This window comes from Ochotona curzoniae, unplaced genomic scaffold, assembly GCF_017591425.1.
Source record: "Ochotona curzoniae isolate NIBS_2020 unplaced genomic scaffold, NIBS_Ocur_1.0 scaffold_461, whole genome shotgun sequence".
NCBI classification, from domain to species: domain Eukaryota; kingdom Metazoa; phylum Chordata; class Mammalia; order Lagomorpha; family Ochotonidae; genus Ochotona; species Ochotona curzoniae.
The window spans coordinates 2,563,872-3,140,587 of record NW_024467120.1 but is presented as its reverse complement, the minus strand read 5'-3'; the positions used below and the strand labels follow the sequence as shown (position 1 = coordinate 3,140,587).

General features: G+C 46.1%; 4 protein-coding genes across 6 annotated transcripts; 3 read left to right on the top strand and 1 right to left on the bottom strand.

Annotated features, from left to right (window-relative positions):
* The first annotated feature begins 46,272 nt into the window (after window positions 1-46,272).
* Window positions 46,273-46,597, top strand: LOC121147791 (non-histone chromosomal protein HMG-17-like). Its single transcript, XM_040967693.1, has one exon. The coding sequence runs from the start codon at window positions 46,352-46,354 to the stop codon at window positions 46,595-46,597; it is 246 nt and encodes an 81-aa protein (XP_040823627.1). The 5' UTR covers window positions 46,273-46,351.
* A 134,645-nt stretch (window positions 46,598-181,242) lies between these two features.
* LOC121147741 (cytochrome c-like) lies at window positions 181,243-189,155 on the top strand. The gene is made up of 2 exons (XM_040967647.1): window positions 181,243-181,272; window positions 188,841-189,155. The coding sequence occupies exons 1-2, from the start codon at window positions 181,243-181,245 to the stop codon at window positions 189,153-189,155; spliced, it is 345 nt and encodes a 114-aa protein (XP_040823581.1).
* A 37,723-nt stretch (window positions 189,156-226,878) lies between these two features.
* DTNBP1 (dystrobrevin binding protein 1) lies at window positions 226,879-348,375 on the top strand. 3 transcript variants are annotated; one of them, XM_040967726.1, is made up of 10 exons: window positions 226,879-226,982; window positions 237,686-237,739; window positions 238,929-238,979; window positions 245,862-245,922; window positions 259,436-259,568; window positions 273,075-273,207; window positions 300,553-300,575; window positions 340,432-340,587; window positions 347,084-347,227; window positions 347,986-348,375. In XM_040967726.1, the coding sequence occupies exons 1-10, from the start codon at window positions 226,927-226,929 to the stop codon at window positions 348,219-348,221; spliced, it is 1,047 nt and encodes a 348-aa protein (XP_040823660.1). In that variant the 5' UTR covers window positions 226,879-226,926; the 3' UTR covers window positions 348,222-348,375. The 3 variants fall into 3 exon arrangements, with proteins under 3 accessions (XP_040823660.1, XP_040823662.1, XP_040823663.1); XM_040967728.1 differs by having other exon boundaries at window positions 226,893-226,982; window positions 347,084-347,245; window positions 347,995-348,375; XM_040967729.1 differs by lacking the exons at window positions 237,686-237,739; window positions 238,929-238,979 and having other exon boundaries at window positions 226,893-226,982.
* A 526-nt stretch (window positions 348,376-348,901) lies between these two features.
* On the bottom strand, window positions 348,902-563,303 carry JARID2 (jumonji and AT-rich interaction domain containing 2). Its single transcript, XM_040967725.1, has 18 exons — window positions 562,778-563,303; window positions 470,216-470,351; window positions 432,776-432,917; window positions 401,989-402,158; window positions 388,524-388,700; window positions 372,546-372,781; window positions 365,960-367,013; window positions 363,071-363,579; window positions 359,952-360,044; window positions 357,238-357,356; window positions 357,080-357,150; window positions 356,087-356,201; window positions 354,451-354,556; window positions 353,750-353,932; window positions 353,290-353,420; window positions 352,586-352,769; window positions 351,700-351,807; window positions 348,902-350,814 (listed from the first exon to the last, which is right to left on the bottom strand). Exons 1-18 carry the CDS (start codon window positions 562,820-562,822, stop codon window positions 350,632-350,634), a joined length of 3,762 nt encoding a protein of 1,253 aa, XP_040823659.1. The 5' UTR covers window positions 562,823-563,303; the 3' UTR covers window positions 348,902-350,631.
* Between the last annotated feature and the right edge of the window lie 13,413 nt (window positions 563,304-576,716).

Genomic DNA, 576,716 nt, shown 5'->3' with positions numbered 1-576,716 from the left:
GTCAAGGACAGCCCAAAGCCTTGGAATCGTGCACCCGTATGGGAGACCTGGAGGTTCCTGGTTCCTAGCGTCGGATCAGCACAGCTCCGGTCGTTGCAGTCACTTGGGGAATGAATCAACGGATGGACCATCTCCCTCTCTGTCTCCACTCCTCTCTGTATATCTGCCTTTTCAATAAAAAAAAAAAAAATCAGCTTCCTTTTCTCAGTTCATTAGAGTACATTATTCTGATCTCTAGAAACAAAAAGAAAGCCAACAGAAGTTTATAAAATAAGTCGTGGTTTTGTCATTTGTCAAGCTAGAGGTCCTTGCCCAGTGTCTGAATTGTAGGTTAACCGGTGACCTCCAAACTTCTCCAATCTTAAGACTTCCCTGATTTTGGTCAATTTATAGAATTTCAGGACTTCCCTAAAATCCTTAAATGAAACACCCCAGGGGCAGATTCTGGGAATAGATTGTGAGCTCACGGTGATTCATACAAACTAGGAAGTTTGGGGAACACGGCTAGAAAGAATCCAGAGCCCTGGGGTTGAGGGATGGCGTGGGAGGCACACAGGTGAATAGAGGTCCGAAAGGCTTAGCTGGAAAACGAGGGCAATGGGAACAGGAACTAGACTGAAGGCACGAGTGTGGTCCAAAGATGTCAGTGTCCCCAAGTGCCCAGTTGGTCTCAGAAGAAAGTGCTTCTGGGACATAAGACTGGGACAGCTCTTGGTCAACTCTTTGGTTACAGAACCTTATGCACCTATTCCTAAACTTCACATGACCCCAGAATTCCAAATCTCCATCTACTTTTCTTTCCCAATACAATCTAGCTTCTTGGGAGTATCAAAAGGAAAGTGTTACTGAATCAACTACTGCATATTAAATTATGCATGACTGACAGCTCTGCTGGCCTCCCAGAGGCATTTGCATATATTAAAAAGAGGAACTGCAATTTGTTTTGCTTCTTGCATTTTTCCTTTGCAGCTGAAATTACTTTTCTGAATGTTTTCAGACATCAGCATTATAACCCATAGCTGCAGTTCAGAAAATAAACACAGACATCTCACTTGCCATTTAAGTGCGCTAAGGAAAATGAAAATTCCACTTCTCTCTCAAAACTGTACTTGCAACTAGTCATACCTTACATTCAATATCTTCCTGTATTTTCAAAGTCACTTTCATTTCTGTTTGATTTTCTGAAATCAGGTGCTATGACTTTAAGAAAAAAATACTTTCCTCATCTATCTGAAGCTATTTGCTCAGAGATTGTTGAGACAAATTAGAAAAGCAAGACGGATAATGAAACTAAGCATTGGATGTGGAGTTCATCCAAATTTCAGAGCAGTGGGCTTTACCAAAAGTCATGACACAGAGCATAAACACAGTAGTGATGGAGTGTCTCAAACTTTAGACTTGACATTTCTGGGGAGTTTGCCTCACATCAGGTGGGAAAGGAGACAGGCCAAGCCGTGACTTTGCCCGAAAACCATGCAGGCCAAAGGAGAGATGAGCAAATAAGCTGACTTTTGGGCAGGGTCCTTGGCTCTGGAAGGAATGTTTCCATCTTCTTTGGCAGTAGAGTACACTGCCAAAGCTCAGGGCAGGCAGGGTTCAAGAGGATGTTGATGGCAGCTACTCCACCTTGGTGCTGCCTGGCTCAAACCCCAGGCCTGCTACCCATTAGCTATGGGTGGCACTTGGGACAAATTACTCAACCTCTGCCTGCCCAAGATAAAAAAACCAACCACCGCCCCTCCTTTCCAACGTTGTCACTAGGATAATTCATGCCCAAGTTTCTCGAGCAGGTACTTGGAACTGCGCCTCCCACTTCATCGGTGTTGGGTAAGGGTTTACTTCTCTTTAGGATAATGATGGCCAGTTCCTGTCTGCCTTGAACACACTGAGGGATGTCTGACAGGCATCGCGACAGACGCTGTCAGCAGGGACAAATGCAGTCCGCCAACGCGTTCTGCCTGAACTAATTGTCAACATTTCTTAAATTGAAAATATCACATCAAAATCCACATTTCCAGCTGTTCTCAAAAAACAGAAAAACAGGGGCACACTAGGACACGTGCATGGCATGGCTTCCACCTGCTGGAGCTAAGTGGGACCAGCTGTGCCATGCTACGTGCACTCCCTGATCCAGTGGACTCTGCACATGGCCTGCTTCCTTCTAGGTGCCTGTATTGGCAACACAGACTTTAAGTCAGGTGTCAACATCACATGGTTTCGTAGGCAAAGTTTCAGGATGCCATGGCAGTGTTCAGAAGTCACAACAGGAAACAGATGGCCCGCAAAACCTAAAGTATTCATACTGTACGGCTGCTTTGAAAATAAAGTGGCTATCAACCCATGTTTCTAAGGCATTGTCTTTCATGAGGGGGTTTGCTTAAAGATGACTTAATTTTGTCTTTTGTATGTATGTATTTTAAAAAATATATAGTTGACTTAAAATTTCAAAATTGTTCAGAGGGAGAGTTGAGTGCTTGAATCACAGACAAGTCAGAGCGCCCTTACCCTGAATCACAGGGAAACCGGAGCCCTTAGGAGCTGGTAACCGAGCTGCCTCCAAGGCCTCACAGCGCCTTATAATCCCTAGCGGTTGTATGGCTGAATTGCAGGCAAAAATTTTATCAGACAAAAAAAAAAGTGCAATTTTCACAACACCATCTTTAAGAATGAACATTAATAAAATGTTGTTGACTATAGAATTATTTTTCTCAGACAACCAACTTAAATAGCTACTTCCTCTTGCTCCACATTAAATAGTTTGAATTTGCTTCTTCACTATGAAAATACAACTTAGAAGATGTGTAACAATCAGTTTGTATAGATTAAAATCATTAGGAAAATACATGGTCATTATAAGAGAAATGGATAACCATTTTTCGTCCCTCTAGAAAGTTTGTTTTCATACATAAAATATCATGATTTTACTCAGTTTGATATGAGAAAACTGTTTTACACATTAGTTATATTTAGATCTGTGTTATGCTTTAATTCTTTTATAAACTCCTAAAGTCCTCAGCAGCCCTCAAGTGTGCTCTTGTGTTTGCTGATCTTCCCTTTATACATGGAATACCCATGTTGTCCTTGTACAATAAGGTAACTCTCATTGTTACTTAGGAAATCTACCAAACCAAACCTCCAGGGTCCAGTGATGGTATCTATTGACAATTCCTTTTTCGTTGAGTCCTGGGGCAATTGATGCCTTCATGATGACATGGCTTAGTTCTTGTAATTTTTTCTCCAGCAAGTGGTTTTTCAAAAAGCATTAATTTATTTTTATCTGAAAGGAGAGTCACGGAGTGAGGAAGAGTCAGAGAGATTCTTCACCTGCTAGCTCTCTCCCCAAACGGCTATAACAATCAGAGCTGGGTCAGTTTGAAGCCAGGAATTAAGCTTCTTCCAAGTCTCCCATGTAGGTTGCAGGGGTCCAAGGGCTTGGGTCATCTTCCAGTGCTTTCCAAAACATACAGCAGGTAGCTGGATAGGAAGTGGAGCAGCCAGGACCGAATCCGGGCCTACTTAGAACAGTAACATCAGAAGCAGGGGCTTAACTGACTTTACCACAGTATGGTCCCCAATCTAGCCAATAATTTGACATGAAACTCTACATTTTTTCCCAACAGAGACTCAAGTAAATAGCAATATTAATACTAGCAAATTAATACAAACATACTTCTAGTTATTTTTCATCCCTGACATCTTTTATATCATAAACATAATGTCCAATCTGCAATGAAGGATTTTCAGATTTCAGGTCCATCTAACATTTGGTTGACTCAACATCAAGGATCCTGGCAAAATCCTCCCTACCAGCTATCTCCCCTTAAGATAACAGAGTCCTCTGCTTTGGGTAGCTAGACTGTCATAAGCAAGAATCTCTGTAAGGAGGAAGGCGCTCCCCTTCTCCAAATGTCCGCAGGGAGATGGAATTTTAGAATCCTAAGCATGTCCGTTGCCAGGTGATGCAGAAGTGTGTTGCTTGCTTGGTTTGTGAGCTCACTACGTGGTAGATGCTGGAATGCGCCTCCCAGGTCCCTCTGCAAGGAAGGAATTGTTACTCCAGCGGCTAGGATTGCCTTCAACACTTGACTTTGCCGATTAGCTTTGCTAAACTATAAGTTGTGTCTCAAGTATTTATCTATACATTTATTTGTTTATTTATGACAAAAGGATATATTTCATGAAATCATTGGCAATTTTCTACTGTCATCCCCTAGCAGGGAGTGCCTCATAGGAGAGCTGCTTTGGCCAAGAAGTGCTTGATAAAACATAACTACTATTATTGTTATTGCTTGTCTGTTCCTGAGATCCAGAATTCACTCTGCAATTTCACTAAGATCTATTCTTCCCGGAGAGGGCTAAGCTCCAAAAGCCTTCCAAGTTCTATTCCATCTTAGCATCTCCTCTGTTTTTCATAGTTCCTCTGGGTGATCAAACAACCTGAGCTTTAGTTCTTAACCACTCTTAGTACTTAGCTATCATCCATGTATCTACACAAGTGGTTTGTGAAGCAGGTTCTCCTCTACAAAATATTCATGTTGTCTATCCCTGAAACCTCATTTTATAGGCCGGCTCTTCAGTGTCTTTCTTGTAGCCTTGCTTTGCAGGATGCAATAAAAATTTCAACTCTTCGATGTCCAGCACTATGCATGAACTAAACTTATTTGTGCATGATTCAACCACTTTTACTAGAAACACTTGTTCACCAATTACGTTGGTTAAACTATAAACCACATCTCAAGTATTGTCTTTCTTTATATTTTTATGTATTTATTCTTGAAAAAAAGGAAATAATTCAGAAAATCGTGGGCAATTTTAAAGGAAGTCAGCCCCTAGATGCTCTTCTTAGTCCCACATCTGCTCTGTGCCTTAAGATTCTTACCAGGATCTTCAGCTTTCCACCTTGCTGCATGTTTCAATCATTTGGAGAATCAGTCATGACTAGTTACATTCCCAGGATCTGATTTGATGGGAAACTGTCTGGACACTGAAACTTTTAAAGTTGCGTTAAGCATTTTAATGCCAAGGAAGGCTGAGAATCAGTGATCTACATTGCATTGTTAGTAAACATGATTGCTTAGTTGATTTTAGGCTCAATAGTTAATGTAAACTTAAAGACAGGTGGGTCTCCAAATACTTGTTAAGTACTTCATAAGTGTTAACAGCTGCAGGACCTCTTAAACACCAGGTTGTGCACAGGTAACAGGCCTTTCCAGTCGTGCCATCCTCTGATAGATTTTAGAGTATTGTGTAATCATTCAACTTAGCAATGGGTGCAGGAATGTTTTATTAGACTGTAACAGGAGTTCCAGGATGAAAAAAAAAAAAAAGGAGTTCAAAATCACAGAAATAAATTAAACAGTTCTGTTACTATGGCGTTTCTCAGAAACTTTGGTGTGTTAATAATCTTCAGGAGCATTTCCTAAGCTCATTTGATCTCAGAACCTCGTCACTAACTTTACTATCCCTTGCCTCTTGACATCTTCTCGAACATTTTACTAGATATCTTAAGAAACACTAACTCAAAGGTCTTGTGTCTGGCAAAAGTCAGAGGATGAAGTGTAGAACCCAGAACTAGTATCCTCCAGGACCTGACACCACACTGGGCGCCAGGGTGCTGATTGGTGGGAGGCTGGCCTTGGAAGCTGATGGGTCTCGTTTGCTGCCAATGAGCAAGCGGGGAAAATCACTGGGCTCTTCTGCTCTGCTTGAAACCGCATGGGCAATGTCTTTGCATCCGTCAAAGAAGAGTATTCATGAAGGCAAACTGAGGGTGTGTGCCAGGTGCAGAGAGGAAGGCAGAGTGAGGTAAAGAAGTAAATCCTGACCATCTCAAGGGCTATTCAATTGATCTCTGTACATTCTGGCAGCATGAGTGTGGACCAGGTTTCTGATCTATAAAATGGGGCCAGATTGTATGTAAGTGTTCTCATTTACGCATGAGCAAAAAGACTGTGTGAACTCTAAAACCCTTGGCTAATACTGGAAATTACTTTTATTATAGTGATTATTACTATCAATGCAATCAGTTCACTGAGCTTATGTGAATAGCCACCAAGAAAAATGTAATTTGAGAATCTATACAAAGCATTTTTGCTAGATTTTCATAAATGTTGCTAAAGAGGGAGAGAGACAGAGATTGACTCGGCAATGTGGAGCTCCTAAAGTTTTAAAAGAAGAAAAATGTTCTCTTTTAAATGTTTTCCTTGGGTAAATGTTATAGTGTAGTTGGTTAAGCCACTGTTTTGGATGCCAGTATCATATACCTGTTCCTGAGTTTGAGTCCTGCTTCTGATCTAGCTTTCTGCTAATGCACTGTGGAGGCAGGAGGCGATGGCACAAATGCCTGGGCCCATCCCGCCCATCTGGGAGACCTTAATGAAATTTCTGGATCTTGACTTTGGCTCGACTCAGCCCAATGCCTGCTAAAGGCATTTGGGAAATGAACCAGTTGATGGAAGAGCATGCTTTCTCTCTCTCTCTCTCTCTTTCTCTTATTCTGCCTTTCAAATAAATACAAACTTTAAGAAAGAAATCTAACTGTTCTCTTCGAAAACCTTGTTAAGTGAGCTGAGAATTCCCATTACTCCACTGTTTAATAGTCCATGGTCTCCTGCCAACCTTCCAACTGCATCTTAGTGACAGATGGTCCCATGGGGTAGGGCACCTTGCTGACTAGTGGAGTAGAAAGCACGTTCTTCTCTCTGCAGGTCCACGCTTGGTTATGGAGGCTCAACTGACGCAGCACGTGATGCGTCGACAGAACGTGATCACAACAGATTTCCCTTCAGGTTGTTCTCGGCACCCCAGTGTTTTTATTGCAGATAAGACTCCAACATGACTGGGGGGGTCATTTCCATCCACCTTGACCACCAGTCTTTTGGGTTCCCATTGGCTTCTCTGAAGCAGGAGTTTAACTATCTTTGGAGTCATGTTTCTTTCCAGGGTGAAGCCCTCTTGATCCAGCTTTCTTTTCCTGTTCCATTTGCTTCTTTATCAGAATATGCACTTGCCTTATTCCCCACCAGGCCATGCGAAGCCTCTTCATTGTGTAAATTCACACTATGTGTTTGTTTTGTTTCCAACTAAGTGGCTTCCCTCCGTCCCTCCCCACCCTTCCTGGGTAAAAATTCACCCTTTCTTCCTCTGGCACTGCTTGTAGTCACTTTATGCCTGTCCCTGGACAAGCAGCTGTCTTTGATGCGCTTCCCTCACAGAATGAACTCCTTGGAATTTCTTCCTCTCTGGTTTTTGGTTAGACATACAGATGGGTAGAAACGCAGACATACTTTCCTTGTCGTTGACTGCTTAGTGCATAAGAGAACCAGACCTTGCCGCCCAATACATGCAACCATCCTGCATGCCCTGCTGTGCTGTGTGAGATTTGTCTTCCCACCTCCTAGAGATGTTAAAGCCCCAAGGTCCCAAGTTCAAGGTCCTAGAGAGGATAGACTTGAATCACTAATGGTTTTAGAGCATTAGACTTCTGGGAAATGACGGACTTGGATTAAGTTGTTGGAATGAGACTCATGATTGGACCCTGGTGGCTTTGCAAGGAGAAATCGTACAGACACAGGAGAGGCGTGTACCCCACGGCTTTAGCTCACCAAGTGGTCCATCCTCTCTACTCATTTTATCATCACCACCGTTATCAGATGCTGGACCCACAGGGCCATGCCATCTTGCACTGTGACTCTCTAAGATTGTGAATGAAAACAAACCTTCTTCTTTATAAGTTCACCTCTCTCAGGTGTTTTAGTTGTAGTCATTAAAAGCCTCAGGCTTCTACACTTGTAACAATAACCAAAACAACAATAAACTTTGATACAAGTCCATGTACTTGGGTTTTGTAGGTTTCATATCATGAAGTCTCTTGTCTCAACTCTGTTGAGTGGTTGAGCAAACTCTTTACCGTTCAAAGTTAACAGCAGAAGGCAAGGGCGCACCTTGCCATGGGAAGCCTTGATGTAAGCAGGACTTGGCTCAAATGTGCCCTACAAAATGGAGGAATCTCTACAATGTTAGTGCAACATGAAAGCTTGGCCCCGTAGTCCTCTCTTCCCCCACCCCCATATCTCTCTTGATTCTCTCTCTTCCTCAGTTTAAACTGCATCTTATCAGAGAAATGTGTCCATTCCCACCCATTTACCTTGCTTTAGTTTCCCTCTAGCACTGGTTACTACAGTGCACTCTTTTATAGTAAGTACATTCATGTATAAAGTAGGGATGATTGTAATTCAGAAAGCAATACCAGTGGTTTTTCAAAATGATGAATCAGGGTAAATTTAAAAACAAGATAAGAAATGTACTTTCAAAAGCCTGTGCACTTCTTGAGTTAGACGCCAGCCTACAGCACAGTGTAATGGAGGAAAGAACTGGGTTTGTGGAGAGAAAGAACCAGATCCAAATCTGCTTCTGTCACATTGAAGTTTAGTGGCACTAAGTGAGTCCCTTACCCCTTAAACTTCCACATCTTCCTTTGTAAATAAAAATAGTCATTCCTGCCTTTGCAGGACTACAGATCATCAGTGAAGTCTATGGCTCCTGGCACATGGCTTCCCCCCATTAAATTAGAGCTACTATTATTATCTTGATCTAAATTCCATGAGTGATATGCTTCCTCGTTTAATTCAAGGAGGTAGTCACTTTTCATTTGTAAAACCAGAGTTAAGAATTCATTTCTGGATTTGGACAATAACTAAATCTTCTTGTTACCGTGCAAGAATGAAGAGTTTGCTTATTTTGCAATTATGATATGAAGATACATTGTTGATAACCCAGGAAGTGATCAGTTTTATTGCTGAAAATTAAAATAAAGAATAACCACAAGGAAACGAGAGAAAGAAAACAAATCTATCCAAACAGCCTAGTCTCACCAAAGAAGGCAGGCAAGGAATCTTCAGCTATACAAACTGAGGCCTGGTCTTAAAAAAAACTGACCCAAAACACAGAGCAAGTTGGAGGTACTTAATGATTGACCTGTTCTCTGGAAGGATGGTTGTACTTTTCCCTAAGTACTCTCCTTTCTGGTTATTGTTAAACTCAGCTTAAAAACGTTAAGTACCTGTAATCCATCAGACTGTTCTTGGTCCCGAGATATCGCTATGCACAACAAATCAGACTCAGGCCTGTCTCACTGAGATTCCAGTGGGAAACCGAGACACGGACAGAGAATGCCACTTCCCAGTGTGATTAGAATGGTGATCAACCTGAAAGCAGCACAGGTTACAGTATTTGACAGACAACTGGTTCTTGGTTTGGGTTGGTAGACAAATAGGTATTTGCTTTTATGATCATGCTTTGTAACTTCTACGCATGTTGCACATGTATGGTATTTTGTGTCCTCAAATGTGGCACCATTGAAAGGTAAAGCATGGGGGCTGTGGATACAGCTAGTGGAGGCCCCCTTTATAATTCATCTTAGTGGAAACCAGAATGATAAATATAAGCCAGCCAGCCAGAGGGTCTTCAGGCAGAAGGAACTCAGGGGAGAGGTCTGAAGGAGATGAGGGACAGTAGGATCAGTCAGGTGAAGGCAGAGGAGTCTGAAAAGTGGAGTTCAAGGCAGGAAGCAGTGAGGAATCATACCTTGTGCATGTGGGGAAGTAATTTTCCTAAAGGTTTTCCAGGGGTTGGAATTCAGCCCATCCACTCTGTCTCTTCTCATTCCTCCAGCCTATTTATAAAAATCTCTTCATCTATAACTTGATGTTTACTTCCAAATACTCCAGGGAACTTCTGCTCCATCTTGCAGCCTCCAACACTCTGAATAATTGATTTTAAAAGTAGCTTATGGCGTATTTGCTCTATGGGGGATGAGGGCAGGGAAGAGATGTTCTTTCAAGGCTGCTTAAGTGGACAGAATGACAGGTGGCAGTCTTTTTTCTTGTGCCCTAAAAACCTCAAGCAAATAGGAATGTATATGCAACAGCCAATGATGAGCCAGCAGATTCGACTGCGCATCAAATGAGATTCAGCTCAGGAGGAGAATAAAACAAGAGGCAGCGTATTATAGCAGTATTTATTTACTTGGGGACTTAAACAGCCCCTTTAAAAGGTGTTTCTGAGCGAGAGAATGCTCGCAACTACTAATTCACTCCCTAAATGCCCACAACAGTTCAGTACTCCCCACATGAGTCGCAGCAACCCATCTGCTTGAGCCATCACCTGCTATTTCACAGGGTTTACATTAGCAGAATACGAAGACGAGGAACCAGAGCTAGACATTGAACCTGGTTGCTCCATGGTGGATGTGGCATCTTAACTAGTAGGCCAAATGCCCACTTGAGTAACTCCTCTTTAAAGGAAAAAGCAAACACGAAAACAAAACCGAGGTATTGCAAACTTCGATCAAAGGAAATTAATTTAAATGACATCTTGATACAAAATTGTGTATGCATTGCAAAACAAAATTGTGTAAACACAGCAAAAACACAAGTTTTGATCTTATAACTGGAAACAAACACATCCTTAGTTTCAAAAATACCAGTGTAACTTTAATTGCCAGCTAACTGCACCTTTACTTGGGTGCCCATGTCTATGTTTTACTACAACTCTGCTGTTTTTCTACAACTCTGCTGTTTTTCAGCAAGTTGCATTCATTCATTCATTGGAAAAGCAGGGCAACAGAAAGAGAAAGGAGAGAGAGGTCTTCCATCCACTGGTTCCCTCTCCAAATGGTTGCAGTGGCCGGAGCTTCAGCCAGGTTAAAGCCAAGAGCCAGGAATACCAAGCTGGTCTCCCACGCGAACATCAGGGACACAAGCATTTGGACCAGCATCTACTGCCTTCCCAGGTGCATAAGCAAGAATCTGGGTTGGAAACAGAGCAGTTAGGATTCGAACCACCACTCTTACATAGGATGTTGGTCACAGGTGGTAACTTAGCCCCATGCCATGATGCAGGTCCCTGTGCTTTTGTTTTTAATAGACACTTTACTACTATTTAATCCCCTGAAAAGGGTGAGGCCCAGAGGAAGTGGAGTGAAAGATGAACAGAGCATGAGCAAACAGGACAAAAAGAGAGACACGATGGTGGAGTCCTGGGCTGTGAGGGCTGCTTTAGCAAGGGACCCAAAGCAGAGACTTCAGACAGCAGAAACTTATTGTCTAACAGTTCCAAAGACTCAAAGTCCAAAATCAAGACAGCATCCACGCTCTCTCTGGCTAGGGGAAAACCCTTCCTTGTCTTTCCCAACTTCAGTTGTTTCTTGTATGTCTTGGCCTACAGATGTCTCACCTGCCATCTTGCTGTGTCCGCACAGCCTCCTCCCTCTGTGCCATGACCTTTACCTATTGTCCTCATCCAACTAGGACACCAGGCATACTGACCCTAATGACTTCAAATTAACTTCCTCCAATCCGCAAAACCCACCTCTCCAAATAAGGTCATGTTCTGAGATCCTGAAGGTTCAATCTTCCGTGAATCCAGCCTGTAACAAGAAGGGGCTGCCGAACCCTCACTACATGGGGGAAGGGGCATGACCCCAACCCACAAGAAGGAATGGCGAGCTTGTCAAGCGGAACCTATACAACCACTTTCCAGTGATGCAGAGTAGCCAGCCCAGGCCCATCCCACCAGAATGGAAAATGATACATGACTTTATGTAGCATGCAGCCCAAAGGCAGATGTGGCTCCAGCACACAGTGCAGGTAAGAAAGACTGTCATCGCAAGGACTCCTTGAGAAGTGCCACTCTTGCTGTGATGACATGTCCTCATAGGATGGATGGCTTGCCATGGTCTGGCAACTGGCCAGGAAAAGCATACTTAACAACCCCAGGAAGGATGCCCTGGGTGGGCAATACTTACAATAAAGCCTAGCCGCTTGTAAAGAAGTTTCTGCTGTGATTATTTGGCTGGGCAAATTGATGATTTTGTTGAGGTGAGGAGAGCAACAGGGGGTGGGGAAGGGTGACATTGAAGGAAGGGATATTTTTGTCTGTGTCAAAACAGGAAGTTATGAGTTTGTCAGTCAGAACGGTTGTGATTTAAGTCAGAAAACCATTCTGGCTTAAGTGGGACTCCAACTTTCAAGCCTTATAATCCTGTAACATTGGAAGTTAAAGCTCACAGGCCTTCGGGACACACGTGGCTTAAAAGACGAGGTGAAGGACTAGCACGTAGTTGCAGGTCCCTCCTCTGCCCTCCTTCAGGCTGAGGGTTTGCTTGGCTCAGTCCCACGAACACCACACTTGACATTCCACTGCTTAAGGGCCCACTCACAAAGATGGTGATTGGCACCTCACTTTTCAAAGTCCCAGAGCGCCATCCCCGGGTAAGCATTTGGCGTAGTGTTGATACTGTGGTCCCACATCAGTAGGGCCCCTGAATTCCCTACCCAGCTCTGCTTCTGAGTGCAGATTCCTGCTAATGAAGACCCGAGAAGGTGACAGGTGATGGCTCGTATGGTGGGGATCCTGCCACCCACATGGGAGATGCGGATTGAGGTCCTGTCTGCTGGAGTCATCCTATTCCACGGGCCAACCCAGAGGCAGGCGAGACCCTGGCAGGAAGAAAAACCCCAATGTACGGTGGATTGCTGAGCACCAGTGAATGGTGGGAACTACAGTGGGACTGAAGAGGCAGGATAAATCTCATCTAGAATCAGAATGCATGGTATTTCAACTGTTGGGTAAAATAAAACAGATTTTCAAGGAATTTCATAATGACATGTAATTACGTTATTGATAAATAATATTTCTCCCCAGTAGTCACCATTATACCAAATTTAGTTTCCAAAACAAAACTCAGAACTTCAGTGACTGGGAGTGAGGATAGAGAGTAGGAACTTTGGTACTGGGAGTGGTTGGAAACAAAAATAAACTCTCAGATTGGATTCCTTCTGAATTCCTGTTGGAGCTCGCAAAAACACTTCTCTCTCCACTCCTTTCCTGAGGACTGCTCCTTTGTCCAGCTGCCTCCTTGTCTGTGCTCCCTGGACAATGCTCAACTTGGTCTAGGCTTGCTGGTACTCATAGTGAATTCATCTGAAAATTACCGACGAACCACCATCTCCCCTAATACGCTAACAGTTCTCTCTTGGTTGCAGTTAGTATCTTTGACATCTAAAGTTTTTCCCAATGGATTTTCTCAGTCTCCCCCAACTCTCGTGGTGAGAAATGAATGAGAGCCCTTCAAAATAAATGTTATCTGGGGCCTGCAATGCCAGCATCCTATCTGAACACTGATTTGAGACCTGGTTGCTCTGTGTTGCACCCAGTTCCCTGCTAACCTTGCACTTGAGAAAGCAGCAGAAGGTGGTCCAGATACCTGTGCCCCGTCACTGATGGGAGAGACCCAAATGGAGTTCCACATGTCTGACTTAGCTTTGGCCTTTCTCTGGCCATTGTGGCCACTTGTGGAAGTGAACCGGCAGTTGGAAGATCTTTTTTTCTTTCTCTTCCTTTCTTTCACTGTAACCCTTTCAAATAAATAAATATATTTTAAAGATGCTATTTAAAGTATTGAATGTTTTAATTCTATATTTAAATACAGAATTCAATATATTTTAAGTATTTTACATATTGAAAATATTGCCTTGGTAAGACTGAGACAAAGATTCTCAAGAAGAAATTCTGAAGAAAAGCATCTCCAATGGAAGTGTAAGTTTAGCTTGCTGACAGAGAGACAGAATAGAACAGAAAATCAGATGAAAGTTCCCTGTTTTGCAAAGACTAGATCATGATAATGAGCACTTGTTTGTTTTTCCCATCCAGGGAGATTTTTTTTTCCCAAGATTTAAATAAAACCATGAAAAGCCAGGAGTTAAGGAGAAGTGTCATCTTGCTAATTAATCGACTGGTCCAGGAGTTTCAGAAAAATGAGGCACAACTAAATTTTAATTGTTCTTATGCTCATTGTAATTGCTTCTATGTCATCAAACAACTCTAGAGATGCGTCTCTTTCTCTCTCTTTTTTTTTTTTTCACAATTTCTCCTCTCTTCTTTGTCTTTTAGAATCTTTCTGGGTCATCAGAGCTTGGCTGGCAGTCCCTACCTAATGAGAAAATTTCCCTAACCTTCTCAGGCTGTACATAGCTCCTTCTTCTGTTACTGCCATAGTTGTGCCACATACATGCCACTGCAACTTCCATAAACATACATTGTCCCTGCCGTCCACCTTACACATGCTTAGATTTTATCTCCCCAGTTTTGTGGTAGGTGTCTCTAAAATTGTTAAATATATCTTGACAACAGAATGCCGGACTCTACCATTGTCTGTATCTACAACATCATGGTACACTTAAATAAAAGAATGATGGACCTGATTGTTGCTTAAGCACTATCATATTATAATTACTTATGGGAAATCAGCGAAGAGGGAGGAAATGGGTAGGGTGGTAGCGGACATCCACGAGCCTACTGAACTGCAGCATGAAAAATAAAAATGTTTAAAACCCCTCGTTTAGTTATATTCTTATTCATATCACCTCACACATTGATTTACTTAACCTAATGCATGATGGGGAGCAGAGACACAAAGATAGTATATGTGCCTGAGGTTTTGAGGAACTAACAGCTTAGTGGGATCACAAAGAAATGATTTTGATGAGTTCAGAACTAATCTAGGTAACAATGAGTCAACCAAGCAGTTGGGCAGGGAGAATAAGGACAGAGAAGAGGAAAGGATTGGCAATCATTGCTTAGAACGGGCTTGACTGCTAAAACGCACAGGATGACAACACAACAGAGTCGCTCCGTCAAGTCACATTCTAACGGGGTCAGTGCAGAGTTCTGCTTCATTCAATCATTCAGAGATCCAGGCTGTTGCCCACTGAGGCTCTGTTCCTAAGTCGCCTAGGAGGTGATTGGGACAGACACACCTGCAGCAGACACGTCTCTCTTCTGTGAGAGGGGTCAGACTGGGGGAGATCAGTGCCATGGTACTCCATGGATGCCAAAGGATGGGAAATGTGGCCTGAGTGTGGACACCTGAAAACGAAAACTTAATGTTAGCTGTTTTCTTTCCTGGGAGATAAGAACGAGGAAAAAAAAAAAAAAAGGAAAGGACTAACAAACGCAGCCTTATACACAAAATGTGCCTTCTTCATTCCCTCCAAGAGATGGACACTCGTGTCAAAGTTCCTCCAACACCACCCCCACACACCTGTTTGTAGAAAGATCATGAAGTACATGAGTTGAGGAAGAGCCATGCCTCCTCCTCCTCTGCCCTGTGCTTAATTAGCCATCGGGAGGAAGTGAAACAGATCAGGAGCACAGTTATTTGAACCACGTAAATATTTGTCTCATTTGAACCATTCTGTAAAAATATCTAGGTACTTTTCTGTTGGGGTACTCAAAGGAATTGATCACTGATGGGATTTCCCTAGTCCATGTGCATGAGGCGTGCTTGTGCATGAGACGCTGAAGTTTACCCACCTCACTGCAATTCTTCTGACTATTCTTCAAATAGCTTGATGATGTGTGGTCATCCTGTAAGGTGGGAGCTTCTGAGACCATGGAGAAAGCAAACGCAGGAATGCAGTTGGCTCTCTGGATATGTGCACTCTACATCTGTGGATTCAGTCAACTGTAGATTGAGAGTATTTGAAAACAATTGCATCTGTACTGCACAGATGTTTATGCTTATTATCGGGTCCTATGCAATATGGCATACCACTTGTTTACACAGCATTTACAATGTGTTAGAAATTGCAAGTTACTTGGAGATCATTGAAAATACATGGGAGGATGTGACTAGGTTACCTATCGATGCCGTGCTGTTTTACAGGACTCTCAGGGGCTTGCACATTGCAGATTTTGATACCCGAGAGCGATCCTAGAACCAATCACCGAAGGGTGATGATACTCTGTTCAGCTGAGACTACCAGGCACCCATAACGTCAAGCAAACCAACGCCAAAGCACCCCAGATGGGAATCCAGTGTGAGACCGCTGCCCATGACACCAGCATCCCATGTGAGTGCTAGCATGTGTCCCAGTTACTCTACTTCTGACCAAGCTCCCTGCTAATGTACCTGAGAGAGCAGCAGAAAAAGGCCCAAGTGCTTAGGTCCCGGCATTCATGTGGGATACCTGCATGAAAGTCTGGGTTCTTGGCTTTAGCCTGGTACAGCCCTGGCCATGACAACCACTTGCAGGATGAACCAGCAGATGGATGCGCACGTACTCTCTCTCTCTTTATAATCTGCCTTTCAAATAAATAAATCTTTAAAAAAAAAAAACACCCAGTTGAAAGCATCAGTGGGGAGACATTTGGGAAAAGGCAGAATTCTATGAAGCTCTTCAGAGGAAGCAAGTGGATATTCCTATCTTTGCTCTTTTCTGAACCTCAATTATCCAAGGTTCCTAAAAGTTCCAGGAGTGTGGCAAGTCTAAGGGAAGCCAGCTAAGCAGGAGGAAGTCTCAGATGCTTCCTCTACTTTTCCTCTTCCTGCTGCCTCCAGACACTCTGTCCTCTGATGTCTTCCAGCAGCTCAGAGGCACCACTCCCCCCTTCTCCCGCGCAAGGGACAGGAGTTCTGCTAACTCAGTCTAACCTGTGAGTGACTGGCAACTGGATTGGCTCTTACTGCTGCGCTGACTCTCTCAGTGTATTTGCGTTTTAAAAAGAAAGCTTCTAAAGGCAAACCAAACAACTTACTAAAAGCAGGCTCAGAGGGCCAGAGGTGGAAATATTGCATCAGTTGCTGTCAGGCTGGCATTCTACCAGCTGTGCAGTACAAACTGAAATAATTGATCCAGTAAATCTAGTAACCATTTCGTTTGCTCAGAGACATAACTTGTTCTTAATATCACAAATTGAGATTTAATTCAATTGAGGGATTAGTGTTGGATTTTTTTTTTTTTAAGAACAGGCTGTCACACATTTTAATTTCTACCCAGTTTGAACTTAGAATAATACTTATGGGTCATTGTTTTAGTTTTTTCTTCCTTTACCGTAATTTTGACCTATGACGTGAATAGTTCTTTCCAAAATACCACATGACTCACAAAGTGAGGACAGATTAAATATACAATGTTTACAGGTATGTTTTGGGGACAAAAAAAAAAAAAAACCCTGCAGATAAAATGAAAAGCTCTTTGAAGGACTTGTATTTACAGCTGTTCTCATCAAATTGATCTTACATATTTCTGCATTTTAGGCTTGTGACTTAATAGATTTTCCTTTAGTTCACCATTCTTCTGAGTCAGGGACTTGGAAAGGCCTTGGTGACACAGCCCATCTCTGCACCAGGTGCATCACTGAGGATGGCTCCACTTGTGCTGGCGAATCCACTCCCACAGGACTTATGGATAGGGCTGGCAAGCAGGGGTTGGCTGGAGGGGCACCTGAGCTACAACCCCCAGCCAGAGGCCTTGGTTCCTCTCCACGTTGGCCTCCCCCAAGGCCACCCGGGTATTCTCACAGCACAGAGGCTGGGATCCAAGTGTGAGTGTTCCAAGAGGCCAAGGTTGAAAGGCAAAAGGCAACTTCTGATTGAGATATGAAAGGCATGTGTGGCCACTTGCTCTCTGTTCTGTTAACAGAATAGGCAAGTCATTATAAGATTCATAAGGTGGAGAATTAGATCTTGTTAGTCAATGCAAAATGCAGCAAGAATTTGTGGCCACCTTTAACCTTCTACAGATCTTCTCTGCTAACAGTCATCACAAAGGGTCTTAAAATGTTACTTGCTGTGTTATTAAAACCACCACAAAGGAACTGTCTTCTGAAGTTAAAGTTCATCCATCTTCCAAAATGCAACCTTCTTATTCACCAGCCATTATGCTACTAACAAATGGTCTCATCACTTGTACATTACTTAGTTTCTAGGTAGGAAGGCTGTCTGGGTGCTCCTCTGGGCCCGTGTTCCCATAGCTGGAAGGGATTGGTCATTTACTTTCTCTACAATCCATTTGATGTGACAGGTAAGTTTCAGCATTTTAATCTCTTACAAGCAATTTGGCTTTGGGAAACAGAAATAATTCTCTAGATACTGAGTGATTCATCAAATTCTTTTCAATTTTTTTCATTTACTCTATTTATTGGAAAGGCTGGGGGAGAGAGGTTTTCTATCTACTGGTTCATTCTCTACATTCCCACAAACGCTAGGGCTGCATCAGGCCAGGAGCCAGGAACTCTGTCTCACATTCAGCAGGAGGCTGAAATTGGGAGCAAATCAAGCACTTGCAACCAGGCACCCTGAGATGAGATCATGGTTATCCCAAGTGGCATCTCAACCAAATGATCATCCCAACAAACACTTGCAAAATGTCTGCTATGTCCATTATATCGTATTCTGGAACCTGGAAGGAGGGAGAGAGAGAAGTTGAATAAGTCCTATTGCTGTCCTTCAAGAAACCTCTGGTCTCATGGAGAGTCAGATGTAGCAACAATAAAGGAAAGAAAGTCTTGTGATGCTGAGCGTAGAAGGAGGAAGGAAGGAGCCATCTTATTTGTCAGTCTTAAGGCCAACGCTGGCTTGTCCAAGGTAAGACAGAAGGCAGGATCATAGGACTTCCAGTTGAGCAGAGGCAAAGGGAGCAGTCATGCTGCCCAGTGGTTACAGTCAGCCTATGCTATACTGAATCCCTGCCCTAGTAGCTGCATGTCTGCAGGTGAGCGCCTTACTTGTAAGAAATGGACACTGATTGCATCTGACAATAGGATGGCGAAATGAACTCATGAGTCAACAACTATAAAGCTCTTGGAACAGTACCTGATTGACAATTGTTACTGTAGGATACTTACTAACTATATTTAGCTGTCAGTGAGTGCTATCCATTATCTTACTGTGTCCTGGATCTGGACGTGCCGGGTATCACTTTCAAGTGTTATTGACAGACAGTGTTTTTACTCATCCACAATGGTGGAGTTCATTCTTCGCCTAAAGGAAAACTGTAAGATGGGAGAAAAAAAAACCAACCAAATGTACCCGGAAGTGCAGATGCAGAAGCATAATCTATCAGCCTGTCACATCTGTTTATTCTGTATTGTTGCATTCTGTATCATGAATTCAACCAACTGCAGATCAAAAATACTGAGAAGAGAGACTGATTCAGGGCTGAATATGTACACACTTTCTTGTCATTATTCCCTAGATGATACAACATCTATTTAAAGGACATAATGGTATTGGGGATTAGCAGTAACCTGAAAGTCATCTAAAGTGGGTAAGGACAGGCTATGTGGAAATATTGTACCATTAGATATAAGGGATTGAGCATGCAAATGTTTTGACATTCCAGGGAATCCTGGAATTAATCCTTTGTGGATGTCAAGAGGTGATGCTGGATTTGTTGTAGACATACATTCGATAGTGTTGAATGAATAAGGCTGTGCTGATTGTTTCTTTTCCTTCCAAAAGGGCTTTGGTGTTTGGGTAGAAACCGAATGCGAATGCGCTTCTTCTTAAGGATTTATTTATTTTTATTCAAAAGGCAGATCAGATTTACAGGAAGAACAAGAGGAGAGACAGAAAGATCTTCCATCTGCTGTTTCACTCCCCAAATGGCTACAATGGCTGGAGCTGAGTCCATTTGAAGCCAGGAGCCAAAAGCTTCTTTTAGGTCTCCCACAGGGTCCGAAGGCTTTGGGTCATCTTCAACTGCTTTCCCCAGACCATAAGCACAAAGCTAGATGGGATGTGGAGCTGTCAGGACTTGAACTGCCACTCGTATGGGATCCTAGCACTTGCAATGTGAGGATTTAGTGATTGATTCATTGTGTTGATCCCCAATCAGTGTCACTTGACCAGCAGACATGCAGAATGCCTGAGACTTCCACAGCCATGGCAATGAGCGCTATGACTGAGACTTAAGTACACCTCTGTGAGCCAAAGAGTAAACTCCAGTTTACATCCTGGGTAGTGAGAGGAAAGAGAATGGCATGTCAGATAGGGCACAGCCTCCAGCAGGGGAAAAGCACAGGGAGAGGAGTGAGCAAGGCTTAGGTGTTCAGGGACCAGGGGAGATAAAATGGACCAGAGCAGGTGTTCCTAAGTGGTGCAGCCCAAGGGGCGTGAGTGGAAAGACAGTTGCTTTCCCAGAGAAGGGATCAAACAAACTGACCCTTGCCAGGTTTTATTTATCCCCTAGTGGCCCTACAAATGGGTTGTATCTGGCGCATGGCTAATTGATATTTCAGTAAGGACAAGGCAGGTCAGGCAGTGAAAGCAGCAAGAGCTTAGGTTTCATGTAACTTTCTGATTTCAAAGGCTGTCAGAGCATCTTAACCAGGCCCAGAGAATGTAACCAATTCCACTTTCTTGGCAAAAATTGAAGAATAAAACAGCTCCAGGTTTGAGGAGTAAGTAAAGAAAGAAAATAATGTTCCAAAAAATGAAGCCTTGAACAACGAGCAGCATCGTTCCTTTCCAGGACTCTCTCTCACAGGCCTATGGAATGTCATGCCTTTATTCAAAACTTTCCTGGATTGGAGGGAATTTATGATTCTGAATGTAATGACTGCAGGGTTACCCCATCTCCCCAGAGGTTCAAGGCTCACAGCATCCCTGACAGGCAAGAGCTGCACGATCTTGTGGGATGGGTGGAACACCAACCAATCCCAAGCGTCAGATTCTGGGATACAACCTGATAGATGAGATAAATGCCTAAGGAAGACACTTCCCTGAGTCAAGCCCCTCGAGACGCAAAGTTTTTCAAAGTCAACTGATGCTTCCAAATTGGAGATCTGATGAAGTTGTCAGTTACTCTGACACTTTAGTCAACTGGATTAAAAATGGGACTGGAAAGCAGTTGGAAAACAAAGCAGAAGAAGGAAGAGAATGAAACATAACAGGAAAGGTGAGTAATCCCAGCCTCACCCAGTGACAAGCCAGAGGCTGCTTGATGCTTGACTCCAGGTCTGCTGATGAGCCCACCTCGCACCAAGCCTCCGAGGCCATCTACGGGCCAGGCTCCCCAGGAGCTCTTCCAAGAAGCAATGCTTCTTCAGGCCTTCCTGCAGAAAACTCTTTGAGGGCTTAGGATGCAGCCCCCTCACTCTTCTTACTTTATGAACTGGAGTGCAAATCACTCATTTAAAAAATCCACCTGAGAGATTTCTAACTCAATCTTGTGCCCAAATCCAGGGTGGAAGATAGAATCACAGTCCTTCAACATGTGAGATACACAGGTAGGCTTCTTGCTGCCTTTTCTGAATCTTACAAGAATTAATTAACCACTTCTTTGGCCATCCATCCTCCTTGAGGGACCTGTAGCCTGACAACCAAGTCAAGCATTTAGGTCATATTCCGACATCCCAAGTGGCATCAGAAGTTTTACTGGAGTTTTATGTGTAGCTGTTGGGAAAATGTTATCCAGCCACCTTGGGAGCTTTTTTGTCAACTCAATCCATTTTCATTTAGAAGTTATTCACTCACATACCATATCAATGACACTTTGGAGACTATCTTTTTAATATCAGCCCCCAGGAACTTGTGATCTAATTGAACTCTTAAGACATGTGCAGGTGGAAAATAAAATAACAGTTAAAGGTAGCCCAGAGTTCAGTCACCTGGATAACATGGATAACTGATACATGATCTAACAAGGAAGAACTCATGCCAGGTTCATGTGGCCCTACCAAGTGAAACTGACATTGGATTCAAAATATGAGTCGAATCTGTCCAGGCAGAAAGGACGACCGGACACTCCTGGCAGGAACACGGGCTTAGAGATGACAACAGCAAGGTGATGGGTCTACCTACAAAGCCTGTTCTACCTGCCTTCCATATGAATGCTGAACTAGGTCTCAGCTGATCCGCTTCTGATCCGGCTCCTTGGTGATGCACCTGGGAAAGCCGCAGAAGATGAGCAAAGCGCTTAGGCCCTTGTTGCCCACATGGGAAACTTGGGAGAAGCTCTGGATTCCTGGTTTCAGCCTGGCCCAGCGCCAGCCATTTGGAGAGTTAACATGTAGATGAAATGTCTCTTCTCTCTGTGTCTGTGTCTCCCTCTGTCTCTGTAATTCTGCCTTTCAAATAAGAAAGCAATCTGTAAAAGAAAATGAAAATTGCCATCATCACTTTATGTGACAATCCTTATAATCACCTTAAAAAGCTGGAGGGACTTTGAAAAGCCCTGAAGTTTAATTCACCTGCAATATTACGTTGGGTGATTCCGTTTCTGCATCCTGTTGTTTTGAACCATCCCAGCATCTTCCACTACAGCTACCTGAAAACACCATAAATGTACAAATCCAGAATTCTTGGCACTGAATCTATCGGAGACTTTTGCTTTGTAAGCCAAGGCATTTTCCTGCTAGGCAAAAAAGGAGAGAGAGAGAAAGAGACAGTGAGGCCAACGGATGAGAGAATTTATTTTCTTTTCTAAGGGAACAATGAAGAGAAACTGAATCATGGTTTGTTCTAATTGTGGCAGAACTAAACACAGCTATTGCACAAAGCTTGTAAACTTTTGGATGCCTTGTCTAGAACTGTATTTTCGTTTTTATGTATTTGCGATGTTTGTCCAAGCTGTTCTGTGCAGCAGGCATAGAACTATATTTTTAAAAGAGGAACTACAGTGATCACATATATTTTCAGTAAGGTATGCAGACCTGGGCCAAAAGTTTATTCTGAGAGCAAGAGCTGAAGGTCCCTTCTATGGGCCAACGTCCGACTCAGCTCCAGCACTTCTGCTTTTATTGCTCCCCATTCATTCTTCCAGTAGTTTGAGTTCATGGTATTTTTACATGCCTGATTTTATTTGATGCTCATCATAACTGTAGATGTTAACCTCATTGTTACAGCTATCAAGAAAGTGAAGTTCAGAGAGCAAATCAATCCCTGCTCAGACTTTCCACATACAATTTTCAAACAAAACTCTCAGCATTTTCATAGTGATGTGATTCAAGATTTTTTGATGTTAATCTAATAGGTAGGGTATTTTTAATAGCCTATGGAAAGATAGAAAAATACTTCATTTGGTGAAAAAGGACTTTTGAAATCCATGCATACGCATTTTCATGATTTTTTTTTAGGACCTCTCATGTGTAAGGATTTTCTAAATCTTTTTTGCATCAAAAACAAGCTTTTCCTTTCCTTCCAGTTTCCATAATCTTCTTGATGTACTTTTGAATGCACAAAGAATGTGTGATGAGACCATCAGCTGGTATTCATAATGCTGATAATCATAAAAAAAAACCATATTGGTTACAATATGAGAAAGAACAATTCAGAATACAAAAAAATAAATAAATAAAAATAAAGCCATACCTGTTAGGACCACAATAATGGATGCAAAAGTGTCACCAATAATACTGATGTAGCTGTGTTAAAGTGAAAATCTTACAGTTGGGAATTCGCCCAACCATATTCAAGATAAAGAAGAGGCGCGGCATTAGGGAGCACTGGGTCAGCACTAGCTTGGTATGTCCGCATCCCATCTCAAAGTGCCAGTTTGAGGCTCTTCCGCTGCTGATGCAGCACCTGCTAATGTATCCTGGGAGGCAGCAGATGATGGCTGAAGTGTTGGGCCCCTGTCACCCATGTGGGAGACCTGAATAGAAGTCCTGGCTTGGGCCTGGCCCAGTCCTGGCTACCGTGGGCATTTGTGTAGTGGAGCAGCAGATCAAAGATCTCTTTCCCTTGTTCTCTCTCTCTCTCCAACTTCAAATGAATGCAAAATAAAGAAATAATAAATAATTAAGAGTAAGTGAGAATCTCCACGATTATTCTCTGGCCATCTATAATTTGTCTATGATACAGAAATATGGAAACACTGTGTTCATGTTCAATTTGCAAATTATCTATCTCCCAAATATCAATGGCTCAGTGCTGTTGTGCAGTGGATAAAGCTGCTGCTGTACACATGGGTCTTGAGTGCCATGTCCCAGCACCTCGGCTTCCTGCTAATGTGTCTGAGGGCAGCAGATGATGGCCAAGCATTTGAATCCCTGACATCCACATGGGAGACCTGGTGGAGTTCCAGTTTCCTGGTTTAGCCTGGCCTGGCCCTGGCTGTTGCAGGGGAGTGAGCCAGCGGATGGAAGATTCTCATTCTCTCTCTCTCTTTCTCTAATGCTCTTGTGGCAGTTAGATGAACTAATAGATAATTAGTGTCAAGTCCTATTGGAATGAGGAAAGAGGGAGTCTCTTTAAAAGCATACAAGATACGTGCTTCTCCCCTAGAAACTTGGTAGGGTATAACGGCAACATACCAGCCCCGCTACTGAGTTTCTGATTTTCTCATGAGAACCGCAAGGAGGCAGTGTGTGCACCCTTCTGAGTGCTGAGATTAGAAAGACGCTACCAACCACTTCTTCTGATGACTTTTTGATTTGAGCAAGCTAGACAGGTTTACAGTTCCGGCCCTTTGGATTTTGCCCCATCTTCTGGTTGTTGGTCTCTGTTGTATTTATATTCATAACAAACCAAAAAACAGTGCTTGAAAGACTCCAAACTGACCAGATTCTTGGGTCCTTCTCAAAGTACTGCTCCCACCGCTGACTGCTTTGCTCACTGATGTGTCTGCATGGAAATTCTTCTTTCATGCGAGACAACGTTCCAGGTTATGTCCCTTGCGCTGTTTTTCTTGTAACACTCTGACTTCCGAATAAATAAATAATATTTTTTAAAGATTTATTTATTTATTTATTTTTAAACATTTTATTTTTATTGGAAAGGCAGATATACAAAGAGGGGAGACAGAGAGGAAGATCTTCCGTCCGATGATTCACTCCCCAAGTGAGCGCAACCGCCGGTGCTATGCCGATCCGAAGCCAGGAGCCTCTTCCATGTCTCCCACGCGGATGCAGGGTCCCAAAGCTTTGGGCCGTCCTCGACTGCTTTCCCAGGCCACAGGCAGGGAGCTGGATGGGAAGCGGGGCTGCCGGGATTAGAACCGGCACCCATATGGGATCCCGGGCATGCAAGGCAAGGACCCCAACCACTGCGCCACCGCGCCGGGCCCAAATAAATAATTGTTTTTAATGCATAGAATTGTTGGAGCATTTCTGTTGGTTTAGTGGATGGTTACTAAATGAAATACATGTATAAGGACACATTCTTTGTATACACTTGAAGACTATTTAAAATTTATCAATTACACACCCCAAGACTGTACATGGAGTCCAGCTAAATTCATCATCTATAACTAATGCTCTTCATAAAATCCACGGGAAATTGCTTTCAAAGATAAGTTTATTGTGGCGCAAAAATGTTTTAAATCCATGCATATGAAGGACTTTCAGAAATGGATACTATGAAAAAGTGCGAATTGATATAAAAACTTTTGTTCTAAAATAAACTTTTAATTCTATTTTTATATTAACTTTTTTTCCCCCAAACAGAATGCCCATCTGCTGACTTAATTCACAAATTCCCGAAACATTCTGGGCTCGGTCAGCGCTAAAGCCAGGCACTAGGAACACTCTTCAGATGTTACACATGAGTGACAGGGACCCACTCACTGGAGTCATCCCTCTGTCTTTCAGGGTTTGCAGCAGCAGCAGCAGCAGCAGCAGGAAGCAGCAGGCAGGGTCCAGAATCAGGATTCGAACCCATGTCGTGTGAGTTGGGGAGGATTTCAGGCAGGGGGCAAATGTTCATTCCCTCTAGGAACTTGTGGAAGATCTTTGTAGTAGTTCAAGTCTGGCCCTTGTTAAGACCCTGTCCTTTTCATCTTGATGCTAAATGTAAATATTGCAAATCCTTGTTATTTTCATTGTCATAGACTTGGTTAACATCAGTGCTATGGGTAGAATTGGAGTTGTCGTCCCAAAGCTCACACAGGTGTTTCAACTCTGGCGTCTCATTGTCAGTGGCTGATGGGCCTAAGGGTGGAGACTTGATTTCATTACGCCCTCTGAGAGTTGGGTCTGGTGAAAGATCTGTAGGCTCTCAGAGGCTGTTCATGTGACAGGCTTGATTATCTGAGCTCAAGTTCTGCTTAACTGTTCTCTTTTTCCCTCCCTTGCCAGGCTTCTGTGGGCTTGTCCAGTCCTGAACTGCAACCTCCACATCACGAGCTGAAATGGTCATTTCTGTCCTAAGGAGCAACAGTAAAGCATTTCAGTTAGAGTAACGAAAGGCTGACAGGTGCAGTCACAGAGCTGCAATTATATGGAAATCATTGCTCACTTTACAGTCCAATCCCTGGAGCCGGAAATGCCTCCTCTAGTCCAGCTGTCCCCTTCCCTAAACCAGACTCTCCCTGCTGCCCCTTTGGCCACTGCTTTCAGGAGGGGAGCAGTGGAAGGACTAGAGACTCCAAAAGAGAATGCGCATCCTCCCTAATCTAGTCATTAATCATTAATTGCTCTAATGGCTTAAAATTTTTGCAAGTATAATTCAGCCATAATTATTGGCTGTTATGTTTATTTTCATAACAAACAAAAAAAAACAGTATTATATCCATATTGTATCCATGGGCAGATGAAATATCAGACAGTTTTCCACAACTTTTCAGAGCAAGGTGAAAGACAATTTTCTAGCCATTTTTTTTTCCACAGGGGCTATTCACAGATAGATTTCCTTTCTGGAGGGAAACAGCTTCAGCCCTTCCCCAGAGTTTTAAGAACTCCTAGAACAACTCCAAAGGACATTGGAGGCAGTAGGGATGGACACATTTATTCTGCTAAGTCATTTCCTATTCAGTAGTCAATTTTGTCAAATGTTGATATTCTTCATGAAGCTTGCCTAACAGCTACCAACAGCAAAACATTCATCAAAACTGTTGCTTTTGATTTTGATTTTTCATTTTTGAAGAATATTTATTTTTATTTGAAATGCAGATTTATTATCAAAATGGCCATAATGGCTAGAGCAAACATAGTCTGAAACCAGGATTACATGAATACTAGGGCCCAAGGACTTAACCAGTCATCTGTTGCTTTCCCAGGGCATATGCAGGGAACTGGACTGGAAACAGAGCAGCCAGGACATGAATCAGCACTGCAGGCTGAAGGTTAGCTTGCTGTGTGACCATACTGGCCCCAGAGCTATTGCTTCCAAGGCTACCATATCAATTGTATCTAGCTATATAATACACTATATTAAAATTCTCAGAAGTCAAAAAAGTTTAAACCTTGTTTGAACTGTGATCCATTGCTACTTTAGGGTTGTAAGGAGGTCAGAAAAACAAAATCAATAGAATTTCTTAATAGTTGGGCATGATTGCCATAAGGAATTCACTTTAAAAACCACGTTTGCCTGTTTTTAGTACCCGTAGCTATTCCTTTTTTAATTTAAATTTTAGTTGATTTGAAAGAGAGAGATAGAGCTTTCATCTGTGGGTTCACTCTGCAAATGGCCACAACAGCCAAGGTTGGACCAGGCTGGACAGGAGCCCAGAACTCCATCTAACTCTCCTGCAGAGGTGACAGGGATTCACAGAAGCGAGCCCTCACCCACTGCCTCCCAGGGTCTACATAATGGAAGTCGGTGCTGGAAGCAAGGCCAGGACCTAAAGCCACTTAACCTGTGTGCCAAACACCTACCCCACAGAGCTGCTCCTTGTTCGCCCTAAAGTGAAACCACAAGAACTCTGAAACCGACTTATTCCCTCCCCTGTACAACTTCAAAGGATTTTCAACTCCATCTCTTAACTGCCCTTCTGAACCTGGTGGCTCAGCCTTGCCTGATCTCCTGGTAGGTCATTGGTTCCTGGGAGTATCCCTGTCTCTTTGCCTTCTTGGCTGCACCTGCTGTTGTAGATGGTCCGTATTCCCAAGTTGGCCCCACCTAAGACCCTAAAACTGCATCCCTTTGGGGGGGGTCTCTCCTCACAGTCGGCCTGGTCTCAAAAAACTTGTCCTAGATGAGGTCAGCAAAACAAGGGCTCCGAGTGGATTTACTGCACCAAATGGAAACACCTTTCACTCTGCGTGTTAATACTGCAAATAACATTATGGAATCCTGGAACAACAGACCTTGAAGAGACATGAGATAGCTGCTGATCCAATCCCTTGACTATTCCTACCATCTCCCCAAACCTTGACTCTTTTTAAAAAATTGCTTCTAAAGAATAATTCAACAGATTCTGAAGATTCAGTAAACATTTTTCTGCTCCCTGATAGGAAATTTGTTAAATAACTTATATCTCATTTTACTTTGCATTTTTAAAAAAATTTATTGATTTAATTCAGTTGAAAGGCAGAGAGAAACAAATATGCAGAGAGACCCTCCATCTTCCAAATGAGTCAAATGTCCATGGCAAATAAGGCCAAAGCCAGGAGCTAGAAAGCCTATTTGTCTCCCCAATGTGGCTGGCAGGTACCCAGCCACCTGGGATCTCACGTGCTGCCTTCCAGAGGGTGCAGGAAGCTGGAATTAAGAGCAGAGCTGGGACTCCTGCCCCAGCTTAGGTTTCAAAATTATTTTGAAAGTTAAGAACAGGGGCAACATTTGGCACAGTCATTAGATCACTGCTTGAGACAACTGCATCCTGACGTTTGCCAAGTACCTGGTTCAGATCTCAGCCACTCTGCTTTCAATTCAGCTTCCTGCTAATGCGCAACATGAGAGGCCACAGCTGGTGTTGTCATTCCTTGGCTCTTCATCTCCCACGTGGGAGACCTGGATGAAGTTCTGGGCTCCTGGCTTTGACCTGGCCCAGCCCCAGCTATTGTACATGTTTGGAGAGTTAATCAACCAATTGAAGATCTCTCTGTGTTCTTTCTGTATCTCTGTGTGTATGTGCGTGTGTGTGTGTACGCCCTTCAAATAAATTGAAGATGAATGAATATTAATTTTTGAAGAATGGAGAACAAATCTTTTGCATATCCTTGGAGACTCATTGTTAAGTTTGCATGTAATGAAAACTGAACCAAGTGCAACATTAAAATCATAATGCCAGCTACCTGACAAAAATAAAATCGTAGTGGATTCATAACTTCAAGCATCTGCTCTGCGGAGTGGAGAATTGGTGCGAGTTCCCTTTGAGGCTTGTTCTGGAATGTTAGATGGAATCTCCATAGAAAATGTCTGGCACAACCTGTACTGCAGAAGCATTGCAGCTAGTGCACTGTGCTCAGCATGGCTGCAGGTGGCAGTGTGACTGGGGCCAGGGTTGACCACTGTGGCCATAGGTATCAAATCACTTTTATCCAGGTTGCTGTAAAATCACCAGCTGGTACAGGAGTGAGTATCTCCAGATGCAACCCAGCCTAGCATTATCTATCTCCAGGATGTGGCTTCCTGTCATGGCCCCTTAGGCCACTAGCTCTCGTTTCTTTACATAGAAACAAGCTAAGAATGAACAGGTGCTTTTACACGTCTCCATTCTCTCTCCAACCCACGAGACCTGAAACAAAATACATTGAACTTCAATTTTCCAGGAACAATTTTGATGACATTTCGACAGGGCATGCTGACTCTTTGAAGCAAGGCAGTCTGTTGTTTCCTCAGCACCTCTTTTAGAAATATGGCCACATCTTCTTGAGCCTTGAGACCTGATCAAGTGTCTGCCGTATTGTTATTCTATGTCTGTTTCGTTTAACTTTGATTTATAAGCAGCTTTCTAGGCATTCGCATTAAGCATTTTTATGACATTGTATAGAGTCTATTACTAATACTTAGCAAGCAAAGAAGACGATTTTCACTTACACAGTGAAATACACCACTCTTTCTCCATCAAGTCTCAGGATTCTATTTTTTTAAAAAAGTTTTTATTTTCAAAAGCCAAAACCTGGGAGGGAACTAGGTAGCTCTGAGTCACGTGGTGAGATGGAAAAACACTGGCATATGTAGTCACCAGTTTCCCATCCAAGCTGTAACACGCGTGAGTGTGGTGACTGTGGGCATAGAAGGCCTTTGACCTTTCCAAGTTTTTCTTGGTCCAGGAAATGGACATGACAGTTGCTGCTTTTCACCTCCTCATAGGGATGTCATGGCCCACACCAACGACAACGGCCACTTGCAGCTGCCCCTCTGTCCCCACGGTCAGCTCTGCTGGCTTCTCTGAGTCCCCCAGTGCATGTTTCTCATCTCAGAAGAGAAAAACCCAGGACTTTCATGGAATTACCACTTGTGCTTATTCATTGGTGATTCATCTGAGCGACCCTACAGGGCTTACTAAACTCTGAAAATAGAACAAGCTTCAAAGGCTTCTGCGTGCAATTATCCTCTTACACTAAGTTTGTTTATGAAGAACTCCCACGTTCACACTTAGTCCCGCAGTTAGGTCATCTGTTATTGCACAGAACATCACTGGAAAGTCATTTTACAGGACGTCATTCACACACACAGACACACCTGCACACACGCAGATACACCTGAACACACAGGCACTCACACACACACCTCTTTTCATTCTGTTGGCCACTAGTAACAGTTAAACAATGAATTCCTTTAAAAGGCCTGGCGCGGTAGCCAAATGTTATAGTCCTCGCTTTGCGTGTGTTTGGATCCCATATGGGCACTGGTTTGTGTTCCAGCTGCTCCATTTCACTACCAGCTCCTCCTGCAGCCTGAGAAAGCAGAAGAGGATGGCCCAAAGCCTTGGGACCCTGCAGCCACATGGGAGACCCAGAAGAAGCTTCTGGCTCCTGGCTTTGGATCAGCTCAGCTCTGGCTATTGTGGCCACTTGGGGAGTGAACCAGCAGATACAGGATTTTTGTCTCTGCTTTTCTCTGTAAATTTGACTTTCCAATAAAAATAAGTAAGTCTTTTTTAAAAATCGCTTTAAAAATTCTTTGTACAAGACAACATCTGGGAAAGCCAAATTTTAGTCATCTAAATGAGCAGGAATTCATTCTGATTAGTTTTATATTGTAAGGCTTCAGGAAGAACCAGGAACTATTTGGATAATCTGAGCCAACTGAAGTATAGATAATATATCAAAGCATGTGTGCATGTAAATAGGTTGATCTATATCTATCTATGTATCTATGTATCTATGTATCTATGTATCTATCTATCTATATACACATGCATACCCATAGGGTAATGTTGAAATTTGAAAGGATTCCCTTAGGTTGATTACATTAAGCAGAAGTTACAATTCCCTACTGTGGTTTAAAGATACAACCAACTCATTGTTTTTACTGGGATCAGTCACGTCTACAAATATTTTGGAATGGCCCAGGCGTCGTGGCACAGACAGCAAAGCCATGGCTTGAAACACCAGCTTCCCATATCACAGTGACTGTTGGAGTCCAGTTGCTCCACTTTCAATCAGCTTCCTGCTCCTGTTCTTGGGAAGGGAACAGAAGATAGCCCATGCGCTTGGGTCTCTGCCACATGGCAGACCAGGGTGCGGCCCTGCCTGCGGGCTTCTGTCCAACCCAGACTTGACTGTTGCAGCCATCTGGAGAGTCAGCCAGTGGAAAAAGAGCTCTCTTTCTCTCTTTTCCCTTTTTCTATCACTCTGCATTTCAGATAAACAAATAAATCTTTTATAAAGAAATATTTTGGTGGTGAACTTTACTGCCTGCAAAATTGAAAAGATGCAGGGTCCAGCACAATGGCTCAGTGGCTAAATCCTCATCCTGAATGCGATGGGATTCCATATGGGCACAAGTTCATGTCCCTGCTGACCCATTTCCCATCCAGCTCCCTGCTTGTAGCCTGGGAAAGCAGTAGAGGGTGGCTCAAGGCCTTGGGACCCTGCACTATAGGGGAGATCCAGAAAAATTTCCTGGCTCCTGGCTTTGGATCAACTCAGCTCCAGCTGTTACAGCCATTTGGGAGGTGAACCAGTGGATGGAAAATCTTTCTCTCTGTATCTCCTTCTCTCTGTAAATCTGCCTTTCCAAAATAAATAAATAAATAAATAAATCTTTCCAAAAAATTGAAAAGATTCATGCTCACTAGGCATGCTGTCTTCTGGTAAGTATGTCATGGCCGTTAAGAGCCATGAAGGATTGTTTTCCTGCTCCAGCCAATGGCAAGAACATTGCTGCTACATCAACTCCATTTTCCATGTACTCTTCTCTTTATCAACACCCATGGTAGCTTTTTAAATTTCCTTGAATTTAAAAAGAAATGCATTTCAAATTTAGGGTACAGCTTGATGGTGCAAGAACATGAAGCTTCACATTCTTCTGGGAACAGAGTTTCTGGAGACAGACTCTACACACAAGAGGTATGTGGGTGGGGTGGGGAGGGGAAGGGAGTCCAGCAATTCCTAAGAAACAGGAAGACCCAGGTCTGTGCTCCCCGGCCTCCTTGCTCCCTTTTCTCTAGCACCGCTCTCTGGGTGAGGTTGGCCTAAGTCAAGCATTGGCGGGGCGGGGGGAGTTGCAAGGGTTCCATCAGTCAGTGAGTGGCCTCTCTCTCGTGATAAGAGAAACAGGATGAAGCTTCACAAGGTAATATTTTTGAGATTTAGATCCTTTTTAGCTCCTATTGCCAGAATTGCCTCTCCTCCCCACGGCCTTACAAACCTCCCAAAGTACAGGGACCCATTTAACAGTTCCAACTGATGGATTTTCCATCAGTGCCTGTGAACTGCTGGCCCCCAACAACCAAACTCGCCTAGCTGACTTGGTTTTTGTTTTTTGGCGTTGGCAAAAATACATGATGAACTCTAGTCATTTATGTTGTGAGAGTTAATTGTTGGGTGAGCAGTTAGTTAAATACATAGATTGGCCGCACAATTTTGCCCATGCAGAAAATCTTGTTATTATTGAGCGTTTTATCACCCGTCTAGACCAGAATTCTGGAAATCCTGGAATTTGCATATCAGTGCAAAAACCAAATCACTTTGATCTCTGAATGGCAAACCTTTCCTCAATGGTGTTAGAAGATGCTTCTTATCTCCGTAAGTGAGCAACTTAGCAAAGTGCTATTCCTCAGATCCACAGTCACCCTTCAGTACCTGCTCTGCGGTAGATCAGATTGGGAAGCATTTGTCCTTTCCAGTGGACCATGACATAAGCTTTGTCCACAGATGGTGCTGCAGAGGCCTTGAAGAAGAAGGCTTCTCCTCCTGCTTCTGATGGCTGCATTTGTTTGTTTTTTCTTTTGTTCCTACCACTAGGTCTGTGTGCAGGACATCCAGTGATGTTCTCTCAGCTGCACACCTGCAATCTCATAGTGACATTTCTGTCCCCCTCCCCTCCTCTGAACTGGGTGACCACCTTCCCAGGACCCTGTAATATGGATATTAACCTTTCTGTGCTGCATGGCCATCACAGAATCCCAACATCCTGTGCACCTGCTTGTCTTTCTCTGTTCACCTGCATCTTAGAGGGAGCGCCAACTTCTGCTTGCCCACCACTTATTGATGCTAGAACTGGCTGCTAGAACTGAAATTCCCTGCTACTGTTTGGGCTGCAGCCACACCTTCTTCATTGAGATGAGAACCTCAGACCTGGGCCTCTGCCAAATTTGTATTTCTTTGGATATTATTCTTTTTTGGTTCTATGATGTTCTTTAGCATTAAATTTACATCATTGAAGCCACATTTTTATCATAACCTGGTCATTCTTAAACTTCCCCTGCTTAACTTGCTGTCTGCTTCCTATATTCCAGTTGGACCTCAGCCTCTTCCCACTCAGGAGTAACTTGGACAGTCAGTTGCCTTCCACTGGCCATTAGTTTTACCCACACTCCAAATCTCACTTTCTTTCCTGGTCTCATTGTATAGTTCCAAATCTCTAGTGAATTAGCTAGATTGGCAGTTTTGAAAACTTTTACTCAAAGATACCCACTTTTGGCATTTTTGTTCCAAGTAAAGTTGATAAAAATGTTGGTTAACAACGAGAGCCTTCCTTCTTAAAGAGACATTGGTACGGCCCCTAAAGAGTTCCTACTCATCCGGAAGGATGTGAAGAGCCAGCCTGGGTGTGGCTTTTGCCATACGGTCACACAAGTGCCCCCAGTCTACAGTGACAGGATGATCAGGGTGCTCCTTTAGGGAGGAGGGTTTGGAGAGCATCAGGTAGGTAACTGGTTTCCATCAGCTGGAAACACCCCAGGTACAGCTGCTAAGAGATGATAGGAGAACTGTGTCACGCTCACTGCGAGCCTTTCTACATACTGGTTATAAATGTCATTGATTATCACATATTCAAGGATGGAACCTCAGAAGGTGGTGACAGCTTTCTCCAAAGCAACGCCTCACAGAGGGATCCATTTTCCTTTTGTAATGCTGATAACGCTCATTTCTCAGACCGGTTTCTTGCCTAATGGAAGAGAGACTAAAGTTGTATTTTTTTAAAATAATGAGCTTTAATTAGAAGAAACGTTGAAAGGAAATGAGTGGTAAGAGTTTTTTTTTTTTTACAGAAAGAAAAAACACAGGCTGAGCATAACATGTTCCCATCCTGCCTTGTTGTGAATGACGTGTTGCTATTGGGAACAGAGTAAGATCTATTCGTGGTAAAATCACCCTGGGGTTGCCAAGGACTCTTCAGTAACAACATTCCGATGACAGCCATTGTCTTGGAAGACACAGAGTCAATGGGAATTTCTGCCTTGTAAAATGGATGGCTTTTCCACAACTGTGAAAATTATAGGGAATATGTTTATTAGGTTAAGGCTTTGAATCTCACCCTAGAAATGTAGATTAATGGTGAATGACATCAGTGACAACTTGAGTAGATGACAAAGTGCCACACACACAAAAACACCTCCCTCTATACCCTTCTGTCACTGTGGGCAAATCCTTCCATTGGAAACAGAACTGACTCAGCGATTGCAACCACCAGCATATGCATGAGCTGATTGGGGCGACGGACTGTGCCAGACTCTGTATTGGCATGCACACACAAGAATCAGGTCTGGGACCACCTTAGATGAAGTTTCTTAGAAGATCCCTCCAACTGAACTGCTGATCTCAGAATCCTAACCGTGAAGAGACTATGTCAGCCAGGAGATTCTGAAGAGAGTTCATTGTGCTTGAAACAGCAAGATTGGCAGCAAGTCAGAACTGTTGAACTATCAAAATTGCATGAGCAGGACCCTCGGAACATGCCCCACATCGGGAACCTGGGATGGGTGGGAGGCTGGGTGGGGCTTTTCCCTTTATCTCTTCCCTTACCCTGGATACAGAAAAATATATATATATTAATGTGGAAACAATGGTCTTACCCACTTTCCTGTAGCCCTTGACCCTTTGTGCCCTAATCAACTATGTAAAGATTACCAAAATAAAAGAATTTTTTAAAAGACAAAAAAAGAAATTATTATGGGCTTGGTGCTGTAGCCTAGTGGATAAAATTCTTTCCTTGTATGCCCAGGACCCCATATGAGTGCCAGTTCATAGTCTGGCTGCTCTGCTTCCCTTCTAGCTCCCTGCTTAATGCCTGAGAAAGCAGTCAAGAATGGCCCAAAGCCTTTAGACTCTGTACCCACATGGGAGAGTTGGAAAAAAAAAAATCTCCTGGCACCTGGCTTCAGTTCGACTCAGCTTGTGGCTACTTGGGGAGTGAACCAGTGAATGGAAGATCTTTCTCTCTGTCTCTTCTTCACTCTGTAAATCTAAGTTTCCAATTAAAAAAAATAAATAAATGTTAAAAAAATAGTATTATGTAAATGGCCCTTTCAGCAGTTGGGCTCTTTGAGTTGCTTTATAAATGCAGCTACTCTTCACAGGAACAACCCTGTAAATATTTGTGAACTAATTTTATCACTGCTGAATCTATCTAGTTGCCTTGTAGGATTCCTGACTGTGGATGGCACCACAGGATTCCAGGCACGGTCTCTAGCATGCTGTCCTGTGTAGACCCCTTGTCGTAGGTTCTCTTGTTTAGCCCACAGAGAATGGTTTGAAACACACACAGTACATAGGTCCACCCAAATGGGCAAGCCAGATGGCCAGGAGCCAAGACACCTAGACACATATCTGAATGGCTTCCACGGGGTTTGCTGTTGTTAATGTCAGTTCTGTACAACACTATAAATTTCGACTGAATAAGCAGCCCTCTGAAACTCACCATGGCGATTATTGCAAGATTGTTATCAAAAATGTAGGCTATCGCCATGTAGACTTTTTTTTTCATTTTTTATTTTATTTTTGACAATCTTTACATAGTTAATTAGAAAAAAAAGGTTCAAGGGTTGTAGGACAGTGGGTAAGACTATTAGTTCCATATTGTTTCCTTCATGTATCTGAGGTAAAGGGGGGATATTGAGGGAGAAGCCACACCCAGTTTCCCATCTACCCCAGGTCCCGGATGTGGGGTATGCTCTGAGATACTTGCTAAAAGTGGTCTCGATAGTTCACCAGTTATGAATCACTGCCAATCTCACCACTCCAAGCACGATGAGGTCGCTGAGGAATCCACTGATTGACACAGTCCCTCATAGAGTCTCCGTTTGCCCTGCATTTCGCTGCCAACACATAGCTGAAGTGGTTGATTGACTTGTTCTGTCTTCCGTCATTTCATGGTTAGGGTTCTGAGTCCAGCATTTCGATTGGGGAGATCACCAAAGAAACTTTGTCTGAGGTGTTCCCAGACCAGATTCTTGTATGTTCTAGCAAGTACAGCATCCGGTTCAGTCCATTGCCCCGACCAGCTGGTGGTTGCAATTGCTGGGTTGGTTCTGTTTTCAGCCCCAACTTCCACTGGAACCAAATTGATAAGATTATTAACGTATTGGAAAGGCAGAGTTGCAGAGAGGGATGGACAGAGAAAGGGAAATCTTCCATTGATGAGTCCGCTCCCCAGATGGCTGAAAGGCCAGAGCTGGAGCAGGTTGAAGTTAGTAGCCAGGATCTCCCACGTGCATGATCGGGGCCCAAGGGCCTGGGTCAGCTTTTGCTGCTTTCTTGGGAACATGAGCAAGGAGCAGGATCTAATGCAGAACAGCTGGGGCTCGTGCTAGCACTTTCTTGGGGACATTGCAGACAGGAGTTTAATCCACTGTACTGAACCACTGGCCTCCACCTATTGCCTTCTTTACTGCTCAGGCCCCTTGGTGGTCCTCTGGGACTCTGGTTGCTTTCATATTACAGACACTATAAATTGTTTACAGATTTTTTTTTCTTGCTGCTGTCTGCTCTAAATATCACAATAGATCCTGTATCCTTCTCATAGTTTCCTTCTTGTGTTTTTACTGTATTCTTCTAGCTTCATTGCCCTTTCATCCTTTATGAGTATTTTGAATTTGTATTCTCTTGACATACTTCTTGTGCCCATGCGTATGTATGATTGTGTGTGAGTGTTTAAAAGAACCTTTTTTGGGAGGCCAGTGCCATGGTGTAGTAGGCTAACCTTCAGCTTTTGGCATTGGCATTTCACTTAGGCACTGGTTCGAAGTCTGGCAGCTTCACTTCTGATCCATTTCCTTGTTTATGGGAAAGCAGCAGAAGATGACTCAAGTCCGTGGGCCCCTGTCCCCTCCTTGTGGTAGATTTGAAAGAAGCTCTTGGCTTCTGATTGGCTCATCTGTGGACACTGTGCCCATTTAAGGCGTGGGCTAGCAGATGGAAGACCTCTTTTTCCCTCTGTATCCCCGTCTCTCTCTGTAACTGTACCTTCCAACTAAAAATAAAATAAGTCGTTTAAAAAGAGATCTTTATGTATAAAGCTGCTTTAAATACTTTCTAGAACAATGTCTAAGAATATACATAACTGGTTTCATTTAACTTGCACCATAATACTATGAGAGGGACATAGTTTTCCAATTTTGCAAACAAATACTCTAAACAAAATTTCTTACCAAAGTCACAAAACCAAGAACTTGTCTGAAACCTAGCTTCTTTTCTGTTTTTTAACTTCGAAACCCCTGTTTTTCCTTCCAGTTGAATACAAAAAGCTTACTAAAGAGGATAATAAAAAGTCACACTTTTCCCCCAGAAAGAGCCATTTCCCATTTCTGCTATACAAACAGACTGCTGTAATGACTGAAATTAAACTGCCTTGCACTTAGAACAAAGCATTTTAAAATCAGGCATCCAAGTGGGTGCCATTTTTATCTGGTCCAGTAAGCATGGGGTGGCCACTTGGGTGGTCTGTCTGAACTCAGGAGATCCCAGCTTTACCAGCCATTCAGGGAACCTCCCTCGGTGTGTGCTAACAAGTTAGTTTTGTAATCTCTCCTTTACACCAGCAGGCAGAGGCTAGGGAATTGCCTTTCTGTATGTTGAAGTTGATTAGTTGACATGACCTCTTTCTTTTCAACAAATAAAACATGAAACTTCAATCACCAGAGCTCTTTGCACATTTATTTTTAATGAGTAACGTTCCCTGATCAGAAAATCAAATCACAAGGTCATCCAGAGAAGCCTGGAATCGGAACTAGATGCCAAATAAAACTATTAGGGAACAAAATAGCCTGGATGAGTTGTGAAGTTCAGCTAAAGGTACTTTCTTCAGAAAGACACCTGTACATGAAGGCTGCCAATCACATCTCCTAGTTCATCTTTCATCTCTGTGAAGATGGGGAGTTGTGGCAGGGAATGAGAGAAGTTGATTTAAAAAAAAATGGTTTTGGCCTTATAATTTCTTGGCCCTTCTTTTCAAGGTTCATCAATACCCATATGCGAGATACCTAATTAATGGGATAGCCTAAGTTAATAGTTCAGGCTATTAACTTGTGACAAAATTACTGGCAGGGGGTAATGAATAAAATTAAGAATACCACTCAATCCAATAAAGGGGGTTGTGCCCTGATTTCCCACTGGAAGAGGATTAAACCTAGATCATATCCTGAGCTGGATGTAAAGTGTATCTGGTCCAAATGTTCTGAAGAACACCCTCCAATTACTCTCCTTCATTCTACTTGAGCATCTCCATTGCAGATCTGGCTACTTCCTGAAGACCCTGCACCATTCTTTGTTAAAACTTATGTATTTGAGGAGAGCACTGACAATGAGAGAAAGAGATGGTGAGAAAGGGGGAGAATCTTTCATCTGCTGGTTCATTCCCCCAGACAACTGTAGTAGCCAGGGCTGATTCCAGATTGAAGCCAGGAGCCTGGAGCTCTAGCCAGTTCTCCCCTGTGGGTCCAAGAACTTGAGCCATCATCACCAGCTGCCAGGACTCAAACCAGGGCTCTGACATGGGATGCCAGCATGGCAGGCGGTGGCTTAGCTCTCTTCTCCACAAATCCGACCCCATCTGACTCTATTTTGAAGGCATTTTGACTGCCCAGTGACTTCTTCTTCAAAATGCAAGTGGATCTATATATTAAATCTAAACACTTGGAGGCAGAGCACACTCACCCATAATCAGAACATACAAAGGACCTTCCTATCTCTTCTCTAAAGTGTCGTTGGACAAGTTACATGTTATGAGAGACGAATGCCAAGACTGGATGGATGCCCTCAAAGAGAGGAGTTGATAACTCAGTGGCTTTTGGGGTCTGGAGGATCCACCTCGGGATGGAAGCTCTGTGAAGCCCAGGACGTGGTCTGTCTTGGTCAGCTTTTCACGATCAGAAATGCAGAGGCAACAACCTCTACAAAGAGAAGAGGCCTATTTTGCTTTGCTTTCTGCGGGTTGAAAAGCTCTCACCTCTGCTACCTGGCAGCTGCACTACCACATGGTGAGGATGGCAGCACCGGGAGCACCTGCCAGAGCAAGGACTTCTATTTCAAACCAGGAACAGGATGCACAAGAGGTGGTGCCAGAGCCGCTTACCAAAAGCACCCATAATGACCTAACCGTCTCCCATTAGGCCTGCCTCCTGGTAATCCTACCACCTCCCCCAGTTATACCACACTGGGGGAATCCCAACACATGACCTTTGGGGAGAAACACATTTAAACAATATCCAAGCCACAGCATGATCCCTTACATACCTGTGTGGTTTTTAAAAATAACATCACTGATATCCATCTCTGGCAAACAGGGGCTGCAGCCTCGCTTGGACTATCCCACCAACAGCTTAGCAGCCCCCTCTTCCTAAGGCTAGACTTCCCACTGTGTGTTGGGGTGCACTAAATTAAATTGCTCACCATCCTTGTCTCATAACACATTCTTACCATTGATTCAAATACAGTTCTCCTTCAAATTTAAAAAAATGTATTTATTTACTTATCAATAATATAACACTACAATAAACATCCACGAGACTATAATCCAGTCAAGATCTACAGCATTTACATGACCATATTGATGTAAGTTGCCTACGTGTCTATCATTTAGCTCATCTCCCAGTCTCCCTACATCCATACCTGTCGTTCTATCTACTTGTTTTTAGTTTCATCACATAAATCTGCACTCCCAGGGCCCGGCACGATAGCTTAGTGGTTAAAGTCCTTGCCTTGCACGCCCAGGATCTCATATGGACGCCAGTTCTAATCCCGGCAGCTTCACTTCCCATCCAGCTCCCTGCTTGTGGCCTGGGAAAGAAGTCAAGGACAACCCAAAGCCTTGGGACCCTGCAACCGCATGGGAAACCCAGAAGAGCTCCTGGCTCCTGGCTTTGGATCGGCTCAGCACCAGCCGTTGCGCTCACTTGTTCCATCAGATGGAACAACTTTCTATCTCTCCTCCTCTCTGTATCTCTGACTTTCCAATAAGAAATAAATAAATATATAAAAAAAATCTGCACTCTCAAAATATGTTTAACTTAATTTTTAATTTTACAAAGAATATCACACTGTAATTAAGATTCTAAGATGTCCTCATCTCACTGGATGTTAAATAGCTCAGATTCATCCTATCATTGTGCTTGGTTCATTTGCTTCCATTATTAGGCAGTATTCCATTGTGTGTTTCCCATCTCTTGTTTGTTCTCCCCTCAGTGGACACTTAGGTTATTTCCAGGGTTTTGCTATTATGTACAATGCTTCTGTGTTTCTTCTTAAACAAATGCTGGAGAATGTTTATCAGTAGCATTGCTGCTCAATAGCAGGCAATAACTATTATTTCTCTCTCTAAGATTTATTTATTTTTATTGGAAAGTCATATCCACAGAGAGAAGGAGAGACAAAGAGAACGATCCTCCTATTGGTCCACTCCCTAGGTGGCCGCAAAGGCCAAAGCTGAATTGATCTGAAGCAGGGAGCCAGGAGCTTTCTCTGGGTCTCCTGTGTAGGTGCAGGGTCCCAGGTTTTGGGTTGTCCTCCACTGCTAATCCAGGCCACAAGCAGGGAGCTGGAAGAGAAGTGGAGCAGCCAGGACATGAACTGGTGTCCATAGGGATCCTGGCATGTGCAAGGTGAAGATTTTAGCCACTGAGCCATTACCCCAGTCCCATTGTCTCTCTCCTTTCATATAACTTAAAAAACAAAACAAAACAAAGCACCACCCACATTTCCCAAATAGGCCTTAGGATGAAAACTGAGGCTTCAGACAGTGGACTTGGACAGCGGATCACGTAGCATCTGCAGGTACCATTGCCATTGACATTTCCCAAAGCTCTCTCCTACCTGCAGGCCTTTCTCCTTCCTGTCTCCATTACCAGTGGTCCCATGGAGCCCGTAGAAGCCTCTTGCCTGATTCCTCCAAATAGTCCAAGCTGCAAAATAATTTTCTTTCCTGTATGAAAACCTCATCACACAAAAATAACAGCCATCAAATCTTCCAATGTGTATCTTTGTTTTTTCTTGTGTAAACAAATATACTTTTATTTCAAGAATGAAACGTAGTACTCATTTGTGCCTTGGCGTCATTCATTCCTCAGCAACAAGTCAGAAGCATTTGTGGCGTGTCTGTCCTTAAGCACTCCAGACCATTTTCTTTAGTGGCTACCCTGCGTTCTGTTACAGGAATGCTCTGTAATTCATTTAAGTAATTCCCTATTGCTGGACTTGGGTTGTTTTCCAATTCTATGTCTTAACAAAATGTTGCAATAATTACCCTCTAGATAAACTGTGCCATATATTCATATTTATTTCCTTAGTATAAATTCCTGGGAGTGAAATAAAGGAGTCGTGGTTTAAAGGCCTTGGGTACATATTTCCTAACAGCACTCCACTTTAACTCTACAGCTAGTGGTGTTTGAAAAACGATTCCTTTCCCGTACCTTCAATACAACTAAGTGTTACTATAAAAAGTCAAATATTTTCCAATCTGATTGGAAGTAAGGGGCTATCCTTTTCAGTGGCACTTATATTTCATTTGTTTTCTTTACCTATCAATAATGTTAATCTGCCTAATACAAGTTATTTGTAGGTCAAGGGTGTCTTATATCTGTAGGCACTTTCTTCCCCACCTCCTCTCTCCCTGTCCCCCAACTGACCTTTCTGAGTTTTCCTCCTTGATTATTCATTAAGAAGAGACCATTGTCTTCCATCTACACTGCAACTTACATCGCTTTTAAAGATTTATTTATTTTTATTGGAAAGGCAGATTAGGTTTACAGAGAGGAGAGACAGAGAGAAAGATATTCCATCCAGTGCTTCACTCTGCAAATAGCTGCAATGGCCAGAACTGAGCCCACCTGAAGCTAGGAGCCAGAAGTGTCTTTTGGGTCTCGCACAGGGGAATAGGGTCCCAAGGCTTTGGGTCATCCTCCACTGCTTTCCCAGGACATAAGCAGGGAGCAGGATGGGAAGTGGAACAGCTGGAACACAAACCACTTAGCCATAGCACCAGGCCCAGCTTAAACCACTTTTTTTTTTTAAAGATCTATTTTTTTATTGTTTTTTTATTGGAAAGGCGGATATACAGAGAGGAGAGACAGAGAGGAAGATCTTCCATCCGATGATTCACTCCCCAAGTGAGTGCAACGGCCGATGCTATGCCGATCCGAAGCCAGGAGCCAGGAGCCTCTTCCGGGTCTCCCACGCGGGTGCAGGGTCCCAAAGCTTTGGGCCGTCCCCAACTGCTTTTCCAGGCCACAGGCAGGGAGCTGGAAGGGAAGCGGGGCTGCCGAGATTAGAACCGGCGGCCATATGGGATCCCAGGCGTGCAAGGCGAGGACCTTAACCACTTGCGCCACGGCGCCGGGCCCTTAAACCACTTTTAAAGAAGCGATCAATACCTCCGCATCTGCACCAATGACTCACTAATGAAATTTGAGGCCATCAAATAAAGTGATACGAAATTTTCCATGAAACGAAAAACAGAGAAGTGCGTCTCTGAGTCCCTGTAAGGTCCCCATGCAGGTAACAAGAACAAGTAAGAGGGAAGATCTTGCTCAGGGGCATGATCCGTGTGGTCATGCCCCTCGGGGAGGCCGGAACTTCAAAGTAGCCGATTTGACGGGTCCCACGGTGATGCTTGCTGCGGTTGTCAATGTGACAAAAGCCACGGGACTTTCTTGTCTCTTAAAAACCGGTGTCGTATCAATTAGTATGTTTAGTATGTCACCAGGGACCGGGGAAGAAACAGAACTTCCTCTTGAGATAAACATTTTCATTTAGAACTCATTAATAAAAACGTAGCTGGGAAAGTTGTAATCATGATTTAAATCACAAAGACACACTCCCAGGTCAGTGCTCTTGGGAGCGAGTTCATGTTTGTCGTCTGTTAAGGACCTTATTAGGGCTTGAAGACACATTTCAAATCTTGGCCTCAGCACGACTTCCAAGCTCGTTTCAACTCCCAGCATGCTGTTAGAGCTGACATTGACTCGCCCGTGCTTAATGTGTATTTCCCACAAGAAGGAAGCCAATGCATCACACTTTGTCAGCGAGTCCTCTGGGAAGCAAAGAACAGTAACAGGAGAGGGAGGGTGACCCCCCTGGGGGTGGAATATGAGGGTCTCCATGCAAAATGTGTGTTATGAGAAAGCTTTGCATGGATTTCGAAAAGAAAAGTATGTACACCAAAAGAAACTCTTTTAGTTCTATTGTCCCGCGAACTTTCTGAAGTCACCCTTAACAGTGTCCTACCCTCTTTATGCAAGTGTTTGTCCCAAGATTTCCAGAGGATGCCTGAATCCAGGGGTTGTACTGATTCCTGCTTGCACTATCTCTATACGTACAGACCTACACTAATTTGTGGACGAGATACAGCAATAGATTAGCAACAACTGATAAATAATAAGATGGAATCAGCATAATAGCACACTGCAGTCACAGTGACGGAGATGTGGTCCATCTCTGGAAACGTGTGTCCTAGTGCATTGTGCCCTCTCTTCTTCCTCGCGCATGAACACGCACCACTGGAGTTGTTATCAAATCTGGGAAAGTGAAAGAAGCTGGGCAGCTTCCTGGTGTTTTCAGATTCTGAGATGCAAATATTTTCATGTTCTGGACCTCTGTTGCCCAACCCTGGCACTTCCTTTGAATGGGGGTACACGAAGACATGAACTTTAACCTTCTGTGTGCTCTTCTCCCTCTTCCACTCAATTTCAAACCAGAAGGCGGGGGGGAAGGGACTAGTTAAAGGAGGTGATTGGAAACTGGCTGCTGAATCCTGGGTGATGGAGTCCCCGCTCTCATTCCCTTAGCCTTTTGTGCTTGTCAGAGTAATTAATGAAGTCTCATCGGCTTCATCAGCGGTAGGTTAATACTTCTCTGACGTCACAGTCCATTGCAAGTCAGGCAGCACTTTCTGGAGGCTCCTCCATAGCCAGTAGCTCAGGGCCCCAAGCTGCCAGCTTCCGAAGGACAGGATGCTGTGGGACTGGGAAGCAGACTGTAGGGGATGATGCTGATGGTTACGGCCACTGTCTATTACCCAGTGGCATGGCACCAACCTAAAAGCAAAGGACACTGGGAAGTATTATCATCATGTGCCCAGAAAGAAGAAAATTAAATGTGGTGATTACACAACACCGTCTCTACCATCTTTACCCACGTGACTGACTGATCAGCGAAACAGTTCTCCATGTTTATACCCCTCAGTGTTTCATGACACGTGGCCTATGAAACCATAGAGGATGGACAGATCCATATACCTTTTCTTCCAGATTTGATTGAATGGTTTGAAAGAGGATCAAGTACCTATTGTGAAAAGATTCATTTTCTGAAAAATAACTCCCCAATATTCTTTTCTCTTTCAATTATTCTCAGCTTCCTGGGGAGGCTGACATGGTCACTGACTGCCTTAAGCACATCACTCAGGGGCCTGTGTCCAGCTGAGAGAAACCCACATACACTGGACGCAAGCCTGCCACCTCGGTGCTGGCAGTCACCAGCAGTACAAAGGAGGTGATGCTTACCAAATCCTCCCTGAACAGCCCCATCTTGATGCTCTTTTTTGCAAATCCTGAATGTGCAGGGAACAAAGGGAAATTAAACCTTCAGCTCCACCATTACTGCCTTGGGAAAACTGGGACCCTTGGTAAATGCATGCCATTAAAATAAACGCCATTTGCACTTGCTGGCTCAGCCGTCATTTAGATCCTAAGAAGTCTTTGGGGAGAATCCAAAAGGAGGCTCGAGAATGTTCCATGGGGAACAGGTGAAGCTATTACTCTGAAGCGAGGTGGGTCAAGGACGGATGCTAGCAGTTAGGGACCAACAGAGACTCCTAGATTCCACACAATTCCCCCTTCCTAAGGGATGGGAAGGGTCTTTTAATTCAGCTTTGCCTCTGCCCCCCATGGCTAAGTCCCAAGCTCTGTGCATCACAGCTCTTGACACTGCTCTTCAGAAGTCCCTCCTTGACACCACCCTCCACATAGCTTGATGTGCCCAAGACTAAAAAGGGGGCGGCAGCAGGGGTAGGGGTCTCTTGTTTTGTAAAACTTGCGGTAGTGAAATTAGCAACATTCCAGGCAAGCTGGCATGAGTTGGCCACTCTATATTCCTGGGCAGCTGGGCACCTTCTCAGTCTGCTTCTTGCCTATAAAAAATTAGAAAACCAATAAATTCTCTAACATAAATAGTCACATCCCTTTTTAAACCAGCCTAAGTTGCTTTGGGGGAAAAAAAAAGCCTCATTCAAAATCTTTATTGATTTTTTTTTGTAGTTGAATCAAGACTACTCTATGTGCCAAAAGTCATACCCCCCAATTCACCCAATTTGTTCTGAGACGTTCAAACTACTTAGGAACACTTACTTTGGTGTATCAGGTTTCTATGAGTCTGTTTTCCACCAGGAGAAAAAAAAAAATCTTTTAGGCACCACTTTAATCCTTCCAAAGATCTATTAAACATTTGATTCAGTTTTCCCCAGGAGGTTGATTCTTAGGAAGCCTTTAAATTTGAAAAATCTCTCAATTTTGTATTTTACCAATTGGAGATGAAAAACAGCATAAGTTTTTCAGCTCTGAAACTTCTATAAATTCTTCATTTCCTCTCTGGCTTTCAAATCACCAGTTCTTTTTTGGACTCATCCTTTTGTGTTTTTTTTTTTAACATTTATTTATTTGAAAGACAAAAGAGAGAGGATGACATGAGAGCTCTTCCATTCTCTGGTTCACCCATGCTCACGACAGATGAAGCTGGGTCATGGCACTGGGGAGTGAGGAACTTGACCCTGTCTTTTGTGTGGGTGGGTCACTGGGGCCTCATACTTGAGTCAGCACCTGCTGATTAGAAGCAGAGCAGGGACTTAAGCCCAGGCACCCCAATATGGGACATGGGCACCCCAAGCAGGATCTCAACTTCTGTGTCAAAAGCCCACCCTTGAGCAGTGTGAAGAAGACTCGAGGGCGACCCCAGGACCGACCCAAGCCCGTGCTCCGCTGCATCCCAGCACCCACATCCCACCACCGCCACCACCACTACCACCATGCCCAAGAGAAAGGCCGAAGCGGATGCTAAAGGAGATGAGGTGAAGGTGAAGGGCAAACCACAGAGAAGATCGGCCAGATTGTCTGCTACACCAGCTCCTGCAAAGCCAGAACACGAGCCTAAAAAGGGAGTGAAGGTACCCAAAGGGAACAAGGGAAAAGCTGATGCTGGCAAGGACGGGAATAACCCTGCAGAAAATGGAGATGCCAAAACAGACCAGGCACTTGAAAGCCAAAGGTGCTGAAGATGCCAAGTGAAGTGGGTGCATTTCTGATAACTGTGTACTTCTGGTGACTATACAGTTTGCAATATTATTTTTTATGAAGTTTTATAAAAATGCAGAATTTTGTTTTACTTTTTTAAAAGCTATGTTGTTAGCATACAGAACACCTCATTGTTGTTTGGGGGAAGGGGCATAGGTCACTAATGGAAGGTGCCCGAAGCTAGGTTGGTGTGGGCGGAAACGCCTCCCCCTTGTAGCTTGGAGTGGCTTCCTCCTGGCTTGCAAGGGGGGTTCCCTGCTTTTGGCACATGGCCACCAGGGCACACAACCTGTGGCTTGGAAAATCTAAATTGGGTTTTATGTCTTCATCCTTCTCCTTGTCTGCCTTCAGCATAGACTTAACTCCCTTATACCCAGAGACCTGTTGGGACCTAACCCCTCCAAATTTGTTACCAGCGTGACAAGCAGTCCGGACTTGAAGGAGATCCCACCCAGTTGGTGTCCCTCAAAAGCGCAACGGTTCCTTTTCTAGATTGTGAATCTTCAGATTGAGCATAATGCCATTTGCATTTCCTGAAAGTCAGGGTCGTCTTGTGACAAGTTATTAAACAACATGCTCAATGTGAAATGTCAACCCTCACTCCAAACGACCCCTTTTCAGAGCATCAGATGAAGACTTCATTGGGTTTTATCATGGCTTTCTGATTTTGGTAGTCCATTGAGGAGGAAGTTGAAGGTGGTTGTGTACTGTTCATGACTGCCTGCCCATGTCCTGCCTGAAATACAATTATCATTATGAAAAGAATCTTTAATAAATCTAGATACAGTTTGGCTTGGGAAAAAAAAAAGTCCATTCTTCATCTTGCTTTAGTCTTTTTTTTTTTTTAAGATTTAATTTTTATTGGAAAGGCGGACATACAGAGAGGAGGAGAGACAGAGAGGAAGATCTTCCCTCCGATGATTCATTCCCCAAGTGGCTGCTACGGTTTGAGCTGAGCCAATCCGAAGCCAGGAGACAGGAACTTCTTTCCAGATTTCCCACATGGGTGCAGGGTACTAAGGCTCTGGGCCGTCCTCGACTGCTTTCCCAGGCCACAAGCAGGGAGCTGGATGGAAGTAGGTCTGCTGGGATTAGAACCAGCGCCCATATGGGATCCCCGCACGTTCAAGGCAAGGACTTCAGCCACTATGCTATAACACCAGGCCCAAAATTATATTTAACTCTTAAATTTAGTGGAACGATATTCTGAGCACTTTACGTGTAATAATATAACCTGCAAAGGCACTTGTTATGGACAAAGAATGGTTGCACAGCATGACGAAGTACCTTTCCCAAGTTCATGCTTCTAGTAACAGAGCAGAGATTGAGCCAAGCTACTCTGACATAAGACATGAAGGTCACCATTGGAGGAGCTAGTCATTTGCTTGGTGAGTCTATCAGCCAAGAGGAAATAGTTTTAAGGGGAGGGAATTCTAGAAATGGCCAGTAATGGCCTCCCTGGGAAAGAAGAGGCTCACAGTAAAAGGTTATACCGTGGTGGAATGATGGCTATTTGATGGGCGTGCTTTGTGAAAGCAAGAAATGTGGAATGAAAAGAGGCAAATTAAAGACACACTATCAAATGATAGATGTAGGGCCATGTGGGCGCCGGTTCTATCCCGGCAGCCCTGCTTTCCTTCCAGTTCCCTGCCTGTGGCCCGGGAAAGCAGTTGGGGACGGCCCAGAGCTTTGGGACCCTGCACCCGCGTGGGAGACCCAGAAGAGCTGTATCCTGGCTTTGGATCGGCATAGCATCGGCCTTTGCGGTCACTTAGGGAGTGAATCATTGGACGGAAGATCTTCCTCTCTGTCTCTCCTCTCTGTATATCCACCTTTCCAATAAAAATAAAATAATTCTTTTAAAAAAAAAATGATAGGGCCCGGCGCGGTGGCGCAAGTGGTTAAAGGTCCTCGCCTTGCACGCCCGGGATCCCATATGGGCGCCGGTTCTAATCCCGGCAGCCCCGCTTCCCTTCCAGCTCCCTGCCTGTGGCCTGGGAAAGCAGTCGAGGACGGCCCAAAGCTTTGGGAACCTGCACCCGCGTGGGAGACCCGGAAGAGGCTCCTGGCTCCTGGCTTCGGATCGGCATAGCATCGGCCGTTGCACTCACTTGGGGAGTGAATCATCGGATGGAGGATCTTCCTCTCTGTCTCTCCTCTCTGTATATCCGCCTTTCCAATGAAAAAATAATAAAAATAAATCTTTAAAAAAAATTAAAAAAAAATGATAGATGTGGCTTGGCCTAGCCCAGTCATAGGCCCAGTTTTTCCCACTGTTTTGAATTTTTAGGTTTGTAACTAGACATTCTCGGTAAAATCCACCTCTAGCAAATCAACATTCATGTTGGTAACACAGATAAATGTCCCCTGGTAACATAACCAACACCAGCAAATTCACAGCATGCAGCTGTTCTAGTCTGGATTTAATAGCAGGTGAAAAGCTATTATGGAAACCTGCTGTGCTAATGCCAATTACTACCTCAGTCTCACTTCACTCCCAAAGGGCTTGGAATGACTTCTTTCCTTGTGCTGTTGCTAAATGAGTCAATAGGTGTGAAAGGCATTGCAGAAATTTATATTTGTGATGATTTTATGGATGTCACCAACACAATAGCTTTGATTGCAGACACTACTCTGATTGAAGATGGAATGAGGCTGAAATGAGTCAGAAAACCAGCATTAGCCAGGCACGCACCCAAATCATACCAAGGGTAGACCCAGGACAAGTGCTTGGAGTTGCAGTGTCAGAAAAGACACAGCATCACGGCCATTCCACAAGTACTAATTGAGCACCTCTATACCAGGCTCCGTCTACACCTTGAAACCCTGAAGTTGAACGTGTTGGAGAAGATCCTGGTCCCAAAGCCAGGAGCCCCATAATGAACTGCTTGGGTTTTACCATTAACAAGAATTTTCTGCTTCTAGATTTCTTCACCAAATTAAAAAATATATGTGTGTGAGATGATTATGAGGATTAAGTGAGTGAACACTGCCAAAGCACGTAGAACACTGTGAAGTCCTCCTCACAACATCAATGCTTATTAAATAAATGGAACTCTGCTTAGTGAAGCAACGCAGATGTTGGTGATGGAACACTTAGCACAGTGGTTAAGACACCTCTTGGGAATGTGCATATTCCACATCAGAGTATGTGGGTTTGGCTTCTTGCTCTGGTTCCCAATTGAATTTCCTGCTAATACACACCGTGGAAGCAGAAGGAGGTGTTGGTTCAGTTAGTTTAATCCCTGCCACCTGGATCAGAGACCTGGACTAATTTCCCAGCTTCTGTCTCAGCCCTGACTATCGCTGGAATTTGGAGAATGAACCAGAAGATAGAAAATCTCTCTCTTGTCTGCCTTTCTAAGTAAATAGACACATGGCATTTTTATAAAACTAGATGTTAAGCCTGTAGAGTGTGGGTGCCAAGATGGGGTGAAATGAAACAAGTCTGAGTCTTATTCCAACTGAGCGCTCAGAGAGAGATGTCTTCAAACATCCAGAGGGTAAGAAGAGTTGGGACCGCGGTGCTTCAGGTCATGAAAGACCATAGAATAGGAGCGACCTTAGCAGCTTCCAGTAATGGAAAGTCAAGCATAGCTCTGGCCATTGAGCAGGTGAGAGATGACAGGAGAACTAGGAAAGTGTTGCCATGGAACTGTGCACATTGGCATTTGGAATGAAGATGTTAGAGTTCAGAGGTTCTGGGCAGAAAGAAAGTCTGTGGTGCTTTTAGATAGTGACTTGGCTGTTGTGTGGAGGAGAGATATGATGGGACCCTAAGAGTAGAAGATGGTGGCCAGGTGGACAGCTGTTGCCACACCGAGCTGACAGGAGATGCAATCATGGACAGGGGTATGTGCAGTGGATGTAGACAGAATGAAACATATTGGATATGGTTTGAAAGCAGAAGGAGGGCACGTATTTGCTCAGTGGTTCAGATGACACTTGCGTCATTTATATTCCATTATCAGAGTGCCTGGCTTTAAGTCTTAGCTCTGCTGCTAACTGCAGCTTCCTGGAACGTATGCCCTAGATGCTAACCCACATTACTTGGCAGCAGGTGATGATGGTTAAAGAACTTGGGTTTCTGACATCTGCGTGGGTGATCCAGATTGGGTTCCAGGGTTCCTGGCGTCAGCTTGGCCCAACCCTGGCTGTTGCAGAAGTTTAGGAAGTGAGCCAGCAGCTGAGAGATCTCCCAGTGGGGTCTCTCACCACCCTTCTTGGCTTTCAAACAGAGACAATAAACAGATTTATTTTTTAAAGTGGAAGAGCAGAACATGATGATACAAAGCCTTCGAGACATGATGGAAATAATGTCCAGAGTCAGCTCTCCATCAGTCTGACGGGTAGATGTGAGTGGGTCAGCTGGTGAGTTGGGAAGGACACTGCATGTGATAGTGGACAAACACTGGCAACTTGGGCCCCGGACCCAGCTCTGCCTCTTCCTAGTGTTGTAGCTTTGAGCAGTGGTTCCGATCTCATTCTTGCTTCCTCAATCATTGCAATGAGATGGAAACTATCTCCCCCAATTCTTTCTCAGGACTTTTGTAAATGAAAAGCTTTGAAAAATCCAAGCCACCCTCCATGAATATGGTTGCTATAATCACCAGCACAGTAGGGGCTCAAACATTCAATCATTGTAGCCTGTGTTTGAGAGGATTTCACTAAGACATCCAGCAAGGCATGCGGAGATACTGCCCTGCAATGCTGGAATAGAGGGAAGCTGGATCCCAGCCTCGCTCTGTGTCAAGCACACCAGCGACATGCTAACCATGAACCCAGTGATGCTCTTCCGGATGAAATGCACTCAGTTCAAAGGAAATGTGTATTGGGTTTTTAAGTGGGAAGAAATTTCATCACGTCTAGATGTTGCTTCCATAGTCAGTGAGCCCAATCAGAAAGAACTCTAGAGAGCAGAGAAAAATCAATCCTTTTTGGCTTCCACGGACTAATGGTCCATAACTGACAACCAGGCTAAGGGCATCCTAACAGTTTAGTAAATTTGCAGAGAAACCAAACCCCTGAATTTCATTACGTGCAACAATGCTGTCTTTGTCACAAGCTGATTTTTTCTCATTATAGCATTATTCATTTTATCAAAGGAATGGGAATGACCTAAGAGTGCAGGAAGAGAAGCTTGGATAAATTATAAATATATGCCTATGATGAATGCATTTGCTGCTAGAGACAATTCTGTTGATTGTATATATGAATATGTTGAATGCCCTCATCCGTTTTCTGTTGCTACGACAAAATACACACAAAGAAAAGAAGTCCATTTGACTCAAGGCTTCTGAGGCTGAGAGGTTCAAGGGCATGGCAGAGGTGTTTGAAGAACGCTTTTGTTCTGGAGAGCAAGCAAGCAAACCCCTAAGCAAGAGACACAGCCTGAGAGTGGTCCTGCCTCACAACCACCCACCCAAAGCACAGAAAATCCTGTCCATCAAGAAGGAGATCTCGCTGTCACAGCAATTGACACAGCTCTACCAGAGCAGCACCCAACCTGTCTGACTCAAAGCCTGTGAAAAATTCCACCACGTTCAACCTCTGGCCTAGCAGTTACAGTACCCACATTCCACACTGGAGCGTCCAGATTTCTGGATCACTCCAGATTTCTGCCACTGAAGATCTTGGAAGACTTCAGGTGACAGCTTAAATGCCTGGGTCCCTGGCACCCACATGGGAGAACTGGCTCCCAGCTTCAGCTTGGCCTACTCCAAGGCATTGTGGATATTTGGGGAATAAACCAGCAGATGGAGGCTCTCTTTGTTTGTCTCCATGTCTTTCCAGTTCTCTCTCTCTCTCTCTCTCTCTCTCTCTCTCTCTCTCTCTATTTCTGTGTGTGTGTGTGGTGGGGAATAGCACTGTCCATTTTTTTAAAAAGCCCCACCACCTGTCAACACTGATACATCAGGCACCAAACTTCAGTGTAAATTTTGGAGCGGCAAACTACACCTAAACCACAGTGACTATGCACATCACACACTGCTAAATACATCAGGTTTAGGTTTGTATAATATGACACACATCCATTTGTGTTTTTAAAATATGCAGTTATGCATATATTATAAGTACGTGCTTCTTTTGAAATTGCCTTTTGAATTTTTGAACCATGCTACCTACATCTCATGGGCTTTGATATTTTTGTTTTTATTCTCATTTCTTCAAAAACCTTTTTATTTTCTTATTAATTTCTTCAGTGACAAATAGGTCATACAATAGCATCATTTTCTTCAGGAAGATTTTTTTATTTTCTTCAGCGACACACTGGTCATTCACGACCATGTTATTAAACTTTATGGTATTGTAATTTTCTGTTTTCCTTCCTGCTTTTGATTTTGTTTTGTCACTTTTCATTTAAGGGGATATATAGTAACTGTGTAACAGAGATTACCATATCCAGATGTGAAGATGGAATACAGTGTGCATCCCTATTTCCAAATCAGATGGACTCCCAATGAAACTATGAAACATCTCTGGACAATAGGATGCTGGGCTCTCTGCCATAATCTATACCTACAATGTCAGGACACACTTAAATAGCAGAATGATGGACTTACGGCTGTTTATGAAGAACTTAACTATTGCAATAGTATAGGGGAAATCAATGGGTGGGGAGGGAATTTGAATAGGAGGGAGGGGAAATCCCAGAGCCTATGAAATTATATCATAAAATATTTTTTAAGTTTTTAAAATAGAAATAATTCTAAATATATAGAAAAACTACCAATTATCTTTTTTTTAAAGGCCTATTTCCCAGAGTTGTTTGAGAGCAAGGGAATGATAGGAGTGAGGGGCTTCCAGTAGCCATCCTGAAAGCTTGCCTCAGTCGTTGGGTCACTAGAAGCGTGGGAAGGCAAGTGACTGTTGTGACAATGGCCTGCTCTGGATGGGGTAGAAGCAGAGCCTGCAGAAAGCAGTTGGGGCCAGATGTCCGCAGGAATGCCTGCACTAGCAGAAGACAAGAACCAAGGGTGCTCAGGAGCTATCAGCTGGGGGAAGCAAGGTCCACATCAAGGGAAACAGAAGGGATGTGACTCCTTCACACCCAGAAACCTGACATGCCACAGTCCTACCCTCAGTAAACAGGAACGCTCCTGGCCCCAACTTCTTCCTTCCATGACCAACAGTCCTGGAGAAGCCAGGTGCTACCTGGTGAGCTGAGGATGAGAAAGGAAAGAACAGAACAGGGAAGTGGAGCATCTGGTCCTGCCCAGTCCCCCAGCTGCCACTCCAAGACACACCATGAACCAGATCCCAGCAGGAGTAGATTCAGCTGGAAGAGTCTTTGCATAGAACGGGCTTACTTCCTGAACCAGTGGACTACATGTCCTTAGGAAAGTAATCAGGAAAACTATGAGACCCACCCAAGATTGTATCTGCAGAGAAAAACAAATTGACAGGACCAGTTTGAGGAGGTGGGGATAGAAAATCACTCAGCTTTTCTGTTTGTTGTTTGTTTGTAGCCTGGTGATCTGGTGACCTTGTCTGATAAATGGAACAACATACAAGATTGTATATAATCTGAGTGGGAAGCCTATTTCTAAATATGAGAAGTATTCTGCTCATTTTTAGTGGACCATTGTGTGTGTGTGTGTGTGTGTGTGTGTGTGTGTTTCCTACTATGATCTGTTGGTAATTTTCCAGTTCTCACAAATCAGCGCCATGACTCTCTGCCACATTTCCCTTAGTCCTGTGACCCACTGCTACATTTGCCTTTTACTTGTTAAATTTGGGTGTTTTGTGATGTAAGTGGCAAAACAACCTTAATACTTTCCACTTCTTTAAATATGCAAGTGTTAATCTATGGTAATTCTTTAACATACTTCCAAGGAAAACATAGCTTGTACATAAGCCCCGTATACCCTATTGACACTGGAGACAGTGAATGAGGCTTAGAAAAAGGACATGGGGATGACCTCACGGCACAGTAGGTTGAGATATGTCACTGGTTCAAGCCCCAGCTGTTCCACTTCTGATATACCTTCCTGTTGATCACATCCTGGAAAGGCAGCAGATAATGGCTCAAGTTCTTGATCACCTGCTACGCATGTGGGAGACCAGGATAGAGTTCCTAGGTTGCTGGCTTTGCCTCTCCTGGCCCTAGCTGTTGAATTTATTCAGAGAGTGAGCCAATACAGAGAGGATCTCTGTCTTTCCCTCTCTCTCATTACCACTCTTTCATATAAACAAATAAGTAAATCCTTAAAATAAGGAAGTATATTTCTGCAATGCCTATCAACGTCAAATTAGCAATAATAAACACCCTGGACATTCATTTAAATGATGATAATCTGAATTATAAAGACCTCAAATGCCAAATAATAGTTTTTAAATTTACAATCCTACAGGTGATGTGTTACTTTAATTTTACACACATTTCTGCGCCATTTTTCCGATTGTTGTTTTATCAGTTGATCTTATCCTCCTGGTTGTCCTAGAAACAATACAAGAATTGTTCATTTTCAGAAGACATTTTGTTGCTTATATACCAAGTTCCTGCTGTTATTTTGGGAAATTAATGAGTTACACATTCTTTGAAGATAAAATATGTTGAAGCACAATCAAAACCGTTTTAAGAAACTTACAAAACCCAAGTTTCCAACAAGAAAACCAAGAACCAGTTGATTTTGATGCCCAAGAACCAGTTGAATTTGATGCCCACATGGGTTTGACATTCACCTCTGGAAGACTTGTGGTGTTGCTGAGTTATCTTTGCTTTTATGACTCAATATTTAGACAGTTGCAGGGGTCCAGAAACCCATTAATTAGTGGATACACCTAGACGGCAGTTAGGAGTCCACAGGGTTCAGGGAGATGCTGGCCAAAGAGGCGAGGAGGACATCACTCAGAACTGAAGCAATGGCTTTCCTTAAGTAGCCAGACAAATGTGCGAAAAGACAGCCTTCACCCAGGAAACCAAGAAGCAAATATGGATCTAAACCTCCATTACTCTCTCTAATTCCTTCTGCTATCAAATGAGAAGCATAGGCCCCTGCCTGCCATGCACGCCATCCCATGAAGAGAGAGCTGAAGCCATCAGCCAGATAACTATCTCAATGCCACCACAACTAGACTATCTCCTGGACTGGAGCCAATGAGCAGGTTTAGGCTGCCTCCATCCCTTCTTCAGGATATGACACCATTCCAAAGAATTCCTGCAAAGGAACCGCTTGTCTCCAAGTGCTCCTTTATTCAATCCTTCCGTTTCATAAGGTCACCTGTTGGTTTTCCATATGCCCAAACCCTACCTCTTGATTTTTAAAAAAATGTAGATAACCATGTCAATTTGGCACCTATAGGATCACTAAAATCAACCACGTCTGCACTTTGGAACATTGTCGGATAGAGGTCCGAAGGGAAAGCGACTCCCACGGCCTCTGAAGTCTCGTGGAAACTGACCGACAGCAGAGGCACGAATAGGAGACATGCAAATTAATTGAGGTGCGCATGAGTGTCTGCAGAACACGAGTGTCCAAATAACGAGGTTCAGGTGTGTATGCACCCCTCTTTCAGAAAGCGGTTGGGGGAGGCATGCAATTGCTGAAAGGTCAAAAGAGACGATTAGGTCCCAGAGATCAGACAATAACTTGTTTATGTAATGGTCTTTGGAAACTGAGTGGGTCCAAGTAGCAGAGTGTAACTTGTGATAGACTCTATCCAGGTGGGGAGAACCAGCTCAGTCCTTCTTGCAATGTGTATTTCATTATTGAAGCCTCGGGGCTGGAGGCAACGGGAGCAGAGGCTGCTAGGAGAAGATTAAACCCAAGCTTCTTCCCAAACCTGCTGATCACTGAGAGCTTTTGACACCTGGCAATGCCTGGGCATTGCCTGGACTTCTTTGTAGCCATTACTGCTGCTGACTCTGAGAGATGGCAAAAGCTGAGAGCTTTGCCTAGCTGTGTCCATGAGCAGCTCTGTGCTTTGGAGAAGTCGCTTAACTCTGTGGCTTAAGGGACTGAAAAAAAAAAAAAACTATGAGAGCTTTCCTGTCTTTCAGGTACAGCGACTAGAGACTTCAGCAAACGCATAACCAAAACAACAGATTTTTAAAGGATCAGGGAAATGACTAGGTATAACAACCACAATTAATCTAAAACAAGAGGACGTTTCTATAAAATTTGAAGCAATGACAGTGATGGTGGCTGCTACTTTAGCATGTGGAAAAAACTGTTATTTTGCTGTTTAGCTTTTGCATGGAAAGATTTTTGCCTTCTCCAACTCCATAGCACCTCGATGAGGTCCTATGCTCCTTTAAGGCAGCCAGCATCTTCTCCTCTCCCGCCCCCAACACACAGAGTGCTCAGGATCAGTGGAAAAATCCAGGGGCAGCATCAGCAAGAGCCACCCGGGCTCCCTGCAAATTTGGGGGGTTAGTTTTTTAAATTGAGCAGTATCACATGCACCTTGGGAACAAGGAAAATAAAATGGAATTGCTGGCTTGGTTTTACAATAAAATTACTAAACAGACAAAAAAGGGGGGATATACAATCCCAGAAAAACATAATGATTGCAGTGAAGTTGACCAAATAATGTTACGCCCACATAGGGGTTACAGTGTTTAAGTCATCTAAGGAAAAGACGGACAGCAGGTGGGGGAGAGTTCTGACGGGAAGGCATGAGTGAGGGGGCAGCAGTCAGAAGCACCTGACCTGTGCGTGCTTCTTCCTAATGCCACAGCTACTTACTCGCACCTGCTCAATAGATCCTCCTTGGGTAAGTGGATTCCTTGCATCAGCTTGATTGGGCTATGGAATACCAGACATTTGGTTGAACATGATTCCAGGTGTTTCTGAGAGGATGTTATGGGCCAGAGTATCGCCATCTTTACTGCAGGTTCTCACAGCCACAAAGCTGTGTTCAAACCAGCAGCACCCATATGTAGTGTACAAGTGAACTGGGGGTATTTAAAAGACAAAGCGATGGGCAGCATCGTGGCACAGGGGGTTAAGCTCCCACCTGCAACATCAACAGTCTATTTGTGGCATCAGTTCAAAGCTCAGCTCCACTTTGGCTCTAGCTTCCTGTTAATGTGCCTGGGAATGGGAAATTTGGGTGAAGTTCCCAGTTCCTCAGCTTGGCCATTGCGACCATTTTGGGGAGTGAAACAAAGGATAGAAAATCTATCTATCTATCTATCTATCTATCTATCTATCTATCTATCTATCTATCAACTAAATATCTATCTAAATTTCTGTAACTCTGGCTTCCAAATAAATAAAATAGCATTTTAGAGCCCTGCGTATTGGCCTAGCAGCTAAAGTCCTCGCATTGCACATGCTGGGATCCCATATTGGTGCCGGTTCTGGTCCCGACAGCCCCACTTCCCATCCAGCTCCCTGCTTGTGGCCTGGAAAAGCAGTCAAGGACAACCCAAAGCCTTGGGACCCTGCACCCGTGTGGGAGATCTGGAGGAAGTTCCTGACTCCTGGCTTCAGATCAGTGGAGCACCGGCCGTTGCGGTCACTTGGGGAGTGACTCATCGGACGGAAGATCTTCCTCTCTGTCTCTCCTCCTTTCTGTATCTGATTGTGCAATAAAATAAAATAAATCTTTAAAAAAATAAAATAACTTTTTAAAATAAGTAAATCAATAGGTAAGAGACAAACAATGTTCATTCACATTAAATATAGAACACTCCACATGGAAAGAATTATCTGTTGTGAGTGTACTGTACATGCCTTGGAAAAAGGAGAGGGGAGAGAAAGCCAGAGAGGAATCCCAAGAATGATCAGAGCAAAAACGGTTCCTCTCTCCCATTATCAGTCTCTTTTATCAGGTATGGGGTAGTGCCTTAGTAAAACAAACTGGGCAGGGTCTTAGCGTGCATGAAGCGTGATTTCAACGTGGTCATCATGACATCTCCTTGCTGGCCCTGGCTGAAACACGGGTGCATCCCGGGAAGACACATGCATCAAGCTGACAGGTGAAGGGATACAACTGTAACACAAAAGTTCGCAAAAATCCCAGTTCACCCATTTCTGTAGAACTTGGTATTTTCTGGATAAGAGTAACAGGTTAGTTCATAGATGGAGTAACACAGGACTGTCCGTGAAAAGCTTGAAGACACAAAACAAAAGGGTTGAGGAAGCGAGAACTCCTTTCTGAATGCTTTCAACTGGGACCTCTTTTTTTATCCTGCCTTTGGCCTTTCAGGAAACATAAGCTTTTCCTAGGTGGGAAGTCCGCAGCCGTGCAGTCTGCAGCTCCCATCACGTGTTCCCCAGGACCTCCAGCTTGCCAACGTCAGACACAGACCTTCTCTGCCTTCGTAGTCAGATGAACCTGTGTGGCAATGCCTTTAGCACAAGTATCTTTACTGATATGTATGATATTATGAAATGCATATTTGGTCTTTGTCCCAATTTCCTGATAGATAGCTCCTAAAATCATTGGAATCTCAGGAGTGATCATAGTCTTTTGTATGCTAATGAAATTTCTGGTGTCTGGGGACCTCCAGAGAGAGAGAGAGAGAGAGAGTTTTAAGCTCTCACACCTACTCCCATCTTCTCCCGGAGGGGACAGGGGCTGAAAGTTGAGCTGATCACCAATAGCCAAAAATTTAATCAATCATACCTGCATAATGAATTCTCCATAAAAACACAAAATAATTGAGTCTAGGGACCTCCAAGTGGGTGAAGAAGAACATACCCGTGCTCTGGGAGAAAGGCACGCCCAGCTCCAGCATGTGAGACCCTTCTGCGTCTCACCCACGGTGTCTCTTCATCCGACCATTCATTTGTCTCCTGTAAGACATCCTTTGTAATAAATGGGAAACGTGAGTAATGCAGTTCTCTAAGTTCTGTGAACCACGGTTGATCACTCAGAAGTCCTGGGAGTGCAGGCTCTTCACCCTAAACTCAAAGTGAGTGGGAATCTTAACAGAACTGAGCTTTCCACCTGTGGCGTCCGCCTCCAGGTAACTAGAGTCAGAACAGAGTTGAATGAAAGGACACCCAGCTGGTGTCTGATTGCAGCACCATTCCCTCGTGTTCTTCACGTATGTGTGTGTGTGTGTCTGTTGACATCCATCATCTCTATCCATTGTTTATCCCATTGGCTCTGTTTCTCTGAAGAAGCATCTCCAGATATAAGATCATCTACCCATCCCCTACCGGAAATAGCATATTGATGCACTGCACAGCAAATAACATCCTGTGCCCATGTAGCATAGAGGCACAAGTTGGTCTAGGATTTTTTTTCACATTTTCCATTGTTTGGATATTATTTTGAGTGCCCCCCGAAATTCCACTGTGCATTAAAATATTCATCCCAAAATCTTAAGGGGGGTGGAAATTTGATCCAATCATGGTCAAGTTTTGGAATTGATTGGATTGGGTTAGCTTATGGAGTTAGAAGACGCATGGTCAAACCATGAGGGCTATATGATGAGAGACAGACTTAGACACTGCCTTCTGCCAGATGATGCTCTGGGCCAGAAAGAATACCAGCAGCACATGTCCAGCCAATGCGGTCACTGATCTTTCACTGTTAACCTTCAGGATCAAGAGCCCAAAGTGAACTTTTTCCCTTCAGTTAGCTTCTCTCAGGCGTTTTATCGCAATAACAAAAGACTGACAGAATGCTCAAAACTTGTCTGAATAGAGAGGTAGGAGTAAGACTCAGAGGACCCCTGGATATCAACACTAGTCATGGGACGCAGCTGTGTGAAGGGCAGTGGGATGCTCTGGGTAGTTGACGGAGGAGAGAATGCAGGAAACTGGAACCACATCTCATTGTGCGCCTTTTGCTACCAGGCAAGCCCAGGTCCCTATGCACAAACCTACACAAATCTTGTGAGTTTAGTGCTGAATTTTTTATATCTTCAAGCCTTAGTGATTCACATTTTATTTCTTAATAAAATCAAATGTAGAAAGTGCTTATTTTTCAAGTCTTCATGAATCCCACTGATGTCAGAGAAAATAAGAAGTCAGGAAAATAAGATAAAGAGAAATGAGAGGATAAGAAAATAAATTGAATTTAGTCTTGAGGTTCATTCACAAAATGCAAATCATGAAGTTTTGTACACAAGCAGAAAGAGAGGACCGAGTTGTCTCATTGTGTCCTAGCATCTAATACATACAGGAAAGCAAGAGGGAGAGTGTGATGTGATGTGTTCAGAGGACAACTGAAAGGCAAACAAAGCTCCTGGGAAGGGAGCAAGACAGACATTGCTTCCCAGCATCTTTGGAGAGCCCAGGGGGATGTTATGAGCCAGAGCACTTGCACAGAACTTTTAACAAGCTACTTCAGAGGGCTGTAATAAGTGAACTGTCCAACACTATGCCTAGTCCATGAAGCAAGGGCAGCTCCTACTTAGTTTAGTTTGGAATTTCACCCAGAGGTATGTATCATTCCACATTCAACACATCTCTACCAAGCCACTGCAGGTGCAGCACGTGACTGCTGCTTTCTGTCTCGCACGGAGGCTGCCCTGAGCATTCACCGCTCCTGGTGGAGCACACGGCACTGTGCTATTATCACAGATTGAGCATCGCTTATCCAGAAGTGTTTGGGGCTTCAGAATTTTTTCATATTTGGGGATACATGTACATTCAAATTGAGGATAGGTCACAGGTCTAAACGCAAAATTCATGTGTGTTTCCCACGCCTGAAGGTGTGTAGCCTGAAGGTGATTGATAAAATGTCTCTAGTTTTGATTGTTTTAACTGCAGCCTATCCTATGAAGTCAGATGCAGAATTGCTCACTTGTGGCATCGTGTCTGCATTCAAAAGCTTGTGAATTTGGGAATCTTTAAAGTCTGACATTTTTGAGACCTGGGACCTAAATATGCTATATATGCTTGCTTTATAGTCCTCTATTCACCTTGTTCCCTGAATGTCTTCTTTATATTCTAGTGAGAGTATTATTTCCTGGTATGGGAAGACAAGTAATGAATGAAATGAATTCATTTTAGAATAGTAGAAAGAGTCATTAGAAAGCTTTGTTAAAAGGATAGTCTGATAGAAGAGGAAATTGTTTGGCAGAAAGACAGACCCAGCATGCATCTTTTAATAAGCATGGCTTTCCCCAGCTAAGCTTTGGACAGACACCGAATGACAGCCTCATGAAGGAACCAGCTACCAGGAGTCAGCACAGAAACCTAAGCCTTCCAGTGGGCCTGCCCTTAGCACAGGCCAAGATCTCCATTCTCCTATGTTGATGTTTCAAATAGCAAAGTTAACCAAGACCAGGAGGATCAACGATGACTTTGTCTGTGTCAGTGTCCTTCCCAAACTGTTCCTATCGCAGGCCTCAAAGCGATTCTGCTTCCCTTGGCTCCCAACTGCTTTCTGAGCTTAGTCTGCAGTTTTCCCATTGATTTGAGCATATCTCAATATTCTTGCTCAAAGTATATATGACAACAAGTGATTTCTCAGGCAGGAGGAGAATAGGTGAAGGAAAGCCTGTAATTAACGAACACCAAGGCTTTCTCAGCCTTCAACATGAACAAGATCGATAGGGAACTGTGGAAAGGAGAGCATGAGAAAGCTGCCAAGAGCAGGATCAATGCGAGGCAATTTCAGAGACAGAATAGGTAACGAGAACCAAAAAGAAGCTTACAGAGAATGTTGACAGAGGAGGGCAAGCTGCATTGACAGAGGGAAACCAATGTGCACCAGCAAAGCCAGAAAGCGAGAACTGTTCCAGGGGCAATGTGAAACCGTACCAACATATGCCAACCAGTGGGAAACAAACCTCAAACTTGGTAAAGCGAGACCTTCCAAAGGAGGGAGACCAATTTCTCTCAGATGTGTTTGTAAAAAAAGAAGGAAAATGGGAATATTAAGATGCCATCTCAGGCTTTTTTTTTTTTTCAAACAGACTTGTATTTTAGAAACTTATTTCCACCAAAATATAATATCGGAGTAGAGAGAACTGAAGGAAAATGACACATCCTCCTAGAAAAGCTTAATATAACCCTAGCAGCATGTCAGCACATGTGTGTTCTTCTCTTTTGCTTAAGATTGTTTTTAGGATGGAAATTAATTTTTTAATTTACTAGTATTACAAAGGCTGGTTTCTCTGCTGGTTCAACACCTTAGTATGGCTCTGACTGGCTCCTAAATCTATAAGGATGATAACTTAGGTTTCCTTAATTTCAAGGGGGCATATGTGGCACTTATTATGCACCTGTTCTGTCATTAAGACTCAACACGCATTAGTCTTTGAATTCTAATGTGTGATGCTTCAGGGAAGCACAATGGGCATACCCTGAAGAACAAGTTAAAAGCAAGTCTGGAGGCAGATTTAAGTTTGCCTGATTATCTCTCTCTCTCTCTCTATCTCTCTCACAGACACAGACACACACACACACACACACACACACACACACACACACACACCTACAAAAAGCGGCTGTCAAAAATTTTGTTGCCTTCATTGGAATCAATATCTTTATGTTGGTAGATTTTTCCTTGGATTTGGATTGATTCCTTGAAAGTCAGATGACTAACTGGTAAAAGTAGCTTTGCATCTCAATACATGCTTCCAAATGGGTTTCCAAAAGGCGGGATGTCATTTATAGTTTTCTCAATCATGGGGGAGAGAATCTCCGTTGTACTCTCCCTAGTATTGAGCATGCTCGTTTCTTCCCAACAGTAAACATTTTTTTAGCTTATGACAAGTTTTTGATATAATTGTATAAGGAGAAAGAAACAATGTAAAGATCCTTACCTTTTCGTTTTAGAAATGAGGTTGGTGAGATAACGTATCAAGAGGTCTAATCATTGCCCCTTCTTTTTTGCCACCACAACCCCAGTGTTCTGCAGGACTCCACATTCCCTCACCAGATCTCTGGGAAGGCTGGTCCCACCTCTGCTCTGGAGAGGAATCCTCATTAGCTTAAAGCAGGCATGGTTTCTCCCTTCCCTTGCTAGCAGTGCACTTACAAAGGACACAGGACCCCACTTGCGATAACAAGGAGGAGTGAATTCCTGGAAAGGATGTCATTACTGTTTTTATTCACGATGAAAGAATTGTTCTGTTTCTGCCCCCATTGACTTTGGCAAATTTGAGGATGGATGGCCATCTGATAACCGTAAATAAAATTAAGTGATATCGTGAGGTTGTCAAAAACAGGAGAGGAGTGTGTCATGACATCATGTAGGCACCTGCCCATCATCAGAATGCCTCTTACTCCACACCTGCTGATTTATTTCCCAATAAGTTCTTTATTGTTTAAGTAGCTGAGTTTGGGTTTTCAGTCTTGGTCCCCTGCAACAGATGATATTCATTGATAGAGTCATGAATCAGTAACTATCCTCTTTTATTCCGTGGGGTCTCATGCTTGATTGCTGGTCCTGTCATAAGGACTGGGGTGTGAACCGGTGGAGTGACACAAGAGGCCCAACATGGCAGCGAAAAGAGGGACAACAGGCAGTGAATTTATTTCCTTACCTTACAAAGTTAGGACAAAAGTCACCTACCCAGGAAATCGAGTCAGAAGAACACTTTAAAAAACAAGACTAGGAGTGACTTCTTTCTGTTAAAACATGTAAATTCATGGCCTGCACCCAAGATACCATTTCTGTGACTGTTGAAAAAGGAATGAAATATGACGACATGGCAAAGGGTCACACAGTGAATAAGGAGAGACCAGGAAATGAAGCTGACATAGAGTCAGCTGGTTCTGGAGGCCCAAGTATCAGCTTGGGAACCACTTCTCTTTCTTGGAGTTTTAGTGTTTGTAGCTCTAAAGGCAGAAGGCTGGATTAAGGGATGGTTCAGGTTATGTTATTTCCAAGATTAAGTACCTAATTTTGCCAATTTTAAGAGTGATAAAACAGATGACCATGCAGTATTTACCTGTATCTCTGACTCCTGTTTCTATTATAGTTATGCATATGAGAAATGCAAGGTGCAGGGGCAGAGTGGGCACTCTGAATATCACACAAGTTCAGATTTGAGTACCACTCTAGAAGTGTGCTGTTGAGTGAGTCACTTCACCTCCCTAAACTTGGCTTCCTTTCCTGTTATGTGAAGATAATAGTAACAACTCCCTGAAAGAGATGTCGTGAGTAGTAAATGCACTTTAAAATCTTAACCTCTAGCAAGCACTCAAGACACTGCTGTAATAACTTAATGTATTTTTATAGCACTTACGCTTTATGAAGTTAAGATTTAGACAAGGTCCCTAACTCTCATTTTTTTTTTGCATTTCTAAAAACTCATCATTTAGTCTCAGAGATGAAAGCAAAATATCAACTCCTAAAGTAGAGAAAAAATAAGATGAAACACACATTAGAGTGAACTGTGTTGTAGCAACCGTGCAACATACTCTAATAATAGCTATGCTATCAACAGTGAGTCTTATTCTCCAAGGCTACCTATGTATGCCACTCTGTTAGCTCAGGTGATGCCCCATCCTGAAGGACCTGGAATCATTAATGGTTTCCATTCTTCAACAAGATTGGCTCTGCCAAAACACAGGTCTGTTTTCTTCCACTTATGCGAAACGGTGATAAGGAGACTTAAGAGGACCATGGCACAGTCTGAGGTCACCCTGGTCATTTGGTGATGTCAGCTCACTTATCTGTAGGAAGGGAAGCAAAGCGTGGTACCTGCACCCAAAATACAGTGACCTCAGGAATTAAAATTCAGTTTTCAGATGTATAAAGTTCTCTGTGTAGGAACAAATGCAAGGCATACATTTAAAAATATTTTTAAAAAAATACATATCATTACAAGTCTGGTGGTATAGTCAGGGTGAAAGGGCAGCGAAACAAGGAAGACGAAGCACAGGAAGTAGGGCAGCCCTCATCTCCGTGGAGCAGACAAGATTTTCTATTTCTTTTAGAAAAGAAATCCATGCTGTGCCTAGCCTCACAATCACAGCCAGACCTTCTCAGTTGAGTTTGGATTTTTTTGTTGTCCATTTTTTACAGAACATTGGCCAATAGACCATAGTGATACATTGAAGTTACAGTTTAGATAAAGAAAGTAGGCAAAGATTTCTTGGACTTGCTTTGCACTTGTTATCTGGTCCTTTAGAAACGAACTAGACCATAGAAACAGCCTGGGAATATAGGGGTCCAAATAGTCCTCTCGTATTAAAAGAGATTTTAAAAGGTGGGATGGGCAGAGGTACCAAGACTTACACGTCACACACGTGAGGCCAGTTCAGCCCAGCCCCTGTCTCCCTCCTATCACAAACAGCTATTTTATCACTTACAAACTCAAGCCAAGTACCCCCTTCTCCCATCTTCCACAGTATCTTCAGGATAAAGACAAGGCTCTATTTGTCTTCTTCAGTCCGACGCTAATTTGGAAGGCTTAGTGTGAAGCCTTGTACTTGGGACACAATAAATATTGGTATCATGGCTTAGTCTATTTTCTATTGCCATCCCCAAATTTTTGGCTGGGTGCTTTACCAGGGAGAGGTTAATCTAGCCCTCAGTTGTGCAGATTCAAAGGCCCAGCACCAGCATCTGTTTGGCTCTGGTGAGGGCTTCTGGCTACATCATAACATGCCAGATGGTGTCATGGCACGAGCATGGTGACAGCGTGGTCAGACGTGAACTAAAGCATTAAAAGGGCCAAACTTACTCTTTTTCTAATGACATGCTTTTATGAAAATTAACTAGGGTCCCACAAAAAAAAAACTCCATTAACCTCTTCTAACGTCTTCCTACCAGGCTTCACCTCTTAAAGGTTTCACCACGTTAGTAGCTCCACACTGGAAACTAAGAATCCAGCACATGAATCCTTGAGGTCATACTCATCCCATCTTTAGATCACAACTTAAGTTGAGCTAATGAATACCAAGCAGTTAGATGACAGGGTAGATACACACCTCATAGGAAAGCCCCCAGCATGCCCCAGGAGGAAGCATGCTCAGAGGAAGTCTGTGTCGTCTTGATGATGAGGTTGATGGAAGTTCTGAAAGCTCTCCTTGGCAACTCTCTATACTGTGCCAGGTTTGGCTAGACACCTGCTCGCTAGTGACTGGCTCTTATGATTCTTCATTTACTTACCCAAATTTCCTCTTGGTATCTGTGACAAAATACTTAATAAATGGCCAGGCTCACCCAGGCCGGGTGGATGATGATGATAGTGATGATGCTAGTGGATTTTCCCCCTTTTTAGGAGAAGGAAAGTCCCAACTACCTCAAACAGTGCCTAGCACGTAGTAGATGCTTCATAGATAAGCCGTTGTTAGTTTTTTTTTAGTTCCCTGGTTCCATTTTCTTCTGATTTGACCTTTTATGCCATTTACCAATCTCCTCACCTAACAGTGCTGTATTGTGCAAAAATAGATATCTACTGCTGGTCAGATGGATTGCCTGAGCTGGATGCCTTTCAAGGAGCCTCACAATGTATTAGGGACAAATTTCATATAGAGATGTTTCTGTATTTTTGTATCAGAAAGGAAATCAACATCCTGGGCCAGTATTGATACCTGAGATTTGCTTCAATAGCCAGCAGTCCTTCCCATGTCTCCCCTATTCACCTGCTCCCCCTTTGCAGCAGATGCACCCAGGAATGAGATAAGTCTCCGGCCTTCACATTTCTTACTCCATCTCTCTGGCCTCCTGGCCTAGCTGGACTGTGATCCAACATAACCCACTGATCTTGTAACCCATGCCATGGTTCCAGTACAGAGTGGCTGTACTCAGCCAACCATGTTCTCCCTCAAGAACAAGAACTAAAATGAAGTGAAACAAGGAAGCTGAGGTTGAGAGAATGTCCTTGGGTGGAGATGAGACCAAAAGCACCCAATACAGGGCATAGTTGCTATGGATAAAGAACTGTAAGAGACAGCAGGAATGTAGAATGAGGGAAGCTGGGGGAGATGAAGCACATGGAAGGGAGGCACAGACACGCCTAGAGGAGGCTGGTCAGGCCAGGGGACATCATTTGTGTTGCTGAGGCTTCCAGAGCTGCCGTAGGCTTCTGGGTGGACTTCTGGCACAGGTTTCCTTCAAGGAAGCGTGTGAGTGCCAGAGACACACTGGAGGATTCTTCCCTCCAAGACAGCCTAATTAAAGCATGTTCTCACTGGGGGAGTGCATTATTGGTCTGTTGTTGCCGTGACAGATGATCACAGACCTAACGCCCTGTCACAGTTCAGATTGGGGAACTTACAGTTTCAGCCGTCAGAGTTCTGAAACAGGATTCACCCGGCCCACAATCAAGATGTCAGAAGGACCACACTGCTTCTGGAGGCGCTAGGGAAGGATTTGCTACCTCCCTTTTCTGTTTCTAGGCAGTGATTGGATTGCTTAGCACGGAGATGCTAGCCCCCTGTTACGTCACTGCAGCCTGTTTCTGTCACTGCTTCCCTGACTCTCCTGCCTCCTGTCTGTTTCACAAAGACCTTGCCATTACACTGGACCTATTCCAATACTTTGGAATGATGTCTTCATCTCAAAGCCCTCAACCTCCATTGCATTTGTAATGCAAGGAAGGGCATGGACACCTATGAGGAGTTGTTTTCCTGCCTTCCACAGGGACCAAGGGGTAATCCCTCAACATAGCAAAGCAGATGGAACTGTCACATACACCCACAAAATCACACATCAGCCTGTAGAGGGCTGCTCCCCTTTTAAATGCTTTATTGCAGAGAGCAATGTGGATGCCACGCGGGCCTCTCATCAGCATCTGACCAAGGAAAGAGCCTCTCCTGAATTATCAATGCTGGGTTCCAGATCTTACAGAAACACACAGTTTCCTGGAAATAGAGGCTTAAATCGAAAGGTCAGAGGAGAATCTGATCCCATTGGAATGAAGTCTTCTTAGCATCACGAGGACTAAGCAAACAGTCTCGCAAAAACCAGGCAGACCAGAACTGTGGGCACACTGTAGACACACCTCTGATTGTAGTCTATCCTATTTAGACATGCATTTTAGCTACATCTCACGAAGAAGGGCCTGTGACAGTTTGGATGCACACCGCTGGGTAATTACAAGGCTCTCAGAAATGACAAGCTGGGGAGACAGGAATGAGATGATAAAAAAAAAAATGCTGGCAGCAGCTTTGACAGCGCAGAGCCAGGTCGTTATACCTGTGTACAGTGGGGAAGGAAAAAGAAGGAAATTACGTGCTTCCTGCTCACCATCTCCTTCCAAGCACTTGTTAAAACTTCTCATCTGTTGGAGCAGGAACCTCAGGGGCCTTTTTGAATGTTTATGGGTAAGGAGCCCAAGAGACCTGGAGTTTATGGAAACTGGAAATTAGTAAGTTTAAGAAGCTGAGGTGCTTCAAAGAAAGCAATCATTTTGTTGCATTTCATTTCTCAAACCACATAGACTCTGCTGTTTTTTTTTTCTTTCTGAATGTTTGTGTTGTGTTCCTCCAACTTTTCTGTTTTTGAGAGGCAAGAGAGACAGAGCTCCCATCTCCTCGTTCACTCCTCAAATGCCTGCAATTGCCAAGGCTGAGTCAGAGCGGGAGCCAGGAGAAGGAACTGCAATCCAAGTCTTCCACATGAATGGCCAACACCCAATTGGCTGAGCCATCACTTGCTGCTGAATAGGACCTTAACTGGCAGAGAGCTGGCAAGAGAGACAGAGATGGGAATTCAAGCCAGCACTCCAAGGTGGGAAGGCAGGCATCCTCAGCTGTATTTTGAGCACCGCTCCCTCTCCTCAATGGATGTGTCAGAATCCTTCCTGTGCTTGGGAACGAGTTAGGAGAGAGGCAGGACCTGCGAGGAATGGAGAATTAGTCAAGGCTACACAGGTGCATCCCTCCCGAAGGATGAGAGCCCCCAAAATCATGATACAGCTTGTTGCTCCCCCCTACCCTCTGCTCCTCACCATGTGCAGACACAAGAAGGCAACCATTAGCAACCAAAAGGACAGCCGCACCAGACCTTCAACATGCTGGCCCCCTGATCTTAGACTGCCGGCCTCCGTAACTGTGACAAATGCATTTCTGTTTCTTCAAAGCCACTAGTCTGTGGTGTTTTGTTACAGAAGCCTGAACTGATGTCAGACCCCAAGGAGCTGAGCATAGCATCTTCAGAAGTCAGGAACTGATTATTTATCTAGGAGTAGTCACCCCCCCCCACCTCCCCGCCCCATGCCTTGCTTCCAGAAACCCCAGACAGAGCACATTGCAAAATCCCAGACAGGTTCAAAAAGAAAATTAAAATCAGCAGCATTCAAACATGTTTGTTCTTTTCCATGACTCTGGGCCATGTTTTATACATCACCTGAAAGCTGTAGGATTTCCTATAACACCTTCAGTCTCAAATGGCTAAATACATTTGGCTAAATATAGATCACTTAAGAGGAAGATTTTTTATGCTGAGTAGTGAGATCAGAGTTCATTAAATTTTGTATTTGGTTATCTAATGTTCCTGGACTTGGATGCTTGGAACCAAGCCAGTCAAAAACAGAAAAATAACTTGCATCTTTGATGTTTCCTACAGACTAATAATCTAAAGAGTCTGTGAGTAGGAGGCCAATAGTACACAATTTCATTCTGCTTTCAGTTCTTGGGCCTCCTCAGGTGGGTTTTCTCTTTTCCCGTAATGATTTGTTCAAATTATGGACCAGAGAGAAAGCACCTTGTGCAACAAGCAAGTTTAGAAAGAAATAATGGGAAGGGAATTAAACACAACCACTCCCTATCTGTTAAAATTACCTACAGTAATTTGTAATACAGAGGACATCTTGTCAGGGGGCAGGGAATGGGCTAATTTCATCATGGCATGTGGCTTCCACCAAGCCATACGAAAGTGAGCTGTAGGGAGCAAGTCCTCTCTCTGCTCTCAGATGGAGCTAATTGGGCTAAAGAGGAATGAATGTATGTAGTGCAAGCCTTAAACAGCAGTGCAATGGAAGGGCGCATCTGTAACAGGCAGCAAGACACATTGGTGCTTAGGAGCAGAGAGACTTAGAAAGTCTGCAAAGAGATACTTGCACTCTTGGATCTGATTCCAAGTGCTGTATCTTCAGCAAAAACCCAGAGACAGAGTTCTTTCAAGCCCAGAGGGAGATGAATGCAATGACCTCCAGAACAATAAAGAAGGGATCTTTTGAGACCAGAAGTATTCTAAACACTATGTCACAGCTGCAGTACATATGAATATAGATGAGAGAAAGAGAACTGTTTTTTTCTATCTGCTATGCTAGACTATATATATATATATATATATATATGCCTTCCTGACATGTCTATATTCTATTCCCCAGAACTAGGGAATGTGTTAGGCTATATCACAAAGGGCAGTTAAAGTCACAGATGGAACTAAGAATGCCAGTCAGGTGACCTTGAGGTGGAGACTCGTCCTGGATTAGGTGGGTGGGTCCCAATTAATCATATGAGTTGTAAAGAGTGTGTCTGAAGGGGCTTGGCAGCATGGCCTAGCGACTAAAATCCTCACCTTGAATGTGCCGGGATCCCATAAGGGTGCTAGTTCTAATCCCGGCAGCTCCACTTCCCATCCAGCTCCCTGCTTGTGGCCTGGGAAAGCAGTCAAGGACAGCCCAAGGCCTCTTTCCCTGCATCCGTGTGGGAGACCTGGAGTAGGCTCCTGGTTCCTGGCTTCAGATCAACTCAGCACTGGCCGTTGTGGTCAGTTGGGGAGTGAATCATCAGATGGAAGTCTTCCTCTCTGTCTCTCCTCCTCTATGTTTATCTGACTTTCCAGTAAAAAAAGAGTGGAACTGGAAAGCAAAAGAGAAGGCCCATGTGGTGTGATGTGATGATGTGATGATGTCATAGATATAATGATGGCATGTGATATGATGAGTAGCTGTGAGCTCAGGAATATAGGCAGCCTCTAGGAAGCAAACAAGTCTCCCCAAGGAACACAGTCCAGTGGGAACCTCAATGGTATCCCAGAGAGAACCATTTTAACTGGATTTCTGATCTCCCGGATTATAAGGTAATACATTTGTGCAGTTTGAATACTTCTGTGGTACATTCATTTGGCAGCAATAGGAAATTGACACATTTGCCATGTGATTGAAACACTCTTAGCATCTGACTTGGCCCCACAGAGGAAATAGGCAGTCCTTGTGAAATTCCAAGCAGTCATTAGAAGGAAAGGAAGTGTTTTCAAACTCAATGACTCTGACACTTCTGACAGTCCAAGTGGGGGAGTCTGAGCTATGCAGCTGAAGAACAAACCCCCAGTGAAGTATGGGCTCCTAGACAAAAGACTGTTCACAAGCAAGAGTCCCCTGACAAAAACAGCCTACTCCAAAGATCTAACATCATGCTACACTTTTGTTTTAAGACTTGAGTTTCATATGTCATGATGGAGCAGACACTATCGGTTTAAAACAGAGAAAGGCCATCCTCCCATATTTCCTTACTCAGATACTACTCCTCCCCGCCACCTCCCGCCTAAGACTCAGGGCCAAAAGGGGACTGTTCTAAACCAATCACAGGTGCCAACTCCACTTGGTGGTGTTGGTGGTGTTACATGAAAGTGATACAGTTCCAGCCAATGAGATATCAAGAGGTGTCAGCTTGAGGGATTCTAGAGAAGTTTTCCCCAAATATGTAGAGACTCAGAGAAGAAGGGGCTCATTTTGCTTTGGATATCACTGCAATGAGAGATGAATGATAGAGTTATGAGCAGCTGTATTCGTTTGTCTTGTGTTGCTATAACAAAATGCCTGACACTGAGGTGATGAATGAAGAGAAGAGATTTAATTGGCTCGTGGCAACTAGGACGTCCACGCAACATAACCCAGGTGTCCTCCAGGATTCCTCAGCTGTGTCATAACATGGCAAATAGCATCATGTAGTAAGACTGCATGCAAGAGTGGCAGTAAAATCGCAACAGTGAGAGATCAAGCAAAAAAAAAAATGAGTTGAGCAAGCCATGCCATGCTCAACTATAACAACTTGCTATCATGGGAGCTAATCTGGTGCCCCACAACTGGACTGACTTCCAACAGAAAGCATCAATCCATTCATGAAGGTGGATTCCCCATGATGGAATTACCGCCCAGGATTCTTACCTCTTAAAGGTTCCAGTCGCAACGCTGTCACCCTGCAGACCAAACTTCCAACCCATGAACCTTTGTGGTACAAATCACATTTAAATACACCATCTCCAGTTCATGACGGCATAGGGCTGAAAGTAAGACCCTAAGTCAAAGATAAGAGAGTAGAATAAAACAAAAAAATGTTGGTTACTGCCATTATGCTGATGAATTAACCAGCTCCAGATGCCCAATACTTGGGTCCTTTTATTTATGAGATTATAAATTCCTTTCGTTTTCTCTTGGTTGAAAACAAAGGTGTCCTACCTGATGAACAGATGGCTCATTAACATCCTTAAAACATAAAAGTTAATGAGAAAAAGATTGCTATTTCAGGATTTTAAAAATCAAGCAAAGAGCAGAAAAATCTCAAATGAAGAAAAAAATACAAATAATATTTTAAAAATCATTCAAATATAGTAATAACTAAGCCAGCATAAATAAAATAGCAGATATTATTTTTACCTCTAAATGGACAAAGCCCTTGTTTTAATGATATTGGATGTTGTTTGTGGCTTAGGAAAGTGTACATTTTCTATTGGAAAGGCAAACGGGCACAACCTTTCCCAAGGACAATTTAGTCAGATATTATTGAGAAGTTTTGCTGACCACAGAAATGGGAAAATGCTAGGCAATGCCCTGCTCCTCTTACAGCAACTGACTTGATGGAGGGGGATCAAGCCATCTCAGAACAGCCACAACTACACCCTCATCTGAAGTTCAGATATGCTTGGTAAACTTGGGACCACTGAAAGCATTGTTTTAGAAGGAACCATAGAACCCATGGCAGGAAGCGATCCCCGGGGTGGAGGCAGACAGACTCTTTGAGCGAGCAAATGTCCATATAGAGACATAGTAGTTCTAAATATATCAGCAAGTTCAAGGGCACTTGCACCTACACAGACCCAGCCACCTGTCGGGTCAGCAAGAGCTGTATTTGAAACCAGAGAGCCATTAGTACAGTCATGCATCACTTCACAGCAGGTTGTTTGCTCAGAACTACCATGTGAGCTTCAAGACGTACGTTCCACAAAGACAGCTGTGATGTTGCTAGTTAGTGTAATCCCAGCAGATTACCATTATATCTACAGTCTGTTGTTCACCAAAGCATTCACGGAAAATGGAAAACATAAAAAAATTATGCACAGATTTCAAAACTTTTTGGCATGAAAACAAACTTAGCTTTTAACACCATTTTTTGCACAAACCTTCTTAAGTACTTTTGGAAAGGCTACACTGGCTCACAGCCCAAGAATCAGAGTTATGGTGCTACTCCATTTCTGATTCACTTTCTTCTTAAGTGTCTGAGGAGGCAGAGGATAATGCCTCAAGTACCTGGGTTCCTGGCACCCACGTGGCAGACCAAATGAAGCTCCTGGCTTCCTGGCTTCAGCCTGACCCAGACCTGGTGGTTGTGGCTACCAAGAGAGTGAACCAACAGATGGAAGATTTCTCTCCCTCCATCTTCTGTATTGCTCTGCCCTTCAAATCAATCAATCAGTCCATAAAAAGGAGGAAGATGGGCACCAGCAGGGAGGCGAGGCTGTAGCAGCTCAGCAGGAGTTGCTTACGGAGTCAGTGGGTCTCCTGACCCTACAAATCTCTGGCTTCCCTGGGAAGACACCCGGTGCACTCTGTTTGATTGAAGCCCATAAAATGCAGCTGAGAGCAGCAGAAAGCAGTCCCCTGCCCTCCTAAATCTGCCGTCCACTGGGCCCTGCCATACCCATGCATTGACTATTGGCCAGAAGGCACTGAATGAAGCAAGTGTGCTTGGATGCTTGCAAATAAATGTCTAGCGCCTGCTTGCTTCAAAGGCATTCATGTTGCCAAGTCCTGAAGTCTTGTTTCACTTCTCTCCTGCTCACTCTGTCTGCACTGGCATTCACACACACACACACACACACACACACACACACACACACACACACACACACACACACCAGTGTGTGCCCACCACTGATGAGTGAAAGCAACGTTCTCTTATTTTACATCTTAATTATCTTGGTTCTCGCCTTCCAGTTCTGTTTCTCTTCTTGTTGAGTATGAAGTCCCATCTTTTCAAATATCAGAGAAATGTCCACAGAATAATGTTTATATCTTGATTGTCCACTGCCTGAGAACATACAGGTACAAATGAGGATTCTTCAAATCTTTCACACTTCTCAGTCCCATCCTCCCCTAGGGTCAAAGGCTGGGTCCTCTGCTAACACCAGGATGAGGCAATTCTGCTCCATACTGAAATGAGCAGACCTGAACCCTGGGTCCCCAGTACACCAGGGCTAACCGGGGCCATGTGCTGATAATGGGACCATCTCTCTTGTTCTCACTGGTCTCCTCCACTTCATGGCCACATCCAACTCCTTACACTCCAAAGTGTGGTTCATGGCTTTGTTGCAAAAGGGTCAATGCCTAGGACTTCAGCCTGTCCACTACCAGACGTCACATGTCATCAATAGCCTCAGATGCTAGTAGCTCTCAAGCCACACCCAGCAGGATGTGACAACTTCCAGCACCTAGCCCACCTCCTGCTCAAAACCAAGAAAGTCCTATGAATTTTCAGTTGCCTGAGTGACTTCCAAAGTGGCTGCACTAGTCTACAGTCCCACCAGCAGTGGAGTGGGGTGCCTTTTCCCCCCACATTCTTGCCAACAGGTGTTGTTGGTAGTTTTCTATGTGTGTGCTATTCTCACTGGGGCTGAATGGAACCTCAGTAGGGTTTTCATTTCAATTTCCCTTATTGCTCAGTAGCTTGAACATTTTTCCATATGTCTGTTAGCCATTTGGATTTCTTCCTTTGAAAAATGTCTGCTCATTTCTTTCACCCATTTCTTAACTTGTTTGTTTTGCTGCTGTTGTGTTTCTGGAGTTCTTTGTATATCCTGGATATTAGCTATCTGTTGTGGTGTAGTATACATTGATTTCCTCCCACTCTGTTGGTTGCTTCTTTACTTAGTTGATTGTTTCCTTTGCTGTGTGGAAACTTCTTAGTAGTTCCATTTGTTTATTTTGGCCTTGACTGTCTGTGCTATTGATGATTTTTTTCTAGGAATTATTTGCCCATGCCTATATCTCATAGAGTATTTCCTACATTTTCTTCTAGTAGCTTAATGGTTTCTGGGTATGGGTTTAGATCCTTTAATTAGATTTGAATCTTTGTGTGTGGTGAAAGGTGAAGGTCTTGTTATAATGGAACATGCATCCCTGGGTTCACAAGGAAACCACTGGACACATGTAGACAATGGGATGCTGGACTGTGTGACATTGTCTGTACCAACAATGTCGGGGTACACTTAAATAAGAGACTGATAGAATTATGATTCCTTAAGTAGGTCTACACCATTGTAGTAAAATGGGGAAAATCTGTAGAGGGGTGGGAGTTTGGGGGGGGAGATCTCAGCCTATACGAAATTGTACCACATAATTCAAAATTTAAAATAAAAATATATTTTAAAAAAGAAAGGTGAGGGTCTTGTTTCTTACTTCTGCAGGCTGTTATCCAGCATTTGTTGAAAAGACCATCTTTTTCCCGTGGGTTGTTTTCTCTTCTCCTGACAAAGATTAGATGGTTGTACATGTGTGGGCTCTCTTCTGGTGTTTCTATTCTGCTCCATTGATCTTCCTCTCTGTTTCTGTACCAGCACCAGGCTGTTCTGGTTACTACTATCCTATAATATTGTGATCTCTCCAGATATATTCCTATTCTTCAAATAGTTTTGCCTATCCATGGTCTCTTGCATTTCCAGATGAAATTTTACATCCAGCTCTGGGTTGTTTTTTTTTTTCTTAATTCTCCTACTAATTTCTTCAGTGACACATAGGTCAGACAGTAGCATCGCTTTCCTTGGGAAGGTTTTTGATTCTCTTTTCCATTTCTTCAGCGACATATTGGTCTTTCAGTAGCATGTTATTTAACTTGATGATGTTGTAAATTTTTTTATTGTTGTTCCTGTTGTTGATTTTGGTTTATGAGTTTTCATTTAAGGGTATGTATAGGAACTGTGTAATAGAAACTATCATAACCAGTTGTGAAGATACATTGCAGTATGCCTCTCTACTTCCAAACCAAAGATGAACTCTCAAAGAAACTGCTAAATATGTCTTGGCAATAGGATGCTGGACTCTGCCATTGTCCGTAGCTACAATGAAGGATTACACTTAAACAGTGGAATGATGAGCATGTGACTGTTTATGTAGGACTGTACTATTGTAATACTATGGAGGAAATCAGTAATAGAAGGGGACTTGGGGAGGGGAAACAGGAAATCCCCGAGTCTGTGGAGCCACTTTGTAAAATAATAATAATAATAAATGTAGTTAAAGGGGAAGAAAATAATAAAGTACATTAGCACAGCCAAAAAACCAAGAAAGTCCTATGGCAGCTGGGTTCATGCCTCCAATCTCTGCCCATTCCCAGTTCATCTCATGGAATGGAAACAAGGGGGAGTGGTTCTTGAGTCAGAAACATGTTGATTCCAAGGCTCACCAGCAGTACAATCGGAGACAGAGCCTCATCTAAGAAATGAAACAGCACCTGTTTGATAGGAAGGATTAAAGCATTGCGTGAGAATAGGAACTTTGACACATGGCAGGCCACTGAGAAATGGTCACCACTGTTATTATTCAGTCTTGCTCTTCTCAAGCCGTTAGTCCCTTGCCTTGTAGACACAGGAAACGGATGACAACCACAGATAGCCCATACTTGAAGGTTATTGCAAACTGCCGAGCTGCCGGTCAGCCTCCGAGACAAACTCAGGTTTATAACTCTGTCCCTGCTCTTTCTCAGCTTGAACCCCTGTTTGTCATGCCACCCCCTGATACCTTTAACTACTCGCCCTCAGACAGTGGCAAGCTGGAGCCAGTTTGTACCGGCTAATCAGAACCTGCTGCTACAATTTCATGCATTTTTTGGTCAGTTGAAATAAAGTCATGGCAAGAGCATTTTTTTAAAGACTTGTTTGTTTGGTAATTTATTTATTTATTTGAAAGGCAGTGTCACAGAGAGAGAGAGAGAGAGAGATTTTCCACTCACTGATTCATTCGTCAAATGCCCACTGCAGCCAGCTCTGGGCCAGGTCAAAGCCAGGAACAAGGAACTCCCTCCTGATCTCATATATGGATTGCAGGGACCCAAGTACTTGGGCCACCCTCTGTTGCTTTCTCAGGTGCATTAGCAGGAAGCTGGATTGGCAACAGGGCACCCGAGACTCAAACCAGCCAGTGTTGCAAGTGGCAGGTTAGTCCACTGTGCCACAATGCCAGCCCTATGGCAAGAGTAAACCTTGGAAATCAGCAGGGGTTATGGAAATACAGCAACAGATGTGTGTGTGTGTGTGGCCAGGGTTTTGATTCATGCACCTACCTGCTCCACCTTCCCCAACACACCAAGAAAGTTGGTAGATTAACCTACCAGTGGACAGATTGCTCCTGAGTGATGTCTGAGCCATACTCCCCTGTTACATTCTCCTCTCCCCACAACCCACTGCCTGTTACTGAGTCCTCACCACCATAGGTACCACTATAGGGCTGTACATATTTGCTCCTCTGTGTTGCACAGGGAGAACCCCAGATCTGGTGCCAACTGATAGAACAAACACAGAGGCTCTCTCCTCTGTTCACCACCAAATGCCTGTGTATCCAATGCAGCTCCTGTCAAAATGAGGGCAATAGACCATTTCATACATTCATTGTCTCAGACCGCAAGTCTAATGGAAAGATGGCAGGGACTCTGCTTATGAATAAACAAGTCCTGTGAGTGTACTACAGAAAAGACTCTGGGAAGATGCAAGTCTGCTTGACAGTCTCCCAGATGTATTTTAATTGGAATGATGCCATGTGACAGAACAAATTTTATCCACGGCTTTCCAGAAGCTTCTGTGTGACCTTTCCCCTTGTTTCTTGACAGATTCTTCTTGCTGAGCATCTTGTGCAGAATGCAGAAACCATTCTTTTTTTTTTTCTATCAACCTGAAATTTAAATCTCATGAATTTATTTTCCTTAAAATAACAGTTGTTGCATATTCTGATCACTTCTCGCTTCATTATATTTGGCCCTGGCTCTGCTAAACAGTGTCATGCGTTTTGCTTTGCCTCCTCTGTGATCTTAGTTCCTTCCCGAGGGATGATTGCTTTGACTGTTAAGTTGACCAGGGTCAGGGAAGTACTAAAGGAATGAAAAATCCCTTCCATAGCCATCAATATGCAGTAAACTATTCTATTGTTGAAGAGTTTGGTTATTTCATGTGGAATAAGCTAGTTTGATACTTGGCTGAAGAAATGATGGAGGGGGGCCATGGTGTATGCGACAGCAGAAGGATCACAGCCTGGGGAGGCTGGTGGCAATGCAGGTGATTCTTCTCTTTGACCCAACTTGCCCCTGTGCCTTACCTGTTGTCTTCAAACCCCACACAAGACCTGAAGAGCCCCACACAGCACCTGCCTCAGCACATTTTCTTTCTTCTGTCAGTTATAACCCCTGCCAAACCCATTCAGAACATGAACCAAATCATGATGATGATTTTTTTCTACCTGCCATCCTTGAAAGCCTCATCACCCTCAGCAGGCCATTGGTAACAACAGGTGCCTCCACCTGCAGAGATGGAGACAAAGAAGCACTACATCTTGAACAAAAATCTTCCCAATCACCTCACCCCTGTTTGCGGATAAGCCTGGTGGCTTCGGGACTATTTTCTCTGCGTCTCATATGTGCTGTCTGCAAAGCCAGCACCAGAGAGAGGGCTTAGCCCCCAGCCTGCTGCTAAGCACTGCCTCCCCTGTTCTTTATCATCTTAATTGCATCTTGCACACCCATTGTTACTGCTCCGGGAGCTCTCAGTATTAATCACTTTCAAGACACTTTGGGTAATACTGAATGCTTTATCTTTCACTGTCACTGACATAGGGCTACAGAAGGCCGCAGGCAGGCAAATGGCTCCCTCCTCCGTTACAACCTTCCTAAAATCAGTGTCATTCCTCACTGTCGTGACTTTCCTTCAAGGCCAAACTCGTCAGTGCTCTTTGTAAAATTACCAAATATTTAATGTTTTATCAACCGTTACAAGACCTCCTTCCACAGGTGAATGAGAGCGGAGACGGAGCTGCAGCTCACCCAATCGGTGATACCAAGGCAGACGTGCAAGCCCCGGGGGGGCCAACTGAAGACTCGGGCTCTGCAGGGTAGGACCAAGCATCGCTGGCTTTTCGGATTCTGCCTCTAAGGCCTGAGAGCTGCAACCCAAGTGCTGCAAATGACTAAGGAGTGTGCTTACGACTCCCAGGATTCATACACTGCATGCCTTTGGTTGGCACCACATGTCACGTGAAAGTGAGGACAGCTGACTGGGTCAGCTCTACAAACCCTTCCAGAACCACAATTCTAAGAAGGTATGTGAAGGAGATGGAGCGAGTCTGTGGGAGAAGATGCTGATAGTGATGATAATGATGTTGATGATGATGGCAGTGATTATTAATATTTCCTGAGGGCTTCCTATGAGTGTAGACAAGTGTTCTTAAGACCCACAAGGTGCACATCCCTTGAAAGGGGGTGTCTTAGTCCTTTGGTGCTTCTGTAGCAGAGCGCTGGAGTCTAGGCGATTTATAAAGAGTTCAGTTCCATCACCTCCTGCGTCTATGGGCTCAGGGATTCCACAGTGTGGTCCCAGCCTCTGGCCAGGGCCTTCTGCTGTGTTATGCCATGGTGGAAGGCAGAACATGAGAACACACTTACACTCCAAGCACTGTCATAATCAGCATTCATCATCCATCCGTGATGATAGAACCTTGTTGACCTGAATGCCTACCATCATGCCCACCTCCCAATACGATTGCGCCGGGGCTTACGTGTCCAACATCTCTGCTTTTTGGCAGACACAGTCACTTCACAGCAATTGCAGAATATCAAATTATTGTAGTGTTCCTGGGGGTTTGGCTTAGGATTTCCTGACTCACCCTCCAGAGCAGAAATATGCTAAAAGCTGGGAAACATGCTCTATCACTCTCCCTGCATCACTGGACGGCATGCTATTGTTGTGCTGGATTTTGATATCCCCAGATAATCATCAAGTCTGAAGTTGGTGCTAAGGCATAAAGGTGGTTTATTCAGGTTAACCTAGGTCTTCTCCCTGCCATCAGGCTGGAAGGGGAGGGGCCCCTGCAGCTGAGGCTGCTGCAGGAACAGAAGGGAAGGAAAAAGAGAGTGAGAGCCCCCCGGTTGAATAGCACAGGGTTCTTATACATTAATTAGACAGTCATGATTGAGCAGGCTTCTATTGGTGGGTTTGAAGCAAGCAACTTTCAAAAAGTACAAACTGATGATCTATAGGGCGGTGAATCTTTTTGATTCACCTCCTTTCTGAGAAGTGCTCTGCCTATGTGACCTGCCAGGTGTCCTGCCGGGCGTCACGTAGACTGTCAGGCCTGGAGTTCACACAGCCCCTAGCCCAGCCATTAAGACAGAAATCACAAAAGGCAGGGAACATCTAGGTTCTTCACTATTAGCCCCTGTCCTGGCTTCTCTCACTAACTGTGAGCTCATGGAGGGGAAGGACACATTAGCATTCCAGTATCCGGCCATACACCTGGAACTCAATGAATGAGTGACTTGAGGATGAATAAAGTATGGTCCTACCAATAATCTTAACTCTGCTCAGAAACTCCCCAGCATTGACAGGTCCTGAAGTGCTTCCCCACCTGCTCAGGAACATTAAACACTCCTTGTCTTTACGACTGCATCCTGAAAACTCTGGAAGGTGACCTCTGATGGTACATATGTCCCATTGCTTGGAAGGGCCCAGATTCCACGTCTTACTTGGCTCAGCCTTTCTCCATCAGACAAAGAATTCATTAGGTATTTCCTTTTAACAAAATGTATTTTAAACATTCTTGGAGAGAGGCATTGTGTTCTTGAGTTTGGGGTTGGGTTTTTTGTTTGTTTTTGAAAAGCAGAGAAAGGTCTCCCATCTGTTGGCTTTCTCCCCAGATGCCTGTAACAGCAAGGAGCCAAGAATTTAATTTGGGTCTCCCACATAGGTGGCAAGAACCCGTGCACTTGAGCCATCACCAGCTGCCTCCCAAGGTGCCTATTAGCAGGAAGCTAGAATTGGAAGCGGAGCCATGACTGGGTGCCAGTCACCCTGATACAGGATGCCAGCATCCTAGGCAGTGTCCTAACAATGGTACAATGGTGCCAAACACCCATGCCATGTCCTTGTCTCCACTTGTGGTATACAATAGCTGATTGGAAAGATTGAAGAGACTCCCAAAAGTCCATATAAAATGGAATTAAAATGTGTTATTTTAGTGCAAAAATATTTTAAAATCCATGTTGTTTTTACTAATACACATTTTCTATGAACTTTTGTGAAGATCCTTCTTTCAATATTTTCTATAGTGAATGTAATTTATATTTTTATTTGATATATTTCATAATTTTTTGTATTTTCATACTTTATACAGTTAATATAATAAATAAAGTCTATAATAAAATACTTCATAAGATTCTTCTTTCTTTCTTTGAAATGCAAATAGAGATCACCTATCTTTTGGGTCACTGCCTAAATAGCTCTAACAATCAGGGTTGGGTCAGGCTGAAGCCAGGAGCCAGGAACTCCATCCTGGCATCCCAGATGAGTGGTTAGGGTTCCAGGTCCTTGGACCATTCTCTCTCAGCCTTCCTGGGTACATTAGCAGGAAAGTGGATCAAAAGCGCAGCATCGAGGACTCTAGCCAGCCTGCTAACATAGGAAGCTGATGTCGTGCGTGGCACTGTAACCCACTCTGTCACAATAAGGCCCCCGGTGAAGCTATTTTTAGCAATATTTTCCTACACTGACCTTCTTCCAAGGCAAATCACAGATTGCCCCCACAGTGAATGAGGAAAGTTCAGCCTCAGGTAGCCATCCATAAAACAAATATGTGGGCCTGGTGCAGTGGCGCAAGTGGTTAAGGTCCTCGCCTTGCCTTACACGCCTGGGATCCCATATGGGCGCCGGTTCTATCCCGGCAGCCCCGCTTCCCTCCCAGCTCCCTGCCTGTGGCCCGGGAAAGCAGTCGAGGACGGCCCAAAGCTTTGGGAACCTGCACCCGCGTGGGAGACCCGGAAGAGGCTCCTGGCTTCGGATCGGCATAGCATCAGCCGTTGCACTCACTTGGGGAGTGAATCATGGGACGGAAGATCTTCCTCTCTGTCTTTCCTCTCTGTATATCCGCCTTTCCAATAAAAAAAATTTAAAAAAATAAATCTTTAAAAAAATTAAAATAAAATAAAATAAAATAAACAAATACGCAGGTGTGAAGGCTTGTATACCCAGTCTGAGCTTAACTTCACACACCAAGCATGGAAGTGACACAGAAGGGCCAAGAAGGCAGGCCCAGAAGTGGCTGAGTTATTAGTCTCATGCACAATTCATACCCACTAGGATCTTTCAGGGAACTTTGCCCCCAAATCGCCCCATCTTCTGGTTGGCATGTACCTTCCTTCAATAGTTTGACCGTACATGGAGGTTTTGTCAATGTAATTAAGATTGCCTATCTTTGTGCCTGGAGACGGGGAGATTACCTTTGGTGGGCCTGACTTAATCAGGTGAGCCCTTAAAAGAGAGAACGCTATCCTTAGCCAGAGGACACTGCTTCCTGAGGGGACTCTTTCATTCCTAACTTCGGAGATGAAAGGGACATAGGGGATCGCCTGCTGCTACCGACCAGCAAGCAGAGTCGAAATCCTGTGACAGCATGGAACTGAATTCTGCCAGCAAGCCGAAAGAGCTTCAGAACTGGATCTATCCTCGGTCCGTCCTCTAGATGGGACCCCAGTATGGCCAACTCCTCAATTTCAGCCTTGCCCAACTCTGCATGGATGACTCTGTAAGCTAGTACGTGAGTGTTGTTTTAAGCTACGACACGTGCAGTCATTTGTCAGGCATCAATAAAAGATGAACATGGTGCTAACGGCTACCTCCCTCTACCTCGACCCTAAAAGGCACAAATACGGCTTCGCATGCAGGTGCTGCACATACTCCATCCTTGCCCTTCACCCTCACTGCCATTTTTTTTTACCTCACCAGTGAAACTTCCAGGCATGTGAAAACACTTCCATTATAAAGAAGGCAAAGAGGTGCCAGGAGAAGGCCAGGCTGTTATGCCCCTGAGTGTGACTATCAGATGCTTTTTGCCAACAAGCCATTGTTTCTTATGCCTCTCATTATCTAGCCCATGACCTCTCACCCTCACTCCAAGCTGGTCCATGCCCAGGGCCCTGAGCAATCACTGGTGGTGCTCACTGTCTGCAAATTGCACAGCTCCCGGGCTGTCTGCTTCATTTTCTCGGCTGTAATCAATAGCCTGGCCTTGCTATACCATGAGATCAAGACAGGCCCAATTCTTCAAAGTCGCCCGTCTGCATGCTGAGGAGGAGGGAGAGTCATTGATGGCCTCTGCTGCTGCACTGTCTGTAAATGGCAAGGCTGAATTTATAGGCTGAGCTTTATACAGGAAGTTCAAGCTCAAGGCTGAAGAATTTCCCTGCAGGGGCGATTACAGGGGAAGTGAGGGCAATGCCTTTTTTTTCTTGCAGGGGGGAGGGGTGTCTGCTTAGCATTGAATGTGCTGTGTCCTATGAGTCCCTGAGGAGCGTGTCCCTCCCTTCATGCACCAGCTGGGTAAAATGAACACAACTGTTCCACCAATCTAAATAACAGAAGAACAAATAGAACCACAATAATACATCTTCTCCATTTCATCCTGTCTTGTAATAGCTCATGAGCCTATAGGGTAGGGATGAGAACGTGTAACACAAAGGGTAACCCACCTCTGCAGCCGGGGGAATCCCAGCCTCCCAACTCTGGGTGGCTTCCCCTGGGGAGGCTCGGTCCATGTACTCTAGGGGAGAGCATCCCTTTAGCACATCCCAATGCATTGCTAAGCACTTACCTGTGAGAGCCATCAGCTGGGTCTCCTTAGGCAATGTACCTGCCTGGCTTCCACTCCACACACTGATTTAATTTGTCTTGCATGGAACTTGGTTATGGAGAGATTTAAAAGCTTCCTGGGAGGCAAGGAGGATTGATCTAATAATTAAGACTCATGTATAGTTGGACCTGGCATTGTGGTATTTAGCACGTTTAAATACCTCCTGTGGTACTAGCCTCCCACTTGGGCCAATTTGAGTCCCAGCTGCTCCACTTTCAATCCAGCTCCCTGCTAATGGCCTGGGAAAGTAGCAGAAGATGGCCCAAATGTTTGGGCTCCAGCACACATGTCGGAAACCCAAAAGAAATTCTTAGCTCCCGGCTTTAGACTGGTCCAGTTCTGGCCATTGCAGACGTTTGGCGAATGAACCAGGAGATGGAAGATCTCTTCCCAGCGCTCTCTGTAACTCCACTTTCACATAAATATTTAAAAAAAACAGACTGTTTGGGATGCTTGCACCCCCCATCGGACCACGTGGGTAAGTCCAGGCTCCACTCGTGACCCCAACCTCTGGCTAACGCACCACCGAGCAGACAGCAGCCAGCAGGTGCTGGCACAAGTGAATGGATCCCTGCTACTGACATGGGTGATCCAAACTGGACTCCTAGCTCCTGGCTTTAACCTTGCTGAGACCCAGTGCTGTCAGCATTAGGAGCTGGAGCCAGCAGATAGGATGGAGTTCTAACTGATTCTGTCTCTCATATAAACAAAAGCAAATACTTTCTTTAAGAAAACTATCCAGGAGGTCTTCCATCCATGTTTATGAGCCACTGACCTAATGGGTGAGATAGGCACTTTGTATCAGCTGGACAACCTTAAGCAAGTCATTGATTTTTTTCAATACCCCCATTTCACCAACTGACAAATGGAGATAATAATAGCACTTAGATATTATTAAATGAAATAATGCATGCCAATGGTTTTCCTCAGAGCTTAAGACACAGTGAGCAGTGTGAGTTAATTATTGATACTCTAATTATTGTCACCATTATTCTTTCTCCTGACCTTCATTAGAAGTCACAGAGCTAAGAATTTTATATTTTGTATTGGTAGGGACTTGAGGGCTCCATACATTCAGGAACCAGGACTCTTCAAAAGTCCCCAACAGGCTACCTCATTAGCATAAAACCCTAGCCCACTCTCCATCCTAACAATATGTTCTTCTCCCTCACTTGGGAAATGCCAAGCATTGGGGACAGAGGCACTGGCTAGAGGTCCATGTCAATGCTAGACCTCTCAGTGTTCCACAGAGGTGATGCCCTCTGCTTTCCCGAGAGCTTCCTTGCCGAGCTCCTTCACCTACCCTCAAGCCTGCAGGTAACCGGGATGCTGATGACCCAAACCTTTATCATCAACCCAGTAGCTGCTGTGAATGCCAGAATACAGCTTCAACTCCACCCCACAGGTGTAAATGAACCTCAACCTGGGCATCTCTGTCAACAGATGTGTCCTCCCCATCCCTGGTAGTCTTTTCCTGGGAAAACAGTTCCTCCCAGGAAATCCAAGCCTCTCTGAACCCTCAATCCCTCCCCATCTCAGGTGTTCTGATCACTGAGTGCTCTGGCCTGCACTGCTGTGGGGAAGAGTTCATTGCTTGGACACTCCAAGACTCATCAAAGGGCTTGGCAAGGTGCAGCCTGGGACTATTGGCAAATCTGCCTAGACCTGCAGTTATTTGTCCCTACTCTAAGACACAACCTTCAGTTGTCCATTTTGGTCCGTCTCTATTCCTTCTTTTTTTTTTTCCTTGAGATTTATGCTCTGTTCTTCATTCAAGTCCATTTTAAAGAGTGAAGAAACAGACAGGAGAGAAAGAGCTCTCCTATCCACCAGTTCACTCCCCAAATGGCAGCAATGGCTCAGGCTGGGCCATGCTGAAGCCACGAACCTAAAACTCCCTCTAGGTCTCCCCCATGGGTGGCAGGGACCCAAATTCTTGGGCCATCTTCTAATGCTTTCCTAAATGCATTAGCAGGAAACTGGATCAGAAGCAGAGCAGGACTCGAGCCAACACACCAGTATGAGCTGTCAACATTGCAAAAGGAAGCTTGACCTGCTATACCACAATACCATCCCATCTATTAATTTTATTTTTTCGGGTGGAGAAGGAGTTCCACCTTCTTAAGGCCCCCATCAATATTCTAGCAGAACTCTTGATTTTCATCCTTAAACACCATCTCCAAATCCATCTAAATAAATGACTTGTCTTCCAGTTACTAATTCATTGTTCTCTCTCTTTCCTTATCTCTCTCTCTCTCTCTCTCTCAACATATACATCCTGAGCCTGGCTACTTCATTAAAAGTTTTATTTTATTTTTATTTGAAAGGCAGCTCTTTACACAGAGAGAAGGAGAGAGAGAGAATGAGAATGAATATTCCATCTGCTGGCTCACTCTCCAAATGGCCCCAGTGACTGAACAGAAGCCAGGAACTTCCTCGGTGTATCCTAGGTGGATGAAAGGGCCCAAGAACTCAAGCTATCCTCCTCTGCTTTTCCAGTGCATAAGCAAGAGCTGGATCTGAAGTACAGCAGCCAGGAAATTAACTGATGCCCATATGGGATGCTAGCATGTGCAGGGAGCCCCCAGAGTGATTGATTTAAAAAAAAGAAGAAATGGAGTTTCATATCACTGCATCACCCTAACCTTCCCAGGACTTCCCGTCACACTCCGAGCCCCAAGTCACTCCACTCTGCCCGGCTCCTATCCCTCTCCCTCTTCATCACCCACCACTTGGCCCTATTGGGGTCTCATGTACTCGATCACAGGCACCCCTGGGTGACTGTACCTCCAGGTCCATCTGCCTGAAGCTGTGCTCTGACATGCATACATCAAGTTTTCCCAAATGCTGCCGTCACAGTGTGTTGAGATTTCTTTCTACAGAGCTGCACCAACCCTAGCACCTTCTGTTCTCTCATCCAATTCAGTCTTCTTTCAAGTCACTTTTACTTCTCTTCATCTCTACTCCTCCCAGGGGCCACATCAGTCTCCCCAGGCTGCCACGGCAGAGCAGCACGCAAGAGGCAACTTAACCCACAGACATCTGTTTTCTTACAACTCTGTAGTATACAAAGCCATAATCAGGGTGCTGGCGGAGCTAATTTCTGGAGATGGACACCGCCTCATGTATCCTCACATGAGTGTCACTCTGTGCACTCATGGAAAGACAGCAGGAGGTCTCCTGACCCCAGTGCATCACATTATATCCAACCTTTATGACTTACTCTTTATTTTTCCCCTTAAAGACCCTCATGCTCCAATGTAACTACATTGGGAGTTAGGACCTCAACATAAGAATTTTGGGGAGGGACCAGTGCAATGATTCAGTGGCTAAATCCACATCTTGCATGCTCTAGGATCCCACATGGACACCAGTTCATGTTCCAGCTGCCCCACTTCCCATCCAGCTCCCTCTTTGTGGCCTGGGAAAGCAGCCAAGGATGGCTCAAAAAGTTTGGCCCAAAGCACTGGGACCCTGTACCCATGTGGGAGACCTGGAGGCTCCTGAACTGACCTAGGATCAGTTCAGCTATGGTTGTTGCACCTGGTTGGGAAGTGAACCAGTGGACAGAAGACCTTTCTCTCTGTGTCTCCTTTCTGTAAATCTGCCTTTTCAATAAAAATAAATCAATCTTAGAATCAACGTGGTGTAATAGGGTAAGGACACGTTTAAACAGACGGAGAAACATTAACCAGTATGAAGTAGAGAGAACACATTCCAGGAAATAGGAGAGGACAGAACAACAGCAGAGGGGTACCTGGAGACTGACAGACACAGGAAAGCAGCAAAAACAACGGTGTGGTGTTGCAGTGACTGATAATCCAGCGAATTCAGCTAACAGCAGTCTCAACTCCACTAGCAACCAGGTGGGAAGGGTCATTTATCAGGAGCTCAGGAGGTGAACCCAGACAAAGAACTGCCCAACCTGCTGGTCTGTTTGATTTGATCAGGAGCAGAGACAGAGAGGCAGGTCCCAGACAGGCAGTGCGGGAACAGGGTGGATTTCACAGCCTCGTGTGCCTTCTTGAGCGCTATGTTTAAGGAGGCAAGGGCAAGGGAAAGGACTGAGCATACACTGAGCTGGGAGTGAACTCATTTCTGGCTCAGCGAACTGCAACAATGTGGCATCCTACAGGTTCCACCCAAGACAGACCTGACAGCCAGCTGATCAGGAACTCTAGTAGTGGCATGTAAGGTACCATTTTGTACAGTGTGGAAAAACTTTAAGACTGCAGGGACAACAGTAAGTTGTGCCTGCAGTGATCTAGACAAGAACTTACTGAGCTCAGTGCATTACACTAGTCCCACAGAAAAATAATACTGACTATGGCATTGTTCTGGTCAAAATAGGCCTGTGTGGTCCTCAGATCTAACAGCCAACAGGTTTCAGCAAGATCACCACCAAAAACAATCTAGCTATATAGGACACTTGATATCTCCCTAATTCTGGGACCTGCTCCAACCGGAAGTGGGAGAAAGGTTGTACAGACAATGGTATAGGCTCAGCACAGTGTCACAGGAGGTAGAGAGTGGTGAGCCAAGAGCTGGGGCTACAGACCATGGCGGAAATCTAACATAACAACCCAGAGCTGGAACAACGGAGTGGCACAACTGACTGCAAACAAAGAGCTGTGTATCAACAGCAATAAATAAAATCAAACTGTAGACCTGTGGGTGACACCACTTAGAAACCTTCCCCAAGGAGAAGATTCTGATAACCAGACGTACAACAACCAAGGGCAAAAGAAGAGACAGAGGCACAAGGAGTATTACTGAAAAATCCCCTGCAAAGGAGCAAAACCCTATACCAACTTCAAAGTTCACTGAGAAAGACATCGAGAAAATGGAAGATACAGAATTCAAAACATTTGTTATAAAACTTATCAACAATGAGAAGCACGTAAAGCAGGTGTGTTCAAGGAATTTAAGGAATATGTCACACTGGAAATGAATCAAATGAAAGCTGATACATTAGAAATGAAGAATACAGTGGAGCAAATTAAAAGTACAATGGAGAGTCTCCAAAATAGAATGAAGGAGGCAGAAGAAACATTAGAAGATATTTCCTATCACCAGGAGGAAACAAACAAAAAGCTGGAAGCAGAGCTGGATCAGGTCAAAAAAAATATTCAAGAACTGAAAGGCCTAACACAACAGTTATGGGATCCCAGAAGGTGCAGAAAGAGAAACTGGGATTAGTGATGTATTCAATGAAAAAATAAGAGAAACTGTCCCTAATCTAGAGAAATAATTGGCAAACAACATCCAGGAAGGTCACAGAACTCCCAACAGGGTTGGTCAAAAGCGATCTTCACTATGACACATGACAATCAAACTCTCTTCAACCGAACATAAGGAAAAGACCCTTACATGTATACTTGGAAAAAAATCAATTGACATATAAAGGAATGCCAATTAAACTCACAGGAGACCTCTCACAGGAAACTCTACATGTAAGAACAAAATGAAACAACATATTCCAGATTCTAAAAGAAAAATTGTCAGCCAAGGATAACATATCCAGAAAAGCTTTCTTTTGTCTTTGAAAATGAAATAAAATTCTTGCACAGTAAAGAAAAGTTAAAAGAATTTGCCTCAATAGTTAAGATGGCTGACATAGGAAGAAGGCTGTGAGGGAAAGCGCAGTGAGAGAGGGATAGAACGCTACAGAAACAGCAAAGAGGAACAGCAAAGAGCTGCAGGGAGAGGTGCGTGAAGTTCCCTGGACAATGTGGTACCAAAAAGACCCACACAACTCGGAAGAACAACTAGAACAAAACAAAACAAAACAAAAGACAGGGAAGACAGTGTCCTGCTCCAGACCTGCTGAGTCACCTTTAAGGGCAGCCGACAGGAGACGCAGCCGACCCAGAGACAAGGAAGCCCGGAGGGATCGTCACTGGCAAAGGTCTTCAACAGCAGCAGAGGCAGACTGCAGGTGTTCAGGTGAGCGGGGGAGGAACAGCAGTGGGTTAGCAGCTTCTGGAGCCCGCCCTCCAGGGGCAGGCACAAAGCCCGAGCCTCTTGGGTGCTCCTCTCACCACCCCTTCCCACGAAGGTTCCAGCTTCTCAGAACACAGGGCAAATGACTTAAAACTGCTGAAACTGTGTCTTGGAGGTGGCGCACAGTGGTCCTATGTGCTGAGGAGGCACAAAGAAAGCACCCCGAATATTCCCGCGCTGTGCGGGCCAGTGCATCTCAGTGTGCAGAAGCTACCAGAGAGTGTCTGGAACGAGCCCCCTCCCACACCCTGATATCCTGTGGATGGGCGACACACCAGGAGGGCCCTGAACACCTCCGTGCCAGGCTGTGCGAACCCACCACACAGAAGTCACTTTCACAGTGCATCTGGGTCACTCCTTCTCCACAGTCCTCTGTGAGGGAGTCACACCAGGAGGGCTCTGAACACCCCCACTCAGCATGTGGTGGAACCGCTGCACAGGAGCCACGCCCAGAAAGTGCCTGGATCACCCCTCGCCCACAGTCCCATGTGTGGACGACACACCAGGTGGGCTCTGAAAAATCCCGCCCCACGCAAGAACCCTCCAGGCCCTGCAGTTCCTGGCACTGAGAACACACCAAGAAAGCACATAAAATCTTCCACGTTCTGTGGATTCCCATGCAGAGGGCGCACCCAGAGAGTGCCTTCATCCCTCCACACCCTGGGGTGCCGCACCTGTAGAGGAGGTGCTCAGAGTGTTCCTGGAATCCATGGGGCCTTGGAGGTGGTGCCCTACAGTCCTGTGCACTGAGGACACACCAAAAGTGCCTTGAAAATTCCCACGCCCTGCAACTCCACACCTGCTGGCTCCAATCTCTCTCTTTTTTTTTTTTATTTACCTTTTTTTTTTTATTTTATTTTGACAATCCTTACAAATTTAATTGGGGTAAAAAAGGTTCAAGGCCTAAAGGGGGATATAGAGGAAGAAGCCCCACCCAGTTTCCCGCCCACCCTAAGTCCCGGATGTGGGGCATGCTCTGAGATACTCGATCAAGTGGTTCCAATAGTTCACTATTCATGGGTCGCTGCCAGTCTCGCCACTCCAAGCACGATGTGATCATTGAAGAGTCCATTGATTGACACAGTCCCTTCTAGAGTCTCCATTTGCCCAGTTTTTTCTGCCAACAGATAGCTGAGGTTGTTGCTTGACTTGTCCTGTCTTTCCTTGGTTAGGACTCTGAGTCCGGTGTCTCGGATGGGGAGATCCTCGAAGAAATTTTGAGGTATTCCCAGTCCAGATTCCTGCATGTTCTAGTAGCATAGGGCCCGGCACAGTCCATTGCCCCGATCAGCTGGTGGTTGCAGTTGCTGGGTCAGTTCTGTCTCCACCCGTGTCCTCTTGCAGTCCCGCCTGGTTCCGCCCTGGACGCACTTGTCCCTCGCACGTACCAGTAGGAGTTGCAGCCCAGTCAGGGCGGCCCACAGTAACCTCAACCAGGCCCACCCCTACCCTGGCTTGCCAGTATATATGGCATACTAGCCCAGTCTGTCCCAAATACCCTTCTGTTCATATACTTGCCAACAGGTGTTGCAACCTACTTCCATCCAACCATCTCCTCTTACCGTCCCTAACAGATATTGTTGGGTGTCTGTCTAGCCACCCCAGCCCCTGTCCTAGTTCCCATGCCCTCCCGTGGAAGGTGATGACCCACGAGGGAGGAGCCCACTATTTCCCTCCAAGGTCACTCCCATTCCAGTTGTGCCCTCTCCAGTTGGCCCTGTGGTTCAACTCAACGTGTCTAACCCTTTGTACCAGCTTCCGCCAGCTGGTGCTACAACTAAGCCCCAACAACCCTCACCAACTCTGATTGTATCTTGCACCAGTGGGAATAGTCAGCCCAGCCTGGTTTTCACCCAATCTGGTCCACATGAGGTGCACAGGCGCTGTGTCCCTGCCTGGTCTGGTGCTGGTTCCAATCTCTACAGGAAAGTGCTTTAAGACCCCTCAACACACGGATGCCTTGGCCTCTCCAAAGATACATCAGCACAATGGGAAGAACTATCAGAAAAAGTTATGCTCCAGATGAAAGAGCCAGCACCCCACCAAATAAGGGCCAAAAGCCATTATCAATATCGGAGATGTGAGATGAAGACATGGGAGATTTACCAGACAAGGAATTTTTAAAAATAATGCTAAAATTCATCAGAGACAATGAGAAGAAGTGGAAAGACTTCAAGAACCACATAGTCACAGATATACAACAAGTCAAAACCAAAATTGCTGACCTGGAATTCAAAATTTAAAGTTTCACCAACAGAATAAATACAGCAGAGGAAAGGATCTCTAAAACGGAAGACATACAAAATGAAGATACCCAGCTAGTTAAACAGCTGAAGACAAGCCTCAGCAAAGCTAATAAAATGATACAAGAAGTGAAAGATCACCTTAGAAAATTCGGATCACGGGCCTTCCCGAAGGAGTACAAAGAGAATCCGGAATGCAAATGGTGCTCGACGAAATTATGCAGGAAAACTTCCAAAACACTTGGAACATGAATCCAGCCCACATACAGGATGGACAGAGAACTCCCAACAGACATGACCCAAAGAGATCTTCACCCAGACACATGGTGTTCAAGTTCTACTCCAATGAAGACAAAGAAAGAATCCTGAGACAAGTACAAAGCAGAGAAAAGATCACATACAGGGGAAAACCAATCAGAATCACTGCTGACTTCTTCGAAGAGACCCTACAAGCAAGGAGAGAATGGACAAAGATCTTCCAAGTCCTGAAACAAAACAACTGTCAACCAAGAATAATGTACCCAGCAAAGATCTCATTTGTATATGAAAACAAAATCAGATACTTCCATAGCAAAGAAAAACTAGAATATGTCAACACAAAACCAGCTCTGCAAAATCCCCTTAGAAATGCGCTATTCCCAGAAAAAAAGGAGGCAAACCATAAACAAAGATGGCAAACAAGAGGGTCTCCAAACTAAAGCCCACATAGAGAAGGGCAATTACACAGATAACAACACACACAAAACACAATCACATGGCAGGGTAAAATCGCAACCTCTCAATTTTAACTCTTAATACAAATGGCCTAAATTCACCAATCAAAAGACAGAGATTAATGGGATGGATCATCAAACAAGACCCAACTATCTGTTGCCTACAAGAAAGACATCTAACCAGGAAAGATGCAAAGAAACTGAAAATGAAGGGATGGAAAAAGATATTTCATGCCAATAGATGAGAAAAAAGCTGGGGTAGCTGTCCTAATTTCAGATGAGATAAACTTCAATCTAACTAACGTCAAAAGGGACAGGGAAGACCATTTTATACTAGTGAAAGGAATGATCCATCAAGAAGCAATCACCATCGTTAATGTTTATGCACCAAATTCCAATGTGCCTAGTTACGTGAAGCAATTACTTGCAGACTGGGAGACATAGATATGCACACAATATTTGTAGGTGATCTCAACACACCTTTAACACCAATGGACAGGTCTAAGAAACAAAAACTCAACAAAGAAACAACAGAGCTCACACAAACAATAGAACAACTGGACTTAGTAGACATATATAGAATTTTTTATCCTAAGGCCACAGACTATACATTTTTCTCAGCGGTGCATGGCACCTTCTCCAGAATCGACCATATGATAGGACACAAAGCAAATCTAAATAACTTCCAAAAGATTAGAATCATACCATGTACCCTCTCAGAAAACCATGGAATGAAACTGGAAATCAACAACTCAAAACTCCCCAGGAAATATAGACACTCTTGGAAGTTGAACAATATGCTATTAAACGAACAATGGGTCAGAGAAGAAATTAAAGATGAGATAAAAAATTTATGGAAACCAATGAAAACTCCGATATAATATTCCAAAACTTGTGGGACACTGCCAAAGCAGTGCTATGGGATAAACTCACCGCAATCAGAGCCCATGTCAAGGCCCAAGAAAGACGCCAATTACAGGAACTATCCACACACCTCTAGGAACTGGGAAAACAACAGCACAAGAGCCCCACACACAATAGGAAACAAGAAATCATCAAAACAAGGGAGGAGATAAACCAAATAGAAATAAAAAAAAAAACTGTACATAAAATCCACAAATCAAAAAGTTGGTTTTTTGAGAAAATAAACAAAATAGACACTCCACTGGCCCGACTGACCAAAAAACAAGAGAAAGCAAGAATCAACAGCATTAAAGACGAAAAAGGCAACATAACAACAGACACTGCAACCATTAAGAAAATAATTAGAAATTACTACAAAGAACTGTACTCCAATAAATTTGAGGACCACCAAGAAATGGAAAAGTTCTTAGACTCCCACCACTTACCAAAACTTAGTCTAGAGGCAACAGAAGAATTAAATACACCCATAACCAAAGCAGAGATTGAAGCAGTCAACAAGGATCTCCCAACAAAGAAAAGCCCAGGCCCAGACGGTTTCACTACAGAATTCTACAAAACATTCAGAACAGAACTAACCCCAATCCTCTACAAACTCTTCAAAACAGTGGAGAAGGAAGCAACCCTTCCAAACTCATTCTATGAAGCCAACATCACCTTAATTCCCTAAATGGACAGAGAACCATCAGAGAAGGAAAACTATAGACCTATCTCTGTGATGAACATTGAGGCTAAAATTCTCAACAAAATCCTAGCCAATAGAATTCAAAAAATCATCAGACAGATCATTCATCCGGATCAAGTAGGATTCATCCCTGGAAAGCAAGGATGGTTCAACATTCGGAAATCTACAAATGTGATACACCACATCCAAAAACTGAAAAACAAGAACCACATAATAGTATCAATAGATGCAGAAAAAGCTTTTGACAAAATCCAACACCTCTTCATGCTAAAAACTCTAAACAAGGTAGGCATAGAAGGAAAAATCCACAACATAATCAAAGCAATTTATGAAAAACCCAATGCCAGTATCATACTGAATGGAGAAAAGCTAGAACCCTTCCCACTGTGATCTGGAACAAGACAAGAATGTCCGCTATCTCCACTGCTATTCAACATAGTCCTAGAGGTACTTGCAGAGACCATAAGACAAGAAAAAGAAATCAAAGGCATACGAATGGGAAACGAAGAGGTCAAGATTTCACTATATGCAGATGACATAATCCTGTACATAGAAAAACCAGGAGACTCAATACAGAAACTGCTAGAATTTATATGAGAGTTTGGCAGAGTGGCAGGGTACAAAATTAATGAACAAAAATCAACAGCCATAGTGTACACAAACAGCCCCAAGATGGAAAAAGATCTATCCAGCAAGATACCATTCAAAATAAGAGAAAAGTATGAAGTATCTGGGAATAAATCTAACCAAAAGTGTAGGAGACCTATTCGAAGAAAACTACAAACTACTCAAAAAAGAAATTGAACAAGACCTCAAAAGATGGAATAACATCCCATGCTCCTGGATAGGCAAAATCAATATCATTAAAATGTATATACTACCAAAAGCAATATATATTTTCAATGCAATTCCAATCAAATTGCCCAAAACATTCTTCATAGAACTGGATACAATGATTCAAAAGTTCATCTGGAAGCACAAAAAACCATGAATAGCTAGAACCATCCTAAAGAACAAGAAGTTAGCAGGGGGAATCACAGTTCCGGACCTCTGGACATACTATAGAACAGTGGTTATCAAAACATCCTGGTACTGGCACAAAGATAGAAAGGAAGATCAATGGAACAGAATAGAAGCACCAAAAGGGAACCCACACAGAAAGACCAACGACAGTCCAAGCAAATGGGAAGGCCTCTTCAGTAAATGTTGTTGGGACAACTGGCTGATAACCTGCACAAACAAAAAGATAGACCCACATCTATCACCATACACTAAGATCCAATCTACATGGATAAAAGACCTAAACCTACATCCAGAAACCTTCAAACTCTTGCAAGAAAATGTAGGAAATACCCTGCAAGGCCTAGGAGTAGGACCTGACTTTCTAAGAAGGACGCCAAAAGCAATAGCAGTTGAGAACAGAATAAACAAATGAGACCTCATCAAACCAAGAAGCTTCTGTACAGCAAGGGAAACAATCAGAGAAGTAAAAAAAGCAACCCACAGAGTGAGAGAAGATCTTTGCACACTACATAGGTGATAGAGGGCTAATCTCCAGGATATACAAAGAACTTCAAAACAACCAAAACACCAAAACAAACAAGCCACTCAAGAAATGGGCTCTGGAAATGGGCAAACATTTCACAAAGGAACAAGCCCAAATGGCAAACAAACATATGAAAAAATGTTCCAGTTTCCTGGCAATAAGGGAAATCCAAATTAAGACATCGATGAGGTACCATCTAACACCAGTAAGATTGGCCCACATAAACAAGAACACCAATGACACTTGTTGGCGAGGATATGGGGAAAAGGGAACCCTACTCCATTGCTGGTGGGGCTGCAGGTTAGTACAGCCTTTATGGAAATCAGTCTGGAGAACACTCAAACAACTCAAAATCTGCATACCATATGATCCAGCAATAGCACTCCTAGGAATATATCCAAAACACCTGTTTTACGACAAACCAACATGCACCCCTATGTTCATAGCAGCACAATCAGTAATTGCCAAAACATGGAAGCAACCGAAATGCCCATCAGCAGAAGATTGGATAAGAAAGCTTTGGTTCATCTACTCCATGGAATACTACTCAGCTATTAAAAAAAGCAAAATGCAGTTCTTTGTGGCTAAATGGGCCCAACTGGAAACTATAATGCTAAGGGAAATGAGCGAATCCCAAAAGGTTAGATACCACATGTTTGCCTTAATTTTTTCTGTAATTTTTTTTTACTGTCATTGATACTGTCTCAACACATGTGTTTCGAAAAATTGAACTTGCATTATTTTTAACATATTGTTTACTCAATACTATGTCAATCAATTCCATAACACTATATATTGTTGCTGATGTTTTGTTGGGGCTTTTAACTGACCGGGATTTTACTCTGTTAGCTCTGCCTTCAGACCAGGGAAGGTCTCCCCAAGAAGCCATTAAAGTTATCAGGAAAATAAGATGCTGGACTCAATGCTGGGTATGTGCTTGCAATGAAGGAATCTGAACTGAACTTGAACTGTAGTTATGCACCATGTGGAGAGTGTTGTGGGAGGAGCGAGGGAAATCCAAGCACCTATAAAACTGTATCTCATAATACAATGTTATTAACAATAATGAAAAGTAAAATAAAATAATAAAAAAAAGAATTTGCCTCTTCCAAGCCTTCCCTACAAAGAATACTTAAAGATGTTCTCTTGACAGAGCAATAGCACCCACCAAAACCAAAAGCAAATGTGAAGAACATCCCAGTAAAATGATAACAGAAGACTAAATCAATTAACAACCCATTGTTAAGATGACAGGACCAAACTACCACCCATGCATATTAACCCTGAATGTAAATGGTTTAAGCTCAATCAAATGTCATAGATTAGTAGACTGGATTAAAAATAATAATAAAAAAAGAATGCAGAATATTGAAACTACAGAAGTTGAAAATATGAAACATTAAAAAAAAAACCATTACAATAAAGTGTTGTATTGAGGGGGAAAAAAACAAAACCCATGTATTTGTTGCCTACAGGAGACACGTTTCACCAACAAAAATCAGCGGAAACTGTATCTCATGGATTTTGATTTTTTTGTTGTTAGTTTCAACTCTTCAAGACACTTTCTTTTGATTAAATTCTTCGACTCATAGGTCATACAGTAGCATCATTTTCTTCAAGAAGGTTCCAATTTTCCTTTACATTTCTTCAGCAACACATCATTCATTCAATAGCATGTTATTTAACTTCATGACTTTGCTAATTTCTTTTTCTTTCTTCCTGTAGGTGATTTTGTGGCTTTTCGTTTAAGGGGATGTACAGTAACTGTGAGATGGAGACTAACATTTCCAGATGTGAGGATACAATGCAGTACGCATCTCTACTTCCAAACTAAAGATGAACTCCCAATGAGACTGTTTACTGTATGACAAGATGCCATATTGTCTTTGCCAATGTCCATCCCAACAGTAATGGACAAATGACTATGTATGAGAAACTATACTTTAGTAATGATATAGGAGAACTCAGTGGGGGAGGGGAGCTTGGGGAAGGGATAAGGGAAATCCCAGGGGCCTACAGACTCTATCATGAAATGATATAATAATAATAAAAAATAAAAGATTTGGTAGAAATCAATATTTAAAAAAGAAGAATTTAGAGGAGCCACAATTTTCATCCACACAGGTGTAAGTTCCATGAAAGAAGTTTGTAACTATTCCTTGACATGTTCTCCTGCTGCTTGGCGTGTAGCAGGCACACAGAAATGTTGAAAAAACAAAACACAAAGATCAACAGGATCAGCTTAGGAAAGCATGTGGTGTGGACTCCTGGCGCGACTCTGTGCCTTCATAGTGCGTGACTTCCGGCTATTCCCAGGCCCCTTAGGCTGAGGACGAGGCTGCTCATCCATAGCGCTGGAATAGCAATGATCTGGCACTAATTGAATAAGAAAATGTGTTCAGGCTCCTTACACAGTGAGTAGTAAAAATTAGGAAAGTAGCATGTGGCCAGTGCAGTGGCTCAGCAAGCTAATCTTCTGCCCTATGGTGCCAGCATCTCATGCGGGTGCCAGTTCATGTCCCAGCTGCTCCACTTTCAATCCAGCTCTCTATTTTATGGCCTGAGGAGGCCTCAAGTTCTTGGGACCCTGTAACCTTTTGAAAGATCTAGAAGAAGTTCCTGGCTCCTTGTTTCAGGTCAGCTTAGCTTTGATGATTGCAGCCATACAGGGAGTGAACCAGTGAATGGAAGATCTCTCTGACCTATACTCTCTCTCTCTGTCTCTTTCTCTCTCTCTATCTCTCTCCCTCTCTGCAAAAATCTGCCTTCAAAATAAGTAAATAAACCTTTTTTTAAAAGAAAGTAGTATGTGGCAATTGCAAATCATGTCATCATCCATGCATGTTTATCCTGGTCTCACATATGCTCAACTGTACCACAGAGGTGCCTGCCCCATAGCCATATCATCATCTCCTCTGTACTGACAAAACTTCTGCGTTCCCAGATAAAATGGCTGCATTTCTTGGCATGCCTTGCAGGCCAGGGCACATAGCTCTGATAAATGCAAGAAAAACAGAACTACTAAATATGGTATTGCCAGATTAAAGTGAACTCCAAGACCCCTAGCTACACTTTGAAATAAACAATAAATAGATTTTTAGTGTAAACATATCCCAAATGTTGAATGAGGCATTCTTACACTAAGAAATTATTTCCACTTCATTGGTAATTCTGATTTCATGGAACATCCTGGATTTTATCTGAGAATACTTTCTGCGTTGGACTTTTGAGAAATTTCTTTAGAAGATGTATACTAATATACATAGAAATATTTCTCCATAGAAATAGATCCAAAAAGATGGAGGGAAATAGATTGATTGCTGAAACGATAAGGAAATTTATTGAAACAATTTAGTTCAAGCAACTATGGAAGCCAACATGCCCTGAGCTCTGTAGCCAACAAGTTGGAAAGCCTCATTGTAAATTCCAGTCCAAAGGTCCACCAGAACCAGGGAAAGCTGATGTTTCCGTTCATGTTCAAAGGCAGAGAAAAGCCATTCTCTCAGTTTGAAGGCCAAAGGGCAGGAGCAATACTGTCCTACTTAAGGGAAGTTTAAATATTGTGTTCTTCAACTAGCAGGAAAAAGCATACCTGCCTTTAGGTAGGCAATGAATGTTAATAAAGTCTGTGTTCTGAAAAATTGTATCCAAAAACCCTCATAGAAGCATCCAATGTGTTTAGCTAAATACCTGTGCACCCTGTTGTCAGGTCAAGTTGCTACATAAAATCAGCCATCACAGAGGGAAAGGCACAATCAGCTGACAAGTGCTCCCTGGCTTTAGCTTTTCCTTCATCCCGCATCTTGAGCTTCTGCAACAATTACGTAAGCCTGACGACCAAGGTCCTGAGAATAGTAGGACTGGTTCTAGAAAGAATTGGGTTTTGATGATGACTCCTAGAGTCTTCCTCTACCTACTTACAGATTTTACATTAAAGAGACAAAAATATGCACTAACCTAACTGTTGTACATGTTCTTTTTTTTTTTTATTTATTTACATTGCATCATGAGACACAGTTTTACAGGCACTGGGATTCCCCCCTCCCCTCCCCAAAACCCGCTTCCCCTCCCCCCCATGGTGGATTCTTCCATCTTGTCGCATCACCACAGATCAAATTCAGTTGAGATTTTTTCCCTTGCAAGCATCTACAAAGCATAGAGTCCAGCATCTTATTGTGCAGATAAGTTCAACAGTTTCATGGGGAGACAGTCTCTGGTCTGAAGGTACAGCCAAAAGAGTATCATCCCAATCAGTTGAAAGCCCCGACATTACATCAGTAACAATTTAAACTTAATGGAATTAGTTGATATGATATTGTGTAACCAGCATGTTCAAAGAGAGAGAGAGAAAACAACAACAACAAAAAAAGAGTACAAGTTCTGAATCACATCCTATGACTTCTACATTGACATTACAATTATTAGTTTATATACAGCTGGGTTCTATACACCTTAAAATGGCTATAGATTACTATTCAGCTGTCTCATGTCTATTTTAATTTTAGTATCTAGCAGTTCATAGTGTTGAAGCCTGATTTTGCAGAACCTGGCTGTTTTTCGGATAGTCTAGCTCTATAACTGTAACAAGACATATGTTGTACATGTTCTTAATTTTTCTGCTGCATGCATGCAGCTAAATATTCTTCATATAGAGACAGTTATAGACTTTAGGGGTTCCTCACTGTGACTTTGTGTCTTTCCCTTATACCACTCATGCTTAGGCTCCACTTGATAAGCCAGCATGCATCTTTCCCTCAATGGCCAATGCAGCTACCAAACCCAGGATTAGATCAGCAGTCAACCCAGCAGACAGCTAACACTCATTGCATCAGTACTTCTTTTCATCTCTTCCCAAATATCTGTACAACTGTCCATCATGATCAGCCACTGCCACAGACAAAACTGAGATGCCATCCAGGGCTCAATAGGTAGACCCAAATGCCTTGGACACAAAAGAAACAGGGGAAAAGACTTGTGACTCGCACATTGTGGGAAGCCATGCAGTTGGGTCGGATGGCATGGGTGTGTGATGAGCACTGCTCCTCGGTTAGCAAAGCTATAGGAAGGCCCGGCAGCATGTCTCTGTTCACCTCATTGCTGCCTCACCCCATTGTGTGGACACTCAATCACCTCTCTAATGTTTCATAGAATTCTCCTGAGGGTGTTGTTTTTCTGCAAATGTGAGATGATTCCTGTAACTGGTATAACACCTCAAACTGATCAACCATGTTATGATAAAAATATCTTTAGCGAGGTAAGGCAATGACATACAGCTGAAAGCATACAATAGTACAATTGACCCAACAATGTCTCCAAACATCCTGTTATGTGCCCACCTTTGTCCTGAAGCCTGTCCTAATATAAGTAATGTTTTCCTTAAGAAACAGTTTGATAATATCTTGGAACAGATGGCAATCGTGGAGGTACAAAGAATTTGTTTACCATGCGCCTCGAACTGTTACAACACATGAAATGAAGCATTTTGGTTTCTTACTATAGATAACAGAAAGTATATGGGGTATCTTCTAAAAGAAACAAAACATGGTGAACCACCACCCGCCCCTCCCCACCATGGCTAAAATTTCTACCTTATATTGGTGTGAGAGGAGTTAGACTGGGTAGTAGGCAGTTAGTGTATTCTGGGTCCCCAAGTCAATTTTTCTCAAATATTTCTCAAATATTTCCCCCACCATGTCTTGGATTCACCAGAGTACATCTCTCCCAACACAAGTGCATATTTTAACATATCAGGAACATGCTTCCTCAAGAGACAAGGGCGACATGTCTGCACAAAAATTCTTCTTTCCTATGAGACAAAAATTGAGGTTGCTCCCATACTCGGGGGTCAAAAACCCTACAACATTGGCACTTATATTTAGGGAAAGAAAGCAGTTTATAAAGATAAAAAGAAGTTTCTTTTTTTTTTTTTTTTAAAGATTTATTTTTACATTGGAAAGGCAGATATACAGAGAGGAGAGACAGAGAGGAAGATCTTCCATCCGATGATTCACTCCCCAAGTGAGCGCAACGGGCCGATACTATGCCGATCCGAAGCCAGGAGCCTCTTCCGGGTCTCCCACAGGGTGCAGGTTCCCAAAGCTTTGGGCCGTCCTCCACTGCTTTCCTGGACCACAGGCAGGGAGCTGGAAGGGAAGCGGAGCTGCCGGGATTAGAACCGGCGCCCATATGGGATCCCGGGCGTGCAAGGCGAGGACCTTTAACCACTTGCGCCACTGCGCCGGGCCCAAAAGAAGTTTCTTGTAAAGGCCCTCTGTTTGTAGAATGGCTGAGTTGCCATGATCCCTTTCACTGCCCTTTATGAAAGAACAACAACAATTGAATTAGTACTAGATGAAGGTGATGATATTAATGCATGATAGATTATAAGATTTAATAAAGAATCTATAGTATATGCCTTTATAAATTCCTTTCGTTTATGAGCTTTCCTTTTAATTCTGTACTCTTGATAATTAAAGCAATGTTAGTTTGTGGTTAGCGAAAATGGATTTTGGATATAAATAAACCACTTGTCATTACGTAACCACATGTGCTGTCAACCATGGAGTTCCCGTCTTCAGCCAGGTCACTGCCGGTTTGAATGAGTAATAGCTTGCTGAAAATATTTTCTCTGAAGTAAAATAATAACATTTTTAGGATTGTTTTTGTAATCATTATCTTATAATGAAGTAAAAATGAAACAACTGGATGTTGTGCAAAAGCTTGTGATGATTGTGTATAAATAAATGAGTTGTCCATATGAGCATCATGCCATAATGGTCCACGCCTCCTCTGCCTCTTCTTGTCTTCTCGCCAATCCACAAATCCTTTGCAAGCTCTTGAGACAGCCGGAGCAGGTCTCCAGTAGCACCCTAAGTCATAGCTACATTATTTTGGAATTTATCAAGAAACATTAACTGTGGAACTGCCAAAGCTACAAAGCTATGAATTTGCCCAGCTGTCCAGAGATGCTTGAAGACAAAGCTAAGCCATTTAATGCCTGTGTGTGGCTACAATTTGACATTTCTGCCCCTCTAGCTGAGAGGCTGAATCAGAACTAAAAGTATGGTCTGACCTTAACTGTGACATGTACATAGCTGGTTTAGTGCCTATGTCCTGGTCTCTGATGGATTTATCCAGATGGGAAAATATTTAAGAGTGGGAACTTGACACCACCATCTTTAATCTCTCTGCTTTCCTGCTCTTGTAGGGTTTTTGACCCCGAGCATGGCAGCAACCTCAATTCTTGTCTCACAGGAAAGAAGAATTTTTGTGCGGACACAGTTTAGTTTTAAAAGCAAGATTTATTAGAAGAAGTTGAGAAAGGAGACTCCAGTCCTAGTGACAGGAGGGGGCTCTGAGATAGAAAGGACCATTACCCCCTGCCAGAGTGGCAGGAGGAGAAGTGGAAAAAGAGACCCCAGTCTTCTGCCATAGTGGCAAGGGGAAAAGAAAGAAGACCTGTATCAATGGTGGGGAAAGCATCTTATAAAGGTTTACCTCAAAGATGGTTCTCCATAAGCAAAGAAAATTCCTGGTTTCCATGGTACCTGGCCTTGGGACAAAGGCCAGAAAGGTGTCACTGGCCAACTTCCTTGGTCCCTTTCTAATGATAAAGAGGCCAGTTTGAAGCCCTCTCCCTTGGCAATGGCCAGAGACAGACAGAATCAGGCTGAGGCTTCAGGTGGGGAATTGATATGTTAATGTCGTCCTTGTCTCTTAGGGAAGCATGTTCCTGATACGTTAAAATATGCACTTGTCATGGGAGAGACATGCTCTGGTGAATCCAAGACATGGTGGGGGAAAAATATCCCTTTATATTTGAGAAAAAACTGACTTGGGCACCCAGAATGCACTGTCTACTACCCAGTCTAACTCCTCTCTCACTGCTGCCCATCCTCATTTATAATTAGCGCTCCATAAACATGGAGGTTCACTGGCACATGCTACTGAAAAGCCAATGTACGGAAGGGAGCTTGATGCTGCAAGGATGAAGGTAATATCCTGTTTAATAACATAGAGTTAGGTTATAAGTTATGGCAAGGAAGTTCATAACACAGAAAAGAATTTTCTAGAAAAGCTTTTAATTTATAACATGAAAAGAAGAAATATCACAAATATTTTAAATATCAGGGAAAAAAAAAAAAAAGCCCAGGTGCCTTGCGCTTGCTGTAAAACTGTTCTGCTGATTCGAGCACAGGCCCTATTCTCCCAGCTGCGGTGACAGTGCAGCTGCAGCCAGCCTGGGAGCTTGAACCAGGAAGATGACCCAAAGGTGGACAGTGCTGCAGAAGGGCGGACTCCTTCAGGCTGTGTTGTGAGATGTCTCCAGGAACCATTTGTGAACAGCTGCTTACAGAGTAGAGCTGTTATTTATTTAAAACAGTGGTTGAGTTCTAGTTCTTAGGATATTATGATATTTTACATGCAGTTAATTCCCACAACCTGGTTCTTTACCGTGAGCTAAAAACACCAGATGCAACGAGGTATCTTAGGAGGTTTAATTCCAGCAGGATAGGAATGGAGTGGAGGTAGTGGAGATCAGAAAAGGGCAGAAGGAAGCACCTGGGGCCCTTTTATGCAGGTAGGTCCACAAGGTGTGGAGGCGGGGATTGGGAGGGTTTGAGGGCAGGCCCCAGGGGATTAGTGTCTGGGGATGATTGGTGAGTGGGTGGGGTTGGGGAAGGGGCTGGGAGATTGGGGGTGGAATTCTTCGGGGCAATGCCAGGTTACATCTGATTGGTGGATGGCTGGACTGGTGCGAATTTCGTGAGCTGTGAGGAAGAAGGAATGGCACTGGGTCCAGGGTGGGATATTGGAATAACTCCTTACAAGAGCTCTTTCATCCCAAAGGCAGTGGGTCCTCCTTGCCCACAAGTTCCTTGGGGCTCCTCATGTTTCCTTATGTCTGCATGATTCTTTCCTTTCCCTGAAATCAGGCTTTCCGTGCCCAGCCAAGTATCCCCACCACACTTGCCCTATAGGAGCTACTGTCACAGACAGAATTATGATTCACTGCGACTTCCTATGCCTAAGCCCTACTCCGGCCTTGCACCTCCGAATGTAACTCTCTTTGGAGGCAGGATCTTCACAAAGCAAAGTAAGTTAAGCTGAGGCTGTTAAGATGTGTCCTAATTGGATAGGACTGGGGTCCCCATAAAAAGAAAAAGAGAGACCAGGGATGGACACTCACAGAGAAAAAGCCAGGTGAGGACACGGTGAGAAGGGCCATCTACAAGCCAAAGAGGAGTCTCAGGAGAAACCCTGCCAGCACCTGACCTTGGACCGAGACCGTGAGGAAATACATTTCTACTATTAAAGCCAGAAACCAGCTGCTCCCAGGGGATGCCAGTGCTGCAAGGTGTTTAACCCACTGTGCCACAGTGCTAGCTTCTAATGCTAGTTCTTAAAATAGCTTGGGCAGATTGGCCTGGCTTAGTCAGATCCACCCAGGAGCCTATTAGGACACAGGACTGAAAATGTTGAGTGAAAGTGCTGCCTTTCACACCACAGTTTGTCTCTACTCATCCTTGCTGATTTATTCAGAGTTCAGTAAGACATTGGACTACCATGATAACCATAACACACACACACACACACACACACATACACACACATACACACACAAGAAGTTGTCATAGAGATTTGAACTCACAACATTGCAGGCACTGGTGAAAACGCCTTTCAGGGCTTTTTCCTTTGCATCTAAGATTGGAAGTTGAAATTTACAAAATAAATGCTATGGACTGAATTTTGTGTCCACTCCTAACAAATTCTTACATGGCAACATAACCTTGTAGGTGATGGCATTTGGAGGTAGGTTGTTCAGGGGTGATGAGATCACAAGGATAGAGCTCTCATGAACAGGACTGTTGACTTATGAGACACAAGAGATGTTCACACTGTACAAAACCAAGATGACAGTCCTCACCAAGAGCTCAGCTGAGCTAGCACCTTGAGCGCAAGCTTCCAGCCTCCCAAACCAAGGGAAGCAAGAGCTATTGTTTAAACCAACAAAGCTGACTGAGACCAGCAGAACAAGGAAGATAAGCCAGACCCAAGGACAGTTGAACCCTACCTATTCTCTCACTGCCTGGAGCAGTAAGGCTCCCACAGGACGCAGATCATGGAGCAAAATAGCCATCTGGCTCAAGAATGGGAAAAGCTGAGAGAGAATTCAAAGAAAAATGGAGGCACTACAGGCCAGCTGCTATCCCCACACTGGCACAGGCTGGCTCAATGATAGCATGCACAGCTGCCACGACCTCAACTTACTGAAGGCAACAATAGCCATGTGGATACCGTTTGGCCCCCTCTTCCAGGCTTACTCCCGAGGGATGATACAGGGGAGGGAATTCTGGGAAACACAGTTCAGCCTAGCTAAGGTGACATATGGTAACGTCACAACATTGTTAAGAGGAACACCCTGCAAAACAGTGTGTGAGCCTTCATCAGAGGAAATGACCCCTGCCCTGGAGTCTCCATTTTCCACTCTCTTCTTGCCTGCTTTCCTCATTTCCTCGTCTGCATTTCCCACCAGTATCTGTGAAAGCCAAAACATCAAATGATTGGCAGCATTTTAGAAACTGCTAAATGAAGATAGGCCCAGAAGAGCACTGCAGACACCCAGCTCAGCTGTGTAAACCACTTTGGCAGGGAAGAGAAGATTCAGGGAACAGAACCCCAGCCCAAGATACTAGAATTCTCAGTAACAGCCGGAAATGGACATGGACTGATTTGGGGGTCTACTCAGTGGGACCCAGATTGTGAAAATGAAATAGTTTAAAATTGTAATTTACTTTCTCATATTTGGGGACCTATCTACCTAGTGTTATAAGTATTCTTGTTTCAAAAGACTTGTTTATTACTTACTTATTTTTATTCAAAAGGCAGATTTTGACAGAGAGAAGAAGAGAAAGAGAGATTGAGAGATCATCCATCCACTGGTTCAACTCCCCAAATGGTCACAGCAGCCAAAGCTAAGCAACTCTCAAGCCAGGAGCCAGGAACTTCTTCCAGCTCTCCCACATGGGTTCAGAGTCCTCAGGTGCTTTCCTAGGCCACAAGCAGAGAGCTGGATCAAAAGTACAACTGGTACACAAACCAGAGCCCTATGGGATGTTAGCACCACAGAGCAGATTTGCCTCTATGCCAGCCCAAGCAGTATACCTGGGATTTGCTATTTCTTTACCCAGCTCATTCCCAGCAGGGGACAAGGCTCTTACTGTAAAATTAAACCCAGAGAGAAAGTATGGTAGCATGCCTTAGGAAGAGCCTGAACCGAGATCCTCTCCACATATCCCATGGATGTAAATCTCAATCACTCACAGCCCTTCCTTGATCAAAATCGAGAGAGGAGACACATCTTCAAAGAGATGGTTGATCCTCAACTAGAAATACCTGTTTCTATGGTGACAAGCCAGTAAGTAGCGATTTGGAACAGAGATGAGAAAGCGGTTTACTAGAGGTTTAGAATTTTAAATCTGTATGCTCAATTGGAGAGTTGGGGGGAGGGCACTTCCAGAAGAGCTTTATGTGTGAGGAAGGATGAGTCACCAATCATTTCAAAGGGCTGTTCCTCACCCAGGGAGCTAGCTTTACACCAGGCTTACCAGGAGGGCTTGGGAAGATAGACACAAGTTTGTAATAATGACCCTGTGAACTGGGGAAGCAGATCCTTGCTGGTCCAACCACCTCAAATCTCTGAATCTTAATTTAGGAGCTAGTCATTCAACATGCGGATTCTCCCTGGGGATCAGTTAAATGGCCCCTTGCAACAATAGTCAACACCTGTGACTATAAATCAAAATAAGCTGCAGAGCCACTTAAAAATATATCAACGACAGGCAAGATTTGTTCACTTCCCAAGATTCTTTAATTTGGACAAGGATTCAGAGGATAGTATTTTTTAAAAAGCTCTCCAGATGAATTTAAGGTGCTTCCACCTTAGATTTTCTTTTCAATGTCATTGTCTTGTTGGAAGATGGTTCTTTGCTGCTCATAGTTGTAGTTACTGAGCACTTATTTGGGGACACTTATTATCTCCTTTGTCTGTTATCAACCCCCTGGGGTAGAGGCTATTACAACCTCTAATTTGTAAAACCTAAACTGAAGTGTACCAAGTTTACACATCTGCCCAAGAGATAGAATAGAATGAATTGGATTCAAACTCCCATATGAATGACCTCAAGCCCATTCTCTTACCCTTTGTTGTAGTAGCCTATCATTGGTAGCCCATGGGCAAATGCCCAATGAAGGGAAAACAAGTGTGCTTCATTGGCAAGACTCCAGAGCTGCTGTTAAACATCGTAAAATCTTAGCGCTATCAGAGACCTTCAAAAGCATCTGATGAAACCACTTTGCTTTCTTTTCTCCAATTTGTTATTATTTTATGATGCAGTTTCATAGGCTCTAGGATTTCCCTTACCGCTTCCCCAAGTCTCCCTCCTTACCACCTCCCTCCATCAATTTCCCCTATATTGTTAGAATAGTATAGTTCTTCATAAACAACTGTAACTCCATCATCACAAGCACAGACAATGGCAGAGAGGCCAGCACCCTATTGTCAAGATATATTTAACAGTTTCATTGGGAATCTATCTTCGATCTGCAAGTAGAGATGCATACTGCATATCTGAATAAGATAGTCTCCATTGCAGTTACTCTACATCCCCTTAAATGAAAAGCCACAAAACAAAATCAGCAACAGGAAGAAAAAATAGAAATTTACAATGCCATGAAGTTAAATAGCATGCAAGCGAGTGACTAATGTGTCGCTGAAGAAATGAAAAAAAAAAAACAAATCAAGAACCTTCTTGAAGAAAATGATGTAACTGACCTATGACTCAGTGAAGATGTAATATGAGAAAAAAACTGTTTTGAAGAAATGAAACTAAAAACAAAAACATCAAAATCCATGAGATATGGTTTCCGCTGATCTTTGTTGGCGAGATGTGTCTCCTGTAAGCAACACATAAATGGGTTTTGCTTTTGTAATCTAGGTCTACTAATCTATGACATTTGATTGATGAATTTAAGCCATTTACATTCAGGGTTAATATAAACTGGTGGTAATTTGGTCCTGTCATTTTTAGCAATGGGCTGTTCATTGTTTGATTTAGTTGATTTACTGGGATGATCTTCATATTTGCCTTTGGTTTTGGTGGATGCTACTACTTTTCTCTGTCAAGAGAACAACTTTAAGTATCCTCTGTAGGGCAGGTTTCGAAGAGGTTTATTCTTTGAGCTATTCTTTGCTGTGCAAGAATTTTATTTCATTTTGACAAAGGAGAGCTTTGCTGGGTATATTATTCTGGAATGATTTTTTTTTTCCTTTTAGATTATGGAATATGTCATCATTCCATTCTGTTTTGACCTGTAGAGTTTCCTCTGAGAGATCAGCCATGAGTCCAAATGCCATTCCTCTATATGTCAATTGATTTTTTTTTCACATGCGCATTTAAGAATCTTTTCCTTACATTCACCTGAAAAGAGCTTGATTATCATGTCATGGTAAAGATTGCTTTTGTTCAACCCTGTTTTGAGTTCTGTGCCCCTCCTGTATTCTGTTCCCAATTCTTTTTTTCCAGATTAGGGAAGTTTTCTTTTATTATCTCATTAAATACATTTTTAAACCCAGCTTCTGCACCTTCTGAAACTCTCATAACTCTTATATTAGGCCTTGTAATAGTGCCCCTTAATTCTTGAATAAGTTTCTCAGTTTTACTCAGTTCTTCTTCCAGATCTTTGATTGTTTCGACATTGTGACAAGAAATATCTTCCAATCTGAGATTCTTTCTTCTGCCTCATTCATTCTATTGTTTAGGTGCTCCACTGAATTTTTTATTTGTTCCATTATGCCCTTCATTTCCATTAATTTGGCTTGATTTTGTTTCAGTGTTGCTATTTACTATGTGACATATACCTAAAATTCCCATAAAAATTCTTGATAAAAAGCTTTTTTAAAAAACCAAGGTTTTGGTTTGGGCCTTGGGGTTGGGGGCAAAAGCAGCTCCCGACAGTGTGGCGGCTGTGGGGGTTGCCTTTGCTGGGCCAGACCCAATGCTGGGGACTCAGGCCAAAGCCACTGCCAAAAGGCAGTGACTGAGTCCTTGGCTTTCTCCAGGCCCAAGAGAGCTCTTCCCTCAGGGTAAGTACACCACGAGGGAAACTTGGGAACTGGATTAAAGTCCTAGCATGGCGATGCCGCTAACATCTTGCAGCAGGACAAGTTTGGGAGAGGTTCTGGCCTTGGGGTTGGGGGTGGATTGCGGTTCCCAACAGTGTGGCAGCTGTGGGGGGTGTCCCTGCCGGACCAGACCCAATGCTGGAGACTCAGGCCAAAGCCACTGCCGAAAGGTCTTTGGCCTTGGGCGGCCAATGCACCAAATGGTGCCAGGCTCTGCCTGCTGGCTGCCCAGTGGTGAACTCTGGAGTTTTGAAAATATTTAATTACTGCCTAAGGACACCCATGAATAAGGACAGTGTTAGTGTAGGTGAGAGATGAATTCTAGGTGATTCCCTGTAATGGGGTCATGAAACTTTCTGGCAAGCGTGGAGACTGAGATCTGAGGGTTTGGAAGGGAGTATCCATAAGAAAGAAGTGAAGAGCTGTTGTCTCCAAGCAACACAGCTGCCGGCATCATAGCAGGGAGAGGGTGTTCTCTGCCCTGCCCCACTTACTGTCCATTGGTGGACTCTGAGGAAGCTGGAGACCAAGGCAGCCGAGGGGTGCAGTTCTTGGGGGACAGGCTTCCCCTGTCTAAAGCAAGGTAGAGAAGGGAAGAGATTGGCAATTGGAGAGGAACCCGCAGACTGGAAAGATCCAGATCCCATTCAAGTGGCCCAATTAAAAGCAAAAGTGCTTGCTTGGCCTTGAGTCTGCCAGATCCCCTGCTCTTTTGTGTGTGCCAACAAGTGGTAGGCCAAGATTCTGCCTGAGGAGGAAGGAGCTCCCAGCCCACTAGCTTCTTCTTCTCCAGTGTTTTTGCCATCTTGGGTGTTGCTTTGCTTTGTAAAACTTGCAGCTGTAGGAGCATGAACCTTCTGGGTCATAGCAAGCCGTGGCCTTTACACCTGCATTTTTGTATACCTGAACTTGGATTATGGAATCTGTGAGAGTATTTTTGCTCCCTTTTAGGTGTGAGAGGCAGCTTGGAAGGTGTGCTTACCAGGCAAGTTGAGGGGTGACCAGATACTTGAGGGACTTTTTGTTTTGTAAGTTTTCAATTTAGAATGTAACAGGATATGTCAAAGTTTTGTGGAAAATGAAATTTTAAAAGGTAAACTTACTTTGATGCAAAGGATTTTGGAATCTGTGCACAGCTTTTCAGGACCTTCATTTCTGTGCACTTTTTGAAATTCATGCATGTATAGCTTTAGAAACAAAGTGACACTGTGGTTTAAGAATAGAATGTGTGCTAATGTACCTAGAAAAGCAATGGAAGATGGCCCAAGTACTTGGGTCTTGAATCCACATGGGAGATCTGGAAGAAACTCCTGGTTCCTGACTTCAGGCTGCCCTAGCCCCAGCCATGTAGGGAATGAAGCAATGAGTGCAAAAGTGATTCTCTGTCCTTCTTGCTCTCGTCCTAACTCTGCATGTGAAATAAATAAAATATCTCCTTAAAAAAAAGAAAGAAAGAAAAAAGAATAATGAATGCGGAATCATGGAACCAAACTAATTAACATATTCACTACCTCAAATACTTCTCACTTTTTTAGCGAGAACATTTAAAATTAACTCTCTTAGCGATTTGATATTTAAAACACACTGTTCCATGTATTCTATGCTGTGCAATAGATTTCTACCCACTCTGCCAGGAAAATGCATGTTCCTTCTACCTAAGACTCCACAGCCTTTGACTGTCTTTTCGCCATTCCTCCTACCACCTCCCTCTGCCTCCAGGAACTACCATTTCGCTCTATGCTTCTATGAGTTCTGTTGTTTTAGACTTTATATGTGAGTGAGAACATGTGGTATTTGTCTTTCTGGCTTATTTCATTAGCATACGGTTCCCTAATTTTCTCATGTTGTTGCCAATGACAGAATTTCCTTCTTTTTAAAGATGGAAAAGTATTCTGTTGTGCATGCAGGCTACATTTTTTTTTATATGTTTTTCTGTTCTTGCACACCTAGATTGATTCCATAATGTGGCTATTGTGAGGAATACCACTACAAGCACAGGAATGGTGGCAACTCTTCAACAAGCTGAATTTCAACCTTTTGGGCAAGTGCCTAGAAGTGGGTATTTGATTTTTTTTCCTCTGGAGTAGAAAATAAAACAAAATCATTGCATCACTCATTGGTCCTTTTGCCACAGCAAACCCCAGAAAATTCCACATGTATAGTTTTTTTGGAGCAGAAGAAAGGAAAGTCAAAAGCCATGAAAGGTTAGGTAAGACCCTTAAAGATGAGATGATGTATGACAAACTGTGGGAAGTGTTAAGATTTGTTTTCACACTCGCAGAGGGCCATGCCTTCCTTCCACAGCCTCCCTCATCTCTACCGAACCCTGGAGACCAGTACATTCCTGAAGACCCCCAACCCTCAGTGAATCTGACAATCCTTGCAGACCTGCTCCTCGCCCTCATTTGAAGGGGGGTCACGATTCTATTAAATCAGACTAAAAGTAGATTTTAGAAGAAAAGTAGATTTTAGAAGAAGAAAAAGGTGCATTACTACATAATACGTACACATCAATTTTCAGGAATTTAAGGCTAGGAAAAAAATTTTGCATAAAACTTCAAACTGTCCAACCTCCAGCATGCCAGTAAGAGGTCATTACCTTGATTATAGTCAATCTCACGAAAGTGCCAATGGGTCTTAATTCACTCGGGGAGGAATTTTCTTTTTGAAATAATAACCTGTAGAGAAGAGCTTTTTGGGTGTTTTTTTTTTTATTCCAGAAAAACATTTTTCATCCCATGCCCACACAGGACTGCCTCCAGACCCTCAGAGGGATTCCCAGCCTCATCCTGGATTTCCAACTTCTGGGGCACAGTTGAAAAAGATAGCCATCAGTCCCTTGTCACAACCCAACCCTTGTCAGCACAATAACTCCCGCAATGACACGTACGTTTAAATCCCAGAGTCGGGATATAGCAGGTCTGAGAGGCTGGACACTTGACCCATTTGTAGTTTTTAAGAGGTTGTTTCATGGGAAATAATTTTCTCTAGAAGGTTTTTGATGCCAGCCTGTCATGATGCCAGTCTCCCATAGCTTCCTGGCCCACCTTCCTCGGCACAGGTTCTGCCACTGCCACCCTCCACTCTCATCAGACACCAAACCAATATGGCTGCCCAACCTTGGACTTGAACCTCCAAAGTAGTGAACGAGTTAAATCTTTTCCTTTTAGAAAGTTAGTGTCCTCGAGTGCTTCATTATAGTGATGAAAATGGACACAATGAGCAAGGCTTCCTAACGTTGCCATTTGCAGAAAGCACCCATGCTTTTGGGAATGTTGATAACAATGAGCTGTGATGTTTTGTTAAAAATCAAATTAAAAGTTGACTCTTACATCTAAAACCAGATGAAGGAAGGCTTATATGTGACCAACACTAAGACAGAGAAAGAAAAGCATCCCATGCAGGACAAGCAATCGAGACGTATGTGTTGAATGTTTGGGAGCACCCAAAATTCATGTGTTTAAGTCCTTTTTAAAAAAAGATTTATTTATTTTTATTGGAAAGTAGATTTACAAAGAGAAGGAAAGACAGAGAGAAAGATCTTCCATCTGCTGGTTCACTCCCCAAGTGACCGCAACGGCTAGAGCTCAGCTGATCTGAAGTCAAGAGCCTCCTCCTGGTCTCACACACAGGCACAGGGTACCAAGGCTTTGGATCATCCTCCACTGCTTTTCCAGGCCACAAGCAGGGAGCTGGATGGAAGTGTAGCAGCCAGGACACAAACCAGTGCTCATATGGGGTCCTGCTGTGTACAAAGTGAAGATTTAGCTACAGAGCCTTTATGTCAGGCCCATGTGTTGACGTTCTAATCCCTAGTGTGATCAGAGCTTGGGTCATTACAGAGGCGATTAGGTTATGACGGGGGTGCCTCGTGAATGGGATTAGGGATTTATGAAGAAGACAGGTCAGAGGATGAGCCAGATGACAGTCTCTTTTGTTGTGTCTCAGAGAAACACTAGCAGAGAGACACAAGAAAAGGTTGATGTTACGTGATAGTATTTGCAGACAGGTTTACCTTACAAGGTGATGTGGCTGCATTTTTGAGAAGGTACATGGAGGCAGGACTCGTGTGTGTAACAGAAACCATCGATCATAGCGGACAAGTCAAAGTTAGTGGTAGTATAAGCCAGAATGGAAACAAGGCCTGATTTGAGAGATGCATATTTAGGAGGAGAAGTTGTTGGCCTTGATGATGGGTTAGAGAAGGAAGCACAGCACTTTTGTTTCCAGTTTGTGTAGCTGATGGGCCTGTTTGCCAAGCAGGGAAACACTGGGGGAAAGCCAGGTTAGAGGCAGAAGCAGCTGAGTTCGAGTTGGACACACCGTGTCCTGAGTGTTCTTGGGAAATCTAAAAAGGAGCCACTATCCACAAGGAAGTGGGAAAACAGGTTAGTGATGGGAACTGGAACATAAATGGAAACCTGGAAATTATTTGCATAGAGTTAGGTGAAGCCATGGGCACAAGTAGAGAATGCACAGAGTTAATAGAGAAAATGCGATTTGATGGAGTGGAATATTCCTCAGACAGAGACAGCAGCATAGTCAGAGAGGTAGAAAGACCTTGTTGAGGTCAACGGGTGCTCTCAGAAAGCCAGTCAAGGGCATCTCAAGGGAGAGTGTGGTCCACAGTAACAGAACAACCAAGAGGCCAAGAAGGTTACCATCCAAAAATAGCCCCTTTGCATTGGATGACACAGAAACCGTGGAGACCTTGGCAAGAAATGAGAGGATGCACAAACAGTTCTTGGAACCAAAACTCTTTTCAGAGAAAAAAAATATATGTAACCTAAAAACATTTTCACTTTTCCTGAATGCTGTTATAAACAAAAGCAGCGTGTGCTTTAGTGCTCTGAAGTCACTGGTGGCAGGCAGGTAGGTATCTCTTCTATGTGGACAAGAGGGGAGACAAGTGGAGTCAGACTGGACGAGAGAGGGTCTAAGGCACAGGCTGGCAGGTCCCTGCAGCTTCTTATCCTCTGTAATGGATCCTGGCTATTATCATAACCAAACTGGATGAGTTCAAATGAGCCAGATCTTCTATCCTCTGATTCACTCCCAGGATGGCTGGAGTTGCCAGGGCTGGGTGAGACTGCAATCAGGAGCCAAACATCTGGGTCTACCACGTGACTGGCAGGGACCAAATGCTTGGACCATCTTCTATTGATTTTTTCAGCTTATTAACAGAGTTGGATTAGAAGAGGAGCAGTTGGGACATAAGCCAGCACCCATATGGGATGCCAGCCTCACATTGCTAGCCTTGACCGCTTAGGTCTAACCCATTCTGTGTTGAGGACTTCAGGTGTCTCTAGGAAACATGAATATTGATTAAACCACAGTTTAATCCAGGTAGTTTCCGAAGTTCAAAATCCATCTGCTTACCAGAGACCATTTTTACATTCTCCCATATCACCTATCATATTTGTCCTTTTTCTGCTGCTGTAAAAAAAAATAATAAGCAAGGCAGGATCATTTATAAAACAGAGACTCATTTAACTCATGGAATTAGAGGTCAAAAATCCAAGATCAAGCAGCTGCAGGGGTGCTTGGCACTTCGTGAGGGCCTCACAGCAGATGGCATCATGGCGGAGAACACACAGATAAAGAGGAGACCAGAAAGAAACCAGGGCTCTCCTTAGAACTAACCAGGCTCCCATGAGAACATTCTTCCCTGGGCAAAGCTGACTTTCCACTGGGGTCTGCCTCTCAGAGTCCTGCCTTCCCGCCTCACTCACCCCCTACCGGCTATTGGCTTCCTTAGTCACAAACATCAGCAGGTAATTCCACCAGTGTCTGCCTCAGTCAAACTGACCAAGTGCCATCTCAATACCCAGTTGGAACAACTAGTGCATGGAGGCTGACACCCATGTGAACTTGGGCAAACCCATTCTCTTTCCACGGGCCCAAGTCTCAATTTGCTCATCAGTGCAATGGACCTGAGTCAGGAAATGGTTGCATAGAAGGGTTGTCAAAAGAATCCAATTGAGAGTGTCTCAAATGCTGGCTTGTATTCAACAGGTGCCAATTCTCCTTTCTCCTCCCTAGAGGGTCCACGTTTCTGTTACATGGATTTGTGGAACATCTGGTTCTTCTTGCTATGATAAAGACATGCTAAATCATTCTGCGTGAGTGTACGTGTTTGTGTGTGTGTGTGTGTGTACGTGCACATGTGCCTTTGGGTTAGAATTTGCATTTTATCATTTTAATTATTTGATTCTCATAGGTTAGCTAAAGAGAGCCATTAACTATAGTTCCTGCTTAAATAACATTCTGTGGCCTCTTATTTGTTCTTAACCAACACAAGCATCTAGGAAGGCAGTGGCTGGGTTGCCAATCAACACCCCAATTCAGAGTCTCAGTCCATGATAAATTGCTTCCATTTTTCAAGACATGTTTGTGGCATTGCCTTCCCAACTAGAGGTCATGAGGCTTCTCCATGCATCTGAGTCCTGTTGCCTGAAAGGCCCCGAATCTTGTGTGTTCAATACACACACAGTAGGTTATTTTAAACACACTGTTCAAATTTGATGAAAGATAGTCAGAGGCAATGGTGCAATGGCTCGGTGGCTAAATGCTTATCTTGCATATGCTGGGATTCCATACGGGTGCCAGTTCATGTCCAACCTGCTCCATTTCCCATCCAGCTCCCTGTTTGTGCCCTGAAAAAATAGTGGAGGATGGCCCAAGGCCTTGGGACCCTGTACACATGTGGGAGACATGGAAGAAGCTCTTGGCTTTTGATTGGCTTCTGATCTGCTCAGCTCCAGCTATTGTATACCAGCTGGTGTAAGATCCTTCTCTCTGTATCTCCTCCTCTCTGTACATCTGCCTTTCTAGTAAAAATAACTAAATCTTAAAATGTATTTATTTCTGTGGTATAGAGAATTGAAGGTGTGTCCCCTGATTACAGAAACTCAAAGCTGAATAAACTGTAGGGTAAGCAAGCAGTTTGCCTGGCGCCTGGCAAGTTGGGAAAATTAGCAGGAAAGGCATGGGTTAAAGACATCTCCATCCACTCCTGACAACACCAGTTGCTCATCCACGCCACGCCCACTGTTAGAACTAACCCCGGAGAGATCTCCTTGTGCTGTGAAGAAACTGGTAAGATAGGTCTGGGTTGGTATCCAGGGGTTGGGGAAAATGTGTAAGACTGGACCCCATGGTGAGAGGAGAAGAAACAAATGTTTATTCTAGTAGAAAACAGACAAGTACCTAGGAAAGAGAGGGGTTGGTGGAGAGAGTTGGAGGTGCTGCAAGTTACGGTCTAGGGGCGCTTGTATGCCTGTAATGGCATCGTCTCCAAGGAGCAAGCAGAGTGGCTATATGTTAGCTGTTGTAAAAGCAGTGACAGTTAATTATTTTTTTTTTGGCCCATATTTTTTATTTATTTGAGAAGTAGAGCCACAGACAAAAGGGAAAGACAAAGATCTTCCAACTGCTGGTTCACTCCCTAGATGGCCAAAATGGCCAGGGTTGTGCCAGGTCAAAACCAGGAATCAGGAACCAGGAGCTTCTTCTGGGTCTCTCATGTGGGTTCAAGGGCCCAAGATCTTGGGCCATTAGCAGGGATCTGGATCAGAAGTGTAACCCGAAGGACTCGAATTGTTGCCTGTATGGTATGTCAGCAGCTTAACTTGCTATGCCACAATATTGGCCCCCAACACTGAAACTTCTAACATATTTTTGTTGAACCCTAGATCTTGCAGTCTGTGGAAAAATATTGCTACAACTCAGTGTGCCTATGCTGGCAGCAAATGGTCATGGATACATGTTGGCAGGGAACTGTGAGATGACATTAGAAGTGTGATCTAACATGGAGTTTGGCCTGTTTCTGGTCCCTGGCTCTCTCATTCGGCCCTGTCTCATGTGTAACTACACATGTTGTGCTGGACTCATGATTGAGGCTACATCCGGGCTCCTTGAACAGTAGCAACTGTTGGCAGCTAGCAAACAGAGCAGCTGGGACTTCCCACTCCAGTGCCCAGGATCTGTTCAGAATGATCTTTGAGTCAGTTGGGATGCACAGGGCCAACCTTGGGCTGCTGCCAGACTCATCCTCCTCACCTCTACTTTGGCAATCTATGTTTTTTAAAAGTTCAGTGTTAGAACCCTGGAGGCCACAGGCATGTGCTCCCCAAAAGGCACTGAAGTCCTGACAGTTCTTCGCCCAGTCTTTATGTCCACAATGAGGCATGTATTTGGGCATGTGTGATAACACCAGGAAAATATACCATCGTGAGTTTAGGCTCCAGCTCTCACTGTTGTCACTGCAGAACACTGGAGCTAGGCGGAAAAAATCCAAAATCTACATTTCTCTTGACCAGAATGACCCATGAATCTCTGAGTTTTAAGAAAAATCCAGATTTTCCAATGCAGCCCTTGGATAGCCTAGGAAATTGATGTCCAGGGTAGATGCATAGCTGACATGGCTGCTGGACAGCAGTTCTAAAATTCCATCTTGTAACTTGGAGTGTTCTGATAGACTCAGTCCTCCATCACATTGCCTCCCAACCCTTGCTCAAGGGTTTGGTCTCTGGCACGGCAGTGAATTGGGAGAGCAACAGTGGAAGCCATGAGAAGACAGTACACGTAGCTGATGTTGGTTGAGAGAGTATGTAAACTGCTTTGCTAGAAAAATGCATCACGGATGAATGCCAGTGGAGGAGAGACAAGATTCGCTCAGCAGCAAGAAGGCAGCTAACTTTCCCCAACCAGCCGACTTCAGGCTGACCGAGCCTAATTGCTTGATGAGACAGATCAATATTTGTTATTTCCTTAAAAAATGAGCAAAATCCCAGTTACCAAGAAGCAGGGCTTCTTGACTGAAAATTATAAAAACAGTATCCACTTAATAAAATGGGGTGCTGGTGCTAGCTTCTCCAAGCTCCCCAATGAGCATGTTCGGTATCTAGGGCGTGGGTAATAGTAGGCTCACCCTGTATGATTATGCTGAAATTGGGTCGTCCTTCTGCTTACACACCTCTGTAATTTAGGCTTGGGTCTTAGCATGGCTCTCCCCTTGATAAATCACACTGGTAATGGGAAAGCACTTTGTACACTGGGGAGGAACTGAATGTGTAATTGAAAAGCTGTACCCAATTTGCTCAGCCCTAGAATCTGACAGTTCGAAAGGTAAAAAGACACTTCTGGTCGAAGATGGATTGTGAACTGGATTAGGAAATCAGGACCGTGGTTGCTGTGGCGACGTAGCAGCCCGGGAATGCCCCTGATGGCTGCAGTGGGACCCATCTAACAGGGTACTGTGACACCATTCCAAGTGATTTTTCACTGCATTTCCCCCCTCTCAACTGTAGATAAGAAGCAGAATTCAGAGTTAATTCCCTTCTTATTATTAATCTGTGAAGAAAAAACGAGGCTGTTTATCAGGTTCTCAGAAAGTTAAAGATTTGGCTAGATTTAGTAAGACCCTGTGACAGAGACAAAGTATTTCTAAGAATAATAGAAGCAGTATATAATGTGGTCTTCTATAAGAGTGTCCAATTATACGTTAGATTAAAAATGGAAAATAAATTACAGGTGGAATTACACAAAACAAAAACAATTTCCAAGCTCCACCCTGACCCGTGTTAACAGCCATACTCAAAAGGTCAGAACTCCGTTCTACTAAATGGCGCTGTTGATCTCTAATGTCAAAATGGGTTTGATGCATCCTTAGTAACATGATAATGTTAGCTAATGTAAATGCTTATCCCGTGCCAAGGACAAAGCTAAGCACTTCTACGTATCTTATACCGAGCACAAAAGTCAGCATTCATGATTTAATATGAGTTATAAATTAGAAACAGGTTGATATAAAGGGTATGTAAAAATGTTTGATGAAATGTATGTTTTGGTGGTTTAGTGCAAAATGTAAGATAGGTATGGGGTTATATGTTTGTTGTTTGTTTATGGGGTGTGTTTGTGGTATATGGGTATTAGAAGGGGTGGAAAAAAATAATGGGGGGGGGGGGGGGGGGGGGGGGGGGAAAGTGTTGAAATAAAAATTGGGGAAAGAATAATGGGGATGGTGGTATGATTTGGATGGGTGTGGAGGATGGATTGATGTGTAATTGAATTGTGGAATGGTGTATTTGGGGAATTTTATGGATATGGGGAGGAGGGGTAATGAAGGAGGTTGGGTTAGGGATTTTGTTATGGTATGTAGGTTGGGGATGATTGATAAGATAGGATGGTAGGTATGTTGTAGGGGTTTGTAGGGGTGGGAGTAGTAAATGTTGGTTGGTTTTTGTGGAAGATGGTGTGATGATTGTGAAGGGGTATATTGAGGAAGGGGTTTTGGAAGTATGTTTTGAGGGGTATAAGGGGGATATTAAGTGAGGATATGGGTTGTTAGGGGGGTGTGGGGTAGTTGTTATATAGGGGTGGTTGGGTATAGAGGTGGGAGAAATGGTTGTAGGTAGTTTTGGGTGGATTTGTGTTTGGTATTTTGTTGTGGGGTTGGGGGGTTTATTGGGATTGTGGAAGATGGATGGATATATTGGTGGTATGGATAGTGTTGGTAGTGGAGAAGTATTGGGGGGTGTATGAAAAGGGGATGATTGTGGGTAGGGGGTTTTGTATATAGTATTCCCATTGTGACACTGGAGGGGAGAACAGAGTGGGAGGGGAGGGAACATGGGGAAGAGGAAGGGAAAACCCAGTGTCTATTAAACTGTACCATAAAACCAAACAAAGCAATATATATGCATATGTGTGTGTATATATATATATGTGTGTGTGTATATATATACATATATAAAGATTTATTTATTTTATTGGAAAGGCAGATTTACAGAGAAGCACAGACACAGAGAGAAAGCTCATCCGGCTGCTGCTTCACTCCCCAAATGGCCACAACAGCCATTGCGGAGCTGATCTGAGCCAGGAGCTTCTTATGGGTCTCTGGTGTGGATGCGGGGTCCCATGGCTTTGGGCCATCCTCTACTGCTTTCCCAGGCCACAGGCAGGGAGCTGGATGGGAAGTGAGCATCTGGGACACAAAAATGGTCCCCATGTGGGGTGTTGGCACTTGCAGGTGGAGAAATTAGCCAGTTGAATCATCACGCTACCCCCAGGACTTTTTTTTTTTAAGATTTATATATTTATTTATTTGAGAGATACAGAGAGAGATCTTCCATTCACTGATTCACTCCTCAACAGGCTGCAACTGCCTCAGCCAGGCAAAACGAAAACCAGAAGCCAGGAGCTGGGAAGTCTCCCATAGGAGTGGCAGGTGCCCAAGCATTTGGGCCATCTTCCACTGCTTTCCCAGTCTCAGAAGCAGGAAGGTGGATCACACGTGGGGCAGTCAAGACTCAAACTGTGTTCAGATGTGAAATGCTGACATCTGAAGTGGTGGCTTAACACACACTGTAGAACAACCCAGACCTCTCAACACACTTCCATCTGATTTGGGAGCACTTGGTTCATACACAGATGTTCCCAGGCCTTCTTGCTGCTGATGTTGCCATTTTCATGTTGTCTTCATGTGTGTCACTAAAGCAATTGCACAACTGAATTCTGGCATTACAATTAACAGCATAGTCTTAGGACCCAATACAGTTACTTATCAATTGATGCCCCTTTGTAAGTTCCTGAGCCTCTCAATATGTGAATTTTCTCAGCTGTGAAATAGGATAACAGCTCTGTCATAGGGTGAGCGAAAGAAAAAAACACTCAGTGAAGTCAGCGTTACCTGTTATTATCTCTAAATACATCTGCTTGTAAATAGCCTTTCTATGACAAAGTTGCCTAGGGAGTGTTTGATAGGAGTTGTAGTAATATCCAAAGGACATGTTTTGAATTTGGAAAGTTGCCAGCCTCCCAGCCAATAGGTATTAATTCTAGAAGCTTGAGCATGTCCCAGCCTGTGAACAATGGCTGTAGAGGTTTAATGATATCAAGAACTCCTTGCCTCTGGGATCTGTAGACATGGATAAACACGTGTAAAGAGGACTTAAATGGCCAATGCCACTTTTAATGCTGAGCATGTGCAAAGCTGTCATTTCAGCTACATCACAGCTAATACTTGCAGAGTCACCAGCTCAGTCTGCCGCTAGTTAACAAGGGTGTAAGTCGGAGGGTAAGAGACAAACCAGGCAAGTTCTCCTTCCAGAAGCATTAACCCCCACCTCAATCATTCTTCTGACATCACAGCTTTATCTAAAAGGCCCTCCCCCCAGAGTCTACTGAAAGGGTACCCCCAGATGGCCCACGCCCCTGGATGGCCACTTTGACGGGCTTATCAGCTGACATCTTATGCAAACACATGGATGAAAAGTAGGAATGCTTTCCCTGGATTGGAGCCATTAGGGTGAGAGAACAGGTGTTTAAAATTGAGTAGAGTTTGTCTCTCCAAAACTCATGCAAGCTGTTTGAACTCTGATGTCTACTTGATTCGGTGTGGGGACATGATGTCATGCTGACCTCTTAGAAGTGGAGTCAGCAGGAGGTCCTTGGTTCACTGGAGGCATGCTGACAGAAGGTAGTTCTTGAGAGGGGTGCTGCGAGTTCTAGTTCTCTTCCAAGTTCACCAGATGAACACTGAGACTGCACCTGCCATAACCATCCTCCATCAGAAGCCAAAACATGGGACCACTGATCCTGTAACTTCCGCTGTAAGTGAACTAGACTTCCACTCTTCCAAAGATGTTACTCTAAGATATTTTAGTGAAAGGAAAGGAATGCAGGCAAGGGAAACAATCCAGGGGCCCTGATGTGGTGTAGGTCTCCAACCCCCATTCCCAAGGTATTGATCCCACTTGGTCTTGCCTATAAGACATTCATGGAATTGAATTAATGATGCCTTTGTCTATAATTCCATACTGGAAATTTCTTTTTTTTTAAGATTTATTTATTTTTATTGCAAAGTCAGATATACAGAGAGGAGGAGAGACTAGATAGAAAGATCTTCCATCTGATGATTCACTCCCCAAATGACTGCAACAGGCTAGTGCTGCACTGATCCGAAGCCGGGAACCAGGAACCTCTTCTGGGTCTCCGAAAGAGGGAGCAGGGTGCAGGGTTCCAAAGCTTTGGGCCGTCCTCGACTGCTTTCCCAGGCCACAAGCAGGGAGCTGGGTAGGAAGTGGAACCAGTGCCCATATGGGATCCTGGTGCATTCAAGGCGAGGACTTTAGCCGCTAGGCCATGCTGCCGGGCCCCCATACTGGGAATTTCAATGACTCATAACTTCCACAGCCTCCACATGCCCACGACGGGCATTACAGGAAAAGTCTCAGGCTTTGCAGAACAAATGAAGGCCTGATCATTAAATTGCGTTTGTCATTAAACCAACCATTAGTAATTCACACACGTAAGTCTAATTAAAAATCAGCTACTCTGCTCAGTGAGTGTAACAAAGAAGGTAATTGTTCAGTAATTCTAAACACTTAACCTCCATGTTAAGCAGGAAATACTCTCCATTTTCTCCTAACTCATTTATTCAAAGGCAGAAAGAGAGAGAGAAAAAAAGATCTTCCATACGCTGTTTCACTTCCCAAATTCCTATAGCAACTGATTTTCTGCTGCTGGACCAAACCAATGCCAGGGGAATCCAACTGGGTCTCCTGCGTGAGTAGCAGGAGCCTACATCCTTGGCCACCATCTGCTTTCTCTCAAGTTCATTAGCAGGGAGCTAGGGCAGAAAGCATCCGCAGAACTTAAACCGGGCACTGTAACAAAGGCTTGTGAATGTCACAAGGCCCACTCTCCCGGCGCTTTCTCTTAGGTTACGTCGATGTTGTTGTTGTTCGTTTCAGCACATTCATTTATTTGGAAAGTCAGAGCTGTAGAGAGGGAGAGACAGAGATATTTTTCGTTTACTGGTTCACTCCCTAAATGAATTCAATGTCCAGTGCTAGGCCGGGCTGAAACCAGAAACTTCATCAGAGTCCCCCATATAAATACAGGGACCCAAATACTTGGACCATCCTCTGTTGCTGATCCTAGGTCATTACGGGAAGCAGAGCACAGCAGTTGGAACAACACACAACACTGGTCATAGCTTCCTCTCTGAATACAATCTCTTCTCTAGCAGGTCGAACTTGTCCTTGTGGTACTGAAGCTGTCTCCAACTGCTTAGATGCTGCTCTCCTGCCACGACATTAAGGTGAAGATCCCAGAGGAACTCAAAATCAAATCTTATAAGCCTAGAAGAAATTCTCTCTCCAGTTCACTGCAGTTTGAATCAAAAAGTTTCCTTATCCACTGAAAAGACATTCAAGAGTCATACTTAAGTGTTAATTTAAAAAGCATATTGTTTTATCTTCAAGTGTCTTGTATCTTTTTTACCCTCAAAATATGTCTACTCCTTTTTATATTCTAAGTGTTGACTAATTTTCATACAAAGCTTATTGCCTTTTGGATTTTGGTAAGTTTCTTTTTTAATTTATTGAGAAAGAAATTGATTACTAATTTGTTGTGCTGAAATCTTCCTACATGCGTGTTCAACCCCTTACTGGAAACGAAGGTAGCTTTTTCACACCTACTCTCTGGTTTTCTATTGATGCAATGATCCTTCGTGCCATAACATTGGTAACAAACAGGAGCAATGATGACACTGTGTAGCAACATTGGTGACAGACAGGAATTCTTTCTATTTAGAGATTGATTCCTAAAGAGCTGCCACTGCCAGAGATGGGCCAGGCTGAAGCCAGGAGCCAAGAACCCCATCTGGGTCCCTCATATGGGTGACAGAGTCCCAAAGCTTTGGCCCCTCATCTGCTGACTTCATAAGAACATTAGCAAGAAGGTGGATTGAAAGTCGAGCAGCCAGGACTCAAACCCACACTCTGAGTGATGCAAGGAGTGGCTTGATAATGCTATACCGTACCGTAGCACTCTTTTGCCTATGTTCTAACACACTTCAGGAAATAGCAGCCTAGGATCCTAGCCAACAGAGACCACAGGAAGATGAAGCTGGACTGGCTCAGCAGTCTCTTGTGTACTCAGATCTCTCCTCTCCTAGCTAGAGAGGAAGCGCGCTTTTGAAGACAAGATTTGGCTGGGAACCCAGGCATCCTCATTACCAGCTGACAGCATTTGGGACTACTCCCTCACTTTCTGAGCCTTTCCCCCAATTCACAAGCACAGATTAGAATCAGTACATCACCAATTGGTAATGAGAATTGACTAAGACCACATTTGAAAGTGAATGGAAAAAGGGATTTGCAAAAGGAATTTAACCCATGTTAATTTCCTGCCTCTGATCAAGCCGTAAGTTTCTAACTCCTTGCATAAATCGTTCCTTTTCAGAACTTCATTGTCTTATCCTTGACAGCTATCTACAAAGCAATTATGATTTATAAGGATTCAGGGAAGAATGCTAATTTGAAAGTCCTTATAGCTGGGGCAGGCATAAAGTGTAGCACTTAAACAGCCGCTTGGGACACCTGCATACAACATCACAGTGCCTGGTTCAAGGCCCAGTTACTCTGCTTCTCATCCAGTGTCCTACTGATGTGCACTTTGGGGGGCAGCAGGTGGCTCAAGCACTTGTGATCCATCATCCACTTGGGAGACCCCAACTGAATTGTAGGCTCCTGATGTTTAGGACATTTCAAAGAATGAACCAACGGGTGAAAGGTCTCTCTTGTGCTCTCCCTGTCTTTGCCTTTCAAATAAATCGTATTTTTAAAAATTCTTTATAGCTGCCAGCAAGACTTAAGTAACACAGAGAGAACAGTGAAACTTAAAATGTAGAGAGGATCGAATGATGGTCCCTCACAAGATGTACCCACGCCTTAACTCCCAGAACCTGCCAAAAGTGTTCTTATCTGAAAAAACAAACTTTGTAAATGCACTGAAGTTAGGCATCTTGAGGTAGGGAGAGAATCCTGGAGGCTGCAGGTGAGACTTCCACGCACAGACAAGTATCCTCCTAGCAGTGAGACAAAGGAATCACACAGGTTGGTGGAGGCAATGTAACCACAGATAAAAAGCTGAAATGCTGTGGCCACAGGCCAAGGGAGAAATGGGAGGCAAAGTTTCCGTTATCCCCAAGACGCCCAAGAAATGCAGCTATGCTAGATTTCAAACCGTGAGAGAAGATATTTCTGTCACTTTAAAGCAAACCAAATTCATGGTGCTTTGTCACAGCAGCCACGAGAAATTAACACAAGGTGCCACCATTCTTGTTAATAAATATAGTTTGGTTTTATTCCTTTCAAACCTCCATTTTTTTCAACTATGCTATAGAGAAGGAATAGAAGTCCCTATTTATGGTATTTTCCCCCAACCAGAGCCCTTTCAAAACCAGTAGCTGCAGGAACGGGGAGGCGGGTCAAGGACAAATGGAAGTGTTCCCTGAACACTGAAGTCATATTTGGTCATTGTGCTTTCAAACACCTAAAGTGCCCCATGACGACTATGAGAATGAAGATGAGGAACCACAGTGAGAGAACGGCCTCAGTACAACACATTGGACCTTGTTAACAGATGAGGGCTTTGCATCCGGGAGCTGCCCCCGTGGCAGGATGCATTCTCCACACAGGAAGAATAAAGAAAATGAAGATATTTTGTCATCCCATCACCTGTCCTTCATCACATGCAAGGGTGATCGCCCCCAGCACTCTACTCTGCCACAGCAGCAGTAAAATGTTGGCACAGTTCTCTGATGTTTTTTTTTTTTTTTAAGCCTATAGATCATCATTTGGCATCTCTGGGTTTGACTCATTCAGGAGATTGTGTTCTTCTGATGAGTACACCACGAACTAAGGTTCTCTCAAGGGCACAACTATGTGTGTATGAAGGCACGTTTATAAGGGTTTCTTCCTAGCTCTAACCATGGAGAATTAGTTTTCTCCTAGAAAACTGCTTTCTCTTTTTCCTAGGGGTGTCGTACAACTGGAAAATCAGAGCACATCAAGAACAAAACCTCAAATTGAGCGTAAAAGTGGTAGTAAAAGGTGGTTTGAAACTTTGAGTGGCAGCAGGGTGCCCGGTGTACCTGTGCTGTTATTAAGATGGAATGGAGGATGGAGGCAGGGGACGTCTTACAGCTCAGTTCAATCAGGTTAATGGACTTTCGGATGTCAGCAGGGAAGGGCAGGGAGCACCCAGCACTTTAAGTGATGCTATCAGATCTTTGGCTTGTTTTGCAATTCCTTTAGCAAGTACGTGACCTTTTGCTTCAGTCAATGTTCCCGCTGGTTGTTGGTATATTCTATTGTTCACTTCCACAAGAAACCAGAGAGCATCAGTTAGGAAGCATTTGCTCCTGTTTTTGACTCTTTCTTTTGCAAGAAGTTTTATCAGGTATTTCCTGCCTCATTACACAAGTGATTCATGGAAACTAAGTGGTTTCTTACGGTTCCGATGCTAACTTCAAAGTCTCCTGTATTTTGTTCCCAGCACAGAGGAGATACTCAATAAATATTAACTGGCTCTTCCATGAATATGTATGAATGTACATGTTAAGCATCATAAGCTTAAAAAGCATCAAATGAGTAAATCATGAATAAAGAATAAGTCTGTAGTAGGCAGCATAAAAAGGATGGAGAAGAGCTTCGCTGAGCAATATTTAGTCCCTTCTAGTCTGTACCAGGCACTGTTCAGCACTGAAAATGAAAGCAGTGAGCAAGGCAGAGGCCCTCCTCTCACGGGGTGGCCCGGTCTAGCTGGGGAAACTCTACAAAGATAAAGGCAGTCTCACAGGTGCTTCTTAAGGTGAACATAGACATTCACTCAAAACCAAACATACAATTAACTGACTCCTAGGCCAACTCACTCCAGTCCTTCTTGATCCGTTATTTTAAGTTCCTAAATTCTAACCTCTCTGAGTTCAGCCTATTTTAAATGGCAGAGATCCACATCCTCAAAGAGATGCTCAGAGTCGCCAGATTATTGGTTCAAACTCTCCAGATTTTGAACTTTACTCTTTGCAAATAAACAATCTTCAATATTCATGATTTATTCTTAAAGCCTGCTAAATGTGGATCATCATGCCTGGGATCCTTACATGTAGTCCATGAGTGAGTCAAGGATCATTTCTAAAAAGACCCCAACAGTCTCAAATGTAGCCAGCATAACATATCGTCTACACCACAGCCAGAAGCAGACTCCAAAAGTCTAAGCCAGGAAGATGGCAGCAGTGTGCAGAACGATGGGCACAGTCAAACTGACAAGAGGTAATAAGATTGGGAATGTCTCTCATGGAGCCAGATACGGTTTGCTGACTTTTGCATGCAGCATATTAAAAAATGAGAGGAGCTGCCAAGTTTTAGAGACCAAGTAACTGGAAAGTGACATCACCATTTGCTAAGAATTCATTTTATTTCTCCCAAACACAGAGAAGAGAGGCTAAGAGAAACAAATATCCCAGAATTTGAGTTCTGAAGATATCGAGTTTGAGATTTCTGTGATCATAGGAGGAGACTACAGAAAGCTCAGGGGAAAATGGAATTAGAAGGTGAGTTTAGGGGTAAGCACTTGGCTTCGTGATTAAGGAGTTGGTGAAAACTCCTGCATTACCACATCATAGTACCAGTGTTTGGTACTTGGCTTGCCCTCTGATTCCAGCTACCTGCCATTGCAGGCTCTGGGAAGCAACACCAATGGCTCGAATAGTTGGTTTCCAGCCACCTACGTGGGAGACCGGGCATGGGTTTCCAACTCCCAGCTTCATGTGTGGGCACAGTCCCAGTCATTGCAGGCATTAAGGGAAAAAAACCAAAAAGCATATTGAAGCTCTGTGTGTGCATACCTGTCTCTGTTAGTCTCTCAAACACACACGCACATTATTTCTATTATATATTTGTAGACTTATATTTCTATAAATTGAAATCTGTGCAAAAAAAATCTTCAAATAGTTCGTAGAAAATATGTATTATAAAAAAGTATCCAAGAATATTGACAAAAAAGGATGTACTAAAATAAACTCATCTCAACATTTCATTTTTTATAAACTTTAAGTTCCCGGGCACATTCAAGAGAAGCTCCAAAGAGCAGATTTTTGCCAGGGCAGAAATGAGGACTAATATCATAGGTGGGAGAGTTCTAAGCTTCAGGGATTTGAAAATGCTGGATTAAGCATAGCAAATTGCTTTTCTCTGAAACCTCTTAAAAATTTTCACCCAAATATAATCATAAAGCTCCAAAGAGAAGGATTCCAGTGCTACTGAGCTTATTTAACTATAGCACACTCTTGTCGGGGGACTTCAATCCCCCCACTATTCTACGAGACACTCTTTGGAAAATACTATTGAAGACTGCTAATATTAGTTGTACCTTTCAGAAGTTTTATTTGTGTTTTTATTTTGTGGAAAAACAAAACTAGAGGTATCTTCTATCTGCCGGATAACTCCCCAAATACCTGCAACGTATGGAACTGGGTCATGCCAACCCAGGAGCCCTGAATTCCATCTAAGTCTCCCATGTGTGTAGTATTTGAACAATCACCTGTTGCTTCCAGGGGACACATTAACAGGAAGTTCTGTTGAAAGAGGAACCAGGACTTGCACCCCTGCACTCCAGTGTGGGTTGCAAACATCCCAGAGCAATTTAACTGCTGTGCTGCAACACTTGTGCCCGAAACTAGCATTTTTATTTTTTAATAGGAACTTCACCAGCGCTCATGAAGTTCAGGTAGAAATGTTGTTCTTCAACTCAGTGAGTCTCTAGATGCAAGCCATCACTTCTGCTGTGAATCTTCACTGATTTTAGCTCAGGGCCTCTTTCCCTACCCATGGCTATACTCTTCTCTGATGCTCTCATGTTTTCCCAGAACTTAAAACACCTCCACATCCATGATTTTCACATCAATAGTTCCAGCCTGGCTTACTCCTGAGCTCTTGGATGGCACTACTATCAGATCACCAACTGCATTGCAGCATCGTGGACGCATCTCAGTTTTCCAAACGACGATCAACCCTTCCCTCAAGACTTGCCCTTCCTCCTGAAATCCTTCTTTCGCTTTACTCCATCACTCTACTTCTGTTGCCCTAAGTGACAACTTGGAGTCAGCCTTCTCTCAATGCCTCCATCTCATTCACCCCCTACGGGAGCCATTTACATTCTACGGTCACTGCTTTCTAAATACCTTGCCAACTAAGTCTTCTTGCTCTCCAGGCCTGTGGCTTTGATATAGGATCTCATCTTCTACCTGATTGGTTTCATTTACTCCCAAATGGTCTTCCTGCCTGCTTTCTGTCCAGGGCCATCACCAAGCAGTGTCCTTTGCTACTATCAGAGCTTCCATGTTAAATGGAAAACCTGACAAGGAACTCCCCTGTCTGAAGGGTCTCATCAGTTCCCCAATAAGATCTGGGTGCTTAGAGTAGCTTCCAGGCCTTGTAGTCTGGGCCAACCCACTGTCCCTGTCTCACTGCCCACTGTGGCCCCAATACACAGAGAACAACTCTTCTTCCCCACTAATTGAATGTTCATTCCAATTGTCCTTTGTACTTGCTAGAGTCTTCTCTTTGCTGGAACACAATTCCCTTTACCTCTATTGAGTTTAAGTCCTTAAATCCTTAAAGAACTCTCATAAGACCATGTGTTATATTGTTAATATTTTGATAAGCACTTATATTCACTAATGAAGTTCACATACCGCCAATGGTTTGAATGTGCCTCCCATATTCAGTTTATTGTAAGTTTAATCCCCAATACAAAACTGTTCAGAGATGGGGTTTAATGAGAGGTGATTGGGTTGTAATGTTGCTTTTGCAGTAGTGCATAAATCTGGATAGAAGCCCTTGCCAACCTTAATGCAACTGAACCTTTTGCCATCTTCCTTCCTGGCTGATTCAACAGTCAGTTCCCCTTCTCTCTGGAAATCTATATCCCTTCATACGTAGTACAGGTTGCCCAGTAGCACAAGGGAAAACTGGATCATCTTAGCAAAGGATGCCTGCTCTCAGTGCTGGGTGTCTGGCTTCCATGGAATGAACATTCCACAGGGAGATGTTTAAAGTCAAGCCAGCGAGTTCAACCTTGGTGGCTCAGATGACAGCAGCCCTCCGCAGTGGTGACGAAGCACTTGCAGAGAGTACCCAGGCCAGGTCTGACCCAATGCCTGGGACCTAGCCCATGGGCACCGTTGTCACATGGTGAGCAAGTCCTAGGTTCTTGGGCCATTGGGTGCCAGGCTCTGCCCGGCAGCAAGCTCTAGGGTTTTTAGGGTATGTAATTGCTGCCTGGGGACATTCAGGGATAAGGTTAGTGTGAGTGTAGGTGAGGGATGAATTCTGTGTGATTCCTAAGCAATGCGGTCATGGAATGTTCTGGCAAGCATGGGGACTGAGATCTGAGGGTTTGGAGGGGAGAGTCCATAAGTTCTATTTGGACCAGACTGATTCATCAAACCACATGGGAATCCTGAGATTGGCAGCTAGCATAGAGCATCACTAACTGCCACGCACCAGTTCACTCAATAGCTATGGCAGGGGACCTATCCAGTAGGGCTAGGTTCCAGTACCTGACTGAGTGGCAAAACGGGGCATGGGTCACACTTGGCAGGGTCAAGACACTAACCAGCACGCGAGATAACCATATCCGGGGGTAGATTCTCTGGGGGAGGTGTGGGTCCAACCCTGTGGAAATGCAAGTCCCTCTGGTTAGCTTGCGACCTGGGGTGGTGATGGGCTAAGCTAGATGTGACCATGGAACCTGCCATCGTTTACAGGTAAAGGAACCGACAATAGTCTGGGCAGTCAAGGCAGAAGCACCCAAATGTGGTGCATCCTAAAACAGAATGTGGGGTGGGCCAAGCAGCAACTGCAAGGGAGCAGACCAGGCAAAGTTGAGCAAACCTTAACTCACAGGAAGAACAGGAATCAGGATGGGTATAGGTCTTACACCAACTGGTTTGCATGAGCCAGCATCTGCATGATGCCACAGCATCTAAGGCAAAGGCCGAGACAGGTGAAGGGCTGTGCCAAGCTGAGTCAGAACAACCACTGGCATGCACACGATCTATTCTTGAGAACAGGCCTAATTGGGAAGCTAAGAAGACACTAAAACTGGGCTAGTGTTCCCACGGGAGAGTGCAGGGGATGGAGTCAGGGCTGAGTTCTGGTCTGGACATGGCTGCAGTGTCCCTTGGCACAAGTGTGGACTCGGACTGGACACAACAAGCTGGGTTAGACTCCAGCACCATCTGGTGCTCTGGAAGACCAGGGTAGGTGTAGGATGGACTAGGCTAGGTCTCTGCCCCTACTGAGCAACAAGTGAGCAGTGTCTGGGTATGGACAAGCCATGGCTGGGCTGAAATATCCAACAGTAACAACCAGAATGGGTTGAAGGCCAGTCAGGAAAGGCCACTGTTCCTGCTAGGACAGGATGTGGATGAAGTAGGGCTGGCTTATGGACCTTTCGACATGCACAAGATCTGGTGTTGGAAGAGGTTCTGATGGAGGAGCCTGGGCAACTCCTCTGGCAGGACACAGTCCCTACAGGCGATTGCAAGAACCACGATAGGGAGCAACTCAGACCACGCCAGGGAAAGGTACCCACCGGCAAACATTTGGCATAGGTCAGGGGCAGACCAGGTTGAACTAGTTCACATCAAATGCTGGTGAATCCGAGCACCGAAACAGAGTGTAGGTTGGGCCAGGAATGCACATACCAGTGCACTTTACAGCTGGGATTGGGTGCCTGCTGGGCTGGGCTAGGCTATAACCCTCACCAGCATCAGCTGGAATTGGGGGTGGGCCAGGCCGGACCAGGCTACACACTGGCAAATTCCAAGGTGAGGTGGGCCAAACCAGACTGGGCCGCAGCACCCAACCAGCACAGGTGAGAACCAGGGAGGGCGGGGGCAAAGCCGGCAGGGGCAATGTGGAGGGTTCCTCTGCTGGACAGCCATTCCCACTGGAGAGAATGAGTTGACATGGAGGCAGACCAGGCCAGGCAGGGCTATAACAACTGTGGGCCTCAGGTGAGGTAGATCAGGGACAAGCCAGGCTGGGCTGATTGTTCCTTCTGGTGTAAGCATAAATTAGAGTGGGCGAGGGTTGATTGGGCTTTGACACAGCATCAGCTGGCAGAGGCTGGCACTGGGGGTAATTCTGTTAAGTTAAACCACAGAACCACCTGGAGAGTGCATCATCTGGGAATGGGAGTGGCCTAGGAGGGAAATAGTAGGTACTTCCCTCTTGGGTTATCACTCCCACTGGAGAGCATGAAGACCAGGATCGGGGCAGAGGTAGCTGCACAGAACAGCACCTGTCAGTATGTATGTGGGCTGGATGGTAGGGCAGGTTGGATGAAACTAGGCTTCAATGCTCATTGACATGTAAGAGAGCTAAATGGGATGTGGAACAGACTGAACAAGTCTGTGGTACAAAGTGAGAAGCATGAGAACCAGGGTAGGGGGCAGGCCTGGTGAGGGTTATGAGCAGTTGCCCCAACTAAGTTGCAGCTCCCACTGGTTTGCAGGAGGGCCGAGTACGAAGTGGGCAGGATCAGGCTGAACTGCAATACCCCATTGGCTTGCGTGGAAGTCGGCTGGAAACAGAACTGATCCAGCAATTGCAAACTCCAGCATATGAATAAGCTGATTGGGGACTGTGCCAGACCAAATCAGGTCTGGAATCATCTCAAACGAAGTTTCTTTGGGGATCCCTCCAACTGAACTGCTGATCTCAGAATCCCAACCGTAAAGTGACTATGTCAGCCAGTGGATTCTGAAAAGAGTTCATCGTGCTTGGAAAGGCAACATTGGCTCAGAACTGTTGAACTATCAAAACTGCAAGAGCAGGACCCTCGGAGCATGCCCCACATTGGGGACCTGGGATGGGTGGGAGCCTGGGTGGAGTTTTTTTTCCTTTATCTATTCCTTTACCCCAGATACTGAAAAAAATAATAATAATATTAATGTGGAAACAATGGTCTTACCCACTTTCCTGCAGCCCTTGACCCTTTGTGCCTTAATCAACTATGTAAAGATTGCCAAATGAAAGAATTTATTTAAAAAAAAAAAAAAAGTCAAGCCAGAGCATCACTACATTGATAAGAGTGATTCTTAATCATACTCCAGGCCAAAGAACCAAAGCCATAGACTAAAGAATGGTTCAACAAAGCCTTATAGAAACTGTGCTATTGCCCTGACTGCAGCTGAAAACGATGAGTACTATTCTGGAACTCAGTCTGCTTTTCTCTGGGTCCAGTCATATATGTGACTTCCGCCAACTGCCAGATCTCTCCATCTCACATTCATCCTCTCAAAGACAGAGACCCGGATCATCAGTCTATCTCAGAGGACCTGGAAGGCCTTTATTATTAGGTTTTATTTAGAGCTGGTGCAGTAGGGCAGTAGAAAAGTCACCACCTAAAACAATGGCATCTTACGTGGGTTCCAGCTTGAGTCCTGAATGCTCCACTTCCAATTCAACTCCTTGGGGATGTGCCTAGGAAGGCAGTGCAGTGTGGCCCAAGTGCTTGGCCCCTGCACTCATGTGAGAGACACGGAGGAAGATCCCAGCTCCTCAGTTCATCTGGGGCAGTCGTGGTTATTGCAGCCATCTGGGGAGTAAAGAAACATAAAATGTTGGCAACTCCCACGTCGCCACTTACCCTGAGCCAAGCGGAGGGACTAGGGTTATGAGACAGACAAGACAGACAACAACACACCGTGGCTCATTCTTGTGAAGTGAAGGCCGTTTATTCAAAGTCGAACTGCTTATATAGTCTGCTTGGCCCCTCCCAGGATTTTCCTAATGCTTAAGCAACACCTAAGCTCCCCCGCCCCCCCCCCCAGAGGGCATGCAAAAAGGGGAAGCAGGAAGGAGGAAAATTGCAGTCAAGCCAGGGGCTAAATGTATCAGGCCAAGATTGCCCTTCCTGTTACACCTTAAGAACCAAGCTAAGCTGTGGAGTTAACCCTTGGGAGACCAGGGCCTACAATAAAAGACTCTTTTCTCCCTCTTCCCCTCTCCCCTCATTTCCCTCTATGTGTAATTTTGCATTTCAAGCAAATAAATAAATCTTATTTTAAATAATATGCCTCTTAACGGCTGTCATTGCAGCATAATAGGCAGGGTTGGCATCTGCTGGGTGCTGGTTTGAGACCAGCTGTTTCACTTCCAATCCAATTCTCTGTTAGAGTATCTGGGAAGGCAGGGGAAGAAGGCCCAGTTGCTTGGACCCCTATATGCATATGGAGGACCTGACGGAAGCTCCTGGCTTTGCCTTGCCATAACCCAGTCACTGTGGCCATTTGGGAAAAATGAGCCATTAGATGGAAGATCTATCTCTCATATATCATCTTCTCTCTGTAAATAGCTTTAAATAAAATTTAAAAATACAAAATCCTTTTTAAAAATGCTTCTCTTAGGTCAGGTTCTTTCTCCTGGACCACTTAGTCATAGTCATAAAGGTTAAAGACTACATATTCCTCAGCAGTGACTGGATCCGTGATAACTGTTCCAACAGTATGTCAAGTTCAAGCTAATCAAGTAGAACTCCCTGCTGTGTCTGCAGTGTGTCCCCAGGCAGCCATGACAGTCTTCAGTTGCCTTGTTTGGGGGCATTTACTCTTTCCTTGTTCTTAGATGCTGGCTCTGTGACTCAGGGGTCGCTGACTCCGGGGTCGCATGCTACCTTCTTATGCAGATGGTCTTCCTGGATCCTTTGCCTCGATCATCATGACCCTGGCTTCTGCTGAGGAATCCCTAACCTTGTTGGTGTTAGCTCAGCTTGCAGCTATGCTTTGTGTGAGAATGCAGGGTTCTTTTGCGACTCACAGTAAGCCTTGTTAAGCCACAGCAGAGTTTCTAATAGCATCACTCATGATTCAAGTCCTTTGCTTTCCTTACAACTCACCCACTAGAGAAAGTTGATCAATTCAGGAAGTAAGGTCAAATGACGGCTTAACCTTTGTCTTCTAAAGCATCCCTCCTTACCAGTCCTTTGCTAGTATCCTAGAGCAAATTGTGCCTTTGAGTTCAGGTAGAGTTCTTTGATCCTCCAGGATACGACCTAGTGAGTGAATTGCTTCTAAGTTTTAACATAGAGCCAGTTCCTCCTCGGAGTCATTGTTAATCCTCTGCTGTGGTTTGAACATGATTTGGGTCCAGATTTCATGCAGTTAATGTTACTCATAAGGTTGAAACTTTATCCAATGATGATGGTCAAGGACCCGGGCCTAGTGGTGAATCCTTAAGACAGTGGGACCATGAACTCAGAAGGTCATTCTTGGAAGAGAATTGCTTCTAGAAGCTTCACTGGACCCAGCCTCTCTCTGCTCACCATGTAATCCTTCTTTTGCATAGGATTCCACATTGCCATTTTCTATCCTCATCAAACACTAAACATGATCTTCATCTTGACCCAACAAAGCTGTGAGTTAAACAAACCCTTCCACTTTACAATGTGAGTTTCCTCAGGTATTTCATTATAGTGACAAAAATAATACTAACACACTCTAAGAAGCTCATCAAACACCCATTACTCATCAGTCCTGTGGTTCATCTATCTATGCTACTCCCATGTGATCCAGTCTAGCTCAAGGTTTAGAGCCTCTTGCTTAGAAATCTACAACCCTGAGTCTGATTGTATTTGTACAGCTTGGTTTACTTATACACCATGCATGTTATACCGAAGTTGTCTGAGAAAGAGGAAAGCCAATATTTATTGTGCACCTATAGCATGACCCAAATTTTAGACTGGATACTCTATATACATGGCATGATTGCATCTTCATGCTCACCCTTTGAAGGGGTTGTTATTGTCTCCAGTTTATGAATATGGAAATAACCCAGACAAGCTATGTGCCTTGTCCCAAGCACACACAGTTAGTGACAGTCCAGGCAAGAAATTACACCAATCAGTCCAAACCCACACTTGTGTTCTCTCCTCCACATGCTTTCTTGTGTTTATGCATCTACCTCCCCCACTGACTGAGAACTCCCCCTTGCAGTGACGAGCCGCAGTTTGTCACTGTATTCCCATTGCTTCTGTCGCACTCCGTGTAGAGTGGTGGAAAAAATAAAGGCCTTGGTTTTGCCTTGCCCTTAGTACCTGTTTAATAAATATTGATGAATGGTTTCAGGGAAGCCTGAGAACCCCTTCCCTGAGGATCTTGTGCCGTCTGTTTGGTAGGATTCTTTCCTCCACCCCCTCCAGACAACACAGTGGAACCCAGCAAGACAGATGCAGCTGGAGCTAATGTAATTTCAGATGAATCCATTACAGTCCCTGAACTGCTGCAAACTGGGGCATAGAATTAAAGTGCCCTTTATAATTTATACTCAGATGCAAATGGGATGTGGGAAGTGAACACTTGCTTTATATTCCAATGCATTGTCCTCTGGCCAGGGAATCGGTCAACAGATGAACCGTGCTCCCACTGATTTAGAAACAGTTCTTACCTGGTCTGAGAGCCAGCTGAGCCAACCTGCCAGGCTCTCCTCTAGTCTGTCGACTTTACATTTCGTGATTTGGATAGCAAGAGGCAGAAGCAGGGACAGCCACCTGGGCAGAGGCTGTACAATAATGCCCTCAGGTCCACGAGAGCCTGGAGGAAGGCTGGGAGCCTGCTTCCTTGTGGTCCTGGACCCTGTCACTGAGTCGCTCTGAGATATCATGGTGTATTAGAGTGCCGGCTGCTTCCAAACCCACTGCGCATGGGAGGACGGGTCAAGTCCAAGTTGTGAGTTCTGCTCCCTTCACCATTCACAGAGATTAAAGGGAGATTCCAGGGCTTGTTGCTTGGGATCTAAGAGAAAAGAGAGATAACACATTTGAAGTTTATACTATGATCTCATTTTGGAGGAAGAAACAGCACTGGGGTAAGGCAGAGCCCTGGCCACATCCTGAGCAGAGCTGGGAGACTGCTGAAGGCCCAATCTCCTAGTTTCCTACTCTTCAGTTTCCTGAATTCCTAGTCTATTGCTATTTCTGTCTGGAAAATAAAGATAACAATATCTGTTCTTGATAGACTTGTTTGGGAAATTAGATAATAGATGGGGTAAAAATGTTTACAAATTTTAAATCCTGTAAGATGCTATAAAGCCTTTATGCAATTATAAGCATCATTAACAATGCTGACAGGGAATAGTTATTTGTGCCTGTGCTCGCTTCAGCAGCACACATACTGAAGGCTATTTGTGCCTACTCGTCATCAGTGTAAATAATGACACTTTCATTCTTCATGGCTCATGTTGCAGTGTCTTTCCTTATAAATCTTATCAATCTTCCAACAACAGTTCTTCCAAGTTTTCCTTTTACGTTCTTTTTTTTGAATTAGGAAAATAATATAAGCTGATTCTAGAGCATTTCAGAATACTGAAAGACATAAAGAAAAAAGTCGCCCATAGTCCCAAAACTCAAAGATAATCACCATTAATCTTATATTTTCTTCTGATTCTTTTCCCCTGCATATTTTAGTGAGTTATGGTTAAATCAAATTGAAAATTCTATTTCCCATTTTCTACTTAACATTATAATATATCTTTTCCCATGTTATCAAAAACTACTTTTGAATGACTTAATGGTTTCCAATATGTTTTATCTTACGGAAATATCACAGATTATGTAATACAAGGGCCTTCTTATCCATTCTTGGTCTATTTCTTTTTAAAATATTATATATAATCCAACAATTAATTGTGTATAAGGCTTTCCTCTAGCTTCTGAACAATATATTAGGATGCTTGATTTGAAATAAGAATCCTAAGCATACAAAAGTTTCAAGGTTTTAATTTTTCAATATTCGTTCACTCATTTGAAAGGCAAAGTGACCAAGAGACAGGAAAGACAAAGAAGAAAAATTTTCTATCTATTGGTTCACTCTGCTGAATGCCTGAAATAGCCACAACTGGGCCAGCCCTGAAATAGGAGCCAGGAATTCTATGTGGGCTTGTGTGGGTTACAGAGTGCCAAGCACTTGAGCTGATGTCTGCTGCCTCCCAGGCTGCAAAAAATTGACAGAAAGTTGAATTGGAAGCAGAATACCCGGGAGATGAATGCACTGTGCCACATACGTGCCCTAAAATTGCTGACTAGCTTGCAAGAAAATGTTAACTAGTTTTCCAATGGTGCATTGGTGTTCTAGAGCTACTATAACGATTGCCCAAAATCTGAATGGCTTAAAATAGAAAACCTACTCTCTCCATAGCCTGGACACCCAAAGTCAAGGTGTCAGCACAGCCACGCTCCTCACGGGTGCTCTAGGGAAGGTCTGTCCTTGCTTATTCTAGCTTCTAGCTGTTCCCAGGAAGCTTGACTGTCCCTCTCTATCTCTTTCCTTCAAGGCCTTGCTCTCTATGAATCTTCAATTCCATCTTCAATTCTGTCTTTGGATTTAAGACCTAATTCAATAGAACATCGTAACTTGACCATATGTGAATATTCATCAACTCTTTGTGACAGCAATGAAGTACAACTGCCACATGACTCTTTGGGGGTCAAGCTACATCAAGCCATAGCAGATTTCAAAGATCATATTCTCAAGGATATGGGTTACAAGTTCAGCATGTATTTTAGGGGCCCAGTTTTATGCACCACAAGTGATTTATGAGTGTTCTCACCCAAGCCTATGGTTCCAGAAATATCACTTCCTATTTTAATTGCTTTACTTGCATCTTCAAAAAAAAAAAGAGAGAGAAAAGCAGTGGGCATCTGGCCTGGCAGTTAAAATGCCCATTAGGGTGTTCACATTTCACCCGGGTTTAGCATATGGCTCCGACTCCAGCTTCCAGCTTCCTGTTAACACACCCTGGAAGGCAGCAGAGAAAGTCCAAGTAATTGGGTTGCTGCCAACCATATGGAAGACAGGGATGGCAGCCGTGACCCCTGGTTTCAGCTCAACCCATTCCTGGCCACTGTGGACATTCGCAGAATAAATCAGTGGCTGGGCGATCTTGCCCATTCTCACTTTTTCTGACTCTTTCCTCCCCCTCCTTCAGCCTCTTCCTCTGTCTCTCTGCCTTTTAAGTACATTTAGGAAAAACAGACCACAGATTTCCTGAAAGATCCTTGTCAGTGTTGAACATGATGGAAAGATTACTTTTCTGACTTTTTTTTTTTAATGGTACTTTGTGGAGCCAATTTGTGGTCCAGCAAGTGAAGCCACCACCTATGATGATGGCATCCAACATGAGTGCCAGTTTGAGTCTTGGCCTGGATTCCTGCCACTTACGTGGGAGACCTCTTTCTCTTGCTCTCTCTCCCCCTGACTTTCAAATAAATATATAAATCTTTAAAAAAAAATGAAATTTGTCTCTGGGCAATACCAGGCCCAATCCTTTCACTTAGCCTATCCAGTTTCTTCTGTTCTTAAGTTCCAGGTTCAATTATGAAATTCACTGAAATGATTTGCCTTCTCAGCTTTGAAAGAATTCTTCACTATTATACACCACAGCTCTTACACTTTTTTTTTTTTTTTGTAAATGAGACACATCCAGCAAGATTTGGCCATCTTCCATTCTTTGTGTGTTTTATCCCCAACAGGATCAATCAGAATAAAATGGAGGAAAGAGAATAATCAATGCTAATGCGATCCATGCTAATGCACAGATTCTCTTCCAATGCTAATCAGGTAGAAAATTATTTATTCCACTTAATCAGGCTAGGGAATTATAAAAACCTATCCACACATATTTTATCCTGTGTGTTTATGTTACTTTAGGGTGCCTGCTTGGCGTAACTGCAGTTAAATCCATTACAGATGACTTTTATCTCTTCTTAATGTCAGAGCCATCTGCTTGGCCTCCCTTCGTGCGTATTCATGGTATCATTAACATGGAGGCCATGATCTTCAAGAGAGCAGGCACAGAGCAATGAGGCCACTGTGACCTGGAAGTGCATGGTGAAATGTCACTTGAAATGATGCTACTCCACACAAGCAATGCGCAGTCCTGTGGTTCAGAAATAGCCTCGTTGCCCTCCCGCACTGTAGCTAAGTTCTTCTGAAGGTTGCCCCGCATCTCCAGCATGAAGACACCAGTGCCTCACCTCTTATTTTTTCCCAGGGTCTCATAAGAATCAAAACTCTTAATTAAAGATAATAGCTGCTGAGTTTCAATGAATGCTTGAAAAAGCTCAGAAGAGTGGTTATATTGAAGGCAAATCTCTAGAAAGGAGAAAATGGTAACATACCAGGTCAGATCCAGGTCTACAGCTATGCAATTCATTTGCAGGACTTACAATGGTCAAAATTATACTACATGCTCTCTCTCTCTCTCTCTCTCTCTCTCTCTCTCTCTCTCTTTCACACACACACACACACACACACACACACACACACACATACTTAGTATAAACTCCAAGTTTGAGATCCTCCATTCAAATGTATGAACTGACAATGGTACAACTCGTGGGCTTAACCTCGTCCTCATTTGCCAGGAAGAACACGGATACAAACCCGGCATGGGGAAATTTTCCTTCTTGCTCCTTGAAATCATAGAATCTTTTGAGAGAGACTCAGGAAATTTTAATTATTGAGGCAACTACTCACTCAGGATTAGCATCCAGAGTGATGCTGAGTTTAACAGCAAATTAAGAAAGCAACTCCAGAATAGAATTCTAGAAAGCAGTGAGCATGATTGCTATTGGTGTTGCTTAATGCTTAAGCAATAGACTCTCATGGGAATTCAGACATCCTGAGAGATACACATGGCTAAGGAAATGACAAACAGATGAAGAAAGCTAAGGTATCTGGGAGCCAAATTTGAAACTAACTTACACTGGGGTTAACTGCTTGATCACTGCAAAAAGTTTACTTGTCTGGCACTAAAGGGGACTGTACAAAAGTGCAACTAGTCCAGAAAGCCCTTGTGCACAGCAACTTTTGCTTGACATATGTCAATGATTTGCTGCCATCTTGCACTGCCTGGGGGCGATTGGTAATGAGTGAAGGATGCTGAGCTCTTCACCTTTCGGAAGATGAGGATGTAAGACTTCAGCTGCACAGAAAAGCCTGGGTGTGGCTTGTGTTAGAGACACAGTCTGGCAACTGGCTGTCTGACTCACTTCAAAGAACGTTGCATTTCCTCGGCAGCCTGGCGAAGACAAGTCAGTCACCCTTCCCATCCCGCCCCTGTCTGGTCCTCATCCAAGGAGCCCTCACTGGCCTTCTGACTCTGGCAGGTGCAGGAATGTTGCTCTTCTGAGCGGCAGAGGGACTCATTCCACGGTCATTCACTGTAAAGCAGGAAAGCTTATTTTCTTGTGCTCCCGGCCTCTTTAGCAGAAACTATCAAGTGAAGCATGAATTCTGCTCTGATTTTGAACAAATAAAAGCCTTTTAGTCTAGGCTTCCTAATTAAAATTTTCCTGAATCATGTTCTCCAGACCATGAGACCTACTTTAATCCCCTTTTCCTTAGAGCAAAGTCCATTCCTTCCTTCTTGAGCTTGTCCTTAAGTCAAAGAATTATTCCCAAAGGCTGTGTGGGTGTGTGTGGGTGTGTGTGGATGGGTGTGTGGGTGTGTGCGCACGCACATGCACTTGCACATGACTTAGCTATTTGAACAGCCACCGATTTCAAAAACTTTTGAACACAAGTAAGCTGGTCTTTTAATTCTACTTTCCACAAGTACTTGAAAGACCCTTGTACCAAGCGCAGGTATACAACATTGGTATGAGGCTAGTTCAGGCACTTAGTCTTTTGACATTCTCTTGAGCTTTTAGACAATGGTTCTCCATCTCCCTCTCTCTGTCCCCTGGATTAAGGTTTCAGAGGAACAGATGCACAGCAGTCATCTTCAACAAGCTCATATGCAAACAGAAGGAGTGGGAGTAGAACAATTTCAGTTGGGAAGATTGGTTTTAAGATACGTGATTTCATTCCAGGAGTCACAGAAGCCTTATGAGAGTCTTGCTTAAAGGGCATTCCTGTATGTCGTCTAAAACATCCCATATCTTTTTGATTGGTTGATTGGCTTGAAAAGCAAAGTGCCAGAGAGAAAGGAAGAGATAGAGATCTTCCTTTCCGTAGTTTCCTAGCAGTCAGGGTTGAGCCGGGTCAAGTGCAACTTACGCGTGGTGACATGACTCCCAAATGCTTGGGCTGTCTTCCGCTGCTTTCCCAGCACACTGGCAGGGAACTGGATCAGAAGCGGAATGACCTAAACTGGCACTAGTGCTCATATGTTAGTGTTGCAGGTAGTGATGTCCAAAATATGTCATATCATCAAAAACAGGATTCCTACAGCATTCAGAAAGAATTTAAGAAAGGAGAAAATGGTTTACAGAAGAAGAAAGCATCACTCCACAACATGGTTGGATGATAACCATTTCTCTTCCTTAGAATTTTGAGCGGAAAATGTCCTAACCCAAGAATTCAATTAAGTTGTTGTATACAAAGTAGGGTTCCAGGCTAAGTAAATAAAAGTTGACATGATACCCACTTGCATTTTAATTTCAGAAAAATGAATGAACATATTTTCAATCTAAACATGTTCCAAATCTTGCATAGATCATACTTTCACTAAAACTGTTTCATCATTTATTTGAAATTCAGATGTACTTGGGTATCCTATATTTTATCTGATAACTCTACTACAACAAGAAAAATTTGGTTTCCAGATATTAAATTGCTAAACGTTTTATCACCCCATGTACTTCTCTTTTTCTGAAACCATTATTTGGAGATGTTCACAAAGTAAAAAACTCAAAAATTTGAAGAAGAAAGACATGGCTTAAGGAACTAAAGACTAAGGATGAATGCTAATTTTAAAAATTATGTAAATATGGCTAAAATTTCAGGAACAGCTATATATTATTAAAAAGTAATTATTCAATGCTAATCCAAATGTTAACGATTTAGAGTCTGATGACTTGATAATGTTGGCAAGAAGCACATGTGGTGAAAGACTGTGGAACAACTGTCAGCGCTTCGGTGCCTGCTTCACAGCAGAGCAAGGTTGGTGGAAGGAATGCCAGCATGCCACCCTGTGTGACGGAGTGCTGCTGTGTGTATGACATCAGCTGAACACTTTCCCTCTGGGTTCTCACACAGTCCTGGGGGAAGAGTCCCTGAGGGTAGTAAGCACGTTTCTCACCTGGACATTTGGGAAGATGAGACCAACAGCCTTCCTTGCAGGATGGTCTACATTTTTGCACTAACCCATGTGCATTATCTCTGTCTCTGCATGCCAGGGGCCTGTGTTCAGTCAGATCTGGCCAACTCTCACTTCCGTTTTGTTCTCTAAAATGTCACAGAAGCCTACGACCACTCAATTTGTTTTTCAATTGACATTTCTTCAAATGTTTCCTGGGTACCATAAACCAATCATATACTCTGAGGCATACAGAAAATAATGCAAAACATGGCCCATCACTTCTTGGTTTATAATCTCCATAGAGAGTAAATTACCATATATGGAAGAACACAAAAACTTCAGAAAGGCTGTGTTTCTGGGCCAAGACTGTATTACAAAATCGTATCCAGAGAATGATTCTTACTTTTAAAATCTGTATATATTTTAGCTCTCTTTAGGGAGTAAAAGCTGGAAAATGAGAATCCTTTGGGAGTTTCGTTTTCTCCTTTGTAACTTTCCGTATTTTCCAAGTTTTCTATGGAAATGTAAGATACTTCAGAAAGCAGGGAGCATTCCGTTATCTTCCAAGAAGATACTTGGCAAAGGAGCATGACTTGGTTTAAAGGTATTAGAGACCCCAGAGACAGGAAGAATGTGGGGTTGAGATGAACAGATGGGAGGGAGAAAAAGAATGGCATGCTGGTGCCAAGTGCAGCACTGCACTTCCCTCCCCCCAGGGAATGGTTAATTCAAATGTTTGGGACCTCAGCTTCCTCATCTGTTCATCATGCATAATGACATGGCCTCATTGTGTCATTGCAAGAACGAAAGGCAATACCTTGAGTAAAGCGGTTAGCACATCAATAGTGCTGAATAAAGCAATTTTCTTATTGCTACTCATGGAAACTAAAGTAAGATAGAGATTATACACAGGTTATAGACAATCTTGGAAACCAAGCAGAGAGGGCAAACATTGTGGTAGGGCAAGTTAAGCCACTGCTTGGAACTATATCCCTTTACTGGAGTGCTGGTTTGAGTCTCAACTACTCCATGCTTCCTACTAACACACACCCTGGGAGGCAGCGGATTTTGACTCAGGCATTTGGGTCCCTGCCACCTACATGAGAGATGTAGGTGGAGTTCCTCACTCCCGGATTCTGGATTCTGCCTGGTCTAACCCTGGCCGTGTGGGCATCTGGAGAATGAACCAGCAGGTACAAGTGCCTCTCACTCTGTATGTGTGTCTTTCACTCTACCTTTCAAGTCAATAAATCATTGTGAAGAAAGAGAAGTAAGAAAAGAAGCAGTTCACAGCAATGCACTGTGTATGGTATGGGCTGACAAGGAGAGAACCGGAGTGGGAGGAGTCTACTAGCAGGCTGATGGGATTGCTGCTGGGGGGTGCTATGTTAGTTTCCCAGGGCTGCTCTGACAAATGGCACAAAACAGGTGGCTGAAACTACACAAATTTACTATTTCTATAGTGCTCTGGGGAGGAGGTCAGAAATCAAAGTGTTGACAGAGCCAGGCTCCTTCCATGGCCTTGGGGAATCTGTTAATTGCCTCTTTCAATCTCTGGTGGCTCTGGTGTTTCTCTAGTTGTTACAGCATCATTCCAGCTCTCAAGGCCAACAGCTGCCAACCTTGCCATCCATTTCATGTCACCCTCCTCCACCTCCATCTCATAGGAATAACTATGATTGTCTCCAAGCCCACCCAGAGAATCAGATCTTGTCTCCATCTCAAGGGCCTTATCTTACTACTTCTTTGGCCAATCACAATAAAATTCACAGATATTGGCCTTGTAAGATTAAACTTTCCCAAGCCTAAATGTCTTTTGGGATGACATTTTCCAACCTACTACAGTGTGTAGATTTTTTCGTAGTTTTAGTCAATCCCGGGGATAGGCGGGGAGGGGGGACGGACATTGGTTTCCAGAGAAGAGACCAAGGGTCAATATGGAATGGGAAGAAAAACTTATCAATAACTATCTAACAAAAGGGATAGTTTCACCAGCACAACCTAGCTGATTGTAAGTGCCCTGATGGAGAGGAAAAGGCAGTGGTGATGGGCTGGCTTATGAAGGACGAAGCCCTTGAGATACTGGGTGCAGAGAAAACTGTCCATTAGTGAGGAACACATCAAAGCTCGTCTTCGGGTGGATCCAAATTTGACGTTCCGCAAGGTGTTTCCTGCACCTAATCTGTCCCAGGCCCTGCTAGGACCCTGTCTGACAGATGCTAACGACTTCCCGCCTCCATCTTTAGACCTGCTGAGCACTCTAATGGGAAGCAGCCAGCACTTGCAATGTGTCAGAACAGACTGTTTACCAAGCCCCTGCAAACATCCCTAAACCCAGAGGGCTGCTGTAAATGAGGAGTGTGCTAGTGTGCTGGAAGCCAACTACTAACCCAGGGCTTTTTCTCAGAGCCCATTAGCAAGCACATGGAGTCTGATTCCCATGTGAGGTTGACTCCCCTGTAAAACTTACAAAAGGAATGCTGTGTGGGGAAGCTGAATCAGGAAGCACTGCTGTTTCCCCTTTCGTGGCTTAACCAGAAAGGAAGACAATTTGCCTCTCAGTTCATCCTGTAGGCTAGAAGAGATTATTTCTGGATGATTCTTTCCAAACATTTATGTGGTGTCAGTGGAGGCTTCATTGATCTGGCAAATCAGCCTTTAGGATTTTCAGGGATTTTGTTTGTTGTTTGTCTGTTTTAAATGATGTGAATGCTTGTTAAAAGTGCATCATTTGACCGCAAGGGCAAGCCATGTAGAACTGAGGTCAGGGTCAGAAAAGACAATTTTCAACCCATTTTTGGCACAGGTGAGTAATCATGATAAGAGCTGTGTGTCTGATCAGGAGAATCTCTGGTGAGACTTACAGAAGTAGAATTGTACCAGCGCAATTGGCGCCTAATTGCAAGAGTAGAGTTTGTTTGCTATAGACATAAAATGGCTCTAACAGGCTGTGGGAAGACAGAGTCTCACTCCATCCCTGCCCTGATAGGAATAATAGAGATTCTCCTTTTCTGCTGTGCAGTTGTAGAAGGCAAGCTCAAAATTCAGTAGACTTACCACCAAGAAGCAACGAAGTTCAATTCAATACAACATCCACAAAGTAGCACACAACTTTAGAAAAGCAATCCTTTTCTCCAGGATTCAACATTCCCTTAAATCCATAACCCACCAATGTCTAGGCAAAAATTATTTCCATTTCATCACGCTAATTGGCTATAGGTGATTGATTTCTCAAGAGAATAGGAATAAAAGACCATAGAAAATGCCTTGACCTATGTTTTTCTAATCCTATCTGTAGCAAATCCCATACTGAAGAACCTAGATGTTTTTTATGATTTCCGCCTTGCTTGCTTGGCTTGGGGCTGTGTGAACGCCAGGCCTGACAGTCTACGTGACACCCAGCAGGACACCTGGTAGGTCACGTAGGCAGAGCACTCCTCAGGAAGTACCTGATGTTAGATAAAACCCATTGCCCTATAGCCCATCAGACTGTACCTTTTGAAAGTTGCTTGCTTCAAACCCACCAATAGAAGCCTGCCATCTTGCTCTTTTTGAAAGTTAACAGTTAAACTGACCAATCATGACTGTGTAATCATTGGCCTGAAATATATAACAACCCTGTGCTGTTGAACCTCGCATCTCTTTTTTCTGCCCTGCTGTTCCTGCTGCAGCCTTGGCTGCAGCTTCTCCTCCCCCTGCCCAGCCATGTTGGGCTGGGGGTTGGCTGGGAGACCTAGGTTAACCTGAATAAACCACCTTTATGCCTTAGCACCGACTTCAGACTCGATGATTCTCTGGATATCTCAAAATCCGGCACAACAATACCTTGTAGAAAAATATTTTCCCTGGTTCTGTTTCTTTCTTGAGCACATAGGTAATAAATCACAAGTCCACCCTCCTGCATCTGGATGCTGGAAATAGCCTTCACCTCCAAGAACCTTTGTCATGTCCTTTCAACTCTTCTAACTGAACGAAAATTAGTCATCGAACTAAAGAGGTGCCAACGAGACTCCTGAACCTAATTCAGTCTCTTTTCACACTCCAGAAAGAGAAAAGCAAGTTGAGTCCAAATGTGGATGGAATCAAGAACTGAGAAAGAGGTAGCATGGCATCCCAAGGCACCCTGGGATTTCCTGCTAACGAGGTGTGTACCTGACCTCGGGCTCTGAAAGCCATGGCTGGGTTTCCTGAAGGCCACACTTCTCAGAGGCTGCTCCCTGGTCCCTAGGCTCTGGGGGTGGTTCTTATGGTGGCCTGGCTATGGGAAATGTGGGACTCCTTTGGTGGCGGCTTTGCCCTACCCTACTTAGAATTGCACAGCCAGGTCAGTGGCTTCAGTCCAACCTTAATTTCTTTCTACCCTGTGCTCATCAGTCCGGTGGTTTTCTAAACCTCTCTCAGCTTCCTCCCCGTTTTCTTTCCTGGACACTTCCCCTATTAAATTCTTGGCACATTTAATCAATGTTGAGGTCTACTTCTTGGAGGATCTTGATCAATGGAACAAGTATCCACCAAAAAGATCAGAAAGCAGCTAAGAGGAAGTGGTGTTGGTTTAAATGCTAAAGTCACTTTCTGAAGAGCAGGCTACAGTTGAGGCTTGTGCTTCAGCAGCCTCACCAACATTTACTCCATGTCCATTCCAGTGGCTTTGTAATGTGTTTGCTTGGCTAGTCCCAGCTACATTTCCCAGAATCCCTTTCACTCCTATATTTCTGCTCGGGGGTTGGGGGGGCACAAGGGATAATCTCTTTTGAGAATTGGAAGAACACAAGTTAGTGCCGGCTTCACAGTATGTGGACACCATCCTGGACAGATTCATCCCAGGAATACAAAGCAGCTGTGGGGTATGCTACGACTCTGCCATCCCCTGGACTTTGTTATAGTTTCTCTGGCCTCTGCATCAGGGATAGATTTGTCAAGCAACATGGCACCAGGGCCTTGGCATCTGCAGATACCTCCTTACCAAGGTTCGAGCGAATAAAAAAAAGGATATGGCCTGTAGGGGTGCCTGCCTGCTCTCATGAACTGTCTGCTGATGGACTTCACTCTAGCATTAGCAGAGGCGTGGGCCTTGTGGAGACTTTAGCCAACTCCCTTAATTGTGTCACTAACAATCTGTATATGCATTAAGAAAAATAGACCAATTCAAAGTTTATCTGAGCAAGAAAAGGAGTATAGGAGCAAGTGACAATGCAGAGGGAAGAAGGTTTACAATACTCCACCCCACCACAGGTCCAGCTTTCATGTGTAGCTGGCCATGAGGAAGGACATACAGAAACTACTGCTGATTGGCTGCCATAGACATTTACCTTTATAAGGGTATGGCCTGATCAGTTGGAAGCCTGTGATTGGCTGAGATTCAGTTGCCTGGTAACTCTGGGATTACACTGTATATGTATCTCTCCATATAGAGAGAAGCTGCTTTGAAATAATCCTAATTAGTCAAGTGTAGAGACTCCTTTACACTTGAACCTGAACACACTCATTAAGTGTCCTCTTTCCAGTTCACGGCAGGGCATTGGTGCATCTTAGGAACTGGGATAGGTACGCGGGCTTTACAAAGAATATAAAATGTCAATGCTTTGGAATGTGAAAATGTACTGTGAGGACAAATGCAATCATGGCCCACCTGGGCACAGGGAATGGTGGAGTTACCATGTTCTGTGTCCAAATAACAGCGGTAGAAAAGAGTCTCTTTCCACTGCTGTGTCTCTTCTTTCCCATAAAAGTCAAGGAGGGAGAACATACTTTCAGCAAGCTCCACATCAAGGAGCACGACCAGGTAGTGTAGCTTCCAGTGTACCCAAGGTAGACATCACCAATAAACTACAGCAGTTTTTCTGCTAAGTCCAACCGTGGCTCTCTTTAATGTGCTCCAAAAATACAAGAGCTAGCCCGTGTGTGACTTTGCTTGAAATACTGTTGTCATCTGTGTTGTAAACTAAATGATATCCGGTTTTGTGCCAATCACCTCATTCATTGAAAGGATGTCCAGATGTGGTCCTTAGAAGGATGCCTGCTACTGCGACCACCTCCCCAGGAATCCTGCACATCCTGTTGGAAGTGCACAGCATCTGGCCCTTGGTCCCACTTAGCTGCTGCTGCTGTGCTTTCTCCTTGTATGGCCCAGCACCCACATTGAGCTGCATCTTCTGTAGTCTTTTAGGCACAGCTACCTCCAGCGTGTCAGTCTGTCTTATCCTGGGCCACAAGGTTCCAAAACCATTATGGTTAGTATCAAGTCCTAGTGGGACACACACTACATCATCAGAGGGGCTGATACCCTGAGGGACATGGGCAAGCACTGGATTCACTCACAGAACTTTCCATCCTCTGAGTTTCAGAGAACCCAGCTGCCCCCTGTAAGTTTTAACTATCCCTCTATAAGTTTCAACTGTCCAAAATACAGACTACTCATTTTCCCCCTTGGATTCAGAGAAACCCCTAGATTAATATCTTCTGCTGCGCGTATGGTGTGTAAATATTTCTTTATGTTTCTTTTCAATATGCTTATAGATTTTCAAAAATCAGGATAGCTTTGGGAAAGGTCAAAAGGCAGGTTTCTAGGGTGCTGGTAATATTTTATTTCTTGATGTAAATGATAACTTTATAGGCAAGTTCATTTTCTGGTACATTGTTGAGCTGTACTTGTATGATTCGGGCATATTATGTGCATTGACATATTTATTCTTGCACTGGGAAACTTAATATACAAGAAGCTGCAGAAAACAAGAAAAGAGGCAGAAAAGTGCAAGATGATACAAAGCGGGATTTGTTGGAGGGACTTGTGCACAGAGAGCGTTCACTTGGTAGCCACAAAGCAGATGACTTCTAGCACCGTGCTTGGTGGGGAGGGTGTATATGCTAAGCTGCACAAAGGCAGCCAGTGGCCAGAAGGAGTGGACCTGGCTTTTCTCAGCAGATATTAACAAGTCGGGCTTCGATTAAGGAACATTCCAGGTGTTGGGGTCTGGTACCAAATGCTAGTATTATCCCATGATATTGATGATGAACACCAAGATGGCTCTTACGACCAAGGTGGCCAGTCATATCAAACTGGATCCTTGCAGTTTTCTCAGTCTTAAAAAGCTTAAGAAAAGACAAATGATAATAAAAGGCATAAAAATAAAAAGAAAAAAAAAACACAATTCCCTTTCCCATTCTAATCTCCCAGCACCTGACCTCTCCCACTGTGATTAGAAGTCCCAATGCCTGGTCAACTTTGGTGATCCTTAGTGGAGCTCCACTTCTCCTTATACTTTGGTCCTTTAGCCCCATGGCATGGCCTTTCTACCCATTGCATCTGCCCTTCTGAGGCAGGACAGGGTCATGTGACCATCTGCAGGCTGAGTCACAAGTAGAAATGATGTGTGTCACTGGCCAGAGCAATGGCTTGCATGCATGAGGTACTCAGGATGTCTCTTGTCCTTCCTGCCTCAATGACAGTTTTTCGCTTGGTGTTCTCCATCTTTCTTGGTACCACAAGGAAGATGACACAGAGCCAGCACTTACTAGACTCAAGCAAGAGGCACAGGCAAGAAATAAACATTTCATGTGAGAAATGTCTGAGATGGGGGAATTCGATTTCTAGTTTAGACTGTATGTGTGTCTGTAAGCGACTTGTGCATATTTTTGAAGAGTACACCATGACACACATACACACAAACACAACACCGCAGGAAAAAGTTAATATATCTTGAAACAGATATATTTCCAGAACATTTTGGCTGCAAAGATAGAAATCCAAACGAACACTTGTTTACACAGTAAGACCCCTATCTTATGTAAGAAAGGAGAGTAATTCCAGAATGTGTTTCTTCAACTGCTTGATTTTGTCAAGACCTGTACCCTTGCCCCTCTGCCATCCTTAAAGTTTGCTACTGTCCTTTGACACAGTGCTGGAACACCAGGCTCAGCTAGTACATGGCCTTGCACTCTCCTCCACCTTTCTCTCACCCTCCTCCTTCGTCTTCCCCATCCCTTTCTCCATTTCCCATCTGCCTTCTCTCTCCATCCTTCACCCACTCACAAATATCCAAAGACAGAAGGATATTCAGCAAAATATCTGCAGTGACAAAGATAATAAATGCAGCATTTTCAAGATATGATCATCGTGTTAGCCATGCTGTGATGGTGATACGAGGTCCCTTTTAAAAGTCAAGTGTATCTGCTATTAGGATTTGCAATGTGGTGCCAAGTGTTCTTCTGTGGACAGATGTCTAATCAAGAGGGAATAAGGAGCAATGGTAGGAGGACAGTTAAGGTCCCCAGTGTCTTGTCTGGGACTGAGCTTGCATCATCTCTCAGGCCTGCTTTTCCTCTCCCCCTTAATCAACGGCTGTAGGGGGAGGGGACTAAAGCCGCTCCTGGGACTGGGAGGGGCCGTTGCAAGATGGCTGGCCCAGGGCCAGGAGGAGGAGCTGGTCTCTCCAGCAGGTAAACAGGAAGTCACAGGGATAGGCTAATGCCCCCACTGTGATTACTGGCCTATCATGTAGCGCCAAGTGGACCCACAGGGAGAAGTGATTGGTGGAGAACGATATAAAAGTAGCCAGTAAAAGCTAGCAGAGGATGACGACAACGGACAGACAGACGGACAGACAATGAAACGACAGGACGACTGCGACAGACAGACAGATAGATAGACGAAGACAGATGAGAAAGACAGAAGATCGGGAAGAAGGGTGGCAGAAAGGAGACGGGAAAGAATGGAAAGAAGAATGGCAGAAAGGAGGGGGCAGAAAGCTAGCCAAAAAAGTGGGGAGGAAAGTTTAGACCAATGGGGCAGGAGTAGCAGAGAGAAGGATTTAAACATGGCTGCTTTTGGCAATAAGGGATCCGGTTGCGGTTCCAGTTTTTTCCAGACCCACAAGAGCATGCCTCATCGTTTTTAGTGTCACTGCTGCTGGACGGCGGTGGTAAATGACTATAGCTTTCCCATAAGTCTGCTGTGGCTTAAGTGAGTTAACACAGAGAAAGTGCTTGAATAGTCCCTGGCACATAGTAAATATTGCAGAGCCACTAGCTATTATCATTATAATGGGACTTGGGGAGAATTAAATGAATTAATACATGTAAAGGACTTAGAATAATGCTTGTAATGCAGTAAGCTCTCAATAAATCTTTCCCACTACTATTATTATAGCTATAAATAAGAAGATTGAAGGAAACTAAAGGTTAAAAAAATCTATATATGGGATTAATTCTTTGAAATGATTTAGTCAGTGCAAAGGATTCTTATCATCCTAAACATTATGATTATAATAAGTTTTTATTAACTACCTTTCTATTTGCTACAGGATAACTGATCAATAAGAAGTCATCAACTTAAACACACTCTAAAGCTTTCTAAAAGGTCTAAATGTGCAAGTCAACTCTTTCAAGACTTCCTACAAAAGACAGAGCTGCCTAGAAGTGTTTAATGGGATGCTAATTAGCATGAGTGTATTTCCTATTGATAAATTTTATAATGCTCTGTATTTATAGGACTTGTGGGTTATTCAATGTTTACAATTCATTCCGACACTTTCTACTTTTAAAGATTTCTTTGTATTTATTGGAAAGGCAGATTTACAAAGAGAAAGAAAGACAAAGATCTTCCATGCACTGTTTCACTCTCCAAATGGCTGCCATGGCTAGAGCTGAGCCAATCCCAAGCCAGGAACCAGGAACTTCTTTCAGGTGTTCCATGCAGGCACAGGATCCCAAGGCTTTGGCCCAACCTCTACTGCTTTCCCAGGCCGTAAGTGGTGAGTTAAATGGGAAGTAGAGCAGCTGAGAACAAACTGGCACCCATATGCAATCCCAGTAGTTGCAAGTTGAGAATTTAGTCATTGAACCATCACACCAGGCCCAACACTTTCTACTTTTAAAAAACCGTATCTTGTAATAGTCCCATTTGAATGGAACTTCTAATTTGTAATTTAGGGATTGTATTAAAAATTACTTAGTACCAGTCCAGTGCAATGGCTCAATTAGCTAATCCTTCCCCCTGCAAGCACAGGAATCCCGTATGGGTACCAGGTCATGCCCCAGCTGATCCACTTCCCATTCGGTTCTCTGCTTGTTACCTAGGAAAGCAGTGGAAGATGGTCCAAGTCCTTAGAAACTTGCACCTGTGTGAGAAACCTGGATGAGACTCCTGGCTTTGGATCGATTCAACTCTAGCCATTGCAAGCCATTTGGGGAGCAAACGAGCAGATGGAAGATCTTTCTCTCTGCCTCTCCTACCCTCTGTAAATTTGCCTTTTCCATAAAAATAAATAAATCTTGAAAAATATTAAGTGCCAAACCCTGATTTTAAAAAAGGAGGGGGGCGCAGGAAGCAAGGAAATGAAAATTGGTTAGGTGTTTCTGTGTGTTTGTCTACAGTGGTTTTTACACCTTTTTTTTTTAATTATTTTTTTAATATAACCCATGCTACAACTGTGCTTTGTGATTTTATCTTTTCTGTGTGCCCAGCTTAGGGCACTGTTGAAGTTACATGACTTAAAAAGAGCAGAATCTGAGATCTGGACCATGAATGACAAAAATCAGAGAATAAACAGGGTGAGCTAGGTAACCCGAAGGTTGGACTTTGCACCCTCCCGCCTCTTAAGGAAACACAAATCCTTGTTGTGCTGGCAGAGGTTCATAAACAGAAAACAGAATTTCGCAATTCCACACTGGATAAGATACTGTCTAAGATGAATCCATAGGAACAAATATGGCGATCCTAGATTCGTGTCTGATTTTTTAGTGGGCATATACTAAATGAGCACTAGCATGATTTGCACTTGTGAAGTTCATAGTGGAGTTGGATCTGATTAGGAAAATCAAACCAGGAGTTGTCAAATAAGGATGTGTCAACGCTATGTCAACCAATGGACATTGGAGGATTTCATTGGAGGATTTCCCCCCTGGATCAGCGAGATTCACAACATTTCAGAACTATCGAAACTACTTAGACAGAACCCTTGGAGCATGAGCCACATCAGGGACCCTGAGTTGATACCGGGAGGCCATTCCCCATCGCTGAGTACTGGGGCAGTTGGGAGGCTGCATATGGCTTCTCCCTTTTTCTCCCTTACCCCAGGTACAGGAAAAAGAAATAGAAAACTTAGAAACACTTATAGGGGCTGTTACAGTGGGCAGGGCTTTTTGTTTTTAACTCATCGTTGCTCTTTTTAAGTACTTTGGGTTTTATTTTTGTTTTAAAATTTTTATTTATTTTTATTAGAAAGTTAGATTTACAGAGAGAGAGGAAGATCTTCCATCCGCTGATTCATTCCCCAAATGGCCTCTGCTGAGCCGGTCCATAGCCAGGAGCCTGGAACCTCTCCCAAGTCTCCCACATGGGTGCAGGGTCCCAAGGCTTTGGGCTGTCCACACATGCTTTCCCAGGCCACAGCAGGGAGCTGGATGGGAAGTGGAGCTGCTGGGATATGATACAGCACCCATATGGGATTCTGGTAGACACAAGTCAAGGACTTTAGCCTCTAGGTTATCGCGCTGGACCCAAACACTTTGGAATAATTTTACCCTTGCAGAAATAGTGTCAAAACTCTTAAGGTACTCTTGGCTCAGTTTCCTCATGAAAACAATTTTAAAGCTACAGTGCAATGATCAACAACATGAAATTAACCTTGATACACCACTGCTAACTACACAGCAGGCCTTATCCCAGTTTTACAAGGTGCACCCCTGTCACCTTGTCTTTGGCTGAGCATCCAGTCCAGGACATCACTGGCAGCTGGTTATCATGACCCCTGATTGCTTGCCGATTTTCATCAATGCATCAGTCCTTCCTTATCTTTGAGGGCCTTGACATTGGATCCGTCCTTGTGAGCCATTTCAAAGCATGTGTCTCCATCTGAGTCTGATGTTTTCTCATGACTACCACAGACACACCACAAAAGTGATATTTTGTCCTTCGTGGTGCATCCTATCAGGGTTTTCATAGGCTCTGTGTCCTATTGGTGATTAACATCGAACGCTCACTTTAAGTGGTGAGTCCTTGGTTTAGGTTTTTTGTGTGTGTAAAGCATCGTTTTCTCCTTGTTAATTGAGAAATATTTGAAGGGAGAGACTTTGGAGCTTACCTTAGTATTCTCTTTCTCTTCAAATTTTTGCCCACTAATGTTGGTATTCATTAGCAGACTTTATCTCCCATAATGATCACCACTGTGTTCTCATAATTTTCATTTCTCAGGCCTACATGTGTTAATTAAAATTCTTCTGCCAAGAAAAGCTGTCCCTGTTCACTTACTTATTCAACGACTGATGTTGGTATAAACTCACCAATCCATACATTATTCTATGGGTTATAACCCAGTGCTATGATTATTTACATGATTTTGCTTTTGGCACCCAGGAGTTCCTCAGGTTGACGCTGGGGTCTTCCTTAAGTCTCCCATCCTATCTCAAGAACTTCCTTACCTTCTGTCACCACAAGTATTTCAATTTTTCCTTGCAAAGCCCTGCCGCAGCCGGGAATCCAGCTCTTCTTGGAGGACTCCTGATGGCACCATTGGGACACGATATTGGTGTTGCTCAAAGCCCATATGCTACGGGAAGGTGTTGGCATCTTTAGGAGGTGGGCCCAGTAGGAGGTACTTAGCTCACTGTGGGTGTGGCCTAGTCAGGTGGCTGAAACACAGACCCCGCGCACTCTCTCTGTTGCTAGCTGGAGATGACCATTCTCCAACATGTACTCACACCACTGCCATGCATGGCTTGTAAGGAGACCAGACCAATGGCTCTCCCAGTCTTGGACTTGAGCCCTCAAAACTGTGGCTGAATAAACCTTTTCTTTAGATATAGTTACCTGAGCTATTTTGTTACAGTGATGCAAAATTGACTGATACACCTGCTTCCTTTTGCTGATGAATGCTAACTAGAAACCACCATCTCTGAGAGTAGCTAAACATGTGAGCCACGCAATTGTGCCTAAGAGTTCATGCTCCCAGGACGCATCAGCAGGAAGCTGAATCAGAAGCAGAGGAGCCAGGACTTGAGTGGAATGCGGGCCTCTCAAGCAAGAAATTAACCCAATCTACTGCAATGCCTACCCTAAAGGGAATTCCTATTTTTTTTTAATTATTTTTGTTATGCACCATGACACAGTTTTATAGGTATAGAGATTCCTTCCTTTCCCCTCCTTTTTTCCCTCTTATTCCACTCCCCATTTTTCTTCCCACCATTTCCCCTATATTATTACTACTTAAAAAAAAAAAAAAAAAAGACGGCCAGGTGCAATAGCCTAGCAACTAAAAACCTCTCCTTAAACATGCCAGGATCCCATATGGATGCTGGTTCATATCCTGGCAGCCCCCGCTTCCCATCCAGCTATCCTGCTTGTGGCCTGGGAAAGCAATCAAGGGCAGCCTAAAGCCTTGGGACCCTGAACCCATGTGGGAGACCCAGAAGAGGTTCCTGACTCCTGTCTTCAGATTGGCTCAGTTCCACCACTGCGGCCACTTGGGGAGTGAATCATTGGACAGAAGATCTTCCTCTCTGTCTTTCCTCCTCCCTGTATAGCTGCCTTTCCAATAAAATAAATAAAATGTTTTTTAAAAAGCAGGAATAAATGCAGTTTCTGAGTCTATAAGGCGACCTGTTGAGAAGATTTGTAAATTTTGGTCTTAAGGCATCATCAGGCAGCAGTTAGGATAGCATAGCAGTTCAATACATTTTCTAGTTTTCAATTTGAATTATCTTTGGGCATTTTGTGAAACTTTCTGAATGCCATTTGTTGTGATGGTTTTCAAGTATTTAAGACTTCTACCAAATGTTTAGCTTCAGTAGAGCATCTGTAAAAAAGATAGTTTCCATTCTCAGGAACACCAAGTCAAGAAGGTGGGAGAAAATTTAAAACCATTAACTGAAAAACTACACCCAAGTATTAGAGGAAATTCTTACGTGAGTTCTGTAAGAACTGACCAAACGTGTAAGATGGAGCCTACAAGGTTTTCTATTAAAACATAACTTTTTTCTCTAAAACTTCTACCCTACTCCCTTGCCCTGGCTCTCATTTACAAAATAAGTGTGGTCTCATTCAGTGGGGGGGGCGGGGGGAAGGGAAATAGGAGGAAAGGGAGGGAAAATCACTGAGCCTATGGAACTGTATCATTGAATGAACGAAAGAATGAATAGCTTTATATGAAAGAGATCTTCCATCCACTGGTTCACTTCTCAGATACCAAAACAACCGGGGCTGCACAGATCGAAGTAAGGAGCAAGAAACTCAATCAGGATCCCTTACAGAGGTGGCAGGGACCCTCAACCGCTTGAGCCATCACCTGCTGTCCCCTGGGATATGCATTAGCAGAACACTGGGATCAGAAGCAGAACTGGACCTTGAATCCAAGCATCTCCACACGGAACATGGACATCCCAAAGCAGTGTCTTAACCTCTGTGACAAACGCCAGCCCCCGTTAACTAACAACTAGGATTGAAACTGATAGCATTAACCAAGGCTTATAAGACAGGGAGGACACTGAACTTCATACAATTTCCAAACTGCTTAGAAATAATATTTACCTGCACAAATATCACCTCTGGAAGATTTAGCATCTTTTCATACTTGACAACATTTTTTCATGCAGTTGAACATCTCAGATAAACCAAATAAGCTCTAGTATTCCATTTTACAAGATGCAAGAACAAAGCCCTGGAAATTTTCTGGGAGCCCTCTGGGAAGCGTCTGGTTCATTTCAAGATTTGATTTAGGGTTTGACTTGGGCAAGGCAGAGCACTCAGAAATGTAGGAGCCTTGGTTCATGAAAGCAACGAGATTCTCTGCTCTTCAGTTATCAAGAATGATAAAGGTTAGCACAAGTCACAGGGAAATTATTCAGATAAAACACAAAATGCTGGTGTCCCGGGCAGATGACTTAAAAGGCTTTTTAAAAAAAATCACAATCTCATATGTTTGTTTGCCATTTGGGCTTGTTCCTTTGTGAAATGTTTGCCCATTTCCCTAGCCCATTTCTTGAGTGGCTTGTTTGTTTTGGTGTTTTGGTTGTTTTGGAGTTCTTTGTATATTCTGGAGATTAGCCCACTATCTCCTACATAGTGCGCGAAGATCTTCTCCCACTCTGTGGGTTGCTTTTTTACTTTGCTGATTGTTTCCCTAGCTGTACAGAAGCTTCTTAGTTTGATGAGGTCCCATTTGTTTATTCTGTTCTTAACTGCTATTGCTTTTGGCGTCCTTCTTAGAAAGTCGGGACCTACTCCTAGGTCTTGCAGGGTATTTCCTACATTTTCTTGCAAGAGTTTGAAGGTTTCTGGATGTAGGTTTAGGTCTTTTATCCATGTAGATTGGATCTTAGTGTATGGTGATAGATGTGGGTCTATCTTTTTGTTTGTGCATGTTATCAGCCAGTTGTCCCAACAACATTTACTAAAGAGGCCTTCCCACTTGCTTGGACTGTCATTGGTCTTTTTGTCAAAGATTAATTGGCTGTATCTGTGTGGGTTCCCTTTTGGTGCTTCTATTCTGTTCCATTGATCTTCCTCTCTATCTTTGTGCCAGTACCAGGCTGTTTCGATAACTACTGCTCTATAGTATGTCCAGAGGTCCGGAACTGTGATTCCCCCTGCTAACTTCTTGTTCTTTAGGATGGTTCTAGCTATTCGTGGTTTTTTGTGTTTCCAAATGAATTTTTGAATCATTGTGTCTAGTTCTGTGAAGAATGTTTTGGGCAATTTCATTGGCATTGCATTGAAAGTGTATATTGCTTTTGGTAGCATAGACATTTTAATGATGTTAGTTTTACCTATCCAGGAGCATGGAATGTTATTCCATCTTTTGAGGTCTTGTTCAATTTCTTTTTTGAGTAGTTTGTAGTTTTGTTCAAATAGGTCTCCTACTCTTTTAGTTAGATTTATTCCCAGATACTTCATACTTTCCTCTACTATTTTGAATGGTATCTTGCTGGTTAGGTCTTTTTCCATCTTGGGGCTGTTTGCGTACACAAACAAACATATGAAAAATTGCTCCAGTTCCCTGGCAATAAGGGAAATCCAAATTAAGACACCGATGAGGTACCACCTAACACCAGTAAGATTGGCCCACATAAACAAGAACACCAATGTCACTTGTTGGCGAGGATATGGGGGAAAGGGAACCCTACTCCATTGCTGGTGGAGCTGCAGGTTGGTAGAGCCTTTATGGAAATTAGTCTGGAGAACACTCAAACAACTAAAAATCTGCATGCCATATGACCCAGCAATAGCACTCCTAGGAATATATCCAAAACACCTGTTTCGCGACAAACCAACATGCATCCCTATGTTCATAGCAGCACAATCAGTAATTGCAAAAACATGGAAGCAACCAAAATGCCCATCAGCAGAAGATTGGATAAGAAAGCTTTGGTTCATCTACTCCATGGAATACTACTCAGCTATTAAAAAAAACAAAATGCAGTTTTTTGTGGCTAAATGGGCACAACTGGAAACTATAATGCTAAGGGAAATGAGTGAAGCCCAAAAGGTTAGATACCACATGTTTGCCTTGATTTAACCTGTAATTTTTGCTTGGTGGTTTGTTATTTTTTGAACCTGTCATTGATACTGTCTCAACCCAGATGTTTTGAAGAATTGAACTTGCATTATTTTTAACATATTGTTTACCCAATACTATGTCAATTAATTCCATAATGTTGTATATTGATACTGATGTTTTGTTGGGGATTTTAACTGACCAGAACTTTACTCTGTTAGCTCTACCTTCAGACCAGAGAAGGTCTCCCCAAGAGGCCACTGAACACAACATTAAACAAAGGTAGCTATCATATCAAGTGTATTTTCCTGTTACCTATTTCCAATGTTACTTGATGAGTAAGCCCATATAGAATAAAAATATGTGTTGATAATATGTTGAATATTGATAGCAGAAAATGCAACTCTTATTATTGTATCAATAGCATTTTAAGACCTTTTTTAGTTTGTTTATTTCTATATATTCAAATGGCAGAGAGACATAGAAAGAGACAGACAGACAATGGTCTTATATCCAGTTGACCCATCAGATGCCCACAGGCAGCTGAGACTGGGGTAGGCTGAAGCTAGGAACATAGAACCCAATCCAGGTCTTTGCTGTGGGTAGCAGGAATCCAAGTGCTTAAGCCATCACCTGCTGCCTCCTGGGGCATTACCAGGAAGACTAGAACCCAGGCTCTCTCTTACAGCAGGGAATGGGAATGACCCAAGGAGCGCCTCAACTTCAATGACTGTGAACTTGGAATTGCTTATTGTTCTTGTTGTTTTGTCAATTTCTTGCACTCTGAATTGCGTTATACTCAGCTGAAAGGATACTTTTTTATCTAAAGATACTTATTTATTTTTTATGGAAAGGCATATTTACAGAGAGAATAAGATACAGAGAGGAAAATCTTCCACCCACTGCTTCATTCCCCAAGTGGCTGCAACAGTTGGAGCTGAGCCAATCCAAAGCCAGGAGCCAAAAGCTAGGGGCTTCTCCCATGCAGGTGCAGGGTCCCAAGGCTTTGGACCATCCTCCACTGCTTCCCCAGGCCACAAGCAGGGAAGTGATGGAAAGTAGAGCACCTAGAACATGAACCAGTGTTCATATGGGCTCCTGATTCATTCAAGGCAAGGTTTAGCCACTGAGTCATTGCGCCAAGCCCAGTCTAAAGTTTTTGAAACCTTTGTACAGCTGTCTTTTCTATAGCAAATTGCCTGTGACCGGCTATAAAAACATAAAAGAGTCATCCAATCGAGCTGTGTGAAGTCATGAATACTGAAGGCAGATGGCTTCATTGCGATGACTGTAGATAGGGTGTGCAGATGGACCAGGTTCCAGCTCAAGGTAAACAGGATGACCCGAAGAAGACAATCATTCAACAGAGGGAAATCTGCTGTAAACCTGCCTCCCTATTTGCATGATACAATTTGATGCGAAGTGTCTTCTGTAAGTAGTGAACCATAATCAAGTCCCAGGCTGCCAAATTACACATGAAGAAAGCCAACACGGAATCATATTTATCAGGTCATCTTTGCGTGTCATTTCCTGTTTTTTGATTTAAAAAAAAATCATATTGTAGGTGGGGACATTCTGAACCATCTTCAGTCTGGAGTGCTGCCAGTTTCAGAAACTATGTATTTCTGATTTAAATAAACTTCTTGCCAATTTTTTAAAAGTTAAGCACTAAAATATTCAATCCTAAGGAACATTATGCTATCCTTTAACTATAAAAAACAGTGTGTGTAAGGGAAATCCCAGAGCCTAGGGAACTATATCATAAAAGAAAAAAGCAGTGTGTAAATTCTAGAAGGTACTTGAGCCAACATTAAGAGGATGAAGCAGATTATAGAGTTGTTAAGGATTATTATAGCCATAAAAAGTAAAATGTACCAGGACAAAAACTTGCAGAGAATATGCAAAACATAACTATCAGTTTGTGTTTGAAATAGTATTATGCCCTGATTTTCCTTTGAAAAGTGGCTTGATGTTTTTATTATCATATTGTTTATTTTTTTAAAAGCCCTCATGTTATCAGCATTCTTTTCCTATCTACTCACTAGGCATCGTGTCTGTACTTCCCAGGGAAATGAGGTTGCCAAACTTAAATAACGCAAGACATATAGTCAAGCTTGAAATACAGACACACAAAGAACATAATTTTTTTTTTTAGTATTAATATGTTCCACCTGGTATTTGGAACATGCTTGTATTAAAAGTGATTTTTCTTTCTCTCGAATTTAACTGTATTTCCGGTAATTTCTCTGGCTGCCCTGTGGGCATGAACGCACGTATTAGAAGTGGGTCTGGACAGACCACACCAGGATCCCTGCGTGCCAAGAAGGGAGCTGGCAGGAGCTCTTCTCAAGTAGAAGAAGGCAAAAAGTGCTTTCCACCCTCACTCTACCATTCTTCCCCCCAAAAGCCTTTACATGGCCTGCAAGCAGGCAGAAGCCACAGGACAGCAGACCCTCGCAGCTCTTCCGGATGACACTTAGTGCAGCTCTCACGTGGGCCTCACCTACGTCAGTCCAAGGAGCTAGCTGGGAGGGGACTGGCTGGGAGTGCGCAAGACGCAAACACCCGCAGTACCTAAAGCAGGGCAAAGAAGATCCACCTTTCCCCCACAATGAATTTTCAAGGAAATAAAGTGGTAGGCTCATTTGGCTTGCAGTGAAGCTGAAAATATGTGCGTCCAGGCCAGCACTACAGTTCTATTTCTCCTCCAGGACTTAAGTCAGCGTCCTAATTGGACGACTCAAAATCTGTTTCCGAAGAGAACCTTGTTCCAAACAGTACTCAGTTCCAAAATAAAATTTCTGGAAACCAAAGCAGTAATTTAGGAAACGCCATAAACAGAATCCTGAGTCTTCAGCCAATGAAAATCCCATAATTTGACGAGCTTCCTTAACATAGCAAATGTGTGCAACTGCCTGCCTTGCACTCCCGCCTGCAAAGTACAGTCACTGTTGCTTGAGGCTGTGCTGGGTCTCCTGCCCTGCCCTAGACTATCTAGTCCCTACCCAATCCATGTGCTGTACTCCACCTATCCCAGCAAGGAGAAGGCAGGCTTAGACATAACCTTGAAGATCCCTGAGCTACCTGGGCACTGCTAACCATTTGAATACTGTCTCCTTCCAGGGAGTATTGAATTTCAAACCAATTTTCCAGTGTGCTGCAGTTTTTCATTTTGTCTGTCAACCCTCTCTGCTTTTCCACCTATAAAGTCATAACTTAATGTGATTTTGCTCCTTACTGTAAATGAACATGTTGGTATCTAGCCCTCAGAGTACTGCTTGGAAATCATTCCCACTGCCTAGAGGCCCCCACGGGCACTGGAAATGATAGAATAGCACAGGAGACAGGTGCAGAAAAAAAAATGGATTCAGGAACTTGCTTTGTTGTTGGCTTCAGGGCTTGGTTTTCCACTGGATTCAAGTGCTAGCTGCTTGAGCGCAGATGACTTACTTCACCTCCTCTTCGGATTCACTGTCAAAGCAGGATGTCATCCACCTTGCCTGTCTCAGGTTTTGTTGCACAGGGGGAAGAAATGAAAGGAAATGACAGCACGGAGATTAATAAAGCATAAACCAGTTAACCATGCTCACTAGAGTCCAGACATTGCGCTCTAGGCCGCTCAACCCATTGCCTTCTCCCTATAACCTCACAAGGTCAATATGGTCATTTCTGTTGACAGATCAGTGCACAGAAGTGAACAGGGCTTCAGTGTCTTGCTAAAATGCCATACTAATAGTAACAGTGCCTCTACATGTTTTACAAAGCAAGTACATCTCCCAATATAGTATATTAAAATCGCCGTTAGAGAGTGAAGCTTCCAACCCTTGAACATGGAATATCTTCTATTTATTCATGACCTCTTCAATTTCTTTCATCGGTGGTATATAATTTTCACTGTAAACATCTTCATTTCTTTGGTTACATTTATTTCCAGCTATTCTTGGTGGCTATTTAAAATGAGGTTCTTTTCTTTCTTCGTTTTCTCAAATGATTCACTACTGATGCATAAGAATGCTATTATTTTTATACATTGACTTTGTATTCTGCAACTTTGCTGAATTTGTTTATTGGTGCTAACAGCTTTTTTTGGCAGTCTCTTGCGTTTTCTAATATGTAAAATCATGTCATCTATAAACAATGTCAGTTTGACTTCCATATTCCCAATTTGGCTGGCTCTCTCTCTCTCTCTCTCTTTCTCTCTCTCTTTCTCACCCCTCATTGCCCTAGCTAGAACTTCCACTACTACATTGAATAAAAGTGGTAAAAGGGAAAAAAGGACATCACTCTTGTTTCAGATCTTAAAGAGAAACCCATCAGCTTTCCCGTTATTCCATAAGATGTTATTTATTGGCATATGTACGGCTTTTATTATGCTGAAGTGTGTTCTTTCTATTTCTAACTTGATCAAAAATTTTACCATGAATAAATCGATATCATTAAAATGTGCGTACTGCTTGAAGGTGATTTAAAGACACAAATGCACTCCTCATCAAAATTTCAACAATATTTTCACAGAACTAGAAAAAAAAAAACTACTGAAATTTTTATAGAGCCACAAAAGTCAAAGCAACCTTGAGCAGAAATAACAAATCAGGAGGCATCACACTCCTTTAAAATAGATTCCAAAACTGCAATAAACAGAATAGTATTGAAACAAAAACATACCTATGGACCAGTGGAATGGAGACCTTATAAGTAATCCATACATCTGTAGTCAGATGTGTAGACAGATGAAAGGGCTGAGAATATGTGTTGGGGAAGATGCTTCTCCAGATATCTTCTGGTTAAAGAAATGTTCCCACCCCAACCATTGTAAAACCTGATGTTTAAGGACATTTCCTGCTCTGAGGTCCTCATGTCGGCCTACCACTTGACAGGTAGATGGAGCTAGAAAAGTCCTTGCCATGTGCTTGCTGAAAAGAAACACCAAATAACTATCGAGCAGATCCTGCAGGCTGCAGCCCGAGTAGCCCTTCTTGACATCGGCAGCTCACTTCCATGCATATGCAATTGCTGGTTGACCAGATAGTGCTCTGTCTATACCTTTTTATTTTCCTATCACAGACACATAAACTCACAGTTCTAGATATAAAAGGCCCCAGCTCCGAGGAAACACCAAGGTCAAATAAGCTAGCCAACCTGCCGGCCTCAATTCTCTCTCAAGTTCTTAGGGCTTACTGAGTGGTGCATGGTGGTGGTATTTTTGTGAAGATAGGCTCTCTGAAAGGCAGTGAGTTTCGGAAGGCAGTCTGTTTGCAGCTCCTTCTTAGGCCTGGCAGTGTTCAAGTCTATTCTGTGGAGAAAGAGGTGGTTATACCCAGGAGTGCACACAGCAGCGACGCTGAAGGAATGAGTGTGGGAAGTTCTTCACCCACACACAGGTAAGGGAGTTCCTGCTACATTGGCATGGCTGAAGGGATGTAGAGTGTTTGACCTTCCTCACACATGCTGTAGATAAAAACTGCTTTGTGTGTGTGCGTGTGTGTGAAAGAGAGAGGAAGAGAGGAAGAGAGAGAGACCTTTTTGCAGTAATTTCAATGGTTCTGCAATTATGAAGTGACTTCAGAAAGATCATAGAGAACAAGTTTATATTGGTGCAAAAAAAAATGGAAATCCACGTAGAGAAAGGGTGTTCAGACATAGTGTGGAAAATGTATAATATGGAGAAAAATTATAGATGTCTCAATTTTTTGCACCTAAATAAATGTATCTTTTAATTCCATTTTCTCTGAACTTTTTGAAATGATGATGTATCTTACCATATTATTAAAACCCCTGACCCAAGAATAGTGAGCATATGATTCAAAGAAATGCAAGTATATTAACAATATGAAAATGAAGGAAATAGACGAATACATCATCAGGAACATCTCCTGAGCATGGCCATGAAACTGTCTCCCTTTGATGCAAATCCCATTGAGGGAGAGAGTTGAGTCCAGGAAATGATGTGAAAATAGAAAAACTCCACAGCATTTCACTTACAGAGAGCTTCAGCTATGAAAGAGCGAAGGCTCCAGCTGTTTTCCCAAACCCAGGCGTCCCTAACCTCATCCCTACAAAACTGTAAACCTCAAGCAGTGAGATTTGCAGGATCCATCTCACTGTCCGCCACACCCCATCCTACTCTCTCGAGGTGATGAAGATGATGTTGATGATGATGAAGACAGCGGCAATGACGATGTGATGTTGACTTCCAGTCAGTCAGTGTGGCCCTATATGTCTGCAATCTGGCACGAAGTGGACACTATCCCAACATCAGACTAGAATTCTGCTATCCTTTACTGTCACTATTTTGGGCTGAGTGGCCTTTGCAAGCCTATGGAAATGTCACCATGTCTCCTGGGGGCTGGACAGGCCATGCATTTGTTCTCAGAGACATCTGAGCAGGTTGGAAACAAGAATACTATGATGATGCCCATAACTTCCGCTGTGGAAATCGTCTCCCACATCACTGCACACTTTTCACTCTCCAACACCCTGCATGTTGAATATTGGTGACACAAGAGATTAACCACCTCTTAGGATGCCACATCCCATACCAGTGTCTCTGGGTTTGAGTCCTTTCTCTGTTCCCAATTTCAACTTGCTGCTAAAGTGCGCCCTGGAAGTAGGTGCTTGGGCTCCTATCACCCACACTGAACACACAGGTGGAGTTATAGCTCCTGACCTCAGCCTGGCCCAGCCCTGGCTATGGCAGAGATCTGAGGAATCAATGGAGAAAATCTGTCTCTCTCTCTCTCTCTCTCTCCTTTCAAATATGCAGGGTGTTAATCTCAGGATGGACATTTGGAGCACTGATTAAGCTGTTGCTTGGGATAATCCATGCCATACCACAGTGCCTGGGTTCAAGTCCTGACTCTGCTACCCATCCCAGCTTCCTGTCAATATGTACCTTGGGAGCAAAAATAGCAGCTCGAGTACTTGGGTCCCTGCTGCCCCTTGTGGGAAACCCAGCTTGTATTCCTGGCACCAGGTTTTGGCCTGTCCAACTCCTGGCTACCACAGATATTTGGGGAATAGGAGATCTCTGTATCTCTGACTTTCAGTAATATGAATAGATACACATTTAGGGAAAAGAGAGGACAAGGTTAGTCTTTAAAAGAGGCATCTCTGAGACTGTTGTGGTTCCAACTGGAATCAACGTCATGACTTTTTTTTGTTGTAACTACACAGCTATGATCACAGGTGCTCTACAAAGCAGGGAGCTGCCTCTTTCCTAATGACTTGCATGTGAGTGCTGCATTGAGTACACAATGAGCTGGCCGTGACCTGGTGCTCAGGTGTACAGCATCAGAGGCAGACCTAATTCAGCATGCCCTTCTGAGCTCCTAGACATGTTTGGCAGGTGTACAGCTAAGCACTGAAGCTACTAATAAGGACACTTTGATGCAGATGCTCATTGACAGGCCCTGTATTTTAGGTATTCTTTAGCCGTGTCATACAAATTAGAGTTTTGACAGGTTCCATTTTGCGTGGTTGGCAGGACCTACTCTATTGTTTTTTCTCTTCAATCCTCTGTTGAATTTCCCCCTGCAAGACACAAGCACGGAACTGTAACAGGTGAATTTATGGGCCAGAGGCAATTGTCAGAAGTCTAAGTCAACAAGGTTGAAAAAAGATCTAGCAATACTTGCATTTGTTATTTCATAATAATAAATAATTCTTTCCCTCGCTTCCCTCTAGTGAGTGATGGATTCCTCAGTCTTGAAGTGGCGAGTCAAGGACGTACTTGGCAAAGCAGATCAGATGCTGGTGCCTGCTAGGAAGTAGACAGCCACCCTCTGATAGCTCTGCAAGCTTCACCAGAGTGTTATTTGGTGGCCTGTCTGCAAAATCCCAGCCTTCTCTGCCATGAGGTGTGGTGAGCTGCAGAGAATTCACTTCTTTCAGCTGATGTAAGGCAGGTAAGTTACCTAAAAGTTCTTGGCCTCCTCAGTTGATTTAGGAGGAAGAAACTAGTAACATTTCATCACTGATTTCTGAAGAGATGAAAACATTTTCTGCTTCTTTTCTAAGGAAAACATTGAGAAACCCAGCGTCCTCTCCTCCCCTGTCCTTGTCCTTTGAGAGGAGGTATCGCTGTTTGTACCCTGATGGTTAGATCTGAGGCTGGACCGTGACTCCCCAAGTCCTCATCTTCTCCCTTGACTGTAAAGATGCTGGGATGTAGTTGCACCTGCAGGACCTGACAGCCTTGCAGTCCCTTGGAGGTTGCACTTTGGTCACATTCCCCCATACCAGTTTATGTTTAACCCTTGTTCAGGTTCCTTTACATGTCTGCATCTCAGCCCTCTGCCTCTGTCCTCCACTCCCAACTCACTCAGAAAATTTGGAGTCGCTCTCCAATCGAGAACACAGAAGAGCTCCCGTTCCTTGGGAACCATTGTATACATTCGTAAAAGAGCTCTGTTAGCCTGCCACACGTGGTGATAATGTCTGTCTTCTACAAATGCACACAGGCATCTGAGCCAGTCTGGTAGAGGAGTAGTGTGGATGCTTCTACTACACATTTGCTGGCCTTGGAGAGACCAAGTTACACACTGGAAAAGGAATGAGATTTGGAGCTAAAAAGAAGTGGGCTTGGAGCCAACATGGTAGCTCAACAGGTTCGTTCTCTACCTGCCAGTACCAGCATCCCATATGGGTGTCAGTTCTAGTCCCAGCTGGTCCACTTCCAAACCAGCCCCCTGCTTATGGCCTGGGAAAGCAATGGCAGGTAGTTCAAGTCCTTGGGACCCTACACCTACATAGAAGACGCAGAGGAAGTCCCTATCTCCTGGTTTTGGATAGGCTCGGCTCCAGCCATTGAGAGAAAGAGAGAGAGAGAGTGTGTGTGTGTGTGTGTGTGTGTGTGTGTCCACTCTGTAAATATGCCTTCCAAATAAAATAAATAAACAAATCTTTTTTTTTTCTTTTTTAAAAAGAAATGTGCTGAAAGCCCAGCCTTATTGATAACATGGCTTTGGGCACAGTAAACTTTGTGCGCACTGAACTCACTAAACTTCTGATGCTGAACTTCGAAATGCTGGGTACCCAGGCCTGGAGTGGTAACCTAGTGGCAGAAGTCCTCACCTTGCATGTGCTGAGATCCCATATGTGAGCCGATGCATGTACCAGCTGCTCCACTTCCCTTCTAGCTCCCTGCTTGTGGCCTGGGAAAGCTAGAGGGTGGCCCAAAACCTGGGATCCTGAACCCAGGGACACCTGGGAGACCCAGAAGAAATTCCTGGCTCCAGGCTTTGGATCAGCTCAGCTCTGGCCATTGTGGCCATTTGGAGATAGAACAAGTGAATGGAAGATCTTTCTCTCTGTGTCTCCTTCTCTCTGTAAATCCGACTTTTCAATAAAAATAAATAAATCTTAAACAAAAGAAAAGAAATGTTGGGTAGACAAGAAGTCAGGGATGTGAGGCACTGGATGTTGCTCTTTAAGTGAGTCTGCACTTTTTTCACTACATTACAAACCTTGCAGAGCCGGGGCAATCTGGCTCAATTCCTTTCCCAGTCAGTCTTCTGGTCAGGCCATATGGATTTAAAAGACTCGAGAGTCAGGCAGAGTCTGGATACAATGGGCATCCATTCACTCCAACTCCTTCAGCTTTTCTACCTTTGGAAATGTTTGAGTGCTGGTTGGATCTACTGCCATCTGTGTGACTCTAAACAGGAGTAGGAGCATGGGGGTGGGGCGGGGACTGCAAGCATCTGTCAGTCCCTCCAGCTGAGTCTTTGTCTTTTTTGTCTTTGGTCTTTTTTTTTTTTTTTGTAGCCTTTGACTGTCTTTGTCACTATATCAGTGTTAGACAGGACCCTTGGGAGTAAGCTCCTGTTGTTGTCCCCATTTAACAAACAAGGAATTTGCAGCCAGTGCAGCCCAAGTAGATTCCACTTTTTAGGACACAGAGCTGAAATTTGAATCCAGTTCTGATTAATATCATTATCTGAGCTTTCAAGCTTTGCAGAACTTCCCAGCCGTTTTTGAACAACAGACTCATGGACAATATGAGGCCCTTCTCAGAAAAATAATTTTTAATTAAACAGCAGATCATAGGGGACTGTCTTTGTGCCAAAAGGGCTTAAGCCATCACCAGTGACAACAGCATCCCACGTGAGTACCTGTTGGAGTCCCGGCTATCTGATCTAACTTCCTGCTGATGTGCCTGGGAAAGCAGCAGAGGATGGTCCAGGTCTTCAGGCCCCTGCACCATCATTAGAGGCTGGATGGAATTCCAGGCTTCTAGCTTTAGACTGTAGCCACAGCCATTGGGGGAGTAAACCAATATGTTGGCTATCTTTCTGTCTCTGCAACTCTGCCTTTCAAATAAATTAATAAATCTTTTTAAAAGTGAACCGTTGAGGAAACGAATCACATTAAAGTAATTATCAAAATGCTTTTCAATGTGTAATAGTTATTTTAATAAGAGATTGAATTGTGAAATATAATGGCAATTTAAGGATATATGTAGAAAATTTTGAGATAGCTGCAACAACCATAAAGTAGCCAAAAGTATTTGTAAATTCTATTGGTAACAAGTACTCCCAAAATTACTAGAGATTACTTCCATATGCATAACTGAAGGAAATGCACAATTAAATTTTTCCTTACAGATTAGGAAAAATAAAGTTGTAAAAATTTTTCCATGCTAACTTGTGGATCCCACGAAGTCAGACTACGAATCATTTAGGAGTAAGTGGATTGCAGGCTAGTACCTCCTATATATTAGACTTATTCTTGACAAAATAATAGCTTGCCTTTTAATCTCTGCAGTATCATTCGTTTGTTCAACGCACAATTATGAGCACCTAGTTAATGCTAAGCACAGAGTATGAAAGGGTTGAATGTGACTGTGTGTGACTACCTCCATTGCCTCCTAAGAACAGAATGTATACGCTGGTAATACACATTACAACATGGAGCCAAGATGTAAACACGTTGTTGTGTGTGTACTTTGTGATTTCTCTCTGTTTGCTACCTCTTGCAAGTGGGCTGGAATAGATGCCTACAGCTCTATCACTCTGCTGGCTTTTGTTTCTCACAAATGTCTTTTATCATGTATGTAGCTGGGAATTTTCCTATTAGCTACCTAAGACTCAGGGTCTGAGTTGCTTAAAACAAAGCATGATTATTCCAGGGATGGAGTTACAGGAGTAGGGAAGAAATGACTGATGGATCTCTGTACATTGAAAGACTGGAGGAACCAGTGGAAGACAATATGTGTTGGGAGAGCTCCCTGCAAGCTGGAACCATAGTTAGCCACAATTCAGCAGGAATTGAAGCTACAGAAAACAGACATCTGTGGAAAACACACAGGGGAAGAAATGCCTTGAAGTCTCGCTTCTTCCGTTCCTTCAATATTCCATCAGTGCTCCCCAAGTAAGAGGGCTGACGTGAGAGCCTAAGGGGTGTGGGCTGTGAGAGTTGGCCCCTGGACCTGCCCAGTGGCACAGCTTCTTGATATACAGTGCTTCCTGTCCATTCTCCTTGACCTGTGACCTTGAAAAGGTGCACCTCTTCACAGCTAGGCCAGTTCATTTCAGTCATAACAGATAAAACAGAATTTCACCTGATGGTTGGATTTCAAGTTACTGGGATTTTTAGTCCTTGGTGTGTGTTCTGATTTATGCCTACACTGCTGCCTGAAACTTCTTTTTCTGTTATTAGAGTTACAGTAACATCTTTAATTACCAATCTTTTTGTCATATTTAAAATCAGAATATTTATATCTCATCCCTCAAATTTTCAGTATAAAATTCCTTCCTCAGCCATGTTCTCCAGCTAAACCACTCATGTTCAAAAGTTGACCTCCATGTACAAAGTTAAAGCCTATCTCTTGTACCATGTCTGTAGCAAAGAATCATTTCCAATATCTTCATTTATCTTAGTAGGGAAAGAAGAAAGGAAGGAAGATAGGCAAGGAGGGTGGACAATAGTAGGGAGGAAGCATTCCAGATACTCTGCTTCTAACTCAGTCTCCTGCTAATACCTCCAGCGTCTTGTTAACAGTGCACATCATTGAAGGCAACAGATGATAGCTCAAGTATTTGGATGCCTCCCATCTACACGGAAGACCCAGATAGAGTTCTGGGCCCCTGATTCCAGCCTGGCCCATTCCCAACTCTCACTGTCATTTGAAAATAACCCTGTGGGTGAAAGACCTTTCTCATTCAAATCAAATAAAAATTTTAAATATTGAAGATCAATTTCTTTCAAATTTGGTTTTATTCCAAAGGTCAAAAATATAGAGACAGACACTCTTACTCACACCTGCTGGTCTACTCCACCATGCCTACACTAGCTAGGACTGAGCTCGGGCTGATGCCAGGAGCCCAGAACTCAATCCAGGTGTCCCATCTGGGTGGCTCTTGAGCCACCAGCACTGCTCCAAGGATCTGAAGTTGGCATGTCTGAGCCAGGAATCAAACCCTTAGGCATCCTATTGTGGGACTCCATGGTCTTCACCACTAGACTGAAGTCTACCCCTAAGAGAATTTTTTTCACTTGTAAAGCTTTCTACCCTGCTTTCTTCACAGAGGCATTCTTTCATCCCGCTTAGACGCTCTTCTCCAGAACAAGGACCCAAGGTTGTAACAATAAGAATCAGTTTGGATGGGTTTAATCAATAACAACTCAATTAGTAGATCATTTTAAACTTAAGAAAATTTTCAAATTACTTTTTGGAAATCTAAAATGATTTGACACAGAAAAAAAAAGCAGACATTTATGAAAATAAAAAGAAACAAAAAGGAGAAAAATCCAGAAGCTAGCACTTTGAAAGGAATGATAAACCCCTACAAAAACATAGTTACAGGCACAATTAAATATGACTTATAACCAAATACTACATGTAGCTCTATGTTAGTACATTTTTAAATCTAGGAGAAATTAAAGGTCTTCCCGCAACATTAAAATTAGGAAGCCCATTAAGAAAAAGCATGTCTGAACAAGCTGAATTATCATAGCAAACATTGGAAGGTGATTAGAGCTCTCCCGTTTGACAAGCAAAGAACCAGGACCAGATGGCTTCACGGCTGAGCTGTATGTAACCACTTAAGAACAGCCATATGACCCAGCAATACCACTCCTAGGAATATATCCAAAACACTTGTTAGACGAGAAAGCAACATGCACCCCAATGTTCACTGCAGCACAATCAACAATTGCAAGAATATGGAAACAACATAAATGCCCATTAATAGAGGACTGAATGAAAAAAAAATGTGGCTTGTCTACACTATGGAATGTTACTTGGCTATTAAAAAAAATGAAATACAATAATTTGTGGCCAAATGGGCCAAACTAGAGGCCATTATGCTAAGGGAAATGAGCCAATCCCCAAAAGTCAGATATCATATGTTTGCTCTAATATTAGATAATTTGATTTCAAATCTAGGGATATTGCATGTGAATCTTACTCTATGTCACTTCATACACACCTGTACTTTCTGTAATAAGATCTTGTGATATAATTCAGTAATCAACCATCTGTAAGAAGCTGATTGTTGATAATTACCTGAGATGGTCAATGTCCCTTTTATCACTATTATTGGTACTGCCCATAAATAACGAAGATCTAATCCTCATTGTACCTACATTAGAGCCCTGGGATACAAGAATGAACTCACAATGAAATGACTGACAATCTCCTACGTGGTTGGGAGACACTCCAGCGCAGCATGATGGACTTGGGATAATTCATGAAAAACACCCATTGTGAGACTGGAGGGGAGAACAGAGGAGAGAAGAGACTTGACGGAGCGGGGAAGGGAGTCCCCAGCACCAACTAAACTGTATCAAAAAGCAATTAAAGAAAAAAGAAAAAGAACAGCCCACTCTGAGGGAGTTTGCAATATTCTGATCTTTGGAAAACAATGGCACCCTTCATGTCATTTTACAAAAATCCTAAAATTAAATCCAGAAGACCATAACAATAAAATGAAATTTGGGCTTAGTCTGATTATAAATCCTTGCTGGTTTCCTATCAGCTGGTTCATTTCTAAAAGGCCCAAAAGAGCCAGGTCTGAGTCAGGAATGCAGTCCAGATGCGTCACATGGTTAGCAGTGCCCAAACACTTAGCCGCCGTGATGTGCTGCCTCCCTTGGCATGCATAACCGGGAAGCTGGAATCTAACGTGGAGCCATGACTTGAATTCTAATTAAAATGTTATCAAACTTCCATACTAATTTGGGAGGAACAACGTCACAAATCCTGTGTTTTTCTATCTAAAGTCCTGGTTTGACTTTGTGCATATCTTAGTTTGTATTCATTACTAATAGTTTTATAGTTTCCTATGCTGTTTTCCTTAAATTTTTAAAAATTTTTTCTTAGTTGAAAGGCAAGGTTTCAGAGAAAGAGGGAGAGACAAAGAGAAAGAGAGATAAAGATCTCCCATCTGCTGGTTCACTCCTCAAATGGCAGCAAAAGGCAGGGTTTTGACACTGTCAAAACAGGGAGCCAGAAGTTTTATTCCAGTCTCTCGTGTGGGTTCCCGGGGCTAAGGACTGGGCCATCTCCTGGGCTTTCCTAGGTATATTAGCAGGGAGGTGGATCAGAAGTGGAGCAGCCAGGACATGAATTGATGCCCGCATGGGATGCTCATGTTGCAGGCAGCAGCTTAACATGCTATACCACAAGGTTGGCCCCATGATTGCTAAAATCTCTAAGACAATGTTAAGTACAAATATCAATACGATATATAAATCTTGTTCCTGGTTTTAATAAAACTAGCTGTGTTTTCTCATTTGGAAAAACACCCATTTTTCCTTTAAAAAAATATTATTTTATTTTTATTGAAAAGTCAGATTTACAAAGAGAAGGAGAAACAGAGAGAAAGAGCTTCCATCCACTGGTTCATTCCCCAAGTGGCAGCAACTGCCAGTGCTGAGCCAGGAGCTTCTTCCTGGTCTCCCACACGGGTGCAGGGTCTCAAGGCTTTGGGCCGTCCTTGACTGCTTTCTCAGGCCAAAGGCAGGGAGCTGGATGGGAAGTGGGGTGGCAAGACAAGAACTGGTGCCCACATGGAAGTCCCAGCACATACAAGGCAAGGACCTCAGCCACTAGGCTACTACACCAGGCCACAGTTTCTAATTTGAATAATCAGTCTTTACTATGTTTGCTTCCTTCTCTTTCTGCTTTCTTCTGATTTTTTTTTCGCAAGAATAACCAAGAAAAATATGCGAAGGAAGATTTGTGACAGATGTATGTGTGCTACAATGATTATTAACAGCCTACCACAAACCCCTCTACTGAAATAAATGTTATTGGCATAAAACTGATAAATAAAAAGGCAGGCGACAGAATAAACAACCTAAAATTTAGATCCAATTTTATATGAGAATCTAGAATATGGTGAAGATGATATTTCATCTAAGTGAGAAAAAAATGCATTGCTTAATAAATGATGATACAAATGGCTTTTCAATTAGAATACTATGAAAATAAATTTCTGTTTCATATATAAAAGTTTATTCTTGTTGTTCAAGACCTAAATGTAGAATGTAAAAAAAGATCAAAATTCCACAAACCAATCTAGAAGACATCATGCAGACAAGACTGGAAAAACATATCACACAAAGTGAAAAATAGACATTCTATCATAAATTTAAAACTATTTTGTATCTAAAAAAAACAGTCAATAACATAATTATAGGCTTGGACATTTACTGCCAATCCAAAGGATATGTGAGGTTAATTATACCATACAGAAATCTCTTTCAAGTTTCCAGAAAAGAATAAATCAAACAATTAGGCAAGGGATCTGAAAAGAGCAATCCTAAGAGGTCAATTGCAGCAATTGACAACATATGAAAAGATAAAAACTCACCAGCAGCTGAAAAAACACACGTTAAAATGGAAGATGTCATTTTATACCTTATAATATACCAAACATTGAATTATAGCATCTGTGTCTGACAAGATAAAGTTGCTAGAAATGAGAATTATTTCCTTTTTGGGAAAGTAATCTGGCAATAACCATGACACACAGCTCTTATGAAAACTGAGAGAGGAGAGGACCAAAAGCCTTATGCTTAATGATCGACAAAACTTGACAGTAATCTCCTTTAAAATCAAAGTCAAATATGTCGGGTAACACCTCTATAATTTAGCACTAAACTAGATTCTTGCCAGAGCTAAGACAGGTAAAACGAGGGAAATTTAGGGAAATCTGTAGTGAAGAAAAGACTGTCATTTTCAGATAATAGAAGCATATGTCAAGGTAATTTGAAAGACTTCAGAGAAATCATAAGAAGTTTGCTTGATTAAAAAAGAATATGATATGTATTAGTTCCCTTTTTTCTAAGTAGCATCCACCAAATAAAAAATAAGCATTTGGAGTAGCATCAGAAATATCACACACCAAAGACTCAGAAAGCATGCAAGACCTTTATGGCAGAAACTAAATTTTTGAGACATCTTGAAAATGATACAAATAAAAAATATGAATACCTAAACATGCTACGCTCATAGCTTAGAATATTTAAACCCATCATCAAGTCAATGGATTTAAAGCAGTGTCCATCACAAATTTCAATAGTTTTTTATATGCAACATGGCAAGTCGATTTTAAAATGTGTATAAAAATGCAAATTGCTAAAAATAAAATCTTGAACGACAATGTGCCCAGCCTTATTGCCTCATGGTCAATCACAGCATGGCTATCACAGCTCCAGGTAAAAGATGACAGAAATCAGAATGAGATGGCAGATTTTCCAGAAATTTTGAAATTATGTGACATTATGTAGCATTACCCAGACTCTGATACTTAGACATTCCTAGCTGCAAGGGATTCTGGGTTATTTCTAACTGAACACATTTTTTTTTTTTTACAGAGTTGAAATTGCATTAAAATGAAATAATATATAGAGGTAAACATCTAGCAATTTTTTTTACAGGATCCAAACCTGTTCTATATCATTTCCTAAAACAAAAAATTCATGAATCATTTTCTCTTTCTTTGTTAGTAGAAAAAAATGAAAAAAAACTCATAAATCATTGTACTGCTCTTTATTAATGGAAAGAAATGGACTGTGTCTTATTCCTTATTTTGTAGGAAATATTCCAACATTTCCCAGATATTCTTGCACATGTTCTGTCTCATATATGCGCACGCGCACACACACACACACACACACACACACACACACACACACACACACACACACACAGGTTTACCAAGGTAACAAGCTCTACATCCATGATGCTTATCATCTACCTTCTTATTTTCAAAGATTCCTGGGATGTGTCCTGTTTCCTGTTCCTAAGTTAAATTTGATGCCTCAGTTATAGTTCAGGTTCTGTAGACTCACTCTGATGTTAAGTCAGAGAAACAGCATAACCCACAGGCACTGCGATGGAAACATGTGGCTGCCTGTACCAAAAGGAAACCTACTGCGGACACTGCTCACTTACGGAGCTAGAAATGAGACGAAAGAAAGAAGGAAAGAAAGAAAGAAGGAAGGAAGGAAGAAAGGAGGGAGGGAGGGAGGGAGGGAGGGAGGGAGGAAGGAAGGAAGGAAGGAAGGAAGGAAGGAAGGAAGGAAGGAAGAAAGAAAGAAAGAAAGAAAGAAAGAAAGAAAGAAAGAAAGAAAGAAAGAAAGAAAGAAAGAAAGAAAGAAAGAAAGAAAGAAAGAAAGAAAGAAAGAAAGAAAGAAAGAAAGAAAGAAAGAAAGAGAGAAAAAAGAAAGAAAGAACCTGCAGAGGTTGGGAATTCAGCCCTTTTTAATTCAAAAATTATCAGGATCAAGTTGGCCATCACGTACTCAACATCCTCCACATTTCAGTGACAAAAGGTCAGACATTCTCTAACATTTTATATACAGGATACATACCAAGAAATGTACAAAAAGATACACATAAATGAGTTTCTGTCATTGGATCAAAATCGACACACTCATTAAAAGCAAAGCATTCCTAGCACCCTAGGTGTTCTCACTGTTCCTCCACAACTTCCCTTTTTAACATGAAGTTATAGTTCATTGTCATTTACATGGTATGAGTCAGTGAAGCAGTATTTATAACTAAATAATGAAATTATTGACACATGATTTTTATCTTCTCCATACATAGTAGCTATCAGAGAAAATGTGATATCTTTCTTTAGTGTCTGGCTTAGTCTACATTGCATAATGATACGCAGTCGGACGCATTTTGTTGGAAATGTCAGGACTTCATTCATTCTATGGCTGAGTACTATTCAACGTGCATATATACATTTTCTTCATCCAGGTATCAACTGATAGACATACAGATTGGTTCCATATCTTAGGAATGGTGACTGGAGCTGCTCTAAGATAGAAGTATAGGTAACTCTTTCATTGACTGCTTTAATTTCCTTTAGGCATATTCCCAGGAGTGGAGTAGCTAGGTGGTGTCATAGATTTGCTTTTATCTTTCTGAGGAATTTCCGTACTGTCTTTAATGATAGTTATACTAGTCTGTCGCCAAACTAACATTATTGATCAGGTACCTTTTGCTCCACACCCTCAACAGTGTTTGTTTTTTTGTTTTTTTGTTTTTTTGTTTTTTTGTTTTTTTTGGTTGGTAGATGATACCCTTTCTAACAAAGTAAGGAAATACCTCATTGTGCTTTGGGATTTTGTTTTCCTAAACCCTGTGATTCTGAGCATTGTTTTTTTTTTTTTATGTATCTATTGTCCCACTTATATTTCATCCTTTATGTCCTTTATATCCTGTATATCCTTATAATCCTTTGTATCCTTCATATCCTTTGCCCATTTCCTGACTCGGTTGCTTGTTTTGCTGCTGTTTTCTTGAACTCCTTCTATATTCTGGATCTTGCTCCTGTACTGGATGCATAAGGTACAAATCAGTTATCTGTTGGTGATTTCTTGACTGTGTAAAAGTGTCTTAGACTGACAGAATCCCGTTGTTAATTTTTGTTTTTACTGCCTGTCCTTCTGAGGTCTTATCCAAGAAATCTTTGCCTGTGCTAATGTCATGCAGTGGTATGCCTGTGTTTCTATAAAGTTAATTCAGGCCTTAGATTTAGAGTTGTGAGCCACTGTAAGTTGATTTTTGTATAGGGTGTCATGTATGGGCCTTGTTTCAAACTTTTGAATGTGAAAATCCTATTTTTCCAACACCATATGTTGAAGATACTGTCATTTATCCAGAGAATGATTTTAACACATTTGTCAAAGATTATTGATCCTAGATGTGTGGATTAATTTACAGACTTTCTTTTTCTGTTTCATTGGTTCACATGTATATTTTTATGTCAATACCATAGCGTTGGACTGTAGTGGCCTGCAGTATGTCTTAAAAACTGCTTCTGTGACGTTTACAGCTTTTTCATTATCCTGGAAGATTGCTCTGGTTATCTGGGGTCTTTCCTAAACTTACAGAAAATAACCTTGGTTTTTAAGCTGAGATTGCATCGAATCTGTAAGTCAATTTGTGTAGTATGGACATGTTGACGAATATGAATTATTCTAATCCATGAAGGTAGAAGGTTTTTCCATTTATGTCTTCAGTTTCTTTCATCAATGTTTTACAATTTTCATTCTAGAAATCTTGATCTAATTTTTATGAAGGTATTTGAAGTTTTGTAGCTATTATGAATGAAACCGATCTTACGAGTTCTTTTTTAACCAGAACATTGTTGTCTAAAAGTGAGAGTATAAGAATACTGTTGATTTTTTCCTGGTTTTGTGCCTTGTAACTTTATGAATGCTCTTATGACTCCCAACAGGCTCTCAGTGGAGTTTTTCTGATTTTCTTATCTAAAGGACCATGTCATTGGCAAACGGGGATAATTTGACTTATTCATTTAATTTCTTTTCCTGCCTAAGGACTTGTGCTAAAATTTCCAGAAATATATTAAGCAATAATGACAAAAGAAGGTATACTTGTCTGGTTCTGGATGCTACAGAAAACAACGCTTCCAACTTTTCCTCGTTCAGTGTGGTGTCATGAATGATCTTGTATTTTAGCAAATGCTTTCTCTGCATCAGCTAATAGAGTAACATGGTTTTTATCCTTCATAATGACTGCATGGTATGTCACATAAATTGGTTTGCATATGTTGACCCCTCCTGCATCCCTAAGGTAAATTCTACCTGATCTGAGAGAATGATGTTTTTGATGTGCTGTTGGAATCAATTTCCTGATGTTCTATTGAGGATTTTTCCACCTGTGCTCATATGGGATATTGACATGTAGTTCTCTTTTTTGTTGTACATTTCTCTGCCTTTGGAATTATGGTAACGCTGGCCTGACAGAATGAGTTTGGAAATGCTCCCTGCTTTTCAATTGTTTTGAATAGTTTAAGAAGAGTTTGGATTAGCTCTTCTTTGCAAGTTTGCTGGAATTCAACAGAAAAACTATCCAATCCTGAGCTTTTCTTTTTTTGGAAGGTTTTTATTACTAATTCAACTTCAATCTTGGTTATTTGTCTATGTTGGTCTTTTTACATCAATTTTGCAAATGGTTTGTATTCAGAAATTATCTATTTCATCTAGATTTTTGGACTTGTTCACATTAGCTATCTGTAATAATTCTTATTATCCTTTGCATTCTGTGGTGTCAGTTGTAGCAGATCTTTTTATTTATCTCTGATTTTATTAATTTGATTCTTCTCCTTTTTGGAGGTAGGGGTAGTTGGGCCAGTGGTTGATCAGTTTTGTTTTGTTTTGTCTTGTTTTGTTTTGTTTTGTTTTGTTTCAGAAAAAAAAAAAATCAGCTCCTTGAGTCACTGATTTTTTATAGTTTTTATAATTTATTTTGTTTATTCTCTAAATTTTGTTATTTCTTTCCTCCTATAATCTTGGTTTGTTCTTCTTTTTCTAGGTTCTTGAGATGCTGTTGGGTCATTTATTTGGTACCTTTCCAATTTTTTGAAGTAGGTACTAAATACTAAATATCTATCTAGATAGATACACATATATAGATATATATTGATATAGATATGATTTATTTACTTTTATGGTAAAATAAATTTTTACAGATACAGAAGGAGAGACAGAGAGGCCTTCCATCTACTGGTTCACTCCCCAAATTACCATAATGGCCAGAACTGAGCTGATCCTATGGTGGGAGCCAAGGTGCAAGGTCTCAAGGACTTGGGTCATCCTGTCTGTTTTCCCAGGCCATAAATGAAGTGGATGAGCCAGGATATGCACTGGTGCCCATATGGGATGCTGGTGCTATAGGTGGAGGATTAGTTTGCTACGTCACCATACTAGCCCCACTTAGTTGCCATAAACCTAATTATTAATACTACTTTTACGGTATCCTATTAGTTTGTATATGTTGCATTGTCTTTTCATTTGTTCCAAAGAAAAAAAAAAACTTTTAATTTTTTTACTATCTTGGAAGGTCTCTCTTAATGAGAGATTCTCTGGGTAAAGTATTATGGGTTGGCAATTTTTTCCTTTTAACACATGGCCTATTTCTCGCTGTTACTGCCTTGCTTATAAAGTTTCTGTTGAGAATTTGATGTCAATCTGATGGTGAGAATTTGATATCAATCTTTTAAATGTGATCTGGCATTTCTCAAAAATTTTAGAACGTTCCCTTTACGTTTTGTTTCCCTGAAGCCAGGGTCTTTCACGTGAGTACAGGGGTCCAAGAACTTGGGTCATCTGCTGCTGTTTTTCCCAGGCCATTAGCAAGGGAGCTGGATTGGAAGTGGAGCAGCTGGGACACGAACCAGCATGAAAATGAGATGCCTGCATTCCAGGGGTCGGTTTTATCCACTTTGCCACAAGACCAGCCCCTAGCGAATTTAAAAATTTGAAGTCTTTCTTTTTAATTGTCTACTATCATTAGAAAAGGGCATCTCATCCCACGCTCCTTGAACCCCTTATGCCCTTTCTATTATTCAATAGTATTGATTTCTTAGTTCCCCCATAGATTTTCCTACAATGGGCAATTCACTCTAAGTGACACAGGCTGCAGTTTAATTAACTGCTTTACTAGACCATGACAAGAGCCTTTAACCATACCACCTGGACTTTTTTTTTTCCTGCAGTTTCAACCAAGCCAACAACGCTCCCATATTTCCATACACGTGATATATGTCTCGGCAGTTCCAATTCCTGATCATTTAGCATCCTTCATTTCAAAGAACAGAAATCAAATTTGCCTGACGGAAGCTGAAAATGAATAAAGGATGTGAGGTGGCTCCCAGAATCTCTAGGAAGGCAGAAGTGTTCCTTTACAGTGAAGCAGCAAGAAAAGATGCTAAAGATACAACAAGTTGCTTAGGCAACAGGCTAATCATAGTCCAAGCTCCGTCAGCTCCTCGGCACTGCTACCCCTCACTCTGAGAGATGCTAGAGCTTCTTATGGCTGTTCCCACTACCCCCAGTGGAGAGCATCACCTCCCGTAACCGCACCAGTAGAGGCTAGGTATGCACACAATGTGATTTGATCATGTCTCCCAAGGAGCTTGACCGTCACTAGTAGCTGTGATAGGTGGCAGGGTCCCTAACAGGTGGGAACTGGTGGGGTTGTGGAGCAGGGGTTTCTACAGCCTGGCCCTCTCCCTCACTCTGGCTTTCTGTGGCACCACACCTCTCTCTCTCATACACAGACCTGTCACTTGCATGCCATGTAGTGAGAAAGCCAAGAAAACCCTTGCCAGAGACAACGCTATGCTCTTAGGACTTTGAGCCCCCAAAACTGTGGGATAAATAAACTTCTTTATAAGTACTTAGCCTTGGGTATTTCATTATAGGAACAGAACACAGAATAATGGAGCAAGTATCTAGTCTTTCAGTTTCTATTGTGGAAGGCTTACTCTGTTTCTCACCAACTATTATGAAGTGGGAAAATCCAGACACAGAAAAGGGTTTCAGTTCACTTGACCTTCCCCTAGACTACCTACATAGGCTTGGTGACACTTGTGGCTCTGAGGACGTGGAGACCCACACTCTAAGTGGAGGTTCAAAACATTCAAATGATCAAATCCTTCAAAATGTCTCACTTTTAAAGTGTCTGTGTCTGAATTAAAAATATATATATATCAAAACACTAAGAACTCCAGTGAACTCCCCTTATACCTAAAACAAACACTGATTGCTCACCAGGGTTGTCTGTAGGCCAGCCCCTCTCACTGACCCCTCTCCCAGTGCCCTCTGGCACTTGCTGGAACCCAGTTCTACCAGTCTCCTTGGCAGTCCTTTAACAGACCAAGTTCATTCCACCTATAATCTACACTTGACATTCCCTCTTCTCCACAGTCTTCCTACAGTCAGATTCTAAGAGAGGCCATCTCTGACCACTCTAAACAGTCAGTCCATCTTCTTGGCTTCCATGATGCGATATGTTTGTTTCTCTCCTTCCCACCAGAGAGCAGGTGCCTAGCCAAACATGTTCAGTGCTATCCCCAGTTGTCTGTACAATTGGCAAATGTTCACTATGTGCATTAAAGTATTAGTGAAGGATAAGTGCAGTTATGACAAGTGACCTAATGGATTCACTTATTGGGAGTAGAAATGTATATCCCACAGTTCCAGAGGTTAGGAAAGGCAAAATCAAGGCACCAGTAGATTTGGTGTCTGGTGAAGACCCCAATCTCGACTTCCAAGATGGTGCCTTAAACACTGTGTCGTCACCTGGCAGAAGGGATGGAAGGGCAAACACATGCCTAAGCTACTTCCCTTCTGCCCTTTCATATGGCACAAATGCATTCATGGGCAGAGCCTTCATGATGCAACCACCTTACAAGGAGCCCGACAGCTCAATACCACCGAGAAGTAATTCAAAGTCAGTGGTATCTTTGAAAACTACCCAGCCTGGAGGAAATGGAGAAGTCGAGTCCAGACTGACGGGGAGGGACACCTTGGGCAGGCCGGAGGATCAGGACTCTTAGTAACAGCAACCCCCAAGGTGTGCCTTGGACATTTTTGTTTCCTGAAGATCCTTCTGTCCATTCATCTGTCTTGATAGACGTACAAAGGAAAAGAAAAAGAAACCGAGGTGTCTTCGGCCACAAGAGAACAATCCAACCAGGAAGATCACAAGTTCACATTGGCACTGAAAGTTGGAAAGGCCTGGATTGGGTCATCACTGTTTAAAAACTTCTAACAGCAGAAAAGGGAACCCCACCAAGCAGGGCAGGTAAATTGGGAAAGCCTCATGTGGGAGTAGGCAGAACTGGAAGCATCTGCCCTTTTTACTGTTCATGTGACAACAGCCAATCACAGAGCAGGCTGTTCAGGATAGCAGCCAATCGCAGAGCAGGCTGCACATCAGCTGCCTCCCTTCTCAGCATAGCAGCAGCCTTGGCAACTTTCTCTTGCTCTCAGCAGACTAAGCTATTTATACTCTGGCATTGGAAAACATGTAATTTACAGAAAAGCCCCTGGATCGTGTGTCATTCATACAGGGACAGAAGATGTTTTCAAAGAACCGTATTTCTGTAGTGTTTTTTGCGACCAAGACTGTACCACAGCGATCTGCCAGGTTGTGTGGGTGTAAAAAAGCCTCCGTCCACTATTCTTCAATTCTACGTTGGCTGTTCTGATGTCTGTTCAAGTGTTCACGCTGATGCTTCAGTTTTGGGTGTTACATGTGATTTGCAGACTTTTTTTTATGATAGTTTTCTTTTCTTAAAAAGTATTTATTTATTTATTTATTTTAATTTGAGGATGGAGAAATAGAGCTCTCTCACAACAGCCAGGACAGGGCCAGGTGGAAACCAAGAGCCAGCAACTCAATCCAGGTTCCCCATGTGAGTGGCAGAGATTCAAGTACTTGAGCCCTCACCTCCCAGGGTGCACATCAGCAGAAGGCTGGATAGGAAGCAGGGATGGGACTGAAACCAGCGTCTCAGATACAGGAAACAGGGGTCCTGAGCAGTGACAGCCACTGTACCATACACACTTTGTGTTCAGGAGTTTGTGTCTCGATCTTCTCTGCCGACTTCTGTTGGTGTGGTGCACATCAGGGCACTCGGGACTCTGCAGAGGCCCCTTCGTTACTTTCCTCTCATCCTCCCCAGCTCTATTCAACTCCTTTAGCACCCTTTGTGGCATCACTGCCATGTCCCTCCAGAAGTCAAGTCCAAGTACTGTCTTCACATCTCAGGAGACCCCAACCAAGGAGGAGTCAACAGGAATGAAAAAAAGAGACTGTGTTATCCTTACACTTGGCAGATTTCCAAGTGACTTAAAAGAAGACTTCCAGAGTACCCTGAAACTGATGTTATTTCAATACAACCCAAGGGCAGGAGAAGAGAATTGAGAAATGAGCGCCTAGACATTCCACTGTACCCACATAGCTGGCATGGGACAGTCTGGTGCAGCGGATAAGTAGTCACTTGGCAAGCCTGCATCCCACATCACGGGACCGTGGAGTCCTCCCTCTGCTTCCAAACTAACATGTACTCTGGGAGGTAGACGGCAATAATCCAAGGCTTGGGTTCCCTGCCACCCATAGAGGAAGAAGGGACAAATGGACTGGCATCCAGAAAGATGACTCTATGCCAATTTTTAATATGAAAACATGTGTTATTATGGCTTTTTAAGAACAGTGAAAAGTGACAATGGAAGGGAGAGATATGGGGACTGGCGTTTTAGCATAGCATCCCTTATTGCAGAACACTAGATGGAGTCCCAGATGCTCCAGGTCGCATAGAGATCCCTGTTGTTGCAGCTGGGAAGGTCATGGAAGATGGTCTGGGTGATTGGGCCCTTGCCCCCCAACACTCCAAACATGGGAGACCCAAATAAGCTTTCAGCTTTCTGGCTTCAGCCTGAACCATTCCTGACCTTGGTGGCTGTTTGGGGAGTGAACCAGCAGGTGGAAGTGTTTGTTCACTCTCCCACCTCCTCTCTCCATATCACTCTGCTTTTCCCATAAATAATAAGCCTTCTCTTTTTTAAAGGGAAACTATAGCTATAATCCATCTGCCCATTCATTCCACAGATATTGAAAACAGATATAGCTAGCAACATTCCAGGTACTACTGCAGTTCAAGACTGTCGTGAAAATAAGACGAGCAAAACAATAGGGACTGATAGAGAAGTTACATGGGAGTCTTTTCCAATTGGCGTGGATCTAAAATTCCTGCTAACCTCTAGGGAAATAGCATCTCTTCGCAGGACAATAACAAGGCTCTGAGATGGAAACACAACAAGGCCAGAGCAAGGACACATCGGTGAACCAGTCAAGATGTGATGAAACAGACCAGAGAGGCAGCAGAAAATCAGGGAGGCAGGCCTGCACGGAACAGTATGAGGCTTCGTATTCTTTTTTGCTCTAAGTCAGGAAGTCATTGGGGAATTACAAGCAGGCCTGTTATGTGATCTGATTTGTATTTTTAAAAGGTCAAGGTGGCTGCTATGAATTAAAAGAATTGCAGAGAAGTAAAAAATAAGGAGTCTAATTTGCAGTCGTTGTAGAAGTCCAGATAAGAGCTGGTGGAGATTTAGAGCCATTGTAGTAGCAGAGTTCAACATTAAAATAGACAGACAAATACTCTTTTTGGACATAAGCACATGTGTGTGCACAAAGAAAAAATATTTATCCTCATTAATACATAAAAAAATAACTAATTTTGTAGCTTCCCGTCTCTGTGGTATCATACCAATTATGCTTTTGCGAAAAACAATTAAACATAGCTTGCAAACCCATTTCTACCCCCTGCTCTTTGCTCACAGCTCCTAATTATTCTAGGAAATGATTAAACCAAGCGGAGAGCATGGGAATTTCTATTTGAGGGTCTGGAAAGCTGAAGTTAATGGGAACATGGAGTCTGATCTTTCAAGCTGCTTTCTTTAGTGTCAACCAAGTCTGCATCCGTAATTAAAGGTGATGTAAAATTGTGTCCCCTGAGCAAATGTGACAGTTAGAATATTCTGGTTGAATTAATGGGTGATGGGTGTTTTTGAGTGTGTAATTAGCTGACCATCTGTTCTATTAAAACATATCTTCACCTTGACAAGGCAAAGGCTTCTAATTGAGCTCCTTCTTTCCAATGTTAACTTCCCAATCCAACCAACACATTGTTTTCCAAGTACTAGAGCTAATAGTGCAAATTGTGACCCCTCCCCTGCTATAAAGCCTTCAAAAGGAGATCAGCACTGTGGTGTATTAGGTTAAGCTTCTGCCTGCAATGCCAGCATTTCATTGGATTCCCAGCTCCTCCACTTCTGATCCAGCTCCCTGCTAACACACCTGGGAAAGCAGCAGAAGATGCCCCAAGTGCTTGAGAGAGAGCTTAATGTCCAGTTTCCAAGGGCTGACTTTTCTGATGAGGGCAAAAAGAGTGAACTTATAAAATTGGTGCTGTTGGGTGCTGTAACCTAGCAGCCAAAGTCCTTGCCTTGAATGCACAGGGATCCTATATGGGCCCCAGTTGTGCCCCAGCGGTCCTGCTTCCCATCCAGCTCCCTGCTTGTGGCCTGGGAAAGCAGTCGAGGACCGTCCAAAGCACTGGGATCCTGCACCCACGTGGGAGACCTGGAAGAGACTCCTGGCTCCTGCCCTCAGATCTGCTCAGCTCTGGTCATTGCAACCACTTGGGGAGTAAATCAGCAGGTGGAAGATCTTTCTCCCTGTCTCTCCTTCTCTCTGTAAATCTGCTTTCCAATAAAAATTTTAAAAAAAAATTTAAGAAAGAAATTGGATATGTTGAGGAAGGCAAGAAGAATTCTGTTCAGAAGAGTATCCAGTGCCACACTGTGGAAAAGACAAGCAAGCACAAGACCGGGTTAAATCTCCATGGTCTGCTTGGGCGGAAGATGAGTCAAGCCTTCAGGTCGTCTTACGCAGATGCAGACAAGAACAAAGGCATCACCTGGGGAAAATGCACCCTGCTGATGCAGTACTTGGAGGATCCCAAGATACACTCCCTGAAACCAATTGATCTTTGCTGGCGTTTAGAGAGGGCAGACTTGATAGTTTATCTCAAAAGAGCTATTAATGAATAATAGTTGGTCAGTGCCTTGCTGATCATGAAACAGAAATGTCTCATGACTTTTTTTATATGCACCATAATTTTAACTCTCCTATGCCAGAATTCAGATCATTAATGACTGAGAATACTTTTCTCTGGCAGTCCTGATTTTAAGATTGCCGGTATAGTTCAATTTTAAAAAGGATTGGGCTTAGTGAAAAGTGGCTTGTAATTCCAATTCAATAAACATCCTCACTTGATTTTGCCCCTCCTAAGAATATGATTGGACTTAACTAATGTTCAATTCTTCACAAAAAAAAATGCTGAATACCGTCTCCAAACCTGCTGGGAGACTAGATTTGTATTCAAATACGAGGGAAGAGATCAGTATTGTCTCAGAACTAAGACTCAACTTGCCTGCTAGTTCGCATTCCGTACCTGTTTAAAAGCAACCACTGAAGATAGAAATGTCTGTTTCATATTTCTGGTCTTAACTGTGTCGATCTAATAAGAATCTCCTTTGTCTAAACTGCCGCTTGATGGGAAGGCATTTTAGTGTGATTAATGTATATCAAGTAAAGACTATTTAATACTTCTCACATTTGGTAGATGAGCTCTAAGATCAGGTGCTTTGAATGGCAGCATGACAGAGTTCCAAGTTAACTTTCATAATTCTTTACTACCTTAGACTAAGTTAGATTTCAGGATGGTCTCTCAGCAGCTATTTGGAAACAAAATTGGGCAAGTACGGTACACTGGTGCCCAGTCCTTTTGCCAACTCGTTGGAAGCAGTCAGGTAGAGGAGATATGCCATCGGCAGAAAAATTTAAATTATGTCACCACAAGACTTAATTAAAAACAAAATTATAGGCTATAAAAAGAAGAAGGCCCGAGGACTTGAACCGCTGACACCTGCGTGGGACAGCCAGATGGAGTTTGGACTTGGCCCAGTCCCAGCTGTTGAAGCCATTTTGGGTGACGGACTAGTAGACAGAGGATCTCTTCTGTATTTCTCCCTCTCTGCCTTCCAAGCAAATATTTGAATCTCAAAAACGAAACAGAAACCTTTAGAAGCTCCCCATGCATTGAGGGATAAGGTCTCACCTCGGCTCATGTACACAAGGCCCTCTGTATCTGCTGCTCTCAGCGCTCCTCTGCCCACATCCCTGCACCTGTTTGACCAAAGCTGAGGAAGCGATCCTTGCTCTTCACACCTCTTTTCTTTGCTCTCACTCTTCCCTACTCTCCCATTGCTTCACACTATACTGAATGCCATTTGGTGTTCCCTAAAGCAGTGGTTCTTGAAAACAGGGCCTGAACTTTTTATAACAGATCCACAAGGTCAAAACTGTTCATAATAAATTCCGAGATGCTACTGTCTTTTCCGTCGTGGTGACAGTAATAATAGTGTCCACACAAGGGTGGGTAGAATGTCGGTCCTCTTAAAGCACATCAAAGCATAGGCATCATGCTCTACCAGGATTTACTGTCCCCTTCACCATCACCCCGCTCAAAGGGAAGGAAGAGAAGACCAGTTGCAGTTAACCACGTGCTCCGTGAAGCAGTCAAAAGCGCCTGGGTTTGTGAACCCTCAGCCTCTCACCAGGTAACCGTGAAGTTGTGCATGATGACCATGCCTAGGGCAGCTCTGCTTTGTACCAACCTGCATTGGTTGTCTCAGGAAAAGGCATCGCGTTTGAGTTACAAGCCGAACTAACCGTGCGCTTTGCTTTTCGTGGGACTCCGTTGTCCTCTGACTTTCTGCCAGCTGGATCTGCCCGTCATCTTTGAGAGGTGTTACAGTTTTTCGTCCCCAAAACTATGAGTCCCTCTGTTTCTCCCTGTGGTTCTGTTAGGTAGTGAGGTTAGCGTGTGTGTGTGTGTGTGTGTGTGTGTGTGTGTGTTTGTGTGAAGGATCACAGAACAAGCATGCCATGAGGAGAGCGATTGTCAAAGCCCCCCTTGGAAGCTGATCAGCATAACTTTATTAGGTGGGTCCCAGCCTTCACTCCCTCAGGGGCCACCTTAGCAAAATCTCCGACTGTCCCAAGGGAAGGCAACTGTTGTGTCCATTGCCACTGCGATGATGAACTCCTGAGAGGAAGTGCACCAATTTCATGCTCAGGCAGCTCTCTACCCAGAAGAAAGAGGGGAAGAGGAGAAATGGAGAGCCATATCCTGAAAAACTGCTGTCTGAATACACGCTGGGCTCCCGGCTCTTTCCTGCCTGCCTAGCCTGTCAGACGTATTTTCAATCCACTTGGCCAGCCTGCTTACCGCTGCTCTCAATCTCAACGTCGGACCTCCCTTCCTTGCATGAAGACGAGAGCCTCTGACCAGCCACCTCCTGTAACACCCTGTCACTTTAAGTCTCGTGCAGTTTTATGCTCTGTAGTTAGGAGAGTTCACAGGTAGGATAGCTAATGTCTTCCTGGAAGAAAAAGATCTCTTTTTCATTATGCAGTTGCTCTTCAGTATGCTTCTCAACGTTTCTTGAAGTCTCTCTCTTTTTGTGAAATAATGACGTTTTCTTTTGTTAAATATTAACATGGTATATTTTCTCCATCCACTTATATATCATAAACCTATAAACAGATAAACATGAATAGATATGCCTTTTATTTAAAGTAAATTGCTTGTGGACAATATAGAGCGAGGTCTTGTTTCTTGAGCCACCCTGACAGTCTCTTTTAGTGCCATTTTCGTTTGAGTGACTGACAGATAAGATTTCATCTAAGACTTGGCTATCTGGCAGACTTCTAAAAAAGGAAACAAGTGTGCCTGTCACTTCAAGTACAAGGACTGCAAGCATTTGTTGTCGATAATAAAAATTCAAGCTTTCCAGCAAGTCACAACTTTTGAAAACCATTGCTATGTCACTGGGAGCTTTGTAACTGCCTGACGCTTAGCTGTCTCCAGTGAGATTAGTGGTACTATTAGTAAATAGGATTTTTAAGTATATAATGTAATAAAATATGTAAACATTTAGAAGATTCGCATGACTCACAGAATCGGTATTTTTCCAAGTGACAAACAGATGATGTTAAAAATTAAATATGGTAAAATCCATTTAAACTGTAAGATGCAAAATACACTGCAATGTTTAAAGTATAAAAATTGATGCTTCCCCAAAATGATGAACATAATCCCAGTCAAAATTCCAAAGGGATTTATTTTTAGAAAACTTGGCAAGATAACTCTAAAATTAACATAGAAACCCAAAGATACTAGAGTGGCCAAGGCAATTTTTTAAAAGAAATTGACAGCCTTACTGTCTGAGCCTAGGACTTCACAGCTACAGAAGTCAAATAGCATAGTATTGGGATAAAGATAGATACACAGCTAAACAGGACAGACCAGATGCTTCAGAAATAAATGCTTGTGTATGTAGCCAATAGATTTTTTTATGAAGACATCAAGACAATAAAGAGGGGTAAATATGATCTTTTCAACAAAGGATTTGGGAACCATTGGAGAGTCATTTGTAGAAAGGAAAGATGGTAGGAGGGAAGGAGAGAAAGAAAAGAAGCCTTATCCTTCATGCTACAACATCCATAAAAAATTAAGTCAAAATGAATACTTGACTTAGATTTAAGGGTATAGAAGTATTAACGGAATCATAAGAGAATTTAATGAACATTAGCTGGCAAGTATCTCTTTTTAAAGATTTTTTTTCAATGTTTTAAAAATTGCCAATTAGCATGTCATGCTTGCAAATGTTTATGGTCTACAATACTTCAGTACACAATACAATACAACACACACACACAGAGATCAAGCTAGTCAAATCAACAGCTTCCACTTCCATAGCTTTTCTTTGTGTCTAAAGTTACCCCAAGCAGCAACCGTACCTGGTACATCCATACAACCGCTGTATGTGTCTGGATAATAACCATTCTACTTGATGCATGATAATATCTCCTGCTAGTTTTGATTCGCATTTCTCTGATGGCTAGTGAGATTCCACATGTTTTCATATATTTGTTGGCTATTTTTTCCATCCTTTGTGAAATATCTGTTCAAAACCTTGGCTCATTTTTAATTTGGATTTTTTTTTATTGCTGCTGAGTTTTTTTCAGCTTCTTATATGTCCTAGATAGTAATCATTTGACAAATGAGTAGATTGCAAATATTTCTTCTTTTCTGTCATCTGACTCTTGCTTGCATTATTTCTTTGGCTGCACAGAAGTTTCTCTGCTTTGTATAATACCGTTTATCTAGCTTTGCTTCTATTGCTTGTGCATTTAAGGTTTTATCCAAAATACTTGTTACCCATTCCATGTCTGGTGTGTTTTCCCTGTTCTTGTCTAATCATTTCATACTTTCAGCTCTTGCGTTTTAGATCACTGATCCGTTTTAAGTTGATTTGCATAGAGGATGAGAAGCAAGGACCAGAGTTCAATCTTTTGCATATACAGCTTGAATTTCCTCAGCACCGTTTATCGTGGAGAATTTCCCTTTGCTAGTGTGTCTTCTGGCATACACTGGAGAATTCGTTGGCTGTGAGTGCGTGGATTCCTTTGTGGGATTTCGACGCTGTTGCATCGGTCTGTGCTTCTCTTTCACGCCAGGACTGTTATTTGAAGTGTAGCCACTCCGAAGTAGTTCTTCAAACTGGATACTACGGTGCTTACCAACTCTGTATTTTTTGCTCCAAATGTCTTTGGCTATTTGGGGTCTTTGTGCTTCCATAAGAATTTTAGAGGGCTTCTTTTCTTAATTCTTTAAAGAATATCATTAGTATTTTGATTAAAATTGAGTTGTATGTATAAATTACCTTGAATAGTATGAGCAGTTTAATAATATTAATTCTTCCAATATATGAACATGCGAGGCCACTTATTCGTGTGATTTTTTTTTTTTTTTTTTTTTTTAGTTTCCGGCCTGACCTGCATAATCCATGTTCCCCCAGAACTAACTCACACACCCACTGACAAGTGAAGCAGCCCTCCCCGGCCTGACCAACACCCAGCCCTGATTCACGTGCTCACCAACAGGAGGGACAGCCCACAGGGGAGTTCCCAAGCTCCCTCACCAGGCCCACTCCAGGAATGGGTATTGAATTTTATCAAATGTTTTTTCTTTTTTCTACATTTATTAGAATTATCTTTTTTTCTCCCCCTTCAATCTGTTGATGTGGTCTCTGGGGCTCAGGGACAAAGAGGTCGCTAATTCAACAAGATGGCGGCCAAGGGCAGCGACCTGGACATGAACCAGGGCAGTGGTCAAGTCGTTCCAAAGAAAGACTGATTGGCCAGGGCCATTTCGCTCACCTGCCCCTGGCCTATGGGAGGTGGCTTCCACAGTCTTGCTGGTGACAACTGGCTCCTAGTACTCCCCTCCTGGAATTCCTGGAATTCCCAGCCTGAGGCTATTTGCTGCCCTATATAAGTGTGTATTTCACAAATAAACCAGTACTGCTTAGATGGAACCCCTGTAGCATCTGTTTGTCTCCTGAGCACTGGGAGCCTGGATGGCGGGCAGAAAGCTCACCCCCTCCAACAACAGGGTACTGGAGGAATCTGTGGGGGAGACCCCGCAGCAATCTATTACGGTTATTGATTTACATATGTTGGCAATCCATACATCTCTAGGACTAAATCCTGCTTGATTTTGGTGAATGGTGGTTTTTTAAAAAATAAGAGATTTGCTTGTTTGTTTATATGAAGGGCTAAACAAGAAACAGATGAGTTCAGGTGCCTAAGCATTTGGACGCTGCTCTGCTGCCCCCAAGCACGTTACCAGGGAGCCATCTGGAAAGTGGAGTAGCTGGGGCGTGAGCCAGTGTGCATTTGGGATGCCAGAGCTTCATGTGAAAGATTTACTCACTAAACCCTAGCATAAGCCCCAGCAGACAAATCTTTCGTTTTGAAGATGGAGCAGATGAGACTGTGTTTACACAGATAAAGGTAGGTTTAGCCTGTCATTGGAACTGGTAGAGTGGACATCATGCATCATTTATAAGAATGGAAACTTTTTTAAATGATTTGTCTACTTTCGTTAGAAAGGTAGGGCCACGGCACGATAGCCTAGCGGCTAAAGTCCTCGCCTTGAACACACTGGAATCCCATGGTTCTAATCCCAGTGGCTCTACTTCCCATCCAGCTCCCTGCTTGTAGCCTGGGAAAGCAGTCAAGGACGGCCCAATGCCTTGAGATCCTGCATCCATGTGGCAGATCTGAAAGAAGCTCCTGGCTCCTGGCTTCAGACTGGCACAGCTCCAGCCATTGCAGCCACTTGCGGAGTGAGTCATCAGATGGAAGATCTTCCTCTCTGTCTCTCCTCCTCTCTGTATATTTGACTTTGCAATAGAAAAATAAATCTTTAACATATTTTTTAAATTAAATTATCATTCATTCTTTTGAGATAATATCTCATGGCAATGCTGATGAACAACTTTAGCAGGTTAAATTATTTGTGTTTCCCTTGTGTGCTGTCCTCCAGTGGGCTACTGGCCTTTATTTCACCTAAACATATGTTCTGCAAAGAGTTTTAATTTCAAAGTCCTTTATTTATTATTTGAAAGGCAATGGCCTGGGGGTCGGGCGGGGGTGGGGACATGGAGGAACAGAGAGAGAGAGATCTTCCATCTGTTGGTTCACTTCCTAGACAACCACAGCAGCCGGGGCTGAGCCAGGCTGAACCCAGGAGGTGGTTGCAAGCGCCCAAACACTTGGGCCATCCTCTGCTGCGTTCCCCAAACAGTTAGCAGGGAGCTGGACGGAATGCCAATGTCACATTCAGTGACCTAACCCCCTGTGCCACAGAGCTGGCCCTGAGATGAGCTTCTGCACGCAGTCAACACCACATGTCCTACCACTCCGGAAGTGAGTCCCTTTCGATGTGAGAATTACACTTAGAGAAGAATCTGACATTGACCCTTAGAACACCCATTGAAAGCCCAGTCTCCCTCGGGATTCTGCTAGCCTCGCTGTTCTCACCCAGAGATGCTAAAGACAGGGACCAATGCCCTGAGCAAGAAGCACCAGGACCTGCAGCAGCACAGGCTCCTCGGTGCATGTTCTGGAAGCACTGTCCTTTTCAGAACACCAATGCCATACTCAGTGGCTCTCACCAGGGGATGCCCCGGGGCTGATCACGCTCCACGCCCATCCCTGCTGTATGCTCTCCCAAGAGCCTGGAGATGAGCCTCATGTCACTCACCAAGTTGCATTGACCCAGACACTTTGTTTCCAAAGTGCAGTGACATTATGCAATTGAATTGCAATAGGAGTTTCACACAGTCCTTCTGTGTGAAAATTGCCCTCTGTGGGCCCAGTGCCGTGACCTAGTGGCTAAAGTCCTTGTCCTGAACACCAGGGATCCCATGTGGGCGCCGGTTCTAATCCCGGCAGCCCCACTTCCCATCCAGCTCTCTGCTTGTGGCCTGAGAAACCAGTCGAGGGCAGCTCAAAACCTTGGGACCCTGCACCCACGTGGGAAACCTGGAGAAGGTTCCTGGCTCCTGGCTTTGGATCGGCACAGCACCGGCCGTTGCACTCACTTGGAGAGTGAATCATCGGACGGAAGATCTTCCTTTCTGTCTCTCCTCCTCTCTGTACATCTGATGATTTTGTAAAAAATAAATAAATCTTTTTTAAAAATTGAGTCATTGCTTGAAACAAATTCCTCAGTCAAGAAAAGTTTGTTCTTTTTTTCCTGTATAAGATATTCATTTGAAAGGCTGAGTTGTGCAGAGAGAGAAGCAGAGACAGAAAGGAAGATCTTCTTTCCACCGCTTCACTTGCCAGTTGATTGCAACAGCCAGGACTGGGCCAAGCTGAGCCAGGAGCCAGCAGCTTCAGCTGGTCCTCCCGCGTGCATGCGCAGATCCCAGTGCTATGCCGTCTTCTGCGGCTTTCCCATGCTATTAGCAGGCAGTCGCATTGGAAATCGATCAGCCAGGTCACAGCTGATGCTCCTACGGGAGGCTGGCACTGCAGGCATCAGCATTACCTGTTGAGGCACAGCATCTGCAATCCCCTTTGTTGAGTGATGGATAGCTCTGCCTTGCAGAACCAGGAGTGGAGCTGGGGGAGAGTGTAGCTCCTGGAACAGCTCTCCCGTGACAAACGCCACGGTAGTATTTCCTATTTCTAACATCCGTTGCACTTCCGAGATGTTTCCAGTGTTAATTAAAAAAAAATGTTGATACTGAGATTCAGTTTTAAAAGAATAGTCATCAATCTGGCATTCTGATGCAGTAAGCTAAGCCATAGGTTGAAATACCTGTGGCCCTTCTCCAAGTGCTGGTTCAAGTCCCAGCTGCTCCACTTTCAATCATGTATGGAAGAAGGCAGAGAAAAGGGGGCTGGGTGCTTGGGATGCTACCAAGCTCGTGGGAGACCCAGGTGGAGGTTCTGGCTTCTAGCTTCAGTCTGGCCCAGTGTTTGAGGAAGTGAACCAGAAATTGCAAGATTTTTGCCCCCACCCTTTAAAATAGATAACTAAGTTAGCTCAATAAGTAAATAACAATGATCAAGTAGGGACCACCAAAAATATTCTCCTGGCAGGTTGAGAATAAACAAGCATGTGTGTGTAACTGTCCTTGGGGCAGCCCCTGGTGCAGGGGTCAGGCCTGGGTGTTGAGAGGTGGGCAAAGAGGACAGCAGGCAGCAGCCTTCCCCAGGGGCTCTCATCGGATCGGTTGCCTTGCAGGAAACAGCGTGGCTTTGTCCTTCCCAATTCCACCCACACAGTGTAATGCCCCTAAAACCGCTTTATAAATATTTGCTGTGCCAAAGTTGAATTCCAGTTATAGACTCTAATTATAGAGGAAAACCCCTTCCGAGATTCTGATGCAGACAGCGTCTTACTGAAGACAGGGTGCCCTTTCCCGATTCAAAGCTGGTGGGTTTTCCACTTGCCTGCAGCCAAGAACAGCTGCCAGATTGATGGGTCCTTGGACAGCAGATGCGAGCCACAGCGTCTCCTGCAGACGCTCATGCGAAACGCACGGAGGCGGCTGGACTACCGGACCTCAGGCTCAGATCTGCCCTCTGGTGGCGAACGATGCTGATTACACTTCGAAAATGGTTCCTCCTAAGGTTTCCCTAAGACTTTTTTTTTTTTTTTTTTTGAGGATTTATTTATTTTTATTACAAAGTCAGATATACAGAGAGGAGGAGAGACAGAGAGGAAGATCTTCCGTCCGATGATTCACTCCTCAAGTGAGCACAACGGCTGGAGCTGCGCCTATCCAAAGTCAGGAGCCAGAGCTTCTTCCGGGTCTCCCACGCAGGTGCAGGGTCTCAAGGCTTTGGGCCGTCCTCCACTGCTTTCCCAGGCCACAAGCAGAGAGCTGGATGGGAAGCAGGGCTGCCAGAACTCAAACCAGTGCCCACATGGGATCCCTGGTGCATACAAGGCTGCAAGGCGTGAACCTCAGCCGCTAGGCCAATGCGCTGGGCCCCCTTAGGATGGTTTTGAAATCAGAACCCAACTCCTCACTAAGGAGACAGGAATGAGAAGCCGTTGAGATGGCACGTGTCATTGAGAGGTGGGTGGCAGATGTGTTTCCATTTGAATTCTCAGCTAAGTTAGTGATTCCCTGGCAATTAGAAAAATGAGGCAGGTACTCAAAGCAAAAATGCATTTAACCTAAAGGATTGCCTTTTGGTCTAATTTTTGTTTTACTGATTGTTGGGGATGTTTAGGAAGTGGTGATTGTGGTGGTCGGTGGCAGTGTCCTTTCCAGCTCCTGTGTCATCTCCCCAATATTTGGGACATTACCAATTCCAGGTGTGCTGTCCCCACTGAGTCCCACCAAGTGGTTTCTTTGCGACATACAATTATTCTTAGTTGGGGTGGATCCAGGGATTGCCCAACCCAAAGCAAACAGTACGATCTGCTCTCCCTGCCAGTCAGCGTATGAGACTGTGGAATTGGAAGGAATGAGTGAGTAGGGGAGGGGTGGTAGGTTATAGGTGGTACAGAAAGGAAATAGGGAGGCACAAATAGATAAGAAAAGGGGAACCACTCCACACCACGAAGGGAGCAAGGAAACGGCCTTCAGACTCACTGCAAGAGAGCACGAGGCTCCCAGAACAGCCACCTGCTCCCGGTCCAGGCTGCCGCAGGTACCCTGCACCAGCAACAGCGTGAAATGCCAAGCTGTGTCCATATGCTCTCTAAACAGTCTCATAAGTTCTGGTTCACAGTTCCAAGGGAGAAAAACAGCCCCAATTTCAGTAGTATATTTAATAATGCTGGCAAGAACATGGAGGAATTGAAATCCTTATGTGTCGAGGATGGAAATAGAAAATGACTGTAGGAGTCAGTTTGGCAGTTATTTCCCCCAAAAAGTTCAAGTGGCAGCCAGCATTGTGGTGTGTTGGCTTAAGCCATCCATATTGGTGGAGGTTCAAGCTCTGGCTGCTGCGTTTATGGTCCAGCCCTCTGCTTGTGGCCCGGGAAAGCAGCAGAAGGCCCAAATGCTTGGACCCCTGTACCACGTGGGAGACTTGAAAGGAGCTCTTGGCTCCTGACTTTGAATCAGTTCAGCTCTGGCCATGGTGGCCACTTGGAGAGTGATCCAGTAGATGGAAGATCTTCTCTCTGTGTTAAAATAATACTAATGCCTTTCAAATACAAATAAATAAATAATTTTGTATAAATAAAAATTAAGGGATTATTCTCTCCCGTTGCTTTGTGCTGGGATCATTGCCAATCTCGATTCATTTGAGCCAGATGCTGCTGAGGATGAGGGCTTAGAAGGAAAAGCAACGGAACAGAGGAGGGTTAGGAGAGCTTGGGGTGGCGTGGAAGCGTGGGTGAGTGGTTAGCAAATCCTCATAGAGGTAAACCCAAAGGCAGCTGGGAGATGGTCTGTGTAGGGGACGAGCTCAGTGCTCACAGCTGGCAGAGGGAAGAGCCAAGTGCCACAGCAGGATGAGCAGGTGCAGTGTGAGCCATCAGGAGGAGCCCGGCAACCCAGGACCTGCTGCTTGGCACGGGGACATTTTCTCCGAGTGAAGTGGGCACTCATGTGAGAGCACCAAGCGCAGAGCGCTCGGGTCTGACCCGGGTTTGAGGGCAAAGCTCTGGCTGCCTTGTGGATAGGAAACTGGAGGGAGCCAGGACAGAAACGGGGGGGGGCGGGGAGCACTGGGACGACCCCGGGGGAGCTCCGAGCACTCCTGCTGCCCTCACCAGGTCGCTGGCTTGGGGTCTTGGAGGAACACTGGACCTGAGTTGCTGACAGTTCTGGATGCTGGATGCTGACGAGGCCAAGGCTGAGCTGCTGGAGAAGGGAATGCGTGGAGCAGAGTGAAGGGAGCCCATTGGTCCCTGCAGGCTCCAGACCTTTCAGTAAGCCTGCCCAGGGTGTACCACGTTCCCTGGCATACCGATAGCTCACAATCTACGCCTAAGGGAGCCTCACCAGGCACAGACCGAACGAGCAAAAGGGCTCAACTCTCCCACGGACTGTGAACACGGATACTCATCTCTTTGAAAAACAAGTCAACAAACTTGGTGACTTAGTGTTCACGGAGATTTATTTCTTTTCATTGGAAAGGCAGATTTCACAGAGAGCTGGAGAGACTGAAAGATCTTCTGTCTGCTTTTGCACTCCCCAAATGGCTGCAACACCCAGCGCTGAATTGATCTGATCAAAAGTCAAGGGCTTCTTCCAGATCTCCCACGTGGGTGCAGGGTCCCAAGGCTGTGGGCCATTCCCTGCTGCTTTCCCAGGCCACAGGCAAGGAACTGGATGGCAAGTGGAATAGCCAGGACAAGAACCAGCACCCGTATGGGATCTCGGCACTGCAAGGCAGGGGATAAGCCAGTGGAACCCCATTACAGCACTGCAGCAGCCCCGAAGGTGCTCATTTCTCACTGCAGGCTGCTGGGATTCTCCATGTGTGTGTTATCCAGCACTGCCATGGGTCCAGCCACACAGAGATGTCACGGGGCAGCCGCTGTCCTGTACTCCCCCTAGGTTCCCTGGGGGATCTTGTTATCTCTTTGGGGAGTCTCTGAGTTTTCGCCTCTAACACACAGTACCTTGTCTCTTCCCCAGCAAAGGCATTTGGGTTGACAGAGCTGCTTGGAGCCCACAACCAGATGACCGGAAGTCCCTGGACATGTACTTCCGGTCAGGACAACCTCAGCTAATGACTGACACACATCAGGAGGCTTGCATGAGTCCAGGATGACTCTCTTGTGTTTTTAACTTCATTACCTTTTAAATGTTGCTTTTCCTTCTTTGAAAGGCAGAGTTCGAGAAGAGGAGAGAGAGAATTTTCCATCTGCTGGTTTACTCCCCAATGGCCACAATGCCCAGAAGCTGGAAGCCAGGAGCTCTTTCGGGTCTCCTCTGTGGGTGCAGGAGGGTGAGCTCTAGGGCTGTCCTCTGTGTTTTTCCAGGTGCCTTGGCAAGGCGCTGGACCGACAACGCCAGCTGGGACTGGAGAAAGCGCTGGCGTGAGATTCTGGCGTCTGGAGGCAGTTTTAACTGCTCCATCACAACGTCAGGGCCCGGCACAATAGCATAGTGGTTAAAGTCCATCACAACGTCAGCCCCCATTATGCTTTTTTTTTTTTTTCTGGAGGCCAAGGCACTTATAAATGTTTCCAAGTATGAAGCCCGCCCTGGCACTGCTGAGTTTCTACAGCAAATGCTCCAGATTCCAGCCCAGAAGGGTTTCCTAACAGGTCAACACAAACCCTGATCTCTAGAAGCAATCTTAGAATTAGAGGAACGTGAGGATGAGTGTGTGTGCATGTGACTCTGCTTGTGAGTCAGTGTGTACATGTGGTCTGTGTGTGTGTCTGTATGTGGGAATCTGTGTATGTCTATGTGTAAGTCTGTGCATACGACTATGTGTCTATGTGAATCATGTGTGTGTGTCTGCACGTGTGTATGTGTGTAAGTCTGTGTGTATATATGTGTGTGTCTGCACATGTGTCTGTGTAAGTCTGTGTGTATATATGACTCTGTGTGAATCATGTGTAAGTCTGTGTATATATGACTGTGTCTACGTGAATCACATGCGTGTCAGAGTATGCATGTGCACATATGCGTATGACTGTGCGTGAGCTGTAATGTGTGTGAGCGGGTGAGTCTTTACCTACGTGTATGTAATTCTGTGGGGCAGGGAGGAGACAGATGTTGAGGCTGGAAGGCATAAAGAAGTGTTGGCCATCAGACAAGGTGAGTAACAGTCCCAGGGCAGTCACAGAGAACATTCTGGATGCTGGAATGTCTAGCCCAGGATTTAAGACTGATTTTACAGCCAAGTCCAGAAGGGAGAGATGTCACTCAGGCCGCCTCCTCTGGGTCTGGCCCTGCACTGGGCGCTGGGGACCAATGTCCACTGCTTAGACAGGATTCTGCCCTGCGTGCGGGTGGGGAGGGGAGGAGAGCTGGACTTTCCACACCTGCCCCACTTAAACGTGTGGCAAATCACAAGGCACAGTGACAGTAAACAGTGGGAACCTGACCTGGGGGCAACAGAGCGAGAGCCTGTCTCAGTCTAAAGCTGAATGCAATGAAAGGGGCAGGGGAGGTGGGCTGGGCAGGGGAAGCTGGACAGGGGGAGGTGGGCTGGGCTGGGCAGGGGGAGCTGGGCTGGGCTGGGCAGGGGGAGCTAGGCTGGGCAGCGGAGCTGGACGGGGGAGGTGGGCTGGGCAGGGAGAGCTGGGCTGGGCAGGAGAGCTGGACAGGGGGAGGTGGGCTGGGCAGGGGTATTTTTTCCAGACCCAAACGTGAGGCAACTTTTAGCCCAAGGCACCTTTTTCTAGCCTGCAGTTGCCCCACGTGGAGGCCATATGCTATCTCTCCAGCTCCTGCCACCTGCCCTTCCCAGTTGTCCTGGACCCCGGGGAGAAGCTGGGTGCTGCCCTCGCCGCGGGTCTGTTCTGATACAGGTCTAGGGACTCCTCTTGTCCCAGGACTGCTTAACTAGTGAATCTGATGGTGTGGCTGCTCCTGCGGCAGGCCTGGCTCCTCTACCGCCTTGAGGCTAAGGAATCCGGGCTGTGATTAAGCAGTGGAAGGAGATGAGGTCAGATCAGGCGAGGACTTAAGCTGTGTTCAAAGCCGGGTGTCTACTGAGTGTGGCTGAGCAGCACTGACCAGATGAGGGCAGAGACGGCAGGGTGCACAGTCAGCACGGCGCGGGAGAAAGCAGGGGTCAGGAAGTCACCTGGATTTGTGGGGACTGGAGGCAGCGGGAGGGAGGAAGGGAGCAGCTCCCAGCCTGGGGAGATGCTCTTCAGTGAAGGTCACCCGGGGCGCTTGCCACTGGGAGCTTTTCTCTGCAGAGTTGCCTCTTACGTCTCCAGAGGCGCGAGGCTTTTCTCATTCGGTAATTAACAAAGAGCTGCGTTCTCCAGAGACTCGCTGAATGCCCTGGATCATTTCACCCAGCGCCGAGTTAGCAAAAGGGGTTTTGGTGAATGCCCCGTTTGTTTCAAAACTAAACCGCTGTGTAATCACATGGCAGCCAAATTGATCACCCACGTTGCTTCTAGAAGCTTCCCTCTGTCAGCTTCTGCATCGCGGCTTCCCTCGGACAACTAGTTTACATTTCACTTTTATTGCTCCATCTTCCAGTAGGTTTAATTACCAAAACGGTTGGCAATGTTGAGCATTCGTTGTTCATCAAGAGTAAATAAAACCGAAAGTAAAGGGAGCGCGCACAGTGTGAAGGCTGTCTTAAGCAATTTATTCCACAAGTCAGCAAAGAGAACATTGAAAATTCGCGAGGCACAGAATGTTATTTTATCTGCCCTGCATATATTTTTAACGATGTGTCAGATCTAGTCTTGAATCTAACACTTCATCATCCATAATGTGAGTGGGCTATCATTAGCTTCATTTATTTCCTTTTTTTCCCTCTCATGAACAGTACTTTATATGTCATGACATGATGCACTCCCATTTATGAAAGCCAATTTCGTGCCAAGCACTGTATTTTATACTTTTAAAGGATCTAAATCTGGAGTCTGTGCAAGACTCGGTCAAAAGGCTGCAAATGTTCTTGTTTGTCTCGCTGTGATCACAGCCGAGGTCACAGCTCCAGGAAGCCCAACAGCGTCAGCGAGCAAAAAGAGCACGATTCCAAAAGCAGACACTGCCATGAATAGGCTGTCCTAAGATCACTTCCTGTGTGGCGGGCATCATGGTTCCAACCCCGTATCAGAGTACTGGGTTCAAGTCCTGGCTACTCCACGCTCCCTATTTAGCTTCCTGTTAACGCAGATAACCACCCCAGTATCCCTGCCTCCCTTGTGGGGGATCCAGAGGGCACTCCTCGCTCCTGGCTTCAGACATGTGGGGAGTAAACCAGCAAATGGCAAAATTTCCACTCTTTCTCTCTCTCTCTCTCTCGTCTTTCTCCATCTCTCAGTCTTTCTCTCTCTGTGTCTCACTTTACCATTCCAAAAAAATAGATATTTTTTTATAGTCATTTCTTCCTTCTGAGGAAGCAGTGTCCTCCTTAGGGTGTGGCCTGGTACCCAATGCCACCGACATTGTGCGTATAAGGATGCCACAGGCCTCCGTGAGCTGCTTCATGAGCAGCATGACTTTTTACGGGAATTTTTTTCTATGCATCATGATAACTTCTCAGTCGTAATGATAACAATCAGAGCGTCTGGTTGTCGTGCAGAATAATTGTGCAAAGCACTTAAAGTGACAGCTCACTAATATTTACAGCAGCCTTCCAAGTAGCTTCAAGCTGGATATTGCTGTGTCGTAGCCGAAAAAGCCACTACCTGCAGTGCTGGCCAGTTTGAGTCCCAGCTGCTCCACTTCCAATCCAGATCCCCGCCAATGCCCCTAGGACAGCATCAGAGGTTGGCCCAAGTGCTTGAACCCCTGCACCCCCATGGGAGACCTGGAAGAAGCTCCTGGCTTTGGATTGACCCAGCTCTGGCTGTTGAAGCCATTTAAGGAGTAAATCAATAGATGGAAAATGCTCTCGCTCTCTGTATATCTAACTTTCAAATAAATAAATCTTTTTTAAAAAATATTACTATTCACGCTTTCTTCTTTACTTTTTTCTGATTTGTATCTTTTTATTAGAAAGGCAGATTTATGGAGAAAAAGAGAGAAGAAAGATCTTCCATTTGCTAGTTCACTCCACAAGTGGCCCGAAGCTGAGCCTATCCAAAGCCAGGGGCCAGGAGCCTCTTCTGGGTTACCCATGTGGGTGCAGGGTCCCAAGGCTTTGGGCTCTCCTTGACTGTTTTTCCCAAACCACAAGCAGGGAGCTGGATGGGAAGCTGGGTTGTTGGGATTAGAACCAGTGCCTGTATGATAGCCCGGCATGTGCAAGAGGAAGAGTAGCTGCTAGGCTACCACACCAGGCCCAAGCTGTGAATTCTTATCATCGTACCAGGACCATCCACTGGATGACCTGAACCCTCAACAACAGTCCAATTGTGACCTCCATTTCACAGGCAGCAAACAGAACTCCAGTGACATCAAGGACATTGCTAACATTTGCCTAGCAAGCAATAGATCTAAGGTTCATGTACAAATTAGCTACACCTCCTCCTTGCCCTGCGTGCTTTGTACTGCCTTGCTCCTCCATTGTAAAACATTCTCTTATCTTATTTGATGGGGAAGAGAGACAGAGAGGAGTTCAAACAGAGGGTTTCCACACCCTGGTTCACTCCCCCGAATGCCTGCAGCAGCTAAGAATGGCATGTCAAAGGTCAGGAATGCAATCCAGGTCCCCCATAAGAACAGCCGGGACCCGTTCCCTGGAGCCACCACCTCCCAGGAGCTGCATGGGTAGGAAAGTACAGTCAGGAGTGGCCCTGGGACTCGAACCCAGGTTCTCCGGCTAAGGATGCCAGGATCCCAGCTGTGTGTGCTTAGACACCAGAGCAAACGCAAACACCCTTCCCTTCCCTTCTGCTTCTACCAACGCTGGCACGTGCCAGCAAACCTTACAGGCAGAGCCCAAAACCGCAGAGCTGACTCTGTAAGGGCCAACGATTCCCAGATGACCAGTTCTTGCCGTAGTGTTTCTCCAGGATCTGTAATTAGGAAACCAGAATTTGTCCCTCTCCAGGTCTCTGTACCGCTGCAGCTGACACTGCCAGCGTGGCTGGGAGGACATGCCAAGGTGTGCGTGTCTGTGTCATCAAGATTTGGATCTGTGACCCTTTTTAAAAAAACTCCATTTCAACTTTAGTAAGCTCGTCTCTTCCATAGGGAAGGCATCGTGGCAGGAGAAAGTGCAGTGATGTGTTTCTTTGTCACAGGAATCAGGTCTGGCTATCTCCCTCGTCATGACTGTCCTGAACGTCTGCTTCTCATATTTTTTTCCTCCAAATGCTACCTGTGTTAGGACGCACATATGCCTGGGGAGTGCTGGGCAGTTCTGTCCCTGTGGAAGTGGAGACAGCTCCAGCGCCAATGGAAAAAAGCTTGTGAGTAACTGACGGTATCAGAAAGAGAGAAGAATCAGAAGCCAATCTTTCATGGTGAAATATCTTTTTTTTTTTTAATCTGGTTTATATAACTCCACAAAAGCAGTAATTTTCATTGTTGAAAGATGCCATTTCAATATAGTGTTATCTTCCTGGTAGATTCCATCAAATGAGTTGCTTTAAAACTCAATGACTCGGGCCCGGCGCGGTGGCGCAAGCGGTTAAGGTCCTCGCCTTGCACGCCAGGGATCCCATATGGGCACCAGTTCTAATCCCGGCGGCCCCGCTTCCCTTCCAGCTCCCTGCCTGTGGCCCGGGAAAGCAGTCCAGGACGGCCCAGAGCTTTGGGACCCTGCACCCACATGGGAGACCCGGAGGAGGCTCCTGGCTTTGGAATGGCATAGTATCGGCCCGTTGCGCTCACTTGGGGAGTGAATCATCGAACGGAAGATCTTCCTCTCTGTCTCTCCTCTCTGTATATCCGCCTTTCCAATGAAAAAATAATAAAAATAAATCTTTAAAAAAAAAAAAACTCAATGACTCATAACAGAGATGTTTGCCAAAAAAGACCCTTCAGAGATCTTTAAGAAGTTACACGATATGATACTGGTATATGCAATTTAAAAAACAAAAACCTGATTTTAGGAGCTGTTAGAAAACTCAAGGTGCAACACATGAGTGAGATGTATCATAAGCATAGACTGCCTCCGGGGTTTAAAATATCCAGATTACAGATACAATTCACAGAAATGAAAATGCACTACCCTCCTGCCACGCCCCAGCCACACTCTTACCCCACTCGGGAATTCCAGTGACAGCGAAATGGCATGTAGCTGATGCATTCTACAATTACCCTCAGATGGCACCGTGAGGGGAAGCCACAGTGTCAGGGAGCTGACTCTGTTAGGGTCAAGTCCCGGACTGTGGAGTCCATTGGTGTGGATTACCTGTCCGCTGCACTACCTAGGAAAAGAATCTTAGCTACTTAACCCTTCCCTGGCCATTTCTGAGTCTGTAGACCAGGATGATAGCAGGTGGCTCAGGAGCTCACTAACAGGATGACAAGATGATTCACAAAGGTCCCTGCTTGAAGCCTTAGTCTGGGCGTGCAGTCCCAGCAAAGTGTGAGTGTTAAGGAAGTGCAGATTCTGCAGGGGGGAAATAAATCTCTTGGAAATGCAATTCCAGTGTTTTTTCTTAAATGAATGAGAGAGGGGGAGAGAGAAAGAAGGATAGAGAGAGAACCACAGATTGAGATCCTCAACTCAGTCTGGTTCTGTTAATTATTAAAAGCACTTAAAATTCTTAAAGTTCTTGCGTTGTTACACACAGCTGATTCTCACAGCCTAGTTCTTTTACCTGGAGTGGAAAAACACCCGAAGCAAAGAGGTATTTTAGGAGGTTTATTCCAGTGGGGCAGGAACGGACAGAGGTGGTGGGAGAGGAGGAGCAAGGGAGGCAGGTACCTGGGGGGCCCTTTTTATGCCACTCAGGTGCGTCCACAAGGTGCGAGGGCGGGGATTGGGAGGGATTGAGGGCAGGCCCCCAGGGGATTGGTGCCTGAGACTGTCACAGATGATTGCCTAAGGATGATTGCTAAGTGGGCGGGGTTGGAGAGGGGCCGGGAGAGATTAAGGGTGGAATTCTCAGGTGAAATGCCGGGTTACATCTGATTGGTGGATGGATGGTCCTTTGCGCATTTCATGAGCTGTGAGGAGGAGGAAATGGCGCAGGGTCCAAGATGGGATGTTCAGTCACTTCCTACATTTTCACACCCCTATGCCTGCAATAGCAGGGGCTGGGCCAGGCTGAAGCCAGACGCAGGACCTCCACCCAGTCTCCCGGCTGGGTCCCTGCAGGACCTCCACCCAGGTCTCCCAGCTGGGTACCTGCAGGACCTCCACCCAGTCTCCCGGCTGGGTCCCTGCAGGACCTCCACCCAGTCTCCCGGCTGGGTCCCTGCAGGACCTCCACCCAGTCTCCCGGCTGGGTCCCTAGGACCTCCACCCTGTCTCCCGGCTGGGTCCCTGCAGGACCTCCACCCAGTCTCCCGGCTGGGTCCCTGCAGGACCTCCACCCAGTCTCCCGGCTGGGTCCCTGCAGGACCGCCACCCTGTCTCCCGGCTGGGTCCCTAGGACCTCCACCCAGGTCTCAGCTGGGTACCTGCAGGACCGCCACTCACATCTCCCGGCTGGGTCCCTGCAGGACCGCCACCCACATCTTCCGGCTGGGTCCCTGCAGGACCTCCACCCAGTCTCCCAGCTGGGTCCCTGCAGGACCGCCACCCACATCTCCCAGCTGGATCCCTGCAGGACCGCCACCCTGTCTCCCGGCTGGGTCCCTGCAGGACCTCCACCCAGTCTCCCGGCTGGGTCCCTGCAGGACCGCCACCCTGTCTCCCGGCTGGGTCCCTAGGACCTCCACCCAGGTCTCAGCTGGGTACCTGCAGGACCGCCACCCACATCTCCCGGCTGGGTCCCTGCAGGACCGCCACCCACATCTCCCAGCTGGGTACCTGCAGGGGATCTCAGCAGTGGGGTCTCCACCTGCTGCCGCCCAGAGAGTGAAGCAGCAAGAATTTGGAATCAGAAGCAGAGCTGGGACTTGAACCCAGCCACTGGGTTAAAGGATGTGACTACCTGCTGTTCCCAAACACTCACCATAGCAATTCTGATTTATGCAAGTTTCTCACCACGGAAAAGAACTCAGTCCATAACCAGTTGCAATTACTCCTGCCCTTTTCTCCTACTCCTCCTCTCACAGCCAAGGTCACTGTGTGAGGAATTGGAGGGACAGCAGGCAGTAAGGGCCTCTGAAGTGAGCTTTAAAATGCAAAAACAGGGTCTTCCCGGATTCCCATACTTCCTGGAACAGGTTCTCCCTCTGGTGAGGGAACAGGGGACAGTATCAACATATCAATCCCCGTTACTTGGAGCCAGGAGACTGGCCCACAGTGAGCACTGTCAGAGGGGTAGCGTCTTAGTTTACCTTCAGGATGGAGGAAGGTCTCACCTTTTGTTTCAGGGCAAGCTGCCCAACCGAGTTTTTTTCTTTCTGCCTTTGGGGTGACTCACGTGAACCCCCTTCCTGAGGTGGTGAATAAAAAAACCCCATCTCCACCATTTCCTGCAGTCTTTCATACCTTGGAGCCCCTCCTGTCACTAGGGCAGGAGACCTCTTTCTTTTTCTTTTTTCTTTTTTTAGGATTTATTTTTGTTGGACAGTCAGATATACAGAGAGGAGGAGAGACAGAGAGGAAGATCTTCCGTCCGCCAATTCATTCCCCAAGTGACTGCAACAGCTGGAGCTGCACCAATCCAAAGCCAGGTGCCAGGAGCTCTTCTGTATCTCCCACGCGGGTGCAGGGTCCCAAGGCTTTGGGCCGTCCTCGACTGCTTTCCCAGGCCACAAGCAGGGAGGTGGATGGGAAGCAGGGCTGCCAGGATTAGAACTGACATCCATATGGGATCCCGGCACGTGCAAGGCAAGGACTTTAGCCACTAGGCTATGGCGCAGGGCCCAGGGGCCGCCTTTCTTTCTTTCCTAAATAAATCTTACTTTGTAAACTAGTTTGTCCACATGGAAATTCTTCTATCATGTGAGCCAAGAAACGAGGTTGCTGCCATGTTTGTGTCAAATTACCCTGCAACATCACATTCCTGGGTTTTTTGTCACTCCCACTCACTCCCCATGTACCCATCTCACTTTTCCCTCAGCCTAAATTGACCTCTTCAGGAAAGTCCTTTTATTTTTGCTATGGGTTTCTCAATTCTGTTTCTTTTTTTTTTTTAAGATTTATTTTTATTATTTTTTTATTGGAAAGGCGGATATACAGAGAGGAGAGACAGAGAGGAGGATCTTCTGTCCGATGATTCACTCCCCAAGTGAGCGCAACGGCCGCCGGGATTAGAACCAGCTCCCATGTGGGATCCCGGGCGTGCAAGGCAAGGACCTTAACCACTGCGCCACCGCGCTGGGCCCCCAGATTCTGTTTCTAAGGCAATTCTGCATCACACATGCAGGTAAACCATTCTGAGAAAGAAACCCCAGGGTGTAGTTCTGCCAACGAACAGAAAAGGGAATTCTTATTAAACGGGAAGTTGAAATCTTTCCCTGGTCAGGATGGAATAGGAAACGTAGCACCATATCACACTGAGCGTTTTCAACCTTGATCTAGCTAAAGAAAACAGTACAAGGTCACGAGGTGAGAATCTCAATAACTGTTGGTCTCTCTCCCATCTTGCCGGAGATGTCTATTACAACAAAAGAAACTGTACCAAAACAAAATGAGTTTCCCGGGCCCGGCGCGGTGGCGCAAGTGGTTAAAGGTCCTCACCTTGCACGCCCGGGATCCCATATGGGCGCCGGTTCTAATCCCGGCAGCCCCGCTTCCCTTCCAGCTCCCTGCCTGTGGCCTGGGAAAGCAGTCGAGGACGGCCCAAAGCTTTGGGAACCTGCACCCGCGTGGGAGACCCGGAAGAGGCTCCTGGCTTCGGATCGGGATAGTATCGGCCCGTTGCGCTCACTTGGGGAGTGAATCATCGGAGGGAAGATCTTCCTCTCTCTCTTTCCTCTCTGTATATCCGCCTTTCCAATAGAAAAATAATAAAAATAAATCTTTAAAAAAAAAAAAACAAAATGGCTTAAAACAACCTCCTCTTGATCATCCCTCGTGGCCCACAGCTGACTGAGCTCAGCTGTCCACTGCTCCCTCGGGACCTTCCGTGTGGCTGCAGTCAGATGGCAGCTGGAGCCGTCTCTCTCTCCTGTCATCCTTCCCATTCCCTCTCTCTCCTCCCCACTTTTCTTATTCTCTCTTTCCTTTTTTTTTTTACTGTTTTTTTTTTAAACTATTTTTTAATTGGAAAGGCAGAGTTACAGAGAAAAAGAGACAGAGAGAAAGGTCTGCTTTCCTCCCCAAATGTTTACAAAGGCCAGAGCTAAGCCAATCCAAAGCCAAGGAGCCAGCAGCTTCTTCTAGGTCTCCCACATGGGTACAAGGTCCCAAGCACTTGGACCAGCCTCTGTTGCCTTCCCAGGCCACCAGCAGGGAGCTGGATGGGAAGTAGAGCAGCTGGGAGTCGAACCAACACTGACATGGGACGGCAACGCTGCAGGTGGAGGCTTAGCACACTGTACCACCATGCTGGCTCCTTCCCTGCCCCCACCCCCACCCTTCAGTCTTTTTATGTAGCTTATTCTGACCTTCTACTCAATGTGGCAGTCTCGGGGTGGCAGTCTCTGAGCTTGTGAAATAGCCTCAAGTTAAAACCAAGTCACTGGGTCATCCCAGATTCTGGTGGGAAGAGATGGAATAGCGGCATGAAAACTAGGAGGCATCAACAGGGAGTTATCTGGGGAGACCACCTATCCTGATCTCCCTCCCCCATCGCACTCTCCCATTGTGGAAATGTGTAAGAAGCTTTGTTAGACTTCATAGTTAGTTTTGGCAAGAGACAGACAGCGTTAGTCCCATTGGCAGCCTCCTGCTCGAGCCAGTGTTTCCGTGTCAGAACTTCAGTGCATTCCCTCTGGGAGCGGCAGACAAAGAGGTCGGTTAAGTTCGACTCTTCACCCCACTCTGCACTACCTCTGGTTTTGTAATCTCTCTGATTCTTTGGTTACAAAGCACAGCTGATATGATACATCAGACTATTGTAAAGACCAGATGAATTGAGTTACATAAAGATACGCAGAGTGCCTAGTACACAGTATGCCGTCAGAAGGCACTACCGTTATCGAAGACGGAGGTATGATCTACTCATCAAGACAATTGTGCTTTCCAACATTCACAGCTTGTACCTGCCGCGAGACCAGCCAAGAAGTATTTTAAACTTCACCCATGAACTCTAGGCAACTGACAGTAGTTTCAGTGTGGACAGGTTATGTGGTTTGTAATGTGTCGATACTAAATAAATGGCACATCCCCAGCCAACATGCTTATGGACAGAAGCTGATGAAACTTGTGCTGTGTGGGATTCGGGTCATTTGTAAAGATTGTTGTCTTTGGCCTCGTTGGGAAATGAGGTGAAACGCCACCCTATTCAGTCTGAAGTTCTTCAGTCCGTAGTGGCAGGAATTCAGCCCGCATCAGATTCCACAGGTATCATCCAAAACTTTGCAGACAAATACAGTAAAATCCGCTAGCTGATTAGAAACTCTTTCGGGCGAAGCTGGAAACTGTGACCTGACTCCATTGCCCATCCAAGAAACCCTTAGCAATCAAATGGAGGAAATGTAATCGTATTTTAAACACTTAGTCTGACCTTGGGGTTAGGGTATTGGGAAGAGGTTTTGGCTAGGAGTGAAATAAAAGATCTGTCATCCCTTGAGATCTCATTTCCAAGTTTATGAGACAGGTAAAGCAAGAGAGGGAGTGGAGAGCTGTGCCAGAGAGTTCTTCGGATCAAACAGCAAAGTCAACTGCAACTACCTAATGGCAAGGAGATTCTCTGGAAGGCTGTAAGGAAGGCATGGAGAGCCAGAGGAAGAAAAGGGGAGCATCACGCAGGGCAGGGTCACGCAGGGCGGGGTCACGCAGGGCGGGGTCACGCAGGGCGGGGTCACGCAGGACAGGGTCACGCAGGGCGGGGTCATGCAGGGCGGGGTTACGCAGGGCAGGGTCACGCAGGGCAGGCCCCTGTGTATGTTCTCAGCAGCAGGTGTTACTGTCTGGTCTCACCTGGGTATCCCCATTAGAAAGGATAGACCAGTCTTGCATTCCCAGATGCCTGTGGGCCTACCCTGGCTCATTTGCCTGATCCTTGGCTAGGGAAAGAAAGCATCATTCAAAATCCTTTAGATTCTTCTAAATGAGTTCTTTAACCCATTTAGTTCTTTAGCTTTTGTTTGTTTGTTTGTTTATTGGAAAGTCAGATATACAGAGAGGAGAGACAGAGAGGAAGATCTTCCATCCGATGGTTCACTCCCCAAGCGGCGGCCGGAGCTGAGCCTATCCTGAAGCCAGGATCCAGGAACTTCTTCTGGGTCTCCCACACGGGTACAGGGTCCCAAAGCATTGGGCCATCCTGGACTGCTTTCCCAGGCCACCAGCAGGGAACTGGATGGGAAATGGAGCTTCCAGGATTAGAACCGGCGCCCATATGGGATCCCCGGGCGTTCAAGGCGAGGACTTTAGCCACTAGCCCACGCCGCCGGGCCCTAGTTCTTTAGCTTTTAAAGAAAGCTAATGGGTGGCAGACTGCCGAAAGTGGCACACCTAGATGCCACTGGTCAGTACCAAAGTCAAGAACACGAATACCAGGCGTACGTGGGAGGGTCCAGCCTGAGCAGCTAGAATCAGCAGGTCAGGTACCTGCCTTGTTTCTATGCGGAGGTCTTGCCAGATAAAGCAGAAGTGGCTGTCCCCTTCATCACCCCTAAGCTCAGTACGGGTAGAGCAACAGGGGAAATTATAGTCTGAGGCAACCTTGAGAGCAGGTGTATTTTGTACCGTGTTTGCCCTGCCCCCAGCCAGCCAGGTGTATCTCAAACACAGATGCGTCTATTTCCGAGCTGGAGGTCCTCAGAGACAGGCAGAGGCAACTAGAACATCCCGTGTTAGTTTGAGCTCATGAATTCTGTGTGCTGTCCAGTTCAGCTCAGTCACGGGCCGGAGTCTGAGTGAGGAAACGTGGAAGGAAGTTGGTGATTCGGGTTGATGGCCGTGAAGTGGGCGAACTTGTGTCCAGCTGGCCTTGGACGTGGGTGTCCTTGCCTAGCCTGCGCAGCCAGCATGACAGATTAAATAGGTTTCTGTAGAAGAGGCCTTGCAATGGAATCGCCATGGTCAGCTTTGATGCTTTTGGGGGAGATGTTGATGCTTCATGGGCTTCTAGACACTGCCAGAAACTTTTTAGATTGACCACTGACCATCATGCATCATTGATACCCTGTGATTCTGGTCATTGGATTTATTCCAAATGCTCCAACTTGGAGAGTCCCGCCATCCAACTCGAGATTCGTCTGGCAGGCATATAATTCGCTTAAACACTTAATGATACCCGGGGAGCTTTGGTCATGTCTGTCTCCGGTGTTTATTTAGTCTGACTGATTTACTGACTGCCTGGCTCCAATCGCAGTTCTTCGGCAGGTGCAGATAAACAGAGGTTTACCCGGGGCTCATAAACAAGGTCAAGGGGACCTTCGCCTCACCTGGGGGCAGTGAGGGTCTTGGGCCACAGTGGCTCAGGAAGCTGCTGGCCAGCAAAGGGTCCCTGGGTCATGGGGAGAGGAGTCAGATTACTCCAATTGGGAAACTGCCTTCTTTCTCATCTTTCCTCTTCTATAGCACCTGGAGAATTTAAAAGAGAGAAGCAAAAGTGGAAGCACAAGGAGACAGTCCAGTGCTGAGCCCGGGCCTGAGCCCAACTCAGACAAGACAAAGGGGATCTGTCCACGGACTGGCCTCTACGCGTGCACGCAGGCGCAGAACTGGGTGACGCGGAATGTCCATGTCAACCTTGGAATGTAAAACGAACAAGCAAAGCACCAGAAGCTGCCTGCCTGTCTTCTTCAAGCTAATTTCTCCTACGTCTCTATTAACAGAAATACGGAAAGTAAGAGTATCTAGCCTGAGGATATTTTTTTGAAGATTTGTTTTATTTACTTGAAAGGCAGAGGGACAGAGAAGAAGATACAGGTAGAGAGGGGAGAGAGAGGGACAGAGACAGAGAGAGACAGAGGCCATCCATGTGTTAGTGCACCCTGCACGTGGCCACAACAGAAGGGCTGGGTCAAAGCCAGGAGCCTACAATTTCATCCGGGTCTGGCTCAGAGCGAGGGGTTCTATATATTGGAAGTAAATCATCTCTCTGGCTCATTGTAGTTAAGAATAGTCAGAAAACTGAGGTTCTTGCAAATTAAGCCTGAAAACTACAACAGCTTCGTAGGTTGAGAAATTCAGAATGCCCAATTTGGGATGTTCACCTTGTACATCACTTTTTCTTATTAGCAAACACTTTATAGGTTTCAAAAGTAAAAGCGAAGGGCTCTTTCTGAAGGCTGGCATCTGTGCACATACAGCAATGCGGAGCAATGTTCTCATCTGTGAAATGGGCTGACTGCATCAGTTCAACTCCTCGTGGCATTCTAATGCTGCTGAGGCATCTCACAGCAACCTGCAGGCTGAGAGAGCAAGTGTGCATGGGCCCGTGGTCTGGTGGTGCAGACTCAGTTAAGGTTGTATTCTGTTTAATGGCTGGTTGACTGCTAACAGTGGAGGTTCCTACAGCCATGTATTCCAGCCAGATAAGCAAGCAACCAGCTGAAGTGCAGCACTAAAAGCTGTCCCTGTGGGGCGGGCATTGTAGTGTAGCACACTAAGCTACCACCCACAGCGTCGCCGTTCATACAGGTGCCAGTTCAGGACCCGGCGGCTCCACTTTCCATCCAACTCCTTGCTAATGTCCTGAGAAAAGTAGAAGGTTGCTCAAGTGTTTAGACCCCTGCTAGCCGTGTGGGAGCCCCAGATGAAGCCTCCTGGCTCCCAGCTGCAGCCTGGCCCAGCCCTGGCCACTGCAGTCTCCTGGGGAGCGAGCTAGCAGATAGAAGTTTGTTTATCTCTTTGTCTCTCTCTATAGCTTTGCTTTTAAAATAAATAAGCAAATATTTAAAAAGGAACTGCATTTCACATATCATCGGTTAATTTTTTTTTTTTTTTTTACTGTCGGCTAAAAGAGAAGACATATAACTAAACTGTTAATAGCTAGCAATTAAACCAAAGTTTTAAAAAGGCTATACTCCCAGGATCCCATTAAGTCTACACTGTGAGACCTGTTGAATACCATTGCAGGCAATAGTGAAAATGCAATAAAGTATTGCAAACATTTTGTGGTGAGCATCTATATTAATAGACTCTCTATATTACAACCCACTTCTTTAAATGATTTGTATATGTGAATGTGTATGTATATTTCAGCTTTGTGAATAATTTCACAAAAGACTTTAATTGCAACAAGGATATATATATATAAAACAGGTTGTATTTAGCATGAACCTTTGGAATCCTACATTTCTATTCATGTTTACATTAACAGACTGCATTGTATTGAGTTCGTTGCAGAAAGCCCATATTTAGCAGCTTATTTCCCTCCACTAATTTTCTGTACATTTGTATGAGGTCAAACGTCCAAAGGAAAACGGATCAATATTCCAACAAGCGCTACAAGGCACACAGAGCTTTGCAGTCTAGTGTTCGTCCTCATCATGCTGATGAGGGAGAGCATCCACGAGTGTGGACCCAGCTCCCGAGGGGGTCAAGCAAGCAGGGTCAAGCAAGGAGAACTCGCTGGTGTTTGCTGTCAGTGGATTTCTGATATCTGAAACCACACCTGGCACTAATCCTAACTTCCATTCCCATTTCAGCCCCGAGCCATTTCCAAGGCCAAGAACTTGAGACTACATCAGAGGTTAAATTTTGTGATGGATGTGAAATAGGGGAGTTGACAGAACACTTCTTCCAACTCAAAAGACATCCTCAGGTCTGGGAATAAAACATACTTGCCTCGAGCAAAGAAAGAACATAAAGAAATGACAGCAAGGAGGGAAAAAGGGCACTCGCTGGAAAGCTGCCTCTAATCCTTGGCTTGACTCCATTTGGCCTGTGGCACAGGCTCCCACATCAGATTTGATTTAGTGCTGCAATAGTGAAAATGCAATAAAGTATTGCAAACATTCCGTGGTGAGCGTCTATATTAAAAGACAAAGACAGGATGGTTGATGCTTCCCTAGGGGCAGACAAAGCATCTTAGAAGCAGAATATAAATCAGCATAACCCGTGTTCCCCAGACTGTACCCAACTGCCGTGTATGAGCGGGGGCAGAGGGTGGGGAGCCATGCTCCTCACAGTTGACTTCTGGGATGCCAGCAAATACTGCTTCACCCACCAGGGATGGAAAAACTTCTCAATCAAGGGGCACTGAAACTCACCTGCCGTAGAATGGCTCTGTTCCCTCCTCGGGACTCCTTCTGCCACCATGAATTCAAGAACTCACAGATTGTCTCACTGATTGCTCTCTGGTACCCAGAGTAGAGTTTGCCACCTTTGCAATTCCAACCAGAGCTGAAGTAGCTATTGGTGGTTCCATGCTAATCATGTCTTCGATGTGATGTCCTGGAGGCTCAGGTCTCTGCATATGCACACACACGGTGAGAGAGAGAGAGAGAGAGAGAGAGAGAGAGAGAGAGATGTAGAACCTTTAGTGTGCTCCAGGTGGCTCTTCCCTGATAGAATTTAGGCTGTCCAATGGGCCCTGGTAATCCATATAAGCCTTTCCCCTTAAGTATCCCAAGTGACACTGCCTTGGCAACTCTAGGACATTTTTTGTGTTAGATGACTTAAAAAGACAAGGTGCTAGGGCCTGGAATGGTGGCCTAGTGGCTAAAGTCTTCACCTTGAACACGCCGAGGACAGTCCAATGCCTTGGGATCCTGCACACACATGGAAGACCTGGAGGAAGTTCCTGGCTCTTGGCTTCAGATCAGCTCAGCACTGGCCATTGTAGTCACTTGGGGAGTGAATCATCAGATGGAAGATCTTCCTCTCTGTCTCTCCTCTTCTGTGTATACCTGACTTTGCAAAAAATAAATAAATAAATCTTAAAAAAAATAAAGACATGGGGCTAAAATCTCTATGCCTGCCCTTTGACGAGGATCTATGGGAATTATGCCAATCTGCCCTTCATTTCCCCACACCCTTTTTTTACCATTCACCTGCCACATGGATGTTCCATCCTTCCTCCACTACAGCAGACATTTGTAAGTACATATCACACAAATGATTCTGCCTTGAGGACAACCTTCCCCGCCCTGGCTTGCTGACTGCACCACTTGGGCCCTGTTCTATGCCTCTAGAGAGATACTCACTGTTACTTGAGAAGGATAGCCAACTCCCGAAAATCTCTTCTTGCACTTGTAATTGATGTTGTTTTCCAGGGCTGGCTGTTCTGGAATAGGTAATTCTACAGGGACTCTATGGGATGCCCTGCTCTGATACCTGATGCCCAAAGATGACATGCCCTGCCCCACCCCCAGATAGGGAGTAAAATGGACAGATCCTTGGTCCTCCGTGTTTAAGAAAGTGAGGCAGCTGTGGTGACCAACTGCCTGTGATGGAAGGAGATGCAGGGCATTCCAGTATGGCCAATAGGTGGACAGAGTCCCCATCCAGAGCCACCCTCCTCTCCTGATTTACCTTCACACTTGGGTTCAACTTGGGTTCCACTCCACACTGAAGGGGAGACTCTGTCCTACCTTACTCCTCTCTCGCAAGTGGAATCCCAGCCAGGGATTCCAACTCCCTCCCAAAAGGCAGGGTCCCTGGCATGGGTCCCTGGACGGACACTCCCAACCGTCCCCCACCTTCCCGCACCAACCAGCTTGGGGTCTGAAGACATGAAAGACAGGAGGCAAACTGGCCTCTTTCTAGGAGCTGGGACATACTCAATTCCCACCTTGGATGAGAGCTGCTGAACTCCAGGATTTATACCCAGTGGCCCCATTGCCAGTGCACAGGCGCTCCACCTCAAACCTGAGAGTTATATCCTTGGCTTCCTTGGGCCTGAGACCCTTGGACTTGGACTAACCTATGTCACTGGCATCCCAGGGGTGCAGCCTGCACAGGGTCCAGCGTGGGACTTCTCAGCTGCCATACTGCATTGGCCAATCACCCTAATGAATTCCCCTTGTTTCACTGTGTCCACTCGGCTTGAATCTGTCTGTAAAGGATGTGACTAATGCACTCTCCCCACCAAGTCTTGCCAGTCTGAAGGAGGTAGTCCCCTGGATAATTCTGCTAAATGCTTGAAGGGTTGGAAAGCCTCAGCTCAACTTCAGGGGGAAGATTTAGCTAGGAGACTCCTAGGAGCTGGGAGACCTGCGCTAGGAGTTGGCTATGGGCAGCTGGGCCAGATGCCAAAACCTCACCCAACCAATCATGCACCCACCAAAAGTTTGTGCTGATGTACTTGGTGTACATTGCTGGGCTAGGCCCAATAACAGGCTCTCTATCATGACTTTTTCTTTTAAAAGCACTTGTCTATTTATTTGCTTATTTTATTTGAGAGGTAGAGAGAAAGAGGAAAAAAGAGAGATAAAGATGGAATGAACTCCCAGCCATTGGTTCATGCCCTTTAGGCCTGCAGTGACTGAGGTTGGACTGGGTGACATGAAAGCCAGGAGTCAGGAATCCTTTCACGTGGGTGACAGGGACATTACCATTGTGGCCTCTCCCAGGCTGCACATGAACAAGAAGCTGAGACTGAGAGCGGAGCAGGATCTTGAACCCTGGCACTCTGACATGGGACTGGGGTGTCCCATCCCTGGTGCCTGTTCTTCCCAAAGCAAAGGCCAGATGAGATGTCCTTCCTCTATGTGGTCCACACCCCATTTAACATATAGATCACCTTGTGAGGTGCTCTTGTTGGGTTGGCATGTGGCTTCTGGGGCCTTATCCCCTCATCTGTCAAATGAGGAAGTGACGTGTGTAAAGTGCTTAGAATCCTGCCTGGTCCTAGTGAGTCCTCAATACACAGCCACCATCAGTGCCACAAACAATGCCAGGCTACATTCGTGGCACGTCTGTGTCCCTAGCACTCCAGCGTAAGTAGGGCTCTAGCCATGGTTGGTTGGGTGGATGATGCTGCAGAAAGTCCTACAGACTGGAGGCTGGTTGGACCGAGAGGGGCATTTAAGGAAGTGATGGGCACTGAGCTGCAGGCTGTGCTCCTGTATGCCCGTCCCCAGCTCTCTCCTGAGCTGCATAGTGTTGCCTCTTCACTGTGACCCCCAAGAGAGGCAGGGGACAGGAGGAGGGACAAGTCCACTTCAATTGGGTACCGTTGCTTCAGCAACATTTACATATTCACATGGTTTTAAAGACCTGAGGATTCCTAAAGAGGTCCCTTTCTGACCCGCTCATTCCCCTTAAAGCCATGCTTCCTTCCTAGATACCACCTGATGCTGGATGGTGGCTGATTACGATGTGGGACCACAACCACTTGGCTCCATTGGTAACAGATGTGTGGACGGTTCTGCGCACTGCAGCCTCTCTTGGCCCCTGAGATGGTTTCTTAAGACACCACATGCACCTGTCTGCTTCCATTTCAGGATGACAAGAGATGATGCACAGTATTCCACCTTTCTGCTTCTCTTGCTGAGGCTCCCAAGCCCATCAGGAAGGCAATGTCTGAACACCTCACTATTTACATAAGTCTCAGAGCTGAAGTTACACACGGAAAAACAACACGGAGTACATCATCTGTAGTTCAGCTATGGTAGGTTTAGTTCCCCTTTACGTGGAGTTAAGAAACAGTCTCTCAGCAGGTGAGGTTGACCAGGTTTTGTAAGGGTTGATGCTGGGTCACAACAGGTTGGACTGGGGGCTGGTTCCTGGCTTCCAGGCATGCATGCATGGAATGAGGTAGTTGGTAGGACTTTGCCCATCTAGGTCACTCCCTGTTGAATCAGAAGCAGGTGCAATCACACAGAGCCTTGTAGCCACAGAGAGGGGCACAGTCGATAGCAGAGGCAGAAGTTGTCTCTGAAAGCCACGAGATGGCAGGTGGCATATATAAGACCACAGAGTAGAAAGAGTAAAATGTGGAAGCTGGGAGAGTCAGTAGAACAGTGGGTGCTTTCTCTAAAGAGACAGCTGGAAAACTCCTCTCAGGACCCCAGCCCGTGGCTGTCTCCCACATGGTGAAGGCAGCACTTTCATTCTTCCCATCTTGAGGCCGTGGTTGAGGCTCCTAAGAACATCAGCCAACAGAACAGAACACACATGCATTTGGTCTACATGACACCAGAATCTTCATAAAAAAACGCAGACTCAAACAAAAGGGCACAATTTCACGGCTGTGCTTGGGTGTGAAGAAGAGTGGGCAGTGGTGCAGACGAGAGATTGGACAAAGGGGAGTGGTCTAATGGCCCTAAACTGGGGAACAGAGCAGAGCTGTGCTATCAGATGCTGCCTGGCCTCTCACCTAACACCTGAAGGCCCTATGGTCTGCCCCCTTCAACCTGCTTCAGGAAACTCAGGGTGAGAAGTGTTGGCAGGGAGGGTAAGAGACAGTCCTTGCTTTTACAGCTGCCTCAAACACTAATGTACCCCATTTTAGGGTGGCACATGTTGAGCCCCATTAGGACTACAAGAGCCCCCTGGGAAGCCTGGCAAAGCCTCCAGACACAGTGGGTTCGTGTGCGGACTCTCTGGGGAAGCCAGCATCTGCCTACTCAAGGCTTCCCAGCAGAATCACTGTCACATCTTTGGAATCAGCTAGCAAAAAGGGCAGACTGCACCTGCTGGTGGGAAGAAATTCCTACAGTCTGAGCTCATGGATGCGCTGCTGGCAAGCATAAAATATGAGCAGCTCAGGACCCTGGACTGGCTGGAACTCCAGGAAGCTCTTGAAACCCCAAGGAGGAGGAGATAGAGCCACAGGCCGACTAAATCAACTGCTCTAGGAGTAGAGCCCAGGCACTGGTTTCTTTAAAACACTCACCATCTGATTCAAGGTGCACCCAGGCTTGGAAACTACCAATTCAACTACAATTGCAATGATCGATGGCTTTCACTAATAATTGTATACAATCATTTAAATGAATCATTGTCAGCTATTAGGGCTTCCCCGTCTGCCTATGTAAGCTGATACTTAATTCTAGGTAATGCTTCTCTCTTTTATTGCTTTGTTTTTGCTGCTATTTCTTGTTCAAGACTTTGACGTCGTTGGGCAAGGCATTGTGGTGCAGTAGGTTGAGCCACAGCCTGTGAGAGCGGCCTACCATATGAGCCCTGACAGCTCCGCTTATGAGGCAGCTCCCTGCTAATGTGCCTGGAAAAGCAGCAGCTGGCCCAAGCCCTCGGGCTCCTGCCTTCCATATAGGAGTCTGGATAAAGATCCTGACCCACTCCTGGCTTTTGTGGCCTTCTGGGGGGGGTAAACGAATGAATGGAAGATTCTCTCTCTGTCTCTCTGCCTATCCCTCTCCCCCTCCTTCCTTATCCCTCCCTCTCTTTGTAACTCTGTTCTTGATATAAATAAGGAGCTCATTTTGGGGAAACTTTCAGTTTACTTTGTTACATTTAGTTCCTTTATGCTTTGTTGGCTCACAAGTTTTAATTTCAGAGATATAGTCTCAAGGGAAAACCATATATTTGTAAGCATATGGAATTAGTCTTCTACTTTAAAAACATTTTAATTCATTGATTCACATTCTATTTGAAAAGCAGAGATATCTTCCACTCACTGATTCATGCTACAAATGCCCACAACAGCCATCGCCGGTCCAGACCTGAACTGTGTCTGGATCCCCCATATGCGTCACAGGGCCCCAGGTTCTTGAGCCTTCCCCCTTTGCCTCCTGGGATAGATACGATTAGGCAGCTGAACATGGAAGTGGAGCCAGAATTCGGACCCAGGCACCGGATGTGTGTGCTGAGTGGTACTTTAAGCACTGGGCAAAAAGCTGGTTGTGGTCTTCTTTATTCAGCTGGGGTTCCTACATTTTGATAAACAGGGACAATTGCTTGCTTCTGAATGTTTCATGAGCCTGAGCAGCGAGCCACCAGGAATAAAAGAGGGCTACCTCTCTAGCACATGGGACACTAGCTCTCTTTTCCCATCGAACAAAAAGAGAAGGCTAGGTGTCAGATGGCATTTTGTTAGAGTGGGATGAAATTTCAGAACACAAGTGGTTGTAGCTGAGAGGCCTGCTTACCATTCTTTCAGTCTGGCTCATGTGTGTCACACACCCCGGCTCTGCAGTCCTGGAGGTCACTGTAGATTACATATGTGTTTGAACCTGGACGTCACCTTTCTACCTGCTTCTCTCAAGCTCTTCCGACTTCATCTTTGCTCCTGTGTGTTGGGATTCCTCTCCTCCAGCTCCCTGCTTTCCGTCTCTGCATTCCTTTTCAAAAAACTCAACATATGACCATATCCAAGCCCTGGTTCGAGTCCCAGCTGTTCCACTTCTGGTCATCTGCCTGCTAAAGCATGTGGCAAAGGCAGCAAATGGTGTCCCAAGGGTCTGAGTTTCTGATATCCATATGGGAAACCAGTATGGAGTTTCTGGTTCCTGGATTCCAGCCTCAGCCTGGCTCACTGCAGGCAGCCATGAAGAGACTAAGCCAGAGGATGGAAGGTCTCTCTTGCTCCCCTTTTATGTCATATTACCTTCCAAATAAATAACAGTTTCACATAACTTATTTTCTTAGAACTATCCATTGCCTCTACAGATTTTGCACGAATTCTGCCTTTTTTTGTTTCTTGCCTTTCAAAACTTAAGATACAAAAGATAGTTACATTCTGGCTTAAAAAAGAAGCAAAGATGGGCCCCGCAGTGTGGCCTAGTGGCTAAAGTCCTCGCCTTGAATGCGCCAGGATCCCTTATGGGCGCCGGTTCTAATCCCGGCAGCCCCGCTTCCCATCCAGTTCCCTGCTTGTGGCCTGGGAAAGCAGTTGAGGACGGGTCAAAGCTTTGGGACTCTGCACCCGTGTGGGAGACCCAGAAGAGTCTCCTGGCTTTGGATTGGCATAGCATTGGCTGTTGCGCTCACTTGGGGAGTGAATCATCGGACGGAAGATCTTCCTCTCTGTCTTTCCTACTCTCTGTATATCTGCCAATAAATAAATCTTTAAAAAAATAAAAAAAAAGTAAAGACAAGTGAGTAATAACACATCATCAATAACCTTCGCAATCCAAGGTTCGTACAATACAAACAACCAAAGGGCCTCAGCAGTTACGCTTCAAGGCCTCTGCGCGGAAAGTGTCATGCAATCTCATGGGTTCCAAATCCTCTGCCTTAATAACACCTTCCTCTTCGTCTTTCTTTTCACCAAATCCTCGCTTATCGCTTTGTCTACAGCAAGACAGGGACAGGAAGCTGCCTTCGCTCAGTGCCTGTCACCTGGAAGTACTTCTTGCAGCATGCATATCAGCATCAACTTCTGGGGTTGTGGATGAACTTTGGGTTCTGACTCAGTCCCTCGGGGTGGAGCCTGAGCACCTACACTTGCAGCCCCTCCCAGGGTGCTGCTGCCGCTGCGGTGCCCCAAGGCACCACCCTAGGGACCTGTCCGGCCTCTTGGGTTCTCACCCCAGATGTTTCGTCACCAATGTGTGTAATTTCTGCACTTCGTTATAATGTTTTCAAAATCAGCTCACAGCCATTTCCTGAGTTAAAATGTGGCCAGCAGCCTCAGGATGGGCGTTGGCTATCTGACTTCACAGTTTGTGTTCTGCCAACTAGTCGTTCCAGTTTCTGATTCCTGTTTATGTCCACGGGTTTCACTTCTGGCCCTCCGGCACAGGCAGCAACAACCCTTGTGTCTCTAATTTCCTTTTTTTTTGTTAATTCACTTTTATTTCTTTAGAATAGAATGTCTCTTCTTAAATGGAAATTCGTTTTCCCAAGATTACAACTACGAGAGCTGAGCTGATCCAAAGCTAGGAGCTTCTTCTGGGTTCCTTGGTGAATGCAGGGGCCTAAGAATTTACGCCTTCCTTTTCTGCTTTCTCAGGCTTTAGACAAGAGCAGGTGCCAGCCGCAGTACCTTTTAGGATATTTATTGTTTGGGGGCTCATTAGACATGATGGGAATGAGAATGTTCATAAGTAGCTCGAGATGAAACCCACGTTTGCCACAGACTAATAAAATAAAGCATTGGTCAAGACAGACAGGATGGGAGCACAAGTGGCAAAGCTGTGTCTCACAAACACATACAGCCTTTCTGCCCGAGTTTAGTGCAACCTATGGTTTCGTAGCAATCCACGGAACTTACTACACTCCGAGCAAACAGGCAGAGGAATGGATTTAACTGAGTAAAATCTGAAAGCCCAGCACCTGGGACTAACTAACCCACCCCTAGATATGTGATCATTTGATCACTTACTTTGCATCAATAAACAACACACCCCTCCTTCTTGGAACCACCTGAGAAAGTGAACGCATGGCTGCAACAGAGCTTTGGGCCAAGCCAAAGCAGGAGCTTCATCCGAGACTCTCATGTGGGTTCAGGGGCTCGAGTACGTGGGCCATCTGACGTTGCTTTCCCAGGCACAGGAACAGGAAGCTGGATTGGAAGTGCAGCAGCCAGGACACAAACTGATGCCCACATGGGACATGGGTGTCTTAGGTAGTAACAATGCCAGCCCCAACGCTCCTTACTTCCTGGCTCCCCGGTGGTAGCTGGGATCAAGGGCCCCAGGTCTGGCGCAGGGCTAAGCTGCTGCCTGATTGCAGCATCCCTTTTGCAGCCTGCGCTCCAGTTCCAACCCACATTGCTTCAGATACAGCTCCGGGAAAGCAGTGGAAGGTGGCTCAAGCGCCAGGGAGACTCAAGTGGGAGACCTGGATGGCGTTGCAGGCTCCGGTTGCAGACCTTCGGAGAATGGATCCGCAGATAGAAGTCCCTCAGTCACTCTGCCTTTCCAATAAATGTCTAAAAAAAGGGGGTGGGGGGTGGGGAATAAGCTATCTCAGCGTCATGAAGAGGTGGAGAAAATGAATCAGAAAAGTAACAAACGGTGACCTGTACAAGGCAATCAATCATCCTTCGTTTGCGTGGGTTCAAGGGAGGGCAGCTGGTGGATACCGCCAATTTATATGCAAAGCCAGGGTGCGAGACACTTGACCTAGAGGCCACGACTGATTTCTGACTGGAAGGCTCCCCGGTCAGCCGTAAAACCGGTTCCCACTAGGAGAACAAAAAGACCAAGCAGGGCCGTGGATTAGGCAGGGGTCAAGGAGCGTCCTGTCAGCCCCGTGCGGGCGGCAGGCCACGCCCCGGCGCCAGGCCACGCCCCTCTCTGCAGTTCCGGCCCGGCGGTAGGCCACGCCCCAGTGGCAGGCCACTCCCCTTTCTGTAGTTCTGGCTGGGCGGCAGGCCACGCCCCGGCGGCAGGCCACTCCCTCTTCTCCACAGTTCCACCTTAGCGGCAGGCCATGCCCTCTCCCCGTAGCCCCGCCCCGGTGGCAGGCCACGCCCTTTCCCCTGCATCCCGGGCCTAGCGGCAGGCCTCTCCCTCTTCTCCGCAGTTCCTGCCCGGCGGCAGGCCACGCCCTCTGCCCATAGCCCCGCCGGGCGGCAGGTCACTCCTCCTCCTCTTAGACCCGCCTCAACGCAGACCACGCCCTCTGCCCTTAGCCCCGCCCGGCGGCAGGCCGCGCCCCTCCCACTCCGAGGCCGACGCGGACACTGCGGCTGCGCGGGCCCGGCGCGCGGCGCGGCGGGGCGGGGCGAGGGCGCGCGGCCCGGGGCGGGTGGGAACGCGGAAGGGGCCGGGGCTGCGGCGCGCACCCTGGGCCGGCGGGGGCGGGGCCGGCAGGGGCGCCGGGGCGCGGGGCGGCAGGTGCGGGGGTGGCGGCACCGGCCCACGGGGAGGAGACGCGGCGGCGGCGGCGGCGGCGGCGATGCTGGAGACCCTACGCGAGAGGCTGCTGAGCGTGCAGCAGGATTTCACCTCCGGGTGGGTAGACGGTGGGACCCGCGGGCGCGGGCGGCCCCGGTCGGTCCTGCCCCGTCCTCCTCGCCCGGGGAAGTAACGAACTTGGCGGGAGTCCCGCGGCACCTAGTCACGCAGGGGCCCCGGGGCCGGCGAGGAGGCGCGCGGGAGTCATGTGAGGGGCGGCCGAGCCGGCCCGGCGCGCGCCCCCTCGCTGCCTGCCGTGCGCCCGGGACACCTGCGCGCGCGGCCTGCACCTGTGCCCGGCGTGGGACGGCCCGGGGGCTGAGGACACTCGGGCCCGAGCTGCAGCCGTGCAGTGACCACCCCGAGTGGCTCAGAGCACACGCGCACAGCGGGTCTCAAACTTTGCCTGACGGTGCGCAAGCCGGGGCGCATATCCATGAAAACGGAATGTTTGGGGCCGGGCTTGGAAAGCTCCTCAGGTGACTCAGTGTGGGAACTGGGGATCCTGAGCTGTCTGACCTCATCTTACCGTTCGTGCATCCGGGAGATGGGGAGAATGATGGTATTCTAAGGCCTCGAGCTGTAAACTAAACGCCGTAGCCACTGTGTTGTGGCTTAGTGTTGAATTCGTTTTCATCCGCCCCCCCCACCCCCCCCTTGTTCTTTAGGAAGGCTGTCCGCTTTAGTTTGCAAATCCTTGTGGAAAACCCTGGGAATGTGAGGTCACGCTCTTAATAGGTTTTGATAAACTTCTATGGGGAAAAGTTAGCTACAGTGTTACCTCGGGGCCCAAAGTGTTGCTGCAACTTGTTCCCTGAGCACCAAAATGTCCCAGGCTGACATACTTGAAGGCTCTTTGTTTGGTGTTAAGAATATCAGTTTCAGGTGTTCCGGCTGGGAATTATTCACTGGTGGGTGTGTGCGTGACCTTGCTGCCTACAAATGCAGGCAGAGTTACTGCAGAGTCTAAGTTACTGTACGGAAAACGTTTTTGCTCTGTTGCTGGAGTGCTGTGTGTGTGTGCATGAGAGAGGTGGTGGGGAAAGGTGACCGTCCGGTCCACGCTGTCCCTGTGGTGGCCTCCCGGGACGCCGTGGTGTCACAGCTCATCTTGTGGTTATGCTAAGCGTAGCCTCAGAACCTCAGAACCCGTCCTTGCTCCGACCATGGCTTAGGAACATGGGTGTTGGACATGGGTGCCCGGTCCCAACGGTCCTGAGAGAGTTTAGACTTCAGCCAAGAGCAGATCCGAGAGCCTCTGCTTTGGAATCAGGTTCTTTGTTAGTTTGCTCTGTGTTCAGATCACTCAGAGCTGGCATCCGGCTGGACTCTGAGCCTGAACCGTCAGCTTGTCCCAGGGCATAGAATTAATTCCCTTCCAGAGGATGTCTGGCTTCTGGTTGACCCACACCTCTGAACGGATCACGTTCACTTTCTTCAGGGGGAAAAAAAATGTTGTTACACTTCCCCAGTCTGCTTTATTCACATCAACCCATTTGACATCGTGGATGATGTGTGGCCGTGCTGAGGGTGGGCCGAGAGACTGGGCCCTCCCAGAACCGTCTCGTGGGAGCCCTGGCAGCTGAGTGCCTTTCGCAGCCAGAGCCGCTGCCTTGCGCAGTGCTGGTGAAAGCCCTGTGTCGAGGAGGCTCCAGGGAATCCGCCCGCCGACTCCTCCGTGGTTCCCGCTGCCCCCTGGACACCACCCTCTCCCCTGAGCTTTGCTGCTCATTTTCAGTGTCTGAAAGCTGAAACAACCGGAGTGTAATCCTGGGAAAATTCCCTTTCCTTTCTTAAAAAGTAAACTTGAACTCTACTTTCTCAGTTGGGGACGTTGTGTTGGTGACTAAGGCATATGCAGTCAACACAGTGAGCTGTTACCTTTGCTTCAAATGTAGGAAAAACCCCACAGCTTTCTAGACGGTGCTGGAAGGGTTGGGAGACCGCCCTGGGGGAGTGGGTGAGCAGGGCACTCTGGGTGGGATGTGGGCTTCCGGTGGTTTTTGATGATTCATGGTAGCAGCTGTGTGGGCACTCAGGAAAACCTGGCGAGCGTGTCCTGTGCCTTCTGACTGCAGCGTTGGCAGTCTGTGGGGCGAGGCTGCGGGGCAAGGGTGTGGAATGCCTCACCCAGAGGGCCCTGCTTTGGTCTGATTCAGTTGGAACCTTTGGTGGGTTTGTGGAGGATGCCTTCTGTTTTTGGGATCAGCCGAGCTGACTTTGGTGGCTGTGGACCCTGTGTTGTACCTTCGGGGCAGTTCAGATCAGATACCCCAAGGCTGAAGTCCTGAGGCCTGCAAACCCTCCGGGAACTGAAAGTCAGACTGAACCAGCCTCTGGCTTTCTGTGAGTAGGGGCAAGTGATCTTCATTTTTGGCTGTCCTATGGCTGTGTCTGCCCCAAGACTGCCTGTCCCCCCAGACCTTGACCCTGCCCCCTGTCCTCAGCCTCTCTTTCCTTCCTTCATAGTGACACCTGCTCGTAGGAGAGGCTGCTGTTATCCAGTTCACAGTGCAGTTGCATGGGAAAGTTTTCCCTGACAGGTTGACTGGGCTCAGATTTTTCAACCTCTTGATAAGGAATCTCCATATTCTCCTTGGTGGAATGGGTCTGTCCTTAAGTTGCCGCAGTGAGCAGGACTCCGGGTTAGGCATGCCGAGTTTCTTTTGAAAGAAGCCGGACGAAAGCCTGACAGGCTGCCTACTCCTTGTGGCCAGTCTTCACTGCAGCTCTGAAGGCTGGGCAGACCCTGGGAGTGCAAAGTTGACTGAAATGATGCCTGCCTGCCTGCCCGCGCCCCCGGCTGCCAGCCCCTAGTGCTAATGTGAAGCAACACAGCCTGGGCCCAGTGGTAAAGTGATGGCTGATGTGGTTTCTGGGCTGTTCACTGGGCTGCTACCGAGAGACAGTGGCTACTAGACTGGGCCTTGCAAATGAGGAGGGATTACAGTAGATTGAGTGTTGAGTCCAGGGCTAGCAGCAGCTGTGGGAGGTGAAGCTGGAAAGGAAGTGCAGTGTCTGATACTAGAAAATCTAGTTGTTTTAATTTAGCAAGTGTCTGTTGCACAGAGTCAACGGTAGTCATTTATTCTCTGTGCCAGGGAACGTAGCAGAGAACAAACGAGACAGCAAAGATGGTCCCTCTCTTGCAGCGGGAGGCAGCATGGCTAAAAGGTTATAAAAATCAGCTTTCAAGGGAGAGGGGCTGCGAGTGTCGCTAGAAGGAAAACTTCGGAGGTGAGGGAAAGGAGCATGCCCAGTGAGGATGGCTGGGGAGGCCGTGTGGAACTGTGGGCCAGGCGAGAGCCTGTGAGGGAGAGCTGGAGGGCTGGCGCGGTGGCTCACCTGGCTAATGCTCTGCCTGCGAGTGCTGACACCCCATATGGGCACAGGTTCTTCACCTGTCTGCTCCACTTTGAACCCAGCTCCCTGCTCGTGGCCTGGGAAAGCAATGGAGGAACGGCCCGAAGCCTTGGGATCCTGCACCCGCTTGGGAGACCTGGAAAATGCTCCAGGCTCTTGGCTTCAGATCAGTTCAGCTCCAGCCGTTGCGGCTGTTTGGGGAGTGAACCAGTGGATGGAAGTGGGCGATCTCTCTATTTTTCTATCTCTCCTCTTCTCTGTAAATCCGCCTTTCTAATAAAAAATCAATCTGCACACCCTAGGGGGTGTGACAGGTAGCGGTGGTCGAATCTGTCTGCAGGGAGGGTGGCAGACAAAAAAGACACACAAGGTAGGAATGTTGATTTTTTTAGACAAATGTCCTGTACCAGTGGAAAAGACGGGAAGTGTTTGAAGGGACAAGGAGCCATTGACTGTGAACTCATTGTGAGGTGGTGGCTGTACTGAGGCAGCCGGGAACGGAAGATGCCTGCATGCAGGGCGGCGGGGTTGGTTAGGAAGAACTGGGCACTGTGCAGCATTGGGGTGGACCTCACGGGCCACGGCCAGTAGGAGCCATTTATAGTGTTGAAACACTGTAGCCTTTCCTTCTCCTTGATGTTGTTTTAAGAGGGGGAATAAGTGATAACCACTAATGTAAAGGTAGACTGTTGGGTCTGTATTTGTAAAGAGAATCTACAATTAGAATAATGGGAACAGGAGCGTGATTAGAAAGAATTGAGCCTTGTGCTAAAATGTTCATAATGTATTTTTTGCTGCTGATGCCGTAGGGGAGATGGAAATGGAGGCACACTCCAGGAGAGTGCATCCTGGCAGTCTCATCCGTTACTGTAGTGCTCCGCATTCTTTGCTTCTAAAGAGGCTTTTTGGCTAAGTGGTCTTGCTAACCTCCACTGTTTCTTAGTAAGATGCCTCCATTTTAGTATTTTGTACAAAGCTTGAAGAAAGAACTGTACTGGCCTCAAATTAAGGTCATTGGAACTGTCTAAAAATAGCATTATTGAGCTGCTAGGTTGGGTTTCAGGTTTAGCGCCTTGCAGTGCGTTAATGGAGCTGGCCACGGGCCTAGTGGCTAAGATGCCTGCACCTCCTGTGGGAGTGCCTGGGTTCCGTTCCCAGGTCCAGCCCCTGCACCCGGCTTCTGCGCACGCGCACCCTGGCCTTGGTGCTTGAGTTCCTAGCACCCACACAGGAGATTTGGGTTGTGTTCCTGCTCTTGGCTTTGGGGCCAGCTGTAGCTATGGTGAGCATCTGGGGAGTGAACCAGCAGTTGGGAACTCTCAGGTGTCCGTGCCTCTCAAATAAATTTTAAAGCATAAAGAAGTGTATGGTAGGTGTCATTCATAAGGAGTAGTTGTCCAGTGGCTCATGGAAGTCTGTGCTGCTATGCTGACTCTGCAGTGTGTGTCTGCCGAAGGGTGTTTAGTATAAGGCAGAGGATTGAAAAGGGGGTGGGGAAGCCCTGTATAGCAACTGCTGCATTGGAAACCTGTGCAAACAAATTTATTATTTTATAAAGAAAAAAATTAGATTTATTTATTTTTATTGGAAAGGCAGATATCCAGAAAGAAGGAGATACAGAGAGAAAGATCTCTGGTTCACTCCCCAAGCAGCTGCAAGGGCCGGAGCTGAGCCGATCCAAAACCAGGAGCCAGGAGCTTCTTCTAGGTCTCCCACACGGGTGCAGGGTCTCAAGGCTTTGGGTTGTCCTTATCTGCTTTCCCAGGCCACAAGCAGGGAGCTGGATGGGAAGTGGAGCAGTCAGGATTAGAACCGGCACCCATATGATATCCTGGCATGTACGAGCCGAGGACTTTAGCCACGAGGCTACCCGGCTGGGCCCATTCTATACCTTATTTTGCTGTGACCCTTCAGCATAGTTTTTCAACTTTCAGCATAGTTTTTCATTTTTGTTACAGCTTTCATTTGAATTAGCAGTGTATTTTCCTGAGTGCTACTAACATAGCGTCGTCAAAATTTTACACTTGCGGCCTATGTTTGAGCATATATCCCCTCCAGTATACCCTTTGACTTAATGAATGTGTTGTGGGAAACCTGAGCTATCCCTGAATGAAAAGGGTAGGCTACTTTCAGTTGAATTCTGGGTTTTGAGGATGTTTCTTAGAAAGGATCTTTGTGTCTTTTTGTGACTTTATTATCCAATCTTTTTTAATGAGTAACAGTCATCTTAATCCCTTTTTTCTCTCGAAGTTTTAGAAAATTTTTTTTATAGTTGAGAGCTCAAGAGTGAGATCTCAACCCAGCTTTCCCGCTCCTTGGAATATACCCAAAAGAAATTAAAACTACATATGACAAGGGATTTGTAATCCTATATTTATAGCAGCACAATCTACAATAGCAAAGACATGGAAACAACCCAGATGCCCATCTGAAGAGGAGTGGCTAAAGAAACTGGTACATGTACTCCATGGCTTGCTATTCAGCTGTTAAAAAGAATGAATTGTACCATTTGCAACTAGATGTTTCCAACTAGAGACCATTATGCTCAATGAAATAAGTCAGTCACACAAAGAGAAATACCGTTTGTTCTCTCTAATATAAGGAATCCATCATGCAGATTGGAATGTATAGTGATGGAGTAACAGAGACTACCACGATACCACATGCAGCTCTGCTTCCAAACAAAAGATGGACTCCCGGTGAAAGTATTGGGATGATGGACTGTCTGACGTGGTCTGTACCAGCAATGTCGGGGCATGCCTAAACTGCAGACTAATGGAATTGTAACCCCTTATGAAGAGTTGTGACATTATGGGAAAAATCCATCAGGGGTGGAAATTGGGGGGAGGGGAATTCCAGACTGTACAGAATTGTATGATAAATTTCAAAACTAAAAATTAAAAAAAAAATTGTATAATCTTCCCCCCCCCCCCCACACACACAGACAGAGTGAGACCTCCCATCTGCTGGTTCACTTTTCCAAACACTCAACTGGCCCGGTTTGGGCAGAGGCCAAGACAGGTCTCCCTGGTGGCTGGGGGGACGTGAACCTGGGAGCTCACGGTGGCAGGCAGCACGTTGCGAGCCGGAGCCCGGCATGCTGATGTGGGCTGTGCTGTGGGAACTGCCAGGCCGAGCACCCTGCGCTTTCCCTTAAGTTTTTCCATCTCCCCTTTAGCACTTTGATATTGTCAATAGAATCTAGTTTAAATTTTGACACATTAACCATTTATCTGGAAAATTTGGTGCAGTGACTCAGGGGCTAAATCCTTACCTTGCAAGTGCTGGGATCCCATATGGGCACCAGTTTGTGTCCCAGCTACTGCACTTCCCATCTAACTCCCTGTCTGCAAAAGTAGTAGTGGATGGCCCAAATCCTTTTTGGACCCTACACCCTCGTGGGAGACCCCTGGGAAGTTCCTGGCTTTGGATTGGCTCTGCTCCAGCTTTGCAGCCATTTGGGGAGTAAACTAGCATACAGATCTTTCTGCTGCTTCTCTCTGTAAATCTGATCTGCTTCATTGATTTCTATTGGAAAGGCAGATTTACAGAGAGAAGAAGCGACAGAGAGAAAGATTTTCCATCTGCTAGTCCACTCCCCAAGTGGCCTAAACGGCTGGAGCTGAGCCAGTCTGAGTCCAGGAGCCTAAAACTTCTTCCAGGTCTAATGTGCCGGTGCAAGGTCCCAAGGCTTTGGGCCATCCTCCACTGCTTTTTCAGGCCACAAGCAGGGAGCTGGATGGAAAGGAGCAGCTAGGACACAAAGCAGCACCCATATGGGATCCTGGTGTGTGCAAGGTGAGGATTTAGCCATTGAGCCATCGCGCTGGACCCGAAATAAATAAATCTCTTTAAAAAAAAAAGTCCCCAGCATTTCTAATATGTGCTAAAGTTTGGAAACAGAACTTTTGTTAAAATTTTTAACTTAGGAAATACACAAAAAGAGAATAAAATAGTGTTAGGAAATAAAGCCCCAAACCCAAGCACCAGATGCAGCTGGTCACACAGGAGGTTTTTATTTCAGTGGGAGAGGTGACAGTGGGAAGGTGAGAGTAAACAGGGCAGAGGAGGATGGCCATGGGAAGAGAGAAGGCAGAGGGGGAAGAAGAGAAAGAGGCTTCCTGCCATAGTTATAGGAGGGGGCTCCAAGGGAGTCCAGTGGGTGACAGAGGGCCAAGAAGGGAGAACCAGGAGACGGGAGAGCTGAGAGAGGAAAGAATGGAAGGGAGCGTGCTGTGCTTTTATAGCACAGGGGCGGGCACTGGGAGTAGAGTTGCAGGGATTGGTAGATGTGGCAGTAGGCAGGGCCAGGGATATGGGGCCCGCAAGAGATTGGTGGATAGGTTATCAGGGAAAAAAACTGGGTGTAGAATTAAAGAGCCCGAGACTTAAAGAAATGAAACTGAAACACAGGGGAACTGAAGCCTAAGGGAACTGAAGCCTAAGGGGGCAGCTGCTGAAAGCGGAGGCGGGTTGGTCTTTTGGCCAATGCCAGGAGTCACTAAGTGTGACTATGTGTCAATATGTGTGAAGTCACTCTTCACACGCAGTAAACCCCACAGGTCCAGTATTCAGATTTAATGTTTTTCAGATAGCACATTTGCTTTGTCTTCCCGTTTAAAAAGCAAATTCCAGTTTTGCCTCTTGTGCCTTTCATTTGTCAATTCGCATGGCTAAAGAAATGACAGACATTCGGTGAATGTCATGCCAATATCATAGCTAAAAAAAAGCAGCACTAATTCTGACTGTGTCAGTTGCTCAGTCCATAATCAGACGTTCTTGGTTCTTATATATGTCTTCAGTTCATTTGTTCTCGGACAGCTCAGGCTGCCACATATTTCATTTGGTTAAAATCAATTTCTAAAACAGATCGCTCTTACAAGTCACATGGGGAATTACTCATTAAATTGTTTGTTTTCGGTTCTTTCTAACACGTCTCCTTTTTATTTCATTCCAGACTTAGTTCTTTTCCTTATTCTTGGAGGGAAGGGAAAGGGGATACATTGAAAAATTTGTTTTAGGAATGAATGTTTGAAATAACCATTTAAAGGTTTGCTAGACCATAGTGGAGTGGTCCACAGAGGATCTTAGCAGTCCCCTTTCAAACTGTCCTGAATCACCAAATATAATCCTAGCATCGTTTCCAGGGAAAGGCCAGTGCTGTGGCCGTCAAGTCAGTGTCTATTTAGAATAAATATTTGCTGAGGTAATTAAGAATGTGTACAGCAGTATGTGCTTAAAAAAAAAAAAAAAAAAAAAGATTTGGGCCCTGCACATTGACTCGGCAGCTAAAGTCCTTGCCTTGAATGTACCATGTGGGTACCAGTTCTAATCCTGGCGGCCCCGCTTTCCATCCAGTTCCCTGCTTGTGGCTTGGGAAAGCAGTCCAGGACAGCCCAAAGCTTTGAATTCCTGCACCTGTGTGGGAGGCCTGGTAGAAGTTCCTGGCTCCTCGTTTGGGATTGGCGCAGCTCTGGCCATCATAGTCACTTGGGGAGTGACTCATCGGATGGAAGATCTTCCTCTCTGTCTCTCCTCCTCTCTGTATATCTGACTTTCTAATAATAATAATAATAATAATAATAATAATAATAAACTAGGACCCGTGTGGTGGCCTAGTGGCTAAAGTCCTCACCTTGAACGAGCTGGGATCCCATGTAGATGCCAGTTCTAGTCGCGGCAGCTCCACTTCCCATCCAGCTCCCTGCTTGTGGCCTGGGAAAGCAATCGAGGACGGCCCAAAGCCTTGGGACCCTGCACCCGTGTGGGAGACCTGGAGGAATTTCCAGGTTCCTGGCTCCAGATTGGCGCAGCACCGGCCATTGTGGTCACTTGGGGAGTGAATCAGCGATCAGAAGATCTTCCTCTCTGTCCTCCTCCTCCTCTATGTACATCTGCCTTTCCAATAAAATTAAATAAATCTTAAAAATAATAAACTAAAAAAGACTTATTTAGTTTTATTGAAAAGTCAGATTAATAGCAAGAAAGATCCATGTTCCATCTGCTGGTTCATTCCCCAAGTGGCCACAATGGCTACCGCTGCGCTGATCCAAAGACAGGAATTCTTCCAGGTCTCCCACACGGGTGCAGGGTCCCAAGGCTTTGGCCCATTCTCAACTGCTTTTCCAGGCCACAAACAGGGAGCTGGAAGGGAGGTGGAGCTGCCAGGATATGAACCGGAGCCCGTGTAGGATCCTGGTGCATGCAAGGTGAGGACCGTAGCCACTAGGCTACTGCACCAGGTCCAGCAGTATGTAATTTTATGTAGAATTATCTCATAATCCAGTACTCACATACTTATTGGCTTCCTCAATGATCTAGAACAGGGACCACAGTCAGAAGAAAGTGTCACTGGGCCAGTGAAGTGAAAAGAATTAATACAGTCTACGAATGTCATATTTTATGTTTAGAAGAGTGGGTTAATTTTGTTTCCTGTATGCAGTTCTAGCTTGTTCATCTGCTTTCCAACCTGGAGATTTAAAGCCAGCAAGGAAGAGGCGGTGGCGGCTGTGGTAAATCCTTAGCAGAAGCAGTGGGATTTCAGTAGTGGTGGTTCAGGTTAGTAAGTGGAGATTCGTTTGCAATTCAGAAGCACCTGAGGGGTTGGTGTTTTTTCACCAGTGCTATCTGTGGAAATGATTCAGTGCTCCCAGAAGGTATTAAAAGGCATGGAGGCCTGGCGGCCAAAGTGCTTGCCTTGAACACAGTGGGATCGCATGTGGATGCCGGTTCTATCCCATCAGCCCCGCCTCCAATCCAGCTCTCTGCTTGTGGCCTGGGAAAGCAGTCGAGGACAGCCCAGAGCCTTGGGACCCTGCACTCGTGTGGGAGACCTGGAGGAAGAGCTCCTGGCTTTGGATCAGCTCAGCTCCAGCCATTGTGGCCACTTGGGGAGAGAATCATTGGACGGAATATCTTCCTCTCTGAATATCTGAATTTGCAATAAAAAGAAATAAATCCTTTAGAAAATTAAAAGGCACTTGCCTTTTGTATTTGTAACATGTTTTGGAAAACTTTGTATCAGCTACGTTGGCGGGAGTGAGATAGGCTCTGCTGAATAGAGCAAGCTGCTTACTGTCTGTGTCCTCTGGAGTGTTTACACTGTCAGCTGGTGGCCGGTCGTGGATGTGCCCAGTGCTGTGGGTTTCTGTAGTCTGAGCACACTGAGGAATCCTCTCTGAAAACACCCTGTGGGGCGAGCGGAAATAGGAAGATACAGGCTTCCCATCGGTGGCATCTGACACAATGTGCACACTCAACTCTTTGTTGTCTGTAGGGTTGCCTAATTGCTTAAAACGTTTCCCTTGTGTGACCTAAAACTCTAACAGGTATGAAGATTGGCAGTTGGAAATCTCTTGACTGTAGAAATATTAAATGTTATATTTATTGAATTACAGGTTGAAGACTTTAAGTGACAAGTCTAGAGAAGCAAAAGTAAAAAGCAAACCCAGGTAAGGCTGTGCTAAGACTTTAATGAATTGTTCCTTGAATTTCATACAACTTGTCGTTGTACTCACAATTGTATATACATTTTAATGAGTTTTAGATCTGTTTGGTGAACTTGAATATAAGCAATTTGTTGCACCTAAATTTTGCAGCACATGAATGTTTTCTGATAAAATTGTGAAATGGCTGAAAAAATGATCATATATAGTTGTTTTAATCCATGGTTAAATTAATGGCTTTATTTGATCAGAAGCATGTTAAGGTGCCAGTGCCATGGTGTGCCCTGGTGTGGCAGGAAAAACTGCTTCCCCCAACAGTAGTTCAAGTGCTGGATGCTCCAATCCAGTGCCCTGCTAGTGGGCCTGGGGAAGCAGTAGAAATGCCTGGGACCCTCCCGCCATGGGGGAGACCCAGATGGACTTGCTGGCTCCAGGCTTCAGCCAGGCCTAACCCTCAGCATTGCTACCAGTTGGGGAGCAAAGCAGCAAAGAATTGCACTCTCTGTCTATAACTCTGCCTTTCAGATAAATAAATACGTATTTTAAAAAGAATCGTTTAAATTTGAATGTTCAGAGTCCTTTATCATTGAAAATCAATTATAATAAAATGGTTTGTGGGGCTGGCACAGTGGCTTAGCAAGCTTATTCTCAGTGTGCAATGCCAGCATCCCTTACAGGGGCTGGCCCTAGTCTCAACTGCTCCACTTCCCATCCAACTGCCTGCTTATGGCCTGGGAAAGCAGCTGAGAATGGATATAGTCCTTGGGTCCTTACACCCTTTGCGGGACAACCAGAAGAAGCTCCTGTCTTCAAGTGGGCTTAGCTCTGGCCATGGAGGCCGCCTGGGGAGTGAACCAGTGGGTGCAAGATCTCTGTCACTGCTTCTCTATATAACTCTTCCCCCAAATTTTCATGTTTTTTAAAGATTTATTAGTTTGAAAGGCAGAGTTTGCAGGGGCATTTGGGGGTGTTAGGGGGAAGGAGAGAATATCTCCCATCTGCGCGTTCTCTCCCCATATGGTCCTAATGGGCAGAGCTGGGTGAGGCTGAAGGCAGGAGCTTCCAGGAGTTTAGCTTCAGTTGTCATTGGTGATTTTAAAATACTTCACATTACAATGGGCCAGAATTCTTGCGTGAAACTTTGTTTGTCTGTTGACTAATTGGGAAAAATTAAAATCAGTATTTGCTTTGGCAGGAGTGTTCCATATTTACCGAAGTACTCTGCTGGATTGGAATTGCTTAGCAGGTGGGTGTTTTCATTTATGGGGGGAATGGGACTTCTATGGTACTGCCTGAAAATGGTTCTCAATGTCATGTATAAAGCCCTTATAGTGCTTACACTTAGTGCAATGTACATGGAGATTATTGCTGTGTTCCTTGAGGGCTTTGTGTTTTTCACCAGTCAGTGTGCTGGTTGTCCGAGGAGCAGGTAGATCTCTGTTGTATTGATTCGTCAGTCCTTTATTATGGATATGTATTTTTATGTGTGACTTCTTTATTGTGAGAAACTTGATTCTAAATGTGACTCCTCATTTTGTTTCTTTATTTTTATCTATTCGTATCAACATGCAGATTAATATTAAAGTTTGTGGTCTTATAAGACTCAAAAAGCACAAGTAGCAAAAGAAAAAAAAATAAATGAACTTGATTGAAATGAAGGTTGAAAGCACATCATCAAGAAAAGTGAAACACACACTCATAGAAAGGGAGGAGAGACAGACCGTAAGATCTGATGAGAGGCTTAACCTGGAATGTTACAAAGCTTTGATAAGTCGGTAGCAAAAAGATGAACAGCTCAGTGAAGAAACAGGCAAAGGATTTGAAAAATACATTCCTCATAAGATATATTGATGGTCAAATACACACAGGACAGGATGCCCAACAGTGTTGGTCCTCTGGGAAATGCAAAGCCATGTAAGATGTCACTTCATGCTCACCAGCATGTGCAGAGTGACAAATGCACAGGCTATGTCAGGATGTGAAGAAATTAGAACTCTTACTCATTGCTTGTGGGTAGAAGAGGACGGCCCAAAACCTTGGGACCCTGCATCCATGTGGGAGACCCAGAAGAAGCTCCTGGCTTGGGATCAGCTCAGCTCGGGTCATTGTGGCCACTTGGGGAGTGAACTAGCAGATGGAAGATCTTTTTCTGTCTCTCTCTATAAATCTCAATTTTAAACAAATGAATACATAAATACGTCTTTAGAAAGAATTGCCATGTGGTATGGCTCAGCAGTTTTACCCTAAGAGAACTGAAAACATGTGTCTATGAAGCCTGTTCCTAAGTGTGAACACCAGAGGTACAGTGGTCCAAAACTGGACACGGCAAAATTATACATCGCCGGGTGAATGACTGCAACAGGACGTGGTGTAGCCAGATAATGGGATGTTATTCGGCCACATTGTTCGGAATTTCCTTTCTCTGTAAGGCTGAATAAGATGCCTTTGTGAGTATACACGACGTTTTATTTACCAGATGGCTTGTATGGGCACTTGGGCTGCTTTCACCTTTGGCTATTGTGAATAACGCTTCGATGAATGTGGGTATACAGGTAGCTTTGAGACCTCGCAATTACTTCTTTTGGTTATATGACCAGAAGTGGAATTGCTGTATCTTACGATAATTATCTGTTGCATTTTGTTCAGGGATCATTATATTACTTTCCATGGTGCCTACATCATTTTATGCTTCAATCACCAATATACGAGGCTTCCATAATTTTTTTTTATATTTACTTATTTATAAGACACAGAGACACAGAGAGGGAGAGACAGATTTTGTATACCCTGGTTCACTGCCCAAATGCCTGCAATGGCTGGAGCTGAGCTGGCCTGAACACAGGAGCCAGGAGCTTCCTCTGGGTGCCTGCATCCACATGGGTGACCCAAGCAGTGGGGCCATCCTGTGCTGCTTTCCCAGGGGCGTTCACAGGAAGCTGATCAGAAGTGGAGCAGCCTGCTGCTTCCAATCTAGCTGCCTGCTTATGATGTGGGAGAGCAGCAGAGGATGGCCAGAGGAAACTCCTGGCTCCTGCCTTCAGATCAGCTCAGCTCTGGCCGTTGCTGCCATTTGGGGACTGAATCAGTGAATGGAAGACCTTCTCTATCTTTTCTTCTCTTTTCATAATAATCTGCCTTTCAAATAAAAATAAATTCTTAAAAAAGAAGTGGTGCAGCTGGAACTCAAACTCAAGCACTCATATGGGATACTGGTGCTGCAGGGGGCGCCTTTACTTGATACACCTATATGAGTATATAGAAATTTGTGTTTTATATAGAATGTCTTCAATATAATCACAGTCTGGCATTGGCAGATAGTGGCTTAACCCACTGTGCTACAATGCTGGCCTCAGGTTAGGCTCCTTATTGTTCCATCCAGTCTCCCAGTAACTGTTGAGTGTGTTGCTGCTGCTACTTCTTTTTCCATAAAGCTTTACTTTTTTAAAAATTATTATTTTTATTGGAAAGTTGGATATACAAAGAGAGGAGTAGACACAGAGAGAAATATCTCCCATCAGTTGATTCACTCTCCAAGAGCCCACAATGGCCAGAGCTGAGCCGATTTGAAGCCAGGAACTCAGAACTTCTTCCACGTCTCCCACATGGGTGCAGGGTCCCAAGGCTTTGGGATGTCCTTGACTGCTTTCCCAGGCCACAAGCAGGGAGCTGGATGGGAAGCAGGACCACTGGGACTCGAACCGTTGACCATATGGGATCCTGGCACATTCAAGGTGAGGACTTGAGCTGCAAGGCTACCACACCATGCCGGCCTGGGTATGCTGCTGGTTTACTGATGTTATCAATTTGTTCATGTGTTGTTCATTTAGCTCTTCAAACAACTTAAAAGTCATGTGAATTCACTGTTTGGCCTTTCTTAGGGATGTTCTCCATTGATATTTTGTTTTCCTTTGACAGGGCTAAATTTTTCTGCGGGGGTTTTTTGTTTGTTTCTTTGTTTATTTGTTTCATTCCTTTGTGTTCCTTGTGATGTGTTTTTGAAACCCGGGCACTTGAATTGTGGCAGCACCAGAGAGCCGGCAGGCACCCTCTTCCCACCCGGAGATCGCTGCTTGGTGTTTTGTTTGTCCTTCTGTCTGCTGGCCAGTGCTCAGCCTGAGGGTTTGCCATGTGAGGTCTCTTCTGAGCCTGTGCTTTGGGCTGGGCATGTGTGGTGACTTATAAATGGGGTTTCTTTTGAATGCTGGAGTCCTTATTGCCCGAGCTTCCAGAGTGGTAAAATGGAAAAGTGAGGGCAGACAAAAGTCAGATGCCGGCCTGCCGAGTCCCCTGAGGTTCATGTGCAGCGGGCAGGGCTTATCACTGTGGCTGTGTCTGCCTGCGCCACCTGGTCCCGAGCTGCTGGCAGGAATTACAGCCTGGAGGACCATGCTCTCTCTCCTTACAGAAGACTTAGTTGCTGTCTTGAGGTTCATCTTTACTTTTTTTTAGTAAGGAAGACTGACAGAAGGACGGATGTTCCATCTGCTGGTTCACTCCCCACATGCCTGAAGTGGTTGGGACTCTGTCTGGGTCTCCTGCGTGTTTGGCAGGGACCCAGGTGTTTGGATCATCTGCTGCCTTCCCAGGCACATTGTCAGAGAGCTGGATGGGAAGTGGAACAGGAAGAGCTTGAAGCACACTCCGGCCTTGGCAGGCAGTGATTTAATCCACTATGCCGCAGTGCTGGCTTCAGGCCTGAGTGCTTGCTGATCCGCTCTGTCTCCCACAGAAACTGCTGGGTATGATTCTTCAGGAACAAGTGCACGTAGGTCTCGGGTGGGGGGTGGGCATTGTGCTAAGAGCTGAAAAGAATCACAGTTTACCCTCTGATCTTCCTGTGTAAATGCAAACCTACCATAAACTGCAGTTTGCCAGCACATGGTTACCCAGACAGGGAGATGTTCTTGGTGCTTCTTGCTCTGCCACTTCCCCTCCAGCTCCTAGTCAGGCTTTGCAGGCAGTGTTAGGCATCACAGTCCAGGGATCTCCTGGATTCCTGTGGCACTGATGCTATGTAGTAAGCACTGTTCCTTTGTCCTAGTAAGGAGGTGATCTGTGTAGGTGCTGATCTTCTTGCCTAGGCTAACTCGTGTGTTCTTCCTGGGGTAGCATACATGGGATAGGCTTGGTAATTATTTGAATGAATACATTTTAAAGTCCTTACACTATGTTTGAAGGTGTTTTTAGTTTGAGTACAGGACAGTTGAAGGAGTTTATGTTTACAGTCTTTATCTCAGGTCTTTCATCTGTTGGAAATGATGGCATGGGATGAGTTTCAGGGCCAAGTGAGATGTGTGACATCTGCAATGTGTCCATTAGGGAGCAGTCTACCAGGGTTGTGTTTTTTAAAGTGCTGATTGGCAGCGAAGGGCCACGCAAGGCTGAGCCATGACACCTTTCTGACAAGTTCTTGGCTCCCTGTAATGGAGATTGAAAGGAAGCTGACAGGCAGCCCAGACAAGGCTTACTGGGGTTTATGCTTGGCTCAAGGGAGACAGCACACTGGTTCAGGGTGGGGAGGCCACGAATGTTCCTCAGCTGGGGAGCTGTGCACATGGTGTTTAGGTCTGCACCCGGCCTGCAGTTCTACAGCATACCACACCTGCCTTGCTGCCAGCTTGGTGCTCTGTGTAGGCATTGCAGTTATTTTGCACATGATGCTCAAAATGGTGGTGTCACTCACTGCCACCCCAGGAAGATCACGTGGCAGACACACGAGGCTGTTTGGGCCATTCACACAGGCTGGGGAGGTCCCTAGCAGGGAGTTAGGGGGTCTTTCACTGTTGGAGTCTGGATTCTCTTGCTCCTGACTGGTGTGGAACTGCAGATGGACATGTGTCCAATCGGGAAGAGCTTGCTTTAATCCTGTTTCTGTATTTCTCTGTTCTGTAGCATGGAACTAGAACAGACAAAAATGGATGGGATAATCTCAGTTTAGAAAATGCCAAATGCATGGGAGAATCATTAGTGTGAACTAAGAAGGTAGACGTGGGTGATGTGTAGTGTTAAGGAGGAAAACGGAGAGCGAGAGATGAGAGAAGATGATCTGGAGCTTGGCACAATAGCCTTGTGGCTAAATCTTCACCTTGCATCCGCCCAGGATCCCATATGAGTGCTGGTTCATGTCCTGGCTGCTCTGCTTCCCATCCAGCTCCCTGCTTGTGGCCTGGGAAAGCAGTCGAGGACAGCCCAAACTGGGACCCTGAACTCATGTGGGATACCTGGAGGAGGCTCCTTATTCCTGGCTTGTGATTGATTTAGCTCTGGCTGTTGTGACCACTTGGGGAGCGAACCAGCAGATGGAAGATCTTTGTCTCTACTTTTCTCTGTATATCTGCCTTTCAAATAAAAAATAATAAAGAAAAATAAAAAAAAATATAGCCTTTAAATGGCAAGCAAGAATTAATTTACTCTCTCCCACTGATGGGTTTTTACCCTGAAGCCTGCATTGGAGTTTGCAATCAGCATGTTTGTTTCTGCACTGCACATGGACCACGGGCTCTGTGTTAAGTACCAGCACGATAGCGTAAAGTAGAATTCAGCTCAGCAGTTCTGGTGCCTAAAGGCACCTGGTGTCCATCAAACGCTGGCCGATTTTAACTGTCTGGCACAGCAGAGAAAAATCTTGAGCTTTCTGTCCGTCAGCAGTGACAGTGGTACTGTTTTAATCATGTGACTTTCCTCCTTGGTTTTGTTACTTGTGCGCTCTGGTTCACATTTGAAATTATTGAGGTTGACTTTTAAAATTCAACAGAAAAATTGTGAATTTGTACGTGTCTGTGAAGTATGATAATACAAACTCATAAAGTACATCTGTCTTTAGAAAATTATCAGGTGACTGATCTTGAGATATGATGTGAAGTCAAGTTTTATATCCACAACCGTACTTATTTTCTTCTTAAAAGTGATTTTTGACAGAGGCAGAACCAGCTGTTGGGGGCTTGTTCACGCATCCAGTGCCTGCTGCACTGAGCCTTGGCCCAGTAGGAGCCAGGAGCTAGGGACTCAGTTGGGCTTCTCTCATGTGGATGGCAGGGCTCCAGGTCCTTGAGCTGGCACTGCTGCCTCGCAGGAGGTTGGCACGAGGCTGGACTGGAAGCCAGGCCCTCAGTGTGAGATGGGGCTGCCCCAGCCAGCATCCCAGCCTCTGTCACGCACCCGCCTCCAGCTGTGCTGGTTTTCAACCTTTCACTTGGAAGTAATTTTCAGACGTAGAAAAAAAATGTTGTCAAAGTACACCAAGGAATCCCAGTTTTTCGATGTTAGCTTTTTATGTAATTATAGCAAAGTGATCAAAACAAGGAAGTTAAATACTTTAATCTGTAGGCATTCACATTTTATCACTTGTCCCAATAATATCCCTTTATCTGGACTAAAATCCAGTCGAGGGTCATAAATATTAAGTCACCATTTGTCTCCTTCATTTAATCCAGGACAGTTTCTTTGTGATGACCCTGACACATTTGAAGATGCCCGGCCAGTTTGTTTCAGATGTCCTCAGTTTGACTTGATCTGCTATTTCCTTGGGATTGCGTTCATTAGCGCCTTTCTGGCAAAGCTAGCAGAAAAGCAGTGTGGCGTGCTTCCCGGTGTGATGGCTTCGTTACAGTCTCTGCGGGGGATTTCTCCATGTCAGCACTGTTTCCCGCTTGCTGTGATGGCTGTCCTGTAGGGGATCCTTGGAGACTCCGTAAATGTCCTGATTGTCTTGAGACCTCGCTCACCAGTGCCATCACCATCAGGAGCCTCTCTGGAGCAGTTGTCACCGTGTGGTTACCAAGTGGTGACTTTCTGATTTTATCCTTGCTTTTTATAATTATTAATAGGAGTTCTTCTGAAAGAAGGACTCTCTCTTCTCTGCCCTTAATTTACTTAACTATCTGTTGCGACAGACCTGTGGAGATTGGCTTTATGCTTGAAGTTATAATCTATTACTACCATTACTTATTTTGTTCAGATTGTCAAAAGATTTGCCCCTGGCAAGACCCTGGAAGTTGACTCCTGCTTTTTCCCAGTGTGTCTCCATCATGATCAGAGCTCTTCGTTTCTAGGCCCCAAGGCTCCTTTTCCAGTCATATTTCTTTATAGCATGTTGCTTGCATTTCAGGTTATTTTTTTCATTTCTTAGGTATGAAGACACTTGGGCTGCACTTCACAGAAGAGCCAAGGAATGTGCAAGTGCTGGCGAGGTAAAGAACTGGTTAATCTTAAGAGAAAAGTTCCATTTTCATGTTAAAGGCTAGCTTTTTAAAAAAAACAATTTTTTAAAAAAAATAATGATTACATGGTTGATCAGGGTGGGATGGATCAAAGTTTAGGAAAAATTGGGTGAATTCACTGCTTCCAAATTTGCTAATTTTTAATTGTTTCTGGGAAAGGGGAAAAACAAAGGGGGAAACCACTCATGACTTTCCGCACGTCCCAGTGCCAGGGATGAGGACCCGCCACCTCAACCCAGAGTCTCAGCGTGCACGTATGCCAACGGTTCTGCCCAGGTGATTTGGAGAGTTCTGAAATGCTGCAGATTTCACTATCCGAGGATGATGTCGCCCTCCCAGTGACCGTTGGCTCCATTCACTGAGATTTTTTGCCGTCCTCGTTTGTTTGGGGTAGTTGTCCAGTTAGTTCTGTTCTGCTACGGCACCAAATGTGCTGCCATATTCTCTTTTTACAACAGGGCCTGTGTCCACTACTGCACCTTTTTCATTAAGTAGGGCATGTTTTTGCAAGCAACTTCAAGGACCCAGGCTGGGTGTCCCAAGCATTGCCGGATCCCCCACCTCTGGGGCTCAGGAAACTGACACCCACCAAGTGGGCGGGCCCTGGGACCCAGGCCAGGTGTCCCAAGCCCCTCCAGATCCCTCACCCCTGGGATTCACGAAAGCAACATCCACCTAGAAGGTGGGCCCCAGGATCTAGGCTGTTGACCTACACCCCACCAGTTCCCCTGTTCCCAGGGCTCAGGAACCCATCCCTCACCACCCAGGTGGGCCCCATGACCCGAGCCCTGTCAGATCCCCCACTCCTGGGACTCATGTACCTGGCCCCTGCTGGGCTCATACTGGCATGACTCGCCTCACCTCAGTGTCCACAGTCTTACTGCGCAGCCTGGCCTAGTCTGGTCTGCTCCTGTTCCAGCTCCTCTTGGTGGGTGCTGCAGTCTGATTGCTATCTCAGTCCTAATGTGAACTGGCTGGTGTTGTGGCCCGATCTGGCTCCTCCTGCCCCCTGCCCTGGTTCTCAGATCTGCCAGTGGGTGTTATGTGCTGGGCCAGACTGGTCTGTCCGCAGACCTGACCCACATATATGCCTGCGGGAACTGTAACCTGGCATCTTCTGGGTTGCTCCTTGCCTTGCTTCTTGTGCTCTCCTGCAGGTGCTGCATCCCAATAAAAGAGTTTCCCAAGCTCCTCCATCAAGTTTCCTCTTAATGGCAGTTCTTGCACACACCAGTGGGTCTTGGCCTAGGTTAACTTTTTCCACCTCCTGTCCTGACAAGAACAGTGGCCTTGCTCAACCGGTCATACCCATTCTGGTTCTTGTTGATTGTTGCAGCCCAGCATTACCTGGTCTGCACCCAGACACAGCTTTCACGTTGTTCAGTGGGAGTCAAGACCTAGTCTGACCTACACCCAAACTGATTCTCATGAGTACCATTGAGGGCTGGAGTCAAGCCTAGTATGTCCTTTCACTGTCTCAGGGCACACCCACACCAGTGTAGTCTGTAGTCTGTACAACCATGCCTGCTGCCCTCAATTATACTCTCACTCTCACCAGTGGGAACCCCAACCCAGCTGGGTACCCCCTTAGCTCCCCAGCAAGGCCTGACGCCATCCTCAGTTCCTGGGTGAGCCAGCAGAGATTGCAGTTCCACAGGGATGAGCCCACTTTGCCCCCACAGATTCTGCTGCAAGACCCGCTTCTCTCACTCTTGTTCTCCCCTCCAAGCCACGTTGGTGTTGGTCCCCTACTTACATACACATGTTCTGAACTTACCAATGAAGTCCCTCAGCTACAATTACGAACCTGGGCGTAAAAACCACAGGTCATCCCCACTGCCACCTGTGCAATCCCATCATCCCCCAGTAAATCAGACCCTTTAACCATAAGGGTGTCCTGCCCCCCCCCCCCCCCCGGGCTCAAGGGCCTTCGCCCAGCCCCTTTGGCCCCTGGGCCTCCTGGCTACAGGTACCTCTGTGAGTCAAAAAACCTAACCTCTAGGATGGGGTGGTCCTGGAGGCCTGCCAAGCTTCTCTCCAGGGATCCAATATTAAAGGCTAGATTTTTTAAAATTAAAATAATCACAGTATTAAAATGTTTCTGAAATTGAATTTAGTAGTTGATTTTGAAACTCGGTTCAGTGTTGTCATTTCTCAGCTGGGTGATTTTTTTTTAGGTTTGAGAGTTTATGACTTTCATGCCAAGGACAAGTAAATATATGAGTCCTCTAGGTAGATGATTTGATTTGAATCTGATGACTTTGCAACATCAGTAAAATGCCAAGCATTTTCTACCCACTATTTAAGAATTTCTTATTATTTGGAGAAAAGGTAAACCTTTCCCACTGTACTGAAGCTCTTGCTTGACAAGTAAGAACAAAAGTTTCTGGAGTCACCCTCAACTTTTTTTTTTTAATAAAAAGAAATTAAAATATTAGATGCACTTTAAGCTGTATCAATCAGGTGAAAACACTGCTGTTAACCTCAGATTTGTTTCTAAAAGCATTTCTGTGACTTTAACTTGAACCTCATTAGAAGTGATCTTCTTAACCATTTTTTAATTGCTACATTAAAAAGTTTTGTAGCTATAAAATACTTAAATACTGAATGTATTTTTAAAAATGTTCTTCAAGATACATTAAAGCTCACAGCATTAAGGGTAAACTGAAAGACCAAAAGCAGAAAAATAAAATAAAAGGAGAACAAGGAACTGAAATTAAAGTTGGTTAAAAAAGCAAAATAGAGCATGGCACTAGGCTTAAAATACCCAAGCAGGAGCTTTGGAGTGTTGTGGAGCTGGGAGACTGTGGGGAATTGCATCTGAGGTCTTCGCATGAATCTACTGTTCCTTTGGAGTATCTGTACCTCTTAGTGAGAAGTTAGGGTAGAAAAAAGAAATGTACCTGTTGGCAAAGAAAGAGTCAACAGGGAATTCTGCCTATTTTCATAATAATTTAGTGTAGCCTTCTTGATTTATTGCATGGTCTTGGTCTGAATGTGTGTGGTAATCTAAGTTAGACTTCCTGAATGACCAAGGAACCCTTAAAATAAGAAATGAAAGTCTTTGACACCCAACAGAAACAAGCTAAGTTCTGCATGGATGAAACTGACTAAACCTAGGCCTCTTAGCACCCCATAGATTTATTCAGATTCTCCTGCTCCAACATATTAAGGAAATAAATAACCAGAAAGTGTTAGGAGTCATCAGAACTAAAAAGTAATAAGCTTTAGACCTGTGAATGGCCTTCGATATATTGCATTATATCCTATCCTATGCAGTATATAGGAAGTTTTTGGAGAAAATACAGATTTAGAAATGAATGGGAAATAAAACACAATCAAATATTATTTTAAAGGGACTGAGATTAAAAGCTAAGTGATATGCTTAACAGAAATAGATGCAGTCAAAGAAAGAATTTGTGTAGTAGAAGAGAAAATCGAAGAAATTTCCTAGAAAGGGTCTGTGGGTTATAATGGAAAGCACGAACAAACATATGGAGAACAAGGAATAATTGTTTAATGTCTTCATAGTTTGTACCTGCTGAAATGACAATTATTGGAGCATCATAAAATTATAGTTCATATGAGTCAGCCCAAAATATCTAGTAGACATTCCAGAAGGGATGAAGGATGGCCAGAGATAAATGGCTGAGCGTTTTCTGTGAATGAGATGTGTGAATCCTTAGATTTGGAGCGTAGAGGCAAGCAGGCTAAGTAGTTATATGCACTGTGACACCTCGTAGTGAAACTGCAGAATGCTAAGGCAAGAAGAATCTTACGACAACTGTAAAGACAGGTTCGTTTATAAATTAATGAGTTGTACAACTGACTTCTCAACCATTAAAGAATAGGGGCAAAAGTAATACATTTTCCAGTCAAAACAGATTTTTCTCACCCAGGGTTTTATCAAGGGGACTTCTAAAGAATGTATTTTAGGGGAAAAATGATTTTTGGTGGATAAGGAAGGAATTCAGAATAAGAAGAATTCAGAACTGAGAAAATCATAAATGTAAGTAGACTTAAACAGTGGCCCCCTCATGTATCAACAGTCTAATTCATGAGACCAAAAATAATGGAATAATAATAACAAAACATTAGCTAGCAGATAGGTTACCTGAATTTGCTTTGTGTTCTTTGGGAGACAGTGCAGTTGCCGATTATGCTGACAACTAAGTATGGAGAGCAGGATTGCAAGTCTAACGACTGAAGAGTAGAAATAGTACTTGTCTTCCTGATTTCTGTCTCTCCCTCTCATTTAAATAAGTAGTATTTTAAAAAACGGTATTATTTGTCTTCCAAGCCAATAGGAAAACAAACAAGCATAGAAAAATGAGAAAATTTGGGGCCGACAGCATTATGTAACAAGTTAAGCCTCCCTGCAGCACTGGCATGCCATATGAGCACTGGCTTGAGTCCTGGCCGTTCCGCTTCCAGTCCAGCTCTCTGTTAGTGGTCTAGGAAAGCTGAAGATGGGGCAGGCAGGTCCGTAGGCACCTGCACCCATGTGGCAGACTTTGAAAAAGCTTTGGACCAGCTCAGCTCCAGCCGTTGTGGCCATTTGAGGACTGAACCAGTGGATGGAAGATCTCTGCGTGTTCATTTTTTCCTGTAACTTTGCCTTTCAAATGAAAAGAAATACACTTATAACTTAAAAAAAAATCGAATTTACCTGTTTGACAGGAACCCTAGGGGGAAAGCATGGCAAGCAGAAGAAGCACTAAGATAGTAAGTCTGAGTAATCAGCAGTCACAATGGCTAGAAAATGAATCTTGTTTATTGAGATTTAGAAAAATTTAACATGGAAAAACGATATAGTCTTTAGCTTTTGCAGAGACGTATAGACTTTTGGGACACAGAAATTTTAAATTTAGTTGGAATGCAAAAGGCAGACTAGATGAGTACTGTTTGGAAGGATACTGGAAATTGTGTTAATCTCAATGAGAGCAGACTTAAAGTGAGGAAGCAGAGGGTCTCTGTGTGTTAAGATTCATTTCCCAAAGGGGAAGCCTAGTTTAAATTGGTGTAGACCTAAGCAAGCTCTCTATAAGTCTGCAGTCAGTGATAGAATTTTGTTACCTTCCTCTTCGGAGTATAGGAAGACAAACGTGGAAGTGTAAATAAGGTGAAATGACTAACACATTTAACAGTTTTGATCTGCTGGACAAGTGAATATTGAAGACAATTTAAAAAATTTTTTAAATTTAATATATTTTTTTAAAGATTTATTTTTATTATTTTTTTTTATTGGAAAGGCAGATATGCAGAGAGAAAAGGCAGAGAGGAAGATCTTCCGTCTGATGATTCACTCCCCAAGTGAGCGCAACGGCCGATGCTATGCCGATCCAAAGCCAGGAGCCTCTTCCGGGTCTCCCACGCGGGTGCAGGGTCCCAAAGCCTTGGGCCGTCCTCGACTGCTTTCCCGGGCCACAGGCAGGGAACTGGAAGGGAAGCGGGGCTGCCGGGATTAGAACCGGCGGCCCATATGGGATCTCGGGCTTGCAAGGCGAGGACCTTAACCACTTGCGCCACCACGCCGGGCCCTAATATTGTTTACATAGTTGAGAAGGATGCACTCCCATGAGGGTCTCCGATTAGTGCCTGGGGGAGGGTTGAGGTATAGGGAAAGGTGCGTATTTTTTTCTCCTGTATCCACAGAGTGGGATAAGGGGTGCGGGCCACTCCTTGACGTCACACTACATTGGCACCTGGGTTGGGGTGTAGTTATTTGATCACGCCTTAGAGACCCTAATGTGGAGAAGAGTGTTCAAGGTGTTACTTGAGTGGTTTTGATAGTTCGGAGAATCAGCTTTGTTGCACCAGGGTTAAGAAAATGTTTCCTGGGTCTCTTGGCTGACCAAGTTCACATTAGTGCCCAGGAACATGGGGCAAAACTAGTCCAAGTTGTTCTGCTTTCTGTCCTCTGACGAGACAGTTGATGTTCCCTGCTGGCCTAGATGAGCTGGCTGTCATGTTCCCTGTGTGCGGCTGGCATGCTGGGCACCATACAGGCATCAGCAACCAGGGAGGCCTAGTCCCAATGCATGCACTCTAAGTCTGTACCATCTATATCGTGATTTTAAGTCAAGTCATCTGGTTGGGGAGTCTCCCAAAGAAACTTCACCTAGGGTGACCTCAGACTTGACTCTTCTACACCTTGGCCACTGTAGGGTCAAGTTCAGCCATCACCCAATACCAGCCAGAACACATAAGAGTGAATGCAGCTCCTGGTCAGTTCCGCCACAGCCCCATCACTCAGGAGAACTAATGGGTGCTGCAGCTTAGTCCAGCCATGCCTGCCGCAGGCCCAGTCTTCATGCATACCGGTGGAATGCAGCCTAGTCGGAGAGATCTCCAGTAACCACCCCCAGCTGGCTCATTCCCAGCCCTGGTTTTCATGTGTGCTGGCATGTACTTTGGCCTAGCTGGGTCTGTTCTGCATCCAGTCCAGCTCTCATGCACACCCATGAGTGCTGTAGCTTAACTTAGCTTGGTCTGCCCCCAGACCTGAACCACACATATGCCAGTGGGTGCTGCTGCCTTGACCAGCCTAACCCAGCCCCATCCCTCTCTTTCAGCTCACCAGCAGGAGCTGCAGCCCAGCAGGGGAGTGCCCACACTTTCCCTGTCAGGCCCACTCCCAGCCCTGGATGTTGCACCTACCAGGGACTACTGTGGTCCAGCCTGACATGACTTGCAACCAGTCCTGGCATTTACCAGCCTGGCTGGTCTGCATCCATTCTCGTTCTTGTAAGCACCAGCAGGTGCGACATCCTAGCCCAGCTTGGTCTACCCCCAGTCCCAACTCTCATACTTGGTACGCAGCAGCCCACAAAGGGAGTCCCTGAAGTTCCCCTGCTAGGCCCAGTCCCAGTCCCAGGTCTTGTGTGTGCCAGCAGGTGCTGCAGCCCAGTCTAAGATGGTCTACCTTCAGTCTCAGCCAGCTGCTTATGTGAGCTGGCAGGTGCCACGGCCTAGCCTGTCCTGACCACACAAGTGCCAGTGGGTGCTGGGACTAGTCCAGTCTGACCCACATGCATTCCGACAGGTACAACAGCTTTGCCCAGCCTAGTCTGCCCCCAGCTCTGGCTCGGACACTCACCAGTGGGAGTTGCAGCCCAGCAGGGGAGTCCCCAGAGCTCCCCTGCCATGCCTATTCCCAGCCCTGGATCTTACACGTGCTGGTGAGTGCTTCGACCCAACCTGGCATGGCCCACTCATACAGCTCAGCCCAGCAGGGCATGCCCCCCCATCCCCCACTGTCCTATTTCTCATGCATGCCAGCAGGTGTTGTGTCCTGGCCCAGCCCAGCCCAGCCGACCCCCAGACCTTGTCCACACAAATGCTGAGGAGTGCCGCAGCCCTATTTGACCTGGCCTGGGATGCCCCTACCTCCAGCTATTGTCAGGAACTGTGACCTAGCAAGGGGTGTTCCCCAAGTTCCCCAGCAGGTTTGCTCCCAGTCCTGGATCCCACATGTGCCACAGGTGCTGTGGCCCTGACCTAGCTTGGCCTCGCCAGGCCTCCTCCCAGCTCCAGCTCCTGCATGTGTCAGGCGGCTTCCTGTCAGGTGAGTTCTGTGGCTCAGCCTGCCTTGACCTGTCACCATTTGCAGCTCTGTGCATAAACCAGCAAAACTACAGTCCCACAGAAGCAAACACACAAGTCCCCTAGAGAATCTGCCCCCAGATCTAGATCTCACATTCTGGTGGGTGCTGTGGCTCAGCCTGATGTGGCCTATCCCTTGTTCTGACATTTGAGGGCGGGCACTGTGGCCTAGCCAGGCATGTCCCCCAGGCCCAGCTGAGTGCTGGTGGGTAGTGGTGATGCTGTTTATCCCAGGCCCTGTCTCCTGTGTGTGTGCCGTGTCTTGACCCAGACATGCCCTCTGGTTCCCCCCTCTAAACCACTCCATCTCAACTCCTTCACCTGCCTTTGATTGGTCTGATCTGTAGAAGACCCCCAGTGGTCATTCCTTCCCTGTCAACATGCCCTCAACTGCTCCCACTCCAGTATGTCTCCAGACCCCATTCCTTAGAAGGATCTTCAGTCTGCTGGTTCTCTCCCCAAGTGGCCACAGTGGCCAGAGCTAAGCTGATCTGAAGCCAGGAGCCAGAAGCTTCCTTTTGGTTTCCCATGTAGATGCAGGGTCCCAAGGCTCTGGGCCATATTTAGCTGCTTTTTCAGACCACAAGCAGGGAGCTGGAAGGGAAGTGGAACAGCCAGGACACAAACTGGTGCCCATATGAAATTCCAGTGCATGCAAGGTGAGGACTTTGACCACTAGGCTACTGTACAGGACCCCCATGTATCTTTAAAAAAAGAAAAATGGAATAGAATAGGCAATTCTGCTGGCAGACTGGTATACTTAGCACAAATTAGGTGTTAACCAGGCCATGGCTGTTTTCCCCCAGCAGCGTAACACTTGCATAGGTACAAGGCAGCTTGGGCGGTTGTCTGTAGCTGGGGCGGATTTTTTTTTTTTAAGGGTGTGACTGTGTATTGGACCACAAAGCAAATCTCAGCAGCTTAATAAAGATGAAGTCCTGTGGGATATTCTTTAATCCCAGTATGAATAAAGCTGAAAGTCGATACAGGAAGATATTTGTTTTTTTGGAAAGATTTATTTGAAAGGCAGAGTTACAGAGAGGGGTGGGCGGAGAGACTTCTGTCTGCTGGTAACTCCCCAAATGGCTGCAGTAGTCAGCGCTTCTCTGCTCTGAAGCCAGGAGCTACTCTGGGTCTTCCTCTTGGGTCCAAGGATTCGGGCCATCCTCTGCTGCCTGCCTGGCCCTGTGACCAGGCTGCTGGGTTGGAAATGGAGTGCTTGGGACTCCAGCTGAGCCCATGTGGGTGTGGCAGATTCATTCACTGTGGCACAGCATCAGCCCCAAAGATAATTTTTTTTTAGGATTTATTTGTGTATTTCTTTATTTTAAAGATGGAAAGACATAGAGACTTGTTACCTCTGGTTTACTCCCCAGTTGCCTGCAGTGGCTGGAGCTGGAAGCTGGGAAATTTGTAAAGGTCTCCCACATGCATGGATGGATGGAATCCAACTACTTGCGCTAGCGCTGTTACCTCCCAGGGCGTCATTCCTGTTAGCAGGAAGCTGGAATTGGGAGTAGCATCAGTACTCCAACCCAGACACTCCAATATGGCCTGCGGGCTTCCTAAAAAGGTGTTTTACCTGCTGGAGCATGTGTGGTCCCCGAAATCTTTAATATATATCCTAATATGTGCATTGTTAAACATCCCATGTTTGTTTTTAAAGATTTATTTATTTGTTGACTTGAAAGAGTGACAGAGAGGAAGAAAAGTAGAGGTCTTCCACACATCGTCTCGCTCCCCAAAGGTCCGTAACATAAGATCTGGGGTAGGCAGGAGCCAGGAGCCAGGAACTCCAGCCTGGTCTCCCACATGTCAGGAATTCAAGTACTTGGGCTGTTCTGAAGCTAGCCAGGACTTGAACCATTGCTCCCGTATGGAACGTGGCATCTTATTGGCTTAGCCCCTCTGTGTGACAATGTCAGTCCTTCATGGGTTTATTTTGTTAGACCTGCTTTTAACCAAACAACATCAGCTTCCAGAGGCCAGTACTGAGAATTCAGCATTGTTTAACAGGACGGTTTATTCTCGTCTGCTTTGAAGCTACAGACTATGCAGTCGTAAAGATCAGAGAAGTAGTTTGTAAAGCAGACAGCTGTGGTTGCTGTTGACTCTGTTGTCCAGTCTTTTCCTAAGCCATTACTCACCAACTCTTCACCCCCTTAGCAAGGATAAGAAACAGGTGAATAAATAACAGCCAGTGAGCAGGGGGTTGGCTTTCTCTACAGGGCAGTTCTCTGAAGTTAGACTTGCACGTCTTGTTATTCTAAGAGCTCCAGTGTTGCTGAGGAGTTGGCTGTGTAAGCCAGCTGAGCTGGACTGCTTCAGTCTGCCTTGTGCCAATGATTTCCTCTGCCCACGATGGACAGTGGACTGAGCTGTGTGTTAGAAAGACCAGCTTTACCACTACTTCACCTCGGGCGAGCAATAGTGTCTCTCAGCTTTATCAGCTACTCGTGGCTGAAACACCACTCACTGCTTATTCCACAAAGTTGTTTGCAGATGTAATGAAATGCTGTATTCTCCCGAACTCTCAGCGATTTGGTTTTAAACAAAGTGAGTCCCTGTTCGTGTACATTGTAAATCAGTGGTGTCTCTCCTTTCCTCTCTTCTCCTCACGTGAGTGTTCGTCTGAATGAACTTGGTCTGGATTTATCTTCTCCCAAAACCTGATTCTCAGCTGTTGAACCTGGATTTATGCAGTTCTTTATTTAGAGGTGGGAGAGTTGAACTTACAGAGATAGTTTGAGTATTTTTTTTTTAAAGATTTATTCATTTATACTCAGAAGTGAAAGTTGTAGAAAGAATGGGAGAGATGGAGTTCTTCCATCTGCTGGTTCACTTCCCTCATGGCCACGATGAACAGAGTTGGGCCAGTCAGAAGCCAGGAGCCAGGAACTGCCTTTGCATCTCTCATGTGCTTGCAGGAGCCCAAGGCCCTGGGCCATACTCTTCTGCTTTCTTAGGCTACCAGCAGGGAACTGGATCAAAAGTGTGGCAGCTGGGACTTGAACCTGTGTCCGTATGGGATGCCAACACTGCAGGCAGAGGACCAGTGCGTTCTTTCACTGGCCAGCATCAACTAAAGCTACTAGGCAACATCGCAGTTTCTCAGAGTCCTTCCTTTGTTTTCCTGTCACATTCGTCTCGCATGGTCCCTCATCTAGGGCATGAGTTGACTTCTCACAGTCCTTGGGATTGAATCCAGGTCTGTGTGGGCAGTGAGAAAGTGACTCAACTTCTCTACATTTTTTTTTCACCTTTAAAATGAAGGTGATAATATTGTTTATCTCTAGGAGTACTTTGTGGTTTAAATGAGATTTTATATATATATAAATCTGTGTAGCCAGAATAGCTCAATTGGGAGAGTGTTAGACTGAAGAAGATTTTATATAGATCAGTGTAACAGGGTCTGGCACCTAGAAAGTGTTCATAATGTTTTAGTGTTCTTGTAGCGTTACTGAGGATGACTTCTGAGAATTCTCCATTCTTCTAAATTAAAATGGTGGGCCAGAGGTTTGGCACGGTGGTTCCGATGCTGCTTGGGGTTGCCAGATCTCATGTTGGGAATGTCAGGTCCCAACTCTGCTGCTGACCCATCTTCCTGCTGGTGTACATCCCGGGAGGCAGCGGGTGATGGCCAAGTACGTGGGTGCCCCCTGCCCTTGTGGGAAGCCTGGACGGACTTCCCGACCCCTGGGCTGTAGTCTGGCCTAGCCCTGACTCCTGCTAGGTACTTGGGGAGGAGCGAGCCAGTGGTTAAAATATACCCCTCTTTGTTTCTCTCTTTGCCTTTCAAGTAAATAAAATAAATACTGTGTGAAAAATAAAATAATATTCTAGTGTTTTTTGATATATTCTTTCTATATGTTTATATATACATATAGAATGTATTTTTTGTTTTATAGATGCAACTGTGGTTTTTAATATTTATGTTCCAGTTTACCTTTCAGTAAGAGGTGGTTAATACCTAAAAATGATTTATTCTGGAGTTTAAAAATTAGTAGATTAATTAACTAGGGAGAAGTTCAAATAGACTTTTTAAAAACATACTCCATGAACCAAGCAAGAGGTATTATTTACTCTCAAGATAACATTGTGCTATAGGAAAGAGTTTGATTCTGTTTCAGAGCTTAAAATGTGAAGCCACGGGGATTTGTAAGAAATGCTAGGAAAAGAGGGCAGGACTTTGCTTTCCTTTGCTTTCCTTCCCACGGCATCTTTGGTGCCTGACACAGCGTGGAGTACATAGCGTTCCACTGTCCATCACAGCTGGATTTGATGGGTGCAGATCCTGCCTTCAGACGTCACCGTCCCTGTGGCCTCACAGCATTGTGGTGTTAGCATCGTGCAGTATTCTGAAGCTACATTTCAGATCTGTATAAGGACCTGTTGGTAGCAGGCATTTTTAAGTGTACACAGTGAATGGGGTTGAGGCTGAAGGTGAGCGAAGTTCGCTCCGATAGAGTCTGAACAGCAATAGGGAGGTGGATGTGTTACGGCTGAGGCGTGGAGCCAGAACAGTCTAGCACCGTATTCAAATGATTTTCCTTCTTGCTTTGATGTCTTCCTTCTTCCAAAGCTCTTTGTTACATTAGTGAGATTTAGTGAAAATCGGTTGAATTCAGATTTTAACTCTTGAAGAATTTTTATCTAGGGATGATGTCTGCTTTTTTTTTTTTAAGGTATTTTTCATTTTTATTGTAAAGTCAGATTTACACAGTGAAGGAGAGACAAAGATCTTCCGTGGCTGGTTCACTCCCCAAGCGGCCACAGTGGCCTGGGCTGAGCTGATTTGAGGCCAGGAGCCTTCTTCCTGGTCTTCCACATGGGCAGAGTCTCAGAGCTTTGGGCCGTCCTCAACTGCTTTCCCAGGCCACAAAGCAGGTAGCTGTATGGGAAGTGGAGCAGCCGGGACGCAAACTGGCACCCACATGGGATCCTGATGCATGCAAGGCGAGGATTTAACCATCAGGCTACCGTGCTGGGCCCTGTCTGCTTTTTCAATTACACACTTTTCCCATTGAGCTCAGTGGTTTCAAGTCCAAAGCACTGATGCATTTTGTTATATAATGCATTTTGCAGCCTTTATTCTATCATGTTTTTCACAATTCTTGCTTTCCATGGCTGATGTTTTCAAAAGATGACCTCTTCTTGCTCCTCGTGAATATTATTGTAGATCCTCTTCCCAACCACGTTAGGGCCAAAAAACACAATTGTCTATGAGAAACTGATGTGTCACTTTCCCTGCAATACTGAGGGAGGGTGGTGAGGATGACTGCAGGCTGGTCTGGTCTTCCGCAGCCCTGCTTCTAGGGCTCCTGCACGCCCAGGCTCCTTTTTCTAGAACATTTTTTCTAGATTGTTACTGCAGTAATGCTTTCCTATGCTCTGATGAGCACCGGTTACCTTCCTTAGTTAGGAAATGTCCCCATGTAAGTGTGAACTGACTCAGTATATTCAAACTGCCTTGGGGAAATTTCAGAAGAGTTCTTTTGGAAAACACATGATCACCTTTGGCTTATGTTTGAGATTTGTTTTCGTTTTGATTGTTAGTGGTAGCTTTTTTTTTTTTTTACACCCCCCCTCCCTCGCCCAGATTTGGATTTTCAAATACATGGTTTCCTTAAAAACAGAGAATATTTAGAAGTGACTTCTAAGATCATTTGTGAACTTTTCCCTGGATTGGGATGCACTGATACAAGCAGTCATTTGGAGATCCCTGAACTGAATATGAATTCAGTTCTCCTCTAAAGAAGGAAACAGCTTCCTTGTCCTTGGAAAGCACCGTCCTCCCTGCGCAGGAAGGCCTGCCCTGGTGCTGCACGCTGAGGTCGGGGGGCCTGGCCTCACTGTGTGCTCCCCCCTTGTGTTACAGCTGGTGGACAGCGAGGTGGTCATGCTCTCGGCTCACTGGGAGAAGAAGAGGACGAGCCTGGTGGAGCTGCAGGAGCAGCTGCAGCAGCTCCCCGGCCTGCTAGCCGACCTGGAGTCCGTGATGGCCAGTCTCTGTAAGTTGGGTGTCCGTGGCTGAACACTGCCCTCGGGGAAGAAAGCGATCTGGACAGGAATGCGTGCAATTTCAGAATTTCCTGAAGTTATCAACAAGATTTTTGAGAAATAGTTTGCTGTAGTCCATTTAACCAAGGGTTAGATAGAAATTATTTAAATACAGAAACGGTTCCTGAAATGTTTCTTTTTTCAGTCATAGTTGAATTCCAGAAGCATAATCTGGGGTTTTATCCTTAAAGCGACTTGGGACTATCTCTGTGCTGCTAGGTCACTTTGTGTAACAGTAGATGCGTAGGTGCAGGCGTTATGTGCAGTGGGTAAGACATCCGCCTCCCGCAGCGCAGTGTCAGGGTCAGTCCCTGGCTCCAGGCTCCGGGACACGGAAGTAATGGCTCAAGTGACAGAGCTCAGCCACTCTCACGGGCGGCCCCCCAGCTCTGCCTCGGCCAGCTCCCGCAGGATGGGACCCAGCACGTGGGAACATTGTCAGTCTCGCTCTCAAATGAACATGTGAAAGTTAAAAAAAAGAAAAAAGAAAGAATTAGGGTGGCTTTGTCCATCTCCAGGGGGCTACTCCAGAAGCTGCTGCTTTTAAAACTTAGAGCTGGTCAGGCTTGATGTCTCGACGTTTTGGTTTTCTCTTCCTTTCTTTAAACTAATGAGCAAAGGAATTAGAGGAGAGTCCTTGTTTGGCTAAATTCATACTTTGTAGAAATTTATTTATGTAGTTTTCATTTGGAGGAATTATGTTGGCATTCTTTTTTTTCTTGGGTTAGTATTCAGAAATTATTACATCTGACAGTCTTACATCTGAGGATAATACTTGTCGTTGTCAAGACACGAAACTATAATTTAGTTTAATTATCGTAATAAGCTTTATTTCTGATTCTGGAATCAGGCAACACTTCATCTTATAAATAGAATATATGGGCTGTGTTGTGGCATAGCGGGTAAAGTTGCTGCCTGCAATTCCACCATCCCACGTGGGAGCCAATTCATGTCCTGGCTGCTCTACTTCTGAGCCAGCTCCTTGCTAATGGCCTGGGGAGAGTGTGTTCAAGTGTGTTTTTGTTTGTTTGCTTGTTTTAAGATTTAAGGAAGAGATTTTCCATCTGCCAGTTCACTCTCCAAATGGCTGCCAAGGCCAGAGCTGGGACAGTCAGGAGCTTCTCCCAGATCTACTGAGGATTTGAACCATCCTCTGCTGTTTTCCCAAGGCCGTTAGCAGGGAGCTGGACGTGGAGCAGCTAGGGCATAAACTGGCACCTATATGGGATGCTGGCATTACAGGCAGAGGACTAGTTGCTAGGACCATGTGTTTGGGGGAGTCCTGAAAGAAGCTCCTAGCACCTAGCTTTGGCATGTCCTAGCCCCAGCCACTGCAGCCATCAACAGAGGGAGCCAGTGGATGCCAGATATCCCGTCTCTCTTTCTTTGTAACTGCTTTTCAAATAAACAATTTTTTTTTTTTAATGACCAACTCTGCTGTTTTTGCTTCCTTCAGCTTTTCTTCACTATACAGTCTATGTATTTATTTGAATGTCAGAGTTGCGGAGAAAGAGCTTATATCCACCGGAAGCCTCCTCCAGGCTGCCACGTGGGCAACAGCACACAGGCCATTTTCCGCTGCCTTCCTGGGCTGCTGACAGGGAGCTGGGTTAGAAGTGGAGCAGCTAGGTCACCAAATGGTGCCCATAATGGTTGCTGGCATTGAAGATGAGAGCTTTCCCTGCCACTCCAAAACATCAGCCCACAGTTGGTATTCTTGAAAGCTGAGACGAGACAGAACAGCAGGACAAGAACCGATGGGGCCATGTCAGTGAAGATGAAGGCAGGCGGGCCCGGCTTGGAGGCGCAAGTGGTTAAGGTCCTCGCCCTGCACGCCCGGGATCCCATATGGGCGCCAGTTCTATCCCGGCAGCCCTGCTTCCCTTCCAGCTCCCTGCCTGTGGCCCGGGAAAGCAGTCAAGGACGGCCCAAAGCTTTGGGACCCTGCACCTGCGTGGGAGACCCGAAAGAGGCTCCTGGCTTCGGATCGGCATAGCATTGGCCGTTGCGCTCACTTGGGGAGTGAATCATCGGACGGAAGATCTTCCTCTCTGTCTCTCCTCTCTGCATATCTGCCTTTCCAATAAAAAAATAATAAAAATAAATCTTTAAAAAAAAAAAGATGAAGGCAGGGGAAGTTCCGTGACCAGGGTGGTAGTTATAGCCTGTCTGGGAAATGTGGCTGTTATTCCTCTAATCCAGACTTCTTGGAGAGACCGACAGTAGCTTGAAAGGGAAGTTTCGGCTTAAGGAAGGGAGCTTTATCACAAGTGATTCTATTTTGATTTTTAACCCGATCCGTTGATAGCCTTGTGTGAAAAGTTAGTCCAAAATGGTGACCTCCTTTGATTTTTTTTTAAAATTGAATGGTGTTTCCTAAGCAAACTTAACATCTCACTGAAGCAGCAGCTAGAGTTCTCAGAGCTGATGACATGATCTGGTGAGGACACTCCATCTTCTGCTTCAGTTTTGTGATGCTATTTGATTAAAAAAAAACCACCGATTGACAAGTAATTAACAAGCCACAAATTGGGTTTTTGCGTACGTGACTGAAACAGATTGGGAGTGCTGTTGCTCGTAACAGCAGCATCCCTAGCATCTCCCACCTGTCACGTGGGCTGCTTTATGGGACACGAGGCAAGAACCCCACAAAAATAGTCATGTTGTCCCCACTCGGCATGTCAGGAAAGTAAAGCTTAGAGAGGCCGTGGCTTGCTCAGGATCACAGTTAGTTGGATGAGGACCCGGAATCCCAACCCCCCGGTCGAGAGAAGACACTGGGGTGAACCACTGTTGGAGGCTGGGGCCTGTACCGTCGGCATCCGAGGGTGGGCTGGGGCTGTTTGTGAAGTGGAGCGTGGCGAGTCCACGGCGTGGGACACTGTAAGATGGCTGTGGTTTCCTCCTGCCCCTCCCGTGGGGGTGGTGACGGCTCCTCTCCCGCCTTGGAGCCTGAGCACACAGCCCTCGGGCTGCTGGCATTTTCTTCTCCACTGTTGAGACGTTGCTTTGCCACTTGCTCCTCCTTGCCTCACTGGCTGTCCTTGTGTAATTCCTTGCATATACTCTGCATCAGGCCCTCCCTCTGTTCCTCAGCAGCTGAAGATTCAGGTTTTTAATCTATAGCCCTGCATTCCTTTTTAAAAAAGAGTCATTTTATTTAAAAGAGACCAAAAATGAGAGGGACTTAGGCTGGTTCACTCCCAGAATGGCTACCATGGGTCGAGTTGGGCCAAGCCAAAGCCGGAGCCAGGTCTCCAGGTCTCCCTTGTGGGTGGCGGGGACCCCTGCCCTCAGTCTGCCACTGCCTTCCCAGGCACCTTTGCAGAGAGCTGGATGGGACATGGAGCAACTGAGAGTACAAGTGGCAATCAGGTGCGGGTGACAGCTTACCCTTTGTGTCACAGTGCTGGTGCCTGCTTGTTCTCTGATGCCACTTTACGAATTGAGTGCGTTTGCCACAATTATTACTGTTTTTCTATTTTGAAAATGTGACCTACATAAGGCTTTGTTAACACACTGCTTCCATCCTGAGTCAGGGTTCTAACGTCCTGAGAGGAGTTGGTGTTTAGAGACGCCCAGCTGCCCCGTGCCTTCAGCAAGCGTGCAGGTCCCCATTGTCCACTGGAATTCTTTCTCCTCACTAAAGGGACATGTAAGCTAAAGGACTCTGAAATCCTGTTCTGGGTGGTCACCCCCCAAATAGATTTGAACTCTCTGTTCTCTTTTTTCTGGCCCTATTTGGAGAGTTCATCTTGTTTGCTTAGATGAGACATTTGTGAATTATTACTCTTTCACATTTAAGATACCTGTTACTTTTTGGGCTTGTTAGCTGTTATTTGCTGAATGTTATACATCATCCTGAAAATGACTGGAAGATCCGAGTCCAAGTTTTGAATGAACTTGGACTTGGACTGTGAGCCGTGCTGGCCGGCCGGGCTGCCATCCGTGTGTGCAGATGCTCCTGTATCCATGCACTGGCAGAATTCATCTGAATACAGTGATGCACCGTTTCTTAGGCGCTGTGAGAACGGAGCGTTTGCAATGTTCATTCATATCCTGCTGGATTCCTTCTCATATTCTGCCTCTCGGATAGAATGTCTCCGCTCATCACTGAAATACATTGACATAATAATACAAGGTTTAATACAGCCAAACCATAACAACAAATAAAATAGCAACTTGGACGAAAGTGGTAGCTAACTTCTTTGCACTTTTTGCCCACCTGCTGGCAGCTCTCCATTTTCTAGGCTACTTACCTCGTTTGAGCTTTCCTCCCGTGAAGAGGGACTTTGCCCATACTAAGTGTTCTGTGAGCAACCTAGACTTATATTTTTTTTAAGATTTATTTATTTATTTATTGGAAAGTCAGATACACAGAGAGGAGGAGAGACAGAGAGGAAGATCTTCTGTCTGATAATTCATGCAATGGCCGATGCTATGCCGATCCGAAGCCAGGATCCAGGAACTTTCTCCAGGTATCCCACACGGGTGCAAGGGTCCCAAAGCTTTGGACAGTCCTCGACTGCTTTCCCAGGCCCCAAGCAGGGAGCTGGATGGGAAGTGGAGCTGCCGAGATTAGAACCACCGCCCATATGGGATCCTGGCGCATTCAAGGCGAGGACTTTAGCCACTAGGTTATTTTTTGAAGGCTGGGGAGGAGGGTGAGTGGTGAAGAGTGGGAGAAAGAGAAGGAACATGGGAGCACTCTTACCCTGTGGCTCACTCCTTAACTGCCCAAGACAGCTGGGGCTAGACCATACCGTCTGGGGTTCCCAGGTGGCTGGCAGGAACCTAAGTATTTGGGCCGTCATCAGCTGCCCCCCGAGTATGTTTGCAGGAAGTCGAGCAGCCAGAACTCGAACCAGGCATTCTGATATGCGGTGCAGGTGCGCCAAACAGCAGCCTGCACCACTGTGCCACAAAACTCAGCTTCACTTTGGGCTTGTGGTAATACTCTTCATGCGCTCCGCTGCTGCTCAGTAGGTTCGATCCTTGGCTCTGCGGCCCTTCAGGAGTTGTTGCGGAACAGCGGCCAGTGCGTTCATGTTGCTCTTTGATGGATTATGATCTGTCGGGCTTACCGAAGCTGGGCTTCAGTTGCTGTAAGAGTTGTCGTTTAAGCAAGGTGTGCTGAAGGGTAGGTTGAAAACTGGGAGACAGGAGGTACGGCCTGTCACGCCCGGGTTTAGATCTCAATTCCTAACTGCCACGTGAGGTTTGACAGCACTGCAGGCGTCTTTGTTGCTTCAGATTTCAGCTGCCTCATCAGCAAGCTGTGAGTCAGAGTGCACTCGGCCCCGTGTCTCTGTGGTTCCACATCTGCAGTTCGGTCAGCCGTGGGGCAGGAACGCTCAGAAAGCATTTGCATCTGTGCTCAACATGCAGATTTTTCCCTTCTGTTGCCCTTGCTGGATAATGAAGAACAAATGTTTACATAGCGGTTCCCCTGTAATAGACATAAAACCTAGAGCTGATCGAAAATGTGGGAGGATGTGGGTAAATTGCACGCAGATAGAAGGCCCACATGCTAACAGGGGTCATGGGGCGAGCGTGGAGGAAGTGGTGGTCCTGGGACCAGTCCCTGAGGATGTGGAGGAAAGTCACTTGACTGTGGTGAAGAGGGTGGGATGACGAATAGCACTTGGCACACTGTCTCGTGTGCACTGCGCATGTGCTGAGGGTCCTGAGGTGTTCATAGACCTGGGAGGCAGCAGGCACCTCTGGTAAGATGCCAGCTTTCTGATGGTGGTCTCTAGGAATTGATACAACCGTTGATTTGTGACAGATGAGTTTGCATGGATAGTGTGCATTATGCAAGTTAGTTTGTCCTGCAAAGCTGTTGAGAGTGCAAAACCATGGCATCAGATGTGGTGAGAGGCACACTGAAGTGCTTTGTACCTTGAGGGACCCACCTAGGGATGAAGGGGACCGGCTATGAAACAGTTACTGAATTTTCTTAAGCTTCCACTAGAGGGCAGTCTAATCTTACTCCTTTACCAAAGTGGAAAAAGCGGCAAGGGCTAGTCTTTGAATTTTCTCTTAACTGATCTTAGGTGACCTGTTGTTAAAAGACCGCTAACTTCCTATTAAAAGATTCTGTTAGTTATTAGACAGCAACATGAGACAGGAAAATGGCTGCCACAGGTTGAGCATCTTTCTTTGGATCTGACCCTCTCCTAACGGCTCACCATTGCACTGCATGTACAGAATTGGAGAGGGCGTCTTGCTGTCCCAGCGGGAACTGGATACTTTATCGGCCAGATGGTTTCTGAGATCGGACCCGGCTCGAGGCACACTGCTTCTCTGAGACACTTTCTGGTCTACTGCATGGATCGCGTTTGCTCTGTAATGGCTTCTGTGAGTCACTGCGTCTCCCACCATGCTGTCGATGCCTCAGTGCCTTGCACACGGAAGTGTGGTTTAAGCATTAAAGTACCCTAGAGTCCTAAAAACTGGGATCCTGTGGCCCGAGAGTTTGAATCCAAGATTCCTGTTTTCCCTGAGGCTAATTATTTTGTTAGAGAAGAGCTCACTGAGTGTGGGATAATCAAGAGTGTGAATTAATCTTCTTGTGTCATGGCCTGCACCACAGATGACATGTGTTTGAAACAAAAGACACAAAGGAAGGTTCCACGCAGAACTGCCCTTCCTCGGGACAGTCTTCCCGCGGAGATCTGTGAAGCTCTTTGCTGCCCAGCTGTCAGGCATCGCGCAGTGGCTCTCGCAGTAGAATCCCGCCTACCTGTCCTGCTGCTCACTGAATGACAACGCTGTGCTTGCACCAGGCAGAATCAGGTGTGAGGAGCTTCCCAGAGGTGTGCCTGTGCCCACGGGGGCCAGCGGGCAGCCTGTGCTCATGCATCCTGAGTTGGCCAGCTGAGCGCTCTGCTGTGCAGCCTCTAACAGGAAATGTGTGGACCGTGACGGTGAAATTAAATGCCGGCCAGTTTGAATTTCACGGGAAGTCCTCGGAACACACGTCGCATGTGCACTTCTAACTATTTAAAGAGATTTATGCAAAGTTTTTAATTCAAAAAGGGAAGAAGAAAATTCATTTTTCCCCCAACGCATTTCTGCTTTGTAGTGTTACTGGTTTCCAGTCTGTCAGGAGTGAGAATGGAAACTTTGTGCCGCTGCTTCCGTGCTGGCCTCCCCGGCGTGACAGGCCGTGTTTGCTGAGCTCTCTGCCTGGGTTTGGGCAGTTCTTTTACAACATATAACGCAGTCTTCCTGTTTTCATTAGGGAACCACAGATGATTCTTCTTGGTTATTTTTCATTTTAGAATAATAGAATTAGTCCGCCACCAAAAGTCATTCTTTATCACATTCACCAGTGGTACAAAGGGATCCGAAGATGAGAAGATGGAAGCTTTGCCACTGTGGCCCTTCCTGGGGCAAGCTTTGGGCAGAGCCGGGAGGACACCAGCTGAGACCCCTGCACCTTGACATGTGTGCGGATTCCAGTCCCAGCTCTGTTTGATTCCGGCTTTCTGCTGATGCACACCCCAGAAGGTGGCAGGTGCTAGCTTATATCCGACTTCCAGCCACCTGTGTGGGAGATGCTGGCTTCCGCCTGGCCCAGTCCTGGCTGCTGCAGGCAGTTGGGGAATGCATTCTTTCCCCCGTCCCCCTCCCCCGCCTCTTTTCTGTCTGTGTATCTTTCAAATAAACAAAATAAGGGAAGCATTTTATACAGAACAAAAAAGACCCTTGCTGATTGAGAGAGATTGTCGGTCAGAATGGAAGACCTGTACATGGCTCCGAGACCCTGGGCCGAATCTGAAGAGACAGAGGGAGCTGGGCAGTGAGGGTGGACAGGGGAATTACAGGGACAGGGACAGGCAGAGCGAGAAGGACCCGTGCTTCTGTGCTTGGAAGGCAGCCTGGGTGTGAAAGGATAAATTGTGGCCAGAGACTCCGGGGCTCCTGGATGCAAGGGTAGGAGTGAAATTAGATTCTGAAAGGACTCCAGAGATCGTGCTGCTTCTAGGAGGAGAGGGTGTAAATTATGGGTTTGATGGTAGCAAAAGTGACCAGGGAGTATCCTGAGCAGTAAAAAAAGAGAGAGAGAGAGAGAGAGTTTTAATTGAGAGCCAGAGAGAGAGAGAGAGAGAGAGCACTTGAGTGAGAAAGTGAACGTGAGAGCACAAGAAAAAAAAAAAGAAATTTTCGTTTGCTGGTTCACTTCAAATGCTGGCAAAGACAAGGATGCTGGGGACTCCATCAGTTCTGCCAGGGCTGAGGGCTGGGGCCAAGAGTCACCCCACCCGGGGGCGAGGGCCAGGGCTGAGGGTGCGACCTGGGGGCGAGGGCCAGGGCTGAGTGTCGCACCCGGGGACAAGGGCCAGGGCTGAGTGTCCCACCCGGGGACAAGGGCCAGGGCTGAGTGTCCCACCCGGGGGCGAGGGCCAGGGCTGAGGGTCCCACCCGGGGACAAGGGCCAGGGCTGAGTGTCCCACCCGGGGGCGAGGGCCAGGGCTGAGGGTCCCACCCGGGGGGCGAGGGCCAGGGCTGAGGGTGCGACCTGGGGGCGAGGGCCAGGGCTGAGGGTCCCACCTGGGGGCAAGGGCCAGGGCTGAGGGTGCGACCTGGGCACTCCATCCATTGTGAGCCGCAGGTATCCTTAGCTCCAGGCCCAACACCGTTGTTACTGTAGTTTTGCCAGGTGTGTAGCTTGTTCTGAATGGAGTCTGACTTCTGCTAGAATACTCTGTTTTCCTCTGGTCCTCATGTTGTTAGCAGAAGATTGAGTTAGGCAGCACTACAGTATTGCATCCGTGAGAAATTCATTTGCCTGCCTGCTAACCCAGTTCGTATGTCTGGTCAGCCAGTAGAGCCAGCATCTTCAGAACTGTGGAAGAGCGTTTGCCAGCACAGAGCAGTTATTAATCCTGTGACAGCACTTTTCTTCTTAGGGAAATCAGTTGACATTTCTTTCCTCTCACCTCCAGGGGTCTTAAGTCTGAAAACATAGCCTAGTACATGCATGTCATTTATGAGATATTTTCAACGAAAGCGAAGTAATTTTCTTCGTTTTTAACATGTTCGTTATTGGTTCTATTTACATCATGATCAATACTGGTATACAAAATTGTTAGTTTTAAATGACTGTAACAAAGATAATCTCTGTAAAGATTTCTCTGCGTGTGTTTTATATGCATCGTCACATGCTGAGCTGGGGTGCTGCTGCTCAGTGCCCCTTCTGGGGTGCTGTGCGGGCGCCTGACATTGCCTGCAGCCTGCGGATGGCATTGCCTCACGAGGGGCAGAGCCGGGGATCCGAGTGTGGGCTCCAGAGCCCCGCTCTCGGCTAGTCCTCTGTGTGCTTGGGAAGCATGCAGGATGCCGAAGGAACCGAGCAGCTTGGAAGTAAAGGAATTCTATAGTAAATGGATTGTTTCAGTTTTTTTTTTCAACTTCCAATTAAAGTGAAAACTGCCTTTTAAATAATCACGTTAGCCACAATCATCCTTTGTCCATTTTACGATCCTGCCAGGCTGGTTGCAGCCAGATGAGTTGAGTGTCTCTTCTCCAGTGCTGTTAGTACCAGTTCCCAGGCACCATCTTCTCGTTACTTTTTCACTTAAAACAATGGAAATATGCCATCGAAATGACAATTAATGCAATATTGCTTTGCCCATTTCCCCTGCATAAACTTCTGAAGTACCACTTAACGACATTTTAGAAATTTTAGATATAATTGTTCTGTGATTAATATTTAGATTTTACTAAATCACTTCATTTAGGCATTCCGAGGTCACACAACTGCCCTTGATGGTGGGGTGCGTTGTGAGTTGATTCTAAGTCACGTCTGGATGGGGAAGGTCAGCCACTTGACGTCAGGCGCACAGAACAAGATGTTGTAAAATGAGATGCACAGCGTTTGATCAGAGAGAGCGAGGGAGGGAGAGAGAGAGTGCCCATTTGGTGATTCACTGCCCAGTGGCCACAGTGGTTGGGGCTGGACCAGGGCAAAGACAAGAGCCGGGTCTCCCGCATTGGGGTCAGAGGCACAAACAATTGCATCATCTTCTACTGCCTTTCGCAGGCCATTAGCAAAGAGCTGGGACACAAACCAGTACCTATACGGGCTGTTGGTGTCACGGTAGAGGCTTAAGATGCTATTCCGCAACACTGGCCCCTTTTGCAAGTGTGCTGTTAACTCAGACAAACGTGAAGATGCATTGTACTACAGGCTGTTTGCTGCTGGGTCACAGGCTGTAATCTGAGGGTCCGCCTTCATGTATGAGGTCTGCCTGCCCTCGTATACCATGATGAAGTGAGTGACTGGTTTTATGTGATTCCTGAAGGCAGGTCCCAGGCCACCATGAACTGTGTTATTGTCATTTCCATTAGTAGTGGTTTGCGGTATTAAATCAAGATAAAAAGACGGGAGCTAAAACGTCTTGTTTTAAATGTTTACTTGTCTGAAATGTGGAAGGATGGGGCCTGGGAGAGGCCTTCTACTCGCTGGTCACATTAGAGTCTCCATTCACCTAGATACTCGCTATCAGTGCTTAGCTGGGAGAGTGGTCCCATTTGCTCTGCCCTCCAGCTTCTGCTGGAGTCCAGATGTCCTTTACAGGCCTGGGTGAACTGCCACATCGCCCATGCGCATCCTCTGCACCATCTTCAGTGGAAGAGGTCCAGTTCTGACATATGCACTGCATGGTCAGACCACAGATCCTGTGATTTTCACCATGCTTGGAGCTCTGAGTCCAGGGGTTCAGTTGTGGAGGTGCCCAAAGAAACCTCACCGGAAGTGACCCTGGGCCTGACTGCTGTGTGTGCCAGGCAGTACATGGTTCGGCTCAACCAGTCACCTACCTCCACCTACACACAGTGGCATTTGCAGTCACTGGTCAGTTTGTGCTGCAGCTTAGCCTAACCCTGTCCACCACACACTTGGCCCTCATACACACCAACAGCAACTGCAGTCCAGTCGAAGCGAGCCCCGATAATTCCCACCAGGCCTGGTCCCTCCCCGAACCAGTATGTGCAGCAGACTGGTCTAGTCTGTCCTGCATCCCATTTGGCTTTTATACATGCCAGTGGGTGCTGCAGCCTAATTCAGCCCGATCGACCTCACCATGCAGCCCACACTTACGCTGGTGGGTGCTACTCTCTATCCTCTAGGCATGCCCCCAGGCCTGGTTCTCATGCTCACTCGTGGGAGCTGCAGCCCGTCAGAGAGGTGCCCACACTTTCCTTGTGAGAGCCACTTGCTGCCCCAGATCTTGCACTTTCCAAGTGGTTCTGCAGTCTAGCTTGACAGAATTTGCTTCCATGCCCAGCACTTGCGAGCTGATGCTGCACAGCTGTTGCCTGGAGCCCTTTGGTGCCATGAACGAGAGGTCAGCTGACAGAGCTAAGACCCTTCCCTGCCCGCCACTGACTGCACCTGCAGCCTGTGCTTCTGGGTTAGTTGTACATACAGACACTTCAGAGCGTTCGTGGAAAGGCAGAATTAAAAGATAAGTTCATTTTCTGGGGTCAACACAGTGGTGTAGCACACTAATTATCTGTGTCCAGGGTTAGCCTCCCACATGGGTGCTGGTTTGTGTCCTGGCTACTCAATGTCCAATCCAGCTGCCTGCTTGTGGCCTGGGAAAGCAGTGAAGGATGCCTCAAATTCTTGGGCTTCTGCATCCACATGAGTGAACCTGAGGAAGCTCCTGGCTCCTGCCTTCAGAAGAGCTCAGCTCTGGCCATTGTGGCCACTTGGGCAGTGAACCAGTGGATGAAAGATCACTCTGTCTCTCCTGCTCTCTGTAAATCTGCCTTTCGATGAAAAATATTTTAAAAAACGTTTAAAAGATAAATTAATGTTGGTATGTATTTTTAAAAAAAGATTTATTCATTCCACTTAAATGCAAAATCACAGAGAGGGGGAGATCTTCCATCTGTTGGCTCACTCCCCAAATGGCTGCCAAGGCCAAAGCTTGGCCAGTCTGGAGCTGGAAGCTTCTGGCAGGTCTCCCACATGGGTGCATGGGTTCAGTTGGATGACTGAACCATCCTCCAGTGCTTTCTCAGGCCATTAGCAGAGATCTCAGAGATCTCAATCAGAGGTCGTGCATGAACTGGTACCCATATGGAATGCTGGTGCCACAGATAGAGAATTAAACTCCACCACTATGCAGGCCCTTGGTATAAACTTCTTCTTCTTTTTTTTTTTTTTTACAATGCTCATGCATAGTGGGCCCAGCATGGTTGCCTAGTGGCTAAAGTCCTCACCTTGCATGCTTTGAGATTCCATATGGGAGCTGGTTTGTATCCTGGCTGCTCCACTTCCCATCAAGCTCCCAGCTTGTGGCCTGGAAAATCAGTCGAGGGCAGCCCAAAGCCTTGGGACCCTGCACCTGCATGGGAGACCTGGAGGAAGCTTCTGGCTCCTGGTTTTGGAACGGCTCAACTCCAGCTGTTGCGGCCACTTGGGAAGAACCAGTGGATGGAAGATCTTTCTCTCTGTCTCCTATAAATTTGCCTTTCCAATAAAAATAAATAAAATCTTTTAAAAAATAATCTATGCATAGCGTGGTCTTCAGAAAGTTCATGGAGAGTACATCTTATGAAAAAACGTTGAATTAAAAAAATTTTTTGTCAAGATAAACTTATCTGGGCCTGGCACGGTGGCCTAGCGGCTAAAGTCCTTACCTTGAATGTGCTGGGATCCCATATGGGCGCCGGTTCTAATCCTGGCAGATTCATTTCCCATCCAGCTCCCTGTTTGTGTCCTGGGAAAGCAGTCGAGGACGGCCTAAGGCCTTGGGACCCTGCACCCGTGTGGGAGACCTGGAAGAAGTTCCTGGCTCCTGGCTTTGGATCAGCGCAGCACCGGCTGTTGCGGCCACTTGGGGAATGAATCATTGGATGAAAGATCTTCTCTCTGTCTCTTCCTCTCTGTGTATCTCTGACTTTGCAATAAAAAAAAATAAATCTTTAAAAAAAGATAAGCTTATCTTTGAATTCCACTTATCCATGATTTTTTATGTGCCCTTGTATCTACCATGTGTTTAAGATTTATATATGTGGCATACCAGAGGTGAAACAAATGATAAAGTAACTCGAAATCATAAATATTAAATTATGTTAGGTATAATTTGTGTTAATTATATTTTGCCATTCTCAATTATGTGAAAATTGGCTATGCATGTGTAGTCCATGGGCTCATTAGGCTATAAGATTTGATTAATTAGAATGTTCTATTTCATCGTCATCCTGGTTAATAGAGTCTTCAAAACATTCTGGAACATTTAGCTTTTGAAGCATAACTCAGAAAAGCTGACGCGAAGTGCACTTTATTGTAGGTCAGTGTAAGCTATTTTGTTTCAAGAAAGTTGAATAAAGAATGTTAACCAAATGCAAAACAGGCCTAAAAATCTGCATGTTGATTTTCTTGCCCTTTCATCTTGCGATTGCTGACGCTGCTGCTTCTGTCTGGTCACTCCCAGCTCAGCTGGAGGCCAGCTTCGAGGAAGTGGAGGAGCATCTGCTGCACCTGGAGGACCTGTGTGGCCAGTGTGAGCTCGAGAGACACAAGCACAGACAGGCCCAGCAACTGGAGAACTACAGGAAGAGCAAGAGGTGAGTTTGGAGAGTGGGCGGGGAGATCCATTTTCAACCTCAGAGTGTTCCGCACTGCCTCACACACAGCTTGTACATTTAGACTCTTAAAACACCCAGGGGAGGTGGGTGTGGGCCGTCAGCCTCTCGGTTAAGATGCCTTTTGGCACATGCACAGCCCGTATCAGAGTGCTGGGACTCGGTCCCGGAGGCGGGCTCCTGGCTGCAGCTCTCTACCCACGCAGCCCTTGGGCCTCCCTGCTGCCCTCAGGGGAGAGCTGGGCTGAGTTCCCCTGGCTGCTGCGGCCCTCTGGGGAGCGCACCAGCACATGGGAGCTCCCCGTTGCCTGTCTCTCTCTTTCCTTCAAATATATAAACATTTTAAAGGCAAAGGCTTCTACAGAATACTCATCAGTAAGCTCTCCAGAAATGCTCTTGTGTTGACTCACTGTCACCAACCAGTGGGGCTGAACTGGAATAAGCTGAGGATGGGACGCCACAGCAGTGGTCTCTCTCAGAGTCTAAAGAGCAGAACAGGAGCAGGGTTTGCAACCCCTGGGAGCTGTTCCCTAGAGCTTGGTGGGAGGCGGAAGGTAGAGCGGCTTTTCCTGTTCTCCTTTCACTTCTCTCAGTAGAGCAAGAGGGGTGGACTCGTGGAAAGGGCTGGATGAGCCTACGTCTAAACTCTGTCACCCATGAGTACCATCTGTAGCACCTGCAGCAACTATGTCATCTCTCTTAACCTCCGTGTCTCATGTTCCTTTGGGAAATGAGCAGGGGCCCACCCCACAGAGGAATTGAGACAATGACATGAGATAGCAGCTATGATTCAACTGGTGCTCTGTAGCTGTTAGCTACGATCATGATTATCATCACTAGGCCAAGCTGAGCTACGATGGAAGCGAAGTCTAAGCATAACAGCTTGCTAAGGTAGCATTCCAACCCCGTCCAGTGGCCGCCTGAGCAGGGCTGGCAGGTGCTGGGCGGGATCCTGTTGTGGAGAAGTCCACCCATGGTGGCTGATGGGAGGGCATGGCTGACTGTTATCTGTGCTGGGTACCTCAGGGACTGAATATGCCATGAGGTTTGTATTTGCTGGAAGGAAAGAAACAGCGGTAGGGGCTTAGAGTGTAGCTGAGGCTAAAGAGAAGTTTTGGTGCAAGAGTGAGAAGGGTAGGTCAGGCCGAGTGCACTGTTGGTTTTAAGATTATTGGTAAATTGGGTAGAGTTTTTGGTTGTAATGAAAAGAGGAGTAGGCTACTGATGTGAGTGCTGGGTGCTGGCCACCAGTAGCCAGAAAGAAAAACGTATGGAAGTGCGGAACTTTCAGATTGTTGCAGATGTTTTCTGAATAATGTCAGGATGCAGAGTAGAGATGAAAAATGAGTGCCAAAAAGCGGAAGTCCCACTCTGGTCCTTGTGTCCTTAGGGATGGTTCTGCTGCGGGACTGCGTGTTGAGACAGCTATTAAAGTACAGACTTCTCGACTCCATCACTGGGGTCCCTGAGCGCAGCTTAACTGTAGTGTGCAAAAAAGAAGAGCAAGAAACACCTACTAATACTACACCCACCAGTGTGCAAGCGTGGCGTGACATGGGGTGAGTGTCAGTGCAACAGGGTGCACAAAGCCCCAGAATTGAACAGGAGTCTGAAACTGACCCCTTACGCACACAAGCACTGTGCAGCTAGGCACCTTGGGCACAGCGTGGGACCAGAGGCCAGGCTCTATCCTTGCACAGATTACTGGGCAGCAGGGGCTTGGGACTTGTGCCACCCCTTTACTCATCGGTAGGGATAGCCCCTTAGGGTTAGCTTTCTGACTCTCAGCAAGTCTTGTGGTGGCTCTTAAACGTTATGGTTGGAAGAATGGCCAGGTAGGCCTAAAACGTGGTTAACAGTCCCCTCCCAGAGAGACGCCACAGGCTGTCACTGTGGTTGGCAATAGAGAAGAATTCAAAGCAGATAAGCATAGAGGACAGCCACTGTTTAGATGGTAGTGCGCATGCAAGCATGATTGTAGGCATTCTCTCTATATGAAGAAAGAAGGACACCACTCCCATTGAAGTTTCGGAGGTCTCTGGAGCAGGGGGTGGTGTCCTGGTTGCATATACACATGGAGTGGGAATTAGGGCAGTGTAATCTGTAGGACCATGGTCAGGTGTCTTGTGCTTGATGGGGAGTGAGGCTTAGGTACATACGTAGGGGATGGGTGTGCCAGCCTGCACCTAAGTGGGTAGAGTTAGGCACTGTGCTGGGCTGCAGCAGGCTCCCAGCTGCTTTGCTTACTCGTTCCCTGTCTAGTCCACATCAAGGACTTTGCAGGAGTCCCTGAGCCTTGAGACCATGCCCTTGCAGCCTGGTCCCTGGAGTTTGGGGTGATGGTTCACTCCGCAAGCGACCGCAACGCCCAAAGCTGAGCCTATCTGAAGCTAGGTGCCAGGAGCTCCTCCAGGTCTCCCACTGGCATGTAGGGTCCCAAGGCTTTGGGCCATCCTCGACTGCTTTCCTAGGCCACAAGCAGGGAGCTGGATGGGAAGCAGGGTCGCCGGGATTAGAACCAGCGTCCATATGGGATCCTGGCATGTTCAAGGCGAGGACTTTTAGCCACTATGCCATCACACCAGGCCCAATACTAGTGATTTTTTTTAAGCTGCTTGAACGTAACAGTTGTATCACTATTGAAATTTTCCTCTGACTGTAGAAATTTGACTGAAATGCAACATGATGCTTAAATATAAAAATTGAATTTCAAGTTTTGGTAAGTAACCTAGATTAAGTGAGATTTAGAGCTATCAGGTAGGTTTCTCTTTATATACACACACATACACACATATGTATACTTCTTAAAAATTATTGTCGTCATTTTATGATACAGTTTCATAGGCCCTGATATTTCCCTTACCTCCTCCCCAAGTTCCTTCCTCTTCCAGTAGTTCCCCCATATTATTATTATAGTATAATTTTTCATAAACAAAAATAATGTCCATCATTGCAGGCATGGATAATGGCAAAGAGTCCAGCATCCTGTTGCCGAGATATAGTAAACGCTTTCATTGGGAGTCCATCTTTGATCTGGAAGTAAAGATGCATACTGCATTGGATCCTGCCATAACTCTTACATTAGGCCTCTTAATAGTGTCTTTCAATTGTTGAATACTTTTTTTGGCCTGACCCAGCTCTGCTTCCAGCTGTTTGTTGTCTCCTGGTGATAGGAATTGTCTTCCAAGTCTGAGAGTCTTTCTTCTGCTTCCTTCATTCTATTTTGGAGACTCTTCGCTGTACTTTTACTTTGCTCCACTGTATTCCTCATTTCTGATATATCAGCTTTCATTTGATTCAGTTCCAGTGTGACATGTTCTTTAAATTTTTGAACTCTTGTATTAAGTGCTTCTCATTGTTGATAAGAAGCTCTGTAACAAATGTTTTGAATTCTGTATTCCCATTTTCTTGATGTATTCCTCAGTGAACTCTGAGGTTAGCAAATGCTTTTGCTCCTTTGCAGGGGAGTCTTCCATAATATTCATTGTGTGTTTGTCTCTTTTTTTGCTCTTGGTTATTGTACTTCTAATTATCAGATCTTGGAGCAGGTTTTTTAAGCTATGTCACGCACAGGTCTACACTTCGATTTTACTTATTGTGGTTGGTACATGGCTCTTTGTTTGCAATCCCTTGTACCACTGCCATCCAGTGAGTTCTAGGTCTGGATTCTTATTTTTTTTGTTTGTTTGTTTTCAAAGATTTATTTATTTTTATTACAAAGTCAGATATATATAGAGAAGGAGAGATAGAGAAGATCTTCCATCTGATGATTCACATCCCAAGTGAGCACAATGGCTGGTGCTGTGCTGATCCAGAGCCAGGAGCCAGGAACCTCTTCCAGGTCTTCCACACAGATCCCAAAACATTGGGCCATCCTCGACTGCTTTCCCAGGCCACCAGGCCACAAGCAGGGAGCTGTATGGGAAGTGGAGCTGCTGGGATTAGACCCGGTGCCCATATGGGATCCTGACGTGTTCAAGGCGAGGACTTTGGCCACTAGGCCACACCACCTGGCCCTGGATTCTTATGTTAAACTTCTATGATTCTCTCCATAGCCCCAGCTCCTAGCTCGCCACTCTCCACCTCCTGTGATACCGTTCTGAGGCTGCACCGTTGTCTGTACAACCTTTCTCCCACTTCCTGTTAGAGTAGTTCCCAGGATTAGGGAAACACCAGGTGTCCTATGTAGCTAGGTTGTTGGTGGTGCTGATCTTGCTGGAACCTGTTGGCTATTAGGTCTGAGGGCCACACAAACCTATTTTGATCCATATGATGCTAAAGTTGGTATTATTTTCTATGTGGGATCACTGCAGTGACCTGAGCTCAGTGAGTTGTCTCCCAGCTCTGCATATACACAGCTCACTGTTGTCCCTGAAGTCTTCGTTTTTCCACACTGTACAAAATGGTGCCTGATGAGCCACTACTAGAGTTCTTGATCTGCTGGCTGTCAGGTCTGAGGGCGATTTGGACCTATCTTGGGTTTAACCTGTAGGGTGCCACGTTGTTGCAGTTCACTGAGCCAGAAATGAGTTTACTCCCAGCTCAGTGTATGCACGGTATTGTCCATAGACTTTGCCTCCCTGTACAAGATGGCTCCCAATTCAGCTCTAGAGGATGGAGTGGGCTGTGAAGTCCAGCCTGTTCCCACACTTCTCGCCTGGGATCTGCTGCCGTACCTCTGCTGGTCAAATCAAATATACCAGCAGGTTGGGCAGTTCTTTGTCTGGGTTTACCTCCTGAGCTCCAGATGAAAGTTCCTTCCCACCTGGTTGCTGGTGGAGTTCCGGCTGCTGGTGCGGTTCAGATCACTTCTGGCTGAATGCCGCTCAGGTATTGGTCATTGCAACCCCACACCGTTGTGTCTGCTGCTTTCCTGTGTCTGTCAGTCTCCTCTGCTGTTGTTCTGTCCTTTTGTATTTTCTGGAATGTACCCTCTCTCCTTCACACCGGGTAATGTTTCTGTATCTGCTTAAACGTGTCCTTACCCTATTCCACCATCTTGATTCTCTGAGATTTTGGTAAGCTTGTCTTCATCCTTATGCAATGACTCAGATGTATTTTAATTAATGCTTTATAATGTTATGTTACAAAATAAAAAATTGAAAGTGTTTAGAAAATAGTATCACCTATAATTTCCTAGTAAAATCCAAAATAAGCTGAATAACTCTTAAATTAGTTTCCTATTTGAAATATTTGTCTTTTTCAAGATTGAGTTGTGTAGTAGAAGTAATATTGTTCTTGGTGTCCTGGTGTCACTGGTTGAGAATTCTATGCCTCTTGGGCCTGCTATTAACTTATTTGTATCTTGCTCTATTGTAAAACTTTGTAGGGGCTCAAGGACTTGAGCCACCCTCTGCTGCTTTACCAGGCCTCCAGGGGATCGCCAGGGCTAGAACTGGCCCCGTAGAGGCTGCTGTTACTGCAGGCAGAAGATTAGAATGTTATGCCACTTCACCAGCCCCAGGATGAAGTATCTTTAAAAGAAACTTCTTGGAGATAGTGTACTTAATCTGCTTGCTCCCATGGTTGATTGGCCACTAACTGTTTATGAATAATTTGGTTACAAAACTGGGAAAGGTGAGTGACTTTAGCTAAAGGAAGAGTAAACAAAAAATATATTTTTAAATAAATCATGTGGAGCATTTGCAATTTAGATATATTTTATTTACAGTTTAAACTGCTCCTGTGTTACTCATTTGCAGTCTTGTTGGTGCCAAAACTGGAAGTATGATGAAGACTTGGTAGATACAGATTTTGGATTTAACACATGGGTGGGACAGCATTATTATTTACTGATCACACACTAAAAAGATAATAAAGAGCTTTTTAGAAGTTGAAATACTGGGCCTGGCATGATAGCGTAGTGGTTAAAGTCCTCGCCTTGAACGCCCGGGGATCCGGCACCGGTTCTAATCCTGGCGGTCTCGCTTTCCATCCAGCTCCCTGCCTGTGGCCTGGGAAAGCAGTCGAGGATGGCCCAAAGCCTTGGGACCCTGCACCCATGTGGGAGACCCGGAAGAGGCTTCTGGCTCCTGGCTTCGGATCGGCATAGCTCTGGCTGTTGTGGCCGCTTGGGGAGTGAATCAGCAGATGGAAGATCTTCCTCTCTGTCTCTCCTTCTCTCTGTATATCTGCCTTTGCAGTATTAAATAAATAAGTAAACAAACCTTAAAAAAAAGAAGTTGAAATGCTAACTAATGGAAAGAAGGAAGAGGAAAAGACAGCTGATAAGAGGTGACAGCCTCGTTCGGGGGGATGGAAAGCAGCCAGGTGAGCAGGTGCTGACTTACAGAACAGAGAAGGCCAAACTCTGAGCGCTGGTGCCTATTTGGAACCTGGACACAAAGTATGCCAGAGTGCATCCCAGGATTCCAGAGGCGGAGCTCAAGGGGAAGAAACCCCAAACCTTGGAAGAGCGCTGGCCACAGGAGATCCAGTTGAAGGTGCATTTATTGGAGAAGTTATTCCCCAAGTCCTCTGCTCAGCCCCATGGATTACTCCACCCCTTGCTCACAGGCAGCGTGGGATGGCAACTGCAAGCCCAGACTTGCAGATTGTAGGCACCTTTGAGGCAGGTGAAGGTGGGTGGAGTTACGGGGTAAGCTGAGGTCTGCGTGCTGGGCAGTGAGACTCTGGGCCTCCTGGCACTGGCTGGTAGGGCTCTGGCAGCCCAACTCACATGCTCTGTGCCAGGGGAGGAGGGTTTGCCAGGAGAGAGCTCTCGGAGGGAGGCGTTCTGGTGCCGCCTGCTGATAGGGCTGCATCTGCAAACTTGCCCCTCCACCCCGCGATTGCCATTTAGCCAGGTTCTTGTACTTAACTTTTAGATATGCACAGCTAAAGAATAATACACAATTGACAGAAGCTTGCAAGGTAAAAGGGGCCAAAACTAAACTACACTAACAAGGCAACTGTGAATGAGCCTGAGAGGAGGAAAGAAAACGTAAAAAACAATTGTGATCAATTAATAGTTTTAGATATGTTGTGACCATTTTGCATGAATGAGACAACAGGATTCTGTGGAAGAGGAATAGCTAGAAAACAAGTAAGAGCTCTTCGAAGCAGAACATGATAATAACAGTAGGAAACTTCCGGAAGGTAATGTCATTCCTCCAGAGGAGTGGCCTGCAGGTGAGGGAGCAGAGAGACTGGGAACAGCTAGAGTGTGGGGAGCAAGCCACAGTGCCGGCCAGGGATGGCTAGGTCACTGGGAGCCCTGCCGCAGCGTGCAGGGAGCCGCACTGCTTCTGGGGGAACGTGGAGCTCCTGAGTTTGACCATCTTGGAGGCCTTTTAGCAGCTGTGGCAGAGAGTCTGATGACAAATGACAGATAAATGTTTTTTTCAAAAAAACATGCACACAGTAAATATTTATAGTTAAGGAAAATAGAGGCTTTTCTTTCTTTCTTTTTTAAATATTTATTTCAAAGGCAGAGTTACAAAGAGAAAAAAGGAAGAGAAAGCGGGATCTTCCATCCACTGGTTTCCTCCCCAGGTGGCCACATTGGCTGGAGCTGAGCCTGTGTGTAGTCAGGAGCCGGGAGCTTCTTCCGGGTCTCCCACGTACGTGCGAATGGGAGCCCATGCCTTTGGACAGTCTTCCTCTGCTTTCTCAGCAAGCTAAACCAGAAGTGGAATAGCCAGGGACCAACCAGTGCCCACACAGGATGCTGGCCTCAGAGGTGGCAGCTTTACACACTACACAATGCCAGCCCTGAAAATAGAGTTTTAGAAAGAAGAATCCACTCCTTGGTTCAGTTGGACAGTGTTTCCGTTGCAGTAATCCCAGGTGCGGAGTTGTGACTGAGCCTTTTGGGGGCTGCGAGAAAAGAAGCTTGTGTGGACTGGGGGCAGAGGAGGCTAAGAAAGCTCATCTTCTCTCTGCAGCAGGAAATCACATCTAAAATAGAAAAAAGGAAGCTTCTGTTGCCTGCGAGCTGCTTCCTGTGATGCCAGCGGCATCCTGTGTCAGTGCAGGTTGGGGTCTTAGCTGCTCCGTTTCCCCTGCAGCCTCCCTGCAGATGGGTTCGGGAAAGTAACAGAAGATGGCCCCAGTGCCTCGATTCCTGTCACCGTGTGCTGGAGTACTTAGAAAAAAACGGAGATTCTTACTGGAAGAATTAACTCTGTTGAAGGTGGCTGCTTGTGCAAAGCAGGCAGAGAGATGGAGAGAGCTGGAGCAGAGACTCAGCCTCTTGTTTATACAATAAGCAAACAGATGGAAAACAGAGAATTTATGTTACTACAACATTCCCAGAAGTCTGTACGGAACAGATATCCACTGACAACATTCTGTGATCAGATAGTTCTGTGTGCGTATGTATGAAAGGCTCTCAGAATTTGTTTACTCAAGACAGTTGACTCAGCATTTCTCAAAGTACTTACTTACAGATCCAATTTGCATGTGACGCATATTAATACATATTAATATCCCATTCTGCATATTGTTTGAGAATATATTTTTTAAAGTTTTATTTTTATTTGAAAGGCAGGTTTAGGGCCTGACATGATGGTTGAATAACTAAATCCTCACCTTGCAAGTACCAGGACCCAATAGAAGCGCCACTTTGTGCCCTGACTGCTCCACTTCCCATCCAGCATCCTACTTGCAGCCTGGGAAAGCAGAGGAGGACGGGCCAAAGGCTTGTACCCTGCACCCACGTGGGACACCGGGAAGAGGCTCCTGGCTCCTGGCTTTGGATCAGCTCAGCTCTGGCCATTTGGGGAGTGAATCAGTGGATAGAACATATTTCTCTGTCTCTTCCTTCTCTCTGTAAATCAGATCTACCTTTCTAATAAAAATAAAAATTTGTAATAAAAGAATAAGAAAGGCAGGTTGACAGACAAGAAGGGACAGAGGTCCTCATCTGCTGCTTCACCTCCCAAATGGCCGCAGGGCCTGGGACTGAGCAGGTCTGAAAGCTAGGGCTTCTCTGACGTTTCCCCAGCAGGCTCTGGGGCCCCAGCACTCGGACCGTCTTCCACTGCTTTCTTGGCCACATAGCAAGGAGCTGGATTGGAAGTACAGCAGATGGAGCACAAACTAACACTCATATGGATGCTGTGCCGCAGGCAGGGTCTTAACTGACTGTGCCAAGGCACTGGCTCCTAGGAGAATATTTTAAATAATGTTATCAAAAATAAACTTCTTTTAGAAATAAAACTCCTTATAAACAAGATACCATGATTTTTCCTTTTGTTGTCCAAAAGGAAATAATATGAGATGAGAAGGTTGGATATCTGAGATATATGTTTGTGATTTTTTTTTAAAGATTTATTTTTATTAATTTTTTTTATTGGAAAGGCGGATATACAGAGAGGAGAGACAGAGAGGAAGATCTTCCGTCCCATGATTCACTCCCCAAGTGAGCGCAATGGCCGATGCTATGCCGATCCGAAGCCAGGAGCCTCTTCCGGGTCTCCCACGCGGGTGCAGGGTCCCAAAGCTTTGGGCTGTCCTCAACTGCTTTCCCGGGCCACAAGCAGGGAGCTGGAAGGGAAGCGGGGCTGCTGGGATAGAACCGGCGCCCATATGGGATCCCGGGCTTGCAAGGCGAGGACCTTAACCACTTGCGCCACTGCGCCGGGCCCATTTGCGATTATTTAAAGTGGTGTCTGCACACTCTATAATTTTAGAGAAATGCAGGCCAGACAACTGGAAAATGGTGTGCCAAGGAAAATGAGCCCTTACTTCTCCCACCCCGCCAGTGCCGAGTCTGTAGTACGCATCTCTGATATCTCATGGAGCTCCCACTGGGCCTGGTGCTTGGGCAGGGCGGCAGTCACGGGAGGTGAGACTCACCTGCAGTTAAATCCTTTGGCTGCTTAGGAGCCACATTTACAGAGAGGAAGAGAGACAGAGAGAAAGAACTTCATCTGATGGTTCGCTCCTCAAGGCCTCGGGCTGGCCTTGACCGCTTTCCTAGGCCACAAGCAGAGAGGTGGATGGAAAGCAGGGCTGCCGGGATTAGAACTGGTGCCCTTATGGGATCCCAGAATATTCAATGTGAGAACTTTAACCACTACACCATCACGCCGGGCCCTTTTGGACTTTTGAGTTGGAACAGCCTGAAGCAGTCTCAGATGTTTTATATCAGCGTATCTTTTTAAGAAAGAAATTAAACTTACTTGTTTATTAGAGGGTGGGTAGAGATGTTTTATCTATTTATTTACTCCCCAGTTGGCCAAGGGAAGGTCAGGCCAAAGCCTGGAACCTGAAATTCCGTCTGGTCGGCCGGGAGGTTGTAGGGTGCCAAGGCCTTGGGCCATCTTCCATTGCCATTGTTCCTGGGCCATCTTCCCAGGAACATTAGTAGGGAGCTGGATTGAAAACACAGCAGCTGTGGGATGCAGGCAGTGCCCTGGCGTACAGCACAGGCCCTGTTAGTGTATCTCGAGTAGAGAATGCGTTTGTGAGTTGGTCAGTTCTTTGGCGGACATGCCCAGCTCAGGGAAGAGACTCTTGGCCCGACGGAAGCAGAACTATGACTTGCTTCCACCGGTGATAACTGCTTACCATGACACTGCTGTTCGTAGCAGTGAGAGAAACAGATTTAGAAAGCGCCTGGGGCTAAGCGATAGCTCCTGTCTGCCCGTGAGAAACGTGTGAGTTCAAGAGCAGTGGAAGGCACTCGGTGATAAACACTGTGTTTGGATGTGCAAGAAGATAAAAGATAAATGTATAAAGAGAAAAGGAGTGATTTTAGCTAAATGTAGACTTTGAAGAAAATCACGCAGGATGGTGATAGAGTGCTGAGGGGCTGGGAGTCCTCTCGATGGGGTGAGAAGTGAGTGGGGGACAGAAGCATCTGGGGACAGGAGCCCGTGGCCTCTAGGGTGATGCAAGCCCAGCAGTTGGCACAAGGGTGTGAAAAGTAAGTGGCTTAGGGGAATGAAGGAGAGCCAAGAAAGTAACAGGGCCGCAACCTGTTCAGTCTTTAATCTTTCCATTAACACTGTAATCCTTGGAATGCTTATTGAAATTCTGTCACGGTAGCTGATTATATTATGCTTAACATCACACACAATTATGTAATTAAATTAAAATATTTCTCATTTCCAAACTTATGGATCAGTTAGATTTTCGCCTTCAGTGTGCAGAATATATCAGAATATTTCTCCCAAAATAGCTACATCTTGGAGAACAGTGATTTTTAGCAATTCTGGTTAATTATGAATGACTCATAACTTAAAGTCAGTCTGCTGTTGGATTAGAAGTCTGCTTAGGGGCATACTGAACTTCAGAATACTTTCCTGCTGATTTTTCTGGACTTTGAAACTTGGTTTTCTCTTATAATGGTGGCACTTGCTCCTGTGGGTGTCACTCAGTGTCCATGTGTATTTTGGGAGAGTCATCATTCTTTCTGCTTTGTACTTATGCATCCATTGCACTCAATGCTAAGGACTGTGCCCATCATGTTGTTTCATTGTTAGGTAATGTGGCCTGTAACCAAAGTTTAGAAAGTCTTTACAACAAGGTGTCACAGATTTATTTGAGATATCATGACATATCTTTGGTAATATTTGCTAAGTATGGGTTCTACAGACTAACCTATCAAGTTATTGGAATGTCTATTCAAATTAATGTACATAGATGGTGCAGCTGAAGTTCTAAGCAGCACTACGTAGTGGAGAGCCTTGGCAGGAGTGTGGCACCCAGGCCTGGCCCTGCTTGAGCTGGACAAGAAGAAACCAGCAGTGTTTTCTAGAGTGAGGATGGTTCTAGAATCAACAGAGAAGGTCTGGAGTGCCTGGCTCCTGGGACTCTATGGAGTTGTGTTTGGATGCTGGAAGGAAATTGGAGTGCGGAGATCCTCTCCCAAGGCAGTGTTTTTACGAAAAAGGAATAGACTTTTGTACCTTCTCAAAGTAGAATAATGGGGCCCAGAATTATTCTTGCCCCTGATACCATTGAAAAAGACAAAAAAAAAAAAAAAAAAGAGAGAGAGATAATGCTTTTTATGCCCTGTAGACATGAAGCAAGTGACACAAGCCCCGGCATTGCACCACTGTGCTCCCTTGGGAGATTCCAGGATACTGTGCACAAAGGGGCCCTAAGTTGGAACCTGGACGACTCTCAGTTGAGGAGGCAGTCGAGAGTCTAGGAATACCAGGGCTCCAGAGTTTACAGAGCCACAGGAGGAGCTGCTTAGAGAGAATCGTGGAAGCCCACAGGGGGTCTGACTTGAATCGTCAGCAGAACACTGCTAGTGCCCTTTAGAAGGCAGGGAAAACCCCCAAAGGACTAGTGCCCACTAGTGCCTGGTGCTCAGCTTAGCTGGAATCATGGAATAGCTGCTTCAACCTGCTTAAAACATCATCAAGCAAGCCTCAAAAGGACCAGGGTGTTGACAAATAAATTACCTCTGTCCCAGACAAAGCTCAAGAATACAGGAAAACAGAAACACGTAGTATCCCACAAGATAAACCACAGCATCTGGCATCTGATCTAAGTTAGGCAGCTGGCGGAGTGAGGAGCTGGCCAGTCAAGCAGAAACACGCAGCACTGGCATAGATGTGAGCTCAGCAAACAGGGATGGACTCCCACTTACCATGGCTGTGCTCTGTAAGCCCCTACAGGTCAAGACGTTAAAGGGTCCAAATTCGTATCTCTCTCTTCATTTTCTCCATTTTACTTCTTCCTTTCCTATTAGAGGCTGGAATTTATATGGTTCCCAGGTGGTTAATTGAAAGTGAATTGAAATTTTGATTTTGTCATAATATAGTAATCATGTTTGCTAAGCCAGTGACCTGTCTTGAAAATAAACTGACAACTCCAAATTGCTCAGTTTTAATAATGAGTAGTCACTTCATAGATTTCCTTTCAAAATAGAATTTAAGCTTATGAGTTGGCAAGGAATTGAATGTAACAAAATTCTTGTTCCAAAGTGTCTGTTAGAGAGTCGGTCTTGGCAGTTTTAGGCTTTACATGTAGTCATGAGAACAGATGCAGCTGGAATACTTAACAGTCTGTCAGAGTCATGGGTTGACAGTAAATATAGTTTAGGTTCTTCAAGCTTTATTTTGACCAATGATATCTGTTTGCCATCAATATTAAAAGGTCGTGTCATGGCCTGATATACTTCTTTCAAAATAGTCTTTTTCTAATTGGCTTCCAGAACTTTTTTCTCCCAGTTGCATGATTGCTAGTATGTTGGTTGGTGTTCATAAAGGTTTGTTGCCATTGGTGGTGGTGGTGATGTGTCATCCTTATTTCCCCTCTCCCTCCATTTAACTTTTTATTTACTTATTTGAAAGAGACAGAGACAGATCTTAAATCTGCTGATTATTCCCCAAATGGTGTGACAGCTAAGCCCAGATCAGGATGTAGCCAGGAACCCAGAACTCAGCCCAGGTCTTCCATGTGGCAAGGACACAGGCGTTGGAGCCGTCACTTGCTGTCTCCCAGGCCACATTAGCAGGAAGCTGAATCGGACGCAGAGCTGAGACTCCAAGCAGGCCATGCCAACACTGTTTACAGACGTTCCAAGTGGTGTCTGAACTGTTGCTCCAAATGCCACCCTGGCTTTGGGATCTGACAAACGTGAAAACTTAAAGGGTGTCTTTGAGATGGAGAGTAGTTGAGACTAAAGACAGAGCAACCTTTAAAAACATTTGCTGAAATGCAGCAAAGCATAATAATGATTATCTTGGGTTTAAAATTAGGTAATTCTTTTTTCCAATGATAAGTTGGTTATATATGCTTGTGCATTGTAATTTACAAAGACTAATAATTTCCAGTCATTAAAAAAAATCAGTTTATTTGAGGCCAGTGCTGTGATGTCCGCGTGCAAGGCAGCATCCCATATAAGCACTGGTTTGAGTCCTGCCTGCTCCACTTCCCATTTAGCTTCCTGTTACTGTGCTTGTGAAAGCAGTGAAGCATGGCCCACGTGCTTGGGCCCTTGCACCCACGAGATAGCCGAAGATGTGTCTGGTTTTGGACGAGCCCAACTTCTACTGTTGCAGCCATTTGGGGAGCAAAGCAGCAAGTCAAAGGTCTGTCTCTCCGTCTTCCTGTATAGTTCTGATTTTCAAATAAAATAAATCTTTAAATACAGTCAAAGTGTAGACTATTCCACATTTTACATGACCTGTTGTCATTTTGGAGCTTATTATTTCTTCAATAATGAGTTACTGTTTTTTTTTTTTTCATGGATGCTTTCAGAAGCGTACAGTTTTTTAATGATCTTAGTCTTCGCTTGAATGTGACTTAGCTGGCATTGCCTGGGCTTTTCCTGCTGTTCTAGAGGGATTGGGAGATGATGCAGGCAGCTGCCCTGCCCTGACCTCAGCGGCAGGAAAGTGTTGGGAGGCAGCCGAGAGGTGACCTTCTTCCTCCTCCCTTCTGTGGCGCGCCCCGGCCCTCTGCGACTCTTCTGGTGCAGTTTGCCCATTACTTATGGTTCCCAAGTCTGTTTTCCTGCCAATTCTTTACCATTTCTAGGCTTCTGCTTCAGAAAATTGGTACTGTAATTGTTTCTTTTTTTTTTTTTAAAGATTTATTTTTATTATTTTTTCATTGGAAAGGCAGATATACAGAGAGAGGAGAGACAGAGAGGAAGATCCTCCGTCCGATGATTCACTCCCCAAGTGAGCGCAACGGGCCGATACTATGCCAATCCGAAGCCAGGAGCCTCTTCCGGGTCTCCCACGCGGGTGCAGGGTCCCAAAGCTTTGGGCCGTCCTTTACTGCTTTCCCAGTCCACAGGCAGGGAGCTGGAAAGGAAGCGGGGCTGCCGGGATTAGAACCGGCGCCCATATGGGATCCTGGGCGTGCAAGGCGAGGACCTTTAACCACTTGCGCCACTGCGCCGGGCCCTGTAATTGTTTCAAAGGAGATGCATTCATGTGCTACTGAGGAGGTGAAGAATGTTGTTCGCCCAAAATGTACATCGTTCTCCTTTGTGAAAGTTTCAGCATGTTTTATGTGCAGGTGATTCCTTCTCCTACTACTGATGGTAAGGAAATGCATCACTGTCATGAAATAACTTGTAAGATGATACATGGCTCTCAGGAATAGACACAGTTAGAGCTGAGAACTTATGAGTTAAGGGGCTGGCATGGTAGCTGAGAGGGTTAAATTGCCAGCTGTGATATGGACATCCGCTGTCAGAGTGCCAGTTCCAGTCCCAGCTGCTCTGCTCTGATGGAGCTTCCTGCTTCTGTGCCTGGGTGGGCAAAGTAAGCTGACCCAAGTGTTGGGGCCCTGCCATCCATGGGGGAGGCCACATGGAGTTCTCGTCTCCCAGCTCTCCGCTGATCCAGCCCTGGCTGCTGTGGCGTGGCCATTTGTGGGAGTGAACCAGTGGGTGGAAGATCTCTGTCTCTCTGCCTTTCAAATCAATGAATGAATCAATAAATAAAACCTTAAAAGGAGATGATATAGGTTAGAGTAGTGCAGGGAAAATTACAACACTGATTTACCTCATGAATGAACTTTAAAAGAGATTTAAGTAACATAAATGGACACAGAGGTTTTTTTTAAAGATTTATTTATTTTTATTACAAAGTCAGATATACAGAGAGGAGGAGAGGCAGAGAGGAAGATCTTCCGTCCGATGATTCGTTCCCCAAGTGAGCCGCAATGGCCACTGATGTGCCAATCTGAAGCCAGGATCCAGGAACTTCCTCCAGGTATCCCACACGGGTGCAGGGTCCCAAAGCTTTGGGCCGTCCTCGACTGCTTTCCCAGGCCCCAAGCAGGGAGCTGGATGGGAAGTGGAGCTGCGGGAATTAGAACCGCGCCCATATGGGATTCCGTCGCGTTCAAGGTGAGGACTTTAGCCGCCAGGCCCGAAATAGAGTTTAATAAACATAGTTGTTGCCCACGAATGTTAATACGCATTTAATGTCTGACTCAGCCATCCAGTAGTCTTAGTGATTTAGTTGAGTAACTTTCTGGTAGGTCTGGCTTGTCTCAAGTGAGCTATGTTTTAACTTAGGAAGATCAGATTTGGCTCTTGAACTTCATTGTGGATGCTAAACCAGTTGAGGATGGCCCAAAGGCTGGGAACCCTACATCCTGCTGGGAGATGGGGAGAAAGCTCCTGGCTTCGGATCAGCTCAGCTCCGGCAGTTGCAGCTACTCGGGGAGTGAATCAGCAAATGGAAGATCTTTCAAAAGGTTTATTTATTTTACTAGAAAGGCTGAGTTACAGAGAGAGAGGGCGAGACAGAGAGGTCTTCATCTATTGGTCTACTTCCCAAATGGTCACAAGAACTGGAGCTGAGCCAATCTGAAGCCAGGAGCCAGGAACCCCCTCCAGGTCTCCCACTCGGGTACAGGGGCTCAAGGCCTTGGGTCTGCTGCTTTCCCAGGATGTTAGGAGAAAGCTGGATTGGAAGTAGAGCAGCCAGCACTTAGACTCGTGCCCATTAATAAAAAAATTCCATTTTTAAAAAATAGTTCTGTTTATTCCCATATCTCTCAGATTATTTTATACTATATGAATTCCACATTCCTATGATTCTGTTATCTGTCACTTTCTTAGCTGTGTTTGCCAAAATAAATATGTAAGATTAATGGTATATTAATAACATAAATATTGAATGCAATTTTTTATAAATATTTTACTCATTTCTATTGGAAAGGTGGGTTTACAAAGAGAAGGAGAGACAAAGATGTTCCATCTGCTCAATCACTCCACAAGTGGCCACAAGGGCCAGAGCAGAGCTGATCCAAAGCCAGGAGCCAGGAGCACCTTCTGAGTCTCCCACACATGTGCAGGGTCCCAAAGCCTTGAGCTGTCTTCGATTGCTTTCCCCAGGCTACAAGCAGGGAGCTAGATGGGAAGTGGGGCAGGAGGGACATGAACCAGCACCCGTGTGGGATCCCAGTGCATGCAAGGCAAGGACTTTAGCCACTAGGCTATAGTGTCAGGCCCATATTTAGTGCAGTTTTAAAAAACGAATTAGCTGAGTCCCAACTGTGCCCTGGCCCAGCTCTCTGTTGAGGTACCTGTGAAAAGCAGTGAAGAAGTCCCCCATACCTGGGCCACATGGGAGGCTCAGGTGGAGCTCCAGGCTCCTGCCTCCAGCCTCGCCTTGCCAGAGCTGTTGGTGACCATTCGCAAAGTGAACTGGTGGATAAAAGAGCCCTGCATCTTTGCATCAGTCTCTTCCTCTCTCTCTGTAACTTCACCTTTCAAATAAATAAATAAACCTCGTTTTTTAAAAAATAAAAATGGCTTTGTTTTATAGACAGTGTTAAAATTGTTCTTTGAAAAGCTCAGTGTAAGGAGTTAATGACGCCAAGGACTTCTAAGATGCGGTCTTGCGTTTACTTATTTCAAGCAGGAAAGTGGTCACCCCCGTGCCACCCATCACCAACCCGTGTTCCACTGTCACGCACAGACCCAGGCCTGGAGAAGTACACATTTCCGGTTGGTGGCGCATGACTGCTACGTGCTGGGAAAGAACCGTGTTGCCATGGTGGTTAGGAGTGACTGGCGCTCCTTTTCTGAGAAGTCCTGTGAGCCCTCTCCTATGAGCAAGTCGTCAAAGTGGTTAGGTTCCAGCCGTCAGCCAGCACAAAGGGGCAGTGTTCCAGTGTGGTGTGCAGGAAGAGTGTTGCCTGAGGTGCTTCCCACGGATCTCGTCCTAAACGTGTTCAAGCGGGAGGGAAGTGTTGATGTCCACGTTGCACATGGACTTGCGCGTCAGTCACGCGTTTGTGCTGCTTGCTTCCATCCGAGAGAGGATCGTGTGAGCAGACACTCATCCAGGGCTGCAGACTGATACGTGTGCACCTGTGAGTGCGATGTGGACGATTCCCACACGTATACAGTTAGCATACTTACCGTAACCTTCCGTAGACCGACTTCTTGGTATGAGGCTCCCTTTTATTTTTAGTGTGTCATAAGTTCTGTGGAGAAGATGATTAAATCACAGTTTCACTCTTTGGAGATGTTATTAGCTTTTGAGTCTGGTGTATTTGCTGAGTGTTCTACAATTTCAGGTTTTATTATGCTGGATTTTGTAAAAGTTTTTACTGAATTAAGTAAATTTAAAACTATTAAATCCAAAAGAAGGCGTTTCAGTTCTTATGACTTTTTTTGACCTCTGAAAACATTGTTCAGCACTGAAAAAGAAGAGATTTGAATTTTTGAACATGTGGGTACCAAACAGGTTACCAAATGAGATGGCTGAGCAAAGTTTTTAAGCGATATACCCTGAGGTTACAACCAGGGCTTTTTAGAAGAGGCAGTAAATCTTAGTGGGTCATCCTGATTGGCTTAGTGCTGTGGTCTGACTGTGCACCTGTGTGATGGGGGCAGTCAAGATGTGCCTATTGGACTCAGTTTGGTAGCCTAGTCGCTAAGGTCCTTGCCTTGCACACACCAGGATCCTATATGGGTGCTGGTTCTAATCCCGGCAACCCCACTTCCCATCCAGCTCCCTGCTTGTGGCCTAGGAAAGCAGAAGAGGATAGTCCAAAGCCGTGGGACCCTGCACCTGCATGGGATACCCAGAAGAGGCTCCTGGCTTCGGATTGGTGTAGCTCTTGCTGTTGCAGCCACTTGGGGAATGAATCATCAAATGGGGGATCCTCCTCTCTGTCTCTCCTCCTCTCTGTATATCTCACTTTCCAATTAAAAGTAAAAATCTTAAAACAAACAAACAAACAAAAACACATGTGCCTGTGCACTTAGAGAACCCTCTTGCAGTTCTAGAACCTGTGCCTCTGTGATGTCACTGCATCACGGGGCAGTGCGTGAAGTTGTGGCAACAGAAGATGATGCTGTGGGAGTAGTAAAAGAAGAATTGCTGGTTGGAGATCAAGAATATCTAAATGGGGCAGATGAAGTGGAAGGTTGTTTTATACATTAATTATTGTTGTTATTGATCCCATTAGTTTGATGATAGTGACCAGAGTTTAAAGATCTCTCGTAGGTGCTTTGGCATTGGGTTAAGTGGGAGTACGACATAATGCTGGCTTCTCAGTGCTCTCCATTATCGTTATCCATTATACGTCCCTTCAAAAGAGGGTGCAAGGGGGAGTCCACGAGTCTATGGAATTATGTCGTGAATACTTCCCATCCAGCTCCCTGCTTGTGGCTGTTGGAGTGTGGGTAATATGCTATTGTTGGGCAGTGTGAGGTTCCTTTGTGTAGAGAAAACTGCTACTCTGCTAGGCCAGGAGGCGCCTGGAGCTTGGGAGGATTCTGCTTTAGTGATAAATCTGTTCTTTGCTGTCCTGCAACTTGGTGAACCCAGGTGCAGGGGGCCAAGGGCACAGTTCTTCTCCGGTCCCAGGAACAGGAGGAAGATAAAGGTGTGAGAATGGGATGAGCCATACAGATAATGGGTATGGGAACAGAACAGGCTGCCTGTGCCTGAAGGCCATAAAAATGAACATGTCTAAGGTTGTTACTTTTGATGTATTTCCCAGCCCAAAAGGGCCTACATAAGCTTCTCTCTTGGGCTGTTCGGGGTCCGACTGCCCTGCTTGGCTGGCCTGTGTGCCCCACATGTGGTCTGGCCCCAGCATGCTGGTGCAATAAACCCTGTTTGCTCTTTGCATTACCAGAGAGACTGTTTGTCATTCTCTGGGGGTTGACTAGCTCACACCCTGACGTCCGAGGGGCTTTAGCTCGGACTCTAACATGGCCTGGGAAAGCAGTGGAGGAAAGCCCAAACGCTTGGGGCCCTGCACCCATGTAGGAGGCCCAGAAGAAGCTCCTGGCTTCAGATCAGCTCAGCTCTGGCCCTTGTGGCCACTTGGAAAGCGAAGCAACAGATGGAAGATTGTCTGCGTCTCTTTCTTCCATAAATCTGCCTCTCCGATAAAAATAAATGTTTGGGGAAAAAAGAAGCAGCAGCAGCTATGTTTAATTTTTGCTTCAACCAGGAAGTTTTTCCTACCAAACCGAAATGAATTGCCATTCATTTTGTTCTAGAGAATCCTTGGCTTCACATTTCCTGAATGGTGGTTTGAGATACCGGTTTTTAATTGCTAAATTTTTTTTTAATTAAAAACAATTTTAGAAATTTTTATTGGAAAGGGAGATCGACAAAGAGAAGGAGAGACGGAAAGATCTTTTATCTGCTGTCTCACTCCTCAAATGACCACAGCGGCCGGAGCTGATCTGATCTGAAGCTAGGAGTCAGCTTCCTCCGGGTCTTGTTCAGGCTCCCAAGGCTTTGGGTTGTCCTCTGCTGCTTTCCCAGGCAACAAGCAGGGAGCTAGGTGGAAAAGTGGAGCAGCGTGGACACAAATCAGGACCTGTATGGGGTCTTGGCATTTGCAAGATGAGCATTTAGGCATTGAGGCATCATGCTGGCCTTGATTTCTATTTGTTATTTTACTTCTTCTCATTAGAGTTCCTGGTGGTTATGGACCATGTTATCTTAAACCTGAAAATTGTCCTGGTCTATTCCTAACAGTGTTCTTAGTATCTAACCTAATGTGCATTTTTTTAAATTAATGATTGGAATCAGCAAATATTATTTTCAAAACAAGAAGAAGGATATTTTTATGATGTTGGTGGCAGTAATGATGGAGAGAATTGGGTGAATTCAAGATGGTATGTTTGGAAATAGGATTGGGGGATTTATATGGAAGATGAGGGAAGTGAATGAGTCCAAATCAGAAGAAACGAGGAATGACTTTCGTTGAGATGAGGGAGGCTGGAGGAGGAGACACTGTGGCTTGCAGATGTCTGAGAAGCCTGCTCCACTTCCAGGTAAAGCTGTCCCATAGGTGGTTTGCAGAGGAACCAGGAGCCCAAACAAGACGTTAAGACAGGAAGTCAGTAGTAGGGATGGCACTCGAGGATTGGAGCATCACAGGTCACCGTGAAATCGTAGGCATTTGTTCAAGTGCAGCGATCATTAACAGATGTCGGAAGGCACATTCAGCAAGTGACAAAATTATCCACAAAAATTTGCTGCTTATGGCTTGGTGCGATAGCATAGTCGTTGAGGTCCTTGCCTTGGACGTGTCCAGATCCCATGTGGGCGCCGGTTCTTATCCCTGCAGCTCCACTTCCCATCCAGCTCCCTGCTTGTGGTCTGGGAAGGCAGTCAAGGCCAGCCCAAAGCCTTGGGAGCCTGCACCCATGTGGGAAACCCAGGGGAAGTTCCTGACTCCTGGCTTTGGATCAGCGCAGCACAGGCTGTTGTGGTCACTTGGGGAGTGAATCATTGGACGGAATATCTTCCTCTTTGTCTCTCCTCCTTTCTGTACATCTGCCTTTCCAGTAAAAATAAATAAATCTTTTAAGAAATGTTGCTGCTTTTAATTTTTGGCAAGATTCACTTTTCTTATGTCGAGCACAAAGCACAAGATGTTACCTTGATGAAAACAAGGTATTTGTTTCCTAAACCAGTTACCTAGAAGATAAAGAAAACTTTCTTGTTATTGTCTATTAAGAGCAGATCAAGTATTAAATGAAAAATCTTGCATTAACAGAGAGGACCAAATTCTGCATTGTGTTAGTATAGTTTTGCTAATGCTCAGTTTTAATGAAACTTTCAGCTTAGCCAGCTTGATCACTGCAGAATTTCTTTCATACAATCCTACAGAATACCTTTCAGAAACCTACAGCTTTCATACCCACCAGCTTTTGTTCTATATTTTTCCTTCTTTTGAGGAAGCTAGTTCCACTTTAAAACAAAATTTCTTTCTTTTTTGCTTAATAAAAATGAAACTTTCATATCTCATGGCATCACTTATCAAAGATGCGAAGTACAGAGATGTTTGCTTTTATTTCTACTTTGAACGACCAGAAATTGACTTTAGAGAAAACCTGGGAAGGAGCAATTTTGGACTGCCTGGTGGTCATGTATCAGTGTTTTTCTTTTGGACATGCAAGCCAGACTGATCTGTCGGTACTCAGGCTTGGTTCTCCTGAGCCTGTGTCTTTATCCTTTGGTCTCTGGGCAGTCTTGCAACAGCTGGAGCTCCTCAGCCTGTCAGCCCATGCGGTGTGGGCACACCTGCAGAGCCTAGGAAAGCTCCACCCACACAGCATTCCACATGCACTGCGGCCAGATAACTGGCACAGGTGAGGGCATACCGCTGTGCTCACTGGGCAGACTTGGGTGCTCATGGCGAGCCCATAGCGGGCGATGCCTTCATCTCGTTTCTGCGACCGTGAGAGAACTCTGGGGAAGAGTGGGTGATTAATGAAGGCATTACTTGAGCTTGTGGTTCTATTGTCCCATGATGGAGCCACATGTTTGGTGAGGACCTTGTGCTGCTTAAACGCCAGAAGTCCAAAAGGGGCAAGTGGCATCTTGGAGAACAGCAGAACATGAAGCGCAGCCTCCATGCAAAGCAGCTTGAGCCAGGCCCTTCAGAGTGAGAACTCATCCTTGTTACCAGTTCCTTAAGAACGACAATGCCAAGGCCCCTTTACTTCTCCAAAGGCTATATTATGGGGTATGTGTGTGTGTGTGTGTTGCTCCCAAGGAAAGGGTTCAGGGACCAAATTCTAATTGAGTTCACAAAGTAGGGATAGGAAGAGAGAAATGAGGAACCCATAGCAGCAATAGCCAGCATATCCTGAGAAGTTCTTAGTTGTGGATTTAGAAAATTCTCAGATAGATTTAGCTCCACAGGAGATGCAGGAATGCCCAAACACAAAGATAACGTCCTAATTAGCAACCATTGTCTTCTGGTCATTGTTGTGTGCCTCGGGGATGGTGTTGCTTTCCTGTGTTACCTTAAACAGGTGGAGTCAGGCTGGGGTGCCGGCTCAGCGGATAAGCTTGGACTGCCATGCAACATAAAAGAATGTTTTGTTCTCAGTTGCTCCTGAGTTGTTCTGCTGTGCCTTTTGTAGCTGGCCTCCTATCCTGTCTTTTTGGAGGGAGGGCCCTTAGGGTTGCCTGGGGTGTGTCATCCATTTACACACTAGTCTTTGATCTGCCTCCATGTCTGGATGTTCAGTCACTGTGAGTGGGGATCACTTTAGGAATGGTTCTGGAATGGCCACCTGCGACCTCGAAGTCTCTGGCTGGCTCCTAAGTCACAGATTCCAGTCAGATCTGGAGTTCCTTAGGAAATTGAGGGTCTTCCTTGAGGTTTAGGAAATGCTTATAACACTGAGTTCTTTTTTTTTTTTTTTCTGGGGAATGTAAGCCGCTTGTCCTCCTGAGTTTTCATTGGGTTTTCTTTTTATATTTGATCTTAACCAAAAGGCCAAGAAGCGATTTTCTTTTTAATTCTTCTTTACAAATGAAAGGCACCACAGACGGTAGACGGAGCATTCAGACAAAGCAGGGCAGTGCAGAGTGGCCGCAGCCATGTTGGCTTTTCCACAGTGGATCTAGGGATGACCTGTGTCTTTTTTTTGTTGTTGTTCGATAAGTCCTTTTTTAAAAGCTTGTTGGAATCCTATTGTCTACTTGAATGACATGGGAAATTGGAATCCCATTCTTTTTGCCTAACTGGGTGAGGTTTGAACCCACGTGATGAACACTGTAATTTTGAATTGTCTTCCGTGGAGTTTTTGTTCCTTTTGTCAGTAACTATAGCTTCTTGGACCCTCATTTTTTTTTTAAGATTTATTTTCTTTTTATTGGAAAGTCAGATATACTTTCTCCAAGGAAGAGAGACAGAAAGGAAGATCTTCCATCTGCTGATTCACTCCCCAAGTGGCTGCAACAGCCAGAAATGTGTCAATCCAAAGCCAGGAGCCTCTTCCGGGTCACCCATGTGGGTCCCAAGGCTTTGGGCCATCCTTGACTGCTTTCCCAGGCCACAAGCAGGGAGCTAGATGAGGAGTGGGGCCAACAGGATTAGAACCAGCACCCATGTGTGATGCTGGCACATTCAAGGTGAGTACTTTAGCTGCTAGGCTATTGTGCAGGCCCCTCATTTTTTTTAAGATTTATTTATTTTTACTTGAAAGTCAGGATTATGGGATGGGAGCAGTGGGAGGGGAGCAAGGGAGACAGAGAGAGAGATCCTCTATCCCCTGGTTCACTGTGCAAATGGCCGCCCCTGCCAGGGCTGGGCTGGTCCAAAGCTAGGAGCCTGGAGCTTCCTCTAGATCGCTTATGTGAGATCCCAAGCACTTGAGCCATCCTTCTCACTTTCCCTGGCCATAATCAGGAAGATTGATTAGAAGTGGAATCATTGAGACTCTATAACCAGTATCCATATGGGATGCTGGCACCATAGGTGGAGTATTAGTGTGCGATACCACCGCGCTGCCCCCCAAGCCATCACTATAAACAGTCCCAAAGCCCGAAGGCAGAGGAATACACTAATTTTCAGGAACTAAGGATCTCACATGTGGATTGAAGGTTGAGTCTTTCCCAGATGAGATGAAAGCCTCAGCAGGAAGTGTGACAGGGCTGGGTCCCGCAGGGCTTGCGGTGTTCCTGGCCTCTCCTGGGTGCTTTCCTGAACCTAGTGGGCAGCCCCAGCACCCCCAGCCCAGTCTGTGAGCAGCTTGTCTTGTTGGTGGCAAGTGCCCCTGCTGGTTCTAAAGTGCCCAACCACTGCCCTCTGAGGCCCTCTTGACCACTTTAGCCAAGCGTGTGAGAAGAGATGAAATGAAGAGGAAAAACTTGAATCTCTTATTTCCAAACCCCACTCATACCCCCTGCAACCTTACCGCCTACCGCGCTGCTGTCAGCTGTGCTTAGAACTGCAGGTCTTGTCAGGGGGGGCGCACCTCACCACCACAAAGCCAGGGTTGCACACCCTCCCTCCTACAGTGGAGGCCTTCATACCACCAGGGCCTTCCCCCTTTGCCAGCACAAACCAGTCCTTGGAACTCCGAACGTCCTAAAAACCAGGGAGCTCAGTGCGAGGAGAGCAGTGAGTCAGACCTGAGCGAGAGCCTTTCTCATGGCTCCATGAAGAAGTCACAGGACCCCTTCTGGTGTTCCTCCTGGTGCCCAGCAGTCTAGGGCTGTTCCCAGAACCGTCTGAAAACATGGAAGAAGCTCCCGGCTTCAGCTTGGCCCAACCCTGGCCAGTGCAGCCATCTGGGGGATGAATGAACCAATGGGTAGAAGCTCTGTCTCTCCCTCTCTTGTTCTGTAACTCTTTCAAATGAAGAATTTTATTTTTTTAAAAAAACGGGAAAATTTTTGTCAGACATATATTCCAATAAAAAAGAAATAAGAAACTTGGATTGCAATTATGGGAACAAGAAAAGCCCCCTCAGAATGCTGAGCTGAGCGTCTGTGTTGGGTGCTCTGATGGGGAGCCGAGCGTCCGTACTGGGTGCCATGATGGGGAGCCGAGCGTCCGTACTGGGTGCCATGATGGGGAGCCGAGCGTCCGTACTGGGTGCCATGATGGGGAGCCGAGCGTCCGTACTGGGTGCCATGATGGGGAGCCGAGCGTCCGTACTGGGTGCCATGATGGGGAGCTGAGCGTCTGTACTGGGTGCTCAGATGGAGAGCCAAGTGTCCATGCAGGGTGCTCCTTGGGGAGCTGAGTGTCTGTGCAGGTTGCCCTCATCTGTGCTGGGTGCTCTGAAGGGGAGCAGAGCGTCTGTGCTGGGTGCTCTGATGGGGAGCTGAGCATGTATACTGGGTGCTCTGATGGGGAGCCAAGCGTGTGTACTGGGTGCTTTTATGGGGATCCAAGCGTCCTTGCAGGGTGCCCTGATGGGGATCTGATCGTTTGTGCAGGGTGCTCTTCTGGGGAGCTGAGTATCTGTGCTGGGTGCTCTGATGGAGAGCCACGTGTCCATGCAGGGTGCTCTTTGGGGAGATGAGTGTCTGTGCAGGTTGCCCTTGTCTGTGCTGGAGGCTCTGAGGGGGAGCAGAGCGTCTGTACAGGGTGCCCTCATCTGTGCTGAGTGCTCTGAAGGGGAGCAGAGCGTCTGTGCTGGGTGCTCTGAGGGAGAGCCGAGTGTCTGCTGGGTGCTCTGAGGGGGAGCCAAGCGTCTGCTGGGTGCTCTGAGGGGGAGCAGAGCGTCTGTGCTGGGTGCTCTGAGGGGGAGCAGAGCGTCTGTGCTGGGTGCCCTCGTCTGTGCTGGGTGCTCTGAGGGGGAGCAGAGCGCCTGTGCTGGGTGCTCTGAGGGGGAGCAGAGCGTCTGTGCTGGGTGCTCTGAGGGGGAGCAGAGCGTCTGTGCTGGGTGCTCTGAGGGGGAGCAGAGCGTCTGTGCTGGGTGCTCTGAGGGGGAGCCAAGGCTGGCGCATCGGGGAGGGGCAGAGGGACTCCTTAGGATCCCCATGGTGCTAGGGCTCAGGTGGAAGAAAGAATGTGACTTTTATCTCAGTACTGGAGTTAGTAGGATTTCGGTGTGTTTAAGTTATTCCTGACTAAACGTGTTAGAATGAATTTGACTAACGACTGAAGGAAAGCCATTGCATGGTTTTTTAAAGCAAAGGCTAGAGAATTTTATTTCTTGGTAGCTGTGAGAGGAGTTGTTACAAGTTGGTATTTTTAGGAAAGGAGGCGGTTTTGGGTGACCGTCTGATGAAGGAGCTTTCCCTTAGGCTGTTACAAGAAGAGGATCTGCTTGGCTTTTGAGCGGGCAGTACCAGCCCCTCCTGCCAGCTGTTAATTGTAGTTGGCCATTTTAAAGCGTGTTGGACACTGTAATTTAGAATGCAGAATACGGGTTTGAGAATTCAGAGCATCTCTTGATTTTTAGTAAAACACAGTGTAAGTAAAAGATAATCCTATTTTTGAGTGGGATAACAACCTCTGCTAAATAAATTCACCTTTTCAGAAACACATTCTATTAGTGCTGCAGCTGAGAGGAAAATATGTGACCCCACGAATTTGTGAGAGTTTCTGCAAACAGCTTGCCTTGCCTGCTTTGTAACAAAGTACGTGTGCTGTGGTCATTCTCCTGTTTTCCCCTGATGTATATTTCCACAGGAATCTTTGTATTTCCACACTTCCCTAGTCCACACTGGCAAAATCACAGGCCGGTGGAGTCCTGGAGGCAAGGCCCTTGGCCTCAGGAGTCACTGGGGTCCCTTCTCTCACTGATGAAAGGGAAATGACCATTAACTCTTCTGGGTGATTTCTATTTGAGTATATTTAGGATATGTTATGAAATATTTTCAGTGGAGGAAATATTCTATTAAGTGCTTTTGTAAAGCACTTATATACAAGATGATTCATTGCTGGCATTACACTGGTGGTTCTTAGATGTGTTTTGGTGCTTTAATAATTTAAACCTTGAAAGATTTATTTGTAGCCATTAATAGTTATAAATAACTGGAAATAGTTGCTGTGTTGGTTATTTCAGTGAGATGTGATTGATATGTGAGCATCCAGAAATACTACTCTGTTTAAAGTAAACACATTTTTATTACCATGTAAGATCAGTCTCTACTGGGAGTAGATTATTTTTAATTTGCATCTTTTTCTTTTTCTTTTTTTTTTTTTTCTCTACAGGAAAGAACTGGAAACCTTCAAAGGTAATTTTTAAAAAAGATTTGTTTATTTTTATTGGAAATTCAGTTTTATAGAGAGAAGGAGAGAAAGATCTTCCTTCCACTGATTCATTCTCCAAGGGGCCACAATGGTCAGAGCTGAGCCGATCTGAAGCCAGGAACTTCTTCTGGGTCTCCCACGCGGGTGCTGGGTCCCAGGGCCTTGGGTCATCCTCAACTACTTTCCCAGGCCACAAGCAGGGAGCTGGACGGGAAGTGAAGCAGCTGGGAAATGAACTGGCACCCATATAGCTTCCTGGTAACATGCAAGAGAAGGACTTTAGCTGCTAGGCCATCTCACTGGGCCTCAAATGTAATTTTGTGTTTAACTCTTCACTTGAAAGCATTTGTACAAGTTAATTGATGTCAGATGTTCTCTTTTGATGGTGACAAAAGAAGCCCTTTTCTTTTTGTTAAAGTTGGACAGTTTATAGCAGAAACTGTTTGAGGGTTTCATTGCATCACAACACACGGATCTGATGTTCTCTTAACTCTGTGCTGACTGTCCACTGTGAGCAGCGCCATAGCAGACAGGCACACTGAGACTGTCTCTGTGGGTTGCAGGGTGGGTGAGCAGGACGAAGCTTCTCCCCTACAGGCAGCCCCTACAGGAGGCTTCGGCCACGGAGCCAGACTCCCACCCGGTCCAGCCTCCTCAGGCTCAGCTTCTGTTTCTTCATGATACACACTCTGAGAGTCTGAAGGCTCCCAGCATTGTCTTGAACCTGAGCCGGCCTCTGAAAGAGGGCCACCCTGCGTTAATCCTTGATCTTGTTGACCATTAGTGGCTGCGGAGAAATGCTGGTGAGAAACAGCAAGCCTCAGACTTGCCAGCAGTTCCAGGCCTTCCTGTCACCATTTTTCACTTATTTATTAGCGGGCAGGTAGTGGAAATCACTGTAAGACTCGTTTTAATAGCCAGGAAGACTGGATTACTTAATTAAATCACTGATAGTTTATTTTATGCTTATCAGTTGTCTGTTTCACATACAAACCAACATTGAGGTTTAGATTTACTTGAGTGGTTAGAGATTCTTCTGTGTGGTGTTTGAAGTTGGGTTGTTCACGTGACTGAACTTGGGCCGTGCCGGGTTTCCGTGTGAGCCCCTGCAGCGGTAGTGCATGCTGATCCTCCTGGCCGAGTTAAGCAGCCAGTGGTGTGTGACACTGTGATCTTCCTGCTGTCCTCGCACTTACTCAGGCTGCCAACTTCCGCTCGTGAACATTATTGTTTATCTGTGGCTGGAGATCAGGTTTGAGATGCTCATACAAAATGTTCTTTCCCCTCTCATTTTTTTCTCTTGTTTGCCTTACTTAGGATATTCTTACGTAACATGAAGAGATGAAGAAAAGCAGCCACGTTAATATTAAAAGACAGGCAGGGGCAGAGATGACGTGACATGTCAGGGTTACTGCATGTCAGTGCCAAGGCATCCTTTCTTTGAGTGTGGCAGTGTTCACAGGAAGAGATCAGCAGTTTGCAGGAGGTGGATGGTGCTGCAGATTGCCTGTTAGAGTCGTGTCAGGCTAACACACCCTGTTGGTACACACATCCTTAATTAGGTGCAGTAGTTAACATCAGGTCTACCTGCTGGCTAATTAGAGCTTTCAAACTTGAGTAAATCCTGAATTGAATATTGTAGCGTGTCTAGTTTTAATATTGGTGCCCATTAAAAATTGTTGCCTTTTATTTTGCTAATAAAAAAGGTGAATAGGCTTTAACGCGAAGAACGGTAAATTAGTTGCTCTTTCAAAATGTTAGTGGAGAAAAGGGTTTTAAAAATTGTTTAAACCTTCATAGTTTCTTTTTCAAATATTGCTTTTGGCTTTCCTTTTCCTTTTTTTTTTTTTTGTTTTCGGTGGTAGGTAAAAAAGGTGTTCTTCCTCCCGTTGCTTTATTTCAGTTCTAGTTGTTTCAGAGGCTCCTTGGGGACCAGAGCACAAGGTGAGTAGCTGCCAAGGCTGGCAACAGATTCATCTCGTGTCTGTGTTCTGGCTTCTCTCTTGAGGTATACTACTTAGTTAAAGGTTAAATTCACCTTTCCCTTGTGTACCTGTGGCAAATCTGTAGCATTGCGAAACCCACATATTGTCTCAGTGTTGGCAGAAGGAAGATTTTTGAAGTGACAATCACTGTACTCCTAGACAAGATAAAAAGCAGAGGAGGAGCTTGAAAGCCCAGTTTTGTGTTTCAGTGGTGGAGGAATTCCATTATTGTAAGCATGGAGTACATCAGCCTTTCACAGTCCTGTAAGAACTGGGGACCTGGAGACTTGAGTAGATGTATCTGTTATTCGGGGTTACTAGTCATTTTTCTACTTTAGCTTTTAGACATCGGTTGTCATTTCATGTATAAGACTTAGACTCACTCTTCATATTTTTGAAGTATAAATCTAGAAATATTGTGCCAATGACAAGAGCAGCAGCAAGGATGTCCAAAGTTGGATAGTGTTCTGATCATCACGGATTCCTGACAGAGCATGGCCCTCCTGGGCACACTGGGTCTTACCTTCACCTGACAACCTCACCAAATTGGCCATTATTCTCCTCTTTCTCTGTAAAGCATCCAGAATGCTTGTGTCTGATAGAATGTCGGCCACTCCCTTCAAATACTGGTTCCCACCAGTTGTGTTGAATGCTAGCCCAGTGAGTTCTTTTGGCTCCTGAATCATTTATGCTAGTTGTTGTAATGCGCAGCTTAATTAAATGTTAGATAAAGTGAAACTACAATGTAATAGGAAGAACTGTTTGTAAGAAAGCAAACTTGACTGCATTGGAAGACAGGAAAGGTGAGTAACTTTTAAAGGGTTAAGGATTAGACAGGATTGGGAAGAAGACCAAAAGATTCTGTTAATTCATACTTCTTAAATTTCTGTTCTACTTTGGCACTTTATCCACTGCAGTGTGGGTGGTTTATATAAAAGACTTTCAGTAAGTAGATCCATGTTCAGAGAATTCGTGAGTTAAACTGTGGTTACATTTTAAACTAAACTGGTTGCATATATATTTTTGAATGCATTCCTGTATTAACTGCTTTTTGGAACATGGAATGAGCAACGTGGAATCTGACTGTGTCATAAAAGAGAACATCTGTTGCTATAATCCTCTACTCCAGGTCAAGTTACCTGATCGTATCAGAAACGTAGAGTGACAGTGTGAAAACATGTCAGGATTTAGGATTCGCCCTGTTGCAGTGAGCTTGGTCACCTTGAGCATTGGAGAAGGCGCCCTGCCATGCTGTCCTCATGTTGGAGGTTCAGCTCTGGATAGTGTAACTACAATAGACCAGACAGGACCAGAGCTGTCCAGAGAAATGGGAGGAAGACTGAAGCAAGTTACTGATGTGGAAGCCCAAGGAGCAGCAAGTTCAAAGGAGAAGTGGTTGCCAGGGTTGTCAGCAATGCCAAGAGCAGCACAGGGAAACCCCACTGGATTCGGCAGTGAGTGAGTAATGGGTGACTGTGAGGGGAGAGTCCAGGTTGCCAGTCAGCTGGTAAATGAGAAGGTAGAAACCCCAGGTGGCTGCAACTAGTTGTTCTTTGATGGCCAGAAGGGAATGACTTGAGAAGGAAACAACTCAAGAAGGAAAGGATGGTTTGTAATACAGAAACACTGTGTTATGGAAGGATAAAATAACTTCTAGGGAAGCCACATAAGAAAATGTAGTCTAAATTTCCAGGTTTTAGGCCCAGAAGTAGAAATAATAGACAAATGTTCCCAGAGTTGAAAACGGGAAAAACACGTGCAATGGGCTAGCGGGACGTGGTACACTTCTGAAATCTTTAGGTGTGGAACAATGCCCAGTGAGAGTGATAGCTGAACTGAGTATATGTGGAAATTCCCGAATTGAAAAGGATGTGAGGATCAGAGGAGCCTGAGCTAGTTAGGACTGGTTCCACTTGTTTGTCTTACTCTTGGTCGTGGTGTATGTATTGCAGATGGAGATGGTGATAACAGATGCTGCATTTGGGTGGAGCTTGAAGTAAGGCAAAACTATTTGGCAACAAGGTGGTGATGTTTAAGTTGATGGAGTCCTAGGCTGGGAGATAAAAATTGTCCTACTGTATTCTCCAGGAGTTGGGGGGCTGAGTGGCAAAAGCTGATAAGATAGGCAGGTAAGTTGAGCTGCAACACAGAGGTAATAGAAATAAGTCCACTGAGATAGGAATGTCACCGGAGGGGCAGTGCTGCTTGGTCTGAATGATGTGTGCTCTGCAGGCGGGAAGGGTTAGTAAGGATGCTCCAGGGAGAAGAAAGGACTGCTGAGATCAGTGATGTTTGTTCTAAGGACACAGGCTTGAATGTAATTGTTTTGCTCATTGAAGGAGCTACAAATAATTTGTCATGGCTGAAGCATATGGAGCACGGAGTGAGGTGCTGAGGGATGAAGATGGACATGTGGGTAGAGCACAAACGAGGTATGACCATGTGTGTAGTACACGTTGGCTTGGAGTTCTCCCTTTGGATGCTAACTCCTAGGGAAGGATAGGTATATGCAAAGCAATAGAGTGGAGAAAGAAGCAGGAGCATTTTTTCCCCTCTTAAGATTTACTTATCTTCTGTGAAAGGCAGCATGACAGAGAAATGGTTGTCTTCTAACTGATGGTTGATCGCTTAAATGCTTGCTGGCCTGGACCAGGCTGAAGCCAGTGGGCAGGGATTCCATTTGGGTCTGCCCTGTGGGTGGCCAGAACTCAAGGACTTGAACCATCAAGTACTAGCAGGAAGCTGGACTGAAAGTGGAGTAGCCAGGGAGATGGTGCCTTATGGCCAACACCACATTGCCTTGATTGCTGTGGTTCTGTAGTAACATTTGAAACTGGGACCTACTTAGTGTTTCTTTCTCTCCCCGCCAAATTTGTGTGACTAGAGCTATGGCAGTGTAGACTAAACCTCTCTCTGTGTCCCAGTTCTTCTGCTCTAGATTCCATTCATATGACCTGGGAAAGCAGTGAAGGATGGCCCAAAGCCGTGGGACCCTGCACCCATGTCGGAGACCTGATTGGCTCAGCTCCTATAGTGGTGGCCATGTGGGGGTCGTGAACCAGCAGAGGGAAGATCGACCTCTCTCCTCTCTTGTGTGATGGCCTTTCAAATAAAAATGAAAAACAAACAAAAAAAAGTTAAAATTTTTCTGTTTTCTATTTTAAATCTTTTGCGTGCTTTTCAAGGTACATGTTGTTAACTATATTTCTAAACATTAAGTGAGTGAATTCTGTCTTGCTTGTGTTAAATTTCAGGAGTCCATGAGATATCCCAGATAGGAGTATCCAGTGGGCCACTGAATTTCAGGAGAAAGGCCTGAGCAAGGTTGCAGAGCAACCAGCATGTAGGTGGGAACTGAAGCGGAGGGTTTGGGTAAAGTTACCCATGGCATACAGTAGAATGAAGACATGTTTTTCTTTTTCTTTTTTTTTTTTAAATTTATATTTTGAACAATCTGTACATAGTTAATTAGGGTAAAAAGTTTCAAGGGCTATAGGGAAGTGGGTTAAGACTATTATTTCCATATTGTTTCCTTCATGTTTAAAGGGGGGTATTAAGGGAGAAGGCCCACCTAATTTTCCACCCTTCCCAGGTCCTGCATGTTAGGGTATGCTCCGAGGGTCTTGCTCAAGTGGTTTTGATAGTTCACCAGTTATGAATCGCTACCAATCTTGCAACTCCAAACACTATGAGGTCTTTGAAGAATCCACTGATTGACACAGTCCCTCATAGAGTCTCTGTTTGCCCAGTATTTCACTGTCAACATATAGCTGAGATGATTGATTGACCTGTTCTGTCTTCTCTCTTTTCTTGGTTAGGGTTCTGAGTCCAGCTTTGTGACTGGGGAGATCTCCAACGAAACTTTGAGGTGTTCCCAGACCAGATTCCTATATGTACTAGCAAGTACAGGGCCCGGCACAGTCCATCGCCCCATCAGCTGGTGGCTGCTATCGCTGGGTTGGTTCTGTTTCCACTCCCGACTTCCACTGGAACCAATGGGCGTTGCAGGAAGACATGTTTTTCTATCAGGTGCTTATAGCAGACATGAGGGGCATTGCTGGCCCTAAAAGGAGACCTCTTCATGGGCGTCAGTAACTAGGGTGACATTGCTGCAGAGAGAGCAAAATGAATAGGGCCTGAGATGGGTTACTTAGTTTGGCAATTAGTAGCCAATTGGTGATCTTCCTGGAGATAATTTCAGGTGTGTGTGTGTGTGTGTGTGTGTGTGTTGGGGGATTGGTAAGAAATCAGATGACAGAAGATTGGAATGACTGGAATGTTATGCCTGTTCTCTTTTGTGGCCTTGTTGCTTGGCACTTCTGTGCTTTCTGTGAGATATTTAAATGAACGAGGAAATAGAGGCAGTGCTTTGGAAAGCCTTAGCTAAGAAAGAAAGAAAAAAGGCTAGAGAAGAGGATTAGATGGAGGGGAGGACTTTTTTTAAGCTCGGGACAAAGGGAAATGTTTGTGTGAAAAGGGCGAAGAGGCCTTGGAGGGAAAGGGTGAAGACAGCCCGCTGATGGCTGAAGCTGCGATCTGGAGGGGAGCTGGGGGACGGGCGTGGGAGTGCATGGTTAGAAACAGGGAACGGCTGTTGATGAGTGTGTGTGCATGTCAGGGTGGTGATGAGTTAAGATGCTTATTAAAAATAGATGGCACGTTCCAAGCCACTGGTTAGTGTGGCTGGATTTGAGGGCTGAAACTCCATTGAAAAGGAGGTGGGGGAAATTTAAAGTTGCCTCCCGCATTATGAAATGAAATATATCCTTGGCGTGCGTGTCACCGCTTTCAGACAGCAGGCTTTCCTTCCGTCTTTTTGTTTGCTAGTTATGCGTTATTGTGCTCCAATGACAGGTTCAGCTGGATTTATACATTCTCGTCCTTCCCCCGGCCCCACCCCCCCAGCTGGAGCGGCATTTGGTACAGCCCCAGAACGGTGCATACATCTTTGTATCAGAGCTCCTAAGAGCTTACATTTGCTGTTACAGAGGCAGTAGATTCCGATGTGCGTCTGCTTAAACTATCAGCAGAAAAAGAACAGCCTCAATACAGTTTCTCTGGAGAAAAACAGCCTCTGGCTTCAGCCTCACTGGCTTTGTTCTTCAGCCCCGAAGATGCCCAGCAGGACTGCTGCCTGGTGACTTGGGGTTTCTCTCGCCTGGCCCCCCGAGCTTCATTCTCACATCCATGTCATCTCCAGGAGTCACCGAAAATAGTCAGAGGGATCCCTGTAGGTGCAAGTTTATTTCCTGTTTTTCCTTAGTGGCTTGTCTGTAAGATTGTTGCTCTATGCTTGGGAACATTGCCATATTTGGATGGGTATGCAGATGATATGCTGTTAAAAACCAGAAATTAAGTCTCAACTTGATTCGAACCTACATGCAGGACACTTTAATGAGAGCGTGATTTAATTGTATTACCAACAAGCAGTAGTTTCCAAATGAATGACTGAAACAAGTAGAAAATGTGGCACGGAAGTCTGGGACTTGTGCATTTGTAATATCCATCTTTTAATCCATCAGGGGAAATTCGCCAAACATTGTTAGGAAGTAGCCTTTATGTTAAAAGGCAGACAGAGACTACCGCGGAAGTAGTGCTGGGCAGTAGAATGAGTCTCTTACAATGCAAAACTCATCCCTCCCAGCTTGTGCTGAGCATGTTGGTCTTCCAGGAGGAAGTTCCTGCAGTTGCCTGGCTGGGCTGTGTGCCCTGACAGTGTGAGCCTGCAGCCCGTTGCATGCTGCTGCACAGTGTGTCTGAAATGGCAAGCTTCTCCATTTGGTTTTGAGTGTCATGATGCCTCAAACAATGTGCAAAAGAATGCACATTCTTTTCATCGTTCTACAGACTTTTCCATGTACTGTTCAGTTATCTACTGGTCAGGAGGCATGGTTTCTGTGGCATAAGAAGGTAACATCTGTTCATTTTTTAAATTTTTTAATGTTTACAGAGTTGTGAGGGATGCACCCCATGTGGACCTCTGATTAGGGTGGGGAGGGCCGGTTGGGTGGGAGGTGGGTGGGACACATTTCACTTTTTTATTTTCCCTCCTGTGTCTGCAGAGGAAGAGGGGGCGGAGACCGCCCCTTGGTGTCAACTACATTAGCACCCACTTGGTGACATTTTTGTGTATACATAGAGTGGTGTCGAAGCTGCACAAAATATAGATGTTAAAAATTGTGGAATCTTTTGCTGAGTAACACTTTGCACCTAGAGATAACTGAGCAGTCATTTGCAACTGTTATTGCTTATGTGGAAATGCTTTACTTTGCCTTCGTGGGGACGCTTGTCATGACATGGATGTGGGTGTGAGATGCCATTTCAGGTAGAAGCCCACATGTTTTTAAATTGAAAAAGTGGAGGAAATGCATACTGTCTCTGATCTCTTACTCCTGATGATCATGCTGGTTTTGAAATTACAAATCAGAATCTAAACCATGACAAACGTGAATTAAAACGAAAGGTATGTCTCCCTTTCTCTCTTCCTCTCTCGCACTCTTTCTCTCTCTTTGTCATGCCTGTGTTTTGTATAGCATAGCAAAGTCCTCCGAGCTTGTTAAGTAAAATGATGGCTCCCATTGTCACGTGGGAGCATGAATGGAATAAAGTTCCAAGGAAGGATATTACCAAATTCTAATTCATCATTTGTGGAGTGTTCAGGAGAAGAAAGAAAGAAAAAAAAACTAACCTAAAAAGAATGGAGGGAGTGAGAACTCCAGTGTTTGTTTTTTTTTTAATTTACTCAGAATGTCTTGTGAAAGACATCTTTCTTCTTTTCTTGGCTGGTCCTTTACGTGACTATAATGTAGTTCTGAGAATGAAAATAAATATGAGTATGGTCCCGTGTTAAAGCTTAGGATTTTAAGTGTTCAAGTAAGTGATTTGTTAGTGAATACCAACAAATTTCTGCTTGCTTCCCCTGGGTTTTTTTCTTTTTGCATGTAACTAAGATTATTCATATTTCACATGTTAGTCTATGTGTATGTATGATTTCAGTTTTCATATGATATTTGAACAGTCCTGTCAGTATATTCACATGGATTCACATGTTAGTATGTATGAATATACATTCTTCACATACTATGATGTGTGTGTATTTTCATTTTTCACCTGGTATTTGTGGATATTCGTTTTTTCACATGTTAGCATTTGTGTGTATTTCACATGCTAATGTGTGGTATTCGCTCTTTAAAAAGCTGGTATAAGCTAACTGGCATGAACTCATGGTAACTTAATGTTTCAGTAAAGTTGGCGTCTGTGCTGTGTAGTCCTGAAACACATCCTGTTTATTTTGTTTCGGAGGCTGTTTAATCTTCAGGCTGCTCAATTCTTTAACACCGTCGTGTCACACCGTAGCATGACCAGGAGCTCTGTGAGATGATGATGTGTATTGAAGAGTGATTGGCAGATAACAGCTGCTTTAGGTAGGCTTGACATAAAAGTAGAGCGTTGAGATCAGAATTACCTCCCTGTGGTTCCTGATAATGAGCATCTCGCACTGCTGCCCGCTAGTTACGGCAGCAGAGTGTTTTACAAGTGGATCAGGGCAGCATTGTTGTATGTCGCATGTGTTTGAGATCCTGAGAGAATGCAGCTATTCTGTTTCAGTGCCTTTTTGCTGGAGCCTGGTGTAAACTTGACAGCAGAAATGATATCTTAGAGAAAAGCTAATTCCAGTGTCTTGAAGAGAGTTCCGTGACGATTTTATCTGTCAGACTCAAGAGGAGGCTTTGTCTGTTGAGTACTCCTGGAGCCTCATGCTTTTGCCTAGCTTGTGCTGGGACTAACCACTGGGGTCCTAGAGCCTGCTCATGAGAGGGGGAGTACCTGTTAGCACTCAGACTTCTCGGATGGATGGGGAGATGCCGGCGCTGGGGGGCAGCAGACTGGGCAGAGACACTTGGTACTGCTTGGGGGTTCTTGGGGATTGCTTGGGGAGCCATGCCCACTCCAGAAACACTAGCTCGGGAAACTTGGTGAATTTAATGATATTTAGGAGTGATCCGTGTTCAACAAGGGAAACCAAGGAAACACTAGAACGACATTCAGCTCAGTGTTCTAGCTGTTCACGTTCAAGTCTGGGATATGGACATGTGGGTAAGGTGGAACTGAGCAGTCGCAGGATGACTCTTCATCTTTAGACAGTAAGCACTGTCTGTAGTGGGGATCGTCGCTGTGATTTCACCGATGCAGCAAATAGGAACACTTGAATAGATCACTTGCCATGCTGATTTTTTTTTCTTTGATTTGGTGAGCTTGGCACACGGTGTCTGTCGAAGCACTGCAGGCATTTGAGTGGAATTCTATTACTTCTGCTAGAATGAAAATGAACTAGGGGAGAGAGGGAGACTAAGGCTTTCGAAGCATTGATGATGTGCTAACCTTATGCTTGGCACAAAATAGTGTCACAGTGTCTCAGTAAGCATCAAAAAAACCTGTGAGAGGAGAAAATAAGAGACCCAGAGACTGAATGAATAAGCATTTAAATGGAGATTGAAACCCTCACATGTGGGGCTTAAAAGCTGTTTTTTTTTTTGTTTGTTTGTTTGTTTTCTTAACCACAGCTCTAGAGGAATCCAAAAACTGAAAAACAAAATTTTGGCAAATTTTATGCCTTAGCTTTTGGTGTTGCTTGTATTTTGCATTTGCATCTAATCTCTTTCTAAGCTGGATAAGTTAAACTTACAAACTTCTGTAGCTTAAGCAGTTTATAGGGATTCCATCTCACAATGTTTTTCATCTTGTAGTATTTTCCCTGCTTCCTGGCCTAAGCAGCTTTTCTCTGGTCCTACCTGGGTGTTTAAAGACAAAAAAAAGAACCCAGCACTTGTTTGCTGCTTTGGTTTTGCTTTGTAAAACCAAAGGCGAGTCTTGCAAAGACTGCTGTGCACTTAGACGTGCAGAAAGGCTGCCCAGGGCCCAGAACTCCTCTGCCCTGTGCCATGGTCTGATGTGATGTGTTTGTTGGTCCAACAGCCTTCTTGAGCTCAGATACTGGTATCTGAGTAACAGTCTTTTAAAAAATCTCTACTTCTCGCATCCTCCAACCCAACATAGCCATCTCCGTGGGCCCTGGTTTAGAGCGGCTGCTTGGGAGGGTCTTGTCAAAGGACCTCTCTCAGCCTTGCCTTCCGTAGCCTTGGGCTGGACAGGCCTGCATCCCGTGGTCCTCCTCCTTTCTGCCCACTGGGGTTTTCCAGCACCCCTGTGTTGCTGGTTCTCCAGACAAGCAGGAATGTTGCCATAGTGCTTCAGTAACTTTTTCTTTTTAAAATTTTTATTTTAAAGACAGAGTGATGGAGCAGGGAAGAGGATGGGAGGAGACGTATATACAGTGATACTTTAACTGCTGGTTCACTCCCCAGAGGGCTGGAAAAATCGGGACTGGGCCCTGCTGAGACTCAGAGCCAGCTGCTTCCCCCGGTCTCGCATCAGCTGTTACCTCCGGATGCCTCAGAAGTGCTGAGCTGGAAGTGGAAGAGCTGAGACTTGATCCAGGGACCTTGATATTATAGCATATAACCTGCTGCACCACAACTGTCCTGCCTTACTTTGTAGCTAAGCTCATCTTTGACACAATGCCCGGATCTTTTTAACAAGAAAGTATCCCCAATCCTTATTTTTTTAAAATAAGGATCCCCACTGTAGACAATTAGAAAAACACAAAAAGATACGAAGAAAAAATTAAATCACTAGTAAGAAATGATCTCAAGGTTAGTGTTGTAGCACAGCAAGTTAAGTTGCTGCCTGCTCAGTGCATGCTGGTTCTTGTTCCATATGGGTGCTGGTGCTCGTCCTGACTGCTTCACTTCTCATCCAGTTTGCTACTGATGGGCCCAAGAAAGCAGTGGAGGATGGCCCACGTGCTTGGGCCCCTGTGCCCACACGGGACACCCAGAAAGATATCTTGGCTTCAGCCTGGCCAGCCTTGGCTGTTGTGGCCATCTGGGAAGTGAAACAGTGATGGAAGAGCTCCAATTCTGCCTTTCAAATAAATAAATAAATCTTTAAAAAAAAAGGGGGGGGGAAGACAAACAACTCAGGATTGTTTTAAATACAAGGAGACTTGCAAAAGTACATGGAAAACAGCTAAAAGATTATTTGGGTGCAAAGATATTTTGAAATGCTATATAAAAATCATCTTCCAAAAGTTAACAGGAATACATATTATGAAAAATTATGTAGATTTCAAAATTTTTCATACCAGAATAAATTTAATTTTAATTCCATTTTCACCAACTTCATGAAATAACCTGGTACATATGTGCATGCCTATTCAGTGTATCATAAAAAAGTGGGACAGCATAGAAACACTTTTTTTTTTTAACTTATAAGATTCTGCCACGTCTTCAACAAATGCTTGATAAACCACTCTCTTGTTGGAATTCGGGTGCTTCCAGTCTGCACTCTTTTCAGTTGGTGGAATTGGGGTACTTGCCAGTTTGTACTTTTTAGACAGCATGAAACATCTCTGTGCATATCTTTTTTCTTGGGGGTCTCAAGTTTGTGGTGTCTGAGATTTTTTTCATTTTTTATTATTAGTTTATGATACAGTTACATAGGCTCTGGGATTCCCCTTCCTCCTCCCTCCCCAGATCCCCTTCCTCCCCCCACCCACTGAGATCCCCTATATTATAACAATAGTATGGTTCTTCATAAGCAGTCATGAGTCCAACATTGTACGCATGGACAGTGGCAGAGAATCCAGGATGCTATTGTCAAGATGTATCCAGTGGTTTCACTGGGAGTCCATCTTTGATCTGAGAGTTAGAGATACATACTACACTGTATCCTCACATCTGGATAAGATAGTCTCTAGTATACAGTTATTCTGCATCCCTTTAAATGAAAATCCACAAAACAAAATCAGCAAGTAGAATAGAAATTTATAACATTGTGAAGTGAAATATCATGCTACTTAAGATTTTTGTAAAGGTACTTGTTTCTAGAAGCAGTGTGCTAGTTTACGCTTTTCTTTGTGGTATATGTAAGTAGTTCACTTGAGAAACTCTTTACCTGACTTATATGATTGACAGCGATAGTGGTCTGATTGTTGCTGAGTTACTGTGGGAGAACACGGTGATCTGTCCTGTGGTGAGGGCAGGGTGATCTGTCCTGTGGTGAGGGCCAGGTGATCTGTCCCGTGGTGAGGGCAGGGTGATCTGTCCTGTGGTGAGGGCAGGGTGATCTGTCCCCGTGGTGAGGGCAGGGTGATCTGTCCCCGTGGTGAGGGCAGGGTGATCTGTCCTGTGGTGAGGGCAGGGTGATCTGTCCCTGTGGTGAGGGCCAGGTGATCTGTCCCTGTGGTGAGGGCAGGGTGATCTGTCCTGTGGTGAGGGCAGGGTGATCTGTCCCTGTGGTGAGGGCCAGGTGATCTGTCCTGTGGTGAGGGCAGGGTGATCTGTCTCCATAGTGAGGGTGTCTGTCCCGTGGTGAGGGCAGGGTGATCTGTCCTGTGGTGAGGGCAGGGTGATCTGTCCCCGTGGTGAGGGCAGGGTGATCTGTCCCCGTGGTGAGGGCAGGGTGATCTGTCCCGTGGTGAGGGCAGGGTGATCTGTCCCATGGTCAGGGCAGGGTGATCTGTCCCCGTGGTGAGGGCAGGGTGATCTGTCCCTGTGGTGAGGGCAGGGTGATCTGTCCTGTGGTGAGGGCAGGGTGATCTGTCCCTGTGGTGAGGGCCAGGTGATCTGTCCCTGTGGTGAGGGCAGGGTGATCTGTCCTGTGGTGAGGGCAGGATGATCTGTCCCGTGGTGAGGGCAGGGTGATCTGTCCTGTGGTGAGGGCAGGGTGATCTGTCCTGTGGTGAGGGCAGGGTGATCTGTCCCTGTGGTGAGGGCCAGGTGATCTGTCCTGTGGTGAGGGCAGGGTGATCTGTCTCCATAGTGAGGGTGTCTGTCCCGTGGTGAGGGCAGGGTGATCTGTCCTGTGGTGAGGGCAGGGTGATCTGTCCCCGTGGTGAGGGCAGGGTGATCTGTCCCGTGGTGAGGGCAGGGTGATCTGTCCTGTGGTGAGGGCAGGGTGATCTGTCCCGTGGTGAGGGCAGGGTGATCTGTCCCCGTGGTGAGGGCAGGGTGATCTGTCCCCGTGGTGAGGGCAGGGTGATCTGTCCCATGGTCAGGGCAGGGTGATCTGTCCCCGTGGTGAGGGCAGGGTGATCTGTCCCCGTGGTGAGGGCAGGGTGATCTGTCCCCGTGGTGAGGGCAGGGTGATCTGTCCCCGTGGTGAGGGCAGGGTGATCTGTCCCATGGTCAGGGCAGGGTGATCTGTCCCATGGTCAGGGCAGGGTGATCTGTCCCCGTGGTGAGGGCAGGGTGATCTGTCCCTGTGGTGAGGGCAGGGTGATCTGTCCTGTGGTGAGGGCAGGGTGATCTGTCCTGTGGTGAGGGCAGGGTGATCTGTCCCTGTGGTGAGGGCCAGGTGATCTGTCCTGTGGTGAGGGCAGGGTGATCTGTCTCCATAGTGAGGGTGTCTGTCCCGTGGTGAGGGCAGGGTGATCTGTCCTGTGGTGAGGGCAGGGTGATCTGTCCCCGTGGTGAGGGCAGGGTGATCTGTCCCGTGGTGAGGGCAGGGTGATCTGTCCCGTGGTGAGGGCAGGGTGATCTGTCCCGTGGTGAGGGCAGGGTGATCTGTCCCTGTGGTGAGGGCAGGGTGATCTGTCCTGTGGTGAGGGCAGGGTGATCTGTCCCTTGATGAGTGAGGGCAGGGTGATCTGTCCTGTGGTGAGGGCAGGTGATCTGTCGTAGCGACTCGTGGTGAGGCAGGGTGATCTGTCCGTGGTGAGGCAGGTGATCTGTCCCTGTGGTGAGGGCAGGGTGATCTGTCCAGTGGGGCGCCGGGACTGATCCCGTGGTGAGGGCAGGGTGATCTGTCCCATGGTGAGGGCAGGGTGATCTGTCCCCGTGGTGAGGGCAGGGTGATCTGTCCCCGTGGTGAGGGCAGGGTGATCTGTCCCTGTGGTGAGGGCAGGGTGATCTGTCCCTGTGGTGAGGGCAGGGTGATCTGTCCCTGTGGTGAGGGCCGGGTGATCTGTCCCCATGGTGAGGGCCAGGTGATCTGTCCTGTGGTGAGGGCAGGGTGATCTGTTTGATGGCAGGATGATCTGTTGCTTGTGGTCTCTGTGAGCAGCTCTGTGGTCCTGACCTCCTTCACTGGACAGTTTAAAGGTAGGTAACATGCTTCAATGAAGCTGTTACATTTTAAGGACATCAAATTGCCATTTATTGCAATGCCCCCCATGTAGTTATTTGTTTTCTAATGTTGTTTGTGCCTTGGGAGGGGGGGTAGATTTTTTGTATTTTTATTTGAAAGGCAGGGTTCCGAGAGAGAAGACAATACAAAGAGATAAATCTTCCATTTGCCTATTCATTCCCCAAGTGGCTGGAGCTGGGTTCTTCCAAAATCAGGGGTCAAGAGCCTCATCGGGGTTACAGCATGGGTGCAGGGCCCAAGGACACGAGCCATCCTCTGCTGCTTTCCTAGGCTATTAGTAGGGGCCTGAATCAGATGTTGAGGAGCCAGGACTAGAACCAGCACCCATATGGGATGCTGGTATTGTAGGTAGAGGCTTAGCCTGCTACTCCATGGCACTGGCCTCTGGTTTTTTTATTTCACATAGAAGTTTAGTATTTTTGTATGCAAATGAATTATAATATATTTATTTGAAAGCCAAAGTGGCAGAGCGAGAGGTAGGAATCTTACATCTGGTAATTTACACGCACATACCCCACTCTCAAATGCCTTCAGTGCAGAGGACTAAGCCAGGCCATAGCTGGAAACCATAGAAACCAGGAACTGGTCTTCCATGTGCGTACAAGGGTTTAAGCATTTGTCACCCTCTGCTTTTCCTAGAAGCAGTAGTGTTCCAGCACAAAACATGGCGGCAACCTTGTGGTCTCACACGACTGTGGACCACTCTAGCTTACAAAGCAAGATTTATTTAGGAAAGGGAGAGGGAGGGCTCCTGCAACAGTAATGGGATGGGGATCCAAGAAAAGAAAAACCCAATGGAAATGGTTTCTTTTATGCACCATCTCAGGGCAGTTGCCCAAAGGGCAAAAAAGAGAAAGAAAAAGACTGAATTACAGTGGGCAGCAATGTAGCACCCTGTCCCGAAGCAAAGGACACTGGGAGGGTGGGAGTGCTGGCTTCCTGCTCCCATTCTGCTTACACTGAGAGAGGAACTGACATGTTCCTCTTCTCCTTTGGTTCTCCCTCAAGAGGAGAACATGCTCTGGGAAGGGTAAAAAAAAATGGGGAGAAGCACTTTAGATGTTAAAAGGTAACTTTACCAGGGACCAGAGACCCTCACTGCCTACTAGCCTGTCTGACTCCTCACAATAGCAGGGGGCTGGATTGTAAGTGGAGCAGCCAGACTTTGAACTGGCACTCCAAGATGGCGTATGGGCTGCTTGCCTCACATGGGTCAGCTCTGGTCACTCTGCCTCAGTGCCAGGCCGCAGCCCTCTGTTGAACTGCTGCCATGGGCGTCCTGCTCTTGGGGTCCTGTTAGGAACTGGTGGTGCCGTGCTGCAGTGGAGAGAAACACAAGTGGTGAGTGTGAGCTCCTGAGTAGTTTTTTTTCTCATGGTCAACTAACTTGGGGAAAGTCGTTCTTGGAATGTTAAGAGTCCTCACCACCGCCCCCTCCTCCTCCACAAACTCTGCCTTGAGCATCTGGGTGGAACAGCTTGCCGGGGACAGTGCTCCGGTGCTGGAGGAGGTGCATTTCCGTGGGCTCTGGGGAGCGTGACAGCAGATCCGCCTCTGATGGTTTTGGTGAAGACAGCGTGGCTGAGTGCGGACCCACAAGGCCTCGGGCATTGTGGGATGATGCGTTCTGCGCCTTGGCCTGCTCAGCGACTGCCTGTGCCCCTGCTGTCCTCTCTGGGGTGGGCGCACCCTGACTGCCCTTTCTCCTGCTTTTCCCATTCTGGGGAGCGTCCTTTCCTGCAGGTGGATCTTTTGTGTGCTGAAACCTGGTGACTGACTTGGTCGAAAGCTGGGTTCCCTTGTCTGTATCTACCCACCATGAAGATTTATAAGGAAGGTGCGCTGGGGCTTGCTGTGCTGCGGGTGCACAGTAGGACTTCAGCTGGGACTTGTGGAAGGGAAATCAGCCATTTTTCTGCTGTTTCTGCTTGTGACTTTGTGTGGAAAAAAATAAAGTCACTTTATCTTTGCCACTGGGAATTCCCGGATGGTCCTCAGGTTTCTGCGGGTGCTCGGATTGTGCAGAGGGGGAGGGTATCTGTTACACAACTTTCAGATGCACTTAGGTTCTTATTCGCAGCTCATTTCCCGCAGTCATCCTCTTTTCAGGGTGAGCTTTTCGGCATAAGCAAAATACCAGATGCAGCGAGGTACCTAGGAGTTTTTTATTCCACCAAGGTAGGAACGGGAGCCGGGTGTGTAGGGTGGAGAGGACAAGAACAGGAAGGAAAACGTCTCCTGCCATGGCGGCAGAGTGGGGGTACAGGGGAAAGGGAAGGGGACAAAATGGAGGAGGACCGGCAGAGCCGGGCTGGCTAGCCTCAGCAGGAGCAGGGGAAGAGTGCGAGTGAGGGCGGGCGTGAGGGATTGGTGGATGGGATTGCAGGTGGATTTACGAGATTCCTGCTGATTGGTGGGCAAGTGGAACTGCGCGAAATCTGCCAGCTGTGAGAAGGAGGAGCAGATATTTAAAATCTTAGAGTCCAAGAAGGCGGGGCTGCCCCGTTCTCGAGCCACTCCTCACAATCTCTCCATAGGGACGACTACCCTTGTTCCCTTGAACTTAGCAGGGAACTGGGTTGGAAGGGGAGCAGCTGGACTTGAACGGACACTTACATGGCATGCTGGTGTCTCAGGCTAAACCTGCTGTCTTAACGACGCTGGTGCTCATGTTTCTCATCTGGAAGAATTTTACAATTAAGTGCATTCCAAATGAACAGCCTCAAAAATGTTAGTGATTTCCTAAGTTCAAATGCTTGAATGTGAAATTACCTCTGCTTTGGTTTCTCAACACGTGTATGATGATAAAGGTAGGAAAAAAACATTGTCTACTTTAGAAAATTACTGTTGATCATTGTCTCTTTCCTTATCTTGTTTATTTGGAAGGCAAAGAGAGACCAAGGCCTCCCATCTGCTGGTTCACTCCCCAAAGGCCTGTACCTGCCGATGCCGGGCCAGGCCAAAGCCAGGAGCTGGGTACTCAGTCTGGCAGTGACCCAGTGATTTGGGCCATCACCAGATTTATTTTTATTGGAAAGTCAGATATACAGAGAGGAGGAGAGACAGAGAGGAAGATCTTCCATCCAATGATTCACTCCCCAAGTGACTGCAATGACAGGAGGAGCTACGCCAATCTGAAGCCAGGAACCAGGAATCTCTTCCAGGTCTGCCATGTGGGTACAGGGTCCCAAGGCTTTGGGCAGTCCTCCACTGCTTTCCCAGGCCAAAGCAGGGAGCTGGATGGGAAGCGGGGCCGCTGGGATTAGAACCTGGTGCCCATATGGGATCCCGGTGCATGCAACCATAGGCGAACACTTTAGCTGCTAAGCCACAGCCCCAGGCCCCAAAATGTGATGTCTTAACCACTTTTCCAAATGTCTTCCTTACTTTGAACACTACATTACAAATTTGAATATGCCTAGAAGAACAGCATAAGTGAAAACAGTAACTTTAATCCTTAAATTGTGCATTTCAGGTTAATCCATACAGGCATGTGTTGGGCAGGGTCACAGATAATGAAGAACCCGGAAGCAGTGAGGCTGTTGCCAAACTGGTGTGAGCGTCAGTTTGTGCTATGAAAAATGAAGGCAGTAACAGGAGCTCCAGCCTTGAGTCGCTGCAGGAATGAACTCAGGCTCAGTGGGGGCTTAGCTCACGCTCTGCGTGGCCAGAGCAGACTTGTATGCACGAGCACAGAGCCAGGGCAACAGGCTTCCAGACTTGTTCTGCATTGTTTGGTCTCTCTGTCTTATGTCTGTACTTGTAAGATACAAAGACACAGCAGCAGAAAGCAAACTTCCTGTATATAGTGAATGTTGGCGGGGGAGTCTCCCTCAGCTGAGGGGAGACTGTCCGTGTTTGCAGCCCACAGGCTGGGGTTAAAGCAGTCCCATCGCTGGCTGCCTTTCAGAAACGCCCTGGGCAAGGAGTGTTGCCGTTGGGCCTCTTTGCTCCTCCGTGAAATAGGGAATAATAGTGCCTGATTCTGGGACTTCTGTGAGAATACACAGAATCATAATGGGCTAGCCACAGTAAATATGGAAGACAATTTGAAGTTTCTGCAATTAGGAATTTGTCCTAATTATGTTGCTAGTATCCCCAACTTTCCATTTTTAAATTAACTGTACTAGATGAGCTGTTTCTTTAATGAAAACAAAATCAACCCTGTGAGTTATGGTCATTGTTCACATGCATATATTATTTGACTGTTGCCATAAATATGTATTGAGAACTCAAAACCTTGTTTCAGGAGGCATTTACTAATAATTATACTAGTAAAATTAAAACTGTTTTTGAAAAATGTCTTGAAACTACAGAAGGCAAAAAAAAAAAATTCAAAATACTTAGAGTTTTAGCCTGAGCTATGAATTTTGAGTTTGATGGATTCATTTTCTTATTCTGCACCTGCAGAGTCCAAGTGCAGGATATAAAAGATCTGTAAGACCATGTGTCTTCCTGCTAGCAAGCCCGTGGCACCCCTGGGAGGCGGTCAGTGGCTCTGTGGGACTCAGGTGGCCTCCAGATTCCCATGGGCTATGAGGGGTGGCAGTGCAGGCCTAGTAGCGGTGACGGGCACCTAGAGAAGGTCACGGGCCATTCTGTGTTCACTGAACCTCTGGGACTTGATGCCTCTGTCTTAGAACTACAAGCAAGGCTTTTAAAATTTTTATTTTCTTGCTATTTTCTTTTTAAGATTATTTGAAAGAATTACAGAGAGAGGGAAAGGCAGAGGGCGGGAGGGCTCTTGTACCAGCTGGTTCACTGCCCAGGTGGCTGCAGTGGCCGGGGGAGGATGAACTGAAGCCAGGAGCTTCTTCCAGGTCTCCCAAGTGAATCGTACCAGCCCAGACACTTGGGCCGTGATCTGCTGTCCTTCCGAGGATATTAATAGCGAACTGGCTTGAAAGTAGAGCAGCTGGGGCCCAAACAGTCCCCTTATGGGATGCAGCTCTACATGCCATGCCACATGCTGGCCCCACAGTGTCTGGGAAAGGTTGCCCCATGGCTGTTGGAACCCCAGAAGCCGTGGGTACAGTCAAAGTGAAAGGAGGTAGGTGAGGGGAGAATTCTTTGCTAATCAGCGGCTTACGGTTCTTAAAGAGATTAACACAGGGTTTAGTGTAACAGGTGGGATACCTTTTCAGTCTTCTAATTCAGATTGACAGCTCTTTGAGTAAATTGTGACTAGCTGAAATCTCTTCTTCTGTTGAGTAGGCAGTTACAGGAATTCCGATAAATAACACGCTCTAGCACCCTTTCTGTTAGGCATTCCCTTCCTGTCCCCCATCGGCTTCCAGTCGTGTGGCGTATCATTTCTGGCAGTATCATGGGATGTACGTTCAAGAAATAGGACTGTACTACGGCCACAATCCCATTGTGGTCCCATAGCTGTTATAATAGCTGTTATAATAGCTGTTATAATGCCATTAAGAAAGAAGCTATAATGTTGTTTGTTAGTTAGTGAAATAGATGTTAAACCATTTTTTTTTAAGGTTTGTTTATTTTGTGTGAAAGAGTTGCAAAGAGAGGGAATGACAGAGGTTTTCCATCTGCTGGTTCACTCCCCAAATGACCACCACAGCCTGAGCTGGGCTGTTCCAAAACCAGGAGCCAGGGGCTTCTTCCAGATCTCCTGTGTGGGTGTAGGGGTCCAAGGATTTGAGCTGTCCTCTGCTGCTTTCTGAGGCCATTAGCAAGGAGCAGAACCTGAAGTGAAGCAGTCAGGACTTGAACCCGTGCCCATAGGTGGAAGATTAACTTGATAGGCCTCCACACCAGCCCCCAAATCATTTCCTGCCTCGTAGTACAATAGGAAATTTGCCCCTCACTCATGCAGCATATGATCTGAGACCCACAATGACTGTAGGTGTTGTGTGGGTCTCTAGTTTTCTGACAGTGTGACTCTGTTTTCATAGTTTAATATTCGGTGAACAAAATGCCTTTGTTTGCAAATTTTGTTATTTATCAAAGTACTGTTCCCTTTAAGTGAAATTTCACTAAAAGCTGCGAGTGAAATTGGTTTTGGAGAATTCTTTTAGAGAATACCCCATAAAGTGTTCACTCTGCGAGTAGAATCACTGTGTCTTATAGGTTTACTTTGTAGAAGGGGAAATAATTTAATTGTTACCAGCCAGCAGATGCCTTGTCTAGAAGGTGGGATGTCAGTGCTGGTTGTGGTGGTGGTGCTTGCCCAGGACGGAAGTCGGGGCAGGTACAAAAATAGGGCATTGTTAGCAAAATGAGTGCATTGTTCTTATATGACCTGACAAAACAGCAATGCATTTTCTGGTTCCTCTCCTTTATCCTCCTTTTGTTCTCTTCAGTGGCAATGCTAGACTGATGGGCAGAACTATTTGTGGTATTTTTAGACTTTTCCAAAAGTAGGCTATATATGTCAGAAATTCCCGGAGTCTTCCATGGGCTGCTTCCAGTTGCTTTAACGAGTTGCTCTCTGTTCATGTCAATCTGTGAGATAGAAAAGCAGTGAAAATGTTGGCTCTTAGATAGCTCTTTCCACCATTGTGCGTTTACCTCTGTCACTGCAAGTGTGTACAATTGATGTTGTAGCTGTGGCATGTCAGGTTGAACCGTTTCTGCGTTGATAACATTATCTTCCTTGTGATGGTGCTTTGGGTCTTTGTGGGCTGAGCACGCCGGCTGGAAGTGGCTGTCCTCCCTGAGACTCCCTAGCACCGCGCGTGACGGGAGGCAGGGCTTCAGCCCTCAGTCTGCGTGAAGCTGCAGCAAGAGCCAGGCTGCTGCTGCAGTGCAATTTGTTCTGAACATCTTACAGCGTGAGGGTACTTCCAGTGTTTCTAGGGGAAAAATGGGCTGGAAAGATAAGGGTGTTTGCTGCAGAAAATTGAAACCTGCATATAGCAATTTTTTGGAGGGATAATATGCAGGTTCCATGTAGGTCCCTTGTGCGTCTGCATTTCAGAAATGTTTTGTGTTAAAACACCCACATTTTTACTTCATTTTCCATTTTGGAGATGATATCGATGATTGGGCTTTATGTTTATTTTAAAAGAAATTTTAGCACTTTCTGATATGTTTGAATCACCTTTATATCTAAATCTATATCGTTGTCTGTCCCTTCTGTCTGTATTTCTACAGCACTGTGGATGTGAGAAGTCTGAAATTTCTCCTCTTGTGTATATCTGTCTTCCAGTCTGGGTGTGAAGCTACTTACGAACTCTTACAATGTTAGCAGTGTGTGTATCGATTGAGAAGAAAGTATGTTTTGGTTCTTGGTTTGTCTAGAACATCCAGTAAAAACAAGAACCAGCCAAAGGGACACACCATAATAAATTACTGAACATTATACATTGTAGTATGTCATAACACATTACTGAATAGAATTGATTTTTGCAGAAACGTTACTCAGATCTTGAGTTGAAAGCGTGAAGTTCATTTGCACGTTAGGGTCTTTTGATGGGATGTGAGCATACATAGGGTGTGTTTTCTAGTTTTTGTTTCCTTGTTTTTGCTTCTCTTGTGTACATTTCATTTTATTTCAAAAGGTTATTGTTAGTAAACTGGAAATGGATTTACTCAGTCTCTGAGCCAGAGTAGATTACAGTGCCAAGTTATGTTTGGACAAGAATATGGAGATCGTGTATAACTTAGAGCTAAGAGGGACTCTGCTGCGTCCTGAAGGTGGTTAGGTGTGGTCATGCGCACACGCACAGGGTTCACAGGAGGGCCTGATGGTTGTAGTCCACAAGTTGTGTGTGAAGAGGGCAGCTTTTGTGGAAGAGTCAGTGACGTTTAGGGGAGACGAATGGGCCCAAGGAAGAGAGCACTAGGCTAAGAACAGAGTTCGGGGCTGTGGAAGGGGTGGGAGCAGATTAGGGGAAGGTGCGGGCAGAGCAGATGAAAGTCGGCAGGACTCCAAGGTGCGTGAGATGACAGGTGCCTCCCCATAGGGAAGCTCCTGTGGCCTGTGGTCAGCAGTCCCTCCCTTTGCCACGGGGGGACCAGTACTCTGCACATGAAACACCATATTTTTGTGCAGAGTTAGAGAGATAAAGAGAGAATATGAGAATCTTTCATCTTCTGGTTCACTCACCCTGTGGCTTGCAAAAACATGAGCTGAGCTGGGAGTTTCTTTTTTTTTTCTTTTTAAGATTTTTATTTATTTTTATTACAAAGTCAGATATACAGAGAGGAGGAGAGACAGAGAGGAAGATCTTCCGTCCAATGATTCACTCCCCAAGTGAGCGCAACAGGCTGGTGCTCCACCGATCCAAAGCTGGGAACCAGGAACCTCTTCTGGGTCTCCCACGCAGGTGCAGGGTCCCAAAGCCCTGGGCCGTCCTCGACTGCTTTCCCAAGCCACAAGCAGGGAGCTGGATGAGAAGTGGAGCAGCTGGGATTAGAACTGGCGCCCATACGGGATTCCGGCGTGTTCAAGGTGAGGACTTTAGGTGCTATGCCACGCCGCCAGGCCCTGAGCTGGGAATTTCTTCTGGCTCTCCCACATGGGTGCAGGAACCTGGGTCATCCTCCCAGTCCTCCCAGGCTATTTGCGGGAAACTGGATTGGAACTGGAGCAGCTGAGACCAGAGCTGACACATCATACTTCTGTGGTATCATTTTTAAGCCCTAGTAATATCTTTATGCGGCTTTGTACTTTGAAATTTAGGAATTGATTCTTTGGACTTACTTTTGGTATAAGCAGGTTTTACAGAAAGGGACCAGTCCCACCTCTTAAAGATCCCTCCCTCTGCTCCGCACCGCTGGAGCTCAGGCATCAGCAGCATGATGTATTAGGTTTGAGCAGTGAGTTCACAGAGGGTGAAAGGTGAAGACATAGAGCCTGTAAATTGCGTTAGGGAATGATCACGTTGTCTTCTGAGAGCGGAGTGCGTGTTCCTTTAGCACCAGGGGAACGTTCTCCTTGGAGTGTCTCAGGAGCTGCCTGCGTGGAATGCTCTAGGGGAAACGTGGCAGGAAATGGGCGTGGCCTTCCGTCATCTGCTGTGTTCTCACATGCCAAGGCGCTGTGTTTGGAGGCGGTGGGCCTCCATTGCATCAGCTTGATGAACAGTTATGCAGGGTTGGGATTGTATTTTGGTTGGAATGGAGAGGCAGCAAGGATTTTGAGGAATGTGTAGGAGGCAATAAGCTGATTTGTGACTGGAAAGTTCCCTGGGTGTTCAGTGTGGTACATGGATAGCTGAGGAGCTAACTGGAAGGAGGGGACAACAGTTAGGGGCTAGCAGAGGGAAGAGGACCAAGATGGAGGCAGTAATCGGGCTGAGAGCCAAAAATGGTGTCAAATAAAATTTTGGAGGCAGAATGGACAAAATTGGAAGGTGAGGGAGAGAATGAGCAACTCTGTCGATATTGTGGTGATGTGGCAGGTGAACTCAGTTGTTGGATTTGACCACAGCTCAGCCACTGGTGACTGTTGGAGCTGCAGCCGCAGGAGTCCGGGGTGATTTCCCCTCATACATTGCAGGGTTCGTAGCTGAGGCACTTATAACAGATTAATGAGAAAAAAAATCTTGATCTATTTGCTGCATGTTTTGCATAAGTTGTATTTCAAGATGACTCTCCAGGGAAAGGGAAAGAAGAACTCTGTGTGGTTATGCTAAGTGTCACAGAGAAGAGTCTAGACGTTTGATGGGCCAAGAAGTGATTGGAAGGTGATAGGGAGGGAGACTGCGCAGAGCTGTGTGTTTGGGGTGCTCTGGGCCATGGTGTCTTCTGAGGAAAGTCCACTCCATTCCCCCTGGGATCAAGAGCTTGGCACCTGCGTCAGGTCTGTGGACTCCTCCTGGGACAGGGGGTAGGGGAAGGTAAGAAAGACATTCTGGCATCTACCAAGGTGTCACGTTTGGGGTTGGTATGTCTGGACCTCCGTCAGGGACAGCAGCAGCTGGTGTTCCTGGCACTGCCCCCTCTCCTTGGGGAGATTTGTCATTGCTGTCCACGGTTGCCCAGCCAGTGTGTGACCGCTGTTCATAGCTCTGCTCTTCCCACACGTCAGGCTGCCCCCCCCCGCCAGAGACGCTGGTGCTGGTGGTACGTGTGCCTCCCCGGGACTCCCCCTGCAGGGGAGTCTGCTCATGGGGGGGGCTTTCGTTTTTAGATTATTGCATGGAATTACAGCTAACGTACCACGGAATTCAGAGTTTCATTGTGCGTAAGTAATCCCGTGACCTTGAGAAACTATGAGGAGTTTTGCATCCATCCCCACCACCCAAGTTTGGAACATTTCTGTCACCAGAAAAAGACCCATTTTGTTCAGCTCCCAAGCAGCTTTCCAACTGTTTACCTTTTCCTGGGCGTGTAGTTTGACTAGGATCGTGTGCAGTCCTTTGTTTCTGCCTTTTTTCGTTTAGCATGATATGTGGGAGTTTGATCCATGGCGCGTATGTACCACCCTGGATCTTTCCACGTCACAGTGATGAAGAGTCACTGCCTTGTGCCCTGGGGAGTACTGCTATAAACATTCCCGTGGAAGCCTTCGTGTGGAAAAGCAGCTTAAATTCTCCAGAGTGTAATTGCTGGGTTGGATGAAACATTTATGTTGAACTTTTTACCTTTCTACCTGCAACATATTAGGGTTCTAATTTCTCCCCATCAGTGCCAACACTTGTCACAAAAATTTTCTTTTAAAAGAAATTGTTTTTATTTAAAAGGCAAAATTACAAAGAGAAAGATCTTCCATCTTTTGGTTCACTTTCCAAATGGCCACAGCAGCTAGAGCTGCGCCAATACAAACCCAGGAGCCAGGAGCTTCTTCCTAGTCTCCCAGTGGGTGCAGCGTGCCCCCAGAGGCACCGACCAGTGCACCAAGCATTTGCCCAGAGCAGGCTTTTCAACACAATACAGTTTTTTCCTCAGATCTATCATTTTCCAATGTCTTCTCCCACTTTCTGGATTGTTATTTTTTCAGTAGTATATTTGTTTATTTGAAAAGCAGATTGATAGAGAGAGGCAAACATTCAGAGGTTCACTCCCCAAATGGCAATAGTTGGAGTTGGACTAAGCTGAAGCCAGGAGCCTGGGGCTTCATCTGGGTCCCTCCCGTGGCTGGCAGGGACCCCAGTGCCTGGGTCGTCACTTGCTTCCTTTTCAGGCCCGTGAGGAGGACTGGATGCAGAGCAGCCAAGACTTGAGTCAACATTCCAAATAGTGGTTTTAATGTTTGAAGTTTTAATGTTTTATATTTTGATGGAGTTCATTTTTATCTGTTTGGTTTTTTTTAAAGATTTATTTTTTATTACAAAGTCAGATATACAGAGAGGAGGAGAGACAGAGAGGAAGATCTTCCATCCGATGATTCACTCCCCAAGTGACCACAACGGCCGGTGCTGTGCTGATCCAAAGCCAGGTGCCAGGAACCTCCTCCAAGTATCCCACACGGGTGCAGGGTCCCAAAGCATTGGGCAGTCCTTGACTGCTTTCCCAGGCCACGGGCAGGGAGCTGGATGGCAAGTGGAGCTGCCGGGATTAGAACTGGTGCCCATAAGGGATCCCGGTGAGTTCAAGTCGAGGACTTTAGGTGCTAGGCCATGGCACCGGGCCTATCATCTTGTTTTGTTTAATCTGCTTTTGCTGTCATAATCGGAGACTTGGCCTGACCTGAAGCCAAGGCAGTTTCTTGCTACTTTCTTTTTTCTTTTTAATTTTGGATTTTATCATACAATTTTGAATAGTCTAGGATTTAGTCTAGGATCTATTCCTCCCAATATCCACCCCCAATTGATTTTTCCATATTGTCACAACAGTACTTTTCTTCATAAGGAGTTACAATTCCATCAGTCTGCTTTTCCGTCTCTCCTCTCTGTAAATCTGATCTGATTTTCCAATAAAAGAAGTAAATCTTTTTTTTTTAAAGATTTATTTTTATTATTTTTTTCATTGGAAAGGCGGATATACAGAGAGGAGAGACAGAGAGGAAGATCTTCCATCCGATGATTCACTCCCCAAGTGAGCGCAACGGGCCGATACTATGCCGATCCGAAGCCAGAAGCCTCTCCCGGGTCTCCCACTCGGGTGCAGGGTCCCAAAGCCTTGGGCCGTCCTCAACTGCTTTCCCGGGCCACAGGCAGGGAGCTGGATGAGAAGTGGGGCTGCCGGGATTAGAACCGGCGCCCATATGGGATCCCGGGCATGCAAGGCGAGGACTTAACCACTTGCGCCACCGCACCGGGCCCAAAAGAAGTAAATCTTAAAAAAAATGTTTAAACAAAGTCTCCGGTGAGATTTTGTGATAGGCGGGATTTGACCTGCTTAAGGAGGCCCTGGTCGTCTGCTCTGAGGGAGCAGGCCTTTGACATCCCTGAAAGGATGAGACTCCAGCCCCAGGGCTGACCGTGTCCTGCTTTCCCAGCATGCAGAGCTGGAAACGGGCCCCTGCGGCCCCGTGCAGTGAGGGTGATGCTTGACAAGACTTACTCATGCCCCAGGGAGGAGGTTCATGGTCGAAGGAGACGGGATCAGATCAGCTTTTCTGGAAAACTCCCTCTGTCTGTCGTGTGCAACATAGATGGGAGTGGGGGTGAAGGCGTCCAGCATGGAGGTGAGGACGCCCCCTGTGACATCCGCAACCTGTGTCCGAGTGCCTGAGTTTCCGTCCCAAATTTGCTTCCACCGACACCTTTGCAGCAGTGGCACACCTTGGAAAGGAGCAAGCGGTGGCTGAGTCCTTTGACCCTGCCACCCATGTGGAGAGCCAGGCTGAGTTTCAGATACCTGGGTTAGATCTGATGAGCGCTGGCTCTTGCAGGCACATGGGCAGTGAAACTGTGATTGTATAATCTACCAGCTCAACAAAAGATGATTTGAGATGTTTTTTAGAACCAAAATATCTACTTAAACTCCAAGCTTTTATGTAGTTCTGAAATGCAGCATGTGGCAGAACCTTTAAGTGATTTTCCCAGAGTAGTAGAGGCAAATTGCTATTTCTTAGAGAGCTCACCCTAAATCTAATTCATTTTATCTTTTGAAATAAAACAGAAAGCAGTGTGATTTCTAAGCTAGTGGTGAGAAAAGCCTTGCTTAGAAAACCTAACAGCATACTGTTTTCACTGAACATTTTCTGTGTGTGGAATGGGTATCCCACATGGGTGCAGGGTCCCAAGGCTTTGAGCCATCCTCGACTGCTTTCCCAGGCCACAAGCAGGGAGCTGGGTGGCAAGTGGGGCTGCCGGGATTAGAACTGGTGCCCATATCGGATCCCGGCGAGTTCAAGGCGAGGACTTCAGCTGCTGTGCCATGCCGCCGGGCCTGTGTGCTGTTCTTTAAGTTAGGAATTTCTCTGCCAGTGGTGTCAGTAGCCCTTGAGTAAGGGCCCTTTCAAACTGAGATGGATCTTGTTAAGTGCAGGTGTTCTGGGATGTGCACCAGTATGATGGTGTGACCATTGCCCACCCCCTGGAAACCTGCCAGCACCATGCGCTGTACCTACTTACAACCTTCATGACTATATGGTGGGTTCTTTGTACATCCAATGGCCGCTGGGGCTCCTGGCAGCTATGCAGCTGCATCCTGGATTGTGGTGTGCATGGCTATACCTGTGACACCTATCCTGCAGCAACCGCCCTCGGCAGCTGTGCCATCAAGTGGCCACACGCACTTGTGCCAGAGTTGTCCCCTGCTCTTGCCCCTGGCACCCACGGCACAGTCCTCATCTTGCGATTGTTGCCAGTACATTTGTCAGAGCACCCACTCTGAGTAGTACTGGAGTTGCCACATTGACATAGTGCCTGCCCCTGCTTTGCACCCAGGTGAGGGCAGGGAGGCCTGTGACTGCAGGGAAGCTACATCCCGTGGCACTCTCCCAGATTGGCCTGGGAAGGGAGAAGTGAGCTGGGACATGGGGCTTAGCCCGAGTCAGGGACACAGTGATTTCCTTGTAGCTGGGAAAGCTGCTGCCTAGGGTGCTTCCCAAATAGTGGATTGATTTCTAAGCTGTTCTTAGAAAAGGTTACATTCCCACAACCAGACAGAAAGAGCAGGGGTTAACACACAAGCCATTAACCCTAGAGAAATGTTATGGAGAAGCAAGCCTGGCGCACTAGTTCAGGTTACAGTCTAGATGTTACCATTTTCCCAAACTCCTCAATGCAGTCTCCTTGATCTGAAAAGGAACGCATCCCAGCATGGCCAGAGCTCAAAGAAGCGTTGCTTGTGGAAGAAGCAATACTCCCGCTGCTTCCAGGGTACACCCATGGGGCAGCTTCTCTTGAGCTCTGCCTCTCACCATCCCTTCAGCTGCCCCCGTAGCCCTGCGTCTCATCCCACAGGGAGCTGGCTGTGAGGGCCTGGAGGTGGACACAGGAGGGCTCGGGGCCAGCCCTGGTGCTCCTAATGTATTCCCAAGTTGCCCATCGATAGGCTGCCAACAGCTGGTAATTGCAGGTGTTCCCATTTGCTAAACTGATTGCTGGAAGTAAGATGGTGTCCAGCACTAGGATCAGCATGCCAGCACGCTGGGCACTGCCACTAACCCTTAGAGATGAGGTGTTTCAGCTGTGGATGGGAGGACGTTTATTTCCAAGGGTCTGCAGTCCAAAGCCTGGTGAGCATCTTGTGCTGTGAAGTTAAGTTGTGCTGCAGTGCAGGTGCAGGCAGTGCTCTGTTTGAAGTGTGTCTTAAGTGTTGTGGGAGATCAAGATTGAAGTACTACTTTTGTGGCCAACAGACTTTCTCAGTACATAGCTCTTAAAAGGTTTTATACCCATTGTCCTGGGTTGTATTTTTGGTCTACTAAATTGGAAATCCAGACAGTGTGTGGGTGGAAACATCTGTAATGGTGACTGTGTTCTCAGTGATCAAGTCCAAAGGTTTTCGACATCTGCATGATCCTAATTAATGTTGAAGATCATGGTGTGAAATCTTAAACCTGAGCTCGCACAGAGGATTGTGGGGCTCAGGTGTCTGTGGCTAGGAAGAGGTCTCTGGTGGATGTGTGGATGGCCACACAGAGCTGGCTCCTGCAGGTGTGATGTAGGGCACCCGGGGACCGCAGGAGCCCTGGCCCAAAATGGGCCAGTGTCATTGCTAGAACCTTCAGTGTTTTGTGATTCTCTAGTGTCCCTTGGAGGTGCAGATGTCCCTGGGAGACACTGACCCCCAAAATAGCAACTCATCTTTGAAGAGCTGGAAGCATCTTTTAAAAATAATCAATTATCTGGCAGTAGCCTAGCAGCTAAAGTCTTCACCTTGAATGCACCAGGATCCCATATAGACACCAGTTCTAATCCCAGCAATCCCGTTTCCCATCCAGCTCCCTGCTTGTGGCCAGGATGGCTCAAAGCCTTGGGACCCTGCACCCACGTGGGAGACCTGGAAGAGGCTCCTGGCTCCTGGCTTTGGATCAGCGCAGCTTCAGTTGTTGCATTCACTAGGGGAGTGAACCATTGGACGGAAGATCTTCCTCTCTGTCTCTCCTCCTCTCTGTATATCTGCCTTTGCAATAAAAATAAATATATCTTTAAAAATAATAATTAATTATTTGAAAGCCAGAGAGAGAGAAAGATTGAGATCTTCCATCTGCTGGTTCAGTCCCCAAATGTGTACTACAGCCAGATAAGGTCAGACAGGAGCCGGGAGCCAGAAACTCACCCAGGTCCCCCCAGGCGGTGGCAGGGGTCCAGGAGCGTGGGCCATCATCTGCTTTCCAGGGCACACTAGTGGGAAGCTGGGTTGGAAGCAGAGCAACCAGGAATTGAACCAGTGCTCCACTGTGGCATATGGGCATCGCAAACAGTGGACTTAACCCACTTAACACCTCGGAAAGGATCTTGTTAAAAAATGTATAGCTTGGTCTTGGTGCACAGCAAGCTGCTGGGAGAAAATCTGGACAAAGTAACTTAGTGAACACAGACAAGTGAGCTCGGAGAGGGTGTGCCCAGTGGCTGAGGGCGTTGGGAGGCTGAGTGCACCTGTCACCTGTCCCCTGTAGCAGTTGAGGCCCCCTTTGAAAAGAACCCCTGTGGTTTTTGTAATAGAAAGGTCCATATCATAGGCCACAAGCAGGGAGTTGGATCGGAAGTGAGGCTGCTGGGATTAGAACCGGCGCCCATATGGGATCCCAGTGCGTTCAAGGCAAGGACTTTAGCCACTAGGCCACCATGCCAGGCCCACCTTTTTTTTTTTTTTCTTTTAAAGAAGGGTTTATTTATTTTTATTGGAAAGGCAAATTTACAGAGGGAAGGAGAGACAGAGAGAAAGATCTTTTGTCTGTTGGTTCACTTCCCAGGTGGCAGCAACAGCCAGAGCTGAGCTGATCTGAGGCCAAGAATCAGGAGCCAGGAGCTTCTTCTGGATTTCCTATGTGGGATTAGGATCCCAAGGCTTCAGGCCATCCTCCATTTGTATCCCAGACCACAAACAGCAGCTAGATTGAAGTGGAACAGTCGGAACATGAACCAGCATCCCTACGGGATTCTGGTGCTTGCAGTGGGAAGATTAAACCATCACACTACCTCTCTCTTGCTAGTGCCATATATTATTGGCCAGTCTGCTATGACCAAACTGTTACTTGATTTTTAGTAATACATGGAATTGCATGTTTGTTTTTTTTTCCTCTGAGTGTCCTTCCTCCCTCCCCCCATTGAAAACATTTTGTTTAGGTTTTACTTTTTTTCCTTAAGGTTTGGTTTCACTTCTTAACATGGTGAAATTCATATGCAACTCCTTCTTCTTATACTTTTTTTTTTAAAAGATTTATTTTTATTATTATTTTTTTTTATTGGAAAGGCGGATATACAGAGAGGAGAGACAGAGAGGAAGATCTTCCGTCCGATGATTCACTCCCCAAGTGAGCGCAACGGGCCGATACTATGCCGATCCGAAGCCAGGAGCCTCTTCTGGGTCTCCCACGCGGGTGCAGGTTCCCAAAGCTTTGGGCCGTCCTCTGCTGCTTTCCCAGGCCACAAGCAGGAAGCTGGAAGGGAAGCGGGGCTGCCGGGATTAGAACCGGCGCCCATATGGGATCCCGGGCGTGCAAGGTGAGGACCTTTAACCACTTGCGCCACCGCGCCGGGCCCAGAAATACATATTTTTAAAAAGTACAAGAAGAGGGCCCGGCGCGGTGGCGCAAGTGGTTAAAGGTCCTCACCTTGCACGCCCGGGATCCCATATGGGCGCCGGTTCTAATCCCGGCAGCCCCGCTTCCCTTCCAGCTTCCTGCTTGTGGCCTGGGAAAGCAGCAGAGGACGGCCCAAAGCTTTGGGAACCTGCACCCGCGTGGGAGACCCAGAAGAGGCTCCTGGCTTCGGATCGGCATAGTATCGGCCCGTTGCGCTCACTTGGGGAGTGAATCATCGGACGGAAGATCTTCCTCTCTGTCTCTCCTCTCTGTATATCCGCCTTTCCAATAAAAAAAAATAATAATAAAAATAAATCTTAAAAAAAAACATGTATTTTTATTGGGAAATCAGGTTTACAGAGAGAAAGAGCGACAGACAGGTCTTGTATCTGCCCACTCATTCCCAAGTGGCCACAATGACCAGGGCTGAGTCAATCTGAAGGCAGGAGCCAGGAGCTTCTTCCTAGTCTCCCACACGGGTGCAGGGTCCCAAGGCTTTCGGCCGTCCTCGACTGCTTTCCCAAGCCACAAGCAGGGAGCTGGATGGGAAGTGGAGCATCCAGGACATGAACCAGAGCCATATAGGATCCTGGCACATGCAAGGCGAGGACTTTAGCTATTAGGCTACACACCAGGCCTTATTTTATTGTATTTTACAAAACAGTATTGGAGGCAGAGTTGTATAGTGGGAAAGGCTACTGCCTATACCCATAGGGATGCTGGTTTGTGTCCCTGCCGCTGTGCTTCCAATCCAATTGCTTGTTAATGGTCTGAGAAGGGTAGGGTAGTATGATTTTAAGTCCGTGTGCAGCCCGGATTTAGGCCTGGGTGCCCCACCTTTGCATGTCCTTGGCTGTCAGCACACCCTCAGTGCTGGCCTTGGGTCTGCATTGTCCTCTAAACATTTTTCTTTGCCTGAGTTTTGCCAGTCAGTTTTTTTTTTTTTTTTAAAGATTTATTTTTATTATTTTTTCATTGGAAAGGCGGATATACAGAGAGGAGAGACAGAGAGGAAGATCTTCCGTCCGATGATTCACTCCCCAAGTGAGCGCAACGGGCCGATGCTATGCCGATCCGAAGCCAGGAGCCTCTTCCAGGTCTCCCACGCGGGTGCAGGTTCCCAAAGCTTTGGGCTGTCCTCGACTGCCTTCCCAGGCCACAAGCAGGGAGCTGGAAGGGAAGCGGGGCTGCCGGGATTAGAACCGGCGCCCATATGGGATCCCGGGCGTGCAAGGCGAGGACCTTTAACCACTTGCGCCACCGCGCCGGGCCCCATGCCAGTCAGTTTTAAAGACGTGTAATCTTAGACATGTGTGTCTGGGTGGAAGCAAGAGGCAGAACTTTCCTGGGCTTGCCAGCAAAGAGGTCGAGAGTCAGGGAAGGTGGGGTGGCAGGTACCCTGGGCTTGCGTCTGCCACCCTGGGACCGCTTTGGGACCCTCCAGCCACGTGGGCGCCCTGGGCTTGCATCTGCCACCGTGGGACCACCTTGTGGGCGCCCTGGGCTTGTGTCTGCCACCCTGGGACCGCCTTGGGACCCTCCAGCCACGCGAGCGCCCTGGGTGGCAGTGCATGGTTAGGAGTTGTAGTGGCTGCCGGAGCTTTGTGGATGAGTTCAAAGGTGTTGTGTGCAGTTGTGCCTGCATCACTCATCGTACTTTCCCGGTCTACAGATGCTTGTTTTCTGTGAACCTGTGAGTGCAGTGGATGCAGAGGACGTGTTGTTCATCCACTGCACTGGGTCTCCAACCCTGCATGCTGCCAGCCTGTGGCCTGCTGTCTCAGACAGGTTGTCATCCAGAGACACATTTTGTTCTTGCTTCTTCCTAGAGTGTTTGATGCAACACTAAAAGATCTGAGTTTGAGAGAATTCTTACAGTGATAAATATCTTTCCCAGTTTTTCCCCAGATGATTATTAATGAGGCCAGTGCTTTAGATAAACTATATGGGGCGTGGGGAGGCAAGATGGCTCAGCTAACTATTCCTCTGCCTGCAAGCACCTGCATTCCACCTAGTCACCGCTTTGTGTCCCGGCAGCTCCACTTCCCATCCAGCTCCCTGCTTGTGGCCTGGGAAAGCAGCCGAGGATGGCCCAAAGCCTTGAGACCCTGCACCCGTGTGGGAGACCTGGAAGAGCTCCTGGCTCCTGGCTTCTGGCTTCGGATTGGCTCAGCTCTAGCTGTTACGGCTGCTTGGAGAGTAAACCATTGGACGGAAGATTTTCCTCTCTGTCTCTCCTCCTCTCTGTATATCTGCCTTTCCAATAAATAAATAAATCTTAAAAAGAAAAACACTATACTGAAGTGCCTGCCTCTCAGCCTTTCTTTTAAGCTAAATCCATTAAAAAATCTTTATTTATTTTTATTGGAAAAGCAGATATACAGACATAAGGAGATATAGAAAGGTCTTCCATCTACTGGTTCACTCCCTAAGTGGCCCCAATGGCCACAACTGAGCCAATCCAAAGCCAAGAGCCAAGAACTTCCTCCGTGTCTCCCACACGGGTAAAGGTCCCGAGAGCCATCTCTATTTTGAGCCATCCTCTATTGCTTTCCCAGGCTACACGCAGGAGGCTGGATGGGAAGTGGAGCAGCCAGGACATGAACCAGCACCCATATGGTATCCCAGACATGCAGGTTGAGGACTTAGTCACTTGACTATGATGCTGAAAAGCAGTATTTTTTAAGAGAGGTCTTCCAGTGGCTAGTTCACTCCCCAAATGGTCCCAAGAGGTAGAGCTGAACCCATCCGAAGGTGGGAGCCAAGAGCTTCATCCAGGTCTCCCTCGTGAGTATGGGAGAGCCCAAGGCTTTGGGCCCTCTCCCACTGCGTTCCCAGGCTGTAAACAAGAGAGCTTTATGGGAAGTGGAGCAGTGGGACACGGACTGGTGCTACAGGTAGAGGATTAGTGTGCTGTGCCACCGTGGCTGGCCCCAGTCCTTACCCATGTATCCGTTTAGCGACGTGCTGGTCTCCTGCAGGGAGTTCCAGTAGCCTTGAGGCCACATGAACTTGTTCAAGCCGCCGGACTGGGTGTTAACCTGAGCTTGTGGATTTGGAACAGGTGGCTGTCGTGTAAAGGCTCTCACTGAAGAGTGACAGCATTCTGCATTTGTCAGTAATCTTAAACTGTTGAGTTCCACCCATTCTTTAAATAATAAAATTTCCAGGAAAAAAAAAGAATGTAGAAACCTCCTTAGGTTTTCATTGCTGATTAATTCTCTTGAAGTGGTGCAGTACAATTCAAAATGTTTTCAGTTCCTTAATGCCAACCTGTTGTTATCTGTTTACTACAAAAACAGACAGGTGGGAGTTTGGGGGGGAGACCCCAGTCTATACAAAATTGTACCATAAAATTCAAAATTCAAAATGAAAATTTAACAAGAAGGAAGGAAGAAAGGAAGGAAGGAAGGAAAGAGAAAAAAGAGAGAGAGAGAAAGCAAGCAAGCAAACAGGTTGGGATCACTCTTTCCTGCCCCAACCTGAAATGAGTAAAAACAGAACCAGGAGCTGGAAGTGACCTTGCTCTGTCATCCAGTCCCTCCTTTTCCTGGGGCTGAGCAGCCCAGATGCAGACAGCACTGCAGCCACGCCGAGTTCTGGGGCAGGGCTGCCAGGATACACGGAGCTCTGGGGCAGCGCTGCCTGCCTGCCCCCCGGGGAAGGGTACATGGAGCTCTGGGGCAGCGCTGCCTGCCTGCTCCCGGGGAAGGGTACATGGAGCTCTGGGGCAGGGCTGCCTGCCCGCTCCCGGGGAAGGGTACATGGAGCTCTGGGGCAGGGCTGCCTGCCCGCTCCCGGGGAAGGGTACATGGAGCTCTGGGGCAGGGCTGCCTGCCCGCTCCCGGGCAGGGTAGTTGGAGCTCTGGGACTGGTGGCGGGGCACAGGCAGGCCTCCTCTGACTGTGGCCAAGGGCTTGGGCACACCGTGTGGCTGCAGCCTGGATTTGACTAGTGCTCCGGCTCGCGGGTGTCTGCTTCAGGGTAATTGACGGACACTAACACAGCACTTCCTGTGGCATGGGATTCGGAAACAGCCCTTCCCTAGCCGCTCCCAGGCCGGCTCAGGGACAGCTGGGGAGTGCTGTGCTTCCTTTGTGTGCAGGCTGACTCATGCTGAAGGCCCGGATCCCGCCACCACTCTCCACTGCCAGGTTCCAGGTAAGGCTCAGCCTTTCCCAGCTGCCTCTGGAAGAAGTGGGTCTGTTTGGTGCTTGATAAACAAGTGAGGGGAGGAGGCGTGTGCTGGAGAGCAGATGGTCGTTCTGCTTTCCTCTGAAGGTACATGGGCTCTGGCTCGGCCGGGATGGTTTCCCAGCTGCTGGTTCTGAGGTGTCTGGGCTCTGTAACACTTGCAGGTGCGCTGAGGAATCATGCATGAAGCTAATGACAGGTGACGCCTGGATGTGTAGAGACCCATGGTGGAAGTGGATATCTTAAAACTGCAGCTTAAAAAGCTCCTGTTCTTGGAAAACAGTTCCTGATGGTATTTTTGTGGTCCAAATCTGAGACGTTTCTATTCACTTGCTCTGTTGGAGGCGCAGGGGGTGGAGCAGACGGAGGAGCTGAATGGGCGTCATTGTGAAAGGTTACCGGAGGATGGGGCTTCAAGTTGGAAGCATCATTTGGCAAATTCTCAGTTTCAGAATAAAGTTTTTTTTTTCTTTCTGAAATCGGATATACTGTATTAAATCCAGATGTAAAGAAAATTAAGCCAGGGAGAGGGACAGCATGTACTGGGGTAGGGGTGCGGCTTGCTCACCTGCTGGCAACAGGGCCGCCTGGGGTGGCCACCCCACAGAGCAGCCTGGTTATCCCGTTCAGAGCTGGAGGGCTCAGCAGTTCCACTCCCTGACATCAGTTCCAGCTCCTCAGGCAGCATTCCTGCAGGCTAAGCGGTGGAAACAGCCCAGATGGCCTTCAGTAGGTGGATGGTGAAGACCGCACGCTCGTACACACAGTATCTTGCTGCCTTTCTCACCTGTTTAATGGCTAAGACACGTTGAATAAAACAGACAGACAAAGCCCTCCAAAGAAGCAGTTCTAACAACCAGTAGCCTAGAAAAATTAGTAGGTCTCAGTTTTTAAAATTTTGTCACAGGAATTTAGTGCAGCCTTATGGTAGCCGTTTAACTTGTTTACATTCGTTTACATTTAATTTGTTTATATTTACAGATTTGCTTAGGGATGTATAGAGATTTCTCAGTTCTTGCTTGATCATGCCACTTGTATTTTAGTGTCACAGAATTCTCTAAAGACATCAGAGTGTACATGCGTCAGTTGCCCGTGTTGAGGTTTATTCTCAAGTCTCTCTTGGTCTTGAATGAGAAAAGCTGTGCTGTGTGTCTTACAGGCTGTGGCGAGTCCTGGCGTGCTTGGCCACGTGTGTCGCATTGTTCTCTTCACATCTGTTAATGTGGATGTGCGGCTTCCTCCTCCACCTAGATCCTCCCTCTCTCTCTCTCTCTCTCTGTCAGCTCTGTTGAAAAGCTTAGTTGTAGAGGAACTTGAAGTTATTCCTGAAGAGAGCATGATGAATTAAAAATAAAAATGTCTGTCTTGGGTGCCTACCGCTCCAGGGATTGTTCCAGGTCGTGGTGGCAGCAGGGTTCTTGTTGCGGGGAGTGCCATGCGAGGGTGGTGGTGGTGGCTGGGGGGACGCCGCCATCAGACGTGTCTGGGGGTGCCCTGTGAGGGTGGTGGTGGTGGCTGGGGGGACACCGCCGTCAGACGTGCCTGGGGGTGCCATGTGAGGGTGGTGGTGGTGGCCACGGGGACACCGCCGTCAGCCATGGCTGGGGGAGCACTGCAGAGCCCCCCAAGGACAGCCAGAGTGACTGGCAGCACTACCTTGCATGGTCCTGGTGGTGGTGGTATTCATCCTATCGCCATTGGTTTAGTTCTTTACATTTTTGTGTGGCTTTCGGCAGGGTGGTAGGGGATGCGAAGAGCATTCGAACATGGCGTCTGAAATGTGGACAAAGGTTCACTGCTTCTTGCAGAGGGAGCTCTGCAGTTTAGACCCGTGAGTGATCACTGTCACACGTGGGCACAGTAAGCTTCCCCGTGCCTCCGTGTCCACCGCTCGCGGGGCAGGTGGCTCCGGACACGCTGTGCCTCCTCTCCCACGCATGGCTGGGGCGCCTCTCCCAGCCGCCGCCTGCAGAGCTCCTAGTCCAGCTCCCAGTCCGGGCTGCCACAGGCTTCCTCCTGAGCAGCTGAGGGCACAGCCAGGGACACGACAGAGATGTGACCGAGACGTGGCTGTCACAGGCACCGGGGTGTTCCAGAGAACTAGCGAACAGCATGGTTTTGCTTGCCTGTGTCCTTTTCAAGTCATTTTAAGGTCCTGGGCCCAGCAGCCCTTTCTCCTCTGAGGGCTGAGCCCTGGTTGGGTTAGATTCCCACAGAGAAAAGCTAAGATAATGAACTGTAGGATTTACAATCCAGAAACATCAGAAAACTGAACTTTTGCAGTCTGAGTCCTAGAAAAGTGACATTTTTATGTTACAGCTCTCCTGTCTTCTCTAATTAGAACTCCTCTGAAGGCTTCTACCTTGATCTTTGCTGTTGAGCTGCGTAGCCTGGCATACCTAACTTTGAAGTGCTTGAAGCAGCCTTGCTGTCTCAGGGCCGACTCGGTCGGCTGCACTTGGCAGTCAGGCAGTTTCTGCTCAGACACTGTGACAGCTGAGGCAAAGCCTGTGAAGAGCCGTCCTCTTCCGTTCGGTTTTGTCTTCTCTGTCTTTTTGAGTGCGCTCTGAATTCCTTGTCCGTGTGCTGGCGAAAGCGCAGGGCAACCGACTGAACTGACTGATGTGTGCGCGCAGGGATGCCATGCTCTTCCTGGTCCTCTGCCACTTCCTGCCCCTCAGGAGTCTGTTGAAGTATGTGGCCAGCGCCATGTGCCTGCGGGTGACAGCCTGAGGACACGGTGCTCTGACCTGCCTGGTCCTGGGCAGCCCAGCTCGGACAGCAGGGCTGCTTCAGGCTCCAGTGTTCTCTGAGAATGTGGCTGGACATCAGGCAGGACGGGCAGTGCGGGAGGAAAAGCGAGCAGAGTCAGTCTGCCAGCGGGAGAGGACGTGTGGGCTGCTATGCGACCTCCTGGGGCTGTCCTCAGAGTGACGTCTGCAGTGTCACCTCGAGGCGGCTGCTGGACTTGGGCTCTGCCAGCTGCTGGGGGGCACCTGGGATGCCAGGCACGGCCTTTGCCGTGGGACCTGGAGGGCCGCAGCGGAGGTGGGCTGGAAGGGGTGTGAGGGCATGACCGCTGCAAGGCCAGGGCCTGAGTGGCACTAATTGCAGCCCTGTGCTCCTTGCACCCTGTGAGCCCATGCCCCTGCACACAGGCGTGGACAAGCAGCAGTGGGAGCAGAGCACACATCACCACGGGCACATGTGGCTGGGCAGCTCCACGTTCCCCCCAAGCCCCTCCGGCTGCAGTGTGCAGATCAGGCTTACACCCAGCAGCCAGTGCGACAGACCCAACAAGGAGACGGCTGTGGAAGCAGCGTGGGGGCCGGGGGGGATGAGCCAGTGCCCATGTCAGTCCCCTTTCGGACCCTAACCCCTGTCACTCCACTTCCTTAGCTGAACTAGATGCCGAGCACTCGCAGCGGGTGCAGGACATGGAGCACGCCCAGCAGGCACGGCTGAAGGAGCGGCAGAAGTTCTTCGAGGAAGCCTTCCAGCAGGATGTGGAGCAGTACCTGTCCACGGGCCACCTGCACATCACGGGGCACCGGGGTGAGTGGCGGGGCGCCGGGGTCGCGAGCTCTGACGGAGCACAAGCGTGCGCAGGCTTCTGTCCTGCCTTCGCCCAGTCTCTAGCTGAAGACGTTTTTTCAACTGCATTTTAAAATTACAAATTCCATGATAGAAAATGTAGAAGAAAAAACTAAGTAAAAAAGACAAGAGAACTGAGTCCCGGGATGCCCTGTGTTTCGGCACAGGCTTGCGCTGTTGCCGGGTCAGTGTTGGTTGAAGTTCCTGCCTGAAGGGAATTCTCAGAAAACTTCATGAAAAACGCCCACTTTGAAACAAAATTATGCATGGATTTCAAGGCTTTTTTTTTTTCCCCCAGCACCATACATTTAATTGCGTTTTCCCCCAAACTTTGTGAAGAAACCTCAGACATAAGGGGCTCCTTCCGTGCTGACAGGAATTCTTTGCAAGGCTGTGTATTTAACGCTGTGTTGTCACTGTCGGAGTGTACCCAGGCAGTCGTCTCACTCTCTGGTGTGGGAGCAGTGGATTTGGTTCCAGGACCCCAAGGCTACCAAAGTCTGCAACACCCAGGTCCCCTCTGTGTTGGCCTGCACACACTGTCACCTCTTGATTGCCTGTAGTGCCTGCTACGGTGCCGGCCCTGTGCCAGGAGTGGTCACACGGTGTTGTTTGGGAATAACAGGGGGAGGGGTCTGCACATGCGCAGTGCCGGCACCCTGGGGCAGGCCTTGCAGCTGGCTCCTCGGGAGAGGGACAGCGTGCATGGGTGAGCAGGGCCCTTCCTGAACGCAGAGCCTCTTCGCCACTGTGCGTGGGGCTCTTAGGAGCATCTGGGAGTGGAAACAGAAAACTTGACTAGGAGAGAACTTGGGGAATGGACTCCTTCCTCTGCCACCCCCCGCTGTGGCCTGGGAGCGGTACCCAGGACACTGGAGATGTGGCCAGGGTACCCCTTCCCTGCCCTCCTGTAGGCATGGGTGTCTTACCACCCACCCTCCTGCACCCCGGAAGCCCACTCCCCTTTTCTTCATCCCTTTTCCTGGCACGCCACATCCCCCACACGTTCCCATGATCCTCTGTCCTCTCCCAGGAGCGGGGAGAGAAAGCAGAGGTGAGGCAGGCGAGCAGGCAGAGATGCAGATGAGCCACATGCATGTGCTCAGCATGTGGCCAGCACCCTCGGCTGCCCGCGGCGCTCCGGTGGGCAGCTCAGCACGGAAAGCTGCTCTTCGGCCGGCTGGCAGCTTCCTACCTTCCGGCAGCGCGCTGCTCGGAGTCATCTCCACCTAGTGGCGTGTGCCAGCAGCTGATGCCCTAGTGTTTGGTGCTGCTGGTGGAGCGTGGCTGACCCAGTGGCTTGGGGAGGCATGGAGTCTGCCCTGGAGACCTCCATCCTGTGACGGGCTGGAGCTGAGGACTCCATCCTTGTTGGGGCTGCTGTAGCAGAATGCTGCTGGCTGGGGGGCCTTAGCAACACGAGTCGATTTTCTCTCAGTCTGGAGCTCTGCTTGGATCAAGGTGCTGTTGATGTCTGCGGAGGGTTGCCTCCTGATTGGCAGGTGACTGCCTTCTGACAGTGCCCACGTGTGGCCAAAGGGGCTGCGGCCCCTGACTGTAAGACTTCCGTACCAAGGACCCACACGTGTCCTTGGCAGTCAGTCACCATCTCCTAAGGCCCCACTGCATACAGCGTTGTGCTGAGGGCTCAGGCGTCAGCAGGTGAAATGGGAGGGGACACAAACATAGGGTGTCTTGAGTCTCACACCCAGTGGCCAGCCTGCCGCTGTGCATTCTGGAGAGGATGGGAGGTGAAGGAGACGCTGCCAGCGAGGCCCTCCATGCTCAGTGCCTGGATGTGTGCTTGCTCAGGGTACCATCGCGCACGGGATGTGTGCACTTTGGTCCGCCAGCCCCAGAAATGTTGCAGCAGCTTCGTAGTCGTGGCAGAACATGGCAGCTGCGGGAGTGAAGGCAGAGGGCGAATCCTTGTCAAACAGCGACCAGCTCAACTGGGCGGGGCAGTTTTGGGATTCTGAGCAGCAGCTCCAGGATAGTTTGCTTCCTGTTTCACTACAGGGTGGTTGGGTCACTGAGGTAAGAACAGGTGTCAGGCTCCTGCTGCCACTACCCGGAAAAGCAGGAGGTGTCGGTTTGCACTCTCAGCTTTGTGGGAGCTGGGGGTCATGCACACACAACCACCGGGCCTCTGCCGGGATTCACACCGTGTCTCTGTCTCCAGGGGTGAACCCAGGAAGGTTTAGTTTAGCATAGCAGAGCCTGGTGGAGTCGCTGCACGGACACCGCCTTGCAGAGTCACGTGGAAGCAGCAGCCTGCGTGCCCCTCACTTGCAGGAGCAGCGCCGTGGGACGTGTATCCCAGGAAGGGGCGCCTGGGGAGAGCGGAGCCAGATGCGGCCCGGCACAGGTGTGACAGACCAGCACTGCCAGCACGGGGTCGGGTGCTCGGTGAGACCCTGGCCCAGGCCTGTCTTTCTGGCTGCCATCACTCCTGTTTTCTCAGAAAAGCTGCTACTTCAGGCTGGCTCTCAGTGTGTCACACCGTGCCTTGGTTTATTACCACGTGACCTGTGTCCCCAGGCTCCCAGCTCGGGTTCCCCCTGGTCTGTGCTGAACCAGCAGCCTGGCCAGCCTGCCCCGGTGCTCAGGGAGGCACACTACCCTGGATGCCCAAGGTACCCAGGGCACGGGCCGGAGTTGGTGGTCCAGTTGGATAAGATAGAAAGAGTGGCATAATGCAGCTGGCCTGGTGCCCACAGACTGTCCCCAAGACTCACTCTAGCACCTGATGACTGTAACCTGGCATACCTGGCCCCCGGGAGGTTTTTATTTAGGACTCTAAATAAACTTTATTTATTTATTTAGTAAGTCTTCAGAGTCGTCGTTGATGTGTAGTAAGGAGTGTTTTAAATACCCAGCAAAGTGGTGACAGTAATGGCGCCCAGCCCCTTTCTGGATGGCAGTGTATTTAATTCCGCTTTTTATGCCGTGTCCTGCGCTATTCCATGGGCCACAGATGTGCTGGTGCCAGCAGTGTCCCCAGCCTCTCCCCGCCACTGCCCCAGCTGCAGCAGCGCCCCATCTGTACAGCTCAGGCTCCCCCGCAACGAGCGCTGCCTGACACGCCACCCACACATGCACACACACGCCTCATCCGGCTCTCACACCTGACCCCCGGGCAGCATCCATGTCAGCCCTGTCAGCCCGGACGCGTCGGTCATGTTCTCACATGGCTTTCCGAAGGTGAAGGTGCGTCTCCAAGGGTTGTCTCCTCACACTGCAGACGACGCCTGAGCGCACCTCCACGCACTGGTGCAGGTTGCTCGAGGCGGCCTCGTGCGCCTCCCTCTGGCGGTTGCTTGTGTACCAGGGCTCAGATGGGGACTGAGACTGCTGGCATGAGGATGGAAGCTTCCTGGTCATGTGGCCTCTGTGTCTTTGGTCACCGAACATGGCATGCATGTCTGTTGGTCAGCTGTGTGTGTGCGGCTTTGCTAGATGCTGGCACGTTACTTGTCAAGAGGTCTGTGCCACTTACAGCATTCCCAGCTGTGTGTGGGCATTTTCCAGTGACATCTGTGTCAGCACTTGATACGTCAGATCCTTACAGCTTTGTCACTTTCATTTGGGTGTTTGATACTCATCTTCGCCGAGTCGGTTCAGCGTTGGTGTTGGTAAGTTCTGTTGGTGTGTCTCGGAGTGGCCTTGCTGTGCTTGTGTGGGCCATCGGCTCGATCCATGGTAGTGTTGATGGCTTGTACTTCCACGTCTCAGGAAGTCCCAGCTCCAGGTGAGCAGGGCACTCCACCAAGTCTTATCCCTGCAGTTCTGCTCTTTTCCGTATTCTGCCTGGCAGCTCTTCATGCTTTTGCGCCAGCGTTGAGGTTTCAGGTTGTTTGCCAAGACTCAACCCAGCTAGGCTGAGTTTCCAGGTTGAGGGAGAATTGGCCTCTCGGGGATCCCAGTGGTTTTGTGGGTGCGCATTGATCAGCATCCGTTTCCGAGCTTGGCGTGGGGCCCTGCCTGGACCCAGGGACCTCTGCCGAAGGACGTGCCGCCTCTTGGTTACCCGACTGATTGTTGTTCGTTTTGCCTGTTGCCGTAAACTGCGCCGAAAGCCTTCCCGGCGCGGCTGTGTTCTGTTGCTAGGTTGGCTCGGCTTTGCTAAGTCATTCATTTGTGCCTCTTCTCTGGTTCAGTGAGTCCTACCGGAACCACCTCACTTTGAAGTTTTTCTCCCCAAGAAACCAACTTCTCTCCATGGTGATTAACTTCTCTTTAGCTTTGCTTTCTTTGGACGTTTCTCTGTGTTTAAAGGCTTATTTTTTTGTTTGTTTGTTTATCTCAAAGGCAGAGAGCGATCTGCCACCTGCTGGCTCCCATCGCCAAGGCCTGCCCTCACTGGGGCTAGGTCGGGCTGAAGCTGGGGCTCCAGACCCTGTCCCTGTCTCCGGTGTGGCTGGCAAGGAGCCGCGTCCTGGGTGTTGTTCCCTGCCACCTCCCCCGGGTGCGTCAGCCGGAGGCTGGCAGCAGAGCAGGTGACCTGGGTGGCCACTGACCCGTTGTGCGGGACATTTGCTCTGGGTGTGTTGAAGGCGCGGGCTTGGCTTTCAGCATTCGTTTTCTAATAAGGCACTCAAAGGTATGCGTTTCTTGCAGAGTACTTTTAGGTGAATTCTATCCTTTTGATATTTAACTAGATGTTTCAAATTTGTCATTATGATTGAATTTCTTCAACTTGTATGTTTTCTTAAATTATTTGCCTTATTATAGGCTTATTACAGGTTTCTACATTTAAAAAGTCCTTTAATGTGTCTGAGTGTTTGTATGTCAGTAGCGCCTGCCGGACGCAGCTGGGAGCGGCGCTGTAGCCGGGTAGCAGCTTGGGCCGGTAGCTGCCCAGTCTCCTCGCAGTTCCAGACTCCGCGCGTCAGGACTGTCTTCCTCAGCCACGTTTCTTGAACGCGTTCCCTCTGCTTTTTTGTCACTTCTCTCTGCCGTTTTCGGTTGCGCTCTGGCCTTTTCAGAAAGGTGTCGCAGTCTGACCTGAAGTGAAGGCAAAGTCCAGGAAAGCCGTGCAGAGCGGCCACCGCGCCAGGGCTTTGGGGACCGGGCCGCGGGAGGAGCCTTCATGCAGCCCTCCCACCAGCAGCCTCCGGGGTCGTGGAGGCTGCCCAGGAGTCCCCGAGTCCCCGTGGGGATCAGGGTGAGGATCGGCCCCTGAAGATGCTCCTGCATCAGCACCACGGCAGAGCGGGCCTGGCGCCCCCTGGCGGTCGGCCGGGGCTTGCCGCCAGCGTGGGCGCGTCCACTGGGACAGACTGCCATCCCCAACCTCGAATGCGCACAGTGTGTCCTCCATCTCGTCAAGCGGAACTCTGCGTGATTCTGTGTCCAAGACTGCCCACCCGTCACTCAGCCCCTGTGCAGCTCCGGTCGGCACAGGACCCCTCTCCGACTCGAGTCCCTTTGCCAGCAGGCACACCTTCTTCAGGCAGGCTCTGCTGGTCTGAAGTGCATCTTAAATGACATCTTAGAGACGACATTTGTCTCACATGTTGTTCAGAAGTTCCCTTTGTCGGCAGGTGCGTCCTCTGGCTGCCTTTCTCTGCATCTTTGTCTTGGGTGCTGTGTCCATCGTTGGTGTAGGCGAGCATCGCTGTTACGCAGGGTACAGCACATGCATCCTCTTTCCCAGCTGCTGAGCACAGCTTAGCTTGCTTTGGCTTTTGGTTTATTTTCTACTGGGCTCTAATTATTGAACATGTGCCTGGAGTTCTAGAATCCAGCGATTACATTGTTCCTGTCTGGAAGCCCTGTGACGTCACTCGCAGTCCATCAGTGTGGGCAGGAAGGGATGGTTGCAGTTTGCTTTCTGCGACCCGAGTGTGCCGTGAACTCCACGTGGGGTCGGAACTGGCGGTTCCTATTCCTGTGAGAGCCAGGGTTACGTGTGCACGCCCCCTTCCGGAACGTGTCTGTGGAACCTGCAGGGGCCTTGCCGCAGCTCTGTGGGCTGCCCAGCCTGGCCATGCTCCGAGCGCGCCCTGGCAGCCTGCTGTGCCGGCCGGTGCCTTCTCTGCAAGGAGTGCCCAGCCGCAGCTGCTGCGGTGCAGACCACCAGGGCGGGGAGAACCCGCATTGGCAGCCGACCGGAGTGGGCCGCGGGCTGAAAAGGAGCCGAGTGTCTGCTGCTGGTCCCGCCGAGAACTGCTCCGTGCCTGCAGTGCCTGTAAACCAAGGGACGCAAAGAACAGGCAGAGCTGTGAGCAAGGGGGACTTGGGACACGGGTCCAGCTGCAGGCTGAGATGTGCCCACTTCAGTTCCCTTTGAAGGTGGCGATGGGTGGCAGGCTGTACCGCAGGCAGGCAGTGGCAGGCTGAGGTTCAGTACGCGTGGTCCGCAACGATGTTAAAAGCCCCACATGGCCCTGACAGAGGCTCCCCGCCCACGTGAGTGCTGAGCCGGGTGTGACTGTGTGCTGCTGTGTTGCAGAGCCCATGGGCAGCATGTCGTCCATGGAGGTGAACGTGGACATGCTGGAGCACATGGACCTCATGGACATCTCCGACCAGGAGGCCCTGGACGTCTTCTTGAACTCCGGCGGCGAAGAGGGCAGCGTGCAGTCTCCTGTCACAGGTACTCAAGGACATCATAATGCTGCGTGCCCCCCAAAGGGAAGCCACCCCCAGCCCGCACCTGTCCATCTCAAACCAGTGTGAGGTGTAAGGCCAGGAGTGTGGGCAGCTGCCGCAAGGCTCAGGTAAACTTTGTACCTCGCCCACAGGCTTGGGTGTGCCCAGCCCAGCTCTTGCCCGTTTAGGTGCTTTGTCCCCCATTTCCAGGTGCCTTGTCGGCTCTTCGCTGCGCTCACCGCTCCCTGGACCCTTTACCTTCTTCCCTCCCAGCGTTCCTCAGCCCCTTGTCAAGTTCCTCCTTACCGTGGTTTTCCACATCCCCTCCCTGCGCTTCTGCAGGCTTGTCCCAGAAAGGGGGGGTCCTTGGGGCCCCACCCTCATCCTCCCAGGGGCATAGCACTGACTGAAGGGGTTGTGTGGGCCGTGCTGCTGGCAGCGCACAACACGGAAACGGTGCAGCCGCCAAAGAAACTGGAATTCCTAGGAGAGCTGCGGGGTGGGCGGACTTCGGCCGTCATGCCGTGGCGCTGGTGTGGGAGGGGCTGCGTGGCCGGTGCCATCAGTCCAGGCTTGCTGGGTGGGCTGGCCCAGACGCACACCCCCAGGGGCCTGGCACAGGCTGCATGGTAAACAGCATCACTGCAGACCCCAAGTGCCCACCAACAGTAGCATATGCCATCTTCTTGTACCCATTTGCTGTTGCCCATGGCAACCTGAAGGCATACCATATGACAGGTTTCTTTTTCCGTTTCCTTGTAGGACCTGAACCCCAAACGTGCATCACCTTTGAGGTTCCACATCCTTCACACTTGCCCACTGAGCCGCCTTCCTCCCCGTCCACCTGCAGCGACTCGGCAGCGCAGGATGCGGGCGAAGGGAGCGCACGCCCCATGGTGCAGTCGGATGAGGAGGACGTGCAGGTGGACACGGCCCTGGCCACACTGCACTCTGACGGGAAGGCAGCCACAGAGGCAAGCGACGACAGCGACTCCTGAATCAGGACATCCGTGCACACTGAACGACACTCGAGCGTGAGCGCAAGCCCGCCTGTAAAGTCTGGTTGTCTATAGAGGGTCTTGGTTTTTACAGTTGCCAAAAATGTGTGAGAAGTTGACTGAAAGAGCTGTGAATAAAGCAAAGTTGAAACCACAGGAGTCCCCAGCTTGTCTGTGCCAAGGCCCATGGGCACCCACAGCCAGAGGGCCAGTGCAGAGGTTCCCCAAGCAGAGCCTGGCATCAGCAAGGTAGGACGCGGGAGGGAAAGTGGGTGGGAAAGTGGGCTCCCTGGTCCTGGTTCAGAGAGTATTAATGACCTCCCCATCACATGTAGAAAGTTCTAGTTCTCAACATGTAATGAGTTTTAGTCAGGTTCTGTTCTGACCACGCTTCTGCCATCCCAACCTGACCACTGGGCCAGCAGGCCAGCCCCCAACTCCAGCTCAGACACGCGTGTGGGTCCAAGGCCAAGGCCTGCATCGCCAGCACCCTCCTGATGGCCGGGGAGGACTGGGGAGAACTGGGGAGGACCGGGGAGGTCCACGCAGGCCCCGCCCACGGCAGCAGGGGCCCCACAAGCCTCCAGCAGCAGCAGTGGCACCCCTCCGTGGCAGGTCCACGCCGGCACCCACCGTGACAGCTCGCTGCACTCATTCAGCTTCCACCAGACAGACAGGTGTCCAAAAAATGTCTTTTTATTATTAAACCTTGTAGTACAAAGCTGAAAAGTAAACAAAAACTGGCAATAAAACCACATGACGTCTCCCCTCCCCAGGGAGGGTGCAGAGCAGCGCTAATAAATTAAACGTCAACCTGTAAGCCAGAGGCAGAAGTCACTGTGGAGCAAGGGGACACAGCAAGGCCAGAACACTGGACAACCACATTGGCAAACACTTGACTGTTTATGTCATTGTTATTAAATATTCCAAAACAGTTCAGTCTTCCGCAACGACGACCAACAAAGTGGATCAGAGAACGTTCCTGGCAGTCACCACTGGCAAGCTCAGTGCAATATGGGTAGCTACGGGATCGATGAATCCAATTATGAAACAAAGAACAGCTTGTGAAAACAGTTTCCCTTTTTTATTCCACACATACTGTACACACAAGCGGAGACGGGCAACAGCTACTCCATTATTGTTCTGTTGTTGTTGTTCAGTGATGTAAGCAGCACTTATCAACGTTACAAGAAAAACCCTGTAAGCATCCAACGCCACGATGAAGAAACTGAAGTGTAAGGCTTTTCTTCATCTCGTCTTCTCCCCCCGCCCCGCCCCCACTGAGAAAAGGCTCAAGTATTTAAAACAATTTACAGGCGTATGTACAAAAGGGATGGGATTCTTTTTTTCTATTTTTTTTTTCCTTTTTGTTACAACATGAAGAGAAAAATAGACAAGATGAGCACAAATGCATTTTCACATTCAGAAAGAACTGCAGACCTAGTGGCTCTACGAGTGATCACAGAGGGAAGGACTGGAGAGGGTTAATGCTGACGGTCGGGTGCACACGGGGAGCGGGCAGACGAGGATGGAATGTCAGATTGCACGTCGGTGACGCAGAAGCGCTCCGGGCTTCCACCACTTGGTTTTCCTTGTGTGTGTGTGTGTGTGTTTTTTTTTTCCCTCTGTAGGGATGCTATTATTGAAGGGTTTCTGATAAAGGAGCCAACAGCACCAAAAATAACAGAATGGATTTCCTAATGAAATCAGGCACAGGTCTCCCGCACGCCCCTCCTTCCTCAGACAGATGCATAGTGCAGTGCTGGTGAGAGAACCGAGTCACGCCAGTCTCCTCACTGCGCACGCGGCCAGGACAGAGTCCGCCTCCAGCTGCCACATGCCAGAGCACACCGACAGGGCTCCTCCGGCTTCCAGAATACAGACTCAGCTCGCACGTGACAGAAGGACAGACAGCCGAAGCAAAGCCGTTCCTCTTCAAGTTTTCTGTGTGTGTGTGTCTGTGTGTGTGTGTGTGTCCTATCCCTTTTCCAATCTAGAAAAATCTGCTCACATGACTGATGTTTTAAAATTTTGTTCTCCAAACTTCACCCTCTTCAAAAACGGGTTAAAAAGCCTTTTTCCCCCCAACAGTTACAAAAAACAAAACAAAACAATAAAACAAAACAAAAAAAGGCTTTTGTCAGCCACAGGGGCGATACAAATTAATACAGCCCCAAGGGTTGAAAACAGTGAGTATACGGCAGCTTCCGATCGGACTGCAGTGTCTAGGTATTCTAAGTACAAAAACAATGGTTCAACAGTTTAATGCTAAAACAAAATTAGTTCTCTAAAACCAGAAGAAAATCTTCTTTAGAGCTAGTGCAAAGACAGCTTGTATCCTACAGCAAGTACTCCAAACTAGAATATAATTACAAAAAATATATAGAAATCGAGCATGGTGTTGGCATCTTCATGATGCCCCCGCAGCACTTTTGGATGAGCTGCAGGCCGCCAGGCGGGAGGGTGGCACGGCCACGGTCGCTCTCTTGCGGGGGCCTCTTTTTGGTGTGGGTTTGCTGAGACAGTTCTCAATGCTGCCGTTCTTCCCGGACACTTTGCCACAGATCTGGTTGACCAGGCTGATGATCTGTTCCTGTGTGGGGCAGAAAAGAAGACGGATTCAAGGCATGGCCCCGGGACTGCCTGGGGAGTGCACCCCAGCCGGCAGGTCACAGGAGGCTGTGACAGGCCCACACACACCCCCACTCTTGGTGATGATAAGGCCTCTAAACGGGAGGGGCCCAGCCAGGGGCAGCCTTGCACTGCAGAGGCTGCCTGGCTCTGCTCTGCCACCCTGAATGTCAAGAAGCCTGGGCCCTCCTGTCACCCACCCGCTCCCTAAAGCAGATACTCCACGCTCGTGCAGCCGGTGGCTTCCGCGAGGCATCTTCTAAGAGTACACAGAGATGTGTTTCCCTGCTTCTTCACACCAAGGTCAACTACCCCTGCACTGCCCACCAGGCCAACCAGTGCCCTGCTGGGGCCGCTGTGCGCTGCCACAGGAAGGGAGCGCAGCGCCCCGAGGGCCTGGCCTGCTGGGTGGCCTACAAGTGGATGACCAGAAGGGAGCACACAGCCACACCGTCACTGTCTAACAGGCCCTGGTGCCTGGCAGGGAAGCGGCTGTGACCAACAAAGAGAGGACCAAGTTCGCAGTCCAGAAGGGGAATGGGCTCCCTCAAGGGCAGTGCTGAGAGGGGCCAGCTGCCAGGTCAGGTGGGAGAGCACAGAGCAAGGCCCCTCGGTGGGGCAGGGCCCTAGGTGGCCCCACGGGCTGGTCCGGGGAGCTGGTCAAGCCCGTGCCCCAGGAAAAGATCCGTGAGAATGCGACCACAAATGGGAAGCACTGCCCCCGCTTTAAAGGGCTCCCACGGAGGCAGAGGATGTAGGTGCTGCTGGAAGGGGCGTACCACAGACAGCAGGGACCTCCCCACGGGGCTGCAAGGGCCCCCACAGAGCCCACCGCTGCCTGACACACCTCGTCGTAGCGGTACATCAGCTTGAGACCCCGACAGGACTTCTGCTTCTCCACGTGGCGCAGGGCACACTCAAGGCAGAAGACGACGTTCTCGTTCTCCTGGACCACCTGCACGGGGGGCAGGACAGCAGAGGTCACGGGAGCCCACATGGCTGCCAGGGAGACCTGGAGGCTCTGTGAGCCCCAGAGCACTGCGTACGTGGAGAACCCCAACCTGACCAGCAACCCTGGCTGTCCCCTCTGCTGTAACGTCTGGGCCTCCACGGGAAGTGGCTGAGGCCTGCCCCACAGGGCGCCTGGGGAGTTTGGGGGATGTGGGCAGGCAGGACCCAGACATCCAGCACGGACGGAAGGGGCACGCAGCACCACCCCAAGAGTTCCTGGCACTTTTGACTCATGGCAAACGAGACCGCACCAAGCTTCTCTTTGTCGGCGGGAGGTGGCCACTTTCACTTCATTCCAGGCAGCCAAAGGGAAGCAGCCTAGAGGTCAAGCTGCCTGCTGTGGGGTGCTCCCGTGAGTCCAGGGCCCTGAGCTTTGGCAGGGTCGCTGCCAGAGTGCCACCTGCCCCAGGCTGGTCGGGCAGGTGCCCATAAGGAGCTGCACTGGCCCCAACAAGCTCCACCGGGGGGTGAGGGAGGCCAGCAGCAAAGGGAGAGAAGCCGACCATCATGGTAATAGAGGGTTGCAGAGTTGGAGCCTGAAACAAGCGGCTGCAAAGACAGGAAAAGCCCGCCTGAACCAAGTATGCCATGTGCTCAGGGGCCGAGGGGTCTCGTAGCTGAACAGAAGCTGCAACCTGAGGCTGGTGGGCCTCCCTCCCAAGAAAAAAAAGGAGCAGAGTACGGGGCCCCCGAGATGGACAGCAGCCGCGCCGAGGCCTCACCATGGAGAGGTAGCACAGGTGCTGGCAGATCTGGCAGCGCCGCTCCGACGTCTCCAGCTGCAACCACTTTCGAGGCTTTTTCTTGCCATCCGCGACGGCACTGTTGCCGTCATGGCTGCCGTAGCGCGCGGACGAGTGGAGGCCTGCCTCAAACAGCTGCCTGCGCTGCCGCAGCTCCGTGTCCCTACACGACAAGCACAGGCCGGCGCTCAGCAAGCTCTGCCAAGGACCTGCCTGCAGCTGCCACAGCCTGCCGGGACCCTCTGTGCAGCCACTGGACCACAGTACCCCCACACCGCCACAAGGGCCCACATCCCTCAGGCAGGATTCTGCCAGTGGTCCCAGCAGGTGCACACACCTCCAGGCCCAGAGCAGAAAAATATTTCTCTGGACAGGCAGAGAAATAGTGATGCTCACAGCCCCGGGAGGCCATACTAACCAGTGAACTTGGGGTGTCTCTCCCGCTCTCAACAGACACTCAAGCCTGAATGCACACCCCACAAATGGGCTGACAAAGAGTTCCTGGAGCCAGGCCCTCTGGGTTGATTTCCACTCCACTCCCCATCACTGGGGTCCCCATTAAACCCCTCATGGCCTGCTTGGGCAAAGCACAGCTAAATCAGCAAAGCCCACCGTGGAGCTAAGCCAGCACCCCCGGCAGAGAGGCTGGCCCAGCCCTGTTCCCCAGGCCAGCCGATCCTCACCTGAGCTCGTCCAGCAGGGCCGAGATGGTGCTCAGAGTGGGGCCGTTTTCCTTCTTGGCTTCTGCTTGTGCGATCTGGTACAGCAGCTTCTCCATGGAGAATGGCTTGGCTATGTGGCGACGTTTCATTTCCTAAGAGAGCAGTCACATCCCATCAGGCCAGCACACAGCTGTCCGCACGAAAGGCGACAGGCAGCGAGTGTCTTCCTAAAGGGAGAGAGCAGCGACCCAGGCCAAGGCACAGCCCCTCCTGTAGGAGTGCTGGCAGGAACCTGGTGCCACGCTGCAGCAGCTGCTCCTGGGACCCTGCAGGGTCACACTTCGGTCTTTCCTGACACCAGCTCACATCTAGAGCTTTCCTACAAGAGCCTCCCAGCAAGCACTTCAGGATTTCAAAGACAGATTTCAAAACGCAAATGTCCATCCACAGATAGGCGGGGGTGGCTGCTGGTCCTGCTTACCTTGGCAGTCTCGAAGCCCATACTTGTCCACTGAGTGGTGGCAAAGTGCACCGTTTCGGACACGCTGTAGCCACAGCACACTTTGGACACAAAGGAGCCCGGGAAGCAGACAACAAACTGGCCACTCTGCTGCACCGTCCTGTGCACCTTGATGCCCTCTCTGCAAAGCACCTCTGGCGAGATCTGGGGAGACAAGGCCGGGCTGAGCTCCCTCCCATGCCCAGAGTCCCCACATACCCGCACCTGCTCTCCACAGGCTTGGCACACATCACAGAATAGGCAGGCTGAGCGGACCACTAGGAGCCCCTTCCTGAAGCCCACCCTGCCAACAATGTCCTAGCTGGCAGCTGCTGGGCTCCTCTCTGGAGTCAGATGAGGCCCCTGTCATCCTCCACGTGCCAGGCAGCCTGAACACTGGAGCCACAGGACCAAGGCGGCAGACTGCACACAGCCAGAGGCCCTGGGCTCGGTGCGCCTGACCTCCGTACCGAGTGAAGGCTGCTCCTCCCTGCTGGCAGCCCTCCACAGACATGCAGGCCCTTGCCTTGGCCACCCCAGCGTGCAGTGCAGTGGGAGTTGTTCCTGGTGCTCGTTAGGGACCACAAGGGGGTTCATTTCATGTTGTCATCTTTGCCCATAAAAGGCAGGTCCAGCAGGAGGGTGAGGCTGGGCAGTGGGTGCCTGGGGAGGTGTACACATACCATGACGTTGCTCTCCAGCATCTGCAGCCCAGGGGTGCCGTTGGCTTGCAGCAGGGTGTGGACCACGCCCTCCAGCTTGTTCTCCTCTTCAGCAGGAATGCAATACCTGGGGTGCAGAGCACATGGGCAAAGGCCCCACGCAAACAGTCACTCTCCTGGTGCAGGTCCATCCCTACTCCCCAGGACAGGCAGCTCCAGCTCCATGCACCAGTGCCAGGGCTGGCTTGGCATCAGGAACCAACCCTTCCCACCACGCCCACAGGTGTCTTTCCCTGACAGGGGGCCAAACCGTAGCCATGCCCGCAACATATAGACTCAAAGTTTCCTTACATCTGACCTACACTGTCAGCCAAAGCCCTTCGACCAAAACCGGATGCTGAGAAAACCCTGTAAATTTGAACCAGACCCAAGGGCCAGCCCCACCAGCCTCCTGCTCGAGAAGGGCGCCCTCTGCCTGCCAGAGATCCCTAAGGAAGCTCCAGAAGGGCCTGCCCAGGTGGGAGCTGGGCCAGGAGAAGGACAAGAGCTCTGCAGTTCTCCAATCCAGGTGGGCAAGGGGTCAAGCCCGGGCACTGCCTGCCATCTGAAAGCTGCCTCTCAGCCCCCTTAAGCCACGGTCTGGGATTGCAGCCCACCTGGCAGTTGGTGTGGCCACAGGGCTGCCTCAGGCAGCTAGCAGGAGGAGGAGAGAGAGGAAGGAGTGTTAGCAACAGTGGTGTTTAACCCACAGAGGACTCGGGAGCGACTCAAGGAGCCCACCTGTCCACACCGACCACACGCGGAGCTCTGAGGCCCGGGCTGCACTAGGCTGGTGCTAACAGCCCTGAGCCCCGGGCCGCCGCAGGACATGGGGGCAGAGAGGAACCAGAGAGGACCCTGGGCTGCCCTCACTATGGACCCACAGTGAAAACCAAACTGCAGACAGCGTTGCTGGAGAACAGCGACGGCGACTCCGACACCTGCCCTCGACCCCCAGACCGCAGCAGCCCACCCTCAGCATACTTGGCTGTGTGTCAGATCCCCTCCCTTGGAGGTCAGAGCCTGGTTCCCAGGACTCAGTAACGTGCCATTGTATTTTCAAATGCTTTTTCTTCTCAAAAGTGCTAAAATGGTGTCATCGATTTGTGACTTCAGTGTGGAATCTGGAACAGAAGTCACATCCAGCAGCATTCAGGCCACAGGCCGCGACCCACAGGCATGCTGTGCCTTGCAAGGGCTCACGTCTGCAGGACGCACCTGTGCCTCCACAACTCCCCAAATCCTGGGCTGCGACCACTGAAGGGAGGCAGGCCCTGGTTGTGGCGAGGTATCCCAAGATGCAGCCAGGGTTCGTTAGGAAAGCTGAGGATTTGGCCTCCACAACAGCTTGATCTTAAACTTAAAAATCAACAATGCAAAAATCATCATCCCAGAATCAAAACCGTGGGTTAACTATTAGCAGCAATGGCAAAAAGACACTGACCGGTCGGCACAAAAAAGGCAACTCCCAGACAATATCCTGTGGCAACCTGAACACTTCCATGGCAAGCAGGGATGCCAACAGGCCCTGGGAAACAGCCTACCGTCCCCTTTCCACTTGCCCTCCCGCAGCCCGGAGGCCTTCAAGCTCGGGCACCCAGGGACCAGGCATACTCACCAAATGCAATCAGCACCAGTGTGTAAGTAGTCAATGTACGGAAGGTGATTCTGGTCTCGAGACCAGCATGAGGTAGAGAAGACCATGCCGATGTTGAGCCAGGGAATAGTCACTCCTGAAACACAGTGGGAGCAGCATTGCAGAGGGCGCAGTCAAAGCTCAACACGACTAGCGCTATGGTGCACCCAGCTCAGCAGCTGCCTGTGTGTGTGCATCCCGGCCGCTCCACCTCCCATCCACGTCCCTGCTCATGTGCCCAGGACAGCAGCGGAAGGAGAACCTATGTGCTTGGCTCGGTGCCCCTGTGAAGATGCAGCCCAGTCCATGCTGCTGTACGGACAGATAGGATCTTCTTGTTGCTCCCTCTTTGCATATTATAACCGCCTTTCAACTAACTAAATAAAATTCTTAAAAAACAAAACCAAACCAAGAATCCAGCAACCTTCAAAATGGCAGAACATCCGATTTCCCTGGGGCAGCAAGAATGCCCCACCCAGGAAGGCAACTCTAGATGCCATGGGGTTGGCACACCCACCTGCACGCTGACAAGAGGTGCCCAGTCCATCAAGGACCAGTGCTGGACACAGGGAGGGCCCCAGGGTTGGGCTAGAGAAAAGTGACCTGCCTGTAAAGGAAGGTGCTGTGGGATACAGGCTCCGAGTCAGATCAGAAATGGGTCCTTAGTGCCCAGTTTCAGCTGCCTCCTCACAGGGCCCTGCACTTGAGGCCAATATGGCCTGCACTGCCTTTGCCATTTCCTGCACTGCGCGAGGCACACCGCGAGGCTGTGGCCGCAGGAGCCTGAGGTGCTTGAAGGAAGCCATGTCAAGGTTCTAAGCTGGATGCTGAGCCCCCCCCGCCCCCCCGCCGGCTGCTCAGTCCTGCTCACTGTTCCCAGCCTGTATCCACAGTGTCCGTTTCCTATCTGGGCGTTCCACCCCGAGCCCCTTGTGCTGACGGAGGAAGGCATGGTCCACTCTGCTCCACACTTACCAGGCACAGCACCGAGGTGACGCAGGATGGACCCTGTGTTATTGGGGAGGACGGTGAGGTTCCATCCATGCCTACAGAGAGAAAGAGGCCAGCGGTTACTGCCAGCAGGGAAGGCTGCCTCCCAGGCCTCAGGGCAGGGCACATGGGCTCGGAATTACCTTGAGAACGGCTCGGATTTCCCTACCGGAAACCCACTGCCGTGCGTGTTGGTGTCCACCTTGCCACAGTGCACGGCCACGTGGCAGTCTTTCTCTTCTACCAGCCTCCAGTACTCTTGCTGTGGGAGGAAGAAGTGGCGGGTCAGCCCATAGCTCGAGGGCGCCTCCAGCAGGGCAGAGCACTTAGCTGGTACACACCCTGCCCGCCTGTTCCCCCCGCCCCTCAAAGAACCACAGCATCAATGGGTAGGCAGCCCTGGGGTGACCCCAGATGAGCAACAAAGCTACGTGAGATGCCAGAGAGACTGGAGAATACGCCTCATGAAAGCAAACGGAAATCCCTTAGGAAGAAACTTGGACATTTTTCTGCAGAAAAGTGTGCCTTTGAAGACCATGCTACCATGACCTAGTTGAAGTATTCAAGCAGCACAGACAGGAATCTTACCTGGCACCCGAGCCCTCTGTGACACACACTCAACAGGGATGCCCCAGAAGACATGAATAAGTTACACTCGGGGAAGGGACAGGCACAGAGCACGGTAACAGTGGCCCGGAGTCACTGAATCCCAAGACAGAAAAGCAGACCTGCTGGGCACTGGCGTCTGGGGACAGACGCACTGGGACAGCGGAACAGCAATGAGAAGGCACACATGCCACGGAGCACGCTCTAACAATGGACCAGGGGGCACACTGCCAGTAAACACGTACAGAGAAAGGTCTCCGATACGAAAGACTGCTCTTATTAAGAAGCAATGATAGAAAATGGCCAAAGACATCCTATTCTGCTCCTGCTGTCATGCCCGTGACGCTCCAGGCTGGCGCCTGGACACTGATGCACTGACCACACCTGCACGCACCTGTGAGCCCAGCTCGCACACAGGGCCAGCCTGGAGGAAGTGAGGAAGAGGAAGACGGACTGCCACCCAGGCCAATCACATTCGAGACTGGCTGTGGGTCTGGGAGATCTGGGAGACACACTGGCAGTCTCAGGAGACTTTTCTGCATCTTTCAGGAGCTCTGTCCCAACCAATGTTGGGGTGAAGGGTAAGAACACGCCCGAGCCCAGGGAAGCAGCTGTGTAGCTCTCTGATACAACACTCTGCTGCTGGAGCCACCTTTCCCCTTTGTGCAGAAGCATGACGTCATCTGCCTGCATCTCCGGCAGGAGCCCAACCAGGAAACTCTCGGCTCTGCATACCCCTAAGTGGCACAAGCAATGCCGCTACACACCATGACACCACGACACTGATAAAGGGACTAGGCTGCAGGTGTCAAATGTCCATCCATCGAGGATGACTTCAGTATCAGGAAAGATTTCTGGAACAAAAGCAACGAAGCACCAGCTTGAGGCAGCTGGGAGGTAGCAGCCCACATCTTGCCTCTGCTCCATCTGCTGTGACTCACAGCGCCATCCGGTGGAACAGTGAGGAAGTGGCAGAAGGGACTGTGGCTAGTTCAGCTGCAACCTGCTACCCTACACACAACACAGGCCTTCCTTTTGGACACATGCAAGCAGGCAGTCATAGAGTGAAATTTGAATTTCAACACATCTTCCCTTTGTGTTTATTTACCTAACTGCATGCCAAACCCATTCTGTAGGAGCTCCCCATAGGCCACGCACTGCACAGCCACAGCCTGCTTTTCTCACTCAATGCTCAGCTGTCTTTCAGTTCACTTCTCTGCCTGCTGACATGAATGCCTTGTCACTAGTCTTTATGGCTACGTGTGTCCCACTCAGGACTTGGCGGACATCGGAGTGGATGCAACCCAAGGCAGCAGTCACTCCAGCACTGTAACCACAGCCACCATGCAGCTTGGCTGGGTTAAATCTGGACACACATGCAACGTGAAGGCCGACTGTGCCGATCACACATCCTAAAATGACCAGGACAGAGCCAGCAGCAGACACGGAATTGCCCACACTGAACACCCAGGCTCGAGCTCCAGGGCGGACCTCCAGTTCCCTGGTAGTCACTCCAGGAAGTGTGTACCACACAGTGCCAGCGCACGGGCAGCATCTGTGCATGTGTGGACAGGTCTCCCTCTCGGGAACTCGGCAGCATGGCTGCAGGCCCAGCGGCTCTGCAAGGACACACTGGATGAGCCAGCACTAGGACTGTGCTCAAGAGGTGACGCCTAGCACTGAGGAAAAGCTGCGACAGTCGAGGCAGGGGCCCAGGGGTGACTTGACCTGTTTGTTCAGCAGCTAAGGCCCAGGAGACAAAATTAAACAGACTCACACCACACCCAAACTTCACCACCCCCAACTGCTTCTAGGGATGTGGGCGTTCCCTCTCCTCCAGCCCCACACCAGCACAAAGTGGGAGCTGGTAGAGGTACAACAATGGCAACCAGCAAGCCCGTTAACCAGCCGCTAACAGAGAAGGAAAAGCACGGCTGTGGCCACAGGCGGCCAGATCCTTGAGGCCCAGACGGAAGCAGCCAAGCTGGTGGCTGAGTGCCCGGAGCTCAGCCCTTGGATGCAGCACCCCATGGCCTCGGCTGGGGACAGGAAAGTGAAGCCAGAGACTGGCTGCCACCACTGCGCAGTTCTGCCTTAAGACAATGCCAGGTTACTCAAGTGACACCTCTGCCAGCTCTCCCCACCCCCGACCCACAGAAGGAACCAGGGCGTCTGCGTCCTCTCAGTTCACAAACCCCCTGGGCTCGGGTGGTGCCAACAGCCTGGGCGGCAGGGGCTCAGGTCCACTCACCTCGATCTCCGCTGGGGCAGGCTCCTTGCTGAAGCACATGTTCATGATATTTCTTGCTGTCCGGTAAAATGTTGTTAGAGAAACGGACCTTCCCTAGAAATAACCAGAGCAGAGGATGATACAGAGCGAACAGGGCAGAGGGCTCACCTCCACTGGGGCCACACTCCCAAGTGCCCTGGTACAAGCACACATCCAAGGGACAGTGTTCACAAGGCACCTGGCACTGTAGTTGGAATTCTTCAGTGGGACCAAGGGAAGGCGTAGGATCAAGGATGCAGCCCCCAAAGAAACAGCAGCCGGGAAGGGCTGGAACTAGTAGCCAGGGCCTCAGAAGAGCCTGCCGCAGGTGATGATTGTGCCCTGATAGACCCTAACACTTGGCAACCCAACAGGAGGGCAACCGTGATCTGAATCACAACTCTGGCCACAAACTCTGACCACCCTCCCGAGGTGTGCCTGCAGTGCCAGGCTGTCCACACCATACCCTCCACAACTACAGCCCAGGTAACCCACTGATCTGCTAGTCGTGGTAGAAGAGCCAGCCTCTTAGAGAATCAAGTCTTGTTCTCAGGATTCATGCCGTCCCCTCTGCTGACCAGGCAGCACCTGTATTCCTTGACTGCAGAGGCATTTACTGAGCACCAGTATGCAGACATTCTAGTTCCCGAGCTGCATAAGGAGCTATGCACACAACACACACACACACCTGGGCATGCAGCCAGCATTGGGGGCTGGGGTGGTGCCAAGTTCCCTCTCCAGCAACTGCACAGGAGCTAGGGAGAGGCTCGATGCCCAGAGCCAGAGAGGAAGGGAAGGGGCTGGGCAGGGGACATCTCCCCAGAGAGGAAGCACGGGGGCGGGGCCCCAGTAGCAAGGCTGCTCTCGGGACAGGCCAAGTAACTGGCATGAGACGTCAGCACTCAGCTCTGCTTTCCCAAGGTGGGATAAGATGGGCTTCTGAGCAAGCCTCATAGTGTCATAACGCCACGCTTTCTCCAACGACACTGTGGCCAGTAAAATCAGACACAGGTTACGGGGAGGAAATGGCGTCTACCCTGAAGGACGGGGACGGCAGCGACAGCAGCCAAAGATGCAGAGGGTCGGCAGCGGGCACCACTCCTACCTCACCGGGTATTCCCTGGCCAAGTTCCCTTAACAGAGCATGCTTTAAAAAGAGAAAAAAGAAGAAAAAGAGGACTGGCTTTGAGTCACTGCAGATAAAATGTTACTTGCACAGCCAGCGTCCCACACAAGAGTTCAAGTCCCACCTGTTCCACTTTTGCTCCAGCTCCCTATTAATGCACCTGGGAAAGCAGTGGAACACAGCCCTGCCACTCACGTGGAAAGCCCACATGGAATTTCCAGGGGCTTAGCTTTGGCTTGGCATGACATAGCCAGTTGGGGAGTAACTAGGCACTGGGGTAAAGATGTTTAACTTTACTTTTGAGATAAATCTAAAAAAAAAAAAGTGGTTGTTTTGTTTTGTTTTTAAAGGAATGCTTAATGCAGTCCTAACATATCCTCCTAGCACAGGCCTCCTTCGGAAAAGTGGCAGCACTGGACAGCGGCTCCTTCGAGTCAGTCCTCCTGTGGCAGGATTCACCCAACGATGGCTCTGACTGAGGGTGCTGCTCAGGCAAATACCCAGGAAACAGCAGATAACCTTCTCCAGCCCTTAGGGTCCCTGCCTGGGCCATCCACCTTGTTTCGGGAAAGAGGGGGAGACCACATATAAAGAGCCAGGGCAGGTAGCTCTGGCCCACAACTGCAAGACTGCACAAGCCCCATCTCCAAGGGACAGCACTGGACCATGCGCAGGGCGAACCAAAGCCAAGGGACAGACCCGGTACACAGGCCAGATGCCTCTTGGGTGATTTTACTTTTCCTTTTTCTTTCTTTTTAAAGCATACTCATCAATGGAATTTGCAGATTTCATTACCAAAGTCTTAACAGAGACAAGGCCCGCAATGAGGAAGCCCTGGGCATCTTAGATACAGAGGAGGGCACAGCTGTTCCAACCAGGCCCATCATGACAGGCAGTGGCTGGCAACTGTGCGGAGGAGAAGGCCCTGGCCCCAGGCACACTGCTACCCTCGACTGGCCAGAGGGAGTGAGGGTCCCCAAGGAGGGCTGCAGGCAGGTGTCCAGGAGATGTATGCCCTGTGCTTTCCGCAGCAGCCAGCTTCCCCTGGATGGCCAGGGTGGCAACGACACCCAGCCACCCTGGAAAACACTGGGAGCTTTGGAGCACTGCTTTTGCCCTGCCTCTCCCCACTATGCAGCGAGATCATGGGGACACTTAAAACGGACCATAAAAATCTGGCACCGCTGGGTGGGAGGGCTGTGCCAAAGAGGAATAAGGCAGGAAAGCCACAGCTGAGAGGTCATGGAATCCAGTTGAGGTCTTAAGAGCCCAGATCACACCAGGGCAGCCTGAAGTGTACCAAGGTTGGGGGCGGGTGGTACAGCGCAGTGTGCTCAGAGTGGAGGGTACAGAACCACACCTTGGGATGCCAGAGAAAACAGGACGCATCTGAGTTTGATACCGGTGAGCCAGGCACGCGCACACAGCCAAGGTCCAGCGTGGCCACACAGCTCCCATAGCCCTCACCAGGGGGAAGCAGGGCTGGCCACAGCTGGCTAAATGCCTCACTCCTGCACCTGGACCCCCACACTTCCTAGGCTCCCTAGCCAACTGCAGATACATTTGTCTCACAGAGAGGGCCACCTGCAATGTGTGAGGGTTTGAGTGTCTCCTGCAAGACTCACACCAAGACATTAAGTGTTGTGGCAGATCTGGGAGTTGGCATGTCCCACAGTGCTTAGGCTATGGAGGGCTCTGACCACGCAGATGACTCTGAAACCAACACAGGTGTGGGCCTGCCCTGTGGTGCCCCCTGCCCTGCCACCACAGCTGACACAGCAACTCCTCCTCAGGCCCCACTCCCTAGTCTTCAGGCTTCCCACAGCTGTGAGCCCACACGTTTAGGCCTCAACCCCCCCAAGCACAGGAGCCAGCCCTCCCCATTTCTGTGGCTGGAATGGCAGTGCCCCAGAACCCCTCAGCCTGCAGAGGCTGGCATGGACAGAAAGCAGGGCTCCAGGCAGGAGGGCACTACCTTATAGATGCACTTGTGGAAGTCATTGAGGACACCTTTGTCCTCCTCCTCCTCCTCCTCCTTGACCACTTCCTTTTCCTGAGCAAAGAGTCGCCGCCGGCCTGTTTTGAGCTGGGCCTGGCCCACCTCCTTGAGCTTGCTGCGGAAACCATTCCTGGAAGCCACGCCGTGGATGAGCCCGTTCTTGGGCTCAAAGCGGGGCAGGGGGTGGAACTGGTGCTGCTCGTTCTCCGTGTGGCCCTCCAGCGGCCCCTTGCGCTTCTCCAGGATCTCCTTCTCCATCAGCACCTCCTTCTCCAGCCGCCGGTGCTCCTCGGGGGACAGCGAGTCGTAGGAGAGCAGGTACTGGCAGTAGGCCTCCTGCAGCTTGGCCAGTCTGTCCTGGGCAGTTTTAGGGATACGCAGCATGTCCGCTAGTTTACTCCATTTTTTGAGGTCAGTCACTTGCTGCATGCCACCCATCTCATTGATCAGCCGGAAAAAGCAGGCCAGGTCAAGCTCGCAGCCTCCTGGACAGGGAGGGAGGGAAACGGGACACTGATAAGAGGCACAGGGACAAACAAGATCCCTGTCAGACGCAGGTCCTGCCTATGGACCAAGTACCAGGGACCCCGCTAACCACAGGACAGACCATGAAGGGCAAGGCTCCATGCAGAGTGACCCGGCAGGATGGTCAGGGAACGCGCCTCAGTAAGCAGAAGTTTCAGACAGAGTCCAGTGTCGCTGGGAGACCCCAGCCTCACCTGCTGGGCAGCATGGCCCAGGGGAGACCAGGCAGGGCCTCCCACTTGCCACTGTGTCTCAGTACTACGTGGAGCAGCTGTGAAGTCAGAAACCTTCACATACCACACACCATCGATTCTCAACTCTTCCTCCTCACTGTGGCTCCCTTCCTCATACAAAGGAGGTTAATTCTCAGTCCTCCTGGACTTGCAGGGGAAAGGTAACGCTTGCACAAGAACACGCAGCACCTGACTCTGCCCGAGCCATTCCTTCACCTGCTCAGACACACGGGCTGCTGATTACACAAGGATGCATGACGGCATGCACTGCGTCCCTTGATCAACTCCCGAAAGGTACAATGGCATCTCAAAACGCAAGTCAACGTGAACGCATACCAACCAATGCCATCTACACATGAACTGGAAAAGAACCTCTGCATGGCCAGTGAGGGTGGAGAGGAGAAACTTTCCATAAGAACTATCAACCAAAAGTGCTAGGTGAGGAACACAATCTAAGAAAAGTAAGAACTGCGGAAGGGTGAGGATATACTTATGCACAGAGCAGAAAGTGGGTGTGGCTCAGACTGAATCCTAAGAGCCATGAGAACATGGCTGGGCGTGAGCTGGGGCCCACAGGTCCCATGCACCACAGGACAGACCTGCAGGGGTGGAGGAGGTGCACCCATGGTGGCAGGTCCCAGGAAATGGTTCCCCTCTCAGGCCCCCTGTGCTGTTCAGGCCTCTGTGGGCACAGGCCTGAGTAGGGGCAATCTCGTAAATGACAGACACTTGTGGGTGGTGGCAAACAAGAGACACACACACATATCACCTGGTTGCTTCTGATGCTGTGGGAAAAGTCAAGATGAAAGGCAAACTACTCTGAACACTGGTGTCTGGCAGTGAGTACGGGTGTGACCGTGCAGCTCACCCCTGCACACAGACACAAAGCCCACCTGGCGGGGAGGGAGACTCTATCCTGTCCATCGGTCCGATCTGCAGGCAGGAATGCTAAGGGTCATTCATTTGCCAGCTCTGGATCACCCAACGACCTGAGTGCTCCCGGGGCAGAGGTGCACATGGACCCAGAGCCAGAATCCTACACTACCATCTGACACAGGCCCCCCTAACTGCAGGGGCTCCTCCAACTTCAGTGAGTGCTAGCCAGGCACTGGGCTGGCAGCACCTGTTCTGTCTTGCAAGAATACCTCTGTTTTGGCCAATTTTTAGCATTTCAGTAAAGGCTGAGCATCCCCTACTTTTGAAAACTTGGGATCCCTCAAAGAAAGGCACGATCTGATTCCCCTAATGTGTCTGCAGCAAGAAGGTACGAGACCTTAGCCAGCTGTTCCAGACAGACCCCACTCACCAGGACTGACACAGCAACTTCATCAGGGAGGTCAAGAACTGAGGGTGGGATAGCAGAACAACACATACAGCTCCAGGGGGCTGCTGCCTCAGGACCCCAGAAAGGGCTGGGGTCTTCATGACTGCCTGGACCAAGCACGGTGTGTTGGAACCACAACCCAGAATGCTGTCAGCATGGCCCTGAGCTGTGATCCTGACAAATGCTCAGCTGGTCCAGAAAAAAAAAAAAAAATCAAGGTTAGGAAAATGTCAGGGATGGAGAATCATGGACAAGAAGGAAGAAAACATCACCTAGACTCTGGTGCTTACAGGGTTTCCTATAAAACTACCCCAGGACCTTAGGATATGACAGTATTCAGAGGTAGCATCTGTAAGAAGACAATTAAGGCTAAATGAATTAATACAGTTGGATGGATCCTATCGCAAACAGGGGCATCCTGCAATGAGGACACACAGGCAGAGGGGGGAGATGGCCACCCACAAGCTATGGGGGAACCTCAGATGCCATCACCCCACAGATGCATTGTCTAGAAGTGAGACAAGAAATGTCATAAGCAGGGAACCCTTCGTCACAGCAGGCTGAGCAGACGAGAAGCCAACGGAAGCGCTCCCACTGTCACCAGTTCAAGACTGTTGGCAGCAGCAGCAGTCATGCTGAAAGAGCATGGGGTCTAGGACAAAGGTCTGAGCTCAATATAACCAACACCCAGGACTGGGAATGGGGGGCAGGCGGGGTCAGGAAAGCCTGGACACACGCAAGGGGCAGGGCAAGAGGGAGAGGGCGGCTGGCACCCCACCTTACCGATGAGCGGCAGCTCGTCCATGGCAATGCCCTGAGACCTGAGGTGCTTCTTGATGCAGGCCAGTCGCTGCACGTTGGGGCCCCAGCGCCGGCCAAGCTTGTGGATGTGCTGGATCTGCGTGACAAACCGCATCTCGTCGTTTAGCTTGCACTCAGGCCGCCAGTCCGGAGGGGGGATCACCCGACACATCCCGCACTTCTCCACCTGAGCACGCACTGACTCAATGTAGACCAGTGGGTCGTGGAACTCCTTGGCGGAGGGCCTGAGCACAGGGATCTCCTCCATGGCCGCCCACCCGGCCTTGCCACCGCCCTTCTCGGGCTTCCCCGGCGGCTCAGGCGGCTTGTGCAAGGGCTCCGGTTGCGAGGTAGAACGATTTTCACAGGGGGCGCTGTCAGTCTTGCCGTGTGCTTGTCTGCCGGGCGTGCTCTTCCCAGCCGTGGCCCTCTTGGGCCGGCTCCTCTCCGCGTTGCGCTCACTGCGCTCGGACGCTTCCTTCTTCACGTGTCCATTCAGCAGAGGTTTCTCTGCCGGGGCTGCCGCCACTGCGGCTGCCTTTCTGGCAGGGGCTTCAGCAGAACTGGCTGCCCCTTTCATTTTCTTGGGGGGTGACTGCTGCGGCCTTTCCACCTGCTGTGTCTCTTCCAGTCTCCTCTTGGAATTCCGCAGTCCCTCCCTCAGCTGCCGCCCCCCCACCTCCTTAGTGCACGACTTTGGGTTCAACCTGCCGCTAACCTTGAGGCCGTTGACGGCAGGCCCGGTGGACTTGGACGCCCCCCCGAGGGATAGCACCTGTTTGCGGGTTTTTGCATTGCTACTTTCAGTTTTCCCTGAGATTGTGTGGTGGACGGTGGAACTGGGCTTGTGGTGATTGGGTTTGGTTTCCTTGACCAGTTCTCTCTTGGCTTTGGTGTATGTAACAGTCCCCTTGGTCACCGTGGCAGTGTACTTCACAGTTTTGGATGGTGAAGGTCTCACTTCGCGCATCTTTTTGGCACTGGTTGCACCTGCACCCAGAGATGACATTCTAGTGACTCCGTTTACCTTAGAAACCTGTGAAAGTAGCAGCAGAAAGGAGGGGGAACACATCAGTGCCTGTAACAGTGATGGAGTCAGGGGCGCTGGTCACAGGTGCAGCCCACAGGCTGCCTGTGAAAACAGGGACACGTACAGGGCTTGGTGCTGTGGCCCAGCCAGTTACTGCCTGCCCATGTCAGGCTTCGAGACCTGGCTACTCCGACCCAGCTCTCTGCTCACACACTTGGGAAAGCAACGATAGACAGGAGGGAGAGGCAGGTAAAGGCAGGCATACGCCTTATGTGTGCAGATGTTAATATTTAACATGCTAACATGCTTAAACACATTTCTGTTTAAATATCTATCACTCCCAGGTGAACCTCTACATCCCCATTCCAACAGTCAGAGTTGTTCTGCTCCTCCTAACTGCATGACCTGCCCCCAGAATTAAAAAAACCTAGGAGGCTAAAAAAAGAAGGAAACAAAATACTATGAGAGGAATACCCAGCAGCACCCTGTGGCCTGGCTCTGGTTCACAGGCAAGCCTGCTTGCTGCACACTGCCAGCAGCTGCCTGTCTGCCAGCACTGCTCGGAGACCCAGCCCACGGCATCCAAAGTGGACACAGAGAACATGCCTGGTTCCAAGTTCCCACGCTCTGTGAACTTCCGCAACATGCTCACATACACACAGTGTCTTACAGCCCAGCGGCACGCTCACTGTGAGCGGTGAAGGCTGGCCTGGCTCACTCAGCAACAACACGGAGTGTGCTGTGGCGACTGACAATGCTCTCACTTCGGAACAATACCAGGCATCCTCGCCTCACACCCACAGCCCAGTGGCTCTGGACACATCATTCCAATGTGCAGCCTCACTTGGCATCTACAAAGTGAGGGCTCCAGGGATTTCGTAACTACCACTGTCTTGGACAAGCGCAGGAAGACTAAGCCACAGAAACCACAGCTCTCTTTTCTCTTTAACAACCTAAGAGCAGGGTGCCAAGTTGGAAGGCGGAGGCTGCCCACATGTGTCATGGCAAACAGGCCCCCCAAAGCAGCTAGCACCTCCTTCTGGCAGCTGCCCTCAGCACTGGGAGCCACGTAATAAGTTCAGGCTGGTGCTGTCATGTGCATCGTTACCCTGCATAGGGCTGGGAGGAAGACCCAACTATCCCACAGGTCCCAGGGCCTGTGCTCCTCAGACTCACCCGAAAGCCCCCCAGACCACTGGGCCCTACCCAGGGCTGCTGAGTCAGTCAGCAGATGCAGCCAGGCAATGTGCACTCCTCTGCAGGTGCTGCCTGATACCAGCCGGTCTGGGGACTACACCGACAACCACTCAAGAGGTTTTTGTTTCTTCCAAAGATGTACATAGACCAGCATTATGGCACAGCAGAGAAACCACTGTGACACTGGTATCCTATGTGGAGTAACTCTGGCAGAGAAACGGAAGCACACAGACACAGCTTCCACTCCTGCTGGTTTACTCTGAAAACGGGTACACCGACAGCAGAAAAGCAAAAGTGTTACGGAGTGCAGCCAGTGATCCTCAACCATGCCTCTCACATGCCCCTTTAAAAGGCCCATGAAGCAGGGGCTCTCTCTCTCTCTCTCTTTCTGGTCAGGTGCTTCCATTACTCTGGCACCTCGACTCTTGGCTGACCCAGAACAGGTAATCCCCCGAGTATGGTCCCTGCGTACTGCTTAGATGGGACAATGGATATAGTAATGTTGTTTCTGGTTTGTGTGCCGTCGGAGTTCCAGGAGAGGTGAGGCCTAGGAGTAGTGCAATGTGTGCAGAGAAGCCAGGGAAAGGTGAATGCAGCTTTGGAAGTGTGTCCAGGTTATTCGATGCATGTCTCTTATATTGTTCAGGAAGCTGGGACATAGGTCTTCAGCTTAATGGATGGACTTAAGGGTAATGACCATTTGTTTCTCTCTGGATTATGTTTGGTTGGATTATGATTGGTTAAACTGCCATATGGACCTGTGATCACCAAGCTTGATTAATAAAGACTCCTTAATAAAACCTTAGACATGTCTGGTGTGATCTCGCTCACACCCCGCAACAAAAGCAAACCAATGGAGCCGGAGATGGATCAGAGCAAAGTTCTATGTTAAATATGACTTTAGAATAAAACTGCAAATATTTCTCCATTTTTATTGATTATCTTCAAATGTTCCTGCTGACTAAACAAGGAATTAGCAGATCAGCTAGCTGGGGCTCACCTCTACTTCCGGCTTCAGAGATGCTACAAGGGAGGACCACAGGAGACCCCAAGAACCCAGGATCTCCGGGAGGACTCTGCACTCCCGAGGGCGGGAGAGCGCAGGGCACTCGCTGAGGGCACTGCCTGTTGAAACTCTATTTCTAACTCACCAGGAATAAACCTTAACAAGATGGCAAAGGCTAGAATGCCAATAGCAGGCAGTGGAGGCCAACACTGGCTCCAACCTACAGCCAACAGGCTGCAGTCCTGATGGTTTTAGCTCAGTTCTTCTCAAACCTGGGATCCTTGGGCAGACGTTGAGATAATGCGGATTCCATAGCCCCTACCACAAAGGGTGAAAGGCTGGTAAAGGGTTCTCTGTTCCCATAGCTTGGTCCTACCAGCCTAACACCATGCTCCCTTGCAGCAAGGGTAGCAGTGTCCTCTTGGATTCCTGTGGGTCCACTTCTGGCTATTCTAAACGTGTGGCCAGCTGTTTTAATTTTCTGCTTGGTGGAATACAGCTGAGCATGTTACCAGTCAAAGGCCAAAGGATTCCTCGTCTGTCTGATTATATTCGCTTTAATAAACTATCAATTATACACTGAATCTACTCATGTTCTCACTACTGCAGCAGTAATTTTCAAGTCCACTAAAATATCATGCACACATGCTCAGGAATCACAAAGATCTAGAACACTGAGCTTAGGAGAAGTAGATAAGGAAGAGCAGGGGTCACTGGCCATCTCCCCTCTCCTGTTCAGACGCCCCTTTGCACACTAGCAGCAGAGGCCAGAAGGTGAGAGACAAGGGCACAGAGCAATCAGTCCTACAGGCCGGGCCATGAATCCTACAGGTTTTGAATAAAACACAATCAAGAACTCAGCCAGGTGCACTGTTACTCCTAAATCCAAGACCAGTCCAAGACAGCATCAATCTCACGGCCTGCTCTCACACCTGGGAACCCAGAAGTCAGGCACTGTATTGCCTCCCCTCCTCCAGGAATACAACAGATGAGAGGCAATGGTTTGACCCGATGCCAGTGAAGGTCCTTGCCTAGCCCTTACCCTGCTGCCTTACAGCTACCAACATACCACATGGTAGGAATGGGATCACAAGTGGGCTCCCCAAGGTGCGCTTCCAGCAGAGCAGGAAGGACAATCCACCACAATTCAGGAAATGAACGGAGGGGACTATGGTAGGGTGTGCAAGTACAGCGCCACCGCCGCCCGTCCCTGCTGCACACAGCTGTGTCACTCGACCTGGGGTGAACGTATTGTTGCAACCCTTTTCCCATCCCACCCAAGTTCTCATAGGGTTCTCCTTGACCCATATTCACTCACTAGTCACCCAGACCTCCAGTAGCCCCAACACACAGCCCTGAGACTGGTTTGAACAATCAGTGCAGGTGGCCAAAGTGTGTGATTTCACTTCAATAGGCAAGGGTAGGAGTCAAACATTTTCAAGTTACAGTGAACCTGAAAGTCCCTTTGCAGTCCCCCACTACAAAAAAAAAAAAAAAATCATTCTCAATTTTTTTTGTGCGAGTGTGGGAAGGGTGTAAAACGAGGAGTATGAAAGCCCAAGGCATCAAACATTCACTTCTAATAAAAATTCTATTTTAAAGCCACACCCAGTCTGCGCTATACTTCAAAAAGATAATCGTCCCTCACCCCCAGTCTGGCTTTCCTCCACCTCACCACACGCAGGCAGATGAAAGGGGGAAAAGGCACAGGTCCACAGCTGAGCAGAAAGCAGGAACAGCAAGGAGGGCTCTGCTTAACCGTGTGCAAAGGCTGTAAGAACACCCAGGACCACGACGCCTCCACTCCACTCTGGCAGAGCTCCTCCAGTCCACCAGAGGGAGACATCAGGCCAGAGGTGGGGTTTTCAAAAGGCAGAGAGAGGACTATCTTGAGAGACATATGTGGGCTGGTGGAATTCATCCAGAGTTAAAACTTCACTTGGTTAATTTAAAGCAGGAAACCCTAAAAAGCACAATCACACTGGCAAGGTAGGGAGGCAGCAGCAAGGTTGGAGAGGTTGCTCAAATGCTGACCTCAGCAGCGGGAGGGCAAGGAAGCTTTCCAGCCAGGGCTGCCCGTCCACAACGCACGCCCGGGTGTATCTGGGACATCGGTTCCCACTCACTACAGCGAACAGGGCAAAAACAAACAAAAATCACTTCCCAGCAGCATCTCCTGCAAGCTTTCCTCCTTAGCCCTACTCACTCACATTTCGCTCAATTACATTTACGATGAGGACCTGGTGGGCCCACACCCTTCATGCAGCTGCAAAGATTAAGACTGAGAGTTGAATCATATGTATCAAGCACTCGCGAGCTACTATTAGCTAGCACTGACCTTCTTTTCTGAATATATAACAAAGGGCATTTGATGGGTAACTTCGTCTTTCTCACAATCACCCTATGAAAGAAGTTGGCAAGATTGGTTCCAATGAAAAATGGAGCCCAGAAGGTTAAATGTCACAATCTCAACATCATATCTCAATTCAGTGATAGCCAGGGTCAGGGTCAAATTAGAACTGGGAGCCCTGGGCCCAGCGCAAAACCTTAGTGGCTAAAGTCCTTGCCTAGCATGAATTGGGATCCCATATGGGTGTCGGTTTATATCCTGGCTGCTCCACTTCCCACCCAGCTCCCTGCTTGTGGCCTGGGAAGCCAGTAAAGGACGCCCCAAAGCCTTGGGATCCTGCACCTGCGTGGGAGACCTGGGGGAATCAGTGCAGCTCAGGCCGTGGTGGCCACTTGGGAAGTGAACCAGCAGACAGAAAATCTTTCTGTCTCTCACTGTCTTCTCTGTAAATCTGACTTTCTAATGAAAATAAAATAAATCCTAAAAAAGAAATTAGGAGTTTAAGTCCCCCCATCTAGGCTCATTACACTGCACGAGAGAGTAACACAGGGAAGCATGGAAAGCCACCAGGGCACATGCAGTCACTACACAGACTCCGACTCAGCAAGCCTGGCTCCTGAGGAGACACACGGGAGCCCAAGGAGCCCTCGGCCAGCTGTGGAATGGCCACCTGCACAGGCCACGGAGCAGGCAGGGAATCCTGGGGCAAGGTGGGACTTGCTGCTCTCTTCAGTTCTCAAGTCATGCAGCTGTGCTACTTCGGCAGCTCGCTCATTCACTTCCAGAGGGGACCCTTGAATGCGGGTGGAAAAGGGACATGCCGAGATCTGAGAGGGAGCCCTGCCAGTGAGAGAGGAGGGAGGCGTGGCTTCTTCACAGAAAGCATGACGTCACCCTGACGGATCTGTCCAGGACAGTTAACACATCACCCCTCCCCTCCCTGCACCTCTGGGCCATGGCTCCAGAACCCCCTGGCTGGCGTTACCTGTTTCCGTAAGTCCTGAGCAGACCGGTGCAGAGGAGGGGGGTGGTGGCTGGCGGCGAGCCCCTTGGCCGAGGGGCCCGAGGAGGGGGCTGCGGCGGGCGGGGTCGCCGCCGTCTGCTCCCTGCGGCCGTCGGCCCGGTGCTCGCTGTGCTTCTCCTTCCCGGGAGTGGCCTCTTTGCTTTTGTGTTTCTGAACCGGTTCTTTCTCCCGTGTTGACCTGCTGGAACCATTGAAAACTGGAAATGAAGAAGAAAGTGTAAGGGAAACCAGCACGGAGCACTGTGGTCCACACTTTCGGTAAAGCAAGACGAGTCAAGGCATTCTCGGTGAGCACCCCAAACACGCTCCACAGGAAGACCCCTATACAACAGGCAAATGCAGATCCTACACACGTCCTGAGAGTGAACTGCAATCGCTGAGCTGTGGCAAGATCTCACTGGTAAAAATTCCCTACGGAAAAAACCCACAATGTCAACCAACAATATATGCTAGAAGAGCCAGAGAGTGGGAGCAAATCCTCACTCACAATGGGTTGTGCCCTGGGAAATTCACCCTGGTTAAAATTATGCAATGTGAGAAGCACAACGCATGCACCTAACCTCTCAGGCAAGCGGCTCAGCAGAGCACGAGGCACGGGGTTAGTGATGACCCCCTGGGACGGCATGGCTGCCTACAGGCTGCGCTTGTGTATGCTGAATGATTCCAGTTCCAAATGTAGCTTCTACCAAATGTGAATCGCTTTTACAACACCTCACAGCAAAAAAAAAAAAAAAAAAAACAGAAGCCACGCCACCCTAGGTCAGAGATCATCTCAAGTTTCACTGCAAGGATGCTGGCAACCTGAGCACCATCCCAGCACAGTCTGGAAAGATCATAGCCTCAGACTTGAAGGTTTGCACTTCGAGACTGGGAGACTGCAGATACATGGGCCAGGCAGCAGCTCTTCACCAGAACTTCAGTGACGAAAGAACAAAAGGAAAGGGGCAGCTGTGCTCTGAGTCAGACCTGTTTCCTATTATTAACCTCAGAAACAGCAACGGCAGTTAGCAAGTGTGCAGCACAGGCGAGGCGCGCTCTGCGGCAGCCTCCCAGCACACTCAGGCTCTCAGGCCTCAGGACATTGGCAGCCCACGTCACCGGCTTGCCACTGGAGGTCAGCGAGCCTCCCGAGTCCTGCATGACTACGTGTATTTTCCCAGTGTGCATTTTGGATCCTATCAGCTGGGTGGAGAACTGGGGACCTCAGACCTTTATTTTTATGATTTCTAAATGTATTTTTAAAGATACTTAATTGAAAAGTAGAGGCACATATCTTTCACCTGATGGTTCACATTTGCTGGGCCAGGACAGGCCAAAGCCAGCAGTTAGGAATTCCGTCTGAGACTCCCACGTGAGAGGCAGGGATGCATGTACTTGGACACTTTTCCACCGCCTTCCCGGGAACACCAGAAAACCGCTGAATCAGAGGCAGAGCGGCCCAGACCAGAGGCGGCACTGCGGCATGTGGTGCAGGCTGTCCAAGCAGTAGTGTTACACACGGCCCTTCTCCATGGGGTACGTTCATCTCTGTTTCCACGAAACAGGTCTCACAGGTCTCCCTCCTCGCCCCTCAAATCTTCCTCACTGGGGCCCATTTCTTTGGGAAGAGAAGGGTGGACAGCCTGCTAGGGGCTGCTAGAAGCACAGCAGCGCAGGGAAGCTGATGGGCTTCCAGCTGCCGCCTAACACCGTGCTGCATCAGCATTAACAGCATCCAAAGCAGCTGATCAAGTCTACTCACTCCTCCAACACCCGAGTGAGCCCCGGCAAGCCCCACTCCTCACAGGGCTTGCGGCTGACCAGGCAGCTGAAACACAAATTTCTACCTCCTTGAAGCAGCATGGGCTGACAGCCCTTCAAACAACAGTGTAATGACTCCCTCCACCAGCCTCTGGAGCAAGGGCTCTTCAGAGGCCGACCTACAGTGGGCTCCATCAAAGCTCGTTCTCACACCGACTGGGGAGAGCCCTTTTAACTCATGTCTATGCTTTTGCAGGGTGCAAATATTTTCTTCAACTGTCAACTGCTTTGTCATCTGTGATGGCAGTAAATCTGCTAACCAATTTAAAAACCTTTCTTATCTTTTATGCACAGGCGGTATTTTCCATGTTTTCTCCTTTTCTTCTCCCAGCTTTATTAGAGTAAAACTGACAATAATGTATGTATATATGTATGGCATGTGACATGATTTTGTTAAAAGCCTGATTTATTTGAAAGGCAGAACAATGGGCAGAGGGGTGGGGGTGTGCTTCTTTTCTCTCACTGCTCACTTCCCCAAACACCTGGTACCGGCAGCTCTCTCTGGGTCTCCCCTGCGGGTGGCGCGGGCCCAGGCAGATGAATCACCGTCCGCTGCCTCCCAGGCCACTTAGTAGGAAGCTGGGTTAGACGCACCTCAGTGGGACTTGGTGGAGACACTCGGCTGTGGGAGGCAGGCGTCGTGCGTGGCAGCTCCACTTGCTGCATCAGCAGCCCCCGACATGAGGTTTTAACAGACGTATATGTGATGGTGCAATGACACATCAGTCACCTCACGTTTTGTGTAAAGAACCATTCTCAACTACGTCCTAAGCCATTTTCTACCCTTCAGAGATCTTTCTTCATTGGACGTCACGTTATAGCTCACAACGCTGGTGTTAGAAAGTCTGCAGGGGACCTTTGAACAAACTCTCCCCACTCTATTGCTTCTATTTGTGTTCTGATTCATTTCTTCAATCTAGTGAGTACAGTGCATGTGGTGCAAGATGGAGATAACACAGTTTCATATCTCAGTTGGATGTGAGCCCTGGTCTCCGCATTCCTTCCAATACCAGTGATTACAAATTCTAAACAGATTTTAAATAGTGAAGTAAACAAGACCCTGTCACGTCAAAACAGGATACACTCCCATGCTGCAAAAGCGCTACTGGATCCTCTGCTACCGAGAAAATGGAGAGCTTCAAACGGCTGCCATTTAGTCTACATGGAAGCAACCAGCCACTGTCAGAAGCCATCAATCATACTCCAGCTGGCAGTGTCTGTGCTGGCTTTCCAGATAAATTAAAAGCAACATCCGTAAGAAGTCATACTATAATGTGATTAAAAATCAAGCCAAGAAACATGTACCCAGGCAATTCTTGACTGTTCACCAATTTTCGAAAGCAGTGAATACAGCTGCTTTACAGAAACACAGTAGAGGAAATAAGATTTTTTTTTTTTAACCAACTCTATACTTCTGCTTTTTACTGTCATGAAGTCATGCCGCATGGTGAAGCTTCTGATTAAGAAACTCCTGTTTTAGAATTACTTTCCATTACCAAGAAAAAAAGTCTACAGATTTGCTCTAGTTTATAACCATTTATTTGCAGTGGAATTCCCAAACATGTGTTTTTGCTACCATGCAAATTATTTACTCCTCCATTTTCTCATAGGTAATACCTAAGCAACAGACATTCGTTTGTGCGAAACCTCTAGGCCAACATCACGGGCTCAGCAGGCACATCTCTGCCTCCATATATGCACACTGGGTTGTAGGTGGTGTGCAGCTTGGGGCAGGGGTGGGATTCTCCAGACCCATCCCAGCTGTCACTGTGCAGGATACCATTAGCCCTGCCTCAGCCCACAGGCTGGTCACCACCTCCAGTCCAACGGCAGTCCCTCAAAGGAGCAGAGCTGCTACTGTCCCAGGGCCCCCGATGGTTTCCACTGGGAGAGCTGCCCACACCCTGCCCAGGCAATACTATTATACCGTGAGCAAGCTCTGTGAGGAGCACATGGTCTCAAAGGAGGTTTGCGGACACTTGGAGTATGCTGGAGACACTTGCAGAGGACCTGCTAGGCTTGGAATAACACTGTACTTGCTTTTTCACTGGACTGACACATGGACTAATGGTACAAGATAAAGGAAGGGTAGCTAGTAAAAAAAAAAAAAAAAAATCAAAACCACAAGTAGATACCACATTTCACATTCACAAGAATGGCTGTCATCAAGAAAAAGGATAATGATGAGGTCTGGCAAGAAGTGAAGAACTTGCACCCTTCACACTCTCTCTGCTGGGAATATAAATCGGCACAGCCACACTGGAAGACAGGTGCCTTAGCATAAACACAGGGAGCACCAAAGCGTGTCCTTAACCATGCCGTCCTTCATTACCAGGCACAAAGAATAAGTTATCTTTTTTTTTTAAAGATTTATTTTTATTATTTTTTTTTATTGGAAAGGCAGATATACAGAGAGGAGAGACAGAGAGGAAGATCTTCCATCCGATGATTCACTCCCCAAGTGAGCGCAACGGCCGATGCTATGCTGATCCAAAGCCAGGAGCCTCTTCTGGGTCTCCCACGCGGGTGCGGGTTCCCAAAGCTTTGGGCCGTCCTCGACTGCTTTCCTAGGCCACAGGCAGGGAGCTGGAAGGGAAGCGGGGCTGCCGGGATTAGAACCGGCACCCATATGGGATCCCGGGCGCTAGGAGAGGACCTTAACCACTTGCGCCACCGCGCCGGGCCCTAAATTATCTTTTGAAGACTTTCCAGATAGAATCAGAGGGAACTTTTTCAGGCGCTCGCCTACCAGGTACCCACAGTGCTGAAGATGTGTTACTAACTCAGTAGGCCGTTGTTTCCAAATGATCAAGGTTGTACACGATCATTTAAAAAAAAATTTAAAAATAGACAAATCAACAGACTAGATACATGATGTGGCAGAGCACAACAAGCTGACAGAAAAATCCAAATTTCAACAGCCGCTGACCTCTGAGAACTGCCCACCTTCAGAATCTGTGTGCTACAGCGCGAACCCCCCTGGGAGACTCTCCCTAAGGCAAACTGCATTATCTGTCGGAGACTTATTTCTTCACACACATCAAACGAAACCACGTACATGCAGAGACAGACACAAACCTGGCTGTGTGCAACCCACGTGGACAGTAAAAGACATCTGTGAACTGTGAACTAATGCTGAAACTCGGAGTTTGGCATTATAAGCAAACCGATTAGGAACTTGTGGCATTTTAAAATGAACATCTTAGAATATCCCTGCTTTCATTCACCCAACACTGATAAAAGCCAGGGTGCCACTCAATAAGGCTGAGGAGTAGAAAAGGCAGTGCAGAGACCAAAATGCAACACGCAGCACCTCAGTGTGACCCTCTTACCATCGGGGTTTCCAGGCTATCATAGCCTGGTGTCCCCATATGTACACTGGAATTAATAACAGCCGTTTTGTTGCGAGGCTGGCTGCTTTAGTAACTCGGTATCCCATCACGTGCAAAGGAAGGGCTTAGCGGGCATGGAGGGTCAGCTTCTCTCAGCTACCCAGTCCCGGGGCCGGTGCACACCACGCTCGGGCTGCAAGGGTCTCGAATATGGCAAGAAAGCAAAGGCTTCCTCACCACACATCTGGGCCGACTCCAACGCACCTTCCTGCTTCTATTCGAGCACCTTGGGGCCCTTCAGCAGTACCTCCAAACCTATGCCCCCGGAAAATGTTCCAGAAACCGAAGGTCTAGAAGTCAGTGAAGAGGCAGAGAGAGGCAGGCTTGTGCCGAACAAAAAATGCCCAAGCAGCTGCTCGGCCCTCTCACCCACCAGGCTGCTGAAGCTCATTTGGATAGGATATCCCAGAAAGGGGCAAACTTTTCAAATATACAGAAGTTAAAAGCTGAATCGAGTCAACACTGATCTGCTAACAAAGAGATGGTTTTCAAACGAACCCAGTTTCTGTAACCATCATGCTATTTTATGGCAGCAATCTACCCAAATGGCAAACACAGCCAACAAGCCAAATCATGTGTTAAGCGGGAAGAAAGGGGGAGGAAGAATTGGGTACTGACAACAGAACCAAAGACAAGGTATAGTTTGTATTCAACAGCTCATTAATTTTAAGTGTCGTGGGAACCTGCCAGTTTCACCCCTGCAAGTAATTATCTTTTGTCTTAATTTGTAAGATTCTGGAAAAGGCAAGAGAAAGAGAGAAGGAAAAAAAAAAATCACTATCACAGGGAAAGACTAAGCCCCATGAACCTAAGAGACAGAAAGACTTCAACGTATGGAATTCCTCCACGCACTGTTCCCAATTAAAAGGGTAATTGGACTAGTTTCTTTAAGCAAAGAAAAAAAAAAAACCCCCACATGCATCACCAGGAGCAACAATAGGAAACCCTATTGCACTCACTCACAGATTTACAGTAATGAACACAGGCGAACACACCGATTTGTACACATATGCTCTCAAAGTTAAATGGTCTATAGACGAATGTTTTCACACTGTGCCAAGCAACATCTTCAAATCCAAAGGCTAGTATTTTAATTTAGTGTCACTTCAGACCCAAGGAGACAAGACTTGCTCCCAATGGTGGAAGAAAACAGACTTAGCAAAAGAAGTTACTGGAATCATCTTTAATTGCAAACATTTGAAAGATGGAAAGCTTCACTTTCCCGGGGGTATTCAAAGATACAGCCCCCAGAGAGCTGTCTTTTCAAACTGTGTCCCATACATTTCACATATTTAGACTCCTTCTGGGTGAACCTCTGAAGGCACTCTTATGGACAGTGGATCAGAAGATCTTTCAGCCGTAACAACACACAAAGCTCTGGACTTTGATGTTACAGTTCCAAACACATTCACACCTCTATTTCCTAAAGGACAAACCAGTGGGCTCCCCACTCAAAAGCCAGAGGGAATGCCGGGAATTGTGATGCGCTAAGCAGGGAAGAAAAGTCCTTACTTGCCGTATAACAAAATGATGGAGCATTTGGGGTTGACCTGGGTTCTGCCTGAACTCCTGTAAGTGAAATATGGAGAAGAGCCTGGCCGCACTGTGTGTAAGCAGAAGGCAAAAGGCAAGCAAGAATAAGCAAAAGAGCCCCACAACATGGTCTACCTCGAATTCTAAAGACCTGCTTGCTGTCTCCAACCCCAAAGCAAATGTAAGGGGCAAAAACGTTACTGCAAATAAAAAAGAAATGTGTTGTGGAAAGGAAAAGAGGTCTGTAGCAAGGTTCTGATCTCAAGCCAGATATTTGAATGGAGGCTTCTCAACTGAGGAAAAGCACAGACTCCATTAATGGCTGCCATGAAATTCTTTTACAAAAGCAGCACTTGCTCCCTGGAGCCAGTTCAACTTTGAGTCACTATTGTCTGAAAACAATGGAATGTCTGCCAACCTTTGCCAAGAGTTCACAGGGATTTGACTGCAGCATGTGTGAGGGCTGTAACCAAGTGTGCCCGCTGAGTTAGCTCCAGAATCTGAGTGTGAACACCAGGGAACGCTGTGAGGACACAGGTCAGGGTAAAGTCCCTCCCAATCTCGAAGCCAGAAAGCGGTTCATTCACACCAGGGGCCAGCATCGGGCAGAATGAAACCTCACACAGCCTCCTCCCACTCAACTCCATCTTCGTAACCCAAGATCATAAGCAAGTTCTATTAGTATTCAGGGTGCCTTATAAAACCCCTCTGGAATTTTTAACTAGTCAATTTTTTTTTTACTTTAATTACATGGGGTGGGGGCGGGGAATGAAGCCAACCGCATTCCTTACCCATGGAAGAAGGTAAATTCTTTGAGTTACAGTTGCTACTGCCTCAGGATCTACAAGATCTATGCTCTGTAACAATGCATATCATACACGTCAGAATCACTGCCATCCAAGCAGTCTTCTTAACCACGCTCCTGCTAACCTGTGACAAAGAGGTTTCAAAGATCATAGACGTTCATCAGAACATACACATCAGGGCAGCAAAAAGGCCACAAATCAGATTTTGCTTTTTAAGGGGGAAAGGGGTCATTTCTGGCTCTCCTGGCTACCCCAAAGTGCTGCCACATTTCCTCTTGGCCAATCCCCCAGGACCTGAGAGTCCTTGGGTGCCAGTGTGCAGCAGCGAACTCTAAAGCACTTGCACCCCCACCTAGATGAATGCTACAAGGTTAAACAAATTCTCATCCACAAACAAGGAAGCAAGCCGTTCACCACACACTGGGAGACACCCTGAAATGAAGTGTGTGTGAACCGAACTGGAATGCATCTCTGATTTACACAACCACTCATACAAGTTATAAAAGCAGGGCCTGGTACAGTAGCCTAGTGGCTAAAAGTTCTCGCCTTGGACATGCCAGGATCCTATAGGGCCCTGCTTCCCATCCAGCTCCCTGCTTGTGGCCTGGGAAAGCTGTTGAGGAGGGCCCAAGGCCTTGGTACCCTGCACCCCAGTGGGAGAGACCCCAAGAGGCTCCTGGCTTAGGATTGGCTCAGCTCCAGCTGCTGAGGTCACTTGGGGAGTGAACCATCAGATGAAAGATCTTCCTCTCTGTCTCTCATCTCTATCTGACTAATTAAAAATAAACAAATAAATAAATAAAGCAATTCTTTAAAAAAATAAAGTTACAAAAAGTTTTATAGCAGTAAAGCAAAGCCAGGCAGACACCGTAGAGTTCCTAATGTAACAAGCAGCGTCATGAGGTCACAAACAGAGAGAGAAGCCGCTCTCTAAGTCTAGGAACTCTAAGTTCCTCATTTAATGCAAAAAGATCTTCATTTCACATATTTAATAAGCTATAAACCATACTCATTCAATTTAATGGATTTTTAGCATATTCGCAGAGTTCTGAGGCCATAAGACCCATGTTATTTAAAATCTTTCCATTTCCCCTAAAAGCAGCAGCATACACAATAGGGGTCACTGTACACACTCCATCTTACCCATCCCTAACATCATTCCCTGTCAGTTACCAGCAAATAGGGAGACAAGTTAAGAATGCTAAAAAGCTAGCCACACAACTGGTGAGGAGGGCATTCTCAGCCCAGAAGCTTCTCTTCTGCCCTCCGATGCTTCTGCCCACTGGCAGTCGCGGAAACAGGAACAGAGGTGGGGCTCTGGCCCCGTCACACTAACACAAGGAGGCCCAGGCCATCTGCTCTGTGTTATCGTTCCAAGGTTCTACCTGGACAAGCAGAACCAACGCCTGAGGGAAAGCAGTCAGGATCTGACCATTGTGCCGACCCCATAATACAGCCCCTTGTACAAAAACAGCTCACAATGTTACAACACCCTGGTCCTACCGGCTACTCTATGAGAGAGGTACAGCTGTGAGATCCTCTTTCAGGATACAAAAATAGGAGAGGGCATTTAGGACAACAGTTGCCACGTGGAATGCCCATGATCCCATATCAGAGTGCCAAGTTCAAGTGCCAGCTACTCCAATTCTGACACTGCCTCCTGCTAAAGTGAAACCTGGGAGGCAGTAGATGGCTTGGAGTCCTGCCACCCTATGTGAGATGCATTTAGAGTTCCAGATTCAGTCCAGATCCACCTAGAGTGGGCATCTGGAAGTAACGCAGCAGATAGAAGATCTCTCTCTCTCTCTGCCTTTCAAAGAAAATGAAAGTAAGAGACAACTAGAAGATGGCAAGACTGCCTACAGATGTCATCCTTCACAGCGTGTTCAGCACTGCCATGCCTAACGGGCACCAACAAAGCGCAGTGCTCCGGCACTCACGGGGAGACGTCAGGAACGGTCACGCTCTACACGCTCCGCGGCCCTTTTGAAAAGATGAGCTCTCATTTCCTATTCCAACTTCACACAATATTCACTTGCTTCGACAGGAAACATGGAAATGTCAGAGGTTAAAGAGAGGTCAAGAGGATATCCCACAAAAATTCCAACGGGAGAGAGACGCCTGTCAGGTTCAACCTCCTCATTAAGCAGGGCTCCAGTGAGACCCCGGCCGCAGGACACACACTCACCACTCCACCCCCAACAAACGGAGAGGGCTCAACCCACCCGGAAGGCAACCACGGAGCACAAACGCGGTCAGTACATCCACGTGATTGCTTTGTGCCCCCAATACAACATGCCTGGTGTGAATCCAAAAGCAATTAAATCATTCCAGTTGGGAATCCAATGACACATTGCTTTAAAAGTCTTCTGAGAAATCCATCTTCAGAAAAAAAAGATGGGCAGAAAAAGGAACAACGGTCTCTCTTCTTCTCTCCATTTTTCCGAGGCGTTTTGAGGGTTTATGTACATCAGAGTATTTTGAATCTCTAACAAGCTAGGGAAGCACAAGTTGCTAGGGTCGTTACTATAACCTTTGACATTTAACTCAGGTTCAAAGGCTCATGGGATGCTGAACACGTCATTTCAGACTATGCATTTTACTAAGATAATTTATATCCATTAGGGTACAATTATGCCCTGACTGCAACCCCGCCGACAGGGTCATAAACCACCGTTTCCTCTCTTGCCACTTCCCCGGCCTGGTGTCCTATTTGCACACCTGAGCTGCCTCCTATCTGCCTTGTATAAAATAGGACATTATTAGCACTTTGGGGTCTGGAGACTCAGTTCTAGGTTCTTCAATCCAACAACCTCGTGGACATGCAGCTGACGAGTAATTTCTCGGCCCAAGCTCCTCTGGCCATAAAGTATTCATGGGTGCGCTTTTGTTGACTCCGTTTCATCCCTGCTCATCTCAGGAAGACACAACAATGCTGGCTTTCCAGACTTACTTCAACGCTGTCAGCGTATAAACTAGGGAAAATGTGAATCTGCCAGAAGAAAAACTTGCCACTGCACAAACCACCAAACAGCAATCTAATCTGGTCCCGGTGCAAAACCCTAGTGGCTAAAATCCTCACATTACATTCGATCCCATATGGACACTGGTTTGTGTCCTGGCAGGGCAGAGGAGGACAGACCAAGGTGTTGGGACCCCGCACCCATGTGGGATCTTTGCAGAGGGCTCCAGGTTCCTGGCTCCAAATCAGCTTAGTTCTGGCCATTGTGATCACGTGGGAAGTGAGCCTACACGTGGCAGATCTTTCTCCCTTGTACATCTGGCTTTCCAGCAAAAACAAAAAAAAAATCTTTAAAAAAAATTACTCTTCTGTTTCTATTTTATTTATTTATTTATTTTTATTGCAAAGGCAGATACAGACAGAAAGGAGGAGAGACAAAGAGGAAGATCTTCCATCTGATGATTCACTCCCCAAGTGACCACAACTGCCGGTGCTGTGCTGATCTGAAGCCAGGAGCCAGGAATTTCCTCCAGGTGTTTCATACTTGGGTGCAGGGTCCCAAAGCATTTGGGCCGTCTTCGACTGCTTTCCCAGGCCACAAGCAGGGAGCTGGATGGGAAGTGGAGCTGGCAGGATTAAAACCAGCGCCCATATGGGATCCCGGCGTGTTCAAGACAAGGACTTTAGGCACTAGGCCACCATGCTGGGCCCTAATCTTCTTTTTCTATCCTAAATTATGTGCTCATCCAGATTCTTCTGTTAGAAAGCTCATTTTAATACACGTACTTTCTCCACTCAAATTAGAAAGTAAAAAGAAGCAGAGAGCCTCTTCTTTCATATGTTAACTTTTGCACAAGGCAAGGACAGAACGGATCTGACTTCCCTGCTCCAACAAAATCAACTGAGTCATTTGATTTAGAGAATTCAAATAGCCTGAACATTTGGAAGTGGTCTTCAATCCATTTCCTCCACTGGCTTCATAATCAAGCATTCTCACCTACTGGATTATTACTGTTTAATTTCTAGGGATATTAAATCCAGGCAAGAGCAGCGGCTGGACACCTTAGCAGGATAGGAGGAAGAGTCTCTCTCTTCAGAAAGCAAGAAGCAGAGCAGAGAGACTAAGAAATGCCATTTGCAATGGTGTCCAAAAAACATCAACAAAGCATCTCATGCGCTCACTCAATAGCCCATCCCTTTGACTCTGAGGGGGTGGGTTATCAAAGAGTCATAAGACCAGTGGGGTGACGCAGGAGGCAACCTAACCAGACAGATGACAGGAAGAGAGAAACCCACATGACAACAGCAGTGGTGCAGAGCGATGACACGAAGAGGGCGAGAGCAGGAGACACAGGAGCTCAGAGCTGGAGTCCTGGGCACTGCCGCTGCACTTCCAGGGAGCAGCCTGGAAGGGAGGGCCTGCAAGCCTTCAGCATCTGAGCTCCCTTCCACAGCGCCAGAATCGGCACAGGGTTATATACACCACTCACAGGCACACAGCAACACTACCTTTATGTTCGATGGGAAGATTTACTCCATGTGAATTCCTAAACAATTAATGTGGTACACTATGGTTAACAATGCAATATCCAGCCATCAAAGCTTCCATGATTATGTTTCAGCACTTCCCCCAGTGAAATGATTCCCAGAGCTTTCTCCCAAATCCTCTACAAATACAACACTTTCAGGAACATGTAAACACACAGTCCTTCCTAGCACTCACAGGCATCTGGTGAAAACCCACAAACTAATTTCACAGTAAAGAACTTGGAGTGGAACAGCTTTGGTGCTTGTGTCTACTTGACTTTGGAATACCCCACAGGAAATGCAATTTCCTGACAATCATACTCATTTAGGAAAGAAAAAGATGTGAAAGGTCTTCACTCCTTCCTATGGCAACCTGAAAAACTGAGACAAGACAACATTCAAACTGATGGTGTTGAAAAGCAGAGGAAATGGACTCCACAAGTAAGTGCTGGGGTCAGGGCTGGGAAAGTTGGGGAGCCCATCTGTGACAGGACAGGCCCAGCACACACCAGGAGACTGCAGAGGCCACAAGGGGTCTGCTCAACACTACAAGAGAGTGGGAAGTGGCCTCGGACAGCAGGAAACAAAACCCCCACAGGAAGGGTCACCCAGGCCAGTGCCCACGTGTCCTCACTACGACCGAGCACTGGAATGCTGGTGGAGATGGATCCAATGGCGACCCTTTGAATGACATCAAAATGGCAGAAGCTTGGCCTAAAATCATGACCTCCATGCACCTAAAGCAACAGCCAGCCATTCTAAGTGCCAAAAGAGGAATGGGCTTCTCTTGCTGAGAAATAAAAGTTGCACTGCAGATAAGAGCACATTTCTACCCAGCAACTGGAAACAATAAGAGACATAAATGAGACCCAAAATCAAGAAGACAGCCCTCAAGCTGACCTTCAAGTACTTAGTTAAGCAGAAAGCTGGAGTCCATACAACCAGCAGGTAAGGACTCCTTCAATTTGGGCTTCGACAATCGCCAATGATGCAAGCACAGGAGTCAGCACTGAGGTCCTGGAATAAGCAAACCTGGATTGGTTCCTGTTTTTCCTGATCTTAGGTTGTACCTTTACAGATAACAGAGGACAACAGAATAGTCCAGAATGTTGGGGGAGGGGAGGAACACAAATGCAGAAATGTGAAGAGGGGGTACACATGTATTCTCACTTGAGACCCCGACCAAACATACCTTCAACCCAGCCCTGCCACACTGCAACCAACGGCCCACACCATCCTATGCAGCCCTCACACAGGAGACACTACTTCACAAAAAGAATCCAAAGTGCTTCTGGAAAGGTTGCAACTAGCAAGCAAAGCTCCAGACTAAACACTTGAACATCTTTCAATCACCATCTTATTTTCACAAAAACAGTAACTGCCTAAACATTTTTATGGGTGCTTCTGTGTGTGTGTCCTCACATTTATATGTGTCTACAAGGACAGAAAGATTGATACATCCTGGGCCCAGTGCGGTGGCCTAGCAGCTAAAGTCCTCGCCTTGAAAGTGCTGGGATCCCATTTGGACACCAGTTCTTATCCCGGCTGCTCCACTTCCCATCCAGCTCCCTGCTTGTGGCCTAGGAAAGCAGTTGAGGACGGCCCTGGGCTTTGGGACCCTGTACACCAGTGGGAGGCCCAGAAGAGGCTCCAGGTTTCAGATCGGCACAGCACCGGCCATTGCGGTCACTTGGGGAGTGAATCATCAGACGGAAGATCTTCCTCTCTATCTCCTCTCCTCTGTATATCTGACTTTGCAATAAAAATAAATCTTAACAACAACAACAACAACAACAAAAAGATTGATGCATTCACTTGACTCCTAGCAACAATGACGACGGTCAATGCAGAATACCTGCCATTTTCTTCACTTTCACGCCCCGTGATACTCTCAGCCCCAGAAAGTAACCAAGCACCTTGCAACTCATGGAAAAGCAAAGGTCCCTGAACACAGAAGATCTGTCCACTGTCCCACCAGGCAACGTGACGGCTGGACTGGCTTGCCCAATCGCAGAAAGAGAAAGGCATATCAGAAGGAACCAACGCAATAATGATGAGACACGTTTCTATCAAATAGACACAAGGATAAAGTGTAATTTCAAAATGTGTCCCAATTTAATTTACTCTTGGTTTTTAATTAAACAAAAGAACACTAAAAAAATTTAAGCTTCTCCTTAAGAGTTTTTTTTAAATCAAAGATCATCATAGTGTCTCTTCTTAGTGCCCCAATCAATCCTCTTCTTAATTCCCAGTCTATTGCTTTTATCCCAGTTTCCTCAGGTCGTTGGAAAAGCTGCACCACTGTATGTTCCCAAGAATGGGCTAGCTTATTCCAATCCAATAATTTTTCTGTGTATTTCAGGCTAAACTCTACTGCCAACTATTAATTGAACTTGATTCATTTCATCTCATTTCCACACCATCAAGAGTAGCCCATCTTTTGCGCTAGAATTCTTACTACCATCTAACAGAACATGTTAATGAGTCTCCTTCACCAGAAGCAGGCTGTGCCCCAATGGGGGAAAGGCCCCCTTTCCCAAGCAGCATTCCACCGTTTCATTTACACAGCTCTCTGGACCACCAAGATTTCCTGATGAGGACAGCTCCAGGTCATCTTTTCCCAAAAAGATTAAAATTCAATTGGCTATTTTGTATTTAGACCCCTCCAGCTAACTAAAAGCAAGTTCTTCAAAGGGCACCATGTCCTCACCATGTCACCTAAACAAAATCCTTGGCAAGAAGTGAGACAGATAAACAATGAATTACTAGGCTGATAAGAGAGAACTGCTTACAACATCGAAAAGCAGACACATGAACGCTTGTCCCGAGCCTCTGTTCTGATGGTAGCTTAGCGGGAAGGTGCAGAAGAAACAATAGTGAAACGCTCCGTTTTCCTCCGTCGCTAACAATACTGCACAGTCTTTCTAGCCCCAGCGACTCCTGTGAAAGCCCTCAAAAAAATTGTATCTAGTGGAGGAGCCAGTAGGTCCTCCACAGAAAACAGCTGGAAAGAGGCCTTTACACAAAGATCCGCCATGCAAGAATCTAGTGCTTAACACACTACATCTCACTCGGAGAGCCTGAGGTTCCCTTCCAGGCTGATTCCTGACCCCAGTTCTACCAATCCAGCAGGGACACATGAAGTGGATGGGTCCCAGTCACCCAAGTGGGAGGCACTTTCTGTTTCATACTCAGCCAAGTCTGCCCATCGCGGCCATTTGGAGATGAATTAGTACATGCGACTTCTGAGAGTAAAGAAAATGTGTACTGCAACAATTACCAAGTCTGCAAGCACTCTGTATGTACCACTCCCTCCCCAACCCACGTTTAGTCCCTCTCACCTGTGGCCAGGTAACCACCTATGATGACAACTTCCAAATGCATCTTTTCCTATTCAGCTTTTTTTTCACCTATAGGAATCCCTCATAACACATGCCAGCTTACTTACAACTTTCTTTAAAAAAAAAGAGAGAAAAAAAAAAAGGCAAGGGCCATGAAATTAAAAAAAAATTCATGGGGAAAAAAAAGCTGTAAATCACACATAGATTTTTCAAATTCATCTTCAGTTCTGCATGTTCACAATTTCGTGAGGGATTACAGTTTGCTGTCAACACAATATCCACCACTGAAAATAACTAAAGATTAATCACGAAAGTTATGGTCATTCACATTTAGATGGGCTCTTTCCCCATCTGATTTCCATACTGTACAACACAGGCAGATCAACTGTCATGTCGGAAGTCTACCCACTCCATTCCACTCCACTCCACTCATCTAACACTACACTACACTATACTGATACTCTACCACACTCATACTATGCTAATCTCTTCCTCTCTGCAGCTACAGTCTTCATCCATTTTCTTTTCCACGCATGCCCTCTAACATGTCTCACAAAGAAATCTCACAGTGAACCTACCGTGCCCGTTGTGAACGTGCTTCTGGGCCTTTCCTTTCCTGGGGGTTGACTGGCATGAAGATGAAGCGTTATTGGTGGCCGTTTTGACGTCTTCGGTCTCATCATCTTCCTCCTCGACGTCCTCCTCGTCCTGAGAGCTTCCGAAATAAACCATGCTGTTGGGCAGCGCAGGAGAACCTGGTGGGTCAATAAACAGCAGTCATCCACAAAGTCATCCTGGCTGGCACTGCTCCCAGAAGGAACAATACAGAGCGATACATTCACAAACATCAGCCTAGGCCATCATGTCTAAAGCATATAAAACAAGACTATTCTTCTCGATTGTCACTTCACTTTGCTTTTCAAATATTCCCCAGCAAACAGCTCCCTCTTTTCTTCAAGCAGATTTCCAGATCTCCAAACAGGAGATTAAGCTCTTCATCCAACATAAACAACCACAGCAAGCTGATCCCGACCCTGTGGAGGCAGCATCCCATGTGGGTACTGGTGGCTGTCCTGGTTGCTCCACTTCCCACTCAGCTCTCTGCTTGTGACCAAAGCTTTGAGCCCCTGCACCCTCGTGGGAGTCCCCAAAGCAGCTCCTGTTCCACAGCTTCAGGTTAGCTCAGCTCTGGCTGCTGTGGCCCCGGACAGTCAATCAGTGGATGAAGACCTCTCTATCTACCCTTCTCTGTAAAATCTAGCTTTTAAATAGAAACAAAAAACCTTAAAAAAAAAAAAAAAAAAGAAAAAGAAAAAAAGAAAACCTTCCCCAAAGGTGGAGAGGAGAAAGGAAGGCTATTCCAGATTACACACTCAACATACTAGACCTGAGCCACTGGTTGGGATGCCAAACATTAAGTTGCCACCCTTGGTGCCGACAGCACAAATCAAAGTTTGAGTCTAGACTGCTCCATTTCTGCTTCAGTTCCCTGCTACTGCACCTGGGAACGTCCAGGTACTCAGCACGTGCACCCATGTGGGAGAAAAAGAGGCAGCTCCTGACTCTGCCCAAACACGGACTTAGCTGTTGCAGCCACGTGGAGAGTGAACCAGTGGGCAGAAGAGCCTTCTCCTGGGCTAGCATTGTGGTATAACAAGTTAAGCCCCAGCCTGCACTGCCCCACTGTGCCTTTCAAACTTAAAAGAGAAAATGGGGGAAAAAGTGCAAAAGATGATACGTTTTAACCCATTGGTGCTCACTTAAGGTCCACTGAGAGACACAACAAGGCTGTGGAAACAACAGGGAGTAAGAGTCCACCAGGCCTTTTGGGACAGACTCCCGACGTGAAGAGACAAGCACCATTCACACTCACAGCAACAGAGAATGTGGTCTAGCAAATGCAGTTCAATCAGCGCTCACCTGGTGAAAAACTTTGGAGAAGTGATCAATTACAGACCAACGTGTTGGTGAGTTAAGGACTACATGATTTGGGGAGGGAGGAGAGACTAATTTATACGCAGTGATTGTAAAAGTGTATATTTAACATAAACAGTTTTCTATTCAGTTACAGGCATATTTTCTCCCTTGATTATTCAAGTGCATTACCAAATGCGAAAAAACCCTGAACTTGGATCAGAAAAGAGGAACTAGGAGTCCAAAATGCATCTGTGCTTTGCCAAAGCCATATTTCATTACTTTTCAGAATTAGCTGGCAATGTCTCCACAATATTTACTGAAGTGCAAACCAAATGTTTTCATCTGGACAAAAATCAAACTGTGGTATGTCACAACCACAACAGAAATCATTTTAATCCAAAAGCTTGCTTTCTCTTATTTGGGTTGCGGTTTCTATAAAATTGGATTCTTCTCCATGAATCATATAAACAGACAAGCCCTCCTTCCCATTATCTTTCTTCCTTCGACCAGCTCTTGATCTTAACAAGCAGACATAGCTGACTGAATTTGGAAAGACCCTGAAGGGATTCCCTGTACATTGTCAATTAACTTTAAGAGTCAAACTCTGTTTGCTTGACCCCAATAATAAGGGGATGGCCTGCTGAATTGGCAATTCTTGTGATTTCATCCCTCTACTATCACATTAAGTTAGAAAACAAAATTTCCAATTGTGGTTGGCGGGACAGAAGGACAGCTATCTACCGACTTCCTGTGAAGGAGGTGGGAAACAGCCTTGTCCATTTGAGAAGTAACAGGAGGCAGCTACAGCCAATTCAGCTCACTAATTCAACAATGTACGTCCCATCGCAGAGTGCTCCACAGAGCAGCTGTCTGTACTCACTGTTATGGGGTGCAGCCAGAGATAACCAGCATCCACTGACAGCGCGCTAAGGAGCTCATTAGTGCTGGTTGAGCTGGGCAGGAACAGGAACTGGGCTTGTGGCTAAAAACACCTAGACTAATTGGACTCATCTGTACCCAATATCCTGGCTAAATCAGTAGATGGGGGGAAGAGTATATAAGGACAGGTGAAGGAGCAATAAAGCGATTCGCAGAGACTTCTACCATCACTGGTCTCCCGTCTGTGCTTCACTCCCACCCTGTCCCTGTCCACATTACTGGATCTGCTGGCTGGAGCAATCATGGTCCCTGTGTACTGCTTAGATGGGACAATGGATATAGTAATGTTTCTGGTTTGTGCACTATCGGGAGTTCCAGGAGAGGTGAGGCCTAGCAGTAGTGGAATGTGTGCAGAGAAGCCAGGGAAAGGTGAATGTCTGCCACTTTGTAAGTGTGTCCATGATATTCGTTGTATGTCTCTTAGGATAACTTATATTGTTCGGGAAGCTGGGACATAGGTCTTCAGCTTAATGGATAGACTTAAGGGTAATGACCATTTGTTCCCCTTTTGATTTATGTTTTGTTGGATTGCCATATGGACTTGTGATTTGCTATTTCTAGTATGCTCTGTTATCACCAAGACACCTTAGACATGTCTGGTGTGATCTCGCTCGCACCCCGTAACGTTCACCTCATACTGATGCGCCCTCATATAAGCACAAAGTTCCCCTAACAGACGAGCAGATGACTAAAGCAGACTGCACATCTCTGTGGCCTTTCCAGGCTGAATTTTCTAACTTAGCAAAATAATGTGATACATCCAAATTCAGATAGAGAATTTCTAATCGGAACCTAAAACTCTTCTAAGCCTGATGTTTAAAGAAGAGTTCAAAAGAGTTTCTGATTTTGGAGCGTTTCAGATATATGGATAAGAGATGTTCAATGAGTAAAATACAGAATCTGAATAATTGTGAAATCTAAAACAATCTAAGATATACTGAACTCGTACTCCATACGTTCTCATTTTCTTCAAAGTGATTTCCACTCATGTCTTTAATGACTGAAAAACTATTACTTGCCCAAAGGCCTAGAATAATAATTGCAATAATTTTTGTCCTAAACAGTGAAATAACACCTGTACAACTTCAGACTTTTTTTAAAAAAGATTTAGTTCACATACAATTGAGAGTTATAGTTTACCAAGCTGGGAGCCGGGGCAGTGGGAGAGAAGAGAAAGGTATCTTCCATCCATCTCCTGGCTGCCTCCCCAACAAAAGACCACAATTCTCAGAGCCAAAAGCCAGGTGGTTCTTCCGGGTCTCCCAAGTGGGTGCAGGGACCCAATCACGTGGGTCATCCTCCACAGCATTCCCAAGGGCATAACCAGGAAGCTGGATTAAGAAGTGGGACAGCTGGGACTCAAACCAGCACCCAATAGGATGCAAGGTATGACTTTATCAGCAATAAAATTTAAAATGCTATTAAAATGCTCACCCAGTCATATCTAGCATCCAGAGGAATATATGTAGCAGGACTGGGGAACAGGTCTCCATGCCCAATGCAAAAAACAACTCAAGGGAAGCCCTGGTTCCTTATTGAGTGTATGGCTGTCCCGGACTGTCCACCCTGGGACCACATGTCTTTTACTCTGTACATCTCCAAAGGAAGAAGTCAACCATTGAAACAGATTCTACAGAGGATTTCAAACTCTAGGATGAAGCCAAGGTCCTTGTCTAAAATAAGCATGTCTTCAGTCAAAACAACTATTGCGATCCCAGAAGTGGGAGCAATTCACACAAAATGACTCAAAGCACTTCACAATGAAATGCCATTATTTGGTTAATCTCTGAATGCAACAGCAAGACTAATTCCCAGCTATAAAAACCAGACTGCCCTTCTTTGTGTGTATCAGAGGGGTGCACTTCGTCTCTTTGCCAATTCAAAGGTAAGCAGATCCAGACTGCCGATCGGGAGGGGCTATAAAAGCACAATGAACTCGACAGCCACAATGAAGCTTGAGGGTAACACCACAGAGTTCAGCCTCCCAGGAGTCTTCTGAAGGCAGAACAGGGGATGAGGTAATGACCTCTGGTTATTGGCCAGTCTCTCCCTCATCCCCATTCCCTCCTGAATCAAAGAAAGCCCTTAGGCAAGGACTTAAAGGTACAAGCACCCATCTAGGCCCGTCTGCTCCTACCTACAGGAAACTCCCCTGGTAGGGTACATCTCGGTTTGCTAAGAGCCCTAACAGGAGAACCGGGGCACAGAAACAATGAATAGCACAACTCTTCCCTCCTAGCACCAAAACCACCGAACCCCAGCAGCTTTGTAATGTAACAAGCAAACACATGCCTACCTTTTGCACATTTCCTCTGCACAAGCAGCTTCAAAAAGACAGAAATACACATCTAATAAAATGCCAGGAGAACTTCATCACAATGTAAGATAGCACTAACATGCCAGAGCCATCTCAAGTTGAGAAGCTGAAACCAGTCAGAATTAACTTCACCAGCTTATAGACACCACAACTCCCCCATCCCACCCCAACTCTCTGTGACTGGGCAAAATGATGGCTGAATACCCATCTTTGGGGAGGACCCCGAGACAAGAGACTTTTTTTTTTAAATGAAGATTCATTTTTTATTGGAAAGGCAGGTAAACAGAGAGGATGAGAGACAGGGAGGAAGATCTACCATCCAATATTTCATTCCCCAAGTGAGCGCAATGACTGAAGCTGCGCCAATCCAAAGCCAGGAGCCAGGAACTTCTTCTGGGTCTCCCACGTGGGTGCAGGTTCCCAAGGCCATGGGCCGTCCTCGACTGCTTTACCAGGCCACAGGCAGGGAGCTGGATGAGAAGCGGGGCTGCCGAGATTAGAACCGGTGCCCATATGGGATCCCGGCACATTCAAGGTGATGACTTTAACTGCTACGCTATCACGCCGGGCCCTAGACAAGAAACTTTAATGCTGTCTGAGGAATGAAGCTTTCACAATCAGCAAGAAACTCAGAAACAAAGGAAGGTGCATGGCCACAGTCGTTGTGGGCAGTTGGTTCAGGCTCAAGAGCTTGGAAGCCACTTCCACCCCACTACCCAACCTATGTGATCTCTTCTGCCCAACCATCACCTGGAACCTGAGAGGGGGCAATGTCGCATGGTTACATAACCCTCCCCATAAAGGCCCATCATGGGGCCTCCAGCAGAGTGCTTCCCTTGCTCTGGCACTCTCGGCCTCTCCAGGACATGCTTGCTCTGGCATTCCACAAACAGACTCTAAGGACAGAAAACCCGGAGCATGGACCTTGTCTGTCTGTGTATTCCTCAACTCTGTTCACTGCTTGGCCACATAGTAAAGATGTTAAGATGCTTTGTATTTCTAGTTTTGTACTTTCAAGAGGTGAGGCCTAGCAGCAATGGAAAGTGGGTAGAGAAGCCAGGAAAAGGTGAATCTCTGCAGCTTCCTAAGTGTGTCTACGTTGTCTGCTGCATGTCCCTTAGGATAACTTCTATTCCTGGGGAAGCTGGGACACAGGTCTTCAGCTTTATGGACGAGCTTCATGAGAATTACCATTTGTTACCCCTCAAGAGGAACAAATGCAGAATTGCCACTGGACTTGTCATTTGCCAGTTTCTACTGGGCCCTGTGATCACAAAGCTTGGTTAATAAAAACTCCTTAATACATTCTAGACTTGTCTGGCATGATCTCCCTTGTACCCCACAACAGCCACTACAACTTTCCCCCCTAATTATCTTGTCCAAAAAGGTTTTTGAAAAGAAATACCAGGGCATCTGGACAATTAGGAGAAAGCCAGGGTTGATTCTGAGAAGCACGACAGAGTGTGAGGCAGCAGCCCCTCGAGGGGAACAAGCAGCCAACCTGATTTCATCTTCAGGGAAGGCAAATGCGGTCAGAGACCAGCTGGCCAGGAGCACGGCCAACCCTCGGAGCAAGCCGTCTCGGAGCCTGCACTGACGAAGGTCACAGAGCAACTGCAAAGGATCCAACCTGTCCTTCCTCAGACTTCAACAAGTTCCAAGGCTTCATATTTCCTCGTTACTTACTAATAATAAACCGTTCCAGCAGGTAAGCCACTCAATCAGAAGGAAACTTCTAGTGGGAAAGGAGGAACAGAGAGTTGGTTTGTTCTGGTCTAAAGAGGGAGCTATGGGATGCAATAAAAGCATTACAGCAGGAATGACTTTCATCAACGCCACACCCCAGGCTTCCGCCTCTGGCCCCCTGAGTTCTTGCCCGCCATCCAAGGCCAGTATGTCTTTGAAGCACTCTTGCAGGTAAGGCCAACCCGCCTTGAGGGCTGTCTCTTTCATCAACAGTAGTTTATATTCAGTTCATCTTTTAGCTTGTTCTCTTTTGTCTAGGCCTACACTCACTGGGGAAAGAGGAAGTGTATGTCCTTGGATAACTGCGGGGGAAGGGAGCCTCCTATTGGATCTGTTTCATATCCACTGCCTTTACTCAACACCACAGCACCTGAGTGTCACAACATGACAACATCCAGTCCACAAGAGGAAACTGAGGCAGAAAAAGTTAAGCTCTCTGCCCACACATCACATTCTGTCAGTGCAGGATGGGCCCTTGTGGGATTTGCCACAGCTGCTGGATCACCTTCCCAATCTACAAGGCATCGGAAGCCACCTCTGAAGAACACTGGGGTGCCCTGATGCCTGGCCCGGGATTTGCAGATTCTGACACACGTTCTAATTTTGTTGTTTGACCAGGCCTCCAGGAACAACCCGTAACAGCAATCTGTATTGGCAGCAGCTTCTGCAAGAGAACTCCTTCCTGCAAAGGTTCCCACACATTCAAGCAAACAATAACAACACAAAACATAAGAGGGCCCAGTACGGTAGCCTAGTGGCTAAAAGTCCTCGCCTTGGATGCACTGGGATCCTACATGGGCACCGGTTCATGGCCGGATGCCCCGCTTCCCATCCAGCTCCCTGCTTGTGACTTGGGAAAGCAATCGAGGAAGGCCCATGGCCTTGGGAACCTTTACTTGTGTGGGAGACCCCAAGGGAGCTCCTGGTTTCAGACTGGCTTAGCTCCACGTGTTGCGACCACTTGGGGAGTGAATCAGTGGAAGGAAGATCTTCCTCTCTGTCTCTCCTCTCTGTGTATATCTGACTTTCCTATAAAAATAAAATCTTTACAACACACACACACACACACACACACACACACACACACACACACACACACACACACACACACACACACACACACACACACACACACACACACACACACACACACACACACACACACACACACACACACACACACACACACACACACACACACACACACACACACACACACACACACACACACACACACACACACACACACACCCCCCCCCCCCCCCAATTTTTCCTCTGACCAGCCAGGACAATTTGGGCTTCTTGGCTGCCTGCAGTACACACACCCCAATCAAGACCATTTTGGGGTGTCTAATCTGTTTCCTAGGTGTCTAGTATATTTAAAAGGCTCAATAAAGGTTTGCTGCATTAATTAGCAACTGAATGTCAGCTGATGCCAGGTTTATTAAGAGAAACAAAAGGCGGGCAGTCCCCACACGACAAGGAATTCACCCTCAGGAGGTTTTCCTGGCCCAGTTGAGCCCAGCAGGGCAGCAGCCCGGGGCCTGAGAAGGAGTGGTGTCCTTGTATCCAGGAATATCCTCTGGGAAGCCTGCCTGTTTGTAGCAGCTCACAGAGAGAGAGACCGATGGAGGACTCTGTGCAGCGCTCAGCAATTCCTAATCTCTTCATCACAGTCGGAACAGGAGGAGGCAGACAGAGCTGCTGAGGAACAGGAAGCCGGGAGAGGCAGGAGTGCAAAAGTACTGGGTATCTGGGTACGCAGCACCGGCTCACACCTCCTCCCAGCACTAGCCAGGGAGGACCCCGAGTTAATTACGCCCCTGGCTGGAGCCACACAGACCCCTTCAAAGTAGCTATTTAAAGATAAACACACTGCAGGCAAACACTTCAGGCCCCACCACACCATTCAGTCCATCTTCCTTTCATATAAAAATTTCAGGTCGTGATACTAAATAGGAAAATAAACAGTCTCACCAAACTTTAAACAAATTAAAATCTCTAAAGCTTTTTCACTTTAACTGGGTATGCTTACACTACCTATTACTGTTAAAAGCTGAGCAGATATTTTCACCCTCAAGGATTTCACGGAAGACACTTGATAGGGTTCAGGAGAAAGGTAAAATCCAGGCTTACAGAACCCCACGCCCCATGCTGCGCCTCCCCCTCAGCCTCAGGGCTTCTCCTCCATATTCCAAGTCAGTCCTCAAACTATGAAATGCAATCACTGGGAACCAGCAAATAGAATGACCTGCAATCCAGGTTTCTGATTTGATTCCTTCATTACTCCTGCAGCCCGACTTTCTTTCCTGCAACTAATGAGCTTATTAAACACAGTCCTCTCTCCACTAACACAGCCACGTGTCAGCCAAGAGTGATGGACTTGGCTCTCTAAGCTCAACAGGAGATTTAGGTCTTTGAAGGGCCCTATTTGCTTTGCAATCAGCACCAAAAACAAAAAAAAAAAAGAAGAAGAAGAAGAAGAAATTGAATTAGAATTCAGGTGTGTGAGAATGTTAATCAGATTCCCAACCCTCATTCAGATGAGGCAGCAATTAAACCATAGATTATGCATCATAAGCTACTAATACCAAAAATCAGAAACACAGCTAAACGTAAATTAGGATTTCTGACAAATTATGAGACATCCACAAGATAGAACGCTGTTAAAACTGTTAAATTATATGACAACCAAGTGTTTGGGGTACACTGGAAAGCAGGAGAACAAGACTACGCAGGGCAACACCATTTCAGGGAAAAATATGTGTTACATATGCGGACAGCAGGTAGGGGAGAATTCACAGCAGTTGCCTCTCAGATGGGCAGGATGCTATGTTGCATTCACTCTTCTGCCTCCCATCTATCTCCTGGTGATATTCCCAAGAACAGAAAATGTCTTGCAATTAAGAAATTTAACAACTTTATTTTCAATTTAAAAATTTCAGAAGACTGTACGCACCACAATGATTGGAATCATCACTGTAGCACCTACAGATTTCTAACGTGCTCAAGCTGTTACACGCTAAAGATACTGCCTGGTGCCACTACATCTTTCAGATGACAAGGTAGTGAAGGTGCCCTTTCTCATGTCATGTTACCAGAGCCAGAACAGGTTTACACATTTCAGCCACACACACAAAAAAAAACAAAAACAAAAACAAAAAAACGGCATTTTAAAGCTAGGATGACTCTCATTTTTTAATACCTTAGATCAGAGGGCAGTAAGAGACTTTATTGCACACTAACCAAAAACAAACTCAACCATGTGGCCGCACTCACAAATAAAGAAATGCCCAAGGTTCTGACTATAGTTTCCTTAACTGATTTATACACACCCTAAGTTTCACTTAAACCTTTGTTGAACTTGGCAACCCAAAGAAGCTAACCATATCTATGACAAGATGATTCTCTAGAATCTTCAGATCTCCCAGAATCAAGAAAAATGTAAAGTTAAAACACATGTACACACAGCAAAATGACCCACATCCCCCTCAATTCACAGCCACAGGCACAGCCCCTGATCTATTTCTCAATGTCCTGGTCATCAGACCCTAACAATACCACTGAGAAGTAGCCTGTGGCTCTTTGCCTCTCCTAGGCTCTACTCGTTTTACAACTGGTCGCCCTCACAATGGGAGATGAAATCCTCATGAGCTCATGGAGTGACAGAATGGTCCAGCATTTAACATATCGTCCTGGGCTTCATACAACAAAACCAGACTGTCCCAGATTAGTGGGAACAGGTATGATACCCTTATAATAACAAGGCTGAGAAGGCACCAAAACCTGCATGTGGCATGTGCCCAAGCTGACCATGAGGACTTTGTGTTGTAAGGCCTAAAGTTCTGATGAGGTTGTCTGAGATGAAAAAACATGTCAGCAGGGCCTATGAGAGCCCCATGTGTGCTTATGCTCATGAAAGGTTCAAGTCTTCTGCTGCTTTCCTTACTAAGCAGCAGAAAATCGTGTTGAAAAGTGTACAAGTACAGTCAGAAAGCTGAATAAAAACAAGAAACTTGAGTACTTAAAAATAATAACATCACTGCACTGGCTCTTTGATATAGACTTATTTCTTCATCAAAAGAGAAATGCTGTCACTCATAACAGAATAAGAGCAGTGGATTCTGGTGGCATACACCGTTATTTCAGTTTTTAAATGCCTGCAGAAATTCCAGACATCAAAATTCCTTTTCTAAATTGACAAATGTGGGCAATCTGTAGTTGTTCTTTTCAAGATTCCGGCTAGAACTGCATTAAAAAGATAGGTCTCATCTACATCAGAAAGTAAGATATCTATTATCACTGGTTCTAATGATTTACTCAACCTCCTTTTACTGTGATGATATCATTCATCCTTTAGAAATTCATTCCAGCCCTCCCTTCCTGAACTGTCAGCATCGGAACCTGCGGGCCATGACCTACTGGGGAAGCCCATCTATCAATTTCATGCATTTAGAGCCAAGATGCCAGAAAATCTCTATTTCCTAAAAAGTTTCAAGGACTATATTCACAGCCAGTTAAGTCAAAAAAACAAGCTCCAGTTCTTGGTGTTCCTTTGTAACAAGCCAGTTCCAAAGGCAATTGTCAGCTGGGAAGGGAGGCCCAACCATGCCGGGTGTTGGAGAAAAGGGAGATTTAAAGGTATTCCACTTGGGGGAGAGGTGGCAGCAGAGATGGTTAGAAACTACAAGAGGCAGGTTTACAAGTGCTAAATGGGGAAGAATACAATTTTACAAAATGTTTTGGTTAAAATTGAAATTGCAGGTACTGGTGCTGACTCATGGATCTTACACACAGAGCAGCAGACACACCTCTAGTCAACAAGCATGTGTGTACAATCTCAGTAAACAATCGCCAGAGATGACAACAGCTTGAAGCACACCAGTGCTTAGACCAAGGCTTTCTAAACAGCTTCTGAATAATCATTTTTACAAAAAAAAATCAGAGCTAGGAAGAAAAATGCCCAAGGGAACACTGTTTGCAGCCTACAAGGATGACAGGAACACATGAAAAGGACAAACAGTCCAGCATGCAGATCCAGCAAGATCTGGGATCTGCAGGTTCCAAGCATTGCCTTAGCTCAAGTGTTTAAGTAGCCAAAAAAACACATCAGATTGCCTGGGTTCCATTCCCAGTTCTGCCTCCCTGCTTTGAGGACTCTGGGAAGCAGTTGGTGATGGCTCAAAGAAATGGGTTCTGCCATGTTCAGTGGACACCTAGATTTCGTTTCTGGTTCCACACTCTATTCTCACCCAACCCTGGCTTCTGTGATCATCTGATGAGTGGATCAGGCCAATTAATAAAGTAGCTAATTTTAAAGAACTCCCTACTATATGCAAATATGCATAAATTACCAGAAATGTGACTTTATATTGACCATACTTGACACAATCACCTTAACTGAACAACCAATGTGAACACCATCTATATAAGGATAGAATGCAATTATGTGCCAGGGCTGTCACCATGGCGTAGTAAGCCTATTCTCTTCATGCACTGCCAGCATCCCATACTGGTACCAGTTTGTGTTCCGGCTGCTCCTCTTCCAATCCAGCTCCCAACTAATGGAATGGAAAAGCAGCAGAGGATGGCCCAAGACTTTGTGCCCCTGCACTTACGTGCAGACGAAAAAGCAGCTCTAGACTCATCCAGCTCTGGTCACAGCAGCAATTTGGCGGTGAAATGGTGCACGGGAGATTTTTTTTTCTCTCTTTCTTTAAATCTTTCAAGTAAAATATATAAATCCTAAACAAAAAAACTTACATGCCTTCCAAGAGGACACAAAGAAATAAAGTCACTTTTGTGGCATTCTTGCCAAAATGTAAATCTTCAGAAGACAGGCAGCCCAAATTGTGGGATATTCTATACAATATTGGATCTATAACCTTCAAGTGCCAATGATATCAAACAGAGAGAGAGAACCAAACCAACACAGGCATGACAAGACATTGGAGGCAACGTGAAATGTGGGTCGGGGGGGTGGGGGGGGGGTGTTACAGTACAGGAGTCTGTATTGGAATGAAATGTGCAGCAGGACACTGAGGAGTGATAGTCTCTGGACAGCAGGGGGTTAAAAGAGGTCCGTACAGGAAGGAAATGCGCAGTAGCGTAGTGAACCATAAGTGTTTTTGACAGAGACTCAAATCCTTCCGTCTCCATGACAACCTTTTGCGCTAGCTACAATCCCAGGGGTGAAAAACATGGGGTTTCACAAGGCAAAATAAGGACTGTGAATTTATTTAGGACTATACTTGACTGCTTTCCCAGGTCACCACAAGCAGGAGGTTGGATGGGAAGTAAAGCAGCTGGGATGTGAACCAGTGCCCATAGGGTATCCTGGCAGATGCAAGGTGAGCATTTAGCTACTAGGCTACTGTGTCAGGCCCAGCAGCTACTTTTTAAGATACAGTTTTGTGTGGCCTGAAAATGATATTAATTACAAGTGTTCAGATAATCCTTAGCAGAAAAACAGGTTCCGCACCACTGCTATAAGTGATACAAATCTTAGTTTCCATAAAAAATATTTTCCCAAGTTAGTCCGGATAGATTCAAGCAAATGGTTTGTACAAAAATTTAACTTTAACCTTGCACTCTATTCTGCACCTGTTTTCACTGATAACAACAATTAGCAACTGCTACGGCTGTCTTTGCATGGTACAGTGCCAGGAGTGCACTGAGCCCGTGAGGACCACTCACCAGGCCTCAGAAAACACGCAAGAGACTTTGTCTTCCAAAGCTCCTCCACCAAAAAACCTAAGAAATACAGCAAGAGCAATGTGTGTGACGAGAGTGATGGTGATAAGTAGAGATCTAAGGGAGATCCTACAGGAATGGTTGCTAGCCAGCAAACTACACCTGTGCTTTTGTGAACTGAGAAGCTGAGAACAGAGATAGGCAATCTAGAGAAAAGGTAAGAAAGTCAACCAAGTCCTGGCCCAGAGAGCACACCTAGAATGCACTTTGTCACGTCGGCTTCCTCACATAGGACTGTAGCCTCGGAACAGGCTGCAGACCCTGAAAGGACACTGCAGCAAGGGAAGCACACCACTCCTCACGAGGGAGGCTTTCAACCAGGCTGGTCCTGAAGTGCCAGCTGCCATTAGACTGAATGCCATAAGACTTACCTCGAAGGCAGAGAAAGGTGAGAAAATCTTCTGTCTTAGGCTTCCTTTTAGAGAGGTCGGAGATTTGAGTAGCTGGAGGGGGTAGCAATGGCTCCACAATCTTCACTGGAGTTGTGCTGGGACTGTTCGGCTGAGATTGAGCAAACTTCCTTTGTGCTTGCAGCCTGGGCCTGTAAAAGCAAAGGAAAATTAACAATAAATTAAGCAGAAACCAGAGGATACAGACCTAAGCATAGCAATAAAAGCAAAACAAAAAAGGGCCTGTTTCAGGCAAATGAAAGTTATATATCTCCCATACTCTCATAAACCACACGCCAGCCACAAGGTGCAATAAATTTGGTTAAAGGGCTTTTATATTTGGATGTAAAACAAGCATCATGAACAAGTATATGTACAAGTACATGCTTACACGGTAGCTGCATATATTCCTGCATGTTTCAAAAACTGCAGATAACAACAATCTGAAATAAATTACTTTCGCACCTCTGTTTAATTTCACAGTATAGGATGCTGCTGTAATTCCAAGCTTTCACATGGTGTTGCCATGAATGTACAATCCCCTCTACTGGGTCCTCCTATTCAGTCCACCTTTGCCTCCTGATCCATCATTTTCCCAGTCTACTGAAACATTTGCAATTGAGGCCCCTCTCAAATCTCCCTATTTAGCCACAAAGGTCCATTACCAGAATAACAGCCCATCAAGCAGGAAAGGACAATTAGAAAGATACACCTGAAGGGGAGAAAAGCTGAGATACCCAGTACGAGAAGGACTCAACCCACTGTGGCTGATTTCAAGAACAGAGGAAAGGTACTAAAACACAAAGAATATGCTTGAAAACAACCTTTGGTAGCAGGTACCAAAGAAAACAGCACCTCACTCCTAGAGACACAGAAGGAAGACTAGCCACAACCAGACAAAACAGTCTGGCCAGCATGCACTTCCCTAAGCACTACCGCCTTGGGAAATCCAGACCTGTGGCCTAGTGAATGGTTTCCCTGGGACCTCTACATGTGGCAGGAACTGAATCTGTTCCCGAGCACTTGCCAGGTCAGAGAGGAGAAATGAACACAGGGTGGCATTGGGAGACCAGTTTCAGAAAAGGTAAAAGCTCCGAATGATATTTATGTCATATTCCAACCATCTCTATTAATATACAGGTGTACATATTAAATAAAATTCAAAGTTGCAATGCAAAACCAAATATATCTTCTGAAGCTACACAAACGTCTCTGAGCAGCAATAAATTCTGGGTTAACCTCTGAAAGTAGAGTCAAGTCCAATCTAATTTTTTCTATTTTTTATTTTGCTCTTAATATGTTTTACATAGCTGAGAGGGATGCATGTCCATGTGGACCAGACCTCGAACTCCAATAAGGTGCAGGTGTGGAGGAAAGTGCATAGACAGGGTAAATATATCGGTTCTTTACTTTCCTCCTGTGTCCAAGGCTGGGAAGAGGATTGGTGCCATACTCCTTTCTTTCAAACTACATCATCCATTTGATGTTGCCTTGGAGACCTGGATGCAGGAAATGTTCAAAGGGTGTTGTTTGACTGCTTGATGTTGTCAGCTTTTGCTTCATCACAATTGAGAAAAAACTGACCAGGTCTACTTCAGTGTATCTCCAGACCTAGAATGTGCAGCAAGGCCTGACAAGGAGGAGTTGTTTGATGCGGTTTGTTTTCCATTTTGTGATGAGTACTTAACTTACTCTGCAGGCCTACAGGAGCTTTAATTGGTTCTCTACTGCACAGGTATTAGCAACTGAGGAGGCCCAGTCCCAATACTTGTACTCCAAGGTTGGACCACATACCTTGTGATTTTCCCTGAGCCCAGGATCTGAGTCCAGCCATCTAGTCACCCAAGAAACTGCCTAGAGTCCTGAGCCTTAACTCTTTTGTGCTTCAGGTAGTGCAGTGTTAGACCAGTCCGTCACCCATAGCAGCCAATACACTCAGCAGTGGATGTAGCTGCCTCATCAGTGCCTCCCCAGTCCTATTTCTCACATGAACTGGGGGTGGGGGGGTGGGGGGGGGGTGGGTGCTGTGTCCTAGCCTAGCCCAGCCCAGCCCAGCCCAGCCCAGCCCAGCCCACCACAGGTCCAACCCTGGTGCATACTAGTGAGTTCTATGGCCTAGTTAGCGGGACTTGCACCTACCTCCAATAGGTCCATCTCGGCCCAAGTTTGTGTGTGCCAGCAGGTATTGTGGCCTAGCCTAGCGTGTTCCACATCCTGTCCAGCTCTCATGCACACACACGGGTACAGGGGACTAGCTCAACCTGATGACCTGTCCTCAGATCTGACCCACATGTAGCCAAAAGGTGTTGCAGTATTGCACAACTGGCCTGACATAAGTCCTGACTCTTGGACTCAGCAGCAGGCGCTGAGACCTAGCAGGGGAGTCCCTACAGTTCCCCTACCAGGTTTACTCCCAGTCCCAGATCTTGCGTGTTGCAGCCCAGCCAAGTGGGACCGGGCTCTCGTTCGTATCAGTGAGTGTTGCGACCCTGCCAGGACCAGGCCCGGCCCGCATGCTAACTGGTGGAGGCAGTAGCCTAGAATGAAGTTCCACAAGTTCCCTACCAGGCCTGCTCCCAGTCCCACGTCATGTATATTCCAGTGGGTGCTGCAGCTCAGCAGGCTCAACTCCAAACATTTTAAAAGATCATACAACCAACAGTTACCCTTCAAAAAATTTCCCTAAACAAGAATATCAGTATTAATTGTCTAATCGATTTGGCTGAACATCAATTATCATAAATGGATACATTTCACCTGCAAATTCATATGTATATGATACTTCTTTTCATAAATTTGAACCCAAATATATCTTGGAAACGTTTCTTACCATTTGCTCGAGACAGTAGCCAAGAATGAATTTTCTATTCTCTACATAAGTATACTGAATGTTGTTTTAACCTACTAGAAATGCCAGCAGTGAGAGACAGGAGCTAAGGGCATCTTCCATCAGCAGGGCCACTTCCCACCCACACAGGTGACAAGGCCCAACTACTTAAGCCATCGCCTGCTGCCTTCCAGGACACTGAGTCAGTAGTTGGGATTCCAATCAGGAGCAGTCATCTCAAATAGTAACTTAATTCATTGAGCTAACACTCACCCCAGCATACTAAATATTTTAAATATATGCATCAACTGACCTGATATTCATCATAAAATTTATCTAATACTAGCTTGTTCTGTCACTATAAAGATCTCAACTTCTAAAAGTAGCAGGCTTTTAGAACTTGTGAAGCTAAGAACTTGCTTGTACTGTGCTTTTAAAACACCCATCATCCCTCCTTACAAATGATCAGGAAATATTACTTGAGGGCAGAAACAGAGCAAAAAGAATTAAGAAGCTAGTGCTTCAAACAGATCCAGTTAATCCCAAATGATGGCACTGTAGCATTTAACAAAAATACACCAACAACATGGATACCCAGAGAGTTTTACAGTTTACATAAAAATTATGTTTTATCTGCTACTCTCCTGCCCTTTCTCCATGTTATGAGATGTTTGTATTTCTCGCCTATCTTTAGCAATAAAACTGTTCCCTTGATTCAATTTACTGCTCAGCTTAAACTTGGTTTTGTGCCCTGCCCAATACACAGCTTTGCCATGCCATTCCATCTGCAGCACAAGCCATCTAAGGTTCCAAGTGTGGAGGGTACCAAGGCTCTGCAGACTATGTTCTTCCTGGAAAGTTAACTGCAACATACCACGACAGAAGGCATACTAATGTGAACTCTATCCCTCTGTTCACTGTAACCCTTACTGTTCACACAAGTGAAAGAAAACTGAAAACAGGGGAGATGAGCCTGTGGATAATAAGAAAGGACTATGCCTGTCTAGACCACTTTTCATTCACAAAGAAGCACAATGAACACTTATTGGACAATCCGTAAAACTTAAAATAAAATAAAAATCCCCAAACAAGATCCTGTAGATGATGGAGCAATTTCTAGCACAACATGGGAATGCCACTAACTGCTCCACTTTCAATTCAACTTTGTGCTAATTTGCCTAGGAAAGCATAAGAGGAGGTAGCCCACGCACTTGGACGACTGACACCTGAGTTCCTAGCTCCAGGCCTAAATATTTATGTTAAAGCAAATTTACAAACATCCTGGCAAATGAAAAACACACCAGCAAGCACACCGTTAGGCTATTTTAAGATGGATGTCTATTATAAACAAACCTTAAAAAATAAATTATATATATACATACACACAAACATATATATATATAAATTATGTGTATGCGTGTGTGCGCGTGTGTGTGTGTGCCAGGACTCACAATAGAATGCTTCGGCTCTTGGGCTATGGCTCCAGGAACTGGATCCCTGCTATGCACACAGGAGACCTGAACCTCAACCCTGTCCCAGCTCCAATGCCAGCGGTGATTTAGCAGCTCTCTCTTGCAGTCACAAATAATTTAACAACATCAGAAACCATATGGGCACCGGTTTGAGCCCCAGCTGCATCACGTTCGATGTAATTCCCTGCTAATGCATATGGAAACAGAGGAAGACAGCGAAGACCGCCTACCTACTTGGTCCCTGCTACCCAGATGAAATTTCAGGCCCCTGGCTTTGGCCTGGTCCAGCTTTGGCCATTGTGTTATTTGGGAAACAAACCAGCAGAATGAAGATCTCCATCTGTCCCTTCCCCCAAAAATCTTCATAATTCTGCCTTCAAAATTAAACCAATCAACTTAAACAGAAATTCCCCAAATTATAAAGTGCAAAGGACAATGTCTCAGTTATGAGGACAAAGGGCTTTTCTACATTCAGCAGACTGTGTGTGTGTGTGTGTGTGCGCGCGCGCGCACGCAGTGTGTAACAGGGAGGCTGCAAAGCCCAGGACAGGGCCTGTCATGGAGACATGGGAGAGAGTGGAAGAGAAACCCTTGAGGAGAAACTGTTTTCTTTTTAACTCCTACCCATCTCTTCAAATGTTCTCTTACAAATAAATATATACCATAAAAAAAAACAAACAAAATTAATCAGACATAAGATATAAAGTCCAAGTCCAAATTTTCTAGCAAAGTTAGCAAACAGAAAGAAAAGACACCTTGAGATTTTTAAAGGCGCATTCTGGCTTGCTGCACTCAAGTGGCTGCATGGAGGGGCAGCCAGGCCTTGCCTAACTGTGTCCCTGAGCAGGGGGCTGGTAGCCGTGACCTCCTGCGAGTCGCCCACCGCACGGCCCCCACCACCAAGGCACCCCATTCCCAGTGCACGGCCCCCACCACCAACGTACCTCATTCCCAGTGCACAGCCCCCACCACCAAGGCACCTCATTCCCAGTGCACGGCTCCCACCAAGGCTCCTCCTCTTTCCTTGTTTCCCCAACATTGGTTTCTCTTTAAAATCAGTGTTCTCAGTTTCAGAACAAAAACCAATTCTGTTTCTAACCCTGAAAAACACTTCTGATTGTTCTGTGGAAAAGCTGTAGAATTGGCAACTATATTACATGTCTGTCTTAATAAACCACAATTCAAGCTTGAGTATTGCAGGAGCTTCCAGGAAATACTGTAAGAGAGCAGGATGTTAAGAGTTTACTGCCTTCTAGAAAGTCAGTAACAAGAAATGCCAAACATGATGCAGCCAGTGAAAAAAACAAAAACAAACAAACAAAACAACAACAACAAAAAAACAGTACACACAAGGAAGCACAGATGAAAAGGGGACATGAGACATTTTACAATGGTTGGGACCTCAGAGATAAACTGCTGCTACCAAACCGCAAATAAAAGGCACATTGTACTTGATTTCCTAGTGAGACTATAAAAAATAATGCAATAAGATATTAAAAAGTGACAGCAAAGAGCATTTCCCAACCAGATCAAGCAGAACACATGCCGCACCACAATCTCCTGGGGACAGGAGGAGAATTCTGCCACCCATTACACCGACGGGCCGTCCAGTGACGTCAGATCGTCTGTGCTCCTGGACACAACGGTGCCAGCTTCTGGTGCCAGCAAGAATTCCACGTTGGGCCCAACCCAGTAGCCTAATGACTCTTCCTCTTGCAAACGTCAGGATCCCATTCGGGCAACAGTTCTAATCCCAGCAACCCTACTTCCCATCCAGTTCCCTGTTTGGGACCTGGGAAAGCCCTGGGACCTTGCATCCACATGGGAGACCAGAAGAGGCTCCTGGCTCCTGGCTTTGGATCAGCTTGGCTCCAGCCACTGTACTCATTTGGGCAGTCAATCAACAGACAGGCAAATCTTCCTCTCTGTTTCTCCTCCTCCCTGTATAGCTGACTTCATAATAAAACTAAATAAATCTTGTACAAAAAAAGAAAGTTCATGTTTCCCCTGTCCACTGCCCAGGTTTCACAGAAGCGATTTCTACTCTGCTTCCTCCCGCTTGGCATCATCAACAGCCTAAAAACGTTAACTTTATGATCAAAAAACTACCCAAAATGTACTGTTAATGTGTTAGACTTTTTTTTTAAAAAAAATAAATACTTTTATGGGGAACAAATGAATACACCAAAATAAACAATAACATTATGTGGAAAGTTAAACAATAAATTGTGAGACCAGCTTGGTCAAGAATCCCCACTGCCTGCTGTGTCCCAGCTGGCCGCTGGGAGCCTACAGGAGAGAGGACTGCTTCTCCATGCTTCCTACCGGGTTTTCCAGGGTGCAGAATCTCCCTGCTACCCACTATCTCTGCTCTCAACCTTTAGGGAAACCTAACAACAGCACAATGAGTATCTCTAAATTGGCTACAATTTCTGCTGAGATTTTTGGTAGCGCACAAACCAAAAAGGACACATCACGTGCAATAGAACACAGGCCGGGAGCCAGGAGGATCAAGTGGTCGGAAGCAAAGGCACAGCTGGTGCCTTCCTCAGGGACGTGCAGCCCAAACACCATTTTATTAACTCAATTTTCCAATATGAAACACGTAAACTGGTAAATCCAATTATTTAGATTACATCCCAGTTCTAAACATGGGGTACGCAATGGGTAAGGCAAGTGGGGGCGGGAGAGATGCATTGATTGAAAAACAGAAAATAAGACACTGTGTATCTGGCAAATGCAAAATGACCAGCAGGGCTGTGCTCTTTGTGCCCATGTGGGAGGAGGTGCTGAAGCTTTGCCAATTGCTGAAAGGCCTATTCAAAAAGGAAAAAAAAAAATCCTGTTTCCATTCCCAAAATAATTACCCACTCTATTCTACCCCAGACACATATACTACAAACCTGGCAGCCACTCAAAGAAACAAGAGTGTGCCCTTGTGCATGTGTCGGAGCTTGTGGGGGGTCAGGCAGGGGATGTGCCCTACCCAGGGCAAGCTGCCCAACAACTTGAATCCAACTACAGTTGCCGGCAAACCACACAGAATGGTTGCAAACATTCTGAAAACTACAGAGAAAATAAACGCATCCTAGAGTGAGCCCAGAGGCCAATGGAGACCAACTCTTATGAAACTAATAAGCAGCAGCAGCCTCAAAGCCCACTACCACCCTGTTTCTGTAGTTGCAATTCATTTTTGTTTTACCATCACACACAATGAACTAAAGACAAAGGGGCCGGCTCCAGAAGAAAACCCCCAGATGAAATGTCTGTTCTTTAGTTTTCAGGGATCTAACCATCATGGATCAGAGCCTTACTTTTTGCTTTACATGTAAACAGATGAAATAGTCTGTTTATGCTAAAAACCACAGGATACTAAATATTTGGAGTACTTGTCTTAATTAAGTTACACAAGGAGCTATTTAGAGTGAAAGTCAGCCACAGAGGATTTCCTTAAAGGAATGGGGAAAGGATGGGATTCCTCAGGCCAAGCTGCTAGGAAGTCTGCTTTGGTCAGACAGCTGTGGAAAAGAGCCACACCGTGACAAACCCTGCCTTATCACTGCCAGCAGTTGGGCTTCACTTTTCTCACTTAAACTATTTTTAGTAAACTAAGCGGGGCCCGGCGACGTGACCTAGCAGCTAAAGTCCTCACCTTGGATGCACCAGGATCCCATATGGGTGCTGGTTCTAATCCCAGCCAGCTGTACTTTCCATCCAGCTCCCTGCTTGTGGCCTGGGAAAGCAGTCGAGGATGGCCCAAAGCCTTGGGACCCTGCACCCAACGTGGGAGACCTCACCAACATGGGAGACCTGGAGGAAGTTCCTGGCTCCTGGCTCCAAATCAGCACAGCACCGGCCGTGGCGGTCATTTGGGGAGTGAATCATTGGATGGAAGATCTTCCTCTCTGTATATCTGACTTTCCAATAAAAATAAATAAATCTTTAAAAAAAAAGTTACAAGGTCCAGCGCAGTGGTCTAGCAGTTAAAAGTCCTCGCCTTGAACGCACCAGGATCCTATATGGGTGCTGGTTCTAATCCTGGCTGATCCCTGATCAGCTCCCTGCTTGTGGCCTGAGAAAGCAGTTGAGGACGGCCCAAAGTGTTGGAACCCTGCATCAGCATGGAAGACCAAGAGGAAGTTCCTGGCTCCTAGCTTCAGATCGACTCAGCTCCAGCCATTGCGGCTACTTGCGGAGTGAATCATTGGACAAAAGATCTTCCTCTCTGTTTTTCCTCCTCTCTTCCTCCTCTCTATATACCTGACTTTCCAGTGAAAACAAATAAATCTTAAAAAAAAAAAAATACATTGTAAACCCAAGTTATAAAACCACTTTTTAACCACTTTAAGTTGTAAAACCACTTAAAAAAATCCAAAATACAGCAACTATTCAATAGTTGCAATACTTCTTATATCCAATGAAGACTCAGAATCTCATTTAGGTAAATGGGATGTGGAATCCCCGTGACTTAATAACCCCTCCTTGTCTTCAGCAGCCTTCCCCATACCGGAGCCCAAAAACACGGGTACTGCAGAGCAGGAGGGTCCGGGGAAGAGGAAAGAATTTTGAAAAGGTACACTAAAATTCAAGTCTGGAACAACTGCGCACGAACAGCAATATGCCCCAGTGTGCGTAAACCTCAGGTAGGCGGCTGACATTCCACACAAATGGCATGAAAAAGTCTACAGTGCAGCTTTTGATGCAACTAATAACATTATTCAATTATGCTCCTCGAGACCTCAGACTGCATCTTGAAATCTCAAAGAACCAGAGCTGCCTGAAAATTTGACTGTCATTATCAAGCAAACATCTGACATCAAGTTATTTTGTGATAGAGAAAGCAACCACCTCAACCGTGGAGAGGGATCATCATTAATCAGCAATCAGAGTGGCAACAAAGCCTCTTGCTTGTGTCAGTCACAATGCCACCTATGCCACCTGCCTCTGCTGCTACCCTCAGCACAGCCTGCTGTCTGTTATCAGGCACCTGAAGGCAACCCAGGACTGAGCAGCCAGAAATGCTTTTCAAGAAACACTACTAGAATCTTAGAAGTCTAGAGCAAAAAGCTGGACCGTAAGGCAGAAATGAATAAAAAAGGCCAACTGAAATAAAAACACACGCACACAAAGAAAAAAATCGGTTGTAGCATCTTAACCTAGGGAGGATCTAGCCAAAGAAGCTCCTAATTTGTGGACGTAGTTACAAGGTGTAAACAAATTATCTGAACGACATTCAATTTTAACAGCCCGGAAGAGCCAGTCAGTGTAGTAATTTGCCTGGAAGTTTTCGCATTACTCCATGGCTGTGCTGTAAGACTACCAGAACTTGAGTGTTAGAAATGATAATTTCATTAATCTCAGGAGAATCCAGTGAAATCGTTGAAGTCAATCCAGGAAAAAAACCTCTAGGAGGAGTTACGTCATCAGTGGAATCCAGTGGGCACAACAGATCAAGGAACTCAGCAGCTCACAAAGCCTGACACTCTGACTTCCTCCTCAGCTACCAAGTCCCCTCACAGAGCTGGACTTTTAGCCAAAGAATCAGAAAAGAATCCCAGGCAATTTCCCCACCTGCTGGAAACCTTGAGTAGTAGCCCACAAGCACCAATAGATGGCAATAGCAAGTCTTGAGACACCATCTCTGGGAATCACCCTGGAGCAAAAAGAATCCTGATATGAATGTATTGGTTATAGTCCATTTTCAGAAGTTTCATTAAAACTTGGGGTCAAAGGACCCCACTGGTGTGCAAAAGATCCACTGGCAGGTGAGCTAATAGAGCAGATTGGGGACCTCCTCTGTCAGAGCGCATTCACAAGAATCATGGCTGGGAGCAGCCCAGACAGGCTGGGCCAGTTCACAACACCCACTGGCAGATCCGAGAACCAGGATGGGGAGCAGGACAGGCTGGGTTAGGCTAGGCTGCAGCATTCACCAGCATAAAATGGAATCAAGAGCAGCACACTACAGATGGCAGATATCTAGGTGAGGCAGGCCATGCCAGAACTGGATCACAGCAACCAGCAGCGTGAGGGGGAGCGAGGGGGGAGAAGGAGCGAATCCACACAACTGAACCCCTGGACTTAACTCCAACCACAGTGATAATTGTAGCATCTGTGGTCTGACAGTGGCATCCATGTGTCACAGCTGAGCCTCCTCAGTGCCTTACAGAGAGCTGTGGACATGGGTAGGAAGGAAGGATGGTCGAACAACTTGGCCAAACAGCAAATGCCTGGGTGAATGGAGGCCGATGTGGACTTGGAAGGATTTCCTCACCCTGACAGTAGTGAGACGGGCAGCATTTCAGAACTATCAAAACCACTCGAGTAGAACCTTTGCTCCACACTCGGGACCCTAGGAGGACATCCGGTAGTCATTCCCCAAGGTTAGGTACTGAGGTAGTTGGGAGCATGGGTGCTGCTTCCCGCAGACAAAGAACAAAATTTGGAAACAATGGTCTCATCCATTTTCCCCTAACCCTCAACTCTTCTCACCCTCATCAACTATGTAAATATCATCAGAAATAAAATTTAAAAATAAACAAAAACGGGGCGGGGTGGGGGGGTGCAAGCTGTAGGAAAGAATACAGATTTGCTAGCAATGCCTTTTTATCTGACCAAATCTATGGTAACTCAAAACACGTAAAAACTCATAGCCTAACTTCTACTTTTTGGACGTTTTTAAATATGGACTCCTTTACAAGTTTGTGTGCCATCATGAAAGAGGGGCTACACTGATCTGATTGGTTCCCATTTTAACACGCGTGAACACACAGGAACAAACACCCACAAGATTCTTCTTTAATAGGCACCCTAGAAGGCAATCCAATTGCCAAAAGGGGAGATAAAAATCTAAGATAATCCTAAGATATGTTCAGGAATGAGCTCAAAATACTCAATTTAGCACAGTGACAGAAATATACTCAGTAGGCTGGACCACAATTTGCAGTTGTCAAAGAACTGGACATTGCTATAGCTATCACCAACAAAAATACCAAGTCTGTTCTACACCAAGCGTTTCACTGTAATTCACGCACTATTTTTGCATGAATTATGTCTATAAGGGATTTAGCTTTTTGTAACAACTGTGTGAAGATGAGAATACATGATTGTAACTAAACAATCTTGAGCAGCTAATGAATGTAAGAAATCAATTCTTCTTACTACTTGTACCTAGTAACTGATCCTAGATTAATGGTACACCTTCCCCTGGAGAATGGGGAGCTAAGGGCTGGAATGGGGGCTGCGTTCTGATCAGGATATGGCAAGTGTGGACTGGAACTGGATGTACCAAGCTGGACTAGACCCCAACACCATCTGGCGCTCTGGAGGACCTGGGTAGATGTAGGACGAACTAGGCTACGTCTCTGCCCTTCCTGAGACATGTGTGAGCAGTGTCTGGATGTGGACAAGCACTGGCTGGGCTGAAACATCCAATAGTAAGAACTGGAATAGAATGAAGGCCAGCAAGGAGGGCTGGCCCAGGGAACCACCAGTACATGCAAGATCTGGCATAGGGAGAGGTTCTGATGAAGGAGCTTGGGCAACTCCTCTGGCTGGACACAGACCCTGCAGGTAAGTGCAAGAAACACAAAAGGAAACAGCTCAGAACAGGCCATGGAAAGCTTCCCACTGGCATACATTTGGCATGGGTTGGGGGCAGACCAGGCTAAATCAGTTCACATCATCCACTGGAAAATCCGAGCACCAGCATAGAGTGTGGGTCGAACCAGGTTCGGTCGTGACACAAAACCAGTGCACATTATGGAATGCCCAGGTGAGGTACCAGATGTGACAGCAGCGCCCAACCAGTACACGTGAGAACCAGGAACGGAGGGGGCAGAGCCGGCAGGGGAAATATGGGGGTGCTCCCCTGCTGGACGGCTACTCCTACTGGAGAGCATGAGCTGGGATGGGAGCAGAACAGACTAGGCAGGGCTACAACACCTGTGCACCTCATGTGAGCCAGATCAGGGAAAAGCCAGGCTGGGCTGATTATTCATACTGGTGCAAGCATAAACCAGAGTGGGTGAGGGATGGTTGGGCTTTGCCACAGCATAAGCTGGCAGAGGCTGGCACTGGGGGCTAATTCTGTCAAGTTAAACTCCAGAACCACCTGAAGAGTGCCTCATCCAGGAGTGGGAGTGGCCTACAAGGGAAATAGTGGGCACCTCTTTATTGGGTTACCACTCCCACGGAAGGCACAAAAACTAGGACAAGGGCTGAGGTAGCTAGACAGAAAGGCAACCAACAGCATGTGTGTGGGCTGGATAACTGGGCTCGTTGGGTTGAACTAGGCTTCAATGTCCATTGACATGTATGAGAGCTGAATGGGATGTGTGACAGTCTGGACTAGTCTGCTGCACATACTGGCAAACCAGGATAGGGGGCAGGCCTGGTGGGGGTTATTGTGGGTCTCTCTGACTAGGCTGTAGCTCCCACTGGTTTATGTGAGGGCCGAGTGTATGCTGGGCAGAGCCAGATTGGACTGCAACTCCCACTGGTTCCAGTGGAAGACAGCAATGGAAATGGAACCCACCCAGCAACTGCAACCACCAGCTGATTAGGGTGATGGAATGTGCCGGGCCCTGTACTTGCTAGTACATACAAGAATCTGGTCTGGGAACACCTCAGACAAAGTTTCTTTGGGCATCTCCCCAATCGAAATGCCGGACTTAGAACCCTAACCATGAAAACACAGAGGACAGAACAAGTTAATCAACCAACTCAGTCATATGTTGGCAGTGGAAAAACTGGGCAAATGGAGACTCTAAGATGGACTATGTCAATCACTGGATTCTTCAATGACCTCATCGAGCTTAGAATGGCGATACTGGCAGCAATTCATAACTGTTGAACTATCAAAACCACTTAAGCAAGACCCTCGGAGTATGCCCCATATCAAGGACCTGGGGTGGGTAGGAGACTGGGTGGGGTTTCTCCCTTAAAATCCCCCTTTACCTCAGATACATGAAGGAAGCAATGTGGAAATAACAGTCTTGCCCACTTTGCTGTAGCCCTTGAACCTTTTTTACCCTAATTAACTATGTTAAGATTGTCAAAAATATAATAATAATAATAAAACAAGGGATGCCAATCTATTCAAAGTAGGCAACAGGAAAGCAAAGAAACAGAAACACGAAAATGTTCTACCAACACCGAAGTATATTTCCACCAATGAACACAGTTGCCAATGTAACCACACTAGGGTCAAAATGCAGCAACTCTTAACAGCAGCAATAAATCACACTGAGAGGGAGCAAGGATAGCAGGTACCAGCTCAAACCAACTCACAGCATCTCATCTTGTGTACATTCTTAATGTGCATTCCACAACCTAAGACACAGTGCAGCATCGTTGTCTCAGTTATTCACCAGCCATCTGCAGGAATCAGTCTGACTGCAAGCTTTGAACGTTCAGCCCCTGGACATAGCTGAATGAATGTACACTAAATACAAAGAGGTCATACCTATGGACAGCAGCAGATGTGCTGTGGGTCTCTACAGGTCATTCTTATCCACCCTAATTGCATGCAGCTTCAATGAGCCCTCAAAAGGGTTTGGCAGGCACACTCTCTAATTCCATCCCCCAGGACAAATGAAACATCTCAAAGATGGGGAAAGACATTCTCTCTGTTCACAGGGGACCTTGATGTGTAAAATGTGATCTTGCTTGCAGCCCTTTAACTCACTGCACCCAGCTGAAAGTTCAACACTGGTGTGAATAGGACTGTCTTAGAGTCTGACATTTGGCACGGCAGTTAAGACACCACTTGGGGTCCCAGGAGGTGCTATCTGGCAAGTAGTTGGATTCCTGCCAAATGAGAGAGGTGAATGAATCCCCAGCTCCTGACTTCCTCTATGTGCAGCCCTGGCCAGCAGGGGGATCAGGAGAGGGAACTAGCAGAGAGGAGCACTTCTTTTCTCTGTGATAGCGTTAAGATACAGCATGTTATGCCAGCACATGCAGTGCTGCCAGCTCATAGAGTGCCAGGTCCAATCCAGGTCCCTGTGAAAGCATCTGGGAAAACAGCAAAAGAGAATGCAGGAACTCAGGCCTCTGTCACATACATGGGAGGCCCAGAGAAAGTTCTGTGCTCCTGGCTTTGGCCTAGAGCAGCCCAGCTGGGGTATACCCCATAACTTGCTGTATCATAACAAAATCTGTCTCTCCTTTTCTGTCACTCTCCTTTCAAATAAATCTTATTTTCCTTTTTTTTTTTTTTAAAGTATATTTGTTTGTATTAGAAAGGCAGATCAGATTTACAGGGAAAAAGATCTTCAATTCACTGGTTCATTCAAGAAACTATTGAAACATCCAGTGCTGAGGTGATTTGAAGTCAAAAGCTAGAAGCTTCTTCCTTGTCTCCCATGTGGATGCAGAGTCCCAAGGCTTCAAGCCATTCTCTGTTTTCCCACGCCACAAGCAGGGAGCTGGACGGGAAGTAGAGCAACCTGGACAGGAACTGGCACCCATATGGTAACCTGACACTTGCAAGGTGAGGATTTAGCCATTGAGCCATGGCACTGGATCCCAGATAAATAAATCTTTAGTAAAACTGTGATGATGGTAAGTGGGTTAACAAGCCATCACCAATGGTGACACCCCATAAGAGCACCAGTTCATTTCTTTTTTTTTTTTTTAAGATTTATTTATTTATTGGAAACTCAGATATACAGAGAGGAGGAGAGAGAGAGAGGAAGATCTTCCATCCGATGATTCACTCCCCAAGTGAGCACAACGTCCGAGGCTATGCCGATCCGAAGCCAGGAGCCAGGAACTTCTTCCAGGTCTCCCATGCGGGTGCAGGGTCCCAAGGCTTTGGGCCGTCCTCCACTGCTTCACCAGGCCACAAGCAGGGAGCTGGATGGGAAGTGGAGCTGCTGGGATTAAAACTGGTGCCCATATGGGATCCCAGCGAGTTCAAGGTGAGGACTTGTATCCGCTAGGCCACGCCGCCGGGCCCCAGCAGTTTATTTCTTGAATGCTTCATTTCTCCTCCAGCTTCTTATTAATGCACCTGGGAAAGCAGCAGACAATGGCTGGTGCCCCTCACCCACCTGGAAGACCTGGAAGAAGCCCGTAGCTACTGGCTTCATTCAGCTCAGTCATGTCCAGGGCCTCTGCAGCCACTTGGGTGATGAACCAGGGAATGGAGTATCTTTTTCTCTCACAGTAACTCTTCCTTTCAAACAATTACTTACAATCACCTATGATACCTTATGATCATTTCTGCATCTCCAATTCAGAAAGTACTGAATTCAGTCTCGGAGTGGTACAAAACATATTAAGAGTATCAGTGAAGGGAAATCTTTCTCTACACTTTTAAGAGTTAGAAGGTCTGCAAATTAAAATGATAAACACAGCAAGCAAGGAAAATACAGATTTGGGTACACAAACAAAGGAGGTGGCATGTAAAACGCTCTAGAAATTTTCAGAACTGTGCCCTCCAAAGGCTTACTGTGCCCTGGACTAGATTCAAGAGACTCCTTCCAGCCAGAAATAAGCAATCTGACTAATGACTGTTTCTGCTCAAGCAAGTGCTTGGTTTGTTCAAAAATCTATTCTCTCCCATGACAGAAACACCAAAATTAGCAAAAACTCTTGCCATCAGCTGGAAAATTCCATGCAGGAAACTTGCTTTGTGGCTATTTTCAAGCTCCTCTGACCCATCCACGAAAGCCAGGGTACTGTGGAAGCTAAATGGCTCCATCTACCCAGGTGGCCTGGGGGGAGAGGTCTGAAAGAGGCCCGCACAGGAGGAGGAAAGATGGTAAGAGAATGGTCAAACTGCTTAGAATTTTAAAAAGAAAGAAAAAAGAAAATATAAGAAACTGTTTTCTGTTTACTGCAGAATAGAAACAGATGTTAAGAAAGTGCATTCTTTCTCACTACTGGCTTCAGCATCATGTGTGCTGGGCAGAGGCAGAATTCTACAGAGTGAGTTACAGGAACTAGGGTGATGAGGGTACATACTCCTATAATGAGTTTCTTCACTTGCACCAGACTAAACATCCCCTAATAGGTTCCTTTTGATGCAAGAGGCTTTCAGCTGTAACTGTGTCAATAGGCTGCAAACCCCAGCTCCCAGCCAGTCATGAGTCCTGCAGGGTGGCTAAAGCTCCACTCCAATAGCCTGCAAATGTACCTGGTATGTGAACATTCCAGCTGGACACTTACAACTTCCTGCCCCTAGCTATCTCCAACATGCCTGTCCCCTCTCAACACTCCCCGCCAAAACCTCACACCAGCATGGGCCCTCCTGCGGTACCTATTTCTTTTGGCAGTCACAGTAATTCATCCTGCCCTCTCTTCCTCAACTGTGCCTGTGTCCAGTCTTCAGTGAGTGAAAAATAAGCATTTCTTATAAATACAACATTTAATGGAATATAAGAGTCTCTGAAATTCATTATCTAGCTAAATTCAGGGCCTTCCTGAAGAGTTTTTAAAAATCGTAAACAAGTTACTTTAAAAGTGGTTTTATTTTTCACTTGATCTCATCTGCCCCTGCCCCTCTGCCTCTCAAATATTAAAAAACAATAACAACCAAACAAACAAACCTTGGATGAACAAAAAACATGGAAAGCGGAAAATAGAACTTTAATTCTGTAATTCAAGATAAATGATTTATTTTCTCTCAGGAGCAAGAAAAATCTGTTGTCCTAGCACATCCCCTTCTCCACCTCACATGGTAAAAATAAACACAGAGCAATGCTGACCCTATCGGCCCATCCTGAGTACTAATCCCACACAATCGGCTTGTCTAGAGAACAGATTCCCGTGCAATCTGAAAATCGCCATTTTCCCTAAATGACCCAATGACATCAAAATAAAACATATTAGACTTTAAAAGGTCCCAATGAAAATGTTCATCTTCGCATGTAACTGTGTTTCATAGCACACATGAATAAAAGCATGTGTTATGAGCTCCAAAGGACAGTTTGAGCATTATTAAATGCCATGGTACAGAGGACAAAGCCACTGTACTTGATGCCAAGATCCCACCAAGCTGCCCCTTCTTTTCTTCTAAATTTATTTCATGAATCTTTTGTTGGAAAGGCAGATTTACAGACACAAAGAGAGAAAGACACAGCTTCCATCAGCCAGTTTATTCGTCAAATGGCTACAAAATGGCCGAGTTAAACCTGTCTGTGAAGGGTGCCAGGTGTATGTTTTGAAAGCATATTCTCCCACTGGGTATAAATTAAGTTCTGTGCAAGTCGAAACGTGTGAAATCAGATAAAGAATGAGAAGCACACTGCACATACATAGAATCTCAACCCCAGGTTACCCGCCCCCACATATATGCAGGACAAGGCTAAAGGAAATAAATGCTCTTAAGGCCTACGAGAAGCAGAAATGGCAATGGGATGGGTGCTGTACTCTCACTGCAATGACCATTGGCTTAAGACTAAACGATGAAGCTTCAAGCAGAGAATCATCTTGATACGTACCTTCCTAAAGCCCAGTAAGCAGTGGAAAAAACCAGCTCCAGTCCACTTAGGGAAGTTACAGGGGCATTAGCAACTATGAAGAAGAAAGGAATCTCTTGCAAATATGAAATTAAAGTCAGCATACAATCATCCAATACAAAGGCAATTCCAGCTCAAATGGGGGGGGGTGCATGCCCTTACCGAGGGCACAACCATGCAAACTGAAATTAAAAACAGAGAGATAAGGTAAAGGTTGTGGAGGAGGTATACAGGCAACGACTGGTCTAAAAATAATTTCAAATAAACCACAGGGGAAGGAAAGACACTATTCTGTCTCCTGTCTCTGCACAAGGCAGATGAACAAACTAAGGAAAGAAGCCCTGCGGACATACAAAGAAAGGGGTTCCAAAGGCTAACGGAAACCAGAATTCTTAACCACACAGTGATCACTGTCCATTTACACAATGTCTGCATAAAATAGATATGTATTATTTATAGAATGAGAGTACTATGTTAAGAGTCCAAAATCACACAGCGTTTCATCCTTAGAACGCTGGTTATCAAAGTTTGATACTACAACCTCCTGACTGAAAAAACATGGGGAATGACACTGGCATTGTAATATAACTAGTTGTGCATCCTCTATGGGCCACGGTCCTGGGTGCTCCACTTTCAATCCAGCTTTCTGCTAATGTGTCCATGAAAAAGCAGCAGAGGATGGCTAAAGTCCTGTGGCCCCAGTAACCATATAAGGTATGGATGAAGTTACTGGATCCAGGCCTCGCCATTGCGGCAATTTTTAAATCTATTTACTTTTATTGGAAGGGCAGATTTACACAGATTGAATCACTGGTTCAATCCCCAAATGGCTGCAATGGACAGAGCCAAACCAATCCAAAGCCAGGAGCCAGAAGCTTCTTCTGGGTCTCCCATGTGTGTGCAACGTCCAAAAGCTTTAGGACACCCTCTACTGCTTTCCCAGGTCAGAAGCAGGGAGCTGGATGAGAAGAGGAGCAGCTGGGACACAATTTGGCACCCACAAGTGATCTTGGTGCTTGCAAGGTGAGAATCAGCCAACTGAGCCATCATGCCAGGCCCCACTGCATTTTCTCAAATTGAAAATCCATGTCTGAGCACACCATGCAGGTTGGGTCTGATACATACTCATGTCTGAGAACTATTGGGTTTTTAAAGTCAGTTCTGTAGAGTATTACTATTGCCATTCATCAGACAAAAGAAACTTGGATTTTTGTCAGCAAAGATCAAACCACACATCTACCTTATAAAAAAACCAGCAATCACACGCTGTTCATTGTCAGCCTGCATGTCTAGCCCAATCTGCTTGAATCAGGGAATCCTGTTGGTTTTATTGACCAAGAGACTGGCAATCCTTCCCAGTAGCACACCTTTAGTAACCACCAGCTTAACAGGATATCAACAGAGGCAACAGGAAGGGTCCTGTTCACAATTCTGACTCAATAGAATCTATGTTAGCACTAGTAAGCTCTCAGGAACACCTATGAGATAACTATTAAAGGTGGTACTACTATATTTTATAAGTGACATTGTTAAAAATGGTACAGACACAGTAAGCATGCTGTACCTCTTCCATTTCAACACACTTCCGTGAACAGAAGTGAAAGTGGCATGCCTTTTGGGCTGAGAAGATCAGGTGCACACATGTTTCACAGCTGGGATGGAAAGGTCATGGTCACCTAAGCTTTGAAGCAAGAAATCTGAACACGGATTTACAGGAAAGGAATGCTGATGGCAATGTCAACAGCAAGAGCCAACATAAAAGCTCCAGCTTCCCATCCATCTTCATGCTGTTTGCTGGAACTGTCCTCCAGAACTTCAGCAGCAGAGTGAGGCTGAGTCGATGCACTCTCTACTTTAAAAGACGTCAAAGCCCACAAGAAGGAAAACAACCTTTTGGTAGGCAAGGCTTCCAGCTAATGGAAAGCATCAGTAAATACTCTGGCTTCCAATGATTTGCAACATCCAAAGATATTCTAAACTGCAGAGATTCATTTATACAATGTGATGAGCTCATGATCACATGGTCTATAAAAGGCAGCCATGTAGGAGGCAAAGGAAATGAGAATTAGGAGAAATCAAAGCAGTCAATTCATATTCTTGCTGGGGAGTCTAACTGCCAGCTCTGGAAGTGCCAAGTGCCAGCTTGCGCAGGTAAATACACACATACAATCACGCTGACTGGGACTCCAGCAGCTTACAGTCTAGCCACATAACAGTAGTCTTCAAGCTATCACAATGAATGCAAACATACTCCTTCAGGGATGAATAACAGGTTGAACAAATTGGTAGCTAGGTTTCAGAAAAAGAATGGTTCTGAAAACAACATATATTTAGAAATTGCTAGAATCCCATCCCACACACTTCCTAGTTGACAGAATTAAAAAAAGAAAAAATGCTGATAAAAATACCTCATCCAAAAATATCCCGAGGTAACTTTCAACAGCTTCCACAATCCCCTACTTTCACAGGAATTTACATAGACTAAAGTGGCCCTTGGTCTGCAAAGAAAGCCCCACCACCCTGTAAGTGCACACAAATAGAACCAACACAACTGGACTTGGCATGATGGCTCAACGCCTAAATCTTCACCTTGCAAGCAGCAGGATACCATATGGGGACCAGTTTGTGTCCCAGCAGCACCACTTGGCATCCAACTCTTTGCTTGTGGAAGCTCCTGGCTCCAGATCTGGCGATTTCAGCCATTTGCGGAGTGAACAAGCAGATGGAAGTGCTCGCGTGCACTCTCTCTCTCTCTCCTTCTCTTTGCAAATCTACCTTTCCAATAAAATAAATAAATAAATAAGCAGGCATGGTCAAAAATGACGTAACTAGAGCCAAGCACAACAACCTAGTGGCCAAATCTTGCCTAGCACCCTCCAGGATAGCACTTGGCTGCCTGTTCATGTCCCAGCTGCTCCACTTCTGATCCAGCCTTGGACAGCAGTAGAAGCTGCACAAAACCTCGAGACCCAGCACCCACATAGGAAATCCAAAGGAGGTTCCTGGCTCCTGGCCTCGGCTCAGCTTCGCTCCAGCTACTGCAGCCACTTGGGGGGGGGGGGGGGGTGAACCAGCAGACAGAAGATCTTTCAGTATTCCCTTCTTTCTATAAATCTATTTATTTTTCCAACAAAAACAAATCTTACACACACACACACACACACACACACACAAAAAACACATTTAACTAGGGTATCAATAACCTTTCACAGTACTGTCCTTTTACGTCGGAGAAAGCCAATGCTTGTGTACTGGTACACATTTCAGTGTTGGAGAACACTTGACTGGAATCATTGAAGTACCTGGCCCTTTATATATAAAAAAAAAAAAAAAAAAAAAAAAAAAAGACTACCCTAAAACCTAAACACCTAGAAATCGCACTAAAAAGTTATTTTTATGACACAATTTTCATTTTCATTTTAAATAGTTTTATTCCCCCCCCCCCATTTTATTTGTGACAAACAATAGGACGAACATTGTAATTAAGGTCATTTGGGATAATTCCACATAACTGAAGTTTTCTATAAGATGGTCAGTCATATATGCTTTTCAAATTTCACAGACAATGGGCCCGGCGGCGTGGTCTAGCATATAAAGTCCTCACCTTGAAGGTGCTGGGATCCCATATGGGCACCAGTTCTAATCCCAGCAGCTCCACTTCCCATCCAGCTCCCTGCTTGTGGCCTGGGAAAGCAGTCAAGGACAGCCCAAAACTTTGGGACCCTGCACCCGCGTGGGAGACCCGGAAGTTGTTCCTGGATCCTGGCTTCAGAATCGGCATAGCATTGGCCATTGCGCTCACTTGGGGAGTGAATCATCGGATGGAAGATCTTCCTCTCTCTCTCTCTCCTCCTCTCTGTATATCTGACTTTCCAATAAATAAATAAATCTTAAAGAAAAAAAAAAAACTTCACAGACATTGAATTGCCACAAAACAAACAGCATCAAAAGCAGATCATCTACTTCAGGGGAAAGAGTATCAGAAAAACAGAAGTGTTAGCTGTGTTTATTATCATTCTTACAAGAACACTTATGTTCAGTATAAATGCTGGCACCACAGAAAGAACCTGCAAGACGTCTGGTTCAGCCATGAAGGCAGCATTCTGCCTGCTTCTAGTATTGCTAATTTAGCTATACTGTGTATAGACCAAGGACTCTAGTAGCTACAATGAATCAAGTATCTTATAACATGCTAATCCCATGTCCTAAAGGGTATGCCCAGGTTTAAAAGTACACTTTTTCTTCCTGTATGTTTTGTACATGGTGATCGTTCAGAGAGGAAACCAAGGACAGAAAGGGCAAACAGCAAGGGGTGGCTAAGGTGCTTTGTCTAGTTGCTTTCTAACCCTTTTAACCTTTTAAGAAAGAATGGCTAAACCCTCACAATGTGTATATGAATGAATATACACACATTTTAATACGACTGACAACGTGGAAGATCTACATAATTCAAAACAAGAACATTTGCTTATGAAATACAGCAGCTTCTTTAGAAAGACGTCCTTTTCTTACACTTTGTTCTTTTTTAATGTTCTCAAAAAGGATCGAGAGGCAAAATGCACATGACTAAAACATTCGTATTGAAACGGCGAGCACACGCAATGATGGAAGAGCAAAGAAATGGTCCTTAGTATTTGACGGCAACCACAAGGCACTGTAGACCATAATTTGATATCCTAGCAATCTGATCTCTGAGTAACAAGAAATGGCCGCAGTGGTGATACAATTGCTTCTAATTCAGATCTAGCCACCTCCCATAATGACATAAATGTGAGAAAAGCCAGTGACTTAGCCAGAGGTTTAAGCAAGTGATGAGGGCAGATGTATTATACCTACTCCAAAACGTGTTCTCAATAACAATGACAATGATACAAAACAATAAGGACTATGCATGATTAAAAAAAAAAAAAAAAAAAGACTTGCAGCCTTTAAACTTAACTTTTTTGCAACTAATTTAAAGTTGGAACTACAGATAGTGAGAAGAGAGAAAGAAACAGGCCTTTGTTTTCGTACTTCAGTCCCCAGATGGCCTCAACAGCTGGACTGGGCCAGACTGAAGCCAAGAGAAAAGAATTTTCACCTGAGTCTCCGTACTGGGTGGCAGAGACCCAATTACCTGAGCTGTTCCGCTCTGCTTCCCAAGACACATGAGTGGGGAGCTCCATCCGAAGCCGGACAGCTGGGACTGGTGCGGCATGAGATAGCAGCATGATAAGACGTTGCTTGGCTCACTAGGCCACAATGCCAGCCCCACCTTCAAACATTCTGGCGCAACGTAGTGCAAATCTCTCTTCATTCCACTGTTCCATGAACAGTGTTGAAACCTTGTGTGAGGGTGCACGCCTACTTTACCATGGACAGACAGTGATGCTATAAATCACATAAATTCACACAACTAGCTATGAAACAGTAATAGCTTTCAAAGAGCAAAAACCTCCTTCCCCCTTTTTTAATTAGCCAAGGCCATTTATATTCCAAGTCATTCCGTGCTCTGAGACAGATAAGAATTGCAAAGCAGGGTATGCATTTAACTTTTCTTTGACTAAGATAATCCTGCTGGAGCTTCTCTGTGTGTTACTGCAACTGAAGGAAGGCGATGCTCTGACTTCACATTCATTCAACAATGACGCGGTACCTCTTGGCCCAGGCTACTATGAAGACCAAAGCAGCTGTCTCCTACCACCTGTGGAGATGGGTCATGGCTTTTCAACTCTAAACCACCTGGTTTGCTCTAAGTTGGTTTGGTTAGCAACACCCTTTGTCCGCAGCCAAGCCACTGTCATTTCCTCTTCGGAGGAGTGGTGGTCGTGAAGGGTACACCAGGTCTCATGCCAGGTAATCTGGAACTGACAGACTGTGTATAAATTTCTGGCTTCCCACAAGATTAAAACCTGGAATGATTTATTATTATTATTATTATTATTATTATTATTAATTGGGAAAGCAAATTTTCACAGAGAGAAGAAACGGCAAGGAGAAAGATCTTCCATTCGCTGGTTCACTCCCCAAACAGCTGCAATGGTAAGAACTAAACCAGCCCGAAGCTGGAAGCCAGGAGCTTCTGTCTGGCTTCCCACATGGGTGCAGAGCCGAAGACCTCAGGCCAACCTCCACTGCTTCCCAAGCCATAGGCAGTCAGGACATGAACCAGTGTCCTGGTAGAGGATTAGCCCACTACACCATGGCACTGGCCCTGGGACTGAGGTGGTTTTAACTCACACACAAAATCATCATGATGTGTTACAAAAATAGCAATCTACTTGCTTCAAGAAGCTTTTTCACTCTTCTGGTATAGTTAAGAAACAATTGGTTCCCTCTTCTCAGTGCTCTCAGGACATCAGTCAGATAAAAAGAATGAAGGGGAAGCACAAAAGGCCTTCCAGATGCAGGCTAAGCCAGAAGCACCCAGAACTGCTTCAATGCCCAGTTCCAGGATCCACAGAACAAAGATTACCAAGACACATAAACCCAGCAGGTTATGGCCCTTCCTGTGTCATTTAGCAGGCTGTCAAATCACTTAGAATGGAATGTAGGCCTATGGTTCTGCATTCCTGTGGCTGGGACACTGCAGCTGGCAGCTCATACCTTGCCCTGGAAGGACATCACAAAGGACTATCTATTTAGGGCAGGAAAAGAACAAAAGCACCCCCTTCAATTTTAACTCTGATGACTCCCCAAAGAGGGAGAAAGTTTCACATCACTGTGTAAGATGCCATCCTCTCCAGGCAGCTTCCTGGTCCCTTGGCTGTCACCCAAAGACATGGCCTGTCCATTTTGCTCCACTATGCTCACAACTGCTCATCAAAATTTGAAGTTTTAAATCAGAAATGAAGCTGAAGTTGGTAAGACTGTAGGTTCATACAGGCCAGATTTGAATGCCAGTTTCTCTTGGCAGTGAGACTGGAGGTTAATCCTGAAAACCTAGAGCTGTCATGGGAACCATTGCTGTTTTAAAACACAAACACATATATTCACATATACTTATTTGAAAGGTATACTGAGAGAAAGCTAAATAGAAAGGCGGGAGATTCAGATTTGCTGGCTTGCTCACCAAATGGCTGCACCAACCAGGACTGAGCCAGAAATCACAATATGCAAGAGGAGAAGCTAGTCAGGTAAGGACACACAGGCATCCCTGTACGGCTACGTGCCCCTCCGGGACCCAGGCATTCACGTGAAAGCCTTCTGCTTATGCTCAAAAACAATCGCTGCATGTCGCAATGTGCAGATGAAGACGGGAAGAAAGCCTGACCACTAGGAATAATAGAGTAATAAAAATTTCTACGAGAAAAATGGCCTGGACTTTAGCCAAGACTCAAGACACCAGAAACATCAAATGTTCCCCTAGCACTGGAACACAGCCTACCAGCAAACTATGTTCACAACCTGCTTCCAAACTCTTCCTCTAAGAAGCTCTTCTTTTATGAAGAGCAGCACTATTCTTAACTTTACTTCTTGATTTCATGCTTACAACACTCTATCCAACAGATAACATCACTCTCCCAGCCCATTCCTAAAAAGCCACTTGGAATTCAACTCTCCCTCTTTTGATAGCAGGACAAGACTGTGAATGTAAACTTTGGAAACAAAGAAGTCTAGAACCTTTAGAAGCCATACACGGAAACAGTCCAGTAGGCCGAATCTGTGATCTAGAAGACAGAAGGAATCTCCCCTCTCTCTCTCTCTTTCTCTCTCTCTCTCTCACACACACACTCTCACACACACCCACCTGCCTTTGCAGCCATTCAAATATACAAAGTAAACCTTTGAAATAAATAAATAAAACTTTAAAATACCCAAGAAGTCTAAACTCCATATTTCGTCTGGCTGTTGGTGCTAACAACGGATCTTAGCATTGAGCAACAGGCACCTTTGCCTCCAGGTGAAGTGGTGACTAATTGTGATGGAATCCACTCACCCACACCCTGTCTTCCCAAACTACAACTTGATCCCACTCATACCTACTTGCAGGCAAGAAAATACTAGGTCACACTAAGCTCAGTGGAAGAAATTTACACCACACACCACAGGGTCCTTCCTGTGACTCAGTAACTTCAAAGGATGTACTTGCACCCACAATTTTCCATCTGCCCACAGATAGCTGCAATGGGGCGCCTTAGAGGAAAGGCATAAATCACAATGTTCACAAACCAAAAACCCCTTTGAAACCTGTTTGAGAAGTTGCCAATAAATGTGCATATTCACATGCAGCAATCCATGTGCTAAAGATACGTAACATTCATAATGCTCAGAGCGTACTTCTCTTCCACAAAGTCTCCCGTTGTGGAGGACCCATCTGTACTTATTTAATGTAATACACATCTTACACGTGAGTACACTTAACACGCCATCCAAGGACACAAAAGAAAACGCCATGCCCCCAGTAAGAAGCCACACAGTCTGGTTGCATCACACGTTCTAAGCCAATCTACTGCACTCAAGGCTTCTTTCCAGATGTCCCTCAGGAACTGCCACTGTCCTTTTTACATTCCATCACCCATGGATAATACAGAAACAATTTACCCTATATTCCAATGCTCCACTCAAATGCCTCTTTTGGATCAGGCATGTTGCATTTTCAATTCACCTATGTCAAATCTATACCATCATCATCTTTTACAGCATCCTCTCCATGAGCCTAATAATCCTTATCCACAAATCGTCCTTCCAGAGAGTATCTCACTATTAGTCTATAACCAAAACCTGGTTTCTGCAAACACGGAGATGCTTCTAGAGGGACACACATTTTGCAAAAACAAAGTGGTAGAAGATGAGCAGAATCAGGGCAATAAGCTAGACATGGCCATCATCACACATAGAAGAGGGTGGTTATTAAAGAGAAAGCCTCAAGGCAGGCTTATGGCGCAACACATGAAGCCACTGCTTATGACATCAACATCCCACATGGGAGTGAGTACTGGCTGCTTCACTTCTGATGCCATATTCGTGTTAATGGACAGGGAAGGCAGTCAATGATGGTCTAAGCATTTACCTATCCCGAGAGAGCTCTGAACTATTGTGTTAAGCTAGTCCTGCTGTAGCAACTGGAACCACTTCGGGGGTGATGCGGAGGATGGGAAAATCTCATTATCTCCCGTCTCCATCACCTTGCCTTTCAAATAAATAATTGTATTTTAAAAGAGAAGGGAAAGAAGGGAAGGGGAAGGGGAAGGGGAAGAAAGGAGAAAGAAAATGAAAGGCTAAGTCTCAGGGGTAGGTGTTGTAGCAAACCAAAATTAAGACAACACTTGCAAAGCATCATTCACTATCCGAGTGCTTATTCCAGTCCAAACACCTGGTTTTCTGCTACTGCACCTTGGGAAACAGTAGATCATGGCTCAATTGCTTGGCACCCAATGATTCCACAAAAACAGATGTTATTCCAGCCTCTCACATTCACCCTCACACAACCCTGCGTGTTGCAGGCACTTGGGGAGTGATCCAGCTGATGAAATTATGTTCCTCTATTTCACCTTTCAATTGATAAGTTACAAACACTATCTAAAGGCTATTCACTATAACGTTTCCACTGTACATAATGAAAAATATATTAATGTATAATCCATTTGACAATGACTGAAAGAATATACTGACTGCGGGGGTTCAGATCAGCTCAGCTCCAGCCATTACGGCCACTTGGGGAGTGAGCAGGTGGGCAGAAGATCTTGCTTTATATTGCCTTTTGTGTGTGTGTATCCGCCTTTCCAATAAAAAAAAAGTTTTGAAATTAAAAAAAAAAGTCCTCCATTGAAAAGGACTAGAAGGTCTGGCACAGCAGCCTAGTGGACAAAGTCCTCGCCTTGCACACACCAGGATCCCATGCATGCGCCGCTTCATGTCCCAGCTGCTCCATTTCTGATGCAGCTCCCTGCCTGTGGCCTGGGAAAGCAGTTAGGGGCGGCCCAAAAGCCAACACTTGTATGGAAGACTGGAAGAAGCTTCTGGCTCCTGGCTTTGGATCATCTTAGCTCCAGCCATCGCAGCCACTGGGGAATGAACCACTGGATGGAAGATCTTCCTCTCTGTATCACCTTCGCTCTATATATCTGCCATTCCAATAAAAATAAAGAAATCTTTTTTTAAAAAAAAAGGGTTATTGATGTAACAACATGTACCTACACATACATACAAAGAAATATTAAATATGTAACAATATTATAGCAAATCACACCATTCTTTAAAACATTAAAATTTCTTCCTGAACCCAAAGATACATAAATAATGAGCCATAATTTAAGAGTTTTCCCCAAGAACGTCCAAACATTCCCCAAGAATGTGCACGGTCAAGCATAAAATGGGTTGTTTCACCTCTACATATGATACAATGCTTCAGGATTTACATTCCATGGGGGAACAAACTGCCAAAGATCCACATAGTGCTTGAATCCACTCTTCAAAAGAAGCACTTAATCTTGTTACTTAGGGTGCACTGGGAGAGGCACACAAAGTATTTGTAAGACAAGTGACGGCTGAGCACCGATATCTCAACAGGCTCCTGATCGAGCTCTTCAGGAACCTGGTTCCAACTCACACTCCTGGCCCTGGAAGACAGGGTTCCTGCCAAATTTAACAAAAACCCAAACTATTACAAGTTATTATTTATATTACACATAGTAAGTTTCTTTCAAAACTGTACCCTCCTCCCCCAAGGTGGGGGTGGAATCAGTACAAGTTACCAAGGCCTCTTTCTACATGCTATCAAGGCCACCCAGGACCAGTCTGCAGAAGAATCCTACTGCATCAAACCTTCATCAGTACCTAACCTATGTAGGCTGCTATGAATATTTGCATCTGGTAAGACAGACATGATACACAGTGTACAGGAAGACTCATATTGATCCACTTTTCCTTAAGCTAACCCTGAAAGGCCTTTTCATTTCAACTGTACTAAAGAATTCTAGTTAAATGACTGCCGTGAGCTAAGCTGCCGCAGCACATCATATTCCTAGGCACAGAGGAAGCCTAGCACAATCATCTCAAGAGAAGCACTGGGAAGAAGGGACAAATCTCCAAGCGCCTGGAGTGCATTAACCCTTCTTCAGAGCTTGACCCACGCTCAGCAAGGGATTATCTTTGCCATCCACAATCTCAGAAAATTCTGTTACCCAAGCAGATGTGAGCCTTCATGCCAGACGCATTAACATCTTCCTATTACACATCCCAATATATTTACTGAGGAGACTGCTAACAAATCCCTTAAATTCTTTCTCTTATGATGATGCATTTTATAAATCTGAGAGGTAGGAAAGGTTCAACACTGAAAAGACCAATCGTGTGCTTTTGAAAAGAATACAGCTACCAAGCCCAGCACACTAGCACATGATATGCAAACGCTAGCTCATCACCAAGCCAACATCATCCCAAACACTGACGGGAATTAAGACAAGAAAGATGAAATCAATACATTCTCGACATGTTGTGGTCTATTTAAACCAAGACACTTGACTATGGAGAAAAACAGCTGAAGGAGTTGAACTCTTAAGTCTCAAATTTCCACTGCATAACTTTTTAATAATTTTAAGTATATACACATGGCTCATCTTTTGCTTTTCTCAATTCTCCTTTGCAAACAACCATCTACATCAGTCTACAGAATGAGTAAACAAATCCCAGTCCAAAAGCAGCTTTTTTCTTTTCCGCAAACTGTCAAGCAATTCTGCAAAGATATGAAGCTAGAATCTAAGAAGACATTAAATATCACCAAAGTAAAGGAAGTATCATAAATATTAAAAAGAAATAATATGTGAATATTAAGAAAAACATAAAGCAAAGGATTTCAAAAACACCCAATTAAAAACATTATCTTCTGAACTGATTGACCATGAAACCACAAATTCTTATCAAAATTCCACAGCTAACATCTTTATCAAACATTCTCAAACCTGTTTAGGGAAGTCATGGCAGTAATTTATTGGTTCATTTTTTTTTGTGAATTTTATTTTTTAATAATGATTACATGGTTGATTGGGGTGAGGTGGATCAAGGTTTAGGGAAAAGTGGGCGAACTCATTACTTTTCAAATTTGCTATTTCTTCCTGTTGTTCCTGGGGGAAACGGAAACCACTCATGACTTTCCACATGCCCCATACCCAGGGATGAGGAACCACCAACTTATGTTGACCCAGAGTCTCAATGTGTACATATCTCGAGGGTTCTGACCAAGTGGTTTGGATAGTTCTGAAATGTGGCTGATTTCACCAATCCGAGGATGACGCCACCCTCTATTGGCTGAATTTCAAGAATATCCAGAACTAGAACTGTGGTACAGTAGTTCAAGCTGCTGCCTGTGATGCCGCCATCCCATGTTAGAACTCCAGCTGGAGTGCCAGCATGTCTGAGAAAGAAGCCAAACACAGTCACAGCGCTGGGTCCCTGCAACCCACATGGAACGCCTGCTGCGGCTCCAGCTCAGTCCAGTCCAGGGCACTGCAGATATCTGGAGAGTAACCCAGTGGAAGGAAGTTCTCTCTTGTTCTCTCAAATAAAAATAAATCCTTTTGAAAAATGACTTCCACAACTACTAACTTAACTAAACACCAATGGATTTTTAAAATGCACACAGTGTTACTTCTGATTTCCTAACAAGAAGTTAAAAAAAAAAAAGCAGTACACACTTCGGAACCAGCACATTTAATTTGTTGAATTTAAAGAAACATCTGTCCTCAGCAGTGGCAAACACTACCTGACATGCCCTTGAGATTACTACTGAAGAGAGTCAATTCAAACAGTTATAACACAAAGAACATGCTGGCAACTCAATGGCCAATTATTATGAAACATGTTTTGTTTATTCCATTATACCTCTAATTTATTCATGCTTAATTTATTCATGTGATAACCACTGGAAAAGACCTAGAAACCAGCCCATATTTCTGGTTCTTCCACAGAAATCTCTACCGAGTTTGTGAGAAGGCTCACCTCTGACAACACAAGGCATAACTAGAACCTGAGTTTCACAGTCCCTGTTTTGGGAAGCAATATTGTCCACGTTGGGTACTAACCTTTTCCTCGACGGCCCTTCTTCAAAATCTGAAGAGCTAACATCGTTGCTAGTAGAGGACACTTGGGATGCATCGTCCTTCTCATTCTCTGACTGTTCTGATGCTGGTCCTAATCCCTTAGACTGGTCATTACCAAGGAGCCCTACAGGTGAGAAAAGGGGACAAACACTTAAAATACATCACATCAGGAAAGAGCGGGTTACCATATTTAACCCTACACAATGCTGGACAAAGACAGACCAAAACAGATGAGAAATCACTTATCCCTTCTCAATGGGCAGTGGAAAGTAAAACCTCACTCTACTTAGCTTGGACTCATTATGCTTGTTTATTTTAGATTTCCTGTTTAAAAGACATCATCAACAATACTTGTGCCCAAAGGATGGAAAGACGAAAGGAGCAACAACATGAAATTGAACTGCATATTCCTGAACTGATACACCATCAGGAACAAGTACCTGCCATGCAAGATAAAGCATTATAATTTTTCAGCTGTAGTAAACACTTTAACTCCTCCTCCAACATTTTAAATTAAGCTGCAGCTAGAACCATCTCTGATCACCTCCAGAGGGTGTAAACATGTAAATAACACATACTTGTTTGTTTCATAACCAAAATGGAGAATGGTCCTGGGAAAGCAACTGTCAGTTTCCACAAGCTCTCGATGCAGCTATGTGCAAAGGACTATGGACATATTCTAACAAGCAGGAAGGCCACACTAGCAGGTAACAGCTAAGTAACAGCATTCTTTTCTAACGCCCAGCTTCCTTTGCATAGATGATTATATGCAACAAGGATGCAGGTTCTGAAGAAGATATGTCCTCTGACACGAGTGTCCACAGCAACTGTTCAAGCATCAGCTTTAAAGACCTCGGGAGCTGGCCTTGTAGCAGTGACCTCAGCAGTCTCTGCAGATCCATCCATGGTATCTAAACTTGAAGTCAAAACAACAAAGTAGCCCCTTGATTCCTGCTCTTCCAGCCTTTCCCATTTACATTACAAACACTGCATTCCCTGTTTTAAAATACTCAACAATGGTTCTACTTAGAGTAAACAATTACAGAGCCAGTTGGCTTTGTGGTACAATGTTTTAAGCTACCGATTGAGGCTGACATTCCATATTGGAATGTCAGTTCAAGTCCCACCTCTTCTACTTCCTGCTAAAGCTTATAGAGAAGCAGATGATGGCCTAAAGACATTGGCTCTCGTCACCCATGTGGGAGACCCACATGAAGTTCCAAATTCTTGGCTTCACCCTGGCTCAGAACTGGGTGTTACAGCCATTTGGGCAGTAAATTAGAGGATAAAAAAATTAACTTTCCTTACTTTCTGACACTGTACCTTCAAAACACATGGATAAATCTTTAAAAACACACATACACACAAACAAAACTTCTGAAATACAATATTCCATATATGTGGTCAAATTATATCATGTTAAAGTCTCTTATATCAAAGAACAGACTTAACTTACATAAAACCCTGGGACCTGTCCTATTACATGTACATTTCACATTATCAAGTCTTACACCATTTCAGAATATAAGTAATAACATAAGGTTGGAAAACTACTACAATATGGTAAATAAAACCTCATGTCTATTCATGTAGACCAATGTGGCTTTAAGTCTATAATACAGAAACAAAGAATGACACAACCTCCAAAAGAAAAAGGCAACCAGGAGAATTTTAAATTTAAGGCAAAAAAAGAGACCCAACTATATGGAAACTGCATATGGGAGACCCAAAAGGAACTCTGGACTCCTAAATGCCCAGGCCCAGCCCAAGCACCAGCCATTGTGGCCATTTATCGAGTGAACCAATAAACAGATGGTACCTCACATTATCTCTCTCTCTGCATTTCAAATGAATTAAAAAAATAAAAATCTCTGAAAATAAAATAAACTTGCCCAGCAATGTAATATATAGACAGAAGTGGGATATGCACCATAAATTTCAGTCCAGTCTTAGTGAGTTTTAAATTTTTCAATAGTAAGTATGTATGTATGTATGTATACAAAGGAGAATAGAGAAGGAGATACAGGCTCAGAGTTCCTCCATTTGTTTACTTCACATCTCACAGGCCTCTGAGGGTGCAGGTGCAAACAAAACCTAAATTCTAGTGAGAAGAGACTGTTAGTATGTGCAAAAAGATAAGCTGCATGTGTTGGATAAGGGGAAAAAAATAAGGGGGAAGTGCTGGTTAATAAAAACTAAGGCACTCAATCAGAAATTCCAAACACAGAAAGGTCAAGAATTGCCTCTTAAAAAATAAAACAAACAAAAACAAGGGGTGCTAGAATTGGAAAATAAAGAGAAGGAGTGGAAGTGGATCAAGGAAGAACTAATCAGAACTAGCAGTGGGAGATAAGACACTGGGAGAAAACACTCCTTAAACTTCCATACATGATAGCAATTAGCTGAGCAGGAAGACAGAGAGTAATGACAGCTTTAGTCTTTTTCTTCTGATATGATCCAGTGTTTCTCCCAAGGAAACAAATACATCAGAAGCACTTGGGAGACGCAGACTACTAGGCCTCACACATACAAGGATGCCCCAATTTGACAAATTCTCTGGGAAGTTCATGCTGTTTTGGCCGGTCTAGGGACCATATTTAAAGAACCTGGCTACAGTAGCCATGTCAGTAAGAAAAAGAGTTAGCTGCCCAAAGTCACTACAAAACAGTGTGAGAGAACAAATTAGGTCACAGGCAACAGAAAATGATTGCAGAATCTGACACAATACAGTTTACAGTGAGGTATATCCATGGCCACTGTTCAGACTACGTTTGTTAATAACCTTACAGACTCTAACAAATAAAGACACAAATTCAGAGAAACTGCATGAAGACATACTACATGAGAAGCAGCTGGGAGATAATGCACTTTATGTGTGCTCCATGTAAGGTGCATTGATCCAAAGGTATGACTGGGCAACACTGAAGCAATTAAAGCAGTGATCACGTGATTCCCTACAACACCTTCTGAGACGGCTATGCGTGATCACCCGAAACAGAAGTCATACTGATGCTCCAAACTCTCATTAGGGAAAGCAAGGCTCATCATCCACAGGCAATCAGTGATCTGCTCTTGGAGTTAAAGGACCACAGCTTCTTGCAGGTTTTTATCAAGCGCCAGGACTGAATATTCTATACACAATCAACTTTCTTCGTTTCGGTACTCCCATTGTGGATACACAGGCCCAGACAAAGAGTAATTTCCCTTTAGTTACAGTCTGCATGACAGGATTATGCCCGGTCATGTTCTTTTTCTCAAATCCACACCCCCGCCCCTTCGCACAGAGCCACTGCATTGGCTAGCCATTTCATCTGGAAGGTTCAAACCAAATCAAGCAACCTGTCCAGTCCGAGAGAGCCAAGTCAGCAAGAGGAACATGATGCCACAGGGCAGACACTGTCCTAACAGCACACAGGCCAATGTGTGCTGCCTTTGTCCTGCCTGACAAAACCCTGTCTCCAGTTTCAAAAAACATTTCATCAATGTGAACTAACAAACAAAATGGCATCCCTACCATTCAAACATATTTTCCCCCTACCCCTCCACCCCCATACAAACCTTTTTTATGGAGTCAGCAGGTTAAGCAGAAGAAATTAAATGGCCCAAAGAACCAGGCTCCTTGCATTACAATTTGTTTTCCTGTATTAATATGCAGTGGGTTTGGCCTGGCGTGATAGCGTAGTGGTTTAAGTCCTCGCCTTGAACATACCTCAGGATCCCATATGGGTGCCGGTTCTAATCCTGGCAGCTCCACTTCCCATCCAGCTCCCTGCTTGTGGCCTGAGAAAGCAGCTGAGGAAAGCACAAAGCCTTGGGACCCTGCATCCACGTGAGAGACCCAGAAGAGGCTCCTGGCTTTGGATCAGCTTAGCTCCAGCCATTGCAGCTGCTTGGGAAGTGAACCATCGGACAGAAGATCTTCCTCTCTGTATATCTAACTTTCCAATAAAAATAAATAAATCTTTTAAAAAATAATAATATGCAGTGGGTTATACATAAAAGAAAAAAGCGATACATGTGTGTTGAAAATTCCAAATCGCTACTGTGCCTGCAACCTTGGTTGGTCACTGTCGGGTGACAACAGCAGTAAGTCAAAGTCACTTGACCACCCAGCTACCACAAGGCTGAGAGCTCCACAGAAATCAGACACAAGGGAACCTTGCCATCACACAGTTCTGCAATTTTAGAAGCTATTCACTGCAGCTCCCAGATTACCAAGAAATGAAAAGACTTCCAAAGCCAAGAGGGAAAATACAATAAAAACAGGTTCATTCTCATTCTGGAGCAGCAGCATGGGAATAGGAATTCCTGTTCCAGACTGGAGACATAATGTGTTAGATCAACTCCCTCTTGCCTTGACATCACAGCAGGTAGGATAAGTGAACACAGATCAGACCAAAGATTCCTTAGAGCTGAAGGAATTTCTGAGGATTACCACAGATTTCAGAGCACACATACAAAGAAGAAGATTCTGCCCTAAACATCTGAAAAATAAAGCATGGAGGGTGCAGTCTTTATGCTTTCATGATGTTTTAAAAACAAAGAAGTATTGCCAGTCTTTTCCCATTAGCTACGCATACATGACAGAACATGAAACCAAAATTCAATTGATTTCCACAAAAGCCATACCAAAACAAGGGTTAAAAAGACAGGAAAAACCAGGAGGGCTTTGAAGCTGCTCCAGTGCTCCTAAAACATCTGGAGTGCACCACCTTCTTAGCATCTTAGGGAGAGGCAATGCGTTAGCTTTGCTATGGAAGAGGCTCACAAAAGGTAATTCTGTACTACAGAGCCAATGCCGTCTGTCAGCCTGTCACTGCGAGAAAAGGTATCACATTACATATTAAACAGTCAAGCAGCCAGAGCTTTCATTTTCTGCAGCAATCAGTGTGCATGTATGCGCATGCATGTGTGCATGCTTGCAGCCCTCTTGACTTGAGAGAAGAAAATTTTATAAAGCCCCCTTGGCTGCAGGACTCTCTCTGAGGCAGTGAGAAAGCATGGTATGCCGCCATTACTAGTGAAAAAAAATCAAGCGTACGGAGGCTCCGATTTTGAAAGAACATGGACTCCTGGCTTTTTAAACATTCTTTGCTGGTAAAGATTTGGCTTGGGCCAGCTGTGTGGGCCGGCCTGAATACAGAGTTCAACCCCAACTGCACAAAGGCTGGTCAGCTGGAAAGCTGCTAAAGGCTGGGGTGGGGAGGCCCACTGAGCTCCTTCGGACCAACATGCTGATGTGGTGGAGGAGGAGTGACAGTCACAGGCAGATGTCAGTGACACACTTACAATCAATGAGGTGCACATGAAGATAGTGTCACACCTCGGCTTATGGAAAACAATTATCCATTCCTCTGGGAAACACCATCTGAAGCGAGGAAGGGTCCCCTTTGTCTGCTCTGAATCAGCTAAAGAGATGTCCCACTGTAGACAAGGAAACATGATCCTAAGATTCCCCAACCTATGACTCCCCTAAATAAAAGCCACAGACTTCAAAAACACACACACATTTCTATGCATTTTACATCCACTCCAAAATATGGACAAAAGATTGATTTATGCATTTACAAATTTCCCTAACGGCCTTTGATCACAACCAATCATTGCCATGATATGTTCTTCAGAAATCTGAAACTGCCTGCTTAATTTTTCAGAAAATGTGTTAAGATAAAAAATTTGACACTGTTATTTTAGCAACATGGATACTGGGGTAGAGAAGACAACGCTGGACTCTAACATTTTATCCTAGTTCAGAAGCAAGAGGAGGAGGGATGACCCTTAAGCTTAAAAGGCACATCTTGAGCCACGAAGAAGCCAGCCAGCAGCCATCTCCAACGTACACGTAGCAGAGTTGCTAAGCAGCTCCCTGGGACCGCCATAAGGGGCCTATTCTGGCCAAGCTAAGACAAAAGCCCTCCCCCCCTTCCCACAGCCAGAGCAAAGGAGGAGGAACATTCTTCACTGAGATTCCAAGGCAAACATAAATAAAACACAATAGACCTCTGACTGCTGAACTTGGCCAACGCACACCAAACTGTCTAGAAGGAGTCATATCCTAAGGAAAGATTGCAAGACCAGCCCAGACGCACGGGACTCTGATGACCAGAACTGTGAGGACATCGCAGTGCCTGTTCTGACACCTCTGTGGGGGAAAGGGCTGATTCTCCCTGCACTTTTGCCCCTTTCACTGGTTTGTCATCCTTCACACAACTGGCATAACCACTAAAATAACACAGTGCCTTGAAGGAGAAACAAAACTGAATTGTAGACAATGTCCTACAACGCAAAGTTCTGCTTTTATATCCAATCATCTTGAATCCTCTGTTCGAGCTCCTAATTTCTCTTGGTCCATCTCAGTGTCCTTTTAATTTCTCATCGAGAAACCAAACATATGCCTTATCACGTAACCTAAATGACAGGAAAAATCAATCTTAGCGATCCCCAGGAAATACAAATCCAGCTTCTATCACCTAAGCAGAAGGATCTGACAGTCCAGTGGGCCAGGACTGACCACTCTGAGGTTAGAAGCTACCTTCCACACTGAGAAGAAAAATGATTAAAGACAATACTAAGAGGAGGCTGCTATGGCAAGCGGGTTGCAGAACAATGGCCTCATTGCAGGGCCAAGGAGCTCACAATCACAGGACACAGGGGTAAACACAGGGGCACTGCTGAGAACTCTCTTAGATGAATAAAGAAGACATGCATATTTGAAGCTTTGGGTTGTTCGGACTAAATGACATGCAAGAATCTGGCTTTCCGTATCACATAATTTGCATCCCTTGAAGGGAGATTTTCAGGCACATCACACGATCACAGACAGCTAATGACACTCTGCCTTGGACTAGCGACAACATGTGGGTGGGTATTCAGGTGTCTGAACCCTTACAACATCATCACACTACCCCACAGGCTTAAGATAAAATAAAAACATGTCTCTCCTATAGGTCCAGCTGGCATTAACGCCAATCAAGAGCTCCAAAAGTTAGCACTTCGCACACTAATTTATGATGACATACAGGCAAAACTTCATATATTTGGTGCTCACATCATCAGTGCATAAACACACAGCCAATATCTCTGACTGCCTTTAGTTTCTGACACAATGAAGATGTGCCCCTTTGGAAGTTCAAGTTGTTTTCTTTGCAGAATGACTGGGATGTACACTTCTTCCCCAGTTTTCTTACAAAATTCATTCACATATACACAAACTAGCTGCCCACCTACTTTTCAGATGAATATATTGAGAGGATTAAGAGATCCATTCACAGTACAAGTGAGGTGGAGGGGAGGGGGAAGGCGAGCTGCCCCTGCCAGCAAGCAACAACCCTTTCGACAGAAAACAAGTTGTGAAAGGCCTACAGCACACAGAGCAGCAGCATCTGAAACATAATGGAGGCAGTGCAGAACTCGGGAGTGGGGCATGGCATCTCCTTAGGGCAGAAGGACCTGAAACTGATGGCTGCACCAGGGAAGGTAGGAAATATGAAACAAGAATCAAGAATACCTCAAGTTGTAGCTTTCAGGTCTAAGAGAGAATCAGTTGAGGGACCAGAATCTATTTAAATGCCTCAGTTTACTCCTTACTTTCAAGGGAAGAAGGCCAGAGGTAAATGAAGGGTCAAGGGAAATGAAACAAAACATGCTATTTATAAAGGAAGCCAGAGCTAAGGGATGGAGGAACTAATTAACTTTAATCAAACATCTATTTTTAAATGCTTGGAAGTGAGCAAATACACTGGCAATAAAATGAAGGGATCGGCTATTGCTGCATGGCAGTTCAGTCCCCAGAGAAATGGCTCAAGTCATAGAAGCCTGGTTGAACTGAATATCTGGTCAAAATGGTTTAAAAAAAAAAAAAAAGCTTAAAGCTTAAAGCTTTAACAGCAACATTAATTCTCCCTTGTAAATTTCCACAGTGCCTTTTGCAGGAACCACCGTTGCCCCTGAGGATATCAAAGCTAAAAGAATATTAATATTAAGCAAATCACAACACTTTCCCCATACTCATATCAGATAGATATACAGAGAAAGACAGCACTTTGCCATCCATAATGGATTTAATCAGGACCCCACCAGGGAAACCCACAAAGGCCTATTTCTCCAACAAAAGCCATAGCAGCCTGAAACGAAACTAGAGCTATTTGATTTTTATTTTATTGATAAGGAACAGACCTTCTATCCCAGGTTCCTCAAGATAAGCCACCAAAAACTGCACCTGACAGACCCGTGGAGCAGCCATCCTCAGAGCCGGAGCATTGCAGAGACAGAGAGGAAGAAGGACAGAGGGAGGGAGGGCGAGCGCAGTGAGCAGGCTGGAGCACTTGTCAACAATCCTCCCCTGTACGTAATAAGAAAGCGGCAGTGCAGATTCTGCGCGGCAATAGGACGGCCGAACGGCAGTGGGGCCGAGGGGGAGGGGAGACAGCCAGAGGAGGTTATTTATGTGCCTGGGAGGGAATCGAACACCAAAGAGGAGGGGTCTCAGGCTGGCTCTTTTTCCTCTTTCTCCTGATAAATTAAAACGAGAAAAAAGGAAGACGGTGACTGGCTTTTCATCCTGTCATTTTCCCAACGAAACCTGCAATGCAGATAAATCCAAATTGCAGAATTTCTAACATACGGCGGAAGGAGGGGTGACTCCTTGGAGGGGCATTCACACTTTAATTGTCCACACTCACGTGCCTCCGCGCCCTCCGTGCCCCACCCCCAAAGACGGCAGGCTCCAGAGCAGAGTCACAATGGCATCCTTTTGAATATCATAATCTGTGTCATTCAGCACTTTCCTTTTATTTTTTATTTGTTTTTTTGGCTGGGAAACCTGGGCAGCTCTCCAGAAAGCCTGCAGAAACCTTTCTCCACAAGGCGCCTCCTCCTCCAGCCGCCCTCCTCCCCCTGCAGCCCAAGGCAGGAGGACTCAATGACTTATGAAGTGACCGCACACACGCCACCTGGGCCAGAGCTGCTGGGCAACGCAGGGACGACCCTCCCCCAGCCCAGCTCAGGGCCTCCACAAGGCACAGAAATTGATCTAATTGAATCAACCAGCGGCTCTTCTCCCTCATTGTTTCTTGAGGTTCTTTGACAAAACAGGCTCTGTAGCTGGCAGCTGCTGAGGAGGAGGAGGAAGGCAGGAGTCCAACCAGGGCTGGGTGGCTCACTGGCCGCTGAAAACCAAAGCTGCTGTGCCCTTTCATTTCGGCAGGCACAACAGTTTTAGTTTTAAAGTCAATTCATTTGAAGCTTTTGAACTTTTCACCTGGCAATGAAACTCCAAAATACACACGCTCTCACCATTAAACACATGCTTCTCGGCATGTGTCAGGGGGTAGGGATTAGGGGAAGGAGGTCAGGCATGCCCTGAAAACACAGGACAATGACAGGTTTTCTATTCATTTGAGCCAGGACCTAGGAAAATATGTTACTGTTACGTTTGGCTGGCTTCTTCCTATTGGCTGAGCCATTTGTAGAGCCTTAATCTGGGATCTCCCGGCTCAGGGAAGAAATGTCCCCTGACAACAGTGATCCCCAGTACTGATGAGCACTGCGCTACAACCAACTCCCGTGGGAACCTAAAGGGCAAAATAAAAAAACAGCAGGAGCTGAGCAATGACCATCCCAACATCTATTAGTTAACCAACAGCCTTAAAATCAAAATTCTACAGAGTGACTCGGGGACACCCTCATCCAAACCTCTTGTTTTATGGATGAGGAAGCTGGTAATTCTTAGCAAAGCCCACAGAGCTAGTCAGTCCCTGTAGCTCAGTGGACAGACGGCCATTCATGAATCTGCAGCAACTGAAGGAAAGGCACTGACACATCTGGACAATCACGCGACAGAATTCTCCATAAAACAAAGCACTGCGGCCAGTGATGTGGCGTAACTGGTTAAGCCAATGCCTGCAATGCTGGCATCCCACGTGGCCACCAGTTCTAGTTCGGGATGTGCTCCTTCTGACTACCATAGCTCTCTGCTTAAATGACTGGAAAGCGGTAGAAGATGGCTCAAGTGCTTGGGTCCTGGCACTCACATGGGAAGACACAGATGAAACTGCTGGCAACCATTTGCGGAATGACCCAGTGGATGGAAGTGTTCTCCATCTAAATCTCTGTAACTCTGCAAAATAATAAATCTTTAGGGACATGTGGTAGGGAGAGGGAAAATGGAGGAAGACAGCTTTGCAGTGGCTTCAAACACCAGCTCACATTATATAATGTACGACTCAATGCGATGTGGACAAGTGTATGCTGCACTAAGTCACACACAGCCCACCAAGGGATGGCTGACTCCTTCTGCTTCCACTGGAACATCTCTTGGCTGCTTGGTTAATCAAGAGCATGAAACTCAAGAGACAGGAGGAATGTATTTCGATGTACAGCAACGTCGAGATGAAGAAAGTGAGAATCATTTTTGGACGTTGGTTCTCCTTCCTATCCCAGTGTCATATATCTAACCCTGAGAGCACACTCATGTATCACAGTGCCTATCCTTTACCTATAGTACCGCATCATCGGGCCTGGCAGTGTGGCATAGCAGCTGAAGTCTAATCCTGGCAGCCTCACTTCCCATCCAGCTCCCAGCTTGTGGCCTGGGAAAGCAGTCGAGGACGGCCCAAAGCCTTGGGACCCTGCACCTGTGTGAGAGACCCGGAAGAGGTTCCTGCTTGCCAGCTTCGGATCGGCACAGCATTGGCCGTTGCACTCACTTGGGGAGTGAATCATTGCACGGAAGATCTTTCTCTGTCTCTCCTCCCCTCTGTATATCTGACTTAGTAATAAAAATAAATAAATTTTAAAAGAAAAAAAAAAAATACCACATCATCCTGGCATCAACTAAAAAGAAATAAGCTATTTTAAAATGCCCCCCTAATATAATCATCAGTAACTGTTTTCCTGCTGTGACCCACAGGTTAGTCAGTCCCATGTGTCCGATCTGACTGGGTCTAGCAGATCATCAAATTCCTCCTTAGCCTGCTGGGTTTCGGGGGCCGCTTCCTTCGGGGTGAGTAGACCGAGGGGGGGAGGCCTCTGGGACTGGGCAGGTCCGGGGCCCACCCGCCGCCTTCATGGGGCGGTGAATGGGATTTGGGAGGGGCGCGACCTTGGGCCTGGGTTATTTAAACCTCCAGCTGCCTCCTGGCAGCTGGTGGGTCTCAGGACGGGGCGTCTCATGCCTGGATCCCGGACGGCCGCCATGGGCACATGGTGAGCCGTCCTCCCCGGGCGGCCAGTGCGCCATTGGTGCCAGGCTCCGCCTGCTGGCCGCCCGGCTGGGGAGCTCTGGGGATTTGGTTCTTTGAGTTGCTGCTTAATTAGCTCCAGGTTGAACCCATTGTGCTTCTTGGACCTGAAACAGGCAGTAACTCTTCCTTGGCAAAACTTGTAATCACTAATAATTCTGAGCACCAAATACCAGTCATGCAGAAGCTATGGCTTGGGGCTTGCCCTGCACAAGTAGCTCCAACAGTTGGCCAATGTGTCAACTGGTAATGGAACAGAGTAGATTAGGCACGACTGAGCAAACCTTAGCCCACAAGTAAAACTAGAAACCAGGAGGGAGCAGAGGTCATGCCGAGCTAGGCTCTTGTACCTGCTGGTCTGTGGGAGCCTGGGACGCTAAACCACAGTGTCTAAGGCAGCGTTCTTGACAGGGGAGGGGTTGTGCCAAGCTGAGTCAGAGCATCCATTGGCAGGCATGTGATCTATGCCTGGGAACGGACCCGGTTGGGGAGCAAAGGGGACAACCCTAGCTGGGCTGAGGTTCCCACAAAGAGGCGCGTGGCCTGGAAGGGGGCTGCGTTCTGATCTGGAAACAGTTGTAGTCTCCCTTGGCACAAGTGTGGACTGGGATTGGATGCACCGAACTGGGCCGGACCCCGACCCCCCCTGGTGTTCTGGAGGACCAGGGCAGATGTGGGATGGACTAGGCAGGGTCTCAAACCCCTACTGAGCCATGTGTGAGCCATACGTGGGTATGGACAAACCATGGCTGGGCTGGAACATCCAACAGCAAGAACCAGATTGGGTTGAAGGCCAGTCAGGAAAAGCCACAGTTCCTGCTATGACAGGAGGTGGACTGAGTAGGGTTGGCTCATGGACCCACTGGTAAGCGTGAAACCTGGCATTGGGAGAGGTTCTGATGGAGGAGCCTGGGCAACTCCTCTGGCAGGACACAGACCCAGCAGGTAAACGCAAGAAACATGATAGGAAACAGCCCAGAAAAGGCCATGGAAACCTACCCACTGGCATACAGTTGGCAGACGTGGGGGCAAGACCAGGCTGAATCTGTCCACATCATCCACTGGCAAACCCAGGCACCAGTGTGGGTCGACCCAGGGTCGGTCGCAACAAAGACTAGTGCACATTATGGAATGCCGAGGTGAGGTTGCCTGTACCAGAAGGGACCGCAGCGCCCAACCAGCCTGAGAACAAGCAAGGAAGTGGGCAGAGCTGGCAGGGGAATAAGGGAGGGTTCCTTTGCTGGACAGCTACTTCCGCAGGAGAGCATGGGCTGGGATGGGGGCAGACCAGACTAGGCAGAGCTACCACACCTGTGTGCCTCATGTGGACTAGATCAGGGAAAAGCCAGGCTGGGCGGATTATTCCTACTGGTGCAAACAAAATTAAAGTGGGCGAGGTTTGTTTGGGCAGCATCAACTGGAATCTGGGAGTGGGAGAGGCCTGGGAGGGAAATAGTGGGCTCATCCCTCTTGGGTTACCACTTCCACGGGAGGACATAAAACTAAGACAGCGGCTGGGGTGGAATGGGATGTGGGACAGACTGGATTACTGCTACACTTACTGGCAAACTAGGGTAGGGGGTGGGCCTGGTTGGGGTTATTGTGGGTCGCTCCAACCTAGGCTACAGCTCCCGCTGGTTTATGTGAGGGCCAAGTATGTGCTGGGCAGAACCAGACTGGACTGCAACACCCATTGGCTCCAGTGGAAGACGGGAGTGAAAACAGAACCAACCCAGGAATTGCAACCACCACCTTAGTAGGTGTGAAGAGGCTTGGATGACCTGTTGCTTGCTCACTAGAAAGCAAACCAACAGCATCAGATCAGACTGCACATCCGGGAGGACAACATTAAAGAGGAAATGTCGAGTTAATGTGGTAGAGCCACTGTCAATAAGTTTCAATACACAAATCCTAAGCAGATGCCCTAAGGTCACTAACATCGGTGACCATCTACACTTTCAGCTTATAACAGAGCCAAACTTGATGACCAAAAGATTGCCTATGTATCTCTCAGCACTACTATATTTTTCCTCTAAATTTGGGTATAAATGTTTATGTCTAAATATCCAACTGTTTCACTTGGCTTATGACCCTTAGAAAATAAGTATCAGTATCACAACAGGTCTTGGGTTCTTTCCAAATCAACATCAGTTCACTAAGAACCACCATGACTTATTTAGGCCTCTACCACATTCATTTCCATAATTATGCAAAGTAATATTCAAGACACACAACTCGGGGGTTAGAAAACTCCACTATCCTGTGTTGACTCCTCTCATGTTCAGGACAACCTAACATGTCTGTAGTTCCTTCCTTCCTGCTGTTAAGCATGTTGGCACATCTGTGAAGGTCTCAGAGACTTCCCAGAATATCGAGGCAAGAATGGAATTACTACAAGTCCTGGGTTAAAATGTTGAAATTTACAAAGTAATGAGTAAACTGATACTTACAGAAAAGTCAATTTTTTGTGTATGCAAGTAAATACCACTTTAATCTCTAAAAGCTTAAACAGAAACATTTTCTTTTATGGCTTCAGGCAGTCAGAATTTCAGAAAAAGGTCTCTGGCAAAGCAGCCACCCAGATGTATGGCTGCCATCACTAATCAACATTAAACCTAGGCATCTCAGAGGGGCAGATGTTACCTTCAATCACCTACTTAAACCCACCAACTTATAGCAAGTTGTACCATCAATAACAGGACCATCAGATGCTCTTATCACTTTAGAAACACAAGCACAGGACAAAATCCAATGTGAGGGCCCAGCGCGGTGGCGCAAGTGGTTAAGGTCCTCGCCTTGCACACCCTGGGATCCCATATGCGGGTCGGTTCTAATCCTGGCAGTCCCGCTTCCCATCCAGCTCCCTGCCTGTGGCCTGGGAAGGCAGTCAAGGACGGCCCAAAGCTTTGGGACCCTGCACCCGTGTGGGAGACCCGGAAGAGGCTCCTGGCTTCGGATTGGCTCAGCTGCAGCCCTTGCGGCCACCTGGGGAGTGAATAAGAGGAAGATCTTCCTCTCTGTCTCTCCTCTCTATATATCCACCTTTCCAATAAAAAATAAATCTTCAAAAAAAGAAAGAAAAAATCCAGTGTGAGATTTTGATATCGCTGAGAATGTAAGTCATATACATTTTAATAAATACAGATACTTAAGAGTGCCCCAAATTAAGACTATGCTCAACTCCTACATAAGTTGGGAATATCAACCACATTAAGTATGAGGAAAACTTAAGTGTAAGGAAAAACTTCAAGAATTGCAGCAGGGCCCAGCGCAGTGACGTAGCAGCTAAAGTCTCCGCCTTGAACGTGCTGCAATCCCATAGCAGTGCTGGTTCTAATTCCAGCAGCTCCGCTTTCCATCCAGCTCCCAGCTGTGGCCTGGGAAGGCAGCTGAGGACAGCACAAGGCATTGGGACTCTGCACCTGCATGGGGGACAAGAAAATGGCTCCTGGCTCCAGACAGGCTCAGCTACAGTCATTGCCATCACATGGGGAGTGAAATCAATGGGCAGAAGATCTTCCTCTCTCTCTCTCCTCCTCTATGTATATCTCACTTTGTAATAAAATAAATAAATCTTTAAAAAAAAAAAAAAAAAAAAGAATTGCAGCAGCTCCAGGAGAGCTTGTTTGGAATCCACAATACCTCCAAAGCTCTTTTATTTCTCGGTGCCTACACAAACCACTGTACACTCATGGTGCCATAGAGCACTAGGCTGTGGAGCCCGACAACTCCAAGAGAAAACATAGGCAACTGAATGATCCCACTGCATTAGATATGGATTCATAATGAAATTCCTGTTACTGGGGCAAAATTATGCAGTAGTGATTTTATCACCTACTTATAACAAAGGTCAATGGAGGAAAAGTAAGCCAATGCGTTATTATTTGACCTTTAAAAACATTATTAAAGTGGGCATACTAAGGAAGCAGGATAATTTAAAAAAATACTTGCTAGAATTTTATTAATAAATTGGCACAACATCAAGCAGAATCAGGTACACAGAGTCTGGCTTAAACTATTTCTAGAAGGTTTGATCGTTCTCCAACCTTAGCAGTGCTGATGGGTACAATACATGCGACTGAGCCAAGAGCCAACATGACTTCCAGTCCATACTGCACATTGCACACACATCAATCATTACAACAATGCATTAGGGTGATCCACAAAGAGTGACTGTATGTAAACTAGCAAAGTATTTTCAAATAAAAAGCCATCAGGAAGAAAAAGTCCCACGTGGGTTTTTAAATCAGATTTAAACAGTAAGGGAGGAAGATGGCAGTGAATCCATGGCACCAGCTGGACAAGGCTGACTTCTTCCTAACCTACTGTGGGTTTAACAGAACCATTGAAACCTCTCCCTCTGTTCCTTATGAATGGAAGTAAGGCCAACTCCAACTGGGCTTTCAGTATGTAAGTGGAGAGGTTTACGCTATCCTGTAAATGCTTTAAAAGGACTGTCTGTAGGTACTCTAAGTCGTTAAGGTAATAAAGAATTTTTTAATGTGTATTTCTTAGAGATATACTTTTAAGGGCCAATGCTGTGATATATAACAAGTTTATGGTGATTAGCTTTTAGCAGGCATTGCCAAAAACATGACAATTAAGTACAGAAAAATAGGTGCTGATGGTCTATAGCTCAAGACATCTGTCATTCAGAGACTGAATGAATCAGTTAAAAATGGGGGGATAGTAAAAGAGCCTTAGAACATGCACTGTGACACAGCAAGCTAAAGTGTTGTCTCTCAAAAATTCCACCTTACAAATAAGAAATCAATCTTGCTTTCTTTCTTCTTAAGTTTAAAAGAGGAAAAAAAACAACAAACAAAACAAAACAAACGTCCATGACTGGTTCAGTCCCCAACGATGGGACTGAGGAACTCCTTGCATAGATCATCTCTTGCATAGAGGGCAAGGGCCCAAGAACTGAAACTATCATCTGCCACCTCCTAGGTATTTTAGGAGGAAGCTGGGTCCGAAGCACACTCTGAGATGCAATGTCACAGGTGATAGCTTAACCTGAAAGGCCACAACACTGGCTCTGATTCACACATATTTTACTGATTTGGTTAGAAAAGAAGACAGAATGTACTTTGCATTACTTGAAAAGTAATGATGGGACCCAGTACGATGGTTCAGTGACTAAATCCTAGTGTTGCAGGTGCCAGGTTCACATACAAGCACCAGTTTGTAGCCTAGCTTTTCTGCTTCCCATATAGCTCCTTGACTGTGGCCTGGGAGAGCAATGTAGGATGGCCCAAAGCCTTGGGACCCTGCACCCATGTGGGAGACCTGGAAGATTCCTGGCTTCAAATCAGCTTGGCTCCAGCTATTGTGCCCTCTTGGGGAGTCAACCAAATGACAGAAAATCTTGCTCTCTAAATGTCCTCTTTTCTATACATCTACCTTTCCAATAAAAATAAAATAAATCCTTAAAAAAAAAAAAAAAGTAAATGATGCCAAGTGAAAAATGATCAAGATGGCATCTTGGCCTAACAGGCCAATTCGCCAACCGCAGGGCAGGCAGCCCACACAGACACCAGTTTGTATCCTGGATGCTCCACTTTAACATCAGCTCTCTGTTAATGGCCTGGGAAAGCAGGAGAGCATGGCTGAAGTCCTTGGGCCTTGCAAGCACATGGGAGAAGAGGAAGAAACTCCTGGCTCCCAACTTTGGATCAGCTCAGTTCTGGCCAGTGGGGCCATTTGAGGAGTGAACCAGTGAGTGGAGGACCTCTCTATCTTTCTCACTCTGTAAAATCTGCTTCTGAAATAAAAATACATCTTTGAAAAAGAAAAAAAAAAGATGATCAACATGAGAAAACACTGTCCAATAATAAGATTTAATAAAATGACAATTCTGTCCATATCTAGGGAATAATGAATCAAAGAAATGGTGTCTTAACAGCACTGCGGCAAAACGCTATCAGGTTACAAGTGCCAAGTAGGAAGTTTTCGTCTCAAATTTCTGACAAAACCAAATATACTCAATGCTACTGCTATGATAATCCTATTAAATATTTTGAAACAGCAATTTAGTAATGGATGTTATGTTAACAAGTCTGTAGCTCAGTAATTTCATTTCCAGAAATTAATACTTAACAATGAGAAGTGAAAAGATGTATGTGCAAGGTCTTCAACATAGCATGCTATTATTTTGCTGATGCTTTTGCTGGTTTGAATCCTATCTACATAGATACGAGGAAAAAAGAAAAAGCTGTATGTGCTTCCTATGCCATGTAACAGATGGACTAGCAACGCACGGCTCTTGAAACCTAGAGTTGCGTCAGTTTGAAGCCAGTTTTCATCACTTCCTCTCTAAGGCTGCAGCCTCTCTGCACATGTCATCTCTTACTGGCCAACCTCACCCCTTTTCTGAATGCTGAGAAATACAGAGTGAATGAGACAGAGATAGAGAATGAATGCTTCCATTGCTTGGTTTACTCCCCATCTGGATTCAAGGGACAGAGTTGAGCTAAGCAATCTGAAGCCAGGAGCCAGGAGCTTCTTCTGAGCTTCCCAGGCAGGTGCAGGGTCGCTAGGCTTTGGCCATCTTCTGCCGTTTTCTAAGACTACAGGCAGGGAACTGGACTGGATATGGAACATCTGAGACTTGAACCAGCGCCCACATGAGATGCCAGAGCCAGAAGGTTAGCCTGGAATACTACACTGCCAGCCCAAAAATATATGCTTTTTTCAATTTACTTGAAACAATAGCAATAGTCAAATCTACCTGCTAATTCACTCTATAAATGATCACAGGAGTTAAGGCTTGGCTGGGTAAAAGTTAGGAGTCAAGAACTCAGTTCTGATCTTTCACATGTGTGTCAGGATTTCAAGTAACTGAGCCACTGTCAGCTCTCTCCAAGAGCACTCATCGGCCATAACCTGGATTGGAGTGGAGTGGGAGACTTTAACTCCCGTATTCTGATACGGGAATGCAGACCTCCCCCATGGTAACTTAACTGCTAAGTGCTCCTTTCTGCTTCAGCTTTCAGTACTCCCCACTACCGGCCTTGCAGTTCAGGCACTGCTGTCCTCCCAAAGCACCACTAGGTGTGTTTCAACTCGCAGCTCCAGCTTCCTAAAGACAGCAATCCTAAAGCCCCAGAAGACAGCAATCTCTGCCATGCTGTTGGAACTACTCACAACTGGCTTCTGCCGGGGTCCAGTCCTGGCCCTTGTAAACTATTAGGTAGTGGACCACAGAGCATTAGAAGGGGTTTCCGAAATCTCTCACATAAACGGTGAAAAACAAAATGAAACATTTAGCACACTTATTATACAAAACAACTGATACCCAATGACTGCTATAAAAAAGTAAGTTCGTCTTCAAAGTCAGAATGCGCCACACAGGTAGATTCCATTCTACTGTGTCCAAACACAAAGTATGGTACTCTACAGATTTACCTCAGTAGCTATAAAATGCTGGAGATGACATGAACTTACAGTGAGCTGCCATTTCTTAATTTATAATAATTTTTTTTTCTTGGCACTTATTGGTCAGAACTAGAAAGTAATCGAAGGCCCAGTGCAATGGCTTCAATGGCGAAGCACCCCCAACATCCCCTTCAAGCACTATAATCCCACATGGGCCCCAGTTCATGTCCCAGCTGCTCCATTTGCTGTCCAGCTCCCTGCCTGGGGCCTAGAGAAGCAGGGGAGGATGGCTCAGGCCTTGGGAACCTGCACCCACATGGGAGACCCAGAAGGAGCTCCTGGCTTCAGACTGGCTTAGTGGATGGAAGATCTTTCTTTTTGGTTTCTTCCTCTCTCCGAAAATCTGATCTGCTTTTAAAATAAAAGAATGCAATGCAGAAGTGAGAATATATGACCTTCAGATTTACAGTTTAATTTTAGGAAAACTTAAAAATTCAAAAAGCATTGACAAGATATTTGGTTTCTTGATAGTGCACTCTTTGCAATCTTTAATGTTACACTTTTTTGTTTTCCAAACACTTTTTGCTCACATATTTAAATGCCAAACTCCCAATACTAAGCCTTCTATATTATGATATTATTCAAGTCATAATACACCAGTTTCATAATTGTACAAAATACATAATGTAATTTGGTCACATATTATCCTTGCCATTTTCCTTTTAAGCCTCCAATGTCAAAGACTAAACCTGAATGCCCAATGAGACAAATACATACCGTATTCTCCCCAGTAACAATCTTTAACCTGAGTTCTAGAGCTGCGATGTCTTAACCTGTAGCATCTACTCACATCTACCTTTCTCATTCTAAATTATAATAAAATAATATAATTTAGAAGATCCTATCTTGGGCATGGCACGGAAGTCTAGCAGTTAAAGCCCTCATGTTGTATGCGCCAGGATCTCATAAGCATGATGGACATCCCACTTCCCATCCAGCTCCCGAATGTGGCCTGACAAAGCAGAAGGATGGCCCAAAGTCTTAGGACCCTGCACCCATATGGGAGGCCCAGAAGAAACTTCGGATCAGCTCAGCTCTGGCTGCAGCGGTCATTTGGGAAGTGAGCCAGTGGATGGAAGGTCTTTGTTTTTGATCTCTCTCTCTTTCTTTAAACTTGCTTTCCAAAAAAAAAATAAATAAATCAAAGAAGGAGGGAAGGAGGGGAGAAAGAGAGAAAAGAAAGAAAGAATTCTTCAGGTGGTAGGAGTTCCATGACTCATTTCTTTGCTAGGAATGATGGCAAACAGAAGGTGACTCCTTTTCAGGGACAGGGTGAAAGGACAGAAGGAACAAAGGTGACAGAGCAGGCTGACAAATGCCTTCACATTCAGCCCCACATGGTCCGTGGTGGTAATCAGTCTAACTCTGTGAAAGATGGAAGGCCAACAGTGAGAATGGCACCATTACAGAGCCCCAAAGTATTCTAAACACTGAAACTGTAGAAAGCCTATCTGTTTACAACCCATGCACAAAAAGTGATTTGTTTTTGAAGTTGTTTTAGGCCGTCTATAGATCATGAGGCCACAAGGGGAGGGCCCAGGTGTCAGCAATCATCACAGATCAATTGCCACTAGGACCTAAGCTAACATGGATTCAAACTTGGGAACCTATAGGCTACAGGCACATACACATGAATAAATAAATGAATCAACAGACAGAAAGAGTGAAAAATAGATGTGTTAAAACTCCCTAGGCACACATAAACACCCCCCGACTCCCGGCGTCACATCTTGCTTGTCACACCCCACTGCAAATGGACAATGGGCACAGAGGGTATATTTCTTTTCATGATTCTGCATTCAGTTCCTCCAAATTTTTCTAAAAGAAGGCAACCAAATGCTTCCTGTCCCAACAGCACAAGGAGGGTACCAAGTTCAGAGAGGAAGTATAATGTTATTCACCACCAAAACAAAACTGAATGTGAGGGTATCATTTTACAGAAGGAAGAAGTCAGTGACATGACAACAGCCCACCTAGGAACCTGGTAACAGGCAGAAGTAGAATTAGCATCCAATGTCAGTGGCCCATTCCAACGTATCACATTTTTTGATACATTCAATATTGCATGAAATGGCCGGAATCCAGGAATTCGGGTTGAAAAACATGACAGATTGCTAAATGAATGGTTGCATAACATAGTCTCTATCGCTTCTCAGAGGCTGAAAATAGACAGCCTTAATTTTTCCTGAACCTCACATTTCGTCACTCTCTGATGTACTCTGCAGAAGCTTCCTTCCCCTGTCTCTGCCTCTTCCCTGCAACGCTGCTGGCACAGATCCACCCTGTGACAGCGCAGCAACCTCTGCCTCAGCTCCCTGAAGACTTCCGACTCACTCAGCCTGGGCACCGGTACAGCCTCCTCTGTATTTCTCCTATAAGGCACCTTGCAAAATTAGAGGAACCAATCAACTTTGCTCTCCGCTCCTACAGTGTGGTCTAATTACAAGGTAATGCATCCACGACAAGGCAACCAATCAGGCTTATTTTAAGGCAGCCTCTTTAACATACTGCTCCTGTGTAACTACAGCTTTGATGGAAATAACTAGGCAATGTATATCTGGAACTTCATTACCAGCTACTTCCTCTTGGCTTTCTGCCAGGTACTAAGGACTTTAAATAAATAACCTCATTAATGCTAATGCCACTTCAGCAAGTAAAAGCTGTCAATTCACTTACAGAAACTGAAGAAATTAACACAACAGTGGGGTAGGGTTTGTCCACCATTTCAACCTTGGGTGGGACCACAGGATCATCCCCCACATTACAGCATGACGGTGCAATCTGAAGTTTCTACCAGCCTGGTGTACAGGCAGGCTGCATGTAACAGCTGCCCACTGTCTCCACCAAGCCTCCCGCTGGGTCCATGGATACTTCAGCTAAGCCTGTCTCGGGTTCAAGTTGACACAGGAAAGAAAGCATGGCATGTATTCACACCAACGCCTTCCTCAACCACCACCCTAGAATCAAAGATCATACAGCGACTTTCACCGTGGGTGAAGCTGTCTCAGGTCAACCACATCCCAGTGATAGTGCCTATTCAAGCTGCGGCTCTTCTGCTTCCAATCAAGCTCCTGGCTAACAGGATTCCACCATGATCAGCATGGAGTCACTGATTCCTGCCTTCAGAATGGCCCAGTCTCACACTGTACCCACTCAGAGAATGAACCAGCAGATGAAAGAACACTCCATGACATGTAGCCTGCCAAATAAATAAATAGGCAATGAGATAAAGACTCCATGATAGAAAAAGAAAAAGGTGGGGGCAATTCTGGAAATGAAAAATGTTGGAGTCAGCTTGTACATAACAGCTAAGACATTGGAATCAGCCAGTATGGACACCAAACTCTTGTCCACTACCAAGAGCAGCCACTTGATGGCGATCTTAACCTATTCCCTTGGAATTATTCCATGGGGGGACCCATGCAGTTGGAAGCTTCCAGCATGGGATACACAATAAGATAGGGCAGAGAGGGGCATCTGAAGGTGATGTTGTGAGCAGATGTATGGATGAACAAGACCGGCATTCTTTCTCAGCCTTTCCAACTTCCACCTGCTTCCCTAGGATCGGAGCAGCGTCAACTCCAGAATACAGAAGGCTCTGGGATCTGACGACCTTTCAACAGAGGGGACAGCAAAACACAGTAAGGGTAACAAACAGGTTTCTTTCCGATATTGCAGCACCCAGCCCCTGAGACCATAGAAGACAGATAAAGAAGAAGAAAAAGGCTAACTTGCACAATAGGAAGCAAAACACTTTTCAAATACAGTCTATGAGTACTTTCTCCTTTATTAAAATCTACAAAGAAATAAAATGAAGGTTATATTTAGCTTTTGGAAGAAAGGCTCTAATGCCGTTTCTTTTTTGTTTTTAAGAAATATACTGCAATTTGCAGCCACTTTACACTTCTATTGTCAGTGATAAGAAGATGACAGAATTCCAAAAAACATGTCCACTGTCCTAGCATGCATAATGACATGTTTCCTATTTTATTACGATCTCACCCTGTGTGACAACTTCCTACTTCCTAGCATTTGGTTTTTTTGTTTGTTTGTTTCAATTTTTTATTTTAAAGATATACTGAGAGGAAGAAAGAGAGAATGATCTTCCATCCGATGATTCACTCCCTAAGTGGCCACAATGGCCGCAGCTGCACCAACCCAAAGCCAGGAGCCCAGAGCCTCTTCCAGGTCTCCCACAGGGGTGCAGGATTCCAATGCTATGGGCCGAACTAGATTGCTTTCCCAGGTCACAGACAGGAAGCTGGAAGGAAAACGGGCCGCTTATGCATGCAAGGTGAGGACTTTAGCCACTACCGCGCAGTGTCCAGCAGGACTTATTACCACAGGAGTGCAGAATTCCAACGCTTTGGGCCATCCTTGACTGCTCTCCCAGGCCACAAGCAGGGAGCTGGATGGGAAGCAAGGCGGCCGAGATACAAACTGTTGCCCATATGGGATCTTGGCATGTGCAAGGCAAGGACTTTATCCACTTAGACTACCACGCCAAGTCCCCAACATTTATATTTATAAATGGAATTCAGATCAAGAGTGGAAAGTGTGCCAGTATTTTTCAGAAAGTACCAACTGCGAGCCTTCCCACATCTTCTTTAAGAAGTGTAACACTTTGCAACTGTGCAGACTGCATGAGCCCCTTTCAAATAACACCAGTAGCACAGTTGGACGATGGGCACCAAGCAGCTTCCTGCAAGCCAATGACACGGGGAGCACTGCAGCGCCTGCCTAACCGCACTAGGGGAGCACTCATCCACTTTCCAGATTTATTCAAGAAAAGAAGAACGACAGTGTAAATTATAAAAGACATGCTTGTAAAAGTACAAGACTTTTTCTGAATACTCAAAAAAGAATGGGCCAAAAGACTCCAAAGTGGAGAGGCGTGGGTCTGCCTTCACTCATCAATGGATATATAGAGCCCGCCGAGAAGCACAGCTAAGCAAAAGGACACTGCTACTTCAGTGAAGCCCAGACAGTAGCCTAGGAGACCCGGACCTCAGGGCTGTGCTGCTGCTAACAGCAGGATTGCCAGCCATGACCCAGAAGGCCCCAAACAACCTAAGTGAAACATGAACTCAGTTATGAAGTAATCCAGGTGACAAAGGTAGGACAGGCCCATGTGCAGAACAAGCTGAATCAGCCACTTGACCAACGCATGAAGGGCACAAAATCCTAGGAAATGAAATGGTCAGGGGAAAAGTGAAGAAAGCAGAAGGGCGAGTCCTAACACATGGGACCCAAGGAGGGGGACAGACTCTCCATGACTGTCAGGGCACAACACAGGGTCAGATTTGCAGTGATATACAAACCTGGGCTGACACAGGTGACAGCTATGCCTGGGAGGCAGGTCAATATGAAATAGCTTATGTTCCCGCAACATTCCACACCTGCTCCAGAAAGACTAAATTACTGCGTGGTCTTTGGGAAGGACATTACTTAGAAGCTACCTCTACACTCTGCAGAAGCACAGGAAAACCCCCCAGAGGAAGCTGAGCACAGAGACTCTTGGCAGCAGGTGAGATTAAGAATAAATTGTAAATTAAGGGATTTATGGACTATAAGGTAATTTCCCCCAAAACATTTCCAGTAATCACTCCTCTGGCTTTAAGGATATGCCATACAGGACACTAAACATTTAATGTGGCTCAAGTAATAACAGGTTATTTCCAAAAGCCGAGTAAAAGGCCTTCTAAATTTGAGGGAAATGGGATCTAAGAAATTCAAAGGCACAGCAAACTGCACGAGTCCATTGTGGTGAGTCTGATAGTAATTAAAGTTCCACGAATGCACACATCACCCAGTTCAAAGCATGAAATGGGTCAGATTAAGAAAACACATGAGGCCCCTCTCGGGTAGGGGTTTTATCATTTTACAAGAATGAACACAGACAGGCAAATTCTATTCATAGGCAAGAGACATCTGGCTGAATATATAAGCTCATCTGGTGACCCAAACAATATCCTCCCATTCTATGCATGTTGACAAGTAGAAATGGCTAGAGAGCGCTACTTCACATAACACAATGTTCAGGCAAGTGAGTAGAGTTCTCTGTGTAACAAATTGGATTTTCTCAAACTCCAAAGTCCAAAAATACTTTCTGATAACAAGAAACATGCCTCCAGAATCCGTATTCTTCTGATTTGTTATCATTAATATATTATTAATTAGAAAGGCAGAATCACAAAGGAGAGAGAGAGCAACAAATCTTCCATCCTCTGGTTCACACTGCAAATGGTTGCAAAAAGCCAGGAGCCTGGAACCTTACTCGGTCTCCCACCTCAGTGGTAGGCACCCAAATACTTGGGGCATCTTCCACTGCTTTTCCAGGCACATTAGGAAGGAGCTGGATCTGAAGTGGAGCAGTGGGGACTGGAGTCAGCACTCCTGTGGTGGGATGCCAACATCACACATGGTGACCTGACCAGTATCATTCAAACCCTAGAGCCCTTTGGAACATCTCTCGAGACCCTGAAATACTCTTGGCCTTGCCAGTCATCAGCAGCACCTCTCCCTGTAAGCTGTGCTTCTTTGCTCCTTGAACTGACTGCTCCAGACTCACGTATGTGGTCTCTTGAAGGCTGGCACCCTGTGAATGCTCAATTTTATCAAACTGAGAGGAATGATGACTTGGCCAAAGTCAAACAGCTCCCAAGATTTTCTGACTCATGATGACAGTGTTCCAGGATCACAAATCACAACCTTAGCACAAAAGAATTCTGTAGCTTAACATGGCAATTCACTTAAAGTTAATTACAGTGAACCTGTCACCACTTCCCAGCTTTACTATGCACTGCAGTGTTGAAGCCGGAACACTAGCTGTGACTGTATTTAGAGAAGGGGCCTTTCTGGCCACAGACAGTCCTCGAGGCCCTAGGGTGGCACTCTGACCTGATTTCAGCAAAAGGAACACCATTCCTTAGGAAGACAGCCAAGAAGATGACAATCTCCAGGACCCGAGCTAGCCAGGGATCTTCACACTGACCTCCAGAACTGCACAACCACACTTGGAAAAGCAATCAGCCATGGTAGCCCAAGGTGACAAACACACTTTCACCAGAGCCCCAAGATGATATCAGCCTTGCAATGCCACTGTCAGATCACAGGAACTGCTAGGAGAGCCCTAGTTCCCAAGGCGCTCTCACTCTCCAGGGGCATCTCGTGCATCTAGCACTGGGAAAGCAGCATAGACGTACACACATTAACCAGAAAAACCGTAACAATTGAGACAGCAAAGCTGGCCCACATCACAACCAGTCTATACGGTAAAGAACTGAAGTGGGATGAAGAAACTTCGGAGCGACAGAGACTACTTACTGAGACAGCTATATGTGCATTAACCAATGCTTCTCGAGTTTATTCACTCAACACAACTTCCCTTCATGTGCCTGCCTCAACACGTGCCCTTTGTGTCTCAAGGTTCTGAACGCAGGACTCCTGCGTTCACAAACTGAAAATGATACCCTCTTCTTTTGAGCTAGGTGCCCTTGTGCAAGAGGTTTAGCACATCCACAAAAGTGGGTTAAATAAAAGAACCAGTATTTCATGTTACACAAATTAAAAGCCTAAACATCACTTGCCATTTATACTACGCAAAAAGAAGTGTAGCTACACATTCAACAAAATATTGTTCAAAGGAAACGAGGACCAAGAAGTTCCAACACATGCTACTATAGCAAGACAGTCCGAAATAGATGTGCCCATAGAGGACAGAAAATGAGAGAAACTGCCAACAGGGGGGTCACAGTGAATGACTCCTAGAGTGTCAGCTGCCAAAGTGCAGAATATCCACAGCCTAGCAAATACACCTGAAGAGGGGGGCAGGGTGGGTCTGACAGGTGCTGGGAATGCAGCATGCACTGGGAACACCACACTGGCAGGCACTGAGCTACAGCACAACAGAAGCAGGCATTGCTTTTACCAACACTTTCAAGGAGGAACTGGTTCAGGCAAGAGGACAATATGAGCAGTCATCTGGATAGAAAGAAGAATGATGTTACACCGATGTTCAGAAGCAGAAAGATCCAGAAGGGATCTTAGCAAGAATAAAAGGAGTACAACTGGGGACCTGGTGTGGTAACCTAGTGGCTAAAGGCCTTACCTTACATGTGCCAGGATCCCATGCGTATGCTGGCTCATATCCCGGCTGGTCCACTTCCCATCCAACTCCTGGCATGTGGCCTGGGCAAGCAGTTGGGGACAGCCCAAAGCCTTGGGACACTGCACCGAGTGGGAAACCCGGAAGAGGCTTCTAACTCCTGGCTCCGGATTAACTCAGCACCTACCATGTGGCCACTTGGGGAGTGAACCAGCTGACGGAAGATCTTTCTCTCTGTCTCTCCTTCTCTCTGTTTATCTGCTTTTCCAATCAAAACAAATAAATCTTGAAAAAGAAAAAAAAGGCTACAACTGGCATATATAAAACCGCAGAAAAGACAAAAACAAAAAAAAAAGCTATAATGAATGAGCAGAAGTAGATGAGACTCAAAGACATTACAGACATTCCAAGTGGCAGAGTGGAAGTTCAGTTGTCATGTGATCAGATGAAAAGACCTAGGCTGGTGTGGCACAGTGGTTAAAGCCTCTGCCCATGGCTGGCATACAGGTACCCATTCAAATCCTGTCTATTCCACTATGATCCATCTCCTGGTATATGTGCCTGAGAAAGCAGGGCAGAATGTGGTCCCAGTGCTTGGACCCTTGCACCCGCACGGGACACCCAGAAGAGGCTTCTGGCTCCTGGATTTAGGCTGAATCAGCTCTAACTATGGCAGTAATTTGGGGAGTGGATGTAAACATACACACACATTCTCTCTCTCCTTCCCCCAAAATTCCCCCATCTAGTACTCTGCCTTTCAAGAAATAAATAAATCTTTTAAACCTATGAATAAGAGAGAGAGAGAGAGAGATGGACAGATAGCTCAGAATCAGAACAGGGCCTAGCATGCACTAATTCACCTGCTTAAAGCCTTGTGCCACCTGGAGGGTAAACGTGCAGATTCTAACAGGAGGCTGCATTACCTACCCACACTAGAGTAGCTGACAACTCGGCCCAGCAACAGTAGTGTAGGTCAAATTCAGAACACAAAGACAGCAAATAGCCGACTCTCAAGGTTTTTTGGCCAGAGAGACTAGAATAAAGAGTTTCAGTTACTGACAAGGATGGTGGGTGAGTGGAACCAGATTAGAAAGGAAGAGTTCATTACAGACCTGAAGTTCGTTAGCCTAGAAAGAAAAAAAAAAATGGAGAAGTTGAGCAGACAAGAGCACACAAGTGTGCAGTTCAGAAAACACTGCCAATGTTGCCAAGAAGGCAACTAAAGCCCAAGGATAGGACAAGAAGATCTACTGTAGCACTTGGAACCCATACATCCCACAGTCAGAATGCTGGATCCCAGTCTCAGTTCTAACCCTGACTAGCTTCCTGCTAATGTGCAACCTGGGAGGGAGCAGGGGCCCAAGCAGGTGAGCTGTGTCCACAAGGGAATTCCTGGCTCCTGGCTACAGATTAACACAGCCCAAACTGTCAAAGGCATTTGGGAAGTGAGCAATCAAATGGAAGAGCCGTCTTTCCAAAAAATGACAATAAATGAAAAGTTTAAAATAAAAAAAAAGCTCGGAGGGCAGAAAACCACAATCTGGCAAAAAAGGTCATTTAATATTGGTTTTAGTAAAGTCACCCTACTTAAGGGGTATAAGGGAGAATGACAGAACATTAACAAGCATATAAAAAATAATGTAAGTAGACAAAACATTTAGACATTTAGACATTTTCTGGAAATGAGCGTGACTGCAAAGTAAGAGAAGAAACAAATAACAGGAGATAGGCAGTGAACGAAAGGTCTGCGTATATACAGCTATTTGCATAATGATAAGAATGGCTAGCAGTGTCAGGTAACTGCTGGAACAGAAAGGAAAACATCTAGGGTGGTATAGCAGGGAGTTAGGGAACCAAGGACCTTCTGAGGAGAGCACCCAACTTGGAAAAGCATTCCAGTTCACAAAGAAATTTTCATTTGCTTGCCTTCAGTGCCGCTAGAAGCTGGGCTTCCACCAAGCCATGAGAAATGAAAAACAGCAAGAAAGAGACCTGACTCAAGCGCAGGCATCCCTTCTGATACCAGCCCCCGTCTGTCCGACACAGGGGACCTCACCTTGGGGACATGTATGGGAAAGGGAAAGCATGACACAAAAGGGACTGAGGGAGGCAGGAACAAGGTGACTGCACAGTAAGAGCAAACTGCGAAGTGCAGCACCACAGTGCATTTATATTTGATTTCAGGTCCACATCAGTCTTGATCCATTCTTCCCAGCTAAGCTCCTCATCAAGGCTTGGATTTCTTGCTAGGTCAAATGAACCATCATATTTATATACCTAAAAGCAACCTTCCCTGACCCAGCAAGCCTCCATTTTGCACAAAACAGCCCCTGTGCCAGACAAGGACAGGTGGTTCCACCACAGAAAGCTTCCATGACAATCCCCTCAAAAACCAACTTGCCACTTCACCACCAGGCCACCACAATATCCTCCCCTAATCCTGAGCCAGTGCTCAGAAAAGCTCCAAAGCCTCTTTAAGTTGCAGGAACACAGCTCCACAGGAACCTTCTGGGGGCTCCTGACCAGCCAATACGCAGCCTTCTGCCTCCCTGCTAGCCTCCTCACCTCAGACCAGCTCAGGACCACATGACTGATTATCTAATCAAGCTGCACGTATTTCTATCAGGTTAACACATGAAGTCTGATAGAGTAGAAATCATCTCACAATTAAGACACCTTACTTCCTCATGTATATTTTCACTCATATTTACCAATCCATAGAATACATGATACATCAGTGAGATGAGATAAAAATTTTAGCAGTCTTCCAAAATACTAGAAATATCAATAGTGACTATACAGAAGTTACACCCAGAAATGCCTCCTGGTTTACTTAGGTTAAAACTCAGTGAATAAACAAAGCTAGAAAGATAAAGTGATGTAGCCTTCACAAAGGAACCTTTTCCCAGGACAAATAGTTTTGTTTTTAAGCAAATGAGGTTTCTTTACAACAAAACAGTTGCCTCTCATTTCATTCAGCTTAGTTTCAGCAGTATGTCTGACATCTCAGCTAGAACAGAGGACCAATGTGTTAGAGAAAACCTGGCTGCCTCGCCAGCAGCAGGGGCTGCATGCAAGGCAGCTGAGCAGCGGTCCCTGGGGAACACACCGCAGCCACCCAGGAGCAGCTAAGCACAACTCAGAGGGGACAAGACAGAGGGGAAGGTCACAAATACACAGTCCTTCTGGAACAGTTTAAAGAAAGCCAGATCGCAAAGCTTATGTCCCCTTTACAAAGGGATAGTAACTAAGGTAACCAAATATCCCAACAAACTCTCAATCCAAATACTGTGCCATTAATAAAGGACCATTTAATCAATGGCTTTGGTGTTTTTAATTTATACTCATTCACACTTTTTGATTTTTAGAGCATGGGGGTTTTACTCCATAGCATCAGGAATTTGGGGGATTAAAATTTCTATGCCTTCACTGTGTTAACAGAATGCATGCACCTGTTTAAAAAAAAGGGATGGGGGTTTATCAAATTAGGGGAAAAATTACTTTATTCCTTCAAAACTGGACATGGTAAGGAGGAACCAGGGGTGATACACGTTACCGTAGCTGAAATTCAAAGGTTGGCCCAAAGGCTAAAAGCTAGCAGAAGTACACCATTGCTCACGTGATTTCTAGCCTGTAGGATATTTAAGAGTATTTCTAATTTATCTGTGTGTCTAAGAGAGCAGGGTTATGAACCATGAGAGTCCTTCTATCTTTTCATTTACCAATTGAAAAGCTCAGAACCATACTCATTCTACAAAACAGCTAACACCCTCTTCTGCACACTTCTTTCCCAGAGGAGGAAAACAAATCTGAATTTACCTCCTTCCAAAGACAGTGCTGCTTTGAGGGGGGTGGGAAAGCTTCTACAAATTATTCTGAGACTCGTAGAGAATTCTAATCTGCTCTGCCACTGACCTACTATGGGTCTATGCAGACCTTGTCATGAGAATAGTTTCTCTGAATAACACAGCAAATATGTAGATGACATGGATTTTATGATACTTAAAAAACTCTCAACTACCTTGGGTTGGCTTGGAATAGGACGACTCCGCCAGACCACCAGAAATGAGGAGGCTGAGAACTCTGCTCTAAGTAGCACGCACCCTTACACCTTCACACAAGCAGGGACTGCTTCACACACAGGAACTGCTCAGTCCTCACAAAGGAATGGCAATCACATTAATGTAAGTGATGTCAACTTGGGTTTTTTCGTACAAAAAGGTTATTTGTATTTATTTCAAAGGCAGATTTACAGAAAGGCATTCCCCAAACAGCTGCAAAGGAACAGAGGCAATCTGAATCAAGGAAGGAAGGGATGGAGGAAGGCAGGCAGGCAGGCAAGCAGGCAGGCAGGAAGCCTTGGCTTAGCTTCAGTTTCCTTGTCATCCACGCATTTTTACCATCCATGATCTATCACACACCTTTTCCAAGACCAGAGCCAGTGAGACTCTTTTCTAAGCAGCTTGTCTCAGTTATTATTCTATTACAGTGTTGGACACCTGTTGCCGCCGTCTTTCAAACTGCAGTGATACAGAGGCATACTTTTATATAAGTTCATACAGAGAAAAGTCATTAGAAATATTCCCTCGGCCATCTGTATGAGTCTAAGGAAGTCTTGATACTTGCTGTGATTACAAATTTCTCTGAAAGGCGCGCCCTTGCAAGCCTGCCCGAGCCGCGTACACTTGTAAGACAGGACATGCTCCCATGAGGCACACTGTGACTGCCCGTGCTTCAGGCAACCCGAGCCGCAACGCACACAATTTAACATGTCAGCTGCTTTAAAGACAGAAGTTATTAAACAAGTTCAAACTTCTTAACTAGTGAAACCAAGAGGCATGTTTACTCAGAACATCTGCAGAAATCCATCATACAAAATAACAGAAAGGAAGCCACAGACGCCAATCCCAAAAACAGCAATACGAAGCAGAAAATGGCATGTTCACCAGCATCTCACCAGCTCAACAGAGGCCCAAGTTCCAGTATCTCTACGTAAAAGACATTCTGCGACAGGGTGAAGAGCAAACGACCATGACAAAAAGTGACCTTCACTAGGAAGGCGCTGTAAGAACTGCATCAATACGAACCATAACCAACTGCTGGCGACTCAAATGTTAATTGTTGAAGAACTTAACATTTCAATCATTGATATGCACCCATGTTTATTAAATCCAAGGCATATTAGGAAAATTCTTGCTCAACACACAGATATTTTCGATTAAGAACGGTTAGATTATTTAATCTTTGTTAATAAATTAAAGCAACATTAAGGCATAAACATTCCTTATTATAACTGCATTCCTAAAACAGCAACAGGTTTTGCTCTATTCTGCTAGGACGCTATCCAAGAAAATTATTCTTCATCATCCCCTTGACAGTCTCATCATTTACTCAAAAAAGTATGCTCAATGTAAAGCAATTACCTCTAAACAGGTTTAAGATTTGGAGTTTCTTATATGACCAAAAAGTGGTAGACAGATAACAAATTAAAGGGGGAAAAAAAAGATACAATTCCTTTAAGAAAATCATATATGGAACCTAGCACCATGGCCCAGCAGCTAAAGTCCTTGCCTTGAACACGCTGTGATCCCATATGGGTGCCGGTTCTAATCCTGGCAGCCCTGCTTCCCATCCAGCTCCCTGCTTGTGGCCTGGGAAAGCAGTCGAGGACGGCCCAAAGCCTTGGGACCCTGCACCCACGTCAGAGACGAGGAACAAGTTTCGGGATCCTGGCTTCGAACTGGCACAGCACTGGCAACTGCAGTCGCTTGGGGAGTGAATCTTCAGAGAGCAGATCTTCCTCTCTGTCTCTCCCTCTCTCTGTAGATCTGACTTTGCGATAAAAATAAAATAAATCCTTAAAAAAAATCCATATATGGTGGCATAAATTCTATATTTACAACTGATTTTCCACTTCATTTTTGTCTCCTTCAAATTTAAACCTTTGACCAGGCTTCTCAGGCCTGGATCAAGGTTGCAGGGCACAAGCTGTAATAGTTTCACCTAACCTGTCCACAATACTCAAGCTTGAGCATTGGGCCGCAAAGCCAAGTCAGATACAGACTGGAGACTGTTCTCTGAAGCCATGCATTAACTACTCAAACAGAGAGATGTGCGGGTGGCTGAAGGGGGTTAATCTCAGAAAACCCTATCACAGCTCTACAGAATCAGGCAAGCACCAGGTGCATCTACAAGCACTGGTTCCAAGTAGACAGGGAAAGACAGGAACATGGCATTTGGCACTCCTGCCAACTATCAAGGATCCTATATATGTGAACTCTCCTAAAACAAAGTCTAGAGCACAGATCTAGAACAGTACAAGCTGGGAAATGGACAATTCATTTCTATTTCTCTAGCATTCCAAGAAACTAACCAGAGCTCCAGAGGCTGGGTGAAATCACCCACTTCGCCTAAAATAATAGAACTGCTCAGTCTTTGAGCAACCTCAAAATCATTTTTTGAAATCATTTAATCTGATTCATACTACCCCTTTTTTCAATCTCAACACATTTTTATTTTGAATTTTGAATTACGTGGTACAATTTCGTATCGCTGGGGATTCTATCCCCAACTCTCACCCCCTTCAGATTATTCCCATTTTGTTACAATAGTGCAGTCCTACTTAAGTAATCAAAACTCTATCAATCTCTTATTTAAATGTACCGCAACAATGTTGGTACAGACAAGTCCAGCATGCCACTGTCTACACATGTCAAACAGTTTCAGTGGGATTCCATCTTTCATCTGGATGCAGGGATGCGTGTTCCACTATACCCCCATATCTGTTGGGGGTATCTATTTGATAGACCCCAGTACTCTATCACTATACATTTCTGTAGATGGGAAGGCATGAAACAAGGTCAACAACTGCTATGAGGCAGAATACACACAATAACAACAAAAACATCAGCAACAAATTACAGTACCATGAAAAAATCCACCACTTCTTGATAAGCCCTATGATGCACCTAGTCTGATGGCACAGTAAGCTAACCCTCTGTCTTTGATACTGGCCTTCTGCATGAGCGCTGGTTCTTATCCCCGTTACTCCACTTCCAATTCAGCTCTCAGCTTATGGCCTGAGAAACCAGCAGAGCACGATCCAAGTTCTTAGGCTCCTGCATTCAATGTAGGAACCTGGCAGAAGTTCCTAACTCCTGGTTATGGATCGGCTCAGATCTGGCCATTTCAACCATTTGGGGAGTGAACCAGTGGATAGAACACTTTCTGTCTCTCCTCTAATATCTGCTTTTGAAATAAGGAAAATAAAAATAATTTTTACAACGTTTTACGGGGGGGTGGCGGTGGTAGATACCAAAATAAACTCAGAAGGAAGTTTTCACCAAAGCTTCAAAGCTCTCTGAGAAGTTTCAAGAGGTTTGCTTCCATGGACTCAGCAAATCTGAGGTCCCTACTGCCATGCAGCAATTTGCCTACCCTGACTGCATGAAGCAAGCATGTGATTAGCAGGCTACCATACCCAACAGCAAGACCAAAACTAAAACCTTCAATTCGTCCAGACCGTGGAGTTGGGGAAAAAGCAGCTCACCACACTGTAGCAGCTGCTGGGGGGTGCCCCAGCCAGGTCGGACCAAATGTTGGGGACTCAGACCAAAGTCAATGCTGCCAGGAGGTGACTGAGTAGGACACTAGGCTTTGGGCCAGTGTGCATATTGGGTGCCAGGCTAACTCTGGCTGCCCAGTGGCAAGCTCTGGGGTTTTTAGAATATGTAATTATTGGCTAGGGACACCCATGAATAAGGCCAGAGTGAGTGTAGGTGAGAGATGAATTCTGGGTGATGCCCAGCAGCAGGATCATGAAAATTTATGGAAAGCGTGGGTACTAGACCTGGTGGTTTGGAGGGGGATGTCCAGGATATATATTTGGGAAAGACTGATTCACCAGCCCAAATTAGGAATCCTAAGATGGGCTGTTAGCATAGAGCATCACTGACTGCCACACACTAGTCCACACCAAAGCTATGGATGGGGGCCTGCTGGCAGGGCTAGGTACCAGTACCTGACTAGGTGGCAGAACAGTGGGACTAGTCACACTTGGCAGGATCAAGACACTAACCAACATGCGAGAGAACTTGGTCCAGGGTTAAACTCTGTGGGGGAAGAGCAGACTCAAACTTGTGGAAATACAAGTCCTGCTGGTTAGCTCACAAGCTGAGATGGCAATGGGTTGAGCTAGGTGTGACCATGGCACCTGCCATCTCTTACAAGCAAAGGAACCAACAACAGTCTGGGTAGGTCAAGGCAGCAGCACCCGAAAGTGTATCCTAAAACAGGAATGCAGGATGAGTGGAGATGCGACTGGAAAGGGGCAAACCAGGCAGGGCCAAGCAAACTTCAACTCACAAGGAGTAACAGAATTCAGGATGGAGCACAGGTCATACTGAACTAGGCTCTTACTCCAACTGGTGTGCATGAGCCAGGGATACTAGACCACAGCATCAAAGGCAAAGGGTGAGAAAGGTGAGGGGCTACGGCAAGCTGGGTCAGAGCATAACCAAGGGCTGGGAATAGGCTTGGTTGGGGAGCTGAGAGAGTACACTCTTGCTGGATTGGGGTTCTCAAAGGAAGAGTGCAGGGAACAGAGTGGGGGCTGCATTCTGGTCTGGATATGGCTGCAATCTCCATAGGAAAAACCAGACTAGACGCCAGCACCATCTGGTGCTCTAGAGAACGTGGGTAGATGTAGGACGGACTAGGCTACGTCTCTGCTCCTCCTGAGACATGTGTGAGCAGTGTCTGGATGTGGACAAGCACTGGCTGGGCTGAAACATCCAACAGTAAAAACTGGAATAGAATGAAGGCCAACAAGGAGGGCTGGCCCATGGAACCAGCAGTACACATATAAGACCTGGCATAGGGAGAGGTTCTGATACAGGAGCCTGGGAAACTCCTCTGTTGGGACACAGTCCCTGCAAGTAAGTGCAAGAACCATGACAGGGAGAACCCAAATCAGGCCAGAGAAAGATACCCTCTGGCATACATTTGGCATAGGTCAGGAGGAAAGACCAGGCTGAACCCATTCACATCAACCTCTGATGAATCCGAGCACCAGCATAGAGTGTGGGTCAGGCCAGGTTCGTCGCAACTCATACCAGTGCACATTAAGGAATGCCAAGGTGAGGTGAGCCGTACCAGATGTGGTTGCAGTGCCCAAACAGCACACATGAGAACTAGGGGGGAGGAGGCAAAGCCAGCAGAGGAATGTGGGCTCCCCTGCTAGACAACCACTCCCACTGGAGAGTAGGGAGTTGGGATGGGGGCAGACCAGACTAGGCAGGGCTACAACACCTGTGCGCCTCATGGGAGCTAGATTGGGGAAGGGCCAGATTGGGCTGACTGTTTCAACTGGTGCAAGCAAAATTTGAGTGGGTGAGGGTTGGTTGGGCTTTACCACAGCATCAGATGGCAAAGGCTGGCACTGGGGCTAATTCTGTTAAGTCAAACCACAGAACCACCTGGAAAGCGCATGATCCGGGAGTGGGAGTGGTCTGGTAGGGAAATAGTGGGCACCTCCCTTGTGGGTAACCACTCCCACTGGAGAGCACAAAAACCAGGACAGACGCAGGGGTGGCTAGACAGAAAGGCACCTGCCAGTATGTGTGTGGACTGGATAGTAGGTTGGTTGGATTGAACGAGGCTTCAATATCCATTTCCAAGTATGAGAGCTAAATGGGATGTGTAGGCCAGACTGAACAAGCCTGTGGTGCATACTGGCATGCATGGGAACCAGGGTAGGGAGCAGGCCTGGTAGGGGCTATGGGCAGTCACCCCAACTCAGCTGCAGCTCCCACTGGTTTGCGTGAGGACAGAGTATGAAGTGGGCAGGATCACACTGAACTACAACACCCACTGGTTCAAGCGGATGACAGGGCTGGACACGGAACTGACCCAGCAATTGTAACGACTAGCATGTGCATAAACTGACTGGGACAACGATCTGTGACAGACCCTGTACTGGCATGCACACACAAGAATCAGGTCTGGGATCACATCAGACTAAGTTTCTTAGGTGATCCCTCCAACTGAACTGCTGATCTCCAAATCCTATGTGAGTCAGTAGATTGTGAAGATTTCATCATGATTGGAAAGACGAGATCGGCACCAATTCAGAACTGTTGAACTATCAAAACTTCTTAAGCAAGACCTTCAGAGTGTGCCTCACATCGGGGAAGTAAGATGGGTGGGAGGCTGGGTGGGGCTTTTCCCTTTGTTTCTCCCCTGACCCCTGATACAGTGAAAAAATGATGATATTAGTGTAGGTACAATGGTATTACCCACTTTCCTGTAGCCCCTGACCCTTTGTACCCTAATCAACTAAGTAAGCTTTAGAAAAAAAAAAACACTCCATGTTTAGCAAGATCATCAAAGGCTTCTCCAACATACTTGGGTATATAATAAAATCTACAAGACAGGATTCCAAGTTAAACCTAGGGATCGGACTAAAGCATCTTTCTCATTATATAGTACATGAACGTACTGCAAGTACAGCACAACATTCACAGCTTGCTACAGATCCATTAGGTGTCAGGTCCAATAGGCACAAGCAGCCAGCACATGATGAATTCAGCAATAAGACCATGTATAAGGACAGCCTGTTTCCAGAAAATGCCAACTCACCATTCACTGTTTTCAGGCTCCCAGGAATGCCTTCCCCATGCTGCCTCTTCTGGGCATTCTTGAACTCCTTCAGAGACAAATAAAGGACTTTACGTACCACCCTTTCTTCTGACCATGGAATCCCATCACTGTCATCCTGGAGAAACATTAACAAAAGAAAAGGAGAACATGAGAATTACCTAAATGCAAGGATAGAAGTAAATAATCACACACAAAATGATCTCTTTTTCTAAAATTTGTGATTAACATATAACTTATAATTATTTAACTCCCTATTTGAGCGGCATGCAGAAACAGGACAGACACAGTGATTAAGCCTGTTAATGACCTCGACGACGAAAGTTAGAAACACAAGAACTGTGTCCCTTGTGAGTTAGAAGAGACATTTGCCTCGCCCAGAATCTGTACTAGCCAGAAATTGGAGTCAGGAGTGGATGCTGAATCGAGGGATGCCAACATGGGATATAAACAGCCCAACTGCTAGGCCAAACACCTGCCCTCGCCCATATGGTTTTCAGAATGAAGCACCATATTTCAACATCTAAATATTTCATAAATGCAGTGATCAAATCAGGCAGTAACCTTTTCCATTTCCATCTCTTCTATCCTATTCATCCTATTATTTCCAGCCTCTTGTAAGCAGCATTTCAAGGTTAGATCCAAAACCAGCTCATAACAGACACTGAGTAAGTATTGTTCGACCCAGTCCCAAAGTAATCCATCTGAACAAACACCCAACAAAGTGACTGAAACACACTCTCATTAATTGCCCTGTCAAATTACAGAAACAGCAGTAATTCCACCAACTATGTCTATACTAAAACATTTCACAGGAATTTCCCAAAGTGAGTACACTAAATTGAAGACACAAGTACCACTCTTTTAGAAATTTTGTTGCCATGTTAAAGTTCAGAGGATATGGGTGCTCAGATTCCTTTCACTGAAATAAAAGCAGATACCTCAGACAACACAACACACGGGCCTGCTGTTCTGGGGTTGTACCAAACAACTCATTTTTCCTTGCTGACACTTGCAGATCTTGTGAAATCTTCATGAGATTCCTGAAGAAGGCTGGATTATATGAAGTCTTTTCCAGCACTTAAATTCCTAAAGTCTGCATAAACACAAACTACATCTTAGAAATCCAACCACATAGAGGCTCTAAGCCCTAAATAACGTAAGCTGCACTCTCCTTAAGCTGTCAGGATTTCCTACAACGAGAGCGAATCTCCAGCTTCTAAAAGAAGGAGAACCAAAGGCCCTCAAGAAAGGAGGGAAAGACTGGCCACTCCCTCAGATGTCTGCCACTTATGTGGGCCTGCCAAGCTAAGATTTCCGTTTCTTAGGCAGCACCTCCAGACAAAGACGGTACATCCTGCTTTCCTGGTCAGGATCCTGGGAAAACCAAAGAAGCTACAGACAGGAAGCGAAGAGAAGCAGCCAGGAACCACTGCCTGAACATGGCAGGAGGAAGAGGAGAAATTTCAAACTGCTTCTTGGCTGAAATCATTAAGTCATCTTACAATCACATGATCAAATACAAGATAAATGTCAGCATTCTCACCAGACTCATTAAAGAAATCCAAATATCCAGTCCACTAAAATGCAGGTAATTTGGTTATGCCACATACGAAAAGCACAACAGAGCTCCAGGCTACTCTCCCTTGAGTTTCCCTGAAACTCTCCCTAGCATCCGAGTTGCACTAGATGACAGAATCAGCTGCAATAGGAGTCACTGCTTATTAGGCCAAAATCCACCTTTCTGGCAGCCAGAGGCTCATTACGGCTGTCACTCAGAACTGTCGTCACCACCAGGTACTGATTCCCATACGGTTCATCTCCAATCAGACCCTGTCTCTGACGTACACAGCTTATAAATTATAAAGCCCCCAAGAAGCTTTCAGTGGAAGGCTCCTGTGCCAATTTACAGCATCCTGTGCATGCTGGTGCCTTCAAACTGACTTCTACATCCTACAAACCAATGTCTACTAAAAATATAATCTAGTTTAGATGAAAGCTCCTGCAAAGAACACCATGCGTATGATCTAGTTACTGACACACCAGCTTCATTGCACCTGTAGTGTGCTTTAAGTACAGGGGAAGCAGATCCAGGACACAAATTACACATGTTAATTGTTTTAAGACAAACACACTTAAGAGTTCTGTTGTAATTTATAGTACTGATCCAAATTTGATATCTTTCTTGTTGCTAATGCTTAACACGAACCCAATACAATATAAATGGGCTCTGTGAGGTTGATCCTGAAATATCCACCAGTAGGTAATGATCAGAATATCCAAAAGAAAACAGCTTTGGCAACTTCAGGGCCAGGGAGAAGCACCTCAACTTTGCACTTGCTGCAACGCTGCAGACTACAAAGGTGTGCCTATACAAAACACCAAACTGTCAGTTGTACAACAGGAAGAGCAGAATGAAGGTACTGACATCCAACCCTCACTCTGTAATGGCTCAAAGTAATGACCATGCTAGAAAATATCCCAGGACATACGAGTAGAAATCAAGCAAACATACTACATAAAGTGTTTCCTTCGTATTTTCTAATCTTTAGTAGCTGTCTGAATCAGTCATGACCCCAGCACAATGGCTCAGTAGCTCAATCCTCGCTTTGCATATGCCTGGATCCCATATGTGTGCTGGTTCATTTCCCAGATGCTCCACTTCCCACCTAGCTCCCTGTCTATGGTCAAAGAAGGCAGTTGAGGACGGCCCAAAGCCTTGGGACCCTGTTATCTGTGCGGGAGAGACCTGGCAGAAGCAACTGGCTTTGGATCAGCTCAGCTCCAGCCGTTGCAGCACATAGAAAGTGAGTGAAGCAGTGGACAGAAGATCTTTCTCTCTGTCTCTTCTCTTTATTAATCTGCCTTCCTAACGGAAATAAATAAATCTTTTAAGAATCAGTCATTGAAGCAGGGAGGAGGGAACAAGGAACACATATAGTGGCACAGCAAGCTAATACTCTGCTCTGTGAGGTCAGCAGCATCGCTTACAGATGCCAGTTTGGGTACTGGATGGTTCATTTCTGACCCAGTTCTGCTTATGGTCTGGATAGCAGGAGAGGAGCCCCTGCACTCGTGTGTGAGGTCTAGAGGAATCTCCTGGCTCAGCTCAGTTTGGGCCATTGTGTCATTTGGGGACTGAAACAGGTTTACAGGGAGTCAGGAAACACTTCAGTCACTGGTACTGTACTCCAGCCCTTGACACATGCCTGATTTATTTAAAAAAAAAAAAAAGCCTTAAAAGCCAAGAGCACTCAATTCAAGTGACACGCCGTAGTCTTCCCTCGAGCATCTAACCTCAAGAGACATCCAGGATGCCCTAAGTAAAACGGTCAAAAGAGAAGATGAACTGCCTGCCACCATGTAGGAGACCCAGATGGATTTCCAGGCTCTGCCCTTCAGCTTGGTCTGACACTAGCTATTGTGGCCATTTGAGGAGTAAACTACTGGATGAAAAATCTCAATCACTATCTTTCTCTCTCTATACAGCTAGCAACTAACTTGCCCACAGTGACTAGTCAGTAATCGCCCAGCTACAAAGGTAACCAGGCTTCCACACTACAGAGAAGCGGCTCTCACTAAGCATCAACCAGTGGCCTCTTCAGCACAAATCTGCACTATTTTCAATGAATATAGACCAATTCAATCATTCACAGAATAGTTTTTTTTTTAAACGTGCAGCTCTTTCCTCTCATCCTGTACTGGCTCGAGCTCCCCAGGATTCTCTCCTGCACTGCCAACTGATAATACATATCCACTTACTATTCATAATGTGCTATTTTAAGACCAACTGGCATCCTAAGCAATCCTCAAGGCTCTCATGAGCCAGGCTGCCCCTCCGTTCTTTCTCGACCACTGCAGAACATCCCTCAGATGGAGTCAGCAACAACGGTGGGCAACCACTAAGGAAGAGTTCTCGACTTGGTCTGCAATGCTCTGCAAAACCAAGCACTTCATCCACCCTGTATTCCTAGAGAGCGCAACACAGAATTCAGGGATGCGAAAGGAAAAGGTTTTTTTATGTATAAGACACATGCCATCATTTGAAATAATCAACTAGCCCATGATCAGAAATCGCAATTAGTCAGGCATCAACTTTGTATGTCATACTCCATAATACCTTTGCATGACAGTTAGAAATAAATAGAAACAAGAGAACCCTATTGCTGCAACAAGCTCCATAAAGGAGCTCAGCCACATCTGACTATTCTCCAAAAACTCAAATCCTGGTCATTCCAAATTGTGGCCCATAGACATCATGGGCCTCAGCCATTTGGCATCCACTTAGAAATGAACACACAGATTTAATTCACAAACCATGCGCAAGTGATCCCTAAGCACGGATTTCAGAAGCACTGCTATACTTCACTCAAAGTTTTTTCTAAACTCATTTCTAATTTCCATCAGAATATTCATAACAAAGGAAAAGAGATGAAACCTGCAAGACAAATGCCTCCAACATCCTGCCATCATTACTGTCAAATTCAGTCTGTATTAGTACAACCTTAGAAATCCTACCTTTGATTTTTCAGTGATGAAAACAAAAGCCCTATTGAACTACAGCACCTTAACACCTTTATCTTTCACAAGCCTCATCTTCAGGGATGAGGCAGGACCCACATATTATACAAGAGGGAGTTTCTAACTAGGATAAACTTTGGTGGCAATAATTACCGGTACAATCTCAGCTTGCAGCTACAATAATCCTGCCTTTGCACCTTCCTTTCCTTGGGAGAACAGGAAATCAGGGCAAACACTGATTCGAATCTCTTGCCCCACAGCACAGGAACCGGTGGGAGAAAGCATCCAACAAAAAGAAAAATAGCTCTCATTTGGACAATTCCATTTCTCCAAGCATTCCAAAGTCCAAAAATGTCACTAACAACCACAACCACCAAAAATTGCACACGTCACAGAAAACACAATGCACACACAAAAAAATGAAGCCAGCTGTATTCAAACCAGATTTTTTCTTAAAAAAAAAAAAACAAAACTGTTTTAACACAACAAACATTACAACAGCAGACAGACCTTGTAGGTTGCTGCTATCCATTGGAAATGAACCCTCCAACGACCTCTGCAGAGCATGCTGGTCCCCCCCTGCAGCAAGGACACAGGGACAGGAAGTCCACTAAAGGTAGTGGAACAACTGCTAGGCAGACGACCCACGCGGAAGCTGAGCAGTAAGTGCATGATGGCAATACAGACCCTTCATTTCGAGTGAAGGCAGGATGTTCGCTTACTGGCCAGCAACTACTTTATTTAACACAACAGAACTAATAAAACATAATAGCACAATTTGAGCCATGGCTTTCATTGTGATTTGGAATTCAAAACATCTGGATTCAGAAGAGTCAAAAAACAAGGATGAAAAGCAAATTTTTGATTAGTTGAAAGGATAAAAAAGGGCCAAAGGGAAGAAAGTTAATTTCCTATCACTGTGGGCAAACGATAAAAAGATCAAACATCAAAAACTGAGTGACCAGTCCGGGCCTTGGGGTTGGGGGTGGCTTGCAGCTCCCCGCAGTGTGGCAGTTGTGGGGGGGTGCCCCTGCTGGGCAGGATCCAGTGCTGGGGACTTGGACCAATAGAGTATCACTGACTGCCACACACCAGTCCACACTAAAGCTAGGGATGGGGCCTGTCAGGCAGGGCTAGGTACCAGTACGTGACTGAGTGGTGGAATAGTGGACTGCTCACATTTGGCAGGGTCAAGACACTAACCAGCACTCGAGAGTACTTGGTCCGGAGTTAAACTGTGTGGGGGAAGTGTGGGTCTAACCCTGTTTAAATAAAAGTCCCACAAGTTAGCTCGTGAGCTGGGGTGGCAATGGGCTAAGCTAGTCGTGACATGGCAACAATGACAAGGAAACAATGGTATTATCCACTTTCCTGCAGCCCTTGACCCTTTGTACCCTAATCAACTAAGTAAGATCATTAAAAAAAATAAATTAATTAAAATAAAAAATATCCACTATTACAGAAACTGAATGGCCAAATCATCATTCAAACTAAGAGGACTACAAACAATAATGAGACAACTGATAAGAATTAAGGATGCCACAGGTGGACTGATAACACTACACATCCTATCAATAAAAATAATACCTGCTGAGCCCAGCTCCGTAGCCTAGTAGCTAAAGTCCTTTCCTTGCATGCACTGGGATCCCGTATGGGTGCTGGTTCTAATCCTGGCAGTCCTCTTCCCATCCAGCCTCCTGTCTGTGGCATGGAAAAGCAGGACAACCCAAAGCCTCAGGACCCTGCACCCGCATGGGAGACCTGGAAGAGGCTCCAGGCTCCTGGCTTCAGATCAGTGCAGTTATGGATGTGGCAGCCAGGTGGGAAGTGAATCAACAGATGGAAGATCTTCCTCTCTCTAGATTCGACTTTCTCATAAAGATAAAATAAATCTTAAGAAAAAAATAAGCCTTGGTGGGATACTGGGTGGTACTTCTCCCTTTACCTCCCCCTTTACCCCTGATATAGGAAAAAAAAATGTGGAAATGATAGTCTTACCCACTTTCCTGTAGCCCTTGAACCTTGTGCCCTAATTATGTAAAGATTATCAAAAAAAAACAACCACCCCTGCTTATTGTGGGGTACGGGTCAGAACCAAGCACAGTTAGCGCATGCTACAACACAGGAATGATTCTGCAGGAGGAACAGGATACCCGCACCACAACTCAAACACTCTTCACACCTCTAATAACTGTAGAAAATGTTCAAATAGTAAAAAACGAAGCATAACATGATGACAGCTTAGAAAATGGAAACAGTGATCATCTCATGGGCCTTGCACGATGGTTCAATGACTAAATCCTCATCTTGCAAGCGATGGGAATCCATGTGGGTCCAAGTTCATGTCCCAGCTGCCCCACTTTCCATCCAGGTCCCTGTTTATGGCATAGGAAAATAGTAGAGGGTGGCTCAATGCTTTGAGATCATGCACCCACGTGGAAGACCCAAAGAAACTCCTGGCTCCTGGCTTTGGATCAGCTCAGCTCCAGCCATTGTAGGCAGTTGGGGAGTTAACGAACAAGTGAAAGATCTTTTTCTCTGTACACCTGATCTGCCTTTCCAATAAAAGCAAAATACATCTTTAAAAGAAGGGACTATCTCATGTTATGGAAGCACTCCTTAAAATCTGTTTGCAAAGTAAAAGCCATTAGGCGAGTGGCCCAAATCAGCTGCACATACGCTGCTCCTTCCTACCTTCCAAAGCATCACAGGCAGAGGGAAGCACATACATTCCTCAAATGCAGAGACAAACCCAAAAGAGTGCCAATTCCATTTCTAAAACTCAACTGCAATCTCGACTGATCGATGACACACAACAGCAAGAGAAAACAGGAATGACTGATTAACAGCTGCACAATAATCAGTAACAAAGAGGAAAACTAAATTTGATAATCTAAGTCCCTAGTGGAGGAAAAAAACCCGCTGGCCATTTCCTCTTCCCAGACATAAATGGCTGGGAAAGCCTACACGAATGTCTTTCATCTTCAAGAGGCCAAGTTCTTCACATACTGCTGCTGCTTTCGGAAATGCCAGGCTGTTCTAGCAACAAGCTGAGGACAGAACAAGGACACAGAACAAAAACAGCACACTTCTTAGTATGGGTGAGAAGTAAAGGATTTACAAATCCCAACCATCTCTCCCCCTAAAATGGGAGAAACAGAACAGTACAACTTAAGAGTCAACCTATCATCACTTGCAACAACATAAATACAGTATTTTCTTAGGGAACATTCCAAGTCGGCACCATCAATTCATACAGTGGTTTAAGTATCAATACAGCAATCGTGACAAACCAAAGGCCCAATTCACACCTAGAAATAAGCACTAAAAAAAAGAGAGAGAAAAAAAAAAAAGACTTAAGAAACAGGGATGATTTACTTCTCTTTGCTCTCTTGCCTTGGGTTTAAATTAACAGCACTTTCAAGTGACAAATTTCCACAGAATGGCCTGAAATGCTTATGCAGGGAGAGTTTTACTTATTCCAAACTGCCATTAAATAATGTGTACTTATCTTTGATTACCATCTATTTTTTAAAAAAAGAAAAGCTACAGCTGAAATTGGATTAAGAACTTCTGCTGAAAACGATTTATTGCATAACACAACTCTGACAGCCTGAATCTCCGGCCACCAACCGAGCCTTTATAAGAATCTGCTGGGCAGCTGCCAAGTCAGATCTTTTGCATCTGAGCATGTCAGACATCCCTGTCGCCGAGGCTGCAGCACGGCAGCAAGGCCGCCCCACATCCACATGCAAAGGATGCAGAGAACACAGCAACTTGCACAACTTCTAACATTCTGTTTTCTTACCCCCCTCCAAAAAAAAAAAAATATAGAAGTATCTCTGATAATCCAGCAGAGCCCTAGCTTGTCAACACAACTTCCATGAGGGGAATGGTAGACAAAATAAAATTAGTATACAAATAAGTTCTTAGCTGGTACCTTCGAATAAAACCATATAAGGGGGACCAGCGTGGTGGTCTAGTGGCTAAAGCCCTCGCCTTGAACTTGCCAGGATCCCATATGGGCACCAGTTCTAATCCTGGCAGCTTCACTTTCCATCAAGTTCTCTGTCTCATCCCATTCCAATCTGTCTCACCTTTCCTCTGTATATCTGACTTTCCAATAAAAATAAATCTTTTAAAAATAAATAAATAAATAAATAAATAAATAAATAAATAAATAAATAAATAAAAACTTTTTAAACGTCCTATAAGGGTCACTGATATCAATGGACAACTATTCCACTTTGCAAATGAATTACTGTCAGGTGTATTTCCAAGCAAAGCAATCTAGATCTATCAATCATTAAAGTCTTTCATGTCATTAAGAATATCCCCAAAATACTGCTCAAATGTTGATTGCTTGCCATCCACAATAGCCACCACTAGGCACATCACCAAAAACAAGTCACAATCCAGGTTTAGAGAATACAAGTAAAAATACCAACTGAAGTCCTTGAGTACCAAACATGCCACCTGTAAATGAGACATGGCCTCATACAGGTCTCTGGATCAGCACACCAACATTGAGTGCCAAGTCAAAAGTGGGAATTATTGTGACAATACATGCTCATATACGCTTATGTAAATGTTTTCCTTCCTTAATGCAAAGTTGGCTTGAAAACCCTTTAACGCTGCCCCTATAGTTACTTTTACAGTCTGGATTAAGAAACCTTCAACTTCTGCCATGTTCACCTTACATGGAATATTACTTTAGTAAATAATTTTTAACCAGTTAATTAACTTAACTCAGCCCTGGCCTCAGTACTCGCAAGAAGACAGTATAGTGAGATCCAGCGGTAAAGCCTGCCGCAGTAGATCTTGTCCTGTTGCAGCTGCTTCCCATATATCTGGGAGCTGTATCCTCAAAGGCTCAACTGTGGCTTTCTTGCCCTGTAATGGTTTCAATGAAGAATAAAGGGTAACTTCAAGCTTGACATTTTTATAATTGAGAAAAAAGTAACAGCAATTTTTTCTGCCCTTTCAAGTATAACTTAAGAGAAAAGGAAAAGAAAATCCACAAGTGAGCTCTAGAAGAGAACGTTAAATTAAATTAAAAGATTTTCTATGTTTTAAAAATATGAATCAATCCATGAATGGTTCAAAAATGTACTTTCAAAAACTCATTAGCGCCCCCCAAATATATTCTAGAATAATGAGAACTGAAATAAAACAAAAATAAAAAATATTTTTAAGGGATTTGTGTCCAGTACCACCATTCAAAGTGCAAACTTCAAACCACAGAATTCTATTTCATTTAATGAGAATATAAAAAAAATCATTGGCTTAACTGGTGAAGAATGCTTCATTGTCTCATTTTCTTTCACAGATTCACAACCGTAACATTACACAGTATACCCAGGAATCCAACGCACAGATTGGGGAAAGGAAAAATTCTGACATGCGCACTAACTAGCCTCATGAGCACTCCAGAAAGGAAAAACAGATTTCAAAGACATAATCTACTTAGAAAAATGCTTGCCATAACAAGGGGGAAAAAAATTGCTCATTAGCAAGCATATACTCTTCTACATTGCACACACTCCATACTTTCATTAAATTCTGCATCGCCACAACATACTCCCTTTCTGCCTAGCTTACAAAGGTCTACCATATCATTTTATCAGCTACCTGGAACCTGCCGTTTCCTATAGTTCTCATTAAATTATCCTTTTGCGACCCATCCTTAATGCTTACACATAATAGCTGCTGAATGTTTGCTTATATGATGTGTTTTGGCATAATTAACCACATATTCATTCTGGTAGATTAAAATAATGTTTTTAAAAAGCATCCCACCTAGCTTTTTTCAGATGTCCCACACACTGGGGCAAACTCAGAACTAACAAAACCAAGCACACTTCACACAGATACCCAAGAATGTTTCAGAATGATGGTTCCACACAACCTCTCCCACAGAAGGAAGAATTCTGGGACATGAGTGCTTCAACTAAATGCAAAAATGTAGGAAGGAAAAAGGAAAAAAATCTACCCCAAACTTGCCCAGCAGAGGAACATCAGCACGTTAATTGAAACCAGAATCTAGGAAAGGAAAGCAAACTTAAAAGGGGTGCAAACAGTTGTAACCAGAGGAGGAGACGCATGGATTTAATTACTTCCAGTATACATGACAATTAAGAATAAATAGTGGAAAACCACAAGACAGCAGACATTCCAGGAAAAAGGCTGAATGCTGATTGCCATTAATGTTAACAGGATTTTCTAACACCTGCTATAAGCTACTGTGTAATAAAAAGAAAAAAAAAATGAGGAACTCTTCCACTGAATAAATGAACATACAAATACTTTGAGAAGCATATCTAAAATATTTCATGACACTAAAAACATTGATTCCCTTCCCCCCAAAAAAACTTCAATGCACATTTATCAGGATGAAAGCATCTGAACCTCCTTCAAAGCTTCCAATTCATATCGATAACAAAGCAGTCTGTGGTATAACCAGACAGGAAACAATTGAGTAACAATAAGAACATAATGAGCACTTATTGGACACACACTGCTGGCATCATCCCCAGGTAATTTTCTGAACACTCTAGCTCTCTGCTTGTGTCCTGAAAAAGCAGTGGAAGATGGCCCAAAGCCTTGGGTCCCTACACCCAACGTGGTGACAGGAAAGAGGCTCCTGCATGGCATCAGGTCAGCTCAGCTCTGGCCACGGCAGACATTTGGGGAGTGAACCAGTGGATGGAAGATCCTTCTCTCTGCCTTTCTAATGAAAATAAGTAAACCTATAAAAAAAAAAAAAAGCAAATACATATGTAGGAGTATTTTCCACTCTGGTTTTCTATCAGAGTCCCAGTTCTGCCAATAATTCAGCTTCATTCTAGCGTGTACCCTAGCAGGTTCCAAGTACCCATAGCCCTGCTAGACATCTAGGAAAGTCTGATCGACACTGTGGCTCCCAGCTTTGCCCTGACCCAGCCCCGATTGCCACAGGTTACTGTGTGCACCCGTAGTGTGAGCTGCACAGGAAGATTTCTATGTGTGTGTCTCTCTCTCCTGCCTTTAAATAGATATAATGGCTCCCAAGCCTTAGAGCTAAAAATGAATAAAATACAGCTTTGAATTCAAATTTTGTTTTCATTTAGATGGAAATTTTATGGAAAGGAATTCGTTCTTCTTGTGTTTTCTTAGAATACTATGAATAAAATAAATGCTTTACAAATTTTGGCTTGCTAGTTTCTGTTAGGGGTTTACTGTGCCCTGGGGGACCTGGGAGGCTCCTGCTGACTCAGCTGAAGACACAGCCTTGAAGCTTGGCTTCAAGTCACTGTGCTGCTGCTAACTGGTGCCCAAACAGGATGTCAGCACTTGCAGGAAAAGGATTAGACAGTTGAACCATCATGTCCCTACCCTCAGGTATGTATTTTTAAAGGGTAAATCTGGAAAACCTATAAAATGTATGCATATGACCTATTTCATTCCAACAATGCTATGTCATTAAATAATAGATATATTCAGTTATAAACAAACTGGGCTGAAAATTCCCAGGCTGCTAAACTACTTTCCTTTATACTGTCAAAATCCCATTGAACCCTCTTTCCAATGGGAAAGCCTTATGCCCCAAGCTGCCACATGGGACACTCACATCAGAGGCAGTGGGAGAAGGTCCACATCCTTGTGTCATAGCTCCAGCATGAGGATTCCCAGTTGGTAGCAGGCACTTGGGGGTAAAGAGACAGATGGAGTATGTTTCTCTGTCATTCTGTCTTTCAAATAAATAAAGATTGAAAGTTCTTTCCCTCGGGCCCGGCGCGGTGGCGCAAGTGGTTAAGTCCTCGCCTTGCACGCCCGGGATCCCATATGGGCGCCGGTTCTAATCCCGGCAGCCCAGCTTCCCTTCCAGCTCCCTGCCTGTGGCCTGGGAAAGCAGTCGAGGGCGGCCCAAAGCTTTAGGACGGCCCAAAGCTTTGGGAACCTGCACCCGCGTGAGAGACCCAGAAGAGGCTCCTGGCTTCGGATCGGCATAGTATCGACCCGTTGCGGCTCACTTGGGGAGTGAATCATCGGATGGAAGATCTTCCTCTCTGTCTCTCCTCTTTGTATATCCGCCTTTCCAATAAAAAATAATAAAAATAAATCTTTAAAAAAAAAAAAGAAAGTTCTTTCCCTCAGTTTTAGGCAACTGTTTAGGGTGCCTTGTACTTAGGCAAGTGTTACACTGCAAGAGAAAAGCAGTCAAGGTTGATAGGCATTCTGGGCCTGATTAATGCCAACTGTGCATCAACTATACCAGTGTGCCAGCAGGAGATGAGCCAGCACATGCCATCCCCCCAAGTCAGGGTCTGGGCAGGGAAGGTGGGGTGCAGGGAAGGGGGTCTGTGGACATGTTGTAGAAGGAGCAGCTGAAAACACGTTTGGCAGGGAAAGAATGATGTCTGGGGGCTTCCACGGACCAACCCACTGCACTTGCAGGAAAGCAAGGGAGCTGAGATGCAGTAGCTTAAAGGGGGGCAATCCAAAGACATATCTAGGTCAGGCCAAACACACATGCCCACGTGCCAGACATGCTTGCACTGTCACTACCTGCTAGCACTGTCAAAAGCTGGGACTCTGGGACACGCCTACCTGGGCTAGGCCACACACAGTAGGAACTAGCCCATGCCAAGTTGAGCTGCAGCACCCACCAGAATGGAAAAAAAATTTTTTTAAAACTAAAAAAAATCAGATCTGGGGATAAACTCTACAGGAGACTTGTAGGCTCACCTCTGTGGGACTGCAACATCTGCTGTTTATGCTAACAGCTGGGGGTGCAGAACTCAACTAATGGGATCCCACCTGACACTCACAGGAGCCAGAGCTGGGAGGAGCTAAAGTAGGCCAGGCCAGATTGCAGCATCCACTGGTACATGCAAAGGCCAGGACTGAGAGTGGACCATGCCAAACAGTGCTTCAATACAACTGGCACCTGTGAGATCCTGAGCCTGGTAGGGGAACTTGGAGAACTCCCCTGCTAAGCTGCACATCATCCACTCGGGAGCATAATACCCTGGCCTTGGGGGCAAGTCAAGGCACAGCTCCCGCTGGCACACACAAGAACCAAGACAGGCTTTGAGCTGCACCCAGTTGCGCTGGGATGCAACACCCACCACAAAGAGCTAAGACTGTGGGTGGACCATATCAGGCTGGGTTGAAGCACCTGCTAGCACATGTTAAGATCCAGGGACGGGAACAGGCCTGATAGGAGAACTTTGGGGACTCCCCTGCAAGGCTCCACTGGTGAGTTTGAGAACTGAGGAAGTGAGTGGAATGACAGCAACACCCGTTAGTATGCGTGTGGAGTCTGCTTGGGGGCAAGAGTCGGCCCTCGCAAGAACCAGACTGGGTGCTTGCCAGGCAGACTAGGCCACAGTACCCACTGTAAGTGCTGGGACTGGGTGGAAATCATGTCAGGATGGACCACAGTATCCCCTGGCAAGTACAAGATTAGGGGAATTGGGAGAATGCCTGGTAGGGAGACTGTGGGTACTACTATTCTAGGCTACAGCTCTCACTGATGAGCAAAAGAGTTAGGGTTTGTGGCCTAAGGCCTGGGCAGGATAAGCTGGGGTGGGTCACAGCACCCATCAGTTGGCATAAGAGATGGAACTGACAGTGGAACTGACCAAGCAGTTGCATCCACTGGTATGTGTGTTGACTGGTGCAGGTGACATGCCACCAAACCTGACCTGTACGGGATGGCACATCCAAGACTGAAGTCTGAGGTCATCCCAGGAAAGGTTTCTTGGGGAACACTGCAACTATATACAACTGGACAGATAAATAACAATATACATGTTCCAAACTTGACATGTAAGTGTTGGAACTGGGCTTCCTCAGATGCTGATGAATGCGCAGTGGTCAGCATGCCCAGAAGCACAGGAGTACCTGACAGCCCACTCATCCAGGCCAGTAGAGGATATCAAGTGCCTTTCAAAGGATATAAAGCAGAAGAGATGGGATAACTCTCCTGTCCACACTCTGTAACATCACTACATCTACACTACAGCTACACTAATGTAGACCTGGTCTCAAACCTGGTGCAACAAGGCCGGCAGCATCACAGATCTATCAAACCGCTCAAGTAGCACTCTCAACACTGCTCCCCACACAAAGTAGCACGAAATGACCGACCCCAACATATCAGGGTGCTGATGGTCACAAAAGAAAACAAAAATATTTGTCCCACACACCTTCCTCCATACTTCAATCGCCCCCAAACCTAATCATAGATCCATACGGGCACACATCCCTTTCTGCTATGTAAGCAATGCTAAAAACAAAATTTTAAAAATTCTTTCTAGTTACACGAAAGAATATAGCATTTGAGCCAAGCTAACTGGTAAACTGAATTCTCAGACTTGCATTCTGAAGAAAGACAATTGTCTGTGGGTTCTCAAATCAGATTAATCACCACTCATAATAAGATGGCAGGGAAAAAAAAAAAACAGTTCATCCCACATCAGAACGGTAAACCTGGAGAGGAAAAGGATCAAGTAATGCATTTTAGTACTTATTTACACAAAGGATTCAGGGACAAACACTGAACTGAGAATATCAGGCGTGGGCTTTGGGCAGAGTGGTTACATTGCTGCACCGGACCACTGCATCCCTTATCCCCAGGGCTGGTTGAAGTCCCAACTCCTCTGCACATGCTCCACAAACATTCTAACGCATCCTCCAGGATGCAACAGCTCAAGTACCCGGATTTTTGCCACCCACTTCAAAAACTGAGACTGAGCTTCAGGTGCCTGGTCTAACCCTAGTTTTATTGGCACTGGAAAGACTTCCCCTAATCCATCTACATACTACAAATAAGATGAAGATTTCTTACAAAGAGATTATGTCTGCTCCAGCGCCTCATCCAATGGTCCTCAGAAGAACTCTGCCTACACACACAGATGATAAGCAATGTATTAATCCCTGAAGATTAGAAAAAGAGCCCATTCTGGAACCTTTAGACAAGCATCACAGGAAAGAAAGCAGCAGGAAAACCTGCCAGGCAGCTTCAGTAAATTACAGAGAGGTCTCTCATCTGACATACATTATATGGTTCTACAACAACAGCAAATTTAGCTCCCTAATCAAATTAGGCCTTGGCAAAAAATGTGAATCTATCCTCAACTATCCACAGGAAAAACTGTAGACAATAAACCAAAATGCTAAGCACGCCAAATCATCAAAAAAATACTGGTGTCCCTGAATTACAAAAGGTAGAATTCAAATTACTATTATAGAAAAACTGAAAATAAAGATCAATTTGGGGTTCGAATTCATCTCTCTTTCAAATATTTAAGTGAGAGAGATCGATTTTACATCCACTGATGAATTCTGCAAATGGCTGCAAAGGCCAGAACAAAAGCTGGAAGCCCAGAGCTTCCTCCAAGTCGCCCATGTGGATGCAGGACCCTAAGGACTTTGGCCACCCTCGGATGCTTTAACAGGGAGCAGGATCCGAAGTGGAGCAGCCTGGACTCCAAACAGGGCCCACAAGCATTGCTGACACCACATAGGGAGGCTTGTGCTAACCCAAAGGGATCAGACCTAGGAATCAAATCTTCCCGATCCAGCATTTTGTAAAATACTTGTTTGTTAATCTGAAAAACAGAGACTAAAGAGGAGTGAGGAGGGAAAGTAGGGTCTCCCATTACCAGGTTAATTCCCCAAATAGTCACAACAGTCAGGTCTGGGTCAGGTCAAAGCCAGAACCTAGAATCTCCATCCAGTTTTCCAAATGCTGACAGGGTTATGGGACTTCAGCCATCACCTGGCGCCTCCCAGGGTACAGAGCTGCAGAAATGGGCACTCAGCAGCAAAAGTGAAACTTGAATCCAAGGACGATGGTATGGTATGTCACAGCCCCTACTTGTTTCTTGCCACTAAGTCCAACGGTCTACCCAAATAACATACTTTTAAAATTAAAGTGGAGCTGGTAATGTGCCACATCACAAGAAATTTTTGTTTTAAATAAGAGAATTTCAGACTTTTTTGGCATCCTGGCTCACTCTGAATAAAAGTGCTTTTCATTACATCATTACTTCTGGACACAGAGATTCCATACTCCAGGACAAGCAGGAAGTGTCTGTATGTCAAAATTTGTTTTAATCTTCATTCTTTGAAACATCACAGAATGTAAGGGATGAAATTATGCTTTTCAAGGTCCACCCTAAATAAAAATTACAGAAAATCAAGGACTATCCCCCCTCTTTATTTAGTTCCCAAGACTGCTCTAAGAGTTGATATTGGCTAAGGCAGTAAGTTAGCAGGCACTTCCAGAAATTACAAAATTGCTACTCAGTCCTAACTGCGGTAGGCTGTCGTGTCCCTCCAGGGCTGAGCTGGCTGATTGTCTGGTTGGCCAAGCCCCAACCCGCTCTGCCACTCAACACCCTAAAGCTCCTCCTCCCAAAGTAAGCTGCATTATAAAGCATCTTTTAAGTCCAAGGTTCTACAGCCACTCCCTAATTATTAATTATTAATTACTGTCATTCCTTGTCTAGCTGGCTTACTGTTCAAAACCCTATGCACATTAATCTCAATGATATGATCTTCACAGGCACTGCTCCTATCAAAGATGACCAACAAGCAACAGTAAGCCATTGTGGAGCGCGCCACAGGACAGGGCTGCCTAATCCTCGTCCAGTGGCCGAAAAGGGTGCTGCCATGCAGTACACTAATTTTATACCAGCAAGTTCAGGTGTGGGGATAGGAATGGAGAGAAAATTTTTTACCATGATACCCACTGTCTCTAAATTCTATCTGCAAAATAATTCCAACCAAAACTGTAGCACTAGTCTGGACGCAGATACGAAGCTTGGGGGGAGAGGGGAGGTACCTCCCAGAGATTAGAGAAACAAACCCCAAAAATATTACATAACACTATTTTACTTGTTAAATCCAAAAACAAGAATGGATAAGTAAAGCATTCATTCACCACACCTTCTTAGGACTCAGCAAATTTAAGCATCAAACTTGAACAGCTCAGAAATCATGTAACACCAATTTAGTGCCAACGCTAAATGTATAAATAGGTATAGACATGCAGGTGCAGAAAGCAAATGTAAAAGCAATTCAAACAACTCCATGGGAAATACTTTGCCAAATAAAACTATCTCCTATTGTTCTGTGTAATTTTAACGAACCAGGAAACTCAGCAGGGTATCTCCAAGGATGGAGAAGTGAAAGGATTTTGTCAGCATGTAAGATTTGTATCAAGTAGTTCATCCTTTAATCAGGAAAATGCACAAAGCATGGCTACATCTGGCAGTGGGGAATTAATAAAAATCTTAAGACAATTCAATAAAAAATACTGAAAAATCTTGTATGCACAAGAGCAGCAAGGCTGGGTCACGTGACAGATCTGCAGGGGTCTCATCCTCTGTGAGAGCCTCACACTAAGGAGGTGTCAGTTCTGTCCCGTTTCCAGAAATAAAACTGACATGCTTGACACACAACAGAGGGCAATGAACTGCCTAAAGCACGACGAGTTTGCAAGTCAATGATACAACACCAGATTGACAATTACAAAACCAGAGGACAGTATCTGAACACAACACTGTGAGGCAAATCTTCAATATGTTACAGAGATTTGTTGATTTATTGATGATTCACCTGCTAGGTAAAAAAGAGACAAATCAGCACAAAATTGTTAAAAATATCTTCATTAATTTTCCTTTTTTTAGGAAAACTTCTAAATCTTAAGATGGAAACCTGTAACTCCAATATATTGAAACACAATATTCTATTAAATTATAACATCATACCACACTTTTATCTTGAGCAATTCTCAATTCTGCATACCTTCCCATAAAATGCAATTATAATAGAAAAATTCCTTTATTAAATATGTTTGCAGTATATATCAAAGCCGATGTTGAATGTTTCTGCCAGGCAAAGATCAGCAATGCAGTTTCTTATTAGTATTTACTAAAGAATCAAGAGTAAAACAGTAAACAGGGCCAAATTAATAAGTATCTTCATTAATTGATCTCCTCAGTTATTTAGTAGGTATGGTACTCTCGCAAATTTCTATCTGTGTTTATATTAGATGACAAGAATCAAAAGTCAGGGAACCATGTGACAACCTAGTGGCTGAAGTTATTGCCTTGAACACAAAGATCCTAAATGAGCACTGGTTCATGTCCCAGCAGCCCCGCTTCCCATCCAGCTCCCTGCTTGCGGCCTGGGAAAGCAGTCGAGGACGGCCCAAAGCCATGGGACCCTGCACCTGTGTCGGAGACTCAGAAGAGGCTCCAGGCTCCTGGCTTCAGATTGGGTCAATTTCAGCTGTTATGGCTACTTGGGGAGCGAACAATTGGATGGAAGATGTCCCTTTGTCTCTCCACCTCTCTGTACATCTGATTTTCCAATAAACATAAATAAATCTTAATAAATAAATAAACCTTTAAAAATGTATATATTGAAGTATCAAAAGTCCAGTCCATATAGTCAAGAATTACTGACTAGTGACAGTAGGTCAAATTTTATGCCTGATGCTCCTGAGTAAATTATCGCCGTTACAAAGAAGCCATTTTTTCCCACCATTATTCATGTGCAAGAGTAGGACAGAACCTTCTACAGGTATAAACAATAAGTATATACAGAAAAAAGAAAAAAAAGGAAAGAAAAGAACAGAAAAGAAAGAGGGTCTGGCATGGTAGCCTAGTGGCAAAAGTCCTAGTGTTGCAAGTGCCAGGATCCCATAGAAACACTGGTTCTAATTCTGGCAATCCCACTTCCCATTCAGCTCCCAGCTTGTGGCCTGGGAAAGCAGTCAAGGATGACCCCAAAGCCTGGGGACCCTGCACCCCACGTCGGAGACCCAGAAAAGGTTCCAGGCTCCTGGCTTCAGATTGGCTCAGCCCCAGTTGTTGCAGCCACTTGGCGAGTGAATCAGCAGATGGAAGATCTTTCCTCCTCTTTGTATATCTCACTTTCCAATAAAAAGAAAATAAATCTTTAAACAACAACAAACAATAACAACAACAACAAAAAAAAAACAGAAGGAAGGAACCAACTGGAGACCATTTTATTTCATCGAAAAAGTCTCAAATTTTCACACATGAGAAAAAGCAAAATGAAACAGAACAGTGCAAATAACAGTTTCTCTAACAGCACGGAAGCATGAGGAAGAGCCCTAACATTTCAGAAGAGCCTTTCTCTCGGAAATCATCTCTCTTATTTTTTTTCTTCAAGAGACAAATGTCTTCTGATGTGTGTTTGCAAACAGGTCAGGTCTTGTACCAGTTTTAAAGTAGCACACGCAGGCCAAGCGCGATGGCTCAGTGGCCAAATCCACATCTTGCAAGTGCCAGTGTTCGTCCCAGCTGCCGCACCTCCCATCCAGCTTCCAGCTTGCGGACAGCCCAAAGCCCTGCAACCCAATGTAACCGCTTGGCAAGTGGACCAGAGGATAGAAGATCTTTGTGTCTCCTTTCTGAAGATCTGACTTTCCAACAAAAAATAAATTTTAAAATCTTTAAATAAAGCTAAATGACACAGAGATCATGTACAGTATTTCTAATCCAAGTTACATAAGAGTCAGGAAGTATACTAGCAGAGCATGACTGAATTACAACAGTGGAGGGGGTGTCTCTTCAGCAAGCTCCAGAGAGAAGCTTCAGTGCCCTGGAGACATGCTTTTCCATGTAAAAGGCTGAAAATTCGCCTTTGATTCCCATTTTCCACAATGATAAATTCATTACACAAACACACATAAACAGAACTGAATCACCCTGCCACAAGGGCCGTGTTTTCAGACTCTGGGGTGTGGGTGCAAGGAAATCTAACTGCTGTTCACAAGAGTGAGCCTTTCTTCCAGACTACAGAGGGGACTACGGCTCGGAGAAGAGGCACCAACAGAGCCTAGTCCACACACTGTCCGCCGACTTGTGCAATTATTAAGAACGGCACAGGCTTAGAGCAAGGAGAAGAGCAGGGTGCACAGCTAACACAAGGAATTACAGTAACTGAAGCTAGGGTACCACAAGGTCAAGGAACAACAGATCCACTAGGACAGATACAAAAGAAAACAAAGGACCAGGGTCATTTAAAAAATAACCAATGTGGAGACATTGTGGGTGGACCCCTTTAGTTCTAAATGGTTCAGACATACTGAGTTTCAAAGACCACTTGCAACATCAAATGAAAGTCTGCTCAGCATTTGATAACTTGTATTTAAAAATTAAACATATCTCACTGATCTAACATCACTTTTTTCATGTAAGATTTTATTTATTGGAAAGTCAGATATACAGAGAGGAGGAGAGACAGAGATGAGGAGAGACAGAGAGGAAGATCTTCCGTCCCATGATTCACTCCCCAAGTGACCGCAATGGTCGATGCTATACCAATCCAAAGCCAGGGTCCAGGAACCTCTTCCAGGTCTCCCACGTGGGAGCAGGGTCCCAAAGCCTTGGGCCATCCTCAACTGCTTTCCCAGGCCACAAGCAGGGAGCTGGATGGGAAGTAGAGCTGCCGGGATTAGAACCTGCACCCATATGGAATCCTGGTGGGTTCAAGGCGAGGACTTTTAGCCGCTAGGCCATGCCGCCGGGCCAACATCACTAATTTTTAAAAAGTAAACAGTAATGGGCCAAGCACAGTAGCCTAGTGGCTAAAGTCTTCACTTTGCCTCTGCCAGGATCCCATAGGGACGTTGGCTCTAATCCCAGCAGCTCCACTTCCCATCCAGCTCCTTGCTTGTGGCCTGGGAAGGCAGTAGAGGATGGCCCAAAGCCTTGGGACCCTGCACCCACGTGGGAGACCCACAAGAGGATCTGGGCTCCGGGCTTCAGATCCACTCAGCTCCAGCCATTGCGACCGCCAGGGGAGTGAAATCATCCGACAAAAGGTTTTCCTCTCTCTGTCTCTCCTCCTCTTTGTATATCTAACTTTCCAATAAAAACAAATATTTAAAAAGACATAAGCAATAAATACATTAATAACCACATTATTGGACAGAGGTGATGATGTATACAGTCATATTCCAACTCTTTAAATAGAAGCAGTTAAAAAAAAAAAAGAAGAAGCAGCAATAATCATTTAAGAACATGAACTAGAAATTTACCAACCCGCATTAGTTGCTATTTCAGGAACAAATTCAAAGACATCTGCATATAGTTACACACACACTCATGTATTATACTATTCCGTCTCCTCAAGAGACACAGAGCAGTCTGCCACTGCCCTCTGGCAACAAGGGACTAACCTACTTGATCCACCTGACAGAACTGGGACTCCCGATGCCCAACAGCACAAAGGGGGATTTCTGAGTGTTCAGAGGCCACTTCTGCACGTACCAAGCCAGTCTTCCTCTGTCCAGGCTTGCCTACATGATGTGTGCTGTGAACTGCTCGCAAACCAGTGCCTTGATAGATCAACTGATCCCCTTTAGTATTTATCAGAACAATTATCACCTTAAAGGTCAGCCTGCACCCCCCAAGATTCCCTGAACATACATACCCCAATTACATCAAGCGGGTACCTTAGGTCTGGCCACAGATAACTCAATCTCCATGACCTATCATTCAATTCTGTCTACCATCTTCTAGACACTCAACTACCCAGAATATCTGATGGCCAGAAAAACAGCATGTGGCTTGCTCATAAAATATACTTTAGCTCAGCAATAAGCAGGAAACTTCTAGAAATGGACACTTCAAAATCATCACAATGGAAACTGTTGTAGGGCAAGCTGAAAGTCCTGGAAGCAGCCGGACAGCAGCAGTGACTCAGTGTATGATTTCCCTGTTAGGCCCCAAACAAAACCCAACAGGAAAGGACAAGTGGGACAGGCAGTGACTGCCAACCATTACAAGGCCCCCTTCCTGGGTCTCAAACTAGATAATGGCGATGGGATGTAGAACTGAAAACCCTTTTAAAACCATTGATTTATATATACTTTAAAAACAGGACTGGGGGGGGGGGCGCGCGCTAAAGATATAAATGGAAGAGCCAGACAAGAATCTATGTAGTAAAAAAAATTGTTTTCAAAGTGAATTGCTTGTATCTCAGAACAGAAAACCAAGCAAAATACTCTTTCTCTCCCCAAAGCTGCAGTATATTAAGGAGGTGGGTCTCTCAAGTATCCCTGCAGCACACAGGGCCAGGAGCCCACGAGAGCCATGCTCGAGGCTGCTGTGTGAGCACAGCCAACAGGCCTCTTCCGGGACTCAACCACTGGCTGTCACTCTGTGGAATGTGCCCTCAAAGGAGGGGACAAATAACTTCAAAGGAAAACCAAGGAGAGCTTGGAACAAAAGCATAAAATTTTTCTCCTTCCAGATAACAAAACTGGTTTTATAATCATGACACCTACCCACAAAATGAATTTTATGAGTTTCAGCATAAATATTGCCATTCTTTGTGGGTAAGTTTTCCTGCTACATTTTTATTCTAACTTCCTCCTCCCTCTACTCAGAGACTTAAGTGATATATCACCAGGTAGATCAACCTTTCTGAGTTTCTTTGGATCCTATACCTCTGAGCCCACATAGAGGCATGCTCCCCAAACTTCTTAAAAGGGCACTGCAAATTTAAGTCTAGGTAGGATATTTCTGAAACTGTTGTTGGAAAGGACATCCTGAGGTAAATTTCTTCTAGGACAAATCTTTTTTTTGGCTTTCCTCCCCTATGCTGGCACACATAGGATTTGTTTTTGAGATAAGAGGAGAGGAAATGGTATTCCTGCTTACCATTTTTAAATAAATTTGCTAACCATTTTGCCAGCAGATGAAGTTCCCAAAGACAATGAAGTGCAATCAGAGAAGACTATCTTAACTTGAAGAAAACCACCTTTTAAAATCCTTGACTGCTTTGAAGTCTTCCCAGGCAAGAAAATATTAGGGGAGGATTTAAAACACACACACAGTCTCTCTCTCTCTCTCTCTCTCTCTCAGAGCTTTTGATGTCACTTTCCTAGGATTCAACAACACCTCCTGCATTGCTGGCATGTTTCTTTGACTGCACAATAACTGCACATAAATGTTTGACTACACAAGCTCTATTTTTCACACTGCAGAGTTAAAAACGGTTGGTGTTTTGTACACTTTCTTATTTTATAATCAAGCCTTTCAATGTACAGAAGCATCCACTTTTGTGGAACATCATCCCTTTAATGACCATTGTGCATTAATCTAAGGTTGCCAACTTGAAGCATCTGTAATATTTGTGCTGAAAAATGCAATGAAAACAACTAAAATTATTAGAGATTAAAAATGAAGGGGGAAAAAAAAACGGAGAAGCCCCACTGAGGCACACTTCCTCTAGTCCTGCGGTCCCCAGCACGGTGTCCTGTCAAGGGCCGGCCACACAAGTGGATCCACTTAACCATTCTGGTGCTGGCGCAGGATGTGGACTCAGTGGTATTAATGAGAGCACAAGCTTATAATGTAACCTCACCAGACCAAATAACCTCCTGGCCACACAAGTAGAAAATAATTAAAACAAGCACGATTCCAATTTAGCTTTATAACCAGATGCTGAATGAAAAAGCAGACAAAGACTCATTTTGTGAATAACCCGGGCAACAGCCCCTACATTTTCTTTGAAAGTTACATTCTGACTCCTGAAATCAAAGAGGAAAATAAAGATTCTCACCACAATTCACTCTGAACTGCATCTACGTCCCTTTCCCTAGGTCATGACCAGGGAACTTCACATCTCATTCCTTAAGTGAATGCCAAGTTTAATTACAGTAAATATCCAGTGACATTAAGCTGAGGACAAGATTCAGCAGCACACCTACTTCCACGTTCACTACTGGGCGGCACATAAAGAAACGTATCGTGTACATTTCCAAATATATGTGTATACAGCATGGAGAAACATCCACCAATATTTTAAAAAGATTCACTTCCCCAAAAATATGACGAGCACAACCTAACATATGGGGAAAAGAAAGAAAAGCATAATACCAAGAAACCTTCATGTGAAAAAAATCCTGAAAGACAACATTCAAATGGTTGCAGTAAAACTGACATGCGTTTATCCCACTTACTATACACGAAAATTGTTCGACAACAAGGAAAGACATCAACACGTGCAGCATGCTCCAAGAGGACAGGAAAACAAACAAGAGAGGTCACCACAGCCCAGCAGGTACAGACTGCACCTGAACTTATAGTGTTGCTGCCCGGCATAACCACTCAGAAGCTCAGAATCAAGAGTGAAATTCAACGCCTGGAAACAGAGGAACAGGAGCTGAGGCATACAAGTTCCTAGTTTTATAAACTGCCCACAAAGGTGTTTTCAGAGAGGCCTGGCAAGCCCTCCACTGGACCACACCCCATCGGAAAGCTGCACAACTCAGGATCTTATACCCTGAGAACCAAGGAATGCACTGAAAACAAATAATTTGTGAAACAGGTGTCGTAAAATATTATACATCTATATGAAAGGCAATATAACAGAAATCGCACACCTGCTAGCTCACTTCCACAATTAACTGAGACAGGTCAGAGTAAGAACGCCATGCGGGTGTGCCACACAGGTGGCAAGGACCTAAGCACTTCGGCCATCAGCTGCTTCGGCCAGCACGTGAGCAGACAGGAGCAGAGCAGTGGGCCCTCAGACAGGACAGCACTGACACAGGAGCATCCCAGACGGCAGCTTGACCCCTGAAGCCCCAACACTGACGTCTGCAAAACATACTGTACACAAATGCCAATTCAACATCATCAAAACAATACAAATTCCTGGGAGAAAAAACAGGATACAATAATTATGTTCATGGATTTGAGTAAAACTTTTCAGGTTATAAAAAAGATGAAAGAGGGACACCATGGTACAGCATGCAACACTGCCTCCTGCAATGTCATAATCCCAAATGGGTGCTGGTTCGAGCCAGGCTGCTGCTCTTCCATCTAGTTCCTCACGATGTTCCTCGGGAGGCAGTGGAGCATGACAAGTGCTCAGGTGCCTGCCTCCACTTGGGAGCCCCAGGAGCTCCTGGCTGCTGGATTCGCCTGGACCAGCACTAGCCAACTGCAGCCATTTGGGGTGCGACCCAGCAACTCTCTCGCCATAACTCCGCCTTTCAAATAAAATCGTCTAAAGAATTTTCTTTTAAAGAAAAGAAAACTATGCAATGGTTCATTCCCTAGATGCCTGCATAGCCCTCTGGCAACGGTCAGAGCTCAAAAAATCTGAAACCATGAATGAGGGGCTTCTTCTTGGTCTCCAAATGGAAGTGCAGGGCCAAAGTACATGCCCAAACTCACTGCCTGCCCAGGCTGGGTGGGAAGCGGAGCAGCTGGAACAGGAAAAAGTGCTTCTATGGGATGCTGGTGCTTGGAGATGGAGATTAGCCAATTGAGCCACTGTGCTGGCCCTTACTGTACTTGTACTGGTCAATGGCTTAGTAACTTAACAAACAGCAACTGGAATACTTTCTCCAAATCGGTAAGAATGTGAGAATCTGAGATAAAATAACAATCTAGGCTCACAGTTGCAAAGGTTCTTAATAGTATAGTTTCTGTTTGGGCTGAAAAATATGTACATAAGATTCCATAGGCACTGCAAGGCATGTGGAGTTCTACAAGGATCACCTGGTGACCAATCAGAGTTGTGAGTCAAGGTGTGGCCTCCATCCTTCTGAGAGCTTCAACCGTGACTGCTCTCGGGCTTCCTGTCATGCTGACCTGCAGGCTGTCACGTCGTCTGCTTCGCCTGACCATGTGCAGTCAGTCCCATTCCTTTTACTTGTTCCGTTTTCTGCAGACGGCAATACCTAGTGACAGCAGCACCTCCTATCTAGCATATTTTAAGCATTTAATAACTCTGAGGAGATTGGCTTATAACACAAATCCTAGGCAGTTTTTTTTTTTTTAATCAGAGCGCTAAGCTATTGGCCAGAGAGAGAAAACAGCCTATTTGGAGAGACTGTATGAGGGATCTGTAAACCTTACAAAGTAATGGCAGGAGAAATTTCATGATAAAAAAAAAAAAAAAAGATGCTTTTGGGGCCCGGCACGATAGTGTAGTGGTTAAAGTCATTGCCTGGAACGTGCCAGAATCCCATATGGGCGCCGATTCTAATCCCGACAGCCCTGCTTCCCATCCGGCTCCCGGCTTCTGACCTGGGAAAGCAGTCGAGGACGGCCCAAAGCCTTGGGACTCTGCACCCATGTGGGAGACCTGGAAGAAGTTCCCGGTTCCTGGCTTCAGATTGGCTCAGCACTGGCCATTGCAGTCACTTGGGGAGTGAAGCATCAGCCGGAAGATCTTCCTTTCTATCTCTCCTCCTCTCTGTATCTCTGCCTTTCCAATAAAAATAAATAAATCTTTAAAAGAAAAAAAAAGATGCTTTCCTGGCTCTTTGTAGATTACATCTTCAAACAAAATACAACCCCCTGCTCTTATTCTGAACACCAGAATATCACACGTAACTATAACCTAAGCATTCCAAACACTCCTTAACCAAAGAGGAATTCCAGGCTGTTCTGGATTGAACTATCTGCCATTTGGTCTACATGGCAACCCCATCCAGAAATGCTAAGGTAACAAACAGCAGGCCTTCAGGGTCCTTGTTTCCCCACAACATTTGGGTTGCTGGTTTTCTGACCAAGTCATGCAGCTTCTTTTCCACTGTTCAGCCTTGTGGTAAGGAACCTCTTAGATCTGGGTGGGTGGTGGGAGCACAGCTTAAAAGGTTTCTGAAACATATTTCTCCTTCTCTACTCACTCGAGATACTAAGGATGTGAGTTATGCAGGCCAGAGGACCTAGCTCCCATTCTTCCCTCCCATCACAGCAGTGAGCTGCGCTCCCCGCCCAGCCCACAGACTGTGCCCTGCTGATAAATCTCTGGTTCCTTAGGTCACTTTTTCTCCTCTAAAGCTTGGCCATCTTTGTCCTCAGAGCCCATCCTGATAATGCCTCTCTAAAGACCCCGAGTTACTGGGAGTAAGATGTCAGCACATGGGCGGCGGGGGGCCCCACAAGCCCTGCCATTTAAATTTTCTTAGAGGGGAGAAGTAGAGACAGGTAGCTCCTCTGTTGGTTTGCCTCCAAAACGCCTTTAATAACCGAGGCTGAAAATACCAGAACCCAGGAATTTGGAAGTGGACGTGAATCTCCGGCTTGGGGGTAACGCGGGCACCACTGTCTTCAAGGTTGTACCCCAGCAGGCACTTGGATGTGGAATACGAGTGCCCCAAGTGGTTCACATCTTAACTGCCATAACAAAGGCCTGATGTTGAAATACTAACAAATAATTTCAAATACAGGTGATGTTCAATGTATTTTACCCCTTTTAAAATTTGTTTATTTGTCTGTTTATTCTGGGTGAAGCATGATAAGATAGCCTAACAGCTGGATCCTTGTCTTGCCAGTGCCAGGATCCCATATGGATGCCGATTCAACGTCCCAGCTCTCCCACTTCCATCCCGCTCCCTGCTTGTGGCCTGAGAAAGCAGTAGAGGACATCCCAAAGTCTTGGGAACTTGCACCCCAAGTGGGAGACCCAGAAGAAGCTTTTGCCAATGTCTCCTGGCTTCAGGTTGGCTCAGCTCTGGATACTGTGGCCATCTGGGAAGTGAACCAGTAGAAAGAAGGTCTTTCTCTGTGTATGTCCCTCTCTCTGTAGATCTGCCTTCCCAATAAAAGTATAATAAAATTTCTTTTAAAAATGACTTTTTAGAAAATTATTTGTGGCTGCCACCTCATCTGGCTACCAGTTCAAGCCCTAGCCGCTTCACCTCCGATCCAGCTAAAGCAGCAGAAGCTGCCCCAAAGCCTTGGGACCCTGCACCTGCCTGAGAGACAGGAAGGGGCTATAGGCTCCTGACTCCCGGGTTTGGATCAGCCCCACTCCAGTCTTTGTGGTGATTTAGAGAATGAACCAGCAGATGGAACATCTTTCTGCCTCTCCTTCTTTCTGGAAAGCTGCCTTTCTAATAAAAATAAAATCAAACAAACATGTAAAAGATATTACTGGAATGGCTTTGCTGTAACAATTCTGAGGTAAGTCTATAGGATCACAGTAACAAAAGACATACCCTAAGCAATACTCTGAGCAGTCACATGAGCTTAATTAGCTTCAGTCCACATAAAAAGCAGTAAACTCATAAACAACTATTAACAGCTTTCTTCTTGGGGCCAGCACTTCAGCAGGTTAACAGTAGGTTAAGCCTCTGCCACAGGGCCAGCATGCCCTAGAGATATGAGATCAAGTCCTGGTTACTCCACTTCCAATCCAGCTCCCTGCTAAAGTGCCTGGAAAAGAAGAAGATGGTTCAAGCGCTTAGGGCCCTGCACTCATACAGTACATCTGGGAAAAGCTCCCAGCTCCTGCAGCCATTTGGAGGATGAACCAATGGATGGAAGATAACTCTCTCTTTCTGAATTCTGCCATTCAAATAAAAACAAATCATTCTAAAAAACAAAAACAACCAGGGCCCGCGGTGGTGCAGTGATTAAGGTCCTCGCCTTGCACGCCAGGGATCCCATATGGGTGCCGGTTCTAATCCCGACGGCCCCGCTTCCCTTCCAGCTCTCTGCCTGTGGCCCGGGAAAGCAGTTGAGGATGGCCCAAAGCTTTGGGACCCTGCACTCGCGTGGGAGACCCGGAAGAGGCTCCTGGCTTCGGATTGGCATAGCATCAACTGTTGCGGTCACTTGGGGAGTGAAGCATTGGACGGAAGCTCTTCCTCTCTGTCTCACCTCTCTGTATATCCACCTTTCCAATTAAAAAAATAATAAAAATAAATCTTAAAAAAAAAAAAATAAAAACAACCAAACACAAAACAAAAGCCAACATGTCTTATTCAAATTTAGCTTCCAGTTATTTTCTTCCAAAAATTCCTTTGTGAGTTTCCGGCACATTCAAACTCTGACAAGAAGGTACCATCAGCAAAGATGACCCTGAATGACACATACATAGGGACTGACTCCTCGTCCCTTCAACCCCAAATGCTACAATTTCAAAAAACTCCCCCAACAAGAAGGACAAATGAAATAACATCAAGTCACTTCAAACTGCAAATCATACTACACATGCGAGTTTTTCTTTTAAAGTATTCTATTTTTATGTGTCCAAGGCTGAAAAAAATACTAATTACTCTTTATTGTTCTAGGATATAGGCCATATGGTTAATCCCACAAATAAAACATACTGAGTAATCATTTCCTACATTACCCCTTCTGAATAACATCTAATCTAAGCTACTCAAGGAAGATTCCTGATTAGATAAGGAGGAAACATTTCAAGTCATTAGCTATACAGTTTCATCTTGTTTAGGGACTATAATGTACATAATGAATACCAGATGAGCTTCAGGCAGAGTACATTTCCAAACAACTACCAAATCACATTTGTGTAACATTTGGTAATGAAGAGTCAACGGTTCACCTTCCAGTTCAACCATTTGATAGAGTAATCCTACTACTAAAGAACTCTAAATTAGCACACAGCACAAACACTATCTTTTGGAGACTTATTTTATTTATTTGAAAAGCAGCCACAGTGTGAAGGACAGAAAACAAAGATCTTCCATCTTCTGGTTCACTCCCCTAAAGGCCTGTCACTGAGTTATTTAAATAAATGTTTCTATTCTCATTCCTGCATTCTAAGAACTAATGAAACTAAAACTCTTCCTCTTTCAGTGTACTCACGGTAGAAACAAAACTGGGCTAACTTAAGCTCAGATTACTGGCAAACCACCAAAGCTTACCTATTAAGTAATGTTATTGTAATTCTGGGAAAATTTAAAGCATCAATGCATTCTCCACCCTCTCCCCACAAGCTCCTCAACCACCGTCTAAGTTCTGTCTAGCCGATTTGCTTAGGATCCTGACCCGCACAAGGCTGACAACGCAGGGAAGATCACAACTGACAGTCTCAACTAACTGAAGCACACTGAAAAGTCAAACTTGGGCAATGGAAGAAATAAATGAGCTCAATGCAACCAGCTTTTACTAACATAGCTTTTATCTCCCAGAAATTACTGCAAACTTAATTTATATAAACACATTCCCAAAGTAGGGTGCAACTGAAATAGCTCTGTGATCAGCTACAGTTCAAATAAAGAAAGCGTCAACAGGCTAAACTTCTCTAAAAACCAAAAGGTAAATAAAATGCAGTGGAGCATAAAGCTTGATGACTGCATTGAATTTCCATAACTTGCAACCACTGATTAGCTACTTTTTCATCATGGAAAGTTAAAGGGCCATCCTCAGCTTGAACTTTTTCCTGCTACTCCAACACACATCTCACTTTTTAATTTTGTCCTATGAACCAGACACACTCCATCTCGCTCACACACTTAATGGCCACTTCAGAAGCAACGACTGTCAGAGGCAGTCTTTCAAAATAAAGTTCAAGGCTGCAGCCACCTCATTGGTCCCATGTTTCTAGCTTGTCTCTGAGGGCATATTAACATTCCCGGCGGGACATATATGATACACAGACAACTCCCCTCCAGGAAAGTGAGTAAGGCCTCAGAAGTCCATCATACTTTCTCTGAAACCTAAGGTTTGGATTTTTTTTTTTTAAACTCCCTGTTACCCCAGAAAATGGATTGGAACTGAATGTCTGGGTTGCTTCCTTATGCCCTTTTAATAAAGTCAACCACAGCAAAGCAAACAAAAATTAGTGGCAAGTCCAGAGCTTCTTGCCACTTGGACTCACTGCAGCCTCTGGACAAGCCATTAAGGCTGTCTGGCTCCAGCTCTCCTCTCAATAACCACCAGCCCCTTTCTTGTATGTACATCCCACACCACCCTCCAAGATCAAAGGCAGCACTTATGGTTTATAACATCCTGAGCAATCCCGGAATCCCAAGAGCGTTCTGTTACCTTTCCTGCTCCTCACTGTCTCTGCTCCACACTCCTTCCCATACCAACCAAAAAAAAAAAGGCAACAGCAACAACAATTTTAGAAAGAATGTCCTGGCCTAGCTGCCTGAGCTGGGGCCTCAAAGGAGAAGGGGAGAAGGGGGGATTCATGGCAAACATCAGGACCACAACCTGGGATTCCCAGCCCCTGCTGCCTAGCCACGCCTGCACTGGACTTCTGTAGATCCAGGGCTCTTTTCTGTTAGCCAGGTGACATCAACAAACATCAAGAAATCAACTCAACCATCAAAAATTAAATCCTGAGGACCAGCACGAGGCTCAACAAGCTGCCCCACTTTCCAATCCAGTGTCCTGTTTATGGCCTAGGAAGGCAATAGAAGACGGGCCAAGTCCTGAGCTGCTGCACCAACATGGAAGACCCAGAAAAAGCACCAGGATCCTGGCTTTGGATAAGCTCAGCTCCAGCCACTGTGACCCAGCAAATAGATTTTCTCCTCTCTGTCTCTCTATTCTTTAAAGGCCTCTTTTTAAAAACTTTTTTTAAATCCTTGAGCCTGTACTGTAGTGCAAAGCTAAGCCTCTGCCTGCTCTGCTTCCACTCCCCTGCTCCTTGCTAACACAGGGGCCTGAGAAAGGCAGAGGATGACCCAAAGTGCTTGGGCCCCTGCACCCACATGGGTGGGTCAGTCTCTCCTACCTTCTCTGCCTTCCAGTATTTAAAATCATTTAAAATTTTTTAAAAATAAAATCCTGTCCATTTCCTGGGGACATCTCCATACATTTCATTCCCCTTTTTTCTATCCCTCTCCACGTCCCCATCTCAGGCCATGAGAAAACAGACTGACCTCCATCAAAAGTTCAAACTTGACCTTGCTAAAGGGAGGCTTGAGAACAGGTTTCTAAGCACAGGACTGGCATTGAAAACCCAAATTCTTGATGGGGAGCGGTACTGCCCTCTCTTTGATGCCCCCCCCCCAGGCACAACCCCTGGGGTCAGGATGAAAGTGTGCCAGAATAAACAGCAAAGTAGAAAAGGCATTTAGTTTTGTTGGTTTCTTTGCATTTTCTACCTTAAAATTTTATTCTGATTCCTCTTTTTCTTTAATTTTTATTTTTCATGGTACAGTTTCATACTGTTTCCCCATATATTATTACAATAGTATAGTTCTTCAGCAACAATCACAAGTTCACCATTTTGCTATTTAAGTGTATCATGCCATTGTAGATATAGACAATGGTAATAGTCCGGCACCTTATTATCAAAATGTCGTTAAGTTTCATTGGCAAGGCATCTTAGCAGAGACCGTCTCAGCAGCAGCTGGTGGTGTAGCTTGGCAAGTCAAGCTGCTGCCTACAATATCAGTTTCGGGTTGCTCCTCGTTAATGGGTCCAAGGAAGCACCTGCCACTCACCTGCAGGAATCCAGGTCGCTGAATTCAGTCTGGGCCAAGGCTGGCCTTTAGGGAGGGGGGTTGCTCTATTCCTCCTCCCGAGGCCTTCCGTACCTCGCCCTTTCATGAATCTGACTTCCAAATACAGAATAAAGAGAAAAAAAAAAAAATAACTAAAACAGGAAATAAAACTTCTCAGCAATACCAATATAAGCAAATAAAGGGATTCCACCAGCCACACCTCGGGAAGCAAAAGTGTATCTTCAGTGAGACTGAAACAACTGGTCACCAGCGAACACTCAGCTAGAGTGAAACCTAAGCTGAAGAGACAGAACTCAGCTAGACTGGAATAAACGATAAATTTCCTAGGGAGTTTTGGGGGAAATTACACTTACCACAAACTGCTGCTCACCTCCAATTTAAAACCAAAGCAGATTTCTACCTAAAAATCCATGTATCATCTTTAATGGCTTCCAAAATTACACCAATCAACCACCCTGAGAAGTCAAACTTTTATCCTAAGTGAGACTTGCACATAATTCAAAACAGAAAAAAATGCTGACATGTTAATAGTTTTCTTTGTTTTACAGGGAAATTACTTTTTTATCTGGTCTGAGAGCTGTTTATCCCCTTCTTAAGGGGATTTCACAGAAGGATAGGAAGGAGGTACTTATAGCCAAAGAAAGCTCACTGCTGTACTGACAGAGTCAAATTAAAAGCACATAGCCAAGCATCATTTCTAAGGATAGAAGACTTATAGGACCAGCAACTATCAAGTCACAACTGGCAACACTCAAGACGTTCTAGAGACTCATTGTGGACCAGACACACACTCACAGCAACCCTGTGACAAGGCCACCCCTACTACACTCTTAACATTTCAGGGAACTGAAACACCACTTAGCCGAGCAACATGTCCATATAAGCACAGCTCAAGTTCAAATCCAAGGTATCTGGTTTCAGTCATACTTTTTTTTTTTTAAAGATCTTGGAGAGAGAGAGAGAGAGAGAGAGAGAGAGAGAGAGAGAGAGAGAGAGAGAATGAGAATGAATATCTTCCATCCATTGCTTCATTGCTCAAATAGCCCCCAAAACCACGGCTAGGCCAAGACTTCGAGCTTTTTCCGGGTCAAATCATTTGGGCCTCCCAGGCGCATTAGCAGGAGGCGGCAACAGAACAGGAACAATCAGGACTGAACTGGCACCCATATGGGATGTTGGATTCATGGGCAGCAGCTTTACCCACTAATGCTACAATGATGGCCCCTCAGTTGTCACCTTAATTTCCCTATCTGTCGAAAGCTAAACAAAGTGGGAGTCGGCCCCGTGCTCAGGTAAAGTTGCCATCTGTCACACAGCCATTCCCTATAAACATCAGTTTTTGTCTTGGCTGCTCCAGTTCTGATCCAGCTCCCTGTTAACAACCTGGGAAAAGCAACAGATGGCGCAAACTCCCAAGCTAATTGGATTCCTGCCACCCATGTGGGAGACCCAGATGAGCTCCTGAATTCAGCCTGGCCTAGTCTCAGCTGTTGCAGGGATCTGCAAAATAAACAGAAAAACAAAACTGAACAAAAAAGGGGCCCGCTGCCATAGCCTAGTGACTAAATCCTCACCTTGCATGCACTGGGATCCCTTGTGGGTATCAGTTCCCAGCTAGGCATCCTGCCTACTCCACTTCTCATTTAGCTCCCTGCTTGTGTCTTGGTTAAGTAGTAGAGGATGGCCCAAAACCTATGGCCCTGCACCCACATGGGAGACCTAAAGAAGCTTTGGATCAGCTCAGCTCCAGCTGTTGTGGACAATTGGGGAATAAATCGGTGGACAGAGATCTTTCTCTCTGTATTTCCTTCCCTCTGTATATTTACCTTTCCAAGAAAAAGTAAAATAAATCTGTTAAAGCAAAAACTGGACACAGGACAGGCATTAGTGGTAACAGTTAAATGAAGACATTAGCACACTAGCATCCAATTCAGTGTCTGAACTGGACTTGAAGCTAGAGGACCAGACTCCAGCTTCCACACAGGACCAAGTAATTTGGATCCCGATACCCAAAGGGGAAATAGGCAGCAAATTCCCCATTTCCATATTTCTGTTCAGTCTATGCAGATATTTTGAGATACATATTTTGCCCCACACAAACTCAAAGACAGGACTGAAAATGTTAAAATAAGGAACAGGAGCTGAACTGCTTGAAAGAGGTTGATGATATTCTAAAAGTAACAGATGACAGACTGATGAATACCCCGACTTTCTCATTGTCCATAGTCTCCAATCAGGACATGGATTTTAACTCTTTATTTAAACCCATGAAATGAGTGGTCTGAGCGATGCACTCAATGCACGACCCACAGACCCACGAGAGTGTCTCCACTGTGCCACATGCACAGCAAACACAAACACTACAGTATGTGCTGCTAAGCTGGTAGTCCTCTCATTTTTCTGGAACGGGTAGAGTAAGTGCATCTATTGACATTTTCTATGGTACTGACAAACACACTGCAAAGTATCTTCATTCTGAAGCAAAACAAAAGCACACAGTATCTTATTATCCTTGGCAACAAACCTGAAGAGGAATAAAGCAGCAATTTTCCTAATAACATATTCCTAATGCGCAGCCTCTTGTAGACAATAGCTGAACCTATGACTGAAGAACATACTGTTCGTTTTACACATTCAAGCTTCTGAAGCAGCAGGTTCCTTTTTAGAGCCAGAACTGTACAAGTTCACCACTTCGGCTGTATTTTTAGTAGTAGTGGGATGAAAATTAAAGGAAGCAGGACCCATAAAAATCCAATGGCTTATACCCTCAGTCCCTGGGGAATCAACCTGAAGACAGAGCAAGAATTAATGTTAAAAGCAACACTTTGTTTTCTCACAGTCTTGGACACAGAAATTTATATTTGAAAGTCTATAAGAACAGGTACTTAATGATACACACTGGGCCCAGGAAACACAATTTATGAAGATTGGCTTCATGAATGCACTTGCTCAATTCTGCTTATAGCATTAAAAGTCAAAATGCAAAAGCTGCAGAAACATTGTAATAGAACTGCTTAGAATCACATATTTTTTTAAAGATGTATTTATTTCTAGCAGAAAGTCAGATATACAGAAGAAAACAGAGAGGAAGATCTTCCGCCGGTGCCTTGATCTCAGCTGTGCAGAGCACCCCTCAACTTACCTGCTGCTACCCTGAACCAAGTGGATATGATGGAGGACACCTTAGATTGTGGGACCAAATTTGTTACTCTCCCAAATGAAGAGTGTGAGAAGGAGGAAAGCAGTGTCTCCATTATGGTTCCGAGTGGCCAGGGGCCAGCAGAAAGTATTTAGTGAGAAACAAGCCCAGAACAGTTGTGATGGACTGTCATACTTCGAGGCTGAGCTGCTCTTGGCAGCAAAGGTTTAAAGTATGCTTGACACGTTTCCCTGTTTGAAGAACCCCTCCAAGCAGAAGAAACTGCTTCTCTACCGGTTCCCTTTATATGGTTTCACTTACTCAGTGTGGTCCAAAATTACTAACATTTCTCTTGGCTCTTTTTAAAAAGCCTACGTTTTAATAGATTTTAGTTATAATTATTTTTGCTATAGTTTCATTTTTAACTCACTGATGTCTAAGTTATAAATTTGTTCAACAGTAAGCATTTTTCATAGGTAGGTATATACCGGAAAAAAAATGTAGAGGTATATCATTAAAGGTCACAGAAAAACAAAAAAGATAACTTTTGTTATCTAAAATGCAGAATTTCAGCACTGACCTGTGAGTCTGGAACCTGGGAAAAGACAAGGGGGCTAAATGACATAGAACGATGGAAGAGTCATAGTTTTCAATGAAAATCCAAATTACACATTTAAAATGGTACATCAATAGCAACGTAATTTATAAAAGAAACTTACCTTGATTTACAAACTTTGGGAAAGGAGATAAATTGAGCTGTGAATATTTATAAGGCCAAAGTGGTTTTTCTGGAATTAGCTATGTGCAATGAATACTGGAATTCATGCCAAAAGCCGCACCTCTTGTGATACATTCCAGAGACATGGCCCAAACATGGAAAAATTCTCGCCAAGTTGGATGCTATTGTATGTGACTTATTAAGCCAAACCTTTCAGTGCTTACAACATTTAAGCAAGAAACAGATAATTTTTTTTAAAAAGGGAGAAAGGAAAAAAGGAAGGGAGGGAGGAAGGGAAGGAAGGAAGAAGAAAGAACGAACCAAGAAGTCATCTTTTTTGGAAGTTGGGTCATTTGTGCTCCATGCCAAGGCTGCAGGAGCTGGGATCAGAACTGCGAGAGAATGCTTCGACTCCTCAGTCTAATACTCCATCTCCTATTCTCACCAGCCCTGATCTTTATGTGGAAGCATCTCTAAACCCAAGGGCTTGTTATCAAAGAAATGTAAGAAGAATCTCATCACAGAATCAGGTGAAACACTTCAGTACTGGAACTGAAATGTCTCAACCCCAAAGGATGCCCGATGTTTGGCACTGGGGAGAATGCGTGTGGCAGCACACTGGCAAGCAAACTAATCATCTGCCTGAAGCACCAACATCTTATATGGATGATCAGATCATCAAGTCCCAGCTGCTCCACTTCCAATCCAGCACCATGTTTACGGCCTGGGGAAGCAGAAGAGGGTTCAAATCCTGGTGGCCCTGCACTGGTTCAGGAAACCAGGAGGAAGCTCCCAGCTTCTGGCTTTGGATTAATTAATTAGCTCAATGCTGGCTGGTTGTGGCCATCTGGGAAGTGAACCAGCAGAAGGAAGATTGGTAGATATCTATCTCTCCTCCCTGCCGCGCCCCCCCCAACACCTGTAACCAATTGGCTTTCTTCCTGATTATTTCTGATCCAACTGTCTCCTAGTTTGCACCTGGGAAGCAGCAGTTCATGGCTCTTACACTTGGCTCCCTGCCACCTATGTGGGAGCCCCAGTTTGAGTTCCTGGCTCCACCCCAGCCAAGCCCCAGACATGGCAGGTATCTAGGGAGCAAACATCAAATAAGGTCTCAGGCTCTGTGTCCATCAATTAAAAAGAAATAGAAACTTAAAAAAAAAAAAAAAGAAAAGAAAGAAAGAAAAACAAAACTGCTTGTAAAGGTTGCAAAATTCTGCAAGGTAGATGGAGAGCAGGCATGCAGGCATCCTTTTGAATACAACCAAAAAACATCATCAAGACATAGTCAGGACAAAGCCACTGAGCTGCAACTGGCCACCTCCAGACCACAAACCAGAATCAGCTCATTTCCTAGCATTTGAAGATATACATATCAGCCTAGCAGTAGTAATATCCAACGACACTGATTTAAATTCCAAGTTCTCCACCAATGTGTGCTAGATCTGTGACTGGGAGGTTACCTGACAGAGGAGCTTGGGGAACTCCTCTGTCAGGACACAGTCCCTGCAGGTGAGCACAAGAACCAAGGCTGAGAGCAGCCCGGCCCGGACAGGCCAGGTTACAGTGGCCACCACAGCATATGTGTAGGTCAGGTCTGAAATGAGACAGGCTGGGACTGTTTATAAAACCCACTAGCAGATCAAAGAACCAAGACAGGATGCAGAACAGAACAAGCTGGGAACCAACACCACCAGCCAGTTCATCATATTAGGGCTGGGACTGAGGGCTCTCCAGGCTGGGCTAGGCTGCAGCATCTGCCAGTATGAGTCGGCACTGGGGAAGACTGGGGCTGAGTCAGGCTGTAGTACCTGCCAGGCAATGCCAAGGTGCGGCAAGACATACCAGACTGGGTCACAGCATCCACCAGCACATGTAAGACCGAAGGGTGAGGAACCCAATAAGGGGTTTGCAATGACTCCCCCACTGGCGAGTGTGAGAGCTGGAACTGGGGGCAGACCAGGCTGGGCAGGGCTACAAAACCCGCTGACATGAATGTGAACAGGGTTAGGAAAGCCAGGCTGGGCTAAGTAAACAACTATATCCAGCAGTGCATGCATGAGCCAGATTACGCCCAGGTTTACCCAGGCTTTGCCGCAGAATCAGCTGGCAAGTGCTGGGACCAGCAAATCCTGTCCAGCTAGACTGTAGAATCACCTGGAGAGTACAAGATCTAGGATGGCAGTGGACCTCATAAGGGGACTGTGGTCAACTCCCACCAGTAAACACTGAAATCAGTGCTTGGGGGCATACCCGGCTACACAGTGGCACCACTGGCATGAGTGAAGGCTGGATAGTAGAGGTGGTCAGGCTGAGCTAGGCTCCAACAACCATTGAGAGCTGAATGGGATGTGGAACAGACTGAACCAATCTGCTGCATACACTGGCATGCACGGGAACCAGACCTGGGGGCAAGTCTGAAGGGAGCTCCTGGGGTGACCCAAACTAGGTGTTAGTTCCACTGGTGTGTTTGAAGGCAGAGTGTGTGGTGGGCAAGAATGGGCTGGGCTAGAGCACCCAACAGTTTGCATAGGAGATGGAGCTGGGACAGAGGTAACTGGACAATTTTGATCACTAGCGTGTGTGTACACTGGTATAGGTGACACTGAAGTGGACCCTGCAAGAGATGGCACACACAGGAGTTGGGTATGGGTCATCTCTGGTGAGGTTTCTTTGGGGTCCGCCAAACTGGACCACTGAACTTACAACACCAACCATGGGGAAAAAAATCACAGGATCTTTGGTCAGGGTGGGATGCATGTGTCACAACTGGGTGTCCTCAGTTGTTGAGGCCTGTGCAGCAGACGGCACGCCTAGATGCACGTGGGGGTGTGGCGACCAGTTCACTGAGCTCTGCAGAGGACATCTAATGCCATGCAGAGTAAAGCAGGTTGGACAGCTGTCCCTGCCAACTTCTGACAGTGAGACCAAGTGTGGACTCCAATGTTAGCCAATGAACCTAGGAGGGATTTCCTCAGCCTTGGAGCAGTACCCTCAGAACATGCTTCACATCAGGGATTCTAGGATGGCATCGGGTGCCCAGGCCCTATCCCCCCGTGCTGATGTGGCTGGGTTCCTGGAAGCAAACCTCTACCCTTCCTCCCCCCTTTTCCCAAATACAGGAAGAAAAAAGGGAGTTTGGAAACAGTTGTCTCATCATTTACCCTATTCTTCAACCCAGCCCACTCTGACACAGACCATATGGGCATGCGTCCTTCTTAGCTAAGTAAACATCAAAAATAAAACAAATTTATTATTTAAAAAAACTGCACATTTCTAGATCCCGACTATCCCCGAAATGCCAAAGCTGATGGAGCTTATAGAGACGGACATCCCTGTTCTAGAATGTCTTAGAGGATGTGGTCTCGTCTACGTCTGTATAAGCAGAAGCTGATGAGGACAAGGGCATCCCATTTCCCTCCAGATTTACTCTGCAAAAACTGCACAGAGCAAAGTGGCCAGAGCCAAGCAGGACGAGGCAAAGGCAGCATGGCATGGAGTAATCATCTTGAAACACCCTACCTGCCCTCAAGGGCCTCTTTGGTTTCTTAGGAAAACACAATACTGCTATTTTGCTTGATGCTTTCATGCTATCTACAAATGGTCAAACCCTGTTTCTCTGTCTTTCCTCTGCTTCCACAGCTCTCTTCTGGCAAGATTCTACACACTTTTTTCCGCATATATGGAATGATAACTTTATATTGGAGAAAACACAGATGAACTACGTAACTCCTGAACAACCCTCTTTGGACCTGTTACCTATCCTGGAACACTGATCTGCACCTTTATGTTTATTTCCTGCCGTTCTAGACTCCATGCTAAGTACTCTTTCATGACGTGACATGGATAATTAGCTGTCCTTGCAGACTGCACTATGCCAATAACGCCTGAATACTTTCTCTGCTTGTGCTTCGCCCACTAATAACGTGTCAGCCACTGTCCAACAATGAATTCCCGGCATGCAGCACTGGTCCAGCACATAATAAAGAGACAACAAACAGAAACCTAATTCTAGGGGCCAGCACTGCAGTGTAGCACACTAAGCCCCTGTTTGAGATGGCAGTATCCCATCTGGCACAGGTTTGTGTCCCAGCTGCTTCACTTCCAATCAAGCACTGTGTTATGATGCAGAAAAGCAGCAAAAGATGGCTCAAGTCTTTGCGCCCTTGGACCCACATGAGAGGCCTGGAGGAAAGGCCTGGTTCCTGGGTCAACGAATGGAAAACTTCTCTCTCTCTCTCTCCCTCCCTCCCTTCCTCCCACCCTTCCTCCCACTCTGTAACTGTCTTTCAAAATAAAAATGTCACAAAAAAATAAGTGCCACAGAGTAAATTTTTATAAAACAGACTTTACAGAAAATAATAACTGGACCTAGTACAAGAAATGAAAGATGTCCTTATTTAAATTGAAAAGCATGGAATATTTCCACCAAGAGATACCCAACAACAACCTTGCATCTGCTTTAAGCATTTAGGCCAGAGCAGGAAAGAATTCTGGCCACTGGCCCCTCCTTTTCAGGAAGGTCACTTAGTCAATCAAAAAGGTCATCTGCATTCAACTACTACTTTTTCAACACTCCAGGCACTTCCCATTACACTCTTCAAATCAAACCAGAAAAAGCCACACTGAAAATTCTGTGTATTAGCCTAAGTGCTATTCAGAAATACAACACCATCAATTGCTCAGAAAGTGCTTCTGAGAAAACTCATTCCACCAACACAATAAGCAAAATCACAGTAGCATGCGTGCTGAGCTCAAGTCCACCCTCTTTGAAGTGTGACAAAATGGACTTAAGGCTCCTCACAACTCTGTAACAAATGCATAAAATTTTCTTAGAGGAGTCCACAATTTTGTTGATAAAACGGTCTTATATCTATGTTTTTAAGCACAAGTATTCAACAGATCAACTGTTACTATTTAAATCTTAACCATCAATTTCCTATATGCGAATGAAGCATCTAAACAATATACAATCTCCTAAACTATATATACAATCTCCTAAAGAGTTGTTTAAAGTTTATGCTTAAATGGAAAGGAGAGGGAAGGAAAGACAGCAAATGAGTAAGTGATTCCCAAGCTGCTAGTTCACTTCTCAGATGCTGGCCACAGCCAGGGCTGGGCAGGCCTGAAGCCAGGGAGCAGAACACCACCCAGGTCTTGCAGACTTCTGATGTAGGTGGCAGAGACTTAAGTTCTGTAGATACCATCTGCCCTCTCCCAGGATGTGCGTTAACAGGAAGCTGAAGAGGAAATGGAGGTAAACTTGATCAGATGCAGATGTCCCAAGTGGGAACTTATCCCACCGGCACTATAAAGCCTATGCTACATCTAGAGATTTGTTTAAAAAAAAAAAAGTGTGTGTGTGTGTGTGTGTGTGTGTGTGTGTGTGTGTGTGTACACTTATGTAAGGCAGATAGAAAGAAGAGGAGAGAGAGAACGAGCTCTTCTATTCACTGGTTCACTCTCCAAATGGCTGCAGTCTCCCAAAGCCAGAAGTTTCTTACAGGTCTCCCATGTAGGTACAGGGGCCCAGGGACTTTCATCAGCCTCTGCTGCTTTCCCAGCACATAATCAGGGAGCCTGACAGGAAGTGGAGCAACTGGGACTCAAGTTGGTTGCCATATGGAATGCTGGCGCCACAGGCTGAGGCCAGCCCATATACCTAAGGATTTCAAAGAAAAGTACAGAAACAAAAACATTCAATATTTGCCATCTATTGTAGCTCAGTTTCCTTACAGAGTGCCAATATCAAGTCCTTAGTGGATAACAGTAAGTTTCAGAAGCCATATTTTGAATTTTGACCCAGCGGATTCCATCTCCACCTTTCTGATGAGAATTAAGAATACAATTCTCAGGGTGGGCATGACTTTCAAGCAGAGGAATAAATGCATCTTAACAAATTTTGGGCCCAACGCAGTGGCCTATTACGATTTACTACTATCATTTTGGCCTGGAGCTATGGCCTAACATCCAAAGTCCTCGCCTTGTACGCACCAAGATCCCACATGGGCATCGATTCTAAAGCCAGCTGCCCCACTTCCCATCCAGCTTCTCCTTGTGGCCTGGGAAAGCAGTGAAGGATGGCCCAAAGCCTTAGGACCCTGCACCCTCTTGCATGGGAGACCTGTAAGAAGCTCCTGGCTCCTGCTTTGGGATTGGCTCAGCTCCAGCTGTTGTGGCCACTTGGGGACTGAAGCAGCTGCAGAAGATCTTCCTTTCTGTCTCTTCTCTTCTCTATATATCTGACTTTGCAATAAAAATAAATAAACCTTTTTTAAAAAAGAAAGAAGGAAACACAAGCAGAATCAGCATATCCATCACAATAAAAACAGAAGGTTTAAGGAAACAGAAGCTGCTAAGGGACAATGAGGCACTAGAGCACTCCTGTGCTCCTTCAGAAGACTAGAAAATTTTGAGAAAATAAGATCCTTATCCTTCTGGGTATCAACAAGGCAATGGAAACTTAATTTTTCAAATGGGGAAAATCACTTTAGGATCTAGGGTTTACCAAGTGCTTGTTTCAGCAGTCACTTGACCAGTTACAGAAAAAATAATTAAGTTTTAAGCATTGCTGGTAGTCTGAATTTCATGGACGCAATGAATTATGTACTATAATGAGCTCTGCAAGAGCTCTGCAAATTAACTGAAACCAGGCACTGCTGGCCTAGCAAATCTGGGCAATGGATGTATTTCTCATTCGCTGCTAGTAATAAATCTTAAAGTAATCACATAATTAAAAGGAAAATCTCGTTGAAGTCCAGAAATACACAAAAATTCCATCTACAAATCAAGATGATCTTAGTGGAATTGCATCGTTACAGAGAGAAAATAGGAGCCAGTGCAACAGTGCAGCACATTAATCCTCTGTCTGCAAACACCCAAATCCCATGAGGTCACTGGTTCATGTCCCAGGTGTTGCACTTCCCATCCACCCCTCTGCTTATAGCCTAGGAAAGCAGTGGAGGATGGCCTGACTCCTGGGGACCCAGCGCCAGCATGGGATCACCGAAGAAGCTCCTGTCTCCTGGTTTCGGATTGGCTCAGCTCCAGCCTTTGCAGCATTTGGGGAGCAAATCAGTGGATGAAAGATCTTATTCACTCTCCATGAAGCTGCCTTTCCAATACAAATAAACATCTTTAATAAAGGGCAGGGCAGGAGCAGAAGGGAGGCAAACAAGGGGCAGAAAAAAAGAAAAGAAAGGAAAGGAAGGAGGGAGGGAGAGAAAGGAGGCTGATATTGGGTGTGATACGGAAGGCTCCTGCATAGCAAGAGACCTGGCTCCACTTTGAATCCCAGTTTCCTGCTAACAATGTACACTTTGGTAAAACCACTTAGGTTCTTGCATGGCTTGGGTTCCATGCTCCGAGCTGCAGCTGACATTTAGAAAGTAAATCTAGAGAAATCTGAGTGTGTGTGTTTGCCCTCCAAATAAAATGAAAACCTTACACATTTTTTAAAAGAGGAAAATATGATGAACCACTTCCAAAAGCTCAAGTTGTAAAAATACATCAGATTCCCAGTGGGTAAAATACATGTCTTTTATCCAGAAGCTACCACCTCTTACCCCAGAGTTCCAAGGAATTTGTTAAAGTTTGAGTGTAAATACTAATCAGGAAGCATTCAAAAACAAAACCAAGAAATTCTATCCTTCAACCTCCAAGGATAAGGCTTGGGTCAGGAGGAAGGCCCCTTGATTTCCCTTCAGCTTCCCTTTGTTCTCTGTTCTATTGACCCTGATTGTTTTGATCCTAGTTTCCTTATACACTGCTCTTCTTTCCTCTACTGAAAAGCCTTCCCATATCTGTTCAGAAGTTCAAGTCCCAGCTTCTCCACTCCTGACTCCCTTTTAATCCACGGCAGGGCAGCAGTGACAGATGGCCCAAATCCCTGGCTCCCTGGCCCCAAGTGGGAGACGTGGGTGAGCTCCTGGTTCCTGTGTTCATCCTGCCAAAGCCTAGACTGCTCGCCAGAAGCCAGGCAACAGGAAGGAATGCTCTCTCTCACCACTGACAATGTCAAAGCAAAAACAACCCTCTCCCCCCTTGCCTCTCCCTATCCACTCTAGCCCTGGACATAGCGCAGTCATGTGGATGCTTTCATCACCTATAAAAGGAACTACCAAAACGAACCAGCACACGTGAGAACCAGGAAGGGAGGTGGCAGAGCCAGTAGGGGAATAAGGGGGGAGGAGTTCCTTTGCTGGACAGCTACTCCCACTGGAGAGCGTGATCTGGGATGGGGCAGACCAGACCAAGCAGGGCTACAATGCCTTTACGCCTCATGTGAGCTAGATCAGGGAAAAGCCAGGCTGGGCTGATTATTCCTACTGGTGCAAACAAAAATAGAGTGGGTGAGGGTTGTTTGGGCTTAGCCGCAGCATCAGCTGGCAGAAGCTGGCACTGGGGGCTAATTCTGTCAAGTCAAACCACAGAACCACCTGGAGAGAGCATAATCCTGTAGTGAGAGAGTCCTGGGAGGGAAATACTGGACTCCTCCCTCTTGGGTTACCACTTCCACGGGAGGGCACAAAAACTACGACAGAGGAAGGGGTGGCTACACAAAGAGGAACCTAACAACATCCAAGGGGGTTGGATAGTTGAGCTGGTTAAACAGAACCAAGTTTTAATACCCATTGACATGTACGAGAGCCAAATGGGGTGTGGGGCAGACTGGACTGGTCTACTACACATACTGGCAACCAGGGTAGGGGGCGGGCCTGGTGGGGGTTATTGTGGGTCGCTCCAACTAGGCTGCAGCTCCCACTGGTTTATGTGAGGGCCGAGTGTGTGCTGGGCAGAGCCAGGCTGGACTGCAACACCCATTGGTGAGAGTGGAAGTCGGGACGGAAAACAGAACCAACCCAGCAACTGCAACCACCAGCTGATTGGGGCGATGGACTGTGCCGGGCCCTGTACTCGCTAGTACATACAAGAATCATCTGAGAACACCTCAAAGTTTCTTTGGGGAACTGCCAATTGAAATGGCAGACTTGGAACCCTAACCAAGAAAAGACAGAGATAGAACAAGTCAATCAACCACCTCAGCTATATGTTGGCAGCGAAATACTAGGCAAATGGAAACTCTACGATGGACTATGTCAATCAGTGGATTCTTCAACGACCTTGTCATGCTTGGAATGACGGGACTGGCAATGATTCATAACTGGTGAACTATCAAAACCACTTCAGCAAGAATCTCAGAGCATGGACATGGAGGCGTGGCCTAGCGGATAAAGTCCTCACCTTGAATGTGCTAGGATCCCATATGGGCACTGCTTCTAATCCTGGCAGCTCCACTTCCCATCCAGCTCCCTGCTTCTGACCTGGGAAAGCAGTCGAGGACGGCCCAAAGGCTTGGGACCCTGCACCCATGTGTTAGACCTGGAGGAAGTTCCTGGATCCTGGCCTCATAGCATCGGCCGTTGTGCTCACTTGGGGAGTGAATCATCGGACGGAAGATCTTCCTCTCTGTATACCTGACTTTCCAATAAATAAATAAATCTTTAAAAAAAAAAAAAAAAAGAATCTCGGAACATGCCCCGCATCCAGGACCAGAGGTGGGTGGGAAACTGGGTGGGGCTTCTCCCTCAATATCCCCCTTTACCTCAGATAAATGAAGGAAACAATATAGAAATAATAGTCCTACCCACTTTCCTATAGCCCCTGAACATTTCTACCCCAATTAACTATGTAAAGATTGTCAAAAATATAATTTAAAAATGAAAAAAAAAAGAATTAAGGACAGGAAAAAAAAAAATGAACTACCAAAAGGGTTGGCGCTGTGTGGTGTAATACACTAAGCATCCACTTCTAATATTAAAGCTCAATGTAATAAAATTTGATACAAAACTAGGTTGTAGGGGGCCAAATCAGTGGCTCAACTGGCTAATCAACACTTTGGCAGGTGCTAAACTCCATCTGAACCCCTCCTCCAAGGGTCGGACCAGAATTGAGTAGCTCTCTAAATAGGAACTTCTGTGTTACTTCACGCCAAGGGTGCAATGCTCAGTATGACTAGTTAACACTAATTTTCAAGACATCCCTAAGTTATTCTTTGCAACACTGCCAACAAGACAAGACAACATCCTCAGCACAGCCTTGTCTGCTGCCTGCAGGAAAGCAAGCTTCTCCAGGAGGGGGTGCAGCAGTGCGACAGTTAAGAACCCACTTTGCAGGTTCAAGTTCCATTTGGACAGCCTGGCTTCTAGTCCCAGTTCCCCCCTTGAAACCACAGCATCCTGGTTACACATCCGTTAAAAAGCAACAAATGATGCACAACCACATGGGACAGCAGGCCTGGGATCCCAGCATGAGCTGGCTGTTGTGGAAGTGACCCAGCAGATGGGAACGGTCTCTACCACCAGCCTGAGCCCAACCCGACACACTGCACTGCCAGGTCACTCTACCTTTCAAATAAATAGAAGAAAAGCAAAGAAAAGTCAAGCCCAAGGCAAGATGATCCAACAAAGCCTCAGGCTTGGAATAAAGCACAAGACACCAACAAACAAATAAACAAACAAAAAAAAAAACCAGGAAGGGGCCCGGCGCAGTGGCTAAAGTCCTCGCCTTGAATGCGCCTGGATCCCATATGCACGCTGGTTCTAATCCTGGCAGGCCTACCTGCCATCGAGCTCCCTGCTTGTGGCCTGGGAAGGCAGTCGAGGAAGGCCCAATGCTTTGGGACCCTGCACCCGTGTGGGAGACCTGGAGGAAGTCCCTGGCTCCTGGCTTCAAATTGGCAGGGGTGAATTATCTGACAGAAGATCTTCCTCTCTGTCTCTCCTCCTCAATGTATATCTGACTTTCCAATAAAAAAAATTTAAATAAAAAAAACAGGTTTGTAGGATTGTACATGATCGTAGTCAGCATCCCTCCAGCTTGTCACTGACAAGGGGAAATTTGATAGTGATGATCCCAAAACAGGTTTCAACCAGCTGAGAACACAGGGGCTGAGAGAGGGTACCACATGCTGAGAACACTTGCTAGGCCACCCTTCACCGTATCCAGAGGTTGTACTTCAATAAGCCTGCAACTGGCCCATGCCCATCAGCAGCAGACACACCTCCAGGCTCTGAGGGGAAAACCAACTAAGCAGCCCATCAACTGCCAGCTTCACCTGTATGCCTGACAGAGATGCTGAAGAGCCACGGAGCCCACGGCAGGTGGGCTTTCCCTAATCTACCAGGGAGCATTCTATAAATACCTACTGGCTTTTTTAAAAGAGATGATTAAAGGGTTAGGGGTAAAAGGTCCAAAGAAAAGCCCCATTCCTTGGGGGCCCCTCAGACCAGTGCAGACTGGGCTGTACCCCGGAGTTGGCTTCTTTTCAGTGTCTGCAAATTGGCAAACTGGGAGAGGCTGAGGAGGGGGTAGCGTCCTCTAAAGGCTCAATTCTGACCTCTGTGGGATGTTAGCCCAAAGCGCAGGTAAATCTACCCAGGTTCTAACCAAGAATGATCAGCAAATGCCACTCTCTCTGTACCGCAACTCAAGACACAGAAGGAAGAAACCAGCCAAAGGTTAGGCAGTGCCAAGGGCAGCTCATGTGAAGCTCCGCAGCCCTGAACCTTCGATGGGTGATGGAGACTCAGGATCAAGCGTGACCAGTATCAATCACCTGCGGAACCGCTGGCAAGCACTTGACCTGTACTATTCATTACCTTTAATCCTCACAGGCCAACCACTGTTAACCAGGAAAACTGCCCTGCATTCATTTCTGGATTCAATAGTACCTATTATTAACATTACAGCCAGGGGTCACCCAGGTGAATGAAAAAAAAAAGATGGCCCAAAGCTTTGGGACCCTGCAACCAGAAGTAGCTCCTGGCTCCTGGCTTCAGATCAGCACAGCTTTAGCCATTGCAGTCACTTGGGGAGTGAATCATCACATGGAAGATCTTTCTGTTTCTCCTCCTCTCTGTATCTGATTTTCCACTAAAAATAAATAAATTAAAAAAAAAATCATCCCACATAACTTTTTAAGAACTTGCAGCCAGTGGCATTAATCCCATAAAAGAAATAAAATCCGTCCAATGATAGCCACCTAATGTTTTGTCCACACAACGGGAGGTGGATGGAAATTGCTCATTAAGGTCTGATATGCAGAGCCTCTGTAGCCAATGAATGCCATTTCCAGAAAGTCAGAAAAAAACCTGGGTGAGAAAACCAGGAAAAATATGAACGAATTTCAGCAAACATCTAAGGAGCACAGTGATGACTGATTTCAAATCAAAACGTTGCTGAACTCGTAACAGAAAATGAAAGATCCATGACTAATGTGCTTATAAATGCACCAAAGCTCAGGAGAAAAGGAAGATGCTGTCGTTTTCCTGGTTTAAGTGAGTAAGAGCAAATGCTCCATTTTGTTGATTTGGACCACACTCTATTCATATTTCCTCTATATATGTCCCAACTCAAACAACTCCTTTGGAATATTTATAATCTAGAATATAAATAATGGTAACTATTTTGGGCACAGTAACTGAAAACCCAGTATCCTACATAATGTTGTAAAATTTGCCTGCAGGTATACAGGTTGTCATGAAATAATCTGTCTGACCCAGTACAATGGCTCAGTGGCTAAATCCATGCATTCATATGCCAGGATCCCACTGAGATCATACCCCACTGCTCCACTTCCCATCCAGCTCCCTGTTCATGGCCTGGGAAAGCCCCAGAGGATGGCCCAAGACCTTGGAACTCGGCAGACGCATAGGAAACCTGAAGGAGGCTCCCGGTTCCTGGCTTCAGATTGGCTCAGCTCTGGCCACTGCGGCCACTTGAAGAGTGAATCATTCAGTAGGTCAAAGATCTTTTTCTCTGTCTCTCCTGCTCTCTATAAATCTGCCTTTCCAATAAAAATAAATGAATCTTTTTTAAAAATGATATCAATCTTAACTAGTACTTTCATACCCAGACTTTTCACACTGTTTCCCAGCTACCAAAATTTACTCACTACTTAGACACTGACAACTGACAGCTCAGTGATTCAGCCTACACAAGCCTAACCTTCCCTTACAAAAACTATTTTTTAATTCAGAATGTATTTCTGCAAAACCACAGTCCATGTGATTATTGATTCGCGTAATTCCTTTAAGACTCCAAGATAAACAGTGTACTTAGGCTTTAGACATACACACAGAAGCAAGGACAAAACTCATAACTAACAGCAGTGCCAGCATGATGTCATCATACATTCTACTCAGACAGGTTCGTTCACAATTTGAACCAGGCAGTATGTAAAATGAGCAGGCTGTAACTTCAAATGTTATCATTATTCTCCAGGTTGCAAATCGTTATAGAAGGCCACTGAGGCTCAGGAATTCTGGGTAACTTTTTATTCTGAATGCAACCAGACCGGGCCTATCTCAGAGAAAGCGGAGATGAGCAGGCTTGCAGGTCCACATGAGTTTTTGGAATGCAGCTGAAATGACACAATCAGGGTAGGAAGGCTCTTTTTGATCCCAGGTACTTCTGTCACACAAAATTACACATCTTTCCCTACAATATATATTTCTTAAAGATTTATTTTATTTTCTTGGAAAGGCAGATGTACAGAGAGGAGGAGACACAGAGAGGAAGATCTTCCGTTCAGTGATTCACTCCCCAAGTGACCACAAAGGCCAGTGCGGGGCTGATCCAAGGCCAGGAGGCAGGAACTTCTTTCCAGGTATCCCATGCAGGTGCAGGGTCCCAAAGCTTTGGGCCGTCCTCGACCACTTTCCCAGGCCAAAAGCAGGGAGAAGGATGGGAAGTGGAGCTGCCAGGATTAGAACCGGCGCCCATACAAGATCCTGGGTTGTTCAAGGCGAGGACCTTAACCATTACGCTATGGTGCCAGGCCCTACAATATACTTTTGACCAGGCCTTCAGACACATAGTTTCAAGTAGTTAAGAGAAAAAACTGTAGCTGTAAAACAATTTAAAAACTGTAGCTGTTCAAATTTGCAAACAGCTGTCAGTTTGCACATTACCAAGATTCCCACACCACCCCAATCTCCAACAGAGTGACAAACAGACACTGTGGAGGGACCATTGATGTGGCAGAACCAGTCAAGCTACGACATGTAATGCCAGCATTCCACATGGGTATGCTTCGCTTCCAATTCAGATACTTCTAATGTGTCTGGAATAACAGCAGAAGATGGCTCAAGTGTTTGGGCCATATACTGACATGAGAGACTAAAAGAAGTTCCTGGTTCCAGCCTTTGGCCAGCCCAACAGGAGCTGGCTCAAGTACTTGAGCACATGCCACTAGACAAATGGAGTCAGCCTGGAGACATTTAGGAGTGAACAAGTAGACAGAAGATCCCCAAGTTGCTCTCTGTCCCTCCAATTTTGATGCAAGTAAAAATAAAGCCTTAAAGAATCTAAACCTTACTTTATAAAAGTAACCCAAAGTTGTAAGATATGCAGAGAATAGAGGAGTGTTGCTTACACTGACTTGCTCTCTTTGCCAGGAAAAGCTTCAAAGAAAATTAATCCCAAAATTTCATTAAACAGCATGCTACAAGTGCCCAACTGCCAAGAATAAAAAAATAAGAGAATTAAGATGGCGGCAAAGGGTGCAGACATGTTTGAGATGATGGAGAATTATTAGGGTAAAGAACAGAGAACAGATTACAGAAAAAAATAGGGATCAAAAGTCAACAAGGAGGTACCTGGAGAACCCCTGGACACAGGGAAGGGGCGAGAGCAGTGTTACAGGGAACAGAAAATCCACCAGCCACCGGTGAGCTGTGATCTGGACTCCGGGGACAACCAGGGATCCAGATGCAGCCACAGATCAGCCCGTGCAGCAGCCAGGTGGGAGCTTGGGTTCGCACGGGGAGCTGGGGAGGTGAAGGCAGGCTGGGACCTACCAATCCTGCAGAATACTTTGGCCCAGGAACAAATGGAAAGGGAGCTGCGGACTCCGCAGGGCAGACTGGTGGCGGGTCAGAGCTAGCAGCACAGGGATCAAACACCAGAGTGGGGACATTTCCAGCTAGTCACAACTGGATGATCTTACGGGGAGGACAGCACCAGCTTTGCATCCCAGTGCTCCACTGGGTGCCATCTTGTGTGTTCAGACAAGAACATTGCCACCGATAAACTAGTTATCTGAGACAGCTGGTGTCTTCCTAACCCAGGACACTGAATGAACATAAAAACTGGTGTTCGCTTCAACAGCACACATACTGAACATAAAAACTGACTTGTAGACCTGTAGGTAATACATCTTAGAAAACTGCACTAAGGAGAAAAATACACCAAACGGGATTAAAATGTCAAAAGTTAAAACAACAGATAGAGCCACAATGAATGTTACTGAAGACTCCCCAGTAAAGGAGCAAAAGAGACAGAGAATTCAGAAAACTAATTATAAAGCGTCTGACCAACAATGAGAAGCACATAATATAACAGTTCAAAGAATTTAAAGAATTTGTTACACAGGAAATGAATCAAATGAAAGCTGACATTTCACAAGTTAAGAAAACAGTGGAGCAAATTAAAAGTAGAGTGGAGAGTCTAAAAAATAGAATGAATGAGCAGAAGAAAGAATATTAGATTTGGAAGATATTTCCTGTCACCAGGGAGACACAAACAAAAAGCTGGAAACATAGCTAGCCCAAGCTAAAGAAAAATATCCAGGCATTAAAAGATACAATTAAAAGGCCCAACATAAGATTTATGGGAATTCCAGAAGGCAGAGAAGGAGCAATTGGGATTAAAAGCATATTCAATGAGGCCCACTGCAATAACGTAGTGGTTAAAGTCTCTCTCTGCCTTGAATGTGCTGGGATCCCATATGTGATCTAATCTGGGCAACCCCACTTCCCATCCAGCTCCCTGTTTGTGGCCTGGGAAATTAGTTGAGGACGGCCCAAGGATTTGGGATCCTGCACCCAAGTGGGAAACTCGGAAAAGGCTGCTGCCTTCGGTATGGCTCAGCTTCAGCCACTGCGACCACTTGAGGAGTGAACCACTAGACAGAAAATCTTCCTCTCTCTCCTTCTCTCAGTATATCTGCCTTTCCAATAGAAATAACTAAATCTTAAAAACAAAAAAAAAGGTGTATTCAATGAAATAATACACAAAAACTTACCTAATCTAAAGAAAGAATTGGGAAACAACATCCAGGAGGGGCACAGGACTCCCAAAAGGGTTGACAAAAGCAAGTTTCACCGAGACACATGATAACAAGCTCTCCTCAGTTGAACGTAAGGAAAAAAATCCTTAAAAGTGAACGTGAAAAAAATCAAGTGACCTATACAGGAACCCCAATCAAACTCACAGCTGACATCTCAGAGGAAACGCTGCAGGCCAGGAGAGAATAGTGACACATTCCAGACTCTAAAAGGGAAAATTTTTTTCAGCCCAGAATAACGTATCTTGCAAAGCTCCCCTTTGTCTTTGAAAATGAAATAAAATTCTTCCACAATAAAGGAAAACTCCCAAGAATTTGTGTCCTCCAAACCAGCCCTACAACTAGTTCTCAAAGATGTTCTAGTAAAGAGAAGGAACAGCAGCTGCCAAAGCCACAGGCATCTGTGGAGCACATCCCACTGAAAGGCCAGAACACTCAACCGAAGAACACCACATTGCTAAGATGGCCGAACCAAACTGCCACCTATCCGTATGAACGCTGAATGCAAATGGTTTAAATCCACCAATCAAACGCCATAGATCAGAGGACTGCCTCACAAAACAACCCATCTATCTGCTGCCTGCAGGAGACACATCTCACTAACAAAGATCAGAGGAAACTGAAAGTGAAAAGATGGAAAAAGATATTACAAGCAAATGGAAAAGAAAAACAGGCAGTGGTAGCCATTCTTAGATGATATAGGCATTGATGTGAAAAGCATTAAAAGAGATGAAGAAGGATAACCATATAATGAACGAGGGATCCACGCAGCAAAAAGAGATCACCATAATAAATATATATGTGCAAATGACAAGGCACCTAGCTACGTGAAACAAACACTAATGGACTTAAAGGGAGAAATAGACTGCAAATCAATCAATATATCAATGGACAGATTAAAAAAAAAAACAAACTCAGTGAAGAAAAAACAGAACTCGCCCAAACTCTAGAGCAAACGGACTCAGTTGACATCTATCGAACTTTTCATCCTACAGATAGAGAATATACTTTTTTCACCAGTACATGGAACCTTCTCCAGAATTGACCATGTAAACAGGCCACAAAACAAGCCTCAGCAAATTTTTTAAAAATTGAAATTCTACCTTGCATATTGAGACCATAAAGGAGTGAAGTTAGACACCAAGAAGTAAAAACACCCAAGAAGACTTGCAAACACACGGAGATGAATAATATGTTAATAAATCAGCAGTGGATTAGAGAGGAGATCAAAGGAAAAAGTTAAAAATTGCTTGAAACAAATAAAGGAATCAGCACAACATAATCAAAACTTATGGCACACAATCAAGGCAGTGCTAAGAGGAAAGTTCATCTCAATCAATACTTATCTTAAGAAATTAGAAAGGTGGGCCCCGCACGGTGGCCTAGCAGCTAAAGTCCTCACCTTGCTCATGCCAAGCTCCCATATGGGTGCTGGTTCTAATCCCAGCAGCTCCACTTCCCATCCAGCTCCCTGCTTGTGGCCTGGGAAAGCAGTCGAGGACAGCCCAAGGCCTTGGTACCTGCACCTGCATGGGAGACCTGGAGGAAGTTCCTGGCTCCTGGCCTTGGATCAGCACAGCACTGGCCATTGCAGTCACTTGGGGAGTAAATCATTGGACGAAAGATCTTCCTCTCTGTCTCTCCTCCTCTCTGTGTATCTGATTTTGCAATGAAAATATATTCAGGACAGAAAATGATTTGCTTATGAATGAAACATACAGAGCCATTACAAGAATATGCACAGGCAACATTTATTATTTTGCTAGAAATTAAATAGCGTGGGTGTGCATCTAGCACAACAGCTAACTGCTGCTGGAGATCCCGGAACCCCTCTCAGGGATGCCCGGGTTAGAGTACAGGCTCAGCAACACTTGCCAAGCAGAACCCTGGCTCGCTCTCTCTCTCTGCCCTTAGAAGAGGGAGAAAATTTTTTTCAATTTACAGAAATTAAATACTTTCTTTCAGTCTGCATCCCATAAAAGAGGGACACCAGACCACTGACAACATTCTGAATACACTATGAGCTTTCAGACAGAGAAATGAATTTCAGTTACTTTTTTTCCATTCTAATATTTAGTATTATTATTTTCATTATTGTTATTAGTTTATGATACAGTTCCATGTGCTCTGGGGTTTCCCTTAACCCTCTTTACATGGTTATTTTCACCCCATTTTTTAGGACAAAATTCATCTAAATTACAAATGTAGGATGAGTAAAGAGATAGAAAAAGTTGTGACTTGGACACCAAATAAAAACTCAAATATTCTTTCAGTGTTTGCATACACCTGACATATTATTGCACTCAGAGCCACCACTAGAATTTATTATTTAAAAGGGGACAAAGAGGGCCCGGCGCAATAGTGTAGTGGTTAAAGTCCTCGCCTTGCATACCTAGGATCCCATATGGGCACCAGTTCTAATCCCGGCAGCTCCACTTCCCATCCAGCTCCCTGCTTGTGGCTTGGGAAAGCAGTCAAGGACGGCCCAAATCTTTGGGATCCTGCACCTGCATGGGAGACCAGGAAAAGGTTCCTGGCTTCGGACTGGCTCAGCTCCAGCCGTCGCGGCCGCTTGGGGAGTGAACTATTGGATGAGAGATCTTCCTCTCTGTCTCTCCTCCTCTCGGTATATCCGACTTTCCAATTAAAAAAAAAAAAATCTTTAAAAAAAGGGGGGGGGGATGCAAAGGAAAGAAAAAAAAAGTCTGTACTACCAGCAGCAGCAGGTAGAGCTGCCAGTTCCTGCTGCTCCACTTCAGATCCAGCTCCCTGCCACTCGCCTGGGAAAAGCGTCACATGACAGTGCAAGGGTTTGGGTCCTAGCCCACTCATCTGCACATGGTAGATCCCAATAAAATGCCTAGGTTCCACCAGGCTCAGCCTGGACCATTTGCAAGCCACAAGGAGAGTGAACTATCAGATAAAGATCCATCTCTTCTTTAACTCCAACTTCCAAATACAAATCTTTAAAAAAATAAAAATTTCTCTTTAGCAGTTTGATAGTTCTATATCAATAATACTAAGTTTCTTTGTGATTCTGAATCAAATATTTTACTTCAAGTATTTGGAAACATTCTAAAATCAACATATTTCACCAGATTGCCAAAGATGTTTCCACCTGTGGAGTAAGAAAAATGGACATGTGGTTGAGTCAAGGAACAAGAACAAAAGTGCCAGGCATGTGGTTCACAGGGTCAGTCTAGCACCTGGGACTCTGGCACCCCACAGCAGCACTAGCATTCCATATGAGCACCGATTTAGATCCTGATGTGTCATTAACACACTAAGGGAAGCAATTTAAAAAACAAAACAAACAAAAAAAAAAAAAACCTTATTGTCCACTGCTTCCCATGTGGGGGGCCTGGATGGACCTCTGGGCTAATTCTGGCTGTTGTGGTCCCCTGGAGAATGAAAAAGCAGATGGGAGATATACTGTGTCTACCTCTGTGTGACTCAGACAGGCTTGGGGTAGGCACTGTAAGTTGGGGGCTACATGCCTGCTGTGATACCAGCATCCCATATTGGTACCGCTTCAACTTTCGGACACGAGAAAAGTTTCACAAGACACAACAATTCAACAAAACTGTACTAAAAGCTAGAAATCCACACTTAGTGTAGCCAAGACAAAAGGAATCACCATCCATTCACAGCTTACACTGAAGAAGCCATTTACTGAGTCAACCAGCGTCGATGTTCTTTATTCAAATGTCTTTAATGTGTAGGTCTGATAGAAAATGTATGTTTCCTGGGCAGATTCCTTTGAAACAGATTCTGATTCTGAAGACCTTCCAAGTGGCTTTATTGAATTTGTATCCATGTGAGACTCGTACATAACTCCAGCTGCCTATGCTGGAACCCAGGGCAAACACCTAGTTTCAACTGTGCGCTGCCTTTCAATTCATTTTACAAAACGTTTCAGTGTATGTCACCTCTTCATCATCCTTTCTTCTGCTATCATTTTAAGAACTCACAAAAGTGTTTTAGCTATTTTTATTTGCATATGTACATGAGTAGAGTGTGTATATGGATATACAGAGAAACTGATGCACAGTTAGTTTCCACACACACCCACACAGCACAGGGATGGCACAGGGATGCATCAGAGACCCATGGCTATGACTTCGAAAATGGCACTTCAGGGGCTGGTGCTATGGCCTGTGATCCTGGCACAGCTCCACTTCCAATCCAGCTCCCTACTAACGGGCCTGAAAGCAGTGGAAGATGGCCCCCAAACTTGGGCAGCTGCACCCACATAAGCAACAAGGAAGAAGCTCCTGGCTCCTGACTGTCCCTGCTCAGGTCGCCGAAGACATCTGAGGATTGAATAAGCACATGGAAGATCTCCAACAAACACTGTTTTCCACTTCAGGGTCTCAGGTGGACACCATCCATCCCAGGTATAACGTACCTTTACAGATTACAGTGCCCACCCTCTTTTCTCCGACCCCCCTAGATATAGGAGAAGAGGAAAACTGGAAGCATCTGGCCCAAGCGCCTGTCCTCCCTGCCTAAACCCCCCACCCTAATCAGTGGTCATCATGGCCATATAGCCTCATCAATTATGTAAACATTTAAAATAAATAAATAAATAAATATTGTTGGAAGAGGCCTGCACAATAGCCTAGCCGTTTAAGTCCTCACCTTGCACGGCTAGGATCCCATATGAGTACCGGTTCTAAGACCAGTAACCCCACTTCCCATCCAGCTCCCTGCTTTGTGGCCTGGGATAGCAGTCCAGGACGGCCCAAAGCCAATAGAGGCTTCTGGCTCCTGGCTTCCAATTGGCTCAGCTCTAGTCACTGCTTGGGGGTGGGGGGGAACCACTGCACAAAAGATCTTCCTCTGTCCTCTGTCTCTCCTCCTGTCTGTATATCTGCCCTTCCAATAAAAATAAATAAATCTTTTCTTTAAAAAATTTTAAGTTGGAGGGTGGGGCCCAGCACAATGGCTAAATTGTTTAATCCTCATCTTATAAATGCCAGGATCCCATACAGACAACGCTTCGAATCCCAGCTGCTCCACTTTCCATCCCGCTCCCTGTCTGTGGCCTGGGAAAGCAGTCAAGGATTACCCAAAGCCTTGGAAGCCTGTACCTACATAGGAGACCTGGAAGAAGCTCCCAGCTCCTGGCTTCAGATCGCCTGAGCACCAGCCTTTGCAGCCACCTTGGGGAATGAACCAGCAAACAGATTTTTGTTTCTCTGCTCCATAAAATCTGATCCACCTTCCCAATGAAAATAGATCTTTAAAAAAGAAGTTGGAGAGTGGTATTTAACAGGACAATAAGTAAAAAAGAGAAAACTCCTCAGACTACTTTTAATACTCTTAGGTTCAGATAGGCAGTCCTAAGCAACACCACATAAAACCTACAGAGGAAAACCAAACAAACTATAGAAAGACTTCGTATATGGAAAAAATCATTAACATCCAGAATATAAAGAAGTCCTCAGACAAGACGAGGACACATCTCACTGTGACACGTGGAATAAGTTCAGTTTTCTTTTTAAGATCTGTTGCAATATTGACTATTTTATCTTGTCTGAAAGGCAGAGGCAGTGAGAGAGATCACCCATATTTTGGTTTACTCCCAAAATGCCCACAAGAGCAGGGTCTAGGTTAGGCCAGGTGGAGGCCCTGAGCCAGCAGCTACCAGCAATCTCCCACGTGGGGGGCAGGAACCCCGACACTTGAACCATAATTACCTGCTGCCTCCAAACATGTGCATTAGCAGGGAAATTAGAACCGGGGCCGCACATGCAGGTGCCGAAGCGAAAAGGCTCTGCCAGAGGCAAGCGCCCGCCAATGGAGTTAATACCTCGGTGTGGAGCACAGCTCGTGGAAGGTCATCACCACAGGGAGACAATGTCTTAGGTCAAAGACTGGCCAAAAACACTTAGATCAGTTTACTCCAAGCATATCTACAGCTATATTTTGTCAACTTTTTTTAAAATGAGCACTGAAAGAGTAAGGATACAACTGAACCTAAAATTGGGGAAAGGAAAAACGAACACGGGTGGGTGGGTGACAGACCAACCAAAGGAAAATCCTCAAAACAGAGAAATGCAAATTAAACAAGGATGAGTCATATTTTATTCATTATCAAAAACTAAACAAGCTGTGTAATACTGAATGTTGGCAAGAAGAGAATGGAAATAAAAACTCTCATGCTGTTAGTGGGTGTGTAAACCGGGTAAACCTTTTTTGGAAAGGAGAAACGTTTTTCAACTGTAAAACTGAGCATATACCCTTAGGCCCCATAGCCCTAACTCGATCCTATGGTAACATGTGTGAAAGGTAGAACGACAAACTGGAGTGAATACATCATGGAAACAACCTCCGTGTCCACTGAGTGCCTCCAAATGCCAGGGACTCTTCCAGGAAAGGAACCATCCTAAGGAACTAAGCACACTAATCCTATCAGGGCCTACACAGCACAAAAAAAGAACAGCAGAGGAACATCTTCCAAGACACTGTGAAGTAAGAAAAAACTAAGTGACAGAATACAACCCCACATTCACTTATGTAACAAGCTGCAGGGACCTATGGGTAAACCTACAAGAACACACATGTAAATATACAGGAAGCTGACTGGAGGGGGCACAAGCCACTGTTGAAAGCTTGCTGTATAAGCAAGTTGGAATATAAGCCAACTGAAGATTCTTGCTCTGAACTGGAACTTGAACTGTGCTTCCAAATTCGAAATTCACACAGCCTGGATTGGCACTGCGATGCTGCGAATGAAGCCACTGCTTCCAACACCCGCCTCCCACACTGCACTGCAGTTCTCTCCCTAGCTACTTCCAGTCCAGCTTCTTGCTATGGGAAGGTGGCAATGACAGCCCAAATATGTGGGTTCCTACCACCCACGCAGCAGAGCCAGGCGAACTCCCAGGTTCCCAGTGCCAGCCTGATCCAGTCATGGCTGTTCTGGATTTGGGGAAGAGAACCAGCGGACGGAAGGTCACTGTCTGCAGCTTAAATAATAATAAAAGCATTTTCTTTAAAAAATATATATAAATCATATATCCCACCGTATTCACATTATTTTTCTTTTGAATTACACTGAAGTATCAAAGCAAGCTGATTTATATCAAATCTACCGTAACTGTAAGTAAACCAGGAAAACAGGTACTGCATACAACAATGGGGGTGTGTGAGTTGTATGCCTTCTGCCAAGCAGTGTGCATGAGACTAACTGGAAACTGCCACCAAATGCATGTCTGCAAAGGGCTCACCCACACTTACTCATCCTCAAATCTTTCAATTGCCAGTCAATGTCTGATAATGCTGAACTATCACTTACGTAGTGGTATTATGTGGCATCCGCTTGGATTTCCTACTTTCACTGAGTGTTTTGCATGTGCAAGGCCAGAAATCACAAAAAGGCAAAAACCACATAAAGCCAGGGAGCTGACGTTCTGCTTTTAGTGGCCTGTCATTTCACAAACGAGAAGAAACCACCACACAGAATTAACTGCCTTCAACACGGGTTCAGACATCTTATTTTAAACTACCACCTATAAAAGAATATAAAATCTGTTCTTTGAACCTTCCACCGATATCCTGGGTGAAGCTATAATCTTTTCTAATGCAGGAGAAGAAAGAAAAAAGCAGTAGAAAATTATAGGACCAAGAGTATTCAAACATATCCCTCCCCCCACCACCTCTAAATTGGAAGGAAAAAAACTGAGAAACTAATTTCTCAACTTGGCCCTGCTGTAGTTTAACTCGAACAAATTTAGAGAAGCAACATTACTACAGCTGAAAGGCAGCCAACATTTACTTTGGCAAAAAAAAAAAAACCAAAGTCCCTCGAGTTATTTTATGACTTCCAGCGCTGCAGCAGGAGCAGCAGGGCCCTGCCCTCTTCTGACGGTCCCTCCGGGCACGGCTTCCCGGGAAGAAAGGCGATTCTGGAGGATACAACAGGCATACAACACAAAGCCGATTTTCTCAGGGAACACCTTTTGAAACAAAGCAAGGGAGTTTGGGTGGCAGTGCCTTATCTTTCAACTCTGACCAATGGCACGAACACAAGTTGTGCTTTAAAGAAGTACCATTCGTGACAGTCACCTTCCGCATCTCGGCTACTGCGCCCACAACCATACCCTTCCTATCTAGCAGTGGGACTGCCAGACCAGAAAAAAATAATGTTTTAAACAAACACATAAAATTACACCTCTGGGTTTCCAGCACGGTGGCCATGGGGATCTTGAACGCACCAGGATCCCATATGGTCACCAGTTCTAAACCCAGCAGTTCCACTTCTCATCCAGCTCCGTGCTTATGGCTCCTGGCTTTGAATCAGTGCAACACTGGCCATTGCGCTCACTTGAGGAGTGAATCATCCGACGGAAGATCTTCCTGTCTCTCCTCCTCTCTGTATATCTGACTTTGCAATGAAAATTTTAAAAATCTTAAAAAAAAAAAAAAAAAGAAAGAAACTACACCACTGGACTAACACCAGCCAGACCTTCTCGCCTGAATGCCAGGTAAGACCAGCATCTCTGCACTTCAAGGTACGTAAGAACCTCTCCACACTCCAGCTAAGAACTAAAGCCTTAGGTTTCTTAATCCTGAAAAACTTTTTTATTGTCTAAATAGAATCCCTTATTTAAGCTCTGTAAGGATGCACATTTTCCTGCTGCCTGAGATAAGAAGCACATTCCTGTTTTCTCCCTTCCTTCCCCAGCCCCAGTTTCAGTCTCAGCTCAGAATCCGAGCCCTGGTGCAGCATGGGGCAGTCAGAGCTCCAGTAACCCTGGGCTACGAACAACACCAACCGTCGCTAGGACTCTGCACTAAATTCTACTCCCCTCTACTCCTGGGTGTAGGGGCAGGGAAGAAACAGAGAGGGCCCCTAGACTCTTTCTGCAATTTCTTTCCTTTTCATCTACTATACTGAGTTAGAGTCCCCATTCCCTAGAAGAATTTTCCTTACAGATGTTAAGCACACTCCAACAAGTACCCTTTGAAAAAAAGGTGATGTGCTTTGTCTGGATCCACAGTCTCTTTCAGGTTATCTATGTCCTGAAATACCCCCAGTCACTAGACAGAATCACTGATTACATTTAGGCCCCTCCTCCGACCTCCATATTCTGTTGTCTAAAAACTAACCTATGAAGAGTAGAGAGTGTTCTGTTTTAACTACTGTCCACTACTGTAATAATAAGTATTCAATGATCAGAAATCCTAATTTTATCTTATTAGGTCAATACTGACCACAAATACCTTGCAATGGTAAATGAAAACAGCTGGACAGACTACTTGTTCTTTTCCTTTTGTTAATTTTTTTTTTAAGATTCACTTATTTTTATTGGAAAGACGGATTTACAAAGAGATGACACGCAAGAGAGGCCCTCCATTTGCTGGTTCATTCCACAAATGGTCACAACAGCCAGAGTTGAGCCAATCCAAAGCCAGGAACCAGAAGCTTCATTTGGTTCTCCCCTTGGGTGCAGGGTCCCAAGGCTTTGGGCTGTCCTCTACTGCTCTTTCAGGCCACAGGCAGGGAGCTGGATGGGACACAAACTGGCACCCATATGGAATGTTGGTACTTGAGGACAGAGGATTAGTCAGGAGCCACTGGGCCAGCCCCACTGCTTTTACAATTTCTGAAGCTGACCCCAAGATGTTTTTCTTCTTCATAAAAAAAAAATAGCTCCAGTGTCCAGATCTACACTATTCGTGGCTTAATTTACAAACCCAGCTGGACAAAAAATAGAAGTTGAGCATTTCACATAGTACCTTCCCACAGTGATGACAGAAGCAACTAAACTAACATGCACATCCCAAAAGGACAGGAGACAAAAGTCTCAACTTCCTTAAACTGAATAAAATCCCTCCCTCAACATATATTTACTATAGAAGGAAGGTCCGGAGAGTAAGAAAAGAGAACTGAGATGCAGCTCACTACTTAATAATACAAAATCCGTAATCAAATTCAAGTTCTTAAATTTACATTGCACCCCTGTTATGCAATGCTTATGAAATCTCAAACATATTACATAGTAAAACCCTGGTCACGGGAGGGAACGTAAAAATGAACTTTAATTAAAACAGAAAAAAATCCATGTCCTGCTAATTTAAAAGCAGCTGATTCAAACACCTCATCAGCTGGACTCAGCAGCTGCTTCCAATTACAAGTGATTTGTATTAACTAGTTACCATGATCTAATGAAGAAATTGTGGATATAAGAAAAAATGTGGATGCGGGGAAGTTTCCAATTCTGAAGGCACAGCTTTAAAAAACGCAGCCTTTAAAGAAAGAAATGTCAAAGAGACCAGCCTTGCTCTGCTTGTCTTCTCCACCGCCTTCCAGGTTGGTCAGGACAGTGTCCGGCTCACTCTGGCCTCTGCCTTTCTGGTGCCCGTGCCCTGGGTACTGCAGGCTCAGACTCAAGGCCCTGGGAAAACTCTGCCAGCTGCCTCGGGAGATTTTAACTCCAAATCACAAGTGCACATTTTCCATCCTACCACTGCAAATGGGAAACCCGAATGCAGGTCTTCTTTCAGTCCACAGACGTCACCAGAGATGACAAGCCAAAAGCCAGACCACAACCCAGAGGTCTCCTGTACAAAGAACATTCCAGAAGGACAACCATTTTCTAACTGCAGGTGGAGCTTTAGACCACAAGATTCTCAGCAGCTTTTTCAGGATTCCATGATATGATCACACGAACGAGAAAAGCACTAAAGGGGACTTGGAAACCACTCAAATCTGTTTCCTAGGTTAAGCCATCACTAACGGTGCCAGGGACCACCACCAACAGTGGATGTAGGGTCCACAGGGACCAACACATCTATGCCGGATTCCTCAATGTCACCCATTTTAAATCTAAAATCCCCCTTTCACCTCCTGCACTGATGCTAATATATGCCACTCGGGAAACACCGATTTTCTGGCTGTGAGAAATTATCTGAATGAAAGAAAATAAATGTGGATCGGCGAATGAAACAACATGTAGCTGAACTGCCCTTTTCCCACACATTTCCTGTTTTACAAATAGAACCTGTTTCTGCAGAACAAAACACTAGATAATACATAGAAATGTTTAGCTGAGCTTTTCTATGAAAACAGAATCACATTAATTCCCTATCAGATAAAGTGTGCCAGTTTCGGATACGACACATCATATGCGCCGGTTCTAATCCCAGCAGCCCCACTTCCCATCCAGCTCCCTGCTTGTGGCCTGGGAAAACAGCTGAGGATGGCCCAAAGCCTTGGGACCCTGCACACCCGTGGGATACCCAGATGGAAGAAGATCTTCCCCTCTGTCTCTCCTTCTCGCTGTATATCTGACTTTGCAATAAAAATAAGTAAGTCTTTAAAAAACAAAAGTGTGCCACTTTCTTTGTATACCTGAAAAAGGGGGGGAGGGGGCACGGCAAGAACCACATTCATGACAGTCCCCCCCACAAAAAACTAAAATTCAAGACAACTATTTCTTCATACCTCAAATTACTTTTTTTTTTCCTTGCTTAAAATTCAGGAGGAAAAATTCTGGGCAGATTCTTAAGATACACACGGGGAAAATGTAACTCAGTTCTTAGTATCCTCAAGACAGACATTCACCTTTAGGAACTCTGAGAAGCTCCTCATTTTCACACTTCCAGAAAACTAGCCTTAAAAAAATAATTTTTCGAGTATACAATAATTAGCTGACACTCACTTTCCTACATCTTGACAAGCTTGTCAAGGGGGAAGCTAGAGTGAGGACAAGTGCAGACAAGAAGATTATAAACATTTGTAAATGTGCAACCCTTTAATCACTGGCTATTTAATGCAGTGTGTTTACAGGAAACCCACCATGTGCATTCAATAGCTAGCAAATAGAAACCTAGTGTTTTCTATAAGGGTGAGGGAGAGGCCAGGACAGGCAGTTTACTTCATGAGGAAGTTGTGTTGTTTCCAGGCAGAGGGAATTCCCACCCACCCACACGGGGAAACTTTGCAAGTAAAAAACTGAAGACCCAGGAAATCTAGCTCAGTAAATGCCACTTTCTGAATCATATTCGGAACTCCCTTCTCCGTAAGAAGCCACTTACTAGGTTTCATCTGCTGGGTTGACAACAAACATCGTTGCCTAGCATCTTGCCCTTTAATGCCATAGATAAAAATGATGACAACATTAATATTTTGGAGGATGATTTTGTGTTTAAAAGGTTTACTAATTTATTTGAAATGAAGTTACAGAGAAAGTGGCCACGATGATCTGAGATGACATAGGCTTAGGTCAGCAGCTTCGTCCAGCTGTTTTACGAGTGGCAGGGCCCAGCCCGGATCTACCTTCTGCTGCTTTTCTCGGGCACATGAGCAGGGAGCTGGACGCGAAGCAGAGCAACTGAGATTCAAGCAGCAGCCACACGAGATCATAGTGTCGCAATCAGCAGCTTCGTTCCCTAGGCCAGAGAAGCAGCCAAGGAACTACCAATGGTAGAGAGCGCAGAGACTAGATGTATAAGTAATATAGTAATAACAGAAACAAAATACACAGCCAGTACCACTCAAAAGCAAGCCACTGAAGTATTTTATCTGTGACTCTAATTTGAGGGCTAAGGACGCGGAGGCACCCACAGCAGATGAGGACATGGAGGAAGAGGCAGAATGCAACCCCAAAGCTGAGGCCCGGGACTAGGACTCGCATCTCAGCTTGCTGAGAGGGGACGTGATCGACTTGTCCCTTCAACCAGCCTCCTTCCCACAAAGGCACTGGGGATACTGAGGATAGAAAGGGATGAGTGGTAACCGCAAATGGCAAAGTCAGAGCTGAGGTGACTAACTCCTGTAAAGTATTTAGTGAGGTATGCTTTCAATCAATGGTAGCTAAGAGCCAATCAAACGGCTTTCTGTTTAAAAGCAGTAAAAGCTTTCAGGGTGAGTTTGGTGCAGAACCCAGCAAAGCTCCACACAGCCAATTCCTGAGCCTGTACCGTGTTAACACAATAAGACATGATGGGGTGCCGGGAGGCAGGCAGTGCAGGCTTCCTCCCAAAAGGAAAGCTAAAGAACAGTCCTCAGAAGGGAGACCATACCGGCTGGGGTCACAAGAGGCTTCTCACACAGACACAGGCTTTAAGTTCCATCATAATCCTTACATGCTTTCTGCTATAGGAGAAAGGACCTTCGTTTTCCAACTGTTTTTGGCAGCAGGGACCTTATGAGGAAACACATCTCGCCCTGCAAGCACTCCTGAAAAAAACAGCTGCTCTGGTTAGGACAAAAAAACAGAAGACCAAGGTCAGGTGAGTCAGTCTCAACTCCTTGCTACACAAAGGTCAAGCCGGGAGAACTTGTGACACATGCAGAAGCTCAAGCACACACCTCGGATGTGCTGAATCAGCCGCAGATCCCCACGTGGTAAGGCCACACTGGCCTCCAGCCCTCCTCGATAATTCTTGTTGTGATATCCCAAGAGCCACCCCTCCCGCCTCCAGCAAGTCTCCTCATCACAACAGAAGAGAACCAAAACTGGACAATACAAGGGAGAGACTTGCATGGAAATACAAGTGATTAAACAAAAAGGAAGTCTGACTATAGAGAAAAAAAAAAAAATCACAGCATCCTGGAGAGAAACTCTATGTCTCAGCCGTATGCTGGAACATCATGGCAAAGACTGCCTATGCTTCCCACAATTTTCTCAAGGAAGAGCAGAAACCTAAATGGGTGGCCCAGCAACTGTATACTGTAGTATGGGTTCAAGTTCTAGACAAGACTAATAGCCATTAAGCCCAAAAGTATCAATTCTGTTCTTCTAAAAGGAAATGGGGTGGCCAGATGCATAGCAAACATGTGACCCCAGGCCATGGCTGCTTGCAGTGGCAGCATCCCTTATTAGAGTGCCAGTTCTAGCAATCCAGCCCACTGCAGGAGGGCTATGCCGGGAGGGCACAGCCATGGGCCCACCACGGAAACCTGGCTTTGGCCTGGCCCAGCTTGACCATTGCAGCCATTTGGGAAGTGAACCAGAAAATGCAAGATCTGTCCAATCCTACCTTACAGAGATTCTCCTAGACCAAAAACTGACCCAACATCTCAAATACCAAGAAGCACTTCCAAGCATGAGAAACTTAAAAAGGCAATGCTGGTGTGGTTACCAGATCAGAAGCTTTCCCTTTCTCACACAAATTTTTAAGCGGACTGCCTTAGTGGCTGAGGGTGTGGGGGCACCCACGAGTGCTTTTTCCAGGTGGCTGGGAGGAGCGAGAAAGAAACTGACCGGGTTTCCTCTTTCAACAAGAACAGGAGCGACCACTTAACAACTGGTCAACACTGAGGCCCATCAAGAGACAATGGCTCAGCACATCTCTGCACTCGCGTTACGATAATTCCAAGCACAGACCAGGCCAGCAGGCCTTTACATTCTTTAATGAGAACAGCCACTGCATTTCCCACCTGGCCTACCACTGCCACACGTACACGCCTGACTTGCAGGTTTAACAAAAGAGTTCTAGCCCCCAACTTCCTTGACTTTAATTAAACTTGGCTTCCAGTTCTGAAAAATCCTCAAGTTGGTATTTTGTTTTGTAGTCTCACTAATGCTTTTAAATGAGAGATGCTGTGAAAAAGGAAAAGCAAAATCTTTGCAGCTGTGTGTGAGCATTCTGCCAACTTGAAGCACAGGAAGAAGCTCTCCCAAGTTAAAAATTTCCAACTGGGAGATTTACAAAACAGCAGGAGGGACGTGTGCATGTCAAAGAGCTGCAAAAAGCTCCTTTTTTGTGTTCAAGTCTCTGGGCCTTTGGAGACTTGTCATGCTTGGGAGACTGCTGCCCCTCCCATTCTGCCCCCTTTTCTAAAGACACCGTCCTTTGCACACATTTGGCAGCCCCACTTCTAAGCCCTCCTTTCTGTGGCCCCCAGCGCCCAGGCCTCCCCAAAGCCATTCTGCCACAACTGGATTGTGGAAAGAAGCTTCCCGGGCAGGGAGCAACCATTTGCCTCCACTCAATCAAGTCCTAGAGCTGAGCTGCACTCCACTCCCAAGACAGAAATGACAATCATTTTAGCAAATGAACTTTTTATTTTCTATTGCCAGCACCAACATAACCACTGTCGAGGACAGTTAAAGTTCAAAGATGAGCTTTTCGACTGCAGTTTTTCAGCTCTTAGGAAAATCTAGCTCTGTCCTTATGACGAGCTTACTGGGGGAGGTTGAGTTACACATGCTGCCTGACAAAGTTTGGAGGTTTTGCTTTAAATTTCTTAATTCTGTAACAGCCTTTAAGAAGGAAAAGTGGCGGTCACCACCTCTTATCACAATCTCTGTTAAGTACGTAGGCGCACCGCAGACAAGCGTACTTTCGACGTGCCCCTCTATGAACTCCAGGGTTCAGGCTTTGGTGTTCTAGCACACAGAGCCATGGGAGGTTCTCCTGCTGAACCATCAGGTGAGTGCAGTTTGTTCTCAGGATTTCAAGTAACACAACCATAACCTCCGGAATGGCGACAAAGTACACACCCCTCCAGAGATGAGCATGCACACAGTTCAGTGATCTCCTCTGCACACCTACTGAGTACACAGTAACAAGCAGCTGGCAGGAAACAGCTAGCAAGCACTCCGCCATGTTCCCAGTGACAATGGCATCACCTTAGCACATCACTCTATACCTGAAGAAGACACAGAGATGTCCTCACACCATGACCTGAAGCAATCAACTAGAAAATCAGATCCTGCATACCCACTGTATTCCAAAAGGCTTGGAATCTACCTTTTACTATAAATAATTTCAAACTAGTTTCTGGCTTAGTTTTGTACACAGATGACTTCACAAATAAAGCGCTTCCAGAAGCTCCATTGTTGGAACCTACCCGCTGTCTGTAATCAGCTGGCTAGGACCCCAACTCCCTTCCCACTCACTGGGTGCTGATATGATTGCTTCCCCCTCAAAGACATCCGAGTTATCTTTATGTGGGGAAATCACTTGTGAACTGCTTTCTGTAGATTTTGTTATGGGCAGGGGTGCCCGGAGGGAGCAAAGAGGAAGATGAGGCCAAGAAAGGTGGCCAGGGTCTCCAGATCCTATTTATGTTCGGAGTGTTGAACTCGCCTGCCATCAGTCCATGCCACCCATGTCAGTACTACTGCAAGCCCTCAATCACGGCAGCTGTAAGAAGCCATGCGGATGGACAGCTGCAAGGGAACAAACATCGCATCTTCACTTCAGGAGGCATGTGCATATTTTTTACTAAAAATATTTATTTGAAAAGGCAGAGTTACAGAAAGAAAGGAAAAGAGAGAAAGTTCTTCCACCAGCTGGTTCCACAGATGGCTCAAAGGTCGGGACTGGGGAAGCCAGGCTATAGCCAGGTGTCTCTAACTCTAACCATGTTTTGTTTTGGTTTTTTTTTTTTTCCCTAACCATGTTTTTTACAGGTGACAGGAGTCCAGGTACTCAAGCCAACTTCCAGTGCCTTCCCAGGAGTTTCCATCCAGCTCCGTTTGTGGCCTGGGAAAACAGCGCAGGATGGTCCAAAGCCTTGGGACCCTGCACCCATGAGGGAATGCAGAAAAAGCTCCTGCTCCTGGCTTTGGACCAACTGGGCTCCAGCCATTAGCGGCCACTTAGTGAATCAGCAGATGGAAAATCTTTCTCTCTGTATCTCCTCTCTGTATATCTGCATTACCAATCAAAAAAAAAAAAAACCTTATAAATATTAGTAAATCTTTTTTTTTAAAGACTTACTTATTTTATTGCAAAGTCAAATATACAGAGAGGAGGAGAGGCTGAGAGGAAGATCTTCCGTCCAATGATTTATTCACCAAGTGACCACAACAGCTGGAGATGAGCCAATCCGAAGCCAGGAACCTGGAGCTTCTTTCAGGTCTCCCATGCAGATGCAGGGTCTCAAGGCTTCAGGCCATCCTTGACTGCTTTCCCAGGCCACAAGCAGGGAGCTGGATGGGAAGTGGGCCACTGGGATTAGAACCAGCACCCATATGGGATCTTGGCACGAGCAAGGTGAGGACCTTAGCCACTAGGCAACAGCGCTGGGCCAAAATAGTAATAGCACATCTTTAAAAAGAAGAAGAATCATGGGGGTTGGGGGTGGGAGGACAATGTGCTAGCATCCCTTCATGGGCAAAGTTTCAGATACTAGCTGCTCAACTTACAATCCAGCTCCTTGCTGGTGGCCTGGAAAAGCAGTGTGGGATGACTCAAGTCCTTGGATCCTGCACCTGTGCAGGAACCCAAAGAAGCTCCTGGATCCTGGCTCTGGCCACTTAGGCCATTTGGAGAGTGAATCAACATATTGAAGACCTCTCTATAAATCTGCCTTTCAACTAAAAATAAATAAGCTTAAACAAAAATCACTAGAACACTTACATGATACAGGAAATGGCATGCAGGACCGGAAGTAGCTATGGGACACTCGGGCAGCATGATCAGTGGTCACCTGACAGGCTACCCAATTGTACATAGGATGACACCGACAGGGATGACACCGTTATTCAGTAGGTTAACCTGTGACCTGCAATGACAGAATCCCATATCCAAGTCTGGCTGTTCTGCTTTCCGGTCCAACTCCCTGCTAACTGGGAAAGCAGCCACAGACGGGTAAGGACTTGAGCGCCTCCCACCCACAGTGCAGACTTAGATGGGAGTTCCTGACTCTCGGCTGCATCCTGGCAGAGCCTAAAAATATAAACATGGAACACGCACAAAATCAGTAACCGTTTCTCCCTCCACCTCCAAATTCTGAAAACAGAGTACATAAAACTTTCAAACTATCACAAGAAGATATTTTGATTCAAAAGGACCCTAAGCAGGAAAGCACAGAAGTGGCGGTATGCTAAAGCTGAAGCTGCAGCAGCCCTGCTCTCCGATGCGTTCCAGGAGGCTGCCTCCAACACGGGCCCTGGATCGTAGCTCCTGCCAGCTGGACAACTGGGAGTGAACCTCTCTGCCTTTCCAGTGGAAGACACTAAACATTTTCTTTGAAATAACTCAAGAAAGTAAAAAGAGCCCTGACGAAAGAGTCCAGCGCATACTCCACTACAATCACTGTCGCCAGGAGAGATGGGCCGAGAACACCAAGTGCAACCAAAGGCTGCCGGGCAGAACAACCACACTTCCTCACAGGGCTTGAAATCAGTCCCTCCCCCGGGGGAGAAGTGGGCCGCACCACTTGCTGTTTTCCTTTTCATTACTGCTGTCCAGGGTGCACATAAGACAGAGGGAATTATGAGGTGTGAAGAAGTAAAAATTGAAACTGGTATTTGTATCTGCTCTCTTGAAAAATCACTGCAACCAAGTTACAATACACCCCTACAAGACCAATGGGAAGGGCTCTTTAAGACGAAAAACCTGAACTGATCCTGCAACTCTATTTCATCAGTGCAACCATCACACAGGATCCAGGGGACCCATCTGTCCTCTTAGGTGCCAGACACTTCCGCAGGGGAAACGTGAAAACCCGAAGGAACCAAGGGGAACCTCTGTGACAACACTGTGAGCCACAGCTGATGAGCAGTGATCTTTCATTTGGAGCCCCTGAGCCTTGTGCCATCTTTCTTATGAATATGGGAGAGCACTCTGGGGCCTTTCCAGCTGGGAGATGGGAAGCCCAATTGTTCATCCTCCATGGCCAAGCATTCTGATAAGCTCTATTGTGAAACTACAGAATGACGGCCACTAGCTGTGACCTCGAGGTTCTAGGTTAAAATCAACTGTGGCTCAGCGTAGCTTAAGCCTCCACTTAAAGGTCAGCATTCCATACCAACACATGGCCCCAGTCTACCTTCCTGCTACCACAGCTGGGAAAGCAGTGGCAGACAGCACAGGTACATGTGTCCCCACTTGGGAGGTCTGGGCTAGCACTTGCCGTTGCAGCCATTTGCGGATTAAGTCAGTAGAGCTCCATCTCTCCCTCACGCTCTTTCAAATAACTACAATAAATCTTTAAAACAAATTAAAGCAGACTAGGACATACCCATACTGTCCATAGTAACAGCCTGCTTTGCTTGCCCAGTCCGAAATGGACTGGACATGCTGCCACAGCAGACAGCACCCACAGAGGGCACTGCAGAATGCTTCACTGGCTGAAACATGACCTGCCCACTAGGTCTTTCTGCAGTAAAGAATCTCCATTTCCGAGTAACTGGGAAGATGGGGACAATAAGCAAAGCAGTGTCATACCGTAAGATAGACATCCTCAGAGAATCAAACCTGGAATCTTTTTGCAGATATCTGCATTTCCAGCTGGGAGCCCGATACTCCTTGGAGCTGGGAGAATGCTCATGGCTTTAAAATGCAATTTTCAAACTCTAAATGACTGCCTCTTTTAAATTTAAAAGAAGCAGGAAAAGAAAAGAGATGCAAACCTAAGTTTGGGATGCAGAAACGGACAATCCATGGCCAGGTTCTTCCAGGGCCACAGACCCCAAAGCGCGGAGTGAAGCTGTGACTGTTAAAGGCTGACTGGATAGGACTAACATTACAACAACCAACTGGTCCTGTTCCTTGGTTCTTGTGCTTTTAAAGGGCGCACGATGTGCCAACTATTTTAAAGCTCCAACACACTAATTCTGTAAACAATAATGGCTACAGCCTGCACACTGTGCACTGGAATGGATTCCTCAACTTGGCCTCATCACTTATGCAGCTGATGAAACAAACACTGACAGCTTTTTTGCATTTGTAAAGGCCCCACGGCAGCTGTGGCGATCCCACCACAGAGCAATGAATTAAGCCTGAAACCCAGCTGGGTCTGAACAGAAGCCTTTTTTGCACAATACAGCAAGACTATCATTGTTAACCTAGGCATTATTGGGAAATATTCTGCATTACATTATAGGGCAGTTCTAACTCAATTCTTAAAATTAGCTCTAATAAGCAATTTTAGCAGGAGGGCTGTGGTGCTGGTTTTTGAAATGTGTATAGGTTGTAGGTACACCACACAAAAGCAGCCAGGCGGAAACAAATTCCAGTTAAACAATGCAAAGTTTAAAATATTAACTCCCTCTGAAGTGCTCTCACACATACTCAAACCTACCTTCTACACGGAGGCAGGTATCTAGCTGGTGAGTACTGTTACTTGGCTACTGCAGAGAAAACAGCAAAAACAGCCGTCTGTCAGGGCTGTCCACCAGGTAGTCCAAACTAGTGATCTGACCAAGAAGTCAATTTGCAGCAGAGCCAAACAAGAAACACTGCAGTGTGAAAAGTACAATCAACACCATTATTAAATGATGAGGTTGAGCTCTATGCACAAGATTCCAAATGCTGCTGTGTGGGCTTCCTGCTAGCAGCAACCTCAGGAACAAACTCAGGTCATCCACCCCAAGACGTGCACCCCTATAGCGGTCGAACATGCACCTTCTCCTTCATAAAACTGTCCCTCATAACCCTGGGTCAGCAGACATCTGCAGCCCCTATTCAGTACACTTCTCTTCAAAACCCTTACATTTTCTCTGAACACTTAAAAACACACAATTTCACACCAACATGCTGAAAATAAATGTAAAATCAGAAATACTGAAAGAACATTTGATTATCAATTCCTCCTTAAAGAAATTCTCGTTTATTAGAGCTTATTATGAAGTGAACTTTTTTTGTTAATTTTAAACATTTTGAGTTTAACAGACTTGGAAACAAACAATAAAATACAGAGACTTTCTAAGTAGACATTCTACTTCCCAAAACCCTCAACCAACGTATGTTAGCATTATTGACAAGGGAAAGTAAAAATCAAAGAAAAGGTAGAAAAGTTTTTACTACACAAAAAAAAACTACACGCAGGCGGCAGGCTCTAGGAAACAAAACTGTATGACAACTACTACCATCAAATGACGCCTAAGCCAAAGCTTCTGATCACTCACACAAAGCAAATCACTCCCCAAAGTCACTATGCCATAGTAGCACTGGTTTCCCGCATGGCACCAGTTCATGCCCCACTCCTCCATTTCCAACCCAGCTTCCTGCTGATGGCCTGGGGAAAGCAGCAGAAGACGGCCCAAGTCCAGGGGCCCCATGCTCATATGGGAGACCAGGAAAAAACTCATGGCTTCAGAATGGCCCAGCTCCAACTTCTGTGGCCACCTGAAGAGTGGGTGGAAGATTCTAACTCTGCCTTTCAAATGAATAATTTTTTAAATAAATAAATAAATCTTAAAATTAATAAGTAAATTTTAAAATACATAAGTAAAGTTAGGAAATAGTCCCACTACCAAGCAAGTGGAGCGTCCAATTCTACCCTAAGCGCGTGGAAGAGCATCTCAGTCAGCAAAGGGGTTTGGTACAGGGCAGGGTGGGCCTCTAGGAAAGAGGACAACAAGCATTTCCCCTACCCATGACAGGGTGAGAGCCCCAGACGTGACCACTCCAGTGGAGCAAGCACTGTGATGAGCACAACAGGTTCAGAGGCATGAGATGTAACAAGAAACCATAAACACATTTGGTAAGTCGCAGTGTGTGCATGCTTACCAGAGAATGCAAATATATGAATATTTCAGAAACGGGAATACTGGGGCAGGCACTGCAGCACGGCTCATTAAACTATTCCCAGCAACAACACTGACATCCCCCCGCTGGAGGGTCTGCTTCCATTTCCAGCTAATCCACTTCGGATACAGCGCGCTACTCATGCAGCCTCCACGTGGACGATGGCTCAAGTGTTTGGGCCTCTGCCACCCACATGGGAATCCTGGATGAAGTCCCCAGCTGCCATTTCTCACCCCAGCACTCCAACCGCTTCGAGACGTGAGCCAGGGGAAAAGATCACAATTGACAGACCAATCAATCGGTCACATGTATCTCAGCTGCTCAGCCTTTCAAGTAAATAAAAGTGGTATAACAAATATTCATAGCAACATCATTCACAACAGCAAAAGATTGGACACCCAAATACTAATCAAATACTGGTTAAGCAAAATGTGGAATGTCCATACAAAAGAGTATAAAGACTCAGAAGGAATAATTACTGAAACTTGTTAAGGCATGAATGAATTTTGGTAGCAGCCACTCTCAGAAAATACCACACACAGTATCATCCAGTCATCTAAAATATCCACAAATGAGCTGGCACTATAGCAATGTATGTTAAGCTTCAGCCTGCAGTACTGGCATCCCACATGCGTAAAAGTTCCAGTCTTGACTGCTCCACCTACAATCCAGATCCCTGCCATGTGCCTGAGAAGACAGAGGAGGATAACCCAAGTCTTTGGGCCCCTGTATCCACTTTGGAGACCAAGAAGCTCTTGGCTTCCAGCTTCAGACCAGCCCAGCTCCAGCTGCTGCAGCCTTTAGGGGAATAGACCAGAGGATGGAGGACCTTTCTCCCTTTCTCTCAATGTTTCTTTTTTTACTCTCTCCATAATCTGCCTTTTGAATAAATAAATGTTTAAAAAAAGAAAAGAAATATCCAGAATAACCAAAACCACAAAAACAGAAAGATGAGTGGTTGCCAGAAGCTGGAACAACTAGGATGAGATAAGAAATAACTGCCAGGGCTGCGACACAATAACGTAGCGGCTAAAGTCCTCGACTTGAACCCACCAGGATCCCATATGGGTACTGCTTCTAATCCCGGCAGCTCCACTTTCCATCCAGCTCCCTGCTTGTGGCCTGGGAAAGCAGTGGAGGACGGCCCAAACCCTTGGGACCCTGCACCCATGTGGGAGACCTGGAAGAAGCTCCTGCCTCCCAGGTTCGGATCGGCACAGCATCGGCTGTTGCGCTCACTTGGGGAGTGAATCATCGGACGCAAGATCTTCCTCTTTGTCTCTTCTCTGTATATCTGACTTTCCAATAAAAAACAAATAAATCTTAAACTGCCAATGGATATGCAGTCATGTTTCAGAGTGATGAAGATATTCAGTAATTGACTGTGCAACTCTGCGTATAATACAAACCACCAAATAAAAGTGGAAAGCAAATTTGCATCCAGGATTACAGGTAAAAAACTGAGATGACAACAACAGCAAAAAATTTGGAAGTACACAAGAAAACTAGAGTAAGTTGGGACTTAATAAAGTTTAACAGAAAGGCTAAGTGGCTAGCACTTAGCTAGAGACGACAGGAAACGACAGCAGTGACAGGCGCCAAGACAGGGCAAAGGGCTTGGAAGGTTAACTTCAACCTGCCAACAAGCACAGACTCACTCTGGACTTCCTGCTCCCTGAAACTATGCTGCAAAATAAATTCAGAATACAAAAGTGCATCATCTCAGCCAACAGATCTTGGAAAGATTTTCTCAAGCCTGATGCAATGACTATCAAAACCACTCCCACCCTTGGAATACTCTTCCCCATTTAGGGGTCTCTAAGGCATCTCGGAGGGACCATTCCCAATCCAGAGTTTGAGAGCAAGGAGCGAGCCCCACCCCTTTACAAGCCATGCAGACACCGGAGAGGGGAAAAAAGGACTGAGGGCACATCGTACTGGCCCAGCAGCTAAAGTCCTCGCTTGTACAAGCCAGGATCCCACATGGGTGTTGGTTCTAATCCCAGCAGCCCCACTTCCCATCCAGCTCCCTGCTTGTGGCCTGGGAAAGCAGTGGAGGATGGCCCAAAGCCTTGGGACCCTGCACCCACATGGGAGACCTGGAAGAGGCCCTGGTCCCTGGCTTTGGATCAGTACAGTTCTGGCCGTTGCAGTTGCCTAGAGAGAGAACCATCAGATGGAAGATCTTCCTCTCTGTCTCTCCTCCTCTCTATATATGACTTTCTAATAAAAATATATCTTTAAACTTTTTTTTTAAAAAAAAAAAGAACTGAAACAGCTGTCCCACCCACCTTCCTCCACACCTCAACACTTCCCACTCTGACTGGAGGCCCACATGGGTGTGCACCCCTCCTAGGTATGTAAACAATATTAAAAATAAAATTTGAAAATATTTTAGAAGTGCACTATTAATATGCTCTTAGTGTCACTGCCTACGCAAACAAGACCCTGTGATTAGTTTTAAAGTCTTCTTTGAAGGGCGGGCATTTGGCACAGCAAACACAAACATCCTGGATGAGCTCTATTCACAACTTGAGCTTTCTGTTAAAGCATCACCCTGACACACATACATGGGAGACCAGGCTGAGTTCCTGGCTTCTGGCATCAGCCTGGCCCAGCCCCAGATGTCTCTCTCTCTGCATAACAATAAAATAATAATGCAAGCCCAGCCTTTAAATTAAATATTGAGTAAGAAATAACAGAAATGACTCCCAAATTAAATTATCTTACTGGTCAGCTTAGAAATCTTTCAACAGTCTATAAGGAAGTTGGCAGAAAACAAAGCAAAAAGAATTCCACCACCTCCTTCACCCACTTATGTAATGCCTGTCCAAAGTAACAAGCTTGCACAGCTGGGCAAAGTGGCATCTTCCTCCTTCCCTGGGATGACCCCCATGTGAATGGGAGTAAAGGGACTTGTCTTACAGTAGGTACCATTAGGTCCTCATTGGTATCAGAAACCACAAGTAAACAATGCATGGCTGTAAAAGCTTTGCAAGCCCAAGATAATGGCCTTCCTGCGTAAACGGACTGTTCTTTATAATCATCATTATAAAGCAGAGGAGCTTTGCCTACTGCTCCAATCAATTCTGGAAAGAAACAACATGACAATTTCAGCAAGTCTCATGGAAAGAGGAAAAGATAAAAAGGCTAGTGGAGCAGAAAACATATTTCTACGTCTTAGGGTATGTCAGCATTGGGACAACTGCATCATTTAATGAGAGCAAGGAGAGGATCAGAAGGAAACAGAAAACCGTCACTCTTCAACTTGAGATATTTCCAAGTCAGACCCATTCTCCCCTTCTCCCAGTGCTTCCAGCTTACCAGGGCCAGAGAAAACCCATTGTAACAGAGTCGAGTGGGCTGGACTGCAATCCTTAGTGCATCAAGGCAAGAACTTGGTATAACGGGGCACAGTACAAGCTCACGGTAAGGGCAGGAGCTCCTGCAGAACTAACTGATGGTGTTGATCGTGAACTGAAGGGGAGTGGAGTACTCCCCAAACTCTTCCGCCACGACTTGGTCCATGGCTCAGATAACCTAGCAGCCAGGCAAGTCAAGCGTATTTTTTACTTAGAGGAGGCTTCTTTGCACTCTACCTACCAACCACCTCGCAGCTTCTAGCAAGGCGGAAACAACAATGCCTTTGAATCACAGCTATACTTCTGAGGGCTACAACACACAATGAGGATCTGAAATCATTTCTGAAGACGCAGAACACTAAATCATGCATTAACATCCACCCATAGCTCTCGCTAAAGTAACTCCATTTCACAAGTTCATTATTAAATCCAGATCCTTGCTGTGCCCCTGTACTGTGCAAAAACATGATAAACGACATTGGCTTGGAAACCGCTATCTGATCTCCGGCACTCCAGGATGTAATCGCCTCTGGGATAGCTTTCATATCTTTAAGATTCTTTCAGATTAAAAGTGCTGTCAGGATGTCAGTACCAATCCTACTCAGCAAAATTCATCTTTGGTCTAAGTTTTAGGTCAAGTTTCCAAAAGCTGCTCAGTGAAAACAATGCTCAGTTGCTCGTATTTTAATCTGTCACTCTGTGCACTTAGGAAATGAACTTCAGTCAGAGGACAGCAAAAATTACTTGCTCCTAAATAGACAGCTCCCCATAGCCTCTATGGCCTTATTATTATTTTTTTTTTAGAACAATGAAGAGTATGTATAAAACAAAACAAAAAGAAACCCATTCGCAGACCTCTGGAAAGGGTGAGAGCTGGGGCTGCTATACCACACAGTTCACCAAGGTGGGGCCGCTGCCTCTCACCTCCTAACTTAGAAACATGGAGCCTGTCTCCATAACGCTGCCTTTCAAATAACTGAATAAATCCTTAAAACCACACATACTTCTGGGCCTGGCGTGCTAGCTTAGTGGCTAAAGTCCTTACCTTGCACACACAGAGATCCCATATGGGTGCCAGTTCATGTGCTGGCTGCTGCGTTTTCCATCCAGCTCCCTGCGTGACCTGGGAAGGCAGTTGAGACAGCACAAATCTTGGGGCCATGGAGCCATGTGGGAGACCCAGAGGCGGTTCTAGGTTCCTGGCTTCAGATCAGCACAGCTCCAGCTGTTGCAGCCACTTGGGGAATAAATCTACGGACAGAAGATCTCCCTGTTTCTCCTTCTGTCTATTTTACTGTGCAATAAGAATAAAATAAATCATTATTTTTTTAAAGACTATTTTTATTGCAAAGTCAGATAGAGAGGAGGAAAGAGAGAAGAAGATTCTCCCTGCGATGATTCACTCCCCACGTGCCTGCACCAATCCAAAGCTGGGAGCCAGGAACTTCCCTCAGGTCTCCCATGCAGGTGCAGGGTCCCAAGGCCTTTGGCTGTCCTAGACTGCCTTCCCAGGCCACAAGCAGGGAGCTGGATGGGAAGTGGAGCATCCGGGATTAGAACCGGTGCCCATATGGGATCTTGGCGTATTCAAGGAGAGGACTATAGCCACTAGGCCACCGACCGAGGCCCATAAATCATTATTTAAAAAGAAAAATACAAAAACACTTTTTAAATGCAAAAAGGTGGTCCTTCCTCGATCGGGAGGTGTGGCCGGGGAGATGAAGCCCCTTCCCCGGGCCCTGCTGTCCCTCAGGACCATTGCTTTGAGTTCAGCAGCTCCACTTCCAAGCCAACTTCCCTGCCAAAGGCCTAGGAAAAGTAGCAGAAGACAGCCCAATTATCGGGCTTCGGTTACCCACGTGGGCTATCTGGAAGATGCTCCTGCCTCCTGGTTCTGGAATGTCCCAGCCACTGTGGCCATCGAGGGAGTGAACCAAAGGAGGATCTTCCCTACCTCTCCCTTTCTCTATCACTCCGACTTTCAAGAAATTTTTCAAAAAAGCAAAGAAATAGTACTATGTGTTCCTTTATCCTAACCCAACTCCTTCTCCAAAAAAACAGATTGCTATTAACCATCTCATCATCTCCAAAAGAACCCAAGTCCACCACTCGTTTGGCTCTCAGAGGCTGTGACTGAAAGGAGTCACATGGCAACTGTGGAGGCCCAAGTTCCGTGGTGTCACATCTCCAGCAAGACAGCACTCCCCAAGGCCTTCGGGCAGAGGAAAAGCATGTGCTACCAATTTAACTGGGACTCGAGACCATGAATTCTTACCAATGCTTTCCATTCACATTGGCTCTTTCATCCTCCAACATCAAGTCATTACAAGCTAAAAGTAGAACAAGTGCCGCTATAATGCTCTGGGCAGCATACGGACGGGAAAGGGGGCAATCTGGGCGAAACCAACAAGCAGTTAGCACTATCTCAACCGCAGAGGATATCTTGACAGCAGAATGACAAAGAAGGCAAAAAAAAAAAAAAAAAGAGAGAGAGAGAGAGAGAGAAAAAGAAAAATAGGACTCTTGGGAAAAGTATCCTGTCCAACACTACAAAAATCACCCCCGCGGGCCTGGCGCAGTAGCTTAGCCATGCAGGGACTGGGATCTCATATGGTGCCAGCTCATGTCCCAACTCATGTCCCAGCTGGCCCACTTCCTTTCCAGCTCCCTGCCTTGGCATGGGAAAGCAGTCACGGATGGCCCAAGGCCTTGGGACCCTGCATCTGCATGGGACACCCGGAAGAGGCTTCTGGCTCCTGGCTCCTGGCTTCGGATTGGCTCAGCTTTGGCCATCGTGGCCACTTGGAGAGTGAACCAGCCGACCAAAGATCTCCTCTCTACAAATTTAACTTTGCAATAAAAATAAATAAATCACACTGCTTCCCCTCCACACCAAGACACGTCACCTCACAACGGAAGGAAACTATCACCCAACAGGCTGCCTGCTGAGTGTCAAGCTTCAGACTGCAGTTTCCAGGACAGAAAGTGCTACGCATCGCTAGGATTTCAGCTTCTGTCCTCTTCTTCAGACAATCAAAATATGTTGTAACAATTCACAAAGATGGCCTAGAATTGGGGCTTATTGCTTATTTCTTGTCAACACTGTTCGTGGAGATTTCTGCCACAAAAACTTGCAGGACTTCACGTGTTAAATTCTACCTCAACTGGAGAGACCAGTTACAAAGGTCTCAATCTCCCTGGGTGAGACATGGGCAAATAAACTGGGACTCGGTCAAAGTGACTTACTCAATATGGAATCACAGCATGACCCTCATTTCAGTGGAACGCTACGACAGGAACTGTGTGTTCAGTTTTCATCCTTGCTACTACCTAGAAACAACAAAAGACCTTAGCAGGAGCACAACCATGTTTCCAAACACTAAACAGTGACAGAACATGGTAGGCAATAAAAAGCACCAGTTGTGGGCCTGGTGCCGTGGCCTAGTGACTAAAGTTCCTCACCCTGAACGCACTGGGATCCCTTATGATGGGCACCGGTTCCCATCCAGCTCCCTGCTGGTGGCCTGGGAAAGCAATGGAGGACGGTCCAAAGCCTTGGGACCCCGCACCCGCGTGGGAGACCAGGAAGAGGCTCCTGCCTTCAGATCAGCTCAGCTCCGGCCATTGCAGTCACTTGGAGAGTAAACCAGTGGATGGAAGATCTTTCTGTCTCCTTTCTGTAAATCTCACTTTCCAATAAAATAAATCTTAGAAAAAATAATAACAACAGTACTTGTATATAACCGGATGGTCTTCCAAGCCACAGCCCAGAAGGACCATGGTAACCGTAAAAGCATCAACAAGCTGAAATGACGGAAGCCATGGGATTCTAGGTCATCTTCACTGGTTAACCATCTCCATGTCCTCACAATATAAGGTATTCTAGAAATATTTTTTAAATGCAAGTATACAATTATTCTGGTTAGGGCTGACACAGTGTCACTGCATACTAATCCTCCACCTGCAACGCTGTCATCTCACACTGGCACTGATTTGTGTCCCAGCTGCTCCACTTCTAATCCATCACTGTTTCACCTGGGGAAGCAGTGGAGGATGGGCCAGAGCCTCAGGCCCCTGCATCCACGTGGGGATCCGAAGAAGCTTCTCGCTCCCAGCTTTTCCCTTTAAAAAAAAAAAGTATACAGCCCCACACTCCCTTCTCCACTATAGCCATTCAGACATACCACGCATTGTGTTCTGAGAGCAATTCTTGGTTTACAAGCTACTTTCACATTAGCTCATCTCATTGAGTCCTAAATGCCTGAGAGAGGACAAGGAAAGAAAACAGAAACTTAAATAAAATGCAAGTGACATCTTTACTACTTGTTACAAACAAGTGCCTATGTTGGTTTTTAAAAGTCAACAAACAAACCCGCTGGCCTAACATACACGACATGTGTACATAAGTTAGGGTCGCCTCTTCCAGCAAAGCCATGGGGGCCAAGGGACCCAAGGTAAGCACGGCCACTTCCGAGTAACTCCACGCCGAGGCATTCCAAGTGAAGAGGATGCACGGAGAGCATGCTGCATACATCACTTTCTGCAACAGCCCTAACTCGCAGAAAAGCCACCAAGAACTGCAGAACATACATGGAATCACGGAGTGCTCTGTAGCTATTCAAAACCTGGCTGCTGTGGCCATCTCCATCCCTGGATCTCTTTCTGCAAATTCTGCCTAACAAATAAATAAACCTTAAAAAAAAAAATATATATCAGTTTGGGCTGACTAAGGGCTGGGAGGCTGAGACACCGCCAAAGTCACTCTCATCCCAGCCTGGGGTCCCGGCCTCACGTCACAGCTGCACTTACAAAACCACACATATTCACTCAGAATCAGAGGGGCAGTGAAAGCAGTTCAACACATAAGCCAGGTTCGGGCCTCAGTCAGGAGCCAAGAATTCCATCTGGGCCCCCACAGTGACGGCAGAAACCTGGGACATCAGCTGCCCCTCTCCCAGGAGGCTGGATCAGGAGCAGCGCAGCCAGACTGGAACACACACGCTGACGTCACAGGCAGAAGTTTTAAACCCACTGTGCCACAATATTGGGTCCTGCTCCACTATCACCATCCTTTCTCCCCCTTCTTTTCTTTTTTAAAAGGTTTATTTATTCCTATGGCAAAGTCAGATTTACCGAGAGAGACAGATTTTGCATCCAATGGTTCATTCCCCAAGTGACCACAACGGCCAAAAGCCAGAAGCTTCTTCCAGGTCTTCCATGCAAGTGCAGGGTCCCAAGGCTTTGGGCTGTTTTCAACTGCTTTCCCAGGCTACCAGCAGGGAACTGGAAGGGGAGTGGGCAGCCAGGACATGAACTGGCACCCACATGGGATCCTGGCACATACAAGAACTTTAGCCACTAGGCAACTGCACCAGGCCCCTTTCCCCCTTCTTTTAATCTCACTCATTTGAAAGGTAAACCAGAGAGGGGAAAGATACTCCATCTCCTAGTTCACTCCCCAAATGGCTCCAATGACCAGGACAGGGCCGAGCCAAAGCCAGGAGCCCAGAGTCTATCTAGGCCTTCCACCAGTACTGCGGCCACCTCCTGTGACTTTCCCAGGTGCAGTAGCAGGCAGCTGGATTTCATGCCCCAACTGAGGTACGATGTGACCTCTGGCTCTACAGCGCTTCATTCTCTGGGACTCTCAGCTATATAGTCAGTGCCTGATATTCTAATTAGCTCAATCTCTTTTAGCCCCTTCCTATCATTGGGTAGTTTTTCTTCCATTTACTTAACAGAGCCAGAAATCTACCAGACAGTTCCCATCATGCAAAGCAGGCAATTCAGGTCTAGCACCTGGCAGGTGAGGAGGATGGGGCGTGCACCAGGAGCCCATCACCACGGCCTTCCTGGGTCTGCACCAGTACTGAGGTGGGCACAGCCGCAGCCCAGGACTCAAACACAGGGACTGCTCAGCTAAACATCCACTCCTTGGTAGTACTTTAAAATCTCTACCCGTGGGCCCGGCTTGGTGACCTAGTCACTAAAGTCCTCGCCCTGAACACCCAGGGATCCCATATGGGGGCCAGTTCTAATCCTAGCAGTCCCACTTCCCATCAGGCTCCCTGCTTGTAGCCTGAGAAAGCAACTGAGGATAGGCCAAAGACATGGGACCCTGCACCTGCATGGGAAACCTGGAGGAAGTTCCTGGCTTCTGGCTTCAGATTGGCACAGCATCGGCTACTGCAGTCACTTGGGGAGTGAATCAATGGAAGGAAGATCTTTCTGCCATTTTTCCTCACTATCTGACTTTGCAATAAAAATAAATCTTTAAAAAAAAAAAAAAATCGGGCCCGGCGGCATGGCCTAAAGTTCTCGCCTTGAACACGCTAGGATCCCATATGGGCGCTGGTTCTAAACCTGGCAGCTCCACTTCCCATCCAGCTCCCTGCTTGTGGCCTGGGAAGGCAGTAGAGACCAGCCCCAACGCTTTGGGATCCTTCACTTGCATGGGAGACCTGGAGGAGGTTCCTGGCTCCTGGCTCCTGGCTCCTGGCTCCGGATCGGCACAGCACCGGCCGTTGCACTCGGGGAGTGAATCATCAAACGGAAGATCCTCTCTCTCTCTCCTTTTAAAAAAATGTCTACACAAAGTTTTAACTTCCTCTCTGTATACTACACAGTAACCTATGATGTATTAACAAGTCAACACTTTATTTTTCTGGATTTGAGAGAGAGGAGAGAGAGAGACAGACCTGCAAACACACACCTGTAGCAAGAACTATGTGTGACGAACCAGGTAGGCATGTTGGAGGAGCTGGGCTCTGCTGGACATCTGAGGCAGAGCGAAAACGCACTGGCAATCAGTTTACCAAGGCAAAGGCACAGCTGGAGCAAGGACGTGGAGATGGGACTGGGGGCAGGTTAAGTCCAGGAAAGAGCCAAAAGGGTTTTTTGTGCTGTGCTAAACACATACCTGGTTAGACAGGGACCCACAAAAGGTTGTCATCAAAGTCTCAATTTCTTCACGGATTGTCCTTCAAGATCACGTTTAACTGTCTGCATACAGATGAGTGCCACTTAGCATTTTCAGTCTGGTCCACCTTTCCAACTCACCACCCAGATACGAATGGCTGGCTCAGAGAGCAGAGATCAAGAATCAATTCTGGATGTAATACAGGTGATTACAGCACCTGTTACTCTTTAAAGCCCTGCCCTGTCTCCCACAGTAGATCTCTTGCTAGCTATTCTCTCGTTTTACTAAGATCCCCAGTGCAGAATTCATCACATTCATTGATCTGAGTCAGGAAAAGTCACACAAGCTCAATGATGTCTCCAGATTGTTGATTTCCAATTGCATAATAATACCTTTGGCATTTTTGCAGGAATGGGCAGTTTACAGAGTGTTTTCAATTCAAAAACCTCACTGGCTCTCCCAGCAACAAGCTTGAAGGGTGGGGAGTGCATTTTTCAGAAGCAGCAGCTAAGCAAGGTTTTGTGGCTTTCCCAGGGTCACACATCCAAATTTCAACTCGGCTCCTATTTTCAACCTTGTCTTCCACCCGTATACTCAAAACAAGCCTGTCTAAATCTGAAGCACTCCATTCCTGAAGCCCATGAACTACTGAACTACTAGCTATTGTGCTAAGGCACACACACAAAGCACAAAACTCTACTACGTAATAGAATCAGCTTTCATTCAAACCGTTTCTGAAAACCTATGGAAGGAATGAATAGAAGAAGCACATGTTTAGTCCTAACCCCTTCTCATTTCCTCTTGGCACCTGTATCTGCCCCCACAGGCACCAAATACTTTAACAGCTGGCAGCAATGAGAACCAAGAGATAATACACTCAACCATTATAGACCAAGCCCTCATCAAAATGGTAGTTAAAAAATAATGGAGAAAGAACCGCCCAGATTTTATAAGACAGCAATAAAACAGGCGCCAAAAGGTCTCCCACATCCTCCGGGCTTATTCAGTCACTAGAGAAACCAAAGCTGGGGCTGCTGGGGCGTCAAGGAGGGGCACACTATGGCTACCTATTTCACCTTCCAGGATTCACCATCACCAATGTTCAAAACCTTCCTACTTTCCGGAAGAGCTTGACAGAATTTCAACTTGACAGAATCAGAATCTAAAACCCAATCCAGACCTTTCAGCTAGCACCAGGTCTCAAGGACTGCCACCAGCGGATTTCTCTTTGCTCTAAACCCACTACTGAACACAGAAGTACTCCCGTGTAATGCCCGCATTACTCACATTGCCTGATTCACACAAAGCCCCTCTTGAGCATCAGGGCAAGTGATGTTCCTCAGCGCTCCATGCCCCTGAGCAGTAAAATCAGTCCTGAAGCCAACTTCATCGCAGTGCTAGAAAACCCAAGCCAGCTACGAAAAGCCAGGAGTACCTCTCTGCAGCCTATGACGGCCCTGAGGTGAAGAGTAATAGCATAGCATAAAACCAGCCAGCCCCAAGGGGTCCTGGGATCTAGCTCAGCTCTCTTCCAATGGAGTCTCAAGAAGACAGCCAACAGGGGATCAGGGGTAGCTCCACAAGCATGTGCTGGACACTGGCACCCTCCTATTCTTGGAAACTGACAATTCTGCCCTCACTCCCCCAACAGCCCCTTTGAAGATCTTCCCTCCCCTTCTAAACAAGTGGGGAGGAAACACAGCCTTTAAACATCTGGCCAGTGTATTCATCCTAGGTTACTCTTCTGTAAAATGGACTCAAAGGTGCTTTTCTCATGTGAACTCACTGTGAAAACCAGAGGCGTGGGTGGTTATTACAGAACTGACTTTAGTCTTCACATGTGGTGTAGTGTGTTACACTGCTGCTTGGGATACCTGCATCCTCTGGTACACAACCAGCTGGATCTGAAGCAGAGGTTCCTGCCGATGGAAGGGAGCAAATCACTACCCAAGTAACTGGGTTCCTGCTCAAGGTAGGAGAACCAGATGGAGTTCTGGGTTCTTGGCTTAGGCCTGGCCTAGCCGGGCTTAGCCTGGCCACACCTGTCACAAACAGAAGTAAACCAGTGGATGGTAGACTTCTGTCTTGGTCTCCCTCCAACCCAAACCCACGTGGGTGTATGTGTGGGGAGGACCATCTGCATGGCTCTTTAAAATTAATAAACTTTTAAAAAAAGGTGAGATAAATGTTTTGTGGCAGGCTTAACAGATGTCCTACAATCCAAGTTCTTCTGGCACATTCCTTCAAGTAGTACAATGAGAATCCCAGGAGACATGGGGTAGCGTCCTCACCACAGTGACATCTATGGGCAAAACTGTGGCAGAAATGGAAAGAAACCCAGGGACCCAGGACCACAGCCTAACTTGACTGCTCACCTAGCAAGTGCTCTTGGGGACAACCACTGCTTCTATGAAACATGGGCCCTTTCTGATCCCATTCTGACTCTACAAGACCAAGAACGGAAAAAGCCACCTGCCAAGAAAGCCATGTGAACAGGAAGTCTTGGCAGCAGGCAGAATTACTCCGCCAGAAGCCAAACTGTAGGTGGCTTCCTTAGAGGGGTAAACTTCATTTTTTAATGACTTTATTCTGAAACCGAATTAAATGAGAGGTTGGATGGGAGAGTTAGGAAAGAGTCTGATGCTGGGCAGAGGACTACAGAATTTACTGACAGCCCAAGAAACAGTAACTTAAATGAGAAACCCTCCCTCGCCTGCAGAAAAGGAAAAGGAAAGCTCACAAACGACGTTAGAGAGCGAGAGCGGCCGGAGCTCCCACCTGCCGGCCAGGAAGTCTGCAGCAAGCAGGCAAGTCCAGGAAAGGCTTGGTGGACAAACGGAACCAGAACAGGCCGAGAGGCTAGTAAGAAAGGCCTGTGTTAACAAGGAACAGAAACACACACGACAGTTACAGCAAGAGAGAGACTCGATTCCAACTAAGTGAGATTTCCCTCATTCTCATTAACAGTAGCTCCAGGATTTGCAGTGCAACAGACCTTCAGCAGTATCTTAAGTAGGACAATATTGTTTATGCGGCTGAATTACAGACTACAAGCTTCTGGACTCCATGAATTAAACGTAAACTCCATAATCTTTGAGGCTTCCAGCCATCCAGTGAAAAGCAATTGTTTTTAACTCTAAAAGTAATGCTTGCCGCCTCAGTGGGCCTGCTCTAAACCACGTGGCATAAACGACATCAGGAATCTACTACAGAACTTGGGAGATTAAGTTAGCAGAACTCTTGTCACAGGTAAAAGACTAGAAGTTGATCAGCTAATAAAAACAATTATGCTGGGCAAGAAAAATAAATCATATAGACCATTCTGTAGCACTGTGTTCTGAATCTCAATACATAAACATACTCTGATGTGCACATTTTTGGCCACAAGTTCTAGCCTTAATTCTGAGTAGTCTTCTTTGAGAGTTCTTGCTCGCATTATGCTTCTTTGATGACTAAGAAGGAAACCTGTGTATAATGGCTCTTAAAAGGGAACACCAGGCTATGAAGGATCCTTACATGTTTTTCCCACAATGTTTTTCCAAGTGTCGAGATCATAGTTAACAGCCTTATTTTTTTTTTAGATTGACTTGTATCATCTTCCTCAAAACTTTCACCTTACTTTTCACAGAAACCAACTCTTCAAACTAATTTCAAGGCTTACATAATATTTAACTGTAATTACAATAATAAGCCCAACTGGAATAACCAGATTTGGGAACAAACAACTGACACTTGGCAAAGCCTTCTGGGTGGGAGCCAAAGGGGACAAAGGCCCAGCCCAGAGCTACCCACCAGCTGAGATCCCCAGGCAGGGCCACCAGCCACCCCGAGGCCAGGAGGCTCCACGCAACGATGGGGGTCTGCTCCTGCCCAACCACAGGAGACTTAACCACTAGCTTGAGGACTTCAAGATGCAACGAGCATAACCAAGGGAAAACTCACTTAGAAATACTACAATCTGGCCTTTTATCAAGTGTTTTAATGTAGGATGCATTTCCCCATGTCCTCTTTGAAAGAAAAAGTGGAAAACAGTTCTATTTTGAATATTACAGACACCCATTCTTTACCAGCAAAGCTCCAGAAGGTGCAAAGTCTATGACCCCCGGCGTAGCATGTATGTTACCACTTGAGCTGAGGTCACTTCCAAGACAGCCTTCAGCCAGGAACAGGAACTGGTTGAATCTACCATGGAGGAACTCATTCTCCCTTCTAGACCCCAGGCAATCCCAGCTGCCTATCTGGGATCGTGGCTATGAAGAGCCAATCATCCAAGAGCTAAAAACCAACTTGGATTTTTTTTTTATATTAATTTATTTACAATCATAATTTGCACACACCTTAAATACTCCCTCAATATTCTCCATACAGAGAGAGTTGCTGAACTTTTTCCTTCCCTAGACTTACACCAAGGAGTCCCACTACTACAAAGCAGCAAAAGAAAAAGCCATATTAACAGTCAAGAAACGCAAAGGGGTAGCAGCCAGATAACTTTCAAAAACGTTTCCCTCAAAACCATAAAACAATGCAATCGGACCATGTACTCAAAACAGAAGGAAACGAATTCAGAAACTCGAGCTTGGAAACACAACCAGTATAGTTCTTTCTGTTTTTCCCTTACAGATTTTGCAACTGCAACTATTAATTTGGCTTTTGTTTGTCATGATAAACTTTCTCTGCTTTTTTTTTTTTATCAAACTGCACTTGTAGATCAGAAAATAAAGCACTCAGAATCTTTGGTCACGCGAGCTGGCCTGGAGGGCAGCGTGGCCATCGGCTCTCATGTCAGCTCCCCGTTCTAACTGCATGCTATCTTCATGTGACAGAGGTTTTCTTTGTTATGAAACTCCTACCTGCTATAAACCAACAAAGAGTTGTGATGCTTGGCTAGCCTGTTATTCTTCCCAGAAATAACCAATCAGTGGTGTAACAGAAATGGCGAAATTATCCACGGAGCAGAACACGCAACTGTCTTTATTGTCCAAGTGGATTGGGACTTTAAGAGGCAAACGTCTCCGGTTATTTAAGGTACTGAAGCGGGAGTTGTGCCCAACACAATTAAGACAGGATTATCTTGCAATTTATGAGTTTCTTAAGAATGTCATTTAATAAGAAATATAACAATCACTTCTCCCTGAAGCCTGCCATCACAATCATACCTCCCCCCCCAAAACTCTGCTTTCCTAAGGCAATAAACTAAATGGCAACTTGGCAGGCGAGAAGGCTTTGGAGACCAATCGTAAGCAGCGTGCTCTCTTTACCAGCTCCAGTCGTAACACCATCTTACACACACAGAAGCATCCTGATGGACACATCTCACGCGTGATGGTCTCATTGCCTCCCAAGTGGCACAGCTGGAAGCTGACTCCTTCCAGCAACAAAACGGGAGCTGACCCAGAATGCAAGCTCATCCTCCAGCTCAAAAGCACTCCCGTCCAGACATCCCCAAACTCAGAAAGTACTGAGCTCTTCCAAGTACAGGTCAAGGACAAGTGCTCGCCAGCCCACACTGCATTCGCTAGGCACAGCCAGAGTGAGAGCTCAACCAGGGCACTGGCAAGGCTCCCAGAAGGGCGGCTTCCTGCCCACACCCCCAACGCAAGGGCCAGTGACAAGACAGCAAAGCTTTCACTGAATTGAGCCTCCTTCCTTTCCACCAGCACTGGTAAGGGACACAAGAAGCCCATCAGTATTACAATACCATCAGCGGAACTGGCATGGAGCAAACAAGACACATTCCTTCAGAGGAGGTTCCTCCCTCCCCACCCCTGACCCAAGTGACCTCACGGCAAGGTCTGAGCAGCCCGATGGGAAGCGCTCACCTGGTGGGAAGCGCGGCACTGCAGGGCTGAAGGCCAAGGCCCAGTGCATCTTCCTCCTCTATGGAGACAGCCCCCGCGCAGCCGTCCCGCTCTCCCCTCCCCCAGAAGCACTGCAGCGCCTGGAACCTCCCGCCTGACTTCTGACGTCACGGTGGAGAGGAAGGTTCCACCCGCGCCCGGCCTTTTGTGACGTCACAATGACAACAGCAGGGCCGGGAGTGGCCAGGAACCTGGAGCCGCAGGGGTGCAAAGGGAGGGGCGGGCGGGCCTGCGCGTGGCGGGGGAGCGTCCGGGCGAGGCGAGCAGGGGGCGCGGGCGTCTCCGGGTTAACCTGTTGCTCCGCAGCCTGCCCCAGCCGCCGGGCCGGGCCCGCAGCGCCGCCCCGCTCGCCCCGCTCGCCCCGCTCGGCCTGCGCGCCGTGGGGGGCGCCCGCTGCAGCCGTGCTCCGCGCGCCCCCGCCGGCACGCCCCCGCCGCGCTCGCCCCCGCGGGCCGCGCCGCCCCCGCCCAGCCCGCCCTGCCTGCCGGGGAGCCGGTCCCCCGAGCCCCGAGCCCCGAGCCCCGAGCCCCGAGCCCCGAGCCCCGAGCCCCGAGCCCCGAGCCCCGAGCCCGCCCCCTACAGGCCGCGCCGGCCCGGCCCGCCGCGACCCCTGCGCGCCCTCCTTCCGCAGCCGGCAGGGGCACGTCCGGACCCGGGCTCCGCTCCGGGAACGTGAACTCCGCTCTGCCTCCCGCGGCCGCCGCCTAGCCCGCAGCCAGCCCCTGGACAGCCGGACCGGACCCGATCTGCTGACCACGAGCAACAAAAAAGCTCGGCCCACGCCGAGCTCCAACTTAACGAGGTCCGGGATTGGGGGGAGAGGGGCGAGTCTTGCCCAAGTTCCACCCCATTTGCTTTGTGCCTGCATCGAAAACAGATGCGCCCAGGAAGGCGTCCACGCTCCGAGGCGAGGTTTCTCCATGCAGTTTCTGTGGCCTGAGTTTAAACTAGTCCTTCGCATTCTCCCCAGCCCCTCTGCAATGCGGATGTATTTTAATTCTTAAATTCTTTATGGAGCAGCTTTCCGAGTTGGACTTGACTATCTAACCTTAGTTTCCCTTCGTAGCTGAAGTTTACGTGTCTAGATTAGCATCAGCCTCCATAAGTCATATTCAGCATTTCCATTAAATACATTTTTTTTTTGCACAACCATTTCCCCGAAGGTCATCTCCCATTACACGCAGCACCCGATCAGAAAGGAAAAATGTTTACAGCAGTTGGTTGATGCGACTTAAATAAAACTTTCTTATAATACTACATGTTTCCTGATATATGTTCATTGGGCCTTTTAGGGGGTGGGGGATCCCTGTAAAGCGTGCAGTTAGCTGATCACCAATCACTCGAGTGCATACTTGGTCAGTCCCTACTTACTTCTCCCTCCCCAAAAAAACTTAAAAAAAACCAGCACACCACACAAAAAACTGAAACACTCCCCAACCACAGCTGTACTCTGCACAAAACAAATTTAACTATTCCAAGCCATTTCCCTCTCCAAATAATCACCGGGTTTGGGAAATCCAGGTGGGGGAGGAGATCCTCCGTGGTCATGTCCATGTGCCTTAGCATACACACTTAACAACATCAGCCCGAGCGTGGATCGTTTTCCTGAAGACTGGAAACCATCAATTTTCTAAACAAAACCAGCCTGATTATTACAGTCAATCCCAACAAATGCATTCGCTGTAACGTGATTCCCAACCGGGTTACGTTGCAAAGCAGAGAAGCCAAAACGACCACATACATTGAATGCAATGGGCCAGTGCAGGAAGATGGCCATCGTCGGACCGCGACCGCAACTTGGAAAGGGCTACACACACACACACACACACACACACACACACACAAACACGCCTCACACCACCTCCCAGGTCCCATCAACAACAACTCAAAGTGCAATATGGGCTAACCCTAATCCAGTTTAGTTGCCTCACTGCAGCCCCCCATCCGCCCCAAGCTCCACCAAGATCCTGTGCCTTTCAGCTAAAACTAGATTCTGGTTGTGTCATCCGAGGTCAATTTATTCACTTGAGGTGTCTTCCACCAATCTGGTTTTTCAAGCAAACTAGGCAGACACGACTTTGCCTGGAGAGCCCTCCTTCAAAAGAGAAAACAGCCTTATCGGACGCTGTGCTTGAAACCCTTCAGCTGCAGAATTAGCTATAAACTTGACATTCACAGCCATTGCTTAAAACTGCAAGTAAAGGCTGTGTTGTGAGGGGCACTTACGTATTTCTTCTGAATGATATTCCTCTTCGGTCTTTCCTTGCTCATTCTGAGATCCAAATGCTGATTGCAAAAAGGGACAATTGCTTCATGAATTTAAAGCCGTCAGAAATTTGCAAAAAAATATCCTGGTGGTTTTTATTGTTGTTCGTGGTGGTTGATCTTGTAATCCGACTTTTCTTCCTCTTCCCCCAAAGCCAGATTCGCCTTCAAATAAATCCGAAATTGGGAAGGAAAAAAAAAAAAAGAGCCAAAGACGAACGGAGCAAACAAAAAAATTCACTTTAGTAAAACACTCATAATGGAAAATTTCCCCCGAAACACATACACACACACACACAAAAAAAAAACCGACGCCCTTCGCTCCCCCCCTTTTTCCTCCAAAAACTACATCAGCGAAACGTGAAGGTCCTTAGTGTCTGATCCGTAGTTACATCTTGGAAAAGAAAAGGGAAAGATAAATAAAAAAATGTTGGAAGTCACGTTTGTACTGCAGCAGCAGTGCGAGAAGAGTCAACTCCAGCGGCGGCGGCGGCAGCACCACAGCGAGGGCTCGCCGAGTCTTTTTTCCAAGCCCCCCGACCAATGAGAGACAGGCTATCCAGCCCAACTTTAAATGGACTCTGCTTTTATACAACTTAGGGCTCCTCGGCCAATTCCCCGCCCGCCGCCAGCCGAAAACTCCCACAGCGGAGCCGCCGGGCGCCCGCCGCCCGCACAGCCCACCGACCCGGCCCAGGCCCCGGCCCTCCCGCCGCCGCGGCGACCCGGCGCCCGAGAGGCCGCCCAGACCCCTTCCCACGCCGGCCCGCAGCCGGCGCTCCCACGCCGAGCCCGGGCGTGGAATTGAGAGCAGCTCCCTAGCTCCATGCATGGCACGCTCGGTCGCTCCACCTCACCCCCTTTTCCCCCGCAGCCTGCCCGCTCACCTCCACGGCCGCCACACGCCGGCCCGGCGCCCCTGCCCTCGCGTCTGGCTGCAGCCGGGCTACTGGGTGCGAGTGCCCCAGGACGCCCGGCCCCGGGGAGAGCCGCCGACTCCCGGGGCACCTTAGAATGGGTCCCCTCGATCTTCTGGAAGTTGTAGTCCCCCGACTACAAAATGGCTATGGCCACGGGAGCCGAGAACTACACTTCCCAGCCTGCCCCGCGACGCCTGTCACTCCCGGCGCCACGCCCCCTCCGCGCCCCGCCCGCTCCCGCCGCCTCCTCCTCCCGGGCCCTGCCAGCAAACGCTCGGACGTGTCCCGCGTGCCACCCTGCCCGGGGCCGCTCGGATTGGCCCGCCGCGAGGCCTCCCCGCCCGCGCCCGCGCCCGCCGCCCGCCCGCCCGCCGCCCGGGGAGCCGCGGGACCGCGCGGGGAGGCCTCGCAGCGCGGCCGGGAAAACTGGGCCACGCTCCGGGAGGAATCCTCGGGGCCGCCGGTGTCAGCTCAGGACACGGCCTCGCGGCGGAGCGCGCCCCAGGCGTGCGGGGTGGTGCGAGGTCAGCGGGGGCGCCCCGCACAGGCCGCCCCTCCCCTGCCCCGCACACGGCCCCCCGCACAGGCCGCCCCTCCCCTGCCCCGCACACAGTCCCCCGCACAGGCCGCCCCTCCCCTGCCCCGCACACAGTCCCCCGCACACGGCCCCCCGCACAGGCCGCCCGCTCCCCTGCCCCGCAAACGGCCGCCCGCACAAGCCCCCCCCCCGCTCCTCTGCCCCGCACACGGCCTCCCCCCCCCCTTCTGCCCCGCACTCGGCCGCCCTGCTCCCCTGCCCCGCACACAGTCCCCCGCACACGGCCGCCCCGCTCCCCTGCCCCGCACACAGTCCCCCGCACACGGCCCCCCGCACAGGCCGCCCCTCCCCTGCCCCGCACACAGTCCCCCGCACACGGCCGCCCCGCTCCCGTGCCCCGCACGCCGGCTCGAGGGCCACCCCGTACGGGGCACGCGGGCCTCGCGGCACGCAGAGAGAGCCATCTCAACGACCCAGACCGCCGAGGAAGCATCTGGAACGCACAGCGGGCCCGGCCCGCGTCGACGTCCGCGCCGCAGGCCCCTCGACGGGCGCCCCGAGCGGCCTCGGCCTGGCCCTGCTCCCACAGGAAGCCATCTTGTTCCAGGCACCGCGCGGCCTGGCGCGCCGTCGTACTCACGCCTCTCGCTTTCCCGCTCCTTGGCCTCCGCGTCCGTGCCAAAGTGGGAACGTGATCGGGGGGACGGGCGCAATGGCCGAGCGCTGGGACACCCCGAGACGGCGAGACACCCCGAGAAGGACCCACCGCGCCGCTCCGCTGGCGATCCGGCCGACTGCGAGGACGCGAGGACGCGCACACGCGGGTTCCCACCCCAGACCCGGGGCGCCGCGCCAGCCTCGTGCGAGACCCGGATGAAGATTCCCACCCCAGACCCGGGGCGCCGCGCCAGCCTCGTGCGAGACCCGGATGAAGATTCCCACCCCAGACCCGGGGCGCCCCGCCAGCCTCGTGCGAGACCCGGATGAAGCTTCCGGTGCCCGGCTTCCGCCCGGCCTGCCCTGCCTGTCCCTGGCGAGGCGGGCCTTGCGCGGGGGGCGAAGTCATCACCATCCGAGTCGGCGCTCCCGGGGTGGGCCTCCCCTACGGAATCACTCACATCAGTTTTGCTAAAAATGTGTTTATTTCTTTTGAGTTAACACGCAAAAGAGAGAAAGGGCTTCCATCTGCACATTCACTCCCCCAAAAATGGTCCGCAGCAGGCCGAAGCTGGGCCAGGCCGGAGCCCGGAATGGGTGCAGGGTCCCAAGGACTTGCACCATCCTCCGCTGCTCTCCCCAGGCCTGATACAAAGTCGAGGAGCCTGCCAGGGATTGCTTCAGCACCCATGTGGGATGCCCGCGAGGTAGGTGGTAGCTTACCCCACTGTGCCACAACGCAGACCTCAAAGTCCTTCAAAGAGAAACGCCTTCCTTGAGTCAGTTGGGTTTTATTTGCAGCAGAGCTTATAAAGAGATACCGGTGGCTTTGTTGAAAGGTCTCAGACCCGGGATGAGAGACATGGATTCGGGTCGCACCTTGTCACCTTCCTGGACGGCTGTTGGGAGTGGCTCCTGTCTCCTCCACATGCGAGCACAGGTGACCAGCGCCTGAGGGAAGGGTTATGTAATAGCATTAACCCTAGCTTAGGACTTGTCCTGCACAGCAGACTCCAGATGAAATCCCTTTGCTAAAAGCCATCGAATTACTTACCTCTTCAAAAACAGAACACTTTCTAGAATGAAATGATTTTATCATAGAAAACTAAATGACCTTTTATGCCCCAAATACACATGCAGTGAATTAGAAAAAAAAACATTGGTGCCATAATAAGCTGATCCCTGAATTCCGTTTCCAGGACCTCTGTAGAATTCTTGCGTGTTGCACAGCTTGTTCACGTGTGCAGTTTGCTGGGAGAGGCCCACTGAAAGTGCTGACTCTGCCCCCCCCGGGGGCGGGGGGGGGGACTTGATGGTTATGTCTTGACAAGGTGTGCTCAAAATGCTTGTGAAGCTTTCTGACCTAAATAGCCGGGGTTTCTGCTTCTCCACATGGTTAGGATTGTTGTTGTTCTAAAACTTACTTATCTAAATGTGACAGTTACCAAGAGGGTTCTGGCACGGTAGCCTAGTGGTTAAAGTCCTCGCCTTGCATGCGCCAGGATCCCATATGGGTGCCGGTTCTGATCCCTGCAGTCCCGCTTCCCATCCAGTTCCCTGCTTATGGCCTGGGAAAGCAGTCGAGATGGGCCAAAGCTTTGGGACCCTGCACCCACATGGGAGACTTAAGGGAAGAGGCTCTTGGCTCCTGGCTTCAGATTGGCTCAGCTCCAGCTTTTTCAGCCGCTTTGGGAGTGAATCATCGGACGGGAGATCTTCCTCTCTGTCTCTCCTCCCCTCTGCATATCAGACTGGGCAATAAAAATCAAATAAATATTTGTTTAAATAAAGTTACAGAGAGCAGGCAATAGAAGATCCTGCCTCTGCTGCTTTACTGCCCGCATGGCACACACACACCCCTTTGTTAGGGTTTTTAACCAGCCTGCTGTAACTTTGTCAGAGCTGTGAGTCCCAGGGCAAATATGGAAGAACAAAGGTAAGGTGTTTTGTTTGTTTTTTGAGCCCATTACCTTGCTCCCTCACCCTCCGGGCTGGTCTTGCAAACCTTCCTGCTGACCAGGTGTGAAAAAACCATGTGTGTGAGTTGGTTCCTCAGGGCAGGGCAAAGGAAGACTCTAGCTCATTTTCCAAAGATGTGGGTAACGTGTGCGAGTTCTTCCGAAAAGCAAAATGGATTGGCCTCCTGGGCGAGTGAAAGTCTTTCGTGCTGAGGAAGTGGCCGTCTTCAGATGGACTCTCTGCCTGCCATCTTGGCAAGGCCCTGGGATACCTCTGCCCACTCTCTCCTCCGCCTTGTGCTTCCTGTTGAGTCTTTAACTGCTCCAAGTACTTCTCTTTCCTCTTGGGGGGCGGGGCGGATGGGGGAGGATCCCTTCTCATGCCTTGACATCCTTTAGGGAGAGACACCCAGCTCAGTGGAACAGATAAACTTTGCAATTAATTAACTCCAGAAAGTGCTGGCCTAGCACTTAGCAGAAGGTTCCAGAAGGAAGGTCAAGCTGAGCTGACAGGGAGGCGGGGAGTTCTGGGCATGTGGAGGGAGTCAGCTGTGGGAGGTCCACGCGGAATCACGCTTTCCCTTACCTGCGCGGTGTTAGTTTCTGTTCCCAGCGAATAAGTGAAATGAATAACACAGTCAGACAACATCGTCTATTGCTCTCATCCTGCAAAGGTTCCAGACCCTTCATGGTCTTTGAGTTTCGCCAAAACTGTAATGCCCAATCGTTTAGACTGTTACTAGATTTCACTGTGCTGCTGTCATTGGCAGCTTCCTTTGGGAACTCGGCTACTTCTGGCTTGCTCCTGCGCTACCCAGGCCCAGTACAGTTCCTGCTGTGCATGCTTGAAGATGGTAACTCCGGTGGCTGCTTTGATTCAGCCTGGCTGTTGGCCTGCTCTGCCCGGAACCCTCTTTGCCCTTGTTATTTTGGGTCACGGCCTTTGACCTTGGAAATTCTGCCCCCGGGTTGTATTGTGTTTTGACTGTCCCTTGCTACGTCTTGTCTCTTAATTAAATCATAAATGTCGCAGGGCTGTGATTTATCTTCCACTGAGGCACCCCGTGACAATGAGGCCAGTCGCTGAATGGGAAGCTGAGGTTCTAATATGAACTTTCTGGGACTGTACAGTTGATTGATCTGAACCTCAGGTCCATCCTCTGCAAAGCGTCAGAGTTAAGTTCAATTATCGCCAAAGAGCTTTCTGGATCCAACATGGTCTAAACCTTCTCTGAGTACTGACCAGTAAGTAGACTTACATGCACAGTTGAATAAGAATTGCTAGGACAACTCTCCGTACTGGTACATTCATTTGCTAATATAGTACAGTTTTGTATGGTCAGTAACAATGCCTTCGGTGGTATAACTTTTCACCGTGTTTGAAGCCCGTTGTTCTAATCCTGTAATCCAGAAAACATCCCCAGATCAAGACAGGTATTGTCATCGTCGCTTTCCTAATATGAAAATTGAAATATTGAGAGGTGTGTGATCTGCTCACAGTCATTCGAGGAGTGCTGTGGAAGAGCCAGAGATCAAAGCCAGGCCCCCTGGCTCCACGTACGCTCCGCAGGCCACCTCCCTGCCTTTCCAGGCTGTGACCCCACAACATGCTTCCAGGCACTGCTGGGAAAAAAAGGCTGTCATGAAATAAATCTGCAAACAGTTAACTGATGCAAAGATAACCTGATTACTTTCCTATAGGATTTTAAAAGTTCCAAGAGGGCATATAGGTTTTTTGGGGGGGTTGGTTTTGTTTTGCTTTGCTTTGTTTGCGGCAGAACCCCTTTTTTAAGAAGGAATTGATCGGGCCCGGCACTGTGGCTTAGCAGCTGAAGTTCTCGCCTTGCACGTGCTGGGATCCCATAAGGGCGCCGGTTCTAATCCCAGCAGCTCCTCTTCCCATCCAGCTCCCTGCTTGTGGCCTGGGAAAGCAGTCGAGGATGGCCCAAAGCTTTGGGACCCTGCACCCGCGTGGGAGACTTGAGGGAAGAGGATCTGGGCTCCTGGTTTTGAATCGGCGCAGCACCAGCCATTGCGGTCACTTGGGGTGTGAATCATCGGATGGAGGATCTTCCTCTCTGTCTCTCCTCCTCTCTATATATCTGACTTTGCAATAAAAATAAATAAATCTTAAAAAAGAAAAGGAACTGATTCCCACCAAACATTCTTAGAAACAAGCTTCACACATCGTGATGACTTTACGCTTTATCAATGATTGCTGACTGACGATAATTCTTGCCCGAGTGATTGAATACCTATGTAAAGTGTTTACTTTTATTTAATTCTATCTTCCGATGGTGATGATGAGGGGGGTGAGAGGAGGCATGTAAGAATACGCTTTGACTGACACAAGGCTTATAAATAACTGAGCCTGTGTACTCATATGGTGGGGCTTTGATGGGAGGGAGGCAGAACAGCTATTTCAAGTCAACTGAGATTTGCAGGAGTATTTTAAAACACACTAGGAGGTAAACCCAGAAGTAAACAACCTTCTTAAGGGTAAATGACGTCGAGAAGACATTAGCTCTTTTTGTTACTCACTGCTTCCTGTCTGTGAGTTTACGCTTTCATTTGTTAAGCCTCAATAAAATGGCACAGTACAGATCAGATATAATAAATTGATGTTTTAAACATCTACTAGCCTTCGCTGGACCTCACTTGTACAGTTACTAAATGTCCTTGTTTTGGGGGGGATTATGTAGAATTTGTGGGCTGTCATTACTATTCTGCTTAGACCGTGTTCCTGTGTTATTGAAAGAAGAGTTGGCCCAGATACAGAAACTCTTTGGCAAGGCAGCCAAGACGGGAAACCTGCCGTTCCTAAGAATAGAAGTGAGACTGTTTACAATATTACTGTACTCCGCTTTAGGAAAAGAAACACAATTTATCAGCCATCAACTAGTCCCCAGGGTATCATTAGGAGGAAACTGAGGCAGAAAGCTCACAGGCTCCCCTAAGGAGGCAACAGAAGAGGGGGAGGAGCTGTGCTAATAGGGGCACCTTCCATGGCGAACAAGGAAAGCCCAGAGAAAAGTACCCATGGCTAATGCCAACCCAGGGAGAAACACAGCTGGGTCACCTGAACAAGAACACTCCTCAACTGCAGCTTCCCACTGACGCGCAGCCTGGCAGGCAGCAGGTGCCAGCCCAAATACTTGGGACCCTGCCACTCACCTGGAAAAAAAACGAATTGAGTTTCTGGCTGCTAGCCTTCATCTGGTCCCATCCTTCTTGTGCAAGGAACTCGAGGGTTGAACCGGCAGTTAGGTCTCTCTGTCTCTCTTTCTCTGCCACTGCAATAAACAAATTTTTTTTAAAAAGATTTATTTATTTATTGGAAAGTCAGATATACAGAGAGGAGGAGAGACAGAGAGGAAGATCTTCCATCCGATGATTCACTCCCCAAGTGCCGATCTTGGGCCATCCTCGACTGCTTTCCCAGGCCACAAGCAGGGAGCTGGATGGGAAGTGGAGCTACCGGGATTAGAACCAGCACCCATATGGGATCCCGGCGTGTTCAAGGCGAGGACTTTAGCCACTAGGCCACACTGCCAGGCCTAACAACAACAATTTTTAACACACACTCCTGGCCATCCCTTCTACGAATCCAGGCACTGCTGCACAAAAGTGCTCCTCCTGTCAAAGTTCCTCCTCTCAAGTTCAATTAGAACAGACCCTGGGGCCGGCGCTGGGGTGCAGTGGGTTAGATTGCAGTTAGGACGCCCTGCATCACTCATCAGAGTGCCTGCGATAACGTGCTGCTTGTGTGTCCAATCTGTATTCACGCTAATGCACACCCTGTGAGACAGCAGGTGGATGCCCATGTATTTAAATTCCCACAACCCACATCGTAGAACCCCTGGGGTTTTCCAGCTCCTGACATTATTGTGGCCCAGCCCCTGGCTATCATAAGTACTGAAGAGTGAACCAGTAGATAAAAAAAAAAATCCCTGTATACCTCTATCTCTGTCTTTGTCTCTTGCCTTCTGACACTTTATCTTTCAGATAAAAAAATAAAAGACAAACATAGACCCTGACCCGGATGTACCTGTCTTGGCATTTGCCTTTGATGCTGTGGCCTGGCATCCTGGCTCATGCAGACCAGTTGGTATAACAGCATAGCTTCACTGACCTGTGCTCCATCCTGATTTCTGTTTTTGCTTGTGAGCTAAGGTTTGCTCGGCCCTGCCCAGTCTGCTCACTTCCATAACCAACCCATACATTAGCCAGCCATGGAACTACGCCCAGCTTGTCTGACCCCCAGGCCTGGATCATGTGATCACCAATGGGAGCAATGATCCACCAGGGGAGTTTCCCAAGTTCCGCCACTTGACCCACTCCCAAACCAGTTCTCATACATGCTAGTGGGTGTTAGGCCAGTGCCCAGTATAATCTGGTCTTCCATCTTGGCCTTGTATGAGCTGGTAAATGTTACAGCCCGGCCCACCCCACTCCCTATTTAGGATGCATATTTGGGTGCTACTGCCTTGACCAACCCAAACTGTTATTGGTTCCTTACCCATGAGTGATGGCAAGTTCCATGGTCACACCTAGGTCAGCCCATCACCACCCCAACTCTTGAGCTAACCAGTAGAACTTGTATTTCCACAGGGTTTGGCCCAGATATCCCCCACATATTTCTGGAACTGGTTCTCTTATGTGCTGGTTAGTGTCATGGCACTGCCTAATTTGATCCATCCCCTGTTCTGACATTCAGTCAGGCACTGGGGTCTGGCCATGCTAGACTAGCCCTCAGCCTTAGCTTTCATATGGACTGGTGTGTGGTGTTCAGAACTGTTTGAAATAACAAGTTCTGCACAGGACTCTAAAGTAGGTTGGTATATATCAGTCTGACCCATGAAAGTCGTCCGATCTCTCTCCTACAAACTACCAGGTCTCAGTACCCACACTTACATTAAGGGAAAAGTTACTCCGTCATTGGGAAGTCCATCAGGATAGATTCACAACCAACAAGCACAGTTGGCTCAACATGGACGTACCTAGGCAGCAGTTCCATACCCCTAAGACCCTAGAGCTCCACGCCGGGCAGCCAGCAGGCAGAGCCTGGTGCCAAATTGTGCAATGGCTACCCAGCCCCAGCTCACCGCATGTTTGCAATGGCTGGAGCCAGGGACCCAAGCATGAGTCCGTCCTGGCCTGGGATCTGCCAGCTGTCAACAGGCTGTTGGAAGTTCTCTCAAGATTTATTTATTTAGATTTATTTTATTTTTACTGTAAAGTCAGGTATACAGAGAGAAGGAGAGACAGAGAGGAAGATTTTCCATCCAATGATTCACTCCCCAAGTGACTGCAACAGCCAGTGCTGCACCAATCCGAAGCTAGGAGCTCGGAGCCTCTTCTAGTCTCCCACATGGGTACAGGGTCCAAAGGCTTTGGGCCATCCTAGACTGCTTTCCCAGGCCACAAGCAGGGAGCTAGATGGGAAGCAGAGCTGCTAGGATTAGAACCGGTGCCCGAATGGGATCCCGGCACGTGCAAGGCGAGGACTTTAGCTGCTAGGCCACCACGCTGGGCCCAAGATTTATTTATTTTTGTTGGAAAGTCAGATATACCGAGAGGAGAAGAGACAGAGAGGAAGATCTTCCCTCTGTTGATTCGGTCTCCAAGATTTTCTAGTTGCTGTAGAGCAAATCCTAGGAGCTTTCTTAAGCCATGCCAGCATGCTTGGAGGCTAGCCCATACTCTCTCAGATCTCAGGGTTTGCAACGATTGGAATCACATTCATTATTCTGCATCTACCTGCTCACAGATAACTAGTTTGTTACTTAGCAAAGTACCCATTACATAGTAGATAAATGCTTGGTAAATCAATGGGTAGATATTTAGCAGTTTCTAGTTACCATTTTCTTCACAAATAATCCTGTGCATCTCAGGTATAAGCCAAGGAATTGCACTTCCTGAAGAATGAGACCATCAGACAAGTGGCCATGAAGAGACCTCCACTAGGCTTCCAGCCAGCACTCCCATTATGAAATACCTAAGGAAGAGGGAATGGAATGACAAGGTTCCTGTCATTTCAGTAAGCTAATACTTCCGGACACCTTTAAATCATCTTTTTTAAATCCCAAGACCCATTTAGTAATCTTCATCTCACAGCGAGAGGTTGTATGTTGAAATCCTAAGCCTCAGCAATTTGCAGTGTGATTGGCTCTTTAAACACTGTGTTCAAAATGTGTTTTCAGGGCCCGGCTTGGTAGCCTAGCAGCTAACATCCTTGCCTTGCAAGCACCAGCATCCCATATGGATGCTAGTTCTAATCCTGTGGCCCTGTTTTCCATCCAGTCTCCTGTCTGTGGCCTGGGAAAGCATTGGAGGATGGGCCCAAGGCTTTGGCACCTTGCACCTGTATGGGAGACCCAGCAGAAACTCCTGGCTCCTGGCTTCAGATCAGCACAGCTCCTGCCAATGCAGCTGCTTGGGGAGTGAATCAGCAGACAGAAGATCTTCCTCTCTGTCTTGTCTCCTTTCTGTATATTTCATTTTCCAATAAAAATATATAAATCTTAAAAAAAAAAAAAAAGGTGTGTTTTAAGGAGGTCAGCAGTGTCCATAAGAACTAAAGCCACTGCCTGCAGTGCCAGCATCCCATATGGTCATGGGTTTGAGTCCTGGCTACTCACCTTGTGGTCCAGCTCCCTGCTGATATTTCTGGGAAAGCAGCACAAGATGGCCCACTTGCTTGAGCCCCACAAACTCTTTCCTTCAACTGAAAGACCCAGAAGAAGCTCCTGGCTTCTGGCTTCAGACTGGTCCAACTCTGGCCATTGTAGCAGCCCTTTGGGGAGTGAGTCAGTACTTGGAGGCTCTCCCTATCCCTGTCTCTCCCTTTCTATGGAATTGCCTTTCAAATAATCATTTTTTTTAAATGCCATCTTGGTGGGACAGGCCCAGGTGAGTTCGATTTTGGGTCTCTAGTGGACAGACCTCCCAGCAATGTGGCAGCTGCTTGGCGGACCTGAGTAAGGAAGGACTCAATGCTTGAGGCCCTAGCACCAGCCCCCACTGCCAAGAGGTGGGCCAATTCTGGGCTTGCAGCAGCAACAAACTCTGGGGTCTTGAGGGTGTGGAATACTGCCTAGGGACATCCATGATTAAGACCACTGTAGGTGTAAATAAGGAATGAATCCTGAGAGACATGCAACATCAGGACCACTGTACTTGCAGGTAAGCAAGAGGACTGAGACCTGGTGGTTTGAAGGGGAGAGACTAGCAGGTCTGTATGGGTCAGACTGATGTATCAGCCTACGTGGGAGTCCTGATTAGGGCTTGTTAGCATGGAACATTGCTGACCACCACACCCAGTCCATGCAAAAGCTAGGGCTGGGGTCCTGTCTAGCAGGGCTAGATCCCAGTGCCTGACTGAATGTCACAACAGGGGATGGGTCTCATTAGGCAGGGCCATGACACTAACCAGCACATGAGAGAACCAGGTCTGGGGGTAGATTCTGTGGAGGATGTGGGCCAAACCTTGTGGAAATACAAGTTCTACTGGTTAGCTCAAGAGTTGGGGTGGTGATGGGCTGACCTTGGTGTGACCATGGAACCCACCAACACTCACAGGTACAGGGACCGAGAATGGCCTGGGCAGGTCCAAACTGAAGCACCAATTTTTGCATCCTAAAACAGGGTGTAGGACAGGACAGCACACAACACTCACCAGCTCATACAAGGCCAAGATGGAGGGGCAAGTTATGCAGGGCAAGGACCTAGCACCCACTGACATGCGTGGGATCTGGATCTGGGAATGGGCCTGGTAGAAGAACTTGGGAAAATGTCCTTATGGGTCATAGCTCTCACTGATGAGCATGTGGTCCAGGCCTGGGGGTCGGGAAAGCTGTGCAAGGTATCTATCTGTCGGCAAATGTATGAGTTGGTTTTGGAAGAGGGCAGACTGGGCAGGGCTGAAGAAATCTTAGCTCACCAGCAAGTGCAGAAACCAGTCTGGAGCACAGGTCATGCTGGGTTAGACTGTCACACCTACCAGTATGCATGAGCCAGGGATGGGAGCAACCTGAGCAGGGCCAGGTTCCAGCACCTGCCAGTGAGAGTTGGGACTGGGGGCAAGCTGGGTCAGGCCAGGCTGACTGTTGAACTGTTGAACTGTTGAACTATGGAAACCTCCTGAGTGTCCAAAGGTCAAGACAGGAGAGAGACTATGCCAAATTTGGTCAGAGCAACCACTGGCACACAAAGATCTATGGCTGAGAACAGACCAGGTTGAGGAGCAAAGGGTGTTGACTGGGTTGTGGTTCCCACTGGTGAGTGCAAAAGCCAGAGTGGGGGCTGCTGTCTGGTCTGGGCATGGCTGCAGTCTCCCTTGGCACAAATGTGGACTGGGTCTGGGGTGCACCAGACTGGGCTGGACTCCAATACCCACTGGTGCTCATGAGAGCCAGGGCAGATGTAGGACAGACTAGGCTAGGTCTCTGACCCTGCTGAGCCATATGTGAGCTCATCTAGGAATGGACCAGCCTTAGCTGAGCTGTAACATGCAACAGTAAAACCCAGAATGAGGAAAGGCCAGTCAGGAAAGGCCACTGTTCCTGCTAGGACAGGAAGTGGACTAAGTAGCGCTGGCCCATGGACCCACAAGTGAGCGTGAGATCTGGCATTGGGAGAGGTTCTGGTGGAGAAGCCTGGTCAACTCCTCTTTTGGGACACAGTCCCTACAGATGAGTGCAAAAAGGTGATAGGGAACAGCCCAGACCAGGCTGGGGAAAGGTACCCACCAGCATACATTTGGCACAGGTCAAGGCTGAACCAGGCTGGGCCAGTTCACATCACCCCCTGGTGAATCTGAGCACCAGAATGGAATGTGGGTCTGGCTGGGTTGGGTCATAACACAACACAAGCCAGCTCACAGGAGGGCCAGGACTAAGGAGAGCTTGAGTTGGGATTGGGGCGGACAGATATGGCAGGGCTACAACACCAGTTGGCCTCATGTGAATCAGATCAAAAAGAGCCAGGCTTGGTTGACTGTCCCTACTGGTGCAAGCATAAATCGGAATGGATGAGGGTTGGTTGCGCTTTGCCGCAGCATCAGCTGGCAGATACTGGCATGGAGGCCAAATTCTGTCAAGTTAAATCGCAGAACCACCTGGACAGTATAGGTACTGGGAGTGAGAGTGGGCCCAATAGAGAAACAGTGGGAACCTCCCGCTTGGATTATCACTGCCACTGTAGAGCATGAAAACCAGGACTGGGACAGGCATGGCTAGACAGAGAATGGCACCCACCAGCAGGTGTGTGGGCTGGATAGTAGGGCTGCTTGGGTTAAACTAGGCTTCAATGCCCATTGACATGTATGAGAGCTTGAATGCGATGTGGGACAGACCAGATAAGTCTGTGGTACATACAGGCAAGTGCGGGGACCAGGGCAGGGGACGGGCCTGGTGGATGCTATTGTGGGTTACTCTGACTAGGCTGCAGCTCCCACTTGTTTGTGTGAGGGCCAAATGTGTGGTGTGTAGGATCAGGCTGGACTGAAACATCCATTGGTCTGTGTAGAAGACAGGGCTCAAAGCAGAACTGACCCAGCAATTGCAAACACCAGCATAAGCTGATTGTGGTGACAGACTGTGCTGGACCCTGTACTGGCAAGTACATACAAGAATCAGGGCTAGCATTACCTCAGATGAAGTTTTTTTGGGGATCCACCCCATCTGAATTGCTGGACTCAGAAACCCAACCATGAAAAAAATTGCAGGTTCCATGGTCTGACCATGGAGTGCAAGTGTCAGAGCTGTGCCTCTTCAGTGGTTTAGATGGAGAAGTGGACAGCATATCCAGATGCACATGGAGGATAT

Bases quoted from the DNA above. Each gene is read 5' to 3' on its own strand.
- JARID2 (XM_040967725.1), bottom strand. From the start codon at position 562,822: ATGAGCAAGGAAAGACCGAAGAGGAATATCATTCAGAAGAAATAC. The intron at 432,918-470,215 runs GTGAGTTGGCAT...TCTCACCTGTAG, and splicing joins GAGCCTGAAAACAGTGAATG to GGCTCCTTGGTAATGACCAG. The intron at 353,933-354,450 runs GTATGTGTACAC...TTGTCTCCCCAG, and splicing joins TGCTGGAGAGCAACGTCATG to ATCTCGCCAGAGGTGCTTTG.
- LOC121147791 (XM_040967693.1), top strand. From the start codon at position 46,352: ATGCCCAAGAGAAAGGCCGAAGCGGATGCTAAAGGAGATGAGGTGAAG.
- DTNBP1 (XM_040967728.1), top strand. From the start codon at position 226,927: ATGCTGGAGACCCTACGCGAGAGGCTGCTGAGCGTGCAGCAGGATTTC. The intron at 273,208-300,552 runs GTGAGTTTGGAG...TTTTCTCTACAG, and splicing joins AACTACAGGAAGAGCAAGAG to GAAAGAACTGGAAACCTTCA. The intron at 347,246-347,994 runs ATGCTGCGTGCC...TAGGACCTGAAC, and splicing joins AGGTACTCAAGGACATCATA to CCCAAACGTGCATCACCTTT.
- LOC121147741 (XM_040967647.1), top strand. From the start codon at position 181,243: ATGGTTTTTATCCTTCATAATGACTGCATG. The intron at 181,273-188,840 runs GTATGTCACATA...AAAAAATTTAAG, and splicing joins TCCTTCATAATGACTGCATG to AAAGAAATTGGATATGTTGA.